Source organism: Corythoichthys intestinalis, chromosome 3, assembly GCF_030265065.1.
Source record: "Corythoichthys intestinalis isolate RoL2023-P3 chromosome 3, ASM3026506v1, whole genome shotgun sequence".
Classification (NCBI taxonomy): domain Eukaryota; kingdom Metazoa; phylum Chordata; class Actinopteri; order Syngnathiformes; family Syngnathidae; genus Corythoichthys; species Corythoichthys intestinalis.
The window spans coordinates 52,306,222-52,779,707 of record NC_080397.1 but is presented as its reverse complement, the minus strand read 5'-3'; the positions used below and the strand labels follow the sequence as shown (position 1 = coordinate 52,779,707).

Here is a 473,486-nt window from a genome sequence, read left to right as displayed (position 1 = left end):
TAAATCTGTCTATGCTATCCTCACTCCGAAGCGTCTACTTTTTCCAAAGCTAGACAGCTAGTGAAGGACGCCTTAATAATCAGACTTCTTCCTTTTTCATCTGATTTATTAATAAAATGGCCTCAAACCACTGTCCTCTTTAGACAGTAGTGAAACTACATAAAAAAGTACACAAGCATTGCATTAGCAACAACGTTAGCTTAGCACGCTATACAGGTTCACTAAACATAAACAAAAAGCGTCTCATACAAAAAATATAACATTACGCTTACTAACATAATATGTACATTCTTTACAACAACCATACTTACGGACAAATCTTGTCCAAGGATCATATAAGCACAACATTACAACGTAGGCGTCAGGCCGAGACGTCGTGCAGCCATATTGAACTGGCAAGAAAGCAATAAACCATGTCGGAAAGCGACCACAAGAGTTCGCTGTTAGACAGCACAAAAAAACCTTGCTGTAAAACTTACCAAAAGGCAGAATACTGTCTGAGCGGGACATGTGCGTTAACTGCGTCAAATATTTTAACGTGATTAATTTAAAAAATTAATTACCGCGCGTTAACGCGATAATTTTGACAGCCCTAGTTAAAAGATTACTAAAGCATTTACTCACAATGTTGCTTATTACTTAAGATGTCCGTTACGTAACGGCGTTATTTATAACGACGTTACTCCCAACACTGGCGTTCAGAGATGCTCTTCTGACAACTTTGGTTGTAACGGGTGATTATTTGAGTCACTGTTGCCTTTCTATCAGCTCAAACCAGTCTGGCCATTCACCTCTGACCGCTGGCATCAACAAGGCATGTCCGCCCACAGAACTGCCGCTCACTGGATATTTATTCTTTTTCGGACCATTCTCTGTAAACCCTAGAGATGGTTGTGCGTGAAAATCCCAGTAGATCAGCAGTTTCTGAAATACTCAGACCAGCCCTTCTAGCACCAACAACCATGCCACGTTCAAAGTCACTCAAATCACCTTTCTTCCCCATACTGATGCTCGGTTTGAACTGCAGGAGATTGTCTTAAACCATGTCTACATGCCTAAATGCACTGAGCTGCCGAAGGCAATTATATTTATTATTTGAAATGTCTGTCGTTTTAGCTTAGAATCATTAACTGATGTCTAATATTTTGTTTAAAAAAAAAAAAAGACAAAAAAATTATTTACTCACATACTTTGAACTTTTAAACAAATTACGTCACATACAAAAAAGTGGTGTCTGTAAAAAAGTCACAGATATCTACCTCATAACTATCGCTTAATTTTATTTTTTCTGCTAGTGTTGCATTTTCTCCGATGTTAGATGGCAAATAATGGATACAAAGAAAAATTGGGGGAAAAAAAGAAACGTATAAAAGAGCAAATATATGAAAATCCCAACCACTCCTTGATGTCTGCGATTTCTGCATCGCGACCCTTGTTATATTACCATGTTTCACCCATAAAATCCTCCAAAAATATGACTGTCTTGACACTCGGTGCTACATGCTACATGGAGTTTTTGGATCAAAAAGAGGTAAGTACGCGATAATATCTTGTGAAAATCATGGCGTCTTTAATTATGCTCGCGGTCTATCACCTGTAGTCAGGAGCAACTTATGTGTGAAATTATTAACACATTATTATATCAATTCACATGTTATTTTGGTGTTTTGGAGTGACATTGATGGTTTGGTAAACTTGTTAGCATGCTTTTTATGCTACAGTTATCTGAATAACTCTTAATAGGTAAGTTACATTAACATACCGGCCACGTTCGCATTTTGTTGTTCATGCATCATGTAACATTATCATACTGTTCTATTATTCAGCATGTTGTTCTCGATTTTATTTTTATTTTAAATTGCCTTTCAAGATGACATATCTGCTCTATGTGTTGGATTTTATCAAGTAAATTTCCCCCAAAAATGCGACTTATACTCCAGTGCGACTTACATATGTTTTTTTCCTCTTCGTTGGGCATTTTATGGCTGGTGCGACTTATACTCAGGTGCGACTTATAGTCCGAAAAATACGGTAATCATAGGGAGAAGGATTGTAAGGCTTTAGCCAATTAAATTATGCCTCCACAGGCTGCCAAAATTCACTCTACTCATTTTACGCTGCCTTTTATCTCTCTATATAGGTAAAATGGCGCCATTACAGATTGAGCGCGACAATGTGTGAGTGGGTCGTGCAACGCATGCATTAATTGCGTTAAATATTTTAACGTGATACATTTTTTAAAAAACTTACCACCATTATCAGAATAAATTTGATCACCCTACCTTAGGCCTAAAGACTCTGGATGAGTGTAACATACCATGTCTGTAACGTTAAATACAATTGAAAACGATTTAATTAAAAAATATATATATATTAAAAAAAGGCATGAACGATATTTTTTTGCCGATTCCGATACTTTGAAAATGACGTGATCGGACCCGATCGATCGGCACTATTGCGTACATTCGTACATTTTTCCAACGCAAATCCAATAAACAAACACATTCATACTGAAAACATTTGTAATAGTTGAAAAACTATTTTCTGGAAAAATTCCAGGGTTGCCAATAATTCTGTCCATGACTATTTGTTAGTTTCAGTGCATAAGCTAGCGCAAGTCAATGGTCCCTTCTTACGAAAACATAACTGCACACTTGTGTTGTGTAGTAATTTTAATTTACAGGGCATTGTCAACTTGCATTACATTTAGTGCAAATAATAACACTTCTGATGTACAACTTACACACGTACAAAGTGTGTGGATTAGTGACGGTATCAAAATTAAAAACAACAGCTATATTCATCAGCGGACACGGAGCGTAGATTTGATAAATTAATCCTTCGGAAACTCTGCCGACTGAGGGTGACGACCTCCGCCTCCCCTAAAAAATTCAAATTTGATGACGCCGCTGGCAAATACAAAGCAATCCCAAGTTTATTTGAATGATGAGGTATGATCACGATGTGAAATGCTGAACCTCCCACCCCCGCCCGCCCGCCCACGTAAAAAAGCATTTCCCGCCACTGTCGATAAATGCACATGTGGTGGTTGTATAGTAACAATGACCAGGCTCACGCTGGTGTCTAAGGCATTCCTAGGCGTAGTTTATCATCGTCAGTCATCGTGCACGCGAAATGTAATTGTCGCGCCGGAATGCTAAATTTAGGGTGAAGGTGGGAAACCAAATGCGCACGTAGACAAAAACAATTGAGCGGGGACATTCCGAAGGCTGACTAAAAGTCAGGGGGAAAGCATTGTGAAAATCAAAAAGCCTACTGAACTTTTTAAGCGCCAAAGTCGCAAAATTGCAACAAGAACGTAGCTGATTTTAACAAGTCAGACCTGAAAAAATACTGCCATCTTTTGGTGCAAAGTCGTAATTACACGAGGCATCATATTTGCAGCTCTATATAAAAACTAGCAATGTTCTTAACGCAATTTTGCGCTTAAAGTGTTAACTCTTGATTAACAACGCGCGATTACGTCGCCATGTGCTCGCAGTTAAAATGAGACATTAAGCTTTAAAGTTTCCTTGGCACGTTTGCCGACATCTAATTCAAGCGTTTTAACAGTCCATTCACATTTGTCACTTTGGTAAACTAAAAGTAGTTTTTCTGTACAATACGTCGTTTCCCAACGCTCACTCTCCAGAAAGCCATTAGAAATATAAAGATCTCCGAGAAAATTTTTTTCGCCCTCCATCGGACCGCCAACGCGGTCGTCACGAGAGGGGTGGGATGCGCAAAAGACTCGCACGCTCACTTAGTTTTCTCTCTTTAGCAGCAGCAGCAAACGAGTAGCGTCGATGCTATTGGTTAGCCCCAAAAGACAACAAGTATGCAATCATAAGAAATGTACAAAACAATCTACAAAAAAACAACACAAAAGCGAATAACAATCATTTGAAAACGATTGAAGAGGAAACTTTGTACATAGAAGGACCCGCCAATGTTGCGCTGGAAGAACAAATACTGATGGAATAAAGTCGCGCGACCACGTTTAAGGTGGTCCTCGCTGGTCCTGTTGCACGGTGTCGTCTTTCGGGGATTCAGCCATTGTTTCCTGAAGGAAGATTTACGTTAAAGCGACAAGGAACAAAAGAAAAGTCAACCATAGACTTCATAATGGTATCGACGAGTCAGATCGGTCATGCACTGCGCCTCGCATTCAAGTAGGGGGCCGCCTACATCATGAGGAGCTATTCACAAGCACACGCACATAGCGATCTAACACGGGATTTCTGTTGAAAAAGTATGAAAGCTGTACCGCATACAAACAGGCAGGATTGTCTCAGGAGTGATATGTTCGAGGATTCAAGGTAATTATATTTTTCATACCATGCATGCATTTTGAAACGTGAAAAAAATCAATGGGAGAAATTAGCCGCTACTACATTAGCATCATAGTTCGCAATATTTACCTAAGATAAATGCTAACTGCACGTTTTTTGCTTTTAACCAAGAATCGAAACTGTTTTACGTCCATATCTATAAAGATTTTGGGGATTTATGCATTTATTCACAAGAATTTTCACCGGAAAAGCTCTGTTTACATATGGCGGCCGCCAGCTTAATTCACTAACATACTGGCACTGTACTTCGACATATTAACGTAAAATAAATGCTAACTGCACTTTTTTCCCTGCTTTTAACCAAGAATCAAGACTGTTTTCTGTCATTATCTATCAAGAATTTGGCGATTTAAGCATTTATTCAAAAGAATTTTCACCGGAAAAGCTGTTTCCATAAGGCGGCCGCTAGCTACATTCACTAACAGACTAGCGTTGTACTTCGACATATTTACGTAAAATAAATGCTAACAGCACGTTTTTTTTGTTGTGTTTTTAAACAAAAATCGAGACTGTGTTGCGTCCATATCTATCAAGAATTTGGCGATTTCAGCATTTATTCACAAGATTTTTCACCATAAAAGTTCTGTTCACATATGGCAGCTGCCACATTGACTAACAGGCTAGCATTGTACTCCGACATGTTTACATAAAAAATGCTAACTGCACGTTTTTTTGGTGCTTTTAACCAAAAAAAAACCAAGACTGTTTTACGTCCATATCTATAAAGAATTCGGGGATTTAAGCATTTATTCACAAGAATTTTCACCGGAAAAGCTCTGTTTACATAAGGGTACATAAGGCAGCCGCTAGCTACATTCACTAACAGACTAGCATTGTACTTCGACACATTTATGTAAAATAAATGCTAACTGCACGGGTTTTTTTTTTTTTTTTTGCTTTCAACCAAGAATCGAGACTTTTTTATGTCCATATCTATAAAGAATTCATGGATTTAAGCATTTATTCACAATAATTTTTACCCGAAAAGTAGTTTACATAAGGCGGCCGCTAGCTAAATTTACTGACAGACTAACATTGTACTTCAACATATTTACGTAAAATAAATGCTAATTGCACGTTTTTTTGCTTTTAACCGAGAATCGAGACTGTTTTACGTCCACATCTATAAAGAATTCGGGGATTTAAGCATTTGTCCAAAAGAATTTTCACTGGAAAAGTTTTGTTTACATAAAGGCGGCCGCTAGCTACATTCACTAAAAGACTAGCATTGTACTCTGACATATTTACATAAAATAAATGCTAACCGCACTTTTTTTCTGCTTTTAACCAAGAATCAAGACTGTTTTCCGTCATTATCTATAAAGAATTTGGGGATTTAAGCATTTATTCGCAAGAATTTTCACCGGAAAAGCTCTGTTTACATAAGGCAGCCGCTAGCTACATTCACTAACAGACTAGCATTGTACTTCGACATATTTACGTGAAATAAATGCTAACTGCACATTTTTTTTGTTTTTGCTTTAAACCATGAATCGAGACTGTTTTATGTCCATATCTATAAAAAAATTCAGGGATTTAAGCATTTATTCACAATAATTTTCACCGGAAAAGCTCTGTTTACATAAGGCGGCCGCTAGCTAAATTCACTTACAGACTAGCATTGTCGTTCAACATATTTACGTAAGATAAATGCTAACTGCACGTTTGTTTTTTTTGCTTTTAACCAAGAATTGAGACTGTTTTATGTCCATATATATATAAAGGATTCATGGATTTAAGCATTTATTCACAATAATTTTCACCCGAAAAGTAGTTTACAAAAAGCGGCCGCTAGCTAAATTTACTAACAGACTAACATTATACTTCAACATATTTATGTAAAATAAATGCTAATTGCACGTTTTTTTGTGCTTTTAACCAAGAATCGAGACTGTTTTACATCCATAGCTATAAAGAATTCGGGGATTTAAGCATTTATTCACAAGAATTTTCAACGGAAAAAGCTCTTTGCCTGTGATTCCACTTGGTCAGCTTTGACGGTCTCGCCAACAATACAGGCCCCCTATTTATCGGCCCGCGCCCTGTGTCCCGTCAATACATTATGAAGTCCATGGGCCAACGTATGAGGGAAAACATATTACTGACATATATTGACCTCTCAAAACAGGATGGGCTTCCCCGAAGTCTTGTCCTGGACGTAGGAGGTGAAACGTTTGAGGAACTTGGGGTACTCTCGCTTGGCGACGGCCCGGAGAACCGAGGCCGGAGCCCACCCGCCGGGATTTACTGCCACACAAAGAGTCACGTCAGCAAAGACGATGATGCAGGGTTCAAATTCAGTCTGTTACTTTTTTAAGTTTTCACACATTTTCTTGTACTCAATTCAGGCACAATGAACACAATTCATGCACCATGCCCCTGATTCAGTCCTTCTAAACTATAGATACAATTCTTGCTTTACACTCAAATTGCAGTTCAAACCACCTCCCCCAAAACACACACATTTGGGCCATTTTTTCTGTCGTTGTGTATGGAGTATAGGAGAAATGAGTTTAAAATGTGAATAAATAAATGCAGCTTCACTTGAACTGACCCAAACTATCACATGAATATTTCAACCGTTGTGTCTTCCCCTCGGTTTGGGCCGCATACCAACACAATGTATGTCTAGGTGTTGCATTTACATATGAACGGCTTTTGTCTTTCAGACAACGACTTGCCAATTCAAAACCACTTGGGTCATTTTGGCACCCTTGCTTGGGATTATTAGGAGAACCAGAATTCACTGGGACTTCACATTTTAAGACATTTTTAATACTTTAAAAATATAATTTAGGACCAAAACATGTCGTGACCATTTCAAATTTGTGGTGTGTTGGACAAGGGAGACATGGAAAACAAGCTGGATAGGGGCTCTCCAGGACTAGAGCTGGATACCTCTGTGTCACACGCTGCCGTCATCGGTGTTGATTTATGTTCCTTCCTGCCCTGTTTTATTTTGGTGGGTTCCTGTTACTTTGTCAAATTTGTTTTTCCTCCCCTGATTGCTCACACTTGTTCATCATTAGCCCTACTTCTTATACAGTGAGGAGCAGAAGTATTTGCACCCCTAGTAATTTTGCAAGTTCACCAACTTAGAAAAAAGGTGGAGGTCTGAAATTTCGATCATAGATGCATTTCCACTCACAGAGACATAATCTAAAAAAAAAAAAAAAAAAAAAAAAAAAAAAAAGCTCAATATTGTCACCTGTGCACCTCCCAGTCACTCATAATCCAACTGCTGCCATGGGAAAGACCAGAGAGCTTTCGAAAGACACCAAAAAAAAAAAAAAATTTTTTTTTGAGCTCCACAAAACTGTAAAAGGCTATGGGACAATTGGAGAGGAGCTTGGTGAGAATAAATCAACAGTTGCAGCAATTGTTAGAAAATACAAAACGCTAAACAGGACTAAAAATCTACCTCAGACTGGGGCTCCATATAAAATTGCGCCTTGTGGGGCATCACTCATAATAAGAAAAGTGGGGGCTCAGCCTAGAAATACACAGCATGAGCTGGTCAATGACCTGACGAGAGCTGGTGCAGTTTCAAAGGCTACTGTCAGTAGATGGTTTAAAAGCATGCATTGCTCAGAAGGTTCCCCTGTTGAAGCCAGTGCATGTGAAGGCCTGTATGATGTTTGCGAGGGTCCATCTGAATGATTCAGAAGGGTCACGGGAGAAAGTCCTGTGGTCAGATGAGACCAAAGTAGAACTTTTTGGTGCAACTTTACTCGTCGTGTGTGGAGGAAAAAGATGGATGAGTACAGTCCCAAGAACACCATCCCTACTGTGAAGTAGGGATGGTGCTTTGGGGCTGCTATTCGGGGAAGTGGACAGGACGACTATATTGTATAAAGCAGAGGATGAATGGTGAAATGTATCATCAGATTTTGAGGCACAACCTCCTTCCCTCCGTCAGAGACTTGAAGACGAGTCGTGGTTGGATCTTACAACATGACAATGCTCCGAAGCACACAGCCAAGCTGAACAAAGAGTGGCTGCGGAAACAGCATATCAAGGTTCCTCAGTGGCCTAGCCAATCTCCAGACCTCAATCCATTAGAAAATCTTTGGATGGAGCTGAAACTTCGCGTTGCTCAACAGCAGCTCCTAATCCCGACAGATCTACTGTAGAGAAAATTTGTGTGGAGGATTGGGCCAAATTCCCAATTTCCGTATGTGAAAACGTCGTCAAGAACTACAGAAAGCGTCTGACCTCTGTAATTGCAAAAAAGGCTTCTGCACTAAATAGTAGTACTGTTTTTCTCAGGCGCTTAGCGCTCTTTATTAGCGCTTAGCGCTGTACTGCTTTAAGATGGCGGCTGTTTACAAACGCTGCCCAGACGCGGCCGAGTCTGTCATTTCGCATCTAGTTCAACATACATGTGATCTCTATAAATGCACCAGACGCTACCTGTTACCAATGTAGCATTGTGCGGGCTAGTATTTAGCAACGTCGGCGTCGTTTGTGGCGGCTGTCGGCTGCGGTAAGTTCCCCCCCCCCCCCCCCCCCCTTCTTCCTCTCCGCACGTGACAGCGCGTTGTCCCGCATTAAAAGTAGTCCTAGCAAAACGTGATGCTTAGAGCTGTCAAAATAAACGATTACTCGAGGTGAATAAAATTACTCGGATCAGTTTTTAAACTCGAGTTACTCGAGTTGCTCGAGTACTCGTTTCAGCTCTATTCCAGTTGTTTCAATAATTGCTAGCTATGGTATTTGGTAACTTTTCTTGGATAGTGGTGCCATAATACTGTCATAAGACCGTCATAATTTTTACATGACACTGTCATAAGCATTAATGAATGCTTATAATAGATGTCGGTTAGTGTCATCCAGCAAATTATCTCACTTTTGAATGGACATAAAAGATCTGAGCTGGACATAAATGGATTTAGTGACATAATATGCCACATGACACATATTGACATTTGTTATAAGCATTCAGTAATGCCCATGATAGTGTCATGTCATAATTATGATGTTCTTATGACAGTCTTATGATGCCGCTGTTAAGTTAGTGTTACCTATTAACCCAAATAAATCAACAAATAAGCCACACTGGACTATAAGCCGCAGGATTCGAAATGAGGGAAAAAAGTAGCGTCTTATAGTCCGAAAATTAGGGTACTTCTCTTCCTCAATGTATACCGCTTAAGTTTCTTGAACCTGTGTCAGTGTTTTTCATTTGTTGGACTTCTAGTAGCAAGCTACGACATAGTCTACACGTTACGTTTTTGTTTGATGCCGTCTCTTGCGATTACCAGTTGTTTTGTGAAGAGCTTTGTTTTCACGTTCCTAGCAATAAATCCTACATTGAAACTTGCCATCCACCTTTTCTCATGCACTTGAGTCCAGCAGTGAGTGCACCCATTTTGACAACATTTAAATTCACTGGCACTTTTAGATTCCGAATACTTTGTTTGTCATCATTTTTGTTTTGCCAAGAAATTGTATTCGACATCTGAAAATCTGGTTTGAGTGAAAATAATCGGGATTTTCTTGTTAGCCACAATCGAACACCTAGTCTGTGTACTCACCATTGGCCACATAGGTGATTTTACAAAGGATGTTATCCCTGCTGATCTCTTTATCGCCCTCTGGTGGGCTGACCAGAGTTTGGCAGATCATGGCAACGTTGATTTTGGCTCGCACACACCGATTAGAAGGCTGAAAAGACAAAAAGCGTTGTTAAATGACGCCAGTGGTGGAATGTAACAAAGTACTTTGTTACTGTACTTAAGTGCATTTTTGTGTATCTGTACTTGAGTATAAATATGAAGTGGTACTTTTTACTTTTATTTCACTACATTTTACAGCAGGGGTGGGCATTACGTCGATTGCGATCGACCAGTCGATCGCAACGCTAGTGTGGGTAGCTCGCAGCATCCCAAAAAAAAAAAAAAAAAAAAAAAAAAAAAAAAAAAAAAAAAAAAATTTTTTTTTTTAAATGTACATAGTTAATTTTGTTATGTGAGCAAACATAATTTACCGTCCATTTTTTATTTATATTTTTTTAAATGTACACAGTTATTTGTGTTTTGTGAGCAACATAACCTCATATGTTGCTCACAAAGCATAATTACTGTAACTGTACATTTAAATTGTTTTCTTTTTTTTTAGTTCACCCTCCTCTCTTAAGGTAGATCGCGGGAGGTTGTCTCATTTAAAAGTAGATCTTGGAGCAAAAAACTTTGAGCACCCCTGTTTTACAGCATGTATCTTTCACTACATTTTACAGCATGTATCTGTACTTTTTACTCCATCACTTTTCAAATTGTCGCATGCTTTCGCATTCTTTACAAGTTTCTTTTTTTTCCATTGTGAACGGATACTGTTTTGTTTTCATGCCTCCTGTATGGAAGTAGATTTGTGTCTTTTATTCAATCAAAAAAGTTCAATCAAAATAAATATTTTCAATTGAAGAAAAAGTCACTTCAATTAAAAAAAGGTGTGAGAATGCAAAAATAAATTTGCATTTGAAAACTTCCTTTGAATTTGTTTTTTTGATTGAAGTTGTATATACAGTGGTACCTCTACATACGAATTTAATTCGTTCCAGGACCTTGTTTGTAAGTCGAAATGGTCGTATGTCGAGCAGGATTTTCCCATAGGAATACATTATAATTCCATTAATTCGTTCCAAAGCCTAAAAACATACACTAAATTCTTAATAAATACTGCTGGCACTGTTACAAATGGCAATTAAACATAGAAAAACAAATAAGTTATTAATAAATAATTCAGAATAATATAATAATAAGAAGAATAATTAATAATTATTCCTGTAAATAATGTAACGAATCGGATTCTAATATGGCGGACACTTTTTACTGTCCCTGAACGCACCGCGAAGGTGACGTCTCAGTGAGATAGGTCGGTGCGGTAGAGATAATACAGTGGTACCTCTACATACGATCACTTCGACACACGATCTTTTCGACATCCGACGTAAAATTTGAGCCGCCATTTGTTTCTACATCCGACGAGTTGCTCGAAATACGACGACATGACAGCACTGCAAACGAACGCACGGTGGATTTTCTTGTGTGAGAAATCAACACAGTTTTCAAAAAAAGTTGATACAGTTGGAGAAACAAGGAAAAAAGTGATGCTTACCTTTGAAATGAAGATGCAAGTTATAGAAAAATATGAGCTTGGGGTGCGCGTCCCTGAACTGGCTCAACAATACAGCTCCATGGTCCTCTTCCGACCACCGTTCGCCACTATTTATAAGTTAAGGTGACAATTATTATTGTGGTAACATTGCCAAGGAAATCGCCAGCTTCGTCACGTTTTTATCATTTATTTAAGAACTTATCCAACACAAAACGCCCATTGTCTTAAGCAGTTGACCGCTCTCAAGAAAACGAAAGTATTATCTCTACCGCACCGACCTATCTCACTGAGACGTCACCTTCGCGGTGCGTTCAGGGACAGTAAAAAGTGTCCGCCATATTAGAATCCGATTCGTTACATTATTTACAGGAATAATTATTAATTATTCTTATTATTATTATATTATTCTGAATTATTTATTAATAACTTATTTGTTTTTCTATGTTTAATTGCCATTTGTAACAGTGCCAGCAGTATTTATTAAGAATTCAGTGTATGTTTTTAGGCTTTGGAACGAATTAATGGAATTATAATGTATTCCTATGGGAAAATCCTGCTCGACATACGACCATTTCGACTTACAAACAAGGTCCTGGAACGAATTAAATTCGTATGTAGAGGTACCACTGTACTTTCGTTTTCTTGAGAGCGGTCAACTGCTTAAGACAATGGGCGTTTTGTGTTGGATAAGTTCTTAAATAAATGATAAAAACGTGACGAAGCTGGCGATTTCCTTGGCAATGTTACCACAATAATAATTGTCACCTTAACTTATAAATAGTGGCGAACGGTGGTCGGAAGAGGACCATGGAGCTGTATTGTTGAGCCAGTTCAGGGACGCGCACCCCAAGCTCATATTTTTCTATAACTTGCATCTTCATTTCAAAGGTAAGCATCACTTTTTTCCTTGTTTCTCCAACTGTATCAACTTTTTTTGAAAACTGTGTTGATTTCTCACACAAGAAAATCCACCGTGCGTTCGTTTGCAGTGCTGTCATGTCGTCGTATTTCGAGCAACTCGTCGGATGTAGAAACAAATGGCGGCTCAAATTTTACGTCGGATGTCGAAAAGATCGTGTGTCGAAGTGATCGTATGTAGAGGTACCACTGTACAAACAAGTAATAATATAACAAATAATCATTTATTTTTTTCAATCAATTTATAATTTGTATGATGAAAAACTCTAGCATCCCTTTTTAAAAAAATTATTATTATTATTATTTTTTTTTAAACCTTTACACTCATGTTAAAGTCAACTTACGGCCGCATTTTCATGGTCCACAGAAAAGTTGCACACCAGCCAGGTGTCAGGGTCATTTTCATTGGTTGCCAAGATCTTTCTGATGGCCGACAGGTAGAGGACGTCTCTCTGAGAGGCCGGCCACACCCTCTACGATGCACAAACGCCGGCCATCAACAACATAGCGAGCATTCATCAATAACAACGCCAGGATCAACCCTGCTTACCTTGTGCGTCTGATAAACTATGATGGCGTTGTCCGAGAGTGTTTCCACCACGTTGAAATTTTCGATGGTGGCTAAGGAAGATAGAAAGATGAGAGTTTCACGCACGGAACGACTTCAGCAGCGCTGATGAGAGACTTATAACTTACACTCCCAGTCCATGCGCACGGCCGTGTCCCAGAAGTAATGGCAAAGCTCGTGACCCGTCACCCCTTTGACAGCATGTGTCGCTTTAAGGGGATCCAAAACGATACCATTCTCTTCCACCTCTCTTCTATACACCTGGAAAATATGTAGCAAAATGCATCTACCATCATAAAAAGGTAGGGCCAAGGGATGAAATTTTGTATCGCGTGAATAGGCAGAAATCCATTCTAAATAAAATCCCTTGGTGATGTTCAAAGAACAGACAATAAAAGCCAGCATTTCCAGATAGTGGATTCATGAAATGGGGGCAGATATTTTATCAATGCTGGTACTCTTCTAGCCAATCAAATGAGAGTATCCCAGATTGCTCGTAATGTCAGTATTACCAGCAAATTATCTCACTTTTGAATGGATATAAAAAAATCCGGACTGGAATGTAAGGAGTTAGTGACAAAATTTTCCGGATGACACATAATGACATCTGTCATAAGCATTCTTGTTTTCATTATGACAGTCTTATGACGGTGCTGTCAAATAAAGTGTTACCTATTAACCTTAAAGGCCTGGGATTTTGCACGCCTTTTATGTTGCGTTTATATTTCAAAGAAAAAATTGTTCACAATGGCCTGATTGGGTCCCTTTTTTCAGGACACCATAACCTTTATGTCCAAACTGTTGTTTTCTTCACTAATTTTATTCAACATTTTGGACCCAAAAAGACAAAAAAAAAAACAAAAAAACTTTTTGGTCAAAATTTGTAATTAGGCATGTGCCGATTACCCATTTCAAGGTATATACCATGATATGAAAACGTCAAGGTTTCAAAACTGCAAAAAATTTTTCGTGACACCGTCCCTAAGGTATTAGCTATTTTTTATGTCCCAAAAATCCATGGAGAAATCCTTCGCTTGCAGCTGTAAGGCTCAACCCTCCCCCAACAGTTGTTGCTCAGTGTCAGGGAGTCGGCTGTGTTACGCGATGGCTGGAGGAGGTAAAACTCCTGAACTTTTCCCCCCATCGAAGAAAACGAAATTGCTGGTGTGGGAATACTTCGGCTACAGAAAAGTTCCAGACGGCCGCGGCTTAGAGGAGGAGGGCCAACCGACATGTGAAAAATGTTTGCGGCGGGTGGCTACCGAGGAGGCAATATGCCTAATATGATTTTGCATTTATACAAAATTAAAGGTTAGTAAACACTGTCCTGAACGTTTCCCACCAGCTACGAGAGTTAACTCCAGCATGTTTAATGTGTCTATTGATGGTAAAAAATGTTTTTTTCTCTCTGGCTTTTTTTCTCTCTGGCAACTGGCTGTGTTAAGAAACAGAGTGTGTGTATAATGTAAACATGATAGGTCATACACACGTGCTTTTTATAGAAAATAATTCAATTATTTTTGTTCTGATGGTAATAATGTTGAGCTGTGGCTTTGAGTTTAGCCTCACCTAAAGGACTGCATTTATTTTGATTTAGGATATTTCTTTATTTCTTTATTTATTTTTTAAATTTATCTTAACAACATTTACTTATGTTCCAATTTGCTAATATGTTTTTAAAAAATCCTTATATTTTTGCTTAAGGTTATCATATCGTCAGAATTTCAAAAACCGGCACATGCCTACCAGCTCGTTACATTACTGCGGACTAGTCGATTTAACCGTGAAGGAGTTGGTCAGCAAAAAAACCCCCCCAAAAAAACACACACACAAAACTGCAATCTTACTGCTCTTGCATGTGCGAGGAGATGAAAAAAAAACTGGCTTTAAGTCACAAAATGCCCTTATTTGGGGGCAGTCCGGAGCACTGTGTATCTACATTTAGTAACAACTTACATACATAGTAACACCTAAGTACAAAACACAACCTATTCCAATGTGGTAAATGCATTAACTTTCTAGTTTTGTTTCCTAACCATCTTAACTTTCCTAACTGTCGTTTGGTGACTCTTCCTCATCGTCATGGATGGAAGTCCTCAAATTCCCCTTCATCAGAACTATCACTTTTACAAATTTTGCTCATCTTGTCATCATTAATACACAATCCGAGAGCACCCTCTTGTGGTCCCTTGGCAACATTGTTTGTTGTGAAAGCCAAGATGGCTGCACACGTTTTAAAGTTGCAGTATGGCCGTGATGTTGGTCTATTTCTTCCTTGGGCAAGTTCTGTTCGTAAGTACTGTTTGCCAAAAGTACGGTGCATATTTTTGTAGTTGTACATTGAATTTTTTACATAAGACATTTGTAGATTATTTTGAAAGTAACTCGTCTGTATTGTTAGCATACACAGCTAATTCTAAGTTGTAAACTGTTTCAGTTTTACGCTAATCTAAATTGGGCAATGGTCAGAGTGAGGACAGCATATCAGGGGTACAGGTTGCACCTGTATTTTTGGGTGATAATTTCTGTTAAAAAAAAAAAATTCCGACCTATACGCGAGTATACAGGTAGTCCCCGTGTTACGAACGAATTCCGTTCCTTGGCTGGTGATGTAATCCGAATTTCCACTTAAATTGGAATTAACACTATAAGTACCCCTAAATACAAAATAACTGTCCAAAAACATGTATCATACGTCATATTAATAAGATGACGTAAAATAATAAGATACTCTGTGGTACGTTGTGTTAACTCAATATAAATATTGAATGACTATTCGGGCTTAAAAACTGTTCGGTAGAAGTGTGACAATTAATCTATTAGCAAATTAATCGACAACTAGTTTGATAACCGCTAATTGTTTAGGACCTTCTTCACCCTAAACTTGTCGAAATTTCTGAAATTAGAACATACATATAATTTCTCAGCTGTAAATATCATCAGATGTAGGACATGAACGAAAATATGCTTTTACTTTGGAAAACAACAAATCACATTTTTGCCAATTTTCGGACATCTTACTGTCTCAACTAGCTTCTTAATTTGGCTGCAACAACTAATCGATTAAATCAATTGATAAATTAGTTGCCAACGAATCTGATAATCGATACAGTTGTAGACTTCAGTTAAGTCAGGAAGCTGTAATAAAATATTTTTGAAGGAAATAATAATAATAATAATTATGTCTTCATTGTTACTTACAACATGCCTAAAACAACTTCAAGGTAAATTGTGAAGGTAATTGAAAAAGTAACGCTTATCGGATGCATCGATTAATCGTTTAATTACTCGTCCGATGAAGCGATTATGAAAATAATCGTTAGTTGCAGACCTACTATTTGGGCTTTACTCGCGAGTGAGTCGTAAAGTCAAAATCACATCAGTTGGGTAGGTTGTAACCCAGGGACAACCTGTATACGATAGGTGGATAGGTGTTGTCTGTCACTTTAATACATTGCTCTGTGTTGCTGTGTGTGTGCGCATTTGAAAAGCAGTCGGCTACATGTGAATTCTCAGGTAAATAAACAACAGCGACGCCTCCTACGCAGCTTCTCACCTTCATCTCCCCTTCCTCGATGACCAGCTGCCAGTTGGCATCGCCACCCACATCCTGAAGCGAGTACGTCATATGATTCTGCACCATCTCTTCCACCTACAAGAAAAGAAGTGTCTTAATTCCAAGTCACTGTGGTTCATATTTCTTGTTCGTTGGAAACCTTGTGCAGGACGGAGACTGCGTTTGGGATCATTGGCAATAAAACAATTTACATTTTAATTTAAATTATACAACGTTGCCTTAAACTGCCTTGTTGGTTTGAACTCATTGGACTAATTTACTTTTTAATTTTACATTCATTTTTGTATTGTAACACGTTTAACCCTTTAAAGGGGCACATTTAACTCTTTGGCTGCCTTTGACAGCACGAGACGTCCAATTAATTTGAGCCTTATTGACCAATGTCCCTGAGAGGGTTGAAATGCCAAAAATAGTCAGTTGCCCTAAAAAGGTTTAAAACATTTTTTTGTAATTCAGTGGTACCTCTACTTACTAAATTAATTGTTTCTGGAAATGGTTTCGTAAACTAGGGGCGTTACCGGGGGGGGGGGGGGGGGGGGGGGTAATGCCCACCCACGGACACGCTCTGCCCACCCAAAGAATACTGGATGTAGTACTAACGGCAGTCTGGGCACCATGTATGGTATCCCATTCATATAGTACTGATGTGTTCTAAGTTTTAAACTTTGCGTTGTTACCTCCTCTTTCACCTTAAAAAAAAAAAAAAAAAAAAAGAAATTAAATGTTGGTTTTGTTCCTAGGGGGCGCTACACACATTTACACATATTTTGATTTTTTAGAATTTGTTTTATTCAAAGTTCTCACCACTGTTCACCTGGCTGTTGAGTTTGGTGAGTTTTGAAGCCTTCTGAGGGGGTCAAAGTAGGGCTCAAAGCGTCGGCGGGACTAAGAATGACTGGTAGGGGGCGCTACATAGTGTATTTGGAATTTGTCTTTACACAGTATCAGAGATTGCACCTGTCTTGACCTGCCTGCCGATTTTGGTGCATTTTGAAGCATTCTAAGGGGGTCAAATTGAGCTCAAAGGGGCTGCGGAACAAAGAATAACTATAATAATAATAATAAAACCGAGGAACCACAATAGGTTACCTAAAAAACATTGTCACCTGCATGTCCATTGTGTATAGTTATTGATGTGTTCTAAGTCAAATAAAATCAAATCAACTTTTATTTGTCTAGACCAAATCACAACAACAGTTATCTCAAGGAGAAAACAAAACATGCTTTAAGGTGCAGTAGCCCTACGCTGGATTTCGACCTACTTGAGTATTGTAGCTTTTTTTTTTTTTTTTTTTTTTTTTTTTTTTGCCCCCAGGTAAGACCAATGCCCACCCACATTTGGCATCCTGGTAACACCACTGTCGTAAACTGAAAATTATATAAGTAGAGACGTGTTTTCCATGTAAATGCCCTAATCTGTTCCAAGCTCCCCAAAATTCAGACGTAAATCTTTTACAAAGCATAAAAATGCATTAAAACATTTAAAAAATACATGTTACAATTAGATTATTGAACAATAAACATAAAATTCCGTAAGTAGAGATGCGTTTTTCATGTACTGTAAATTTTGGACTATAAAGGCGCACCTGACTCTAAGCCGCCACCCACCAAATTTGACACGAAAACAACATTTGTTCATTGACAAGCCGCACCGGACTATAAGCAGCAGCAGTCCTCATTGTATTATGGGATATTTACACCAAAAAATATTAACCGGTAACACTTTACTCAACAGTAGCACCATTAGACTGTCATAAGACCAAATGAACCACCATAAAGCTTAGAGCCAAACGGCTGCAAAGCTTCATTGCTTCAACAAGTTTCATTTGGCCATCACTACTCCCTTGAGGGATACAGTCAATCTCTGCTGCCAGCTGCTGTCAACACTGCTGTTGTCAAACATGCATTGCAGCACTACAGATGTAAATCAAAATTCATGTTCTGTGCAAATTATTTCTTCAGTTACTGTTCTAGTTGTTTAATTAATTGCTATGTATGGAATTTGGTAACACTTTATTTGACAGTGGTTCCATAAGACTGTCATAAGACCATCATAATTATGACATGACACTGCCATGAGCATTAATGAATGCTTATGACTGATAAAGATGTCATTTTGTGTTATCTGGCAAATTATCTCCATTTTGAATGGATATAAAAGATCCGTGCCGGACATAAATGGAGTTAGTGACATAATTTTTTCGGATTAATGCCCATGGCTTCATTTGGCCATCACTACTCCCTTGGGGGATACAATCAATCTCTGCTGCCACCTGTTGTCATCCAACATGCCTCCTAGCATGCATTGCAGCGCTACAGATAGAAATAATTCAAATTCAGGTTCTGTGCTAATTATTTCTTCAGTTACTCATCCAGTTGTTTCACAAATCACTAGCTCTGGTATTCTGTAATACTTTATTTGAGAGTGGCACCATAAAACTGTTATAAAACCATCATATTTATGACATGACACTGCTATGAGCATGAATGAATGCTTATGACAGATGTCATTTTGTGTCATCTGGCAAATTATCTCACTTTTTAATTGATGTAAAAGATCCGAGCTGGACATAAATGGAGTTCATGACATAATTTGCCGGATGATACTTAATTACATCGGTCATAAGCATTCATTAATGCCATGATAGTGTAATGTCACAATTATGACGGTCTTATGGCAGTCTTATGATGCCACTGTCAAATAAAGTGTACCTATTCACCCAAATAAATCGACGAATAAGCCGCACTGGACTAGAAGCCGTGAGTTTCAAAATGAGGGGAAAAAGTAGTGGCTTATAGTCTAAAAATTAAGGTCAGTGCCCTAATGAGTTCCAAGCACGCAAAAGTCAGACATAAATGTATAAAGCATAAAAATGCATTAAAACATGTAACAAGTACATGTTACAATTAAATTATTGCACAATAAACATAACAGAGTTGAGCACAATGTAAAAAACAAAGAATATAGATGAGTTGATATACACGCGTAAAGCTGTCGAAACATCATTCATAATCGTATTGACGGGTCACATACGTCAGCCACTACGCAACGCCTTCAAGCAGGGGGCTACAGTCCACTTTAGTTATTCGCAGTCGGTCGCAGTTAGTCAACACATACAGGGATCTAACGCCAAATTTAGGATGAAAAAGTACGAAAGCTGTACCGCATACAAACAAGAAGGATTGTCTCAGGAGTGATTTGTTCGAATATTCAAGGTAGTAATTATATTTTTCTTATCATGCATGTATTTTGAAACGTGAAAAAAATCAATGGGAGAAATTAGCCGCTACAGCATTTGCATTATACTTTGCAATATTTACGTAAATTGAATGCTAAATGCATGTTTTGCTTTTGTGTTTTTTTTTTTTTTTTTTTTTTTTTTTTTGCTTTAACCAAGAATTGAGACTGTTTTACATCCATATCTTGAAAAATTCTGGGCATTAAGCATTATTCACCAGAATTTTTCAACGAAAAAAGCTCTTTGTTTAGACATCGCGGCTGCTAATTTCCTTATAGACTAGCCTCATAGTTTGCAATATTTATGTAAAATCAATGCTACCTGCACGTTTTTTTTTCGCTTTTAACTAAGAATTGAGACTTTATGTCAGTATCTATAAAGAATTTGAGGATTTAAGCATTGTTCACAAGAATTTTCAACGGAAAAAGCTCTTTGTTTACATATGGCGGCCGCTAATTTCCTAACTGACTAGTCATAGTTTGTGATATTTACATAAAATAAATGCTACCTGAACATTTTTTTTTTTGCTTTTAACCAAGAATCGAGACTGTTTTATGTCCATATCTATAAAGAATTCAGGGATTTAAGCATTATTTACAAGAATTTTCAACGGAAAAAGCTCTTTGTGGTTTTTTTACTCGGTCAGCTTTGACGGAGATTGGCTCCCTATGAATCGGCCATGTTCCGTCAATACATTATGAATTCTATGACAAGAGTTAATATTTTCCCGTTGAGGCGCATCGTAACCTGAAAATTTCGTATGTAGAGACGTTCATAAGTAGAGGTACCACTTTACGTGAAATTTTTTAGTTTTGCAGCAGTGTCCAATAAACCGTGTCGCTGGCACCCAGAAGCAGAAAAGTTATTGCAGCAATGTAGGGAATTTGTCGAGCAAACAGTCAGTGGCTACTAATCAAATACACTGATTACACACAACGGGTTATAGAAAAAAATGATTAAACAAGTTGACGGTTCTATGAAGCAAGGCCACAATGAGAGTGTTTGCTAACGCAATCCCACCGAGGTTGGAATGAAGTCACAGATGTATCATTTCTCGGAAAGTCGAAAATGTTTTTTGCTCATGCTAGCTTTGACTGTAAAGTGTGCGTTGCTTGCACATACAAGGGCCCTCCAAATTACCTGAGTGCTGAATCTGTGAACATCATCTGAAGCACTGACTAGCTCGACAGAGGACAGGGAAGAGCAATGACTACGTGCCTGTGCAGCAAAGAGATATTAAAAAGAGAAAGGATTGACAAAGTGGAGAGAGCCAAGCACCAAAAGCAGAAAGCCAAGCTAGAATAGCAACAAGTTTAAGATTATTTTGGTTAATTGGCGCTTGTGTCAAAAGCATGTATGATAATGGACATGAATAGGTGTAGAACCTTGGAAGCGAATCTGTGTGTGCTGATGCTGGAGTAGACGTCACCAGGAGGAACTGGAGTCAGTCGAGGGATCCTGACCTTTTCGGACTGGTCCAGGGGAACATGCGAATGTCATTATGTTCAGTTCAAAATATAAACATTTAATTACAACAAGGGTATAACACACCTGCTCTTCGATTTTGTCTTGTCTGTCCAGTGCAGCTTCTACTGCATCAAAGAACTCGTCCTCATTGATCAAACTGTTGGGCCCCTCCTGAAAATGCAAGGTAATCATCATTAGCCATGCGGGAATTCAAAATAAGACAAATGGTTTATCGATAGAACTGCATCTTGCCTCGTAGTCAGGGCCTCCATAATGTGACTTTTTCTTTAGTTCATGCACAGCAGACTTGTAGGCATCTTCTACCCGCCTTCTCTTTTCCAGCTCCTGAAAATAAAAAAATAAAAGCAGCGTTGTTAATAACGGCGTTAGAGTATAGCAGCGTTTCTAACGGCGTTATTTTTTTCAGGAGTGTGTAATCTAATTAATTACTTTTCCCATCTTTGCAATGCCGTTACTGTTACTGAGGACGGGAAGGGACGAGTTTCTAAAATTTGGTTGAAACGAGTTGTCCGATTTTGACAATTGCCTGGAGTGTTGAGCAGGAGGGGGCAACGGGGTGGTGACACCGTTGCAAACACAATTTTGATGAGGATGATAGTTGGCTCAAAGCGTGAGCATTGCATTAGAGTTCTCGTTAGCATTAGCATTTAGCGTGGCGAGCGTCATGCGAAACTCTCGGGCAACTTTTTATTTATTTTTACTAGGGCTGTCAAAAGATTAAAATTTTTAATCGAGATAATCACAGCTTGAAAATTAATTAATCGTAGTTCATCGCAATTCAAACCATCCCTAAAATATGCCATATTTTTCAGTAAATTATTGTTGTAATGGAAAGATAAGACACAAGATGGATACATACATTCAACATACGGTACATAGGGACTGTATTTGTTTATTATAACAATAAATCAACAAGATGGCATTAACATTATTAACATTCTGTTAAAGCGATCCATGGATAGAAAGACTTGTAGTTCTTAAAAGATAAATGTTAGTACAAGTTATAGAAATTTTATATTAAAACCCCTCTTAATGTTTTCGTTTTAATAAAATTTGTAAAAAATTCAATCAAAAAACAAACTAGTAGCCCTCCATTGTTGATGTCAATAATTACTTACACAATCCTCATGGGTGCTGAAGCCTATAAAATCAGTCACACCCAAGCGCCAGCCGAGGGCGGCAAAACTCGATAAAACACAATTAACATGTGGGCATTTCACTGTACTATCATTTAAATCTGTCTGAGTGGGGCATGTGCGTTAATTGCGTCAAATATTTTAACGTGATTAATTAAAAAAAAAATAATTACCGCCCGTTAACGCGATAATTGTGACAGCCCTAATTTTTACAGTTTGTGGCGTTCAGGTGAGTACAAGAAATTGAGAATAATGGGCTGTTTTCCAGCTGTGTGTGATAGTCACCTTCCCTAAACTTTTGTCGAATGACGTATCCATGAACCTTGTGTGATGTTTTTTTAATCAAAACAACTAGAGCAAAATCAGAACAGGCAGGAGATTCAGAGCCTCACCTGCATATTGAAAAATATATGGCGGAAAAAAAAGACGACTGAAAAAGCAGTTTCTGCTCTTGGACTCCTCTTTAAAATAAACTGCTGTATTTTAAGACAAAAGAATTGTTGTGTTCGATAGAACAATATGTCTATATTCTGCCATAGGAGATTCATGGCCCATTAAGCCCCTGAACTATTTTCAATTTGTCCGTTTTACCCTGGAAACCCCCGTTTACAGACATTGCGCAACCGCTTTTGTTTCAACCCAGCCATAAAACGAAGGTAATTAATTATATTTATTATTCAAAATGTCTGTTATTTTTAGCTTAGAATCATTACTTGATGTCTAATATTTAGTTAAAACAAAAAACACCTTAAAAAATTTTTCAGTCACATATTTTAAACTTTTAAACAAACTATGTCACAATGAAAAAAATGGTGTCTGTAAAAAAGTCACGGATATCTACCTCATAACTATCGCTTAATTGTATTTTTTTTTTGTTACTGTCGCATTTTCTCCGATATGTTAGATGATATTCGATCCAAACAAAGAAAAATTGAAAAAAAAAAAAAAAGTTTAAAAGAGTAAATATATGAAAATGAACATCTTTACCACTCCTTGATGTCTGCGATTTCTGCATCGCAATCCTTGTTATATTACCATGTTTCACCCATAAAATCCACCAAAAATCCAGCTGTGGCCAATCACAGCTGTGTTTTGACACTCGGTGATAAATGGAGTTTTTGGATCGAAAAGATGTAAGTATGCGATAATATCTCGTTAAAATCATGGCATCTGTAATTCTGCTCTCGCGTGCTCTCACCTCCAGATAGGGTTTTGCTGTTTAATTTTTTTTTTTTTTTAAATGCCCTCCTGTTCAAAAATTTTCTTCCCACAGAAAATTGAGATTTTAAGCTTTCCAATGATGTATCACACACGCAAATTTTGAAATTTGGCCAAATTGGGGGTCTCAGAGTGGAACCTCAAGTCACCTGAGTGTTTTCCACCATATCTATATATATTAGGGGTGTGATGATGCACACAAGTTACAGTTCAGTACGGACCTCGGTACGTGGGCGGCAGTTCGTTGTGGGTTCAGTATAGCAGGTAAAACAAAAAGGCCGTTTCTGACAGCACAAAAAAAAAACTGACCAACCTTTTTTTTTTTTTCCTGGAACAAAAAAATCATTTCAGTTCAGTTAATATAAACATCTTTGATGTGAAAGATGTTATAGAATTTATAATTGTTAACGTGTAGAACATGAAAAGTAACGTCAGTTACTTTGCTGAGTAACTAATTACTCTTACAATGAGGTAATTGAGTAACTAAGTAAATTACTTTTTTAAAGTGAAATTAAAAACACTGATTACAAGCATTATTATAAGAAAGTACACAGGTAATGTAATGACAAACAAGGGCTTTTTCTCAACTTGACTACCGTATTTTTCGGACTATATGTCGTACCTGAGTATGGGTCACATTCTTTGGAGGAAATTTATATAATAGAATCCAGCACCAAGAACAGACACGTCATCTTGAAAGGCAATTTAAAATACAATAGAGAACAACAGGCTGAATAGGTGTATGGTATGCTAACATTAAATGACGCTTGATGTTAGATCGGGCCTAAAAAATCCAGCCCGACCGGCCCGCGGGTATTAAAGCCCGATGCAGCCCGAGCCCGATCAATTAAGTTGATTTGCTCGCCCGAGCCCGAAAAAAACTGAAATGTTTTATTTGTAGGCACAAGCCCGAAAAAAAAAAAACGAAACTTTATATTTTATTTGTGAGGAATCAGGAGAAGGAGGAAATGCGGGGATGCCATGCGTGGTTGCGTTTTGTGTGATCATGTTGGTGACAATGCCGGTGCATATATGCATAAGGATAACAAATTAAAGCCTATCTTTTGTAACGAATTCTCCCAGTTAAACAAGACTGTAAGATGGATATTAAATAAACATTTATATCTTTTATATTTGCGTGTCTGGTTCAACAGGGGGATAGTGGATTTGACATTTATTTTAATCTCCTCGAGTTGGCAGAAAAAAAAAGTTTTCTCAATTTTCAAATAGTCTACATATTTTTATGATCATTATAAATGCATTTACACAACGAAATAACGCTAGAAAAGTTTGTTAAATATATTTCTCGTATGAGACCAAAGCACCACATTCGTTTACATTCAGCGAAGCCGACACAGGTTCCCATATCTTCAACAATCAATTTGAATCCTTTCCACATCCCAATCCTACCGCAGTTGTTTGCTTTCAATTCCACTGTCTTTAGTTTGTTTTTCACTCCTATAGCTGCTCCATATCGAAAAGGAAATAACAGAATGATCGCTGAGGAGAAGATTGAAAAGAGAGCGGGGCCACCGTGTTCACGTGCGCAGGCATGCACAGTGCCTTCTCTGTTTTATCCAAATTATTCATTTTATTTAACATCCATACATCATTTTAGTATAAATATATGAATATTTATTTTTTTAAAAATTAGCGAGAGAGAAGTCGGCCCGACCTGACCGTAAATAATCACATAAGTCTCTCCAGAGTATAAGACGCATCCTCTGCCAAACTATGAAAAAAACTGACTTATAGTCCGAAAAATACGGTAAATACATTATGTTCAAAAAACAACTACAGTACATTTGCCAGCAAAAAAAAAAAAAAAATACATTTTAAAAAGTTGAATATTAAAATAATAAAAGTTATACACACAATAAGTGTGTCCAAAATTTATCTAACACGTTCGTCGACTTTCTAACACATTAAAGATGATGTTAAAATTGAATTGAATGGTCTTTATCGTCATCGACAGCAACAAATCAACATTATAAAAAATGAAATTTGACGCGGCACTTCAGTATAAAAATTTTCTTGCCAAATTTCAACCTTTCCCAAGTGTCTTAAAGCAACACTAGGGAACTTTCAGTTTTGGTCAATTTTAGCGGTGTAGGTGCACAAAAGCGGTAGTGTATTGTAGAGGAGTTCCAAAAAAAATCGATTATTACATGCATCGCGATTCGATCACGTGATTATTCGATGACGATTCATAAAGGTTCAAAAACGATGATTTTCCCACATAACTTTACGACAGCCGCTCGTAGCGGAATGAAATTTAAGACACGTACGCAACAGACGCATGCACACACAACGTTTTAATGAATGCTGGCTGTAACTGAGTGAGATTTACTCCTTTTCAAAAGACTGGAAAATAAATTTGTGTATGAGACAGGCAGGTAAAGAAGCGCGACCGCAGTTATTTTTTAGAGCGAGAGGGGAAGAGATAGTTCGTTGCTCATTGCCTTTAGATGTCCAGCTGTAGTTTCAAGTCATGTCAATTGAAAAATATCCTGAGTGTGTAGTGAAGACCCGTGTGCATCTATAAGAGGTGAGTACACGAACCCTCTTGTACTGTATAACCTTGTTATTTTTTTTTAGGTGTTAATAGTTAGCGCCGAGCGCTAGGATAATTAGCTAATTTGCTAATGTGTATTTCATATGCAGAACGTGTAAAACCATGATTAAGTACATCGGTAACTCTACAAACATGGGGAAAAGTACGGAAATCTGTGAAAACAAAGTATATTGGTTAAAAGAAGTCTTACAGTGAGGCAAATAAGTATTTAGTCAACCACCAGTTGTGCAAGTTCTCCTACTTGAAAAGATTAGAGAGGCCTGTAATTGTCAACATGGGTAAACCTCAACCATGAGAGACAGAATGTGGAAAAAAAAACAGAAAATCACATTTACAAATTTGAGTGGAAAATAAGTATTTGGTCACCTACAAACAAGCAAGATTTCTGGCTGTCAAAGAGGTCTAACTTACGAGGCTCCACTCGTTACCTGTATTAATGGCACCTGTTTTAACTCATTATCAGTATAAAAGACACCTGTCCACAATCTCAGTCAGTCACACTCCAAACTCCACTATGGCCAAGACTAAAGAGCTGTCGAAGGACACCAGAAACAAAATTGTAGACCTGCACCAGGCTGGGAAGACTGAATCTGCAATAGGTAAAACGCTTGGTGTAAAGAAATCAACTGTGGGAGCAATTATTAGAAAATGGAAGACATAAAAGACCACTGAGAATCTCCCTCGATCTGGGGCTCCATGCAAGACCTCACCCCGTGGCGTCAAAATGATAACAAGAACGGTGGGCAAAAATCCCAGAACCACACGGTGGACCTAGTGAATGACCTACAGAGAGCTGGGACCACAGTAACAAAGGCTACTATCAGAAACAATATGCGCAGCCAGGGAATCAAATCCTGCACTGCCAGACGTGAGGCGCTGAAGCCAGTACACGTCCAGGCCCGTCTGCAGTTCGCTAGAGAGCATTTGGATGATCCAGAAGAGAACTGGGAGAATGTGTTATGGTCAGATGAAACCAAAATAGAACTTTTTGGTAGAAACACAGGTTCTCGTGTTTGGAGAAGAAAGAGTACTGAATTGCATCTGAAGAACACCATACTCACTGTGAAGCATGGGGGTGGAAACATCATGCCTTGGGGCTGTTTTTCCTGCAAAGGGACCAGGACGACTGATCTGTGTAAAGGAAAGAGTGAATGGGGCCATGTATAGAGAGATTTTGAGTGAAAATCTCCTTCCATCAGCAAGGGCATTAAAGATGAGACGTGGCTGGGTCTTTCAGCATGACAATGATTCCCAACACACAGCCAGGGCAAAAAAGGAGTGGCTTCGTAAGAAGCATTTCAAGGTCCTGGAGTGGCCTAGCCAGTCTCCAGATCTCAACCCCATAGAAAATCTGTGGGGGGAGTTGAAAGTCCGTGTTGCCCAACGACAGCCCCAAAACATCACTGCTCTAGAGGAGATCTGCATGGAGGAATGGGCCAAAATACCAGCAACAGTGTGTGAAAAGCTTGTGAAGAGTTACAGAAAACGTTTGGCCTCCTTTATTGCCAACAAAGGGTACATAACAAAGTATTGAGATAAACTTTTGGTATTGACCAAATACTTATGTTCCAACATGACTTGCAATTGCAAATAAATTCTTCAAAAATCAAACAATGTGATTTTCTGTTTTTTTCCCCACATTGTCTCTCATGGTTGAGGTTTACCCATGTTGACAATTACAGGCCTGTCTAATATTTTCAAGTGGGAGAACTTGCACAATTAGTGGTTGACTAAATACTTATTTGCCCCACTGTATGTCTAAGACACTTTGTTTCCAGAAAATGTGGAATTCATTTCACCTGTGTAAATTCTATTGTATTGTTGAGAGAAATAAGTACTCCCTTTAAAATGGTTAATGTTGTTGCATTATCTTGTAAAAATAAATAAATAAATAAAAAAGCAGCTTAATTAACCCTTTAATGCCAGCAATATGAAGCAATTATCAGAGAATCTCAAAATTTGAAAAATACGGTCCTAATGAAACCTTTTTTTCAAATTTGTGAAAAGTCAAAATGAATATGTGTAATAAGTGCTCAGATATCTATAACCCTTGCTAAATCCTGTTTGTTTTTTTCATGGAACCTGCAGATGCATGTGTTGACTTGCATCCATCATTTTTTTTTTCAAAAAGAAATGTCAAAATTCTGAATTAGTCTTAAAATCATGAAATTTTAGGTGAATCAAATGTGATACGTTTGGCAATACAGGGTTAAGGGCTTTTTGTTGTATGGGCATGTTTCCATCGCTCCTGTTGAATCATTAGGATATTTTAAATAAATAATGGACACATTTTTTTTGGTCTACTTCATTAATTAGTAATGTACGATGCATCGATAATCGTGATGAATTGTGATCATCGTCAATACCATGATCATCGTTCAAGAATCGACTCGCAGCCCCCTGAAATGAATCGAATCGTGGGATGCTTAAGATGGCAGACCGCTAGTGTTTTGCCTTAAGGAAGACTATTTCCGATGACAACCAGAGCAAATTGTTGTAAAATCCTGATCTCCCAGATGCCTGAAATTGGATTGAAGAAGACTGACAGCTACCCGGCTTTGAGCGAGTGGGCGAGAGAGAGAGAAACACATCTGCGAAACTACGTTCATTGTTTATGCTTGTAAAATATCTCCACAGAGGCAACGCCTGTGTGTATCATCTTTTCTATTGTCGTTGTTGTTGTGTGTTTTCCACCCGCAATCGGACACTTAGAGCCAGTTGTGTGGTTTTTTTGAATGATGTGCTAATGCTAGCGAACGCATGCTAACCGTTTGTGTCACCGCTTTAATAGCAGCTAATTATCATGTATTTACGTTGATGCGAACCTGTTTGGTATCGAGAAGGAAATTGATTTGTATTACTTCTATTTTTAGTTTCACTCTTCAAATGATGGCGTCATAATGACAGCAGAAATTAAGTCAGCAAATTATATGGACGTCCAGCATCGTCATTTGGGGGTTTAGCTCGCTGTATAGCCATGACCAAGCCGTAGCGTCCTGGTTAGGACAGTATATTTGCATTTCGTTGTTCCTGCATCATGTAACATTATCATACTGTACACTTATTCGCCATGTTGTTCTCTATTGTATTTTTATATTAAATTGCCTTTTCAAGATGACATATCTGTTCAATGTGTTGGATTTTATCAAGTAAATTTCCCCCAAAAATGCGACTTATACTCCGGTACGACTTATATGTTTTTTTTTTCTTCTTCGTTGGGCATTTTATGGCTGGTGCGACTTATACTCAGGTGCGACTTATATTCCGAAAAATATGGTAGTTGCCAGTCGACATATCACAAATGTGATGAAAACATTTTACAAAGGTTGAAAAGTTCCCTCGTGTTGCTTTAATGACTCATTCGTGTGCTGCTTTGTTAAAACTATGGCAAGGATCCAGAATCGTTTTCACAACCAAATTATACTAGGGAACACAATTTTGGTGGAGTTAGTTCTGACATCCATTTTTAACCAACTACTATCCAAACGAACAAAGCTTCAAAAAGTTGTTTGTGTATATTTATTTAAGTAAACGTTTCCCTACCCTTTCAGAGGCATACAAACAGCCTTTGGACCAATGTGTGATAACAACACTACACCACTCTTGACAATGGCCGGCTAAAGACGTCACAATGCTCTCAGAGTCAGTGCTTTCACACCACAGGAACCTGACAAATCAGTCAAATGATTTTACTCCTCTTATACAGATAACGAAAGCAACTAAAGATGTAGGTTTACTGTAATCTCAGCTGTACGTAAAAAGCAGCTCATAATACTTTACTATACTATTGAAAAACTAACACAAGCGACCATGGCAGCTGTAAGACAACAAAGTATTTGACGTAACGTGTCACCACTCGCCACAAAATAAACAGGACAGTTCTGCCGGCAGCTCTTTGCTTAAAGCATAGGAGACCTACTTTGAAGAAGTGGCTACAGGTCTGTAAAGGTATCCAGTGTTGCGTCTGGTACTTCAGCACCTCTGGCCGCCGCTGTGGTTTCCACAAATTCAACCAAGACGTCCGAGCAGTCATTTTCCAATCCGGTTTTTCCGTACGGCTCGGCTGCTTGCCAAGTACCCTTCCTTATGACACTACTGTAGTTATATCTCACAATTAAAATTACATTTAGTTAAAAATCATTTAGTTTCACTAAAGCGGTCAAAAATGCTTCGATCACTTCCCGGCTTTTGTGTTCTTTAGGGTTGGGCTACAAGCCATTGCTCAGTAACTGGTTTGACAACATGAGCAGGGTCGATCAAGAGCAAAGAGCATTCCTTTACTGACACACAAAAACACACACACGCACACTCACAGGTTTCTAAAGTTCAAGCCGAAACCAATGACTGTATGTCTTATCGGCACACAAGGGCTTGATACTTACTGAGGGCCAGTGTTGTTTTTGTCAAAGATGTCGATAATGAAAATATTTAGGGTTATTTCATGACGATAAAATGGTGTTTCGGGAGACTAAAACATCACAAGCCTCATGCCAGTTTTCGTCTGACGAGACGAAAATGTGTAATGTTTTCTGTCACATGTTCACAATATGTGGCATTTAATGCGTAGTTAGCCCTCATCTTAGCAGTGTCCGCTTGTGTCACTCTTGTGATGTTCTGTGCCCTCCACCCCTACTCACCAGTGAGGTGACCTCCAGTCTCAAGGCTTACACACACACGATAGGATTATTTTTCTTATCTAGCCAGCCACACACTAAATGTAACTCATAGCAAGTGTTGTTAGTCTTACTTTAAAAAAGTAATTAATTACAGTTACAAATTACTTCTCCCAAAAAGTAACTGCGTTAGTAACTCAGTTACCTGGATGTAAGAGTAATTAGTTACTTGGTAAAGTAACTGGTGATAATTTTCATGTTTCATAGGTCACACTATGCAAAGTTTAAAAGGTTTTTGGGACAATTGGCCCAAGCCCAATTCTTCACCCTAATTTACCCTTTACCATGAATCATCCGTTAAAAGTTGTTAAAATTGCTCCCATTATTGCATTAGTTCCCTTCTGTCTACTTTTGACATGTGTAAGTATTAAAACGGTTTCATCATTTAAAGATAGATTCAAGTCAAGATTTTACCGATTTAGGAGTATTTTAGATAAAAAGTTACTTAGGTTCGCTGGGAAGGTTCTCTACAACAGAGCCTTCCTAAGAAATCTACTGCTTTAAGATGGCGGCTGTTTACAAACGCATCTAGCTCCTATACTGTACATGTTGCTAACGCCGCTGTCATTTCGCATCTAGTTCTATATATATGTGATATCTACCATGTCTACCGTATCATGTGGGCGTAGTTTGTAGGCTATCGGCTACGGTCAGGTATTATCGGAGCCACCTAGCATCGCGTTTGCTCGGCGTCACAACTTTTTTGCCTCCTCCCCACTCCTGCTCTGCTCTGTCGTCTCGGTGAGTCCGTCTCCCTCAGACTTTTCTCGCTTCATTCAACCAGTATAGTAATGCATAGTAACGCATGCCTTTCCATCCTCAGTAACGGTAACGGCGTTGCCAAGATGAGAAAAAAAATTAGATTACTCACTACTGAAAAAAAAATAACGCTAGTAACGCCGTTATATTGTAACGCCGTTATTAACAACACTGCTCATAGCGTTAGTATAGCATTTAAGTATACCATGTAATTTTATTTGTTTTGATGGGGAAGTTCAAAACATCTTTCATGTCAATGTGCACTTTGGACTTATTTTTGTTCATTTATGTTAGGCTACTTATATATTTCCTGATAATATAACAGTCATTGAGTATAACAGTCAATGTTTGTGTGATCTTCAAAATATATTCCATTAAATGTGCCTAATGTAAGTCATTTGTATTTATTTTTGTGAATGTTTACTTATATCTATTATTTAAAAAAAAATTTTTTTTAAAATAAGTACATGTTTACATTATTTTCAATTTTAATGTACATTAAGGCTGGGCGATATGGCCTTAAGTACGTATCACGATAAATTGAGCAGATTTACCTCGATAACGATAAATGACGATAAATTCGCCCAAGCGGACTGTTACATAATTTGAAAATTTGAATCAATGCATGGAATACAAATTAACTGTTTCTTGTTAAATTTATTTACCAGCCTTCAATTTAACAATTGCACATGCAGTCTAAACATTAAGTATTAAAAAAAATCTTGTAAACAATAAGAATTCTAGTGTGAACATTTATAACAGCTTGTATGACTTGAAAAATGTACATTATAAAAATCAATATGACGACTGTGCAAACATGTCTTTCTAACACAAATGACTTGCAGCTTTAACAGTACACTTCAGACAACTTATTGGTAATGGCTGCTGTGACATAATTATTCAACACAAGTGTTTACGTCAAGGTTTCAGTTTTTTTTTTTTTTCCCCCGAAACATTTTTAATACATGCACCCCCCACACAGACACAACCAGATTAAAGCTGTATTGCTCTGATGCCAATGAAACATTTAAGGTTTTATGATGGCAGAATAAAGCAAACACATACAGGAAAAATAGCTATGGCCATTAAACTGTCATATTATATATACTGGACTGTCTCAGAAAATTAGAATACACAATATTCTAATTTTCTGAGACAGTCCTGTATATTGTTCTATGTAAAGGACGTCAGCCAAGGTCGGCCCCCCACATTTTTACCACGCCAAATCTGGTCCCCTTTGCAAAAAGTTTGGACACCCCTGCTTTAAATGGTGGATTAATGTACAGGACTGTCTCAGAAAATTAGAATATTGTGTATTCTAATTTTCTGAGACAGTCCAGTAGGCTTCACTGTTGGATTATACTTTATGCTGAGTGCTTTACCATCATGAAAGCTTTCAGAGAAATCACACAGAGATGCCAAATAACGCGACATAATGATTGCTACATGAAGTCCGTGCCCAGTCCACGCATTAATTTCAGCCGTTTCGACAAGGTTAGAGCCGCTATCCTACTCCATCACGTTCATTTGTAGCCGCTGTTAGCCGCTAGCGTTAGCCTGTGGCTAGGCTACCAGAAGAAAGCACTGAAAGCATCCTCTCCTGATATCGTGAGAACCAGGGAGGACAGCGGGTGAAAGCCCGTCTGGAACCCGCCAAGAGTTTACTTAATGTCGGGTGAAAGTTTGGCGAAGCTAACTTAAGCCCGACTCCATCCCGTTTACTTGTTAGCCTACCAGGCTTCTGTTTGTTTGGCTTCCTGAAAACCACGTGACTCCATACGTAAGCAAACTGTCTGCTTTCTTAAAGGGGAATGAACATAGCTAAACAACACAGAAAGATGAAAAGACTATATTTTCTTGTTTTATTAAATTACCGAATTTACCGACATGGTCAAAATTACGTCGGTCATCTTGAAGATTTCTGTAACGGTAAATTTTCGGTTTACTGCCCTGCTCTAATGTACATCCTATGTTCTTGAGTAGTTAAAATTGAGGTTTTGCATTTAGATGTGAGGAAATGAGAGAAAGTAAAAATGAGGAGATGGAGGTGGGGTTACTGCCGTTTTTGTTAACTTATTTTGCAAATCGTTGAAAAATACAATTTTTAATGAAAATCCATTGTCAATCTCATGTTTGCCTTGTGATAGTTTATAACTGTGACAAAAGCCGTTTTCCCTGCATTCCAGTCGTATTAGGCTTTTTTAGGTATTCTTAGCCACATTTTGGCTGAAAATTTTTGACCACTGATTTTCCGGTGCATCACTACTTATAAATAACCATGACACGAAGCATTCATCCCTGTTCACTGCCAGAAGGAGGTGCTGAAAGCTCTGAATCTTACTTTGGCCCATGCGCAGTGGGCTCAGATCCAGTGAATTTTTGCCATTCAAATGCTGTATAATGTTCAAGTTCTGTATAATGTTTGTTTTCAATTCTGGAATTTCTTTGTTCAACAAGTGTAGTTTGACTTTTAATTTAACGTAATAACAACGCACTGCAGGTGAAGGGAGGGCCAAGAAACGACAGAAGTCCTGGCAACTTTTAGGGAAAGTGAAGTCACACAGTTTTGTGCAAGACCATGTTGCAGTATTAATAACTTAAGTGTCATATGATGTAGCCATTCCCAACGTGAGGAAATCCAAAAAATGTGATTGTTGTTGAATTATTAACATTGCCTTGTCAAACACCGCAATCCATTTTCAACACGAGATGCCAAAAATTGTGTGTTTGAGGTGGGTGGGTGACTGTAAATCTCGATACCTTATCCAGTCTCTTCTGCCAACTGTCCTCTCGTTTGACCATCAGCTCTATGCAGTGAGACAAAGTGGACAGAATGCCCGCGGTGGTGGCCTTGAAAGTGATTGCTTCACCTTTGAAGTCTATGCCATTGATGCCTTTGGGACTGGCGGGGGAGAAAACTAGCACAGACAATCAAAAAGAATGAAAGAAATAAAACAATATGACAGCTAGCTGGCAAACTTGATTTGATGATGTTTTACGATTAAAGTCTGCTATACACAGGACACTAACGTTTCTCTTTGCTGCCGTTGTTGTTGTAACAACCATCCCCCTCTGGCCTTGAGGTGGCAGGGAAGTCATCATCTTCATCCTCTTCAACTATTGAGATCAACAATTAGTACAACATAGCGGTATTGATTTGCAAAACATACACAATACCAAGGGCGTAGGTTTGCATAGGGACGGTAGGGACATAACACTATCAACTTCTCAGAATGCTCAAATTGTCCACACCAACGTTTAAGCAACCTTATTTGCATTAAATAATGAGTTCAGCTATATAGGTAATTTAGATTGTCTTCCCATATGTTGTGAGGATAGGACTGACTGTACCATTATTAGGTGAATTATTTTCATTAAGTTCAGACTTATATTTACCCCTTTTCACTTGCCGAATGTGCCGGTCAATTTTTTTCATTTGATTGGCTGTTGACTCCCCCCCCGCACACAGAAATACATGTCAACATGCCGTCTCCTCCGTCTCGTTCGAAGAGGAGGGATATTAGAATTTTTTTTCGGCCAGCAGCAGCCGCCACTGTAAAGTGTATTACAAAAGTGAACACCCCTCGCATTTCTGCAGATATTTAAGTATATATTTTCATGGGACAACACTGACAAAATGACACTTTGACACAATGAAAAGTAGTCTGTGTGCAGCATGTTGAAATTCGCCCCCCTGGCCCAGATGCACCCGAGAACAGCACCAGCCAAAACAATTGCCGCTCGGCTGACGCTGCTCCGCATGCGCCCGCCGGGAAGGCCGAATCTCGCGCGTCCTCTTATTTTAACCCTTTGTACTGACTCCATGTTTCAAAAGCTTGAAGAACACTCACCGAAAACAGGTTGACAATTTATTCGTCGACAATGGTAAAAACAAGGCAAAAACAGACGACGGAGGGACAATTCTGGATCCAAAACAAGGCTATTTGTTTCCGAGCTGAAAAAATCTGTCTTATCTCAGTGTCCAGTCTTTTTAAAGTCTTTGCTGAGGCGGGCCTTATCGAAGGCGTTTCTGGGCGTTGCTTTTGGGCCATCCCCTCTGTGGCCGGTTTTGGGCGGCTTCGGTTCGTGCACGGATTGGGACGCCCGCTATCAACTTTGCTGTCCGGGCTGTTTGTACTTGTTTTAGGACAAAGCGCTTTGTCCTTGGAGTTTGCTGGTAGAGCTGATTACCAGAGTTGGTGCGTCAATCTTGTGATAAGACGGCATTGTGTATCTCTTCTATTTCTTCTCATTAAACCATGGTGTGCTATTTATTTTATATTAGTAGTGTAGTCCTACCGTAAATATGAAAATGATACTATTTCCTGATTAATTATATTACGTGTGTTAGACTAATGCAAACAGTTAGACGGTGCCTATGAAAACCTGTACCATATGTATGTGTTAGACTATATATGTGTTAGACTAATGCAAACAATTATATGGTGTGTGCGATGACGATATCTTTTCTCCTTCATAGAAGAGTTAATTCATTTTTCCCCTCATAATAACTCAAAATATAGCCATTAATATCTAAACCCCAGGCAACAAAAGTGAGTACATCCCTTAGAAACGACATCCCTAAATGTCCAAATTGAGTACTGCTTGTCATTTTCCCTCGAAAATGTCACGTGACTCGTTAGTGTTACTACTAGGTCCAGGTGTGCATAGGGAGCAGGTGTGTTCAAATTTGTAGTGCAGCCCTCACACTCTCTCATACTGGTCACTGAAAGTTCCAACATGGCACCACATGGCATAGAACTCTCCAAGGATCTAAAAGGACGTATTGTTGCGCTACATGAAGTAGACTAAAGTATGAAGTACAGTAAAGGCAGTTCTGGATAACAGTGGTCGCCACACAAAATATTGACAGTTGACGTTGTTGTACATATGTTAATATTGACAACTTTCACTCAGGGGTGTACTCACTTTTGTTGCTAGGGGTTTAGATATTAATGGCTATATTTTGAGGGGAAAATAAATTAACTCTATCGTATAAGCTGCACACAGCCTACTTTTCATTGTGTCAAGGTGTCATTTTGTCAGTGTTGTCCCATGAAAAGATATACTTAAATATCTGCAGAAATGCGAGAGGTGTACTCACTTTTGTGATACACTGTAAGTAATGTAAAAAGACGTCAATGTTGTGGAGGTGGTGAACACGCCACTAATTTTGCTACTGAAAGTCTGACCTCTATCAAAGTTTGCATAACGATAAACTGTGTGAACTTGCTAACCTGCAAAACTCAAGAAGGAAACTGCTTAGAGAGAAGTGTCCTCCTGTATGTGTTTTCTACTGCTAAGGGCTTTTCACACTAGCGTCAGCCCAGTGTGAAGAGCGGTCCACGGCAAGCACAAAACGGGAGGAGCCACGTGTATGTATTCTACATATGTATAGGCTGAGTTTGGCTTTTGTGGCAGGGGGTGCAAAACATGTTGGTGACCCCGAAACGCAGTGTCAGCAATAAAATTAACGTACAAGATAAATGCTCAGTTAGTAGCTTAGCCCATGCTCGTAAATGCATGCATCCCAGCTGTGTGTGTGCGTGCGTGTGTTAGCATGCACGTTTTTCTGTTTTACCTAGGGTGACCAAACGTCCTCTTTTGCCCAGACAAGTCCTACTTTCATGTAGTATCCTCGTGGTCCGGGCGGGTTTTATAAATTCATAAAAATGTCCGGTTTTTATTATTTTTCACGGGACCAATTCGAAGAGAATCCCTCCGGCCGCTGGGTGGCAGCGCCTGCCTGCGATGACATGGCTCCTAGTAGTAGGGAGGGAAGGAGTAGTTCTTCTTGTTTTTGTTGGCAGTTTACCCCTATCATGAGGCATTACCGCCATCTACTGGGTTGAGGATTTGGCCACAACGCCTGAAGTTTTTTACGATAAATACGTCTATAATGGCAACTGTTGACTTCTGTCAGACCTTTGACTGTAAAATCCCGTTTGGTGTCACATCGTTGCGCTGCCGATGATTGTAAACTTTTATAGCAAAGTTTGATTTTTGCCTCAGCTAGCTATCAGTAAGCTAAACCGCGCTAGGCATTATGGGAAACGTAGTTTTGAACTGCTACATTTGGAAACATGCTGGTTGAATAGTTTGTCAGTTTATTTCGGTTTTTGTTTGTGTGCAATCTAGAACATTTAATGAGAATATCAATTGAATGGGAATAACAATTTGTCAAGAACAATTGTCGTGATAGTAATTTATAAAAATGTTTAGTTGGCACATAGCCTACTGTGTGTATGTGTATTGACTGGACTACATTTCTATGGGTCTGCATTATATATATTTTATATATATATATATTTTTTTTTTTTTAAATTCATTATTTATTTATTTTTTTTCAAACTGCATTTTTCCATCCAGAGTGAGGGGGGACACTTTGAATATATTAAAGTGATATAGGCATCTTTGAGTGAACTTTGAGTAAAATTCAAGTATCTTGAGGCCGGGCTGAGTGTCCTCTTTTTTGGAAATCAAAATATGGTCACCCTAGTTTTACCTATTGGAGAAGAAGAATATGGTACACCCGGTGGTGGCTCTGTTGTACAATTAACGTCTTTAAGTGGTGCAAAGTGAAACCCCGCTCACCATTTTGGCGGTGCTCTCAGGCGTTTCATGGTCCACATCTTCAATCTTTGGTTCTTGCTCAATAGTTGTTGTCGCGTTTGAAAGCTTAGGTTTGGAAAAAAATTACGAATCTCCATCTTGCCTCTCCTGTCCTCAGGTGGTTTAGGTTAAGCAAAGCAAATGATCGTCTAAGGCAGGGGTTTTCAACCCAGTCCTCAAGGCACACTGTGGGTCCTGGTTTTTGTTCCAGCCGATCCAGCAGAGACAGTTGAACCAATGAGGCTTCTGCTAAAACAAGCCACACCTGACTGCAATCAACTGATTGCACTTGTAAAACACCAGATTGGGGAAAAAGTGTTGTCATCTTGTTTGGTAAGAATGAAATCCTGCACCCACAGTGTGCCTTAGTGGAATAGGTTGGGAACCCCTGGTCTAAGGTGCTAGCCACATGATCTGTTCGAAAAATAATTTTGACACATTATAAAAATATCTATTTTTTTGTTCACTTCATTTATTTTTATTGTTTGTTTTATTGCTAATGCTTTACAACTTTTATAGACAACATTTTACCGGCAAAGTCTTAATTTTAAATTCATATATCTATCATATATATATAGGAAAGTCAATTACATGCCATGACACTTTTCGGTCACCCTGACCCACGTTCACCTAATCTGTTTGGTATTATTAATGTCCCATCCCCAGCAAAAAGTGTACATGCAAGTTACACTGTTATAGCTATTCTTTAGTTCTATGTACCAATATAATATCGAATCTCAATGTCATTCATGTAAACATAGTAAAGAAGGAAGAATTTCAACAGAAATTATCCCTTCCCTACCTCTGTCCCTGTGAAATTCGTCTTTGGAAACAGCGTCAGCGCAGGAGTCAAAATATTTCTGCAATGTGTCCACTTGTCTGCAAAGAATGTCTCGGAAGGTCTCCATTTCTGCCAATTTCTCGCACAGCCTGTGCCCTTTCTGAACAAAAAGGCGCCATTTATTAGATTCAGAGCACGGGATAGGTTTTTTTAATTGTCCAATGGAGAATGCACCTACCTTGAAAGAGGATGTGGACGTGGCAGACAAGGCGCTAGCTGCTGAAGTGAGAGACAGCATGGAACCATGTCGCCTCAGACTAGATTCGGAACCATACCCTGACTCTGCCTGTTAAATAGAAAAGGCAGAAACAAATTGCAGGTAAGAGAAAGATTACATATAGACAGTAAAGACGAGACTAGTGTTCCCCAGAAGCAGAAAGACCTGACACATTAAGGGATTTGCTTCTAAAGTCTGCAGCTCACACAAAGACGACAGATTGAGGGAAGAACAGTTTTATTCAGCAGTCAGCAACACTGAGCAATGTGGAGCTGGACAAGAGCAGGACCTCCACCTACACAGCCAAACACTAGAGAAACAATAGGAATGGAAAATATGCAGAGACCAAACAGCGCCATTCTTACCATGTAAAAATAAAACATTCTATGTTCATAAAGTAGACATCGCATTAACGATTTATCAAGCCAAAAAGTCTCTCCCTACACTAATCAATCTATCACACGAATTAAAAATGCTTAAGATTCCTCTACCAAGGCAAAAGATACAAATGTGGACTATTTCCTGTTAATTTTTGGGGTGATTTCAACAACTGATTCAGTCTTTGTTTTCTGACAACAGTAGTAGCTCGACATATCAATCGCTTCGACATAAGATCCTTTCGACATACGACGTAAAATTTGACTCGTCACATGACGACATGCTCGAAATATGACAATTTATGGCAGCGTCCCATTTCATTGTTTTCCCGCAAGACAAACGCACGGCGGATTTTCTTGTGAGAGAAATCAACATGGGTCCCAAGAAGGTTAGCGTATGTGGTGAAAAAAGGAAAAAGGTGACGCTTACCATTGAAATTCAGAAGGAAATGATGGAAAAATATGAGCGTGGTGCGCATGTCAGTGAACTGGCTTGACAATCCGGCCGGAATATGTCTTGAGGACGACTCTCATTGTTATTATTATAACAGCTTTGTCAGGTTTTTAATAAGTTATTTCAGAATTTGTGCAACACAGCACGGCTATTGTCCGCCATAGCCGACGCCAACAATAACAGAACATGAGAAAGAGAAAGTAAAAGCTTCCTACTATACCGCACCTCTCTCTCTGTCGTCAGTCAAACGGTGCGTTCAGGAACAGCATGCAAAACAGACCCTCAACATTAGAAACTGATTCATTACATTATTATTATTATTATTATTATTATTATTATTATTATTATTAGAGGTGGGAATCTTAAGGCACCTAATGATTCGATTACGACTGCGTTTCAACAAAACGGCCGGAATATGTCTACAGTATGATTTCGAGGACTACTCTCATTATCATTATTATATCAGCTTCGTCAGGTTTTTAATCATTTTTTTCAGAATTTGTGCAACACAACACGGCTACTGTCCGCTGTAGCCGACGCTAACAACAACAGAACGTGAAAAGAGAAAGTAAAAATTTCCCACTTTAACGCACCTTTCTCTGTCATCAGTCACATGGTGCGTTCAGGAACAGCATACAAAACACAACCGCAACATTAGAACCCGATACTTTCCTCAGGATGCAACAATACTCGGTTTTATATTGAACCGTTCGATACGCCCTCTTCAATTCAATACGCAAAAACATTCCATCCATTGAAAAAGCTCCCAAAATGTATTTTCCGAACTTTTTTTGTGATCTCTCTCGCTATAATGTCTGGTGCACGAGGACCATAGCTCGTGAGTACAGAAGCTTAAGGAGGCGGCTTGTCGGTTTTAACGTCATATAGATCAGGGGTCCCCAACCTATTCCACAAAGGCCCACTGTGGGTGCAGGATTTCATTCCTACCAAACACCATGACAACACTTTTTCCCCAATCTGGTGTTTTACAAGTGCAATCAGTTGATTGCAGTCAGGTGTGGCTTGTTTTAGCAGAAGCCTCATTGGTTCAACTGTCTCTGCTGGATCAGCTGGAACAAAAACCAGGACCCACAGTGGGCCTTGAGGACTGGGTTGGAGACCCCTGATATAGATCCATTGTGTGGCAGCGTTTTGGGTTGGTGATACGCTATCTCCACTCATACATAATTGACAAAGGCCGTCATTACGGATATGTACAACAATGCCCGCCAATATATTGTTGCCGACTTGGCTGCTACGATTAGCTTCGGTTTGACACCAGACAGCTTAAACCCTGGGACACAGAGCACAAACTCACGGTTACATGATGAACAATGAGTGGCAAATTAAGAACGCATTACTTCAAACTCGTCCTGTTTATAAAAGTCGATTGCCAAATGCTGGTGTTGTGCAGTTATGAGCAGACGTGACGTCTGTGGCGTTTATTAACTTTCTTAACGCATCGGCAACATTAGAACCTGATTCCTTACATTATCATTATTAGAAGTGGGAATCTTGTCAAGTTGACAGTTGACAAGTGTCAAGTTAACAGTTCAAAACAGTAAACAAAATTCTGAAGTCCCCATTCTGTATCAGCAGCTTTAAACTACATTCAATTAAGTTTAATTGTGACGAGTTGTGACTCAACCGTTAAAGTTGTTAAAATTGCTCCCATTATTCCATAATTTCCCTTCTACTTTCGACATGTGAAAGTTTTTAAGTTTCATCATTTAAAGATAGATTCAAGTCAAGATTTTGCCGATTTAGGAGTATTTTAGATAAAAAATTAATAAGGTTCGCTCGGAAGGTTCGCTACAACAGCTTTCCAGAGAAGTCTACTGCTTTAAGATGGCGGCCGTTTACTAACGTAGGCGAGTGTCATTTCACATCTAGTTTTCTATACATGTGCCAAGGCCGCAGAGTCTGTCATTTCACATGTAGTTCTATATACAAATGATATCTATTATCTCCTTTAGCATTATGTGGGCGTAGTTAGTAGCGGCTGTTAGCCACAGTCAGGAATTATTGTTTTTTTATCTAATGGCATGAGTTGAGCACCGAGAGTAAACATCTCGCTCCGTTCCTCATTGCGTCCCAAAGACCGCGCTGACTGTGTTTTAGTTCCGCTTTACTTGGCATATTTCAATAATCGGAATTTGGATGTTTGTGAATCGTTCTCGTATCTCCTACTGCCTAATTGCGAATAATCTAAGAATCAGAAATTTCGTACACCTCTAATTGTTATTATTCTGATTTGTATTTGTTTTGTTATGTGCAATTGCTATTTGTAGTTGTACCTGCAGTATTTATTTAGAATTTAGCCTAGGTTTTTAGGGTGTAGAACAAAGATCCCGCTCGACATATGACCATTTTGACTTATACACCAAGTCCTGTACCAAATTAAATTCCTATGTAGCGGTAGCACTGTATTTCTGTAAATGAGTTTGTAAGATAGTTGTTCTTCAGTTTTGGATTTGGATTATTATGTAAATTTGTGCCACTATTACATAATAATCGACCCCACACCAGATTTCTATGCCAATGACATGATAAGCTTGGGTTTGTGAGGTACAAACCATGACCAAACTACATTGTCTCAAATGCAATGCTGGAAGGATTAGCATTAGCTTGTGTTAGCAGCACATATTTGAATTTTACAAAAGCTACATCACAGGGAACTATTTTTATTACATTTTACTGTACCGAATTTCTTAAACTTCTATTTTATGACTGACTGACATAAGGCTGCTGGAAACACTAAATGTTCAACTGAGATAAAGGTGCAGGAAACACTAAATGTTCCCTCTGTGAATGCACAGTAGCTATGAGTATGCATACAAAAAGGTGCAGGAAACACATGTTCCCTCTGTGAATGCACAGTAGCAATGAGTATGCATACAAAAAAAAAAATAATAATAATAATTAAATCACTTGTAATCCCTCGTTGAACCAGGAATAGGAACAAGAACCAGGAAAATAAATTCCAGTGTTACTTGCGGTCAAGTTATGGTAATTCATAGAATCTTCATTTCTGACTCTCGATTTAGAGGAAGTCCAATAATATCATGTTTCTCATTGTTTTGTGGAAGGAAATCCTTGATCAACATCCTGGCTGATGACTGTGTTAGCAAATCCCCTTTCCATCTTGTTTTTTAAATTTTCAGTGCAATTTCTTAGGTTATGAGTTTTCTAACCACTCTTTTTTTATTTCAGTGCACAAAATCACATGTTCACACGAGACGAACTACTATTATTTTGCTTCTAAAGTTTAATGTAAACTGACATCTGAGTGGACAACACAAGTTTAAAAAAAGCTGTAAATAGTGCGTTTAAACATGTTTTAAAACAACACCAGGTAACTTTTCAGTTTTTGACGATGTAAGCAACGCAGGTGGACAAAAAGTTTTGCCTTAAAGATGACCCTTTTTCGTACAGTGTCATAAAATCCTGATCTGCCGGTCGCCTGCAGATGGATTAAATCAGGGGTCCCCATCTGCCGGGCCGCGGACCGGTACCGGTCGTGGCGCATTTGCGACCGGGCCGCAGAGAAAAAATAATTTAATAACGACCGCATTCTGGCCAAATTAACCCTGTGCCCCTGCTTAACACACCAATATCTCTGTCTACTCTAGATATAATACTACGGGATAGATTACAATGTTGTCAAAGAAGTCCATTGATTGGACTGCTAGAAGTACATCTTGTTTGTGTATATAATATATCTATGTGCGCTTGTCCTTGATATTAGCGTATTACTAGGCCGCGGCGCAGCACATTTGTTCTCGGAAATAATTAGCCCCCACACGAGCGAAGCAAACAGGAAAACAGACGTCTTTGGAAATATTTTTACGGCGAAAAGGGCACCTGACGAGCCTACAACCTCGAAGACCCACGAACTGCGAAGGAGTGGATTCATGACCCGTTTGTGAATAAACAGAGAGATCGCAAATGACTGCGACCTTATTAAACGTACATTTGAGACAACAACTCTACCGAGGTTCTGGATTAAAGTCATTCTGGAATATCCTGACATCGCGACAAGAGCGTTGAAAACCTTGCTACAATTTCCAACATCGTATCTTTGTGAAGCGGGCTTCTTAATTAATGTTTAACGACAAGGCGAAGTCGTTAATGGTGAGCGCGGTGTGCAGCTGTTGTGTGAAGCTTACATGGCAGGATGAATCTGAGGAGAACCTTTCTACAACTCCTTCCATGATCAAACGTAAGTTAATATTCCTTTCTTTCAAGAGGGTTTGTAGTGTTTACTTTGGAATCGCTGCATTTGCGCATTTTGCAGCTATGTATAACGTTACGCGCATGCGCAGAACAGCATCGTTGCAATCTTTGATGGGTTGCAAAATTTGTCAGAACACCGGTCCATGAAAAAAAAGACCCAAATAACACCGGTCCGTGGTGCAAAAAAGGTTGGGGACCCCTGGATTAAATGATTTCTGTTTCCAGCAGCTGTGTGAAGGATGAATCGTAATGAGGTAATGAATCCAGTTGTTTAATTTAGTACCGCATTCCCCCACCGGCCCTATGACAAATATTTTATAAAGGTCTAAAAGTTACCTCGTGTTGCTTTAATACATTGGTTTTTGTTTGCATGTTTTATTTATTTTTTTCAACCAACAAATACAACTGGTTACGAGTCACAAATTTAATTGTATTTTACTTCAATTTTGGTCATGTCAATTTAGCAGATTGAAAACTTAAAAAGGCATGAATCTAGAGCTGAAACGAATACTCGAGTAACTCGAGTTAAAAAATTAATCCCCGTAATTTGATTCGCCTCGAGGAATCGTTTAATTTTGCCAACTCTAAGCATTACGTTACGCTCTGACTACTTTTAATGCGGGACAACGCGCTGACGTCCCGTGCGTAGTAGAGGAAGCAATAATATTTTACTGCAGCCAACAGCCGCTGCAAACTATGCCAGCGTTGCTACAAACTACACCCGCAAGATGCTAAGGTGTTAACGTCTGATACGTCTCATAGATATCACATGTATACGGAACTAGATGCAAAATCACAGACTCTGTGGCGTTAGCACACGTACATAGAACTAGATGCGAAATGACAGACTCGCCGGCGTTAGTAAACAGCCGCCATCTTAAACCAGTAGACTTCTCAGCGCTAATAAATAAGATTAACGTTACTGTACCTTGCTAAAGCAACGTTAGCCCTGCGGAGGGCTAGGTTTCTCTTAATTATGACTCCTGTCGATGCATGGCTAACGTGTCTTACATACAGGCTTTATTTAATCTTTAAAAACACAGCGCTGTGCAGTGATGAGGGTGTCAAATGAAAACATAAAGCTAATTGTCAATTTTAGCTCAGTAGTCATTGATGGCTAAAACACTAAGTAGCACTGGTGCCTAATGTGCTCCAATACAGCAGGTAAACATTTACTTTGAACGCTGCAAAAACTCAAAATCCTATCAGGACTTACAATTTAGACTAACTTAAAACTTAACTAAAACTTAAAAATTGCTTGACACAAATGGAAATTCAATTGAAACATGTTGGAAAAACACCTAACTTTTAAGTGAGGTGTGTGGTAGAGTAGTCGTAGATGAATGGCGAGATAGTGTAAAGCGCTTTGAGCACCTTGAAAGGTGGAAAAGCGCTATATAAGTGTAACACCATTTACCATTTATCAAGTAGGCCTGCAGCTGTTAGTTCGAATAATCGAGTAATCGGATAAGGAACATAAAAAATTAAAATACCTAACCTGAGCCACAAACGGTATGAAAAAATAAATTAATGAGGACATATGTACAACAAAAGAACAATTGGCTAACTTACAAAGCAAAAGTCCGCTAGTTTAAATGCTATAAAATGCCAACGTTTTTTTTTTTTTTTTTACAATGCTCAAAATAGTTAAAACACAAATTCCTACAAAAAATGCCTAAATATACCTTTAAATTATGAATGCATTTAAAAAAAAAAAAAAAAACATTAGCTCAAAAAAAAAAACTTTGCTTATGTTGGTCTTAACAGGGAGCAGCTGTATTCAGCCATGTGAAATGGGGCAGACTAGAAGGCAGTGTATCCACCCAAATGAATAAAACTAAAGGCAAACACTTTCAAAACAAACCATTACAATGCAACTTTAATTAAACGAATACTCGAGGCAGGAAAATTTCATTCGAATATTTTTTTTCTAATCGAATACTCGAGTTATTCGATTTATCATTGCAGCACTATTATCAAGCGTAATGACATTTTTAGCTAAGAAATAAGATTTTTTTTTTAAAATAAGATCTAGAAGTTTTTTTGAGTGAAAGCTGTGATTTTTTTTCTAGTTACATCTGAGATTTTTGGCTGTTTTCAGCCATGTACATCGAAAATAAAGACATTGATTGTCTGAAAATGGTTCAAAATAAGGTAAATTGTCTCGTTTTCTAATGTAAACAATTTTTCTTTACATAAAATATATATATATATTATCCAATTATTCGTTTAAAATGATAGAATTTGCAGTCGAATACTCGATTACTAAAATATTCGATGGCTGCAGCCCTACATGAATCCCTTAACTCTTAAATGATTCTCGGTGCTCATTTTATTTTTGATTCAAACCAAATCAAAACCAATAACAGGCATGAAAATGGGTCAGGGGTTAAAAAGGTGAGAAAAGTGTGGAGGAAATATGTTCCGGCGTTCTGCCAAAATGTCCACCGTCGGCAAAACGTCCTACATGTGGCGAATTAGACCATTTTAATTTTTCACATAAGGCTTAATATTCGAGTTAACGGGGGTTTAATTAGTTGAAGGAGTTGATTTCAACCACCATTGACTCGCGCTAGCTTAGCCACTCCGGAGCCCTGAAACTAACAAATAACTGTCAAACTGCACAGAATTTGTTCAAATCATTTCCAACGACTAATTAAACCCCGGCTAACTCAAAGATTAAGCCTAATATAAAAAATTCTGAACTTCCCCTTTAAAATAAAGACCATTGAATATGGCCCTTAAAATGTTGTCTATAAAAGTTTTAGAGCAATAAAACAAACAACACAAATGAATAAAATGAACAGGAATCCTTCAAAGTATTTCATAATGGGTCCAAATTATTTTTCGAACAGATCATGTGACTATAGAACCTTAGAGACAGCCGTTTGCATTGCTTAGCCAAAACTACAGCTGAGGAGGCAAGATGGATATTTAGAATTTCTTTAAACCTAAGCTTTCAAAACCCTCAACAACAACTGAGCTTGAACCGAGGATTGAGCACGAGCAGTATCAAAAAGTCCTGGCTGTCGTGTTACCTGTTGTGCCGTAATTCCAAGTGGTGCTTGAATTGGATGCTTATAGCGGTGGACAGTCTTTTTGAGCCAGCACAAAGTTTGCAGCGCACGGGGATATTTTTGTTATCTTTACTGGACAAAAATGTGAAGTAATGGCTGTGTTTCCAGTGTGCAAATGCAGCCGATTGTAGTATATCTCCTGCCTATTTCATTGCATCCTGGCGAGGTAGCAAGGCTATGTTGTTTTGGCCGCAAACTCCCAGCGCTCACGCATCATGGTAATACACGAGACCCTTTTTGTTCCATCCCCGATTAAAAAATGTGACATGTGATGTCACTCCCATGACTACAGTATTCTTCATTCTACACACATTATGGGGCAATAACAAAATAGTAACGCACAGGCATCAAGGAAAGTAATTTTACTCAGATTACTGATTTAGAAAAATGAACGCGTTAGATTGTTCTTTACTGAAAGAAAGTAATCAGATTAGTTACGCATTACGATACCGCGTTATTGACAACACTGCTTTTATATTACCGTTAAATACACAAGCTTGACGCTACCTTAACGGGAGCTATTTTTTCACCGGACGCTCCGGCAGTGTTCAACGCAAGCTGCAACGAACGGCAGTAACTTTGTCATACCACAAAATATGAAAACGAAAACCATTACTCACTAAATTCAATATGCTGGCAAATGCATTCATCTAAAAACAATTGGGAGTGATACTTTACCTCCTCCAGCGAATGTGAATTTGTGCTTAGTACAAGATCATCTGTCGCAATTAGCGATCTTTGACGCTCTTTTTTTTTTTTTTTTTTTTTTTTCCCTCCCCGCATACAAACTTGTTTCTCTCTCAGCGGCTGTGATTAACCTCAATGAAGTTGCTGTCCTAGCTAAGCCTTGCCTATCATTCGTCTTTGTAAGTTTTTAGTAACTTTGTGTATTGAATTTGAAAGGAAAATGTGTGTTTTGTTTTTGACGAACTTTTTCATGAAGCTAAACTGTTGAAGCTACTCACATGTGGAAAAATACGAGTGTACAACGTTTTAAATGTATTCATTTGGTATATTTCAGTTACCACGATTTGAGAGATCAATAAATTGAAGAATTTACGCCGTGCGTTTGGAGTGCTTGTTTTTGGGTTTGCTGGAATAGCGTCACTGACACACGCAGCATCAAACAGGGGAAGGGGTAAGCGCTGCCGCGCCAAGCTAATTCTGGCTGCATTTTCGACACATGAAAAATAACTAATACGTACTACTGTATGACGGAAAATTTTAGTGGTTTTGTAACCGCGACGTTTTCATAGCATGGTAATCCGTGAAGGTAACTGGCACATGGCTACAAACGACCCCCCCCCCCCCCCCTTAAATTTTGTTCTCCTCGGATCTACACGATTCACGTAGGTCATCCTTTTTGACTTCAAAACGGCGAATTTCGCCGAAAGGTGAGAGATTTTCATGCCTGCAATAAGATATTGAATCTATTTTGCCATAGAAATGGTTTAGGTTTTTTGTTTTGTACTCGTGGGAGAAGTTGCAGGCCATGTGGACTTTGTGTGCGCTCACATGCTCAGTCAGCATGCTGGCAATATTGGCCTCACTGATTATTAGGAAACTAGGGAACCATTTTCAATTAAAAATAAATAAACACAGATTGTCTCCTTTAAATGTGGAACCAGCCAACCCCAGCGGGATGCCAATGAAGCCTCCATCCCACATGTTGCCACTGACTCTATTATGCAGATAGGAACATCGTGACAAAACTTGTATAAGCATGCAATGAGTGAGGAGAAAAGATATCAAGTCGAAAACACACCACATAGTTGCCATAGAGATCCTCTCACTATTTACAAATACTGCAGTTGAGAAAGAAAAATATTAACCCCCCCCCTTTTTTTTTAAATGGTTGTTATTATGTAATCTTGATCAAAAACGCATTTTAGAAACAAACAGCAAAAATACCACAGAAAGATAAACGTTATTATGACTTAAAATAATTTGATATTGAAACCCCTCTTGATGTTTTAGTTTTTATACAGTTTGTATATTTATTATATTTTGTATATACTATGTTTGTGTATATTTCACAAAATGAGCCGCAAAGGCAAAATGAACAGGAAAGACGGGATGAGACGTGACGAGAGTGGCAAAAAAACAAAAAACAAAGCTGTATTCTGCAAAAATGTATTACACCGGCAAGACGTCATACAAGAAGCGAATTTGACACCCAAAGTATTATCGAGCACTTTCAGCTTGTTTTGTTTAGATGCATACAGACAGAACATACTAAAGATGCCTTAAGAAAATACTCAAACGTAGTAATATCAAATGATGGTGGTTTAGATATGCTACGTGACTAATGTGGTCAACAGATCAACGATCTGCTTTAAAGCTACCACAAGAAAACACTATGCTTAAAAGTATGAGAGGGAAACACACGCAAAAAGTATTTTGAGGCAATGAAAAGGTTATACAAGATTCAATAAAAACACAAAACTCACAGCTTTTAACCGATGAGCGCATGTGTTGGACGTCTCACCGTGTAGAACGAGTTGCAGTAACCCGGTAGTATTCGTCGAGTGACAGTAATAATGTACGTCATCAACCCGAGCGTCCGTAGAACAAGGAGCCCTCCGTAGGTCAAAATATGTAGTAAATAATATAGTTTTATAGTTATAGAATCAATGGCAATATTTTATGTGTTTCTAATAACATATTTTAGTAAATAGCTAAAAGAGAACAATTGTGGTTTATTAGAGCCTACAAGTCTAAGTCCGAGGTTCCCTTTCAGGCATCTTTAGTACATTCTGCCTGTATTCATCCAAACAAAACAAGATGAAAGCGCACGGTACCGCTTTGGGTGTCAAATTCACCTCTTGTACAACATTTCGCCATTGTAGCACATTTTGGCAGAACACCGGTTTTGTCCAACTCTTGTCTCATCTCATCCAGTCTGTCCTGTTCATTTTGCTTTTGCTGCTCGTTCTGTGAAATCTCGACAGTGCTGTCATGCTTATTAATGTTCCTCTCGGGTTCAAATTGAAAGGGCTGAACAGATGAGATGTTAGTGTCACTAAGTCATACTCTGGAAGCCCAACACCGGAACCCATTGACGTCACCGGCCTGCGACGTCAACAACAATGGTGACCTACTAGTTAAACAAATTGTATAAAAACGAAAACGTCAAGAGGGTTTTTAATATCAAATTATTTTAACTCCTACTAACATTCATCTTTTAAGAACTACAAGTCTTTCTATCAGTGGTTCACTGGAATATGAAATGACACATCCTGGAATTAAAATCTTTGCCCCTATCACACGCCTCTACCTGGCAGTGACCAAAATATACCCTTAGCTTAAAATACAACTTTAAATGTGCAATAATATATCTAATTTAGAGCTGAAACGAATACTCGAGGAATCGTTTAATTTTGCCAGCTCTAAGCATCACGTTTTGCCCGGACTCCTTTTAATGCGGGACAAAGCGCTGACGTCACATGCGTAGAGGAAGAAGCAATTAAAAAAAAAAAAAAATAAATAAACTTACCGCAGCCGACAGCCGCTACAAACTACGCCGACGTTGCTAAAAACTACGCCCGCATGATGCTAGTTTGGTAGCAGGTAGTGTCCGATGTGTCTCATAGATATCGCATGCATTTAAGACTAGATGCGCAATGACAAACTCGGCCGCGTCTGGGCAGCGTTAGTCAACAGCCGCCATCTTTAAGCAGTAGACTTCTCATCGCTAATAAATATAACGTTACTGTCACCCGCTCACGTAACGTTAGCCCTTTGGAGGGCTAGGTTTCTATTGATCATGACCACTGTCGATGCATGGCTAACGTGTCTTACATACAGACTTTATTTAATCTGTAAAAACACAGCGCTGTAGAGTGATGAGGGTGTAAAATTAAAACATAATAAAGCTAACTGTCAGTTTTAGCTCAGTAGTCATGACTGAATAAATGTACTCCAATACAGCAGGTATCATACATTTATTTTGAACACTGCAAAAACTCAAAATCCTACCAGTACTACAGTTTAGACTAACTTAAAACTTAACTTAAAAATAGCTTGACACAAATGGAAATTATATTGAAACATGTGGGGAAAAACACATAGCTTTCAAGTGATGTGTGTTATCAAGCGTAATTACATTTTTAGGTAAGAAATATGTTTTTTTTTTTTTTTTTTTTTTTTTTTTTTATAAGATCTACAAGTTTTTTGAGTGAAAGCAGTGAAATTTTTTTTCTACTCACATCTTAGATGCAATTGTTCGTTGTTTTCAACAATGTACATCGAAAATAAAGTCATTGCTTGACTGAAAATGGTTCAATATTCGATTAAATGTCCTTTTTTTCTCATGTATATTTATAATTGCTCTTTACCTAAAAAAAAAAAAAAAATGTTTTATCCGATTACTCGATTAATCAACAGAATTTTCAGTTGCTTACTCGATTACTAATATATTCGATAGCTGCAGCCCTAATCTAATTAACAACGAGCTTGGTTATAACGCCAAAGCAACTTTCTCCATGAAACATTCCGACAGCAATGTACATTTAATTCTCTAGACAGTTGTCAATGTATAATGCAAAAGGACATGCAAAACAGCGCACACACATAAATAATTCTGTTAAGGGGCGGCATGCGAGCATGAAATGAGCCCACCATTCGGCCATTCCAGCAGCCAAAGCAGAACAGGACACTGCTGCAGTCCTGGCGGCTTGCTGCCCCCAACATGACCAAGACTCTTCCTCCAGACACAAACCCTAGTTTGTTCTGACACTTCAGATGCTCCGGTCCAGTACTCCAGTTTCCCTGGACACACCTCAAGCGGCACGAGGAAGCGGCGCCGACAAAGCAATAGAATCAGCTGAGCTTGTTAAAGACAGACAGCATGAACACATCAGGGGGAGGGGGAAATTGCTTTTGTGGCATAGATGGAGCTGAAATTAAGAATTCCTCAGGAAAGTGAAGCAGCCCAGCATTTAGTCAATTCGGAGTCAGCTACACACACACGCTGCGTAAATTCATCACGCAAGACCACACACCCTGATATGGGAAACCTTTTCATCCTGCCCAGCTGTATGTGCCGCATCCATTGCTGGCCCCGTGAGCGTGCGAGTGCACGAGCGCGAGCTCGGGAGGAACTCCATTTGAAAGCATGTATGCATTAGAGAGAAAGATGAGAGCCGTCTGGCACTGTTTGGGTAATAAAATGCATCACATGGGTGGGCGATGGATGCAGCCTGAGCTCACCCTAGACAAGCAGAAAAGAGAGGGACAGAAAGGGGGAGGCCAGGAGGAACAACATTTAAGAGCTTTTTTTTTTTTGCTTTACTTGTATCACTCATTTTGTATGTGCTTAATCTTATTAGCTCAAATCCACTTTAGAATGCAACAGTGTAAGCAAGCAGCCTAAAGAAGTGTGACGGGCAACAAAAAGAATAAAGATACAAATTCGCTACTCTTGCACCCCTTGGAGCATGACGAAATGGAACAGTCGAATAGAGAGTTTTATGTGTCCCTCTTGATTTTGGTTGCTGTGAGAACAAGTGCTTCAAAATGTATTATTTATTGAGAGGTGCACTTGAAGTTTGTACAACCCCCATAACGTTTCACACTATCAAGACAAATGCTTGATTGATTTGGACTAGTGAGCTTAAACAACCTTCATAAAACACTTTTAAAAAATCTACCGTATTTTTCGGACTACAAGTCGCACCTGAGTATAAGTCGCACCAGCCATAAAATGCCCAACAAAGAGAAAAAAAACATAAGTCGCACCGGAGTATGAGTCGCATTTTTGGGGGAAATTTACTTGATAAAATCCAACACATGGAACAGATATGTCATGTTGAAAGGCAATTTAATATAAAAATACAATAGAGAACAACATGTTGAATAAATGTACAGTGTACAGTGCATGAACAACGAAATGCGAATATACTGTCCTCACCAGGACGCTACGGCTCGGTCCTGGCTATACAGCGAACTCCCAAATGACGATGCTGGACGTCCGTATGATTTGCTGAATCAATTTGGTCCTCGATACCAAACAGGTTCGCATCAACGTAAATAAATGATAATTAGGTGCTCTTACAGCAATGACATAAACGGTTAGCATGCGTTCGCTAGCATTAGCACATCGTTCAAACAACCACACAACTGGCTTCAGTGTCCGATCGCGGGTGGAAAACACAACAACAACAGAAAAGATGATACACACAGGTGTTGCCTCTGTAGAGATATTTTAAAAGCATAAACAATGAACGTAGGTTCGCAGCCGTGTTTCTCTCTCGCTAACTCGCCCACTCAGAGCTACGTAGCTGTCAGTCTTCTTCTGGCATGTGAGCGCTCTTCTTCACGTAAAGAGATGCGAGTGCGCCCCCAAGTGGGCATGAAAGCGCCACAAACTAAAAGCATACATTTCAATACAAAAAAGTCAATAATACAATTGAACACACATTGCCAAAGACAGAACGCGAACGTGGCCATAGCTATTAGGTTATTCAGATAACTATAGCATAAAGAAACTGCTAACAAGTTGACCAAACCATCAGTGTCACTCCAAAACACCAAAATAACGTGAAATTATATCATAATGTGTTCATAATTTCACACATAAGTCGCTCCTGAGTATAAGTCGCACCCCTAGCCAAAATATGAAGAAAAAAAAAACGTGACTTATAGTCCGAAAAATACGGTAAATTGATTAGATAATGACACCAATATTTGTATTGCTATTGTATTGCTAAGACTGAAGAAAATTACTTGAGACATGTAACTGTAGTACAGAGGTGGGAATCTTTAGGCACCTAACGATTCGATTACAATTACGGTTCAGAGGCTCCGATTCAATTATAAGTCGATTATTAATGTAACCCCCTTAATGTTTTGTACATTAGTCCCCATTCTGTGTCAGCAGCTTTAAAGTACATTCAATTAATTTATTGTTGTGAATAAACCGTTAATGTTGTTAAAATTGCTCCGTTATTCTATAATTTCCCTTCTGTCTACTTTTGACATGTCAAAGTTATAAAACTGTTTCTTCATTTAAAGATAAGATTCAAGTGAAGATTTTCCTGATTTAGGAATATTTTAAATAAAAAGTTAGTTAGGTTCGGTACAACATAGCCTTCTAGAGAAGTCTATTGCTTTAAGATGGCGGCTGTTTAGTAACGCCGGCAAGTCTGTCATTTCGCATCTAGTTGTCTATACATGTTCTAACGCCGCCGTCGTCTGTCATTTCGCATCTAGTTCTACATATACAGTGGGGCAAATAAGTATTTAGTCAACCACTAATTGTGCAAGTTCTCCCACTTGAAAATATTAGAGAGGCCTGTAATTGTCAAACGGAAAGTAGTGAGCAGAAATGCGGAAGCACCTCGGAAACTGCAACCCCTAGCAAAAAGTATGGAATCACCATTCTCGGACAAGTACTCACTCATACATTTTATCATGTAGAACAAACTCAGATAAAAAGCTTGAAAAAAATAATGAATTAGTTCAAAAGTGCAACTCTTTAGCATTCAGAAACACTAAAAGAAATGAATAAAAAACATTGTGGTTGTCAGTAAATGTTACTTTTATAGAGTAAGTGCAGGGAAATACAGTGGGGCAAATAGGTATTTTGTCAACCACTAATTGTGCAAGTTCTCCCACTTGAAAATATTAGAGAGGCCTGTAATTGTCAACATGGGTAAACCTCAACCATGAGAGACAGAATGTGAAAAAAAAAAAAAAAACAGAAAATCACATTGTTTGATTTTTAAAGAATTTATTTGCAAATCATGGTGGAAAATAAGCATTTGGTCAATACCAAAAGTTCATTTCAATACTTTGTTATGTACCTTTTGTTGGCAATAACGGAGGCCAAATGTTCTCTAACTCTTCACAAGCTTTTCACATACTGTTGCTGGTATTTTGGCCCATTCCTCCATGCAGATCTCCTCTAGAGCAGTGATGCTTTGGGGCTGTCGTTGGGCAACACGGACTTTCAACTCCCTCCACAGATTTTCTATGGGGTTGAGATCTGGAGACTGGTTAGGCCACTCCAGGACGTTGAAATGCTTCTTACGAAGCCACTCCTTTGTTGCCCTGGCTGGGATCATTGTCAACCTGGAAGATCATCTTCAATGCCCTTGCTGATGAAAGGAGATTTTCACTCAAAATCTATCGATACATGGCCCCATTCATTCTTTCCTTTACACAGATCAGTCGTCCTGGTCCCTTTGCAGAAAAACTGCCTCAAAGCATGATGTTTCCACACCCATGCTTCAGTGTTCTTCGGATGCAATTCAGTATTCTTTCTCCTCCAAACACAAGAACCTGTGTTTCTACCAAGAAGTTCTATTTTGGTTTCGTCTGACCATAACACATTCTCCCAGTCCTCTTCTGGATCATCCAAATGCTCTCTAGCGAACCGCAGACGGGCCTGGACGTGTACTGGCTTCAGCAGGGCGACACGTCTGGCAGTGCAGGATTTGAGTCCCTTGCGGCGGATTGTGTTACTGATAGTAGTCTTTGTTACTGTGGTCCCAGCTCTCTGTAAGTCATTCACTAGGTCCCCCCGTGTGGTTCTGGGATTTTTGCTCACCGTTCTTGTTATCATTTTGACGCCATGGGGTGAGATCTTGCATGGAGCCCCGGATCGAGTGAGATTATCAGTGGTCTTGTATGTCTTCCATTTTGTAATAATTGCTCCCACAGTTGATTTCTTTACACCAAGCGTTTTACCAATTGCAGATTGTCTTCCCAGCCTGGTGCAGGTCTACAATTTTGTCTCTGGTGTCCTTCGACAGCTCTTTGGTCTTGGCCATAGTAGAGTTTGGAGTGTGACTGACTGAGTTTGTGGACGGGTGTCTTTTATACCGATAATGAGTTAAAACAGGCGCCATTAATACAGGCAACGAGTGGAGCCTCGTTAGACCTCGTTAGAAGAAGTTAGACCTCTTTGACAGCCAGAAATCTTGCTTGTTTGTAGGTGACCAAATACTTATTTTCCACTCTAATTTGGAAATAAATTCTTTAAAAATCAAACAATGTGATTTTCTGTTTTTTTTTTCTCCACATTCTGTCTCTCATGGTTGAGGTTTACCCATGTCGACAATTACAGGCCTCTCTAATCTTTTCAAGTAGGAGAACTTACACAATTGGTGGTTGAATAAATACTTATTTGCTCCACTGTATGCAACTATTTCGATATAAAGGTAGTCAATGGGTTACACACGAGTTCCATTCCAATGGTGGCGACGTAACCCGAATTTTCGCGTAAGTCGTAATTACCCCTTTAAGTCCCCCTACAAAATAACAATCCAAAAAGTCCAAAAGTATTGTTTTTTTGTTTAATGATGGCGGATACACTGCCTTCTGGTGACAATGTTGGGTCTGGCTGGACTGTCGCCTTGTATGACTGAGACGCAGACTCAGACGTTTGACATGGATAAAGGATAGCTGCGCTCTGGTTTGGCCTACATAAGGCTGCAAGTTGTTTCAACTAATATATGTTAGTGTATGCATTTGTAATTAAGTTTACATCAACCGTTTGTGGAGTTACGCGTGAGCGATTTGCTACGAGAATTGTAAATATGTTAGCATTCAGAGCATTTAAGATAGTGGACTTTAGTGGTCAGGCAAATTAGGCTAATTTAATCAACTAAATGTACATATTGATCAAACTGGATAGACGCTTGAACACCAATTGTTTTTGTCAAGTGTTTTCTTGTTAAAATGCGTGTTGTTTGAACTTAAGTGTACATATGTGTGTTACAGCTTTACAAATTGTCAAAAGGGAGGGAAGTAAGAAGCTTCTAACTTCACGTTTAGTGAGGACAGAACAAGTCATATTAATACAGTAAAAAGTAACACACTGTATGGTACAAAAAGGTACTGTTTATATGACTTAAAATTTAAAAAAAAAAAAAAAACACTGGAGGAAAATTAGCAGACGTAAAGTCGAAATCGCATAAGTCGAGTATGTTGTAACCTGGATCGACCTACATTCAATATTTCGTACCTGTCTCTTTTTAGAGTATTAAATGTTGTCACCCCCCCCCCCCCCCCAAAAAAAAAGCCATTTTGTGTCTTGGAATATGGTCCAATTCAGTCACCCAAAACTGCAGCATGACTTCAAGTGTGCTGTCACAGGTGTCGCACACATTGAAAACTTGTGAAATCATTCTGATAATTTACACATCTTTTCCCTTTCAAATTTGAATGCATAGCCAAATGAACCCTGACCCACCTAGGTACCAATGATGAAATCTTTTTTTTTCTTTTTGCCCAACATGGGGCAGTGCAGAGCAGTCAGGCTCACTAACAACCCACAGGTAACAAACAGAGCACTGCGGTTACTGCAGGGCACAGTTCAAACACGACCCTGGAATACTCGCACGCCGCCACTAATGGACCAGAGACCTGCGGTCATTCACACTCAACTGACATTCTAAAAGTCAGCAGCAATGTCAGCCAGACGCACCACTTTTTTTTTTTTTTTTTTAAATAACCCTGAAGCTGACCTGATAAAGCTTCACAAAAGAGTCACTAGTGTATGTGTACTGCCTTTTTTGGCTAAAATAAGTTTCTTTTCGGTGCACACAATAGACAAGCCCACATAAAAACATGTTATTTCATTCATACATATGATTATAATACTAGGGACGTCCCGATCGCATATTTTTGCACCTGAAGCCCAGTAACCTGATTTTGAGAATCTGCGATACGAATCCCGATCCGATACAAAAAAAAAAAAAAAAAAAAAAGGGGGGGGGGTTATTTGAAGTTTCAAACATGTTACAGTACTGTATTTTTTACAGTACAGTGATCCCTCGCTACTTAGCGCTTCGAATTTCGCGGTTTCAGTCTAGCGCAGATTTTTTTTCAGTCAAAACATGCATACATGCATAAAAAATTAGAATAATCGAGAAAATATGGTGTAAAATCTGCCCGTTCCCAACAGAAGGCAAGGAGAGCCCGCCCAACTCATATTCCACCGCTCTGATTCGCTGGCCAGCATCACTCGGGAATATCGCAAGCTGATTGGCCGAGATGTTTAACCTTGCTGCTATCGAAGGAAAATGGCTCCAAAGCGTCCTCCGCCTGCTCAATCCTCTGGCAAACCCAAGAAGAAAAGATAAATGATGACGGTGCACGAGAAAGTTAAATTATTGGACATGCTGAAAGTTGGCCACAGCTATGTGTCGCACGCCATTACAGACCAAACGAATCAACCGTTCGTTTAATAAAAAAAGACGAGGCGAAAATCTGAAAGACCGCCTCAATGTCGTTTTCCAGGGACACTAAGCGAGTCATGACTCCTCGCAACAAGACGATTGTAAAAATGGAAAATGCACTAACAGTGTGGATATCGGACTGTCGGGAAAAGAAGGTGAGTCTCAACACAAACATGATTAGGGCAAAAGCCAAAGCGCTGTATGATAGCCTCATTCCTGAAGGAGAGTTGAATGAAGGTGGTGGTGATGCCGACTACGACGAAGATGAACCACAGCCTAGTACAAGAGAAGAAAACTGGTTTTGTTGCCAGCAAGGGCTGTTTTGAAAATTCATAAAGAGGTTTGGACTTCGCAGCGTTACGTTGCATGGGGAGGCCTCCTCGGTGGACCATGACGCAGCTGTTCGTTACGTTGAGGACAATTTAACAAAATAATTGAAGAGGGTGGCTATCTCCCGGAGCAGGTGTTTTACATGGATGAGACTGGCCTTTTTTGGAAGAGGATGCCATCCAGAAAAAAACGGTCACAACTCCCCATCAAGATGTTCCTTGTGTGCAGGACACCTCCTGCAGAAGCTTCTCAATAAGTCATCTTTATCTTTATTGCCATTGTTCTGGAGTTTTTTCTTCATTTATCAAATTTATCAAGATCATCAGTGTGGTGAGTACATTTTATTCATCTTATGCATGTTATTGTATGTTAATATAGCATTTGCGTTTCAAACTAGTGTACTGTATACACAAAAAATATATAAAGAATTAGGGTTGTTCCGATCATGTGTTTTTGCTCCCGATCCAATCCCGATCGTTTTAGTTTGAGTATCTGCCGATCCCGATATTTCCCGATCCGATTGCTTTTTTTTGCTCCCGATTCAATTCCAATCATTCTCGATAATTTTTCCCGATCATTTACATTTTGGCAATGCATTAAGAAAAAAATGAATAAAACTATACATTCAACATATAGTACATTAGTACTGTATTTGTTTATTATGACAAATCCTCAAGATGGCATTTACATTATTAACATTCTTTCTGTGAGAGGGATCCACTGATAGAAAGACTTGTAATTCTTAAAGGATAAATGTGACTTTGTATATTGTGACTACATATTGCCATCTAGTGTATTTGTTGAGCTTTCAGTAAATGATACTGTAGCCATGGCCAAATGCATGATGGGAAGTGCAACCATGATTGTGCGTAGTGCTACCAATTGATATATCTTCTCTGCGTTGGGAAGTAAAATAAGGTGTTAAGAAAAAGATCAATTGCTACCTTGCTTCCCCACATTGCTTCCCACAATATTTCTAATCATTGGGAGAGGGACTGTAAGGCTTCAGACAATTAAAAAAAGGCTCCAAAGGCTGCCAAAATTCACTCTACTCATTTTACGCTGCCTTTTATCTCTCTATATAGGTAAAACGGCGCCATTACAGATTGAGCGCGACAATGCGTGAGTGGGTCGTGCAGCGCATGCATGAATTGCGTTAAATATTTTAACGTGATACATTTTTTTAAAAATTAATAACCGCCGTTATTGGGATAAATTTGATAACCCTACCTTAAGCCTAAACTAAAGACTCTAGATGAGTGTAACATTATGTTTGTAACGTTAAATACAATTAGAAAACAATTTAATTAAAAAAAAATATATATATATTAAAAAAAAGACATGGCCGAAATTTTTTTGCCGATTCCGATACTTTGAAAATGACGTGATCAGACCCGATCGATCGGCATCGACATCTTTATAAAGAATGTAATATACATAAAATAAAATTCTCCTGTTTCCAAGCTGCTGAACAGGATTGGTTTTAAAAAAAAATAATTTTTTTTTGTTTGTTTTTTTTGGGGGGGGGGATCGCTACTTCGTGGTTTTTCACTTATCGCGGTGGGTTCTGATCCATATTAACCACGAAAAACGAGGGATCACTGTACTTCAAAAAATATGTTTCCCTGAGGTCACATGTGCCACCCCCGGCATGTCGCGCCCCATTATTTGAGAAGTACTGCTTTAGCCTTTGAAGGACTGTGCCGAGTGATCATCACCCACTAAATGTAACTCGTAGCCTAAGTATAGCATTTGCGTCAACATTTGGCTAATGCTAGCGGCGAGCGTCCTCTAAACTCCGACAAATTTTTCGACACAGTTCGTCGCGTCCAGGTGGTTATAATTATTCGAAAATAGTGTACCGTTTTCCTGCTGAGTGTGTCTAATCAAGTTGGCTTTGTCCTTGTAGCAGTCTGTCAATGTTCATTTGAAATACTATGAAACTTCTTATTTATTGAATACATTTTTTTTTTAATTTTTCAGTTGAAAACATTTTTAGTAAATGTCGGCTAAAGCTAGACGAAATTAGTCTTGTTTCCGTCAACGACAAGACAAACACATTTTGAGATGACTAAAATGGGACTAAGACTAATAAGTATTATTGTCCAAAAGACTAAGAAAATTAAAAGGGCTGAAAAAAAAACCCAAAAAACACTGCATCCAACTCTTTCATCAGATAATGTTTGCTGTCACTTCCTCACCAATTCAACTCGCACTCTCATCGCCTGAGTGCTGCTATTACTGAGCTGTCAAACACATCACCCTGTTGCCACGGGTGTTTGAGTTCGCGTGCTAAAGAAAAATGAGTGTCCTGCTTGCGACTTTTTGTTCTGCTGGCGTCAGCTACGGCTATAGATTAGTTGCATTTTCTTGTCAATAAACAGAGTTCACCGACTAGCGTCTCACATGATCCTTGGAAGATGGATTTCTGAAATGCATAATGTAAGCAGAAAAAAGGCATTTAATGTCTAGAAAAATCAACACCAAAATGGATGTAGAAATTCCACTTTTGTCTACATGCCCCATTAGAAAAGAGAAATGCTTATCGTATTGCTTATCTCCCTGGTTGCTCAGCCTATTTAAAAAGAGGCAGTAGCGCAAAGACCAAAGCCCGTTTTAGATTTATGTCCCGCTAAATTTCCCGCTTGACGCAGGATTTACTCGTCTCATGGCTTTCATACATGGGGAAATGTACCCGGAATTACCCGGGTTGAACACTAGACTTATCCCGTATTGGCGACTCGGCGCTCTGTGCGTGGAGGAAAAGGGACAGGAGTTTTGGTCAGCATCGGCAAAAAAATAAACCACACATTTCCAAAGATGAACGATGGGCTGTCTCTTCCTCGCCTCTATGAATCAGTAGCAAATTAATTTAGTTATGTTTCCAGTTTAAATTTGGCATTTTTTTGTGAGTTTGCCATGTTGATAATTGCGATCAGTGGTGTTACCAGGATGCTAGGTATGGATGGGCATTAGTCTTACCTGGGGTGGCAAAAAAAAAAGCTACAATGCTCAAGTAGGTTGAAATCTAGCGTAGGGCTACTGCCACCTTAAAACATGTTTGTTTTCTCCTTGAAATAACTGTTGTTGTGATTTGGTCTAAACAAATAAAAGTTGATTTGATGTTATTTGACTTGGAACACATCACTAACTGAACAGTATGGACATGCAGGAGATAATGTTTTTTTAGGTAACCTATTGTGGTTCCTCGGTTTTATTATTATTATTAGTTATTCTTTGTTCCGCAGCCCCTTTGAGCTCAATTTGACCCCCTTAGAATGTTTCAAAATGCACCAAAATTGGCAGGCAGGTCAAGACAGGTGCAATAAATCCCAACAGCATGCACTCTCGCTCCCAACCGGAGTTCCCAACAGGACTCTCTCGCATCACCAGTTTTGCCCAACTTTCGTCTTATCAGGTATGTGCTGCACGCATTTTCCCCTGAAGCCCGTCTTGTGAACGACCAACAGTGCTGTCCTGCTCTTCACTTTTCCGATCTGGTTCAAATAGGAAGGGTAGAACTGACGACATGTTGGGAAAGCTAACGAGTGACACGCTGGAATTTCGGCAACGGGACCAGTGACGTCACGCACTGCGACGTAACAAAAATGGCGACCTATCGTTTAAAATAATTTTACAAACTTTATTAAAACATTAAGAGGGGTTTTAATATCAAATTATTATAACTCCTACCAACATTTATCTTTTAAGAATTACTTGTCATAAAAATAGAGGATCCCTTTAAGAGGCATGGTCTATTGTTTTTAGTTGTGATTTCTTAAAAAGTATTTTTGAATTTAAGACGAAATATTTATAGCGTTTAAATGGGTGTACTTGATCTATTAATATATACCGTATTCTCACTGTGTTATTGTAACTTGGTTAAAAAAAAATTGGGTGGGGGGCGCAATAATATCGCATATCGCAATAATTTATGAGAATAATTATCGCACACTAAAATTTGTTACCGCGACAGGCCTAGTGTCATGTATGTTTTATCTCATACAGTAAATTAGCTTAATGAATTGATATTTTTTTACATCGCCTTTCAGCAAGGATGTAACTACAGAAGGCAGTTATAGTGTGTGCATTTCCCCTCCATTTTTTGATCGCTTATGAAAAGGCAGGTTTGCTGGAGGTCAAAATATCTTTTAATAGCCAAAATCAAAAACCACTACCGGTAATTGTCGCTATCAACCATCTTTGTTATTTACATTCACTTGGAACGCTTTGAGGTCGCAACTGGGACCGAGTGGGATAAGTCCGACTTCCAACCTTCCTCGAATGCAGCAAAAGTGTTCAGGTTGGTTTATCTATTGTGTCAATAATGGACGATTTATATGAAGAAATTTTTCATTATTTAAAGAGAGGAACGTAATAGGGAAGGAAATAAAACTGTTTTTTTTTTTAAACTAGTGATGATCATGGACAATGACGGGCCCTGATTTTTAATGTACTCTAACATGAGAGAGACAGGTGTGCGCACACGTTTGCTCTTTTTGAACTTTCACATTTAATTGTTAATACTCATCTCTGTGTATGATATCACCCATCGCTTTACATACGAATTTTTAAACTGGCACTTTTAAGCGAACGTATTACTACGGCTCTCAAAAACAACTGTCACACTTTTAAACTGGCATTTTACTGGATAGCACGGCTCTGGCCGTGCATTTCGACTCTTCGGCCAATCATATCGCGAGAATAAGGGAAAGTCACTGTCAAGCGCAGGCCCCCCGAGCACATTGTGCAGCCCGAGCGGATTGTGTACCTACACCGGTGAAGTCCCAGCCATTACACTAGGATGCGACCCAGTTAATTTGCTTGTTTTCTCTGCGACAGTCGACCCGCGAAATTGCTTTCAGACATAAGGGTTACTCATTTAAATCTCAGGACTTAACCGGAGTTCAGCCTGTGTCTAAAAAGGGCTCAAGATGTATGATGCTGCATTTAAACGACTAGAAAAATACGAAACGTGTAGGCGGTTAAACGATTAAACGACTAGTCGTGCACATCCCTAGTCAAAACTGATAGAGAATAAAATATAGATTCATAAATGTGTAGTTTTCTGCATTGATTATGAACAGTGTTGTTAATCTTACTTTAAAAAAGTAATTAATTATAGTTACAAATTACTTCTCCCAAAAAGTAATTGCGTTAGTAACTCATTTACCTGAATGTAAGAGTAATTAGTTACTTGGCAAAGTAACTGGTGATAATTTTCATGTTTAGTTTTTTTGTTTTTCCCTCAAAAAATAAAAACAAAAAACAATTGGCTCTAGCCCAATTCTTTACCCTAATTTACTCTTTACCCTGAATCAACCATTAAAAGTTGTTAAAATTGCTCCCATTTTTTGCCGATTTAGGAGTATTTTCGATAAAAAGTTACTTAGGTTTGCTAGGAAGGTTCTCTACAACAGAGCCTTCCTAATAAGTCTACTGCTTTAAGATGGCGGCTGTTTACTAACGCATCTAGTTCCTATACTGTACATTTTGCTAACGCAGCCATGTCATTTCGCATCCAGTTCTATACATATATTTGATATCTACTAGAGGCGTGCGAAATTTCCGATTCTGAGATTATTCGCGATTCGGCCGTGGAAGATTCGAGAACGATTCACAAAAATTCAAATTCTGATTATTGAATTATACCAGGTAAAGCAGAACTAAAACACAGTCAGCGCGGTCTTCGGGACGCAATGAGGAACAGACCGAGAGTAAATATTATGTTCAACTCATGCCGCTAGATAAAAAAAAAAACAATACCTGACTGCGGCCGACAGCTGCTTCAAACAACATCCAGTTGCTAGTTGCTACAAACATACAGCCACATACGGCTATAGTAGATATCACATATATGTAGAACTAGACGCAAAATGACAAGACGACTGCGCCGGTGGAACATGTAAAAAAGAACTAGATGCAAAATGACAGACTTGCCGTTTAGTAGTTGCCGCGTTGTTAACAGCCGCCATCTTAAAGCAGTAGACTTCTCTAGAAGGCTCTGTTGTAGCGAACCTAATTAACTTTTTATCTAAAATACTCCTAGATCGGCAAAATCTTAACTTGAATCATTCTTTAAATGATGAAACAGTTTTAAAACTTTGACATGTCGAAAGTAGACGGAAGGGAAATTATGGAATAACGGGAGAATTTTAACAACTTTAACGGTTGATTCACATCATTAAACTAATTGAATGTAGTTTAAAGCTGCCGATACAGAATGGGACTTGAGTATTTTACTGTTTTAAACCGTTAACATGATACTGAAATATTAGTTTGGTTTAGACTGAGAGGAATTTTGGACAATTTTGATACAATGTACAAAAAATTAAAAGCGCGGGGGGTGGTAACATCAATAATCGATTTATAATCGAATCGGAGCCTCTGAATCGTAATCGAATCGTTAGGTGCCAAAAGATTCCCACATCTAATATCTACCATATCTACCATATCATGTGGGCGTAGTTTGTAGGCTATCGGCTACAGTCAGGTATTATTGGAGCCACCTATCATCACGTTTGCTCGGCGTCACAACTTTTTTGCCCCCTCCCCACTCCTGCTCTGCTCTGTCGACTTGGCGAGTCCGTCTCCCTCAGACTTTTTTCGCATCATTCAAGTAAGTAACGCATAGTGGCGTACGCCTTTCCATTCTCAGTAACTGTAACGGCGTTGCCAAGATGAGAAACGTAATTAATAAGATTACTCACTACTGAAAAAAATAACGCCGTTATATTCTAACGCCATTATTAACAACACTATGCACATTATGAATGTATTTATCGGTAAACAGTGAAAATTAGAGCAAAACTTTACATGGTGATTTACAGTGTGCGCCCTTGAATCTTCTGCTTGCACCTCTAAAATTTAAAGTTGGGGGCCACTGTGCCCCTAGTAAAAATGTCTGGAGCCCTGATTATACACATTTAGATTCCTCACATTCATCAGGATAAGTGCAGACAGAATGAGGGGACATCAATACGAGCAAGCGTCTGTCCTCGTCCTACCACACCCGTCCCAGCGATTAGCTGGACAGCCAGGAACTAGGCTGCTTATAAATAATGTGACAAATGCATTTGTGAAAGTCAGCATAGGTTCAACACAGTAATTGTGACGCTAATGGACTGCAGGATGATTGAAACGCTGCTGACATATTGTTGAACCAGCCAAAAACAGAAAGCATCTTTAGCAATTAATATAATTAACAGGGTGTAACTATCATGCTGCTTGAAACCCAGTCCTGTCAAAGAGGAAAAAAATATTAAAGGGAACCACGGATAGAAAGACATGTAGTTCTCATAAGATAAATGTTAGTAAGAGTTATAATAATTTGATATTAAAAGACCTCTTAATGTTTTCGTTTTAATGAAATTTGTAAAATTTGAAACCCAAAAAAATCAACTAGTAGCTCGTCATTGTTGTTGACGTCGCAGGGCACGCTGACCGTACTTCCACAGTGTCACTCTTTAGCTATGTAAGGTAGTGGTTTAAATACGCCGCAAGGTGTCAATGGTGAGTTTTAAATTAATTAGGGATCAAGCCAATGTGTGCGTTTTGTTCATTGACTGACGCCGTAGTTTTCTTTTCATTCCTCAGTGCGTGTCCATTGTGCCTTATGTTCAATTGTATGTTGTGACGCTAAGCTACCCGATAATTGCTCTTAGCATCATAGTTTGTATATTGCGACTAAATATTGCGATCCAGTGTATTTCTTGAGCTAAACGAGTTACTAAAATGATTCAATTGAGTTTGACCACAGTCTGAGTAAGTTTTATGTGTGTTTTGCACATCTATTTTGATTGTGAATTTGTGAATGCCAGTTTTCTTTGCATTGTTGTTTAACTGTTTGATAACAGGGCCTCATTAACACAGATTGAAATATTTTTTGTGAACATTTTTTGAGAGATATGTATATTATTTTTGTTGTATTTTTACTACATGATACTTATCTTCAATTGTATGTTGTGAGGGAGGAGTTGCCGAAGCTTATGCCAATCAACAGGGCAAGGTCCGAGCTACGAATCTGAAAGCCTGTGTCCACTTGCTTTTCTCTCTGCCTTAAAGCAGATCACCCTAGATCTCGATGTGCAAAATAACCAATCATAATAATCTGTTGGACAGAAAATGATACGACTAGCCAGCAATCAAACTCTGTGAAATACATTTACGTATTTGTTTTCCATGTCGCTTATTCACCGGGAAGCAAGCTTCGGGAGCAACATCTGATAAGCGACATAAATCTGAGAACAATGGCAGGATGATGATCGATCTGGACAACGCTTTTACGTGACAAAGAAAGGGTAAGACTTCGTTAGACGCCATTAAACGTCTCAGTAGAGGCAAACTGCATCAACGTCTGCAAAAAATAATCAATCACTGTATACCCTAATCATATGTAAAGCACACGATAGCTCTGGGTGCTAACTATCTCCATAATAATATTGGAATAAGTTGGATCACACAATAGTTTACTGTGAAGATCTGTAAACAGGTTTACATCAAACACTCTCCCCCTCTCATCACTAGAGCAGGAGAGTGCGGTCACTAGCGAACTTGACACATGAATGCTACTCATCTCGTCCCGTCTTTCCTGTCCATTTTGTTTTGCTTTTCATTAATGTTTCAGTCGGGTTCCAATTGGAAGGGCAGAACCGCCGAAAAATCTATGTAGTTAAAGAGTGACACTGTGGAAGTTCGGCAGCACACCCAATGTGACGTCATCGCCCTGCGACGTCAACAAAAATAGCGACCTACTTGTTAAAATAATTTTACAAATTTTATTAATACGAAAACATTACGATGGGTTTGCAAGATGTACAGAGAGAGAGAGTACCAGAAAAAGAACAGAAAATAAAACCCTCTGAAGTTAGCTAATTCACTGTTAGCGATGTTCTAAAAGCAGAGCTCGCAGTATTGCCTGCCATTTTAGAGCTTTTTGACCCGTCCTTCAAGACCCACAGAAAATTGTTTTTTGGTGATAAACACATTAATTTCTGACGAAAATGCAGAGTAAACAAGTCATGCAAAACAGTGACTCTGATGCTAACATCTTTGATACTTTTAGCTAATTTAATCATATTTTATTAGTTTTTAGAAAGAATTTAATTCATTCATTCATTCATTCATTTTCTCTGCCGCTTATTTAGTAGTTTTAGTTTTTTGTCTCTTGAAATTATTAGATTTAGTTTTATTAGTGTCACCAACTTCAATATGCTTTTGTGGATTTTGTAAACACAATGCAGTTTCAGTTATCATTTCTTCTTTAAAGTTCGTATTTATTCATTTCTGTTCACTAAAACACTTCAACGTCAGGGCTGCAACTGATTATTTTCATAATCAATCGGACGATTAATTAATCAATTATTCGATTAATCGGATAAATGTCATTTTTGGAGTTTTGTGTAAAATTATAATGATTTAATGTTTTTTTTTCATTATGTTTTGTGTTTTTTCATTGTAAGCAAAACAAATGAAGATATTACTACCAATGCATTTGTAACTATGTGACAAAATTGCACGAGTGTCAATACTTTTGCAGGCATGAAAATGGGTCAGGGGTTAAAGAGGTGAGAACGGTGTAGAGGACATATGTTCCGGCGTTTTGCCAAAAGGTCTACATCGGCGAAGCGTGCTACTGTATATGAGGCAAATTTGACACACAAAGTACTACCGTATGCTCTCAACTTGTTTTGTTTAGATGCATACAGGCAGAACGTACTAAAAAATGCCTTAAGAAAGACTTAAATGTAGTTATATCAAATAAGGATGGTTTAAATATGCTACGTGACTAATGTGGTCAACTGCTTTAAAGCTACCACAAAAAAAACACAATGGTTAAAAACTATGGGAGGGTAATACATGCAAAAAGTATTTTTGAGGGAATGAAAAGGTCATAAAAAACTAAAATAGTGAGTACTCACAGCTTTTAACTGATGTGCACATGCGCGTGAATGTTTGCGCAAGTGCGCTGAGAATTGTGTACAGCGATATTAGAAAGAAGCTTGCGTTTTTTCTTTTATATTACTGTTATATACACAAGCTTAACGCTAACTTAATGGGAGCTATTTTTTCACTGGAGATTTGGCTAGCTCTGGCAGTGTTCGACGCAAGTTGCAACAAACGGCAGTAACTTTTTTATACAGCAAAATATGAAAAGGATTCAAACCGTTACTCACCAAATCCAATATGCTGGCAAATGCATTCATCTGAAAAAAATATTGGGAGTGAGACCTCTCCTCGTCCAGCGAACGTGAATTTGTGCTTAGGGCAAGATCATCTGTCGAAATTAGCGATCTTTGACACTATCCTTTTTTCCACTTCAAGCTTGTTTCTCACTTAGCGGTTGTGAGACTTAAAACCTTAACGAAGTTGCTCTTCCAGCTAAGCCTAGGCTAACATTCGTCTTTGTAAGTTTTTAATTAGTTTGTATTTTGAATTTGAAAGGAAAATGTGTTTTGTTTTTGGCGAACTTTTTCATGGTGCTAATCAGTTGAAGCTACTCTGCATGGAAAAATACTATTGTACAACGTTTTAAATGTATTTTTTTTTGTATATTTCAGTTACCACGATTTGAGAGCTCAATAAATTGAAGAAAAGTACGCCTTGTGTTTTGTTTTGGGGTTCGCGAGAATAGCGTCACTGACACACAAAGCAACAAACAGGGGAAGGGGTGAGCGCTGCCGCGCCACTTTTGGCTGCATTTTTGACACATGAAAAATAATAGCAAATCATGTATTACGGTGTGACAGATAATTTTAGTGGTTTTGAAACCGCGACGTTTTCATACCATGGTAAACCGTGACACCGGAAACCGGCACATGCCTACTCCCGACCCCCCTCCTTAAAAAGTTTCTCCTCGGATCTACACGATTCACGTAGGTCACCCTTTTTTACTTCAAAACGGCGAATTTCGCCGAAAGGTGAGAGATTTTCATGCCTGCTTTTGGCCAGCACTATTCAACATTATACAGTTTATACCTGAATGTGCATGAGTGTGAAGTGCTTAATCTGGACTGACAGCCATTGTGTGTGCATTTTCCTTCGTAATAAACCAGAAAAGAATTATCATTCTAATCTTTACCTTCTACTTGACAAAAATATGAACATTACAAACCTTAGTTGTTTCATTTATTCTACACTGGATTTAGGCTTTTTTACACAAATATTTGCGTGGGTAAATGTCGTTCAGGACAACAAATCTGCATTTTTATTTTTATTTTTTTAAAAGACAAAATGATGAGCAAAGTTTGCCTCTATTTACCCACCTTGTGTACCTCAATGGACTCGATCCACTGGAGCCTGTGCTCTGGGTCTTCAGCTCGGAGGTACCAGACGCTGTCGTTGACACTGATGTCAAAACGGCACTCGTCAAACTCGTGGGGCTGCAGAGGAAGACGCAAAAAAAAGATCAGTAAATGTCAAAAACTCCTTTCTATGGGACTGAATATTTTGGCAGTGCCAAAAAGAATCATTTCAACTTAAGTTTTCAACTGAGTAATCATCACATAAAAAGCCTACTCTGATTTGTCCAGAGTTGTCTGTTATGACAATGGCTGCCTAGCAATGACATGTGGATTCAATTTTTTTTCCACTTTACAACACAATAAACAAGAATGTTAATGAGAACCTGATGCCTTACTTCACTGCACACAACTTTAAATAACAAAACAAAAAAATCTTAGAGCTTGCCTCCGCCTGACCGCAGGGTCATCACAACCTCAACTCCTACATTAGCCCAAATCCTTAACTATTTCACGCTCCCATCCTGCAATGTGCCCCACCCACCTCCAGACACCCAACGCACCCAACCGAACTTGAGAATGGAATTCCCACGTTTCCTCCGAGACTGGAATTTGACAGTGGCACTCAGCAGATGAGCGATGTGCCCTACGAAGTCTCCTACTGTGAAATAAAACGCAGTTGACCGGATTCTCTTCGGCTGACACGGTTGTCAGCTGACACGACCTCACGTTGTCCGCGTTTAACTTGATTTGCTCATACTGCACTCGTGCTTTTTGGCTGGCTGACAAACAGCAACATACAGCTGCGCACGAAACAGAAACCCTGAACCTGAATATATCCTAATCTAATCCTGCTCTGTTCCAGGAACCAATAAATATCCATTAGCTGCAGGCCAAAATATATGACTTGTCTGATAGAAGGGGCAAAGCAGTAACCTCTAGTGTATCGAGCCGTGATGCCATTTCAGATTCTAAGGATCCAACTGAGTTTTATCAGACACAGTCCATAAACCTCTGCTTTTATTGTACACGTTATACCTCTTTTAATCCACCTGAGCATTCTCATTCCCCTTGTGAAAGTCCGACTGAAAAAAAGAGCACCATCAGTATTGTGTGTATACTTGACTGTAGTATCTTAACAGTTAGGCAAGTTGGGCTATTGGTCACACAGGATCAAAATAAGACTAAAATCACGCAAAAAAGTGAAACATTAATATTTTTTCAAATAGATTGCACATCAATCACCTTCAGTGGCATTAAATATGGCAATTCACTGTACCTCAACATAGTACATTGCAATTGGCTGAGTAGCAATTGACTGAGTAGCTTTAGCATAATGCCAATTGATGAAAAACCAACAAAAACCATGACCCTATTTAAGGGAACCACATAGAAAGACTATTAGTTCTTAAAAGATAAACGTTATTATGAATGAAAATTATTTGATGTTGAAACCCCTCTTGATGTTTTTGTTTTTATACAATTTGTATAATTACTTTAACTAGTAGGTCTACACTCACCGGCCACTTTATTAGGTACATCTGTCCAACTGCTCGTTAACACAATTTCTAATCAGCCAATCACATGGCGGCAACTCAGTGCATTTAGGCATGTAGACATGGGTTAAGACAATCTCCTGCAGTTCAAACAGAGCATCAGTATGGGGAAGAAAGGTCATTTGAGTGACTTTGAACGTGGCATGGTTGTTGGTGCCAGAAGGGCTGGTCTGAGTATTTCAGAAACTGCTGATCTACTGGAAGTTTCACGCACAACCATCTCTAGGGTTTACAGAGAATGGTCCGAAAAAGAAAAAATATCCAGTGAGCGGCAGTTCTGTGGGCGGAAATGCCTTGTTATGCCAGATGTCAGAGGAGAATGGCCAGACTGGTTCGAGCTGATAGAAAGGCAACAGTGACTCAAATAACGTTACAACCGAGGTAGGCAGAAGAGCATCTCTGAATGCACAGTACGTCGAACTTACGTCGAAGAACAGGAAACTGAGGCTACAATTTGCACAAGCTCACCGAAATTGGACTATAGAAGATTGGAAAAACGTTGCCTGGTCTGATGAGTCTCGATTTCTGCTGCGATATTCGGATCGTAGGGTCAGAATTTGGCATCAACAACATGAAAGAATGGATCCATCCTGCATTGTTTCAACGGTTCAGGCTGCTGGTGGTGGTGTTATGCTGTGGGGAATATTTTCTTGGCACTCTTTTTTCAGGCCGTTCGCCTTTTGGCTTTGACTTTTAATACAGTGGGAGATGACGAAAGACCACTGTTTACTGTGTCCAAAAATGATTATAGCGGACAGCCGGAAGCCAAATCAAATAAGACGCCATTTAAAGACATTAGACCCCAATCTCATTGATAAGCCGCTTGATTATTTTTCATTGAAAACGTGCCGAATATTGCCAACAATCGTCCCACTTTGTCAGTGTTATATCAGTAAACCTGCACTGCACTGTTAGCATGCGCAGTGCAAAATAACCCCACACCATTGCAAAGGAGGTGATACTGTGAACGGCAAAAATAAAAACTGTCCTTCTGTCCAAAGACACTTTTTTTCGTCTATTCAGTTTTGTTTTTTCGGTCTAATTTTTGGGCATATTGTCCTCATGAGTTAATGTTTCTAATTAAATTGAATTTGTTTTTATTGACTGATTTTAATACATTTTATTTTTCAGTATCAAATTGTCAAAAATATACCTTGAGTGTATTTTTACAGTTTGGATGTGACTTTCTTTTAAATTCAGGCAAATTGTTACGCGTTGTCTTTTCTGTTACAAACAAATAATGTTAATAAAGTTATACTTTATTATAAGTTGATCTGTTACTTTTTTTTCCTTTAATAGGAAAAAAAAGGACACAATGTTAGGCTGAGGCGTACTTATAATTGTAATTTTATAGACAAATGATACTATTTACAGTAGCGGCAGAGAGTTTGGGGGGGCGCGAAACATTTACGTCTTCCTTGGGGGGCGTAACAGAAAATAATTGAGAAGCACTGGCTTAAAGTGTGAAAGGGGAAAACATGCAAAAAGTATTTCGAGGCAATGAAAAGGTAATAAAAGTCTCAATGAAAAGGTAATAAATGACTCCAATGTGTGCATGTGTTAGACGTCTCGCCGCGTAAAAAGCCAGGGCAAGCAACGAAGGGATCGAGAATATAAACTCTCAAATGGCAGCAAGTCAATATCTGGGCAACCTGCCTAGGATCGGTTTAAAGACTCTGCTGATGAGCTGGAATTGGATGCAGGTACGGCGTTGGGAACTCCTCCCACAGCTCTGACAAAACAATCTGACCAGCAGCGGAATGTGACAAAATCATGCCAGTCGTCATACTAGCTTCGCTTGCTAGCTAGCACAGCTATTCTCCTAGCCAAGGCCAACTACATCATCACCCAGAGTGTCCATTGCGTGCATAAAACATGGCGCCCTCCGCAGGTCAAAACGCGTACTAAATATTAAAGATTTTTAAATCAATGTGAATATTTTTGGTTTCTAATAACATATTTTAGTAAAAGAGAACAATTGTGGCTTATTAGAGCCTACAAGTATTTTAAGTCTGAGGTTCCCTTTAAAAGGGTGTGTACATTGCATGGAGGGATGATCAGATGATCCGATCACGTGATCGGATATTGGACCAATTGCGCCATTTTTCAGAGAATCGGAATCGGGTGGAAAGGATCAGGGTTTTTAATTGAAAAAAAAATTATACACGTTTTTCTGCTTCATGCTCGTACAGCGCCTCACTCTCCCTCCTGCTGATTTTCTTGGTCTCTGTATCTCTCTGATCAAAGGCGCAAATGTGTCAATATTTGTTGTCTCGAGTCTGTTCTTGACAGCATGAGCGTCAAAGCTTGAGTAAATTTTAGAGGACTCACTCATATGAATTATTTGAGTGTTATGGAAAGTGATTTTAGAGTATAGCGTTACAGGAGATATAGTGAAAAATGTGGGTGCGCCTATATTTTGTGCTGGTGCAAGTTAGGCGCACCAGTGCAACCAATGCGAAAGGTAAGTGTGGAGCCTTGGCAATATATCTCACAATGTTAATTTTTTCCAATATCATTCAGGTCTAATTTATATATATATATATCATTTACTTATTAAAGCAACACTAGGTAACCTTAAACCTTTATAAAATATTTTCATAAAATTTGAGATATGTCGACTGACAACTATTTGAATGGCACCGCTTTCACCGGCACTAATTAACTTTGAAGAGGGTGGTAAGAACCCTGCCACCAGTGTTGTTCATAACGGCGTTAGAATATAACGGCGTTACTAACGGCGTTATTTTTTTCAGTAATGAGTAATCTAATTAATTTTCTCATCTTGGCAACGCCGTTACCGTTACTGAGGCGGGAAAGGCGTGCGTTACTATTCGTTACTATGTTGGTTGAATAAAAAACGTCAGAGAGAAAGACTCACGGAGACGAGAGAGCAGAGCAGGAGTGGGGAAGACACCGTTGCAAACGCGATGCTAGGTGGCTCCAATAATACCTGACTGTAGCCATAGCCTACAAACTACGCCCACATGATACAGTAGATATCACATATTATCGAACTAGATGCAAATGACAGACACGGCTGCATTGGCAACATGTTTTAAGGACTGCATGCGTTAGTAAACAGCCGCCATCTTAAAGCAGTAGACCTCTCAGGAAGGCTCCTTCCTAGCGAACCTAAGTAACTTTTTTTTTTCCTTAAATGCTCCTAAATCGGCAAAATCTTGTCCTAAATCGGCAAAATCTTGACTTAAATCTATCTTTAAATGATGAAACAGTTTTAAACATGTTGAAAGTAGACAGAAGGTAACTAATGCAATAACTGGAGCAATTTTAACAACTTTAACGGTTGATTCACAACTTTGAATGACTTCCACACAGAGCAAAGGTTACTATCTAGTTATCGCAATACCCTTGTGTCTAGTTAAGTGGAGGGTAAAGAATTGGGCTAGGGACCAATTGTCCCCAAAACCCTTTAAACTTCACATTCTGTGACCTGTTTTTTTTTTTTTTTTTTTTTTTTTGAGAACAAAAAAACATGAAAATTATTACTAGTTACTTTGCCAAGTAACTAATTACTCTTACATTCAGGTAACTGAGTTACTAACGCAATTACTTTTTGGGAGAAGTAATTGGTAACTAATTAATTACTTTTTTAAAGTAAATTTAACAACAATGCCTGCCACACACACAAAAAATACAAATGCGCTGAGTGCTTTAAGGCATGGCACTTCCCCCTTTCGTTATAAAGACAGAAGTCAATGCGAACACTTTCTGTGCGAATTCTGCAAAGATGGCAGAGCAATAAAAGAGACAAAAAGTTTAGTCCGAGGAAACAAAAGAAAAAGGGAGCCGACCAGGATAAAACGACACTCAAGAATAAACATTGGCCCGGCTTTCACTTGCTGGTGTGCCTCGTCCCTCCAACCGAACTCGTCAGCGCTATCAGGTGGCGGGGGCTGGAGCGTAGGGCAGGTGGGGGAATACGGTCCAAACTTTCATCATCGTCATATGATATTGTTTAGCCACAATTGGATTCATTTCCCTCATTGCTATTCATGCTTCACACAGCCGCTGAGGACAGAAATGTCGTATAATCCATCTGCAGGTGAGCGGAAGATGATGTCTTGTCCTCATGGGAAATGCAGTCTTCCTGAATACAAAACACTACCGCGTTTGTCCACTGGCGTCACTAAAATCGACCAAACCTGAAAAGTTACCAAGTGTTGCTTTAAGGGCTAAAAAGTAACAAAATATTGCAGAAATACAATTGCATTGCCAAAAGATTCAAAAATATATGGTGGAAAACACAGACAAGACTGAAAAAGCAGTTTCTGCTCTTTCACCCCTCTTTAAAATAAACTGCTGTATTTTAAGTCAAAAGAACTGTTGTGCTTGATAGAACAATATGTCTATATGCTGCCATAGCAGATTCATGGTGCACTAAGCCTCCGAACTATTTTTAATATGTCCGTTTTACCCTGAAAACCCTCGTTTACAGACGTCACGCAACCGCTTTTGTTTCAACCTAGCCATAAAAAGAAGGTAAGTAATTATATTTATTATTCAAAATGTCTGTCATTTTTAGTTTAGAATCATTAATTGATGTATAAATTTTAGTTTAGAAAAAAAAAACGACTTTAAAAAATTATTCACTTGCATATTTTAAACTTTTAAACGAATTACGTAACGATGAAAAATTTGGCGTCTGTAAAAAAATCATGGATATCTACCTCATAACTATCGCCTAATTGTATTTTTTTTGTTACTGTCACATTTTCCCCCAATGTTAGATGATAAATAATCAATCCAAACAAAAAAAAAATGGAAACATTTCAAAGGGAACTATATGAAAAAGAAAATCTAAACCGCTCCTTGTTGTCTGCGATTTCTGCATCGCGACCCTTGTTATATCACCATGTTTCACCCATAAAATAAAATTTAAAAATCCGGGTGTGGCCATTCACAGCTGTGTCTTGACACTCGGTGATACATGCTACATGGAGTTTTTGGATCGAAACAAGTACGCAATAATATCTCGTTAAAATCGTGGCGTCTTCAATTCTGCTCTCGCGTGTTCTCGACCCCAATTAGGTTTTAGCTGTTTAAAAAAGTTTTTTTTTTTTAAAATGCCTTCCTGTTCAAAATTTTTGCTCCCCCAGAAAATTGAGATTTTAAGCTTTCCAATGATGTATCACACATGCATTTCGGAATTCGGACAATTTTGAAAGTTGGCCAAATTGAGGGTCTCAGAGCGGAACTTCAAGTCACCTGAGTGTTTTCCGCCATATACGTTTTACAGTCCACAACACTCCTGAAAAAAGCAGGAGAGGAAGTACTTTAAAAAGTACAGTACTGTAACATGTTTGGAACTTTTCAACTATAAAAAAACCCTTTTTTTCCTGGTATTGGATCGGGACTCTGCATCGGCAGACTCTCAAAATGAGGTGACTCTGACTCGGACGCAAAAATACGCGATCGGGAGCAGCGGAGGCTTGAAGCTGCATTGTTGAGGACCCAAGTGACAGTCCCCTTGAAACCAATGTCATTTTTTTATATTTAAAAAAAACTTCTAGTTACTGCGTTGGTGCTGTGTGGGCTTTGGATAATGGCATACTTGGCAATGTGTGTAATTAAAGAACCTAATTACGAAACAGAAAGCAGGTCTACAAAGCAGCATTTCATGCAATAATCCTATTGCAGAAATCACTGTAAAACCAATTGTTTGCTTCTGTGCTTGGTGGTGGTATGTTTAGGAAAAGAACAATACCTATTGAATAGAAATGAAATTGGGTGTGGAATCATAGCTGATCCGGTTAAAAAAATAAATTAAAAAAAAGTGAGGTCTGCATATACGAATAAGCAGTGTCAAGCAGTCGAAGGGATTTTTCAGTGCCGTTGAAGATGATAGACTTCCAATCATGTGGGTCTTTCCATCCTTCTGTTGTGAATTTGTCACTAAGAGGCATCTAATTCATTTGAACTGGGACGTCTGATAGCGATTCGTTTGCTGCCAGCCCTCCCAGTTCAAATGGATTGGATGTCCATCACCCTCAATAGCTGCCAATGAGTAAAAAACAGTCTTTGATTCGTTGGTACTAGACATGTGCCAATTACCGATTTCAAAGTATACAATGGTGTGAAAACGTCACGGTTTCAATACCGCAAAAATTTTCCATCATACCGTCTCTAGGGCATTAGCTATTTTTATGTCCCAAAAATGCAGGGAGAATTCCCTCGCTTACAGCTGCAAGGCTCAACCCTCCCCCACCAGTTGTTTCTCAGTGTCAGTGAGTCAGCTGTGCTACACGATGGCTGGAGGAGGTAAAACTCCTGAACTTTTCCCCCCATCTAGGAAAACAAAATCACTGGTATGGGAATACTTCAGCTACAGAAAAGTGACAGATGGCCGCGGCTTAGAGGAGGAGGGCCACCAACATGTTAAACATGTTTGTGGAGGGTGGCTGCAGAGGAGGCAATAGCTCCAATTACAGTGCCCTCCATAATTATTGGCACCCCTGAAAAAGATTTTTTTTTAGCTTCTAATACTTTTTTTCCATTTAACTAATATGGGACCTTAATGGAAAAAGAGAGAAAAATCCAACCTTCAATACAAGTGCATTCATTCAGTGGGGGAAAAAATCCCACATAAAGAAAAGATTATTTGACATCAAATAATGTGTGTCACAATTATTAGCACCCCTGGTGTTAATACTTTGTACAACCCCCTTTTGCCAACAAAACAAGGTCTGGGGACTGAGATGGCCATGGGAGGAGCTTGATTTTGTGTCTGGTGAACCATTTCTGTGTAGATTTGGCCACATGTTTAGGGTCATTGTCTTGCTGAAAGACCCCTGATATAAAATAAACCAGGACCCTAAACTGGATGAAAAGGAATATCGAACAAGCCTACATGAATTTACTGATTTATTTGATCATATTTGAGTACCACTTTCCATCTAGTTTACTACAAAAACTGTTATTACTACATTTTGATACAATAAGCTATAACAATGGTTTGAATAGCTTCCAAGATATATAAGGTGATGTGCATGATAATTAATGTAGCCTACATATTAAAAAATAGGTAATTATTGCATTTTTAATTTTTATACATTCTTTTTTTTTTTTAATTTACTCAATACTTCCAACAAAAAAAATAATAATCAGGATTTAAACTCAAAAGCTATTAAGTAGCTAATATTTTTTGTTTTATTTTGGTTTAAAGGTGAGGAAGAATGCGACTGACCGAGTGCGACATCACAAATGCTGAAGCAGATTGGGGAAGTGCTCAAACCAATGCTTTTGGCAACAAAGGTCATATACGAAGAAAAGACCCACCAATTTTATCATTGCCCCACTCCAAGCTCAACTGCTGACAGACACCTACAGCTCTGTTAATTATTTTTTTTAAAGATTTAAAACTTTAAAGAAATTAAGGGTGCCATTCATCATGATCTCTCCAAGAGATATCAGTGGTTGTTGTGTGTTTCCCCTATATGTGCAGGTACACAATTTGCAGTAGATGTATATTTTACAGCAATGTTGCACAAAAAGGTGTCACTGTTTAATAAATGACTTAAACAGTATTTTTTTTCTATTCTGAAATATCTTTTTTTTCGTTTCAACAGTTGTATCGTAGAATATCATGTATCAAATTTCTGACCAGTATATCGATAATCCCTGTATCGCGATATCGTGAGAGAATCGTTATCGTGAGCCTTGTATCGCGAATCGTATCGTATCGTAAGGTGCCCTGAGGTTCCCACTCCTATTCAACTGGGACCGTGTGCTTTGGTCAGATGAGACCAAGATTGAGCTTTTTGGCAACAAACACTCTAAGTGGGTCTGGCGTGCCACGAAAGATGTGCATGCTGAAAAGCACCTCATACCCACTGTGAAGTATGGGGGTGGGTCAGTGATGCTGTGGGGCTGTTTCGCTTCCAAAGGCCCTGGGAACCTTGTTAGGGTCCATGGCATCATGAATGCTTTGAAATACCAGGACAGTTTAAATATCAGTTTTAAAATCTGTTGCCCTCTGCCCGAAAGCTGAAGATGGGTCGTCACTGGGTCTTTCAGCAAGACAATGACCCTAAACATATGGCCAAATCTACACAGAAATGGTTCACCAGGCACAAAATCAAGCTCCTCCCATTGCCATCTCAGTCCCCAGATCTTGTTTTGTTGGCAAAAGGGGGTTGTACAAAGTATGAACACCAGGGGTGCTAATAATTGTGACACACATTATTTGATGTCAAATAATTATTTCTTTATGTGGGATTTTTTTCCCCACTGAATAAATGCACTTGTATTGAAGGTTGGATTTTTCTCTTTTTTTCCATTAAGGTCCCATATTATTTGAATAAAAAAAATATATATTAGAAGCTAAAAAAAACACATCTTAACCAGGGGTGCCAATAATTATGGAGGGCACTGTATGGTGGCCGCCACATTGACTAACAGACTTGCATCGTGCTTCGACACATTTAAGTTAAATAAATGCTAACTGCAGTTTTTTTTTTTTTTTGCTTTTAACCAAGAATCGAGACTGTTTTGCATCCTTATCTGAAAAGAATTCACGGATTTAAGCATTTATTCACAATAATTGTCACCGGAAAAGCTGTTTACATATGGCGGCCGCCACATTGACTAACAGACTAGCATCGTACTTCGACATATTTACCTAAAATAAATCCTAACTGCACGTTTTTATTGCTTTTAACCAAGAATAGAGACTGTTTTACGTCCATATCTATAAAGAATTCAGGGATTTAAGCATTTATTCACAAGAGTTTTCACTGGAAATGCTCAGTTCACATATGTCGGCCGCCACACTGACTAATAGACTTGCATCGTGCTTCAACATATTTACCTAAAAATAAATGCTAACTGCACGTTTTCTTGTTTTTTTTTTTTTGTTGCTTTTAACCAAGAATCAAGACTGTTTTGAGTCCATATCTGAAAAGAATTCACGGATTTAAGCATTAATTCACAAGAATTTTCACCGGAAAAGCTCAGTTCACATATGGCCCCCGCCACATTGACTAACAGACTCGCATCGTACTTCGACATATTCACGTAAAATAAATGCTAACTGCACGTTTTTTTGCTTTCAACCAAGAATCGAGACTGTTTTACGTCCATATCTATAAAGAATTCACCGATTTAAGCATTTATTCATAAGAGTTTTCACCGAAAAAGCTCAGTTCACATATGGCGGCCGCCACATTGACTAACAGACTCGCATCCTACTTTGACATATTTACTTAAAATAAATGTAAACTGCACGTTTTTTTGCTTTTAACCAAGAATCGAGACTGTTTTACATCCATATTCATGAAGAATTAAGGGATTTCAGCATTTATTCACAAGAATTTTCACCGGAAAAGCTCAGTTCACATATGGCGGTTCATACTGCAGGTATAAATGCACAAATCCGATTTTTTGTCACATCTGTTTTTGAGGCGTGCCCGTTCAGACTGCCTTTGTCCATTGAGACTGTTCAAGTATGACACATGCGCACTAATTCGTAGTCCGACACGCACTGAGAAAGAAGACCCGCATGCGCAGATGCATCAAAACAAATGACTACACGTGCTGGCTGTCCAATGTCATTCCAGGGCGATCATATTTTCATTTCCAAATCTCTCGCTCTTTGATGACGTAATTGCTGCATGAATTCCGATTTAGGAGACTTGCCAGTTTTAGACCGCCGGGACGTTCTGGAAAAAATGTGGCCTAGATTGGATTGAAACTACATACGAAAGTGACCCAGATCGGATATGAAATGGTCCACTTCTATGCGACTTGTCCCGTTCAGACCGTCAAGTTAATGCCTCACTCGAGTAGGAAAAACACGAAATAATCGGATTCGTGCATTAAGACCTGCAGTATGAACGTAGCCTAACAGACTAGCATCGTACTTCGACATACAGTGAGGCAAATTAGTATTTAGTCAACCACTAATTGTGCAAGTTCTCCCACTTGAAAATATTAGACAGGCCTGTAATTGTCAACATGGGTAAACCTCAACCATGAGACAGAATGTGGAGAAAAAAAAAAACAGAAAATCACATTGTTTGATTTCTAAATAATTTTATTTGCAAATCATGGTGCAAAATAAGTATTTGGTCAATACCAAAAGTTCATCTCAATACTTTGTTATGTACCCTTTGTTGGCAATAACGGAGGCTAAATGTTTGCTGTGTGTTTGTGATCATTGTCATGCTGAAAGAACCAGCCACGTCTCATCTTCAATGCCCTTGCTGATGGAAGGAGCTTTTCACTCAAAATTTCTCGATACATGGCTCCATTCATTCTTTCCTTTACACAGATCAGTCGTCCTGGTCCCTTTGCAGAAAAACAGCACCAAAGCATGATGTTACCACCCTCATGCTTCACAGTAGGTATGGTGTTCTTCGGATGCAATTCAGTATTCTTTCTCATCCAAACACGAGAACCTGCGTTTCTACCAAAAAGTTCTATTTTGGTTTCATCTGACCGTAACACATTCTCCCAGTCCTCTTCTGGATCATCCAAATGCTCTCTAGCAAACCGTAGACGGGCCTGGACGTGTACTGGCTTCAGCAGGGGGAGACGTCTGGCAGTGCAGGATTCGAGTCCCTGGCGGCGCATTGTGTTACTGATAGTAGCCTTTGTTACTGCGGTCCCAGCTCTCTGTAGGTCATACACAAGGTCCCCCTGTGTGGTTCTGGGATTTTTGCTCGCCGTTCTTGTTATCATTTTGACGCCACGGGGTGAGATCTTGCATGGAGCCCCAGATCGAGGGAGATTCTCAGTGGTCTTGTATGTCTTCCATTTTCTAATAATTGCTCCCACAGTTGATTTCTTTACACCAAGCGTTTTACCTATTGCAGATTTAGTCTCAATTTTGTCTCTGGTGTCCTTCGACAGCTCTTTGGTCTTGGCCATACTGGAGTTTGGAATGTGACTGACTGAGGTTAATGCATTAATAGAGGTAACGAGTGAAGCCTCGTTAAACCTCGTTAGAAGAAGTTAGACCTCTATGACAGCCAGAAATCTTGCTTGTTTGTAGGTGACCAAATACTTATTTTCAACCATGATTTGCAAATAAATTCTTTAAAAATCAAACAATGTGATTTTCTGTTTTTTTTTCTCCCAGATTCTGTCTCTCATGGTTGAGGTTTACCCATGTTGACAATTACAGGCCTCTCTAATTTTTTCAAGTAGGCGAACTTGCACAATTGGTGGTTGACTAAATACTTATTTGCCCCACTGTATACACATAAATGCTAACTGCAAGTTTTTTTTTTGCTTTTAACCACGAATCGAGACTGTTTTGCGTCCATATCTGAAAATAATTAATGGATTTAAGCATTTATTCACAAGCGTTTTCACTGGAAAAGCTATGTTCACATATGGTGGTTCCACTCGGTCAGTTTAGACGGCCACGCCAACAATGCAGGCCCCCTATTAATTGGCCACGCGTCCAGTCAATATCATTATGAGGTCTATGGCTCAACTAATAGACTGAATTTATTTTACTTTTATTCAGAATATTTCAGTCATTTTTTGTTTTTTAATACAAATTGCTAATATGTTTTGAAAAATAAAAATCCTTTTCAAAAGTTTTTTTTATTTATTTTTTAAATAACGCAGATTTCTCAAAGTAACACATTTTTCAACTGTAATTGCAATACCGTGAAACTTGGATATTTTGGCTTTTTTGGCATCTTGTCAGAATCTCATACCGGTGTTCTGACAAATTTTCCAACCCATCAAAAATTGCTACCTTGCGGTTTTGCGCATGCGCGTAACGTTAAAAATGGCCGTGAATGCAGCGATTCCAAAGTAAACACTACAAACTTTCTTTAAAGATAGGAATATTTAGTTAAGTTTGATCATGTAAAGAAATGTAAAAAATTCTCAGACACATCCTACTATGTTAGCTGCACACAGCAACTGCACCCCGCGCTCTCACTGTTAACGACTTCGCCGTGTCGTTAAGTATTAATTTACGCCATTTTCGTGTTGCACATGTATGTTTATGATGTGTCTAGTTTAGTTAGCACCTTTGGATAACATTGAGAGTCCAACTGAATGTAAAAGAGGGCATTATCAGCGCCACAAAAGCTTTGGGAGCAACATTTTATAAGGGAGAAATTTTTGACAGAACACCGGCACATTCCTGGTAGGGACCATACTAGGTTGTTATCCTGCCTGTTATCTGAACAAAATCTGAACAGCAAGTTAATATTTACCTCTCTATCTCCAGAAATGGCTTAAGTAATAACTGCATGCAAGTGAGTGAACCAAAACACAGCCTTCACCCAGAGATCTAAAGTACGAAATGTGTTGATGTTTCCTGTCTACAAAATTATGCTTTTGCTTATTCTGCTTTCGACATAGACCACACACTTACCCAAGTTCCTTCTTTCTAATATACTTACTGTGATAACAGCCTTACTGAGACACAAAGAGCCCCTGCAGCCATATTCCCTTTCATCCTCTGATTTGTAGTAGCTCAAAGCGTTGTTCTTCAACACAACCCATCGGTCCTGCCATCCGTGTATGTAATTGGTCCACTAGAAGCAAACAAGCTCAGTTACTGACTTTCGTCTGCGAACATGACAGTAAACTTCAAGAAATGCTCATTACCTTGCTCAACACGCCTCCGAACTCCACAGGTTGTGCGGATTCTGGTTCCACATCTTCGTCTGAACCGGAGGATGAGCTCTTTTCGGACATTTAAATCCAAGATTCAGAAGAACTAAGTGGCTTTTTAATCAGCGGAGCTCACTGGCTCGAGACTGACTTAATAAATGTCCCAAACGCAGCAGAACCAAAACAGATATAGAAATAAATACAAAGTTAGCTTCCCCGTCCGCGGTATTAGTTGGGGGGGAAAAGAGGCAAAAAAAAAAAAGATTGCTTTGGGGAGAAATGGTGACGATCCAACCCCGACAACTCGCTGTTGCTGGATTTGTTTTGAAACTGACGTCGACCAGCACCGAGACAAAGCCAGTTAGCGTAAACTGTTAGCTGTCAAACCAAACCAACAAATGCAACTTGACAGATAACTTGTGAGCTCAAGGACGCGCGCGACCAGTCCACGAAAGAACGGTCGGTAAAGGCCCTGGCGTGACCGCCGGTCTCGACTAGGAAGCTACAAATGACGACGAAAGGGACCGCATTGCTGCTTTATTTCCGCGGTTTTGTTAGCAACAGCCGAGGGCTTCACTAGCTTGTCATTCGGGTCGAGGGGGAGGAGCCGAAGCCACGCTTTACTTGTGTACCTGAAAAAGAGCAGCATCAAGTTGACATAGATCTTTAGCGGAAGTCATATGAGGGTCTTTCAAAACAATTGACTACAATTTTCTTTTAATTAAAAGACACATATCAAAGTGTGTGTGTGTTTTTTTTTAAATTACATTATTGTTATATTCATTAATAGTTACTTTTATATACAAATAAACAATTTAAAATGTATGTAAAATGTAGAGTAATACAAACAGTTAGACGGTGTCTAAGAGAAACGGTACCATTTCCCCATCATGAGCCCCGATAAGGTGATTCACTTTACTGTGTTCAAGGGCTTGGAGTGAAGTCTGCCTACACTATAGTTAAATGCAGGGCCGGCGCTAGCTATTTTGGTGCCCTAGGCATAAATGCTTTGTGGTGCACCCCCCCATCCACCAATACAAGACAAAACATTCAGGGATTATACGGTGAAATATTGTTTTGAACCATGGTACAAACATTTTCTAAATTAATTATAGTATTATGCAGGCCCATATTTAAAACACAGATATATGACAACTTTAATATTATACCTTTATAAACATGGACTAATAGGGCACTATATAAACATTCTGGACATAATGTGGAAACAATGAATATCAAGGGGAAATCTACAAAGCTTTAAGATTGTCTTTTTTTTCCCCATTAGTTTCACTAGTAGATGTCGCTCTTGGCCTCTGAACCTCTCAAAAATGACTACGGCTTCTTACTAATGGAAAAATTTCGGTATCAACATAGTCGTTGCATAAAACCACTACCGGTATGTCTCGTAACATTCCATTTAATTTTCATTGTGCAATGAATTTGCAAGTCACATCATTTCCACCACAGCGTTTTGGAGTGGTTTTTTTGGGTTGTGCACACTAATAAACCGATCATACCCTGATTTCTGGAGTTACCAGATTATTCAAGTGGTCATGTAAAGAGCATGATCCGCTATCCTATATCTGATAAACACAGCTATTTTACATCTCAGAGCATGTGTACAAATGTAAAAACTGATGTCGCTAGAGAGGCCTTAGGGACGCCAAACTGATTCGCTTTCAGCTTATTGGCCTACTCTGCAGTTAGCGAGCTTGTGTAACGCAATCGCCACACTTGCATTTGAAGAGGTTCAGTGGGACAACTTCAAGCAAGCATGGGTTTTTGGTAGACATGGAGGAAGGCCTATGCTGAGACCAAGAGTTTTACGTCATGTACTTGGAAAGAAATCAAACTATTGACTTAACATGTAAACCAGGTTTTTCCTAATGATCACATCACTGAAGTGCACGTAAATGCGTCAAATCTCATTATTGTCATTACCTGGTTATTCCCAGTTATCAGATTATTGTAGTCGTGTAAACGTAGCTGATAACAGATAAACAATTGTTTAAAAAAAAAAAAACAAGAAAAAAAAACATTCTTACCTGCAAGTGATGCGCGGGCATCATCTCGCTGCTTTTTCCTCTTCCTTTTTTCCGCCCCCGACTCTTGTTGTCTTTTCGATTACATTTCCTTTCAAGAATAAACTTCTGCCAAATTTGCGACTGAAGCGTAATGGAGCAAACCACTAGGGAATTGGGGGCGGGGGCACCAAAGGTAGACTGACGAGAGGGCCGCACAGGAGATTCTTTTTTTGTGTAAATAATGAGCCTATGTTACTTATATTTGTATTACTTGCATTTATCAGTTTAAGTTTTATTTTAAATACTATATATTGTTGTTATTATTACAATGACTATTTTTTAGGATTTTTTACAAACTTGATTTTTTTTTTGGTGCCCCTTCAGGCAGAGTTGGTGCCCTACGCGCAGTGCATGTTATGCGTATGCGGAGAGCCGTGTCTGGTTAGATGACTGGGTTAGACTAATGCGGGGGTGTCCAAACTTTTTGCAAAGGGGGCCAGATTTGGTGTGGTAAAAATTTGGGGGGCCGACCTTGGCTGACGTCCTTTACGTAGAATTTAGGCAAATTTTTAGGCAAATTTTAGCAAGCCATTCTGTGTGTCACATTTGCTTCATCACTTTTTTTAATGAACAATTTCAACAGTCTCGCAACTAGCCTTTGTGACGTTCTCTTTCGACTCTCGGGCTCTTGCGAAATACTGCTGCTGTAAAATTAAACTAGCTTCAAGTCGCTTCAATTTCTCGCTGCCTATCTTCCCTCTAGTCTTGTCGTACATGTCAGCGTGTCTTGTTTGGTAATATCGTCTCATATTGAACTCTTTAAAAACAGCGACTGTCTCTTTGCAAATGAGGCAGACACAGTTGTTGCGTATTTTAGTGAAGAAATAGTCCAATTTCCACCTATTCTTGAAACCTCGGCCGTCGCAGTCAACTTTCTTTTTTTTGTTGCTTGTCGCCATTTTAGAAAATTGGAAGTAAAGAGTCACACGGGGTAATGTTGCTTAGAGTGCTGCTGCCTTTTAGTGGGTAAATGAGGAGCAGCATTTAGTGTGTAAGCTACTTCATATGCTGGTAGCATTACTGCTGACCAATTTATTAAGTTTGTGTACAGGCCAGACGTTATTGATTTTATGACAGAGGCTGGAGGCCGGATGAAATTTGACTACGGGCCGCATTTGGCCCCCGGGCCGGACTTTGGACGTGTCTTATGCAAACAATTATATGGTGTGTGCGAGAACGGTACCTATTCCCTTCAACATAAACCCAGGCAAGGACGTAAGTTTGCATAGGACACAACACCACCAAGTTTTCAAGATGCTCAGATTGTCCCCACCAACTTTTAAGCAACTTATTTGCATTATATAATGAATTCCGTAACATAGATAATTTAGATCGTCTTCCCATATGTTGTAAGAATAGAACTGACCCTTCCATTATTACCGTATTGGCCCGAATATAAGACGGCCCTGATTATTAGACGACCCCCTCTTTTTCAAGACTCAAGTTCGAAAAAAGACTTTTTGAACACCAAATTAATTTTTAGACAGAAAATAATTACAGTACACCCGAAACAAATGATTATAACAATATATTTGAGAGAAAAAGCATATTATTTTGCCTCATTCAAATCTTAATATCTGAACATTTAAATATGTAAACTAAAGTGCAATCACATTCGTAAATGAATGGCTTCTGGTTTTTGAAATGTAAATAAACCAATGTATTGTGATAAAACAACAAAATTGCAATAACTGCATTAACCATCAAAATGAAGTCTAACTGTAACTGAAGTCTTGAAACAAATCTGAACATGGAAAAACATTGCAATTAAAAATTGCAAACTGGTTAAACTTGAGAGGAGCTGAGATCTGTCATGACATCCCTTCAATGATATCTGGCGCCATCTAGCGTCGTGAATGGGGAGAGTAGTTGAGATCTGTCATGACAGAACATCGCTTCAATGATATCTGGCGCCAACTAGCGTCGTGAATGGGTACAATGTCTCGACCGCGAATATAAGACGACCCCCTCTTTTTCAGTCTTATTTCAATGCAAAAAACACCGTATTATATTCGGGCCAGTACGATAATTCATTTAGTTCAGACTTTTATTGACCCTTTCACTTGCTGAATGTGCCAGTCCATTTTTTTCCTCCTCAAACACGTTTGATTGGCTGATGACTTGACACCCCCATACACAGACACACACACAATCACATCCCCGACATAAATACAACATGCCGCATCCTCTGCCCCCTTCGAAAACGAGGAATATTAGAGTTTTCTTTTTCCGCCAGCAGCGGCCACTGTAGGTATTGTAAAAAGAAAACAATGTTGTGGAGGTGGGGGACACACCACTAATTTTGCTACTGAAAGTCCGACCGGCATCAGAGTTCGCAGAACATTAATCTGTGTGAATTTCCCAAACTCGAGTAGGAATCTGCTTTGAGAGAAATATCCTCCTCTATGTGTTTTCTACTGTTAACGTTAATAAAACTAAGTAATGTAGTGACCCAAGGTTTACCCCCTTCTCCCGAATTTTCATTATTTTAACACTCAAAACAAGATGGAGAAAATTATTCGACTAGATTTAAGAAAAATGATCAGATTAAAACATAAATTTGCAGTGTGAAAGTTAGTATAAATCAATACAGATTTATTTTGCATTGATAATTTAGCCTATCAATTAATTAGATTCATATTAGTGAGAAATGGAGCCCTGACCCCCATTCACCCAATCTGTTATTGAACGGGGTTCAGGACTACATTTCTCAGAAATATGAACCTATTTAATTGATAGGCCAAAAATTAAGCCTTACAATTAAATCATTTATTTTGCATTGATCAATACAAAATAAATCTGTATTGACTCATACTAACTTTCATGTGTATTGGTTCAGGTGATACAATGTTCGATTCAAACTTTTGTTTGAATCAACAACTACCAACACTGGACACTGGAGCACCTGCTCCTATACTCAAACTAAAGTATTGTAGTATAAAAGTGATTTGGGAAAAAAATTATGAAAAAAAATTTGAGATATCCAAGGGCTGGTCTAAATCTGAGGCATCCTAGACCAGGGCCGTGCAGAGACAGATGGAGGTGCAGATGCTTATATATCAAAAGGGGCACAAGAACAAAAATTTAATACACCTTACAACAACATAATTTCCAGTTTAACCAGCTTTACAGTATAATTGACTGTGACGGACTTTATTGGGAGGGGCGAACAATGGATAGAAATCAAAACTGTCATAAATACTTTCTGGCTGTGAGTCACTCAGTGTTTGCCTCTTTTCTTCCTTCAACCTCTAAATAAAAACTTCCTTACTCAACTTGTTGTACATTTTAGAACAAACCAAATTAGATGATCACTGAGCCCCCATCAACACAGTTTTTTCAAAACTTATTTCATTATTAGAGAAGTTAAAGATGTATACTTTTCTAGATAATGTTGTGAAGAGAACGGACAAATATGGTTGTCTATAGGGAGTAGAGACACACGGGTCGAAATAGCCTTGGTGCGGGAGGTAATTCATTATTAAAGTAGAAAACTATATTAAAGAAAATTACATATTATTCTTTTTTTTTTTTTTGAATCCCCACAATAAACCTGGTGTAAGAATTTTCACTACAGTATTTGCTTGAACACTTTTGAACACGTTTGTTTTCAACCACCAGATGTCCTCAGACTCCTCACCACACACCCAGGTCACAGAGGAACAGCGTGCGGTGATATGCATCAGCTTAGCAGCACACAGACAGCTTTTATTTTTTAAAGGTGTTTTCGGTGTTCAAGTCAAGTACTCAGTGGGTTGCTTGCACAATTGGTCAGCACACACATACGCACCAAAAAAAAAAGTCATTAATGGTACTTTGGGCATTTAGGGGCAAAGGGGCAGGTGCTCAAGAATTCCCCCCGACCCTGCACATGCTTGTCCTAGACTACCCCAAGACTCGAACCAAAGTAGTCCTGGATAGCTCCCCGTTTTTATTTCAATAAAGCGACTTTGGGACTGAAGCCACCGCATACTAGTATAACCAGTGTTGTTAATCTTACTGAAAAAAAGTAATTAATTATAGTTACAAATTACTTCTCCCAAAAAGTAATTGCGTTAGTAACTCAATTACCTGAATGTAAGAGTAATTAGTTACTTGGCAAAGTAATTGATGATAATTACTTTTTTTTTTTCCCTCAAAAAAAAAAAAACAAAAAAAAAAAAACATTGGCCACACACAAGTTTTTTGTGAAGGTTTTTGGTACAATTGGCCCGAGCCCAATTCTTTACCCTAATTTACCCTTTACCCTGAATCAACTGTTAAAAGTTGTTAAAATTGCTCCCATTATTGCATTTGTTCCCTTCTCTCTACTTTCGACATATGAAAGTTTTAAAACTGTTTCATCATTTAAAGATAGATTCAAGTCAAGATTTTGCCGATTTAGAAGTATTTTAGATAAAAAGTTACTTAGGTTCGCTAGGAAGGTTCTCTACAACAGAGCCGTCCTAAAAAGTCTACTGCTTTAAGATGGCGGCTGTCTACTAACGCATTTAGTGCCATGCAGTGTTGTTAAATTTACTTTAAAAAAGTAATTAATTACAGTTACAAATTACTTCTCCCAAAAATTAATTTCGTTAGTAACTCAGTTACCTGAATGTAAGAGTAATTAGTTACTTGGCAAAGTAACTAATGATATATATTTTTTTTTCTCAAAAAAAAAAAAAAAAAAAAACACACAGGTCACACAATGTGAAGCTTAAAGGGTTTGGGGGACAATTGGCCCTAGCCCAATTCTTTACCCTCCACTTAACTAGACACAAGGGTATTGCGATAACTAGCTAGTAACCTTTGCTATGTGTGGAAGTCATTTAAAGTTGTGAATCAATCGTTAAAGTTGTTAAAATTTCTCCCGTTATTGCATTAGTTCCCTTCTGTCTACTTTAAACATGTGTAAGTTTTAAAACTGTTTCATCATTTAAAGATAGATTTAAGTTAAGATTTTGCCGATTTAGGAGCATTTTAGATTAAAAAAAAAAATTACTTAGGTTCGCTAGGAAGGATCTCTACATCAGGGCCTTCCTGAGAGGTCTACTGCTTTAAGATGGCGGCTGTTTACAAACGCATGTAGTCCTTAAAACATGTTGGCAATGCAGCAGTGTCAAGCATTTGCATCTAGTTCTATAATATGATATCTACCGTGTCATGTGGGTGTAGTTTGTCGGCTATGGCTGCAGTCAGGTATTATTGGAGCCACCTAGCATCGCGGTTGCAACGGCGTCTTCCCCACTCCTGCTCTGCTCTCGTCCCCGTGAGTCCGTTTCTCTCAGACTTTTTTTTATTCAAACAACTTAGTAACGCATAGTAACGCACGCCTTTCCCGCCTCAGTAACGGTAACAGCGTTGCCAAGATGAGAAAAGTAATTAATTAGATTACTCATTACTGAAAAAAATAACGCCGTTAGTAACGCCGTTATATTGTAACGCCGTTATTAACAACACTGAGTATAACACCATTTACCATTACCATTGCGTTACCATAATGCACATAATGCAAACAATGATCTAAATGAGGGACGGCTAGCTTGACTTCTTTGTTCTTTGTAGAGGCTAGCCTTACTGCAGTAGGTTACTGCAGGCCAGCAAGTTTAATGCTATGCTAACTCTGATGCAGATCGGACTATCAGCAGCAAAATTAGTGTTTTTTCCCCCACCCCCACAACATTGATGTCTTTTTACATTACTTACAGTGGCTGCTGCTTGAAAAAAAAACTTCTACTATCCTCCTCTTCGAAGTGGGCGGAGGAGGCGGCGGCATATTGTACTCCTGTCAGGCTGTCAGTGGGGCGATGTGAGTGTACGTTTGTGGTCTGTGTGGTGGTGGTGGGGGGTGAAGGAGGGCCGTATGTTGAGGTACCGCTGTAAATTCGCTTCGACACACGATCTTTTTGACATTTGACTCGCCATTTGTTTCAACATACGACCTTAGCCACCTTAGAACCCGATTCGTTACATTATTACAGGAATTATTATTATTATTATTTTACTATTCCGGTTTTTATTAACAATTTATTTGTTTTGCTATGTGTAATTGCCATCTGTAATAGTACCAGCAGTATTTATTAAGGATTTAGTGTAGGTTTTGGGGCTCAGGATTAAATTAATGGAATTATAATGTATTCTTATGGGAAAATCCTGCGCCACATACGACCATTTCGACTTACAAACGCGGTCCTGGAACGAATTGACTTTGTATGTAGAGGTACCACTGTATACATAAAGTTTTTTTCTATTATACTTTGGGGGAAAAAAAGTGAAAAAAAAAACAACTCTTTTATGTATCTATTTCCAATGCTAAATCTGAATAAATACATTGAACACTCTCCCCAAAAATGTGTGTGTGTGTGGGGGGGGTTGTGCTACTTCGCGGTTTTTCGCTTATCACTGCGGGTCCTGGTGCCCATTAACCACGAAGAACGAGGGATCACTGTATTTAACTCGATGCCTGCCACTGACAACGATAATTCATTTAAACTGGGTGGAGTTGTGAAAGGTGATGTTTGAGCGCGGTTAACAGACTATTTAGTCTATTTTGACTTCCTCTCCCGCTCTCAAAAATGATTGGCCGTCTAGCGCCGCTGACGTAGTATCTTCGGCTCGTACCCTCCTGTCTTTTTTTTTCGACCCTCCAGTCTCGGCGTAAAACTACAACGAAATTCACGTCACCTGGATGTGACGTTTAGTGTCAATATTAGACGTGTTTTGTACACCCGTTCAATTGCGTTATTTTCAAACATCATTTGACAAACAATCATCACAACTCAAACGAAACAACTGAGCAAATCTTGTTTTTAAAACTGAAGAAAAAAAACAAAACAAAAAAACAAAAAAAAAAACGTTTTATCTGAGAGGGAGAAAAAAAGAAACTTAAAAATTCAAATTAGAAACACATATTGAAGCAGTCTATCAAATTACGAATCGATATGAACACGTAGGCCACAGTTTTATTTTTCTAAATTTTCACCGGAAGAGAAGTTTTACATTTCCGCCCAAGCATTAATGAACGCGGAAGTGCCGCCGAAGACGAAATTACGCCAATGGGATTTTCAGATGTTGGACGTTTTTGACAGCTTTACTTTCACTCCATATCCTCGTTTTGAGCTTAAAAATGATTTGCGTAAACTCATATACACACAATTTAATATTACATAGATAATGCTGTACATATACACGCCTGACTGTAATACTAAAACGTATTGTTATTGCTGGACAAAACAAAATACTATTTCCACATCACGGAGATCATCAGGATGGAAAATGGCACTTCGGCAACTAAAGGAGAAGAGTTCCTCTCTAGAATGGCTCTCAACGACAACAAAGCTGGTATGGAGGGCCTTGACAGAGATAAAATCAACAAGATCATCATGGAATCATCAAAGGTAGTCATTAAAACAAACTCGATTTATTTTGAAATTTCCGTCCTGCAATATCCAGTCATAACCATAGGCGGAGTTTGACTTTTGGACAGGGGGGACACAACATGTTGATGACCCAAAAAGCGCAGTGTCAGCAATAAAATTAACTTACAAGAATATTTACAATTATAAGTTGACAATGAGCGTTTTTTGTTTCCTATCATTCTTGAAGAGAATTCTAAATCATACTGCTTAGGCAATATTTTTCGCCAAGATCATCATCCATTGAATTTGGTACGCCCGCCGGTGTCTTGCCAATGTAGTTACCCCAGTCAAAAATTGTATCCCCTGGGCGGAGCCATATGGAGGTGGATTGTTGTCTTTATTATTCAATCAAAAAATGTGTTTGAATGCAAAAATAAATTTGAAACTCCAAAAAATGCATATGAAAGCTATTTTTCTTTGATGAATTTTTAATTGAATTGTTTTGACTGAAGCAATTTTTTGATTGAAGTAATATAGTAATGTTGATTTGTGTTTGGGTCACATTTTGGCTAGGAAATGTTTCTCAATTATTCAATCAAAAAATAAGTTGCTTTAAAAAAATATAGATTTTCATAAAGGAAAATCACTCCTATAAAAGAAAAATTTCAGTCATGGAAAAAAGTTTCTGAATGCGAAAAAAATATTTGAGATTGAAAAATTTGTATTTGAACACTTAATTTTTCATTGAAAAAGTTTTTTTTCCCCCCAAAAAAGTTTCTTCAATCAAAAAAAAGTATTTTCAGTCAAAGAAAAAAATCATTTTAGAAAAAAAAAAATCTCTAACATATATAATTTTTTAAAATTATATGCAAATGTGGTGGAAAAGGAAAAAATGCTCACATCTTTTTACTTATGTCATGACTTATGTGACCAATAAACAAAGTTTCCCAAAAAAATTATATGCAAATGACTGTCTAAGGTGCTCGTACAATAGTTTCAACCCATTGTAACAATGTTTTTTGTTCATTTCATTCATATTTGTTGCAGTTTTATTGCTTTACCACTTATATAGATAGTAAAGTCAATACATGCAATGACACTTTTCGGCCACCAGGTGGGCCTTATCCCTGGCCCCCCCCCTTAAAATCCGCTTATGGTCATAACCTCAGTAGAAAAACAATGTATAGTGAAGTGCAAATGTTTTATAACGGTGCAGTACTATATCCTTCTTTGAAATGGGAGTTCTTTTAAAGATGGTGTCCAGCCTTGTGTAAAAATCTCATATCCTCAAAAAGTGATCTACAGCTCTGAAAAAATGTACTATTATAAGTTGTCAATGATAGATGACTCTAATGCTGTCGTTGCCCTTCACTTGAAGGGATCCAAGTTTTATGAGAACGAGTTGAAGAGAGAGCATCAGGTGAACCAGCGCATTGAGAAAATGATGCTGCAAAAAGCACAAATCACACAACAGCAGTTAAATAAAGCCCAAGCTCAGGTAATTGCTTGTAAACATTGTTAACATTTGAATGCATTAAAGTTAGTGTCCATCACTGCTTTCACAATAGGTGGAGAGAATGGCCTCTCAAATGGAGAAGCATCGTGATCTGAGCCGTGTGATTGTTCATGTGGACATGGACGCTTTCTATGCTGCGGTGGAGATGAGAGACTGTCCTGATCTCAAGGACAAACCCATGGCTGTTGGATCAATGAGCATGCTGGTTAGTCAAAAATAATATATGTTCTCATTTTCACTTTCTGGCCACTCAATTTGGTTCTTGTGCACAACAAGATCCAAAACAAAATAGTTGTCTTCAAAGTAGAGGTGACACATTTAATGGATTAATCGACAACTAATCGATTAGCAAATTAATCGACAACGATTTAGATAACCAATTAATCTTATAGGACCTTCTTCTTCAATCACCATAAACCTGTCTAAATTCTTGAAATTTTACCATACATATAACTTCTCAGTTGGAAATAACAGATTTCTTCATTCTTGAACAAAAATGTGATTTTAATTTGGAAAACAACAATTTTTGCCATTTTACTGTCAAAACTAGCTTCTTAATAAGGCAGCAACTACTAATCGATTAAAATCGATTACTAAATTAGTTGCTGACATATTTGCTAACGACACAGTTGTAGACTACAGTTAAGTCAGGAAGCTGCAATAAAATAGTATTTTTGAAGGAAATAGTCATCCATTTTGTCTTCATTGTTACTTACAACATGCATAAAACAACAATTGTGAAGGTGATTGAAAAAAGTGACATTTATCCGATTAATCGTTTAAGGAATCGTCCAATTACTCAATTATGAAAATAATAGTTAGTAGGGCTGTCCCAAACGACTAATTTCCTCCCGATTACCGAAGTCAGCCGACTATTTTTACGATTAGTCGACTAATCTAATAATTTTTTGTTGTTGTTGTTTTTTTAGTTTGTTTACTAATTTAATAATGCGTTTTTTGTTGAAGCTTATTAGTTCACAAAAAACATTTTGGAACACCTAAATTCTTTTATTAACGTATAAATAAATAACATAAATATCAATAATAAATCACAAACAATTAGGTCTAATGCTGCTGGCATTAACTAGTGCAAAAAAAAAATGTAAACGGAAACACTGTGACCTCACCTTTTTAACAGGAGTCAAAACAATTCTTACTCTTTTTGTGGTATGTCTATATATTTCTAAATGTTAAAATGAATTGCAATGTCCCGGACAATCATTTTCAGAATACTTTCAGATGCTCATTCTGGTGCGCATTCCGCATTTTTTGAGGTGGAGGAAAACTGTTCAACTTTTGTTTTAATCTGAACATAGATAAAGCAGAAGGCACACTGAAATATTACCACAATTATTTTGAATGAAAGGCACACATAGTCATAGTAACAAAAAATTAAATATATAGTACTAATTTGATAGTATACTACTATATGTATATTCACAATAATACTTTATAATATAAAGTAACATTAGTGCAGTCATGGATTATATTAAGCAGGCCAGTGCTGTGTCTCTATATACATTTTCATTATAATATGTATATATATATTTTTTCCCCCCAAGTGGGAGCTTCCATGATCCTAATAAATACAATCTGCATGCTGTGCACAGAGATGTCGAGATCTACAGCTTTCAGGAGCAGCAGCAGAGTAGATTAAAAACATGAAGTACGTGTGGAAAAAACAATGATACAGCATAAAGGCAACTTCAATTTTTTAAAAAATCATTAGAAAGTTGTACAGACTTACAGTCCGCTAGTGTTTTTCAAGGACACTTTCGAGTATATCAACACACGACGAGTCTAACCAAATGATGTGCAGTAGACGTGCTGGGGTCCACGTTGTAGCGGACAGCAAGGTCGCTGATAGCTAGAAATCCGAGCAGTTCTTGAACGCGGCACGAGCACTACCTCGCTCATCTGCACACAACCGAGAACATTCTACCTACTCCTTCCTTCCCTCGTACTGCGCCTCCGCCCGATTTCTCGGGGCACACCTGACGATCTCTCATGGCACACTAGTGTTGAAAAACACTGCGCTAGCTTGTTGTTTCTTGTTGTGTTGCAAAATTACACTTGGGTGACGGCGCTTCAAGTGTTCGTTCATAGCCGACGTGCTACGTGCGAGTATGCGAGCTCAGCTTAGCAAGAGTACACACAGTGGCACCCTCCATATTTTCCTTGAAATAATTCCAGGCTCTGGCCATTCTGGTCCGCTTTTTTTTCACCGCTTGCATCTCGAGTGCCCACCATTCTAAACTTTATCCGCAAGTAATTTTTTTTTTAAAGGGTATGACATGCCCTGGGAAAATGTTAATATTCCATCATTTATCCATAAACGCATGCCTTTTGTAATCATATCATGCCACTTCGTGTAATTACACACAAGAAAATGAGAGAAATTTGGCTCGATTGTCAAGCTAAAACGACCGGCGCCCCAGATCTGGCAGATTGTGTGCGTGACGTCACGACAAGTGAAGAGAGTGCCACCGGCCACTAGGGGGGCAGCGCCTGTCTGCATCAATATAATTCCTTCTAGTGAGGGGAGAATTAGGGGTGTTTTGAGCTGTTTATGCTGATGCATTGTGTTCGTCCTGCACATATTTCAGGTTCCCTCATGAAGAAAAACCCCTCGTAGTCAATAAAAGAATTCAGAATTGACAGTGAGGGGTGTTTCTTCAACAAGAAAAAGGCTCAGTGCTTTAATACTGAATGGCGGCGATGATGGCAGACAATTTCGTTTCTAGTTTCAGCGACGAATCCGACGTAGAAGGACGTAATGAATGTTCATCTAATGGTGACGAGGAGAGTTATGAAGCTTTAATCGGTGTTTTAGGTTACCAATTTGAGCCCAAACGAACGCCAATGCAGCGTAATGAAACGGTCATTAAGGGGAGCAATGACACTGATAAAACATCGGCAGCAGATCGTGTGAGAAACACCAATGATTTGTTTTGCATTTCTTTTTGTGAAGCTGATACACCGTGACTGCAAAATAAAGGAATGCATAGAATAATTATCATTTATTGCGCTATCATAGCTTTTCGCTCTGCCAACAGACACAAATATGAATGGGATCAGAGGATTTGTTCTATATATTTTACGAACGATAATTTATACATGTGTCCAGTCCTGTATCCAATGCGTGACATTTTTTAATTATAAAAGAGTACTCACTCTGGCCATTTCTAGCTTGGCTGCTCCCCTCCTTTGCTTAGGCTTAGCCTCTTTAGCCAGTCATCGTCCTCTTTCTTGATATCTCGGGACATTTAGGTGGCTTCGCGTGTATGGTCAGCACCGCATCTCCTTTGAGCAGCAATCTTTTAGCAAAACCCGATTTCACTTGTCCATAGTTCGAGAAGCTTTCAGGTGGAAAATGCGCACCATAGAAAACCATGCCGGAGGCTGTGTCTAGAAAATTAGCCCTCTTTGCACGGACGAACTTTACCCATTGTCTGCGTAGTCCAGCTTTTTTTTTCGTGTTCAGGAACTCATGGATACTATATTCCGATAAATAGCTATTTGTACACCACATAGCACAGCAGTTTTGAACCATTCTAGTGATGTTTTGGTCAAACAAACCCGAACGCTACTCTCTCGTCGATAAAAAACAATGGCACCTGGCTCCCCCTCGACTTTCATTCACTTGTCGTGACGTCCCCGCCCCATTCGGCTGTTTCCGGAACACTTTCGGAAATGTTCGTCATTTTCGATAATTGCTCATTAATGTGATTGATTTTTTTGTTAACTTTATCAATATTTGTTATCTTGGCACATAACGGTTCTATTGATGTCTCACACCCCCTTTGCCGCTACATACCCTTTAACCTGTCATTTCCCGTCGACGGTATGTTTTGCCCATAGACGTATTTACGTCATCGATGTCGACAACGTTGACTAGTCGGGACAGCTCTAATAGTTAGTTGCACCCCGACTCATCCCCAAATCCTCATTTATTAATTTTTTTTATATCGTTTGAGGCTAAGCTCAGGCACGCATCAGACACCAGAAGTTTCGGCTTGCTGAAAATGATAATACAGGATGTAGTTGAGCTTTACGTCAATCTTGGACTCAACTAGCGGTTGAGCTTAGCCTCCAACAATATAAAAAAGATAAATAAATGAGGATTTAAGTTAGGGCTGCAAATTATTAGTTGTCGATTCATCTAGTTAGTTCGAATAATCAAGGAAACGGATTAGGAACAATGCGGAATAAATTTTAGGAGATTTAAAACAACGGCTTGCTAAAATTGCACTTTCAAAAGCACATTAAATGCGAACACAAAATAAGATTTCCAAGTGTTTCTTCAAACTATACAGAATTGCATTCTCATTTAAAAATAAAATACCTTAGCTTAGCCTCACAAGGTATTAAAAATAAATAAATGAGGATTTAAGTATAAAAAAAGAACAATTGGCTAACTTGCATAGCAAAAGTCCGCTAGCTTAAATGCTATACAATGGTAATGTTTACCAGATTGTTTCTGGTGCACACCAGATAGTTTAAATTGATCTTATACGGTTTCTCTTTCTTTTTTTTCATGATTGAGTGATTACAATGTTGTGTTAAATAACTTAACTTCTCACTTTTGCTTTTGTAGTCTACATCAAACTACCATGCCAGGAAATATGGTGTTCGGGCAGCTATGCCAGGATTCATAGCCAAAAAACTTTGCCCCCACTTAATCATTGTTCCATGCAACTTTGATAAATACAAATCAGTGAGCAATGAGGTGAGAGTGACACACCTAGCGTCATAGACACAAGCACACCTAAACTACTTGCTCATGACTTTTCGTGTCTCCTTTTTTAGATCAGGGAAATATTTGCTGACTATGATCCTCAATTCCAGCCAGTGAGTCTGGATGAAGCCTATCTGGACTTTACAGAGCACCTGGAATTAAGGAAGAGCTGGCCAGAAGCTTCGCGAACACATCGCTACCGCTCCAGCAGCAATTATATAGGCATGATTGAATTATTATCATAAGCAGACATACATGAATGAAAAAATGTTATATCTGAACTGTCGATTTTTGTTCTTAGGCAAAGAGCAATCTGAACAACAACAGGAATCCGAGGTGCAAGGCTTCTCCCCTGTGCTGTTTGATGACAGCCCAGGCTCCTCTCAGTCTTTATCAAGTTCTGAAGCTGCTGATCGAACGGGTAAAGCCGCCGAGGTGTTCGGTACGTCTGTTGAGGAGGCTGTGAGAGAAATGCGCTTCCGTATTGAGCAGAAGACGATGTTGACGGCCAGTGCAGGTGAGAAAAAACAAACATAAAATGGTTTCTGTCAAAATTGCTACATAACTCTGAAGTTAGCCGACGAAACGTTAAAGAGGCACTAAAGTCATTTTCCAGTATTTTAAAGTGTTTCATGCGGAGTTGTCGGATAGACTTTTTAACCGATATCCTGATGTTGTCCAACGCCAAAATCCGATACCGATATCAAACCGAAAGCGACACGCATGTATCATGTAAAAGGGGAAGTTCAGAATTTTTTACATTAGGCTTAATCTTCGAGTTAGCGAAGGTTTAATTAGTTGGAGTTGAGTTCAACAAATTCTGTGAATTTAATTAGTTATTCGTTAGTTTCAGGGCTCCAGAGTGGCTAAGCCACAATCTCAAAACAATCTTAGCCAGTGGCGCCACCAGGGGGTGGCCAGGGGTGGCCACGGCCACCCCTATAAATTGGTTGGCCACCCCACTGGCCACCCCGCTTGCCAGGATATCGTTAGATTGTTGTAGCATCAATTATGCATTTCATTCCAAATGAATGCATTTATTTTGTTTTGTTAAATGTAGGGCTGTCAAATTTATCGCGTTAACAGGCGGTAATTAATTTTTTAAAATTAATCACGTGAAAATATTAATCGCTATTAACGCATTCGCAGTACGACTCATTGACGCATTGCAGCAAACAGCCTACAATGGCGCCGTTTTACTTCTATACAGAGATAAGAGGCAGTGTCAAGTAAGTGGAGTAGATAAAAGCATTCATTGGGGCCGTGCTTTCAATTGGCAAAAGCTTTGTCATCTCTCCCACAGCAACTATAAATATTGTGGGAAGTGACGTGGGGAAGCGACAGGAGTTGATCTTTTTCTTAGCACCCTGTAGTTTACCCAACGCAGAGAAGATATAGCATTTGCAGCCACCTCACACAGTCATGGTTGCACCACTTTCCATCAGGCATTTGGGCAGAACAGTTAAGTCGCTACAGTATCATTTACTGAAAGCTCAACAAATACACGAGATGACAATATTTAGTCACAATATACAAACTCACATTTATCCTTTAAGAATTACAAGTCTTTCTATCCGTGGATCCCTTTCGCAGAAAGAATGTTAATAATGTTAATGCCATCTTGTGGATTTATTGTTATAATAAACAAATACAGTACTTATGTACAGTATGTTGAATGTATATATCCATCTTGTCTTATTTTTCCATTACAACAATAATTTACAGAAAAATATGGCATATTTCAGAAATGGTTTGAATTGCGATTAATTACGACTAATTAATTTTTAAGCTATTATTAACTTGATTAAAAATTGTAATCGTTTGACAGCTCTAGTTTGCGCACCTTATGCCTAACGTATACATAACACAATAAAACAGAATTGTTGTGGAACTCAAAATGTTGATTGGACAGTTATGGACTATGCACATTAAATCATTAGTAACATAAAAAATATTACACAATACACCAAAGTATATCAGTAGCCGTGTCCTTAAGTCTTTCTGATAGTTTTCCCCTGACCTTTTTACTGCAATAATATATTGAAAACCTGAAATTATGGCTTTTAGATTCGGCCACCCCAAGATTTTAAGTGGCCCCATCTGGCCACCCCTGTGAAAAATTTCTGGAGGCGCCACTGATCTTAGCATGCCAATAAAAAACAACATTGGCACTAAGCCTGAACGATATATTGTTTAAACATCCAAAGTCTTTTCAAACAGCTATTCAAGTCATCTAGTGAAAATTTCTTTAAAAAAAAAAAATCTATATATATTTTTAATATTGCAATATATCGCAAACCCCCAAACAATCGCAACAATAGTTTCTTCCAATATCGTTCAGGCCTAATAGGCACACATGAAAATCCTTGATGACCCATGCAATCAATAGTGTTGGCTATGTTTTCAGGATAAAGTTACTAAAACTTAACTTTGCATGAATTGAATTGAATTTACAGTGCCCTCCATAATTATTGGCACCCCTGGTTAAGATGTGTTCTTTAGCTTCTAATAATTTTTTAAAATTCAAATAATATGGGACCATAATGGAAAAAAAGAGAAAAATCCAACCTTCAATATAAGTGCATTTATTCAGTGGGGAAAAAATCCCGCATAAAGAAATACTTATTTGACATCAAATAATGTGTGTCACAATTATTAGCACCCCTGGTGTTAATACTTTGAACAACCCCCTTTTGCCAACAAAGCAGCACCTAATCTTCTCCTATAATGTTTCACAAGATGGCAAAAGACAGAAAGAGGGATCTTCAGCCATTCCTCTTCGCAGAATCTCTCTAAATCATCCAGAGACCTGGGTCCTCTCCTCTGTTTCAAAGCATTCATGATGTCATGCACCCGAACAAGGTTCCCAGGGCCTTTGGAAGCGAAACAGCCCCACAGCATCACTGACCCACCCCCATACTTCACAGTGGGTATGAGGTGCTTTTCAGCATGCGCATCTTTCGTGGCACGCCAGACCCACTTAGAGTGTTTGTTGCTAAAAAGCTCAATCTTTTTCTCCCAGGCTCTCCCAGGCTTCAACTGGGACCGTGTGCTTTGGTCAGATATGACCACGAAAGATGGCGCATGCTGAAAAGCACGTGCCACGAAAGATGCGCATGCTGAAAAGCACCTCATACCCACTGTGAAGTATAGGGGTGGGTCAGTGATGCTGTGGGGCTGTTTCGCTTCCAAAGGCCCTGGGAACCTTGTTAGGGTGCATGACATCATGAATTCTTTGAAATACCAGGACATTTTAAATCAAAATCTGTTGCTGGGTGAGCTGAAGAGGAGAGTACAGAGGAGAGGACCCAGGTCTCTGGATGATTTAGAGAGATTCTGCAAAGAGGAATGGCTGAAGATCCCTCTTTCGGTCTTTTCACATCTTGTTAAACATGATAGAAGATTAGGTGCTGTTTTGTTGGCATAAGGGGGTTGTACAAAGTATTAACACCAGGGGTGCAAATAATTGTGACACACATTATTTGATGTCAAATATCTTTATGCGGGATTTTTTCCCCACTGAATAAATGCACTTGTATTGAAGGTTGGATTTTTCTCTTTTTTACACTAAGGTCCCATATTATTTGAATTAAAAAAAAATATATATATTTTTTTGCTAACAGAGTGGTATCGGAATGGTATCGGTATCGGCCGATACTGCACAGCCAGGTATCGGGCCCAAAAAATGGTATCGGTGCAACACTATAAAAAACACATCTTAACCAGGGGTGCCATTAATTATGGAGGGCACTTTATATTGCCATGTTAAGATTATACCATTCACCTGCGCCAGTTTAGCTGCTGACAAGCCGCTAACTCGAAGATTAAGCCTAATGTAAAAAATGCCTGTTTTTGACCCAATGTGTTAAGTCCATGACCATGTAGTCAAGTTAGTGATGTTTTTTTTTTAAGTAGAACTATTAAAGGAATCTCTAAGCATTTTGGAACTGGGAAGTCCTAACGAAATCTTGCCTCCTGAATGAAATACGCCTCTCTGCGTGCAGGAACACACCAAAACCTGCAGAAGCTGGACTGTTAAGTTAGTGAATATTTTATTTTCGTATAATTGTGAAATAGCGACGCTGGGTGTCATTGAAAAACAATTGTAGTCTGAATCTTCTCGATGTGTCAAACAGAGGTTGCGCTAGACTTTTTCGTTGTCTGTCATTTTGACTGACAGTGTCATAAAAATCCGGTCATAATCTATTTTTACCCGTCACTTACATTTTTAAAATGATAATAATGACATATTCAATAGTATTTAGTTTTCATTCATTTTTAATTAATTTTCTGTCCGAACAAGCTTAACAAGAGGCAAACAAGACAGCGGAGTGCACCAATCAGCGACGGGCAGACGTGCCGTTAGCAAAGCGCCGAGGGTAGGACGAGGGACTTGCGCGCGGAAGTAAACATACGAGGAGAACGGAGTTTATTCAACATGGCTAGCGCGAGACAGACTGTTGTCAATGTCTCGTGTCGATGTGTTTTAGCTCATTTAAAACTGAATTTACCGTGGATTGGAACATTTTCTCGGCTCTCCCGCCGTCCGTGTTGTTGTAGAGACGACTTTCGGCGCGCAAGAGTGACGTTGCTCGTGAAGAACACGTCACGCAAATAAACAAATCTGATTTGTTGATTGATTTTGTAGCTACTCGAGAGGCTGTGTCCCAGACTTTTCTCTCAGTGTTTGAAAAATACAGGGAGAACAGTCTGGCTGTGCCAGGCAAACACTCAGTTGCCTTGACATTTTTCCGAGTAAGGCCAACGACGTCACGCATCAAGAGAGACAATAGCTAATTAAACAACTTTAGTGCCACTTTGAATGAAACTAAAACAATTGATTCTTAAAAATATTCACTCTTGTTGACTATTTTCTCACATTTGAATTATTTTTAGTTGTTGTTTTTTTGTTTTTTTTTAAATAGTCTTCTCATCTGATATTGATGTGTGTCCTCTGCTTGTCCAGGAATTGCTCCAAACATGATGCTGGCCAAGGTGTGCAGTGACAAGAACAAACCTAACGGACAATACAGACTGGCATCCACCAGGGAGGCCGTCATGGAATTCATCCAGAACCTTCCAGTTCGCAAAGTGCACTACATTTCCTAGTCCTTGTGTAGTGTTGTCAGTGTAACTGATGGAATAATGTTTAATTCACTTGTGTGCACAGGTGTCCGGCATAGGGAAGGTGAGCGAAAAGATGCTGAATGCTCTGGACATCAGTAGCTGTGCTCATCTCGGCCAGCAGATGGCAATGTTGTCATTGTTGTTCTCTGAGACCTCCTGGCATCACTTCATGCAGGTTTCCCTTGGCTTGGGCTCCACATACATTGTGAGGTAAGTCATCGACACCTTAAAATAAGCGACCTGGCGAGAATTTAACCTGCTTCGTTTTCATGCAGGAACGATGAAAGAAAAAGTATGAGCACGGAGAGGTATAATTTTCAACATGAATGAGTAATTTTGGCACTTGACTACCTTATGTCACGGTCTCCATCCTCTATTACAATGAACAGAACGTTTAAAGAACTGAATAAGCCTGAAGAGCAGCTGTCTTTATGCAGAGAACTTTGTGAAGACTTGGCACAAGACTTGAAGAGAGAAGATCTCAAGGTACTGCATGTCTGAGGAGCACATTAAGCTGCAATAGCTGCACATGGGTTTGAATCTTGAATTTGGAGAACATTGTAGCAGCAACATTATTATAAGTAAGAAATAGGACATAAAAGATAAACATGTCACCAGTGTTGTTTTTGGCAGCCCTTTTCATTTTCGTCTATCTGAAACAAATGATCATAACAATATATTTGAGAGAAAAAAAGCATGTTATTTTGCCTCATTCAAATCTTAATATCTGAACATTTACATACGTAAACTAAAGTGCAATCACATTCGCAATTAAATGGCTTCTGGTTTTTGAAATGTAAATAAACCAATCTATTGTGATAAAACAACAAAATTGCAATAACTGTATTAACCATCAAAGTGAAGTTTAACTGTAACTGTAGTCTTGAAACAAATCTGACTAATGAAAAACATTGCAATAAAATAATGCAAACTGGTTAAACTTGAGAGTAGCTGAGATCTGTCATGACAGAACATCGCTTCAATGTTATCTGTCGCCATCTAGCGTCGTGAATGGGCATAACGTCTAGACCGCGAATATAAGACAACCCCCACTTTTTCAGTCTTATTTCAATGCAAAAAACACTGTCTTATATTCGGGCCAATACGGTATATTAGATAACAAATCTTACCGTGTGCGCAAGCTGGAGTGACGACACTGATGAGTTGGAGGGGCAGCACGTCACGAATGACACAACCAGACTGCTACAATGCAGCCTAACTTCACATAAAATGTCACACATTGTGAACATGTGACGGGAACTATTGTGCATTTTCGTCTTGTTCTCGTCTCGTCAGACAAAAACTGGTATTTGTAAAGTTATCTTTTAGTCTCCTAAAATATGTGTTTAGCTCGTTATAGTCTCGCAATTGTCATGAAAAAAGTGTTCGTAGACGAAATATTTTAGTTATCGCCGTCATTGACGAAAACAACTCTGCATGTCGCACACATTTTATTTTACTTTTATTAGAGAATCCAACACATTATTGATATTAGGTAGGGTTTTTCCGATCATGTTTTTTTGCTCCCGATCCGATCCCGATCGTTTTAGTTTGAGTATCTGCCGATCCCGATATTTCCCGATCCGATTGCTTTTTTTTTTTTCCCAATCATTCCCGATAATTTTTCCCGATCATATACATTTTGGCAATGCATTAAGAAAAAAATGAATAAAACTATATACATTCAACATACAGTACATAAGTACTGTATTTGTTTTCAAGATGGCATTTACATTATTAACATTCTTTCTGTGAGAGGGACCCACGGATAGAAAGACTTGTAATTCTTAAAGGATAAATGTGACTTTGTATATTGTGACTAAATATTGCCATCTAGTGGATTTTTATGAGCTTTCAGTAAATGATACTGCAGCCATTTAACTTCTGCCCAAATGCATGATGGGAAGTGCAACCATGACGTAATGGTACCAATTGGTATATCTTCTCAGCGTTAGGAAATAAAATGGGGTGTTAAGAAAAAGATCAACTACTACCTTTCTTCCCCACGATATTTCTAATCCTTGAGAGAGGAATTGTAAGGCTTTAGCCAATTAAAAAAAGCCTTCAAAGGCTGACAAAATTCTCTCTACTCATTTTACGTTGCCTTTTACCTCTACGTATACGTAATACGGTGCCATTATAGATTGAACGCAACAATGCGTGTGTGGGTAGTGCAGCGCATGCGTTAATTGCGTTAAATATTTTAATGTTATTACCGCCGTTTACGCGATAAATTTGACAGGCCTACTTTAAGCCAAAACTAAAGAGTCTGGATGAGTGTAAGACATTTTGTCTCTAACGTTAAATACAATTAGAAAACGATTTAATAAAGAAAAAAAAATATATATATATATATATATTAGAGCTGTCCCCACTAGTCGACATAGTCGACGTCATCGATGACGTAAATCCGTCGACGAGCACAACATCCCGTCGACGGTTAATGAAGGGTTAAAAAAAAATATGCGCGGAAAGTTCAGAATGTCGGATGCTCTGTATGCAAGCGGGGAAAGCGGCACAAAGCCAAAAAAGCGCACCAGAGTGTCCAAAACATTGACTTATTTCAAAGAAATAAAGGAGGGTACACTCTTGTGTCCTGTCTCTTCACTGCCAAGCTTGGCTGCACGTCGGCCGTGAATAAACACCTCAAGCGCCGTCACCGTTTGTAAAAAAAATTTTCTTTCATTTTTTGTACACCAGAGGGTGCTGTCGCTTTACTAAATAATAATGTTTCATTGACAATGGGCCTATAAGTGCTATTAGTATTGCCAACTGAAAGGTTTATTTCATGTTATGGTTTATTTTATGGTACAGAAAATTATATAACGTTAAAAGGTCATAAATATATACAGTATGTACAGTGATTGCACTCAAGGAAGAGATTGTCAATGATAAGGTAATAAATCAAGGTAAAGGAAATTCATATAGGCAATTCATTGATATATAAATAAGGTTTAAAACGAAAAAGGTGAAAAGTTTTCGTTAATTTCTAATTGTGTTGTTTTATTTGTGTGCACCGTAGCTCTTACAGTGTGATTACATCAAGGATGGAATAAAAGTTGTAAACCATCAGTTTAAGAGACCATCTTTTCAATCGGGATGCTACACTAGTTAATTCTATCAGCATTTGAAGTCATTTTTTATTTATGATTTATTATTGTTATTTACGTGTTTATTTGTACTTTAGTAAATAATTTAAGTGTTCCAATATGTTTTTTGTGAATTGATAAGCGTCAACAAAAATTTCATTGCTAAATTAGTAAACAAAAACAAAAAATATTTTTTTTAATTATTAGATTAGTCGACTAATCGTAAAAATAGTCGGCTGACTAATCGGGAGAAATTTAGTCGTTTGGGACAGCCCTAATATATATATATATATATATATATTAAAAAATGCATGTCCGACATTTTTTTGCCGATTCCGATACTTTGAAAATGACGTGATCGCCCGATCGATCGGGACATCTTTAATATTAAGTTTTCTTTATTTTACCGATATAGAATATTAGGAAGAATTGGATGTTCGGTCGGTCATCACACCCCGCTTGGCTCCTGATTTGGTGTTGCTACCCATAGGAAATGAATGGCCATTGAAGAGACAGCAGGGGTCACTCTCAATGCTTAAAAATGTCTCCCAGGGAGCATTTCATTGCCGTGAAAGTGTGTAAATGCTCGTCTGTCATTTGTGTTCGCTTAACTCTCCCAAAGGGTAAAACCATCACGCTGAAGTTGAAGAATGTGAACTTTGAGGTGAAAACCAGGGCAATGACGCTCCCCTGTGCTGTCGCCACTGCGGACGAGATCTTCGCTGTGGCCAAAGACCTTCTTAAGACTGAAACGGAGAATGAAAATCCACAGCCACTTAGACTGAGGCTCATGGGTAATTACACATTGCAATACAAAAGACCTCTGACAGTGAAAAACCTGTGCCACGGTTTAAAATATGTCAGTTATATGCTGTATTTCTTTAAAACTTGGCACTCAGTTTTTTTTAATATAATCAGCAAATAAACATGTAAATGGAATTTGTGAATTCAATTTGATTGAAAATGTGCACATTTTGTTCAATTCTGTAGGATTATTTTAGGGGGATTTATCTTACACACACGGCCACATTTGAAATCTTGATCACGTCTGGTTTGACAAGTCAATTGTCTTAATATTTTAAAGCAATACTAGGTAACTTTTCAGTTTTGATCGATTTTAGCGACCCAGGTGGACAAAAGCGACAGTGTTTTGCTTTAGGGAAGACTGCGCACAGTGTCATAAAAATCAGATCTACCGGTCGCCTGCAGAAGAATTAAATGACATTTCTATTTCCTGCGGCTGTGTGAAGGATGAATAGTAATGAGGTAATGAATCCAGTTGTGGCTAAACAATAAGCATATCACGATGTTGAAAATAGGAATGTTTGATTTTGTTTTTAAGTGTAATTGCACATCGACTCAGTGGGTGGCAGTGGCGCTCTCATTTTCAGAGTGTGTGCAGTATTTTTTAACCAAACAATAGCACACAGCAAAGAGCCCTGGAGGTAAGAAGAGTTAAGACAAGGAAATATGGGAGGCGTATGTAGCGTTCGACTTGAATACAGTGCGAGACAAAGAAAGAGCAGTCTGTTTACTGTATCTAGAAATGTTTTCAGTGGACAGTAGGAAGCCCCATCAATTAAGACGTCACTTAAAGATATTAGACCCAAGTCGCATTGATAAACTGCTTGATTTTTGTCCCAGCGAAAACATGCCGGGTAATGCCAACAATTGTACCGCTTTGTCAGCGTTAGGTCAGTAAACCAGCGAGCACTGTTAGCATCACTGCTCTAGTAAAACATGATGAATTTGATACATGATTACATGGCATATTATTATACGCTGGGTCGTTCCTGACCAATTTGGTACCCTAGGCAACATGTTTTCTGGTACCCCTCCAAATTTTAGTCCCCCATACACTTTGTCCAACGTTCTTTAAAATGGGAGAGGGAGTAAATTTGACTGACACGAATCCACAGCTGACTGAATACTGAAAATATTTCTAAAACAGGCCTGGCTAATGATACAGTATAATTCAGCTTTAGCAGTATGTCATCCAAACTATAACCGCTAGCTTGCAATTGCGCTAAGTATACGTGTTTATGCAGTTAAAAAAATGTTTTTTAATCACAACAAACCTTTGCCTTCTTCACTTTTATGCTCCTCTTCTTTCTAAAATGCTACCCGGAGGGCTTTTGTCTTTTCATGACGTCGTCACCGTAACGTCGCTCAATTGCGGAGGCTAAAAATTACACCTTCAGGTAGCTCGCTGGTCTGCTGGGGAGGAGTGAGATTAGAGACTGTGGTGAAATTACCGCATCACAGGAAAGAGTTAAACAGGCAGAAGGCCCACTAGAAAAATTATTTCGTTATTATTTAAAGACTTATTACTCTATGTATTGTTGTTCTTTTGTTTTATTGTCCTTGTATAATTTTTTGAATATTGCTATCATGAAATATAATTTGAACATTTTTCTTGACACCCTTTTGGATGCTGCGACGCCCCTAGCATTTGCCTAGCTCACTTTATGGACTGCACGGGTCTGATTATATGTAATACAGAAAACAATCAATTAGAACTGTGTGTGCTACCTCAGAGTAATAATACATTGTTATTCACACTGATAACTTCTTGTTTAGGTGTTCGGATCTCTGCCTTTGTCAGTCCGGATGATAAAAAGCCTCTGCAGAAGAGTATCGTTGGTTTCCTCCAATCAGGCAAGGCGGACGCTCGAGGCTCCACCCAGGAACGACATCAACAATTTGAAGAGGATCGGCTCTCTTCTTGTCCTGCCACAGCACAGACATGTCAGACGAAAGAAGAGTCTTCCTGGCAGATGAAGAAAAAGGGCTTACTGGAAGACATGCCTGCTGACCGATCACAGCTATCTTTTTTTCAAAGAGCCCATGCTAAAAGACTGCAGCTTCAAGTTGAGGAGACCGTATCTGTGGTTACAGTTAGAGGTGATGACGCACATAGAGTTGAGTCACCCAAAAAGGGTGTGAGTCGAGAGAGTGCTGCCTCACACCTTTCAGAAATTGGTGACGTTTACTCCTCTGAGGTTCAAGCATCGACGTCAAGCTCTGCATCGAACTGCCTCATCTGCCCTGTGTGTTTTAGAAAGGTTAACACAGATGATTTGAATGTCTTCAACAGCCATATCGACAAATGTCTCAGTGAAGGAGAGAGCCATATATCGGACAGGAAGTCAGATTTATTCAAAGACCTTAAAGAAAGTGAGGTGCCTGGTTCTGATGCAGATGAGGACCAAAAAAATAGGCAGGACCAACACAACCTGACAAATGATTACGTTCACAAGGTTACGTTGATCAAGTGTGATGGAGAAACAGTGCCCTCACATCAACCTCGGTTGTGTCACAATAAAGATCTTGACCTCATCTGCCCGGTGTGTCAGCTGACCCAGGACACAAATGACCTCAATATCTTTAATTGCCACGTTGACCTCTGCCTGAACCAGGAAGTGCTGCAAGAGATGGGGACATCACAGTCAGTTGAAGTTGCTAAGGCCATGGTAATAGGTGAGTTCCTGTTCATTAGGTCCAAAGTTAGGTGACCACTGTATTCATTTACAGGGTAACCGCGGGTTATTAAAAGTATTAATAAAGCATTGAATTTAGTTTTCCATTATTAAAGGTATTAAAAGTATTAAATTAGCTGTTATAAGTCTGGAATTTTTTCACTGTGGTCTTAATTTTCAAGAACATCTCAGTGCAACCTAAATTATATCCGTGACGAAGTTTTTTTGTTTATTTTTTAAAAAATCCATAACGAAGATGACGCAAAGAATTTTTACGATGCAATGCACTACAAATCGAAATGCAACTCGTGCGTGCCAAACCACCACAGCCGGCATCGGGAATGCGTCCGTTTGTCGGTGGAACGAAAACCCTGCAGGCAGAAGTATCGTGGATTCTGAACACCAAAACAGACCACCATTCATATACTTCAAATGAGTCCATTGGTGATCTGTTTCGGATATTACGTCATTTTTGGTCGGCATCGGCTGTCTTAATGTTGGTCATATTGCGTTTTGTTCCAGAGGGAGTGTTCCCGATGTCTTAACTGTCTTTTGTAATGAATTTTCAGTTGGCAGAAAAAAACCCACACATTTTCTTAATGTTTAAATAGTCTACATATTTTTATGACCATTATAAATGCATTTACACAATGAAATAACGCCGGAAAAGTTTGTTAAACATAATGTTGCTCAAATCGTGTTTTTTTTCTGGAGGGAGCATTCCCGACTTCGTAACTGCAGCCAATTTAGGCTCATCAAGACTTTAAGATAGAGGTAAAATTGGGCCTAAAAAGTCCCGAACTGGTCCGCGGGTATTAAAGCCCGACCCGCGTTTTGTGCGATAACATTTGTGATGATGTCTGCATAAAAGCCTGTGTTTTATAAAGAATTCTCTTTTGGCAGAAAAAAACGCACATTTTCTTAATGTTTAAATAGACTACATATTTTTATGATCATTATAAATTTATTTACACAATGAAATAACGCTGGAAAAGTTTGTTAAATAAAAATAAACAAATGCGGTTTTGTGGACTCGCAGAGGGGAAGATTAAAAAGGGCGTATAGGCACGCTCTGGCTCTGCAATGACCATACAGTGCCTTCTTTTTTTATCCAAATTATTTATTTTATAACAAGTATTCCTTAGTTTATCATTCATACATCGTTAATATATAGTTATTTCAAAAAGTTAGCGAGAAAGAACCCTGGCCCGGCCCGACGTAATAATTGACATTTTAATTTGGTCATGTTTTTAGTTTAATTTAGCTGTTTCCAGCTTGCTATGTTTATAATTGCGATGTTTGTTTACCGCTTTTCCTCTTACTGCGAAGAGGGAGGAAGTTACATCGGCCGCCGCTATGATATTTAAGTCATCAGCCATCTGCTGTGACCCGGGAATTTAACGCCTGCTTTCACGCACACTGCTTCCCATGTCAGTCGACACGGGAAATTGTTTTCACACACAACTGCTGCACGGTTAAGTCCCGCGATATTCCCGTTGTTTTGGAGTATGAGATAGGGGCTCAGGTTACATCCAGATACTTTAAGTTGCAGTTTATGGGTCACGCGAAGGCAGTGGACCTGCTAAAACATTTCGGTTTGCCCTTCGAATGAATGTGAATTTCGCCGTTTTAACTCGAGTTAGCCATGTTCACTGGGGTCTTGGCAGGTGCACTAGCGGCGAGCATGTTACAGAAGATGGCGGGTCTGAGTCCTGTCCTCCTCTTTTTTTCCATAATTATTGTGTGCGTGTGTGTGTTTAAAAAAATTCTGACAGACTTTATAATGTTACTTTAAATGTGTTTTAATTGTATCTTCAATATATGTGCATTCTTTTGTCAAACACACTTTGTAATTGAGGTTAAATGTGATGTTCAGTGCTTTATTTATTTAATATGATTCAATATGATCCAAATAATGGGTGCGAGAGAAGTATTAATTTTCAGTTGAAATGGCATTAAAAAAGGTCATAAAAGTCTTGAATTTAGATTTATCAATCCTGGGGGGGACCCTGATTTAAATGTGTTGTAATTCCTGAAGTTTTTTACTAGGAGCACAGTGGCCCCTAATTTTAAATTTAGGGCCGCAAGCAGAAGATTCAGGGCACACACTGTAAATCGACATGCAAAGTTTTCCTTTAATTTTCACTGTTTAACGATTAATACTTGAATAATAAATGAATAAAACTACAAACTTATAAATCTATATTTTCTATCAGTTTTGACCTCAACCAGTATACTGTTTAAAAATTAGGTTAACATGGGAATTATTTTTAGGGAGACACAGCTGTAACATAGATGCGGAGTGTCCCATTCATGACAAAAAAAAAAAATACTAGTATACAGTGGGGCAAATAAGTATTTAGTCAACCACTGATTGTGCAAGTTCTCCCACTTGAAAATATTAGCGAGGCCTTTAATTGTCAAATTTAAACTGTGTGAACTTGCTAACCTGCAAAACTACGGTGGTCTGGCCAGTCTCCGCAAGGAACAATGAAGTCAAGCTAGCCGCCACACAAATTGGACTCTTTATGTTTCGAACAGTGTGTAGAGAAAGTGTTGGGAATTTGTAGTGGTTGTTGTGTTTTTTTTAAAGCATTTTTTCTGTTCACAGACAAAAGCATCCCTCCTCTGAAGCAAGCAGGCAGAGGTAAAAGCAAAAGGTAAGACATGTTGTTGTTATGTAAAATGTTTTCATTCAGGATTTTATTTATATTTCTTAAGTTATTCCTTTGTTGTGACAATGCTTCTTGGCAGTGTAGCTTGGAATTATGTGTGATGGTTATTTTTTTAATCAAATGCATTTACAATTCTTTTTTGGTTTGATTGTTATAATCATTTATTTTCTTACAGACGAGACACGTCGTCATACCTACCCTGTAAAAAGGCCAAAGGTCTGAGCCCTCACAACACCATTGACAAGTTCTTCAGGTGACAATGGATGCACAAAGATTATTTTGAATTCTAAAGTTGGAAATGCTGGAAAGCAAAATTGCACTCAAATCCAGATTGAGATGAAAATCTTGATGGTAAAAACTAATCTTTTGTCTTGAAGTTATTTATTTTACTAATTTGTTGCTATGAACAACAGACGTCTTATCCATTTTATTGTCGGCAATGGCAGTGAATAAGGTAAATACTGGGAAGACTTCATAAACATGTGTACATTCTTCATAACCGAGTTTCTGTAAATCTCTACCAAAGTATTTTAAATTGTTTGTTAATCATAATGCTATTTATGACATGTTTGTTTTTGGTGTATTTTCCGCGACCCTCGTGAGGAATAAGCGGCATGGAAAATGAATGAATGAATGAACATTAAATGATGATGCAAGGTTTTTCTTGTATAATTATGTACAATAAAGCACACTTCATTTTATGATAGTGTCTATGATGATTAAAATTTTATTTGCACGCTTTCAATCCCAGTCTTTTTAACTAAAGACGACAATGATACTGTCTATGATGATTAAAATTAGGGCTGTCAAACGATTAAAATCTGTAATCGAGTTAATTACAGCTTAAAAATTAATTAATCCTAATTAATTGCAATTCAAACCATCCATAAAATATGCCATATTTTTCTGTAAATTATTGTTAGAATGGAAAGATATGACACAGACGGATATATACATTCAACATACGGTACATAAGTACTGTATTTGTTTATTATAACAATAAATCAACAAGATGGCATTAACATTATTAACATTCTCTTAAAGCGATCCATGGATAGAAAGACTTGTAGTTCTTAAAAGATAAATGTTAGTGCAAGTTATAGAAATTTTATATTGAAACCCGTCTTAATGTTTTCGTTTGATTAAAATTTGTAAAATTTTCAATCAAAAAATACACTAGTAGCTCGCCATTGTTAATGTCAATAATTACACCAACCTCACTCATGGTACTAACCCATAAAAGGGCGCCAAACACCAAAAAACAAGTAACAAGCGGACAATTACACTGTACTGTCATTTTAGTCTGTTTGAGCGGGGCATGTGCGTTAATTGCGTCAAATGTTTTAACGTAATTTTAAAAATTAATTACCGCCCATTAACGCGATAATTTTGACAGCCTTAATTAAAATTTTATGTGAACGCTTTCAATCCCAGTCATTTTAACTTAAGACAACAACCAGAAAAGCTCTACATATTATATATTGCTAATCTTTTACAAATAATGTTTGTTTGAATAGACAAGCGTTGCAATGATTATTCGATTAACTCGAGTAATTCGATTGGAAAAAAACTTCGAATCAAATTTTGCTGCTTTGAGTATTCGTTTATTTAGAGTGGCGTTATAATGGTTTGTTTCGAAAGTGTTTGCATTTAGTTTTATTGATTTGGGTGGATACCCTGCCCTCTATTGGCAACAGTGAATATGACATAACTCATTTAACATGGCTGACTCCAGCTGCTCCCTGTTAAGACTAAACTGATGTTTTTTTTTTTAATGCATTTGTAATTTAGTTTATTGGTATATTTAGATGTTTTTTTTTTTGTGGGAACATGTTTTTGAATGATTTGTAGCATTGCAGCAGCAGCAAATTTATAGCATTTAAGCTCGCAGGCTTTTGCTATGCAAGTTAGCCAATTGTTCTTTTGTTATACTTAGAAACTTAGAAAAATGGCCTTTTATAGCATTTAAGCTAGCAGACTTTTGCTATTAAAGTTAGCCAATTGTTCTTTTGTTATACTTAGATCTTCAATTATTTGATTTTTAATACCGTTTGAGGCTAAGCTCAGGTATTTTTCAATGAAAGTTGAAGGAAAACGAAGTTGTTTTTTTCTTTTTGCAGGTTATTTTCTTCTCTTAACATACAGGAGATGATGACACACAATTATGGAACAAAAAGAAAGCATTAATCGCCTAAGATATATACTAGTACATTTATGAAGGAAAAATAACAAAAATGCTGGCTAGCCAGGACATTCTGCCAAGACGCCTCGAGCAGAAGTGCCTCGACTTTGGAAATCATGCCATTTATATATTTGAATGAATGAATGAATTAAATTTTATTATCATCATCATCGGTATCATTGACAATCATTGACAATTACAAAATGTGATATGATTTGCCCGAAGGAACCGAAGAAGAAGACAAAAGGCGGACGGGAGAAGCATATGCTTATCAGTTTCCCGTCCCCAATACAACTGAAGACGCACATTCAGACATGGTACATACATCAGATGGCCACAAAACTGTACAATAACACAATCAACAATCTGGGTTTAGTACCTCAGCGTCCAGTCAAGCAGCTCGATTAATTTCAGGGCGTACAAGGTTATGGCTTTGTCATGTCCCTGACATTTTTAAACATGCTTATTATTCGTTTTATACAGTATCTTTTCCATATACTCTGTAAACTAGATTTTTTTAAAATCAGGAGCTCGGTAGACACAGCAGATAATTATGTTTTTACAATTGGGGATGAGGAGCTCAATTGTAATACAATCCAGGAGATTTGGTGTAACAAACAGTGGAAAAACCCAGGTGCCAACCTAGTGCCTGCCCATACAGCTAGACAAAACAATGGAAGCAGAAATTCTTGTACCCATGCAGTACTGTTGATAAGTACGTACACAGTTATGAGAACAGAGAATGATTATGTGCAACGATGTGAAATGAACAGATATGTTCAAGTGAATAAATGGAAATATATACAGTGGGGCAAATAAGTATTTAGTCAACCACTAATTGTGCAAGTTCTCCCACTTGAAACTATTAGAGAGGCCTGTAATTGTCAACATGGTTAAACCTCAACCATGAGAGACAGAATGTGGGGAAAAAAAGAAAAAGAAAATCACATTGTTTGATTTTTAAATAATTTATTTGCAAATCATGGTGGAAAATAAGTATTTGGTCAATACCAAAAGTTCATCTCAATACTTTGTTATGTACCCTTTGTTGGCAATAACGGAGGCCAAACGTTTTCTGTAACTCTTCACAAGCTTTTCACAAACTGTTGCAGGTATTTTGACCCATTCCTCCATGCAGATCTCCTCTAGAGCAGTGATGTTTTGGGGCTGTCATTGGGCAATACGGACTTTCAACTCCCTCCGCTGATTTTCTATGGGGTTGAGACCTGGAGACTGGCTAGGCCACTCCAGGACCTTGAAGTGCTTCTTACGAAGCCACTCCTTTGTTGCCCTGGCTGTGTGTTTGGCATCATTGTCATGCTGAAAGACCCACACCAGCCACGTCTCATCTTCAATGCCCTTGCTGATTAAAAGCAGATTTTCACTCAAAATTTCTCGATACATGGCCCCATTCATGCTTTCCTTTACACAGATCAGTCGTCCTGGTCACTTTGCAGAAAAACAGCCCCAAAGCATGATGTTTCCACCCCCATGGTTCACAGTGGGTATGGTGCAATTCAGTATTCTTTTTCCTCCAAACAAGAGAACCTGTGTTTCTACCAAAAAGTTCTATTTTGGTTTCATCTGACCATAACACATTCTCCCAGTCCTCTTCTGGATCATCCAAATGCTCTCTAGCGAACCGCAGACGGGCCTGCACGTGTACTTTCTTCAGCAGGGGGACACGTCTGGCAGTGCAGGATTTGAGTCCCTGGCGGCGCATTGTGTTACTGATAGTAGCCTTTGTTACTGTGGTCCCAGCTCTCTGTAGGTCATTCACGATGTCCCCCCTTGTGGTTCTGGGATTTTTGCTCACCGTTCTTGTTATCATTTTGACGCCACGGGGTGAGGAGGGAGTTGAAAGTCCGTGTTGCCCAACGACAGCCCCAAAACATCACTGCTCTAGAGGAGATCTGCATGGAAGAATGGGCCAAAATACCAGCAACAGTGTGTGAAAAGCTTGAGAAAACGTTTGGCCTCCGTTATTGCCAACAAAGGGTACATAACAAAGTATTGAGATGAACTTTCACTGTAGACCAAATACTTATTTTCCACCATGATCTGCAAATAAATTCTTTAAAAATCAAACAATGTGATTTTCAGTTTTTTTTTTCCACATTCAGTCTCTCATGGTTGAGGTTTACCAATGTTGACAATTACAGGCCTCTCTAATATTTTCAAGTGGGGAAACTTGCACAATTTGTGGTTGACTAAATACTAATTTGCCCCACCTTAGCTACAAATTGCAATTCTGCATAGTTTGAAGAGAAACACTCTGAAATTTTGTGTTCGCATTTAAAGCTCCTTTGAAAGTGCAATCTTAGCAAGCCATTGTATTACATCTCATTAAATGTTCCTCATCTGATTATTCAAACGAACGACAGTAGTTGATGGATTAATCGCCGACTAAAATAATCAATAGCTAAAGCCATAGAATATACCATAAACATGCACATTAGGAAAAAGCTGAAATGTCCACGCAATACATATTTACAGCTTGCAAGTTAGAGGTCTGCATCGGCACTGCCCTCACGATTCGATTCGATTCGGAGGGCCACGATTCCATTCGATTCAGAGGGTCACGATTCGATTCAGTTCGATTCGGCAATGCATCGCGAAGCATTAAAGCCTGCGATGCATTAAAATTCTAAAGCAAAGCATATTTTTCGTGAATCATGAGGCAACACAAGCGGTCAGACAGTAAACAACTTTTTACTGGCTTTTGGGTCACTCCTGGTTGAAGTCAAATGAAAATACTTTCAGATATATACCATAATAAAAAAAAACAGATCACAGCATTTAATTAGTGGTTTGAATGAGACCAGGGCTTTCTCTTTTTTTTACACACAGTAGCAGCCTTTCACACAGTGCAACATCTGAACTCCTGTGCAAAATCAGTAATAACAGTCACTGTATTTTAGTCACAATGACGCATCAATAAAAATATTCAAGTAAATCTTAAAAAAAACGACAAAGAAAATATTGTATTGCAGCAGCATCTTTATCGCAATATCAATCCAGGGATCAGTTCAGTGGCAAACAAAACATCAACTAAATCGCAATGTAGAACAAAAGTAAAATGTAGGCCTAGCCCACTATATATGTGCAATAGAGGTTAGATCGGGCCTAAAAAAATCCAGCCCGAACCGACACGGCCCACTGGAATTGAAGCCCAACCCTGCCCGATCAATTAACTAGATTTGCACGCCCAGCCCGAAAAACCCGATTTTGTTGTTGTTGTTGAAGTGACGCGAAAAAAAAAAAAAACGCAGCAGCAGCAGCAATTTATTTTCATTTCTTCGAGTTGGCAGAAAAAACGCAAGTTTTCTTAATGTTTAAATAGTATACATATTTTTATGATCATTATAAAAGCATTTACACAACGAAATAACGCTGGGAAAGTTTAATATGAAAAAAAAAAAAAACCCTTGGGTTTTGCAGACACACAGAGGAGAAGATTCAAAAGGATCACATTTCTGTTGCCTTTGTGTGCATAAATAAAAGTGTCGTTTGTAATGAATTCTCAGTTGGCAGAAAAAAAAAAACAACGCAGGTTTTCTTAATGTTTAAATAGTCAACATATTTTTAGGATCATTATAAAAGCATTTACACAATGAAATAACGCTGGGAAAGTTTAATTAAAAAAAAAAAAAAAAAACATGCTGGCCACGGCGTTCATGTGCGTGCACAAGCAAATGCACAATATAGAGAGCCTGCTGTTTTATCCCTTTTTTTTTTTTTTTTTTTAATTAATTTATTAGTCCGGCGTGGCGGCCCAACCCGAACGTGAATGCTTAACATTTTGGGCCCGACCCGACAAGACCCGAACATTCGGGTCGGGTCGGGCCCAAAATGTTAATCGGGTTCGGGCACAAGATCTAACCTTTAAGAGATAGGACATAACATAACAATAGCTGAAGCAGAGAAAGAGGGAGCGAGAAAGATTATTGATGCACCTAAGACATTGAAAGCAGACATCTGGAGACATTTTGGCTTCTACGAGGTTGGTGGGAAACTTGACCAGAGTTATGCGGTGTGTAAAAAATGAAACATGAGAATAATAATACAAATGGGGAAACCAAATCCGTTGCATCACCGGAATTGCGCAGAGAAGATTTTTGAACGTACTTATATATTTTAAAATGCGCTGAATCGATTCGGCTTGTTGCCCGCATCGAATCGAATCGTCCATGCCCTGCATAAGGATGCATCGCCGCATCGATTATTGTTGACACCACTATTGCAAGTTGTGCACTTCAGATGAAATAGGACGTTACACAAACAGTACAGTAGTTGATTTCTAAAGGGTGTGAGCTTGCTAAGCAAACACAAATTAGCCCTCCAGTATTAAAACAACTAGTCTCAGGTTGATCTTCATATCACGTGACCCTGTTCTTCAGCTATTTGGTTTGCTTGCTAATGCCTAAAAGTACAATTCATCACTGTTGCTGCAACTTATGAACAACAATGGAGAAAGTTTTGGCTTTAAAGGAAATGATGAAGAAACACGCTCCCAAGAGGGAGAATCTGGACCCTCGGAACTGGATGAAAAACGAACAAGTGAAGAAAGTTTATGATTTAATTTTTAACAAAGAGCCAGAAGAGGACACGGACAACAGTTTCGACCACAAAGAAATGTGTGAGTACACCGCAAATGTTAACAGGGTAAAACCAACAGGGACTAAATGTTTGGGGAAAATGTCTCGTGTACGAAGTCATTATCTTCCTTTTTACCAGCATGAAAATGTCAAGGACAGAAGGGAGTATAGCAGAGGGTATTCACTTCAAAATCTCATTTAATCTGTTTTGTTTTTAACATTTGAATGTATGTATTGCAGTACTGCAAACAGAGAAGCTGTTTATTGAAGCAGCTAAGAGCAATGATATAGCGGCAATGAAGATTCTTGGAAGGGGTTTAAATGCCAATGCAAAGAATGCGGTGAGTCCATGTTATTAAACTTCAGTACAGACAGAGGTAGTAAAGTAGCCCAAAATTTTACTCTAGTAAGAGTAGCGGTAATTTAAAATAATATTACAAAAGTAAAAGTAGTCATCCATAAAACGTACTCAAGTACAAGTAAAAAAAAAGTATTTGGTGAAAAAAGAATTCTTAGTAATATGTAACGTGAGTGACTGCTTAAGATGTTTTTTTTTTTCCTCAGCACAAAGTTATCATTTGAACCGCTATTGTTATACTGTACTATAACATATTACATAATCACATTAAGCCAAGAAATAAATTTTAAAAAAAAAAATGGAATTCCGGCGAGAGAAAAAAATTTACAGAAATTACGCATCATTTGTCCAAAGAGTATGAGTGCCCTCTAGTGGAGAAAACATATTTCCTACTATAAAACTAAACGGATCGTATCTCCGGTTTTCCTTGGTCAGTCGGTGCCAAATAAAAACTGAGGGAGAGAAATTAAAATCCACGCTTTCGAGTCACGTTGACGGCGGCGCTCTGTGTCAAATACGTCAATTTTTATGGTGCTTTAAAGATGCCACGTGATTGAGCAGGCTGGCGTGATCATAGAACGGCAAGCTTAAGTCTGGTATAATGGAGTTTCCTGAGCGAAACATGGGCGCACCCTCTTTGATAATTTCTGCCCCGAACTTCCGGTTTAGACAGAACAACATGAAGTGCGATTTAAGTTAGCAGTGCGTTGACAAAGTTCAAACTGCAAAATCAAACCAGAAGAACCCACAAAAATGGATTCAGCACGTCCTTGAAGCGCCTATGTAAAGTATATGGTTGGAAGCGGAATGTTGTGATCAGCTATGAGCTACAACACGCCAGGGTCTAACTACCTAAGTTAAGGATGTGCTTTAAACCGAAGGATCTATTATGTTTGTTCTTATCACTTTGTTGATTATTTGTTCACAAAATTATCACAGCCTGTGTTGACATGAGGTGTAAATTGATACGTCGGCCACTTGAGTGACCAAAATGAGGTGAAATTACAAATAATATTAATATAAAATGTAACAACTAGTGTAGCCAAAAGTAGCGGAGTAAGAGTAGCGTTTCTTTTTCACAAATCTACTCGAGTAAAAGTAAAAACTATGGCTTCGTAAAACTACTCTTACAGTACATTTTTCTCAAGAAGTTACTCGAGTAAATGTAACAGAGTAAATAATGAGTTACTACCCACCTCTGAGTACAGATGGCATAGTGTCACATGGACTTCCCAATTGTATTGTTTGCCACGCAGCATAATAGGACTGCCCTTCACTATGCAGTCGCCGGCAAAAACAAGGAAGCGGTTGAGCTGCTTCTACGGCGCAGGGTTCAAGTGGATCAGAGAGACAAGGTGGGCAGAAGCTGTGAAATGAGATAAAAAAATTAAAAAAAAAAAAAAAAACACTCAGGCCTCAAATGCAATTATCTGACTTAATTCCAATGTTTGTGTATGGCAGTTTGGTGTGGCACCCATTCATTTAGCTGCCTGGTTTGGCAGCTTGGAGATCCTGAAATTATTAGTGCGGGCTGGAGCGGAGCAGAAGGTTGAGAATGAGGTGATTAGAAGAAGTACTGTAAAAGAGCAGACTCACACCCCTGTCCGGTGTTTGCAAATACATCCTTGCGCTCTTATCTATTTAAGCTCATTCACTGCCAACCATGTCAGTTAAAACACAATTTGGGCATCTTTAGCTGTCGAGTGACAGTGAATGAGTTGATATTGTTATGGCCTTTTCATTACAAGAATCAAATTTTGTATTCCTCAATCCAGGAAGGACTAAACATCTTGCACTGCGCTGCCATCAACAATCACACTGAAATAGTGGATTATATTGTCAATGACCTACAAATGAAGGAACTGGATAAAGATGATGAGGTATTCCATGTGAATAGTAATAACCTTTGTAAGTCTAATTGATTCAACCATTTGGTGCATAATGGTCACTACAGTGGACAGCTACTGAAACGTACCTTTCTCTTTAATGCATTGGTTTCATAATAATAACAATAATACATTTTATTTGTAACGCACTTTACATTTGAAAAACAAATTTCAAAGTGCACATTGCCCATTGCCCTAAAAAAAAAAAAAAAAAAAAAAAAAATATATATATATATATATATATATACATATATATATATTAGGGCTGTCAAAATTATCTCGTTAACGGGCGTTAATTAATTTTTTAAAATTAATTACATTAAAATATTTGATGCAATTAACGCAGATTCCCCGCTCAGACAGATTTAAATGACAGTACATTGAAACGCTCACTTGTTGTGTTTTATGGAGTTTTGCCGCCCTCTGCTGGCGCTTGGGTGCGACTGATTTGATAGGTTTCAGCACCCATGAGCATTGTGTAAGTAATTATTGACATCAACAATGGCGGGCTACTAGTTTATTTTTTGATAGAAAATGTTACAAATTTTATTAAAACGAAAACATTAAGAGGGGTTTTAATATAAAATTTCTATTACTTGTACTAACATTTTTCTTTTAAGAACTACAAGTCCCTCTATCCATGGATCGCTTTAAGAGAATGTTAATAATGTTAATGCCATCTTGTTGATTTATTGTTATAATAAACAAATACAGTCCTTATGTACCGTATGTTGAATGCAGAGGTTGCGCGAGACTTTTTCGTTGTCTGTCATTTTGACTGACTGGGTCATAAAAATCCGGTCATAATCTATTTTTACCCGTCACTTAAATTTTTAAAATTATAATAATGACATATTCAATAGCAGTGTTGGTCAAAAGCGGTGCGTTACTTACTCAACTCTGAATAAATTGAAGAAACTACCAGCCATGTTGTGTCTACTCTCTGCTCTGTTGATTTGTCATCCAAGACTCGGGGTGCGTTCAGGTTTGAGAATAGCGCACGTACTTCTGACTCCAAGCTGTTTGTCCCTGCTCATTAGGCTACGTTCATACTACAGGTCTTAATGCACAAATCCGATTTTTTTGTCATATCCGTTTTTTTGGCGTGCCCGTTCAGACAGCTTTTGTCCATTGAGTCCATTCAAGTATTACGCATGCGCTCTAATTCGCACTCCGACACGCGCCGGTGCGCAGAAGCATCAAAACAAATGACAAGTCATCCGTCATTCCAGGGATATCATATTTTGCTTTTCAAAAGGAGGAGACAAATAACAGACATAAATAATCCCCGTTTAGGCTTATATTCACAGTTTATATGGATCGATAGCATGGACGCACTGTCCGTGCATGTAACACACACACATACGGGCAGTTTGCCCCGTCTCTCCAAGACGCTGCAGCCAGACCCCTCTCCCGACTCTCGGCCGTGTAGGAAATGTTGAAATATAGCTCACATAAAGCAGAGAGAAAATCGATCATTCTCATGCTTATCCTCAACCCATTTTAATTTTTTTTATGACTTGTCAAGCCCGGCCCTTCCCCAAAAGCCGTGTTCACTGCAAGCTAGGCGCTAATAACGCACAGCTGAAATCGGATTTGGGACACGGGACGGTACAGACCGCCGCGACAGTCTGGAAAAATGTGGCCCAGATCGGATTTGAACCACATACAAAAATGACCCAGATTGGATTTGAAATGGTCCACTTCTATGCAACTTGTCCCGTTCAGACCGTCAAGTCTGACTCGAGTCGGAAAAACACGAAAAAATTGGATTCGTGCATTAAGACCTGTAGAATGAACGTAGCCTGAGACAATGCTCTCCAAAGCTTCCTAATGTTTCCGTGTTTGCTACACCTGAATGCTAGTTCGGACATTTTTCCGAGTAAGGCCAACGACGTCATGCATCAAGAGAGACAATAGCTAATTAATATGCTCACTCGCCATCCTGTGGTCTGGTGTGAATTGCAACCTGTCAAAATGACGGATGGACTTCAGTTTTTTCCGTCACCGTTTTAGAAAACCGGTCACGACGGAAAATATTCGGTTAACGCGACCCCTGGTTGAATGTATATATCCGTCTTGTGTCTTATCGTTCCATTCCAACAATAATTTACAGAAAAATATGGCAAATTTTATAGATGGTTTGAATTGCGATTAATTGCGATTAATTATTTTTTAAGCTGTAATTAACTCGATTAAAAAATCGTTTGACAGCCCTAATATATATAAATAATAATAACAATAATACAAAGACGAAGAATAGAAGAGTAAAAGCAAAACAAACAGAATCACAGATAAAATCAGATACCAATCAGATAAAAATAAGACAGTCAAATAAAATTAGCCAGAATAAGCTTTTTTAAAAAGGTGAGTTTTTAGTCCTTTTTTAAATGCATCCACTGTCTGTGGGGCTCTGAGGTGGTCTGGGAGGGTGTTCCACAGACAGGGAGCAGCAGCTGCAAAGGCCCTGCCGCCCACAGTCTTGAGCCGAGTCCTGGGCGGGAGTAGACGGTGCTGTTGGCCTGACCGGGTTCTGGCTAAAGTATGTGATGTGAGGAGTTCGTTGAGGTAGGTGGGAGCTACACCGTGTAGACAGTGATGGGTGTGAAGGAGGATTTTGAATTCAATACGGAGGTGAACAGGGAGCCAGTGTAGTGTGTGAAGGATGGGGGTGATGTGCTCGTGTTTACGCACCCTCATCAAGACCCTGGCAGCGCTGTTTTGGACATACTGAAGCCTTTGTAGGCTCTTGCCAGGGATCCCGATGAGGAGTGCGTTACAATAGTCCAACCTGGAGGAGATAAAGGCATGGACGAGTCTCTCTGCAGCAGGACAGGAGAGAGATGGCCGGAGTTTGGCAATATTGCGGAGGTTAAAGAAGGACGTTTTGCAAATATAATTGATGTGATTGTTAAAGCTAAGATGGGGGTCAAACCTGACTCCCAAATTAGTCACAGAAGGGGAGAGGGAAAATTTGTGGCCAAAAAAGGAGACTGAGGAAATGGGGGCGGAACGGAGCTGGTGAGGAGTGCCTATGTGAATAGCTTCTGTTTTGGAGCTGTTCAGCTGCAAGAACTTATCACTCATCCAGGCCTTTATCTCCTCCAGGCAGGAGTCAAGGTGAGAAACATAGGAGGAGGGTGAGGAGGACGGAGTGACCTTGAAATATAGTTGTGTGTCGTCAGCATAACAATGGAATTGTATTCCATACCTGCTGATGGTTTCAATGGTTTAATTGCATAGCAAGGGCGTAGGTTTGCATAGGGACGATTGCTACATAACACTACCAACTTTTCAGGATGCACAAATTGTCCCCACCAACCTTTAACACTGGAACTACCAAGGGTGGATCAGTCGATACAAATCACTTTTGTTACCAGAGAAGGGTCATCTGACTCTAATCAGCATATCTTTTGTGAGCATTGAGATCCTCATTAGTCATTTCCATTCACACTTGCAAAACGCAGGGTTGGATTGCTCCAATTAGCGTGTTGAGTGCATGGCAGGGCTGCCTTGGCTTTGTCGGACAGTGGACCGCTCAGGCAGGCAATCAGGTGGACAACCTTTTTTTACAGTATGAACTGTATACTGAGGCTTGTGTTTGCTGTAAGAAAACAGCTGTTTGAGCTGCTGTGGAAAGTTCTTTGGTCATTGTGTGCTTCAACATGATAAACTGTGAACCTTGAATGAATGTTGGACTTGTCAAGTCAAAATAAAGGTGCTTGATGGGATTTGTCCCAGATGTGTTTAACAGTCAATCTCCTAAAATGTAGACGGTCTGGTTTAGTTACAGTTCTGGATGCTCGTCTTAGTTTCATGCCACATGGCCCTTTCATCATTTTTACGCTAACCCATGAGTTAACAAGTTTGGATCTGCAATTATTCAAGATGCTAATTGCAGCTATCCAGAGTAATACCCACTCCCAACCCCATTCACACCTAGGCTGCTCGATTGCTTGTTTTAGCGGTCTATTGTTTGACAAAGCAGTCAGTTTGGTATCGGGGTTATTTGACGCGGGACTTCCAGTGTTAAGCAACCTTATATGCATTATAAAACGAGTTCAGTTATACAGGTAGTTTTAGATTGTCTTCCCATATGTTGTAAGCATTGATGTTACCCTACCAGTATTAAGGTAATTATTTTCATTATGTTCAAACTTACATTTATCCCTTTTTTCACTTGCTGAACATGCTGGTCCACCCCGCCCTCAAATGCACGTTTGATTGGCTGATGACTTGACCCACCCCAGACACACACGCACACACGCTCACTCCCACAGCCCCAACAGAAATACATGTCGACAACACTCCGCCCCCTTCGAAGAGGAGTGATATTAAAAGTTTTTTTGGGTACAGCAGCAGCCACTGTAAATAATTTACAGTGTTTTTTCATTGCAAGCAAAATAAATAGTTATTACAACCAAAGCATTTGTAATTGCAATCATTTTCTTGGAGAAATTGAGCATCATCTGACAGAATTGCAGGGGTGCCAATACGTTTGGCCAGCACTGTATACAAGAAGCAGCTCACAAACTTTTACAACCTTTTTGTGGCATGAACCCTTATGGGAAAATGCACATTCCAACATAGGATTAATAAATGTTGAATATAAAATAAAGTGCATTCCACTAATTGTTTCTTTTGTAGTCAGGCCATTGCGCATTTGCTATGGCAGCAGAGCATGGCTGCGTGCAAATGCTAGAAATGCTGATGGAGCCGTGTTACAACATGGACACCATGAAGCCCAACAAGGTTTGTGGTGTGTCATTGAAAGCACAGTATTTTTAAAAAATGGTTTACATGTCTGCGTACGTCATTGCTGTATCAATGCTCAAAGTCATAGTGACTTTAGTGCAATCCGCTCTCCTCCCTCTTTTCTGCCAGAAAGGAGACACGCCCCTGCATTTAGCTGCCAAGAACGGCCACTTGGACACAGTCCAACTGCTGCTGCAATGCTTTGATATCCGGGATGAAGTTAATACGGTACCCAATCATATGAACAAACCTTCTCTAGCCTCATGTGGTTTGTAGCAGTGTGGGTTCAGTGGATAATCCTTTGAAGGTGGGTGGACGAATTAAGAAAAATCCAGAGAATAATTCATCTGTGCTGTCTGAATTTGAAGTGAACAACCTCATGATTTGGTGTTCTGACCAAACATGCATTTACATTGTCATGACATAGATGGATCCTTTTCAGTTCTCAAGGGCCTTCTACTGATTTAACTACAATAATATGTACACATTTAAGACAATTAGTTACATTTCTCCTATCGCAATAAAAAATACAAAGCAATTTTTGGAAATTTTGTTGCTGAAACATTTGAGATAATTTAAAAGTTCTTAACAAAACCGCATATATAAAAGATGAGATAGTGCTCGATGTTTGCCTTTTGATCGATTTCTATCCGAATGTGCTTTGAAAATCAATATAGCAATCCATATTGTGATGTTATTAAGAGTATCTACTTGTATATTAGGAATAGGAGTTAAGTTTCTGGTAAAATATATTTCATTACACAGGGACGGAACTTAATTCCGCCATTAAGCTACGTTTTGGAGTTTTTGTGCTTGTAAAACTTCAGTTTACAGTGCAGTCAATTTTATTGCTTGTTCCTTTCCATTCTGCAGTTTTATATAAAACTGAGCAGTTAATTTTCTGCTTCTTTCTTTGAATACTGACTCAGATCTGTGTCTGTACTGTTTATTTATATACAGTAGGAGTGTTTGTGTGCGTGTGTGTATGGCGGAAAACACTCAGGTGACTTGAAGTTCCGCTCTGAGACCCCCAATTTGGCCAAATTTCAAAATTGTCCGATGTGCATGTGTGATACATCATTGGAAAGCTTAAAATCTCAATTCTCTGGGGGAAGAAAAATTTTGAACAGGAGGGCATTTAAAAATTTTTTTTTTTTTTTAAACAGCAAAACCCTAACTGGAGGTGAGAGCATGAAAGAGCACAACTAAAGACACCACGATTTTAACGAGATATTGTTGCGTATTTACCTTGTTTCAATCCAAAAACTCGTATCGCCGAGTGTCAAGACACAGCTGTGAATGGCCGCAGCTGAATGTTTTGGGGGATTTTAAGGGTGAAACATGGTAATATAACAAGGATAGCAAAAATCATAGACATCAAGGAGTGGTCGAGATTTTCTTTTTCATATATTTACCCTTTTAAACTCCCCCCCCCCAATTTTTCTTTGTTTGGATTGATTATTTATCATCTAACATATCGGGGAAAATGCGACAGTAACAAAAAAAAAAAATACAATTAAGCGATAATTATAAGGTAGATATCCATGACTTATTTACAGACACCATTTTTTTCATTGTGATGTAATTTGTTTAAAATACGTGTAAAGTTGTTTTTTTAACAATATATTAGACATTGATTAATAATTCTAAGCTAAAAATGACATTTTGAATAATAAATATAATTACCTTGTTTTTATGGCTGGGTTGAAACAAAAGCGGTTGCGCGACGTCTGTAAATGGGGGTTTCCAGGGTAAAACGAACAAATTAAAAATAGTTCGGAGCCATGAATGCGCCATGAATCTGCTATGGCAGCATATAGACATATTGTTCTTTCAAACACAACCGTTCTTTTAGCTTAAAATAAAAGAAGAACGGTGCAAGGGCAGAAACTGCTTTTTCAGTCTTGTCTGTGTCAGACAAGACTGAAAAAGCAGTTTCTTCTTTTGCAACCCTCATTAAAATAAACTGCTGTATTTTAAGCCAAAAGAACTGTTGTGCTTGATAGAATAACATGTCTATATGCTGCCATAGCAGAATCATGCTGCATTAAGCCCCCGAACAATTTTTTATTTGTCAGTTTTACCCCTAAAACCCCCGTTTACAGACGACGCGCAACCGCTTTTGTTTCAACCCAGCCATAAAACTCATTCGCTGCTAGGCCTTCACCGCGTACAGACACACTCTGAGCTCCTGAAGCACTCTCTTATTTTAACCGATAAGCGCTCAGGGCCAGCAAGCTCGACTCCCAGTATGGCTCCAAAGAATTTGAAACCTGGTGACTTGGATGAAATAAAATCCTCCATACAGAAGTTGGAGGTCTCCTTGACTGGCTTGATTCAAAACCAGAATCAAGAAATCGTCAGAGAGCTCCAGTTAATTCGTGCTGACAACGAGAAACTCAAGCAGGCGGTCGAGGAGAGAGATGTTCGCATCAAGAGGCTGGAAATTTTGGCTGACGATCTCGACCAGTGCCGACGCGCAAATGAGCTCATCATTTCTGGATTACAACTGACGCCTAGCCCAGGGGACACAGTGGTGCAACTGGCAATTGCTATGCTGAAAGAGTATGGAATAAACACGGAACCGCTGGACATCCGTCGCTGCCTTCTGCTCCCATCTGGGGGGAGAGGACCGGCGACGGTGCTCATGAAGCTGGCAGACCACAAGACCAAGACTGCCCTGCTTAACCAACGCCGCCACCTGAAAGGATCGAAGATTTCTTTGAAGGACAACTTGACTCGCCGAAATGCCGAAATTGCAAGAAAATCACGTCAACTCAAGAAAGCTGGGAAAATAGCTAACACCTGGGTCTCGGATTGCAGGATCCTTGTCAAGACTCAAGATATGAAGATAAAAGCTATCACGAGTCTTGACCAGCTAACTATAATAGCTGGATAACTATAAATACTACACAGTGGACCAGTATAACAACTCGTGGATGTGGACGGTAAGATGAAACTTATCAACGGCAGGAGTCTCTACAAGAATCTCGAACACACTAAGGATTAGGATTATCTACTAAAGATAACAAAGGCTCTGACTTTAATTTGTACGGACATAACATGACACGAATGAGTCGGGCATCTAAGGGGGGAGGGGGTGTTGCAATTATGATTGACAATCTCCTGGAATGTATTACAATTGAGCTCCTAATCCCCAATTGTAAAAACATAATTATCTACAGTGTCTACCGAGCTCCTGATTCAAATGTCTAGTATATGGAAAAGATACTGTATAAAACGAATAATAAGCATGTTTTCGTTGTGGAGACATTAATCTTGGGATAAAATATGTATAGCATGTTGTTTGATTTTATACATTCATGTCTCATGAAACTGTTACAGTGACCTTTGTGTGCGCCAATTGTTGCCGCTACTCACACCAGCTGTGATAACACAAAATCACTTTTGCCACACACATAGCCACAACAAAATGTTCCACAGCAAACAGATGCAAAAATGTCAGGGACATGACTAAGCCATACCCTTTTACGCCCTGAAATTAATTAATTGAGCTGCTTGACTGGACGCTAAGTTACTAAACTCAGATTGTTGATTGTGTTATTGTACAGTTTTGATGTATGTTCCATTCCATTCGGTTCCTTCGGGCAAATCATATCACATTTTGTCACTGTCAATGTTTGTCAATGATACTGATGATGATGACGACAATAAAATTCCATTCCATTCCAAAACAAAGGTAATCATATATTATTTAAAATTTCAGTCATTTTTAGCTTAGAATAATTAATTTATGTCTAATATTTCGTTTAAAAAAAAACGACTTTTAAAAAAATTATTCACTCGCATATTTTAAACTTTTAAACAAATGACGTCACAATAAAAAAAAGGCGTCTGTAAAAAAGTCACGGATCTCTACCTCATAACTATCGCTTAATTGTATTTTTTTGTTACTGTCGCATATTCTCCGACGTTAGATGATAAATAATCGATCCAAACAAAGAAAAATTGAAAAATAAATAAATAACGTTTAAAGGGGTAAACATATGAAAAAGAAAATCTCAACCACTCCTTAATGTCTGCATTTTCTGCATCGCGACCCTTGTTATATGACCATGTTTCACCCATAAAATCCCCCCAAAATCCAGCTCTGGCCATTCACAGCTGTGTTTTGACACTCAGTGATACATGCTACATGGAGTTGTTGGATCGAAACAAGGTAAGTACGCGATAATATCTCGTTAAAGTCGTGGCGTCTGTAATTCTGCTCTTGCGTGCTTTCACCTCCAGATAGGGTTTTGCTGTTTAGAAAAAAATATTTTTTTTTGAAAATGCCCTTCTGTTTAAAAATTTTCTTCGCCCAGAAAATTGAAATTTTAAGCTTTCCGATTACGTATCACAAATGCATATCCGACAATTTTGAAAGTTGGCTACATTAGGGATCTCAGAGCGGAACTTCAAGTCACCTGAGTGTTTTCCGCCATATACATACATATATATATATATATTTAGATATAGATATATACAGCATATAACATTTTTGCATCGGGAGAAAATACTGTTACGTTTTACTTGTAGACATACATTAAAGCAAGTACTTTTGTACCTTCACTTGAGTATTTTTTTCTTAGCTACTTGTTAGTAAAAAAAGTAAAAAAAAAAAAAAAAAAGTGATTACTTCATCCACCACTGCTAAAGTTCCATCAAGCCTCTAACGATAAATATTAGCTGTACCTCATCCAAAACCAACTGGGATAGGATATAAAGTAAACAACACTAATAAGAACATGTGGTACAAGAAATAAACTGCAGCACATTAAAAGACATCAGTCGGGAGAACTTTATATATGCTTTCCAAAGTATTACTACAACAGTGGGGACAGTCATCAACAACAACAACAAAATAAGGCAAAGTGACATTGCCAAGAACTGGATGTCCTTTCAAAATGGATGAAAAAAAAAAAAGGGGGGGGGGGGGGTACCATGAGTGGAGTGGCTGTCAAGGCCCCTCCAGGAATATTAACAGTGCAATAGGTATGACTAACGTGTTCTCATGGGTGATGGTTTGATGTTGCCGAGAGAGAAAACATATTGTAAAACAGTATAATGAATAATATAATTTAATGTGACTAAGCCCGTAAAACAGTTATGATAGCTCATTCTCAAAAATAACCTGAGTCAAAAATTTGCAATAGCAAATCAGTTTTTATGACTCCAATATAATTTGGCAGCATTTTAAGTAGGCCTAATGATAATATATTACCCCTCCACCTAAATGTTGTTTTACTTTATAGATACCAGTCATTTACAAACAAGAATTACACAATTCTGACTCCATCTACAGTGCCCTCCATAATTATTGGCACCCCTGGTTAAGATGTGTTTTTTAGCTTCTAATAATTTTTTTTTAATTCAAATAATATGGGACCTTAATGGAAAAAAAAAAAGAAAAATCCAACCTTCAATACAAGTGCATTTATTAAGTGGGGAAAAAAATCCCACATAAAGAAATAATTATTTGACATCAAATAATGTGTGTCACAATTATTAGCACCCCTGGTGTCAATACTTTGTACAACCCCCTTTTGCCAACAAAACAAGGTCTGGGGACTGAGATGGCCATGGGAGGAGCTTGATTTTGTGTCTGGTGAACAATTTCTGTGTAGATTTGGCCATATGTTTAGTGTCAATGTCTTGCTGAAAGACCCAGTGAGTGACGACCCATCTTCAGCTTTCGGGCAGAGGGCAACAGATTTTGATTTAAAATATCCTGGTATTTCAAAGCATTCATGATGCCATGCACCCTAACAAGGTTCCCAGGGCCTTTGGAAGCGAAACAGCCCCACAGCATCACTGACCCACCCCCATACTTCACAGTGGGTATGAGGTGCTTTTCAGCATGCGCATCTTTTGTGGCACGCCAGACCCACTTAGAGTGTTTGTTGCCAACAAGCTCAATCTTGGTCTCATCTGACCAAAGCACACGGTCCCAGTTGCTTTGGTCAGATGAGAGGTCAGACCTTGTTTTGTTGCCAAAAGGGGGTTGTACAAAGGCACCATTAATTAGTGTTAACAACAGCTTTAAAAAATTGAATTTGGTTCTTACTTATCATATTAATTTAAGTTGTACATTCGCATTTCCAGTGTAGGTCTTCTTGATATTCATCTTGTCATGGTTTAAGAGAGCTCCTCCATTTGATTGCTGATGAGTTCTTTGTGACAGGAAGGTGAGACTGCTCTGTACCAGGCTGCTGAGAACGCTCAGGAACACTGCGTCCTAGCTTTGTTGAAAGATGACTGTGACCCCAACATCCAAACAACAGTATGAGCACACACTCCCAATTGAAATCACTGCCCTAGTGGTACGTTTTTCATGGCACCGTAAAGCATCGGGTTGCAGCTATCGATCAGTTAGTTCGAATAATCGAGTAATCGGATTACGAACATTTAATGCGTTGCAGAATACATTTTGGGATAAGAAAAAAAAAGTGTTTATGCTTGCAATAATATTATGGCTTGCTAAGATTACACATTTTTAAAAGTGCATTAAATGTGAATAAAAAATAAAATTGCTGAGCGTTTCTTCAAACGATGCAGAATTGTGCTTTCATTTCACAAGAGCTTTAACTCATTTAACCCTTGTGGTAACATATAAAAACTAACCCGTAACGTACATATTTTACCAAAATGATAAATGTGTTAGAAGTGCAAAATCTAAGTAATTTCTGAATATTTTTTTAACTTTCAATCAATCAAAATGTTCCCTGGAGTCAGAGCTATCCATACACATATTTTTATTTTTTTAAATTTTATTATTTGCCCTCTATGGACAATAAAAGCAGTATTGTGCTATGACCAAAACCAATTATGGTGGATATATATAGATATATTATATATATTATATATATATTATATTATATATATATATAAAACAAATTTGAATTGGAAATTTTCATTTGGCATAATTAGAGCCTTGAATAAGTCAAAAAGTCATAACAACATTTTTTTCTGCATTCCCATTTTTTGACAGTAGCAGTTTTTGGGGCAAATACCCTGAAACGTACATATTTTACCAAAATGGTAGATGTTTTACAGGTGTGATAACCAAGTCATTTCTGAATATTTTTTTTTTTACTTTCAACTACTCAAAATACTCACTGGAGTCAGAGCTATCCATACACATATTGTTTTTATTTATTTTTTATTTCATTTTTTGCCCTCTATGGACAATAAACGTAGTACTGTGCTATGACCAAAACCAACTATGCTAGATATATATAAATAAACAAAATTTAATTGGAAAATTTCATATGGCAGAATTAGAGCCTTGAATAAGTCAAAAAGTCATAGCAACATCATTTTTGGGGGTGGGGAGAACTTGCCAGCAAGACCCACAAATACACACATGCCTCTACTCACAATACTGATCATATTCCCTGCCGAAAGGAAAGTCTGGTTGCAGGCCTGTGCAACGAAGTGCGATCATGAGTGTAGAGGTGTAAATAACTCTCAAGCCACATTTTTGCCATGCACACGTCATTTGAGACGCAACTGAAGCAATTGATGTGGTAATCGTGGGAAATGCATTTTTACACATCAGGTTTACAATAGATCAAATAATATGAATTATAATGGAAGTCTATGCTACCATTTTGGTAAATTTTGTACGTTACATAATACATTTTTCAAACTCCCAGCTGCAATGGTTTAGAAACGTAAGCATGGTGCCATTTGGGACTTCAGCACATATTACACACTCCCTGGAAATTTTAGCCCCCTAGTGTTTTTTTACGTTGTGTTTAGGCTTTTGCATTGATTTAAACATAAAATTCCCCAAATTTACCAAAATGTTAGATGATGGCGCATAAGGGTTAAAAATAAACTACCTGGGCTTAGAAATAAATGGAAACAATAAATAAATGAGGATCTAGGCACAGTCCAACAGAAGAACAATTGGCTAACTTGCATAGCAAAATTCCGCTAGCTTAAATGCTAACAAAAAACATTTTTTTTTTTTTACAATGCTCTCAATAAATCATTTATTCATATATCCCCACCAAAAACCTGCTAAATATACTTCTACCCTGCCCCAACAAGGCTAAATATACTTCTAAGCTAAATAACGCATGCATAAACAAACATTAGTTCAAACAAAAACCTACCTTATGTTGGGAGCTGCTGGATTCAGCCATGTTAGACGACTATTCACTGTTGCCACAAGAGGGCAGTCTATTCACCCAAATCAATTAAACTAAATGCAACACTTTCAAAACAAACCATTCACAAGAGCTTTAATGCATTTAAAAATGAAATACGTGAGCTTGGAAATAAATGGAAAAAAATAAATAAATGAGGATCTAAGACGAAGTACAGTACAACAAAAGAACAGTTGGCTAACTTAAATGCTATAAAATGTATAAAATGCAAACTTTTTTTTTTTTTTTAACAAAGCTCTCAGCAAATCATTCATACACATATCCCCACCACAAAACTGCTAAATATACTTCTACCCCACCAAAAACCTGCTAAGTATACAGTACCTCTAAGCTAAATAACGAATGCATAAACAAACATTAGCTCAAACAAAAACATACCTTACGTTGGGAGCAGCTGGATTCAACCATGACGAGTAATGGCATATTCACTGTTGCCACTAGAGGGCAGTGTATCCACCCAAATCAATCAAGTTAAATGCAACACTTTCAAAACTAACCATTACAATGTCACTCTAATAGCGTACCGCACGTAACACGTCACCTTTGCTCATTAATATTCATGACGTTAGCAACTGTTGCTCGGGGTGTCAAACTTGCATTTGTCCCTCACGTCAGATGCAAGTAAATAGTGGCTAGGTGGGTCAAACTTGTGTTTGTCCCTCATGTTAGATGCATGTAAATAGTGTACGAACGGGATGTTTACTGAGCTAAACCTAGCAATTCTGTCCAAAATGATGTCCCTGGTGCCAAATTCACTGGTAAAGATGTGGAAGAACATTCAAATGTTCAGTTAAAGAGATGGCTTGAGTGTCGAGGGCTGAAAAAGCCGACCTGATCCAGAGGTGGCTATTTTATCGACCTTTTTCTTGTGTGCATTGCTTTCCGCCACTGACATTCTATTTTAACAAGCTATCCTTTACCACCATATGCCCAGTCTTTCTTATATATCATATACTCTGGTTATCTTACATCTCTGACCGTTGTTGGGGTTAATTTATATTGCTATTTTTGTGTAGTATTTTGTGCTACTCAGTGACAGCCAATTAACACTTATTTTTTCATTAATAACAAATCTTAATGCTATTAATTTATTTACACTTCTCCCTTTCTAAAGTCGTTTCTTTACAACATTCGTTTCTTTTCAGGTCATTCATTGTCAGACAAGCAACATGGAAAAACGCCACGTTAAAAAATAAGTAAAAATATTAGGGCTGTCAAAATTATCGTATTAACGGGCGGTAATTCATTTAATTAATCGCGTTAAAATATTTGACGCAATTAACACACATGCCCCGCTCAAAGAGATTAAAATGACAGCACAGTGCAATCTCCACTTGTTACTTGTTTTTTTTGGAGTTTTGTCGCCCTCTGCTGGCGCTTGGGTACGACTGATTTTATGGGCTTAACCATGAGCATTGTGTAATTATTGACATCAACAATGGCGGGCTACTAGTTTATTTTTTTAATGAAAATTTTACAAATTTTATTAAAACGAAAACATTAAGAGGGGTTTTAATATAAAATTTCTATAACTTGTACTAACATTTATCTTTTAAGAACTACAAGTCGTACCATAAGTTGAATGTATATATCCATCTTGTGTCTTAATCTTTCCATTCCAACAATAATTTACAGAAAAATATGGCATATTTTATAGATGGTTTGAATTCGATTAATTAATTTTTAAGCTGTTATTAACTCGATTAAAAATTTTAATCGTTTGACAGCCCTACAAAATATCAAATGGCTTACCTCTTCGAGGCAGGCTGTGGCAGGCAACAGATCAGCATTGTCATCTGTAGCACCATGGCCCCCAACAAAAGGTTTACTGCATATAAAGGTGAATGGCTTCACCTTGCTAGCGTTAAACTGGTCTTTTGGACGTCCTCACAAGTTGCTCCATTGTTCACAGCTTCGGGAAACGTATGAAAACATCCTTCATATGTCGTAATGACTAAAGTCGTTTCTACAAGTTCCATAGCAGCAGTGTTTACTCGGCATGTTCTTTTTTGAAAGATTACCGGAAGAAAACAAGCAGTACTCGCATGGGTTGTATGCGAGCGGGCTTCTATGTTGACCCCCTTCTGGTTTACGATGGTGACGTCATGCAGCCTTGCGGTCTAAAAGTAGCATTCGTGCGGTACGCTATTAAAAGAATCCTCGAAGCAGCAAAATTTCATTCAAAGCTTTTTTTTCCCTAATCGAATTACCCGAGTTAATAGATTGTTGCAGCACAATAAATTATAGAGATTAACTCTTTGAGATACATGTTTTATGAAGAACAAAAAAATCTAAAGCTATGGGGGGGTGCTTTATTGCAGACAAAATACTGTGCCCTTCACCCAGCTTCAGAGAGAGGAGATGCATCTCTTGTCCGACTCCTCTTAGAATATAACGCCAACACAGACTTTCAGAATGAGGTAAGTAAACAGACAACGCCCACTCACTTCGTGCGAACTAATGGTTTCAACACGCTCATAAAGGACCTAGAGACTCCTCTTCACTTGGCTGTGAAGAATAGCCACCTCCCTATCATTCGTTTTCTATTGGAAGCAGGATGTGACTTTCAAATCACCAACAAGGTAAAATCAATCCCATGAATGACAAATTTGTTCAAAGCAACCGCATAAGAACATGCTTTTTGCTATGCATGTTAGAGATCTCAGACAGTCATCCATCTCGCTGCTGAGCTGGCAAAAATAGATGTGGTTGAAATGCTACTGAAAACTGAAATTGATCTTACAGTGGTGGACTGGGTAAGTATTGCCACTTCAATGTTGTAACTGCGTTACTATTGAAAAATTGAAGAGCATCACATACAGTGTATCACAAAAGTGAGTACACCCCTCGCATTTCTACAGATATTTAAGTATATCTTTTCATGGGACAACCCTGACAAAATGACACTTTGACACAATGAAAAGTTGTTTGTGTGCAGCTTATATAAATAGAGTTAATTTATTTTCCCCTCAGAATAACTCAAAATATAGCCATTAATATCTAAAACCCTGGCAACAAAAGTGAGTACACCCCTTAGAAACTACATCCCTAAAGGTCCAAATTGAGTACTGCTTGTCAGTTTCCCTCCAAAATGTCATGTGACTCATTAGTGTTACTAGGTCCAGGTGTGCATAGGGAGCAGGTGTGTTCAAATTTGTAGTGCAGCTCTCACACACTCTCATACTGGTCAATGAACGTTCCACCATGGCACCACATGGCATAGAACTCTCCGAGGATCTTAAAAGACGTATTGTTGCGCTACATGAAGTAGAGTAGAGTAAGTTTGAAGTAGAGTAAAGGCAGTTCTGGATAATAGTGGTAGCCACGCAAAATATTGACAGTTGACATGTTGTACGTACGTTAATATTGACAACATTCACAAAGTGTTGTACTCACTTTTGTTGCCAGGGGTTTAGATATTAATGGCTATATTTTGAGTTATATATAGGGGAAAATAAATGAACTCTATTATATACAGTGGGGAGAACAAGTATTTGATACACTGCCCATTTTGCTGGTTTTCCCACTTGCAAGCCATGTAGAGGTCTGTAATTTGTATCATAAGTTCTCTTCAACTGTGAGGGACGGAATCTAATACAAAAATCCAGAAAATAACATTGTATAATTTTTAAATAATAAATTTGTATTTAACTGCATGAAATAAGTATTTGATACATTACAAACTAGTAAATATTTCGGCTCTTAGTTTTTTTAAGAACCCCTCCTGTTCTCTACTCATTACCGGAAGTAACGGCACCTGTTTGAACTTGTTACCTGTATAAAAGACACCTGTTCACATGCTCAAACAAACAAACTCCAACCTCTCCACAATGGCCAAGACCAAAGAGCTGTGTAAGGACATCAGGGATAAAATAATAGACCTGCACAAGGCCGGGATGGGCTACAGGAAAATAAGCAAGTAGCTTGGTGAGAAGGTAACAACTGTTGGAGCGATTATTAGAAAATGGAAGAAGTTCAAGCTGACGGTCAATCTGCCTCGTTCTGGGGCTCCATCACCTCGTGGGGCATCACTGATCATGAGGAAGGTGAGGGATCAGACCAGAACTACACGGCAGGACCTGGTCAATGACCTGAAGAGAGCTGGAACCACAGTCTCGAAGAAAACCATCGGAAACACATTACGACGTCATGGATTAAAATCCTACAGTGCACGCAAGGTCCCGCTGCTGAAGCCAGTGCATGTCCAGACACGTCTGAAGTTTGCCACTGACCATCTGGATGATCCAAAGGAGCAATGGGAGAAGGTCATGTGGTCGGATGAGACCAAAATTGAACTTTTTGGTCTAAACTCGGCTCGTCGTATTTGGAGGAAAAAGAAGGATAAGTACAACCCCAAGAACACCATCCCAACCTTGAAACATGGAGGAGGAAACATCATTTTTTTGGGCTGCTTCTCTGCCAAGGGTACAGGATGACTGCACCGTATTGAGGGGAGGATTTATGGGGCTATGTATCGCCAGATCTTGGCTGACAACCTCCTTCCTTCAGTGAGAGCCCTGAAGATGGGTCTTGGCTGGGTCTTCCAGCATGACAACGACCTAAAGCACACAGCCAAGGCAACTAAAGAGTGGCTCCGTAAGAAGCATCTTAAGGTCCTGGAGTGGCCTAGCCAGTCACCAGATCTGAACCCGATAGAAAATCTATGGAGGGAGCTGAAAGTCTGTGTTGCCCGGCAGCAGCCCCGAAACCTGAAGGCTCTGGAGAAGATCTGCATGGAGAAGTGGGCCAAAATCCCTGCTGCAGTGTGTGCAAACCTTGTCAAGGACTACAGGAAACGTTTGGCATCTGTAATAGCAAACAAAGGTTTCTGTACCAAATATTAAGTTCGATTTTTGTGATGTATCAAATACTTATTTCATGCAATTAAATGCAAATTTATTATTTAAATCACACGTGATTTCCTGTTTTTTTGTATTAGATTCCGTCCCTCACAGTTGAAGAGAACTTATGATTCAAATTACAGACCTCTACATGCTTTGCAAGTGGGAAAACCAGCAAAATCGGCAGTGTATCAAATACTTGTTCTCCCCACTGGAAGCTGCACACAATTAACTTTTCATTGTGTCAAAGTGTCATTTTGTCAGTGTTGTCCATTGAGAAGATATACAGTACTTAAATATCTGTAGAAATGCGAGGGGTGTACTCACTTTTGTGATACACTAATATGTGAAAGTGTTTTACGGAAAATCCTCTTTACTCCAGTTCTGACCTGTCCAATTAATATATTTTGCTGCACGTTTTGGACTAGCAAGGAAAGACTGTGCTCGGTGTGGCGGCCAGAGCAGATGAAGTGATCATTGTGGATATGATAATCAAGGCAGAACGATACAGGGCATGGAAAACGGTGAGACATTTTCCCATTTCTGTGCAATTTTGACTCGAGCTCATGTTTGATCATGAAATTGTAGGTGAATGGCACTACCAAACGACAATTTATATTTCATTTAATGGAGATTTCCACATTGATTTTCATTATGCTCAAATAATGACATTCCTATTGCAAATGCCCACATCTTGCAAAGCTGGCATTTATCAACCCACTGACAGGATTTAATAACTTCTCCAGGCCCACCCAGATTGGAATGAGAGTATTCACAGCGAGAACCCGCTAACATTCAAACTGGACCACCGAAATGAGACCAAGCATATTCGCTCCATTATCTGGCGCTTAGCCTATGAGCTCCTGAAGCCAAGAGACTGGAAGCGTCTGGCTGAACACTTGGGATTCACGCTGGAGCAAGTGTCAGCTATCGAGACACAGTGGACAGGTATACACGATTTAATTCCAATTTAATTCAGCAATGAAATAGGGGAACCACGAATATCAAACACACAAAACCAAAGCCGCGACATTCAAAAATTTAAAGTTGCTGCCGAATAAAATTTCGATTATTTTTTATTCAAGTATAACCACAAAAAAAAAATGGCTATAAATTCTCAAATTTTACGCTAGATGCACAAAAATCACCATATGCAGAGATAATCACCCATATTTTCAGGATCAATAGCAATATTTAACATTAGAAATGTCCCGATCACGTCATTTTCAAAGTATCGGAATCGGCAAAAAAAATATCGGCCATGCCTTTTTTTATATATATATATATATATATCTATATTTTAATTAAGTCGCTTTCTAATTGTAATTAATGTTACAGACATAATATGTTACACTCATCCAAAGTCTTTAGTTTAGGCCTAAGGTAGGGTTATCAAAAATATCCCGATAACGGCGGCAATTAATTTATTTAAAAATGTGTCACGTTAAAATAATTAATGCAATTAACGTATGCGCTGCACGACCCTCTCACTCATTGTCGCGCTTAATCTGTAATGACGCCGTTTTACCTATATAGAGAGATAAAAGGCAGCGCTAAATGAGGAGAAAGAATTTTGGCAGCCTTTAGAGCCTTTCTTTAATTTGCTAAAGCCTTGCAATCCCTCTCTCTATGGTTAGAAATATCATGGGAAGCAATGTGGGGAAACAAGATGGCAATTGATCTTTGTCTTTACACCATCTTTACACAAGTTATTTCCCAAAGCAGAGAAGATATATCCATTGGTAGAACGACGCACAGTCATGGTTCCACTTCCCATCATGCATTGGAGCATGGCTGCAGTATCATTTACTGAAAGCTCAACAAATACACTAGATGACAATATTTAGTCACAATATACAAAGTCACAAGTCTTTCTATCCGTGGATCCCTCTCACAGAAAGAATGTTAATAATGTAAATGTACTTATGTACTGTATGTTGAATGTATATATTCGTCCGAGTTTTATTCGTTTTTTTCTTAATGCATTGCCAAAATGTATATGATCGGGAAAAATTATCGGGAATGATTGGAATTGAATTGGGAGCAAAAAACAGCAATCGGATCGGGAAATATCGTGATCGGCATATACTCAAACTAAAACGATCGGGACTGGGAGCAAAAAAACATGATTGGAACAACCCCATTTAACATATCATAGAAGTCCTAAAATAACTTAATAACTAAAAATAACTTTTTTTTTTTTTTTAAATTCAGTGCAAGTTTTCAACAGCTAATAAATCAGTTTTCACATCAGAAACTTAACACTTGAGGAAAGCATGCAGAATCATCTTAAATTTACTCAATAAAAGCAAAATTTGAATTTTTCTATATACAATCAAAACTTATTTGGGTTGAATTCCGATGTTACTATTGCCTCAGCATGGAGGCACGTCTTGCTGGCTATCTGGCCCTCGTTGTTTTTACATAAAACTAGGGCTGTCAAAATTATCGCGTTAACGGGCGGTAATTAATTTTCAAAATTAATCACGTTAAAATATTTGACGTAATTAACGCACATGCCCCGCTCAAACAGATTAAAATGACAGCAGTGTAATGTCTGCTTGTTACTTGTTTTTTGTTGTTTGGCGCCCTCTGCTGGCGCTTGGGCCCAAATGATTTTATGGGTTTGGGGAGTGAGCATGGTGTAATTATTGACATCAACAATGGCGGGCGAGCTAGTTAATTTTTTGATTGAAAATTTTACAAAACGAAAACATTAAGAGGTGTTTTAATATAAAATTTGTATAACTTACATTTATCTTTTAAGAACTACAAGTTTTTCTATCCATGGATCGCTTTAAGAGAATGTTAATAATGTTAATGCCATCTTGTTGATTTATTGTTATAATAAACAAATACAGTACTTATGCACCATATGTTGAATGTATATATCCGTCTTGTGTCTCATCTTTTCATTCCAACAATAATTTACAGAAAAATATGGCATATTTTATAGATGGTTTGAATTGCGATTAATTACAATTTTTAAGCTGTAATTAGCTCGATTAAAAATTTTAATCATTTGACAGCCCTACATAAAACAAGTAAAAAGCATTTTTTTTTGTATGGACGCAGAAATGTCTAAATTCCTATATTTTTCCCAAAAATATGGGCAGTTGGCTGAAAATTACCTGATCATTTGAATGTAAAGTTATGCTACTGTGTTTGGATACAACATGGCAGCCGTCACAAAACAAAGAGCTTGTTAAGTTAAAAAATCTTGTAAATAAATGCGTACATCCTGGAATTTCTATAGATGTGAACATAGAAAAGTCTAGAGTCTTGGTTAAAAGCAAAAAAACGGGCAGTTATCATTCATTTTACGTAAATATTTCGAGCTAAAATTACGCTATTGTGAAATCCAATGTGGTGGCCAGCACAAAACAAAGAGCTTTTTAAGATGAAAATTCTTGCAAATACATGCGTACATCCCGGAATTTCTATAGATATGAACATTGAACAATCTAGATCAGACCTGTCCAAAGTCCGGCCCGGGGGCCAAATGCGGCCCGTGGTCAAATTTCATCCGGCCCCCAGCCTCTGTCATAAATTCAATAACGTCTGGCCCGCACACAGACTTAATAAATTGGTCAGCAGTACTGCTGCCTGCATATGAAGTAGCTTACACACTAAACGCTGCTCCTCATTTACCCACTAAAAGGCAGCAGCACTCTAAGCAACATTATCCCGCGTTACCCTTTATTCCACATTTCTAAAATGGCAACAATCAACAAAAAAAAGAAAGTTGACTGTGACGGCTGACGCTTCAAGGATAGGTGGAAATTGGACTACTGTATTTCTTCTCTAAAATATGCAACAACTGTGTCTGCGTCATTTGCAAAGAGACAGTCGTTTTTAAAGAGTTCAATGTGAGGCGATATTAACAAACAAGACACGCTGACATGTACGACAAGATTACAGGGAAGATATGTAGCGAGAAATTGAAGCAACTTGAAGCTAGTTTAATTTTACAGCAGCAGCATTTCGCAAGAGCCCGAGAGTCGAAAGAGAACGCCACAAAGACTAGTTGCGAGATTGTTGAAATAATTAATTTAGGGCTGTCAAACGATTAAAAATTTTAATCAAGTTAATCACAGCTTAAAAATTAATTAATCGCAATTCAAACCATCTATAAAATATGCCATATTTTTCTGTAAATTATTGTTGGAATGGAAAGATAAGATACAAGACGGATAAATACATTCAACATACTGTACATAAGTACTGTATTTGTTTATTATAACAATAAATCAACAAGATGGCATTAACATTAAAATTCTGTTAAAGTGATCCATGGATAGAAAGACTTGTAGTTCTTAAAAGACAAATGTTAGTAGAAGTTATAGAAATTTGATATTAAAACCCCTCTTAATGTTTTCGTTTTAATGAAATTTGTAAAATTTTCGATCAAAAAATAAACTAGTAGTTCGCCATTGTTGATGTCAAAACACCAAAAAACACAAGTAACAAGTGGACATGACACTGTGCTGTCATTTTAATCTGTTTGAGCGGGGCATGTGTGTTAATTGCCTCAAATATTTTAACGTGATTAATTTAAAAAATTAATTACCACCCGTTAACGCGATAATTTTGACAGCCCTAAATTAATTTAAAAAATAATAATAAAGCAAATGTGACACATAGAATGGCTTGCTAAAATTTGCTTAAATATATTGTCATATGTAAAGGCCAAGATCGGCCCTCCACATTTTTACCACACCAAATCTGGCCCCTTTTGCAAAAAGTTTGGACACCTCTGATCTAGATTCTTGAGTAAAAGCAAAAAAAAAAAAAAAACAGCCAGTTATCATTCATTTTATGGAAATATTTCGAGCTAAAGTTGGGCTTATTTTTCCATGCGTTTTTCCACAACATTTCAAAGTACATGCATGGGCTATTTTATATAATAATTACCTTGAATCCTCGACCAAATCACTCGTGACAATCCTGCCTGCTTGTTTGCAGTAAAACTTTCGTCCTTTTTCCACCTAAATCCGGCATTCGAACGCAGTGTAAGAGTTTAACACAGTGAAAGCCAAACACTCTGCCTGGGTCGGCCCCCAACGGGAAGGTGTGGTGCAATGTTTGTGGGAGCCGTCTTGTCAACTGATAGTGAAATCTATGACTAGGTTTTGGACTAGTTTGCCCCCAATTTACAAGGTTTATTCCACTCTTTCAACTGCTAGCCCTCTTATCTAATTGGAGAAGAAACTGGTTTGCTTAGTGGAAGGTTGACTCGCACTTAGTATGAGGAAGTATAATAGAGCTACAGATAGCATAGACGGCGCAGATAATACAAAAACATTTTCCTCATTAAATGCCATGAAAATACAGGTAGTGAGGGTTACGACGTACCCGACCTACGTGATTTCGACTTTACGACGCCGGAGTCTCGTACATATTTGCGTACACGAAGCTACGAAGAAGTCGCACAGCCCGGGTGAGAGAGAGGGTATTACAGATTATAGATGCAAGCCTCGCGCGCACATTTGTTGCTTGTGAAGTGCTTGTGAAGTTTCCACAAAGACAACACCTTCTGTACTGTTTATTTTGAGTTTCAATTGTGGTCGAAAACTTGGCGCGAGTTTAATGTGATTGTTTTTGATGATGTGCGGACGCTAACTGATATATGCTAACCGTTTGTGTGGATTGTTATTGCTGTATCAGCAGCTAGTGATAAACGCACATTTGAATTGCTGTTATTGAAGATGACGCCGACTGAATTTTTATTTTAGTTTCATTTTGCAATTGTTGATGTGCAAACCACGTCTGACATTGTCCTTCCCGAGCTTAGATCGCTGTCTAGCTAGGACTTAGCTCAAAACATCTTTGCGAGGAGAGTACAATGACGTATAATACATGTTTTTGGATAGTTATTTTGAGATTTGAGAGGTATTTACTTCGGGGTACATAAAGAGTTCATTCTGACTTACGCAGAAATTTGGGTGACGTTGCCAGCGTGGGAACTGAACTCATTCGTAACCCGGGTACTACCTTTAGTATGTGATGCAAGGATGCGACAATAAAATGAGAATGTAGACATGAAAACAACAAAAGGAACAGTGTGAAATCAAGTTTTTTTTTTTGTGTGTGTGTTTTTTTTTATCATTTACCAACATGAAAATCACCAGCAAAAGGAAAAATTATTTGTAGCCAATTTTAAATTTGAACGGGATTTCACTTAGATATTAGCTCGCTAGCTTACCTGTATCACTTTTGAATTACTCCCTATGCACACCTGTACCTAGTAACATTAATGAGTCACATGACATTTTGGAGGGAAAATGACAAGCAGTACTCAATTTGGAAATTTAGAGATGTAGTTTCTAAGGGGTGAACTCACTTTTTTTGCCAGGGGTTTAGATATTAATGGCTATATTTTAAGTTATTTTGAGGGGAAAATAAATTAACTATTATATAAGCTGCACACAGACTACTTTTCATTGTGTCAAAGTATCATTTTGTCAGTGTTGTCCCATGAAATATACTTAAATATCTACAGAAATGCGAGGGGTGTTATATTTTCTATGAATACCCTTATATTTGTTTTTCTCTTCACAGGTCAGCACAGCTACAGAGAACATGGCAACAGGATGCTGCTGATCTGGTTCCATGGAGCGGAATTTGCCGTGGAAAGTCCTATGATAGAACTTTATAAAGCCCTTTTCCACACAGGATATGGCACAGTTGCAGGTATTTTATCGGATATATTTTTAATGGGCTTATAAAGGAATGTAAAAACAAGCATGGACCAGTTTGAATCTTATGTTTTCCCTCCCCTCTTGTCTTACAGATAAGATTAGGATGGGCTCAGACAATTTCAGCAGTAGGAGCTGCAGCGTCTCATGATTGTGACATGCGAGATCAAGATTGCTTTTGTGTTAATATTACTTTCAAGACACAACTCTAAAATAATTTAATTTGTAAACAGAAAGCACCAGATCATGTACAAACTTTGGTTTGCTGCTCAATGACACATTCAAAATATGCAATGCACGTTTTTCATTATATCAAATTCATCATAAATTAAGAAACAAATCTCATTAGATAAGTTAAAAGTTTTACATGTGTGGATCGCACCACAAATATCAATTAAGTTCCCAAGAATAATTGCTTGATTTCTCTTGCTCCATTCCTCTAACAAAAAGGAAAACTCACCTTTCACCAGCTGAGTTACATCTGTAGTAGTATTGTTGCATAGTAAGTAAAATCCTTCATTTTAGACTAAGCTAGTTTGTCTGATGTGTGTATATGCTTATATTATTAATCTACTACTTTGATGGAAGTGTTGGCGTTTGTTTTGGCGGAGGTCTTTACAACAGTGGGCGTGCGTGGAGCCTGTTGGGAGGGGCGAGGACCTTTGGCTGTAGAAACCTGACCAATAGTGTGCTTGGAAAAAAGACAGAGGGAAAAAAGCAACATAAAGATGCTGACACACAGAGAAACATTTCATATCATTAACATTCCATACCTCTGTAATAGGTTGATGGCGTTGTATGACAATGGTGGTCATAGGTGCGGCCGCACCCATACTTTGGTTGTTGCGTATACTCTTACCAATAAATGGTTGTGCTGTGATGCGAGCCTTGACAGTTTTCTCCGCTTTCTGTTGGCCAGCTGTAACTACGCGCCCAGAGGTCTATGGAGGCGATTTGCATTTAGCATGGATATTACTATGGCAGTGGAAACATCAATACTGAGTACTTAAACAGTTTTTACCCAATAATATGTAGTAATTTACCACATGTTATCTTTTGGAGTGAAATATTCAAACTATGGTGGTTGACAAAAAAAAAAGCTAAAAAAATCCTTCAAGCCATCCTGTTTACCCAGTTCTTGTCATGGAATGGGTTGGTTACTAATAAACTCAGGTCTTCGGTCTCCTTCAGGTAAGTGTGACAGTGTTGTCACTAACGCATTACAAAGTGACAAATTGTAATCTGATTAAGCTCTTTCAGTAACGAGCAATCTAATGCGTTCATTTTTCTAAACCAATAATCTGATTAAAGTCAGTTTCCTTAGTGTCTGTGCGTTACTATTTTGTTATTGCCTCATAATGTACGGTAATTTTCTATAAGGTGCACCTGACTATAAGCGGCCACCCACCAAATTTGACATGAAAACGACATTTGTTCATAGATAGCTACACTGGACTATAAGCCGCAGCTGTCCTGACTGTATTGTGGGATATTAACACCAAAAGATATTACTGGTAACCAGTGTTGGGCACGTTACTTTAAAAAGTAATTATAGTTACTCACTACTTCTTCCAAAAAGTAACTGAGTTAGTAACTGAATTACTCGATAGTAAAAGTAACTAGTTCCCAGGGAAAGTAACTATTTCCGTTACTTTAAAAAGAAGTTGTTTGTCAACGAATTTGAAATTTTCTGAGTAGTATTAAAGTCAGTTGAATAAAGAAGAACAGACAGGTAGTTGTGTTAATGAACCTTGTCATATTTATTGCACCTCACCAGCAACAGATTTATCCTACACTTGAAGTGCAACAAAAATAAACAGATTTGAATTGCTTACCACAGATGTCGACAAAAGCTTTGAATGAATGAGCAGGGACAAACAGCCTGGAGTCATAAGAAGTATGTACGCTAGGCCTGAACGATATTGGAAAAAACTATTGTTGCGATTTTTGGGGGGGGTTTGCTATATATTGATGTAAAAAAAAAAAAATACAGTATTTTTTTTTTTTTTAAAGAAATTTTCACTAGATGACTTGAAAAGCTGTTTGGAAAGACTTTTGATGACTCACCATCACCACAGTGTACAGTGATCCCTCATTTTTCACAGTTAATGGGGACCAGAACCAGAAGTGAAAAACCGTGAGTAGCGCACCCCCCCAATTTCAGATTTAGCATTGGAAAGAGATACATATAAGACTATAATATAAGATTCAATTGTGGTTGAAATCAACTCTATTGACTAATTAAACCCCTGCTAACTTGAAGATTAATGTGAAAAATTCTGATCTTCACATTAAAATTCAATTATCCGAAAATGCGATGACATTTTTCTGTTGTCATTCTTATATTGAGGCAGCAAAGGGAGAAAAAAAAAATGGTAAAAAGTAACCATTACTTTTAAAGTAACGGAGTTACTTTGATAATCAGTAAGGTTATCAGTAAAGTAGCTAGATTACTTTTTTGAGGAGCAACCGGTAATCAGTAATTAAATTACTTTTTCAAGTAATCTGTGACAACACTGGTGTGACTTCATGGTCGTACGGGGAAAAATGGGGGTTTAGCTCACCTGTTTGTGGAAACTAGAGCTTCCCCCCTGTGGGAATGCACTGTGACCAGCGGAGGTGGAAGGGAAGACTTCACTCGTGTACCACACGCCCAGCTGTGGAAAAGAAATGCAATTTCCATGAATGGTGATGTCGTGAGATTCCTGAAGCGATTCAACCATTTCACATGTTCACCATACCCTACTCTCCTCATGGTGGGTACAAGACTGTGGGTGGTCAAAGCCTGGGCTACCAACAGGGTGTTGCTCAAATGTTGAAATGCGAGGCTCATCCCAAGCCTGTGAGGGGTCTGTCAAGAGAGAAATAGTCACTAAATTAACAACTGAATGGTCGGGGAAAAAATCCATACAGGGGTCGGCAATCCAAAATGTTGAAAGAGCCATATTGGACCAAAAAACATATGTCTGGAGCCGCAAAAAAATAAAAGCCTTAAATAAGCCTAATAATGAAGGAAACACATTCTGTATGTATCTGTATTTGCTATATTAACCTACTATCAAAATGACTAAGTCGGCTAAAAATACAGAATCATCTTTCATGATTTAATGTTTATTTTCCCTGCGTTGCATCCAATGCACCACATGACTACTATGTTGTATGATGCCACCTCAAGTTTAACTTCATTACAATTAGGCATGTGCCGGTTACCGGTTTCACGGTTTACCGTGGTGTGAAAACGTTGCGATTTCAAAACCACTAAAATTTTCTGTCAGACCGTAGTATGGTATTCGCCATTTTTCATGTGTCAAAAATGCAGCCAGAAGTGGCGTGGCGCGGCAGCGCTCACCCCCTCCCGTTTGTTTCTGTGTGTGAAAGTGACGCTATCGGCTAGACAGCAAGCAAACCCAAAAACAAATATTCCAAACATAAGTCGTTCTTTTCTTCAATTTATTGAGCTCTCAAATCGTGGTAAGTGTAATATACAAAATAAATACATTTAAAACATTGTACAATTGTATTTTTCCATGTGTGAGACGTGAGTAGCTTCAACAGATTAGCACCATGGAAAAGTTCGCTAAAAACAAACCACACATTTTCCTTTCAAATTCGATATACGCACTAACTAAAAGCTTACAAAGATTAATGTTAGCCTAGGCTTAGCTGGAAGAGCAACTTCGCCGAGTATTACAGCCGCAGAGTGAGAAAACAAGCTTGATTTGCTTGAATGAAGGGGGGGGATTAACGAAAGATGATCTTGCCCTAAGCACAAATCCACGTTTGTTAGCTCAAGAAGAGGTCTCACTCCCAATGTTTTTTTTTTTTTTTTTTTTTTTTTTTAGATGAAACCTTTCCACAACAATATTTACATTTTAACTAACTTTTACATTTTTAACTAACTTATACTAACTTGTACATTTTTAACTAACTTATTAACTTATGAATTATTTATGTTCTTTTTAACACAAAGGCATGACCAGATTTGACACAGTGGCTGAAAATAGCAAAACTTCACTTGAGCTTTTCCACCCTAAAAAAAAAATAATAATAAAAAAGTCATGCAGTATACATTTTTAAAAATTTTTATTCAGAAGTGTTTTACTTTTTTACATAAATTATTTTGTTCTTGCTCTAATCTTAAGCAACTTGAGCTGTGGCTGTGGGTATAGTCCATTAGTTATATTTTAATTTTATTTAAAATGTTTTTTTTATTTATTGATAATGTATTTATTTTAACAATATATTCATGTTCCAATTTGCAACTATGTTCTGAAAAACAAAACAAAAAATCCTGTTCAATGGAAAAAAGTTTTTTTTTTTTTTAACCCACACATCTCAAAATAACACATTTTGTAGCTATAATTGCAATACCGTGATACCGTGAAACCGCGGTATTTTTGCTCACGGTTATCGTACCGTCAAAATCTCATACCGGCACATGCCTGATTACAATATTAATGACTTGTTCTGATATGTTGATGAATGTCTCCTTCATGTACTCACCATCGGTGAACGGTTTTCTACGCTTTATTATCTCCCGGTGTAGGTACACTATCTACTCGCCCTCACCACCCCTCGGTGGGCCTGTGCTTGACAGTGACGTTTCATTATTCTCGCTATATGATTGGCCAAAGAGTCAAAATGCTCTCCAATAAAATGCCTGTTTAAAAATGTCCCGGTTGTTCATGAATGCGTTCGCTTAAAAATGCCTATTTAAAAATGCGTATGGCGGAAAACACTCAGGTGCCTCCGGTTCCGGTCAGACACCCTCAATTTGGCCAAATTTCAAAATTGTCTTTTATGCATGTGTGATACATCATTGGAAAGCTTAAAATCTCAATTTTAAGGGAAGAAAATTTTTGAACAGGAGGGCATTTAAAAAATATATATATATAAATAAACAGCAAAACCCTAACTGGAGGCGAGGGCACGCGAGAGCAGAATTAAAGACGCCACGATTTTAACGATATATTATCGCGTACTTACCTTGTTTTGCTCCCATAACTCCATGTAGCATGTATCACTGAGTATCAAGAGACAGCTGTGAATGGCCACAGGCGGATTTTATGGGTGAAACATGGGGATATAACAAGGGTCGAGATCCAGAAATCGCAGACAACAAGGAGTGGTCGATTTTTTTTTTCATATTTTTATCCTTTTAAACGCTATTTTTCAATTTTTCTTCGTTTGGATCGATTATTTATCATCGAACATATTGGGGAAAATGCGACAGTAACAAAAAAATAAAAAACAATTAAGCGATAGTTATTAGATAGATATCCGTGACTTTTTTACGGATGCCAAATTTTTCATTGTAATGTAATTTGTTTAAAAGTTTAAAATATGCGAGTGAATAATTTTTTCAACTAAATATTACACATCATATAATGATTTTAAGCTAAAAAGGACATTTTGAATTATAAATATACTAGGGCTGTCAAAATTATCGCGTTAACGGGCAGTAATTAATTTTTTAAATTAATCATTGGAAAATGTTAAGAATGCCTGTGGCATTTTTGTCCTCCTACAGAAACCATTTCAAAACAAAAATTTCCCTTTATTTTTTCTATTTTCAAACATTTTTGAAAATGCTCCTGGAAGCCATTAGGGCAAGCGCTAAAGAGCCACATGCGACTCTCAAAACATGGGTTGCCGACCCCAGACTTAGACAAATACAATTTAAATCCCAAAATTGTATATTGAGAAGATAGGTGGCTCATCTCAGATGCCTCCTTTTCAATTAATGATTTTATTTTTTGACATTCTCCTATAAGATCCTATTCTAACATTAATGCAAAATAAAATTATGATCCTCTGAAAAATGGCGCCATCAGCCCGATTTCCAATCACGTGATCGGGACATCCCTAATCATTACATTGCATCATATGAGAGGGCTTTGCTTTCAGTACCATTAATAAACTTGTTTTTTTGGTCTTCAACTTTAATGTTGTCTTGTTTGGGAAATATTATTTTTAATAGCGTGTACATTACATGTGCTGGGGTGCATTCTGGATGGAGCCCAGCCTCCAGTAGTGTGAGGAGCCTGTTGGGAGGACTGGAGAAATTTGGAGGCGGTAGCCTGACCATGAGTTTGCTTGGAGGGTAAAAACAAACAAAAAAAACATTATTTGACAACGAGTCCATGAAAACTACAAATAATCAATTTAAAACAAATTTTGGTCGTAGCAGCTTTTTTTTGGTACCAACAACTTGCAGCACAAAAAAAGAACTACTCAACTTCACACTCTAAACTTTCCTTACCTGTGGCACAGCATGATGGAACTCTAAACTGGTGGAAGTCATAGGTGGTGTCACACTACTCTTGGCAACATGTTTTGTTTTTTGTTGGATGGCAATCACCCCAAAGCCCTGTTAAAATTATTTAATATTGAGATGGAGTATTAATGCAGGAAGCAATTCTTTAAAGGGAACCTCGGACTTAAAAGACTTGTAGGCTCAAACAAGCCACAAGTAAAAGAGAACAATCTTTTACTCAAATGTGTTATTAGAAACACATACAATATTGCAGTTTACTTATAAATCTATAATATTAAGTACATGTTTTGACCTATGGAGGGCGCCATGTTTTATGCGCGTAATGGACGCTTGGGGTGACGCCATAGATTGGGCTAGACAAGGAAAATAGCTGTGCTAGGTAGCAAGTGAAGCTAGTACGACAACTGCCATGATTTTTTCATTCTGCTGCTTGTCAGGTTGTTTTGTTACAGAAATGTGGGATGAGTTGCTAAGAAACGGGCAGGCAGGTGGTGTGTGGACCCAAATGCAGGGGAAGGAGGCGAGGCATAATGACGGCGCACAAATGATTTAATTACGGCAAGCAAAAAACAAAGTACCAACAAATAATGATGAGATCCCAAAAAACACAGCAGCAAACAAAACTCAGGTTACTAATAAAAGGCTGGGTATCAAAACTTACTGAGGGGAACACGACGGCTTGGAGAAAACTGGCGAGAACAGGTTCGGACGTGTACATGGACATTGACATAGACAATAACGCAACAAGGAGTGAAAAGAAAATGGGTGCTTATATACACACACGCAGACAAGGGGTAACATGAGGATGCAGATTGGAGGATACCCTAGGAGCAGGCACAACAGGTGAAATCAATGGGCAATCACAGGGACAAGTCAGACTAGGAGAAAACCAACAAAGAACCTAACATGAGTTCGCAACGTCATACCGTAATTTGATTCCAGCTAATCAGCAGTGTCTTTAAACCAATCCTAGGCAGGTTGCCGAGATACTGACTTGCTGCTATTTGACAGTTTGTATATCCCTTTGTTGCTACTTGCATCATTGCCTTGTTTTTTTTTTTGTTTGTCTACCTCTCACTGCGGTTTTCGCTCGTTTTTGTATTTTCTTTCTTTCTTTTTTATCTTAATCGATCACGACCAACCGTCACGGACCCTTATTTTTGGTCTCCCTTTTCGCTATCGCGTTTTTTTTGTGTGTCCAATAAATCCCTCTATCCCTCCGTTATTGTTGTGTGCAATTTGGGGTCCTACCTTGCTTTGCGGCGCTTAACAGATTTGTTGGTTTTCATCTGAGGACTTGAGTTACTGATTGCAGCTAATAGCTCGATAAGCAATACACATACTATTGATGTAGAAAAAAAAATAACATGGTCCTTGTGGTGCTACTTAATGTTACAAACAGTGTGCTCTTGAACACTTTTAATTTTTTTTTTTGTTTTTCACCTGCATCTAGCTACAGTGTGGAGTCCGCACCTGTCACTGTCACTAGACGAACACTACCGGTGTTCTGCAATTCCTTCATAAGCGGCGAGACGTCCAACACATGCGCACAACGATTAAAAGCGCTAATTACTTACTATATGTGTTTTTTTTTTAGTCTTTAATGAACTTTTCATTGCTTCAAAATACTTTTTGCATGTGTTTCCCTCTCATACTTTCAGACATTGTGTTTATTTGCGGTAGCTTTACAGCAGATTGTTGATCTGTTGATCATCTTAGTCACATAGAGTATTTAAACCACCCTTATTTGATCTGGGTTTAAGTTATTTTCTTAAGGCATCTTTCATATGTTCTGCTTGCATGCATCTAAACAAAACAAGCTTAAAGTGCACGATAGTACTTTGTGTGTCAAATACGCCTCTTGTAGATGTTTCGCCGGTGTAGCACATTTTGGTAGGATACCGGTTTTGTCCTACTCTCGTCTCGTCTCATCCCGTCTTTCCTGTTCATTTTTCTTTTGCTGCTTGTTTTGTGAAATATCGACAGTATTGTCATGCTCATTAATGTTCCTCTCAGGTTCAAATTGAAAGGGCTGAACATGTGACACGTTTATGTCGCTAGAGTCATACTCTGGAAGCTCTGCAGCGTAGCCCTGTGACGTCACCATTCCGCGACGTCAACAACAATGGCGACTGACTAGTTAAAACTCATTTTCTAAATCGTATAAAAACGAAAACAAAGAGGGGTTTTAATATAAATTTATTTTAACTCATACTAACGTTTATCATTTAAGAACTACAAGTCTTTCTATTCGTGGTTCCCTGTAAGAACACTGTACTTGTTGAAAGAGTTAAATCCTTTTGTTCTGAAATTGATGTGAAAAAAGTGACTTGGAAACTGTTGCCTTTCAGTTGCTTACTTGTTTTTGGAAGGATGTCTCTGACCCATGTTGGAATGAACTGTGTGTAGCTGCACTCTGCCCAGCTCCATGGTACCCGGGTCCAGGGTGCTTGGCCACAGGGTGGCCAGCTCCACCACGCCCACCCCCGGAATGCCCGGTTCTGTGGTGCCCACCCATCTGAAGAAAAGGAATGCAAATAGCATAAAGCAAGGGTGGAATTTTGTAGTGTCAATGATTGGTGAACATACCTTTGTACATAGTACAAAGCAGGAGACAGATGTTTGGCAATGAGTGTAGAAAAGTGTCCGTTTTGAACCCTTCTAGGGACAGTGGTCCCTACAGTGGACCGTTACGTTAACATTTCTGATCGTGCTGTCAGAGTTTTAAAAATATTTGAGAAAAGAATCCTGACCCTGTCATAATTTTTGCATGAAAGGGTTAAAATGTTAACCTGTTTTCTCAATTATTTGACCTTCAAAGACGACAATACAAATTGTTTTAAGAACCAGATTTCCTAAGTAAGTAAACTTTATACAAGTAGTCACCGTTTTACGAACCGGTTCCCATCCTATGCTGGCGACGTAACCAGACTTTTCGCGCGAGTCGGAATGAATCCTTTAGGTACCCTCAATCTCAAAATAACTATCCCAAAACATGTATTATACGTCATATTAATAAAATAAAGTAAAAAAAATAGATACACTATTTCTTTTCTCCTTTAACATCGATCACACCATAGTTCAACTGACATTTTTCACGGTCAAACTATGAACACACATTTAGAAAACACAACCATGATGGCCCATACAATAATGCTATACAGTAAATCAATAGACATATTTGCTTGCAAAAACATACCTCAATGGCTGCACAATAATACCATGTAGGTCCAAATAAGGTCCAAATCTTGGGCAATTCAACAAGGAAAAGGGCAGCTATTAGTGGCAACGGTGTTCTGTCAAATTTTGCACCCTTATAATATTTTGCACCCGAAGCTTTTGTGGCAGTGAATAAGCACTCTTTTACATTCAGCTTGACTCTCAATGTTATCCAAAGGTGCTAAATAAACAAGTTACATCATAAACATACATGTACAACTAGACGTGTCGATTACAGGTTTCAAAGTGTACCGTGGTATGAAAATGTCATGGTTTCAAAACTGCAAAAAATTTCCGTCATACCGTCCCTAAGGTATTTGCTACTTTTTATTTCCCTAATAAATACATGGAGGCTAAATCCTCCCCCACCTGTTGTTGCTCAGAGTCAGAGTCAGCTGTCCTACATGATGGCTGGAGGAGTTGAAACTCTTAACCCCCCCCATAAAAAAACCCCCCGAAATCGCTGGTATGGGAATACTTCAGCGATAGAAAAGTTAGAAACGGTCGCAGCTTAGAGGAGGGCCAACAGACATGTAAAAACATGTTTGCGGAAGGTGGCTGCCGAGGAGGCAATACCTCCAAAATGATTTGGCGTTTATACAAAATTAAAAGTTAGTAAACGCTGTCACGAATGTTCCCCACCAGCTACGAGAGTTAACTCCAGCGTGTTTAGTGTGTCTAGCGGTGGTAAAACATGCGGTGTTTTTCTCTCTCTGGCAACTGTGTGTTGAGAAAGTGTGTGTATAATGTAAACATGATACAAGTCATACACGCGTGCTTTTTATGGAAAATAATTCAATCATTTTTGTTCTGATGGTAATAATGTTGAGCTGTGGCTGTGGGTGTAGGCTCACCTAAACGACTGCATTTATTTTAATTTTATTTCAAATATTTTGTTATTTTAAAATTTACTTTAGGTTAACATTATACTTCTGTTCCAATTTGGTAATATGTTTTGAAAAATAAAAATCCTGTTCAATTGAAAAAACGTTTTTTTTTTCAACCCAGATCTCTCAAAGTAACACATTTTAGAGCTGTAATTGCAACACTGTAAAATTTTGGCCTGAGGTTATCATACTGTTAGAATATATACCAGCACTTGCTGAATATGGGGTGAATAAATAGTTCGTGAGAGAGGGGAGTGCAGTTGAAATGTGTGCAGCCACTTGGCAGGATATGTCTGAGAACCATGAGGGGAAACCATAGACGGAGTTTGACTTTTAAGGCAGGGGGGGCATGTTGATGACCCCAAAACGCAGTGTCAGCAATAAAATTACCTTACAAGAATATTTAAAATAATAAGTTGACAATGAGCGTTTTTTGTTTCCCATCATTCTTGAGGGGAATTCTAAATCAGGCTGCTTAGGCAATACTTTTCTTCAAGATCGTCATCCATTGAATTTGGAAAATTGTATCCCCTGGGCAGAGCCATATGGAGGTAGATTTGTGTCTTTATAATTCAATCAAAAAAAAGTTGCTTCAATTAAAATATATATTTTCAACCAAAAAAGTCGCTTCAATAAAAAAAACTGTATTTGAATACAAAAATAAATTTGAAACACAAAAAAACAAAAAAACAAAAATGCATGTGAAAGCTATTTTTTATTATTATTTTATTAATTTTTTTATTGAGGCTATTTTTGATTCAGGTAATGTCGGTTTGTGTTTGGGCCTCATTTTGGCTGGGACAATTTTCTCTTGATCATTCAATCTAAAAAAAGTTGCTTCAAAAAAATATAGATTTTCAAAAAGAAAAATCACTTCAATCAAAAAAAGAAAAATTTCAATCATAGAAAAAAAATTTTGAATGCGAAAAAATATTTGAGATTGAAAAATTTGCATATGAACACTTAATTTTTCATTGAAAAAGTTTTCTTTGATTGAAGCAATCCTTTTTGTGTTTGGGCCATACTATGATTAGGACATTTGTATCTAAATCATTCAATTTCCAAGAAAGCTGCTTCAATCAAAAAAAAAAAAAAAAAAAAAAAAAAAAAAAACATTCAAAGAAAAAAAATCGTTTTTAAAAATATTTTTTCTCTATTATATATATATTTTAAAATTATATGCAAAGCAAATGACTGTCTAAAGTGCTTGAAAAATAATTTCAACCCATTATAAAAATGTTTTTTTTTAAATTCTTTTTTTTTTTTTTTTTTTTTGCAGTTTTATTGCTTTACAACTTATACATATATATATATACATAGGAAAGTCAATTACATGCAATGACACTTTTCGGCCACCAAGAGGGGCCTCCCCCCCCCCTTAAAATCCGCTTATGGAAACGTCATACACAGTGTGTACGCTTGCACAAGCATATGTCCACATCGGTTAAAAGCGGCGAGTATTCACTATTTTGTTTTTATTGAGAATTATATGACATTTTCGTTGCCTTAAAAATACTTTTCGCATGTATTTATTTCTCAAACTTTTAACCATTGGGTTTTGTGCGGCAGTTTTAAAGCATTTAAGGCATTCTTAGTACGTTCTGGCTGTATTAATCCAAACAAAACTAGTTGAGCACGCACGGTAGTACTTTGGGTGTCAAATTCGCATTTTGGCAGAACACCGCTGCATTCGCGGCCATTTTCCGCAAAATTTGCAATTGTGATGGGGTGTAAAATGTGACAGAACACCTGTTCAGCGGTGAAAATGAACGCTGTCAGTAAGCTAGCGGGCTAATAGCCAGCTAACGGGGGGCATCGCCGAGTCTGCGACGTTTACCCTTTCTTTGCCTTCTTTTAATGTTAACTGGCTTACACCGCCGCTTCCCAACGTGAAAGCAACGCTCAAAACCACATAGAGTAGCGCTAGCGTGACGTCAAACAAGTCCGAGTACAAAGTGGACCACACATACAGTAAGATAAAATACCAGCAGTGCTTTGCAATTAAAGATCAACCATTTAGATTTAATAAATAACACAATTAAATGACAAATAATATACTGTACTTACCATGGTGGCGGGCAAGACACTGTTACGCGACTTAAAAAAATTAAAAACTGCGGACGGGACTCCGGCGTCATAAAGTCGTAATCACGCAGACGAGTCACAAAGCGCTTCACACAACGAAATGCAAAATCAAAGTGAAAAATAAAACAAAGAAAAAAAAAACTTATTTAAAAATGAAAACACTAACACAAAGCTTTAAATACCTGTTTGTAAAGAGTCTACAGAGTCTAGGGAACACAGGCACAGATTGGGCTCATTTCATTTAAAATCAAAATGAATATGTGTAATAAGCGCTCTAATTTCCCTTGATAAATCCTGATTTTTTTTCTCTCCTGGAACCAGCAGGTGCATGTGTCTACTTGCATCCATCATTTTTTTGGGAGAAAAAAAATGTCAAAATTCTGAATTAGTCCCAAAATCATGAAATTCTAAGTGTGGCTAAAAGCATAAGTGGATTTTCAGGGGAGGCCAGGAGCAGGCCCCCATGGTGGCCGAAAATTGTCATTGCATGTAGCTGACTTACATCCTATACAATATATGTTTTTAAAATTTAGAATTTTCCGGAAAAATACTGTCTATAAAAGTTGTAAAGCAATAAAACAAAAAAATGAATGAAATGAACAAAAAGATATATTTTTATAATGGGTCAAAATGATTTTTCGAACAGACTATGTGACTAGCACCTTAGACAGTCATTTGTATGCTTAGCCAAAACCACCCGAGGACCGAAAAGGCAAGATGTATAGGCTATACGTTTTTTTTTTTTAAACGTAGCTTTCAAAAGTGACAACAACTACTGAGCAAGAACCAAGGATTGAAAATGTGGACCATGAAACGCTAGAGACCACCGTCAAAATGTTGAGCAGAGTTGCAATTTGCCCCACTAAAGACGCTAATTGTAAAACAGAGCCACCACCGGTGTCTTGCCAATGTAGTTACCCCCGTCAAAAATTGTGTCCCATGGCCGTGGAAGCGCGCACACACTCCTTGGGTGTGAGGGTTGTCGACTTAAATAATTAATTGAAGCCAGAAAAGAAGCACAGTTATATGTTTTGGACATCGACGTTTACTAAACTGGAAAAACTTCATACAGGACTTGAATTACAATAAGAACAGTTGTAGGTCATCCTACGAGTAAAACAGTGAAACATTGCCTTTTTACCGTTCAGTACTTATGTTACGGTATACGACAGAAAAAAAAGTTGTTCTTTTTGATGGATGTGCCATGTTTTAAAACCTCGTAGATAACTACATCACCAAAACATGGAAATCAAGCAAATAAGTGCAGTGCAGTGGCTCCACCCAGACTAGGGTAACTACACTGACACGTCATCCACTGATCTTGGCGAAAAGTATAGCCTAAGCAGCCTGATTTTAGAAGTCTTCTCAAGAATGATGGGAAACAAAAAATACTCATTTTCAACTTATTATAATAAACATTCTTGTAAGTTAATTTTTTTGCCCACACTGTGTTTTGGGGTCATCAACATATTGTGCCCTCCCCACCCCAAAAGTCTAACTCCGCCTATGCATTGCAGCCATCAAGCTGTCGCCACACACTTTCAGCAGGGCAGTTTCAGCAGAGCGGTATTTCCGAAAACCCTGACTGAAATCTCTCATAAATGCTATGCATTTCAAGTTGTCAGTTGTTTAGCAAGAACATTTTCTAACATTTTTTTTTTTTTTAAAATAAAAATGAGGTTGGATATTGGCTGAAAGTTCCTGAGTTCTATTGTATCCAGGCTGGGCTTTTCGAGCCATTGTTTTTTAAAAGAGCTGGGAAACACAATCAGACGTAAGGATTATCTTGAACAATTTGACCCATGGTTCGACTTGTCAATTTAGTTTTTATTTTCTTCTTTATTGCTCATTCAGCGACTGGTTTGCATTTTAATTTCAATCTACGGGTACTTGTTACAATGACAAAAACAGTCTATTCTATTCCATTATTATTCTAACACTATTATTCTAAGGCACTTTGAGAAGAGAACAAACATCAGAGCCATTTTAGAAGCTAACACTGCCATGTCATCAATTAATGTTCCTGACCTTATAAATGAAGAAAAACATAGTCCTTGCTATCTATTTCAGAGTCTGCAGGAGGAGGTGGGTAGAGTAGCCAAAAAATTTACTCAAGAGTAGTGTTACTTCAAAATATTATTAGTCAAGTAAAAGTGGTGATCCAAAAACTGTACAAGTATAAAAGTATTTGGTGAAAAGAACGAATACTCAAATACTGAGTGACATTGTAACTGATTAAGATGTTAGATTTTTTTTTAAACAATGGTATTTAAAAAAATCTATATGCAATGTTGTTATTATATCATAGATTTCATAATATATTGACGGGACACGGGGCGCGGGGCCAATTAATAGGGGACCTATCTCCGCCAAAGCTGACCGAGTGGAAACACAGACGAAGTGCTTTTTACGTTGAAAATTCTTGTGAATAAATGCTTAAAAACCTGAATTCTTTATAGATATGGATGTAAACCAGTCTCGATTCTTGGTTGAAAAACGGGCAGTTCGCATTTCTTTTGCGTAAATATGTCGAATGTGCTGCTAGTCTTTAAGCCACTGGGGCGCCACCTTCTCACCACAAAGAGCTTTTTACGTTGAAACTTCTTGTAAATAAATGCCTGAATCCCTGATTTCTTTATAAATATGAACGTAAAATAGTCTCGAGTCTTGGTTAAAAGCAAAAGAACCGGTAGTTAGCATTTCTTTTACGTAAATATTGAGAATTATGATGCCATTGCCGTAGCGGTTAATTTCTCCCATTGATTTTTTTCACAACGTTTCAAAATGCATGCATGGTATGAAAAATATAATAATTACCTTGGATCCTCGAAAAAATCACTCCTGAGACAATTCTTTCTGTTTGTATGCGGTACAGCTTTCGTACTTTTTCAACCTAAATCTGGCATTGGGTCGCTGCATATGGTTGAGAATAACTGCGACCGTCTTCGGCCAACTGAAGCGGAGTGTTGGACTTCCCCTACCAGAAGGCGTGGCGCAGTGTCTGGGGGGCATAGTGTCCCGTTGATATCATTATGAAGTCTATGATTTTACCGTACTATAACATATTACCGTAATTTTAATACCGAAAATTATTGTACCCGTTTATAACGCGCACCCTAATTTTAGCATCAATAAATAGAAGAATACAAGAAAACAGAGCTCCTGTACAGATACAGAAATGTCATTTTACTGACTGGTGAAACACAGCACAAACATAGCATATTGGTAGTTCAAAACATTACCATAAACTGACAATATTTACGGTAATAATATGATTTGACGACTTCTCCAACTTACCAGAATCTAGGAGAAAACAAAACAGATGTGACTTTTCTTTTAAAGGCTGCTGTATAACTTGCTCGTTTCATCATGATGAATAAATGTTTCTTCCATGGATTGATACGGTAAAATGAAAATGAGAACGTCAGTCAGAAATCCGAGAGAGCTCATCGCTGTCGACACGACAGTATCAATAAGAACTATTTTTATTTGGGTTTGAGTTTCCCGAGGGACAGATATAATTGACGGACACACACAGGAAGTCTGTGTTGTTACGTTTGTTATGGTCCGAGTTGCGGAGCTGCAATAAACGTTGACTCAAATGATTTCAAGAAACTAAATTCTGTGCTTTATGAAGAGTGAAAAAAGCAGACTTTAACACAGACGAAATCATTCGGCCGATCAGAGTGAAGCATTTCCGAAACAAAATGGTGACGTCACGTACCGTAATGGTCGGCAACGGATCGCCGCATACCTTTCTTCAACACAACGTGGCCGTGTTAATAATAAAAAAAAAAAATCGGTTTATATATACGTATATATATATAGACCCTACCCACCGACGTCACAGAATCACGTGCTCGCTGTATGGTTCCGCCCCCTTGTCCGTCATTTTGTGTCTGTATTATCAATGGTCTCAGTTGATCGAGCAATTTATAATGCATTTCATGGAAGACCCGGTGCTTTCGGATGCCGTAAACTCACTTGATGCGTTGCATAAAAGGCGTTATGTGGAAAAGCTTCAGTTCATCCATTCGCCAGATCCATATTTGATGCCTAAATCGATGTTTTTCGACCCGCTGTCTCCGCCGTATTTGCCTGACATCTGCTAGCTACCCTGATATCTGCTAGCTACCCTGATATCTGCTAGCTACCCTGATATGTACAACTATCTTGTCCACACAAAATCAGCCTATTCTCACGAAAGTTTGAAAAACTTTAAGAGCTTGGAGGCTTGTAAATACTTCGTTGCTGGTTGGGTGAAACAGGTCCTCGTCCACGAAAATTTGGCAGGAATCTATCTTGTGCTTGGAAAGGTGAGTTACGAAATTTTCAATTCAAAATCTTTTGTTATTGCTAACATCCACTGTCAAGTCTAATGTATTTCATGTCGTTTGTCAATGGAGTTAGGGCTTTTAATGTTTATATGGTTTAGCAATAGCACTCTCACTACATACATACGTGTATGTTGTCGGCGATTAGCCTAGCAATGATCTTAATTGTGGTTGTCAGCCCAAAACCCTCTAAATATATATTAAATGCATCTTACCAGATATAAAATGACTACTACATAATCTGTGGTAATCGTTTGGAGCCCAGTTTTCTTGTCGAATTGCAGCAGCCCATCTCGCTCTCTTCTCTCCGGGTCTCTCGGAATCCAGTAGAACTTCAAGTCTCTCCGTCTTCTCCGTCTATCTTCTCTGTTATTGCAACCGACCGCCACACACGCCTTCACCATTTTGATTATTAATGTTAACGAGCAGAAAAACACATCGTAAATAGGAGGAATGTACCGTAACAGGTAAACATGATGTGTTGACGGACAATTGGGCGGCACCAGTCAGGAGGAAGGAGTTGTGACGTCACGTGGGTAGGGTCTATATATATATGTATGTATATATATTTATATATATATATTTATATGTATATATATATATATATATTTATTTATATATTTATATATATATATATTAGGGCTGTCAAATGATTGACATTTTTAATCGAGTTAATTACAGCTTAAAAATTAATTAATCGTAATTAATCGTGATTCAAACCATCTATAAAATATGCCATATTTTTCTGTAAATTATTGTTGGAATCAGGGGCCGCATTAACCGAACATTTTCCGTCGTTGACCGGTTTTTTAAAACAGTGCCGGAAAAAACTGAAGTCCATCTGTCATTTTGACAGGTTGCAATTCACACCCCAGACCACAGGGTGGCGAGTGAGCATATTGAGTTTGAACATGAATTTATTTCTTCAGTTTAGTGATTTAGGAAAGAGATTAGATCTTTTGATTTGAAATCATTTCACTCATTAGCTGCTATTGACGACAGTATATGTTCAATCCATTTTAACTGGGAGCCAGTGGGAGGGCTGGCAGTGAATAAACAAATGTTGGTCTGGTGACAAACTACTGTAATTTAAATTCACAGCAGAAGGATGAAAAGAGCCATATGACTAGACATCTATCATTGTCAATAGCAATGAAAGTCATTGAACCTAAAAGGCAAAAATGTTGTTTAATTTACAAATAGTTAGCTATATTTTGAGACAAATGTATGACTTCCTAAAAAACATCTGTTGCCTTACCCTGTCACCATTTTCATGGTGTGAAGCAGAGCCTGGTCCATCAAACGGAGGTGGACGTGGCTGGGTTGAAGCCAACGCAGCAGCATCGGGATCATCATCAGGCGATGAGTTGTTTTCTGTCAAAGCAGATATTGGACTTACAATATTGCAATGCAGGAATTAAACGGAAATACGTTTTATCAATGTGCATTCAGCAGCTGCGGACAACACTGCCACAGCATACAAATGTCAACCAATGCTTAATTGGAAGTTACATTTTACTTTTTTTTTTCATGAGGGAAATGAAAAAAAGTTCATATTTAATGTTACTGTACTTATTCAATGCACAATTCAACATGATGCTTTCAATATTTTGGATTTTAACAGAGGCACAACATTACCGCTACGTATTTGTACGACTTTTCCTGTAGTAACAAATTTGTCTTTTTTCTCGTAGTAACAGTTCATATTTTTTCTTTAAGCTAATGTATCTGAATAAACTGCAACTTACTTTACGTAGCGCTTTGCCTCTGGAAATCCTTCATATTTTGGCTCATCTACATCAAGTCATTATCAATAGAATGATTTATAAGCTACCAACACCTAGTTATAGCTCCCAACTACATAGTAGCTTTACGACGTAAGTGACGTAATAGCGAATTGGAATAATATTGTGGGTTTAGGGTTAGGGCCCCCCCCTAAACTCCGGTTATGTGTAAAATGACATCATATGCCTAAAAAATAGGTGAGACCTCCGTTTAAGTAGATACACATTTTTAAATGACAGTTATGTAATTACATTGCTAGCACTGATCTAACCTGCGCCATGTGTGGAAAAAGTTGAAGCGTATACAGTAAGAATGTGACAATATCTCGATACAGCAATATATCGCGATATTTTGCAACCCGATTGGTTATCGATATGCTCCCGCCAAGTATCGATACTTTTATTTGACATATTGGCCATACAATGGAGTATGAAAGTTGTGAACTGCTCTATGTTTATTGAGCAATTCCTTGGCGGCCCACTCGGGGCGCTCATGAGTGGCGGTGAAGGTAAAGTGCACATAAGTCGTCTAGAGAAGAAGAGACGAAGGTCCAAGTGGGTTGAAAAAAAATTAAAAAGCTCCGTGAGAACGGTGGAGGAAAAAGTGAGAAAATATTGCTACAAATCACACATGTGGACACACTTTAGATTTTACACCAACAAGAAAGTTCTTTGCTGCTTCGCTTTCATCACTTGAGGTAAGAAAGTTTTGCAATGTAATTGACTTTTTAATTTACACGTATTATTTTGATGACATTTGGTGTTGAATGATATAAAATAAACCAGGACCCTAAATTCGATGAAAAGGAATATCGAACAAGCCTCCATGAATTTGTTGATTTATTTGCGTACCACTTTCCATCTAGTTTACTACACAAACTGTTATCACTACTATTTTGATACAATAAGCTATAAAAATGGTTTGAATAGCTTCCAAGATATATAAGGGGATGTGCATGATAATTAATGTAGCCTACGTATTAAAAATAGGTAATTATTGCATTTTTAATTTCTATACATTTAATTCATATTTTTTTAATCTACTCAATACTTCCAACACAAACACACAAAAAATCAGGATTTAAACTCAAAAGCTATTAAGTAGCTAATATTTTTTGTTTTATTTTGTTGTTTTTAAGGTGAGGAAGAATGCGACTGACCGATTGCGACATCTCAAATGGTGAAGCAGATTGGGGAAGTGCTCAAACCAATGCTTTTGGCAACAAAGGTCATATATGAAGAAAAGACCTACCAATTTTATCATTGCCCTACTCCAAGCTCAACTGCTGACAGACACCTAAAGCTCTGTTAATTATTTTTTTTTAAAAGATTTAAAACTTTAAAGAAATTAAGGGTGCCATTCATCATGATCTCTCCAAGAGATATCAGTGGTTGTGGTGTGTTTCCCCTATATGTGCAGGTACACAATTTGCAGTAGATGTATATTTTACAGCAATGTTGCACAAACAAGGCGTCACTGTTTAATAAATAACTTAAACAGTATTTTTTTTCGATTTTGAAATATCTTTTTTTTTTTTTTTCCGTTTCAACAGTTGTATCGTAGAATATCATGTATCAAATTTCTGACCAGTACATCGATAATCGCTGTATCGTGATATAATTGTTATCGTGAGACTTGTATCGCGAATTGTATCGTATCGTGAGGTTCCCTGAGGTTCCCACTCCTAGTATACTGCGCAAAATCTTTCTTCAGTCTTCGAGTTACCTTGTTTTACCCCTTGGCCATGTTTTCAATTTTATTTAGGTTAATTTATTTTACTTTAAAAGTGCCTGAGCAGCAATTGAATGCTTTAAGATTCACTAGGATTTAAGTTTATTGAAAACAATTTACTGTATATTATTTGAATTGTATTTTTGTTTGTTTGTTAAAATTGTATTAACATTTTTTTGTATTAATTGTCAATCCCCAAAACATGTTGGTCCGCCTGTGGGCTTCTTTACCACCAGGCTTTGCAAGTTTTCTGGGGGAAAACCCTTTTGAGTATTATGTTACAGTGGTCTATGTACAGTGGTACAATGGTCAATACATACCATGGCCATCAGAGTCTTGGGGTTCTCCATCTGGGGTATTGAACAAGTGGAGAGTTTCCATGTTGAGAGCGCACACACCCCTCATCAAGGCTTTTCTCATACACACTTCTCGACGGTCTCGTTCAAGCTGCAGTCTCTTGACCTCTGCTTGCGCAGTCTCAAGAGATTCACTGTACTCTGCAGCCACCTAACATAAAACAAGAATGGACAGTCACAGCTTTATGAAGATGACACACTAGGTTAGCTAGATATACACTCTTTGGCCACTTTAACAGCACACCTGTCCAATAGCTTGTTAACTAGAGGTGCAACAATTCGTCCATTAATCGACGACTAATCGATTAGCAAATTAATCGACAACTATTTTGATATCCAATTAATCGTTTAGGACGGGGGTCGGCAACCCATGTTGTGAGGGACGCATGCGGCTTTTTAGCGCTGCCCTAGCGGCTCCCTGGAGCATTTTCATAAATGGTTGAAAATGGAAAAAATGGTTGAGGGAAATATATTTTTTGCTTTGATATGGTTTCTGCAGGAGAACAAAAATGATACAAACATTCTTAGGCGGAAAACACAGACAAGACTGAAAAAGCAGTTTATGCTCTTGCACTCCTCTTTAAAAGAAACTGCTGTATTTTAAGCCAAAAAGAACTGCTGTGTTTGATAGAACATTATGTCTATATGCTGCCATAGCAGATTCATGCCGCTTTAAGCCCCCCAAAATATTTTTAATTTGTCCGTTTTACCCTGGAACCCCCCGTTTACAGACGTCGCGCAACCGCTATTGTTTCAACCCAGCCATAAAACGAAAGTAATTATATTTCTTATTCAAAATGTCTCATTTTTAGCTTAGAGTCATTAATTGATGTGTAATATTTTCTTTAAAAAAAAAAAAAAAAACGACTTAAAAAAATTATTCACTCGCATATTTTAAACTTTTAAACAAATGACGTCACAATCAAAAAAATGGTGTCTGTAAAAAAGTCACGGATATCTACCTCATAACTATCGCTTAATTGTATTTTTTTTGTTACTGTCGCATTTTCTCTGATATGTTAGATGATAAATAATCGGTCCAAACAAAGAAAAATTGAAAAAAGAAAATGTTTAAAAGGTTAAATATATGAAAAAGAAAATCTCGACTACTCCTTGATGTCTGCGATTTCTGCATCGTGATCCTTGTTATATTACCGTGTTTTACCCATAAAATCTCAAATAAATCCAGCTGTGGCCATTCACAGCTGTGTCTTGACACTCAGTTATACATGCTACATGGAGTTTTTGGATCGAAACGAGGTAAGTATTAGAGGTGGGAATCTTTCGGCACCTAACGATTCGATTACGATTACGATTCAGAGACTCCGATTCGATTATAAATCGATTATTAATGCCCCCCTAACCCCTTTTTTATTTTTTTAAAATTTTTTTTATGTTTTGTATATTTGTTCCAAAATTGTTCAAAAATCATCTCAGGCTTAATAAACCAAACTACTATTTTAGTATCAAGTTACCGGTTAAAAACGGTAAATAAAATACTCAAGTCCCCATTCTGTATCAGTAGCTTTAAACTACATTCAATTCATTTAATGTTGTGAATCAACCGTTACAGTTGTTAAAATTGCGCCCGTTGTTCCATAATTTCCCTCATGTCTACTTTCGACATGTGAAAGTTTTAAAACTGTTTCATCATGTAAAGATGGATTCAAGTCAAGATTTTGCCGATTTAGGGGTATTTTAGATAAAAAGTAATTAGGTTCTCTACGACAGAGCCTTCTAGAGAAGTCTACTGCTTTAAGATGGCGCCTGTTTACTAGCGCGGGAAAGTCTGTCATTCACATCTAGTCTAGATATATGTGATATCTACGATAGCCGTATGTTTGTAGCAACTAGCAACTGGACGCTGTTTGTAGCAGCTGACGGCTGCAGTCAGGTATTATTGTTTTTTTTTTTTTTTTACCTAGCGGCATTAGCTGCACATGATATTTACTCTCGGTCCATCCTCACTGCGCCCCGAAGACCGCGCTGACTGCGTTTTATTTCCGCTTTACCTGGTATAATTCAATAATCGGAATTTGGATGTTTGTGAATCGTTCTCGAATCTTCCACGGCCGAATCGCGAATAATCTAAGAATCGGAAATTTTGCACGCGTTAAAGTCATGGCGTCTGTAATTCTGCTCTCGCGTGCTCTCACCTCCAGGTAGGGTTTTGCTGTTTAAAAAAAAACCAACAATTTTTTAAATGCCCTCTTGTTCAAAAATTTTCTTCCCCCAGAAAATTGAGATTTTAAGTTTTCCAATGAGTTATCACACATGCATATCAGACAATTTTGAAATTTGGCCAAATTGGGGGTCTCAGAGCGGAACTTCAAGTTACCTGAGTGTTTTCCGCCATATGTTTTTTTCGTCTTCGTTGGGCATTTTATGGCTGGTGCGACTTATACTCAGGTGCCACTTATAGTCCGAAAAATACGGTACATCACGGATGTGACTGATAAAGTGGCTGGTGAGTGTAAGACTGTAACAATAATTCAATGATATCATTCTGATCATAATGTGAACTGTAAATAGCAGTATAACAAAAATAATTTTTGTTAGTACTGTGATCCCTCGTTTTTCGCGTTTAACTCCCAAGAACTTTTTAAAAAAAAAAAAAAAAAAAGGTATGCTTGGTGCATAGTAATTCTCTTGAGTAATATACCAACCGCCTTTATCTGCGTCTCATAATTTTCTGAAAGGTGGGTGCACACTTCCTCAGCTCTTTTACGGCATGCCTCTTCCATCCTGTCCTTCCACTCTTTCTTAATGAGGTGGTACCATGCTAACCACACCTTCTTCTTCAAACGCAAATTGAAGTGCTGCTGTGCTACCCGGCAAGATTGGGCCTGAAAAAGAAATCACAATACAGTACCGCAAACAAACATGACCACAATTTATTCCGGCTGACATCTTAAATTTTCCTCTAACAACCATAGTCTGGCCTAATTTGGAGCATAGACTTCACTATCAGTTGATGGGAAACGGGTCGCGGGGCCTATTTTCAAAAACTTAAACTTCCTTGGTTTTCATAATGCTCTCTGCACTTTAAACAGAAACCTGAGACTATCACAGAGCAGGTGCATTTATACGGAGACTTGATTACACACATTTGGATTCTATTTATCATCATCGGTCATTTAGGACAACATTGGATCATTCAGAGATCCTCACTGAACTTCCGGAGTAAGTTTGCTGCACTGAAAGTAAAGGGGCCGAATAATATTGCACGCCCCACTTTTCAGTTTTTTATTTGTTAAAAAAGTTTAAATTATCCAACAAATGTTGTTCCACTTCACGATTGTGTCCCACTTGTTGTTGATTCTTGACAAAAAAATTAAATTTCATATGTTTATGTTTGAAGCCTGAAATGTGGCAAAAGGTTGCAAGATTCAAGGGGGCCGAATACTTTTGCAAGGCACTGTAAATGCGTAAATCCCAGAATTTCTATAGATATGAACGTAAAACAGTCTAGATTCAGCAAAAGCAAAGCAAAAAAACGGGCAATTATCATTCATTTTGCATAAATATTTCAAGTTAAAGGTACGCAATTTTTCCCCATTCATTTCATTTTTTTCACAACATTTCAAAGTGCATGCATGGTGCTATTTTGGACAATAATTACTTTGAATCCTTGACCAAATCACTCTTGGGACACTCCTGCCTGCTTGCATGCACTAAAACATTCATCCTGTTTCTAACTGAAACCGCAAACGCAGCGTGTTTGAGTTTATCGCAGTGAAAGCTGGCACGACACTCTGCCTGGCCCAGCCCCCTTAGGGAAGCCATGGCACAATGTCTGTAGGAGCCGACTCATGAACTGATGGTGAAGTCTATGTTTGGAGATATATTTAAATTGCAAAACAAAGAAAATGGTGAATAATAATTCTAATTACTACTTTTTGGCAATAGTTTTGTCAGTTTCATGTGTCATTTCCACATAGAAGACACACATTAAGTCAGATTGCGCTGGACAGGGCTGTAATTGTCTTTCATTAAGAAGCTATTAGCTTCAACTCAACAAAAGGGCGTGAATATGAATGGTTCTAAAGAGAAGAAAGCAGTTTCAATCGCTGGCAATATTAACATTTTCAAATAAATGTTATTTGTACACGAAAAAATATGTGGTCCGGTGGGTGTTGTGTTGTGCACAAACAAATCACTTGGCAATATAAAATAAGGCATTTACGTCTTCTTTAGCCTCAATGTATTGAATTCTCCAGTGCGTGAAGGTCCTCATCTTGTCAATTTTTTGTCTTTGTCTGTCCATCACCGCAGATAGATTACTAATCATCTGAAAGAGGGGACATGACAAATAATCAGCCCAGATATGCGTTGTTCATCCTTTTCGTATAATAACTAAACAAACACAAGCTTTGAAGAAAATAGTACACAATGGTGACGCTTATAAACAAAGTTCAGTTTGGTCACCTCATCCTTTTTCCTGTTAGAATTCTCAGAGGCTTTCAGCAGGTCCTTCAGGTTGTCGATCTTCGACTTAAAGGCCTCAGTCTGGGATATAAAAAACTCTCTTTCCTTCTGCAACTCTCGCCTGTGTTGCTCTATAAAGGCCACCCTCCACTTCCTCAACTCTCTCAGAATATTGGTCTGATTGACAGAGAAGGTGAGATAAGTATTATCATCGGTACCAATGATGTAAACCAGGGATCTTCAATCATTGGGCCGGGGACCGGTCCCGGTCCCTGGCGCATTTGCTAGTGGGCCGCAGAGACATAATAAAGAATTTGTTAACGACTGCAATCTGGCCTGTGCCGCTTGACACATCAAAATGCCTGTCTACTCTAGTAACTAAACCAAGTAAAGATTTGTGTACATCGCCCTCTAGTGGTTGGCCGCCATTACTGGGGTGTTTGCCCACCTATAGCAGCCCAGCGTTAGTCAGTGTAAACAGTAACATTAGCTGCTGTTGGCTGTGTGCGTCACACCTCAGCAACGGTGGACATGGTACTTCCGGTCGTTTTGCTCGGATTAGCTATCTATGTGCGCTTATCATTCATTCACTTTGAAGGCAACATTCATATTGGCTCAAAACCCATGTCAATATTACCGGCTAACTGATTTATATCAGACAACTCTATGTAAAAAAAAAAAAAAGTTTATTTTACCAACCATTTTACATTTTGTTTAAGGGCTTTTAAGGCCTGAATTTGGACAAAATCCATTGAAAGCAACACTTGGTATCTTTGCAGTTTTGGTAGATTTTAGCGGCGCCGGTGGGCAAAAGTGATCGTGTTTTGCCTTAAGGAAGACTGTTTCCCATGAGGACCAGCGCTGCGTTTCCCTTGAGGACCAGCGCACACCTGCATAGTCTCGTATTATCATGATGGTCGCCTGAAGATGGATTAGACAACATTTCTGTTTCCAGTGGCTGTGTGAAGGATGAAAAGTAATAAATCCATTTGTGGCTAAACAATAGTATATGACGGTTAGCAACCGTGTTAAGCTTCTGCAGCAGACCTGCACCGTCAAGGCAGACCCGATTTACGACCCTCAGCTGTCGTGCACGTCAAGAAAATCTTGACTTGTGCAGCGTCAGCGCATGGTGACGTGGCGCAAATGGACTGTGATTGGTCCGCTCAGACTGTTTTCAAACATTGTTTCGCTAACTGCACGCAAAAATGGACCAAGCAGACCGAAGTATCATAGAAGAGCAAGTCTCGTCAAGACATTATAAAGATTGCCAAATGGCAAGGTCTGCTATTGCATAAAAAAAATGAAAGAACCACTGAGACAAGTATGTGTGTGTTGGGAATCGAGTGGCCTCACGAAGCGGTGACCCAGTCGGCCAAAAACTGCCAGCTTTTTATCACTTTATGTCATATTTTTGGTTGGTGCACTTCCTCATTGAGTGTGTGCATATGTTTGCTGTGAGTCTGACTTATTTACATGTCACACTTCAAGTATATGAAGAATAAAGCACAGGATTGGTGTCAAAACAGTTGTTTTGATGTTTAATTTTCAACAAGAGACAGTTTACACACTTGATACATCATCACTGATTGAGAATGCCACGGTGCTTTTATAATAACGTGTTTACCATTGAGGCTTCCAACGCAGTTTAGGAATTTCCATAGCCTCTAGAAATCTGCTATGGCTGGTTGTAGCACAGAGCAAAAAAATTGGGCTAGAAGGCCGTTCAAAATTCTTTGCAGACGTCGGACGAAACGCTGGACACAGTGCTCGACGCCAGTTTGAAGCTAGCCGCCACAGCTTTCTGGCTTCCACCCGAGGCTAGAAGTTTCTCCGTTGGCACTGTGTAACCAGAAGAAAACTAGAGGAAGTCGACAACAGTCCCCCAAAACCCTACAAACACAACGCCACACCCCTCTAGTTGCTTGGCGGTGAATTACAGAAGAACGCGTTCCCTTGCCGCAGAACTATCGAATGCTCATTGACGCCATAGTCGCTTCGCAGTCACCGCAACGTAGAAGCGTAAAGCCTGAGTTATGCTCCCGCGTTGCGGTGACCGCGCAGCGACTACGGCGTCATTCGACGGTTCTCCGGCCAGGTGACGCGTTGATCTGTATTTCACCGCCAAGCCACTAGAGGGGTGTGGCGTTATGTTTGTACTAGGGCTGTCAAACGATTAAAATTTTTAATCGAGTTAATTACAGCTTAAAAATTAATTAATCGTAATTAATCGCAATTCAAACCATGTATAAATTATGCCATATTTTTCTGTAAATTATTGTTGGAATGGAAAGACGGATATATACATTCAATATACAGTATATAAGTACTGTATTTGTTTATTATAACAATAAATCAACAAGATGGCATTAACATTATTGACATTCTCCTAAAGTGATCCATGGAAAGAAAGACCTGTCGTTCTTAAAAGATAAATGTTAGTACAAGCTATAGAAATTTAATATTAAAACCCCTCTTAATGTTTTCATTTTATTAAAATTTGTAAAATTTTCAATCAAAAAATAAACTAGTAGCTCGCCATTGTTGATGTCAATAATTACACCATGCTCACTCATGGTACTAACCCATAAAATCAGTTGGACCCAAGTGCCAGCAGAGGACGCCAAACACCAAAAAACAAGTAACAAGCGGGCATTACACTGTACTGTCATTTTAATCTGTTTGAGCGGGGCATGTGCGTTAATTGCGTCAAATATTTTAACGAGATTAATTTTAAAAATTAATTACCGCCCGTTAACGCGATAATTTTGACAGCCCTAGTTTGTACGGTTTTGGGGCATGCTTGTTGACTTCCTCTTGTCTAGTTTAATGGAGAAAAAACAAACAATGCAGGATGGAACGCTTGAATGTGGATCTTCAGCTCATCAACATTGAATAAATGTTGATCATACAAATGTTGAAAAGCAGGCGACACAGAACACAGTTTCGAGCCGGTCTGTCCAACTTTTGATGCCGCATACCAGCTAGCTGTGGTGGCTAGCTTCAAACTGGCGTCGAGCACTGCGTCAAGCGTTTTGACCGAGGTCTGCAAAGCCCTCCAGCCCGATTTGTTTGCAGTGTCCTACAACCAGCCAGTGGGAAGCTATAGCAGATTTTTGGTGTCTATGGAAATTCCCAAACTGCGTTGGAAGCCTTGATGTTAACGTTATCATAAAAGCACCGAGGCACTCTCAATCAGTCATGATGTATCGTGTGTGAACTGTCTGTTGTTGAAAATTAAAACATCAAAACAACTCTTTTGACACCAAACCTGTGCTTTATTCTTCATATACTTGACTTGTGACATGTAAATAAGTCACAGACTCACAGCAAACATATGTACACAATAAATGATGAAGTGCACCAACAAAAAAATACGACAAAGTGATAAAAAGCTGGCAGTTTTTGGCCGACTGGGTCACCGCTTTGTGAGGCCACTCGATTCTGAACACACACATACTTGTCTCGTGGTTCTTCCATTTTTTATTCAATCGCTGGCTGACCTCCAGCCCCGTATTTTTAGCAATCTCCTCCCACGAATTGCTTGCCATTTGGCAATCTTCATAATGTCTTGACGAGACATTGTAGAAGTTGTCGTACTTGCTCCTCGTTGATACTCTCGTCGGCTTGGTCCATTTTTGCGTGTAGAAAAAATCATGTTTGTCAATGCCGGTGATTTCACGCTGAACCGGAAACAACAGTCTGAGCTGACCAATCACAGTCCATTTCCACCACGTCACACACGTTGACGCGAAGTCAGAAAAAAAGGAAGGAGCCAGGGAGGCTACGGCGTAGGGTCGTAAATCGGGTCTTCCTTGACGGCGCAGGTCTAATGCGGAAGCATAACTCGGCCTTAACTCAGGCTTTAGTGTGGCTTAACCGCCCCACCCCACCCAAACTCGTTAGCGCTGGTTTTGTGTGTGTGTGTGAGTGGGGGCGGGGGGCTCAAGTAAATTAGTGCCTGTGAAAGCGATAGACCTCTCAAGACATAAAAGAGGTGTCATTCAACTAGTTGTCAGTCGACATAACACAAATGTTATGAAAATATTTTTTTAAGGTTGAAAAGTTACCTAGTGTTGCTTTAATGACTTTTAATACTTTTTAATGACCCGCATAAACCATGAAATAAATCAATCCACAATATGACTTAGACATTTGTTATTTATACGGGGCACACCACAAGAGGGTTCACAGGCCAAACCCCAAATATAAAGTATAGCTCCAAAGTGGTATAGTTGTACACATAGGCGGATCTACTATTCAGGTGAAGTAGGCGATCGCCTTAGGCCCCCAACCAGTAGGGGGCCCCCAAACAGCTGGCCTTGCTCCAACGAGCAAGGGCTTGGGCCACCGGAGCCAGCAGCACCCCCAACTATTCGTCGTGTATAATCATGTCAGTATACCAAACAAACAAATAACAAAACAAACAAAAAAAGCCATTTGAATGCTGCATTTATATTATCCCCCCCCCCCCCCACACACGCACTACAATGGACTGTTCCACGACGACGGACTGAGTACCAGTCGCTTAGCTTCATTTACCGCCGCTTAGCTCCGTTTAGCTCCGCTTAGCTGTTCGTTAGCTTCACATAGCTCTCCTGCGTTTTTCATGCCACTAAGCTCGCTATTTTTACAGCTCACTTGCTACTATGCACGTCGGCTATCGTTTATTTCGAAAACATGAGCGAAAGTGCTCTCAATGAGAACCAAAGTGCAGTGAGGGAGAAGTTAAGAACAGGCCGCTAATGCCTCTTTCAACTTTCTTCTTCTTCACACTGAACATAAAATACATGACTGCACACCCTGTGGCGAAACAATGCAGTACAGTTCCAATCAGTCATACAATAACACCCAACAGCTTGTTAACAGCATTTGCTAACGAATTTTCCCCAAAAAATCTATTAGTGACACCACAAGCAATGATGAAGAATGATTTTTTTATGGAGTGTAAAGCTTTCAGTTAGCGGTTTAGCGAACGTACCTCCGGTGAACATTTCAAAATAAAAGCACGTCATGTTCGTCATTTAAATAACGATTTCTGGAGTTAATCCCACATACTTCAAAATTAATATTATAATATGTAGAGGAAATACGACAGAATACAGATTGTACACTAAGAATAGCTTTCAAATGACGCTCTTTATGACAAATATGATTGGCAATGAATAATTATAATTATTATACTACTATTATATATAGTAGTATACTATAATAATAATGCTAGAATTTAAGAATTGTTTTGAATAATGTTGAAAAGGCAAAGTCAGTGTTCTGAATCTGTTTACTTTCCATTCTTTTGCACTAGTAAATGCTATCAACATTCAACCTCATTGTTTATTTGTGATTAATTATTGTTATTTACATGATTATTTGTATTTTAATAAAGAATTTAAGTGTTCCAAAATGGTTTTGTGAATTAATAAGCGTCAACAAAAATTTAATTGCTAAATTGGTAAAAAAAAAGAAAATTATTAGATTAGTCGACTAATCATAAAAGTAGTCGGCTGACTAATCAGGAGAAAATTTGTCGTTTAGGACAGCCCTAGTGTACCGGAACGTATTTCCACCACACCCTTCTCACCTTTTTAACCCCTGACCCATGAAGAGGGCCCCTGAATATGTTCGCCTTAGGCCCCAAAATTGCCAAGTCTGCCACTGGTTGTACAATTTAGAATTTGAAATTAACTTGGTTCAGTGTGGAGTTTGCATGTTCTGTCAGTGCCTATCTAACACAATACAGTACATACAGTGCCTTGCAAAAGTATTCGGCCCCCTTGAATCTTGCAACCTTTCGCCACATTTCAGGCTTCAAACATAAAGATATGGAATTTAATTTTTTTGTCAAGAATCAACAAGAAGTGGGACACAATCGTGAAGTGGAACAACATTTATTGGATAATTTAAACTTTTTTAACAAATAAAAAACTGAAAAGTGGGGCGTGCAATATTATTCGGCCCCTTTACTTTCAGTGCAGCAAACTCACTCCAGAAGTTCAGTGAGGATCTCTGAATGATCCAATGTTGTCCTAAATGACCGATGATGATAAATAGAATCCAACTGTGTGTAATCAAGTCTCCGTATAAATGCACCTGCTCTGTGATAGTCTCAGGGTTCTGTTTAAAGTGCAGAGAGCATTATGAAAACCAAGGAACACACCAGGCAGGTCCGAGATACTGTTGTGGAGAAGTTTAAAGCCGGATTGGGATACAAAAAGATTTCCCAAGCTTTAAACATCTCAAGGAGCACTGTGCAAGCCATCATATTGAAATGGAAGGAGCATCAGACCACTGCAAATCTACCAAGACCCGGCCGTCCTTCCAAACTTTCTTCTCAAACAAGGAGAAAACTGATCAGAGATGCAGCCAAGAGGCCCATGATCTCTCTGGATGAACTGCAGAGATCTACAGCTGAGGTGGGAGAGTCTGTCCATAGGACAACAATCAGTCGTACACTGCACAAATCCATAAAAAGTCTCGTTTAAAGTTTGCCACAAGCCACCTGGGAGACACACCAAACATGTGGAAGAAGGTGCTCTGGTCAGATGAAACCAAAATTGAACTTTTTGGCCACAATGCAAAACGATATGTTTGGCGTAAAAGCAACACAGCTCATCACCCTGAACACACCATCCCCACTGTCAAACATGGTGGTGGCAGCATCATGGTTTGGGCCTGCTTTTCTTCAGCAGGGACAGGGAAGATGGTCAAAATTGACGGGAAGATGGATGCAGCCAAATACAGGAACATTCTGGAAGAAAACCTGTTGGTATCTGCACAAGACCTGAGACTGGGACGGAGATTTATCTTCCAACAGGACAATGATCCAAAACATAAAGCCAAATCTACAATGGAATGTTTCAAAAATAAACGTATCCAGGTGTTAGAATGGCCAAGTCAAAGTCCAGACCTGAATCCAATCGAGAATCTGTGGAAAGAGCTGAAGACAGCTGTTCACAAACACTCTCCATCCAACCTCACTGAGCTCGAGTTGTTTTGCAAGGAAGAATGGGCAAGAATGTCAGTCTCCTGATGTGCAAAACTGATAGAAACACACCCCAAGCGACTTGCAGCTGTAATTGGAGCAAAAGGTGGCGCTACAAAGTATTAACGCAAGGGGGCCGAATAATATTGCACGCCCCACTTTTCAGTTTTTTATTTGTTAAAAAAGTTTAAATTATCCAATAAATTTTGTTCCACTTCACGATTGTGTCCCACTTGTTGTTGATTCTTGACAAAAAATTAAAATTTTATATCTTTATGTTTGAAGCCTGAAATGTGGCGAAAGGTTGCAAAGTTCAAGTGGGCCGAATACTTTTGCAAGGCACTGTATGTCTCTCTAATAAGAATTTATTTATTTTTTTATTTATTTACTTTATCAAATAAATGTTAATCTAAATAACCCGTACATTCCTGTTCCACCTTCATAATGGCATGTATCTTTAAGTGGGAGTAGGTCTACTTTGTTATCTACTCTTCCCGTTATTAAATGTTGTAAACACTGCCTGTACAGTTATCAAAGGCTTTATGAAGGCAAACATTTAAAGTTCAAATTCAATTAACAAAATTGATTTGGGGGAAAATATCTTTGAAGAAAAACAGACTATTTGACTATGAAGACTCCAGTAAAAAGTGCTGAACATTGTACTCCACACGACCAATAGCAATGTCAGGAACAAATATGGGAAGAAATGAATAAACCACATCCCAAAACTGACCTTCAATTTTTGATTCCATGTGTCCAGAATGTTCTCAATCTTGCCAATATGATCCTCCGAGATGAAAAGCTCCGTTTCAGTGACAACTTGTTTGCTTTGCTGCCCCCTCTCAGATGCATCCTGCAACCTGTCTGTGCTTCCCAAACCTCTACTAGTCGAATGTCTGGCCTTCTCTGACAGTCCCCCAGCCACCAAAACAAAACAAAAAAGTCAATCAGAGAAACTTTTCAAAATAGGTAAAAGTACCGTGCTATTTCTTGAAGTTCCAGACATAACAGTGTTGGACTTTAGACTAAATTACCATGATGGGTTCTTAAATATGAAGAGCCTTCAACATCAGGGTCTGTTAAAAGTATAGAGATGCATCAGGTGAAAACAGATAAATAAAATGAGTATGTTTGGTGAAACTAAGCCTGACATACCTGCTATTTGTGAATCTCTACGGGAACTCTGTTCATCAGAAGATGCGCCGATCCCCCTGAGGCGAGCAGCAGAGGCAGCATCAAATCTTGGAGAAGCCACAGCACTTTGGAGGAGGTCCTCATACTCATCCTTTTCAACCGCAGAACAGAGGACAGCAGTTTAATTTTACATACTGAATATGCAAGGTCGCCTGTCCTGAAACACCTTGTAACTAAGTGCAGTTTATTCACCTGAAGCTCAGTGGAAGGAGAGTTGCTGCGATATGTTGAGTCTGGAGGCAACACTGGGACACTGGCCTCTTCATCTGAAGACATCTAAACAGGAATATAGCTGCTGGAAGAAGATGGCTACATCAGCAATACAGGTGAGTCAATATCAAAAATAAAACTTCACTTTTATACAGATTAAAGAAAAAAGTTCAAAGTCTCCAATACCTCTTTTTTAAACTACATACAATACTGCAAATCACAGTGTCTATGTCAATCAAGGGCATAAGTTTGCATAGGGACGGTAGGGACATAACACTACCAACTTTTCAGGATGGTCAAATTGTCCACATCAACTTTTAAGCAACCTTATTTGCATTTTTACTTCAGTTATGTAAGTAATTTAGATTGTCTACCCATGTGTTGTAAGGATAGAGTTCACCTTATAATTACCAAGTGATTTATTTTCATTATGTTCAGACTTAAATTTACCCCTTTTCACTTAATGAATGTGCCCGTCCACTTTTTTACCCCTCAGATACACGTTTGATTAGCTGATGACTTGAGCCCCCCCCCCCACACACACACACATCCACTCATAGCCCTGAAATACAACATGCCGACAACATGTCACCTGCTCTGCCACCTTCGAAGAGGGATCTAAGAAGTTTTTTTCGGCCAGCAGCAGCCACTGTAAGTAATGTAAAAATCAATCAATCAAATTTTTTTTAAATAGCCCTTTACAAAACCCGAAAGGCCCTCAAAGGGCTTTACAACAAAAACATTGCTCAAGATAAATAAAAGGCAGGAAAATATTATACGATGACGTTAAGAAAAAATGAAACAAAAACAGCGCATTGTGATCAAAGTCAGACAGCAAATAAAACAATAAAACAGTTAAAATCGGAAAACATTAAAAACCCTTAAGCAATATAACCAGGCTACCTTAATCTGGGGAAAAGGCGGGTCTAAAAAGGTGTGTTTTTAACGAAGACTTAAAAAGACCTAGATTGGTTTGGTGCGGATTTCAGGGGGCAGGCTATTCCACAACCTGGGGGCAGCAACTGCAAAAGATCGGTCACCCACTGTTTAAGTTTTGACCTCAGAACATGTAAAAGAAGCTGGCCGGTAGAACGAACAGTCCTGCCAGAGTTACGGAAGGTTAAAATTTCTGATAAATGAGAAGGAGCCTGGCCGTTAATAGAATTAAAAACAAACAGTAAAAGTTTGAAATCGATTCTAAAATGGACTGGAAGCCAGTGGAGTGATGATAGCACGGGGGTAATATGCTCACGTCTAGGTGTACCTGTTAAAAATCGAGCAGCAGCATTTTGAACAAGTTGCATACGAGAAATTGAGGACTTGGGGAGACCAACATAAAGTGCATTGCAGTAGTCCAGTCTTGAGCTTATAAAACTGTGAAGTGCTTTTTCATGGTCGTGGCGACTAGGAAAAGGCTTCACTTTGGCCAAGAGACAGAGCTGGAAAAAATTTGCTCTTACAACAGAACTAATCTGTTTGACGTCAATGTTGAGGAGGTGGGGAACACACCACTAATTTTGCTACTGCAAGTCCAACCTGCATCAGAGTTAGCATCACATTAAACTGTGTGACTTTGCTAATCTTGAGTAGCAAAACTTGAGTAGGAAGCTGCTTTGAGAGAAGTGTCCTCCTGTATGTGTTTTCTACTGCTAACGTAAATTAAACTGTGAGAAATGTAGTGAACCGAGGTTTACCCCCTATTCCCCCAATTTTCAATTTGATTTCACTTATGTGGTCTTAAAGCAACCCAAAGAAGCTTTCTTTTTTGTTGAGTTTGGCTGTGCTTGTGATAAAAAAAACAAAAAACAAAAAACAGTTGTGTTATACCTGAAGGCTCCACTTTGATTTCTTTTTGTTATCCCCTGACAAAGAAGTTTTTTCAGTCATATTTAATTTCTTTATTTAGACACAATGTTATGTGGCCTTGAGGCAAATGTTTATTTTTTGCATTCCTGGATAGTTAAGAGATGATTAGCACATTTGTATTTATTGTGTATGTTCATATAATTTCATTTATGTTCAAATATTGCAATTTAAATTTGCAAATAAAATCCAGACATTTATTCTGGAAGTTTTCAAAAATGTTTCGTTTGTAAGCTTTGAAAACAAAGGTTTGAATCGAACACTGTATCACCTTATACTAACTTTCATATGTATTGGTTAAGTTTAGGGATGCACGATATCCATTTTTTGAAACCGATATCAATAACTTCCTGCTCTTCAAGGCCGATGCCGACACGATAACCGATAATATATATATAATTTTTCAATGTATATTAACCTTAGTTTTTGAACACCTGTAAGTCAAAAATACTAGTGGTTGATTCCGCATAGATTTGCCTTTGACAGAACCAGAATTTTCATGATGACATAAACATTATTATAATAAAGGTAACAAAGACAAGAACAGTTTTGACTTAAAGCATTTTTTTTTTTTTCAAATAAATATAATTTGAGTCAATCACATTCAATCAATCAATGTCATTGATGATGTGTTCCCCTGAACTGATCTAAAACAAACATAAACCCAACAGGTATTGTGCTTTGTCAGCAGATAAAACATTTGGTACAACAGGAGAGGAGACTTTTGTGGTCTTGGTCCATCAAACAACTTTCTGAACCTGGCAATTATAGGACAGCAAGCCTATCAATAACCAAAAGGTCTCTCAAGAACTTGTGAACATAACCCTGTAAAATGCAAACATTTGCTAACTGCCAGAGTAAAATTTATGACTCAGTGAAGGAAAAATACGGCCTCTAGAACAGTAACAAACCTTTCTTTACTGGCAAAACAGGAGTGGAAACAAACGCACACGTCCCAATCCAACACCGTGCCAAAAATATTATTGATTGGCCCGATAATATATAATGTTATCGGATTATTGGGTTGACGTCATAACTCGTATCATCGGATCGATAATTATCACACCGATAATTATCGTGCATCTCTAGTTAAGTTAGCATAATTTATTTGGTATTGATCATTTGGCCCATCAATTAATTAAATTCATAATCGTGAGAAATGTAGCCAGCAAAAAGTGTACAGGGATTATGTAGATTATGCTGTTATATCGTCCCTACCAATGTAGAGACCAAAGCTACGCCCTTGATGTCAATTATTTAACTTTTTTTTTTTTTTAAACATACGGAACTGTAAATCACGGTGTCCATGTACATTTTTAACATACATAACACACAACGACTCAAAGAGTTACGGTCAGAATGGCTATGATGTCCCAATCTAATGGGGGAAAAAACTACACACTTTAAATAGGATTCTGACGGCAGTCAAATTTAACACTTATTGTAAGTAACCCGCAAAATATTACATACCTGCGATGTTCCTTGGTGTTTATCAGACTCGTTGTTCCGTTTCGAAAACACAATTTAACCGAGCGAGCAAAATGAAAACTAACTAGGATTTTTAAATGCGTTGAATTAATTACTTTAAAACAAACGCTTTTCTTAGCGCCGGCTGACTGTCGCTTGGCAAAAGCTTCCTAAATCGTTTGAAATCGCGAGACCAGTCAACAACCGAGTATGTGATTGGATCTTCTTCAACCAAAGCTAAATACTCACGACTCTGATTGGCTGTACTGTTCCCTGGTAACGATAAACGGAACAAAGCTGAAGGAGCACAAATCTGAAACCACACATGACAGTGTTACTGGCTAGGCGCCTACTTGATACACGAAACAGCAGTAGTTCTTTAGCAGAATGAGTTGTATTTGTGTCCGGAAAGGGATTGCGACGTGCACCCAAAGCACTGTGGGCAGAAAAAAAATTAGGAAAGAAACTAAAGACAAGCAAATTAACTGGAATTGGATAAAGCACAAAGGTATTTTGTCAATCAACGTGATTTATTCTGTTCTTACCTTTTTCTGTTGCCACTCTTATTTCCTTGCCATATATCCAAATATTATGTTTATTTGCCTTCATCAATAGTGACTCTAAGTTGAAAAAAACTAAACTAAATAAAAAACAAAAGCCTGTTTTAGCAAGATGAATGCTTAGCATAATGTAAAATACTTTGGATATGGGTTAGTCCTCATAATGTTTAAATGGCACCCTATCTCACCATAACAAATGTTCAGATTCATTCATTCATTCATTCATTCATTCATTCATCTGTTCCAGGACAATAATCACTGTTCCATTTGGCTTCCCCCTGTTACTTTATCCCTTGTGTATTTAGAATATTTACATTTCAGAAACTGTAATTGCTCATCTGTATTTATCCAAACACTTTTTCTTTCAAGTAAATGATTTATAACACAATGGATTGAACCTCACAAACACTGCATTACATAAAGTTTCCTGTTTAAAGGGGGAGTGATTCAAATCAGCTGGAAGTACAATGCAGTACAGTATTATATAAAAAGAACGATAAATATGCATATCATTGATGTAATATCTCTGAGACGGAGAGTCAAATTACAGTAAAGCATATTTTCGGACAAAGCTCTTGAGTTGAAGCACTTTATATATTGTTCAGGTCAAGGGCATACGTTTGCATAGGGATGGTAGGGACATAACACTACCAACTTTTCAGGATGCTCAAATTGTCCCCACAAACTTTGAAGCAATGTTATTTGCAATTTATAACGAGTTCAGTTATGTAGGTAATTTAGATTGTCTTCCCATATGTTCTAAGAATAGAATATACCCTAGAATAATTAAGTGAATTACAGTATTTTAATTACATTCTGACTCAGACACTCGAAGGCAAAGGACGCATTCAGAGGGGATGGTTATTATAGAAAAAAAAAACCCAACAACTTATAATCATTACGAAATCTGAATGTCAAAAATTGATATTCGATATTTTCTGCGTCCTATATAGGTATACTGGGGACGGGTTTCAATTAGGCATGTGCCGGTATGAGATTTTGACGGTATGATAACCGTGGGCAAAAATACCACGGTTTCACGGTATCACGGTATTGCAATCATAGCTCCAAAATGTGTTATTCTGAGATGTATGGGTTAATTTTTTTTTTTCCCCATTGAACAGGATTTTTTCCCCCCAGAACATTGTTGCATATTGGAACATGAATATATTGTTAAAAATAAATTATCCAAAAAAGAAAAAAAAAAAGTTTTTTAAATAAAATTAAAATAAATATAACTTGTAGACTATACCCACAGCCACAGCTCAAGTTGCTTAAGATTAGAGCAAGAACAAAATAATTTATATAAAAAAGTAAAAACACTTCTGAATAATTTTTTTAAAATTCTACTGCATGACTTTTTTTGAGGGTGGAAAAGCTCAAGTGAAGTTTCACCATTTTCAGCCACTGTGTCAGCTCTAGTCTACATGATGTCATGCCTATGTGTTAAAAAGCAAATAATTCATAAGTTAATAAGTTAGGTAAAAATCTATAAGTTACTTTAAAGTGTAAATATTGTTGTGGAAAGGTTTCATCAAAAAAAAAAAAAAAAAAAAAAAAAAAAAAAAAACTGGGAGTGAGACCTCTTCTTCATCCAGCGAACCTGGATTTGTGTTTAGGGCAAGAGCATCTTTCGCAATTAGCGATCTTTGATGCTATCCCCTTTTCTCCTTCATCAAGCGAATCAAGCTTGTTTTCTCACTCTGCGGCTGTAACACTCGACGAAGTTGCTCTCCCAGCTAAACCTAGGCTAACATTCGTCTTTGTAAGCTTGTAGTTAGTTTGTATATTGAATTTGAAAGGAAAATGTGTGTTTTGTTTTTGGCGAACTTTTTAATGAAGCTAATCTGTTGATGCTACTCACACATGGAAAAATACAATTGTACAACGTTTTAAATGTATTCATTTTGTATATTCCACTTACCACGATTTGAGAGCTCAATAAATTGAAGAAAACTTATGTTTGTACTTGTGTTTGAAGTATTTGTTTTTGGGTTCACTGGCTGTCTAGCTGATAGCGTCACTTTCACACACAGCAACAAACGGGAGGGGGTGAGCGCTGCCACGCCAAGCCACTTCTGGCTGCATTTTTGACACATGAAAAACAGCGAATACCGTACTACGGTCTGACGGAAAATTTTAGTGGTTTTGAAACCGCGACGTTATCACACCACGGTAAACCGTGAAACCGGTAACCGGCACATGGCTAGTTTCAATAAGCTTCGGCTTCTCCCGTCAGCCCTTTTCGGGTTGAATTAATTGTAAACACATGTAAATGCTGTATGTTTGTTTGGATTTGTCATGCCTGAAGGGAAAATAAATAAAAAAATAAATATATTCAGACATATGTTCACTTGCTGAATGTGCCAGTCCATTTTTCCCCCTCAAACACACGTTTGATTGGCCGATGATTTGACTCCCATCACCCCCTCCTGCCACAGAGACACACACGCACATAGCCCCGACAGATTCATGTCAACAACATGCTGATACATATTTTTTGCAGCCAGCAGCAGCCACTACAAGTAAAATAAAAAGAAACACCATTAATTTTGCTACTGAATGTCCGACCTGCATCCGAGTTAGCATCACATCAAACTATGTGAAGTTGCTAACCTTAAAAACTGCTGCAGTCAGGCCAGGAAGAACAAAGTCAAGCTAGCTGTCCCTCGGATGGATCATTGTTTGCATTAGGTGTATTACGGTAATGCAACACGGTGGCTTCAGAGTGCAAGTCCCTTTATTAAAAACAAACGGGGAGCTATCCAAAAATGAGTTCACTTCAGGGGGACACTGACATGACCATGAACTGACATGGAAAACAAATCTGTGGAATGAAATCACACAGCAGAATTTCATGAGAGTACTTTGGTTCAAGTCTTGGAGTAGTCCAGTATGCCTCAGATGTAGATCGGTCCTTGGATATCTCAGATTTTTTTTCATTAATTTCTTTCCCAAATTAATTTTACATTGCAATACTTTTGTTTGAGTCTAGGGGTGCTCCAATATCCACCAGAAGTGGACCAATTCTTGCATAGCTCCTTGTTTTTTTTAATAAAGAGACTTGCACTTCAAAATGTTTTTTAGTAGTTTTGGAAAACAAATGTTTGAATCGAACGTTGTATCCCCTGAACCAATACACATGAAAGTTAGTATAAGTCAATACAGATTTATTTTGCATTGATTATTTAGCCTATCAATTAATTAGGTTCATATTTGTGAGTAATGTAGGCCTGGCCCCTTTTCAATAATCTGTTTGGTCTTATTAATGTCCTGTCTCCAGCAAAACGTGTACATGCTGGTTATGCTGTTATATCGTCCCTATCAATGTTGAGACCAAACCTACACTCTTGGTTCAGGTACACCTAATATGTCCTGTTTTTGTATATCGAGCAGCCCACTTTTGAAGGCAAAATTGCAAACTTGCTATGAGACTGATCTTCCCTTTTCTCTCTTCTTTCCATGTCAGACACATTCAAACTCTTGTGAATGTCTTTTGTCATATTTTCATCATTCACAATGACCAATATATTTTTTGTCATACAGACTATAATGACCCCATTTGAAATAATGTCGCAATTAATCTTCTCATGGCGTCTCACTGTTTTACAGATTGTATTTCATTACATTTTGATGGCATTCTCCCTTGGGTTTCCTGTAATCCATCACATCTCTCGCTTGTGTCATTGTGTGTTGCTCCCAGCTACTTCTGGATTATTGTGTATCCCTACAGGAAAACATGGATGAATTGGGAGTTGAAATATACTGCAAACACTTCTGTCAGTTATTCTGCGATAGATGCTAGTAAAATTCAGTTCAGTTTAAATCATGATAATACACATTGTGCAGTGCGTCATTGTCATAAATTAATTTATATAACCAAACGTTCTTTGATGTCCATCTCATCTGTTGAGTCCCATCAGAGAATAGAAATTGTGCTACAATTTAGAGCCGGGTGGTACACGGAAAATTTACCGTTACCGAAATTCTTCACGATGACCAACGTAAAATGGACCATTAAATTTGGTAATTTAATAAAGCAACAAAATATAGTCTTTCCATCCCGCTTTGACTCTGTGTTGTTCGGGTATGTTCATTCCGCTTTAACTCATTCACTCTCAGCCATTTTCACCAGAGCAAGGCCCTTCGCTCCCGGCCGTTTTTCTGGATTTTGACTGATTTTGCAAGGCCCACAGAAAATTCTGTTCTATTGCTATATAAACATGAAACCCACCAAAAGAAAGGTTAGACTCTCTTCTTTCAGCAGAAAAAAAGAAAGTTCATATCTTTTTCCATTCTTTAGAAATCAGCATGAGAAAATAGCTTAGTTTGAGCAATTTTCCAATTTCTGATGAAAAAAACGGAGAAAATGAGCTTTTTGTAAACACATACATTTCAAACATAACTTTGACTTTAACAAAGCTATTTTTTGCATTAGTTACATCCCAAACATCTGAATAATGTTTTCCTTTTACATAATACCATGAACAACCAGACAAATAGAGCTTTTGATCGCAAAGTAACAATTTATTCACACATGACGACTGAGAGATGACGGTTTGTCGCCGAGATGACGCCGTTGTCGCCATGTCAGCCGTGTAAACTTTTCCCTCATCGTTGTCCGTCTCACAAAGATGGATTATTTTTGCGTTTCTGCGGGGTTTGCTCGGCTAGCCGCTGGACTGGGGGTCCCACTCGTTTTGCTTGGTCGTCCAGCGCCTGGCCTCCCAGGCGTCCTCTCGGTTGTTTTGTTCGGTTGGAGCGCCGCCTGGCATCATGCCGCCAGCGCTCCGACCATGCTGCCCCGCCGTTCATTGCTGTTGAATCGGGTTGCCTGGTCTTAAAAATGCGCTACTGCCCTCCAGTGGCCAGTTTTATTGCTTTAAAATGGGTTTGGAGCTTTTTTCTTAATTTCTCAGATAGAACGGAAGCTATAAATGCTTCTTATAAAAAAAAACAAAAAAAAAAAACGCAGAAGACGTATAAATAGGTTTTGGGACAATGAAGCATTTAAAAATAAAACATATTTATACGTTTCCGGGAGCAAATGAGTTAAGAAAGCAGTCAGTGTGCTTACGTATGAAGTCACGTAGTTATCAGGAAGTCAAACAAACAGAAGCCCGTTAGGCTAACGCTGACGCTACAAGCAAACGTGATGGAGTGTGGCTTAAGGGAGCTTCGACAACTTTCACCCAACATTAAGTAGACTCTTGGCAACATTCAGACGGGCTTTCACCAGCTGTCCTCCCTGGTTCTCACTATTCTACTGGTAGCCAGGCCACAGGCTAACGCTAGCGGCTTGCGCTACAAATGAATGTGATGGAGTCAGATAGCGGCTCTAACCTTTTCGAAACGGCTAAATTTAATGAGTGGATTGGGCACGAACTGCATCTAGCAATTAGTATGTTGCGTTATTTTGTATCTCTGTGTGTGTGGGATTTCCCTGATAGCTTTTATGAAGGTAAAGCGATCAGCATAAAGTACAATCCAACAGTGAAACTTATAATATGACCGTTTAATGGCCACAGCTATTTTTCCTGTAGGTGCTTGCTTCATTCTCTGTCATTACTGCCATCGTAAAATCTTAAATGTTTCATTGGCATAAGAGTCGTATAGCTTTAATGTGTGTGTGTCCGTGTGTGTGTGTGTGGGGGGGGGTGCATATGTGCTTGCATGTATTATAAAATGCTCAGGGAAATAAAAACCTGAAACCTTGAAGTGAACACTTGTGTTGAGTAATTATGTCACAGCAGCCATTAACAATAAATTTTCTGTTTGAAGTGTACTGGTCAAGCTGTCAGTAATTTATTTTACAATATGTTTGCACAGTCGTTGTATTGATTTTTATAATGCTGTACATAGTTCAAGTCATACAAACAGTTATAAATGTTCATACATGAGTTCTTATTGTTCACAATATTTTTTATATACATAATGTTTAGACTGCATGTACAATTGTTAAATATGTTCAATTGAAAGCTGGTAAATAAATCAACGAGAAACGGTTAATTTGTATTTCATGCATTGATTGATTTTTAAATTATATACCGTATTTTTCAGACTATAAGTTGCAGTTTTTTTCATAGTTTGGCTGGGGGTGCGACTTATACTCTGAAACGACTTGTGTGAAAATTATTAAGACATTATTATATCATTTCACATGTTATTTTGGTGTTTTGTAGTGACACTGATGGTTTGATGGACTTGTTATTATGTTCTTTATGCTATAGTTATCTGAATAACTCTTAATAGCCATGTTACGTTAACATACCGGCTACGTTTGCATTTCGTTGTTCATGCATCATGTAACATTATCATACTGTATACTTATTCAGCATGTTGTTCTCTATTGTATTTTTATTTTAAATTGCCTTTCAAGATGACATATCTGTTCTATCTGTTGGATTTTATCAAGTAAATTTCCCCCCAAAATGCGACTTATACTCCGGTGCGACTTCTGTTTTTTTTTTTCCTCTTCATCGCGCATTTTTGGGCTGGTGCGACTTATACTCAGATGTGACTTATAGTCCGAAAAATACGGTAACAGTCCGCTTGGCCGAATTTATCATCATTTATCGTTATCGTGGTAAATCTGCCTATTTTACCGTGATAAGCACTTAAGGCCATATCGTCCAGCCCTACTACAACTTCATATTGATTTACCAGTGTTTTTACATGTCTCCACTGTAAAGCAGAATAATGTTACAAACCCATCTGTTGGAGTGGACAATTTACTGTGTGTCTGGCCTTTTCTAGTAAGAAGAGCAAAGAAACTACAGAAAATATGGAAACTGGGATGTAATTTCTGCTATAATGTTTTATATTTGTTCAAGAACAAAACAAGATGTACACAAGATGGTCAGAATGCTGAATAAGATAACTGCGGTTCTTCATCCGAGAATACATTTTTGTCAATATCTTAATTAAATCCTGCGGGGGCAGGCATTGAGAGAAAGGCTGTACTCTAAAAAGCAATACGGGAAACGAGCCAGGAAGATCATTACCAATCAGCCCACGTGGTTTTTGCATCCCTGTGCACTGCTCCATGACAGTTAAAGCACCAAAGCTGCAATGAGAACTGCAGATGGAGCCGGGCCTTGGGGGGGTTCTGGTTTACCACACGGGTACCAAGGGAGAAACAGTAGGGGGTACAAACTGACGTAAGGATGTCATATGCATTAGAATCAGACTGGCTTGCACTTATTTTTCGTCTTCTAAAGCTAAATCTCTTTTGACAGGGGATCCAGTGATATGGTCAGTGCTAGGAAGGGCACATGTCATGATGATGTGTCTGACAGAAAAGCTTATTGAAATGGGCAGAATTTTAGAGAAACCATATGGTACCTGCTGGCTGCTCTAAATTTGCTTAATCATCTCTGTGAGTTGTGAACTGCAGAAAGAGATGGAAGATGCTGAGCCTCGAAGAAAAAAATACTTGTCTCACACAGCAATATATACAGGGTCTCACAAAAGGGAGTGCAAAAGAGTGTAAAATTAGTGCCATATCAAAATTACCTGTTTCGTCGATGAGCAATTTTTCCATGAGGATGACGAGACGATAAGGAGCTAAAAACGTGTGTTATCACGTGATAGATTTGTATACCGTAATTTTCAGACTATAAACCGCTACTTTTTCCCTTCATTTTCAATCCTACGGCTTATAGTCCAGTGTGACTTATTTGTTGATTTATTTGGGTTAATAGGTAACACTTTATTTGACAGTGGCGTCATAAGACTGTCATAAGACCGTCATAATTATGACATGATAGTATCATTGGCTTTACTGATTGCTTATGAGAAATGTCATTATTATTCATCTGGCAAATTATGTCACTTAACTCCATTTTTGTCCAGCTTGGATCTTTTACATCCATTCAAAGAAGAGATAATTTGCCAGATAATACTAAATGACATCTGTTATAAGCATTCATTAATGCTCATAACAGTGTCATGTCATAATTATGACAGTCTAATGGCGCCACTGTCATATAAAGTGTTATAAAATACCATAACTAGCAATTAATGAAACAACTGGAACAGTAACTGAAGAGATAATTAGCACAAATCATGAATTTTGATATTTATTTAGATCTGTAGGGCTGTAATGAATGCTAGGAGGCATGTTGGACAACAACAGTGTTGACAGCAGGTAGTAGCAGAGGTGATGGCCAAATGAAGCTTCTTGAAGCAATGAAGTTTTGCAGCCAATTGGTTCATGGTGGTTCATTTGGTCTTATGAGTCATATGATGCCGCCGTCAAATAAAGTGTTACCGGTTAATATCTTTTGGTGTAAATATCCAATAATACAGTGTGGACAGCTGCAGTTTATAGTCCAGTGCAGCTTATCTATGAACAAATGCCATTTTCGTGCCAAATTTGGTGGCTGGCGGCTTATAGTCAGGTGCGCTTTATCTGCGAAAATTATGGTATACTACAATGTGTGCTCGTCTGTCAATGTTCATTCGAAATAGTTGGAAACCTTTTTTTATTTGTTTGTTTTTGGAGTGAATTTTTAGAATTTTATGGACGAAAATATTGAGTAATTATCGACTGAAACTAGACGCCTCAAGTTTAACTTCATGACAATATTAATGAATTAGAAGAATGTTTGTGTCATGTTTTTCCTCCTACAGAAACCATATTAAAACAAAACCTATCCTGTAGTTCCCTCCCCCATCTTTTTCCATTTTCAAACATTTTTGAAAAACACCAGGGAGCCACTAGGGCAGCGCTAAAGAGCTGCATGCGCGCTTGTGAAATAATTTTGCTCAATTTTAAATTTTTCATTCATTTATCTAATCTGAATCCGAATCAAGTCATACCTGTTTTCAGTTTTGAGATTATATGCCACCTCTACTTTTAAGTGACAGCACAAGAAAGCTACAATATCAGCTTGTTTTTGACAAATTTTAGAGCTGGTGGGTTCAATTGTTTATTCTGAATTTCCTCTATTTCAGTAATCTTACGATGGCTTTTTTGGTTGATTATGTTCCCCAACCCAGGCTCTTGATGTTGAAATTAGACATTTTTTCTCCTTATGCTCTCTGGGGGTGTCAAACATGTAAACATGTTAAACACATTCACGCTGGTCTTTGTTAAAAGATATGCAAAGAAGAAACGAGAGGAAAGGCTACTCTGCTGAGTAAATGAAAAATATCTTTGAAAATTGAGTTTTAGATACAGTCGGCTACTGTATATGGTTCTGCTTTGGATCTATAAAATGTTCTGTTGATGCGTTGCTGTCTCCTTTGTTCCTATAGAGCCCTTTAAAAGCCTTTCATCCATTTCTCGGGGAAAAAAATCCACCAAGGCTTGTCTGTTTGAATGCGATTCAGTTCACATTCTTCTCTTTTAGCCTTTTCAATCTGTTCCGGAACAATAATCACAGCCCATTTCGCTTTCTCCCCCCCGGTATGTTATCTCAGGTACATTAGAGTATTCACAATCATGTATTGGTAGACAGAACAGGTTCTTGGATAAAGAAAATTAGCCATACTTGTAAATTTTGGAAATGATAATTGATGCAGTACATTTTTATTATGTCACTTTTAAGTACACAGTGAAATTAAATAAATTAAGCTATTTCAATTTGAACAGATCTTGTATTCTTCTTGTATTGATCAGCTATTATCATCTTTGTTACTACAGAATATCTTATTCCATAAAAGATGGAAAGAGGAAGAAGAAAAAAAGACTAACGCAGTGAGTCCCAGCTTTTCCCATGAGATGAAATCAATTTGCGTCAATGTCCACATCCATTTGTTGTAATGTAGATGAAGATAAGCAGTCGACAGATTTTCCTAGTCAACCTCATTTGTTTCTTTAAAGGTGGCACGACAGGATAAAAAAAAAGTCTTAAATAGCATTATTATGTGAATTAGAATCATATTTTGAGACAATTCGACTATTTACAATAGGGTTGTTCCGATCATGTTTTTTTGCTCCCGATCCGATCGTTTTAGTTTGAGTATCTGCCGATTCCGATATTTCCCGATCCGATTGCTTTTTTTTGCTCCCGATTCAATTCCAATCATTCCCGATAATTTTTCCTGATCATATACATTTTGGCAATGCATTAAGAAAAAAATGAATAAAACTCGGACGAATATATACATTCAACATACAGTACTTAAGTACTGTATTTGTTTATTATGACAATAAATCCTCAAGATGGCATTTACATTATTAACATTCTTTCTGTGAGAGGGATCGACGGATAGAAAGACTTGTAATTCTTAAAGGATAAATGTGACTTTGTATATTGTGACTAAATATTGCCATCTAGTGTATTTGTTGAGCTTTCAGTAAATGATACTGTAGCCATTTAACTTCTGCCCAAATGCATGATGGGAAGTGCAACCATGACTGTGCGTCGTGGTATCTTCTCTGCGTTGAGAAATAACATAGGGTGTTAAGAAAAAGATCAACTACTACCTTTCTTCCCCACATTGCTTACCACGATTATTCTAATCGTTGGGAAAGGGATTGTAAGGCTTTAGTCATTTAAAAAAAAGGCTCCAAAGGCTGCCAAAATTCTCTTCACTCATTTTACACTGCCTTTTAAATCTACTACTGTATGGGTAAAATGGCGCCATTATAGATTGAGCGCGATAATGCGTGAGAGGGTCGTGCAGCGCATGCGTTAATTGCGTTAAATATTGTAACGTAATAAATGTAATAATTATTAATTCTCGCCATTAACGCGATAAATTTGATAACCCTACTTTAAGCTTAAACTAAAGACTCTGGAAGAGTGTAACACATTATGTCTGTAACGTTAAATACAATTAGAAAACGATTTAATTAAAAAATATATATATATTAAAAAAAGGCATGTCCGATATTTTTTTGCCGATTCCAATACTTTGAAAATGACGTGATCGGACCCGATCGATCATCTCTAATTTACAACAATTTGGCAGAGCGTAGATGACAAGAAATTAGTGTTTTAATCTTGCGTCTAGCCACGCCTACCATTATAGGGCTCTAGCGTCCCCAACAGGTGGATGACCTCAGCTGGAGAATGGTTTCATCTGATTTAGTATGCAGCCCATTGAGGGGGAATTATTCATAACGAGGAAAATGCGACGAAGAGAGCCGCAAAATGTCATTGTTTCAGTCTCGCTACTCCAATATTTATAAAGGATATTCTTTTTATCGAAATATTTTTCCCAATTGCTAAATAAATGATATGGACATGACAAATAACAATCTTGTGCTAAATGGAATATGAAATAATAAAATAGTGTTTATTCAGTGCGACATGGCAAAATTACTCCCTCGTAGTCAAAACTGTCGACTTCACCTTTACACTTGCTCCAGCCTTCACCGTGTACAGACGCACTCTATGAGCTCCTGAAGCTCTTATCTTAACCGATAAGCGCTCAGGGCCAGCAAGCTCGACTCCCAGTATGGCTCCAAAGAATTTGAAACCTGCAGACTTGGATAAAATAGAATCCACCATACACACCAGCTGTGATAACACATAATCACTTTTGCCACACACATAGCCATAACAAAATGTTCCCGCAGCAAACAAATGCAAAAATGTCAGGGACATGACAAAGCCATAACCTTGTACGCCCTGAAATTAATTGAGCTGCTTGACTGGGCGCTGAGATACTAAACCCAGATTGTTGATTGTGTTATTGTACAGTTTTGTGGCCATCTGATGTATGTACCATGTCTGAATGTGCGTCTTTAGTTGTATGGGGGACGGGAAACTGATATGCATATGCTTCCTCCCGTCCGCCTTTGTCTTCTTCTTCGGTTCCTTCGGGCAAATCACACCACACTTTGTAATTGTCAATGATTGTCAATGATGCCGATGATGAGGACAATAAAATTTCATTCATTCACTGTCGCACCTCCCGCATGCTATATTATGCCGCCATAGTTACTCAAGCTTTTGACATTTCCCTGCCCCCGGCTTCGAGAATGTAAACAAACTAATAGGCGTGACAGCTAGCCGACAAGCTAACCCGAACCGTCTGACGTCTCAAAGTCTTATTTTCGCTTTTCGAAGCGAAAAGTCACACAAAACTAGCCCGGATTATGTCACACTGCCGCAGGGTTGTCGAATGGCTTCGCCGATCGGCAACCTGCTTGGCGGAGAGCAAGTTACAGCTCGTTCCCCTACTACCACGGACAGGAGAGCTCACCGCGGAAGCAGCTGGACAATGACCGCCGAACAAACCGGTCGACATCGGAGGAGCGTGTAGCTGCCAAATGGTCAACACGAATATGGCAAAATAATGCTTTACGGCAAAGACATAAACAACGAGAGTCATGTGAGAGCTGCTGCAGTTGTTGTGCAGCTAACATGACAATGTTACACACGCTCACACGCTTCTCCCTGGTGCAGAATTTTTTTTCCTGCAGCCGTTTGGCTGGTGTGATTCGAAAAATAAATGAATTAATCCGCAAAATCAGCTGAATCCTTAGTCCTTCTCATACAACAGTACGGCTGGACAGTGAAGAGGACTCCTTCTACCGTACACGTCACAGCGCCCTCTTTTTCAATTCGAGACTGTAGCCGGGAGTCACTCATTTTCATGGCGCGGGATTCAAAAAACAAAGTAAATATAGCGATCGCTTCCACACACATCCAAGCGGTCCATTTCATTCACGAGCAAAAATACTGCAGAAAATATGAAAAAAAACATGCTTTTTGCTGTCATAGGCACTTTAAAGAAATAGCCAAGCAGGTGCCAAGCACCCACACCACCATTTGAGAAACAGTCCCGTCCAAAAGCATTGGATTTTGCGGTTGTCCACAACTGTTGCTGTTTATTCCAACCTTTTTATTTATTTATTTAATATAATTGATTTTCGTTGTTGTTTTTGTGATCCAAAGCTTGAACTTGATCTTCAGATATGCTGTGGTTGTAGAGAAATCACATCCTGTTAACTCACACTCACAGAGGATAACTGGCCATGATCATGAGGTCACTCACTAAGCCCTGCCTCTTAAAAGGACACACACTTTTATCATGTATATTCCAGTAGAGGCGGCACGGTGGCTTAGTGGTTAGCACATCTGCCTCACAGTTCTGAGATCAAGGGTTCAATCCCGGGCTTCGGCCTTCCTGTGTGGAGTTTGCATGTTCTCCCTGTGCCTGCGTGGGTTTCCTCCCACATCCCAAAAACATGCATGGTAGGCTGATTGAACACTCTAAATTGTCCGTAGGTATGAGTGTGTGCGTGAATGGTTGTATGTCTCCTCGTGCCCTGCGATTGGCTGGCAACCAGTTCAGGGTGTCCCCTGCCTACTGCCCGTAGTTGGCTGGGATAGGCTCCAGCACCTCCGCGACCCTCGTGAGGAAAAGCGGCATGGAAAATGAATGAATGAATGAATATTCCAGTGGAAAGAATCTTGTTTAATAGATTGAAAGAAATGCAGAGTTAAATTTTTCCTCATATGTAATATTGAAGAAAAACTTTGATAAATGCAGCACTTCCAGGAATGGCAGCGCTTTGTACAGACAGGTATTAAGGCATGAAAATCTCTCACCTTTCGGCGAAATTCGTTGTTTTGAAGTCAAAAAGGGTGACCTACGTGAATTGTGTAGATCCGAGAAGAAAATTTTAAGGGGGTTGGGGGGGTCGGGTGATTTGAGACAAAGCCAAAACAACGGTTCAATGAGTAAAACAATGTTAACTTTTGTTATGGACCTGCAATGGCGTACCGCAGGTAACACGTCACTTCCGCTCATTAATATTCATGACATTAGCTCCTGTTGCTAAGTAGGGACAAGTCACCGTTTGTCCCTAATAGGAAATGAATGGAAATCGTGTATGAAGGAGATGTTTACAGAGCTAAACCTACCAATTCTCTCCGAAAATGATGTGCCTGATGCCAAATTCACTGGCAAAGATGTGGAAGAACATAAAAATGTTCAGTTAAAGAGATGGCTTTAGTGTCGAAGGCTGAAAAAGACGAAAAAAACTAGACGACCTAAGCATAGCTTTAGCTTTTTTTATCGACGCGACCGACAATGACATTTTCCTGTTTCAACAAGCTATCCTTTACCATCAGCTCTGTCTTTCTTATATATCCTCTGGTTGTCCTACATCTCTTACCGTTCTTGGGGGTAATTTAGTTAGCTTTGTGTAGGGATCGCAAATGCTACTCAGTGACAGCCAACGAACACTGTTAATTTTTTCATTGATAACACTATAATTTATTTACACTTCCCCCTTACTAACGTTTTTTTTAAATATATTTATAACAGAAACGGTAACAGTGGCAGTCAGATACCATTGTAATTCTTTTCAGGTCATTCATTGTCAGACAGAAGCAGTACAGCACAACGTTACGCTAAAAGAATAAGTTAAAAATATAAAAATGGCTTAACTCTTTGTCCTCTGAAAGACCATGCCAACCCAACGTAATGTTTACTGCATATGAAATGTGAATGGATTCACCGAGCTGGTGTTAAAGTCCGCGCAAGTTGATTCGGTCTTCACATTTTTTCCTCCCGAGTTTTTGGTTTCCGGAAACGTAAGAAGAAAACATCCTTCATGTGTCGTAATGTCTAGAGTCGTTTCTACAAGTTCCAAAAAAGCAATGCGTGATCGGCATGTTCGTTTTTGAAAGATTACCGGCGAAAAGTAGCACAAATTACGTTAAGTCTATGCGAGGGCGGGTCTATAATGTCCCACTTCGGCTTTACTTCCGCTTTACGATGCGACGTCACGGTCTAAAAATAGCCTGCGTGCGGTACGCCATTAAATCTCTTTCTTTTCCAGTGATAAGGAAAAACAAGATCAGACATTGATATATGAACATTTCTTAATAAAGAACTGAATATTTATTTGGGTTTTCCAACTTTTTCACATGACTGTATTTGCTGGACCTTTTAGTTTTCAAATGTGTTTGTGTATCATTGCGCTGCCTAGCAGCGGGGATTCGGAATTTAATACATGGGTGCTTTTATCTCTAAGACAAAAACTCCGAACACACCCAGTGAAATACTACGCTGTCTTTGTAGTAGCCTAGTAGGAGAACGTAAACTATTCAGCATGCGTGTATACTGCCATTTTGCATGCATTGTACAGAGAAAAAATACGAGCATGACAAAATTGGACGGAAACAGCTATTTTTAGATGAGAAAAACAAAATAAGATCTTCAGCACCCCCTGCTGTGAAAAAAAGGAGTGTATTTACACAAAAAAATACACTTATTCATCTTTTTTATGTAGTATGTATGCTTATTTGGCAAAAGATAGAGGACTCAAATTTTTTGCAAGCGAATTAGATTGTGAAGCGTGTGTGCATGTGAGCATGTATGTGCGTGAGGGTCATTGTACTGTCCTGTACATTAAGCTAAGTGCTCCTCCGCTCTTCAGCAGTACTAAATGGAGTCTTATGGCTTAAGGCCGTGGGGGAGTGGGGTGTCCCGATCACGGGTCACTGCATCTGTGACTCATCGTATTCAGAGGAAAAAAGATATTTTTTGTGTGTGTTTTTATACTATCGTGCTGGAAAACCCTCCAATATGGCTGAGTTGAAACAATACTGCAAAGAAGAGTGGTCCAAAATCCCCCCCACCCTAGTGTAAAATATTTATCACCAATAGTTGTAAAACGTTTGATTTTAATTATTGCTGCCAAAGGTGGCACAACTCCTTAATTAGGTTTAGGGAGTAATTGCCTTTTCATAAAGTTGTCAGATAGATTTATATTTTGCTAAAAAAATTAGAAAATCATAATTTTAAGACAACATTTCATACTACCTTTGGTTGTCTCAGTGTGATATAGGGCTGGGCAATATGACCTGAAGTACGTATCACGGTAAATTGAGCAGATTTACCTCAATAACGATAAATGACGATAAATTCGCCCAAGTGGACTGTTATATCATTTGAAAATCTGAATCAATGCGTGAAATACTGTTTCTTGTTGATTTATTTACCAGATTGTAATTTAACATATATAAACAATTGTACATGCAGTTTAAACATTTAGTATATAAAAAAAATCTTGCAAACCATAAGAATTCAAGTATGAACATTTATAACAGCTTGTATGACTTGAACAATGTACAACATTATAAAAATCAATACGACGACTGTGCAAACATGTCGTTGTAACACAAATGACTTACGGTTTGAAAAAAAATATGGAGGTAGATTTGTGTTTTTATTAATCAATCAAAAAAAAGTTGCTTCAATCAAATATTAAGTTGCTTTAATCAAAATATATATTTTAAATCGAAGAAAAAGTCACTTCAATCAAAAAAATGTGTTTATGCAAAAATAAATTTGAAACTCAAAAAAATATATATTTGAAAACAATTTTTTTGGATTGAAATTTTTTTTTATTATATAATTTTTTTTTTGCAGATGATTTTTTTCTTTGATTAAAAATAGTTTTTTGATTAAAGAAACTTTTATTGCGATTGAATGATTTAGACACAAATGTCCTACTCATAATATGGCTCAAACACAAAAAAGGATTGCTTCAATCAAAGAAAACAGTGTGAATGAAAAATAGAGTGTTCAAATGCGAATTTCTGAAACCTTTTTTTCTACGATTGAATTTTTTAAATTTTTGATTGAAGTGATTTTTCTTTTGAATATATATATATTTTTTTTGTTTGAAGCAACTTATTTTTTGATTGAATAATAGACACAAATGTCCTAGCCAAAATGTGGTCCAAACGCAAAATTACATGACTCAAAAATGTTGTTTCAATAAAAAAAAAAACTTGACTTAAATTAAAAAAAAAAATTCAAAGAAAAATTGTTTTCAAATATATTTTTTTGAGTTTCAAATTTATTTTTGCATTCAAACACATTTTTTTTTTTTTTTTATTGAAGTGACTTTTTCTTTGATTAAAAATACATATTTTGATTGAAGCAACTTTTTATTTGATTGAAGCAACTTTTTTTGGATTGAATAATAAAGACACAAATCTACCTCCATACAAAACACTTTTCAACAGACAACTTATTGTTAATGGCTGATGTGACATAATTACACAAGAGCTTACATCAAGGTTTCAGGTTTTTTTCCCCAGAGCCGTTTTTTTTTAAATACATTCACGCAGAGATGCTTCCCCCACACAGACACACACACACCTCCACACATTAAAGCAATATTGCTGTTTTACCAATGAAACATTTAAGATTTTATCATGGCAGTAATGACACAGAATGAAGCATGCACATACAGAAAAATAGCTGTGGCCATTAAACAGTCATATGATAGGCTTCACTGTTGCATTACAATTTATACTGAATGCTTTACCCTCATAAAACATATCAAGGAAATAACACACACAGATACAAAATAACGCGACATACTAATTGCTAGATGCAGTCCGTGCCCAATCCACTCATTATGTTCAGCCGTTTTGACAAGATTAAAGCCGCTATCCGACTCCATCACGTTCATTTTATAGCGTTAGCTGCTAGCGTCAGCCTGTGGCCTGGCTACCAGTAGAAAGCACCCTCTCCTGAAATCGTGAGAACCAGGGGCGAAAGCTGCCAAGAATCTACTTAATGTCGGGTGAAAGTTTGGCGAGGCTCCCTTAAGCCTGACTCCATCACGTTCGCTTGTAGCGATAGCCGCTAGCGTTAACCGCTACCGGGCTTCTGTTTGTTGAGTTCCTGATAACCACGTGACCTAATACTGGGGAATGAACATAGCCGAACAACATAGAGTCAAAGCAGGATGAAAAGACTATATTTTCTTGTTTTATTAAAGTGCATGTGACACGAAAAAGCATGTTTATTTCATAATACACGCGGTATTTTATGCTCCTGAATGATATGGACTGCTTGGATGTGTGTGGAAGCGATCGCTATATTTATTTAGTTTTTTGAATCCCGCGCCATGAAAATGGGGTTTTTCCGGCTTCGGCCTTGCATTGAGGAGGAGGGCGCTGTGACGTGTACGTACGGCTGAAGGCATCCTCTTCACTAAAAAGGGTACTGTTGTGTATGAGGACTAAGGATTTAGCTGATTTTGCGGATTAATACGTTTATTTTTCGCATCACGCCAGCCAAACGGCTGCAGAAAAATCTTGCTTTATGAGGGAGAGGCGTGTGCGCCTTTTTGGAGTTTCAAAAGGTTCCCATTCACCGTGGATATTGGCCAAAACAAGCCCTACTACTGTGGGACCATTGGACTTACGAGGAAGTGAATAAACATCTTGTTTTGTATTATGTCAAATACGAATACAGCGATTACAAAGTAAACAAAGGACTACTTACATTTGATCATTGATAGGCATATAAAAAGCTCTCCTCGTGCAAATTAGCTGCACGTTAGCTGCACAACAACTGCAGCCGCCCTCCTCCGGGGAACGAACTGTAAATTGCTCTCTGCCGGGTGGTTTGCCGATCCGCGAAGACAATCGACAACCCAGTCGTCATGTCAAATAATCCGGGCTAGTTATGTTTGATTTTCCACTTCGAAGACTTTGAAACATCACTCAGTTCGGGTTAGCACGTCGGCTAGCTGTCACGTCTCTTGGTTTGTTTACATTCTCCCAAGCCGGGGAAGGGAAATGACATATGTCCGATATAGGTGTCATAAAATATCGTTCGGGAGGTGCGACAGTAAAGGTGAAGTTGACAGTTTTGACCATTATGGAGTAATTTTGCCATGTCGTTCTGAATAAGTGCATTTTTATTATTTCATATTCCATTTAGCACAAGACTGTTATTTGTTATGACCATGCCATTTATTTAGCAATTGGGGAAAATACTTGGATGAAAAGAATATCCTGTAAAAATATTGAAGTAAAGAGACAGAAACAATGACATTTTGCAGCTCTCTTCGTCGCGTTTTCCTCGTTGTGAATAGTTCCCCCTCGACGGGCTGACTGGTCCTTCTCAAGCCATTTATTTAGCTATTGGGGAAAAATACTTGGATAAAAAGAATATCCTGTAAAATTATTGGAGTAGAGAGACTGAAACAATGACATTTTGCCGCTCTCTTCGTCGCGTTTTCCTCGTTCTGAATAATTCCCCCTCAATGGGCTGAATAGTAAAACTGATGAGCCTAGTCACCCGCTGACGTCATTCACCTGTTGGGGACGCTAGAGCCCTATAATGGTAGGCGTGGCTAACCGGCAGATTAAAAGACTAATGGCGTACCGCAAGCAACACGTCACTTCCGCTCATTAATATTCATGACATTAGCTACCGTTGCTAACCGAGGACAAGCCATCGTTTGTCCCTAATAGGAAATGAATGGAACTCGTGTACGAAGGAGACGTTTACAGCGCTAAACCTACCAATTCTCTCCGAAAATGATGTGCCTGGTGCCAAATTGACTGGCATAGATGTGGAAGAACATTAAAATATTCAGTTAAAGAGATGGCTTTAGTGTCGAAGGCTGAAAAAGACGAAAAAAAACGAGCCGACCTAAGCATAGCTTTAGCTTTTTTATCGACGCGACTGACAATGACATTCTCCCGTTTCAACAAGCTATCCTTTACCATCAGCCCTGTCTTTCTTACATATCCTCTGGTTGTCCTACGTCTCTTACCGTTCTTGGGGGTAATTTAGTTAGCTTTGTGTAGCGATCGCAAATGCTACTCAGTGACAGCCAATGAACACTTTTATTTTTTCATTGATAACACATCTTAATCCTATAATTTATTTACACTCCCCCCTTACTAAAGTTGTTTTTTTATATATATATAACAGAAACGGTAACAGTGGCAGTCAGATACCATTATAATTCTTTTCAGGTCATTCATTGTCAGACAGAAGCAGTACGGCACAACGTTACGCTAAAAAAATAAGTTAAAAATATAAAAATGGCTTACCTCATTATCCTCTGAAAGACCATGCCAACCCAACATAATGTTTACTGCATATGAAACGTGAATGGATTCGCCGAGCTGGTGTTAAAGTCCGCGCAAGTTGATTCGGTCTTCACATTTTTTCCTCCCGAGTTTTTGGTTTCCGGGAACGTATGAAGAAAACATCCTTCATGGTCGTAATGTCTAGAGTCGTTTCTACAAGTTCCAAAAAAGCAATGCGTGATCGGCATGTTGGTTTCTGAAAGATTACCGGCGAAAAGTAGCACTTTTTACGTTGGGTCTATGCGAGGGCGGGTCTATAATGTCCCACTTCGGCTTTACTTCCGCTTTACGATGCGACGTCACGGTCTAAAAATAGCCTGCGTGCGGTACGCCATTTCTCGTCATCTGCGCTTTGCTAAATTGTTGTATATAGTCGAATCGTCTCAAAATATGATTCTAATTCACATAATAATGCTATTTAAGACTTTTTTTCTCCTGTCGTATGCTCTTGAAATTACCGAATTTACCGACATGGTCAAAATTACGTAGGTCGTCGTGAAGAATTTCAGTAACGGTAAATTTTCGGTATACCGCCCGGCTCTAGTGTGATATTAAGATTGGTTTGATGAAATGAAACGTTTGCGAGTGATAAAATTGCACAAAACACAGAAATCAGGAAGGGGGAAAATATTTTTTCAAGGCAATGTATTTCACAGGCTTGTGTGAGTATGCTGTACTTTGACTTTATTATTTGTGGAAGCGACATAAACCATATAAATGAGCTAAAGTAATTGAAATAGACAGAAGACAAGAACAGGACCATGTGCAATCAGGCATATGGGGTTTGAGGATAGCGAGGAGGTGCTGGCGATAGTGCAGAAGATTTATGTTATGAGGGACGTTGCCTCCACACTCAATATTAGAGCAAGCTATATAGTGGTAGGCTACTAATGATAACATGTATAGAAATGTGAGTCCTCAGAAATCCCAACAGGAAGTGATTAATTATTTTTTATCTCACGTCTGTGCTGTCACAAAGGGCTGTTCAGTGGGCTTTAGAGCCCCAAAGTGCTTGCTTAATTGTTTGAAATTTTTCCCTTGAGTGTGAGGGTTCTTGGATCCGATAACTGTGTGTTGATAAGATTTACAGTAGTTGTTTAGTATTACACATTACGGATGTTTGGAAATATGAGCAATAGGAGCCCTTTTGCTCCTGCTGATTGATATGCTATTTTCCCCAGGTTGCAGTTTTATTTTGATGGCACAGTTACAGAATGAGGGAACCTATTTGTCCGGCCAATACTGTGCATTTGGAGGCAATTCCAGGTCCATTTGTTGTAAGGCAGCAACAACTAATTGATTGATAAATTTAGTTGCGAACGAATTTCCTAAACAATTTTTGCCGGTAGCTATGAGCAGTCCCGTTTGGGTCTTTGTTTGTGTGTAATGTGAGGCTGCGGGTGCACCAGTGATTAGAGCATGAGAGGGAGAGTTCACTGTAGTCTGCTACACTCAGGTTGGGTCGCTGAATAACTTTAAAAAGTGTCGAGAGTTAGGTTGTCTTTTGTGTTTTTAGACCATTTGTGCCTCCGTCAGAGATGAGTAAATGAAGCTAATTGTAGTATTTATATTCTTTGTTAGTAAAACGTTACTACTTAGCACAGAGCGCTAAGCTACAGTAGCTAGCGATTATGCTAATCGGTGAAACTTGATAATATTTATTCAACTTGTTAGGATAAACATTCAACAGAAAATCCCTTTTTGTGTGATATGATATACACTCACCGGGAACTTTATTAGGTGCACCTGTCCAACTGCTCGTTAAGACTTAATTTCTAATCAGCCTTACAATGCCGCTGTTAAATAAAGTGTTACTTATTCATATCTTTTGGCGTAAATATCTCATAATACAGTTAGGACAGCGACGGTTTATAGTACAGTGCGGCTTATCTGTGAACAAATGTCGTTTTTGTGTCAAATTTGGTGGGTGCGGCTTATTGTCAAGTGTGTCTTATAGTCCAAAAATTACAGCATATATTTTTTTCACTGTTTTGAACTGTTGGTCTACTGTATATAACACGTTTTGACAGTGGGGCAAATAAGTATTTAGTCAACCACTAATTGTGCAAGTTCTCCCACTTGAAAATATTAGAGAAGGCTGTAATTGTCAACATGTGTAAACCTCAACCATGAGCGACAGAATGTGGAAAAAAACCCCAGAAAATCACATTGTTTGATTTTTAAAGAATGTATTTGCAAAACATGGTGGAAAATAAATATTTGGTCTATACTAAAACTTCATCTCACTACTTTGTTATGTACCCTTTGTTGGCAATAACGGAGGCCCAACATTTTCTGTAAGTGTTCACAAGCTTTTCACACACTGTTGCAGGTATTTTGGCCCATTCCTCCATGCAGATCTCCTCTAGAGCAGTGATGTTTTGGGGCTGTCGTTGGGCAACACAGACTTTCAACTCCCTCCTCACCCGTGGCGTCAAAATGATAACAAGAACGGGGAGCAAAAATCCCAGAACCACACGGGGGGGACCTAGTGAATGACCTACAGAGAGTTGGGACCACAGTAACAAAGGCTGTAACACAATGCGCCGCCAGAGACTCAAATCCTGCACTGCCAGACGTGTCCCCCTGCTGTAGCCAGTACACGTCCAGGCCCGTCTGCGGTTCGCTAGAGAGCATTTGGATGATCCAGAAGAGGACTGGGAGAATGTGTTATGGTCAGATGAAACCAAAATAGAAATTTTTGGTAGAAACACAGGTTCTCGTGTTTGGAGGAAAAAGAATACTGAATTGTACCATACCCACTGTGAAGCATGGGGGTGGAAACATCATGCTTTGGGGCTGTTTTTCTGCAAAGGGACCAGGACGACTGATCTGTGTAAAGGAAAGAATGAATGGGGCCATGTATCGAGAGATTTTGAGTGAAAATCTCCTTCCATCAGCAAGGGCATTAAAGATGAGACGTGGCTGGGTCTTTCAGCATGACAATGATCCCAAACACACAGCCAGGGCAACAAAGGAGTGGCTTTGTAAGAAGCATTTCAAGGTCCTGGAGTGGCCTAGCCAGTCTCCAGGTCTCAACCCTATGGAATATCTACGGAGGGAGTTGAAAGTCAGTGTTGCCCAATGACAGCCCCAAAACATCACTGCTCTAGAGGAGATCTGCATGGAGGAATGGGCCAAAATACCTGCAACAGTGTGTGAAAAGCTTGTGAAGAGTTACAGAAAACGTTTGGCCTCCGTTATTGCCAACAAAGGGTACATAACAAAGTATTGAGATGAACTTTTGGCATTGACCAAATACTTATTCCCCACCATGATTTGCAAATAAATTCTTTAAAAATCAAACGATGTGATTTTCTGTTTTTTTTTTTTTTTCCACATTCTGTCTCTCATGGTTGAGGTTTACCCATGTTGACAATTACAGGCCTCTCTAATATTTTCAAGTGGGAGAACTTGCACAATTAGTGTTTGACTAAATACTTATTTGCCCCACTGTATGTGTAAAGGCCAAAAACGCCTATGAACATACTTGCTGTTTGTGTTGAATTGTCAAATATAAAACTATTCAGTCTTATTTTTGTCTGTTGAATGTTTATCCTAACAAGTTGAATAAATATTATCAAGCTTCAAAGCGGTTCATCGAGCATGTTTGGTTGTCAATGATAGGTCAATATTACAAATTGACCTGTTACGAATTGACAAAAAAAACCTTTTTTTTTTGGTCTTTTTGGGACCAAAACGTTGATGATTATTGGTCAGTGAAGAAAACAACAATTTGGACATGAAGATTATGGTGTCCTGAAAAAAGGGACCCGACATTGTGAACAAATTTTTCTTTGAAATATAAAGGCAACATCAAAGGCATGCAAATTCGGACAAAATAGGCCCAGGTTTAAAAGGGTTAAAACCCCGGTAACTCGAAGATTAAGCCTAATGTAAAAAAGTTTACATCTATAATGAACCACTTAGTAGAAATCACTGTTGTAAGTGGCATAAACTTCTGAAAACAGATTTCCTACTCTCTTGAATTTTTACACAGTAGATATTATTTGGAGCGCTCTGCTTTAATTTTGAACTTACAGTATTAGTTAATTAGCCTTGAAATACATTAATGACATGTAGAATATTAATTATATGTAGACAAAAGATAAATACATTTTTCACACGCTTAAAATATTCTAACATACAGTGCCCTCCATAATTATTGGCACCCCTGGTTAAGATGTGTTTTTTTAGTGTCTAATAATTTTTTAAAAATTCAAATAATATGGGACCTTAATGGAAAAAAAGAGAAAAATCCAACCTTCAATACAAGTGCATTTATTCAGTGGGGAAAAAATCCCACATAAAGAAATATTTATTTGACATCAAAGGAAAAAGTGGCATGGAAAATGAATGAATGAATAATGTGTGTCACCATTATTAGCACCCCTGGTGTTAATACTTTGTACAACCCCCTTTTGCCAACAAAACAAGCTCTGGGGACTGAGATAGCCATGGGAGGAGCTTGATTTTGTGTCTGGTGAACTATTTCTGTGTAGATTTGGTCATATGTTTCGGGGTCACTGACTTGCTGAAAGACCCAGTGACGACCCATCTTCAGCTTTCGGGCAGAGGGCAACAGATTATGATTTAAAATGTCCTGGTATTTCAAAGCATTCATGATGCCACGCACCCTAACAAGGTTCCTAGGTCTTTTGGAAGCGAAACAGCCCCACAGCATCACTGACCCTCCCCCATACTTCACAGTGGGTATGAGGTGCTTTTCAGCATGCACATCTTTCGTGGCACGCCAGACCCACTTAGAGTGTTTGTTGCCAAAAACCTCAATCTTGGTTTCCTCTGACCAAAGCACACGGTCCCAGTCGAAGCCCCAATACCGCTTGGCGAACTCCAGACGTTTGTGTTTATGATTGTGAGTGAGGAAAGGTTTTCTCCGTGCATGCCTCTCAAACAGCTTGTTGGCGTGGAGATAGCACCTCATATCCACTGTGAAGTATGGGGGTGGGTCAGTGATGCTGTGGGGCTGTTTCGCTTCCAAAAGCCCTGGTAACCTTGCTAGGGTGCATGGCATCATGAATGCTTTGAAATAACAGGACATTTTAAATCAAAATCTGTTGCCCTCTGCCCAAAAGCTGAAGATGGGTCGTCACTGGGTCTTTAAGCAAGACAATGACCCTAAACATATGGCCAAATCTACACAGAAATGGTTCACCAGACACCAAATCAAGCTCCTCCCATGGCCATCTCAGTCCCCAGACCTTGTTTTGTTGGCAAAAGGGGGGTTGTACAAAGTATTAACACCAATGGTGCTAATGATTGTGACACACATTATTTGATGTCAAATAATTATTTCTTTATGTGGGATTTTTTCCCCACTGAATAAATGCACTAGTATTGAAGGTTGGATTTTTCTCTTTTTTTCCCCCAGTAAGGTCCTATATTATTTTAATTAAAAAAAAAAATTAGAAGCTAAATAAACGCATCTTAACCGGGGTGCCAATAATTATGGAGGGCACTGTATACTCACTGACGCAACTATAACCTTCAGCAACTGAAAATAATGAGAAATAACAGACAAATCAGTGTCCAGCAACTTTTTACTCCTAAATGAATTGGCTATTAAAAACTATTCTTGGATGTTTTACATCCAAAATGTAGGCTTGACTCGAACGCAACGTTTTGCCAGTTCCAACCAGTTTAAATTAGACCTATTTTTGTGTTCCACGCTTCTCCACGTCATCCAGCCACCTAACGAGATTGTTCCATCAGACGGAATTACCAGCATCACTCAATGAAATGCAATTATTGATTACGCTGCTCCCCTCCCTGAATCCATCCCTGCGTCCCTCCCTCTCTCCCACCATCCTCCATCCCTCTGCCTCTGTCTCCTCTTCTGAAGTACTGCAGCGAGAGAGCACCGCATCGGGGAGGGGGGGAAAAAAATCACGTTGTGCACTTCATTTACATTGCATCCACTTCTTTGTTAAAGAAATGCCCACGAGATTTATTCAACATACAACGAACAATGGCTTTTAAGAAGCTCCATCTACTTTTGTTGCCATAAAATCAAGGTAAGACATTTTTTTTTTGTAAGTTTTGGTAAAGCATTTAATAAGTCATTGGTGAGGATGTTATATTTTTTGGGTGAAAAAAAAATGTTCTGCACCTATATGTGTTAATGCTTTGCTTTAGATGAATAGACAAATTGTATTATTAATATTTCCACTGATCATTCCTTAAAAGTCCTGTTTAGGTGGCTATTTGCGATGCAGCTGGCATCATTTGTTTAAGTGGCCGACTTTGTGAACTCATTTAATTTGAGTATTGAGAATTTTAATTTGTTTGCAGTTTTGTTACAAAAAAAAAAAAAATCACAACCACTGTAAATTGGAGTTTCTAAATTGCTTGTCAGCACTAAGGCGTAAAGTTTTTAAGACTGAGCGTTTCTGAAAACATTCACATTGAGTTTTTCCATTTTATCTTTTTATTTACTAGTTTTAGTGGCATTTCCATACTTGTTCTCCATAGCAGTAGAGTTTGACGTTTTGTCGGCTGTGGACTAAGAGGCTGTAGAGCAATGCAGCCGCTTGCCCTGGGGCAGTGGAAGCACTCTGCCAAAAAGCGGAAAGGATGTGAGAGAAGGCAACTGACTCACCCGTGAATTGCACCTCGAGAGGCAATAAACGATTGACAGGCTCGCAACCGCTGAACTGGAAACCTGTGGAAAACCGCTTTGTGAGAAATACGAAAACTATGATATGAAGTACATTTTCATCCTGTTGATTTTACAGTTAAATGTACTACATCATGGCAAGAAATGTTGTTTTGTTGTTGTTAGCTACCAAAGTCACATAAAACCTACCTACAGTGCCCTCCATAATTATTGGCACCCTTGGTTAAGATGTGTTTTTTAGCTTCTAATATTTTTATTTTCAAATAATATGGGACCTTAATGGTAAAAAAAGAAAAATCCAACCTTCAATACAAGTGCATTTATTCAGTGGGGAAAAAAATCCCGCATAAAGAAATAATTATTTGACATCAAATGATGTGTGTCAAAATTATTAGCACCACTGGTGTTAATACTTTGTACGACCCCCTTTTGCCAACAAAACAGCACCCAATCCTCTCCTATAATGTTTCACAAGCTTGATTTCGTGTCAGGTGAACCATTTCTGTGTAGATTTGGCCATAAGTTTAGGGTCATTGTCTTGCTGAAAGACCCAGTGACGACCCATCTTCAGCTTTCGGGCAGAGGGCAGCAGATTTTGCTTTAAAATGTCCTGGTATTTCAAAGCATTCATGATGCCATGCACCCTAACAAGGTTCTCAGGGTCATTGGAAGCGAAACAGCTGCACAGCATCACTAACCCACTCCTATACTTCACAGTGGGTATGAGGTGCTTTTCAGCATGCGCGTCTTTCGTGGCACGCCAGACCCACTTAGAGTGTTTGTTGACAAAAAGCTCAATCTTGGTCTCATCTGACCAAAGCACACGGTCCCAGTTGAAGCCCCAATACCGCTTGGCGAACTCCAGACGTTTGCGTTTATGATTGTGAGTGAGGAAAGGTTTTCTCCGTGCATGCCTCCCAAACAGCTTGTTGGCGTATAGACAGCACCTCATACCCACTGTGAAGTATGGGGGTGGGTGAGTGATGCTGTGGGGCTTTTTCGCTTTCAAAGGCCCTGGGAACCCCAAAGGCCCTGGGAACCTTGTTAGGGTGCATGGCATCATGAATGCTTTGAAATACCCGGACATTTTAAATCAAGATCTGTTGCCCTCTGCCCGAAAGCTGAAGATGGGTCGTCACTGGGTCTTTCAGCAAGACAATGACCCTAAACCATCAAGCTCCTCCCATGGCCATCTCAGTCCCCAGACCTTGTTTTGTTGGCAAAAGTGGGTTGTACAAAGTATTAACACCAGGGGTGCTAATAATTGTGACACACATTATTTGATGTCAAATATTTTTTTCTTTAGTGGGATTTTTTCCTCACTGAATGAATGCACTTGTATTGAAGGTTGGATTTTTCTCTTTTTTTCCAATAAGGTCCCATATTATTTGAATCAAAACAAATTATTAGAAGCTAAAAAACACATCTTTTTCAGGGGTGCCAATAATTATGGAGGGCACTGTAATAGTAATATATATATTAATATATAACAGTGAGCATGATTTCTGTGCTTACTTAAGGGATGCAAAGTCCCTCTGTTACCTCTTGCGAGCTCAATAGTAGGCTACAATAGCTGTTTAGGCCCGTGTTCTGCACTAGGGTCCCCCACTCATCCACAATATTAACAACATCACAATTAATATTTTAAATTAACACTCCTATTGTAAAAAAACAAAAGGCGGTTACACATTCTGCATGTAAAAGGTTCAAATAGCTTATCTTGTTCGAGTAGTTTATTAGGTCTAAAATCATTTAGTCATTTTTCATTTAACTACATACATTACTGAAAGCAGTTGTGTGTAACCACTTGAAATAAGGTTCTTGCATAAATACTATGTTCATTTTTTTTGAGTGTAAAAAAACAATGTACACCCAAACATAAATTTGATGCTCTGCAAGTTAAAAATTTTTATAGTAATTATTTTTCTGTATTTACAGTCATGTTACCCTTTGTTGTTGTTCCACTCTTGTTGGAGGTCCACACTCTGCTGACCACTTTTGTAATTTGAAAAGTGTTCGTTTGTAAGAATTAGTGCATAAGGGAAATCTTTTCTTACTCCTGCAATAGAATATTTTTAACCAATATTATGAAGTTGGTTTGTATAAGCTGCAATTTAGTCAGACACTCATGCCCATGTTTGCTTACTGGTACTCTGGTTTGTACTATCTTTATTCCTTTGAACTTCAAACACATTAAAAAGCACAGAGAGACTCCTCTTTGGACTTCACTTATGGTAATACAGTAGTAAGCTAACTGTCGTGCCTTGAGCAGTGAAGCAAAAACAAAAGCACCAGAAAAAGATAGCTTCTTTCCATTATCTTGACAAACAATCAAGAGATTGAGCAGATGTTTCATTATTTTGTTTAGATCATGGTTAATGACCCCCGTAGCTAAATGGCCTGAAGTATTCTTGCATTTATAAGACAAAGTTAATCTCGCTATGTAAATTTAAATGGATACACAAGGTGCAGCCTACACTCTGCCTATAAGTGTTGGTATACAGTGAGGAAAATAAGTATTTGAACACCCTGCGATTTTGTAAATTCTTCCCATTTAGAGATGATCGGCAGGTTTTAAATTTTCATGGTAGATGCTTGTCCACTGTGGGAGACAATCTAAAAAAAATCCAGAAATCACAATTTATTTCCATTAAACTGCTGCAAATAAGTATTTGAACTAGAGATCGATCGGGTCCGATCACGTCATTTTCAAAGTATCGGAATCGGCAAAAAAATATCGGACATGCCTTTTTTTAAATATATTTTTTAATTAAATCGTTTTCTAATTTTATTTCACGTTACAGACATAATGTGTTACACTCATCCAGAGTCTTTAGTTTAGGCTTAAGGTAGGGTTATCAAATTTATCACGTTAACGGCGAGAATTAATATTTTTTACATTTATCACGTTACAATATTTAACGCAATTAACGCATGCGCTGCACGACCCACTCACACATTGTTGCATTCAATCTATAATGGCGCCGTTTTACCCATACAGTATATAGAGCTAAATGGCAGCGTAAAATGAGTAGAATGAATTTTGGCAGCCTTTAGAGCCTTCTTTTAATTGGCTAAAGCCTTACAATCCCTCTCCCAACGATTAGAAATCTCGTGGGAAGCAATGTGGGGAAGAAAGGTAGTAATTGATCTTTTTCTTAACACCCTATGTTATTTCCCAACGCAGAGAAGATATATCAATTGGTACCACTACGCACAGTCATGGTTGCACTTCCCATCATGCATTTGGGCAGAACCGTTAAATGGCTACAGTATAATTTACTGAAAGCTCAACAAATACACTAGATGGCAAAATTTAGTCACAATATACAAAGTCACATTTATCCTTTAAGAATTACAAGTCTTTCTATCCGTGGATCCCTCTCACAGAAAGAATGTTAATAATGTAAATGCCATCTTGAGGATTTATTGTCATAATAAACAAATACAGTACTTATGTACTGTATGTTGAATGTATATATTCGCCCGAGTTTTATTCATTTTTTTCTTAATGCATTGCCAAAATGTATATGATCAGGAAAAATTATCGGGAATGATTGGAATTGAATCGGGAGCAAAAAAAAAGCAATCGGATCGGGAAATATCGGAATCGGCAGATACTCAAACTAAAACGATCGGATCGGGAGCAAAAAAACATGATCGGAACAACCCTAATTTGAACACCTGAGAAAATCAATATCAACATTTGGTACAGTAGCCTTTGTTTACAATTACAGAGGTCAAACGTGTCCTTTAACTTTTCACCGGATTTGCACACACTGCAGCAGGGATTTTGCACAACTGCTCCACACAGATCTTCCCTAGATCAATCAGGTTTCTGGACTGTCACTGAGAAACACGGAGTTTGAGCTTCCTCCAAAGATTTTCTATTGGGTTTGGGTCTGGAGATTGGCTATGGCCCTCCAGAACCTTGATATGCTTTTTACGAAGCCACCCCTTGGTTATTCTGGTTTTCTGCTTGGGGCCATTGTCATTTTAGAGGACCCAGTCTCAATGGAGTGAATGAGATTATTTCGCAAAATCTCACAATACATGACCCTGCTCATCCTCTCCTTGATACATTGCAGTCATCCACCCCCAAAGCATGATGCTACCACCCCATGCTTCACAGTAGGGATGGTGTTCTTTGGATGTACTCCTCATTCTTCTACCACCAAACACTATGAGTGGATTAAAAAAGTTCCATTTTGATCTCATATAACGACATGACTTTCTCCCATGACTCCTCTGGATCATTCAAATGGTCATTGGCAAACTTAAAAAAAGGCCTGGACATGTGCTGGTTTAAGTAGTAGAACCTTCCGTGCCATGTATGATTTTGAACCATGACCTCTTAGTATATTACCAACAGTAACCTTGGAAATGGTGGTCCCAGCTACTTTTCAGTCATTGACAAGATCCTCCTGTGTATTTCTTGGCTGATTCCTCACCATTCTAAGGATCATTGAGACCCTACGAGGTAGATCTTGCATGGAGCCTCAGTCCGAGGAAAATTGACAGTCATGTTTAGCGTCTTCCATTTTTTAATAATTGTTCTAACTGGATTTTGTATCACCAAGCTGCTTGGCAATTAACTCTTTTCAGCCTTGTAGACATCTACAATTCTGTCTCTGGTGACTTTGGACAGCTCTTTGGAGTGTATGGTGTGGACAGGTGTTTTTATGCAGCTAACCACCTCAAACAAGTCAAAGAGCTGGACTCAAAAAGTCCACCACTACTCCAATGATTTTGGAGAATAAGTGGAGTGGAGGTGGACTTTTTAAAGGCAGCTAAAGGTCTTTGAGTCTCACAATTCCAGCTAATACACAGGTGTTCAAATACTTATTTGCTGCAGTATAATACAAAATAAATTGTTTAAAAAAAACATACACTCTGATTGTGTGTGTTTGGCCACTGCATCGTAATTTCATTTTGATGCAAATTTGAAAGACAAATGAAATTTGTTTAAGCCTAAAGTCTAAGATTTGGAAAGGAACATTAACTACCAGTCATTTTTCACAAGACATATTCTAGTAATGGCCATTTACAATGTTTTGGCTGATCTTTCAAGTACCACAGAATATTATGCTTTGCTGCTACATGAATACATAATTCCGAAAAAATAAGATTTTTGTGGAAAGACAAAATTTAAGCATATCTTTGACTTTGGCACAAATAAAACCTTGCTTTTTTGACAGCGCAAATATCTAAACTCTGCTTTCCTACTATACCACAACATAAACAACGCGAAAAAAGATGGAGCACAAATAGCACAATGTAACAGCATACACGTCTCACAACTACTAATTCTCCCACTAGTAGAAGGAATAACATTAGTATGGAACGGCGCTGTCCCCAAGCGGCCGGTGGCATTCTCTTCACTCTTAATGTCCATAAACGGCGTCATTGTAATCTGTTTGAGGCAATGCGTGAGCGGATCATTCAGTGCATGCATTAATTGCGTCAAATATTTAACGTGATTAATTAGAAAAAATTTAAACGCCCGTTAACGCGATAATTTTGACAGCCCTAATACATTTCTATGCATTTTAGGAGTTTTGGGGATGTCCCTTTTTTTATTTTTCGCCCGTATGGCTTTAAGGGCGAGGGGGGCGTCCCTTATTTCTATTTTTGAAAGGTGGCAACCCTAGTGTGTGACCTCGCATGAGCATACATGACCAAAATTGAAAAATTTCCTTATCACATGTAGTTTTAGGCCATTTTAACTTGGTGTACCTTTCAAGTATATCAATGATTTGTTTCTCAAGCACTCCTTACGTCATCTATTTTGGCTGCGTCTCTCTTTTTTTTGTTGTTACCTTACTGACATTTGCTGAACACGTCTAATGTGCTTCTGCTAACTTCTGGCAATTTGGGCGGGATTAAGATTGCTCTCCAGAGTAAGCATTTAAATACGAGTTGTGTCAAACCCTTACGTAGCCTTCCCAACAAAACAACAACAAACAAACAAACAAACAAACAAAAACGTCAAGGGCGTATTTATACTTCTTTGGTAGTGAACATAAATGCTCACGTAAATGCTGTCTTACGTAATGAATACGTTTTAATTGTAATTTTCAATTCATTGAATTGAAAAATATGGAGAAAAATTTTTTTTTTTTTTTTTCATGGGCCCTGCCCGCCCCTTCTTTCGGGTCTGGGTAGTTAGTTACACCCCTCCCCCACTAGCATGCCCATGAGTACAGTAAGAATATTGTCATCAAAGGTGTCTGCGGTCATCCTTTCTCCTATGTTGTTTATTACAATCAAGAACAACATTTCTGACTCCTAATTTAATTCAATGACTCTCTTTCTAACTTTTCTTTTGAATCCTCATGATAAATCTGCATGCTTCCACATTCTCAAATAGAAAATACACCAATGATCTTTAAACATACAGTGTTCTGCCGCTCTAAGGCTAATGTGTTTCTCTTTTGTTTGCTTGTTGTCTACCCTTCCTTCCCCAATTCAATACACAAACACATGCACCAGCACAGTAACTAATGCCATCACCGTTTGATGAAATCTCCTAATGGAAGTCGTCCCATTCTGGTAGCGCTTCCTCCAGATGAGGCCACGACTTCTCCGTTTTGATGGGATTACTTGCAGCGCTGCCCACTTAGAGATTGGACCTGCTATAGCTGATACTAATAAAGCAAACCAGCTGTCAGGTGCATACGCTGGTGAATGTCTTTCAAAGGGCAAAAGCTGAATGGAAAACAAAAAAGAAGCATACGACAATTTTGTAGCATTGGTAATATTGATCTGACTGTATGTGTTTGATGTTATATATAACAACAACAAAAACAACAACAATAATTATAATAATATAATTATTAGGGTTGTTCCGATCATGTTTTTTTGCTCCCGATCCAATCCCGATCGTTTTAGTATGAGTATCTGCCGATCCTGATATTTCCCGATCCGATTGCTTTTTTTTGCTCCCGATTCAATTCCAATCAATCCCGATAATTTTTCCCTATCATATACATTTTGGCAATGCATTAAGAAAAAAATGAATAAAACTCGGACGAATATATACATTCAACATACAGTACATAAGTACTGTATTTGTTTATTATGACAATAAATCCTCAAGATGGCATTTACATGATTAACATTCTTTCTGTGAGAGGGATCCACGGATAGAAAGACTTGTGACTTTGTACATTGTGACTAAATATTGCCATCTACTGTATTTGTTGAGCTTTCAGTAAATGATACTGTAGCCATGCCCAAATGCATGATGGGAAGTGGAACCATGACTGTGCGTAGTGCTACCAATTGATATATCTTCTCTGCGTTGGGAAATAACATACGGTGTTAAGAAAAAGATCAATTGCAACCTTGCTTCCCCACATTGCTTCCCATGATATTTCTAATCATAGGGAGAAGGATTGTAAGGCTTTAGCCAATTAAAAAAAGGCTGCCAAAATTCACTGTACTTGTTATACGCCGCCTTTTATCCCTCTATATAGGTAAAACGGCGCCATTACAGATTGAGCGCGACAATGCGTGAGTGGATCATGCAGCGCATGCATTAATTGCGTTAAATATTTTAACGTGATACATTTTTTAAAAAATTAATTACCGCCGTTATCGGGATAAGTTTGATAACCCTACCTTAAGCCTAAACTAAAGACTCTGGATGAGTGTAACATATTATGTCTGTAACGTTAAATACAATTAGAAAACGATTTAATTAAAATAAAAAAATATATATATATACATATATATATATACGTATATATTAAAAAAAGACATGGCTGATATTTTTTTGCCGATTCCGATACTTTGAAAATGACATAATCGGACATCTCTAATAATTATAGTACATTTCAAACTTGATGCTCACATATGCAGAGGCGTAATATGAAATACACTGCGTTAAAATGTTTTAGTTGCATAGTGGCCAACATCTAATCTTTCCAACTGCGCTTCCAAAAAATGTACAAGTAGTCCCTGGGTTGTGACGGACCCAACTTACACGATTTCGTTTTTTGTTCCTTAATAATGACTTTTGTTTTGTGATGCATGCTTTTACCATATTGGCTCGAATATAAGATGGCCCTGATTATAAGACGACCCCCTCTTTTTCAAGACTCAAGTTTGAAAAAAAGACTTTTTGAAAACCAAATTAATTTTTATACAGAAAATAATTACAGTACATCTGAAACAAATGATTATAACAATATATTTGAGAGAAAAAGCATGTTATTTTGCCTCATTCAAATATTAATATCTGAACATTTAGAAATGTAAACTAAAGTGCAATCACATTCGTAAATGAATGGCTTCTGGTTTTTGAAATGTAAATAAGCCAATCTTTAGTGATAAAACAACACAATTGCAATAACTGCATTAACCATCAAAGTGAAATCTAACTAACTGTAGTCTTTAAACAAATCTGAATAAGGAGAAACATTGCAATAAAATAATGCAAACTGGTTAAACTTGAGAGGAGCTAAGATCTGTCATGACAGAACATCACTTCAATGATATCTGGCGCCATCTGGCGTCGTGAATGATTTTAACGTCTAGACCGCGAATATAAGACGACCCCCACTTTCTCAATGCAAAAAACACTGTCTTATATTCGGGCCAGTACGGTATTTTGGCGCTGGAAGCGTAGAACAGGAAGCGCGCGCATGTACAGACGTGCCCACCCCACACCCGCACACACAAAGCAGCCGCGTGACAGAGGTGACAGCCTGCACGCGGATTTGTTGCTTGCGAACAGTGTTGTTTTCGTCAATAATGACGATAACGAAAATATTTCGTCGACAAACAATTTTTTTTCATGAAGATGACGTCGCGATGACGTGCTGAAAACGTGTCTTGGGAGACTAAAACATAACGAGATGGATGGCAATTGTCGTCTGACGACACGAGAACAAGATGAAAATTCGCCATAGTTTCTGTCATAAATTCACACTGTGTAATATTTTCTTATTGTATATGTAGTTAGCACGCATTTAGCAGTGTTTGGCCGTGTCACTCATGTGACGTGCTGCGCCATCCCCCTCGCCCCACACACATGCTTACTTACCGGCCTGTGAGTAAGCAAGTTTTGCTTTCTTGGCTAGATATGCCATGTTGCTTTAGCTTTTAAAGGTCTGTGCTGAGTGATCATCACACACTAAACCAGGGGTGGGCAAACCGGTCTTTGAGGGCCGCAGTGGGTCCTGGTCTTTGTTTCAACTGATTTAGCACAGACAATTTAACCAATGAGGTTTCAGTGGAAACAAGAAGCACCTGACTGCAATCAACTGATTGGATTTGTTAGAAACCAGATTGGTGAAAAGCTATCCTCATGATGGGTATGAACAAAAACCCGTACCCACTGCGGCCCTTTGTGGAATAGTTTGCCCACCCCTGCTGACTAAACCATGTGTGTCCAAACCTGTCCTTAAGGGCCGCTGTGGGTCCTGGTTTTTGCTCCTCCCAATCGAGCACAGACAGTTTAACCAATGAAGTTTGTGCTAAAACAAGCAGCGCCTGACTGCAATCAACTGATTACACTTGTGAGATACCAGATTGGTGAAAGGTTGTCCTCATGATAGGTTTGAACAAAAACCCGCACCCACTGCAGCCCTATATGGAATAGTTTGGACACCTAACTTGTAGTGCACAGGTGTCAAACCGATTCCAGAAAGGGCCAAGTGGGTGCTGGATTTTGTTCCAACCGATACCGTGCAGAGAGTTTAACCAATGAACTTCCTTCTGAAACAAGCAGCACCTAACAAAGTTTAACTCCTTACACATGTAAAAGATCTGATTGGTGAAAAGGTGTCCTCTTCATTGGTTGGAAAGCAAACCTGCACCCACTTGGCCCTTTCTGGAATCGGTTTGACACCTGTGTTGTAGTGTTAGCATAGTGTTTGCGTTAGCATTAGCATTTAGCGAGGTGACTCGATTTCTTCTTAAACTCTTGGAAAACATTTTGCATATAGTTTGTGGCGTCCAGGTGAGTTTAATTAATTGCAAATAATGCGCTGCAGAGTGTGTATTATCATAATGAAAATGGTGATGCATGAATGGTGGTTTGATATGATAGCTCGCCTCTCAGACAGAGAGGCGCGCTGAACCTCCCACCTCAATTGCCTCATTAACCATGACCCAGCAACGGTGACACATGAACTTGACCGCCCAAATCTGCAATAGAAGAAGGCCCAAACACACCCTTCTTCCTACTCACAGCCCACCCCGCGAGAGCCTTCAAAAAGACAATGTTTAACTAATCGTTGTCATTTTTTCTCTGGAATCTTTTGTTGACTTGTGATATGGTGACCCTGTAACCAGTCTGCCTCCTCGCCTGGGTCTGTTGCTGTTTTGCCTTGCCGTTTGACCGCTGTCGACCTGAATAAATTGTCAACCTGTGTTTTGAAGCCTTTTTCCGGCTTTTAAAATGGAGTGAGTACAAGGGGTTAAGACTAAGGTGAATGCGTGAGGTTTGGCATTTTGGCCGAGTTGTCGGGATTTCGCCGGCCCAGGTTGTTGGAGCTGCGCCAGCGCAGGTCCGGCGGTTTGGCTGGCTTGATTCTGGCTAAAATGTCAGATTCATATAGTCTATAAGACATCACCCTTTTCATGATAATACACACTCAGCAGGAAAACAGCACATTATTTGCAATTAATTAAACTCACCTAGACACCACGAACTGTATGTAAAATGTTTTCCAAGAGTTTTAAGAACACACCGAGTCACCACGCTAAATGCAAATCCTAACACGAACGCTATGCTAATACTACCAAGCAGCACCTGACACCAATGTTTCACAAAAAGAGTCTGGAATGGGCACAGTCGCGGCCGGATGAGAAAGCATGTGTGGTGTGAGGGGGTTTGGGGGGAAGTGCAGCACATCACATGAGTGACATGACCAAACACTGCTAAATGTGTGGTAACTACACATACAATAAGAAAATATCACCCATTGTGAATTTGTGGCGGAAACTATGGCGAATTTTCATCTCGCTCTCGTGTCGTCAGACGACCACTGGCATTCATCTCGTTGGTTTTAGTCTCCCAAGTCACACTTTCAGTGTGTCATCGTGACATCGTCGTCATGAAAAAATTAGGGCTGTCAAAATTATCGCGTTAACGGGCGTTAATTAATTTTTTAAATTAATCACGTTAAAATATTTGACGCAATTAACGCATCCGCTGGCATATTGCCTCAAACATTACAATGAGGCCGTTTATGGACATTAAGAGTGAAGAGAATGCCACCGGCCGCATGGGGGCAGCGCCGTTCCATACTCATGTTATGTCTTCTAAACGTGGGAGAATTAGTAGTTGTGAGACGTTTATGCTGTATTCACAATGCAATGCAAATTGCTATTTGTGCTCCACACATATTTCGGTAAGTTTTCTTTCTTTTAGTGGCAATTATGTGTCTCTTGTTTTATTTTGGGTAAGATATGTACAGATACAGTGGGGAGAACAAGTATTTGATACACTGCCAATGGGTTTTGGCAGTGTATCAAATACTTGTTCTCCCCACTGTATATGTTATACAGTAAAGGGAGTGGACACAGGCGTGCCGTTTATTGGCATAAGCTTCTCCTTCACAACAAACATAAGTATCTTTTAGTGAAAGCACAACAAAAATAATACTCCTATCTCTCAAAAAGAAAAGCACTTAAGTCTATAGTAATGAGGCCCTATTCTGACACACAGTTAAACAACAATGCTAAATAAACTGGCATTCCATATCAATTTAGCTATGCAAAATACACGTGAAACTTTTCACTGTACAGTATTTTTATTATTGTTATTTTTATTCTTCTTATTATTATATTAACTCTACTTTTGATTGAAAATTTTACAAATTTTATTAAAACGAAAACATGAAGATGGGTTTTAATATAAAATTACTATAACTTGTAACTATAACATTTATCGTTTAAGAACTACAAGTCTTTCCATCCGTGGATCACTTTAACAGAAAGAATGTTAATAATGCCATTTGTGGATTTATTGTTACAATAAACAAATACAGTACTGATGTACAGTATGTTGTATGTATATATCCGTCGTTTGTCTTATCCATTCCATTCCAACAATAATTTACATAAAAATATGGCATATTTTAGAGATGGTTTGAATTGCGATTAATTGCGATTAATTACGATTAATTAATTTTTAAGCTGTAATTAACTCGATTAAAAATGAAACGAAATGAATGAACGAAAACAAAACTGCGTACATTACATGTACCGTGGATGAAATATCGGTCCTCAGACCAAGACCAAATTGCTTAACATAGATTTATATAAATAATCAAAACTCCCAGTCATGCACCTCCAGATCGTACTGTTATTGCCCACGTTAGTAATGAAGTCATCCAGCAGAATGAAGAAGTCCCCAAGAAAAGGGTGGCGAGCCCATTTGTAGTGGAACCCATGCTGCCTTTTTGGCTTTACCTGGCAGGACCCCATGGGAAAAAAAACTAGTGTTTCACAAATCTGTCTGTGTAATACACCTAATGGTTAAACATCTGGCACCATGAGCATGTAATAGTGAAATATCTAAGTAGGTCACAATTAATTACTTAAACAGGATTCAGCAAAGTGAAGACCTCACGATAAGGACATGTACAGTAACCTGTATTCCTATTAGGACTAAATTCTACACTTTCATAGATACATATTTACAGTGAATGCCTGAATTTAATCACTAATATTTATATACAATGCACTAAGAAATATAGAACAATTTTTAACAATCATTGTCATTTTTACACTTTTGGCTGGCAACCATTGACACTCTCGAACCCACCTATTCTATAAGCATTTTTTTTTTAATTACACAGTATATATTTTTTAATTAACTGCAAAACAGTTGCGTGACAAAAAGAGGAAACAGCAACAATAACGTAGAGAGCATATGTCTCAGAGGCTATTGACAATGATTGATAGCCTCATTCACTGAGTGCAACAGTGCATTTTAGCCAAAGACTTGCCACACTTTGCCTTTGTAGCAACGGTGTACATATGAACTTTGAAACAATATCTTATGTTTTTTAAAGAATATATGCATATATTAGATATTGACTATATTTGCTAAATCTAACAAAACCTCAGTGGTACCTCTACGTACTTAATTAACTGGTACTGGAAGTAGTTTCGTAACTTGAAATTTCTGGAAGTAGAGATGTGTTTTCCATGTACAGTGGGGCAAATAAGTATTTAGTCAACCATCAATTGTGCAAGTTCTCCTACTTGAAAAGATTAGAGAGGCCTGTAATTGTCAACATGGGTAAACCTCAACCATGAGAGACAGAATGTGAAAAAAAAAAACAGAAAATTACATTTTTTGATTTTTAAAGAATCTATTTGCAAATCATGGTGGAAAACAAGTATTTGGCCAATACCAAAAGTTAATCTCAATATGTTATGTACCCTTTGTTGGCAGTAATGGAGGCCAAATGTTTTCTGTAACTCTTCACTCTTCGCTTGGTGTAAAGAAAACAACTGTGTGAGCAATTATTAGAAAATGGAAGACATACAAGACCACTCATAATCTCCCTCGATCTGGGGCTCCATGCAAGATCTCACCCCATGGCGTCAAAATGATAACAAGAATGGTGGGAAAAAATCCCAGAACCACACAGGGGGACCTTGTGAATGACCTTCAGAGAGCTGGGAGCACAGTAACAAAAGCTACTATCAGTAACACAATGCGCCGCCAGGGACTCAAATCCTGCACTGTCAGACGTGTCCCCCTGCTGAAGCTAGTACACGTCCAGGCCCGTCTGCGGTTCGCTAGAGAGCATTTGGATGATCCAGAAGAGGACTGGGAGAGTGTGTTATTGTCAGATGAAACCAAAATAGACATTTTTGGTAGAAACACAGGTTCTTTTGTTTGGAGGAGAAAGAATACTGAATTGCATCCGAAGAACAGCATACACACTGTGAAGCATGGGGGTGGAAACATCATGCTTTAGGGCTGTTTTTCTGCAAAGGGACCAGGACGACTGATCTGTCTAAAGGAAAGAATGAATGGGGCCATGTATCGAGAGATTTTGAGTAAAAAAAATCTCCTTTTATCAGCAAGGGCATTGAAGATGAGACATGGCTGGGTCTTTCAGCATGACAATGATCCCAAACACACAGCCAGGGCAACAAAGGAGTGGCTTCGTTAGATGCATTTCAAGGTCCTGGCCTAGCCAGTCTCCAGAGACCTCAACCCCATACAAAATCTGTGGAGGGAGTTGAAAGTCCGTGTTGCCCAACGACAGCCCCAAAACATCACTGCTCTAGAGGAGATCTGCATGGAGGAATGAGACAAAATACCAGCAACAGTGTGTGAAAAGCTTGTGAAGAGTTACACGTTAGAGTAGAGTAGTTACACGTAGAGTTAAACGTTTGGCCTTCGTTATTGCCAACAAAGGGTACATAACAAAGTATTGAGATGAACTTTTGGTATTGACCAAATACTTATTTTCCACCATGATTTGCAAATAAATTCTTTAAAAATCAATGTGATTTTCTGTTTTTTTTTCTCCACATTCTGTCTCTCATGGTTGAGGTTTACCCATGTTGACAATTACAGGCCTCTCTAATATTTTCAAGTGGGAGAAGTTGCACAATTAGTGGTTGACTAAATACTTGTTTGCCCAACTGTACATGACATGACATGACATGACATGACATGACATGACATGACATGACATGACATGACAATGTGACAATACGGTATAGCTACAAAAATATAAAGCCTTTGTTGGTGGTACCAATTGGTGAAAACATGGAAGATGACAAGCCTCTATTGCTGTCTTGTTTGCAAGTGTGAGTTTGATTGTGATTACTCCTGTGTATGTGCGCACAGTCAGGGGCCTCTTCTGTGGCAGTCAGGTGGTCTTCTTTGAGCTCTGGTGTCTTCTGAGCTTCATCAGGCTTGACAGCACACCTCACCATACACTCCATTGATTTTCTGACAGGCAGACACCACCAGGAGCTGTGTGAGCATGCTTGTCAATGTGCATGGAATAAAGGAGGAAAAAGAACAGTTTGTTTAAGCAACATGGCCTAATCCTACAGCTACGTATGCAGGGTGGCATTAACTTTGAGATATGTAGCCTTGGCTGTTAATTTAACAAAAAAATGTCTGTCTGTAAACATTTCATTTTGTATTTAACAGTATACAGGTAGTCCCTGGGTTACGAACGAGTTCCGTTCCTACGCTGGCGACTTAACCTGAATTTCCGAATGAATCGGAATTAACTCTTTAATTACCCCAAAATAACTATCCAAAAAGTCCCAAAAGATTGTATTTTGTTTAGGGCTGTCAAAATGAATGCGTTAACAGGCGGTAATGAATTTTTTAAATTAATCACGTTAAAATTAGGGCTGTCAAAATTATCGCGTTAACGGGCGTTAATTAATTTTTAAAATTAATCACGTTAAAATATTTGACGCAATTATCGCACCCGCTGGCATATTGCCTCAAACATTACAATGAGGCCGTTTATGGACATTAAGAGTGAAGAGAATGCCACCGGCCGCTTGGGGGCAGCGCCGTTCCATACTCATGTTATGTCTTCTAAACGTGGGAGAATTAGTAGTTGTGAGACGTTTATGCTGTATTTACTATGCAATGCAAATTGCTATTTGTGCTCCACACATATTTCGGTAAGTTTTCTTTCTTTTAGTGGCAATTATGTGTCTCTTGTTTTATTTTGGGTAAGATATTTACAGATACAGTGGGGAGAACAAGTATTTGATACACTGCCAATGGGTTTTGGCAGTGTATCAAATACTTGTTCTCCCCACTGTATATGTTATACAGTAAAGGGAGTGGACACAGGCGCGCCGTTTATTGGCATAAGCTTCTCCTTCACAACAAACATAAGTATCTTTTAGTGAAAGCACAACAAAAATAATACTCCTATCTCTCCAAAAAAAAAAAAAAAAAGTTCTCAAAAAGAAAAGCACTTCAGTCTATAGTAATGAGGCCCTATTCTGACACACAGTTAAACAACAATGCTAAATAAAATGGCATTCCATATCAATTTAGCTATGCAAAATACACGTAAAACTTTTCACTGTATTTTTATTATTGTTATTTTTATTCTTCTTCTTATTATATTAACTCTACTTTTGATTGAACATTTTACAAATTTTATTAAAACGAAAACATGAAGATGGGTTTTAATATAAAATTACTATAACTTGTAACTATAACATTTATCGTTTAAGAACTACAAGTCTTTCTATCCGTGGATCACTTTAACAGAAAGAATGTTAATAATGCCATTTGTGGATTTATTGTTACAATAAACAAATACAGTACTGATGTACAGTATGTTGTATGTATATATCCGTCGTTTGTCTTATCCATTCCATTCCAACAATAATTTACATAAAAATATGGCATATTTTAGAGATGGTTTGAATTGCGATTAATTACGATTAATTAATTTTTAAGCTGTAATTAACTCGATTAAAAATTTTAATCGTTTGACAGCCCTAGTTAAAATATTTAACGCATTTAACGCATGCGCGGAACGACCCACTCACGCATTGCCGAGAACAGACTACAGTGTTGCCGTTTTAAGTATATTGAGAGCTAAGAGGAGAGACAAGCGAGTGGAGTGGACACAGTCATTGTTTTGGAACCGCGCTTTGGCATCTCTTACATCTCTTACAACAATTATAATTATTGTGACGAGCGACGTGGGGGAGAATGACAGGAGATGATCTTTTTCTTAACACCCTGTATTGTACACAACGCAGAGATGATATATCATTTACAGCCACCACTGTCAGTCATGGTTGCCCTACTTGCCAACAATTAAACCTACTGTGGCGAGCGATGTGAGGAAGAATGACAGGAGATGGTCTTTTTCTTAACACCCTGTATTGTACACAACGCAGAGAAGATATACCATTTGCAGCCACCACTGATAGTCATGGTTCCCCAACTTCCCATCACGCTTTTGGGCAGTTAAGTTAAGAACAGTTAAGTCGCTTCAGTATCATTTAGTGAAAGCACAACAAAAATACTATTCCTATCTCTTAAAAAAGTAATGTTCACAAAAAGAAAAGCACTCAATGGAAAGAGAACTGGCAATGCAAATAAGGTTGCTTAAAAGTCGATGTGGACAATTTGAGCATCCTGAAAAGTTGGTTGTGTTATGTCCCTACCGTCTCTATGCAAAGCTACTCCCTAGAGCACATAGTTCTTTGCTCAATTAAGGACTACACACACCAGTTGCCAAAAATCGCCTATCATTTGATTAATTATTATGACAATCTTAGACATCGCTAATGCAGGCATTAAAAATATATTGGTCCTTGCTCGTAACCACAGCAGTCATCCAATGAGCCTAAGAGATTACAGGAGTCACCTTGAATCAGCAATGTCATTTTGTCCAGTAAAATTGCATTATGGGAGCTGGAGCTGGCCCTTTGATTTGTGCTCTCCTGACAAGGCTTCAGTGTTCATTAGAGGCTTTAGTGAACAGCTCTGAGACGCATGTGGAGGGTGCACTCTGGACAGTTCTGATCTCTCTGGCCTATACTCTTAAGTCAGTCAAGAGATGATGTAGTCAATTCAAAGTAAACATGTGAAGAGCTCTTTCCTTAAACGCTATTAATCCATTTAATTAATGCTGAGAACAATGACATTTAATTCATTAAGAACTGAACGATTTGCAATCATTAACTTTGATCATTTTTGGGCCAAAAAAGGAAAGGTCAAAGATAAGCAGGCAACTTAGCACAATGTCACTTACAGCTGCAAATCAAGTGAGAAACCTTGGCGTAATTATTGATTCAGACCTAAAATTTGATAGCCATCTAAAGTCCGTCACTAAATCCGCTTATTACCACCTAAAAAATATAACCAGAATTAAGGGGCTTCTGACTCAACAAGACATGGAAAAACTTATGCATGCATTCATTTTCAGCAGATTGGACTATTGCAACGGTATATTTACGGGTTTCGATAAAAAATCAGTCAGGAAGCTGCAGCTAGTACAGAATGCTGCAGCCAGAGTCCTCACAAATACAAGGAAGCTGGACCACGTTACACCGGTTTTGAAATCGCTACACTGGCTTCCAGTGAGTCAAAGGATAGACTATGAAATACTACTGCTCGTCTACAAAACACTTCATGGCCTTGGACCAAAATACATGCTTGACTTGTTAGATTCCTATGAGACATCTAGACCCCTAAGGTCGTCTGGAACGGGTCTTCTGCATATTCCAAGAACAAGAACCAAGCAGGGTGAGGCAGCATTTAGTTATTATGCTCCTCACCTCTGGAACAAGTTACCTGAACGTCTGAAGTATGCTCAAACTGTTAGCTTTTTTAAATCAGGGCTAAAAACGCTTTTGTTTAGCACTGCATATCCATAACTGGCTATATATTTCAATCTACCTGCTTTCTATTCCTCTTGTGCTTATCTCCATTGCTGATTTCAATTATTATTATTAGTAGTAGTTTTTGTTATATTTTTGTTTTATTTTTATTTATTTATTTTTATTCTATTTGTGATTAAATGCGATCTTTTGTCTTGGTTTTTACGTTGTATTGATTTAAATGTGATTTTTATGATCTTCATGTGATGTAAAGCACTTTCAATTGCCTTGTGTTGAATTGTGCTATATAAATAAATTTGCCTTGCCTTGCCTTGTACTGTTAGAGCAAATGTGTTGTCTTAGTCTACACACTTTCAACAATAGTTAATAGAGTGACTCTATTAAAGCCTTTTATTAAATCCTAACCCTGACTCTGTTAGAGTCAGTACACTATCACAAAGGATTGCCAAGATTATTATGTTTTCTTTGTTTAAAAAAAAAAAAAAAATCATATTTGGAGATAAAAAAACGTGTTTCCTGAAAACAAATGGCCATGTGGCGCAGGTGGTTGAGTGGTTGGTTTATTGATTGAGTGATCAGGGGTTCAATTCTTGCACCCATTGTCGTTGTATGCTTGGAGAAGACACTCACCTTTGTGAGAAGAAGAGTTGATGGTGGTAGGAAGGACCCTAGAGCAGCTGTGGCTACAATAGTGGCTTACCACCATCGAGTGGAAAATTTATGCAATGTGAAGGGTCTTTGACTGCCCCACAAAAGCGCTATATAAACCCAATGCGTTATTATTCATTATGTTCTATATAAACTTCAGCGGAATCATACCTCTCCGCTTTAAACTATTCTCTGTCAGAAATATTCAGACAATCTTACCAAATGTTTGGCAAAATTACTGCACAATCCTTAATTGTTTTTTGTCATAATGCTATGCTGAACACATTGTCATTCTACTTATTTAAATACTAGTATATTCTTGAGCACGAAAAAAGTGATGTGATCTCTCGTTTTTTTGCAGTTAATGAACCCCCCCCCCCCCCCCCCCCCTTGGCCCGCAAAAATAAAAAACCCACAAATTAGAGATGGAGCTTATTTACATAATATATACTGTATATACTGTATGGCAGAAAACACTCAGATGACTTGAAGTTCCGTTCTGACATAGAAGTATAACACCACCACCACCATTTTAGCCAAATTTCAAAATTGTCCAATATGCATGTGTGATACATTATTGGAAAGCTTAAAATCAGGGGTGAAAGTGGGCCAGAACGCAGTTCCGGTATAAGATTCAGGGCTGAAATGCTGTTCCGGTACACGGTTCTTTGATTCCGAAAATATCACCTCAACTGTCAAAATGCTTTGTTAAAAAAAAATGTTAAGCTGCCACACATGCATTTCAGCTCCAAGAAGAAAACAATCTACCAACATCAGACTTACATACACAAGTGTTAACAGCAAGCATAATAAAGTGCTTGTGTAGCATAATCCGTTTCCACCGATATTTATTATTGATTTTATTCCACAGACGGCATGGAGGTTTCCCCCAGCTGCTGCAGTTATTGTTAAAAAAAATGTTTAAAAAAACATTGTTGTTGATGTTGAAATGTTGAATTGATGCGACAAAAAAAAGGGCAATGCAACATAAAATGGATCAAATCTTTAAGAGCAACAAAAGGGTTGAGGAGGCTTATTTATCATATTTAGTTTTATTTGCTCTGATGGGAAGGTTCAGAACATCTTAGCTGTCACTGTGCACTTTGGACTTTGTTTTTTTAATATTTGTTTAATATGGCGACACTTTGTTGTGGCTGGTGACGTCATTAATGCCTGGATGTCCGACTGCGAGAATGTGGAGGAGAGAGAGGAAGCGCGCGAATAACAAACAAGGTTGGAAAAACAGCTTGTTTTGGTGATTGCTTGTTCGGCGTGGTTGCGGCCAACAGTAACCGTCAATCCTGCAATAAAAAAGTAGGTGAGATCAACTCTCCGTGCATTCTTTATATCCAGTGCGACGCTACAATAGATATTCCCGACATTTTGATTGGGTGGGCCGTGCCCACCCTGGCCCCCCCATACATCCGGTCCCGATACAACATAGACAACAATTATCTCTAGATGATTTAAGGCAGAGGTCCCCAAACTACGGCCCGCGGGCCATAACCACATTTGACCCGGCCCCCTGAACAAAAAAAAAAAAAAAAAAAAAATGTTCCCAATAGTGTTATTTATTTCCTGGCTTTTTTCTGTGAAGAACCTAGAGAGGGTTATTTGGTTATTATCTATTTAATTAATAGTGTTATTATTATATTATACAATTTTATAATATATTGTATTATATTATTATTTTCATTTTATTTACTTTTGTTCTGTGAAGAATTCAGAAAGGGTTGTTTGATTGTGGCTTTCTGAAAAACAATACATTTCTACTAGGGCTGTCAAAATTATCGCGTTAACGGCCGGTAATTAATTTTTTAAAATTAATCACGATAAAATATTTGACGCAATTAACGCACATGCCCGGCTCAAACAGATTAAAATGACAGCACATTGCAATTTCAACTTGTTACTTTTGTTTTTTGGAGTTTTGTCGCCCTCTGCTGGTGCTACTAATTTTATGGGCTTAAGCACCCATGAGCATTGTGTAATTATTGACATCAACAATGGCGGGCTACTAGTTTATTTTTTGATTGAAAATTTTACAAAGTTTATTAAAACAAAAACATTAAGGGGGTTTTAATATAAAATTTCTATAACTTGTACGAACATTTATCCTTTAAGAACTACAAGTCTTTCTATCCATGGATTGCTTTAACAGAATGTTAATAATGTTAATGCCATCTTGTTGATTTATTGTTGTAATAAACAAATACAGTACTCATGTACAGTGTTGTTAATAACGGCGTTACAATATAACGGCGTTACTAACTGCGTTATTTTTTTTCAGTAGTGAGTAATCTAAATAATTACTTTTCTCATCTTGGCAACGCCATTACCGTTACTGAGGCGGGAAAGGCGTGCGTTACTATGCGTTACTATGTTGGTTGGATAAAAAAAGTCAGAAAGACGGACTCACGGACACGAGAGAGCAGAGCAGGAGTGGGGAAGACGCCGTTGCAAACGTGATGCTAGGTGGCTCCAATAATACCTGACTGTAGCCTACAAACTACGCCCACATGATATGGTAGATATCACATATTATAGAACTAGATGCAAATGTTAGACACGGCTGCATTGGCAACATGTTTAAGGACTACATGCGTTAGTAAAGAGCCGCCATCTTAAAGCAGTAGACCTCTCAGGAAGGCTCTGTTGTAGAGATCCTTCATAGCGAACTTACCTTTTTTTTTTAATCTAAAAGTGTCCTAAATCGGCAAAATCTTGACTTAAATCTATCTTTAAATGATGAAACAGTTTTAAAACTTACACATGTTGAAAGTAGACAGAAGGGAACTAATGCAATAGCGGGAGCAATTTTAACAACTTTAACGGTTGATTCACAACTTTAAATGACTTCCACACATAGAAAGGTTACTAGTTATCTAGTTATCGCAATACCCTTGTGTCTAGTTAAGTGGAGGGTAAAGAATTGGGCTAGGGCCAATTGTCCCAAAAACCCTTTAAACTTCACATTGTGTGACATTTTATTTTTGTTTGTTTTTTGAGAAAAAACAAAACAAAACATGAATATTATCACTAGTTACTTTGCCAAGTAACTAATTACTCTTAAATTCAGGTAACTAACGCAATTACTTTTTGGGAGAAGTAATTTGTAACTGTAATTAATTACTTTTTTAAATTAAAATTAACAATACTGCTTATGTACCATATGTTGAATGTATATATCCATCTTGTGTTTTATCTTTCCATTCCAACAATAATTTACAGAAAAATATGGCATATTTTAGAGATGGTTTGAATTGCGGTTAATTACAATTAATTAATTTTTAAGCTGTAATTAACTCGATTAAAAATTTTAATCGTTTGACAGCCCTAATTTTTACATTTCGGCACTCCTGCAATCGTCACACCTTTTCTGTTACAAACTGACCCCGGCCCCTCATTAGAGAAGGGAAAAGTTATGTGGCCCTCACAGGAAAACGTTTGGGGACACCTGATTTAAGGGATCGTAACAACTTTAGGAAACATTATGAAATCACAAATTCATGGCTTTGCCAAACTCACCAACTCCTCTTTTATTTTAACGATCTGTTTCTTATCGAGTGTTTGCCCACCTTTCTGACCCTGCTTTATGATTACAACTCACATGGAATGTTTTCTCCTGTGGTGATGTCTTGTGTGTCTTGCTGCTCTTACAGACTCGCTGATCTGACCCAGTGTAAACCAGCTCTTCTTGCTTGTCTTCCCCTTTACCCACTGGTTTAGCCAGAATGGAGGACACTTACAATAACAGGACTTCCTTAGTTAAAGGGGCCAAGGATATGGTGAAAGAAGCAAAGCGGCAGGCGACGAAGAAGGTCAACAAAGTAGTTGACCGCGCTTCCGATGAGTATTCATCCCACCACAACTATTCACGATTCGAGGACGATGCGGACGATGAGGATTTCTACAGGAATCCTCCAAGGCAAGACGGAGAGGGTTACCATGACAACGATGAGGGCTCCAGTGACGCCACCGAAGGCCACGATGATGAAGACGAGATCTATGAGGGAGAGTACCAGGGGGTGCCTTCCCAAGGTGACAGGAAGCATAAAGAGGGCCAAGTAGCTCTTGGGCAGCCAATATCGGATGCCACGAGGGACAGAAAGGAGCTTGAGCAGGAGCGACAGGCGGATGAGGAGGAGCTGGCACAGCAGTACGAGCTCATCATCCAAGAGTGTGGCCATGGGAGGTTCCAGTGGCAGCTGTTCTTGGTACTCGGACTGGCCCTCATGTCAGACGGCGTTGAAGTGTTCGTGGTGGGCTTCGTGCTTCCTAGTGCTGAAACGGACATGTGTGCACCGAACTCCTCTTCGGGATGGCTAGGTGAGTAGTTCTGTGTCTGGGTGTGTGTTTGCAAGCCATATGGCTTGCCATTAAACACTCCAAAATTATCCACAAAACTAACTGGCTTTCAATATTACTAGAAAACTTTGACTCTTTATTTGAGGTTAGGTGTAACAAAAGCCACATTCATTTGGCAGTACAGTTGTTTATATTGTCTAGCCCAGGGGTGTCCAAACTTTTTGCAAAGGGGGCCAGATTTGGTGTGGTAAAAATGTGGAGGGCCGACCTTGGCTGATCTCCTTTACATAGAACAATATATTTAAGCAAATTTTAGCAAGCCATTCTGTGTGTCACATTCGCTTTGTTATTATTTTTTAATTACCGTAATTTTCGGACTATACGCCGCTACTTTTTTCCCTCATTTTGAATCCTGCAGCATAGGCCAGTGCGGCTTATTTGTTGATTTATTTGGGTTAATAGGTAAAGATTTATTTGACAGTAGCGTCATAAAAGTGTCATAAGACCGTCATATTATGACATCACGCTATCATGGGCATTATTGAATGCTTATGACAGATGACACTAAATTGCATCTGTTATAAGCAATTATTATGCTCATGATAGTGTCATGTCATAATTATGATTGTCTTATGACAGTCACATGGTGCCACTGTCAAATAAATTGTTACCAAATACCAGAACTAGCAATTAAGGAAACCACTGGAGCAGGAACTGAAGAAATAATTAGGACAGAACATGAATTCTGATTATAATTTACATCTGTAGCGCTGCAATGCATTTTAGGAGGCACGTTGGCCGACAACAGTGTTGACAGCCGGTGGCAGCAGAGGTTGACTGTCTCCCCCAAGGGAGCAGTGATGGCCAAATGAAGCTTCTTGAAGCAATAAAAGTGGGGCTGTCAAACGATTAAAATTTTTAATCGAGTTAATTACAGCTTAAAAATTAATTAATCATAATTAATCGCAATTAATCGCAATTCAAACCATCTATAAAATATGCCATATTTTTCTGTAAATTATATGTATATATATATATATATATATATATATATTCTGTAAAATAAATTGTTGGAATGGAAAGATAAGACACAAGATGGATATATACAGTGGGGAGAACAAGTATTTGTGTATCAAATTTTTGTGTACTTGTTCCCCCTGTACATTCAACATACGGTACATAAGGACTGTAGTGGGCATTTCACTCTACTGTCATTTAAATCTGTCTATGCTGTCCTCACTCCGAAGCGTCTACTTTTTCCAAAGTTAGACAGCAAGTGAACGACGCCTTAATAATCAGACTTCTTCCTTTTTCATCTGATTTATTAATAAAATAGCCTCAAACCATTGTCCTCTTTAGACCGTCGTAAAACTACAAAAAAAAAAGTACACAAGCATTGCATTAGCAACAACGTTAGCTTAGCACGCTATACAGGTTCACTAAACATAAACAAAAAGCGTCTCATACAAAAAATATAACATTTCGCTTACTAACATAATATGTACATTCTTTACAACAACCATACTTACAGAAAAATCTTGTCCAAGGATCATATAAGCACAACATTACAATGTAGGCGTCGGCCCGAGACGTCATGCAGCCATATTGAACTGGCAAGAAAAAAATAAACCATGTCGCAAAGTGACCACAAGAGTTCGCTGTTAGACAGCACAAAAGGCCTTGCTGTAAAACTTACCAAAAGGCAGAATACTGTCTGAGCGGGACATGTGCATTAATTGCGTCAAATATTTTAACGTGATTAATTTAAAAAATTAATTACTGCGCGTTAACGCGATAATTTTGACAGCCCTAAATAAAAGCTTTGTAGCCAATTGGTTCAAAGCTACATGGTGGTTCATTTGGTCTCATGATGCCACTGTCAAATAAAGTGTTACTGGTTCATATCTTTTGGTGTAAATATCCCATAACACAGTCAGGATAGCTGCGGCTTATAGTCCAGTGCGGCATATCCATGAAGAAATGTCGTTTACATGTCAAATTTGGAAGGTGGCGGCTTATAGTCAGGTGCGCCTTATAGTCCGAAAATTACGGTTAATAATTTCAACAATCTTGCAACTAGCCTTTGTGGCGTTCTCTTTGGACTCTCGGGCTCATGCGAAATACTGCTGCTGCGAATTTAAACTAGCTTCAAGTTGTCAACATGTAGGCGTGTCTTGTTTGGTAATATCACCTCACATTGAACTCAACAGTGACTGTCTTTGCAAATGAGGTAGACACAGTTGTTGCGTATTTTAGTGAAGAAATAGTCCAATTTTGAAGCGTCGGCCTTCACAGTCAACTTTTTTTTTTTTTTTTAATAATATTGTCGCCCTTTTAGAAAATTGGAAGTCAAGGGTCACACAGGGTAATGTTGCTTAGAGTGCTGATGCCTTTTAGTGGGTAAAAGAAGAGCAGCATTTAGTGTGCAGGCTACTTCACATACTGGTAGAAGTACTTCTGACCAATTTATTAAGTCTGTGTGCGGGCCAGACGTTATTGATTTTATGACAGAAGCTGGGGGCCGGAAGAAATTTGACCATGGGCCGCATTTGGCCCCCGGGCCGGACTTTGGACATGTCTGGTCTAACCTTTCACCACCGGTTGTGGTTAAACCACATCATTTTTAAATTTTGTTTCTTTTGTAGAATTCAGTTTTGTCTGCTGTGCAGTGGATGAATAGTTAGCATGTCCGCGTGCTGGTGTGTGGGTTTTCTTCTGGACTCTGGCCAAATTAACAACAAATTACTGTAAGAACTAAAAGTAGCCACCGGGTTAAGAACGAGTTCTGTTCCTACGCTGGCGACGTAACCTGATTTTCCACATAAATCAGAATTAAACATTTAATTTTTTGAAAAATGATGGACGATACACTGCCCTCTGGTGGCAGCGTTGGTTCTGGCTGGACTGTCATCTTGGATGACTCAGGAGCAGACTCAGATGTCTGACATGGATAAAGGACAGCTGCGATCTGGTTTGGCCCACGTAAGGCTGTAAGTTGTTTCAGCTAACATACAGTGTATCACAAAAGTGAGTACACCCCTCGCATTTCTGCAGATATTTAAGTATATCTTTTCATGGGACAACACTGACAAAATGACACTTTGACATAATGAAAAGTAGTCTGTGTGCAACTTACAGTGCCCTTCCTAATTATTGGATTTATAATAATTATGTGTTATTTAGCTTCTAACAATTTTTTTCCCCTAAATAATATTTAATTTATTTCAATTATATTTCAGCATGCGCATCTTTCGTGGCACGCCAAACCCACTTAGAGTGTTTGTTGCCAAAAAGCTCAATCTTGGTCTTATCTGACCAAAGCACACGGTCCCAGTTGAAGCCCCAATACCTCTTGGCAAACTCCAGACGTTTGCGTATATGATTGTGAGTGAGGAAAGGTTTTCTCCGTGCATGCCTCCCAAACAGCTTGTTGGCGTGTAGACAGCACCTCATACCCACTGTGAAGTATGGGGGTGGGTCAGTGATGCTGTGGTGCTGCTTCGCTTCCAAAGGCCCTGGGAACCTTGTTAGGGTGCATGGCATCATGAATGCTTTGAAATACCAGGACATTTTAAATCAAAATCTGTTGCCCTCTGCCCGAAAGCTGAAGATGGGTCGTCACTGCGTCTTTCAGCAAGACAATGACCCTAAACATATGGCCAAATCTACACAGAAATGGTTCACCAGACACAAAATCAAGCTCCTCCCATGGCCATCTCAGTCCCCAGAACTCAACCCCATTGAAAACCTGTGGGGTGAGCTGAAGAGGAGAGTACAGAGGAGAGGACCCAGGTCTCTGGATGATTTAGAGAGATTCTGCAAAGAGGAATGGCTTAAGATCCCTCTTTCTGTCTTTTCCCATCTTGTGAAACATTATAGGAGAAGATTAGGTGCTTTTTTGTTGGCAAAAGGGGGTTGTACAAAGTATTCATACCAGGGGTGCTAATAATTTTGACACACATTATTTGATGTCAAATAATTATTTCTTTATGTAGGATTTTCCCCCCACTGAATAAATGCATTTGTATTGAAGGTTGGATTTTTCTCTTTTTTTCCATTAAGGTCCCATATTATTTAGAAAAAAAAAATATTAGAAGCTAAAAAACACATAATTATTACAAATCCAATAATTATGGAGGGCACTGTATATAATAGAGTTAATTTATTTTCCCCTCAAAATAACTGAAAATATAGCCATTAATATCTAAACCCCTGGCAATAAAAGTGAGTACACCCCTTTGAAAAAACGTACATCCCTAAATGTCCAAATTGAGTACTGCTTTTCATTTTCCCTCCAAAATGTCATGTGACTCGTTACAGGAGTGCTGTCAGCATCCTCTGAAGACGGTACACAAGAAAGCCCGCCCGTCTCATCAGACCATAGGACATGGTTCCAGTTATCCATGTGCTTTGTTGACATGTCTTCAGCAAACTGTTTTCGGACTTTCTTGTGTACCGTCTTCAGAAGAGACTTCCTCCTGGGGTGACAGCCATGCACACCAATTTGATGTAGAGTGCGACGTATGGTCACACGATGGCTCCATTGCTGGGCTGCGGGAGGAGGGATGGGCTGCGCTGAAACCAAACGCCCGCCCCGCCCGACCTCCCTCCCCAGGCTGGCTGGGTGGGGGCCGTGGTCCTGGGTTGGCGCCCGCGTGGCGTTTCTGCTCGTCTGCGTTGCTGCCGCGTGCTTGGTGGGGCTCGCGTATGGCTGGATGTGATAGGGCGCGCTCGGGTGGGGGGTCCCGGTGCCGGGATTGGCGATGGGGCGGCGTAGGGTCGGTAGCCAACGGGCTTACATTCACAAGGTGATTACTGGGTTCTAGATCGCAGAGCTGATTTGTGTACACTCTACCCCTTTCAATCACTTAGCTTAAAGACTCCCCCACCCCCATCCCCCTCTTTCCCTGGTCAACAGGCCCCCCACATGGTATCAACCGGAAATACATCTAGCTGATGATAGCGCCAACATATTAGTAGTTAGTTTAGGCCACAGGTGTCAAACTGATTCCAGAAAGGGCCTAGTGGGTGCTGGATTTTGTTCCAACCGATAACGCGCAGAGAGTTTAACCAATGAACTTCCTGCTGAAACAAGCAGCACCTGACAAAGTTTAACTGATTACACATGTAAAAGATCTAATTGGTGAAAAGGTGTCCTCTTCATTGGTTGGAAAGCAAACCTGCACCCACTAGGCCCTTTCTGGAATCGGTTTGACACCTGTGGTGTAGGTGTGCAGTGTATTTCTTGTTTCTTGTTGTTGTTTGTGTTTCTTTTCTTTCTACTCTTGTGTTTCTTTTCATCTGTCCCCCCATAACCCCTTCCTGTTCGCTGCTTTGTCATCATAAACGAGGTATGTTGAATGATCACAACGGGAGTATGTCAAACGCTCCAACCGGGCACTTAGAATTTCATTCTCCGTGTCAAACAGATGGACAGGACAGGTTAAAAAAAAAAAAAAAAACATTAAATACATAAATTAGAGATCTTAGATTTTTGGGGGGATTAGTTTGCTATTATATGTCTGTGCGGCTGTGATTCTATGCACATGGTTGAGATTTTCTATCTTTCATTTTTTTCCTCTTTCATTATATCCTTGCATATCCTTTTCTCCCTCTCTAGTCAAGTGAAGACTCGTATGCATTCACGCTCGATACGTTAGGCTCGTTCTTGTTCGTGACTGCATCCCTCACCCTCTGACCCTCCCTCATGCCCTCCTTTCTTAATGCTTCGCTTTTGCTTATTGGTCCTCCCCCATTACCCTCCTTTTTTCCCCCCGTACTGATTACCCTGAGGCTCCCCCTGATGAGGTGAGCATGAATGGTGTACTGTATGTCTGGGAGTACAGTATGTCACTCTTAGCATCAGTGGCATGACTTGGGATCCATTATGAGTTTTCACACTTACAGTGGAGCAAATAAGTATTTAGTCAACCACTAATTGTGCAAGTTCTCCCACTTGAAAATATTAGAGAGGCCTGTAATTGTCAACATGGGTAAACCTCAACCAAGAGAGACAGAATGTGGAAAAAAAACAGAAAATCACATTGTTTGATTTTTAAAGAATTTATTTGCAATTCATGGAGGAAAATAAGTATTTGGTCTATACCAAAAGTTCATCTCAATACTTGTTATGTACCCTTTGTTGGCAATAACAGAGGCCAAACGTTTTCTGTAACTCTTCACAAGCTTTTCACACATTGTTGCTGGTATTTTGGCCCATTCCTCCATGCAGATCTCCTCTAGAGCACTGATGTTTTGGGGCCGTCGTTTGGCAACACGGACTTTCAACTCCCTCCTTACCCCGTGGCGTCAAAATGATAACAAGAACGGTGAGCAAAAATCCCAGAACCATACGGGGGGACCTAGTGAATTACCTAGAGAGCTGGGACCACAGTAGCAAAGGCTACTATCAGTAGCATAATGCGCCGGCAGGGACTCAAATCTGGCACTGCCAGACGTGTCCCCCCGCTGAAGAAACTACACGTCCAGCCCCGTCTGCGGTTCGCTAGAGAGCATTTGGAAGTTCCAGAAGAGGACTGGGAGAATGTGTTATGGTCAGATGAAACCAAAATAGAATTTTTTGGTAGAAACACAGGCTCTCTTGTTTGGAGGAAAAATAATACTGAATTGCATCCGAAGAACACCATGCCCACTGTGAAGCATGGGGGTGGAAACATCGTGCTTTGGGGCTGTTTATCTGCAAAAGGACCAGGACGACTGATCTGTGTAAAGGAAAGAATGAATGGGGCCATGTATCGAGAGATTTTGAGTGAAAATCTCCTTCCATCAGCAAGGGCATTGAAGATGAGACGTGGCTGGGTCTTTCATCATGACAATGATCCCAAACACACAGCCAGGGCAACAAGGGAGTGGCTTCGTAAGAAGCATTTCAAGGTCCTGGAGTGGCCTAGCCAGTCTCCAGATCTCAACCACATAGAAAATTTGTGGAGGGAGTTGAAAGTCTGTGTTGCCCAACGACAGCCCCAAAACATCACTGCTTTAGAGGAGATCTGCAAGGAAGAATGGGCCAAAATACCAGCAACAGTGTGTGAAAAGCTTGTGAAGAGTTACAGAAAACGTTTGGCCTCCGTTATTGCCAACAAAGGGTACAGAACAAAGTATTGGGATTAACTTTTGCTATTGACCAAATACTTATATTTCACCATGATTTGCAAATAAATTATTTAAAAATCAAACAATGTAATTTTCTGTTTTTTTCCCCCCACATTCTGTCTCTCATGGTTGAGGTTTACCCATGTTGACAATTACAGGCCTCGCTAATATTTTCAAGTGGGAGAACTTGCACAATTAGTGGTTGACTAAATACTTATTTGTCCCACTGTATTGATAACATTTAAATACAGGTAACAAAAGTGTTTTCATAGGTACTATTGTAAAAGTAATATTTAGGTCTAGATGGGCAGGAAAAAAGCCAAATGTTTTTTGTTTTAGTTTTCATTTGTGTAGAACTAAAAAAACGTCTTGTTACTCTTGATGTAAGATACTTTAGTTACATAAAGTAACATCAAACACATAGCTCTCAGGGGACTATGCAGTTCAATACGATTACAACCTGCAATCTAAAAAATAAAAATATTGGCTCTATTTTCGCAAGCAGTGCAGATCAGCTGGGCGTAAAATGTCGCTTAACTGCATTTTTATGCCAGAGCAAAGCTTGCCAAGTGTTTTTGAATTTGGCAGACTGCTCTGCGCCAAGTGTACCCAGTGATGCATTCTATTATTTGTATACCTGATAGTATATAAATAAATGAGATTAGCATTTCTCTTTTTTCATATGATGTTCAAGGACATCTTTAATAGCACGCATAGTGCTAGTGACACATTTATCTATTCATGAAATCTTAAGCAATATTGCAAGTGCTCTCAAATAACGCGTCTGGTAAATGCAATATATCTTTCAAATGTGTTGCAGCGCAATTGAAAATAATGTTTAATAAAACTACCCAGTTTGCTCCTCAAACATGTCATTATCCCAGAGACATGAAAAGTACAACCGAATAGTGCACATGCCCGCTATTTGCTAACTTGGAACTTAGAGGCAACAATAAGTCCACAATTTATTTTTGTAATAATCAGCTCAGAGAAGAGAAATAGAACTCTGAGGATTGATATAAAGTCGGGGTGTAACGGTACACAAAAATCTCGGTTCGGTACGTACCTCGGTTTTGAGGTCACGGTTCGGTTCATTTTCGGTACAGTAGGAAAACAAAATGCAAAATATAAATGTGCTAGTTGTTTATTACACACTTTTGTGCTTTCAACAATAGGAACAGTAGCCTATACAAAGCTAGAATTCTGCTCAAAAAGTAGCGGGTATTTAAAGATAATAATCCAACAACAATTTGCCTTTCAGACTCCACGTATTGGTCAGCTTTGAAGAAAAAAGAAGTCCTGTGCTAAAGAGAAAAGCAATCCCAATGACAAAGATTTTATCATGTATTTTACAAATGAAATGCCTCAATTTTTTTTTTTTTTATGAACGGTTTTCAAAAGCTTTATTGGTGGATTTTCTTAAGTTAAAGCGCCACACAGAAATAGCTTTAATTGTGTAATCAGGATCTGTATGTTATTCTTATTATTTAAATACAGGTGGTTTAGCACATTTCAATTTATTTTATTTAAATGGGCTATTATTTATTTTACTGTGTGTTTGTATTTTACAAATGTGATGTAGTATTCATTTATATTGTATATTTCATGTTGTATAACTTTGGTTCCTATGTGAATATTAGTTCCTACTTGTTTTGTTGTGGTAGGAGGGTTTTGTATTGAATATGGGGCCGTGTTGGTTATTATTATAGCAGAGAAGACAACTGTAAATCAACAAAGACAAGTCAACTGTGCCGCGATCTACCACTCAAGAGATCTGATGGACTCAAAAAGTGGGTTACGATTGCATATTAGTTTGAAAATCGACCGGATCCACCGTATTTTTACACGAGTGACTTCCGGTCTGCCCGGTCTGCTAGCTAGTAGTATTGATGCAGGAGGGCCGTGTCTCGCGTCAAATAATAAACTCTGCCGTTGTTTTCGCGTACATCGCGTTTAGCCACTTCTGGGACGCAACACGCACTGCGACTGGTGTGCATTCGCTGATTAACTTTAACGACTGCGTTTCACTGTGTTCTCGCGGCGGCCATGTTGTTGCGCCGTTGACGTTTCTTACTGTCCTACTGTGTTGGTCCTTATTATAGTAGGGAAGACGGAGTAAATATAATCTACACAAAGAAACTGTAACCCGATCGACTCACAGCCTCGAAAAGTAAGGGTTACAGTCAGAAACTCGTTCGGTACGCCCCCGTTCCGAACCGAACGCCAAATACCGAAACGGTTCAATACGAATACATGTACCGTTACACCCTTAATATAAAGTGATCCCTCATTTTTTGTGGTTAATACCCCCCCGCGATAATCGAAAATCTGCAATGTAGAGGCGGAGCATATTTACATACTTTTTTGTGTGTGTGTTCAATGTATTTATTCAGATTTAGCATTGGGAAGATATAAAAGACGTTTTTCTCTTTTTTTCCCCCAAAGTATAATTTAAAAAAAAACAAAACTTCAATTTAAATATATATTTTAATAAATGGTTTTTAAGCACTTCAAATGTAATAATTATAATAAATTTTAAACATGTTACTGTCCCACTGAATTATTTTTAAACAAGAATAACGTAGAAAAATGCTGGTCTTTATTGAATGGTTCATTGAGTGAGTCCACTCAAATCCGCTCACGCTGCTCACTTACACACACACAATGAGTTTCCACAGCACACTACCGCTAGTGTTTAACGAGCCAAACGATGATTGACACATTCGGCCCCTTTGAAGGTAGCGCTCCCAAGCTTCTCTGGCAAGCTCAAAGCCTCAATGCCTGTCAATCATCGTTAACTTTAACAAGCAAACTCCAGCTGCCTGCTGAGCAAGAAAAGCAGCAGGGTGGTGAATGAGAGGCTGTAGATGTTCAGATTGGGACATCTCTATAAAAACTACATTTATTTAAAGTGCGTACGACACGAGAAAAAAAAGTCTCAAATATGATTATTATGTGAATTAGAATCATATTTTGAGACGATTCGACTAGATACAACAATTTAGCAAAGCACAGATGACGAGAAATTAGTCTTTTAATCTGCCGGTTAGCCACGCCTACCATAATAGGGCTCTAGCGTCCCCAACAGGTGGATGACGTCAGCGGAATCATAATTTCATCTGATTTAGTATGCAGCCCATTGAGGGGGAATTATTCACAATGAGGAAAACACGACCAAGAGAGCTGCAAAATGTCATTGTTTCAGTCTCTCTACTCCAATATTTTTACAGGATATTCTTTTTGTCCAAGTATTTTCTCCAATAGCTAAATGGCTTGAGAAGGACCAGTCAGCCCGTTGAGGGGGAATTATTCAGAACGAGGAAAACGTGACGAAATGAGCCGCAAAATGTCATTGTTTCAGTCTCTCTACTCCAATATTTTTACAGGATATTATTTTTTTATCCAAGTATTTTTCCCCAATAGCTAAATAAATGGCATGGTCATGACAAATAACAGTCTTGTGCTAAATGGAATATGAAATAATAAAAATGCATTTATTCAAGATGACATGGCAAAATTACTCCATAATGGTCAAAACTGTCGACTTCACCTTTACTGTCGCACCTCCCGAATGATATTTTATGCCACCTAAATCGGGCTTATGTCATTTCCCTTCCCCGGCTTCGGAGAATGTTAACAAACCAAGAGGCATGAGAGCTAGCCGACATGCTAACCCGAACAGAGTGATGTTTCAAAGTCTTCGAAGCGGAAAATCACACATAACTAGCCCGGTACATTTCACATGACGACTGGGATGTCGATCTTCGTCGCCGATCGGCAAACCACCCGGCGGAGAGCAATTTACAGCTCGTTCTCCTGCTACGATGCAGAGGAGAGCTCGCCGGGAAGCAGCTGGACAATGACCGCTGAACATTTACATGCCAATCCATGATCAAACTCAAGTAGTCCTTTATTTAAAGAAAGTTTGTAGTGTTTACTTTGTAATCGCTGTATTCGCGGCTGTTTTTAACTCAAAGCTGCAATTCCTGATCGGTCGGAAAATTTGACAGAACACTGGGCACTTGAAGAGGGGAATAAGCTGAGTATACTAGTAGTGCTCTCCCGGCGGGGGGATGTGCGACAAGCCGCCGGTCGTCGGCCGAGGGGACAAGGAGCATGACACAAAACGCAAGCCACCTACATATTAAAATGATCCCAGTATTTGACATAATAGAAAACACGATGTTTACTCACTTCCTCGTAAGTCCCATGGTCCCGCAGTAGTAGGGCTTGTTTTGGCCAATATCCACCGGTGAATGGGAACCTTTTGAAACCCCAAAAAGGCGCACATGCCTCTCCCTCGTACAGCAAGATTTTTCTGCAGCCATTTGAATGGCGTGATGCGAAAAATAAACGTATTAATCCCCAAAATCAGCTGAATCCTTAGTCCTTCTCATACAACAGTACAACTGTATAGTGAAGAGGACTCCTTCCTTCCATCCAAGCGGTCCATTTCATTCAGGAGCATAAAATACCGCGTGTATTATGAAATAAACATGCTTTTTCGTGTCACAGGCACTTTAAAGCAATTTTAGGTCTGAATTATTTTGATAAATCATCCCTGAGGCAAAAACTTGAGACCTCCACCCGGGGAGTCTAATTAGTGTTCTCTCCAAAAAGAAGAATGAGAACGAAGTAAGCGATACCTTGGGACCTCCCTCAAGAAACTGTGGATATTAAGTGTATCATAATAAGGAAAGCTAAAGATTTGTGTTACATGTGTGTGGTTGTGTGCTCGTGATCAGGGCATAAAAGTAAGAACAGAGAATTAAAGCTCCACCATGAACTACTGTATATGAACAGTGGACTGGCAAGAAGCAGGGACAGTTCTGAAGTAGAGAGATTACCAAGTTAAGAGGAGTAATGGGGAGGGAGGAGTGGGAGGATCAGAGCAGGATGCTGGCACACTGCTGATTTTCAGCACGCCAACATTGCAAGCGAGAGGCTCTGCCATCATCTCACACACAAAAGACAATAGGAATGCACCGCCCTATCATTACTTATTTGTTCTCATGGGCTTTATTTTTTCTTTTATCATGAAACACCCCCTCACTTCTCCCTCCTCTTCACTGTCACTGAGGAGCCGCCTCTCCCTCCTCATTTTCAGGATAACTTATCTTCATCCTCATCTTATTATCAGTTGTAGCTCTTTACTCAGTTCTTTATTGTATGACGAACCTCCATCTTCATCTGCATCCCACCTCTCTTCTTTATCCCTGTTACCAGCCCCTCTGTGTGGGACTCTGGGGTCCAAGAGCAGCTGTGCATAACTAAACTGCGGTAAAATGACAGCATCACTGCAGAGATTACCAGCACTTGTGCAGTGCAGGTCTACCAATGGAATGGAACATGTGCAGGAGAGGAAGGCGTCAAAGTTGGGGACCAGAGGGCTTTGGCCAGCAATGTCAGTTGGTCATAAACCATATCTAACGACTCTCTCCCATTAGGGCATAGGCGGAGTTTGACTTTTGGGGCAGGGGGGCACAACATGTTGATGACCCCGAAACGCAGTGTCAGCAATAATATTAAACTTTATATACTTTATTATTTGGTTGTGTAAATGCTTTTATAATGATCATAAAAATATGTAGACTATTTAAACATTGAGAAAACTTGCATTTTTTTTTTTTCTGCCAACTGAGAATTCGTTACGAAGGACACTTTTATTTATGCACACAAAGGCAACAGAAATGTGATCCTTTTGAATCTTCTCCTCTGTGTGTCTGCAAAACCGCGTTTTTTTTTTTTTTTTTAATATTAAACTTTCCCGGCGTTATTTGGTTGTGTAAATGCTTTTATAATGATCATAAAAATATGTAGACTATTTAAACATTGAGAAAACTTGCGTTTTTTTTTTCTGCCAACTGAGAATTCGTTATGAAGGACACTTTTATTTATGCACACAAAGGCAACAGAAATGTGATCCTTTTGAATCTTCTCCTTTGTGTGTCTGCAAAACCCAAGGTTTTTTTTTTTATATTAAACTTTCCCGGCGTTATTTGGTTGTGTAAATGCTTTTATAATGATCATAAAAATATGTAGACTATTTAAACATTAAGAAAACTTGCGTTTTTTTTTCTGCCAACTCGAAGAAATTAAAATAAATTGCTGCTGCTGTGTTTAAAAAAATTTTAAAAAGCGGGCCGTGTCTGGTCGGGCCGGATTTTTTAGGCCCGATCTAACCTGTATTGCACATATATAGTAGGCTAGGCCTACATTTTACTTTTGTTCTACTTTGCAATTTAGTTGATGTTTTGTTTGCATCTGAACTGATCCCTGGATTGATATTGCGATAAAGATGTTGCTGCACTACAATATTTTCTTTGTCATTTTCTTTAATATTTACTTGAATATTTTTATTGACGGGTCGTTGTGACTAAAATACAGTGACTGTTGTTACTGATTTTGCACAGGAGTTCAGATGTTGCACTGTGTGGAAAAAACAGAGAAAGCCCTGGTCTCATTCAAAGCACTAATTAAATGCTGTGATCTGTTTTTTTTCTTAATATATATATATCTGAAAGCATTTTCATTTGACTTCAACCAGGAGTGACACAAGAGCCAATAAAAAGTTGTTTAATGTCTGACCGCTTGTGTTGCCTCATGATTCACGAAAAATATGCTTTGCTTTAGAATTTTAATGCATCCTAGGCTTTAATGCATCGCGATGCATTGCCGAATCGAACCGAATCAAATCATGACCCTCTGAATCGAATCGAATTGTGGCCCTCCGAATCGTAATCGAATCGAATCGTGAGGGCAGTGCCGATGAACACCTCTAGTAGTTAGCCTGAATGAGTGGGCATAAACATGAAAAGTAGGGACAAAACCTGAGAGAAGCAATTAAGCATGTGGAAGGCACAGGTGCGGATTGAAAAGAATGGAGAAGTACCAGTGCATTGTATTAAAATGGTTTGAAGACGCAAGTAGGCTGATTTGAATGGTGTTGAAGCAGATCTTGAGACTGAGAGCAATGAGCATCAAAGCATGACATTAGAGAAGGGGTCTTGAATGCAGCTTAGCTTTCCCAACACTCTCCTGATGCTTGAAGGGTTTTCCACAAGGTCTATGAATGGAAATGGAAAATATACATTAAAAATACTCACAGGCATATCTGCTCTATCCTTTGTCAATACTAACTAATATTGCTGCTGAGTGCAATGTCCATTGAACTGAAGCAAAAACTGTTTTCTTATCGTTATTATTTTTAGTACCGTAAAGTGTTAATGACTTTGCAAAGTATTTTTTTTATTTGTTTTGATTCAGTTGTTTTGCTTGGCAGGCTGTGACAGATGAGTGGCATTTTTTAAATCAACTTAATAGGGAAAAATAATTTTGAGTTTTGCAGAGGTGGGTAGAGTAGCCAAAAATTTTACCAAAAAGTAACGTTACTTCTAAGTAATATTACTCAAGTAAAAGTAGTCATCCAAATTTTTTTTCAAGTACAAGTAAAAGAAGTATTCGTTGAAAAGATTACTCAGGTAATGGGTAACATTGTGAGTAACTGCTTACTTTTTATTTAATAATGGTATATTTTTTTCTCAGAACGACTTCATCTACAGTGGGGCAAATAAGTATTTAGTCAACCACTAATTGTGCAAGTTCTCCCACTTGAAAATATTTGAGAGGCCTGTAATTGTCAACATGGGTAAACCTCAACCATGAGAGACAAATTGTGTAAGAAAAAAAAAACAAAAAATCACATTGTTTGATTTTTAAAGAATTTATTCACGAATCATGGTGGAAAATAAGTATTTGGTCAATACCAATAGTTCATCTCAATACTTTGTTATGTTCCCTTTGTTGGCAAAAACGGAGGCCAAACGTTTTCTTTAACTCTTCACAAGGTTTTCACACACTGTTGCTGGTATTTTGGCCCATTCCTCCATGCAGATCTCCTCTAGAGCAATCATGTTTTGGGGCTGTCGTTGGGAAACACGGACTTTCAAGTCCCTCCTCACCCCGTGGCATCAAAATGATAACAAGAACGGTGAGCAAAAATCCCAGAACCACACGGGGAATGACCTACAGAGAGCTGGGACCTCAGTAACAAAGGCTACTATCAGTAACACAATGCGCCGCCAGGGACTCAAATCCTCAACTGCCAGACGTGTCCCCCTGCTGAAGAAAGTACACGTCCTGGCTCGTCTGCGGTTCGCTAGAGAGCATTTGGATGATCCAGAAGAGGACTGGGAGAATGTGTTACGGTCAGATGAAACCAAAATAGAACTTTTTGGTAGAAACACAGGTTCTCGCGTTTGGAGGAAAAAGAATACTGAATTGCACCATACCCACTGTGAAGCATGGGGGTGGAAACATCATGCTTTGGGGCTGTTTTTCTGCAAATGGACCAGGACGACTGATCTGTGTAAAGGAAAGAATGAATGGGGCCATGTATCGAGAGATTCTGAGTGAAAATCTCCTTCCATCAGCAAGGGGCATTGAAGATGAGACGTGGCTGGGTCTTTCAGCATGACAATGATCCCAAACACACAGCCAGGGCAACAAAGGAGTGGCTTCGTAAGAAGCATTTGAAGGTCCTGGAGTGGCCTAGCCAGTCTCCAGATCTCAACCCCATAGAAAATCTTTGGAGGTAGTTGAAAGTCCGTGTTGCCCAACGACAGCTCCAAAACATCATTGCTCTAGAGGAGATCTACATGGAGGAATGGGCCAAAATACCAGCAACAGCGTGTGAAAAGTTAGTAAAGAGTTACAGAAAACGTTTGGCCTCCGTTATTGCCAACAAAGGGTACATAACAAAGTATTGAGATGAACTTTTGGTATAGACCAAATACTTATTTCCCACCATGATTTGCAAATAAATTCTTTAAAAATCAAACAGTGTGATTTTCTGTTTTTTTTTCTTACACAATTTGTCTCTCATGGTTGTGGTTTACCCATGTTGACAATTACAGGCCTCTAATATTTTCAAGTGGGAGAACTTGCACAATTAGTGGTTGACTAAATACTTATTTGCCCCACTGTACATGCTTTATCCTTTGTGAATACTATCTAAAGTTACTGTGTCGTGTGATGTTCATTGAATTGAACCGAAGCAAAAACTGTTTTCTTACCCATATTATTTTCGGTACCGTACTTTATTTGTTTAGATTATGTTGTTTTGCTTGGCAGGCTGTAACAGATTAATGGTATTTTTTATTCAACTTAATTTGTTGCAGAGGTGGGTAGTGTAGCCCAAAATGTTACTAAACTAAGAGTAACGTTACTTCTAAATAATATTACTCAAGCAAAAGTAAAAGTAGTCATCCAAAAATATATTCAAGTACAAGTAAAAAACGTAGTCGTTGATAAGAATGCTCACGTAATAAGTAACACTGTGAGTAACTGCTTACAACGTCTGATTTTTTAAAATTTATTTATTTTGATTAAAAATTGTATATTTTTTCTTCTCAGCACAACTTCATCTGTATGAACTGTGATTATTATAATGTCCTATAGCCCAGTGGTGCCCAACCTTTTTGGCAACACCGACCGGGAATGTGTGGCAGAAAATTACAGTAAATATAACATTTCACAACAGGGCCCGCAAAGCCCGCAAACAGTTTGCTGAAGACATGTCAACAAAGCACATGGATTACTGGAACCATGTCCTATGGTCTGATGAGACGGGCGGGCTTTCTTGTGTACCGTCTTCAGAAGAGGCTTTCTCCTGGGGTGACAGCCATGCACACCAATTTGATGTAGAGTGCGGCGTATTGTCTGAGCACTAACAGGCTGACCCCCCCACCTCTTCAATCTCTGCAGCAATGCTGACAGCACTCCTGTAACGGGTCACATGACATTTTGGAGGGAAAATGACAAGCAGTACTCAATTTGGATATTTAGGGATGTACGTCGTTTCTAAAGGGTGTACTTACTTTTGTTGCCAGGGGGTTAGATATTAATGGTTATATTTTGAGTTATTTTGAGGGGAAAATAAATGAACTATTATAGAAGCTGCACACAGACTACTTTTCATTGTGTCAAAGTGTCATTTTGTCAGTGTTGTCCCATGAAAAGATATACTTAAATATCTGCAGAAATGCGAGGGGTGTACTCACTTTTGTGATACACTGTATATCCATCAACGTACAGTAAGTGTTGTTTTGAGGCACATCAACTTGTCTTCCCTTGCCTAACAGCGTTTCCAGTGATTGCAAATATGATTGGCAATGAATAATTATTATAATTATTATACTACTATTATATATAGTAGTATACAATAATAATATTGCTAGAATTTTTTTTAAAGAATTGTTTTTGTCATGAAGTGCGGGGCCGGCAGGTGGTGTGTGGGCCCAACTGCAGGGAAAGGGAGGCGAGGCAGGTAGACGGTCCAAAAATTATTTAATTAAGGCCAGCAAAAACAAAGTATCAACAAATAATGTGGAGCTCCCATAAAATGCAGCAAACAAAACTCAGGTCACTAACAAAGGCTAGGTATCAAAAACTTACTGAGGCGAGCACGAGGGCTTGGACAGGACTTGAAAGTGATGTTGACATAGACATTGACGGAGACTCTGACATTGACAATGACGCAACAAGGAGTGAAAAGAAACTGGGTGCTTATATACACACATGCAGACAAGGGGACAGCTGGGCAATAGACCCTACCCACATGACGTCACAACCACGCCCCCGCGCCATATTGTCCGTCAACTCGTCGTGTTGATGCATTACCGCTACGTAAATTCCTCCTATTATGGCGTGTTTTTCCTCTCGTTAACATTAATAATCAAAATGGTGAAGGCGTGTGTGGCGGTCGGTTGCAATAACAGAGAAGATAGACGGAGAGACTTGAAGTTCTACCGTATTCCAAGAGACCCGGAGAGGAGAGCGAGATGGACTGCTGCAATTCGACGAGAAAACTGGGCTCCAAACGATTACCACAGATTATGTAGTAGTCATTTTATATCTGGTAAGATGCATTTAATATATATTTAGAGGGTTTTGAGCTGACAACCACAATTAACATCATTGCTAGGCTAATCGCCGACAACATACCGTTTCAAATTCAAGATGCTTATTTCTTCCACCATCTTTATTTTTTGAATAATATTTAGCTGGTAACAAGTGAAAGAAGCTGGCCTCGTCTATAGATCATCGGTTAAACAGGGGTGTCCAACTGTTTTGCAAAGGGGGCCAGATTTGGTGTGGTAAAAATGTGGGGGGCTACCTGGACTGATTTACGTAGAACAATACATTTTAAGAAATTTTAGCAAGCCCTTCTGTGTGTCACATTTGCTTTATTATTATTATTTTTAATTCATAATTTCAACAATCTCGCCTTTGTGGCGTTCTCTTTCGACCCTCGGGTTCTTGCGAAATACTGCTGCTGTGAAATTAAATTAGCTTCAAGTTGCTTTAATTTCTCGTTGCGTATCTTCCGCGACTGTCTCTTTGCAAATGAGGCAGACACAGTTGTGTATTTTATTGAAGAAATAGTCCAATATGCACCTATCCTTGACGCGTCGCACTCAACTTTTTTTTTTGATTGTCGCCATTTTAGACAATTGGAAGTAAAGGGTCACATGGGGTAATGTTGCTTAGAGTGCTGCTCTTAAAGTTTTTCAAAGTTTCTTGAGAATAGGCTGAGTTTCTGTGGACCAGATAGTTGTAGATATCAGGGTAGCATATGTCAGGCAGACGGCGAAGACAGCGGGTCGAAAAACATCGATTTAGGCGTCAAATATGGATCTGGCGAATGGATAAACTGAAGCTTTTCCACATAACGCCTTTTATGCAACGCATCCAATGAGTTTACAGCGTCAGATAACACCGGGGGCTTCCATGAATTGCTCTATTAATTGCATGACTAATTGAAACCATTGAGAATAGGGCTAAACAATGACGGACAATATGGCGGCTGGATACAGCGACACGTCATTTTGTGACATTGGTGAGTAGGGTCTATACAGGAGGACTCACTAGGAGCAGGTACAACAGGTGAAATCAATGGGTAATCACAGGGACAAGTAACACTAGGAAAAAACCAACACAAAACCTAACAGTTTTGAATAATGTTGGAAAGGCAAAGTCAGTAGCCACGTTTACATGCTGACTTTTATTCATACCGATTCAAATCATTCCGAATGGAAATTTCACATCAGCTGTTTACATGTCACTTCATCTATTCCGATCCAGCGTTTACATGTGACTGCCTTTATTCCGAAAGGACGTTTGACATCTGCTGTCTGACATGCACAGATTAATCAAAACAAAGCATCACGTTGCAAAACATGGAGCTCGATCGTCAGATCAGCTGCTGTTTTAACTTTTCGAGTGGAAACAAAACTTCAGAATGATACGCCGTTCATTTAAAAAGTTCAATTCAATTCAATTCAATTCAATTTTATTTGTATAGCCCACAATCACAACAGAGGTCTCAAAGGGCTTTACAGAGGCAATATGATACACAATTAGAAATGAAGCAACAAAGATGAATAGATACAGTTCAAGTCCTGGGTATCCCCTATCCAAAGACCCTCCATGCCGGCAAGGAAAAACTCCAAAAACTCCAGAGTCAATTGGGAGAAAAATGAGAAACCTTGGGGAGTACCACAGTCAGGAGAGATCCACTCCCAGGACGGATAGACAGGAACCCGAGAACGGCTAATGGGAATTAGCAAGCGAAATTGTAGTCCGTAAAAATACAGTGGAGTAAAGGAGCAAGAAGAGGTCCCTCTGGTCAGATGAGACGGGGGTAGCAGCGAGGACGTCAATCCAGCCAGGGGTCCGGACAGTCAGGAGGCTGCAGCTGAAAAATAGCCCCTCCCCGGAGGGGAGGGGAGAAAGGGGACACCGGGTGACAAGTGATGAAGAGACTAGACAACTAGATATTAACATTGGAAAATAGAAATAAAGTAAGACAAGTGGTAGGTAGAGTAAGAAAAGGAGATAGAACTCAGCGGCAGTACTGCCCCCAGCATTATAGCTTCTAGTGCAGCTTAAACTAAACTGTGAGTCTACTCCGACTTCAACTAGCCTAACCATAAGCTTTGTCGAATAGGAACGTTTTTAATCTAATCTTAAATGTGCAGACTGTCTCGGCTTCTTTAATACTAGCTGGAAGCTGATTCCATAAAACGGGCTTGGTGGCAAAAGGCTCTAGCTCCGACAGTACTTTTATAAACCGTGGGAACTACCAGTAGACCTGCATTCTGAGATCGGAGTGTTCTGTTGGGGCGGTATGGAACGAGAGCATCGGTGAGATAAGATGGCCCCAACCCATTAATGGTCTTAAATGTAAGAAGGAGTATTTTAAATTTAATTCTAAACTCGACTGGAAGCCAGTGAAGTGCCTGGAGCACAGGGGTGATGTGCTCTCTTCTATTGGTTCCTGTTAAAAGTCTTGCTGCTGCGTTTTGGACTAGCTGAAGACCTTTTAGAGAGTTTTTAGGACAAGCTGCAAGTAGGGAGTTACAGTAATCCAATCTCGATGTAACGAACGCGTGAATTAATTTTTCTGCATCACTTTTAGATAAAATGTTTCTAATTTTGGCAATGTTGCGCAGGTGAAAGAAAGCCGTTCTACAGGTTTGTTTAATGTGTGCTTTAAACGATAAGTCAGGGTCAAATAAAACTCCTAGGTTTTTAACTGTGGCGCTGGAGGCTACACTTACATTGTCCAGAGTGACTATCTGGGCAGATAAAGAGTCTCTAACACTTTTCGGGCCTATTATAAGGACTTCTGTCTTTTCAGGGTTAAGTAGAAGATAGTTAGTGCTCATCCAGGTATTTATATCTCGGACGCAGGCGCTTAGTTTTTCTACTTGCCTGACCTGCTCAGGTTTAATTGATAAATACAGTTGTGTGTCGTCAGCGTAACAGTGAAAGTTAATGCTATGTTTTCTGATGATATTACCTAGAGGAAGCATATACAGCGTAAACAAGATGGGCCCGAGGACAGATCCTTGCGGCACACCATAACTAACTCTAGAGTACGATGATGATTGCTGGTTTACATTGACGAAGTTGTGTGGGTGCGCTGTGCGTGTGCTTGAAAGCCATGTTGCAAGTGACGTTACTTACGTCACAAAGTCACGTCACCACGTCAGTACGGAGCATGCGCAGAAAGAACGCAACCAGACACCATTCCGCTTCCCTGTTTACATGATATACTGTAATTTTACTTCTAATCGGTTTAGTTTTTGTTATTTACATGATTATTTGTACTTTAATAAAGAATTTAAGTGTTCCAACATAGTTTTGTGAATTAATAAGCGTCAACAAAAATTTCATTGCGAAATTAGTAAAAAAAAAAAAAAAAAAAAAAAAAAAAGAAAATTATTAGATCAATCGATTAATCGTGAAACTAGTTGGCTGACTAATCAGGAGAAAATTTGTCGTTTAGGACAGCCCCAGTGTACCGGAACATATTTCCTCCACACCCTTCTCACCTTTTATACCCCTGACCCATGAAGAGGGCCCCTGGACATGTTCGCCTTAGGCCCCAAAATTGCCAAGTCCGCCACTGGTGGTGGAATGAGCTTGGTTGCACATCTGCCTTCATGAACATGTTGTCTTCCGCTGTCGTGATGATTGCAGATAGATGCAGTATTTCCAAATAATCTTTTTTAAGGGATTTTGATGAGTTATGTTACCCTAGCTCCACTGTTGTTTTGGATGGAAAAATTGTTTGCGGGAAGAAATGCAGAAGTAAAGCAGAAGTACCACGGAAACTTGTCTATACAAGCATGAAATTTCCCTGACCCCCAAAAAATAACTTTTTCTGTTGTTTGAGTAAAGTAAAAATCAGCGCAGATTATTGTTTTTTTGCCCAGCAGAAAAAAATGCGAGTCCGAAGGGGTTCATTTGGTCTTATATCGTGAGTGATGTGTTTTGACATGCCAGCGCGGTATCACGGGCCAAAAACGTTTACCTCCGTCTGACAAGTCTCCTGACACACTGTCATTTTCTGACGTTGCACCAAGTCCATGTGGGTCACATCAAAAATTCAACTGTATTTTACACACATCAATGATGCTTGTGTGTGAGTGGGCTTTCATTCACATTTTTCTGTGTAATGTGTCAGAAAGAATACTTATCTTCTCTCAGTGGTTTCACAGTCAGCCGCAGTTTGTCTTTAGACTACGCTCAACTGAGCTGACGTGTATCGATTTTGTTCCTCTTCTTTGTCTGCTGACACATAAGAGGTCTCGGATTTTTTTCTCTTCTAAATCGATGGCGGAGCAGTGGTGTGTAACCATGCAAAGTGTGGAAGTTTCATTAATTAAAATGCCTGGCTGTCCAGCTTTATCATTTCAAATATGTTCTCTATTGATTAGCTGACTATGGACTGAATGTCAGTGTGATTCAATGCTACATTATCTCATGCTCCATCATGTGCACCATGGGAGATGTAAGATCTGAACCATTAGAATGCAACAGGATTAAAAAGTAAAGCTACATGATCCAGAGTGAATGTCGTGAGCTCACGAAATCACAAAACTCTTTGTATTGATAATGCTTTTACTGTGTTAAAACCAAGTACATCTTGACAAGATCCACATCGATCCTCTTTGCAACGTTAGATAAAAAAATTAAAATATTTCTATGGCTGTTTTAATTGCAATGTTACGTTTGTATGCTTGTAACTAGGGCTGTCCCACACAATTATTTTTCTCCTGATTAGTCTGCAGACTTTTTTAACGATTGATCGACTAGTCTAATAATATATATATATATATATATATATATATATATATATATATATATATATATATATATATATATATATATATATATATATATATATTTTAGTTGCTAATCTTGCAATTAATTTTTTTTTTTGGTCATTATTAATTCAAAATAAGGATTTGGAACACTTAAATTATTTAGGAAAGTATAAATAAACACATAAATAAGATATACACAATAAACACAATATTACACAATAAACAATAAAATCAAATGCTGATGGCATTACTAGTGCAAAAAAATGGAATGTAAAAAGTAGGGCTGTCAAAATTATCGCGTTAACGGGCGGTAATTGATTTTTTAAATTAATCACGTTAAAATATTTGACGCAATTAACTCACATGCCCCGCTCAAACATTAAAATGACAGCACAGTGAAATGTGTACTTGTTGTGTTTTTCTGATTTTTGTCGCCCTCTGCTGGCGCTTGGGTGCGACTGATTTTATAGGCTTCAGCACCCATGAGCATTGTGTAAGTAATTATTGGCATCAACAATGGCGGGCTACTAGTTTATTTTTTGATTGAAAATTTTAGTACTACAAGTCTTTCTATCCATGGACCGCATTAACAGAATGTTAATAATGGTAATGCCATCTTGTTGATTTAATGTTATAATAAACAAATACAGTACTTATGTACCGTATGTTGAATGTATATATCCATCTTGTTTCTCATCTTTCCATTCCAACAATAATTTACAGAAAAATATGGCATATTTTATAGATGGTTTGAATTGTGATTAATTGCGATTAATTACGATTAATTAATTTTTAAGCTGTAATTAACTCGATTAAAAATTTTAATCGTTTGACACCCCTAGTAAAAAGATTCAGAACATTTTGACTTCACTTTTCCAACAGGATTGGAGTGAGCAACAGCAGAGTAGATAAATGAATGTCACGAATCACTTGAATGAAGTACATGAAAAAACTTAACGCATTCACTCCCAGCCATTTTCACCGGTGCAACCCCCTTCGCTCCCGGCCGTTTTACTGGATTTTGACTGATTTTGCAAGGCTCAAGGGTACAGGACGACTGCACCGTATTGAGGGGAGGATGGATGGGGCTATGTATCGCCAGATCTTGGCTGACAACCTCCTTCCTTCAGTGAGAGCCCTGAAGATGGGTCGTGGCTGGGTCTTCCAGCATGACAACGACCCAAAGCACACAGCCAAGGCAACTAAAGAGTGGCTCCGTAAGAAGCATCTTAAGATCCTGGAGTGGCCTAGCCAGTCACCAGATCTCAACCCCATAGAAAATCTATGGAGGGAGCTGAAAGTCCGTGTTGCCCGGCAGCAGCCCCGAAACCTGAAGGCTCTGGAGAAGATCTGCATGGAGGAGTGGGCCAAAATCCCTGCTGCAGTGTGTGCAAACCTTGTCAAGGACTACAGGAAACGTATGGTATCTGTAATAGCAAACAAAGGTTTCTGTACCAAATATTAAGTTCGATTTTTGTGATGTATCAAATACTTATTTCATGCAATTAAATGCAAATTTATTATTTAAAAATCATACACCGTGATTTTCTGTTTTTTTGTATTAGATTCCGTCCCTCACAGTTGAAGAGAGCTTATGATACAAATTACAGACCTCTACATGCTTTGCAAGTGGGACAACCAGCAAAATCGGCAGTGTATCAAATACTTGTTCTCCCCACTGTATGCAAGCTTGGCACACAACAGTGTACCCTCCTTTGTTTCGTTGAAATAAGTCCATGCTTTGGTCACTCTGTGCGCTTTTTTGGCTTTGTGCCGCTTTCCCCGCTTGAATCCCGAGCGTCTGCCTGCACTACATTCAAAATACAGTTGTTAGTACTTCCATTTTCGTGTTGTTACAATTGTGACCACTACAGTATATTTCTTCACATATAGTCTACCTACATACAAGCATTGCCAGCGAAAAGTTAGAGTGCTCAAAAGCCATTGCTTGTGGCCATAGAAAACAATATTATCTTACCCTAAGATGACTCCCAACCTTTCTTTTGGCCGTTTAGCATTTAGCGACAGACCTCTCTTTGTTCCATGAGGTTATTTTTGAGTTACAGTATATGTGACACTACAGTGTACTGCCCTGCTCTTTATTGGGGCCAGCACTGCTGACATCATACGCCGAGATGGCGTGCAGTAAGCTGGACAGAACATCGATAAATTCATTGCGTAATTGACTGTCCTGTGTAGGGTATATTCATTTGTCAACTGCGTTTAATGCACTGCACGTAGGAGGGAATGCAGGTGATTTCTCGTTCTATTTGGTGCCTGTCTGTCTAAACCAATAAACTCTACGTGAAGTTTAAAAGATGCATGCTTATAAAATGTGCATATTCCCTGCAATATTTCACGGAATTTCAGCATTGTTCCTTTCCTGCACCTGAATTGTACATCATAAAGACTGAAATAAAAGGCTGCTGCAGTGAAATACGTAGTGTGCTGCAAAATGTGAACACTAGCTGAGCTTTGAGACCTAATGCAAGAGAATCCAATTGATGTTGCTTAAGACCCAAGGAGAAGATCAATGGAGACATTGACTTCAAGACCTCCCAGTGAAAACGTATTGGATGTCGTGTTAATGAATTAAGCCCTGATGTTTGCTACCTAAAGTGTATCACAAAAGTGAGTACACCCCTCGCATTTCTGCAGATATTTAGGTAGATAATTTCATGGGACAACACTGACAAAATGACACTTTGACACAATGAAAAGTAGTCTGTGTGCAGCTTATTAATAGAGTTAATTATTTTTCCCCTCAAAATAACTCAAAATTTAGCCATTAATATCTAAATCCCTGGCAACAAAAGTGAGTCCACCCCTTAGAAACTACATACATCCCTAAATCTCCAAATTGAGTACTGCTTGTCATTTTCCCTCCAAAATGTCATGTGACTCGTTAGTGTTAATAGGTCCAGGTGTGCATTGGGAGCATAGGGAGTAATTAAAAACTTATATAGGTAAGCTAGCGAGCTAATATCTAAGAGGAACCCCGTTCAAATTTAAAATTAAACCCCTGGCAACAAAAGTGAGTCCACCCCTTAGAAACTATGTACATCCCAAAATGTCCAAATTGAGTACTGCTTGTCATTTTCCCTCCAAAACGTCATGTGACTCATTACAGGAGTGCTGTCAGCATTTCTGCAGAGATTGAAGGGGGGGGGGGGGGGGTCAGCCTATTAGTGCTCAGACCATACGCCACACTCTACAAATTGGTGTGCATGGCTGTCACCCCAGGAGGAAGCTTTGACGGTCTTATGGCAGGCATATGACGTAGCTGTCAAATAAAGTGTTATCTATTAACCCAATAAATCAACGATTAAGCACACTGGACTATAAGCTGCAGCTGTCCTCACTGTGTGATGGGATATTTACATCAAAAGATAACCGGTAACACTTTATTTTACAGTGGTATTATAAGACCATATCAACCACCAAGAAGCTTTGAACCAATTGGCTTCAAAGCCTGTTTGCTTCAAGAAGCTTCATTTGGCAATCACTGCTGCCAAGGAGGAGACAGTCAACCTCTGATGCCCTGCTGCAAACACTGTTGTCATCCAACATGCCTCCAAGCATGCATTGCAGCGATACAGCTGTAAATAAAATGGTATTTGGTAACACTTTATTTGACAGTGGCGCCATCAGACTGTCTTAAGACCATCATAATTATGACATGACACTGCCATGAGTATTAACGAATGCTTATGGCAGATGTCATTTTGTGTCATCGGGCAAATCACTTTAGAACGGATGTAAAAGATCTGAGCTGAACATAAATGGAGTTAGTGGCATAATTTGCCGGATGACTGATGGGGGAAAATATTATATGATGCCTTAACATTAGCACATTATGCCTTTGTGATGTACGATTGCTTCTGTGACCTAGATTGTAACAACTTCTGTTGTTTTTCACCTTGGGTCCCATAGATAGGAGGGAATCTCACGAGATAATTTGTTTTGCACCATAGTACGCGCTTCAGTCCCATAGTCAGGAGGCAATCTCACGAGATAACTTGTTTTGCACCATAGTACGCGCTTGAGTCCCATAGTTAGGAGGGAATCTCACAAGATAACTTAAATAAACATTCTACTTTAACCGCTGGGAGCCTCAACTGGGGGGGAATCTCATACCCTTGCGGGGGGTGGGGGGGTCTAACGAGTTCGGGTGGTGCGTTTTCGTGGGGACAGGGAGTGGCCACCCTTGTCCCCGCATCAGACGTGCCTATAAGAGTCGGGAGATTCCCCCAACTCCCCGGAAGTCTGCCAGACGATTATGTACGGGTCGCTTGGCTTTGTTCCTTCGCCGCTTTGCCGGAGCGTTTGGCTCCCCGCTCATTTGTCAACGGTAAGCGATTTTCATTGTTAAGGAACAGTTTGTTGTGCTGTAACAGTAAGGCAGGGATTCTGGGATTGACAAACTAGATCTAACGTCATCGTTACCACTTGTTCTTGTTTTGATACTTGTTGCTTGCTCTTGTGGGATTGTAATCAATAAATCTCATTTATTCTGCATTTTCTAATCAATAAACATCGTCTATTGAGCAAAAGTGTGCTGGTTGCTGACTCAACGCGAACCTGGAAATTTCGGAAAACAATGACACTTAATGAAATCGGTCATAAGCATTCATTAATGCCCATGATAGTGTTATGTCATAATTATGACGGTCTTGTGGCAGGTTTATGACACCACTGTCAAATAAAGTGTTACCTATTAACCCAAATACATAAACAAAGAAGCCACACTCCACTATAAGCTACAGGATTCAAAATGAGGGAAAAAGTAGCGGCTTATGGTCCAAAAATTACGGTACACCATTATAAAACAAGAAAAAAAAATCTTTTGACGCATTATGATGGCCACGTATACACGCAAAAAGTCATGTGTCTGTCCTCTCTTATTTGCAGGAAGCATTGTTTACCTGGGGATGATGCTGGGAGCATTCTTTTGGGGAGGCATGTCCGACAAAGTGGGCCGGAGACAGTGCCTCCTCATTTGCATGTCCACGAATGGCTTCTTCGCTTTCTTGTCTTCATTTGTCCAAGGATACGGCGTCTTCCTTGTTTGCCGGATCGCTGCAGGGTTTGGGTAAGACCGCTGAGACTGGAGGTCACACAAGGGCCAATTTGTTTGCCATAGTCATTTGTAAAGGTCGAGCCAAAGATGTGTCCATCTTGGGTTTCCTTGGCATTCCTTTATATCGAGTATATCTGTCTTCTTGCTCATTATTACTCCCTTTGCTGACAAAGAGCTGGTATCCATTTGATTTAATGATCGCTTAAAGCCTAATTCATGCTGCCTCCACTGCACATTGACAGTTTGAAAACACTTTGAATATACTACATCCACTGGCGTGCACACATAGATGCCAGGTGGTGCTCAAGCACTGGCCCTTGCCCTCTTAACTGAGCAAGTGCCCTTATAAAGGTTATTAAGTCATGATCCCGATTATGTTAGCAATGCAGCAGCCATAATCGCGTGACAGCGCCCTCTATCCTCCAAATGTAGAAACACGCCGCAACTTTCCATGCATATATTGTTTTTAACCCTTCATTAACCGTCGACGTGATGGTGTGCTCGTCGATGCATTTACGTCATCGATTATGTCAAGGGCGTAGGTTTGGTCTTAATATTGGTAGGGACGATACAACAGCATAACCTGCATGTACAATTTTTGCTGGGGACGGGACATTAATAAGACCAACATATTTGGTAAATGGGGGTCAGGGCTACATTTCTCACCAATATGAACCTAATTAATTGATAGGCTAAATGATTCATGCAAAATAAATCTGCAATAAAGGCATTCTATTCTATTGACCTATACTAACTTTCACACTGAAAATGTATAATGTCTTAATCTGATCATTTTTGTTAAATCTAGTCAAATAATTTTCTCCATCTTTTTTTGAGTGTTAAAGGCTAGCTAACAGATTAATGCGTAAGATTCTTCCACTTACTTTTAAGTAAATATTACTATTTGTTCGTATTGAGCTCATACATCTAAAAATTGGTTATGTTTCACCTAAATCAAGAAAAATATTCTTTCAAATAATGTTTTGAACAATGTTCTTGAATTAAGAACATTTCTGACAAACAAGTTTTTCTTTTAAGATTAAATATACAAACTTTTTCCTTAAAATAAGTCTGTTAAGCTTATTTTCCGCTAGCTGTTTTTCTTATTTCAAGACATCTCAGTGAGTAAAATCGATTTGAAGCACTGTAGCGGTAGCAAAATTAGTGGAGGGTTCCCCACCTCCACAACATCGAAGTCTCTTTGCATTACTTACAGTGGCTGCTGGCGGCGGAAAAAAACTTTTAATATCCCTCATCTATGAAGGGGCGGTATGTTGTATTTCTGTCAGGCTGTGAATGGGTGTGTGTGTGGGGAGGGGTGGGGGGTGAAGTCATCAGCCAATCAAATGTGCGTTTTAGGGGGGGGAAATGGCACATTCAGTGAGTGAAAAGGGGTCAGTGTAAGTCTGAACAAAATGAAAGTATTGTAATTAACTTAATAATGGTAGGATAAATTAGTACATATAGGAAGACAATCTAAATGACCTATATAACTGAAGTCATTATATAATGCAAATAAGGTTGCTTAAAAGTCAGTGGGGATAATTTGAGCATCCTTAAAAGTTGGTAGCGTTATGTCCCTATGCAAACCTACGCCCTTGGATTATGTCCACTAGTTGGGACAGCTCTACATTAATGCACTTTGTCCACTTCCAAAACACTAGTACAGTGGGGAAAATAAGTATTTAGTCAACCAGTAATTGTGCAAGTTCTCCCACTTGAAAATATTAGAGAGGCCTGCAATTGTCAACATGGGTAAACCTCAACCATGAAAGACAGAATGTGGAGGAAAAAAAACAGAAAATCACATTGTTTGATTTTTAAAGAATTTATTTACAAATCATGGTGGGAAAAAAAGTATTTGGTCAATTCCAAAAGTTCATCTCAATACTTTGTTATGTACTCTTTGTTGGCAATAACGGAGGCCAAACGTTTTCTGTAACTCTTCACAAGCTTGTTACACACTGTTGCTGGTATTTTGGCCCATTCCTCCATGCAGATCTCCTCTAGAGCAGTGATGTTTTGGGGCTGTCGTTGGGCAACACGGACTTTCAACTCCCGCCACAGATTTTCTATGGGGTTGAGATCTGGAGACTGGCTAGGCCACTCCAGGACCTAGAAATGTTTATTACGAAGCCACTCCTTTGTTGCCCTGCTGTTTGTTTGGGATCATTGTCATGCTGAAAGACCCAGCCACGTGTCATCTTCAATACCCTCGCTGATGAAAGGCGATTTTCACTCAAAATGACTCGATACATGGCCCCATTCATTCTTTCCTTTACACAGATCAGTTGTCCAGGTCCCTTTGCAGAAAAACAGCCCTAAAGCATGATGTTTCCACCCCATTGCTTCACAGTTGTTATGGTGTTCTTCGGATGCAATTCAGTATTCTTTCTGCTTCAGACACGAGAACCTGTGTTTCTACCGAAAAGTTGTATTTTGGTTTCATCTGACCATAACACATTCTCCCAGTCCTCTTCTGGATCACCCAAATGCTCTCTCGCGAACCGCAGACGGGCCTGAACGTGTACTTTCTTCAGCAGGGGGACACGTCTGGCAGTGCAGGATTTGAGTCCCTGGCGGCGCATTGTGTTACTGATAGTAGCCTTTTTTACTTTGGTCCCAGCTCTCTGTAGGTCATTCACTAGGCCCCCCAGTGTGGTTGTGGGATTTTTTGACGCCACGGGGTGAGATCTTGCATGGAGCCCCAGATTATAGATTATAGTTATAGTTGATTTCTTAAGTGTTTTACCTATTGCAGAGTCAGTCTTCCCAGCCTGGTGCAGGTCTACAATTTTGTCTCTGGTGTCCTTCGACAGCTCTTTGGTCTTGGCCATAGTGGAGTTTGGAGTGTGACTGACTGAGGTTGTGGACAGGTGTCTTTTATACCGATAATGAGTTAAAACATGTGCCATTAATACAGGTAACTCGTTAGACCTCGTTATAAGAAGTTAGACCTCTTTCACAGCCAGAAATCTTGCTTGTTTGTAGGTGACCAAATACTTATTTTCCACCATGACTTGCAAATAAATTCTTTAAAAATCAAACAATGTGATTTTCTGGTTTTTTTCCCCCCACATTCTGTCTCTCATGGCTGAGGTTTACTCATGTTGACAATTACAGTACAGGCCTGTAATATTTTCAATTGGGAGAACTTGCGCAATTAGTGGTTGACTAAATAATTATTTGCCCCACTGTATTTGTGCAATACATTTCGCCTAAATTGCTTAGTTTTTACCTTTTCGGCCAGATACTGTATCTTAAAAACTAAAGGCAATTGACACTTTTGACCTAATTTTTCTTTTTTAGTGACTCAAATTTAGTTAAGTCCCACATATTTTATCCAGGAAACGTTTTGCTTTTTAGACCAGTGCTATGTATTCTACATGTACACATAATGTGATTTTATATCTGATCTTTAGGGAGGTACAGCAGTAATTGCATCTGTGGCCTCGGGTAATTAAAAACTGTCATCGCAACCTTTAAATGAAATTAGGTTGTATGCTTTGTGTCATGTTTTGCTGTAGTCCAAGGAATTTAATTGAAAAGCCTAATTGAATTAGAAAATTTAAGTAAAAAAAAAGCATGTACAGTAACTGCTGCCATATATACTTGTTGGAAATCTCTAATTTCTATTTTCTGTGCTTCTTGCAGGATAGGAGGTGCAGTCCCCATTGTTTTCTCTTTCTTTGCAGAAGTTTTATCAAGGGAGAAGAGAGGAGAACACTTGAGCTGGCTGTGTATGTTTTGGATGATTGGCGAGATCTACGCATCTGCAATGGCCTGGGCTATTATACCGCATTATGGTGAGTTTAGCAACTGTATCACACTTGCTTGGACAAGTTAGATTCATCAGCTTTACGCAGTAGGCATGTGGATGCACCCACTTCAGGATAATTCTGCATACAGCGTAACCTTGTGATATGAGGGACTGGTCTCATGATTTTGCTGATTTTTTTCCCCCTTTGAATCTTAAGATATGAGCACTTTATAGTGGCAGTAAATTCAACTCACCTCACAAAAAACTGCTTTTTTGGCACAAATTGAACAATTCTTCAAAAAAGAGGCTTTAATTTGTTTATAGTTGTTGAAATTTCCTCTCAAACTAGAGTGATATGTTTTGTATTAAAAATAACCACATAACTTTACCTTTAAGTCCACTATCTTAAAGTGCCTGTGACAAGATTTAAAAAAAAAAAAAATCTAAAATAGCATTATTATGTGAATTAAAATCATATTTTGAGATGATTCGACTATATACAACAAATTGGCAAAGTGCTGATGATGAGAAATGAGTCTTTTAATCTGCCGTTTCGCCCCGCCTGTCAGTGTAGCACTCTAGCGCCTCCAGCTGGTGATGCTGTTGGCAGAGTAATGATTTCAGCTGGTTTAGAATTCAGCCCATTGAGGGGGAAGATTCAGAATGTGGAAAATGCGACAGCAAAATGTCATCATTGTTTTAATCTCTCTACACCAAATTTTTTTTTTTACAGGACATTATTTTTATCTAAGTATTTTTCCCAAATTGCTAAATAAATGGTATGGTCATGACAACACATGACCATTAGCATTCTGTGTTCCATTTAGCACATGTCTTGAGCTAAATGGAATATGAAATATTAAAAATGCATTTACTCAGTACGACAGGGCTAAATGACTGCATAATGGTCAAAACTACGGTTGTTCCGATCATGTTTTTTTGCTCCCGATCCGATCCCGATCGTTTTAGTTTGAGTATTTGCCGATCTCGTTATTTCCCGATCCGATTGCTTTTTTTTTGCTCCCGATTCAATTCCAATCATTCCCGATAATTTTTCCCGATCATATACATTTTGGCAAAGCATTAAGAAAAAAATGAATAAAACTCGGACGAATATATACTGTACATTCAACATACATGACATAAGTACTGTATTTGTTTATTATGACAATAAATCCTCAAGATGGCATCTAGTTTATTAACATTCTTTCTGTGAGAGGGATCCACGGATAGAAAGACTTGTAATTCTCAAAGGACAAATGTGACTTTGTATATTGTGACTAAATATTGCCATCTAGTGGATTTTTATGAGCTTTCAGTAAATGATAATTCAGCCATTTAACTTCTGCCCAAATGCATGATGGGAAATGCAACCATGACTGTGCGTAATGGTACCAATTGATATATCTTCTCAGTGTTGGGAAGTAAAATAGGGTGTTAAGAAAAAGATCAACTACTACCTTCCTTCCCCACTTTGCTTCCCGCGATATTTCTGATTGTTGAGAGAGGGATTGTAAGGCTTTAGCCAATTGAAAAAAAAGGCTTCAAAGCCTGCCAAAATTCTCTCTTCTCATTTTACGTTGCCTTTTAGTTCTATGTATACATAGTACTTTGCTATTATAAATTGAACGCGACGATGCGTGAGTGGGTAGTGCAGCGCATGTGTTAATTGCGTTAAATATGTTAATGCTATTACCGCCGTTGACGCAATAAATTTGACAGCCCCACTTTAACCCAAAATTAAACACTCTGGATGAGTGTAAGATATTTTGTCTGTAACGTTAAATACAATTAGAAAACTATTTAAATTAAAAAATATATATATATATACAGTAGGAGTGTGAATCTCTTGTTACCTCACGATACGATACGATTTGCGATACTAAACTCACGATAACGATAATCTGATGATATGGCGATACGCTTTTTGATAAGTTGGTCAGGAAATCATTCTAGGATATTCTACAAACTAACAAACAGGCAGCCTTAGAGTTACCTGAGACTCTTATTATGGTGGAAGATTTTGGTAGCAACTTGTTGGTCCCTTTTTTTTAAAATTAAAAAAAATTTTTTTTTAAACATTGCCACCTTTTTAAAACGATATCTCGATTCTTGGCAGGAGCATATTGATAACCTTTTGGGATACAAAGTATCACGATATATCACCATTTCGATATATTGTCACACCCCTAATATACAGTATATATATATTAAAAAAGGCATGTCCGATATTTTTTTTGCCGATTCCGATACTTTGAAAATGACGTGATCAGACCCGATCGATCGGCATCGATCGGGACATCTTTAGTCAAAACTAATAATAATAATAATACATTTTATTTCAAGGTGCCTTTCTGGCACTCCAGGTCTTTTAGAACTATTAGACAGATTAAAGACTAAAAGATAGATGAAGATAATTAGCTGGACAGTAAGACATAAGAAATCAGGGGTTATCATGGGTATGCGAGTCTGAACAGGTGAGTTTTTGAGTTTGGATTGAAAAGCAGGGAGTGAGTCGGTGTTCCTGAGATCGGTTGGCAGGGAATTCCAAAGCCGGGAAGCAGAGCGGCTGAATGCTCTACTGCCCATGGTACTGAGGCGAGCGGGGGGCACAGACAGGTGTATGGAGTTTGAGGACCTAAGGGCACGGGAGGGAGTTGTAGTATGGAGGAAGTCAGACAGGTACGGAGGGGCAAGGTTGTGGATGGCCTTGAAAGTGAGGAGGAGAACTTTGTACTGGATGCGAAAGTGGACCGGGAGCCAATGAAGCTGGCAGAGAACTGGAGTGATGTGGTGGACGAATGTGGTACGTGTTATAATGCGAGCGGCTGAGTTCTGGACCTGCTGCAGTTTATGGAGGGTCTTTTGAGGGAGGCCAAAGTGGAGGGAGTTGCAGTAATCAGGGTGGGAGGTGACAAGGCTATGAACCAGGATGGCATCAGAGCAGGGTGTGAGGGAAACTGCCGATTTCTTGCATCTCCCGACCGGTATTTTATGCCACCGCAGTTAGTCCGACTTTTGTCATTTGCCTGCCCTGGCTTCGGAGATGGAGGAAAGAACGTAAAAAAAACAGGAGACGTTCCATGCTAACCCGAACCGAGCGGCTCTGCCAAGTATCTGTCTCGCCTTTCGAAAACGAAAAATCACACAAAACTACCAGTCTTCACCGATCGGCCAGCCCTCGGCGGCGAGCAAGTTTTGACTCGTCGTTCTGCTGCGGCCCCGGCAGCCAGGCAGTGCTCGTCGCCGAGGACGCAGAGGGGAATGAATGCTGAAAATAGCACATTCCCGGTGGACAAACTAGCCGATGTTGGAGCGTGTGGCTACCCGAGCCCAAGCCGAGGATAGTGTTCTCTCGGTGGGCACACGAAGAGGGTAGAGAAGGGTGGAAGTCTCTACACAATAGAGAACCGCAGATGAGAGTGCGTGGCTGCCCGAGCACGGACGCTCATCGGCCGACGACCATGGTGTGCGACAAGCCGCCTGTCGTCGGCCGAGTGGCCTTCTCAGTGGACAGGGAGCATTGTCACCCACAAAATGCAAGTCACATCCTTTTTTTATACATTTGCAATGATCCCAGTATTTAACATAACATAAAACACGTACTCACTGAGTCATCCATCCAATGGTCTCTTGATTGTCAGGCTTGTTTTGCCCATTCTTCAGGATCTTTTGGAAATCCAAAAAGCCTCAAACCACTCTCCCTGGTGTAGCAACAAAAGCCTGCAGCATATTGGGCTGGCGTAACGCAAAAAAATAAACGAATTAACCCACAGTCCTTCTGCATACCATAGTAATGGCTGTATTATGAGATGGTTAGTCGGCTGAAGTCACATTCACCTTCTTCCTCAATCCGAGACCGTGGCCGGAAGTCCCTCATTTTCGTAGAACGGGATTCAAAAACTGAATAAATATACCCACCCATATCCAGGAGCATAAAATTCCACGTATAATATGAAATAAACATGCTTTTTTTCTGTCACAGGCAGTTTAATGTTAATGGCTAATGGCATCAGCATTATTTGTTCAAGTATACGTTCTTTGCTTAGATACACCTATGGTCATAGGTTTTGAGACTTTTCACTATTCAACTGAATGGTACCAGGCTTTCTCCAGGCAAGCAGGCAGGCAGCTGATGTGTGACAAAAATCAGACAGCTCGTGCTTCATTCAACCAAACTGTAGTAGCGCTCCCCTTCACATCCTCAGTAACGGTAACGGCGTTGCAAAGATGGGAAAAGTAATTGATTATATTACTCACTACTCAAAAAAATAATGCCGTTAGAAAAACCGTTATACTCTAATACCATTATTACCAACAGTGGCTAATAGTGTTGATTTTCTCCCAGGACCAAGTTTAGAAAGCTCAACATTATGAATGAATTACTTCAATTTCGTTCAATCTTTAATACATGAAATAAGCGGAAGAGCTTACTAATTGCATTTTGTCCATCTTCCAACATGCCCATCCTTTAGTTGTTTTGTTGGCTCTAACGCTGTCCTTTCTTTTATTACCTCACCCTTCTCTCTTTTCTCTCTCTATCTGTCTCTCTCCATTCCCCATCTTGACAAAGTGTTCTTCTTGATCAAGCATAATTAGGTTTTTCTCCTTGCTTGACCAGGACAAAGCTTGTGCTCGAGGTGATTTATGGCCAGCCCGGTCGCTGGCCAACTTGTGACGTCAGTGAATGTGATAGGACTTATGTGTGAGTGAATGTGTGTGTCAGTGCCGAGCTTTGCATTTGATACAAGGTTCTTCAGCGGTAACGTAACACTGTTTGATGTAAGCTTTTTCTACAGACTAGCATGAAAACAAACATTTCAGTAAGTGCATAAAAAATATAATTCACTGAATGCTGAACATATTATTCAAGTTACATCAACCATTACTACAGATTTTTGATTGATTGTTAGTTTGACATGACAGCACATATGCAAGAATCTGGTTGACCAAAATAACAGTACAGGTAGTCTCCGGGTTACGAACAAGTTCCATTCCTACACTGGCGATGTAACCCGAATCTGAAATGTCCAAAAATATTGTTTTTTGTTTTTAGCTCTGGTGGCAGCGTTAGGTCTGGCTGGACTGTTGCCTTACTGTATATGACTGAGAAGCAGACTCAGACGTTTGACTGGATGGTGTGGTGTTATACTTATGTAGGACAAAAGATAGCTGAGGTTTGGCCCTCATAAGGCTGTAAGTTGTTTCAGCTTATATATATATTTTTTATGCATTTGTAATTACAGCAACACTTGGTAGGTTTCAGTTTTGGTCGATTTTAGCGATGCCGGTGGACAAAAGCTTTTTGTCTTAAGGAAGACTGTGTTTCCCATGAGGACCAGCCCTGCGTTTCCCTCAAATGTAAAGTGCGTTATAAATAAAAATTATTATTATTATTATTATTTAGGGATGTCAAAATTATCACGTTAGCGGGCGGTAATTAATTTTTTAAATTAATCGCATTAAAATATTTGACGCAATTAACGCAGATGCCCCGCTCAAACAGATTAAAATGACAGCACAGGGTCATGAGCACTTGTTACTTGTGTTTTTTGGAGTTATGTCGCCCTCTGCTGGCGCTTGGGTGCGACTGATTTGAGCTGAGAATTGTGTAATTATTGACATCAACAATGGCGACCTACTAGTTTTTTGATTGAAAATTTTACAAATTTTATTAAAACGAAACATTGAGAGGGATTTTAATATAAAATTTCTATAACTTGTACTAACATTTAGCTTTTAAGAACTACAAGTCTTTCTATCCATAAATCTCTTTAACAGAATGTTAATGTAATGCCATCTTGTTGATTTATTGTTATAATAAGCAAATACAGTACTTATGTACAGTATGTTTAATGTATATATCCGTCTTGTGTCTTATCTTTCCATTCCAACAATAATTTACAGAAAAATATGGCATATTTTTTGGATGGTTTGAATTGCGATTAATTAGGATTAATTAATTTTTAAGCTGTGATTAACTCGATTAAAAATTTTAATCGTTTGACAGCCCTATTATTATTATGAGGTCCAACACACACCGTCCAATGCAGTGTTGTAAAATAATCAATCAATCAATCAATCAATCAATCAATCAATCAATCAATCAATCAATCAATCAATCAATCAATCAGTCAATCAGTCAATCAATCAATCAATCAATCAATCAATCAATCAATCAATCAATCAATCAATCAATCAATCTTCCCATAGCTTGTAGATGGATTAAACAACATTTTTGTTTCCAGCAGCTGTGTGTTGGATGAAAAGTAATAAGGTAATGAATCCAGTTGTGGCTTAACAATAGCATATGACGGTTAGCAACTGTGTGGCTTAATGTGGCTTAATGTGGCTAACCACCCCACCCCACCCGAACTTGTCAGCGCAAACGAGTTTAGTTGGGGGGAGGGTTCATGCCAGCGAGGGAAAGCCGGGCAGATGTTTATTCTATATATAATGGTAGCCTTACTTTTTTTTCTTCCGCAGACAAAACTTTTTGTCTCTTTTGTTGCTCTGCCATCTGTACAGAATTCGTGCAAAAATGTTCGCATTGACTTCCGTCTTTATAATTAATGGGGAAAGGCGGAAGTAACGTATGCCAGTCAGCACATTTGTAGTTTTTTTTGTTGTTCCTGCCACCCACCTCAAAGTTGGTGTCGGTGAAAGCGATTCAGACCCCCTCAAGATATATAAGAGGTGTCATCCAACTAGTTGTCAGTCGATATATTATTACAAATGTTATGAAAATATTTTATAAAGGTTGAAAAGTTACCTATTGTTGCTTTAAGTTTGTGGAGTTATGTGTGAGCGACTTGCTATGAGAATTGTAAATACATTAGCATTCGTAGCATTTAAGCTAGCGGACTTTTGTTAAGCAAATTAGGCTAATTTAACCTACTAAATTTACATTGATCAGACTAGATAGACGTTTGAACACCAATTGTTTTGTGTCAAGTGTTTTATTGTTAAAATGCCTGTTGTTTTGTACGTAAGTGCACATATGTGTGTTACAGCTTTACAAATTGTCAAAAGTGAAGGAAGTTAAAAGCTTCAAAAACCAGAATTGCCTTGTTTGCTGTCTGTAAAGATGAACAACTTCAACATTTACTAAGGACTGAAAAAATAAGATACTTTGAGGTACATTAACTCATTCACTCCCAGCCATTTTCACCGGAGCAAGGCCCTTCGCTCCTGGCCGTTTTACTGGATTTTGTCTGATTTTGCAAGGCCCACAGAAAATTCGGTTCTATTGCTATATAAACATCGAACCCACCAAAAGAAAGATTAGACTCTCTTCTTTCAGCAGAAAAGAAAGTTAGTTCATATCTTTCCCATTCTTTAGAAATCAGCATTAGAAAATTTAGTTTGAGCAATTTTCCAATTTCTGATGAAAAAACAGAGAAATTGAGCTTTTTGTCAAAGCATACATTTCAAACATAACTTTGACTTTAACACAGCTATTTTTGCTTTAGTTACATCCCAAACATCTGAATAATGTTTTCCTTTTACAAAATAACAAACAACAAGACAAATAGAGCTTTTGATCGCAAAGTAACAATTTATTTACACATAACTAAACTATTGAACTGTTGAACTATTTGCGCACATAACAACGGGGAAGGCTCCCGGCTGCTCCCGGTTGAATGAGGTGGCTCACAGTAATCTGATGAGTCCGGATCAAGATCGGTCTCACTTTTTTTATCATCTTCATCGTTGGTTTCAAGCACGGGCTCAGGAGTAACGCAACGTGAGCTCCGCAGAACGCGTGTGGAACCTGACGCTGTTGGGCCATAACCGTCTGTCTCATCTTTTCAAAACACTCCTCCAGTGTCGTTTGCATTTTTTCCCCGATCGTTCTGCACATTTTTCTCGCGTCTTCACAAGATCTCTCCAACTTCCGCTTCCTGACTATTTGTCTTCACTTACAAAATGGGCTACTGCCCTGCAGTGGCCAGTTTTATTGCTTTAAAATAGGTTTTGAGTAGAGATGTCCCGATCGAGCTGCTGATCGATCAGGTCCGATCACGACATTTTCAAAGTATCGGAATCGGCAAAAAAATATCGGGCATGCCTTTTTTTTTTTTTAATTAAATTATTTTCCAATTGTATTTAACGTTACAGACATAATATGTTACACTCATCCAGTCTTTAATTTAGGCTTAAGGTAGGGTTATCAAATTTATCCCCATAACGGCGGTAATTAATTTTTAAAAAAATGTATGACGTTAAAATATTTAACACAATTAATGCATGCGTTGCACGACCAACTCACGCATTGTCGCGCTCAATCTGTAATGGCGCCGTTTTACCTATATAGTGAGATAAAAGGCAGCGTAAAATGAGTAGAGTGAATTTTGGCAGCCTTTGGAGCCTTTTTTTAATTGGCTAAAGCCTTACAATCCCTCTCCCTACGATTAGAAATATCATGGGAAGCAAGGTAGCAATTGATCTTTTTCTTAACACCTTATGTTGTTTCTCAACGCAGAGAAGATATATCAATTGGTAGCACTACGCACAGTCATGGCTCCACTTCTCATCATACATTTGGGCATGGCTACAGTATCATTTACTGAAAGCTCAACAACTACACTAGATGGCAATATTTAGTCACAATATACAAAGTCACTAGTCTTTGTATTCGTGGATCCCTCCCACAGAAAGAATGTTAATAATGTAAATGCCATCTTGAGGATTTATTGTCATAATAAACAAATGCAGTACTTATGTACTGTATGTTGAATGTATTTATTCGTCCGAGTTTTATTCATTTTTTTTCTTAATGTATTGCCAAAATGTATATGATCGGGAAAAATTATCGGGAATGATTGGAATTGAATCGGGAGCAAAAAAAAAAAAGCAATCGGATCGGGAAATATCGGGATCGGCAGATACTCAGACTAAAACGATCGGGATCGGATCGGGAGCAAAAAAACATGATCGGAACAACCCTAATAGTAACGCACGCCTTTTCATCCTCAGTAACGGTAACTTGCAGAGATGAGAAAAGTAATTAATTAGATTACTCACTACTGAAAAAAATAACGCCGTTAGTAACGCTGTTATATTCTAACGCCGTTATTAACAACACTGCCGGTTAATATCTTGGTGTAAATATCCCATAATGCAGTGAGGACAGCTGTGGCATATAGTCCAGTGCGGCTTTTCTATGAACAAATGCCGTTTCACATTTGGTGGGTGGCGGCTTATAGTCAGGTACTCCTTATAGACCCTACTCACCTACGTCACAAAATGACGTGTCGCTGTATCCGGCCGCCATATTGTACCTATTTTTTAGACCTATTCTCATTGTTTTCAATTAGTCGTGCAAGTTATAGAGCAATTCATGGAAGCCCTGGTGTTATCTGACGCTGTAAACCCATTGGATGCGTTGCATAAAAGGCGTTACGTGGAAAAGCTTCAGTTTATCCATTCGCCAGATCCGTATTTGATGCCTAAATCTATGTTTTTCGACCCGCTGTCTTCGCCATCTTTGCCTGACCCTGATATTTACAACTATCTTGTCCACACAAAATCAGCCTATTCTCACGAAAGTTTGAAAAACTTTAAGAGCTTGGAGGCTTATAAATGCTACGTTGCTGGTTGGGTGAAACAGGTCCTCGTACACGAAAATTCGGCAGGAATCTTGTGCTCGGAAGGTGAGTTACGAAATTTTCAATTCAAAATCTTTTGTTCTTGCTAACATCCACTGTCAAGTCTAATGTATTTCATGTCATTTGTCAATGGAGCTAGGGCTTTTAATGTTTATATGGTTTAGCGATAGCACTCTCACTACATACATATATAATATGTAATAAATATGAAGTGCGATACCACTACTCCAGATTGTCCCTAGTTGAATTTATTTTTTGGCTTTTGACCTCAATAGTGAAATTGTAAATTAATTGTATGACAACTGTCTGATTATCCCCTTATAATTATATATTTTCAGGTAGTTCATTCACAACGTCTGAGTGTATGTTGTCGGCGATTAGCCTAGCAATGATCTTAATTGTGGTTGTTAGCCCAAAACCCTCTAAATATATATTAAATGCATCTTACCAGATATAAAATGAACACTACATAATCTGTGGTAGTCGTTTGGAGCCCAGTTTTCTCGTCGAATTGCAGCAGTCAATCTCAGTCTCCTCTCCGGGTCTCTCGGAATACGGTAAAACTTCAAGTCTCTCCGTCTATCTTCTCTGTTTTTGCGACCGACCGCCACACACGACTTCACCATTTTGATTATTAATGTTAACGAGCAGAAAAACACGCCATAATAGGAGGAATTTACAAAGCGCTAATGCATTAACATGACGAGTATATGGACAACATGGCGCGGGGGCGTGGCTGTGACGTCACGTGAGTAGGGTCTATAGTGCGAACATTACGGTAAATTGTACTGTTGTACTGTGCTTATATTTATATGTAAGCTGATGAAGCTATCTACTGTATCTTTAAACATGGGATTGTAGTAGGAGTAGTAGTTGTGAGGGAGTGCTGAGCTGGTCCACCAGCTGTAGTCAATTATGTACATAATCCTTGTAATGAGATTTCCAATGGGGTGAGTAAAACACAAACCCCGAGGGGAAAGAAGCTAAGCTCCATTTCTGTACAAAAGGCAATCAGTGCTGAACAACTCCATCCTTTCTCGATTTCCCCCTATCACTCACTCTGTGCACACTGAAAAAAGACAAGTAACAAACGCAGTCTGACCAAGAGCCAATTTATTCTGTTGAGTAGTAAAACCTTGAGTGACATTTATTGTTTTAAGACTAACAGTACTATATAAATATTAATTCGACAATTATTGGGCCGCATTTCAAATGAAAGTGAGACGGGGTAAATCGTATTACCTGGATGTAACTATACATCTTTTTTTGTTCTTTCTCTCCAATGACGATCCACTTCCTTGTTTGGAAACTAGCAGTAAGTATGTTGCTATTAAAGAAGATTATATTTTGAGATTAATCCTGAGAAGACATTTTCTGGCATAAACAAAAACGTTAACCCCCTTACGCTTACTGACTACCGCCTACGCCCGGTAATGGATAATGGCAGTGCTCCCTGTTGAGAAGCATCTCTATGAGGCACGATCTGCCGAGAGACGTGGGAGGTCACGACTGGCACTGCAGCAATTTTTTTAGGGGGTTGGGGGCTTCCTCACAAACCCTGAATCAGTGACAGTACATTTAACTTAATATTCATGCTGTTTTCATTTCCCCCCAAGACAATTTAGATACAGCACACAATAAATTTCAATCACTGCACCAGATTTTTTTTTTTTTTTTTTTTTTTACGGGCCCAAAATACAGTATTGTTTAATTTGTTTTTTTAGTTTAATTTGATGTTTGGAGTAAACTGTCATTTGCAAAATCATTTGTGCCTATAGAAAATAAATTATTTCACTTCATTGCTTCCGCTACTTTTGGGCACTCACACCTCAAAATTAGGCCATGTCTATCTGTGGTGACGCTCCAATGGTGTTTTCCGAAATTTCCAGGTTCGCGGTGAATCAGTAACAGGCACACTTTTGCTCAATAGACAATGTTTAATGATTAGAAAATGCAGAATAAATGAGATTTATTGATTACAATCCCACAAGAGCAAGCAAACAGATATCAAAAACAAGCAAACAAATGGTAACGTGATGCTAGATTTGAGTTTGTCAACCCCAGAATCCCCGCGCTACGTTACAGCACAACCAAGTGTCCCCTAGCAATGAAAATCGCTTACCGTGACAAACGAGTGGGAAGCCAGCAACACTCCAGTAAAGCGGCAAAGGGGCAAAGCCAGGCGATCCGTACGTGACCCCTGGCGGACTTCACGGGTCGCCCGGAAGTGTCCGGTTTTGTAAGGACGCACCCCTCGGAGACGGAGAGGTCAACTTCCGCCCCCGAGCGGCGCGGCCCCGTCCAATCACAAACATTTAAGCTACTTTTGGTTCAGCCCCCTTGAAAAAGGGCTTTTCACATGGGGCAAGTGAGCTGTGCTGCAACAGATGCCAACAAATGGTCAATATTATGGGTGCAAAACAAGTTATCTCTATGGGACCCAGGCGTGTAGTAAAACAATACTATGGTGCAAAACAAGTTATCTCATGAGATTCTCCAGCGCGTCTCCTAACTATGGGAACAAGGTGAAGCAATTATACATCACAAAAGCATAATTTAATATTTTCCCCCATCAAATAGTTCAAATCGTACCTGCAACATAGGACCTTCTAATTGGGGAATTTTCCTCCTCACAAACTTCTCTATCTTGCGGGGTGCCACAAGGCTCTATTTTAGGGCCTGTTCTTTTTGCACTTTATCTCCTACCTAAGGGATCAATTACAAAAAGACATAATATCTCTTGACCTGCAGCTTTATCTGTCCTTGTGACCCAACAAACAAACTGCTCTCGCTAAATTGATGGAGAGCATATCCGATGTGAAGCAGTGGCTTGCACAAAACTTCTTACATCTCAAAGAGAGCAAAACTGAATTGATTTCTTTTGGCACACCTTCTATGATGAATGCCCTTGAGCTCAACTCTGGCGCTCTGGCTAGCATGCCAATGCCTTTGAGCAATTTGAGCATATTTCATTGTCAACTCTCACCGAAATAGTTAGTGGCATGAAACCCACTAACTGTCCATTAGACGTAATACCAGCTAGCCTTCTAAAGGAAGTCTTTAGTTGCCTTGGATCAAGTCTGCTGTCCCTCATAAACACCTCTCTCAGTTCCGGTTCTGTCCCAGCTGCCTTCAAACAGGCTGTAGTCAGACCCCTTCTTAAAAAAACCCATCTCGACTCCTCTGTGCTGTCCAATTTTAGACCTGTCTCCCACTTGTCTTTCCTTTCCAAAGTTTTAGAAAAAGTTGTTTTTATTCAATTGCAAACCTTCTTAGAGACGAATTCCACCCTTGACAAGTTCCAATCAGGTTTTAGGTCCAGACACAGCACTGAGTCAGCATTGTTAAAAGTTCATAACGACATTGCTCTTTCTGTGGATAATGGAAACCCGGCTATCCTTGTTTTACTGGACCTCACAGCAGCATTCGATACAGTTGACCATTCAGTCCTTGTATCTCGTTTAGAACATTTCATAGGTATCCGTGGTAACGCTTTAAAATGGTTTAAATCGTATTTACAACATAGAACATTCTCGGTAATGATTGGGGAATTTTCCTCCTCACAATCTTCTCTGTCTTGCGGGGTACCGCAAGGCTCTATTTTAGGGCCTGTTCTTTTTGCGCTTTATCTCCTACCTTTAGGATCAATTATAAAAAAACATAATATCACTTTTCATTTTTATGCTGATGACCTGCAGCTTTATCTGCCCCTGAGACCTAACAAAAAAACTGCTCTTGCTAAATTGATGGAGTGCATCTCTGATGTGAAGCAGTGGCTTGCACAAAACTTTTTACACCTTAACGAGAGCAAAACTGAATTTATTACTTTTGGCACACCTTCCATGATGAAAGCCCTTGAGCCCAACTCTGGTGCTCCGGCTGACATTTTTAAGACGCACGTTAAAAATCTCGGAGTGATATTCGATAGCAGGCTTAACTTTGAAAAGCAGATTAGTTCTGTTGTAAGAGCAAGTTTTTTCCAGCTCCGTCTCTTAGCCAAAGTGAAGCCTTTTCTTAGTCGCCACGACCTTGAAAAAGCAATTCACGCTTTTATAAGTTCAAGGCTGGACTACTGCAATGCACTTTATGTTGGCCTACCCAAGTCCTCGATTTCTCGGCTGCAACTTGTTCAAAATGCTGCTGCTCGATTTTTAACAGGTACACCTAGACGTGAGCATATTACCCCCGTGCTATCATCACTCCACTGGCTTCCAGTCCATTTTAGAATTGATTTCAAACTTTTACTGTTTGTTTTTAATTCTATTTATGGCCAGGCTCCATCATATCTATCGGAAATTTTAACTTTTCGTAACTCTGGCAGAACTCTTCGCTCGACCGGCCAGCTTTTTTTAGATGTTCCGAGGTCAAAACTTAAACAGTGGGGAGACCGATCCTTTGCGGTTGCTGCCCCCAGGCTGTGGAACAGCCTTCCCTCCGAAATCCGCACCACCACGGATGTAGGTCTTTTTAAGTCTCGGCTAAAAACGCACCTTTTTAGACTCGCCTTTTACAAAGATTAGGATAGCCTGGTTTTATTAGCTTAAGGACTTTTTTTTAATGTTTTTCGATTTTATCGGTTTTATTGTTTTACTTGCTGGACTTTTATTGTGATGCGCTCTTTGTTTTACTTTATTTTTTAAATGTCATTGTATAATATTTTCCTGCCTTTTATTTATCTTGAGCCATGTTTTGTTGTAAAGCACTTTGAGGGCCTTTCGGGTTTTTGTAAAGGGCTATATAAATAAATTTGATTGATTGATTGATTGATCATCTTTAAGACACACGTTAAAAATCTGGGAGTGATATTCGATAGCAGGCTGAACTTTGAAAAACAGATTAGTTCTGTTGTAAGAGCAAGTTTTCCCCAGCTCCTTCTATTGGCCAAAGTGAAGTCCCTTCTTAGTCGCCACGACCTTGACAAAGCAATTCACGTTTTTATAAGCTCAAGGCTATTGCAATGCACTTAATGTTGGTCTCCCCAAGTCCTCAATTGCTCATCTGCAACTTGTTCAAAATGTTGCTGCTCAATTTTTAACAAGTACACCTAGACGTGAGAATATTACCCCCGTGTTATCATGACTCCACTGGCTTCCAGTCCATTTTAGAATTGATTTCAAACATTTACTCTTTGTTTTTAATTCTATTAATGGCCAGGCTCCTTCTTATTTATCGGAAATTTCAACCTTCCGTAACTCTGACAGGACTCTTCGTTCTACGTGCCAGCTTCTTTTACTGTACATGTTCCGAGGTCGAAACTTAAAACAGTGGGAAGACCGATCTTTTGCGGTCCGCACTACTACGAATCTAGGTCTTTTTAAGTCTCGGTTAAAAACACACCTTTTTAGACTCGCCTTTTCCCCAGATTAGGGCCTGGTTTTATTGCTTAAGGGTTTTTAATGTTTTCGGATTTTATCGATTTTATTGTTTTATTTGCTGTCTGACTTTTATTGCGAGCGCTGTTTTTGTTTCATTTCTTTCTTTTTTTTTTTAATGTAATTTTATAATACTTTCCTACCTTTTATTTATTTATCTTGAGCCATGTTTTTGTTATAACGCACTTTGAGGGCCTTTCGGGTTTTGTATAAGGCTATATAAATAAATTTGATTGATTGATTGATCGATGTCTACACCTAGCATTTGTAGTGAGTTGTAAATAAACGGAAACAAAAAAGGACCTATCTAATTTACTCCGTATGTAAACATTGGTCTAATGTGTAGAGTAGGAACAAGGGTTGTCGCAGGCAGTGACGTTTCCACAGTGAAATCTTTGGTTATCAGTGTCCACCTGATGGCAACACAAACGGAGAATTCGCACATCTTCACTTTGAGCGCAGTTTTTGAGAACCCTCGTTTAAATGTGCGCGTGCGTGTGGATGATTGGCCAAACCGTAGAAAAAGTTCTTCTTTTTGCCAAATACCCTGCTACGTGTAGACATGGCCTAGGTTGCACCACCCAAATTTCAAAATATTTATGAAAAAATATACATTTAAGCCACAGTTATTCATGTTTTGATTTAGTTTTAATTTGGGATATTTACTAGGGCTGTCAAACGATTAAAAATTTTGCGCTCCGTCGCGGGTCGCTGGCTGGGCGCCGGTGTATCAGCGGGGTGTCGCCTGCACCGGCGGGGGACCCTGCCTTGCCTGGGGCTTGGTGGGCCGCTGGGGGTCCCGTGGCGTGCCATGCCGGTTGGGGGGCTGTGGCTGTGGCTCGTGGCCCGGGTGGGCGGGCGGGGGTGGGTGTAGGCGTGGGGTTGGTGATGCGTCCCCTCCTGCCATCCCTGAAGGCCGGTTGATGGGCACGCGGGTGGCCCGGGGGACCACCCTGGGTCCCGGGGGGGGGACGGTGGCTCCTTTGCTGGGCGGCGGGAGGAGGGATGGGCTGCGCATGGACCCAACCACCCCCCCGCCCGCCCTCCCTCCCTGGGCTGGCTGGGTGGGGGCCGTGGCCCTGGGTTGGCGCCCGCGCGGTTTCTCCGCCCGGCTGTCGCGCGCCCGGTGGGGCTTGCGTGCTGCTGGATGTGGTAGGGCATGCTCGGGTTGGGGGTTCCGGTGCCGGGATTGGCGATGCGGCGGCGTAGGGTTGGTCGCCAACGGGCTTACACTCATAAGAGATTCACACGATTATTGGGTTCTAGATCACAAAACTGATTTGTGTACACTCTACCCCTTTCAGTCACTTAGCTTATAGTCTTATAGACACCCCCACCCCCATTCTCCTCTTTCACTGGCCAATTGGCCCCCACATGGTGTAAACCGGAAATACATCTCGCTGACGATAGCACCAGCATATTAGTAACTAGTTTAGATGTTCAATGTATTTCTTGTTGTTGTTTGTGTATGTGTTTCTTTTCTTTCTTCTCTTGTATTTCTTTTCTTCTGTCCCCCCATAATCCTTTCCTGTTCGCTGCTTTGTCATAATAAAAAGGTATTTTGAATGATCACAATGGGAGTATGTCAGACTCTCCATGTGAAACATTAAAACTGTTCAGAATCCGGGCACTTAGACTTCCATTCTCTGTGTCAAACAGCTGAACAGGACAGGTTTAAAAAAAAAAAAAAAAAAAAAAAAAAAAAAAAAAAAAAAGATAAAAAATATATTTAATCGAGTTAATCACAGCTTAAAAATGAATTAATCGTAATTCAAACCATCTCTAAAATATGCCGTATTTTTCTGTAAATTATTGTTGGAATGGAAAGATAAGACACAAGACGGATATATACATACAACATACTGAATATAAGTACTGTATTTGTTTATTATAACAATAAATCCACAAATGGCATTATTAACATTCTTTCTGTTAAGGTGATAAACGGATAGAAAGACTTGTAGTTCTTAAAAGATAAATATTATAGTTACAAGTTATAGTAACTTTATATCAAAACCCCTCTTCATGTTTTTGTTTTAATAAAATTTGTAAAGTTTTCAATCAAAAGTAGAGTTAATATAATAATAATAAGAATAAAAATAACAATAATGACTAGAGATGTCCCGATCGATCGGCATCCTGATCGATCGGGTCCGATCACGTCATTTTCAAAGTATCGAAACGGCAAAAAAATATCGGAGATGCCTTTTTTTAATATAAATATATTTTTTAATTAAATCGTTTTCTAATTGTATTTAACGTTACAGACATAATGTGTTACACTCTTCCAGAGTCTTTAGTTTAAGCTTAAGGTAGGGTTATCAAATTTATCGCATTAACAGCGAGAATTAATATTTTTTACATTTATCACGCTACAATATTTAATGCAATTAACGCATGCGCTGCACGACCCACTCACGTATTGTCGCGTTCAATCTATAATAGCGACGTTATACCCATGCAGTATATAGAGCTAAAAGGCAGCGTAATATGAGTAGAGTGAATTTTGGCAGCCTTTGGAGCCTTTTTTTTAAATGGCTAAAGCCTTTTAATCCCTCTCCCAACGATTAGAATAATCGTGGGAAGCAATGTGGGGAAGAAAAGTAGTAATTGATCTTTTTCTTAACACAATATGTTATTTCCCAACGCAGAGGAGATATATCAATTGGTACCACGACGCACAGTCATGGTTGCACTTCCCATCATGCATTTGGGCAGAAGTTAAATGGCTACAGTATCATTTACTGAAAGCTCAACAAATACACTAGATGGCAATATTTAGTCAAAATATACAGTTACATTTATCCTTTAAGAATTACAAGTCTTTCTATCCGTGGATCCTTTCACCTTATAAACACCTTATAAACAAATACAGTACTTATGTACTGTATGCTGAATGTATATATTCGTCCGAGTTTTATTCTTTTTTTTTTTTTTAATGCATTGCCAAAATGTATATGATCAGGAAAAATTATCGGGAATGATTGGAATTGAATCGGGAGCAAAAAAAAAAAAAAAAAAGCAATCGGATCGGGAAATATCGGGATCGGCAGATACTCAAACTAAAACGATCGGGATCGGATCGGGAGCAAAAAAAACATGATCGGAGCAACCCTAATAATAACAATAGAGTGACCGAAGTCTAAGTAAGTTTTATGTGTATTTTGCATAGCTATTTTGATTTGGAATGTCAGTTCACTTTGCATTGTTGTTTAACTGTGTGAGAATAGGGCCTCATTACTACATACTGAAGTGCTTTTCTTTTTGTGAACATTATTTTTTTGGGAGAGATAGGAATATTATTTTTGTTGTGCTTTCACTAAATGATACTTATGTTTGTTGTGAAGGAGTTGCCGAAGCTTATGCCAATAAATGGCGCGGTCCAGAGAACGCCTATGTCCACTCGCCTTTATAACATATATATCTCTGTACAGATCTTACCCAAAATACAACAAGAGACACATAACTGCCACTAAAAGAAAGAATACTTACAGAAATATGTGTGAAACACAAATAGCACAATGCAACAGCATAAACGTCTCACAACTACTAATTCTCCCACTAATAGAAGGAATAACATTAGTATTGAACGGCGCTGCCCCCAAGCGGCCGGTGACATTTTCTTCACTCTTAGTGTCCATTAACGGCGTCATTGTAATCTGTTTGAGGCAATGCGTGAGTGGGTCATTCAGTGCATGCGCGTTAACGCGATTATTTTGACAGCCCTAATATTTACACATAAACATATTACCCAGAAAGACTGTATTTGATTTATCAAACATGTCTTTAACCAATTTAAAATCAGCAATTTACAGAGTTCCATCACTGTCATCCATAAGAAGACAAACTTTGTAAGAGTGTCATAGTCCCGCTGGTGTGTTCATAGCCAGTCGGAACCCACAAAAGAACTGGATCCAGCCTTCCTTTTCATCTGGGTCTATTTGCTGTTTTTGCCTTGATTGTTGATCTGTTGACCACATGGGTCACATAGCGTATTTAAACCACCCTTATATGATATTACTACGTTTATGTATTGTCTTAAGCCATCTTTAGTTTGTTCTGCCTGTATGCATCTAAACAAAACAAGCTAAAAGTGAACGGTAGTACTTTGGGTGTCAAATTCGCCTCTTGAGGCAAGTTTCGCCGGTATAGCACATTTTGGCAGAACAACGTTTTTGTCCTACTCTCGTCTCATCTCATACCGTCTTTCCTGTTAATTTTGCTTTTGCTGCTTGTTTTGTGAAATATCGACAGTGCTGACAGTGCTCATTAATGTTCCTCTCGGGTATAAATTAAAAAGGCTGAACAGATGACAAGTTTATGTCGGTAGAGTTACCGAGTCATAGTATGGAAGCCAGGCAGCATAGCCAAGTGACATCACCGCCGTGCGATATCAACAACAATGGTGACGTACTAGTAAAACTAATTTTAAAAATTGTATAAAAATGAAAACATCAAGAGGGGTTTTAATATCGAATTATTTTAACTCATATTAAGTTTATCTTTAAGAACTACATGTCTTTATATCTGTGGTTCGCTTTAAAATGGAGGGGCTGTTTACATGGTGACTCTCCGAGAATACGAAAAATTTCAAATTTGCATTTATAAGGTTCCGCCTACATTCGTACAATGTCACAGTTCCGCATGAAAGCGATGTAGTATTCATGCCAGGCCCTAAGGGGCAGTGCAGATTTACAAGGCGACAACGAATGATGCACTTTGACCCCACCAAGTTCCTCAGCCCGGAAAAGAAATGCCCGCCCATTTTTCTTTTGCTCCAAAAGGCACAAAAAATGGAAGCATTCAACATATTTACATTTAAAAATATTATTAAAACAGTAAATTAAAGCGGACGTTCCGCCATTTGCTCTTTTTAATGTTTAATACACCACTGCGCATGCCCATGTGACATATGCGAGTGCTTACGTCATCGAAGTGAAGGCGGTTTCCATTCATTTGAATGCGCTGCGACCCCCGTAATCGAATTCTTCCACTTTGGAGGCAGGATTCAGAATTTTTCGTCTTCGCCGACACCATATGCGCGCGAGGCCATTCCGCTACTCAGTCATTGCATGTTCTCGCAGAGTCATCATGTAAACTGCCCCGGAGTCAGTACAGAGGGGTTAAAACAAAGGTGCACGCACGAAGTTTGGCCTTTTGGCCGAGTTGTTGAATTGCACTGCCTGGGTCATTGGAATGAACCCTTTAACACCTAAGACTATTTTGGCCGAATTTGCATGCTTTTGATGTTGCCTTTATATTTCAAAGAAAAAACTGTTCACAATGGCCAAGTTGGGTCCCTTTTTTCAGGACACCTTGAACTTCATGTCCAAACTGTAGTTTTCTTCACTGACCAATTTTAATCCACATTTTGGACCCAAAAAGACAAAAAAATCCCAAAATCTTTTCTCAAAATTTGTAATGTTGATGTCCTACTGACAACCAAACATGCTCGACCAACCGTTTTGAAGCATGATAATATTTATTTAACTTGTTAGGATAAACATTTAATAGAAAAAATAAGATTGAATAATTTTATGTTTGACAATTCAACACAAACAGCAGGTATGGTCATAGGCGTTTTTGGCCTTTACACATACTATGGTCAAAACAGGTTATATACAGTGCAAAATAGTGAGAAAAAAAAAAAAAATATATATATCATCCAACACAAAAAGGGTTTGGAGGATATCTCTTTGTGAAGTTAGGTATTGTACCCATCACCTTATCAAAGGTACATATGTACATGCAATTAAGCTTCTCGAACACACATCTATATAAAAATTGAAAAGATTCATAGTGAAGAAAAAAATATATATAACATTGAAAAAAAGTATTTTCAAAAATATTGACAAGTAGTTCAGTTCAATTCATTTTTTTCAGGCATGCGACCCAATAAAGTTTTTTTTTGCGCACTCAATAAAGTTTGTTTTTTTAACAGGTCACTGAGCTGCGTCACATACAACGTCACATGGCCTACTCTTCTCCGGTTTGCGCGCTACTGTCACTTCTACTCGTTGAGACGCCAACTAATCTGAGGAAAACAATGACAAATACAGCTCATCCTATTCCTTGAGTTAATGAAATAATGCATTAGCTTGCGCTAAAGTTAGTTTTCGATTCATTCTGCACGTTTCAAGGTCGCTCGCTCAATCCAACCGGCCGTTGCTTGCTTTGCGTGTCTCCTTTTCCTTAGTTGGCGCCTTGCTCGTCAATTTATTAAAAATGCTCACATTAGGTTCGTCCTTCTTGACATCACAACGGCTCTTGGGATATATAGTCTTTTGATCTGCTTTCGGTTTTGAAAAAAGGACAAGAAATGATGGAAATATAGAGATAGACACATGGTCCATGCAGCGTTTTAAAGCATATTTATGAGTGCAATAAAACTATAAAACTCAAATGACATTATCTCCCGTTTTACTTGGTCGATTGACTTCAAATAAAAACTGGTGTGGACATCAACTTCCGTACTTTCAAATGAGAGCAACCAGGGACACGTGGGTGACGTAATTACAGCGCTACGAGGCTTCAAAGATGATAAGCGTAAACGTGTCGTATCCGACACGTTCGTTGTTAATGTGTTAAGCTAGTGTGGTTCCGGCAGTTTGGCTGGGGTGATTCCGGCGATTTGGCTAAAAGGTCAAATTCCAACAGCATATTCTCAGGCAAATATTCTAAAACAAAATAGACAACAACAACGAAAGTGTCTGAGTCTTTATTTGGACTCTTATGAAAAATTCCACATTATAGGAACGATGAATGCAGAAAAAGCAGGAACTACTGCATTTTTTTCCATTCATGCCTCATATTGTTGTTGTCCACTGATGTTGTGCACTGTGTTTGCAGGATGGAGTTTCAGCATGGGTTCAGCATACCAGTTTCATAGTTGGAGAGTGTTTGTGGTCGTTTGTGCCCTGCCTTGTGTGTGTGCTGTGGTTGCACTTACCTTCATGCCTGAAAGCCCCAGATTTTACCTTGAGGTACAAAAAGCTTTTTCCCTTCCAAATTGGGTACAAAAGTTCAACCTTGAAATTAGTTGCAGCAAATCTATGCCTGGTCTGCATTAAGATGTATATTTCAAAATATGGATTCAATGCAATGTTTTTATTACTGCAAACTGTTGCTTAGTAAGCTTTTGCTGATGCCACAAATGTTTTTTTTCTGTGACACTCCTTCTGCTGACAGGTAGGGAAGCACGACGAAGCCTGGATGATCCTCAAACAAATCCACGACACCAACATGAGAGCGCGTGGGCAGCCAGAAAAAGTCTTCAGCGTGAGTTATATTTCTCCCTGGTTTGGTTTCATGATGTTGAAAGGAAGAAAAGAGGCTTATTTTCTGCCACAGCTGGGACAGGTTTTTAACATACTCTTGCTCTCTTCGAGGGCTCACATCTTCGTGATGACATTTCTCAAAGCTCTTCTGTGTCATTCAGGCTTATTTGGAACCTGAACTGCATGTTAAGTAGTCAATGCATTGATACTATCAGCCTCTGTGGTGTCAGTTTCATGTTACACAGGAAAAAAATTGAATCACTCAAGGTTTAATATTTGTCACCAATAACATAACAGTGAACAGAGGCAGTATAATTTAATAAAAAGGAAAATAGTTTCCGAATTGAATGTAGAGTAATTACATATACACAAAGATGCCACTGACATCAATAGACATCCATTATATTTAAGTTCTGGAAGTGAAATTTTATACTTAAATTTGGCCATTTAAAGCAATACTTGGTAACTTTTCAACCTTTATATGTTGACTGAAAACTAGTTGAATGACACCTCTTTTATATCTTTAAGGGTTCTGGATCGCTTTCACTGGCACTAATTAACTTTGGAGGGTGGCAGGAACCCTGCCACACAAAAAAACTACAAATGTGCTGACTGCTTTACGGCACTTCTCCCTTACCCCATAACCTTTTAGCCAGATTGCCGGTATAACGCCAGACGAACCGCCGGAACCACGCTCGCACAATTCAACAACCTGGGCTGGCGGAAAATCAGACAACCCGGCCAAAAGGCCAAACTCCACACGTTCACCTTAGTCTTATCCCCTTGTACTGACTCTATTTTAAAAACTGGAAAAAGGCTTCGAAACACAAGTATACAATTTATTCAGGTCGACAGCGATCAAATGGCAAGGCAAAATAGCCAAGAGACCCAGGCGAGGAGGCAAACTGGATCCAGGGTCACCATATCACAAGTCAACAAAATTTTTCCGAGACAAATGACAACGATAAGTTCAACATTCAGTTTTTTAAAGCCACTGGTGAGGCGGGCTGTGGTCTGGAAGAAGGGTGTGTCTGGGCATTGTTTAGGATTATTCTCTGTGTGGATTGGGCAGGAGAGTTTTGGGTGTTACTGTTGTCAGGGTAACGAGAGTTGAGTATTTTGCCACTTCAGTGCCACGTGAGTGCTGAGTGCAGTCGGCCGTGTGGACAAGGAGCATTTCAGCCACAAAATGCAAGCCACCTCCGAATTAAAATGATCCCAGTATTTGACATAATACAAAAAAAAATAGGGCTGTCAAATGATTATAATTTTTAATCGAGTTAATTACAGCTTAAAAATTAATTAATCGTAATCAATCGCAATTCAAACCATCTATAAAATATGCCATATTTTTCTGTAAATTATTGTTGGAATGGAAAGCTAAGACACAAGACGGATATATACATTCAACATACAGTACATAAGTACTGTATTTGTTTATTATAACAATAAATCAACAAGATGGCATTAACATTATTAACATTCTCTAAAAGCGATCCGTTGTTAGAAAGACTTGTTGTTCTTAAAAGATAAATGTTAGTACAAGTTATAGAAATTTTATATCAAAACCCCTCTTAATGTTTTCGTTTTATTAAAATTTGTAAAATTTTCAATCAAAAAATAAACTATAGTAGCTCGCCATTGTTGATGTCAATAATTACACCATGCTCAGTCATGGTAGTAACCCATAAAATCAGTTGGACCCAAACGCCAGCAGAGGGCGCCAAACACCAAGTAACAAGCGGACATTACACTGTACTGTCATTTTAGTCTGTTTGAGCGGGGCATGTGCGTTAATTGCGTCAAATATTTTAACGTGATTAATTTAAAAAATTAATTACCGCCCATTAACGTGATAATTTGGCAGCCCTAGAAAAAAAAAAAAAAAACGATGTTTACTCACTTCCTCGTAAGTCCAATGGTCCCACAGTAGTAGGGCTTGTTTTGGCCAATATTGCCGGTGAATGGGAAACTTTTGAAACCCCAAAAAGGCTCACAAGCCTCTCCCTGGTGCAGCAACATTTTTCTGCAGCCGTTTGGCTGGCATGATGCGAAAAATAAACGAATTAATCCGCAAAATCAGCTGAACCCGCAGTCCATCTGCATGCTATAAAGTCAGAAACTGGAGCCGGAAGTAACTCATTTTCATGGCGCGGGATTCAAAAATTGAATGTATAAAACGATCGCTTCCACACACATTCAAGCGGTCCATTTCATTCATGAGCATAAAACATAGCGTGAAATATGAAACAAACATGCTTTTGCTGTCATACGCACTTTCAGGCAAAACACTACTGCTTTTCTCCATCGGCGTCGCTAAAACTGACCAAAACTGAAAAGCTACCAAGTGTTTCTCTAAGTCATCTTTAGTCATGTTATCCTCACACAATAATAACTCCAACTCACAGGTTAACAGAATAAAGATTCCAAAGCAGCTGGATGAATTTGTGGAATTGGAGTCCGAATCCGGAAATCCAGTTTCCAAGGCTATTTTCCGGATGAAGGCTGAAGTCCATGGGGTATGTTCTCTCAGCAGTTTAGTTTTTATAATTTGTCCTGCACCGGAATTGTTTTTAGACTCATTACACAATTCTGACAATGTATTGTCTTTCTTCAGATCTATCAGAATCTCATGAAGTGTTTCAACTACCCGATGAGAGAAAATATGATGCGACTAGCCATAGTGTGGCTCACTCTGTCTTTTGGGTGAGTGTTCTAATGGAAGAGTCAACGGAGGTTTCCTCAGTCAGATAACACAAATTGCATTTCTGTCAACTTGAGCTCTCTACGCTCTGAAAAGGTGCGGCATGTTAGTCAAATCAATCACAGTCTTAGGATCAGCACCCCTCAGTGGGAGCTGAGACAGATAGTGGTTGCAGCTTATGCGGGGTTTGAGAAGGGGAAAAAAAACAACAACGAAAAATTGGCTTCTTTAGACTCAAAACGTTTTTGTGATTGCAGGTATTACGGTCTGTCTGTCTGGTTCCCTGATGTCATCAAACACCTGCAGGCGGACGAATATGCCTCCAAAGTGCAAATTCACAACAACGAGCGCACTGAAAACTTTACCTTCAACTTTACCCTGGAGAATCAGATACACAAAAATGGACTTTTCATCAGGGATCGGTATGCTATTGAGATCAGTGGGTATTGTTATCATAGGCGGAGATTGAGGGGCCAAAAAATGCCATTGCATGTAATTGCCTGCCTTATAAATGAATTTAACGGGGAAGCTCAGAATTTTTGACATAAGCCTTAATCCTAGAGTTGGAGGGGGTTTAATTAGTCAGTGGAGTTGATTTCAACAAATTCTGTGCAGTTGGTTAGTTATTTGTTGGTTTAAGGGCTCCAGAGTGGCTAAGCTAGCGCGAGTCAATGGTGCCTGCTGAGCATATGAATAAAGAACAATATTTGCACGCATGAGAACCACCAATGACCTATGCAATCAATAGTGTTGGCTATGTTTTCAGGATAATGTAAAATGTAGGTAATGTAAAAATTAGCGTTGCGTGTCAATAATTGTCGTATGAACAGCAACATTTGTAATCCAGCAGCTCTGCAGGAAACAGGCTGTCTAGGCAAACCGGGTGGAGTGATATCACATTGTATTTTTTTCACAGATTTTTTTTTTTTGTTGGAACAAAAGACTTCCCAGCAGACTGAGCACAAGTGGCTGAAGCACTGTTCTCTATTGTGGTCGCGTTACCAATCTAAAAATAATAGTCCCGCAGAATTAAATTAGTTACAGCAATTTGGTGTGACATTATTTTGGCCGCACAGGTATTTCGAACAATGATCTGTATTTTGAATTTATTTGACTGTGATAGATCTGTTAATATCATTTTTTTTTTATTGGCATGCTAAGCAGGCACCATTGTCTCACGCTACTCTTAGTCAGTCCGGAGCCCTGAAACTAACAAATGTTGTCTATAAAAGATGTAAAGCAATAAAACAAACAACAAAAATGAATTAAATGAACAAGAATCCTACATAGTATTCCATAATGGTTCAAAATTATTTTTTGAACAAATCATGTGACTAGCACCATAGAGACGGTCCTTTGCTTTGCCAAAACTACACCTGAGGAAGCAAGATGGACATTTAGAATTTCTTTAATTCAGGGGTGTCCCAACAGGTACTCAAGGGCCCGCTGTGGGTCTTGGTTTTTTTTCCTACCAATTGAGCACAGACAGTTTAACCAATGAAGTTAAACTGCTGCTAAAACAAGCAGCATCTGACTGCAAGCAACTGATTACACTATTAAAACCTCAGATTGGTGAACGAGTGTTGTCTTATTTTGTTGGAATGAAATCCAGCACCCACTGCAGCCCTATGTGGAATAGTTTGGACACCCGTTTTAAACCTAAGCTTTCAAAAGCTTCAACAACTTAGCTTGGACCGAGGATTGAACGCGAACAGTGTCAAGATGTATAGACCCTACTCACCTACGTCACAAAATGACGTGTCGCTGTATCCGGCCGCCATATTGTCTGTATTTTTTAGATCTATTCTCATTGTTTTCAATTAGTCGTGCAAGTTATAGAGCAATTCATGGAAGCCCCGGTGTTATCTGACGCCGTAAACTCATTGGATGCGTTGCATAAAAGGCGTTATGTGGAAAAGCTTCAGTTTATCCATTCGCCAGATCCATATTTGATGCCTAAATCGATGTTTTTCGACCCGCTGTCTTCGCCGTCTTTGCCTGACCCTGATATTTACAACTATCTTATCCACACAAAATCAGCCTATTCTCACGAAAGTTTGAAAAACTTTAAGAGCTTGGAGGCTTATAAATGCTACGTTGCTGGTTGGGTGAAACAGGTCCTCGTACACGAAAATTCGGCAGGAATCTTGTGCTCGGAAGGTGAGTTACGAAATTTTCAATTCAAAATCTTTTGTTCTTGCTAACATCCACTGTCAAGTCTAATGTATTTCATGTCATTTGTCAATGGAGCTAGGGCTTTTAATGTTTATATGGTTTAGCGATAGCACTCTCACTACATACAGTGCTGCTCGAAAGTTTGTGAACCCCACAGCGATGGTCAGATTTTTTGTAAAAAAAACTAAAATAACCTTATTAAATGTTAAGTTATACCCAAATCCACAATACTGACATTCCAAATAATGGACTGAAACAAAAGAAATAGTTATATTGTCATTCTTTATTTAACAAAAGTGGTTGATTTAAGAAAAACTCAGATATCATGTGTGCAAAAGTATGTGAACCCCTTCAGTTAATAGGATATTGCGCCTCCTTTTGCAGAGATTACCTCAACCAAACGGTTTCTGTAGTGACTAGTCAGCCTCTCACATCTACTTTGGGGGATTTTTGCCCATTCTTCCTTGCAGAACGCAGTCAGTTGAGAGAGGTTTGATGGGCGTCTGGCATGAACTGCTCGCTTCAGGTCCCGCCACAGCATTTCAATGGGATTTAGGTCAGGACTTTGACTGGGCCAGTCCAGAACACGAATCTTCTTCTTTTTCAGCCATTCCTTGGTTGTATTGCTGGAATGCTTTGGATCATTATCATGTTGCATGATCCACCTTCTGCCAAGCTTTAACTTCAAAACAGATGGCGTCAGGTTATGTTCTAGGATTTGACAATATTCCTCAGAATTCATGATTCCCTGGACTATGTGGAGTTGTCCAGGTCCTGAGGATGAAAAGCAAGCCCATATCTTGACATTCCCACCTACATGCTTCATTGTTGGGAGAAGGTTCTTTTGGTGGTATGCAGTGTTGACTTTTCGCCAGACATGGCGGTTTTGGTTGTGACCAAACAGTTCAATTTTGCACCTACATCAGTTGATGAAAACTCTTTTTAATTTAGTCTCGACAACACAACTGTTAAAAAAACAAAAAAAAACTACTGAATTGATTGATTAGGAAATCAGTTTGAAATAATAGAAAATTCCAAAATGTTGAGGGGGTTCACAAACTTTTGAGCAGCACTGTACATATATAATATGTAATAAATATGAAGTGCGATAGCACTACTCCAGATTGTCCCTAGTTGAATTTATTTTTTGGCTTTTGACCTCAATAGTGAAATTGTAAATTAATTGTATGACAACTGTCTTATTATCCCCTTATAATTATATATTTTCAGGTAGTTCATTCACAACGTCTGAGTGTATGTTGTCGGCGATTAGCCTCGCAATGATCTTAATTGGGGTTGTCAGCCCAAAACCCTCTAAATATATATTAAATGCATCTTACCAGATATAAAATGACTACTACATAATCTGTGGTAGTCGTTTGGAGCCCAGTTTTCTCGTCGAATTGCAGCAGTCAATCTCGCTCTCCTCTCCGGGTCTCTCGGAATACGGTAAAACTTCAAGTCTCTCCGTCTATCTTCTCTGTTTTTGCAACCGACCGCCACACACGCCTTCACCATTTTGATTATTAATGTTAACGAGCAGAAAAACACGCCATAATAGGAGGAATTTACGAAGCGCTAATGCATTAACATGACGAGTATACGGACAACATGGCGCGGGGGCGTGGCTGTGACGTCACGTGAGTAGGGTCTGTATGGCGGAAAACACTAGGGTGACTTGAAGTTCCACTCTGAAACCCCCAATTTGCATGCACATGCATATCGGACAATTTTCAAAGTTGGCCAAATTGGGGGTCTTAGAGTGTAACTTCAAGTCACCTGAGTGTTTTCCGCCATATATATGTATATAATGTAGATATTTTGTAAGTTAATTTTATTGCTGACACTGCGTTTCTGGGTCAGCAACATGTTTGGTCCTCTCTCCAACAAAAGTCAAACTCCGCCTATGAATGTTATGTACAATATCTACAGCAGCGTTTGGCCCCTAGATTTCTTTTATGTCTTGTCTCGTCAAATAAAAACATTGAGAAATAATCTTATACAAGCACTTTACTATAGAAAAGAAGTGTAAGGTTGCACACACTGAAGTACAATATTACTATGCCCACTCAGATTCATCAACATGAAACTCAAATCCGTCACCTTCGTTGACTCAACCTTTCGTAACTGCTACTTTGATGACGTGACGTCGGTGGGATCCTATTTCCATAACTGTACTTTTGTTGACGCATTCTTCTTCAATACAGGTGAGATGCCATTATCAATTATGAGTGTGTCACTTTTAAATTACATTATGAGACTAACTGTGACGTGTTTTGTTCACGCAGACATTGATGACTCTAAGCTAATAGATGGCACTGAGGTGATCAATAGCACGTTCACCCACAACAAGACAGGATGCCAGATGACGTTTGATGATGATTACAGTGCCTACTGGGTTTACTTCATCAACTTCTTGGGAACCTTGGCCGTTCTACCCGGGAACATCGTGTCTGCTCTTCTAATGGATAAAACAGGCCGTTTGTCCATGTTAGGTAAGACAGCTTGTTGGGAAGGGTTCATTCTTCTACTACAGACATCCATCATGCAGAGTGTGGAATAGTGTTGATGGCAAGCCAGAATTGCGACATCTACAGTTGTGGTCAAAAGTTTACATACACTTGTGAAGAACATAATGTCATGGCTCTCTTGAGTTTCCAGTTATTTCTACAACTCTGATTTTTCTCCGATAGAGTGATTGGAACAGATACTTCTTTGTCACAAAAAACATTCATGAAGTTTGGTTCTTTTATGACTTTATTATGGGTTAACAGAAAAAGTGATCAAATCTGCTGGGTCAAAAATATACATACATGGATCTGAAAAAGCGAATCATTGACTTGAACAAGTCAGGAAGTCACTTGGAGCCATTTCAAAACAGCTGCAGGTCCCAAGAGCAACAGTGCAAACAATTGTTTGTAAGTATAAAGTGCATGGCACTGTTTTGTCACTGCCACGATCAGGAAGAAAACGCAAGCTATCACCTGCTGCTGAGAGAAAATTGGTCAGGAGGGTGAAGATTCAACCGAGAATCACCAAAAAAGCAGATCTGCCAAGAATTAGAAGCAGCTGGAACACAGGTGTCAGTGTCCACAGCAGGGGTCGCGTTAACCGGATATTTTCCGTCGTTGACCGGTTTTTTAAAACGGTGACGGAAAAAACTGAAGTCCGTCCGTCATTTTGACAGGTTGCAATTCACACCCCAGACCACAGGGTGGCGAGTTAGCATATTAATTAGCTATTGTCTCTCTTAATGCATGACGTCGTTGACTCTTCTGTCAGAATATTGGAGAGGAGTCTGGCTGCAGCCCGCCTCTCTCAGTACCCTGCGCCGCTCTTCTCGGAGAGGGATATTGTAGCGTCACCGGGGTCTGGCGGCGGCACTGTGATTGACACATCAACGCGAGGTTCTTATTGGTGCACCCGGTGTGCCAGCGCGTCATCCAATTGGTGGACAAGATTGCCGCCTGTGTATAGACCCCAATCACATGACGTCACAACTCCGCCCCCCTGACTGGAGCCGCCATATTGTGTGTCAGCTCGTCATGTTTTCACATAACCGCTACGTACATGCCTCCTATTACGGCGTGTTTTTCTGCTCGTTAATATTAATAATCAAAATGGTGAAGGCATGTGTGGCGGTTGGTTGCTGTAACAGAGAAGATAGACTGAGAGACTTGAAGTTCTACCGTATTCTGAGAGACCCGAAGATGAGAGCGAGATGGACTGCTGTAATTCGACAAGAAATCTGGGCACCAAACGATCACCACAGACTATGTAGTAGTCATTTTATATCTGGTAAGATGCATTTAATATATATTTAGAAGATTTTGGGCTGACAACCACAATTAAGATCATTGTGTGACGTTGGTGATTGGGGTCTATATAGTTGCCTCTTTTTCTTTGGGAGTGGAGTTGTTTTGTTGGTGTTGTTGGCGGTAAGCAGAGTAAAAAGAGGGAGAAAAATACAACTTCCGTGTCTAATTTTTCGCCGCCAAGCAAGCGTTACAATATTAATTAAAAATGAATGAAAACTAAATACTATTGAATATGTCATCATTATCATTTAAAAAGTTTAAGTGATGGGTAAAAATAGACTATGACCGGATTTTTATGACCCTGTCAGTCAAAATGACAGACAACGAAAATGTCTAGCGCAACCTCTGGTCCACAGTCAAGCGTGTTTTGCATCTCCATGGACTGAGAGGCTGCCGTGCAAGAAGGAAGCCCTTGCTCCAAAAGCGACACCTTAAGGCTCGACTGAAGTTTGCTGCTGATCACATGGACAAAGATAAGACCTTCTGGAGGAAAGTTCTGTGGTCAGACGAAACAAAAATCGAGCTGTTTGGCCACAATGCCCAGCAATATGTTTGGAGGAGAAAAGGTGAGGCCTTCAACCCAAAGTACACCATGCCTACCGTCAAGCACGGTGGTGGTAGTATTATGCTGTGGGGCTGTTTTGCTACTAATGGAACTGGTGCTTTACAGAGAGTGAATGGGATAATTAAGAAGGAGGATTACCTTCAAATTCTTCAAGATAACCTAACGTCATCAGCCCGAAGATTGGTTCTTTGGTGCAGTTAGGTGTTGTAACAGGACATTGACCCCAAACACATATCAAAAGTGGTAATGGAATGGCCTTCCTAAAACCCCATTGAGAACTTGTGGACAATGCTGAAGAAACAAGTCAATGTCAGAAAGCCATCAAATTTAACTGAACTGCACCAATTCTGTCAAGAGGAGTGGTCAAAGATTCAACCAGAAGCTTGCCAGAAGCTTGTGGATGGCTACCAAAAGCGCCTAATTGAAGTGAAAATGGCCAATGGACATGTTACCAAATATTAGCACTGCTGTATGTATATTTTTGACCCAGCAGATTTGATCACTTTTTTCTGTTCACCCATAATAAAGTCATAAAAGAACCAAACTTCATGAATGTTTTTGTGACAAAGAAGTATCTGTTCCAATCACTCTATCAGAGAAAAATCAGAGTTGTAGAAATAATTGGAAACTCAAGAGAGCCATGACGTTATGTTCTTCACACAAGTGTATGTAAACTTTTGACCACAACTGTATCTCCTCAATCAACTTAACTCACAGTTCTTTTTATTTGGGCTTTGTTCGCTTTATGCACCAGGTGGCTCCATGGTGTTGTCAGGCATCAGCTGCTTCTTCTTGTGGTTTGGCACCAGTGAGTCCATGATGATTTTCATGCTGTGCCTTTACAATGGCCTAAGTATCTCTGCCTGGAACTCTCTGGACGTGGTGACAACTGAATCTTTCCCAACTGCCAGGAGGTAAGGTTATATTTAGTAATACTAATTGTACAAAGGTTTGACAAAATAATGGAAACACCGAACATTTTGGCATCATAATCATTGAAGATATTTGTTCAAGAATTGCATGAGGAACATTCTGAAAAAGTCGAGCATGTCGTATGGCCGGCACAATCCCCAGACCTCATCATTATTGAGCATTTATGGTCAGTTTTAGAGATTTAATTAAGAAGTCGATTTAGAGCAGTGGTTCTTAACTTGGGTTCGATTGGACTTCAGGGGTTCAGTGAGTAAGCCTAAGGGGTTCGGCAAAGGACCCGCCTATTGTCGTACGCTGACTAAATCTAACCAAAGTGGCGTGTTAGATTAGGTTTTTGAATAGACACCACCATCAGTTGACAAGACATTTCCCACAGGCATTGCGCCATGCCTTCCCGTAGGGGGCCTGTGTTCTACCCCAGGCAGAAGTTGAGTTGGCGTTCACTGTGACAAACTCAAAGGGCTGCGTTCTAACGCCAGATTTAAGTGGAAATAGGACGAATGTTTTACTGCATACAAGAAGGCAGGAGTGTCTCAAGAGTGATTTGGTAGAGGATTCAAGGTAATTTTTATATTTTTCTCACCGTGCATGCACTTTCAAACATTGTGAATACAATTAAATGAATGGAAAAATTAGCCTACTTTAGCTTGAGATATATTTACGTAAAATGAATCATATCTGCCCGTTTTTTTGCTTATAACCAAGAGTCTAGAGTGTTTTACGTTCATATCCATAGAAATTCCACTATTTAGGCATTTATTTACAAGAATTTTCAGCTTAAAAAGCTATTTGTTTCTTGACGGCCGCCACTTTGGATTACACAATACCGTAACTTTTGCTTGAAATATTTACGTAAAATGAATGGCAACCGCCCGTTTTTTTGTTTTTGTTTTTAACCAAGAGTCTAGAGTGTTTTCTGTCCATATCTGTAGAAATTCCGCAATTTAACATTTATTTAAAAGAATTTTCAACCTAAAAAGCTCTTTGTTTTGTGAAGGCAGCCACATTGGATTACACAATACCGTAACTTTTGCTTGAAATACTTACGTATAATGAACGATAACTGCCCATTTTTTTGCTTATAACCAAGAATCCGCTGTTTTACGTTCATATCTACAGAAATTTCGCGATTTAAGCATTTATCTATAATAATTTTCAACTTAAAAAGCTCTTTGTTTTGTGACCGCCGCCATGTTGGATTTTGTATCTCTATACAAGAGCGGAATTCAACCTAAATAAATTGTGATTATATATAGAAAAATGCAAAAAAAAAATTGTGGAGTAAAATTAAGATGATTCTGCATGCTTTCCTCAAGTATTAAGTTTCTGATGTGAAAATTGAGTGATTTATTAGCTGTTGAAAATTTCCACTAAATTAAAAAAAAAAAAAAATTAAGTTGCCATTTTGGGCAAAAACGTATGATGTGTGAAATATTGCTACTGATCTTGAAAATATAGGTGAATATCTCTGCATTTGTTGATTTGTGTGCATCTAGCGTAGAATATGAGAATTTTATAGCCATTTTAAGTTTTGTTGTACTTGTATAGAAAAATAATTCATCTGGATTTTATTAGGGAACGACTTTGAATTTTTTGATGTCGCTATAGACCCTACTCACCTACGTCACAAAATGACGTGTCGCTGTATCCGGCCGCCATATTGTCCGTCATTTTTTAGCCCTATTCTCAATGGTTTCAATTAGTCATGCAATTTATAGAGCAATTCATGGAAGCCCCGGTGTTATCTGACGCTGTAAACTCATTGGATGCGTTGCATAAAAGGCGTTATGTGGAAAAGCTTCAGTTTATCCATTCGCCACATCCGTATTTGATGCCTAAATCGATTTTTTTCGACCCGCTGTATTCGCCGTCTCTGGCTGACATCTGCTTCCCTTATATTTACAACTATCTTGTCCACACAAAATCAGCCTATTCTCATGAACGTTTGAAAAACTTTAAGAGCTTGGAGGCTTATAAATACTTCGTTGCTGGTTGGGTGAAACGGATCCTCGTCCACGAAAATTCGGCAGGAATCTATCTTGTGCTCGGGAAGGTGAGTTACGAAATTTTCAATTCAAAATCTTTTGTTCTTGCTAACATCCACTGTCAAGTCTAATGTATTTAATGTCATTTGTCAATGGGCTTTTAATGTTTATATGGTTTAGCGATAGCACTCTCACTACATACATATATAATATGTAATAAATATGAAGTGCGATAGCACTACTCCAGATTGCCCCTAGTTGAATTTCTTTTTTGGCTTTTGACCTCAATAGTGAAATTGTAAATTAATTGTATGACAACTGTCTTATTATCCCCTTATAATTATATATTTTCAGGTAGTTCATTCACAACGTCTGAGTGTATGTTGTTGGCGATTAGCCTAGCAATGATCTTAATTGTGGTTGTCAGCCCAAAACCCTCTAAATATATATTAAATGCATCTTACCAGATATAAAATGACTACTACATAATCTGTGGTAATCGTTTGGAGCCCAGTTTTCTCGTCGAATTGCAGCAGCCCATCTCGCTCTCCTCTCCGGGTCTCTCGGAATCCGGTAGAACTTCAAGTCTCTCCGTCTATCTTCTCTGTTATTGCAACCGACCGCCACACACGCCTTCACCATTTTGATTATTAATGTTAACGAGCAGAAAAACACGCCATAATAGGAGGAATTTACGTAGCGGTAATGCATCAACAGTGACGAGTTGACGGACAATATGGCGTGGGGGCGTGGTTGTGACGTCATGTGAGTAGGGTATATATGCCTAAGGGAGGTACCTGATATGGTTTTAGGTCGCTAGCAGTTTTGGTTTTGAAAATATTTGAATTTTAAGTTTTTGAAAATTGGCCCTCTACAGATTGGCCCCGAGACCCGTCAACTGATAGTAAAGTCTATGTTTTTTGACTGGCTTGCCCCCAATTTACAGGCTTTATTCCATTTGTTTCAACTGCTTCTCCTCTACCTGATGGGAGGAGAAACTGTTTTCCCCAATGGAAGGTTGACACGCACTTGGTATGAAGAAGTCTGACAAACGGATGGGTAGCATCTACTCAAATTCTACCTGTTTAAAAACATGCTGTCAAAATGAGAAGAAAGTTGAACGGGATCCGCTTAGATATTATGTGAGATGTTTGAATTTTTGTTTTTTTAAATTATCTAATTCCAAAGAGTTCCGTGAATGCATATGTAAAACTCGTGGGGTTTGGTACCTTTAGCAAGGTTAAGAACCACGGAGTTAGAGGGTATTCTAACTGAAAAATGGCTTTGGAAACAATTCACAAGTTGTATGAATTAATACCTCGGAGAATTGAGGCTGTAATTGCCGCAAAAGGCGGACATACACCATAATAAATTAAGTTTTTGTTGATTTTTCTTCAGGTGTTTTCATTATTTTGTCCAACCCCTGCATGTGGGAGAGGCTACCTGGTTTGTAGTCCTTAACCTAAGATAGTGACATGAAAATATTACTTCCATCAATTTTGAATTGTATAGTCAGTGAAAAATATTAAATGTTATTTACATTAGTACTTAAAAAAAAAACAACAACAACAAAAAAAAACATGCTAATTCTTTCGCTCTCTTTTTTTTATACTTCTCTTCTCCAACAACCTTTCTACAGAGGAACAGGCTTTGGATTCTGTAACGCCCTATGTAAGATGGCTGCAGTCTTGGGGAACCTAATTTTTGGTTCTCTGGTCGGAATCACAAAGGCCATCCCCATCCTGATGGCATCATCAGTCCTAGTGGGGGGAGGTCTGGTCGGCCTCCGTTTGCCTGATACAAGAGCAAATGTCCTCATGTAACACCAGCTTCACCGCAGTACAACCTAGATAAAACACTGAGCTTGAGGGGACTAAAAGATCAATAAGAGAGGAATGTTAGTGGCTTGGATCATACATGCAGTGGATGTTAGTGGCTTGGATCATACATGCAGTGGATATAAAAAACTTGGACATCCCAGTTTAAATGCTAGATTTTTGCGATTTAAAAAATAGGAAACCAAGATAAATCATCAGAGACGTTTGTCTCCCATTATTTATCATATACCCGTACAAATCAGTGGGAAAAAAGGTATTTTTAAGTGAATGGAAGAAAAAAATTAATAATTGAGACATTTTTGCACCCTAGCACCACTTAAAGTTTCACCCCAAATATTTTGTTGTTGTTTTTGTAGGCATTTTCTGACATTTTTATCACCTGAACACAGAGGTGCTGGAAGTCAGTAGCCACGTTTACATGCTGACTTTTATTCATACCGATTCAAATAATTCCGAATGGAAATTTCAGATCAGCTGTTTACATGTCACTTCATCTATTCCGATCCAGCGTTTACATGTGTCTGCCTTTATTCCGAAAGGACGTTTGACAACTGCCGTCTGACATGCGCAGATTAATCAAAACAAAGCGTCACGTTGCAAAACATGGAGCTCGATCGTCAGATCAGCTGCTGTTTTAACTTTTCGAGTGGAAACAAAACTTCAGCATGACACGCCGTTCATTTAAAAAGTTGTGTGGGTGCGCTGTGCGTGTGCTTGGAAGCCATGTTGCAAGTGACGTCACCACGTCAGTACGGAGCATGTGCAGAAAGAACGCAACCAGACACCATTCCGCTTCCCTGTTTACATGATATAATTTTACTTCTAATCGGTTTGGTAAAAGGAATATTCCACCCATGTGAAACGGAATGAAATTCCATTCAGTTTGGGCCTGTTCATTCCGAATGAGGTGTTTATATGGAACACATTTATTCGGTTTGAACAAATATTCCGATTGTAATTGGAATATTTGGCTCCATGTAAACGTGGCAACTGACAGCAGGTGTTACTGAGGATCTTATTTTGTTTTACCCATCCAAAAACTGCCCTTTCGGTCCAAATTTGTCATGCTTGCGCTTTTTCTCCATACAAGGCACGCACAATAGCAGTACACACACATGCTGGATAGTTTACGTACTACTACCGTATTGGCCCGAATATAAGATGGCCCTGATTATAAGACAACCCCTCTTTTTCAAGACTCAAGTTTGAAAAAAGACTTTTTGAACACCAAATTAATATTTATACAGAAAGTAATTACAGTACATCTAAAACAAATGAGTATAACAATATATTTGAGAGAAAAAGCATGTTGTTTTGCCTCATTCAAATCTTAACATCTGAACATTTAAATATGGAAACTAAAGTGCACTCACATTCGTAAATGAATGGCTTCTGGTTTTTGAAATGTAAATAAACCAATCAATCTATTGTGATAAAACAACAAAATTGCAATAAGTGCATTAACCATCAACGTGAAGTCTAACTGTAACTATAGTCTTGAAACAAATCTGAATAAGGTAAAAACATTGCAATAAAATAATGCAAACTGGTTAAACTTGAGAGTAGCTGAGATCTGTCATGACAGAACATCGCTTCAATGATATCTTGCGCTATCTAGCGTCGTGAATGGGTTAGACCCCCTCTTTTCCAGTCTTATTTCAATGCAAAAAACACCACCTTATATTCGGCCCAATACGGTACTAGGCTACTACAAAGACAGCGTTCTATTTCACCTACAGTGTGTGTTGGAGTTTTTGTACTGGAAATAAAAGCGCCTGTGTATTATAATGCAAATAAATGAGGATGGAAGTACAAAAAATAACCTACATAGCAAATGTCCAATAACTTAAATGCAATAAAATGCTAACATTTTTTTTTACAGTGCTCTTAACAATTGGTTCAAACACACATTCCCACAAAAATAAAAAGGTTAAATATTAGGGGTGTCAAACGATTAAAATTTTTAATCGAGTTAATTACAGCTTAAAAATTAATTAATCGCAATTCAAACCATCTATAAAATATGCCATATTTTCCTGTAAATTAATGTTGGAATGGAAAGATAAGACACAAGATGGATATATACATTCAACATATGGTACATACAGTGGGGAGAACAAGTTTTTGATACACTGCCAATGGGTTTTCCCATTGACAGTGTATCAAATACTTGTTCTCCCCACTGTAAGTACTGTATTTGTTTATTATAACAATAAATCAACAAGATGGCATTACCATTATTAACATTCTGTTAAAGCGATCCATGGATAGAAAGACTTGTAGTTCTTAAAAGGTAAATGCTAGTACAAGTTATAGAAATTTTATATTAAAACCCCTCTTAGTGTTTTCGTTTTAATAAAATTTGTAAAATTTTCAATCAAAAAATAAACTAGTAGCCCGCCATAGTTGATGTCAATAATTACTTACACAATGCTCATGGGTGCTGAAGCCTATAAAATCAGTCACACCCAAGTGCCAGCAGAGGGCAACAAAACTCCTTAAAACACAACAAGTACACATTTCACTGTCCTGTCATTTTAATCTGTTTGAGAGGGGCATTTGTGCGTTAATTGCGTCAAATATTTTAACATGATTAATTTAAAAAAATTAATTACCGCCCGTTAACGTGATAATTTTGACAGCCCTATTTAATACACATATGAACTAAATTACGAATGCATTAAAAAACATTAGCTCAAACAAAAAGCTGAGCTTATGTTGGTCTTTACAGAGAGCAGCTGGGTTCAGCCATGTGAAATGAGTTATGTCATATTCACTGTTGCCACTAGAGGGCAGTGTATCCACCCAAATCAATAAAACTGAATGCAAACACTTTCAAAACAAATCATTATAACGCCACTTTAATTAAACGAACACTCAAAGCAGAAAAATTTAATTTGAGCGTTCAAGCAGAAAAAACCTAATAGAACATATAAACTTTAATCAGAGGCACTTTTTTGTGGCATTTGTGTAACAAATTCCATTGAACCTGAGTTTGAATGTCATTTGTTAATTCTTAACACAGCCACATCCCCACGAGTAAGTACACTTCTGCAACTGCTATTTAAATCTCAATTGAGTTGTGTAGGTTATATGCAAGGTCACTTTAATGGGGTGAAATTTTGAAAATGTTGACGTTGTTGTCATTTTTTATACAGTATCACAGAAACTTGGTATTTTAAAAGGGCTGCTGAGTTTTTTATATCCACTCTATCCTAACTGTATTAATGGCATCTAGCTTATAAGTAAAACCATGCAGCAATTTAAGCTTACAAATCGGCAGTAAAACACATTGCAAGTTAAATTTGTCATTTTATGCATGTTCTATGTGGACATTTGCAAAACAAGGTAGATTGCTGCACATTTCCTGCGAAAACGTTGTTTTAATTTTGTTCAAGGAGGGATCCCAGTTACAGCCAGATTCTTCCACAGTGTTATCGCATCATTTAAACTCAAGGCTTTTAATATTGATAGTCTTATTAAGAGGAGCCAGATGGGGAGAATAGTGCAAAACAAGCTGTAATGAGCTCAGTCAACCTGCTGTGTGATAACGTAGGGAATAGATGATCAGACAGAACGGACACACCACACAGATGCACGACAGCTGGGTTTCCTGCAAACACACAACATGTTGCAGGTGGTCAGGCAGAGTGCAGACAGGTGCAATGTAAAAATACATGAAAGCTCACACATTGGCACTTTCAGCTTGGACTGTACCCAACATTTGCTTACTATGATATCTGAAACTTCTCTCGTAGATGTAGGATATGCCAAGCTTTTTGTATTAACTTCTAATACAGAATTAAAAAAAAAAACATAAGTTGTAAAATTACTCTTGCCATTTTGAACTGACAATTTTCCATCTTAGTTTTTGGAATGATCGAACCACACATTGAAATCAGGCCTTTTCCCCTTAAATAATTACTTTAAATAAATTTTTTAAATAATCAAATAACTTTAGTGTTCCTCTGATTTTGCTGTATGTAGCACGCTCCTGGCAGTAACCTAAAAAAATACTGAATGCCTTTTAAAATGTGCCTCTCCTGAGCTAGAGCAGTCTACTCATAGTCATGTAGTATCCTGAGGTTGTAGGACAGAACTGTTAAAAAAAAACAAACAAACAAAAAAAAGAAAATCATTATCATATTTCTGTGAATATGTGTTAGTCTGTTTCAATACAGTTTACGCTTACCATTATCTATAGATATTATCACATAGTTTTTTACACATTTTATTTTATTGAAAAAAATATTTTACAAAGGTTTAAATAAATATGATATCTTTATGTGATATATGAATATGAACTACCAGACAAACACAGTAAAATAAATATACATTTAATTAATTACGTTTTATAATGTATATGGCGGAAAACACTCAGGTGACTTGAAGTTCCGCTCTGAGACCCCCAATTTGGCCAAATTTCAAAATTGTCCGATATGCATGTGTGATACATCATTGTAAAGCTTAAAATATCAATTTTCTGGGGGAAGAAAAATTTTGAACAGGGGGGCATTTTAAAAAGAAAACTTTTTTTTTTAAACAGCAAAACCCTATCTCGAGGTGAGAGCACGCGAGAGCAGAATTACAGACGCCATGACTTTAACAAGATATTATCGCATACTTACCTAGTTTCGGTCCAAAGCTGTGAGAGCACAGCTGTGAATGGCCACAGCTGGATTTTTGGGGGATTTTATGGGTGAAACATGGTAATATAACAAGGATCGCGATGCAGAAATCGCAGACATCAAGGAGTGGTCGAGATTTTCTTTTTCATATATTTACCCTTTGAAACGTTTTTTGTTGTTGGTTTTTTTCCAGTTTTTCTTTGTTTGGATCGATTATTTATCATCTAACATGTCGGAGAAAATACGACATTAACAAGAAAAAATAACAATTAAGCGATAGTTATGATGTAGATATCCGTGACTTTTTTACAGACACCATTTTTTTCATTATGACATCATTTGTTTAAAGGTTTAACCCTTAAAGACCTGCAACATGAAGCAATTATCAGTGAAACCTTTTTTTCAAATTATTTTAAATTTGAAAAATAAGGTCCTAATGAGACCTTTTTTTCAAATTTGTAAAAAGAAATGTCAAAATGAATATGTGTAATAAGCGCTCCAATATCTATAACCCTAGCTAAATCCTGTTTTTTTTTTCTCATGGAACCTGCAAATGCATGTGTTGACTTGCATCCATCATTTTTTCTTTCCAAAAAGAAATGTCAAAATTCTGAATTACTCTAAAAATCATTCAATTTTAGGTGTATCAAATGTGATACATTTGGCAATAAACGGTTAAAATATGCAAGTGAATAATTTTTTAAAGTTTTTTTTAAAAAATGAAATATTAGACATCAATTAATGATTCTAAGCTAAAAATGACAGACATTTTGAATAATAAATATTTAATTAATTACCTTCGTTTTATGGCTGGGTTGAAACAAAAGCGGTTGCGCGACGTCTGTAAAAGGGGGTTTCCGGGGTAAAACAGACAAATTAAAAATAGTTCGGGGGCTTAATGCGCCATCAATCTGCTCTGGCAGCATATAGACATATTGTTCTATCAAACACAACAGTTGTTTTGGCTTAAAATACAGTTGTTTATGTTAAAGAGGAGTGCAAGAGCAGAAACTGCTTTTTCAGTCTTGTCTGTGTTTTCTGCCATATATATTTGCTTCTATCACAGGTAGTCCCCAGGTTACGACGTACTTGCCTTACGCGATTTCGGCTTTACGATGCCTGAGTCTCGTCCGCCATTTTGTCTAGTCATTTTTTTCTCTCACATAAACAGTACCTTATTATACCTCACAGTATCTTTTTATTTTATTTTTTTTACTTTACTTTATAAATATGACTTTGACTTGTTCTGTCCTCACTAAACTTTGAAAGTTGTTCAGCTTTACAGACATCAAACAATTGTACTTTTTGAAGCTTTTTACTTCCTTCACTTTTGACAATTTGTACAGCTGTAACACACTTACGTTCAAAACGATACGCATTTTAACAATAAAACACTTGACACAAAACAATTGGTGTTCAAACGTCTATTCTGATCAATATGTAAATTTGGTAGAATAAATTAGCTTAATTTGCCTAACAAAAGTCTGCTATCTTAAATGCTATGAATGCTAATGTATTTAGACTTCTCGTAGCAAATTGCTCCCACGTAACTCCACAAACTGTTCCTGTAAACTTAATTACAAATGCACACACACATGTATATTAGCTGAAACGACTTACAGCCTTCTGTGGGCCAAACCAGAGCACAGCTATCCTTTATCCAGTCAGATGTCTGAGGGTTAATTCCAATTTGTGCAGAAATTCGGATTAAGCCGCCAGCGTAGGACTAAAACTCGTTCGTAACCCGGGGACATCAGGTATAATCGATAATAAAATGTATTCATTGACATACTGTAATTTTATCTTGTACCCCAACATGGAGCCAGCTATTAGCTATTGATAATAGGCAAAATAAATTTCATCAGCAAGATGTACACCTAACTTTTTTTTAAAATACATTAAAAAAAAAAAAAAAGATCTAGCATTATAGTTTAAGAATTCTCACAGTGTAGCTGGAACATTTTTAGTTAAGAAGAGCAGCAATGTTAATAAATGACATGTTAAAAAGCAGGGCTCAGGAACCTTTTTGGCAGAAAGAGCCATAAACAATACATATTTTGAAATGTAATTCTTTGAGAGCCATACTCGGAATTTAGAAGTAAAAATACCTTTGCCTTTCATAGGCAAAATAGCAACCCTTTCCTCGTGTATTGTGTCGCCAACAACAGACCTTGCAATCATGCTGAACTGGGATAGATTGCTTCCATTCGTTGACCCATCCAAAGCGAGAGGGAAAAAAACGGTGCCATATTTATGTCCCTCACTTGCGTTGCCTCAGTGTGATTTGACATGATGATCTGATCGTGAGGAGCATGTCTTTTATCCGTTTTATTGTTTTGTCTTTATCCGAAAAGATAAAAAAAATCATAGGCAACATCCAACATAAATGTTTTGGGATACTCCCCATCTGTGAATGGCTTTCCGTGTCTAAAAATTGCTAAAGTGCCAGCAAAGCTAGCCAAAGTCCAATCACATTGTTGGGTCCAAACACGGGAGTAGCTGCATACTGGCTTGCACTCTTGACAGTAGTTCTCGACATGCTTTCTTCCTCCTACTGTCCATAATCCTTGTCTTTTTCCTTTTAACCATCTTTTCAAAAGGGTTTCCAAAATTCACTGATAACGTGGGTTGTTTATTTACAAATCGCACGGCAAACCATTGGGCGGTTGATTTTCACACGCCACATCCGTCGCTATTTGGGACAGCAAAATATGGCAACCCTTCTTGAAGAGTGTCTGCCTCACCTGTGCTGCCTATTTGATTGATAGTTACAGGAAGTCCCCGGGTTACGACGTACCCGACTTGCGTGATTTCGACTTTACAACCCGTGTCTCGTCCGCTGTTTTTTTTTTTTTTTTAAGTCGCGTAGTAGTGTATCGCCCGCTACCACTCAGCATTGATGGTAAGTACAGTATATTATTGGTCATTTAATTTTGTTATTTATTAGGTCTAATTAATGTAAATAGTTTATCTCTACAGTAATTGCTATGCAAATCTAGTATTTCATTATTCTACAGTATATGCGCTTTCCTTTGTTGCACTCGGACTTGTTTGACATCACGCCAGCGCTATTTTCTGTTAGTTTCGAGCGTTGCTTTCACGTAGGGAAGCGGGGGTGAACGCCAGTTAACCCTTTAATGTCAGCAATATGAAGCAAATATCAGAGAATCCCAAAATGAAACCTTTTTTTCAAATTTGTAAAAAGAAAAGTCAAAATGAATATGTGTAATAAGACCTCAGATATCGATAACCCTGGCTAAATCCTGTTTATTTTTTTCATGGAACCTGCTGATGCATGTGTTGACTTTCATCCATCTTTTTTTTTTTTTCAAAAAGAAATGTCAAAATTCTGAATTAGTCTCAAAATCATGACATTTTAGGTGTATCAAATGTGATACATTTGGCAATATAGGGTTAAATTTCAAGAAGGCAGAGCCACAGTTACAGTGGGGCAAATAAGTATTTAGTTAACCACTAATTGTGCAAGTTCTCCCACTTGAAAATATTCGAGAGGCCTGTAATTGTCAACATGGGTAAACCTCAACCATGAGAGACAGAATGTGGGAGAAAAAAAGAAAATCACGTTGTTTGATTTTTAAAGAATTTATTTGCAAATCATGGTGGAAAAGAAGTATTTGGTCAATACCAAAAGTTCATCTCAATACTTTGTTATGTACCCTTTGTTGGCAATAACGGAGGCCAATCTTTTTCTGTAACTCTTCACAAGCTTTCCACACACTGTTGCTGGTATTTTGGCCCATTATTCCATGCAGATCTCCTCTAGAGCAGTGATGTTTTGGAGCTGTCGTTGGGCAACACGGACTTTCAACTCCCTCCACAGATTTTCTATGGGGTTGAGATCTGGAGACTGGCTAGGCCACTCCAGGACCTTGAAATGCTTCTTACGAAGCCACTCCTTTGTTGCCCTGGCTGTGTGTTTGGGATCATTGTCATGCTGAAAGACCCAGCCACGTCTCATCTTCAATGCCCTTGCTGATGGAAGGAGATTTTCACTCAAAATCTCTCGATACATGGCCCCATTCATTCTTTCCTTTACACAGATTAGTCGTCCTGGTCCCTTTGCAGAAAGACAGCCCCAAAGCATGATGTTTCCACCCCCATGCTTCACAGTGGGTATGGTGTTCTTCGACTGCAATTCAGTATTCTTTCCCCTCCGAACACGAGAACCTGCGTTTCTACCAAAAAGTTCTATTTTGGTTTCATCTGACCATAACACATTCTCCCAGTCCTCTTCTGGATCATCCAAATGCTCTCTAGCGAACCGCAGACGGGCCTGGACGTGTACGTTCTTCAGCAGGGGGACATGTCTGGCAGTGCAGGATTTGAGTCCCTGGCGGCACATTGTGTTACTGATAGTAGCGTTTGTTACTGTGGTCCCAGCTCTCTGTCGGTCATTCACTAGGATCCCCCGTGTGGTTCTGGGATTTTTGCTCACCGTTCTTGTTATCATTTTGACACCACCGGGTGAGATCTTGCATGGAGCCCCAGATCAAGGGAGATTATCAGTGGTCTTGTATGTCTTCCATTTTCTAATAATTGCTCCCACAGTTGATTTCTTTACACCAAGCGTTTTACCTATTGCAGATTCAGTCTTCGCAGCCTGGTGCAGGTCTACAATTTTGTCTCTGGTGTCCTTCGACAGCTCTTTGGTCTTGGCCATAGTGGAGTTTGGAGTGTGACTGACCGAGATTGTGGACAGGTGTCTTTTATACCGATAATGAGTTAAAACAGGTGCCATTAATACAGGTAACGAGTGGAGCCTCGATAGACCTCTTTAGAAGAAGTTAGACTTCTTTGACAGCCAGAAATCTTGCTTGTTTGTAGGTGACCAAATACTTATTTTCCACTCTAATTTGGAAATAAATTCTTCAAAACTCAAACAATGTGATTGTGTTTTTTTCCACATTCTGTCTCTCATGGTTGAAGTTTACCCATGTTAACAACGACAGGCACCTCCAAACTTTTCAAGTAGGAGAACTTGCACAATTGGTGGTTGATGAAATACTTATTTGCCCCACTGTAACTGCACGTGGTCGGCGATGCCCTCTCCTGTTAGCTCGATATTAGCCTGCTAGCTTATTGAGCAGTGTTCCTTTTCACCGCTGAACCGGTGCCACTAATAGCTGCTGTTTTCCTTGTTGAATTGCCCAAGATTTGGACCTTTTTTCCCCCGGTATTATTGTGCAGCCATTGAGGTATGTTATTGTCAGCAAATATGTCTCTATTGATTTACTTTATAGCATAATTGTACGCTCTTTGTCATTCTTGTATTTTATTTTCTAATAGTGTGTTCAAAGGTTGACGGTGACAAATTAATGAATGTCAGTTGTAAGAAAAATTATGGTGTGATCGGTGTTACCAGAGGGAAGTAATATCCATCTATATATCTTATTTTGTAATTCATTTTATTATTATGACGTATCATGTTTTTTGATAGCTGGGTATTTAGGGGTACTTAAAGGGTTAATTCCACCTTATGCAGAAATTCGAGTTACGTCGCCAGCGTAGGAACGGAACTCGTTTGTAACCCGGGGACTACCTGCACATAAATAAACAGACACAAGGACATGTATGCTTGCCACTTTCCTATTAAATTACTACAAACCGGCTTTCTAGTCTCTGATGACAGTCACCAGTTCGTGCATACACAGAGGAGTCTAACGAAACTTCAAAATCAAAAGAGCCATATCTGGCTTGCGAGCCATAGGTTCCTGACCCCTGCGTTAAAGCAATGATTAGTTGCTGATCAGCCTGTTGATGAGAAGTATATTTTGATTGCGCTGTCAGAGTATTTAATGTACTGTATCTGTGTGTGAGTGTCAAAGCATGCATGTGTGTGCATTTCAGATTGTAAATATGTACATATTGAAATCTGATATTAGTGGAGGTGTGGGAGTAATGTGTACAAGTAACTTGGATTGCATTGTGTGCCCGCTGCGCTGTCCAAGATTTGCATCACTGTGAGTCCTCTGTTCCAATTCCCCTTTACAACTGCCATTCTAATTTCCTTCTCTGTATGTATGTGTGCGTACGTTTACTTGCATGTTGAAAATCTATTATGTGCTATTTTTGCTTTTGTTTCAACTCTTTTAACAGAAACTATGGCAATATTCAGATGTTTGTCGAAGAAAAATGTGAATGTATCACTCTTGTATGTTCTGTACATCCATTTCACAGAGGTAATCAAATCTATGTGGACAATAATTGTGTGTATCATTGTGACCATTAGGCCTGTCAGTCATTGCTGCAAGTGCTGAGGTCCATAGGTGTGAAAATGTTAAGAAGTGAAAAGGTGTTAATTGCAGTCTTTCTTGCTTTTGAAAATATATACATTACAATAAAAACTATGTTTTCTTGCAAATTGTTTTTTTCTTCTTCTAAGAATTGGAAGTTACTTTCCAAATGTACTGTACATTAAATTGAAGTTTAGCTGAATGATCCACTATCAAATATACTATGAATGTGTTTCGTATACAGTAAAAGTATTTTAACCCCAATCCTAAAGAAGCTGGGATGTTGTGTTAAACATGAACAGAAACAATGATTCGCACATCATGTTAAACCTACACAGTGGGGCAAATAAGTATTTAGTCAACACTAATTGTGCAAGTTCTCCCACTTGAAAATATTAGAGGCCTGTAATTGTCAACATGGGTAAACCTCAACCATGAGAGGTAGAATGTGGAAAAAAAAACCAACAGAAAATCACATTGTTTGATTTTTAAATAATTTATTGGCAAATCATGGTGGAAAATAAGTATTTGGTCTATACCAACAGTTCAACTCAATACTTTGTTATGTACCCTTTGTTGGCAATAACGAAGGCCAATTGTTTTCTGTAACTCTTCACAAGCTTTTCACACACTGTTGCTGGAATTTTGGCCCATTCCTCCATGCAGATCTCCTCTTAAGCAGTGATGTTTTGGGGCTGTCGTTGGGCAACACGGACTTTCAACTCCCTCCTCACCCCGTGGCGTCAAAATGATAACAAAAACGGGGAGCAAAAATCCCAGAACCACACGGAGGGACCGAGTGAATGACCTACAAAGAGCTAGGACCACAGTAACAAAGGCTACTATCAGTAACACAATGCGCCGCCTGGGACTCAAATCCTGCACTGCCAGACGTGTCCCCCTGCTGAATAAATTACACGTCCAGGCCCGTCTGCGGTTCGCTAGAGAGCATTTGGATGATGCAGAAGAGGACTGGGAGAATGTGTTATGGTCAGATGAAACCAAAATAGAACTTTTTGGTAGAAACACAGGTTCTCTTGTTTGGAGGAAAAAGAATACTGAATTGCACCAGACCCACTGTGAAGCATTGGGGTGGAATCATCATGCTTTGGGGCTGTTTTTCTGTAAAGGGACCAGGATGACTGATCTGTGTAAAGGAAAGAATGAATGGGGCCATGTATCGAGAGATTTTGAGTGAAAATCTCCTTCCATCAGCAAGGGCATTGAAGATGAGACGTGGCTGGGTCTTTCAGCATGACAATGATCCCAAACACACAGCCAGGGAAACAAAGGAGTGGCTTCGTAAGAAGCATTTCAAGGTCCTGGAGTGGCCTAGCCAGAGTCCAGGTCTCAACCCCATAGAAAATCTGCGGAGGGAGTTGAAAGTCCATGTTGCCCAACGACAGCCCCAAAACATCACTGCTCTAGAGGAGATCTGCATGGAGGAATGGGCCAAATACCAGCAACACTGTGAAAGGCTTGTGAAGAGTTCCAGAAAACGTTTGGCCTCCGTTATTGCCAACAAAGGGTACATAACAAAGTATTGAGATGAACTTTTGGTATTGACCAAATACTTATTTTCCACCATGATTTGCAAATACATTCTTTAAAAATCAAACAATGTGATTTTCTGTTTTTTTTTCCACATTCTGTCTCTCATGGTTGAGATTTAACCATGTTGACAATTACAGGCCTCTCTAATATTTTCAAGTGGGAGAACTTGCACAATCAGTGGTTGACTAAATACTTATTTGCCCCACTGTATTCAATTTAATATACTACAAAGACAATATATTACATTGGTTGAGGTGTTTTATGTCCGCCTCACAGCTCTGAGATAAAGGGTTCAATCGTGGGCTCCAGCCATCCTGTGTGGAGTTTGCATGTTTCTTCCATGCCTGAGTGGGCTTTTGCCCACATTAAAAAAAAATTGAACGGTGAGCTGATAGAACACTCCAAGTTGTCCATAAGTATTAGTGTGTGCGTGAATAGTTGTTTGTCTCCTTGAGCCCCATGATTGGCTGGCAACCGATTTCGGGTGTACGTACGTACCCCGCCTACTGGCCATAGTTAGCCAGTAGGCTAACTGTAGTTAAGCTCCAGGACACCCGCTTGTGAGGATAAGCGGATAGGCATAGGTAGATGACTGACTGACAAACAAGCTATTTAATGTTCAAACTGATAAACTGTATTGTTTTTAGAAAAATAATCATTAACCTAGGACTTTATGGCTTTTACACTGGGACAGCTGGGGCAGACCATTGTTTTACATCACCTTTTCATTTAACAACATTCAATTAACATTTAGGAAATGAGGACACTAATTTTTTAAGCTTTATAGGTGGAGTTGTTTGCCATACTTGCTCAATATGAGGCTATAGCTAGATCAACAGTCCAGGTTCTCTGTTATCATATTTTACGAGGGATGTGAATGGAAATCGGGCAGATCACGCCATTTCTCAGAGGATCGGAATCGAGTGAAGAGGATCGGGTTTTTAATTAAAAAAAATATATTAATGTTTTTCTGCATCCTTCTCGTACAACCTCTTACTCTCTTTCCTGCTGCTTTTCTTGGTCAGCAGTGCACTGGAGGTTGCTTGTTAAAGTTAACCATGATTGACAGGCATTGAAGCCTTGATTGTTCTTGCCAGAGAAGCTTGGGAGCACTACCTTTCAAAGGCGCTTAATGTGTCAATCATCGTTTAGCTTGTGAAACACTAACGGTAGTGTAATGTGACAACTTATTGTGTGTAAGTGAGCAGCTTGAGCGGGTTTGAGTGGACCCACTCAATGAAGCCTTTAATAACGACAAGCATTTTTCTACTTTATTCTTGTTTAAAAATAATTCAGTGGGACAGTAACATGTTTAAAACTTAATTATTACATTTGAAGTGCTTAAAAAACATTTACCGGTATTAATATACAGTGGGGAGAACAAGTATTTGATACACTGCCTATGGGAAAACCCATTGGCAGTGTATCAAATACTTGTTCTCCCACTGTATATACCATATTGGCCCGATATAAGACGGTGTTTTTTGTAGAGGTGGGAATCTTTGGGTACCTAACGATTCCATTACGATTACGATTCAGAGGCTCCGATTCGATTATAAATTGATTATTGATGTCACCCAACCCCCCCCCCCCCCCCCCCCTTTAATGTTTTGTACATTAGTTCTAAAATAGTTTAAAAATCCTTTTAGGCTAAACCAAATTAATATTTAAGTATCAAGTTAACACTTAAAAACATTAAATAAAATACTCAAGTCCCCATTCTGTATCAGCAGCTTTAAACTGCATTCAATTAATTTAATAATGCGAATCAACCGTTATAGTTGATAAAATTGTTCCAGTTATTCCATAATTTCCCTTCTGTCTACTTACAACATGTCAAAGTTTTAAAACTGTTTCATTATTTAAAGATAGATTCAAGTCAAGATTTTGCTGATTTAGGAGTATTTGAGATAAAAAGTTAATTAGGTTCGCCACAACTGAGTGTTCTAGAGAAGTCTACTGCTTTAAGATGGCGGCTGTTTACAACGCGGCAACTCATAAATGGCAAGCCTGTCGTTTCGCATCTAGTTCTTTTTATATGTTCTAACACCGCCGTTGTCTGTCATTTAGCATCTAGTTCTGCAAATATGTGACATCTACTATAGTCGTATGTGGCCGTATGTCTGTGAATCGTTCTTGAATTTTCCACGGCCGAATCGCAAATAATCTAAGAATCGGAAATTTCGCACGCCTCTAGTTTTTTGCATTGAAATAACACTGAAAAAGGGGGGGGGGGTCGTCTTATAGTCGCAGTCTAGACATTATACCCATTCACAATGCTAGATGGCGCCAATATCATTGAAGTGATGTTCTGTCATGACAGATCTCAGCTACTCTTTTTAGTTTAACCAGTTTGCATTATTTTATTGCAATGATTTCCCTTATTCAGATTTGTTTCAAGACTGCAGTTACAGTTAGACTTCACTTTGATGGTTAATGCAGTTACTGGAATTTTGTTGTTCTATCACAATAGATAGGTTTATTTAAATTTCAAAAACCATAAGCCATTCATTTACGAATGTGATTGCACTTTAGTTTACATATTTAAATGTTCAGATTTGAATGAGGCAAAATAACATGCTTTTTCTCTCAAATACATTGTTATAATCATTTGTTTCGGATGTACTGTAATTATTTTCTGTATAAAAATTAATTTGTTTTTCAAAAAGTCTTATTTCAAACTTGAGTATTGAAAAAGAGGGTGTTGTCTTACAATCAGGGCCGTATTCGGGCCAATACGGTATATGTATATATATATGTTTTTTTTAATTATACTTTGGGAAAAAACGTCTTATATGTATATCTTTCAAATGCTAAATCTGATATAGATCTGCTATTTTGCGGATTTGCACCTATCGCGGCAAGTTCTGGTCCCCATTAATCGCGAAAAACGACAAATCACTGTATATGCGAACATTTTGGTTATGAAGCTTGGCTTCTGTGCCATCTATTGACTCACAGATCCACTGACACATGTACTAAAATGTTCATGGTAGGTCCTAAAGCTCATCCAGTGGCCCACTTCAGTTGCTTGATTACCACGCTAAGAACTCCACACATGCACGCACACGCATACACATGCAGACACTCTCTGGCTTCTTTCAGCCAACATTCAAGCTTAAAAGTCCCTATGGCCTTTCATCTGAAATGTACCTTTGTTCTTTGCTCTTTCATCTACAATTGCAAAGCCCGCCTTTAATGGCCCACACTCGGAGCCAGAGATATTACAGTATGTTACAACTAACCCAGATTATGGGGTCAATTGTAACATTTCACTGGTCTATTTGAAATGAAGCCATTAATTTTGTGTAGCTGTTGCTAGCTGCTTGCGTGCTAGCTGACATTTGAAATATGTAAAATTGTTCGGAAAGAAAATTGATGACAATCAGTGAGAGAGAAAAAAAAAACTAATTACAGAGTTTATTTTTTACATGATAACGAAAATGATATTTAAATGATTCTACTTAAGATTTTTATTTCACTAAGTACATTTTGCTAATAACAGGGGAGACATAGGGTAATGTGAGACACCCTTTGTATATACAGCGATCCTTGTTTTTCAGAGGGCAACAGATTTTGATTTAAAATGTCCTGGTATTTCAAAGCATTCATGATGCTATGCACCCTAACAAGGTTCCCAGGGCCTTTGGAAGCGAAACAGCCCCACAGCATCACTGACCCACCCCCAAACTTCACAGTGGGTATGAGGTGCTTTTCAGCATGCGCATCTTTCGTGGCACGCCAGACCCACTTAGAGTGTTTGTTGTCAAAAAGCTCAATCTTGGTCTCATCTGACCAAAGCACACGGCCCCAGTTGAAGCCTGGGACCGTGTGTATTTTTGTGCGATGTCTCATTTTAAATCAAAATCTGTTGCCCTTTGCCCGAAAGCTGAAGATGGGTCGTCACTGGGTCTTTCAGCAAGACAATGACCCTAAACATATGGCCAAATCTACACAGAAATGGTTCACCAGACACAAAATCAAGCTCCTCCCATGGCCATCTCAGTCCCCAGACCTTGTTTTGTTGGCAAAAGGGGGTTGTACAAAGTATTAACACCAGGGGTGCTAATAATTGTGACACACATTATTTGATGTCAAATATTTTTTTCTTTATTTGGGATTTTTGCCCCACTGAATGAATGCACTTGTATTGAAGGTTGGATTTTTCTCTTTTTTTCCATTAAGGTCCCATATTATTTGAATTAAAAATATATATATATTAGAAGCTAAAAAACACATCTTTTTCAGGGTTGCCAATAATTATGGCGGGCACTGTAGTTCGCAGTACTTACGGAAAATAAATGCTAACTGCACAGTTTTTTAAAAAAAATGTATTTTTTTTTTTTTTTTTTTACTTTTAACCAAGAATCAAGACTGTTCTATGTCCATATCTGTAAAGAAATCAGGGATTTAAGCATTTCTTCACTAGAATTTTCAACGGAAAAAGCTCTTTGTTTTCATAAGGTGGCCGCAACATTTGGAAATATGTAAACATTATTATTATTATTATTATTTTTGTATTAAAAAATGTCTGACATTGCCCCAGTGTCCCGTACGATCTTTTGTTTTATAATTTACAGAGAGCAGCGTCACGCTGCAGCGGGGCAACATTTCTGTGAGGAATCATCAAATTTATTTGGCTTCTGATTAGCAAAGGCTGCCATCTAGAGGCTACATTAAAAAGTCAGGAGAAGTTTCAGTTATTAATCTAAACAGCAAAACAAAACAAATGTTACTGGTCTCAGTTGCCTTCAAATGCTTCATAAGTTATACAAAGATTCCTAATTTTAGCAGCCTTTTTATTAAAATCCTGTACAGAATAATCTTTTCTTTCTTTCTTTCTTTCTTTCTTTCTTTCTTTCTTTCTTTCTTTCTTTCTTTCTTTCTTTCTTTCTTTCTTTCTTTCTTTCTTTCTTTCTTTCTTTCTGTCTGTCTGTCTGTCTGTCTTTCTTTTTTTCTTTCTTTCTTTCTTTCTTTCTTTCTTTCTTTCTTTCTTTCTTTCTTTCTTTCTTTCTTTCGATTGTGTTGGTTGTCATCCGCAGAAGTTGCAAAATGCAGCAAGTCTATTTTTTTTTTTTTTTTTTTTTTTTTTTTAAACCTGTCCTGTTCAGCTGTTTGACACAGAGAATGGAAGTCTAAGTGCCCAGATTCTGAACAGTTTTAATGTTTCACATTGAGAGTCTGACATACTCCCATTGTGATCATTCAAAATACCTTTTTATTATGACAAAGCAGCGAACAGGAAGGGATTATGGGGGGACAGAAGAAAAGAAATACAAGAGAAGAAGGAAAAGAAACACATACACAAACAACAACTAGAAATACATTGAACATCTAAACTAGTTACTAATATGCTGGTGCTATCGTCAGCGAGATGTATTTCCGGTTTACACCATGTGGGGGCCTATTGGTCAGTGAAAGAGGAGAATGGGGGTGGGGGTGTCTATAAGCCTATAAGCTAAGTGATTGAAAGGGGTAGAGTGTACACAAATCAGTTCTGTGATCTAGAACCCAGTAATCGTGTGAATCTCTTATGAGTAAGCCTGTTGGCGACCAACCCTACGCCGCCGCATCGCCAATCCCGGCACCGGGACCCCCGACCCGAGAATGCCCTACCACATCCAGCAGCACGCAGGCCCCACCGGGCGCGCGACAGCCACGCAGACGGGCGGAGAAGCCGCGCGGGCGCCAACCCAGGGCCACGCCCCCCACCCAGCCAGCCCGGGGAGGGAGGGCGGGCGTGGGGGCGGGGGGCCATGCGCAGCCCATCCCTCCTCCCGCAGCCCAGCAAAGGAGCCATCGTCCCCCCCCCCCCCCGGGACCCAGGGTGGTCCCCCGGGCCACCCGCGCACCCATCAACCGGCCCTCAGGGATGGCAGGAGGGGACGCATCACCAACCCCACGCCTACACCCACCCCCGCCCGCCCACCCGGGCCACGAGCCACAGCCGCAGCCCCCCAACCGGCACGGCACGCCACGGGACCCCCAGCGGCCCACCAAGCCCTAGGCAAGGCAGGGTCCCCCGCCGGTGCAGGCGACACCCCGCTGATACACCGGCGCCCAGCCAGCGACCCGCGACGGAGCGCAGGGCGGATGCCCAGCCAGAGAAGAGAGGGGAAGGCGGAGGCAGGAGAACGCCCAGGAACTGCCACGGGGCGATGCAAGATCGGAGACCCGACCCCCCAACCTACTCCCGCGGCCGGCAGCCGAGGCAGAGGGGAGGCCACACCCCAGGAGCCACGCCATATAAAAAAGTGTGGGACCCACCTACCACCCTATTACTGTGGCTGCCAGGTTCCCGACTGGCAGCCATCACCCAGCACCGTGATGGGGGTGTGAGGGGAGGGTAGTGCAATGTATGCATTAAAATAGGAGAGCTTGGCTTGGGGCAGTGGGACCGCAGCATGGAGCTTCTGCCCAGCCGCCCGTCCCACCGCCCTTTGCCAGAGCTCTCCTGTGGAGTATGATGTGTGGTGCATTTAAAAAAGGTGCAGAGATGGCTATTTTTTTTAAGTGTGCAAAGTTCGGATACTATCTCTGTCTATAAGTAGGGAGTAAAAGTAAAAGGTCATCTGAAAAATAAACACTCAATTCGGCCAAATAATCCATGAAAAATCGACTTAGTGTTCACAGGGTAGAGTTTGGGATAAGCAAAGAGGACAAAAGGTTAACCCTTCATAGAGCACTCATTTAACTCATTGGCTGCCATTAACGGCGCTAAATGCCCGATCTGTTTGGACTGGCAATGATCATTCGTTGCCAACCCTCCCAGGTAAAATGGAGCAGATTTCTAACGCAGGGCCGTGCAGAGACCAATGGAGGGGCAGGTGCTGATAGATCAAAAGGGGCGCATGAACAAGAATTTAACACACCTTGCAACAACATAACTTACAGTTTAACCAGCTTTCCAGTATAATTTGCTGTGACTGTGACAGACTTTAATTGGGAGGAGGGAATAGTGAATAGAAATCTGTCATGAACACTTTCTGGCTGTGATGATGATGAAACTTTTTTATTTCGAGCATGCACACACAAAAGAAACAAAAAACATACAATATAATTCAACAAAAATAATTGCACTCGAAAGGGAGTGGGAAGAAGAAAAAACTTATTTTGTCCCACCCCTGATCTTTGTCCAGCATCCTTACTCGTGGGATACTCCTGTCCACACAATGAAACAGAAGAAAAAAGGAAAAACAGACAAAAACAACTGAACCAACAGACAACCAACTAATGTTGGCTCATTCACAATAATTTCAATATTTACACCAATTGACAAAAACAGCAACACACATTGTCAGCAAATGTCATTATATTGTGACCAGACCATATTTTTATACAACGATTTAAATTTTTTGATATTCTGACACTGCTTGAAATGATTGTCTAAATTGTTCCAGAGTTTCACTCCACATACAGACACACGAAAACGTTTGCAAGTAGTTCGAAATCTTGGCAACATAAAATCTCCAGAGCCTCGCAGACTATGGATATTCTCACGAACCTTAAATAGGTTTTGTAAATTATGGGGCAGTAATTCATTTTTTGCTTTAAATAGCATTATAGCTGTATGATAGTTTACAAGATCTTTGATTTTTAATAGTTTTGAGTGAGCAAATAAACGGTGGGTGTGATCGAGAAATCCAACCTTATGTATGATTCGTACCGCACGTTTCTGCAATGTGACTCAGTCTTTGAGTTTTTCTTCCTTCAATCTCTACAGTGCTAGCCAAAAGTATTGGCATCCCTGCAGTTCTGTCAGATAATTCTTAATTTCTCCCAGAAAATGATTGCGATTACAAATGCTATGGTAGTATTATGTTCATTTATTATGTTTGCAATGAAAAAACACAAAAGAGTATGAAAAAAAAAATGCAATCATTATCATTTTACACAAAACTCCAAAAATGGGCCGGACAAAAGTATTGGCACCCTCAGCCTAATACTTGGTAGCACAACCTTTAGACAAAATAACTGCAAACAACCGCTTCTGGTATCCATCAATGAGATTCTTACAGTGCTCTGCTGGAATTTTAGACCATTCTTCTTTGGACAACTGCTACATGTCTCTGAGATTTGAAGGGTGCCTTCTCCAAACTGCAATATTCAGATCTCTCCACTGGTGTTCTATGGAATTCAGGTCTGGACTCATTGCTGGCCACTTTAGAAGTCTCCAGTGCTTGTTCTCAAACCATTTTCCAGTGCTTTTTGAAGTGAATTTTGGGTCATTTTCCTGCTGGAAGACCCATGACCTCTGAGGGAGACCCAGCTTTCTCAAACTGGGCCCTACGTTATGCTGCAAAATTTTTTGGTAGTCTTCAGACTTCATAATGCCATGCTCACGGTCAAGCAGTCAAGTGTCAGAGGCAGCAAAGCACCCCCAAAACATCAGGGAACCTCCGCCATGTTTGACTGTGGGGACCGTGTTCTTTTCTTTGAAGGCCTCGTTTTTTTTTGTCCCGTAAACTCTATGTTGATGCCTTTTCCCAAAAATCTCCACTTTATTCTCATCTGACCAGAGAGCATTTTTCCAAAACGTTTTGGCTTTCTCAGGTAAGTTTTGGCAAACAGCCTGGCTTTTTTATGTCTCTGGGTCAGAAGTGGGGTCTTCCTAGATATCCTACCATAAAGTCCCTTTTCATTCAGACGCCGACGGATAGTCCGGGTTGACACTGTTGTACCCTCGGAATACAGGACAGCCTGAACTTGTTTGGATATTAGTCGAGGTTCTTTATCCACAATCTTTGGTTGAAATCTCTCGTCAATTTTTCTTTTCCGTCCACATCTAGGGAGGTTAGCCACAGTACCATGGGCTTTACACTTATTGATGACACTCCACACAGTAGACACAGGAATACTCAGGTCTTTGGAGATGGACTTTTAGCCTTGAGATTGCCCATGCTTCCTCAAAATTAGGCTTCTCAAGTCCTCAGACAGTTCTTTGGTCTTATTTCTTTTCTCCAAGCTCAATGTGGTACACACAAGGACAGAAGACAGAGTTTGAGTCAACTTTAATCCATTTTAATTGGCTGCAAGTGTGATTTAGTTATTGCTACCACCTGTTATGTACCACAGGTAAGTAACAGGTGCTGTTGATTACACAAATTAGAGAAGCATCACATGATTTTTCAAAGGGTGCCAATACGTTTGTCCGGTCCATTTTTGGAGTTTTGTGTAAAATGATAATGATTTAAAAAAATTGTCCCCATTCTCTTTTGTGTTTTTTCATTGCAAGCAATAAATGAAGATATTACTACCAAGCATTTGTAATTGCAATCATTTTCTGGGAGAAATTAAACATTACCTGACATAATTGCAGGGGTGCCAATGGGTGCCATGTGGCAAAATTTTTTTGCCTATGTTTTTGCCATGTGGCATTTTTTTTGCCATGCGGCAAAAATGATTTGCCATGTGGCATTTTTTTTTGCCATGTGGCAATTTTTTTTTGCCATATAGCATTTTTTTTTGCCATGTGGCAATTTATATTTTGCCATGCCATATTTTTTTGCCACATGGCAAATACCACTTTTGGTTCTCGCTGTCTCTCGTGGTACACACAAGGACAGAGGTTGAGTCAACTTTAATCCATTTTAACTGGCCGCACGTGTTATTAGTTATTGATACCACCTGTTAAGTGCCACAGGTAAGTAACAGGTGCTGTTGATTACATAAATTAGAGAAGGATCACATGATTTTTCAAAGGGTGCCAATACTTTTTGTCTGGTCCATTTTTGGAATTTTGTGTAAAATGATAATGATTTTTAAAAAATCCCCATTCTCTTTTGTGTTTTTTCATTGCAAGCAATAAAGGAAGATATCACTACCAAGCATTTGTAATTGCAATCGTTTTCTGGGAGAAATTAAGCATTATCTGACATAATTGCAGGGGTGCCAATACTTTTGGCCAGTACTGTATACTGTACTGTACATAATGTGTTGTTTTTCTTTTGTTTTCTTTAATTTTCTTTTACTTTCTATTTTTTTCAAAGACACGGGGTTTTTAGGTGTTGAATGGAGAACGTTGTACCGAGCCTATGGATGAAATGTTAGAACAGTAGAAGGCGCCAATGCGCCATTAATGGAGCTGCCATGGAGAGAAGGATCGAGTTACGGTTTTTCCGATTTTATGCCCAAAGCCTTGAACGCAACACATTGACACTTTTTGGCCGGCAGATGACGCAAAGGAGTTACTCCCTTGCCTTTCGTGTCCATATAAATATGAACCTATTAAGTCACTTCCTACGTCATAGTCAGTTTGTTGAGGAGTCACATCAAAGAGGAGCACGCCATGTGCACTGGTGCTCACAAGGGGGAGTTCTGAAGATTTGTGCCTCTTCTTAGTTTTTTTTTTCTCTTTTTTTTTCTTTTTAAATAAATACCTCGGTTAGCTGGACTGAATTTATTAACAACTCGACACACCTTATTGTACGTTTAACATTGAAAAGTTGCAGGCGGTTGGGACGCGTGGACTACCGCTTGAGGAAACGAGGCAGGATGTATCATGAAGAAACGGCTACTCTACATAAACCACGTTATGGAAGTAAGTAGTGCTTTTTAAATTTTGTGTATTTTATTTATGTATTCAAATCTTATTTAAAAACTTCGGTAAAGAAACTGTGTCAGCTGGTTTGATGAGCAGCAGGTGGTTGAGCAGCGTTTTCCTCCTCCTGCACTAGTAGGTGTGTCTGCTCCATAAAAATATACTCAATAGTAACAACATATGGGACGTTTATTTAAAAAAAAAAAAAAAAAAAAAGGACGACAGATGAGTTACTGTTGCTCCTTAATACACGTTGTGTAATTTTTGGACTAGATTTTGAGTTCCCTTTGATTCTCCCTTATTTATTCAGCAATCAGCATATCAGTTATTCCCACACATAAGGTCTTTTCTCATAGTTTAAATATCATACTAACTGCCCCACTGGAGTATAGTGATAGTCTCATATGGTCCAATAAAATCATCAGATCACAAGGCTTCGTTGTCTAGTCAGCTCTTGAGGTAGATCTCTTGTCAGGGTAAACATGAGGGCAAAGTGTAACTTGAAAGATAAGGCCAATCAATTGTGTCATCAGCACTGTGCTGGTTTGCATACACGTATGATGGGGAGTTGTGTCTGCAGGGAAACGGCACAAATGTTAGTTTTACACAAACGCTATCCAAATATTAACTTGGAGTGTTTTAATTTGCATATAGGCTTCGCAGCGTAATGCAAACTGAAAAATTAACTAAATGAAATCAAGTTATCCTGGGTCTTGCATTCAGTTCAACAAGCTGTATGTAGTAGGTTTGTTTTCCTCAATTCTCCTTGCACTGTTGGAGAGAAGGACACTGCAGCTGGGAAAAAAAACATGAGTCAACACCAAAGAGCCAATAACCAAAGTCCCATGATGATGTGCACACAAAGGCTGCAAACCTCATCCTGTGGGTTAAATATAACTGTACAAAAGTGCAGGAAGTCTTCATATTAGTCACCATGTCTTGTGTGTGGTAGCTTCACTTAGATATTCGGACCATGTGCAGTAGAGCTGTTCGATTTTGACTAACAAGAAAATCCCGATTATTTTCTCTCAAGCACGATTTTCCAATATCGTTTACGATACATGCATTGCCAACTACTGGACAGGAGTAAAAGAGCAGCCACTAAGTTGTTTATTTCCACCAAAAACACACGTGTAACGACCGATACATACAGATTTTGAATCGATACGATATGGCGATATCTCTCAGAATTCCCCCCCCCCCCTTTTTTTAATAAAAAAATAAAAACACCCCTAAGTGCAATATACATTTGCATTTGTCAATAAACCACAATTGTAAAAATACCACAACATCATACAATTTGATGGTGAAACTAGGGGTCTGACAAAATATGGAAATGGTGATATATCGTGATACTTTGTATCCCAAAAGGTTATCGATATGCTCCTGCCAAGAATCGCTATATCGTTTTAAAAAGGTGTCAATGTCTGAAAAAATAATTAACCAACAAGTTGCTACCAAAATCTTCCACCATAATAGTGTCTCAGTTAACTCTAAGGCTGCATTGACAGTGCTCGACGCCTAATCCGTTTAGACTGGGAACGTCTGATTTTAAGGGCATTTACAAGTTCCTGTTCTGTAACTCAAAATAAACAGGAAGTGACCCATTAAACTACCCAAAATCAACAGGAAGTAACTGAAAATCAACAGGTAAATGACCTTAAATGGCCCAAAATTACCTCATTGCCTGGCATTGGCTGCCATTAACGGCCATAGACGTTCAATTTGTTTATTCGCTGCCACCCTCCCTGTTGAAATGAATTGGACGTCTACTAGTGATAAACACATTCAAATTTACAGCAGAAGCTTATTTTTTCTGTTTATTAGTTGTTTGTAGAATATTCTAGAATTATTTTCCCACCAATGTATCGATAATCATTGTATCACCATATCGTCAGATCATCGTTATCGTTAGCTTTGTATCACATATCGTATCGTGAGGTACCAAGAGGTTCCCAATCCTTTCCGTTCTTTTCACACACGTATTTTTGTCGTGGTGAAATACCACCATTATAAAAATGGCCATCAAGATTTATTTATTTATCTATTTTTTTTAAATGATCAAGTATTTTGGGGTCAAATTAAAACGTTTTTATTGACAACAGCTTTGCAGCATGACAGCTGTAATGTATTTTCAATGAATCATGATATTTCTTTGGGAGTTTGTTGACCATCACTTGGACCGATTGTGGATATTAATTGAATGAGAATATCAGTGTGTTCCTTTTGGCACATATACATACACCTAGGCAGGTGCCAGTATAAGGCATGTGCCGATTACTGGTTTCAAGGTATACTGTGGTAAGAAAACGTCAAGGTTTCAAAATCGCAAAAATTTTCCATCATACTGTCCCTAAGGTATTAGCTATTTTTTATGTCCCAAAAATGCATGGAGAAATCCCTTGCTCAACCCTCATCCACCTGTTGTCGCCCAGTGAGTCAGCTGTGCTACACGATGGCTGGAGGAGGTGAAACTCTTGAACTTTTCCCCCCCCATCGAAGAAAACAAAATCGCTGGTATGGGAATACTTCGCCTGCATAAATTACAGATGGCCGCGGCTTTGAGGAGGAGGGCCAACCAACGTGTAAATCCTGTTTGCGAAGGGTGGCTGCATACCTCCAATATGATTTCGCATTTATAAAAAATTAAAGGTTAGTAAACACTGACATTAACGTTTCCCACCAGCTACGAGAGTTAAACTCCAATGTGTTTAGTATGTCTAGCGGTGGTAAAACATGGTGTTTATTTTCTAAGAACTGTCTGTGTTGAGAAAGAGTGTCTATAATGTTAACATGATACGAGTCATACACATGTGCTTTATATGGAAAATAATTCAATTATTTTTGTTCTGATGGTGGTAATGTTGAGCTGTGACTGTGGGTTTAGGCTCACTCTCAAGGACTGCATTTATTCTAATTAAGAATATTTTTGGTATTTTTCTATATTTAATTTATTTAACCATGATATTTTGGCTTAAGGTTATCATACCGTCAGAATATCATACCGGCACATGCCAGTATGATATTCTGACGGTATGGTAACCTTAAGCCAAAATATCACGGTTTCACTGTATTGCAACTGCAGCTCTGAAATGTGTTACTTTGAGATATCTGGTTTAAAGAAAAATATTCCATTGACCAGGATTTTCATTTTTCAAAACATCTTAGCAAATTGGAACATAAGTATAATGTTAAGTAAAAAAAAAAATCTAAATAAAATTAAAATAAATGCAGTCCTTTATGTGAGCCTAAACCTATAGCCACAGCTCAACATTACCATGTCAGAAAAAAAATAATTGAATTATTTTCCGTAAAAAGAATGTGTGTACAACTCGTATCATGTTTACATTATACACACACTCTTTCTCAACTCATTTGCCACACCATGTTTTACCACCGCTAGACACACTAAACACGCTGGAGTTAACTCTCGTAGCTGGTGGGAAACATTTATGACAGTGTTTACTAACCTTTCGTTTAATATAAATGCGAAATCATATATATATATGAGTTATTGCCTCCTCGGCAGCCACCGTCCCCAAACATGTTTTACATGTTGATTGGCCCTCCTCCTCTAAGCCGCGGCCGTCTGTAACTTTTCTGTAGCCGAAGTAGTCCCGAACCAGCGATTTGTTTTTCTTTGATGGAGTTTCACCTCCTCCAGCCATCGTGTAGCACAACTGACTTTTTGACACTGAGCAACAACAGGTGGGGGAGGGTTGAGCCTTGCAGCTGCGGTTTTGAAACTTTGAGGTTTTCATACCACCGTATACATTTAAACCGTAATCGGCGCATGTCTCCATACAGCAGCACCTTTCTAGAGAGTGCCACTTAATCCCTTATGTTTGATTGGTCATGTCTTTAGTTTTGCTGTCTGCCATGGACAGCTGGATGAATGGCCAGAGGGTCAGGAGCATTATCAACATGGAGCATGGAAGAGATGTGTATAGGAAAGAGAGTCAGTGTCTGAAAAATAAAATGAAGAGAATGCAAACTGGCATATAATATAGCATTGAAGTTGCATAGGGTTGCTCATTTTCTCTCAAACTTAGTTGGTTAGCACAAGTGGATAATGGACTGCACCTCTGAACCACTGGCCAAAGCAGGCTTCAAATCTTTTCTTATTTCCTGATAACCTCTTTATACGTTAGCTTGCATAATAATATTGTGATTAGATGCCATGCACACAACGTAAGGGTGTAACCGTACATGTATTTGTATTGAACCATTTCAGTACGTGGTGCTCTGTTCGGAACGGAGGCATACCGAACGAGTTTCTGACGTAATGTAACCCTTACTTTTCGAGGCTGTGAGTCGATCGGGTTACAGTTTCTTTGTGTAGATTATATTAACTCCGTCTTCTCTACTATAATGAGGACCGACACGGTAGGATAGTATAACCCAGAAACGTCAACGGCGCGACAACGTAGCCGCAGCAAGAAAGCAGTGAAACGCAGGCGTTAAAGTCAATCAGCCAATGCACACCAGTCGCAGTGCGGCCGCGTGTTAGACGCGTCCCAGAAGCGGCTCAACACGACGCACGCGAAAAGAACGGCAGAGTTTATTATTTGACGCGAGACGCGACCCTCCTGCGTCACTCCTACTACCGGTAGCTAGGATCGGGCAGACCGGAAGTCACTCGTGTAAAAATACGGTGGATCCGGTTGATTTTCAAACTAATATGCAATCGTAACCCCTTTTTTTGAGTCCATCAGATCTCTTGAGTGGTAGATCGGGGCACAGTTGACTTGTCTTTGTTGATTTACTGCTGTCTTCTCTGCTATAATAATAACCAACACGGCCCCGTGTTCAATACAAAACCCTCCTACCACAACAAAACAAGTAGGAACTAATATTCACATAGGAACTAAAGTTATACAACATAAAATATACAATATAAATGAATACTACATCACATTTGTAAAATATAAACACATTGGGATTACATTGTTTAACTTAAGACTAAGCTGTCAACTGGTTGAACCACTTTGTCTTGCAGAAGTGAGCACAGTGTCGGTGCATGACTATACATTGCTTGTGAAAATTTGGTGTCCTTTGCATTAGTCTCGTTCCTATACTAAGATTTTCAACTTAATATCGATACTCAAAAAATACGCGACACCTTTTTTGATACTACATAAATAAAAATGCCAAATTTAAGTTTTTTTTTTTTTTTTAAATGAACTATTTGTGCCATTGACAATGAAGAACGTCCAATCGTCTAGCATCCTATCATCCCTAAGCTGTGGACTGAAATGAGTTTGGTTCAAGTAGACAATAGAAACTGAATTTAAATATCCTGCAGGGTCACTTTCTTTTGATTTTGGGGCATTCCTAGGTCACTTCCTGTTGATTTTGGGTCACAAATCTGGCTGTGAGTGCTCAACTGTCAGTGAGTTAACAAGGAAAATGCGAAAATATCCTCTATTACTATCAAGAGTAGTACAAAATTCAAATTTCTCCCAGGACAACAAATTGCTGGTGGTCTGCGCTGCCGCAAAAACAAATAAATGAGTATCTATCCTTTTGTAATCAAAAATCATATCCAGATACAACTTTTCACTATCGATACTTTGATACTTTTTGATACCTTTGACAACCTTACTTTGCACTGACCTGTGAAAATTTGGTACAGCTGCACAATCTACTATTGAAATCCAATAACACATTCTGTCAATGGCGCGGGAAGTAGGGTGCTGAGGGTGCTGCAGCACACCCTGGTGTTGGGTGAAAAAATAGCTTTTGTGCATTCCTGTTTTAGTGTGTATGTGTTAAAAATAAATAAAACATTTAAACTAAAGTGTATTGAACATTTGGGATTAAACATTTGTTGTTGATAATAACACCACCTGACACCTTGCTTGTTACTGGGTCACGTTGAATAAGGCGCTATTGTAACAGAAAAGTAAACTGTTGACGGAGGAGGCGTTAACATTGCATAAAAATGAATTAGCAATTTTTTTCTTGACAAAAACAGTGAAATGTTCTAAAATTCAATGTGAGTTAAAAAATGAAGATGATTGTCCTTCGATGTCTTCAAATAGCTAAGACATTCTTGCATTATAGCCATATTATTGTTTCTGTTGAACTGCCACCGTGCAGAGCGCTGTTGGATATTCGTGTGCATTTTGTTTTTGTGTTGTGAAAAGCGGGAGTTAAATCGAGGCTTATTGGCCCTTTTAGTTTTCAAATGTGTTCTTGTATCATTGCGCAGTCTGGCTGTGGGGATTTGCATTATAATACATGGGAGCTTTTATTTCCAATACAAAAACTCCAACACACACTGTAGCTGAAATAGATCGCTGTCTTTGTAGCAGCCTAGTAGTAATAGTACGTAAACTAACTAGCATGCGTGTGTACTGCCATTGTGCATGCCTTCTATGGAGAACCCGCACGAACATAAAAAAATTGGACCGAAACAGCTGTTTTTTGATAGGAAAAACTAAAAAAGATCTCCAGCACCCCTTGCTGTGAGTGACTTCCAGAACCCCTGCATTTTGTGATCAATGTCAAAATGTTGCTTCACTATTCAAAAATTGGCTGCCATTGATGGCAATAAGACAGATTTTATTTGAACATTTATTCATTTGCTACCAAGCCCTCCCAGATCAAATCCATTGGACATCCAGGGATGCATCTGGGCCGCGCCCTTGCGCCATTTACGCATTTTGACAGCCACTGGCGCAACTTTGTAACTCCACTGCGCCAGCACCGGCGCAAGTCTATTACGATTGGCGCATATTGCTACATGATCTCCGCCACATATGACATACTTCTGTGAAAATAGCTAAAGAAATTAATTTAGTTAAACAGCAATTGAAAACTGTTCGTTTTCCTTCAGAGGTTTTAACTTTAGTCGTCTGCCATCTTGCCTTACCGATATCTAGCCTAGAGGTTAGATTGGGCTTAAAAAAAATCCAGCCCGACCCAACACGGCCCACTGGTATTGAAGCCCGACCCGGCCCGAGCCCGATCAATTAACTAGATTTGCAGGCCCTACCTAGCCCGAAAAACCCGATTTTTATTTTTTATTTGTTGGAGTGACGCAAAAAAAAAACGCAGCAGCAGCAATTTATTTTCATTTCTTCGAGTTGGCAGAAAACCGCAAATTTTCTTAATGTTTAAATAGTCTACATATTTTTATGATCATTATAAAAGCATTTACACAACAAAATAACGCCGGGAAAGTTTAATATTAAAAAAAAAAAGACATGCGGTTTTGCAGACACACAGAGGAGAAGATTCAAAAGAATCACATTTGTGTTGCCTTTGTGTGCATAAATAAAAGCGTCTTTCGTAACGAATTCTCAGTTGGCAGAAAAAAAATGCAAGTTTTCTCAATGTTTAAATAGTGTACATATTTTTATGATCATTATAAAAGCACTTACACAACGAAATAACGCTGGGAAAGTTTAATATATATATAAAAAAAAAAAACATGCAGTTTTGCAGACACACAGTGGAGAAGATTCAAAAGGATCACATTTCTGTTGCCTTTGTGTGCATAAATAAAAGTGTCTTTCGTAACGAATCGTAAGTGCCACAGGGGGAGGAGATGAAGAAAAAGCGGGCGGCGCTTCTGGATGCACAAGCAAATGCACTATACAGAGTGCCTGCTCTCGGTTTTATCCCATTTTTAAAAAATACAATTTATTAATTTATTAGTCCGGCGCGGCGGCCCGACCCAACCCGAACGTGAATTCGGGTCGGGTTCAGGCAAAAGATCTAACCTCTAATCTAGCCATAATCACCTTGCATTTGTTTCGGTGCGTTCCAATTAAATTAAAATTGAATTAAAATTGTTCGTTGATATATTAGAAAAATAGATTTTACTCAAATAATGGTTTTTCATTTGCAATTTAGAAATATCATGCTCGAATGAATGTATTTTGGTTTATTTCAATCAGTTTTGTATACTTCGGCAATGTAGTTAAATCGGGCCCCATCAATTTTAGAATTTGGCCCCCTTTTCAGACACAGGGGGGGCCAACTGGTCCCTTTTTTTAATTTCCCAGATGCATACCTGGACGTCTACGTGTGACAAACTAATGTGAATTCTCCGGGCAGCAGGATGAAAAGAGCCACATGACTGGACGTCTATGATCGTCAGTGGCACTGAAAGAAAGCCCCAACAATTTGGGGGAGATTGCTCAGCCCATATAAATAGGCTTTCACTCATTCAGAAATAAGAAGTGATTGGATTAGGCCGCTGCAAGATAAATTGTAAGGGAGGAGTCCTTGAACTGCAGGTAAAGTTCAAATCCCAGCAGAAGCCACTTGCCTCTCTGAGCCTCTGAGGCCACTGCGTGTGCCCAGTTTAAATCTCATGCACAGCCGTTCATTAGCTCATTGTAGGAAAATGATTCTCCAGGAGGTTCTAGAGTCTGTCTTCATCAGTCCGTGTGTGATTGTTCATATAAATTATTTTACCGGCGCATTCTCTTCATTAATTAATCAACCACTTCTGTTGATGTAAAACGTTTCTTGAAATTTATCACAGAAAATATTAGACTTGTCCAGATTACATATTTTTGCACCCGAGTCCCTTGATTTTGAGGATGCCGATACCAAGTACTGAAGGGAAGAGAAAAGTATCCTTTCCCATATTTTCAGTTTGACTGTTTGTATTACTCTAAAACACCCAATATAAAATAGATAGCATTTATATCATAGTTTAAGAAAAACAAGCAGAATATATTTGATATTATGAACTTGGAATGATTGGAAATTGCAGTGCCAAGACAATGGGCAGATAAGGGCATAACAGATACAGAATCCCAACGGGCGCGTTATGCAGCTGACGGAGCGAGATTGACGCTGACAAGCAGTTGATTGGCAAGACATCTACAAGTCCACGTCTGCACCACCAAATCCCGCAATCAGCTCTTCTGGACAGCCCCAAACAAATGGCGGGACATCCTGTTTTGCCACAATGAACGCCAGATGACAAGAAGGCTCCACGGCTGAGAATTTGAGCACTCTGCGCTGAGGCTGACAAAATCTCCAACTCTGATTGCCTTGGCAACAGTGACGCATGGACTCATCGGCCCAACCTGCAACGGAAAATTACCCTAAACAACATCAAACAAACCCTTCTCCCGGACCATAATCCGCCTCACCAAAGCCTTCAAAAGACTGAATTCTAGCGCGGCTTTTCTCGGGAATCTTTTGTGATATAGTGACTCTGGATCCAGTCATCCTCGCTTGGGTATCTTTGCTGCTTTGCCTTGCTGTATGATTGCTGTCGACTTTGTATAAACTGTCAACTTGTGTTGCTGGGCCTTTTTCCAGCTGTTAAAATTGAGTGGGTACAAGACTCAGTACAAGGTTAAAACTAAGATGATCGCATAGTTTGGCCTTTTGGCCGGGTTGTCGGGGTTCCGTCGCCCGGGTCATTGGAATTGCGCTAGCTTGGTTCCGGCAATCTGGCTGAAAGATAAGATTTCTTCAGTCCCTGCTGTCTTCCCACCTCCCCTATCTTCCCACGACAGCTAGCATAGCGTTTTCCTACCAGCAGTGTTTACTTCCTCTTCAGCTATTTCTAGATGTGTTTCGATGTTGCATATTACAAAACCTGTTTTTCGGTTTCTTTTGACAATATCATTGTACGAGTTCCAAACACTGGATTGAATTGGGGACATCCCTAAAAAATGTATGTGGTGGGTAGAGCTGGCAATCTTTGGGCACCAAACGATTCGATTACGATTACGATTCAGAGGCTCCGATTCGATTATAAAACGATTATTGATGCACCCCCCCTCCTTGTTTTTTTTTTTTTTATTTTTTTTTTTAATGTTTTGTACATTAGTTCCAAAATTGTTCAAAAATACTCTCAGGTAAACCAAACTACAATTTCAGTATCAAGTTAACATATAACAGTAAACAAATATACAAAAATAACAGTAAATAAAAAACTCCAGTCCCCATTCTGTATCAGCAGCTTTAAACTACATTCAATTAATTTAATGTTGTGAATCAAATTCAAATCAATTAAAGTTGTTAAAATTGCTCCCGTTATTCCATAATTTCCCTTTTGTCTACTTTCGACATGTAAAAGTTTTAAAACTATTTTAAAGATAGATTCAAGTCAATATTTTACCGATTTAGGAGTATTTTAGATAAAAAGTTAATTAGGTTTGCTTGGAAGGTTCGCTACAACAGCCTTGCAGGGAAGTGTACTGCTTTAAGATGGCGGCCGTTTACTAACGACCATATCTAGCTTTCTGTTGATGTGCTGCTAACGCTACAGAATCTATATTGCATCTAGTCCTATATAAAAAATATCTACTGTAACATTATGTGGATGTACTTTGTAGCAGCTTTTCGGCAGCAGTCAGGTATGTTGTTGTTTGTTATCTCGTGGCATGAGTTGAGCTAGAGCCGTGAGTTGAGCATTGGCATTACCCGAGGGGCCGGGTAATGAGAAGCATGATGTTTAGCTACGGTCGCTCCGTTCGTCATTGCGTCCTGAAGACCGCGCGGCGCGCTGAGTGTGTTGTACTTCCGCTTTACTTGGCATATTTCAATAATCGGAATTTGGATGTTTGTGAATCGTTCTCGAATCTTCCACGGCCGAATCGCGAATAATCTGAAGAATCGGAAATTTTGAACACCTCTAGTGGTGGGTACATTTTCTTACATGTTCGAATGTAAATCTTTAGTTAAGTGACATTCAGTTTTCCCTGTGCTTTTATTTACTGAAAAAGCACACAGGACTGGGCTGATGGCCAAAACAATGGCGCTGGTAGACACCCAAACATTTTAAATTGTCACTGGGGCATAGCCTAAGATTGTCAATTTGATCAAAAACTACAAATTACTTTAACGATTTTTTACAAGTTATATTTAATGTCCTTTATTTGCGTGTCATTATATGTTCAGTCAGTTGTGCTGTTTTTTAAGATAATAGGCAGTAACAGTACTGTAATTCATTTTTCAGCCATTCAGGATGATGAAAGACGGTCAGCGGAGGAGATGGATGAGAGGCGGCGGCAGAACATTGCCTATGAGTACCTGTGTCACCTAGAAGAGGCCAAACGGTAAGATGAAAACGGGTGCTGCAAGGTATTTTTTAAAGCCATCGGGTGTTAAGTATTCAGTGTTGGTTCTGACGCCTCACTGTAATGTTAGTTTTTCCAGTAATTAGTAGTATAAAGCATTTCTCATCAGAAAAAAAGTAATAATGTTGCGTTACATTGCCAATACAGGGCTTAAGGACCCTTGTTAAAATATTTTTGCAATTTTATGTATTTATTTTTTTGTCGTTCATTTTCGTTAAATATCATAAACATTCCAAAACAACATTGATGCAAGCCGGTTAAATACTAGACAAGCAAAGCTACAGGTATTTAAATGACGAAAGCTTGAATGAAGCTGCTTGGCCAGGTGAAGACTGAATTAGCATGCGAGACGATTATACGCTACTGCAGACACTCCTAATTGGAGTTGTGCTGACTTTGCAGAAAGGACTTCTCGTTTTACTTAAGATGTAATTTCTCAACTATCCCTGAGAGATTCAAAACAAATATTTTAAGTATAACAGAACATCACATTACATTATGAAGTAGGCCTAACAAATACATTTGTGCATAGGGCAGGTTTATTGGTAATTGGTGACCAGAAATCATTACCGTAATTTCCCGAATATAGTGCACTTTTTCCCCCCCAAAATCAACTTGTAAAACCGTGGTGCGCATTATAAACGGGTACATGGATGGAGACAGGAATATATATGTATTACATGTATATATAAACAGTTTTTTTTTTTTTTTATTGACACGGCCACGTTGTGTTGAAGAAATGTATGCGGCGACCCGTTGCCGACCATTACGGTATGTGACGTCACCATTTTGTTTCAGTAATACTTCACTCTAATCGGCTGAATGATTTCGTCTGTGTGAAATTCCGCTTTTTTCACTCTTCATAAAGGACAGAATTTAGTTTATTGAACTCATTTGAGTCAACGTTTATTGCAGCACCGCAACTCGGACCATAACAAACGTAAGCACACACTTCCTGTGTCCGTCAACTACATCTGTCCCTCAGGAAACTCAAACCCAAATAACAATAGTTCCTATTGTTACTGTCGTTTTGACAGCGATGAGCTCTCACAGATTTCCGACTTACGTTCTCACTTTCATTTTACCGTATCAATCCATGGAAGAAACATTTATTCATCATGATGAAACAAGCAAGTTATACAGCAGCCTTTAAAAGAAAAGTCACATCTGTTTTGTTTTCTCCTAGATTCTGGTAAATTGGAAAAGTTGTCAGATCATATTATTACCGTAAATATTGCCAGTTTATGGTAGGCCTGAACGATAATGGAAAAAACTATTGCTGCGATTTTTTGGGGGTTTGCGATATATTGCGATATCATATTGCGATATTAAAAAAAATTTAAAAAAATTTTTTTTAAAGAAGTTTTTACTAGATGACTTGAATTCTTTGGAAAGACTGGATGACTCATCATGACCACAGTGTACAGTATTCCATCGTTTTTCGCGGTTAATAGGGACCAGAATCCGCCGCGATAAGTGAAAAACCGCGAAGTAGCGCATACTCCGTCCATTTTTGTGGGTTAGGGTTAGCACTTAGCATCTAGCGCTGGAAAGAGATACATGTAAGACATGTTTTTTCTCACTTTTTTCCCCCAAAGTATGATTTAAAAAATATATATACAGTGGGGAGAATAAGTATTTGGTACACTGCCAATTGGTTTTCCCATTGGCAGTGTATCAAATACTTGTTCTCCCCACTGCGTATACATATACACAGTATATATATATATACAGTGGTACCTCTACATACGAATTTAATTCGTTCCAGGACCTTGTTTGTAAGTCGAAATGATCGTATGTCGAGCAGGATTTTCCCATAGGAATACATTATAATTCCATTAATTCGTTCCAAAGCCTAAAAACATACACTAAATTCTTAATAAATACTGCTGGCACTGTTACAAATGGCAATTAAACATAGAAAAACAAATAAGTTATAAATAAATAATTCAGAATAATATAATAATAAGAAGAATAATTAATAATTATTCCTGTAAATAATGTAACGAATCGGATTCTAATATGGCGGACACTTTTTACTGTCCCTGAACGCACCGCGAAGGTGACGTCTCAGTGAGATAGGTCGGTGCGGTAGAGATAATACTTTCGTTTTCTTGAGAGCGGTCAACTGCTTAAGACAATGGGCGTTTTGTGTTGGATAAGTTCTTAAATAAATGATAAAAACGTGACGAAGCTGGCGATTTCCTTGGCAATGTTACCACAATAATAATTGTCACCTTAACTTAGAAATAGTGGCGAACGGTGGTCGGAAGAGGACCATGGAGCTGTATTGTTGAGCCAGTTCAGGGACGCGCACCCCAAGCTCATATTTTTCTATAACTTGCATCTTCATTTCAAAGGTAAGCATCACTTTTTTCCTTGTTTCTCCAACTGTATCAACTTTTTTTGAAAACTGTGTTGATTTCTCACACAAGAAAATCCACCGTGCGTTCGTTTGCAGTGCTGTCATGTCGTCGTATTTCGAGCAACTCGTCGGATGTAGAAACAAATGGCGGCTCAAATTTTACGTCGGATGTCGAAAAGATCGTGTGTCGAAGTGATCGTATGTAGAGGTACCACTGTATATATATATATATAATACAGTGTGGAGAACAAGTATTTGATACACAGTCAATGGGAAAACCCATTGGCAGTGTATCAAATACTTGTTCTCCCATACAGTGGGGAGAACAAGTATTTGATACACTGCCCATGGCACTGCCCATGGGATGGGTTTTCCCATGGGCAGTGTATCAACTACTTGTTCTCCCCACTGTACATGTTAATAAATGCTTTATAAATACTTCAAATGTAATAATTATGATCAGTTTTAAACATAACTGTCCCACTGAATCATTTTTAAACAAGAATAAAGTACTGTAGTAGAAAATGCTTGGCTTTATTAAATGCTTTTGTTTCCCTAACATGGCTGTAACTCTTGGAGTGACATGTAGAAATTACAAACTCCTCATAATCACTTCTGGCGTTTATTTTATGTCTCGAACGTCTCCACATTCTTCCCCCACAGACACACACATTCATTCCAGCCCGCGCTTCTTTGCAGAAACTGTTTAACAAGTTAAACGACGATTGACAGATTGCTGCCCGGCTTCTTTGACCAGATCAAAGCCATCGTTAACTTTAATAAGCAAGTGCCGCAGTGACAGAGCTGGGAAAGGGGGTGAGAGAGGCTGTGCGAGCGAATGAAGCAGATCAGAGGTTTGTGGATTGGAAAAGAAAAAAAAAACAATCGCACGTCCTTGCAATGGGACTATCGCGCATGCGCACAACGCGACGGCGATGTTTAAACGATATATCGTTCAGGCTTAGTTTATGGTAATGTTTTGAACTACCAATGTGCTATGCTTGTGCTGTGTTTCGCCAGTCAGTAAAATGACATTTCTGTATCTCTACACGAGCTCTGTTTGCTAAAATTAGGGTGCGCGTTATAAATGGGTAATGGTAAATGGTGTTATACTTATATATCGCTTTTCACAATAATTTTCCCTAGATTTTGCAAGTAAATTTGGGGTGCGCATTATACACGGGTGCGCCTTATATTCGGGAAATTACGGTACACAAATAAGCAATAAATGCATGCAGAAAAAAAAAGTTTCTAGCTTTTCCAATGTGATGATTAATACTTATTTGGTGTCATGGAACACTAAAGATATCCAGCCCACGAGGACTTATAAGACACAAAATATAATAGTTTAAAATGTATTCACCTATTTTGTGTCATGCATCGAGGTGCCCAGCCCCCTTGAGTATATACAATTTATAAACAAACAACTGGCAGACGTTAATGTCCAAACAGAGCGTGCTCTTGCATTGCAGCCAAGCACTCAAAAAATAAATAAAAAAATAAAATTGAGCAAAACAAAATAGCCAATGTATGAACCGATACTGGAGCCGTTCTTCATCTGACATGGCATGCAAAATTCAGTTACCTTAGATTGGGCACACACACACTGGTCAGGGTCAGTGTCACGGCTCAGGAACAAAATTGTCTCTTATCAAAATATAATTTGTTCGCGTGTGTCTATACATGCAATATACAGTATATGCTTTCAGTTACTTATTCTAACAACACGACAAGGAAAAGGTTTGTCTTTGTCGTGACACGTGCCTGAAGACAAACCACTTCCGCTCAAGTCTTTACCTGCCCAAAAGTTTCGATTCTTGACATTTATCATAGTACAGTGTACACTGCAGACATCCATTTTTCATCTGCCAGTCTTACAGTTTAACTTGCACTTGAATTTAGCCGCTATTATTTGCAATGTCATAAAATATTCTGGTTTGACCAAGCGGAAAAACCCTGATTACTTATATTATGAAGGCATCAATTTTGTTATTAGTGTTGTTGATAAATTTTGTGGAAGTCTTGCTTTGCTGTCCCGAGGGCCCCCCGACACAAACAGCTGCTTCCTTCAAGCTCAACAGTTTCATTCTAACTTCCTGTGCTACTCCCCTAACTAGTCTTGTTATTTGTGAAAATAAAGCATTGTTTCTCTACTCAGGAAACGGCGTCAAATTGGATTAGGATTAGGATTTCTAATGAAGCCGCAAGAGCAAGGGATTAGGTTTTATGCTTTGGGGTCAGCAGTCGGTGTTCTTTGAACAAGGATTGAATCCACTCATGTCCAATTCTGTGTCTATTTCCTATGAAAAGAGCATTGCAAAAAACAGAACGTGTGCCATTCGTTTTCTATTTATTCTATTTATTTCTATTTATAGAAATCCACACCCTTATTGCACGGTTAAAATATAAAATGTTCATACAGGATTTGTGCAGGTCATTAAGAAGCATTAAAATTCATTAAATGGATTTTGTCAAAATTCACCTTTTTTTACATATTGTCGTGATAAGAAAACGTACGATCATCACAGGATATGAGAGCCAATCAGTTACCCGATAATATTGGCCAATAAACGCATTTAAAAATTTTATCGGATAATATCCACATTAATTTTTCATTTTTGGTTTGGAGCGAATATGCATATTGCCTTCAAAGTGAATGTAGAAGCCTTCTGCTTTTGTACAAGGGCTGGTCACAGTTTAGCACAGCAGTTATGCTTATTGACCATTAGATGGCTCCAGAGACTGAGGCTTGGAATTTATTATGTGAGAAGACCATTTGAATTCATGGTGCAAAAATTAAATGACGAATAAATGACAGATAAAAAATGAATTTTAAGCTCATTACATACCTCATTCACTGTACTATAGCTCAGTGTGCCTTTGTTATTTGGAGCCAGAAGCAATGTGTGAACCATATGTGATATGGCAGTGCCTTATTGGCACTTGATCCAAAAAAACTGATGTTTGCACTTTAGTGATTTCAACAACAAATATGGTGGTGCAGTATTGGCACTTTTTCCCCATAACTTCAGTTGAAGTTGTTCTTATTTTTCAAAGAATGCCCTTTGGAAAACCTTGAAGTTGTTATATTTACCATTATTAAAGTATTCAGTGGGGCACCACAATAAAATTATCCATAATATGTTAAGTCCACGGCTGCATATATCTGTATCTGCTTGATATCGGTATTGGATTTTTGGAGGACGATATAAGTCATTCACTCACAATTTGTGTGTGTGAAACTATCAGCAGTCGGGCATGGGCATTAAATTAGTTCAATGTAGCATTAAAAGCATTAAATGATATTTGCTGATACTTGTGTAAACCCAGTCATTTGTCAGAAAATGGGCTGTATATCCACCAAACAGTCCAACAAAAATAGGGATTTGTGTAGGGCTGCAGCCATCGATTAATTAGTTAGTTTGAATAATTGAGTAATCGGATAAGGAATTGGAAAAATTAAAATACCTGAGCTCAGCCTCAAACAGTATAAAAAAGTAAATAAATGAGGATCTGTGTTCAACAAAAGAACAATTGGATAACTTGCATAGCAAACGTCCGCTAGCTTAAATGCTATAAAATGGTTCAGACACATATTCCCACAAAAAACAGCTAAATATACCTATAAACTAAAATACGAATGCATTAAAAAAAACATTAGCTCAAACAAAAGCTAATGTTGGTCTTAACACGGAGCAGCTGGATTCACCCATGTAAAATGAGGCAGACAAGAAGGCAGTGTATCCACCTAAATCAATAAAACTAAATGCAAACACTTTCAAAATAAACCATTACAACGCCACTTTAATTAAACGAATACTCGAAGCAGCAAAATTTAATTCAAATCTTTTTTTCTAATCGATTACCCGAGTTTATTGATTGATCGTTGCAGCACTAGATGTGTTTGTTTTTTAATTCCATCTGCTAAAGAAAGGTAAGAAAATAATTTGTCCTTTCTTCCCTTTGCCAGTTCCATGAATTCTACCTTTTCAATGGAACCGTTGCACGACTGTGCTACAGTATATTCTTACTTGAGATGTTATTATCCTGTATCCTATTTTGTCATTTAGTATTTAGTTTATCTCTTTGCCAGCGATGTAAAACGATTAAATTTTCTTCTTCGAGATGACTGTACAATTCGCCCGTGTATCCACTTGTTACCAATAGCGTACCAGACATAACATGTCACGTTTGCTCATTAATATTCATGACGTCAACAACTGTTGCTAGAGGGGTCAAACTCGCGTTTTTCCCTTATGCTACATGCATGTAAATAGCAGACGAATGAGATGTTTACTGAGATAAACCCCGCCCAATTCTGTCCGAAAATCATGTTGCTGGTGCCAAATTCACTGGTAGAGATGAGGAAGAACATACAAATGTTCAGTTAAAAGATGGCTTGAGTGTCGAGGGCTGAAAAAGACTCGGAAAAAGAGACGACCAGAACCAGAGGTATTTTTTGTTATCGACATCTTTTTCTTGTGTGCATTGCCTTGGGCCACTTACGATGACATTCTCCTGTTTCAACAAGCTATCCTTTACCAGTATATCCCCTGTCTTTCCTATATATTATATCCTATGCTTATATATTATATCTTCTGGTCGTCTTACGTCTCTGACTGTTCTTTGGGGTAATTTATATTGCTATTTTTGTGTAGCGATCACAAATGCTACTCAGTGACAGCCAACGCAATTTTTTTATTAATAGCAGATCTTAATTATTTTAATTTATTTAATCTTTCCCCTCACTAAGGTTGTTTCTTTACAACAGAAAAGGTAAAGTTGTTAAATCTAGAGGCTACCTGTAGGCATGAACGGGCTTACTACAAAAAGACCAAGGGCAAACATGGCTAATTTATGTAAACATCCAACAGAAGCATCACGGCAAAACGCCACGCTAAAAAATAAATAAAAATATCAAAATGGCTTACCTTTTTGGGCAAGCAATGTGTCGGGATTGTCGATCTGTTGGACCATGGCCCCCAACAAAATGTTTACTGCATATGAAGGTCAATGGCTTCACCTTGCTGCCGTTAAACTGGTATTTTGGACGTCCTGACAAGTTGATCCATTGTTCACATTATTTCCTTCTGAGTTTTTGGCTTTGGAAAACATCCTTCATCTGTGGACGATCATAATGTCTAGAGTCGTTTCTACAAGTTCCTTAGCAGCATTGTTTACGCCGCAGGTTCTTTTTGAAAGATTACCAGCAGAAAACAAGTAGTACTAGCATTGGTTATATGCGAGCGCGCTTCAATGTTGACCCCCTTCCGGTTTACGATGGTGACGTCACGCAGCCTTATGGTCTAAAAATAGCATTCGTGCGGTACGCTATTAAAGAGGCTCAAATTTTATACAAATGTAAACGTGTTAAAACAAAACAAAAATAACTAGCCCTGCGAGCAGGACTCAACGGGCCCTCGGGGAACGTATCGATTTATCCAATTTCTTTTCGGTGATTTTTTTTGGGGTGCTAAATATATTTGGCTTACTCTTCGATGTAATGTCAAAAAAGCAAGAAAATAATACATTATATATGTATGCAAAATGTCTGTTAAATATGTTTATTATGCTTTTCAAATATTTCCGGTGTATTTCCTGTTACCACGCGTAAACATATCTATTTGGATTTAAGTTTTTGGAATCCAATTGGATCATTCAATGCTTCGTTACCGATTCCTCCAATTTCTTTTCAGTGTTTTTTTTTAATATGGTAAGACCTTCAAATTGGCCATTTCATTTGCCATGAAAAAATAATGACAACCACCTAATAATAATAATAATAACTAAATTGGCCATTTTCATTTGCTATGAAGAAGCCCTAACCCTAAACCCTAACCCTGAACACCAAAAAGCGGCCAACTTTAGTACCCTGCACAGGTCAGGCCCATGAATGAAAACTCACCATTTTGATATGTACAAATTTTGTTGAGTTTTTTTAAGCGTGTTCAGAACATCAAATTGGCCATTTTCATTTGCCCTGAAGAAACCCTAACCCCCAAATAAGCCCGACTTTGGTACTCCGCCCAGGTCAGGCCCGTGAAAGAAAACTCACCATTTTGATAACTTAACATCTCGTATGTCTCATGAAGAGTCTCAAACTAACTGCCTTGGCGCAATGGTCTCAAACGTGCACCCTGGTTTTCGACAAAAATGGCTTGTTTTTCAACATTCAATCCAAAATACCCGATTTCCTGTTGGGTTTGTAATATGGGTGCAAGAGACTTTTTGAAGCATTTTTGCACAAGGTATCATCTCCGCAAATTTCATCGCTCTACGTTTGAAAAACCTAAATGAAGAGGCCTTTTTTTTAAATTTCCAGGGGGCGCCACTGAGGCATTCTTTGACATTTTTTCACAATTTTGCCAAATTATCGAAATTTTCGCGAAGCCGCATGTTTGTGCAAATTTTGGTGAGTTTTTGAGCATGTTAAGACCTCCGAATTGGCCATTTTCATTTGCCATGAAAAAAGAATAATCATAATCCTTTGCAGAACAATAGGGCCTTCGCACCAGTTGGTGCTCGGGCCCTAATAATAAAGACAAGCTTACAAGACAAGCATATTGTATTTTACTATGTCTAGTACAGTAACTTGTGTGATATTTTTGTTTTGTGTCCTGTAAGTTTTTTTTTTTCTCCTAAATGTAATATATGTGCATTTTTCACTACACTGCATTAGAGTACTAAGTAACAAATGGGTTTTTCCCTAAAGAGCAAAACGATTGTTTATAGCATGTTTTCCTTTGAAACAGAACCTCTTTTGGACAGTCTCTTAGTCTCCAACCACCAGTCTTCAGCCACAAACGTGTCAAATTTCATTCATAAATACTAAACTAACTCATGACAAAAAATGCAGTATAATCAAGTATGGTTGTGCGGATGACGGTATAAGGTTTGTGGCACAATGTTGCTTGGTTCCCCCTGGTTGGACAGTGACAATGACAGGAAGGTCTGCTCCGATAGCTCAGATAACTATAAACATGAAACTAGTCTGTCCTCCTCCAACATTGTTCTAAATACAGGAAATGAAGTTTCACAAGCAGGATGTCCCTTTTTGAGTGTGTTCCCGCCAAATGCTTTCCCTCCAGAAATTTCGGTATGTGCAAGAGATGCTGTGATGCCTTTCTGAAAAGAGATCAAATGGAACTGTGCCATAAAACTGTGAAAGGCGGCTGATTGAAACATTCAAAATCAATATTTATAGGTGAGATTCTCTTGCATGCAGCAGTCATCTCAATCAGGCTATATGACTGGTGTCCACCCTTTGGTTATAAAGCATGCAATGATGTTGACAAAATACAGTGTTGTAAAAAAAAAAAAAAAATTAGGACGCCCTATGGAACATAATTCATATGGACATTTGATATCAATTTTTACAATCTTGAGAGATTCAAGTAATAGAACTAAACAATTAAAACTGAAGAAAAGATACTTTATAACTTTCTGTAAAATGTAATTTTGATTAAATGCAATTTCTGTTGAGGAATAAATTAAGCCCCCCCCCCCCCCCCCCCAACATTCAATCCCACTTAAAATGGCTAAAATCACACACAAGTGTATCACATAAGGTGCACATGATTAGAGCATCATTACCCAGTGTTTTGAAGGAGGCTTGCCTAATTTAAACCTCACATTTAGTTTGGTGTGCCCCTGACTGTTGAAGTGAGAGAGAACACCAAGGAGCTGTCTGAGGCCTTCAGAAAGATTGTAGACGTTTGAGCCTGGTAAGGGATTTTAAAAGATCTCAAAACAATATAAAGTCAGCCATTCCACTGTCCTGTTAATAGTCTACAAGTGAAGGACATTCAAAACAACTTGCAACATGCCCAGTTCTGTCTGTCCAAGCAAGTTCACCCGAGAGCAGACAGCAAGATGCTTAAAGAAGTCTCCAAAAACCCTAAACTGTCATCATGGGACCTACAACAGTCGCTTGCTACTGTTGATGTGAAAGTGCATGCTTCTACAATCAGAAAGAGACTTCACAAGGTTAACCTTCAGGGGAGGTGTGCAAGGAGGGAAAACTTTGCTCTCCAAGAAGAACACGAAGGCCAGACTGAAGTTTGCCAGAGTGAATGTAGACGAAGACCAGGACTTCTGGAATAATATTCTTTGGACCGATGAATCTAAAATCTAATTATTTGGACACCAGAACAAAGGGCATGTTTGGTGTAAACCAATAGCATTACAGGAAAAGAACCTCATACCAACTGGTGGAAGTGTCATGCTTTGGGGATGCTTTGCTACAGCCAGGACCTGGCCAGCTCACCATCATAGAATCCACCATGAATTCTATCGTGTATCGGAGTGTGCTTGAGGAACATGTGAGATCATCTGTGAAAAAATTCAAGCTGAAGCGAAACTGGACCCTGCAACATGACAATGACCCAAAACATACCAGTAAATCCACCAAGGACTGACTGAAAAGGAAGAAATTTAAAAGTCCTGGAATGGCAGAGTCAAAGCCTAGATCTTGATCCAATTGAGATGCTGTGGGGTGACTTGAAACGGGCTGTACATGCAAGAAACCCCTCAAACATCTCACAGCAGAAGTATTCTGCGTTGAGGAGTGAGGCAAACTTTCTTCAGACCGATGTCAAAGAGTGGTAGATGGCTACAAAAAGCGTCTTACTGAAGTTACAGTGCCTTGCAAAAGTATTCGGCCTCCTTGAATCTTGCAACCTTTCGCCACATTTTAGGCTTCAAACATAAAGATATGAAATTTAATTTTTTTTGTCAAGAATCAACAACAAGTGGGACACAATCGTGAAGTGGAACAACATTTATTGGATAATTCAAACTTTTTTAACAAATAAAAAACTCAAAAGTGGGGCGTGCAATATTATTTGGCCCCTTTGCTTTCAGTGCAGCAAACTCACTCCAGAAGTTCAGTGAGGATCTCTGAATGATCCAATGTTGTCCTAAATGACCGATGATGATAAATAGAATCCAAATGTGTGTAATCAAGTCTCCGTATAAATGCACCTGCTCTGTGATAGTCTCAGGGTTCTGTTTAAAGTGCAGAGAGCATTATGAAAACCAAGGAACACACCAGGCAGGTCCGAGATACTGTTGTGGAGAAGTTTAAAGCCGGATTTGGATACAAAAAGATTTCCCAAGCTTTAAACATCTCAAGGAGCACTGTGCAAGCCATCATATTGAAATGGAAGGAGCATCAGACCACTGCAAATCTACCAAGACCCGGCCGTCCTTCCAAACTTTCTTCTCAAACAAGGAGAAAACTGATCATAGATGCAGCCAAGAGGCCCATGATCACTCTGGATGAACTGCAGAGATCTACAGCTGAGGCGGGAGAGTCTGTCCATAGGACAACAATCAGTCGAACACTGCACAAATCTGGCCTTTATGGAAGAGTGGCAAGAAGAAAGCCATTTCTCAAAGATATCCATAAAAAGTCTCGTTTAAAGTTTGCCACAAGCCACCTGGGAGACACACCAAACATGTGGAAGAAGGTGCTCTGGTCAGATGAAACCAAAACTGAACTTTTTGGCCACAATGCAAAACGATATGTTTGGCGTAAAAGCAACACAGCTCATCACCCTGAACACACCATCCCCACTGTCAAACATGGTGGTGGCAGCATCATGGTTTGGGCCTGCTTTTCTTCAGCAGGGACAGGGAAGATGGTTAAAATTGACGGGAAGATGGATGCAGCCAAATACAGGAACATTCTGGAAGAAAACCTGTTGGTATCTGCACAAGACCTGAGACTGGGACGGAGATTTATCTTCCAACAGGACAATGATCCAAAACATAAAGCCAAATCTACAATGGAATGGTTAAAAAATAAACGTATCCAGGTGTTAGGATGGCCAAGTCAAAGTCCAGACCTGAATCCAATCGAGAATCTGTGGAAAGAGCTGAAGACTGCTGTTCACAAACACTCTCCATCCAACCTCACTGAGCTCGAGCTGTTTTGCAAGGAAGAGTGGGCAAGAATGTCAGTCTCTCGATGTGCAAAATTGATAGAAACATACCCCAAGCAACTTGCAGCTGTAATTGGAGCAAAAGGTGGCGCTACAAAGTATTAACGCAAGGGGGCCGAATAATATTGCACGCCCCACTTTTCAGTTTTTTATTTGTTAAAAAAGTTTAAATTATCCAATAAATTTTGTTCCACTTCACGATTGTGTCCCACTTGTTGTTGATTCTTGACAAAAAATTTAAATTTTATATCTTTGTTTTGAAGCCTGAAATGTGGCGAAAGGTTGCAAGGTTCAAGGGGGCCAAATACTTTTGCAAAGCACTGTATTTCGGCCAAAGGAGGTAACACTAGCTATTAGGTGGTAGGATGTCCTAACTTTTTCCTCAGTTAGAATATGCATTTTTGTTGCTATATCTGCTTTAATGAGTAAAACAATATTGATTTTTGTTGTTTACCTGCAATTGAATCACTCTTTTCCAGATATAAGAAAAACAAGATCAGACATTGATATGTGAACATTTCTTAATATATAAATGAATATTTCTTGGGGTGTCCTAAATTTTTCACATGACTAGGTGCTGAGTTGGACACATTTTTAGTGTAGGCTGTTTGAGTACCTTAATAAATAAGCAACATGTGCTCGTGTGTTAGATTGTTGGTTGTTGACAAATATGGAATGGTTGTAAAGTGGCCGATAACTGCACATTTTTTTTTGGTAAATCATTTATTCTGTTGTTTTTAGAAGGTCAGAAAATGCACACAAATAATTTCCAGCAGGAGACAGACATTGGGAGAGAGGTGGAGCTCAATCTTTAAATGTGGCCTCTCTCCAAGCCAACCTGATAATGTGTAACAGATTCTCAAACCAACATAATTCACAACTTAACTAATCATTTACAAGAAATACTCCTTGCTGCCAAGGAATAACTGCTGTTTACATCCCAGGTTAAACACAGTTCAAAAATATTGTACTTCAGTATTTCTCCTTGCAGTCACCGCAGTTGGAAATAGGATATTCAGTCCAAGAGATGACTTTTTTCCCTTGTCTTTATGCCTTATTCCTCAAGGGGTTGCCACGGCACCTCATTATTAGATCGGCCGGAGGGAGATATCAAGTACTCTATTACTTTGTTGTTGTTCTTCTTGGGGAACACGCTAAAATTACGACTCTTCCTTTATCCGTGGACAGATCAGAATGAAATTTCATAGGTACAGTGAGGAGCAGAAGTATTTGCACCCCTTGTGGTTTTGCAGGTTCCCCCACTTAGAAAATAAGTAGAGGTCTGAATTTTCAATCATAAATGCATTTCCATTTATAGAGACATAATCTTAGAAAAAATCTGGAACTACATTGTATGATTTTTCAATAATTTACTGGGGTTCATAAGTATTTTTACCCCTGAGAAAGTGCTAATATTTAGTGCAGAAGGCTTTGTTTACAATTACAGAGGTCAAACGATTTCTGTAGTTCTTCACCAGCTTTTCACCAATAGAAACAGGCATTTTGGCACATTGCTCCACACAAATCTTCTCTAGATGTGTTAGGTTTAGGGGATGTCGTTGAGAAACACGAAGTTTCAGCTCCATCCAAAAATTTTCTATTGGCTTGAGGCCTGCAGTCAGGCTAGGCCACTCCAGAACCTTGATATGCTTTTTAGGCAGCCACTCCACGGTCAGCTTGATTGTGTGCTTCGGATCATTGTCATGTTGGAAGACCCATCCATGACTCATCTTAAAGTCTCTGACTGAGAGAAGGAGGTTATGGCTCAAAAAATTTATTTAATTTAATTTTTTTTTTTTGTCTTGGTGGATTTGGAATTAAATTGCTTTATCGCCGTTATTTGGGGACTGATCACAATGACATTTGGTAGCTATATTCTATTCTGTTCTATTTCTAATTTTTGTCTCAGGGCTGACAAATTCCATTAATTAATAGCAGACTTGCTTGTTGGTTCCGAAGAAGCCAGTCGAGGGATCCAGGTGGTCGTTGTTCATTTTGAACTTTTCACCTAAGACCATCATCTGAATTTCTTGGGTTTCTTCTAGTCCCCAAAACGTCTATGTAATGTTGGCTGTCCCACAGATGAGCTCACTCCTAATCATTTACAAGCAGATCACATGATTCTAACCTTTCACTTAAGAAACTAAGTAGCTCTTGCCTACATAATGGTTAAATGACCGCAGAACGGGAAATTTTGTCATTTTGATGATAAACGTTTTTGTAGAAATTATGAAACTGGAAATAAAATCACTACAGTATACCAACAATCTTAGTTAGCTTATGAAAATAAATTGGACTCGGCCATAGCAAAATAACTTTATGGTCAAAACGTTCTTTAAAGCTTTGTTCCCCTTGAATGTGACAGTTTAGTGAAATTATTATGAACTCAAACAACTGCTTCGAGCTCAGTTTGAATATTTTGTCAGGTGGATGGAGGCCTGCCTGGAAGAAGAACTGCCCACTACTACAGAACTGGAGGAGGGACTGAGGAATGGTGTCTATCTTGGCAAACTTGCCAACTTCTTTGCACCCACAATGGTTTCATTAAAAAGGATCTATGACAGAGATCAAGCTCGGTACAAAGTAAGTTTATTGATACACTTGCGAATACAATTTCATTACACTGGTAAGATTGCCTTCCAAAGGATAAGTTGGACCTCCCGCAATATTTTTCCCCCCCATTCAGGCGAACGGACTGCACTTTAGGCACACTGACAACACAGTTCAGTGGCTCAGGGCCATGGGGTCAGTGGGTCTCCCAAAGGTAAGGGATTTGCGCAGTCAAACAGTTGCTTTCTTGTCTTAGAAACACACATTCATACTGTGTACAGGTAGTCCCCGGGTTACAACGTACTCGATTTACACAATTTTGCCTTTACGGCGCTGGAGTCTCGTCTTTCATTTTGTCTCAAGTTTATTGTACCTCACAGTATCTAATTTTTTACTTTATGTTATTAATATCACATGTTGTGTCCTCACTAAACGTGAAGTTGTTAAGCTTTACAGACAGCAAAGAGGGCAATTGTGCTTTTTACTAGGGCTGTCAAACAACTAAAAGTTTTAATCGAATTAATCACAGCTTAAAAATTAATTAATCGTAATTAATCGCAATTCAAACCATCTATAAAATATGCCATATTTTTCTGTAAATTATTGTTGGAATGGAAAGATAAGACACAAGACTGATATGAACATTCAACATACTTAAGTACTGTATTTGTTTAATATAACAATAAATCAAGAAGATGGCATTACCATTAACATTCTGTTAAAGCGATCCATGATTAGAAAGACTTGTAGTTCTTAAAAGATAAAGGTTAGTACAAGTTATAGAAATGTTATATTATGTTAATGTTTTCGTTTTAATAAAATTTATAAAATTTTCAATCAAAAAATAAACTAGTAGCTCGCCATTGTTGATGTCAATAATTACACAATTCTCATGGTGCTGAACCCATAAAATCAGTCGCACCCAAGCGCCAGCAGAGGGTGACAAAACTCCAAAAAACACAAGTAACTAGTGCACATGAGACTGAGCTGTCATTTAAATCTGTTTGAGCGGGGCATGTGCGTCGATTGCGTCAAATATTTTAACGTGATTAATTTAAAAAATTAATTACCGCCAGTTAATGCGATAATTTTGACAGCTCTACTTTTTACATTTGACACTTTGTAAAGCTGTAACACATATGTACACTTATGTTCAAAACGACACACATTTTAACAGTAACATACTTAAAAAAAAAAAAAAAAACGATTGGTGTTTAAATGTCCATCTAGTCTGATTAATATGTACATTTAGTTGATTAAATTAGCCTAATTTGCTTAGCAAAAGTCTGCTAGCTTAAATGCTATTAAGGCTAACGTATCGCTCACACGTATCTCCACAAACTGTAGCTGTAAACTTATTTTCAAATGCACACACAAAAATATATTGGCTGAAACAACTTAAAATGATTGGTGTTCAAATGTCCATCTAGTCTGAACAATATGTAAATTTAGTGGATTAAATTAGCCTAATTTGCCTAGCAAATGTCCGCTAGCTTAAATGCTACGAAGGCTAACGTATTTACAGTTCTCATAGCAAATCGCTCACACGTATCCCCACAAACTGTAGCTGTAAACTTAATTACAAATGCATACGCAAACATATATTAGCTGAAACAATTTACAGCCCTATGTGGGCCAATCCTGATCGCAGCTATCATTTATCTATGTCAAGACATTTGAGTCTGCTTCTCAGTCATACAAGGCGACAGTCCAGCCAGACCAAACGCTGCCACCAAAGGGCAGTGTATCTCTCCATCAATAAACAAAATACAATACTTTTGGACTTTTTGGATAGTTATTTTGCAGGATTTAAAGGGTTAATTGCACCTTAGGCAGAAATTCAGGTTACGTCGCCAGCGTAGGAACGGAACTCGACCGTAATCCGGGGACTACCTTTATTCAGAATAGACTGGTGCAACCATTTGCGTGATTAAAGTGATTGATTCAACACCTATTCAACCAATGTAAAAGTGGTGTTCTCAAGATTAAATTATATTACAATTCTGGGTACTGTTTCAATTTACATTGGAATGAAATTGGCTTTCATCCTTAATAGTATCAATCAATTATTTATTAGGCTATAAATACCTAATTGTCCCTATATCACTTTTCATCACCAAAGCTGAGACGCCCAAAATTGAAATGATAGATTTTGAAGAAAATGGAACTAGGCATGTCCCAGTCACATATTTTGCATCCAAGTCACCAAAATTTCAGGATCTGATATCAATTTTGGGTAGGTTTTTTTTTCTTTTCTGCAGACATAACTATAAGTGCCAATGTTTTGACTACAACAAACAATAAATCAATGTTTTGTCTAAATGTTTGGCTTTCTGATTGGTTGCAGTGGAATAGTTGAACATTTTAAAATTGTTTTTCTTTCAGATATTTTACCCAGAAACAACAGATGTGTATGATCGTAAAAATATGCCCAAAGTAGTATACTGCATACATGCACTCAGGTAAGAATTCCTTGGGTATAGTAGATATTAACTACATTATTGTTTTGTAATTTCTATATCTAGACTTCTACATTAATCACATTAAACTATTAGTCTTTGTATATGGACAAGATATGCGATTGTCAAACCTCCACCCTCTTTCTTTAAGTGCATTTTACTCTATGTATGGTCTGTGGACGTTCTGGTTTCAGTAATTGTTCCATTTAGTACAGAGGTGTCCAAACCTTTTGCAAAGGGGGCCAGATTTGGTGTGGTAAAAATGTGGGTGGCCGACCTTGGCTGACGTCCTTTACGTTGAACAATATATTTCAGCAAGTTTTAGCAGCCCATTTTGTGTCACATTTGCTTTATTTATTTATATTTTTTTAATTCATAATTTCAACAATCTCGCAACTAGCCTTTGTGGGGTTCTCTTTCGACTCTCGGGCTCTTGCAAAATACTACTGCTGTGAAATTGAACTAGCTTCAAGTTGCTTCAATTTTTTGCTGCGTATTTTCCCTGTAATCTGGTCGTACATGTCAGCGTGTCTCGTTTGGTAATATCGCCTCACATTTTGAACTCTTTAAAAACAGCGACTGTCTCTTTGCAAATGAGGCAGACAGAGTTGTTGTGTATTTTAATGAAGAAATAGTCCAATTTCCACCAATCCTTGAAGCGTCGGCCGTCGCAGTCAACTTTTTTTGTTGATTGTCGCTATTTTAAAAAATTGGAGGTAAAGGATCACACAGGGTAATGTTGCTTAGAGTGCTGCTGCCTTTTAGTGGGTCAATGAGGAGCAGCATTTAGTGTGTAAGCTACCTCATACGCTGGTAGCTGTACTGCTGATCAATTTATTAAGTGTGTGCGGGCCAGACGTTATTGATTTTATGAAAGAGGCAGTGGGCCGGATGAAATTTGACCATGGGCCGCATTTGGCTCCCGGGCCGGACTTTGGACATGTCTGATTTAGTACGTGTGAAAATGAAGAAAACAAAGTCCATATTTTGTGTTTTTAAAACATTTTTTATCGACAATTAGGTTTCCAAAAAAGGGACGCTATGCTAAATGTGAATAAAAACACAATCAGTAATTAAGCAATGTGCTTGATTTTTATTAGCTGGTTATGACACTTTCAAAAAATGTAAAAATTTGAGAAAAAAGTTTACGACATACCGTAATCCTTTTTTGTTTTAGTTTATAAGTACTCATAGAAAACCCAAACCTAATTTCACAAAAAATGCTCAGAGTGTATATGGTGAAAACCAACATCCTCCTGAAAATGATACATTTTCCCAGTTTAAACTTTTGACCTGCCATCTAAATAAAATATTAAAATTTGGCACTTCCACACCATTGCATTCAGGCTTTTTTCACAATTTGTATCGTGTCCGGTTTGTACAACACAGTATTTATAAGAATGAGAGCATCAACAAACACTACATATGTCTTCATAAGAAACAAATGTGGAGTGACATTGTTTTATATGATAAACTAAAAAAAAAAAAAAAAAAATATCGGAAAAATCTAGATAGGCGAATAAGTTTCTGTTCCCTATAATTTTGTTCATACAAATAAAATATAAAATCCCGATTATTATTTATATAACAAAACTTAAAATGGCTATAAAATTCTCAGATTTTATGCTGGATGCACAAAAAAACACCTCAGAGATAATCACCTATATTTTCAGCATCAATAGCAATATTTAACATATAGGTTTTTGCCCTCTCTTTTGTTTTTTTTTTTTCATTGCAAGCAAAATAAATGAAGTTATTACTACCAAAGCATCTGTAATAGCAATCATTTTCTGCGAGAAATTGAGCATTATGTGACAGAATTGCAGGGGTGCCAATACTTTTGGCCATCACTGTATGACTGCCAGAGCGTTATATCATTCGAAATCCTCGTGCTTATGCAAGAAGGTTGTGTAGGGACCAGACCTGTGATGACACTGGAAATTATACCTGTTCCAGGGACCATACGGGGTCACAGCAGACTTTTTTTTTTTTTTGGTATGCACACTCTGACTGCGCATGCGCGAATAGATCATTCGGTGCTTTCAGCACAACCCTCTGGCGGTCAGCAAGAATGAAATACAACTATACTGTAGATGGAGAATTTGACAGCAGGGCCGAAAACCAAAAGTGGTTTTTGCCACGTGGCATTTTTTTGCCATGTGGCAAAAAAATTTGCCACATGGCAAATACCACTTTTGGTTCTCGCTGTCTCTCGAATTTGATCAGTCTGACATGCTGGAGGTTGAGATTGGGAAAATTTGTATTCATTCAATACATAGTAAACAATGTTTGGTTTTTGAACAAAGATCTGCATGTTGTCACAGCAAAACTATCCATTACGTAACGGAAGAAGAAATTAAGAACACTATGCTCGCAAACGTTTTCAAAAATAAACAGACAACAAAAGATTTTGTTCATTTAATTTCACACTTGTTGAGTGGGAAAGCACCAACAACCATTTTTGTTCAAGAACTTAAACCAATTTCCCATTTATCTTTATTAGGATTAAGTGTGGTAACATGTTGTTCACAATGGAAGATGTCTGCAGGGGTGTTATGGTGTTGTTTAGTTAAAGTGCCTGTGACACGAAAAAGCATGTTTATTTCATAATACACGCGGTATTTTATGCTCCTGAATGAAATGGACCGCTTGGATGTGTGTGGAAGCCATCGCTATATATAGTATATTTAGTTTTTACACAGCGATTACAAAGTAAACATTACAAACCTTCTTTAAATAAAGGACTACATACGTTTGATCATGGATTGGCATGTTATTGTCATTGATTGGCAGCGGTCATTGTCCAGCTGCTAGGAACTAGCTGTAAATTGCTCTCCGCCCGGCGAAGATAATCGACAACCCAGTCGTTATGTGAAATTATCCGGGCTGGTTATGTGTGATTTTCCGCTTCAAAGACTTTGAAACATCACTCTGTTCGGGTCAACATGTCGGCTAGCTGTCATGCCTCTTGGTTTGTTTACATTCTCCAAAGCCGGGGAAGGGAAATGACATAAGCCCGATTTAGGTGGCATAAAATCGTTCGGGAGATGCGACAGTAAAGGTGAAGTCGACAGTTTTGACCATTATGGAGTAATTTTGTCATGTCGTCTTGAATAAATGGATTTTTATTTTTTCATATTCCATTTAGCACAAGACTTATTTGTCATGACCATGCCATTTATTTAGCTATTGGGGAAAAATACTTGGATAAAAAATGATATTCTGTAAAATATTGGAGTAGAGAGAACAATGACATTTTGCGGCTCTCTTCATCACGTTTTCCTCGTTCTGAATAATTCCCCCTCAACGGGCTGCCTGGTCCTTCTCAAGCCATTTATTTGGATAAAAAGAATATCCTGTAAAAATATTGGAGTAGGGAGACTGAAACAATGACATTTTGCGGCTCTCTTCGTCGTGTTTTTCTCGTTGAGAATAATTCCATCTCAATGGGCTGCATACTAAATCAGATGGAATCGTGACTCCGCTGACGTCATCCACCTGTTGGGGACGCTAGAGTCCTATAATGGTAGGCGTGGCTAACCGGCAGATAAGACTAATTTGTCGTCATCTGCGCTTTGCTAAATTGTTGTATATAGTCGAATCGTCTCAAAATGATTCCAATTCACATAATAATCCTTTTTGAGACTTTTCTCGTGTCGTACGCACTTTAAGAGTAATACTTGGCTAAAAATTATTTTCGAATGAAGTTTGAAATCTTTTTTGGTTTAATAGGGATAATTATACTATACATCACTATATACAGTTGTGGTCAAAAGTTTACATACACTTGTGAAGAACATAATTTCATGGCTCTCTTGAGTTTCCAGTTATTTCTACAACTCTGATTTTTCTCCGATAGTGATTGGAACAGATACTTCTTTGTCACAAAAAACATTCATGAAGTTTGGTTCTTTTATGACTTTATTATGGGTTAACAGAAAAAGTGATCAAATCTGCTGGGTCAAAAATATACATACAGCAACACGAATTAGCAATTTCTTGTGAGTGATTATTGACTTGAACAAGTCAGGAAAGTCACTTAGGCTACGTTCATACTACAGGTCTTAATGCACGAATACGATTTTTTGTCATATCTGTTTTTTTGGCGTGCCCGTTCAGACTGCCTTTATCCATTGAGACCGTTCAAGTATTACGCATGCGCACTAATTCGCAGTCCGACACGCGCTAAGCAAGAAGACCCGCATGCGCAGAAGCTTTAAAACAAATGACAGACGTCATCCGTCATTCCAGGGATATCATATTTTGCTTTTCAAAAGGTGGACACAAATAACAGACATAAATAATCCCCGTTTAGGCTTATATTCAAAGTTTATATGGATCGATAGCATGCACGCACTGTCCGTGCACGTCACACACACATACGGGCAGTTTGTCCCGACTCTCGGCCGTGTAAGCAATGTTGAAATATTGCTCACTTGTAACAAAGAAAACTGAGCATTCTCAGGCTTATCCTCAACCCATTTTTATTTTTTATGACTGTTGTGAAGCCCAGCCCTTCCCCGAAAGCTGTGTTCACTGCAAGCTAGGCGCTAATAACGCACAGGTGCATCGCTACGGTAACGACTCTCTCGCTATTTGATGACGTAATTGCTGCATGAAATCCGATTTGCGGGACTGGACAGTACAGACCGCCGCGACAGTCTGGAAAAATGTGGCCCAGATCGGATTTAGACCACATACGAAAGTGACCCAGATCGGATTTGAAATGGTCCCGTTCTATGCGACTTGTCACGTTCAGACCGTCAAGTTAATGCCTCACTCGAGTCGGAAAAACACAAAAAAATCGGATTCGTGCATTAAGACCTGTAGTATGAACGTAGCCATAGAGCCATTTCAAAGCAGCTGCAGGTCCTAAGAGCAACAGTGCAAACAATTGTTTGTAAGTTTAAAGTGCATGGCACTGTTTTGTCACTGCCACGATCAGGAAGAAAACGCAAGCTATCACCTGCTGCTGAGAGAAAATTGGTCAGGAGGGTGAAGATTCAACCGAGAATGACCAAAAAGCAGATCTGCCAAGAATTAGAAGCTGCTGGAACACAGGTGTCAGTGTCCACAGTCAAGCGTGTTTTGCATCTCCATGGACTGAGAGGCTGCCGTGCAAGAAGGAAGCCCTTGCTCCAAAAGCGGCACCTTAAGGCTCGACTGAAGTTTGCTGCTGATCCCATGAACAAAGATAAGACCTTCTGGAGGAAAGTTCTGTGGTCAGACGAAACAAAAATCGAGCTGTATGGCCACAATGCCCAGCAATATGTTTGGAGGAGAAAAGGTGAGGCCTTTAACCCAAAGTACACCATGCCTACTGTCAAGCACGGTGGTGGTAGTATGATGCTGTGGGGCTGTTTGCTGCCAATGGAACTGGTGCTTTACAGAGAGTAAATGGGATAACGAAGAAGGAGGATTACCTTCAAATTCTTCAAGATAACCTAACGTCATCAGCCCGAAGATTGGGTCGCAGTTGGGTGTTCCAACAGGACAATGGCCCCAAACACACATCAAAAGTGGTAATGGAATGGCTAAATCAGGCTAGAATTAAGGTTTTCTAAACCCCATTCAGAACTTGTGGACAATGCTGAAGAAACAAGTCCATGTCAGAAAGCCATCAAATTTAACTGAACTGCACCAATTCTGTCAAGAGGAGTGGTCAAAGATTCAACCAGAAGCTTGTGGCTGGCTACCAAAAGCGCCTAATTGAAGTGAAAATGGCCAAGGGACATGTTACCAAATATTAGCGCTGCTGTATGTATATTTTTGACCCAGCAGATTTGATCACTTTTTTACTCTTCACCCATAATAAAGTCATAAAAAAAAAACTTCATGAATGTTTTTTGTGACAAAGAAGTATCTGTTCCAATCACTCTATCAGAGAAAAATCAGAGTTGTAGAAATAACTTGAAACTCGAGAGCCATGACATTATGTTCTTCACAAGTGTATGTAAACTTTTGACCACAACTGTAGTTTTCGGGTTTATGATTTGTTTGCGAGAACTGTCAATTTTATCTGCCTGACCAGCTAATCTGCAGGACAGATTTCAGGAGAGAATACATAAATTGCTTGGATTATTTGCCTGTTGTAGTTTTTCTGTCAGGCCATTTGAGAATTGGTTTCCTTCCCAATTTACGCACACACAACTTCTTCCTTCCTCTGACTCCGGCAGCAGTCCCACAAAGCTGCCCTGCTATTCTGTGCACAAACGTGCACTCACTCATGGAGTCAAAGCAGCACATGTTCTGTAGACAATACGTGTGGCAGGAAGATGTCATCCTACAACAAAGTAAAGTATAAGACAGAAGTTACTTAGAATTGAAGTTGCTCGTATAAGATCAATGGTTCAATGTGAAAGTTTGATCTTTTGAGACTTGTTGCTCCAAGCCATTGATCGATCAGCTGATTGTGTCAAAACCTCCCCACTTTTTAATGTTGTTCAGCTGTTTGTCTTTGTCTCATAGAATTAATGAAACGGTGTGCATGTGGTAAGGACAGAGGCCATTTCATGTTTGCACACACTGTGACCAAAGTACAGAAAACCAGCATGTGCTGCCATTGTTCAGTTTCTCTGATGTTAGACCAACCTAAGTATCTATAATTCATTAATACGTATCTGGTAACGACAGGACGATTAAAGTTTGATGAAATTTCCACTCGCCTACCCGTGGCATTAATTGACCAGTGGACGAGAGAACAAGCTTAGTGGACGTCTGGTAGCATTTGTTGAATCTAAATCAACACTACCTCCCTGTGGTGTTTGAACGTAATTGATGGGAATTAAAAAAAGCCAAAAATAATCTCTTTTAAGAAGGAAAAACATACAAATCTTTCAGTTAATTGTTGCTGCTTGTAGCTGAAGATTGTCATAAGCTTTTGGTGCTTGCTAAAGTTTTAATGCTAATCTTGCGCACCCTGTTGTTTGTTTCAGCTTGTACTTGTACAAACTCGGCATTGCACCACAAATCCAAGATCTATTGGGGAAGGTGGCTTTTACAGGTACAAATTTACAACAATTACCGTATTTTTCGGACTATATGTCAGTTTTTTTCCCCATAGTTTAGTAGAAGGTGCGTCTTATACTCTGGAGCGACTTATGTGTGAAATTATTAACACATTATTATATCATTGTTGCTTGTTAGCATATATATAGTTGAATATATATATATATAGTCTGAATAACTCTTAATAGCTATGTTACATTAACATACCAGGCACGTTCTCAGTTTGTTGTTTATGAGTCATGTAATGTTAGCCTGTTGTTCTCTTTTGTATTTTTATTTTAAATTGCCTTTCAAGATGACATGTCTGTTCTTGGTGCTGGATTCTATCAAATAAATCTCCCCCCAAAATGCGACTTATACACCGATGCGACTTATATATGTTTTTTCCTTTTCATTGTGCATTTTTTGGCTGGTGCGACTTATACTCAGGTGCGACTTACAGTCTAAAACATACAGTGCCCTCCATAATTATTGGCACCCCTGGTTAAGATGTGCTTTTTTAGCTTCTAATAATTTTTTAAATTCAAATAATATGGGACCTTAATGGAAAAAAAGAGAAAAATCCAACCTTCAATACAAGTGCATTTATTCAGTGGGGAAAAAAATCCCACATAAAGAAATAATTATTTGACATCAAATAATGTGTGTCACAATTATTAGCGCCCCTGGTGTTAATACTTTGTACAACCCCTTTTTGCCAACAAAACAAGGTCTGGGGACTGAGATGGCCGTGGGAGGAGCTTGATTTTGTGTCTGGTGAACAATTTCTGTGTAGATTTGGCCATATGTTTAGGGTCATTGTCTTGCTGAAAGACCCAGGGACGACCCATCTTCAGCTTTCGGGCTGAGGGCAACAGATTTTGATTTAAAATGTCCTGGTATTTCAAAGCATTCATGATGCCATGCACCCTAACAAGGTTCTCAGGGCCTTTGGAAGCGAAACACCCCCACAGCATCACTGACCCACCCCCATACGTCACAGTGGGTATGAGGTGCTTTTCAGCACGCACATCTTTCGTGGCACGCCAGTCCCACTTAGAGTGTTTATTGCCAAAAAGCTCAATCTTGGTCTCATCTGACTAGTGCTGCAACGATTAATCGATTAACTCGAGTATTCGATGAGAAAAAAAGATTCAAATTAAATTTTGCTGATTCGAGTATTCGTTTAATTAAAGTGGCGTTGTAAAGGTTTATTTTGAAAGTGTTTGCATTTAGTTTTATTGATTTATGTGGATACACTGCCCTCTAGTCTGCCTCATTTCACATAGCTTTCTCCAGCTGCTCCATGTTAAGACCAACATAAGCCAAGTTTTTGTTTGAGCTAATGTTTTTTTTCAATGCATTCGTAATTTAATTTATAGGTTTATTTAGCAGTTTTTTTGTTGGAATATGCGTCTGAACTATTGTTAAGAGCATTGTTAAAAAACAAAAACAAAAAAAATTTTGTTTTTAGAATTTAAGCTAGTGGACTTTTGCTATGCAAGTTAGCCATTGTTCTTTTGTTGTACATAGATCCTTATTATTCTTTTTATTTTTATTTATTTATTTATTTTATTTTTATACCATTCGAGGCTCAGCTCAGGTATTTGAAATTTTTCGTGTTCCCTATCTGATTACTCAATTATTCGAACTAACTAGATAATCGATTAATTGACTACTAAAATAATCGATAGTTGCAGCCCTACTTACAATTTAGACTAACATAAAACTTGATTAACTACAACTTAAAAATAGCTTGACACAAATGGAAATTCGGTTGACACACATGGGAAAAACACCTAACTTTTAAGTGATGTGTGTTATCAGGCATAATAACATTTTTTGGTAGGAAAGACCCACTTAGAGTATCAGGCTTCAACTGGGACCTTGTGCTTTGGTCAGATGAGAACAAGATTGAGCTTTTTGGCAACAAACACTCTAAGTGGGTCTGGCGTGCCACGAAAGATGCGCATGCTGAAAAGCACCTCATACCCACTGTGAAGTATGCGGGTGGGTCAGTGATGCTGTGGGGCTTTTTCGCTTCCAAAGGCCCTGGGAACCTTGTTAGGGTGCATGGCATCATGAATGCTTTGAAATACCAGGACATTTTAAATCAAAATCTGTTGCCCTCTGCCCGAAAGCTGAAGATGGGTCGTCACTGGGTCTTTCAGCAAGACAATGACCCTAAACATGTGGCCAAATCTACACAGAAATGGTTCACCAGACACAAAATCAAGCTCCTCCCATGGCCATCTCACTCCCCAGACCTTATTTTGTTGGCAAAAGGGCTTGTACAAAGTATTAACACCAGGGGTGCTAATAATTGTGACACACATTATTTGATGTCAAATAATTATTTCTTTATGTGGGATTCTCTCCCCACTGCATAAATGCACTTGTATTGAAGGTTGGATTTTTCTCTTTTTTTCCATTAAGGTCCCATATTATTTGAATCAAAAAATATATATTAGAAGCTAAAAAACACATCATAACCAGGGGTGCCAATAATTATGGAGGGCACTGTACGATATGTCAAATGTCTGTTTTAATGTCATTATACTTTTTTACTGTCGTTATTAATTTTGCATCGATCTCTCTAATTTTCCTAGACGAAGAGATAAGTAACATGAGGAGTGAGCTGGACAAATATGGTATTCAAATGCCAGCTTTCAGTAAGATTGGAGGAATCCTGGCCAATGAGCTATCAGTGGATGAAGCATCATGTAAGGCCTACTTAGGTTGATAATTTTATTAATGTTCCAGTAGTACAATCTTTTATTCAAACACTGAAAATGGTTGCTGCTCTTGCCCTCAGTACACGCTGCTGTTTTTGCCATCAATGAGGCAGTTGACAGGGGTCAGGAATCTGTAACGATGGCAGCCCTCAGGAATCCAAACGCGATGCTGAGAAACACCCAAGAAGCTTTGGCGCAAGACTATCAGGACATGTTGACCCAGGCCAAGACCCGAAAACAAGCTCAGTCCTCAAGCAGTGTAAGAATGATACATAGTCCAATTCTATTATTGACTGAAAATCTTTTCACATTTATCTACTTAATCATACTATGCAAAATTAACAGCATTCTGCTTGTATCTGTCTGCCAAAATGGAACAACCCTTTTTTTCGACCACTACTAAACTTTACGGAAAGTCATGAATACCAAATGTAACTTTGTCATTTGACATAATGCAGTATTTACTGCGAAGTAATATAATGCTGAAGAATACACAGTAGTGCATATTCAAGTACAACGATGCAAATGATAAAGTGGATTAGTGCTGCAACGATTAATCAATTAACTCAAGTATTCGATTAGAAAAAATAAGAATTTAATTTTTCTGCTTCGAGTATTTTAATTAAAGTGGCGTTGAAATGGTTTATTTTGAAAGTGTTTGCATTTAGTTTTATTGATTCGGGTGGATACACTGCCCTCTAGTCTGCCTCATTTCACATTGCTGAATCCAGCTGCCCCATGTTGAGACCAACATAAGCCAAGTTTTTGTTTGAGCTAATGTTTTTTTAATGCATTCGTAATTTAGTTTTTAGGTATATTTTGCCATTTTTGGGGGGAATATGTGTCTGAACCATTTGTTAAGAGCATTGTAAAAAAAAAAAAAAAATGTTATCGTTTTATAGCATTTAAGCAAGCTTTTGCTATGTAAGTTAGCCAATTGTTCTTTTGTTGTACATAGATCCTTATTTATTGTTTTTATACCGTTTGAGGCTCAGCTCAGGTATTTTAATTTTTAATGTTCCTTATCCGATTAGTTGAACTAACTAGTTCATCGATTAATCGACTATTAAAATATTCGATAGCTGCAGCCCTAAAGTGGATACACACATTGCTGCTGCACTTTTATTTATTGCAACTATAACAGATGGTGCCAACTTTTTAAATTTTGACTTCTTTTAATCGCAAAATCGTTTCGTATGTCTTCACTGGCCCAAGTTGACAAAGGTTGATAACATACCCTGATGTAAACCTTCTGTGCCTTTTAGTTGTGGTTTCTCTTTTTTAAAGGGGAAGTTCAGAATTTTTGACATAAGGCTTAATCTTCGAGTTAGCGGGGGTTTAATTAGTCGGTGGAGTTGATTTCAACAAATTCCTGCAGTTTGTTATTTGTTAGTTTCAGGGCTCTGGAGTGGCTAAGCTAAGGCGAGTCAATGGTGCCTGGTTAGTATACTGATGAAAAACAACGTGCATGCATTAGAATCACCGATGAACCATGCAATCAATAGTGTGGGCTATGTTTTCAGGATAAAGTTATTCAAATTTATCAGTGCATAACAATAATTGTGGTATGAACAGCAACATTTGTAATCCAGCAGTTCTGCAGGGAACGGGCTGTCTAGTCAAGCAGGGCGTTTTTTCCACTGCTGATTTTTTTTTTTTTTTTATGGAACCGAAAGGGACTCCCCAACAGACTGCACGAATGGCCGAAGCACTCCTCACTGTTGTGGTCGCATTATGCATCTAAAAAACTAGTCCCGCAGAATGAAATGAATTACGGCAGTTTGGTCTGACATTGTTTTGACTGCAAGGGTATTTCAAACAGTGAACTGCATTTTGATTTTTTTTTTTTTTTTTTTACTATGTTAGATCTGTTAAATATCGTTATTTTTATTGGCTTGCGAAGCAGGCTCCATTGACTCGCGCTAGCTTAACCACTCCGGAGCCCTGAAACTAACAAATAACTGACAAACCGGACGGAATTTGTTGAAATCAACTCCACCGACTAATTAAAGTCCAGCTAACTCGAAGCGTAATGTCAAAAATTCTGAAATTCCCCTTTAATATCCAAATATCACCAGTGTTGTTAATCTTACTTTAAAAAAGTAATTAATTACAGTTACAAATTACTTCTCCCCAAAAGTAATTGCGTTAGTAACTCATTTACCTGAATGTAAGAGTAATTAGTTACTTGGCAAAGTAACTGGTGATAATTTTCATGTTTTTTTTTTTTTCTAAAATAAATAAACTAAGTAAATAAAAATTAAAAAAACAGGTCACACAATGTGAAGTTTAAAGGGTTTTTGGGACAATTGGTTCTAGCCGAATTCTTTACCCTAAACTTAACTAGACACACGGGTATTGCGGATATTGCGATAACTAGATAGTAACCTTTGCTATGTGTGGAAGTCATTAAATGTTGTGAAGCAACCATCAAAGTTGTTAAAATTGCTCCTGTGATTGCATTATTTCCCTTCTGTCTATTTTCGACATGTGTAAGTTTTAAAACTGTTTCATCATTTAAATATAGATTTAAGTTAAGTTTTGCCGGTTTAGGAGCATTTTAGATAAAAAGTTACTTAGGTTCGCTAGGAAGGTTCTCTACAACAGAGCCTTCCTGAGAAGTCTACTGCTTTAAAATGGCAGCTGTTCACTAACGCATCTAGTTCTTTATTATACATGTTGCTAATGCCGCCGTGTCTGTCATTTGCACCTAGTTCTGTATATATGTGATATCTACCGAGGTATCATGTGGGCGTAGTTTGTAGGCTATCGGCTACAGTCAGGTATTATTGGAGTCACCTAGCATAGTAGCATCCCATTTGCAACGGCGTCACACTCCCTTGCCTTCTCCCCACTCCTGCTCTGCTCTCTCGTCTCCGTGAGTCTGTCTTTTTCAGACTTTTCTCACGTCAGTCAACCAACATCGTAACGCATAGTAAAGCACGCCTTTCCCGTAACGGTAGCCGCATTGCCAAGATGAGAAAAGTAATTACCGTATTTTTCGGACTATAAGTCGCAATTTTTTTCATCGTTTGTCAGGGGGTGTGACTTATACTCAGGAGCGACTTATGTGTGAAATTATTAACACAATATGATATAATTTCACATGTTATTTTGGTGTTTTGAAGTGACACTGATGGTTTGGTAAACTTGTTAGCATGTTCTTTATGCTATAGTTATCTGAATAACTTTTAATATCTATGGCCACGTTCGCGTTCTGCCTTTGGCTACGTGTGTTCAATGGCGTACCGCATGCATGCTATTTTTAGACCGTGACGTCGCATCGTAAAGCAGAAGTAGAGTAGAAGCGGGACATTATAAACCCGCCCTCGCATAGAAGCTATGGAAAATGTGCTACTTTTCTCCGGTAATCTTTCAAAAATGAGCATGCTGATCAGGCATTGCTTTTTTGGAGCTTGTAGAAACGACTCTAGACATTACGAAATATGAAGGATGTTTTCTTCATACGTTTCCGGAAACTAAAAATTCGGAGGAGAAAATGTGAAGACTGAATCAACTTGCGTAGACTTTTAACGTCAGCTCGGCAGTAAACATTTATGAGGTACACATTTCGTTGGGTTGGCATTGTCTTTCAGAGGGCAAATAGGTAAGCCATTTTGATATTTTTAACTTATTTTTTTGGCGTGACGTGCCGGGTGCTGCTTCTGTCTGACAATGAATGACCTGAAAAGAATTAAAATGGTATCTGACTGCCACTGTTACATTTTCTGTTGTAAAAAAACAACTTTAGTAAGGAGGAAGTGTAAATAAGTTATAGAATTAAGATTTGCTAACAAAGGAAAAAATTTAAAGTGTTTGTTGGCTGTCACTGAGTAGCATTTGCGATCGCTACATAAAACTAACGAAATTACCTCCAAGAACGGTCAGAGACGTAGGACAACCAGGGGTTATAATATGTAAGAAAGACAGGGCTTATGGTAAAGGATAGCTTGTTGACACAGGAGAATGTCATTGTCAGTCGCTTCGATAAAAAAAAGCTAAGGCTTTTCTTAGGTCGGCTCGTTTTTTTCGTCTTTTTCAGCCTTCGACACTCAAGCCATCTCTTTAATTGAACATTTTTATGTTCTTGGACATCTTTGCCAGTGAATTTGGCACCAGGGACATAATTTTCGGAGAGAATTGGCAGGTTTAGCTCTGTAAACATCTCCTTCGTACACGATTTCCATTCATTTCCTATTAGGGACAAGCGGTGGCTTGTCCCTACTTAGCAACAGTAGCTAATGTCATGAATATTAATAAACGGGATGTGTTGCTTGCGGTACGCCATTGTATTATTGACTTTTTTTTATATTGAAATGCATGCTTTTAGTTTGTGGCGCTTTCACGCCCAAGTCTGGACGCACTCGCACTTGTTTACGCGAAGAAGAGCACTCACACGCCAGAAGAAGACAGATAGCTACGCAGCGTCTGGGCGAGTGGGCGAAAGAGAGAAACACGGCTGCGAGCCTGCGTTTATTGTTCATGCTTGTAAAATATCTCTACACAGGCAACGCCTGTGTGTATCATCTTTTCTGTTGTTGTTGTTGTGTGTTTTCCACCCGTGATCGGACACTTAGAGCCAGTTGTGTGGTTGTTTGAACGATGTGCTAATGCTAGCGAACGCATGCTAACTGTTTGTGGCATTGCTGTAATAGCAGCTAATCATCATTTATTTACGTTACGTTGTATTATTTCTACTTTTGGTTTCACTCTTCAAATGATGGTGTCATAACGACGGCCAAAATAAAGTCAGCAAATTATACAGACGTCCAGCATCGTCATTTGGGAGTTTAGCTCGCTGTATAGCCAGGACCAAGCCGTAGCATCCTGGTGAGGACAGTATATTCGCATTTCGTTGTTCATGCATCATGTAACATTATCATACTGTACACTTATTCAACATGTTGTTCCCCATTGTATTTTTATATTAAATTGCCTTTCAAGATGACATATCTGTTCTATGTGTTGGATTTTATCAAGTAAATTTCCCTCCAAAATGCGACTTATACTCCAGTGTGATTTATATGTTTTTTTCCTCTTTGTTGGGCATTTTATGGCTGGTACGACTTATACTCAAGTGCGACTTATAGTCCGAAAAATACGGTAATTAGATTACTTACTACTGAAGAAAATAATTACATTCTATTCTTATATTCTAACGCCGTTATTAACAACACTGAATATCACTCCCTTTCTTTGGGTAGTATGTTAAAGTAAGTCGTCACTACTTTCAAGTTTTTGTCTAAGCAGATGGTTCCAATTGTCGTGTCTAATACAATCAACTGTAGTGGCCCAGAAAATGGTTGCCTGCACTGACTCACTCCATAAGCCTTGCCAGCACATTCCAGCTGCTGCAGTGTCAGCTGTACTTCACCAAACATTAACACTTGCACTGCAAGGCAACTTGTCACCCATTTGCTTTCATTGATCAAGTCAACACAATCATAAGGGAATTTGCTTGAAATTTTAATGCCAAGCTAATCTGTATGAAAAAAAAATGTCTTTTTCCTAGTTTTCCTCCATGTGTACTGAGGAAAGAGATGTTTATGAGGAGCTGTTGACACAGCAGGAGATCCAGAGTTGCATAGACTTTGCAAACAGTAAGGACACAAACCTTTTGGGTCTTAAACCTATTTAACATTCAGTGTTTTTTACAACTCTCTGTCAGTTAACATAGGCATGTTACAATAACCTGTGTCTGTTTTTCTGTCTCAGTCCAAGAAGCAGTAAAGCAGGTAAATCATGCAGTCTGTGCTCAGGATACAGCATCTCTTATGGATGCACTAAGGCTTCCAGTGCTGGCGTTGCATGGAGTGCAGAATGTAAACCATGACTGCTACCTGGAACACTTTACCACATATTGTCAGCACAAATCCAAGGTACCCTGATTTTGAGTCTGCATTTGCTATCCAGTGAGTGACCTGTTATAGTGATGCTAGTTCACGCTCACTGATGTGCAATGTTGTTGTTGGTTTCATTGTCTTAACAAATGGTATGAGCTTCCACGTTTAAGTTGATGAAACTAAAACTATTTTGAACAGAAATATGGACCTGCCTCTGTAATTTCAGTTCAAACAAAAGGTCCACTCACGTTGTGTTCATTTGACATATATAGTGGTATGAAAAAGTATCTGAACCTTTTGGAATTTCTCACATTTCTGCATAAAATCACCATCAAATTTGATCTGATCTTTGTCAAAATCACACAGATGAAAAAACAGTGTCTGCTTTCACTAAAACCGCGCAAACATATATGTTTTCATATTTTAATGAGGATAGCATGCAAACAATAACAGAAAGGTGGGGGAAATAAGTGAACCCTCTGCCTAAGGAGACTTATACAGCAATTGAAACCAATTTTTACCAAACATTTTAAGTCAGGTGTGTGCCCAATCACTGATGAGTGGTTTAAAGCTGCCCTGCCCACTATAAAACACACACCTGGTAAGAAATGTCTTGATGAGAAGCATTTTCTGATGTACATCATGGCTCGGTCAAACGAGCTGACTGAAGACCTGCGATCAAAGATTATTGATTTGTATATAGCCGGGAAGGATACAAAACAATCTCTAAAAGTCTGGATGTTGATCTATCGATAGTTAGAGCAGTGTTTTTCAATCCGTGTGCCGCGAGAAATTATCTAATGTCGCATTCATATATATATATATATATATATATATATATATATATATATATATATTGTAATGTCCGTAACTGTGTGCGGGCCCTTGAAGGGGCCATCGGACTGCAGAGTGGTGACGTAGCGGGAAGCAAGCAAAGGGAGGGAGAAAGGCGTGTGAGCTAAGTTAGCGGTCGCATGTTGCTGATGCCGCTGTTATGTTGTTTATTGTTTTCCATTGTTGCCGCAATAAAGTGGGAAATTCATCACCGACTACTCTCCTTTCTATTTCCCCATTCGGGGCTATTACAATATTTTTACTTTTTTTACTTTTATTTATACCTCACGGGGCTAGGGCAATATTTTATTTGTCCTTTTTTGATAAAAACTACGAAGGTAAATGAGAAAGCCCTCAAAGCCTTGTTGCTAAATCCAAAAAGTCCCACACCGTGACAGACATTAATTAATACTACCTGCAAAGCCATTGTCTGCGAGATGCTCTGCCTCATGTGGTTAAAGACATTACTCAAGTCCCCCTGTCTGATAATTCTGAGCTTTTTCAAGCCTAACTGCTATAAAAAAATAAAATAAAAATGCATAATAAAAACAGGAAGACAGAGAGCTGTTGAAGAATAAGGATATCGACTTTGTGTTCATCTAAACAGGCTCAAGTTTCACACTGAGTAAGTATACATACTGAGAAATTAACACAAAATATTAAATGTAATGGTTCACATTTTTCCCCCCTTCTGTCATTGTTTGCATACTATCCTCATTAAAATATTAGAACCTATAGATTTTTGGGTGGTTTTAGTTAAAGCACTGTATTTTCATCTGTGTGATTTTTTTTTTTTTTACAAAGGTCAGATCACATTAGATGGTGATTTTATGCAGAAATGTGAGAAATTCCAGGTTCAGATAATTTTTCATACCACTGTAGGTATGGGCATATGGGTAACAATTCACCTATTCCACCCTTACTATTGATACTGCAGAATGAAGACAGGGCAGTTCTGGTGGATAAGGAAGAGATTCAGAGAGTTCTTAGCTCTTGTAATGATTTTGCAGAGGCTGAAAGAAGAAGTAAGCACCAACAGACAGCTTATCTTTTTTTAAGTTGGTCACCTCACATGCTGATTTTGATTGTTTTTCTGCTCAGAACTTGAGGCAATTTCAGCAATCAACACGGCTATTCGTCTCGGTGACGCAGTGGTGACCTTGGATGAGCTCAGTGACCCCGAAGCTCAACTGCCAATTGTTTACCCAACAGCTGCCAATCTGTATCAGAATGAGCTCTTTAGTTTGCAACTACAAGGAGGGAGGGTACGACATGGCTTCAACATTGTTGGTCATATGTACGAGGGGTATTCAGAAAGTAATGCACACAGCTTTATTATGTACAAACAAATTATAATGTTAACATGTACGTATAATACATCAAAACAAAGTTACAAGTGTGAGGATTACATTTTTACTTCCCCCACATACTCTCCACCTCTCTCAAGAGCTACAGTCCACCTATGAACGAGGGCATGTTTACCAGTGTTGTAGAACTCAGCCGGTTGATCTCCAAGCCAATTCTTGACAGCAGTCTTCACTTCATCGTCATTGCCATATCAGTTGCCCCAGAGTCCTTCTTTCATTGGACCAAAGAGGAGGTAGTCTGACAGTGCCAAATCAGGAGAATATGGCGGATGTGGTATCACAGTCCATCCAAATGAAGTGATGACCTCCATGGTCCTGATGCTTGTCATGCCGGAGGAGCACATGTTGGGCCGAACACGTCGAATTCTTGCTTTGAGCTTCCTAAGAGTCTCATTGTATACCTCAGAGTTAATGGTTTCCCCCTTCGGCAAAAAATCCACAAGGATTACACCTTGAGAATCCCAAAAAACGGTGGCCATAATTTTGCCAACTGACATTTGGGCCTTGAACTTTTTGGTCCTTGGTGAATTTGGGTGACGCCATTCCACTGATCTCCTTTTAGATTCAGGTTCAAAATGGTATGTTTCATCTCCAGTAATGAGGGATCAGTGCTCAGAGGGGTTTCTCTCTCTGCAACAAGGACTTCGATTACAGCTCTTTGTTTCTGACGAGCCTCAAGAGGGGCAGCCATTTTGGAAGCTAGTTTAAGCTTTAAAAATCTGAAAATAAGAAAAAAACATAAAAATCGCAAAAAGGTGTCCTATCATGTTTGTGCCAAATATAAACAAGATTGGTAAAATCCTGTACGAGCAATGCACTTGAGTGCATTACTTTTTGAATGCTCCTCGTATATTCACTGATGCAATATCCCTCCCCTATGGTTTAATGGAGTACAATGTCAAGACATGCATTTCATTGCAACGTCTATTTGCATTTAGTCTGGCCTGAACCACGAGGACTTGTGTGTGGCTGTAGAAATGCTGTCAGCAGTAGCTGTCCTCAACGAGGTTCTGGACACCAAGGATCCACAGGCTGTGATCGAGCAACTAACCGATTCACTTCTTGGTTTTACAAATATGGACCAAGATAACCTTAACAGGTATGTTAACTGTTGGACTGTCGGCAGTTACAAAAAAGGTAATAAAGACTAAAACTGACAGCCATTTTACAATCTCAATCGCAGCGTAGCAGTTCATATTAAGTTTAAAGTCCTCTAATAGCAATGGGCACTTTCATTAGGTATACAGAAGCCCTAATCCAAGAACGGGAGGAGTCTCTTGCAAAAGGCCAAGAATTTCTCACTTGGAATGATGTTCAAAAGTGCATTGATGTCATCAACATTCAGGTCCTTGAAGAGCATGAACGTAAGAACGTCAGACAAGTTTCTGATTGTTGAACTAAGTAGTACATTGCAGGTTGTTGCATCTTCAGATTATCTACATTTAATATTCTCATGTTTTCCACATTTTCATCCTTATTCCAGGAATCATAGCAATAGCTGAGATTAACGAGGCATTGAACTCTGGTGAACATCAGCAGACACTTGCAGCCCTGCTCCTCCCCACTGCCAAGTTGACAGGGGTGAACCCAGTCACATCCAAACACTACCATGAGGTCTTACAATATACTAAACAACTACTCTGCCAGGTACTATGATTTGCATTAATATATACCTATGCTGGTATTACTGGATGCATACTTTAGCTGTTTTTTTCCACCTCGGATATTTTAAATGCATAATTTCCATGGCTTAATTTGAAACTAGTTGTATTTGACAGCAGTACTTCAAATCGCAACTTGGCATGTGTTGGTATGAGATTCCGACGGTATGATAACCTTAAGCCAAAATATCACGGTCTCACAGTATTGCAATTATAGCTCTAAAATGTGTTACTTTGAGATCAGGGTTAAAAAAAAAATTTTTTTTTTTTTCCCATTGAACAAGATTTTTATTTTTCTAAGCATATTAGCAAATTGGAACATAAGTATAATGTTAAGTTAAAATGAATACATAAAATTCACAAAAATATCTGAAATATTCTAAATAAACTTAAAATAAATTCAGTCCTTTAGGTGAGACTAAACCCACAGCTCAACATTATTACAATCAGAACAGTAGTACAGTGGTACCTCTACATACGGACTTAATTCCTTCCAGTACCTTGTTTGTAAGTCGAAATGGTCGTATGTCGAGCAGGATTTTCCCATAGGAATACATTATAATTCCATTAATTGATTCCACAGCCCAAAAACCTACACTAAATCCTTAATAAATACTGCTGGTACTATTACAAATGGCAATTAAACAGAGCAAAACAAATAAGTTATAAATAAAAATCAGAATAGTATAATAATAACATTAGCAATAATTATTCCTGTAAATAATACAACGAATCGGATTCTAATGTGACGGACACTTTTTCCTGTACCTGAACACAGCACAGCGGGGCTGACGTCACAGTGAGATAGGTTGGTGCGGTAGAGATAATACTTTCGTTTTCTTGAGAGCACAATCAACTGCGGTGGACAATGGGGTTTTGTGTTGGATAAGTTGTTAAATAAATGATAAAAACGTGATGAAGCTGGCGATTCCTTGGCGATAGAGTTGTTCCGATCATGTTTTTTTGCTCCCGATCAGATCCCGATCGTTTTAGTTTGAGTATCTGCCGATCCCGATATTTCCCGATCCGATTGCTTTTTTTTTCTTCTCCCGATTCAATTCCAACCATTCCCGATAATTTTTCCCGATCATATACATTTTGGCAATGCATTAAGAAAAAAATGAATAAAACTCGGACGAATATATACATTCAACATACAGTACATAAGTACTGTATTTTTTTATTATGACAATAAATCCTCAAGATGGCATTTACATTAACATTTTTTGTGAGAGGGATCCACGGATAGAAAGACTTGTAATTCTTAAAGGATAAATGTGACTTTGTGTATTGTGACTAAATATTGCCATCTAGTGTATTTGTTGAGCTTTCAGTAAATGATACTGTAGCCATTTAACTGTTCTGCCCAAATGCATGATGGGAAGTGCAACCATGACTGTGCGTAGTGGCACCAATTGATATATCTTCTCTGCGTTGGGAAGTAACATAGGGTGTTAAGGAAAAGATCAACCACTGTCGTTCTTCCCCACATTGCTCCCCACGATATTTTCAATTGTTGAGAGAGGGATTTTCAGGCTTTACCCAATTAAAAAGAGGTTCCTAAGACTGCCAAAATTCTCTATTCATTATACGCTGCCTGTTAGCTCTGTATATAGGTAAAACGGCGCCATTATAGATTAAACGCGACAATGCGTGAGTGGGTCGTGCAGCCCATGCGTTAATTGCATTAAATATTTTAATGTGATTAATTAAAAAAAAATTAATTACCGCCGTTTACGCGATAAATTTGATAGCCCTACTTTAAGCCAAAACTAAAGACTCTGGATGAATGTAAGACATTTTGTCTGTAACGTTAAATACAAAAAAAAATTTTTTTTTTTTAAATTATATATATATATATATATATATATATATATATATATATATATATATATATATGTATTAGGGCTGTCAAAATTATCACGTTAACGGGCGTTAATCAATTTTTTAAATTAATCACGTTAAAATATTTGACGCAATTAACGCAGATGACCCGCTCAGACAGATTTAAATGACAGTTTAGTGAAACGCTCACTTGTTGTGTTCTATGGAGTTATGCCGCCCTCTGCTGGCGCTTGGGTGCGACGGATTTTATAGGTTTCAGCGCCCATGAGCATTGTGTAAGTAATTATTGACATCAACAATGGCGGGCTACTAGTTTATTTTTTTATTGAAAATTTTACAAATTTTATTAAAACGAAAACATTAAGAGGGGTTTTAATATAAAATTTCTATAACTTGTACTAACATTTTTCTTTTGAGAGCTACAAGTCTTTCTATCCATCGATCGCTTTAACAGAATGTTAATAATGTTAATGCCATCTTGTTGATTTATTGTTATAATAAACAAATACAGTCCTTATGTACCGTATGTTGAATGTATATATCCATCTTGTGTCTTATCTTTCCATTCCAACAATAATTTACAGAAAAATATGGCATATTTTATAGATGGTTTGAATTGCGATTAATTAATTTTTAAGCTGTAATTAACTCGATTAAAATTTTTTATCGTTTGACAGCCCTAATATATATATATACAGTGCCTTGCAAAAGTATTCGGCCCCCTTGCAATCTTGCAACCTTTCGCCACATTTCAGGCTTCAAACATAAAGATATGAAATTTAATTTTTTTGTCAAGAATCAACAACAAGTGGGACACAATCGTGAAGTGGAACAACATTTATAGGATAATTTAAACTTTTTTAACAAATAAAAAACTGAAAAGTGGGGCGTGCAATATTCTCTCCAGAAGTTCAGTGAGGATCTCTGAATGATCCAATGTTGTCCTAAATGACCGATGATGATAAATAGAATCCACCTGTGTGTAATCAAGTCTCCGTATAAATGCACCTGCTCTGTGATAGTCTCAGGGTTCTGTTTAAAGTGCAGAGAGCATTATGAAAACCAAGGAACACACCAGGCAGGTCCGAGATACTGTTGTGGAGAAGTTTAAAGCCGGATTTGGATACAAAAAGATTTCCCCAAGCTTTAAACATCTCAAGGAGCACTGTGCAAGCCATCATATTGAAATGGAAGGAGCATCAGACCACTGCAAATCTACCAAGACCCGGCCGTCCTTCCAAACTTTCTTCTCAAACAAGGAGAAAACTGATCAGAGATGCAGCCAAGAGGCCCATGATCACTCTGGATGAACTGCAGAGATCTACAGCTGAGGTGGGAGAGTCTGTCCATAGGACAACAATCAGTCGTACACTGCACAAATCTGGCCTTTATGGAAGAGTGGCAAGAAGAAAGCCATTTCTCAAAGATATCCATAAAAAGTCTCGTTTAAAGTTTGCCACAAGACACCTGGGAGACACACCAAACACGTGGAAGAAGGTGCTCTGGTCAGATGAAACCAAAATTGAACTTTTTGGCCACAATGCAAAACGATATGTTTGGCGTAAAAGCAACACAGCTCATCACCCTGAACACAACATCCCCACTGTCAAACATGGTGGTGGGAGCATCATGGTTTGGGCCTGCTTTTCTTCAGCATGGACAGGGAAGATGGTTAAAATTGACGGGAAGATGGATGCAGCCAAATACAGGAACATTCTGGAAGAAAACCTGTTGGTATCTGCACAAGACCTGAGACTTGGACGGAGATTTATCTTCCAACAGGACAATGATCCAAAACATAAAGCCAAATCTACAATGGAATGGTTCAAAAATAAACGTATCCAGGTGTTAGAATGGCCAAGTCAAAGTCCAGACCTGAATCCAATCGAGAATCTGTGGAAAGAGCTGAAGACTGCTGTTCACAAACACTCTCCATCCAACCTCACTGAGCTCGAGCTGTTTTGCAAGGAAGAATGGGCAAGAATGTCAGTCTCTCGATGTGCAAAACTGATAGAAACATACCCCAAGCGACTTGCAGCTGTAATTGGAGCAAAAGGTGGCGCAACAAAGTTTAACGCAAGGGGGCTGAATAATATTGCACGCCCCACTTTTCAGTTTTTTATTTGTTAAAAAAAGTTTAAATTATCCAATAAATTTTGTTCCACCTCACGATTGTGTCCCACTTGTTGTTGATTCTTGACAAAAAATTAAAATTTTATATCTTTATGTTTGAAGCCTGAAATGTGGCGAAAGGTTGCAAGGTTCAAGGGGGCCGAATACTTTTGCAAGGCACTGTATATTAAAAAAAGGCATGTCCGATATTTTTTTGCCGATTCCGATACTTTGAAAATGACGTGATCGGACCCGATTGATCAGGATGCCGATCGATCGGGACATCTTTACTTGGCGACGTTACCACAATAATAATTGTCACCTTAACTTATAAAGACTGGCAAACTGTGGTCGGAAGAGGATTGTGGAGCTTTATTGTTGAGCCAGTTCACGGATGCGCGCCCCCCTCATATTTTTCTATAATTTGCATCTTCATTTCAAAGGTAAGGTAAGGTAATCACTTTTTTCCTTGTTTCACCAACTGGACCCACTTTTTTGAAACCTGTGTTGATTTCTCACACAAGAAAATCCGCCGTGCGTTCGTTTGCGGTGCTGTCATGTCGTCGTATTTCGAACATGTCGTCAGATGTAGAAACAAATGGCGAGTCAAATTTTACGTCGGATGTCGAAAAGATCATGTGTCGAAGCGATCGTATGTTGAGGTATCACTGTAATTGAATTATTTTCCATAAAAAGCACATGTGTATGACTCATATCATGTTTACATTATACACTCGCACGCTTTCTCAACACAGACAGTCGCCAGAGAGAAATGAAACACGTTTTTCCACCGCTAGACACACTAAACACGCTGGAGGAAACTCTCCTAGCTGGCGATAAATGTTCACGACAGTGTTTACTAAGGTTTTCATTTTGGTATAAATGCAAAATCATATTGGAGGTATTGCCTCTTCGGCAGCCAACCTCCGCACACGTTTTACATGTCGGTAGGCCCTCCTCCTCTGTCCTTCTGTAACTTTTCTGCAGCCGAAGTATTCCCATACAGCGATTTTGTTTTCTTCGGGAAAAAAGATCAGGAATTCCACCTCGTCCAGCCATCGTGTAGCACAGCTGACTCACTGACACTGAGCGACAACCGGTGGGGGAGGGTTGAACCTTGAGCTGCAAGCAAGGGATTTATCCCTGCATTTTTGGGACATAAAAAATAGATAATACCGTATGGACGGTATGACGCAAAATTTTTGCAGTTTTGAAACAGTGACCTTTTCATACCACGGTATACCTTGAAACCGTTAAGCGGCACATGTATAATTTCAACATGGCAAAATACAATCTCATCCCTCAATTTTGACATTTATTTGTTGTATAGGTTTTGTGTTCTGTGTATTCCATTTACACATTTATATTATACATTGTGCTTTGTGTTAACACTCATTAGAATATCCATGCTCGTTGTTTTCGTCATAACAGTTGTCATCTGAAAATTTGGTTTTGTTCATAACTATAAATTAACTCAAACCAGTTAGTTTTGATGCTGCGGCACAAAATTTCCCATCATTGAGTTTACCCATTTGAAATCGTTCAAACTGTGAAGCAGTCTTTTGGTATGTTTTTAAAATTTAATTTAATGGAATTCTATTGTCGTCATCATCATCGGTATCATTGACAATTACAAAATGTGATATTATTTGCCCGAAGGAACCGAAGAATAAGACAAAGGCGGACGGGATGAATCATATGCTTATCAGTTTCCCGTCCCCCATACAACTAAAGACGCACATTCAGGCATGGAACATACATCAAAACTGTACAATAACGCAATCAACGCTTCTGTGCGTCTGTACGCGGTGACGGCTGAGCAGTGAATTTGAAGAAGTTAAGATTATTTTATATTTCTGCCATTTAAGTAGACATAATTGATTTTCAAATTGTCAACAGCATTGCAGAAAAAAACATTGTCCCAGTTTTTCCTGAATATACTGTAGCCTACAATGTTTATTTCCCAATGTCAGGTGTTTCCGAGATTACGCTTCCATGCTGTGCCCCAACAATGGTCCTGTAAGGCAATGTCTTTTCTATGTACACTTTCATTCGCATATCTTAACAGCCAGCCTCTATGGGATTCTGCGGACGGAGATGAATTGTATCTCTGATGCAGCCGATTTGGAAATAAGCAAACACAGGAAAGGATCCAAACAACTGTGGAAGCAGCAAAGACACACAGCAAATCTGTAGTATCCGTACAGTTTGTCATCCCCATTGGAAACGAGGCGGGCGTAGTGTGCAAGATGCAGGATCCCGCTAGGCAAAAAACACACCACAAAGATGACGAAAACCAAAGTACTGATCTTTATAAAAGGTTTCCAGTTACATCCTGATTGTCCAAGATGGTGCACCACTGACACATGTGCATAGATGGAAATCATAAATGGCACTACGAAGCCCAGACAAACCAGCATTAATCTGTATGGCACCAACAGTGAATGGGATTTCTCTTCAAGGGGTAGCACATCATGACAAGTGGTGACCCCCAGCTGAGCAAGCCAATAGCTTTGCCTGACTAGCAGCTCTGGTACAATAGCCGCCCCAAATAAGAACCAAACAGTGAAGCATGCCCATAACACTACTGTCGTCTTGGCCAGCCTTCTATATAAGAAAGGCTTAACCACTGCCAGGTAGCGCTTCAGGCTAATACATGCTATAGTCTGTGCTGAGCAATAGACGTTGCCGTAAAACAAGGCGGTCATCAGCCGGCAGGAGAGTTCCCCAAACACCCAGTTGTTTCCACTGAAATGGTAGTGAACACGCAATGCCAGGGAAAGCAGGAGCAGCAGGTCCGACAAGGCCAGGTTTAAATAAAGCACAACTGTGGACAAGGACTTTTCTCGGAGTCTCAATCTGAGGAAGGCCAGAATATAGGCATTAGTGGGGATACCAACAATCATGGCCAAGATGTAGGATAAAGGAAGGATCCAGGTGCTTAAAACCCCTGTGGTGTAGGCTGTGGCAGCATCGTCCAGGTCCAAGTCCAGCCACGGATCTCCACTAGGATGGATAAAGGCTGACCGCTGCTTTGTAAGATTGTGTTGATAAGGCTTGCCCTTGAAAGATTTTGGAAAGACTTCAGATTGTGTATTGTTTGTGGTTAGGTTTCCATTCCCTATATTGGGGGGAAACAAGACAGAGTTAACGAAGAGATCAAGAAAAACTTCCCAGTCAATAAAAACAAAGATTCAACAAAAGTTCTAGTGAAATTAGACCTTGTCTGCACTTAGCAGGGTATTCTGCAAAAAGAAAAGCTTTTTCTGCGATTCGGCCTATCATCCACACGCACGGGGGGATGTTGATGACCCCGAAACGCAGTGTCAGCATTAAAATTAACTTACAAGATACCGTATTGGCCCGAATATAAGACTGCCCTGATTATTAGACGACCCCCTCTTTTTCAAGACTCAAGTTTGAAAAAAAGACTTTTTGCACACCAAGTTAATTTTTATACAGAAAAAAATTACAGTACATCTGAAACAAATGATTATAACTATATAGTTGACAGAAAAAGCATGTTATTTTGCCTCATTCAAATCTTAATATCTGAACATTTAAATATGTAAACTATAGTGCAATCACATTCGTAAATGAATGGCTTCTGGTTTTTGAAATGTAAATAAACCAATCTATTGTCATAAAACAACAAAATTGCAATAACTGCATTGAACATCAAAGTGAAGTCTAACTGTAACTTTAGTCTTGAAACGAATCTGAATAAGGAAAAACATTGCAATAAAATAATGCAAACTGGTTAAACTGGAGAGTAGCTGAGATCTGTCATGACAGAATATCGCTTCAATGATGCCTGGCGCCATCTAGTGTCGTGAATGTGTATAATGTCTAAACCGCGAATATAAGACGACTCCCACTTTTTCAGTCTTATTTCAATGCAAAAAACACTGTCTTATATCCGGGCCAATACGGTATATTCCCAGATAGTAGCTTGGCCCATGCTTGTGCATACAGGCATCCCAGCTGTGTGTGTGTACATGCGTGTTTGAGTGCACGAGTTTTTTCTGTCTTACCCAGTGAAGTAGACGCCGCATCAGTTTTGACTGAATATTCCAGCCAAGAACGTTTATAATAATACGTTGAATTTTTTTTTTTTTTTAATTTCCCATCTTTTTTAGGGTTAATGTCTTTAGTGGAGCAAACTGAAACTCTGCTCACCATTTGGCGATGCTCTCGGCAGTTTATGGTCCACATCTTCAATCCTTGGTTCTCGCTCAGTAGTTGTTGTTACTTTTGAAAGCTTAGGTTGGAAAAAATTTACGTCTATCCATCTTGCATCTTCTGTACTCAGGTGTTTTTTGGGCTAAGAAAAGCAAATGACTGTCTCAAAGGTGCTAGTCATGTGATCTGTTTGAAAAATAATTTTGACTCATTATGAAAATACCTTTCTTGTTCATTTCATTCATTTTTGTTGTTTGTTTTATTGCTTTGCAACTTTTATAGACAACATTTTACCGGCAAAGTCTTGATTTTAAATTTGTATATTGGATAGTCAATTATATGCACTGACATTGTATGCCCCCTTAATCTACGCATATGGTCACACGTAGGCATGTGCCGGTTACCGGTTTCATGGTTTACCGTGGTGTGAAAACGTCGCGGTTTCAAAACCATTAAAATTTTCCGTCTTACCGTAGTACGGTATTCGCTGTTTTTCATGTGTCAAAAATGCAGCCAGAAGTGGCTTGGCGCGGCAGCGCTCACCCCCCTCCCGTTGCTTTGTGTGAAAGTGACGCTATCGGCTAAACAGCCAGTGAACCCAAAATAATACTCCAAACATAAGGCGTACTTTTCTTCAATTTATTGAGCTCTCAAATCGTGGTAAGGGGAATATACAAAATGAATACATTTGAAACTTGGTACAATTATATTTTTCCATATGTGAGTAGCTTCAATAGATTAGATTCATGAAAAAGTTCGCCAAAAACAAAACGCACATTTTCCTTTCAAATTCAATATACAAACTCACTAAAAGCTTACAAAGACGAATGTTAGCCAAGGTTTAGCTGGGAGAGCAACTTCGTCGAGTGTTACAGCCGCAGAGTGAGAAAACAAGCTTGATTCGCTTGAATGAAGGGGAAAAGGGGATAGCATCAAAGATCGCTAATTGCGAACGATGCTCTTGCCCTAAGCACAAATCCACGTTCGCTGGATCAAGGAGAGTTCTCACTCCCAGTTTTTTGTTTGTTTTGTTTTTCTTTTTGATGAAACCTTTCCACAACAATATTTACACTTTAAACTAACTTATGGATTTTTAACTAACTTATTAACTTATGAATTCTTTGTTTTTTAACACATAGGCATGACATCATGTAGACTAGAGCTGACACAGTGGCTGAAAATGGCGAAACTTCACTTGAGCTTTTCCATCCTCAAAAAAAGTCATGCAGTAGAATTTAAAAAAAAAAAAAAAATTCAGAAGTGTTTTTAATTTTTTATAGAAATTATTTTGTTCTTGCTCTAATCTTGAGCAACTTGAGCTGTGGCTGTGGGTATAGTCTATAAGTTATATTTATTTTAATTTTATTAAAAAAAAAAAAATTATTGATAATTTATTTTAACAATATATTCATGTTCCAATTTGCAACTATGTTCTGGAAAAAAAAAAAAATCCTGTTCAATGGAAAAACAATATTTTTTTTTAACCCATACATCTCAACATAACACATTTTGGAGCTATAATTGCAATACCGTGCTTTTTGCTTCCATTTATTTACAAACTCTTGTAGTGCTTCATATTGAAGAACGCATGCGAAGGATGGGTGTATTGTGGACAATTATTTTTTGTGCATTGTCATGAATGTACTTAAAAAGAATGAATGCGGTTGGCTGTGTAAGCTTTTTTTTTTTTTTCTACAAAAGTGCTGGTGTAGACGTAATTATTTTTTCCGGACGTATTAGTGCAGGATCCTCAGTTTGAAAAAACAAACAAAAAAAAACCCTGCTAGGTGTAGACATGGCATAAGTTCATACAATTGCAGTACATCGTTTATCATACACAAATGAAATGTACATTTTCCATAAATAACTTTAAAATGCAAACAAAGTTGGATTTTTACAATTGCCCCTCATCATTGATGTAGACTAAATGGTCCCAACTCGCGTGGGTAAATTGTTTCTAATTAAAGCGGAAGATCGATCAAGTTAAATTACCTACCATCAATTTGGATAGCCTGCACTGCTATGAGACAAATGATAATTCCAGTTACAATGTCTGCCATGGTTACCGGATACAGGAAAAAAAAAAATCACAATTAAAAAAAAAAAAAATTGAAAAATTGAAAAATGTATAACTACTTTCAACCAATAAACTCGAGTTATGGTCATCGCCGCAGTCCTATGACTGACAGCGATGTGTCCTTAAGTCTGGCTACCTCATGGCATACAAGGAAAGCTTGCCTGTTTTTTCGGTCCTGCATGCACGTTTCCTGTCCAGCCTTGAAAACAAAATTCCCAGCTGACTGCGTCAGTAATTTCCCCCTGACTCACTGGAGTGGGAGGATACAAGTTCATGGTTATGGTTCATGGCATATGCCATGATATTCAAATAATGTCATTAAATTCTCAGTACTGTTTTTTTTTTTCGGTAAAAGCCTCATTAAGCAATATAATGTTAGTCCTGAATATTGTTTCAAGAAATGGGTCATCTCATTTTATCGTGCATACTGGGACTATTTCTTGTTTTTCGGGTTCCAATATGAACATTGGAACATATTAGGATTTTTGGATTTTTTCATGTTCTGTTGACAGTCTAATAAACTGTCCTATAACCAATTTTACTAAAAGAATTGGGTGGGAATTTTAAGAGACCTGATTAAATCACTACTTCCTTCCTGTAAGTCTTGTGGTCAGGGATTGCCTTAACCCTCTCCAGAGTTGGCTAAAATTAGCCTTAAAACTTGGGCTGAATAAACATTCTTCCTGTTTTTCTGGGGTTTTCATACAGTGGTCAAGTCTGACAGATGTAAAAATTTAGTCCCTTTATCACATAATGGCGAAGTTTGTGCTAACTAATCCTAAATTTAGCTTTATTATTCAATTTGGACGTCTGTCACCAACAGTGGCAGCCAAAGACTTAATTTATTAAAAAAAACTTCAAAGCAGTGACAACAGCAGGAGAGTTGTTGATCTGTTTCCTTACTTTCAAGCGTTATAAGGTAATATATAGTAATATGCCAAAGTTGGTGTCTGTTCAATGTAAAAACGGTTAATTTTTAAAGCAGATCTGCATACTCAATCACAGTTAATGGCAACAACAATACTACTTGATTTTACCTTGACTGTACATGGCTTAAAATATGGCAAACTAATTTGTCTGAATACAGACCTCTGGAGACGAGTCTGCTTTACTGTGGCTGGACCAAATTCAAGACGCTATACATGCAGCCAACCAAAATGCAGAAGATGCTATCACAAGTGAGTCCTTACAATTCATAAAAAAATGCAGAGCAAATTTTCGCTTCTCTATGTTTGCCAAGTAAAGTTTTCTTTTTTTGGTCTGAAATGCATTGTGAGGAAATTGTAAATGTATTAACTGTGAGTTAACACTCTTTATTTGATATATTGGTGCCCAAATAATTGTTAAATTCAGTCAAGAATTTGCCGTTTAATGTATATTTTTACGGAGCCCCTAAAGGAACCTCGACAGAAATAAGATAAATTTAAGCACCAAAAACTTATCTGGTAAACATTAGCATTATATAGCATTTGGGCTAGCGGAATTTTGCTATGCAAATTAGCCAATTGTTGTAAACATTAGCATTATATAGCATTTAGGCTAGCGGAATTTTGCTATGCAACTTAAAATCCCACTAGCTTCAATGCTATATAATGCTAATGTTTACCAGATAGTTTCAGGTGCAAACTAGAAACAATCTGGGGTGTACCAGATTAAGTTTAGATTAAGAGATTAAGTGGTAGAAATAATCGATGGGTGGAACTTTCCACTTCTTTATTCACAGTGTCACTTAATTGTTGTCATAGTCAACATGAAACCTTCTTCTTTGGCCTATTTATCCTCTATTTTGACAGTGGCAGAAGCTGTAGCTGACATAAACGATTTGGTAGTACAGGGTGACTCCAAGAATACTTTGCAGGCTCTGCAATTACCAAATGCAGGTCTGAAACTTGTACTTGCTGAATGTGCTGACATGTACCAGGCTGAACTTGCAGAAGCACAAAGACAGATGGCACCTCAAGGTAGCTGAACTCTTAAATCTCTTAACGAAATCTGCATTTCAGAGAAACCATAGACTTCATTATCAGTTGATGGGAAATGGGCTGCGGGGCTGCTCCATGGGGCCTATTTTAAAAACCAAAGCAGCTAGCGACCAAAAAACAAAACAGGCACCACCCTAAGGCATATATGAGTCTCCAAGAGCAGTGGAATCAAAAAATTCAAAGTAACTAATAAAATTTTGATTAATGATTTTTTTTTTTAATACAAGTTTAACAAAACTCCACCTAAAGCATAGATTATCACCTAAATTTTTAGGATCAATAGCAGTATGTAATGTATCACATAGATTTTTGCCCTAAATAGCGATGTAATTTTTTATTTAGTGCAATTTTGACAAGTTTTCAACAGCTAATAAATCACTCAATTTTAACATCAGAAACCTAATAAAACCATGCAGAATTTTTCTAAAGAAAACCACAATTTATTTAGGTTGAATTCTGATGTTATTATTGCCGCAGCACATCTTGCTGGCTATTTGACCCTCGTCGTTTTTAGATTGAAATGTTACATAAAATAAAACACGCAAAAGACGATTTTTTTTTTTTTTTGTATGGACCCAGAAATGTCTAAATTGCTAGTTTTTTGCCCCCAGAAAAACGGGCAGTTGGCCGAAAATTACTTGATTATTTGAATGTAAAGTTACGCTATTTTGTATAGATACAAAATCCAACATGGCGGCCAACACAAAACAAAGAGCTTTTTAAGTTGAAAATTCTTGTAAATATATGCGCAAAACCTGGAATTTCAATAGATATGAACGTAAAACAGTCTAGATTCTTGGTTAAAAGCAAAGAAAAACAAAAAAAACGGGCGGTTATCGATATGTCAAGCGAAAGTTACGCTAATTTTTCCCATTCGTTTAATTTTTTTCATGTTTCAAAGTGCAAGCATGGTGCTGTTTTATATAACAATCCTCGACCAAATCACTCTTGAGACACTTCTGCCTGCTTGTATGCACTAAAACTTAGAGTTTCCACCTAAATCCGGCGTTAGAACGTAGCGTGTTTGAGTTTATCACAGTGAAAGCTGCCATGACACTCTGCCTGGCCCGGCCCCCTATGCGCAGCACTGGCGCAATGTCTGTACAAGCTGTCTCGTCAACTGATAGTGTGGTCTATGGAGAATAGGTACATTTTGCTAAATGTATACGCTTTCTCTTTGGAGGCCCTGAGAGTGTGTGGGTGAAACACTGCATAAAGGAAAGATATGACTACTACTATAATCTGGACACAGGAGACGGTATCTGGGAGGAGCCTGAAAGCTTTAGAAACAATAGTCGGCATCTCAATAAAGAGGAAATTCAGGTACCCGCTCCAGTACATAATCCACTATGCACATGTGTTTAGCTGATATTATTGATTTCAGGATAGGGTTTTTTTTTTTTTTTTTTTTTAATTATTATTTTTTTCTATCCCATTTAGAATGCAATCAGTTGTGTGACTGCACAATATAATCGGGAACAGTTGTGGTTGGCCAATGAGTTCTTGGTGACATTGCTGCAGGCGAGGATCCGAGGTTTTCTGGTGAGGCAAAGGCACACTCAGAGAATGGAGTACCTGCGTCAGCAAGAACCCCATGTCATCAGGCTGCAGGTTGTACCAGTGGACATTGCTGTTTTTTTTTTTTTTTTGCATTTCACATTTAGATATACTTTGATCCCTCGTTTTTTTGCGGTTAATGGGGACCAGAACCCCCCGCGACGTAGGATTTGGTTGGTTGATCATAATGGGCGAGGCTGTGATGGCGCGTATTGGTGCTTTCATGTGTCAATCTCACGCCAGGAACCAATCACGCACCTTGTACGAGTGCCCGTGGGTATGTACAATGCCCCTGTATCTTGTTTTGCTTGCTGCCAAACATTTTCGCGCGTGTCAAAATGAAAACGCATGTATTTTTTTTCATTTTTATTTTTGATAATTAGCTTATAGAAAACCCGATGCACTAAATGTGTGAAACGTGAACTGCAAATTAGCGAGGGATCACTGTACAGGTAGTCCCCAGGTTACGACGTACCTGACTTACGTGATTTCGACTTTTTACTTATTTATTTTTTCAAACCTGTTCAGCTGTTTGACACGGAGAATGGAAGTGTCCGGTTGGTCTGAACAGTTTTAATGTTTCACATTGAGAGTATGACATACTCCAATTGTGATCATTCAACATACCTTGTTTATTATGACAAAGCAGCGAACAGGAAGGGGATATGGGGGAACAGAAGAAAAGAAAGTAAACACAAGAAAAGAAAAAAAACACAAAAAACAACAAGAAATACATCGAACGCCTACACTAACTATGAATATGTTGGTGCTATCGTCAGCTAGATGTATTTCCGGGTGACACCATGTGGAGGGCCTGTTGACCAGAGAAAGAAGGGGAGGAGTGTGGGAGTCTATAAGATAAGTGATATAGAAACTAGTAATCGTGTGAATCCTTGGTGAGTGTAAGCCCGTTGGCAACCGACCCTACGCCGCCCCATCGCCAATCACGGCACCGGGGTCCCCCACCCGAGCGCGCCCAATCACATCCAGCCTTATGCGAGCCCCACCAAACACGCGACAGCCATGCAGACGAGTGGAGACGCCACGCGGGCGCCACCCCAGGGCCACGGCTCCCACCCAGCCAGCCAGGGAGGGAGCGCAGCCCAACCCTCCTCCCGCATCCCAGCAAAGGGGCCATCGTCATGTCCCCCGGGATCCAGGGTAGTCCCCTGGGCCACACGCGCCCCCATCAACCGGCCTTCAGGGATGGGAAGCAGGGACGCACCACCGGGCCCACGAGCCACAGCTGCAGCCCCCCAACTGGCACGGCACGCTGTGGGACCCCTAATGGCCCACCTAGCCTAGCCCAGGGCAGGGGAGGGTCCCCCGCCTGAACAGGTGACACACCGGCGTCCAGCCTGCAACGGAGCGCAGGGCGGATACCCAGGCAGAGAAGAGAGGGGTGGGCGGAAGCAGGAGAACACCGAGGAGCCGCCACGGGGCAACGCGAGATCTGAGCCCCGACAGTGATTTCGACTTTATGACGCCGGAGTCTCGTCCACCATCTTGTCTTCAGTTTTTTTTTTTTTTTAGTCTCCTAAACAGTACTTTATTGTACGTCACAGCATCTTACTTTTTACTTTTATTAATAGGATTGTTCTGCCCTTTGGTGAAATGTGTATTTGATTATAATGTTGACTTTTGTTTTGTGATGCATGCTATTATTTTGGCAAAGGAAGTGTAGAATAGGTAGTACTTCTGCACGCGAGTAAGGGCGCGTGTACACACAAAGAACGTATTTGCGCACACGAGGAAGAATGCATTTGCACCCACGTAGAAGTCGCACAGCTGAGAGAGCGAGAGAGGAGAAAGATTACAGTTTAGCTCACTGTCTAGCTAGGACTTAGCGCCATAGTCTTGGTAAGGATGGTACAATGATGTATAATGTTTTTTGGTAGTTATTTTGAGATTTAGGGTGCATTTAGGTGTACTTAAAGGGTTAATTCCAATTTACGTGGAAATTGGGTTTACGCCGATAGTGTAGAAATGGAACTCATTCGTAATCCTGGGACTACTTGTGTATATATATATCTTGCAAAAGTTATGAATGTAAGTAAAGTTACACATGTCACTTCAGTTCTATTTCCAAATGACTGTTAGAGCACTCACTGCTTTCAGCACCACCTTGTGGCAGTCAGAAGGGACTAAATAAAACTTTTTTTTTTTTTTTTTTTTTTAATCTACAGGCCTTTTGGAAGGGTTACAAGCAAAGAAAAATATACAACGACAGGATAAAAGTGCTTCATGAAAACGTTAGCTCAGTTGTCAAGGTAATTGGCATTATGTATTTTCATTTTTGAATTTTTTTTTTTTTTAAATATTGATTGACAGGGATTGATTTTCATTACTTTCAGATTCAGTCTTTTGTTAGAATGTGGAGGGCCAGACGTAATTACAAAGAACGTTTGAAATACTTCAAAGATCATGTGAGTAACGCTTTACTCAATTAGTTCAATCCTACGATAAGCACGGTTTGTTGTGGTATGCTGAACATGTCATACTGATATTCTTTCTCATAGGAGAAGGACATTGTGACGATCCAGGCTTTTGTGAAGGGCCATAAAGCAAGAAAAAATTATAGAACTCTAAGTAAGTCATCAGTGTACAACTATGTAATGGATGTTTGGCTTCACTGCAAAAAAATGAGGCAAAATATTTGACCACTTGTCTGCTCATTTACTTTGAAATTTGTATTCCATGTATTAGATTATATATATATTTGATTAGTTTCTCTTTGAACCCTGATGTGCAATAACGCAGCTGGCGCCAAGGATCCTCCCCTATCAGTAGTGCGCAAGTTTGTCCACTTGCTAGAACAGAGCGCTTTGGATCTGCAGGAAGAGCAGGAAGTGACGCGGCTCAAGGAAGAAGTCGTCACGAAAATACGCTCAAATCAGCAGATGGAGCAAGATTTGAATGTGATGGATATCAAGATTGGGTTGCTGGTCAAGAACAGGATAACACTGCAGGTGGACAAATTTTTCTTCTGTATTACTTCCTCAGTTTAGGCAATCTGCATGTAATGAGAGCCAAAACCTTCTTAAAAGCTAACCAGAACACTCAATTGATAATCCTGAAAAATTTATGGCATTTAATGCATATTTAACAAGTCTTTTTTTTTTCTTCCTGAAAGGATGTTGTCTCCCATAATAGGACAATGAAGAACATGAAAAATGAATCGAATAACGATGACCTGGCCAATGTTGACAAATTAGGAATAAAGGGATTAAATAAAGGAAAACGGAAAAAACTGGAAGCCTACCAACATCTTTTTTATCTACTGCAGGTACAACAATTGTGTGTAGTCCTTTTTAATACCGATCATCGTTTGAACGCACCAGACAAATGACCCCAACGCGCTTTTCTGTTTACAGACTAACCCAACCTACTTGGCCAAGCTCATCTTCCAAATGCCCCAAAACAAGTCTACAAAGTTTATGGACACTGTGATCTTCACTTTGTACAACTATGCCTCCAACCAGCGAGAGGAATATCAATTGCTCAAACTGTTCAAAACAGCTTTAGATGAAGAAATCAGGTAACACCTTTAAAATTCCGGTTGATTAAAGAGATTTTTCTGATCTTCTGAAAACACTTATTTGCTGTGATTCAGGTCTAAGGTTGACCAAATTCAAGATATAGTGACAGGCAATCCCACAGTCATCAAGATGGTGGTGAGCTTCAACCGAGGAGCGCGAGGCCACAATACTTTACGACAATTGCTGTCTCCGGTCGTCAAAGACATCATTGAGGACAAAAATCTTGGTATCAACACCAACCCTGTCGATGTTTACAAAGCCTGGGTCAACCAGCTAGAGACGGCCACTGGAGAAGTTAGGTGGGAAAGAACTTTTGTCACGAAAATGTCATCTTTCCATTGAAAGAAAGATAGTTTTACTAGCCAGATGTCAGTGAACACACCAGATGGACATTCAGAACATTGTAAACATAATTGTAATTATTGTAATAAAAGTATTGGCATATTTTTCAAACTTTAAGACCCTTAAAATCCTTATTTCCCCCCCAAACTGACAGTGTGATTTATAGTCCAGTGTAGGGCTGCAGCTATCGCATATTTTAGTAATCGAGTAATCGGATAAAACAAATATATTTTTAGGTGAAGAGCAATTATAAATATACACGAGAAAACAAGACATTTCATCTAATCTTGAACCATTTTCAGTCAATCAATGTCTTTATTTTCGATGTATATTGTTGAAAACAGCCAACAATTGCATCTCAGATGTAACTAGAATAAAAAAAAGACTAATTCACTGCTTTCACTCAAAAGACCTTTAGATCTTATTAAAAAAAAAATATATATATACAGTATATACCTACAAATGCCGTTACGCTTGATGACACACATCACTTAAAAGTTAGGATTTTTTCCCACGTGTTTCAATTGAATTTCTATTTGTGTCAAACCATTTTTAAGTTCTAGTTAAGTTTTAAGTTAGTCTAAACTGTAAGTCCTGATAGGATGACTACTGAGCTAAAATTGATAGTTAGCATTATTGAGTTTTTATTTTACACACTCATCACTCCACAACACTATGTTATGTTAAAGCCTGTATGTAAGACATGTTAGCCACGCATCGACAGTGGTCATAATTAATAGAAACCTAGCCCTCCGCAGGGCTAACGTTACGTGAGCGAGTGACAGTAACGTTAATCTTATATATTAGCACTTAGCGCTCTTTATTGGTGTTTAGCGTTCTACTGCTTCAAGATGGCGGCTGTTTACTAAGGCTGTCCAAATGCGGCCGACTCATCAGACGCTACCAATGTAGCATCGTGCGGGCTAGTATTTAGCAACGTCGGCGTCGTTTGTAGCGCCGGTCGGCTGCAGTAAGTTTTTTTTTTTTTTTTTTTTTGCTTCTTCGTCTACGCACGTGACATCAGCGCGTTGTCCCGCATTAATAGTAGTCCGAGCAAAACGTGATGCTTAGAGCTGTCAAAATAAACGATTACTCAAGGTGAATAAAATTACTCGGACCAGTTTTTAAACTGGAGTTACTCAAGTTGCTTGAGTATTCGTTTCAGCTCTAGTCCAGTGGTTTCTTTTGAATTCTGGTGACGCTTAATGATCTCAAACCTATTTTGTTGGCTTGTACTGCTCAAGTAATGTACCGTATTGACGCGAATATAAGACGGCCCTAATTATAAGATGGCCCCAACTTTTTCAAGATTCATGTTTGAAAAAACTTTTTATAAAAACAAAAAAACAAATTTTTATACAGAAAATAATTACAGTACATCCGAAACAAATGATTATAACAATATATTTGAGAGAAAAAGCATGTTATTTTGCCTCATTCAAATCTTAATATCTGAACATTTAAATATGTAAACTAAAGTGCAATCACATTTGTAAATGAATGGCTTCTGGTTTTTGAAATGTAAATAAACCAATCTATTGTGATAAAACAACAAAATTGCAATAACTGCATTAACCATCAAAGTGAAGTCTAACTGTAACTGTAGTCTTGAAACAAATCTGAATAAGGAAAAACATTACAATAAAGTAATGCAAACTGGTTAAACTTGAGAGTAGCTGAGATCTGTCATGACAGAACATCGCTTCAATGATATCTGGCGCTATCTAGCGTCGTGAATGGGGAGAGTAGCTGAGATCTATCATGACAGAACATCGCTTCAATGATATCTGGCGCCATCTGGCGTCGTGAATGGGTATAATGTCTAGGCCGCGAATATAAGACGACCCCCTCTTTTTCAGTCTTATTTCAATGCAAAAAAACAGTCTTATATTCGGGCCAATACGGTACTAAAGATACTTATTCTTTATTTATCATGCAAACAGTGTTGTTTTTGGCAGCCATTTTAATTTTCGTCTTAGTCTTTTGACGAAAATCCTTATTAGTCTTAGTTATATTTTAGTCATTTCAAAATTTTTTCGTGTTCGTCTAGTTTTAGTCAACGAAAACTCAGATTTCGTGTAGTTTTAGTCGACAATTCTCAAAATGTTTTCGTCTATAAACTTCAAAAGTTTTAGTCCATGAATAAATAACTAAATAAAAGGTTTCCAATAACTTTAAATGAACATGACAGACTAACACATACGTAACTGTAGAGTCTACAAGAACGTCACCGTTTTAATGATGATAATACACACTCAGCAGGAAAACAGCGCAGTATATGCAATGAATTTAACTCACCTGGATGCCATGAACTGTATGTAAAATGTTTTCCAAAAGTTAAAGAAGACACAGTCACCAGGCTAATGCTAACGTGAGCACAAAGCTAACGCTCAAAGTTAGTTTAGTGTGTGATGATCACTCAGCACAGACCTTTAAAGGCTAAAGTCACATGGCAGATCTAGCCAAGATAAACAAAATTTACCAAGCAGCACCTGACACATGTTTCACAAAAAGAGCCTGGAATGGGCACAGGCTTACTCACAGGCCGGTGAGTAAGCATGTGTGTGGGGCGGGGGGAAGGCGCAGCACGTCACATGAGAGTCACGGCCAAACACTGCTAAATGCATGCTAACCACACATAAAATAAGAAAATATCACACATTTTGAATTTATGACAAAAACTATGGAGAATTTTCATCCTGTTCTCGTGTCGTCAGGCGACAACTAGCACCATATCGTAATGTTTGTCTCCCAAGACACCTTTTCAGCGCGTCATCATCATGAAAAAAATTGTTCGTGGACTAAATATTTTTGTTATCGTCATCGTTGACGAAAATGACACTGCATGCCAATTAAAAAAAAAAATATATATATATAATAAATAATAAATAAATTAGTAACACAATTATTACAATGTTAAAAGATAAATAACAAAGCAGTGTTATTTTTGGCAGCCTTTTTAATTTTCGTCTTTGTCTTTTGTTCGATAATACGTTTTAGTCGTCATATTCTAGTCATCTCAAAATTTGTTTGGCTTTGTCTAGTTTTTTGTTGACGAAAACTCAAGACTAATTTCGTCTAGTTTTAGTCGACGTTTACAACAATTGTATTCGTCTGTAAAATAAAAAAAAAAATGATTTAAAAAAATAAATGAATAAATGAAGGTTTCAAACGACTTCGAATGAGACGAGCACATATTGTAGTGTCTACATGGACAATGCCAACTTGGTGATATACACACACACTCAGCAGGAAAACAGTACATTATTTTGAATTAATAATACCCACCTGGACGCCACGAATTGTATGTAAAAAAAGTTGTCCGGGAGTTTGAGGATGCTTGATGTTAGCATTAGCATAAGGCGAACGCGAATGCTATGCTAATACAATGAGTTACATTTAGTCTGTGATATTCACTCAGCACAGACCTTTAAAGGCTCAAGCAACATTGCATATTCTCGCCAAGATAAGAAAACAAATCTTACCAAGTTTGGAGACTGGAGAGGACACACTGGTGAGTCGAGGTGGGGGGTGCAGCACATCACATGAGTGACACAAGCAGGCACTGCAGGCTAACTACACATAAAATGTCACACATTGTGAACATGTGATGGAAACTATTGCGCATCTTTGTCACGTTGTCGTCAGATGAAAACTGGCATTAGTCTTGTTATGGTTTAGTCTGCCAAAACACGATTTTAGCTCGTTATTGTGTCGTCGTCGTCATGGACAAAACAGTTCGTTGACGAAATATTTTCGCTAGCCATCGTTGATGAAAACACTGGAAAAAGGCAGTACATGCACTAATGCGCCTTATAATCGGGTGCACATTGTATGGGAAAGTAAACTCATTGACGTTGCGTTTTACAATCTGATCTGAAAATTCTGTAACAGTTGTCTTTCTATTTGTAATATTGTTTCTCAGCAATTTGCCCTACGAAGTGACTCCAGAGCAGGCCATGTCACATGAAGAAGTACGCAACAGGCTGGAAGCATCCAGTATTGCGCTTCGCTCTGCAACAGATAAAGTCCTTAACTCCATTGTGTCCTCCCTGGATGATATTCCGTAAGTTTTGGCACTTAGTGATAATGTCTCCTATTTTTTACTCTAACCAATTTTTACACTCATTGAAGGAATAGTTAAGTTTTAGTTTTAATTAGCTTCATGTGAATGATGGTTGCTAAAATAATCTAAAGATGCAATTTACACATTTCTTTGAACTAAGACAATGGAGAAAATGTTTCAGGTGGAAAACACAGACAAGACTGAAAAAGCAGTTTCTGCTCTTGCAACCCTCTATAAATTAAACTGTTGTATTTTAAGCCAAAAGAACTGTTGTGTTTGATAGAACAATATGTCTATATGCTGCTTTAGCAGATTCATGGCGCCTTAAGCCCCCGAACTATTTTCAATTTGTCCCTTATACCCTGGAAACCGTCGCGCAACTGCTTTTGTTTCAACCTAGCCATAAAAAGAAGGTAAGTAATGATACTTATTATTCGAAATGTCTGTCATTTTTAGCTTAGAATCATTAATCGATGTCTAATATTTAGTTTAAAAAAACGACTTTAAAAAATTATTCACTCGCATATTTTAAACTTTTAAACAAATTATGTCACAATGAAAAAATTGCCGTCTGTAAAAAAGTCAGATATCTACCTCATAACTATTGCTTAATTGTATTTTTTTTGTTACCTTCGCATTTCCCCGATATGTCAGATGATAAATAATCGATCCAAACAAAGAAAAATTGGAAAAATAAAACATTTATAAGGGTAAATATTAGAGGTGTGCAAAATTTCCGATTCTTAGATTATTCGCGATTCGGCCGTGGAAGATTCGAGAACGATTCACAATCATCCAAATTCCGATTATTGAAATATGCCAAATAAAGCGGAAGTACAACACAATGAGCAACGGAGCGAGAGTAGCTAAACATCATGCTTCTCATTACCCGGCCCCTCGGGTAATGCCAATGCTCAACTCACGGCTCTAGCTCAACTCATGCCACGAGATAAAAAAACACAACAACATACCTGAAGCTGCTACAAAAGTACGTCATCCACATAATGTTACGGTAGATATCATTTATATAAGACTAGATGCACTACGGTAGCAGTAGCGTTTGCAGCACATCTACAAAAAGCTAGATGCAGACGTAGTAAACGGCCGCCATCTTAAAGCAGTACACTTCTCTGCAAGGCTGTTGTAGCGAACCTTCCAAGCAAACCTAATTAACTTTTTGTCTAAAATACTCCTAAATCGGTAAAATATTGACTTGAATCTATCTTTAAAATAGTTTTAAAACTTTCACATGTCGAAAGTTGACAAAAGGGAAATTATGGATTAACGGGAGCAATTTTAACAACTTTAACGGTTGATTCACAACATTAAATTAATTGAATGTAGTTTAAAGCTGCTGATACAGAATGGGGACTTGAGTTTTTTATTTACTGTTAATTTTGTATATTTGTTTACTGCTATAAGTTAACTTGATACTGAAATAGTAGTTTGGTTTAGCCTGAGAGTATTTTTGAACAATTTTGGAACAAATGTACAAAATATTTAAAAAAAAAAAAAAAAAAAAAAAAAAGGGGGGGGGGGGGGTGCATCAATAATCGTTTTAGAATCGAATCGGACCATCTGAATCGTAATCGTAATCGAATCGTTAGGTGCCCAAAGATTCCCAGCTCTAGTAAATATATGAAAAAGAAAATCTCAACCACTGCTTGATGTCTGCGATTTCTGCATCACCACATTATATTACCATGTTTCACCCATAAAATCCCCCCCCAAAATCCAGCTGTGGCCATTCACAACTGTGTCTTGACACTCGGTGACACATGCTTCATGGAGTTTTATAATCGAAACAAGTTAAGTACGCAATAATATCTCATTAAAGTCATGGCGTCTGTAATTCTGCACTCATGTGCTCTCACCTCCAGATATGGTTTTGCAGTTTAATATATATGGCGGAAAACACAGCAAGACTGAAAAAGCAGTTTCTGCTCTTGCACTCCTCTTTAATAGAAATTGTGGTATTTTAAGCCAAAACAACTGTTATGTTTGATAGAACAATATGTCTATATGCTGCCATCGCAGAATCATGGCGCATTAAGCCCCGAACTATTTTTAATTTGTCCGTTTTACCCTGAAAACCCCCGTTTACAGACGTCACACAACCGCTTTTGTTTCAAACCAGCCATAAAACAAAGGTAATTAATTATACAGGGTGACCCAAAAAAACGTTTACACTCAGTTGACTGCTTGTTTAAAAGCCATTGAAACATATCTAAATAGGTTGTCATGCTTAAGTGATTCATTAAGGTCACTCAATGCAGCTGGTAATCTCTCGTCTCTACAATTCCTGTGCTTCTGCTGAAAATGAAGAAAACTTTAGCTGTACCTGAATTGCTGCGTGCCGGTCTGACACCTACTGAGATTGCAGCAAATCAGAGAATATCCAGATGTGCAGTCTACAAAGTTAAAAAGAAGCTGAAAGATACTGGAACAGCCTCACAAAAACCTGGGTCTGGAAGTGCCCGATCTGTGGGGACCAAAAAGTTGATTGACAAGGTGATATGTGGCCACCCAGAGTCCAGATCTCAATCCCCTGGATTATAGCATATGGGCAACTGTGGAGGACAGTGCCAGTAAGAAGCCACAAACTTCTGTGGCAGCCTTAGAGAGGTCCATTGTTAGATCTTGGGAAAAGATGACAGCATCCTACATAAAGAAGACCTGTCAAGCGTTCCGCAGGCACCTGGAGGCTGTTGTGACACTTAAGGGAGGACACATTGAAAAATAGAGTGAACTGTACATGTTCTTTACAATAATGTATAATTTGTGATTCAATTCTAATTCTAAACTGAATAAACATGGCATTTAAGTTGTATTATGGCAGTGTAAACTTTTTTTTTGGGTCAACCTGTATTTATTATTCAAAATGTCTGTCGTTTAGCTTAGAATCATTATTTGATGTCTCATATTTCGTTTAGAAAAAAAAAAAGACTTTAGAAAATTATTCACTCACATATTTTAAACTTTTAAACAAATTATGTCAAAATGAAAAAAATGGCGTCTGTAAAAAAGTTATGTATATCTACCTCATTAAAATCGCTTAGTTGCATTTTTTTTTTTGTTACTGTCGGATTTTCTCCGATCTTTTAGATGATAAATAATCGATCCAAACAAAGAAACATTAAAAATAAACGTTTAAAAGGGTAAATATATGAAAAAGAAAATCTGGACCATTCCTTGATGTCTGCGATTTCTGCATCGCGACCCTTGTTATATTACCATGTTTCACCCATAAAATCCCCCCAAAAATCCAGCTGTTGCCATTCACTGCTGTGTCTTGACACTCAGTGATACATGCTTCATGGAGTTTTTGGATTCAAACAAGGTAAGTACGCGATAATATCTCGTAAAAGTCATGGCGTCTGTAATTCTGCTCTCGAGTGCTCTCACCTCCAGATAGGGTTTTGCTGTTAAAAAAACATTTTTTTTAAATGCCCTCCTGTTGAAAAAATTTCTTCCCCCAGAAAATTGAGATTTTAAGCTTTCCATTGATGTATCACATATGCATATCGGACAATTTTGAAAGTTGGCCAAATTGGGGGCCTCAGAGCGGAACTTGAAGTCACCTGAGTGTTTTCCGCCATATGTATTTTTTTTTTTAAATCCCCTCCTATTCAAAAAATTTCTTCCCCCAGAAAATTGAGATTTTAAGCTTTCCAATGATGTATCACACATGCATATCGGTCAATTTTAAAATTTGGCCAAATGGGGGATCTCAGAGCGGAACTTCAAGTCACCTGAGTGTTTTCCGCTTTAAACAGAAATGAAACCCATAGGAAATCATAGGTGCTGCCATTCTGTGATAAATGTGATGCCATTTATATCCCACACCCTTTTGCTGGAGCTAACTGCCAGCCAGGAAGTGTCAGAATGCCAGAGAAGAGCTTATCAGTTTTGGGCTTCAAGGCAAAACAACATGGAGGGTGAAGTTCCTAACTTGGATAGTTCGAGTGTTGGGTCTTTCTCAAATTATTAAAAAGTTACCTATTGTTGCTTTAAAAAATCTAACAAGTTTTGCTTGCTTTCTGCAAATACTGGCTGGATGTTTGTCTCTAATGTTACACATCATTAAAATGTGTTTTCTAAATTGCGACAAAAGATTATTTTTGCTTGCTTTGCACTTTAAGGAAGTGCATGAAATTTTCCTTTCACTTATTGTTGCCTAGTTGACTTTTCTTGCAAAATAGATAGCCAAAAAGAATATGTACAAATGACATTGTTCAACTCGGCTAATCTTTGTTTGCTTTCAGTCGTGTTTCCCTCAGGGGTTTTCTGTATGTCTTGGATCAGGGGTCCCCAAACTTTTTCCTGTGAGGGCCACATAACTTTTCCCTTCTCTGATGAGGGGCCGGGGTCAGTTTGTGACAGAAAAGGTGTGATGATTGCAGGAGTGCCTAAATGTAAAAATTTAGGGTTTTTCAGAAAACCACAATCAAATAAGCCTTTCTGGATTCTTCACGGAACAAAAGTAAATGAAATAAAAATAATCATAATATAGTATAATATAATTAGGGCTGTCTAAATTATCGCGTTAACGCGCGTTTTTTTTTAAAAATAATTAATCACGTTAAAATATTTGACGCATTTAACGCACATGCCCCGCTCAAACAGATTAAAATGACAGCACAGTGTCATGTCCATTTGTTACTTGATTTTTGGTGTTTTTTCGCCCTCTGCTGGTGCATGGGTGCGACTGATTTTATGGGTTTCAGCACCTTGAGCATTGTGTAATTATTGACATCAACAATGGCGAGCTACTAGTTTATTTCTTGTTTGAAAATTTAACAAATTTTATTAAAACGAAAACATTAAGAGGGGTTTTAATATAAAATTTCTATAACTTGTACTAACGTTTATCTTTTAAGAACTACAAGTCTTTCTATCCATGGATTGCTTTAACAGAATGTTAATAATGTTAATTCCATCTTGTTGATTTATTGTTATAATAAACAAATGCTACTTATGTATAGTATGTTGAGTGTATATATCAGTCTTGTCTTGTCTTTCCATTCCAACAATAGTTTACAGAAAAATATGGCATATTTTGTAGATGGTTTGAATTGCAATTAATTACGATTAATTTTTAAGCTGTGATTAACTCGATTAAAAATTTTAATCGTTTGACAGCCCTAAATAATATAATGTAATATATGATATAATAATAAATAATAATAACACTATTAATTAAATAGATAATAACCAAATAATGCTCTCTGGGTTCTTCATAGAAAAAAGCCAGGAAATAAATAACACTATTGGGGGGAGAAAAAAAAATGTTCAGGGGGCCGGACCAAATGTTCAGGGGGCTGGATGGCCCGCGGGCCCAAGTTTTGGGACCCCTGTCTTCGATGTAACACATAGTGATAGCTATTGAAAAAGTGACTGTTGGGTCTATTTGAGAATAATTTTTCGTTGTTTAGAGTTATGGCCAGCTGTTTACAATCTTCCTAATAAGAATACCTTACTGCATGAAGACTTATAGTTTTGCAGATGTCTAAGTGTGCCACCAGATGGTGCTGATGATTAATAGGGACTGGCAGAAGTTCATAGCGCTTTTAGACTGTGGAAAGATTGAGCTGTCACGGTTTTCTCCAAAATTACAAGATTGATGGTTGTCCTTTGTCATCATTTTCTGTACATGAATGCATGTCAACAATTATGAGGGCTTATCATTTCCTTTTGTTTTGCATACAGTTATGGCATGAGATACGTAGCGAAGGCTCTGAAAAACTGCCTCCATGAAAAGTTTCCAGATGCATCAGAAGATGAACTATTTAAGGTAGAAATCTTTAGTTGCGAGACTTAATATTCGTAAGAAACAGTTATGTTCTCACAGTCATATCAAGATGACTTCTGTGCTCAGCCCTTTAGGGATATGCGTTATTTAACAAAATCTTTTTATTGAAGGTTGTAGGAAACTTGCTGTACTACCGCTACATGAATCCTGCCATTGTAGCGCCTGATGGATTTGACATTATTGATCTATCAGCTGGAGGGCAACTCCACGTGGATCAGCGTCGCAACCTGGGATCTGTAGCAAAGATGCTACAGCACGCTGCTGCTAACAAGTTGTTTGAGGGCGAGAACGCACACATGACGCCGTTGAACGACTTCATATCCCAGACATATGAAAAGTTTCGGTGAGAATGCACAATTGATGATAAAGGACTGATTCTGTTCTATATATTCTGTGATTTTTTTTTTTTTTATGGGTGATCAAGGGGAGCATAAACCATTACCTGCTCCCATGGCTGTCAACAGACTTGCAGGTGCCCGGGGACAAGAGACCATTAAAAGCCCCCCCCCGCCACTGGCTTGTCACAACATACGCAGTACTTTTAACGCTTTGCAAGCAATGACAGTGTAAATTTTCCAATTATTTGATTTGAGGTAGACAGTTAAATTTAACAGACCGTAATGTGATGTGACACAATACAAAGAAACAATTTCCATCTATTATCCCATATAGGATACAATACAATACAACTGAGAGTGCTATGCCTTTCTGCTAAGCAACAAAACAATATAATTAAACATCCTCTGTCTGCCCCCTTTTCATCCCTGGGGTTATCAAGCCCTCAAACAGTGATGCGCCGAGATTTTTTGACAGCAAAGTCATTTATAACATCAGTGAAATCCAGTTTTTAAGCAAGCTCAAGCTCAATGGAAAGCATGGCTAGGTTGTTAACAGGTTCATTTGTGCTGTTTCGGTGATGGATTCATATTAGCGTTTGCTATAATATACAGTGGGTTGTAAACCCAAGATAAATCCAGCTGCCGGACCAGAATCTGTTCAGCCTCGCACACCTGCTCCCCACAGACTAACGTATATCCCTGCTCTCCCATCACCTTCTTTGTCCTCGACTAAACGCGAGCAGCATGTCTTGTCATTAGGGGTGTGACAAAATATCGAAATGGTGATATATCGTAATACTTTGTATCCCAAAAGGTTATCGATATGCTCCTGACAAGAATCAAGATATCGTTTTAAAAAGGTGTCTGTCGAAAAAATTAAATAAAAAGGAACCAAAAATAGCAAAATCTTCCACCATAATAGTGTCTCAGTTAACTCTAGGGGTGCATTGACGGTGCATGACGCCCAATCCATTTAGACAGGGAACGTTTGTTCATTCAAAACCAGAACATTCAGTCATTCTGTCCGATTTTCAGGGCATTTACAGGTCACTTGCGGTTCATTTTAGGGCATTTACAGGTCATTTCCTATTGAGTTTGAGTCACTGCCTATTCATTTGGGTGATTCCTATGTCACGTCCTGTTCTGTAACTCAAAATCAACAGAAAGTGACCCATAAAATACCCCCAAATCAACAGAAAGTAACTGAACATCAACAGGTAAATGACCTTAAAGGGATCCTCTATTTTTAAGACAAGTAATACTTAAAAGATAAATGTTAGTATGAGTTATAATAATTTGATACTAAAACCCCTCTTAATGTTTTTGTTTTAATAAAGTTTGTAAAATTATTTTAAGTGATAGGTCGCCATTCTTGTTACGTCGCAGTGTGTGATGTCACCGGTCCCGTTGCCGAAATTCCAGCGTGTCACTCGTTAGCTTTCCCAACATGTCGTCAGTTCTACCCTTCCTATTTGAACCAGATCTGAAAAGTGAAGAGCAGGACAGCACTGTCGGTCGTTCACAAGACGAGCTTCAGGGAAAAATGCGTGCAGCAAATACCTGATAAGACAAAAGTTGGGCAAAACTGGTGATGCGAGAGAGTGCTTTTGGGAACTCCGGTTGGGAGCGAGAGTGTATGTTGTTGAGAACTCCGGTTTTATTAGCAGATATTCAAGGTAAGCATATTGCGTTTTCAAACTTATCCCAATATAATTATGTAGATTGTTGGCATCCAGAGCTGTCGTGTGCTTTACATACAGTACAGGCCAAAGAGCAAACCTTGTGTAATCCGTACATTGTAACGCGTGGTAGCTAGGATACGTGTATAAAAGTACCAAAAAGGGGAGAAGCTTCCACTTATTCACATTTATTCACAAAAAATAATATTTCCACCTTGACCACTCTTCACTTGGGAGCTCAGCAGTACGCAAACACGCAGGGACCGAAAAGGGGAAGAAGCTTCCACTTATGCACATTTATTCACTAAAAATAATAATTCCACCTTGACCACTCACTTCACTCCCCTTGTTTCCATTTGACTGGAAATTAAATCCAAAAGCAGCACATCGTAGCATTTTACTTTGCGAGTTTAGGCAGCAATAAGCAATTGTTGAACACGCTACACATTTGGAAAGATCCCAATTACGTCATCACTGCGAGCCCACACACCATGGTGCCAACTAACGGTCAAAATATGGACTAAATATTAGAAAATATCGCCATTGATTTAACATTTTATGTGTTTCTAACAACATATTTTAATACAAGAGAACAATTGTGGTTTATTAGAGCTTACATGTATTTAAGTTAGAGGATCACTTTAAATAGCCCAAAATTACCTCATTGCCTGGCATTGGCTGCCACTGACGGCCATAGACGTTCAATCCGTTTGAAGTGGGAGGGATGGCGGCAAATGAACGAATGTTTGTCCGCTGCCACCCTCCTACTTCAAATTGATTGGACGTCTGCTAGTGATAAACTCAAATTCATAGCAGAAGCTTGTTTTTCTGTTTATTAGTTGTTTTTAGAATATCCTAGAATTTTTCCTGACCAATAATCGTTGGATCGAGATGTCGTCAGATCATCGTTATCGTGAGCTTTGTATCGCAAATCGTATCGTATCGTGAGGTACCAAGAGGTTCCCACTCCTACTTGTCATACAGCAGCTCAATAGGCTACAAGCGGCGGGTGACACTCGAATCGGGCTTTGGTCACGGTGATCGGGAATGTAAACCGTTCAGTGTTAGCGACTGTTGTTCACTTACCGACATCACCGTCCACAGCCAACTCTAGCCCTAATTCTCTGGCTTCTTGTCCCCCTTTTAAAAACTTCATCATTTTTTCTCGTTCACCTCTATGATCTTCAGCTCTTTTTTTCTTTTCTGCGCACCCGATTTATGACGACTCGCCATGTTTAGAGTTTATAACAATGAGAGATTTTAATTTCCTGCTTCAGGGCACGTACGTAGTGTAGCCTTGAGTGCGCCAGAGTGGGGTCATACCATTCTCTGCTAAGACAGAGGGGGGGCATTGTGCAAAAATAAGGAGAAAAAAAAAATATTTGAAATATTTAATATATTAGTTTTTAAGTACATATCAAGTAGAAAATAATATTTAATCCGACAATGATTTGAATAAAAAAGAAATATGTGAATGTAAAGTAAAATAAATTAAGGGTCATTCACGAGCCCCTATGGTCCTGAGGCCCTGGGACAACATACCCGGTTGCACCCCCCCGCGTCGACGGGCTTGCCCTCTCCATTGAAATTGACACTTTAAGTGCCATTGATGATGATAGATGATCAATCATGTTGCTCTTTTCACCCTTCTGGTGTAGATTTAAATTAGTTTTATCCAGTGGACGTCCAATCCATTTTAACATTCGTTGATTCGCTGCCAGCCCTCCCACTTCAATGATGGGCATTGAGTTGAAACATACAGTAAAACTTTTCAATAATAAAACCAAAATAATTGTGAGGAATAGTCCTGTTAAATCAAATGTTCCTCTGGTAAGGCCTGGAAAATTTGTAGCTGCAGTTGGCAGAGAAGAAAGGCAATACGTAATTGTTGAGTCAGCGTTTATATTTATACTCACAAAAATCTGCTTGGAACAACATTGATGGGACACATATAAAGACTGCCAAGAATGATTGGAACAAAATTTTACACCCTTAAGATCTCCTACAGCCCGGAGGTTGGTCTCAAGTTTTGGCTTTATTTTTGTTCTTGTTCTTTGGGGGACACTAACTGAAATTGCTACTCCTGCATTCGAGGGTGGATTGGAATGAAATTTGTTGATTTTATTGCTATATTCTAGGAAATTTATACGCATCGATCTTTAGAGCCGTAGTTTTGATTTTTAATGTTTTTTTTTTTTTTTTTTTGTCTCAGAGCAGAATAATTAATAACGCTACCATTACTTGAAGTCTCAGAATTTAATTTTTTAGGGATATTCTATGCAGTGTTGTTTATCTTACTTTCAAAAAGTAATTACAGTTACAAATTATTTCCCCCAAACAGCAATTGTGTTAGTAACTGTTACCCCATTGTAAGAGTAATTAGTTACTCAGCAAAGAAAATGAAAATACTATTTCTAACTTCTACACGTTATTACATAATACGTTTTATTACATTTTTCACATAAAAGATTAACTGGTAGAATTTTAAAATGTCACCTATATAATTGTAACTGTATACAAGCTTTAACCCTCAAATGCTGTGAGAGGAAAAAAGCCTTTTTGTTTTTCCTGTTATGCTGAACCTGCATCGAGTTGGACCCCCGTACTTCGGTTCGTACTGAACCGTGACTTGTGTGTATCGTCAAACCCCTAATATTAATTATAGATGTATTTTTCAATATGCAGGTGAGGCTCTGAATCTCCTACCTCTCCTGTCTTTGCTCTAGTTGTTTTGATCAAAGGTTCATGGATATGCCATTCAAGAAAAGTTTAGGGCAAGTGACTATTTTTGGTAATAATACAAAAAATATTATTGTAGCATCTACAAGGAAAGCGCCAACTTGGTGATGATAATGCACACTCAGCAGGAAAACAGTACAATGTTTTCAATTAATTGTCCTCACCTGGACGCCACAAACTATGTTTAAAAAAAAAAAAAAAAAAAAAAAGTAGTTGCCCGAAAGTTTAAGATGACGCTCGCCACGTTAAATGCAAATGCTAATAACGCGAAACTATGCTAACGCTCCGACCCTCCTAGCCAATCATCATCGCGTTTGCAATGGCGTCACCCCCTTCCTTCCTCCCCCCCTCCTGCTATATCTCCCAGGGAACTGTGATAAAATCTGACAACTTGCGCCTCATTCAACAAAATTGGAGGAAGGCGCCCCTTCACATCCTCAGTAATTGCAAAGATGGGAAAAGTACTGGCGTACCACAAGCAGCACATCACTTTTGTTCATTAATATTCATGACATTAGCAATTGCTGCTAGAAGGGTAGACCTCCAGTTTGTCCCTAATAGTAAATGCGTGGAAATAGTGTACGAACGACATGTTTACTGAGCTAAACCTACCAATTCTGTCCAAAAATGATGTCTCTGGTGCCAAATTCACTGGTAAAGATGTGGAAGAACATACAAATATTTCGTTAAATAGATGGCTTGAGTGTCAAGAGCTGAAAAAGGCGAGAAAAAGAGCTGACCTGATCCAGAGGTAGCTTTTTTTATCCACACCTTTTTCTTGTGTGCATTACCTTACCACCATATGCCCTTTCTTTCTTATATATTATATCCTCTGGTTGTCTTACGTCTCTGACCGTTCTTGGGGGTAATTTACATTGCTATTTTTTGTAGCGATCGCAAATGCTACTCAGTGACAGCCAACGAACACTTATTTTTTCATTAATAACAAATCTTAATTCTATAATTTATTTACACTTCCCCCTTACTAAAGTTGTTTTTTTTTTACCAGAGAAAAGAACAACAGTGGCAGTCAGATACCATTATAATTTTTTTCAGGCCATTCACTGTCAGACAGAAGCAGCACGGCAAAACGCCACACTAAAAAATAAGTCAAAATATCAAAATGGCTTACCTCTTTGTCCTCTTTAGGACCATGGCCCGCAACAAAATGTTTACTGCATATGAAATGTGAATGGCTTCACCTCGCTGGCGTTAAACTAGTCTTTTGGAAGTTGGCGCAAATTGATCCATTCTTTTTACATTTTGTCCTTCGAGTTTTTGGTTTCGGGAAACGTATGAAGAAAACATCCTTCATATGTCGTTTCTACAAGTTCCTTAGCAGCAGTGTTTACTCGGCATGTTCTTTTTTGAAAGATTACCAGAGAAAACGAGTAGAAATAACATGGATTGTATGCAGGGCGTATCTGTTGTGCAGGGCGTATCTGTTGACCCACTTCCGCGTTACGATGGTGACGGCACGGTTTGAAAATAGCATTCGTGCGGTACGCAATTAATTAGATTACTCCCTACTGAAAAATATAACGCCGTTAGAAACACTGTTATACTCTAACACCGTTATTAACAACACTGATTCTATGAATGTATAATGATCATTCTTCACAGCCTGAATATGTAATTTTTTTTCTTGGGCAGATTAAGTCATGTCAGACTTATTATTGCCTCTAGGTTCAGAGTTTTCCAGCAGATGTCATGCACAATCTTCATGTATGCCTGTCATGTCTCTGGGCTGATGATATATTTTGTAGCCAGGCAGTCGTTTTTGTTTTGTTTTGTTTTGTTGAGTGGAATCACAATTCCCACAGATATTCTAGAAAAAAATAGAACATAATCTTAGTGTTAACAGAAGTGGAACACAAGTTTTGCATCCAAAACATTCATCGTCAACTGCACCAAAAGTTTAACCCGTTACTGAACTCTGTTCAGGGTGTTTTTCCAGTCTGCCTGTGACGTCCCTGAACCCGAGGAGAAATTTAATATTGATGAATACTCAGATCTGGTAACACTGAGCAAGCCCATCATCTACATTTCTATTGAAGAGATAATCAATACGCACTCGGTGAGTATACCGCATTAAGGTCATGCCATTAAAAAAAGTGTTTAATATCTGAAAGACGCTTGCAGAAACTTTGTTAGGTGTCATTACGCTAGCCTTTAACCACAGCTGTATCAATCCAGCTGCTTTTGGAACATCTGGACGCCATCTCGCCAGACCCGAACGACCTGTTGCACGAGCTCCTGCAGGACCTGGGAGATGTCCCTGATGTTGAGACGCTACTTGGTACATCACGTTAATACTTGGATGCTCAATATCACTTCAAAAAGACAATGACCAATACTTGCCATGTTCTTGTCCAAATAAGGTGAAGGGGTCGTTCATAGCAGTGATACAAACAAGGAACTAGTTCTCAATCAGCAGGCCAAGACTGAGATCTCCCTCATCCTCACTAGCAAGTTTGAGCTGCTCGAGGGGGATGACAAAAACTTGAAGACTCTCACGACCAAGTGAGTTGAGCTTTTTCGAAATTTTCATGTCACACACCTTACAACACCGTGGTCTGCAGAATTTTTGTAGCATCTGAAGGAAGTCCTTGTTCAAAGTTATTAGTCAGAAAGGTAAGACTATTCTAAAACATCAAATGTGAATACGGTCATCAGAGAAGATTCCTTTATCTTGTTAAAGAAAGGCTACACAATTTTTGCTCAAACATTTTTCCCCAACAGCTAAATAAATGGCTTGAGAAGGACCAGTCAGTCCGTCGAGGGGAACTATTCACAACGAGTAGAACGCGACGAAGAGAGCCGCAAAATGTCACGGTTTCTGTCGCTTTACTTCAATATTTTTACAGGATATTCTTTTTATCCAAGTATTTTCCCCAATTGCTAAATAAATGGCATGGTCATGACAAATGACAGTCTTGTGCTAAATGGAATATGAAATAATAAAAATGCACTTATTCAAGATGACATGGCAAAATTACTCCATAATGGTCAAAACTGTCGACTTCACCTTTACACCTCCCGAATGATATTTTATGACACTTAAATCGGACATTTGTCATTTCCCTTCCCCGGCTTCTGAGAATGTAAACAAACCAAGAGGCGTGACAGCTAGCCAACATGCTAACCCGAACCGAGTGATGTTTCAAAGTCTTAGAAGTGGAAAATCACACATAACTAGTCCGGATTATTTGACATGACAACTGGGTTGTCGATTGTCTTTGCGGATCGCCAACCCGCCCGGCGGAGAGCAATTTACAGTTCGTTCCCCGGAGGAGGGCGGCTGCAGTTGTTGTGCAGCTAACGTGCAGCTAATGTGCTTGAGGAGAGCTTTTTATATGCCTATCAATGATCAAACGTAAGTAGTCCTTTATTTAAAGAAAGCTTGTCGTGTTTACTTTGTAATCGCTGTATTAATATTTGACATAATACAAAACAAGATGTTTACTCACTTCCTCGTAAGTCCAATGGTTCCACAGTAGTAGGGCTTGTTTTGGCCAATATCCACGGTCTATGGGAACCTTTTGAAACTCCAAAAAGGCGCACACGCCTCTCCCTCATAAAGCAAGATTTTTCTGCAACCGTTTGGCTGGCGTGATGCGAAAAATAAACGTATTAATCCGCAAAATCAGCTGAATCCTTAGTCCTCATACACAACAGTACGGCTGTTTAGTGAAGCGGACGCCTTCACCTGTACACGTCACAGCGCCCTCCTCCTCAATGCAAGACCGAAGCTGGAAGTCACTCATTTTCATGGTGCGGGATTCAAAAAAACTAAATAACTATAGCGACCGCTTCCACACACATCCAAGCGGTTCATATCATTCAAGAGCATAAAATACAGCGTGTATTATGAAATAAACATGGTTTTTCATGTCACATGCACTTTAACCATTGGTCTCATGTGTGACGTAGGGACAAGTTTGTCACAGTCAGTAACGCTTCCACAGTAAAATCTTTGGTTATCAGTGTCCACATGATGGCGCCACAAATGCATAATTTGCACATCTTCACTTTGGGCAGAGTTTTTAAGTACCTTTGTTTAAATGTGCGTGTGGATGATAGGCCAAACTGTAGGAAAAGTTGTTTCTGCCAAACACCCTGCTACGTGTAGACATGGCTGTTGCGACAGAATGTGTTTTTAAGAATTGATTATTCCATTGAGTCATCAGCTGAATGCTGCGGCAACTCCGAAAAGGGAATACACTGCCTGGCTGCAGGAAAAGTTGTAAAAACTGAAAGAAGGGAAAGACCTTTCTGCGAAATACTTATGAGCTAAAATACATAGGGTTGTTTTTTTGTACCATTTACTCCCCTCTATCACTTGGTGACTCAACTTTTGCCTTTCCTGGAGTTGAATCATTTCCTATCCAAACAGGAAGAAGCTTGCCAGCTGCAACTATCTTCCCTATAAACATGTATCCTTCCGTTTCTTGTAACAAGCTAAAATAGAAAAAATGATTACATCCTACCTAACCTTTTATACTTATGATCTAATACTCTTTGACATCCATATGTAGTTGCTGAGCCCAATTTCCCAAGACTCTTGTATTAACTTTTTTATTTTTTTGAGGGGATCCGCTGGAATTATATCGCCTTTCAACGGACCAAAGGCTGTTGCATTGTGTTTGCAAACAAAGAAGGAACATTTTGTTCATCATCATTATAGATTCAGTATTCCATCATGCTAAGAACCTTGCAAAAGTGTGTGTGTGTGTGGGGGGGGGGGGGAGACAAATGACTAGTTTATAAGATGTAGCCAAATACATTGTGAGGAATAATTACAAGTCCTTCTGAAGAAAAAAAAACTAGCATATTGTGATAAAGTTCCTTATTTTAATATTGTAATGATAAAAATTACATTACTATAAACACAAGCAAACGATTCCGAGGCTTTTAAAAACTCCCAGCCTGGTTCATTACTCAAAACCGCAATCATGAGTTAGACTGCCGACCTGACTGTTGTCCTGAAGGTCATCATTGACGCCCTCAAGCTACAGGGTTAGACACAAAAAGACATTTTCCGAACGAATAGAATAGAACAATAAAAGGCTTGAACTACTTCAGTTGTGTGGAATGAATCTAAAATATATGAAAGTCAGTTTATCAGGAAATTACAGAAAATGATAAACTATCACAATTTGCTATTTTTTAAGATGAACTAGTATTTCTTTGTCTGCTCCTTTTAGTGAATATCAGAATTTGATGTCTTTTCAAGGGTATACAGTAGAGGTGTGCAAAATTTCCGATTCTTAGATTATTCGCGATTCGGCCGTGGAAGATTCGAGAACGATTCACAAACATCCAAATTCCGATTATTGAAATATGCCAAGTAAAGCAGAAGTACGACACGCGCTGCGCGTTCTTCGGTACGCAATTAGGGACGGAGCGAGAGTAGCTAAACATCATGCTTCTCATTACCCGGCCCCTCGGGTAACGCCAATGCTCAACTCACGGCTCTAGCTCAAATCATGCCACGAGATAAAAAAAAAAACAACATACCTGACTGCTGCCGAAAAGCTGCTACAAGCCACATTATGTTACGGTAGATATCATTTATATAGGACTAGATGCATTATAGCTTCGGTATCGTTGCCAGCACATCTACAAAAAACTAGATGCGGGCGTTAGTAACGGCCGCCATCTTAAAGCAGTACACTTCCCTACAAGGCTGTTGTTGCGAACCTTCCAAGCGAACCTAATTAACTATTTTTCTAAAATACTCCTAAATCGGTAAAATATTGACTTGAATCTATCTTTAAAATAGTTTTAAAACTTTCACATGTTGAAAGTAGACAAAAGAGAAATTATGGAATAACAGGAGCAATTTTAACAACTTTAACGGTTGATTCACAACATTAAATTAATTGAAAGTAGTTTAAAGCTGCTGATATAGAATGGGGACTGGAGTTTTTTATTTACTGTTATTTTTGTCTATTTGTTTACCGCTATATGTTAACTTGATACTGAAATAGTAGTTTGGTTTAGCCTGAGAGGATTTTTGAACAATTTTGGAACTAATATACAAAACAAATTTAAAAAAAAAAAAAAGGAGTGGGGTGCATCAATAATCGTTTTATAATCGAATCGGAGCCTCTGAATCGTAATCGTAATCGAATCGTTAGGTGCCCAAAGATTCCCAGCTCTAGTATACAGTGCCCTCCATAATTATTGGATTTATAATAATTATGCGTTTCTTAGCTTCTAATATTTTTTTTTCTTCTAAATAATATGGGACCTTAATGGGAAAAAAAAAAAAGAAAAATCCAACCTTCAATACAAGTGCATTTATTCAGTGGGGAAAAATCCCACATAAAGAAATAATTATTTGACATCAAATAATGTGTGTCACAATTATTAGCACCCCTGGTGTTAATACTTTGTACAACCCCCTTTTGCCAACAAAACAGCACCTAATCTTCTCCTATAATGTTTCACAAGATGGGAAAAGACAGAAAGAGGGATCTTCAGCCATTCCTCTTTGCAGAATCTCTCTAAATCATCCAGAGACCTGGGTCCTCTCCTCTGTACTCTCCTCTTCAGCTCACCCCACAGGTTTTCAATGGGGTTGAGGTCTGGGGACTGAGATGGCCATGGTAGGAGCTTGATTTTGTGTCTGGTGAACCATTTCTGTGTAGATTTGGCCATATGTTTATGGTCATTGTCTTGCTGAAAGACACAGTGACTCACTCTTCAGCTTTCGGGCAGAGGGCAACAGATTTTGATTTAAAATGTCCTGGTATTTCAAAGCATTCATGATGCCATCCACCCTAACAAGGTTCCCAGGGCCTTTGGAAGCGAAACAGCCCCACAGGATCACTGACCCACCCCCATACTTAAATTTTTCACAGTTTAATTAACATTTACAGTCGAAAAACATACAGAAGGACACTTCTGTCTAAGCAGCTTCATACTCGAGTTATGCTAACTCTGATGCAGGTCGACTTACAGTAGCAAAATTAGTGGTGTGTTCCCCACCTCTACAACACTGATGTCTTTTTACATGACTTACAATGGCTGCTGCTTATTAATATTACGCCTATCTGTCTTTTTAGGACAAAGAAACTTGTTGTAGATGTGATTCGAATTCAACCTGGAGAAACGTTGCTTGAAATTTTAGACACCCCAGCCACAGAGCCTCAGGTAAGACTTTTTGCTTTTGTGGCTTTGTATTGGCTGATTGTATTTTTTTTGTTTTTTAATCATACTATTATTGTTTTAACCTGGCTCAATAGGAGACGGAACATGCCAAGATAGCAATGCGACGGGCAGTGCAGGATGCTCAGACCCCAGATGATCTAAAAAGCAGCCCTGCCATACTGGAGGACAGTCAGCTCCCTCTGGAGCAGAAGAAGAGGAAGATCCTGAGGAATCTTCGGAACTTGGAGCAGGCTAATCTTGTATCTCCCACAAACAAATACCAGGATATCATCACTGACATTGCTAAGGTGCTTAAGCAGCCCTCCCTGATGTACGGGAGTCATTCAAGTGTATTCAACTTACCCACCTCATTCTGATTGCTAGGATATTCGCTACCAAAGACGCTACAGACAAATGAGGAAAGCCGAGCTGGTGAAACTCCAGCACACGCTTTCGGCACTCAATTCGAAAACAGCCTTCTACAGGGAACAAATGGACTATTACGACACTTACATAAAGACATGCCTAGACAACCTCAATCGCAAGTGAGCATGCTGCCTTGCAAGATGAATGTATGGCTTGGTTGTTGTTTCACTTGTCACGCTTCTACTGTGTTGTTTGTTGCTAGGAATTCACGCAGGTCAATCAAAATGGAAAACAAAGGAGACTTGAAGGGCAGCAAAAAGTCAAAATCTTTGAAGTACACCGGAGCGAGGTTACACGAGAAAGGAGTCATTCTGGAGATTGAAGGACTTCAGACAAATCAGTAAGTCAAGCTGCGTAATGATTCACGATAAGTGTGCCTTGGTCAAACAATTGATTCGAAAAGTCATTAATTACAAATGCCTTCAACGTCAAATTCTCTCTCTAATAAATAGCAAAAGATATACATACATACACCAATACAAATAAATAGAGATGTCCCGATCGATCGGGTCTGATCACGTCATTTTCAAAGTATCGGAATCGGCAAAAAAATTTCGGCCATGCCTTTTTTTTATATATATATATATATATATATATTGTTTTTAATTAAATCGTTTTCTTAAAGTATTTAACGATACAGACATGTTACACTCATCCAGAGTCTTTACTTTAGGCTTAAGGTACTGATAACAGCAGTAATTAATTTTTTAAAAATGTATCACGTTAAATATTTAATGTAATAAATGCGTGCGTTGCACGACCCACTCACGCATTGTTGCGCTCAGTCTGTAATGGCGCCGTTCTACCCATTTAGAGAGATAAAAGGCAGCGTAAAATGAGTAGAGTGAATTTTGGCAGACTTTGGAGCCTTTTTTTTAGTAGGCTAAAGCCTTACAATCCCTCTCCCTACGATTAAAAATATTATGGGAAGCAAGGTAGCAATTGATCTTTTTCTTAAACTCTTATGTTATTTCCCAACGCAGAGAAGATATATCAATTGGTAGCACTACGCACAGTCATAGGTCCACTTCCCATCATGCATTTGGGTTGAATGGCTGCAGTATCATTTACTGAAAGCTCAACAAATACACTAGATGGCAATATTTAGTCACAATATACAAAGTCACAAGTCTTTCTATCCGTGGATCCCTCTCACAGAAAGATTGTTAATAATGTAAATGCCATCTTGAGCATTTATTGTCATAATAAACAAATACAGTACTTATGTACTGTATATTGAATGTATATATTCGTCCGAGTTTTATTCATTTTTTTCTTAATGCATTGCCAGAATGTATATGATCGGGAAAATTATCGGGAATGATTGGAATTGAATCGGGAGCAAAAAAAAAAAGCAATCGGATCGGGAAATATCGGGATAGGCAGATACTCAAACTAAAACGATCGGGATCGGATCGGGAGCCAAAAAACATGATCGGAACAACCCTACAAATAAATATACAGTGATACATCGACATATGATCACATCGACATATAATCCTTTCGACTTCTGACGTAAAATTTGACTCGTCATTTGTCCCGACATGACTACATGCTCAAAATACGAAGATTTATGATAGTCGCAAGTTCAGTGTTTCGCCGCAAGATGGACACAAAGAGATTTTCTTGTGAGAGGAATCAACATGGGTCCCAAGAAGGTTATTGCAGGTCGTGAAAAAAGGAAAAAGGTGATGCTTACCATTGAAATTAAGAAGAAAATGATAGAAAATTATGAGCATGGTATGCGTGTGAGTGCACTTTTGAAATTTCACCCTTTCAATTTAACTTGTAAACAAATTATTATTAACAATAGTCCCGCGAATTGTACAATGACAACAGGAAAACAAAAACATTACAAGAAAAAAAAAAAGGTTCTTTTTGTGAATAAATGTGTAAATCCCTGAATTCTTTATAGATATGGACGTAAAACAGTCTGGATTCTTGGTTAAAAGCAAAAAAACTGCGCAATTAGCATTTATTTGACGTAAATATGTCGAATGTGCTGCTAGTCTTTAAGCCATTGTGGCGCCGCCTTATCACCACAAAGAGCTTTTTACGTTGAAAATTCTTGTGAATAAATGCGTAAATGCCTAAATTCTTTATAGATATGGACTTAAAACAGTTGGGATTCTCGGTTTAAGGCAAAAAAACTGACCGTTAGCATTTATTTTACGTAAATATTGCGAATTATAATGCCAATGCTGTAGCGTCTAATTTCTACCATTGATTTTTTTTATGGAAAAAAAAAACAACTCCCACTGGCTCTAATTTTAGTTGCAAAATGCGACCATTTGGCCACAGTCAGGAGGACAATTTTACTGGAAATGTTTTTTTCTTTCTTAGCGTCATCTTGTGTTAACACGTTCTCTTGTTTTTTTTTTCAGATTCAAAAATGTCATGTTTGAAATTTCACCATCTGAGGAAGTAGGGGATTTCGAGGTAAAAGCTAAGTTTATGGGGGTCGAGATGGAAAAAGTTCAGCTTCATTTCCAGGTAAAAAAAAAAAATGTCACCAATTTGTCACATTTTCACCAGACACAATTTGCACAAAATTTACCCCATGTGTTATTATTTTATCAGTGCCATCTTTTTGCAGTTGCATTCATTTTTGTCCGATTTTCGTGTCCAGGATCTTTTGCAGCTCCAATATGACGGCGTGGCTGTCATGAAGATGTTCGACAAAGCTAAAGTGAATGTGAACTTGCTCATCTTCTTCCTAAATAAAAAATTCTATGGAAAATGAGGAAAAAAAGAAATTATGGAAGCTGGAAATGGTTTGTGCCTTTGGACGGCACTGTTTGTTAAAATCAAAGACGTCCGAAAATATTCGTCATGAAACTATTCTTTCTCTGAATAATTTAATAAATTAAGATATTTTTGCTTTCTTTGGAAGAAAAACACTATTATTTTGGTCACCGAATTATCAAGCAGTTACATCAGAAGGCCGCATCCCACGTGGCTAGTTCAAATGCTGTAGTTCACTGGTGCCTTTTAATCAAAAGTGTCAAAATCATATTTTAATGAAATAAAACTTTTAAAAGTTGCAATGAATGTATTTTTAATATATATATATATATATATTGTTGGTGTAAAGTGATTTTGACAATGTCATAAATAAAAATGTATTTCAAATCTACATTTTTTTGTTTTAATGAACACAATTCAAGAATTAAAATACATTTTGAAAAGTTTTATATGAAACGTCATGCAAAAATATAGTTAGAACTGCCATGCTCTGTTGGAATCATGACTTTTAATATAAGAATACATGTCAATACCAATATACAGTGGCGCAAATAAGTATTTAGTCAACCACCAATTGTGCAAGTTCTCCTACTTGAAAAGATTAGAGAGGCCTGTAACTGTCAACATGGGTAAACCTCAACCATGAGAAACAGAATGTGGAAAAAAAACAGAAAATAACACTGATTGATTTTTAAAGAATTTATGTCCAAATTAGAATGGAAAATAATTTGGTCGCCTACAAAAAAGCAAGATTTCTGGCTGTCAAAGAGGTCTAACTTCTTCTAATGAGGTCTAACTCCACTCGTTACCTGTATTAATGGCACCTGTTTTAATTCATTATCGGTATAAAAGACACCTGTCCACAATCTCAGTCAGTCACACTCCAAATCCCACTATGACCAAGACCAAATAGCTGTCGAAGGACACCAGAGACAAAATTGTAGACCTGCACTAGGCTGGGAAGACTGAATCTGCAATAGGTAAAACGCTTGGTGTAAAGCATTGGTGTCCAAACCTGTACTCAAGGGCCACTGTGGGTCCTGGTTTTTGTTCCTACCAATCGAGCACAGACAGTTTAACCAATGAAGTTTGTGCTGAAACAAGCAGCACCTGACTGCAGTCAACTGATTACTTCTTGTTTAGGAGGAATGAAATCCAGCACCCACTGCGGCCCCATGTGGAATAGTTTGGACACCACTGGTGTAATGAAATCAACTGTGGGAACAATTATTAGAAAATGGAAGACATAAAAGACCACTGATAATCTCCCTCTATCTGGCGCTCCATGCAAGATCTCACCCTGTGGCATCAAAATAACAAGAACGGTGAGCAAAAATCCCAGTACCACACGGGGGGGGCCTAGTGAATGACCTACAGAGAGCTGGGACCACAGTAACAAAGGCTACTACCAGTACCACAATGCGCCGCCAGGGACTCAAATCCTGCACTGCCAGACGTGTCCCCATGCTGAAGAAAGTACTCGACCAGGCCCGTCTGCGGTTTGCTAGAGAGCATTTGGATGATCCAGAAGAGGACTGGGAGACAGTGTTATGATCAGATGAAACCAAAACAGAACTTTTTGGTAGAAATACAGGTTCTTGTGTTCCGGGAAGAAAGAATACTGAATTGCATCCGAAGAACACCACACCCACTGTGAAGCATGGGGGTGGAAACATCCTGCTTTGTGGCTGTTTTTCTGCAAAGGGACCAGGAGGACTGATCTGCGTAAAGGTAAGAATGAATGGGGCCATGCCTCGAGAGATTTTGAGTGAAAATCTCCTTCCATCAGAAAGGTCATTGAAGATGAGACGTGGCTGGGTCTTTCAGCATGACAATGATCCCAAACACACAGCCAGGGCAACAAAGGAGTGGCTTCGTAAGAAGCATTTCAAGGTCTTGGAGTGGCTTAGCCAGTCTCCAGATCTCAACCCCATAGAAAATCTGTGGAGGGAGTTGAAAGTCTGTGTTGCCCAACGACAGCCCCAAAATATCACTGCTCTAGAGGAGATCTGCATGGAGGAATGGGCCAAAATACCAGCAACAGTGTGTGAAAAGCTTGTGAAGAGGTACAGAAAACGTATGGTCTCCGTTATTAACAACAAAGGGTACATAACAAAGTTTTGAGATGAACTTTGGTATTGACTAAATACTAATTTTCCACCATGATTTAAAATAAGTTCTTTAAAAATCAAACAATGTGATTTTCTGTTGTTGTTGTTTTTTTCCCCACATTGTCTCTCATGGTTGAGGTTTACCCATGTTCACAATTACAGGCTTCTCTAATATTTTCAAGTGGGAGAACTTGCACAATTAGTGGTTGACTAAATACCTATTTACCCCACTGTAAGTGTTGAACTTGTTTGTGTAGGGAGGAGCTGAAGGGGGTGGTACAGCACACTAACTGGACTTTATCATCACCCTCTTGTCATACTGACGATGCTCTTTAACTGCAACAATAACTTCAAAATGCTTCAGGGCAATACAGCTGCAGGGCAAGCGTCATTTTGGCTATTGGTTGTATTTTCACTTCACAGCTTGGCACTCTGCAGCCGCAATGGTAAGTTTTCTAATATGATGATTAGAAATTCAGACCCCAAATATTATGCAGAACTAGTGGTCGCTGGGAGACTTGATATACATTATGGAATTGAATTGTGTGGGCCCGGTGTCTTAAGATCAATCGTAGAGCTGCAACGATTAATTCATTAGCTCGAGTATTCGACTAGAAAAAAGATTTAAAATTTTTTGCTTCGAGTATTCGTTTAAAGTGGCGTTGTGATGGTTTATTCTGATAGTGTTTGCATTTAGTTTTATTGATTTGGGTGGATACGCTGTCCCCCCCAGTCTGCCTCATTTCACATTGCTGAAGCCAGCTGCTCCATGTTAAGACCAACATATGCCAAGTTTTTGTTTAAGCTAATGTTTTTTTTTTTTTTTTTTTTTAAATGCATTCATAATTTAGTTTATAGGTATATTTAGCTGTTTTTTGGTGAATATGTGTCAGCCATTTGTTAAGAGCATTGTTAAAAAAAGAAAGAAAAAAATTAACATTTTATAGCATTTAAGCTAGCGGACTTTTGCTATGTAAGTTAACCAATTGTTCTATTGTTGTACATAGATCTTTTTTTTTTTTTTTTTTTTTTTTAATACTATTTGAGGCTCAGCTCAGGTATTTTAATTTTTCATGTTCCTTATCCCATTAGTCGAACAAACTAGTTCATCAATTAATCAACCACTAAAATAATCGATACCTGCAGCCCTAATCAATAGCCACTATAATGCGACTGTATACATAGTACTATACAGACCGTACATCAAATTAACCCTTAAATACCTGCAACATGAAGCAATTATCAGAGAATCCCAAAATTCGAAAAGTTTTCCAAATTTGTAAAGAGAAAAGTCGAAATGAATATGTGTAATAATACGGGCTTTAATATCTAAAAACCTTGCTAAAACCTGTTTTTTTTCTCATGGAACTTGCATATGCATGTGTTGACTTGCATCCATCATTTTTTTTTTTTTTTCAAAAAGAAATGTCAAAATTCTGAATTAGTATCAAAATCATGACATTTTAGGTGTATCAAATGTGATACATTTGGCAACAAAGGGTTAAACTATCAACAATAATAGCCAACAAAAAATAATGCTGCATATTCAACAATGTGTCATTGTAGTAATAAATGTTAAACTGTATAAAGCACAGGGGTTATTTTTTTGTACTGTGATAAGGCAGAAAACTACTTCAATGAAAACATTCTGTTCAGGCAGAACTACAGTGGTATGAAAAAGTATCTGAACCTTTTGGAATTTCTCACATTTCTGCATGAAATCACCATCAAATGGGATCTTTGTCAAAATCACACAGATGGAAAAAAAAAACCTAACTAAAACCACCCAAACATTTATAGGTTTTCATATTTTAATGAGGATCGCATGCAAACAATGACATAATGGGAAAAATAAGTGAACCCTCTGCCTTAGGAGACTTGAAGAGCAATTGAAACCCAATTTTTACCAAACAATTTAAATCAGGTTTTTGCCCAATAACTGATGTTTGGTTGAAAGCTCCCCTGCCCACTATAAAACGCACACCTAGTAAGAATTGTCTTAATGAGAAGCATTGTCTGATCTGCTTCATGGCTCAGTCAAAAGAGCGGTCTGAAGACCTGAGATCAAGGATTGTTGATTTATATAAAACTGGGAAAGGATACAATATTTTTCCCTCTTCTGTCATTGTTTGCATACTGTCCGCATTAAACTATGAAAACCTAAACCTTTAGTAAAACCAGACTGTTTTTTCATCTGTGTGATTTTGACAAAGATCAGATTACATTTGATGGTGATTTTATGCAGAAATGTGAGAAATTCCAAAAGGTTCAGATACTTTTTTATCCCACTGTATAGTAGAAACCTGCATCTTCATTGCAGTTTTGATTGTAATTAATTGTTATGAATGAAATTTACTTAAAAATATTCACACACACATTCATATTTACAAAGTGTACATCATATCATTGAGTTGAAATTCTTGATCTGTCATTTATAGTGATTGAGCCATGAGGGAGTGCAATACTTGGCTGCTGTTAATGTTGGCCACTGTTGATTCAACTGGTTATATTACACAAGATTACCTAAAAAACAACAACAAACAAACAAACAAACAAAAAAATATATAATTTTTTTATTTCAAGCGATTATAATGAGATACAACAACAAGAGTGGAGGGGGGAAAACAAGTTATGATCATTACAACAAAATAATAACAAATACACACGTATATAGCTCGAAAACGAGTGGGAAGAAGCCGAGCTTTTACATTTTGGTAAACGTATGGTGTATCCACAGCGTGACAGCACAGACCATTGTTATGGCTCCTCAAGGTAGAAATATTCTGTTTTAATACAACATTACCATCATAACATGAATTCAGATCATACATACATGTCTTTGACTGATTGGCAAATGACGTCTGTTTTCCCCGTGCCTCTCTGGGGTTTTCTCAAAGGCGGAGATTGAGCCGGGTGGGGGGCAGCGTCCCCTAGTGGCCGAATGTCATTTCATGTAATTGACTTTCCGATTACTGTATTTAAAGAGAAGTTCAGAATTTCTGAAAAATGGCTTAATCTTCGAGTTTGAAGGGGTTTAATTAGTCGGTGGAGTTGATTTCAACAAATTCTGTGCAGTTTATTATTTGTTTCAGGGGTCTGGAGTGGCTAAACTAGCGCGAGGCAATGGTGCCTGCTTGGCATCCCAATAAATAACAAATGTATGCATGAGAATCACATTATGTTGGCTATGTTTTCAGGATAAAGTTATCATAACTTACCTTAGCTACTACTACTAAACACGAGTTGCCAAAGCACTCCTCTCTATTGTGGCATCATTTCAAACAATGATCTACGTTTTGACTATTTCACTGTTAGATCTGTTAATATGGTTTTCTTATTGGCATGCTAAGCAGGCACCGTTGATTTGCACTAGCTTAGCCACTCCGGAGCCCTGGAAACTAACAAATAACTGACTGCACGGAATTTGATGAAATCACCTCCACTGACTAATTAAACCCTCACTAAGGTCAAAATTCTGAACCTCCCCTTTAAAATACAGACATAGCAGTTAAAATGTAGTTTATAAAAGTTGTAAAGCAATAAAAGAAAAAAGAATGAAATTCTACAAAGTATTTCGTAATAGGTGAAAATTATTTTTCGAATGGATCATGTGACTAGCACCTTTAAGACTGTCTTTTTTTTGCTTAGCCAAAACTACCCTGAGGAGGCTAGATGGATATTTAGAATTTCTTTAAACCTAAGCTTCCAAAAGAACAACTGAACTTGAACCCAGGATTGAAAATGAATTCTGACAAGCAGGGGTGCTCCGATCCCATATGACACCCTGGTGAGTGTACTCTTCAGTTTGACTATGATGAGTAGTAATGGGAGCATCGTCTTCTTTTAGACCTGCACAAAAACGACACCAGGATTGTCAAATTAACCCAAAATATTTATTTTTCACATCTCCTTAAAGCCTCCAGGTTTTCTCCGCGGACCTTTTCTGGCCATTCCGAGGACCGCATGGACCCATCAATATTCGATGGCTCCGGCTCCGGGTTCCAGCCTGAACCGGTGAGGAGACAACGCGGATCACACAGACATCCTCTCAGGCACTACTTTATCTCAGAAGAGGCCAATCGCTCCCTGCGTAGTTTCCTGACCACTGTCTTTGTCCCCACTGTCTACACTCTGGTCTTTATCATCGGTGTACCCCTCAACTTTGTTGCTGCGGTAATGTTTGTGTACCCCATCCGTCCGAGAAAGCCCGCTGTCATCTACATGTTGAACCTGGCATGTGCTGACCTGCTCTTCGGCCTGCTGCTTCCCTTCAAGATAGCCTACCATTACCACGGCAACAACTGGACCTACGGCCCGGTCATGTGCAGGGTTGTGACCGCATCCTTCTACAGCAATATGTACTGCTCGGTCCTACTCATGGCGTGTATCGCTACCGACCGCCTCCTGGCCGTGGTCTACCCTATGAACTCGCTGACGTGGCGCAGTCGTCGTATGGCGTGGGCCGCATGCGCTTCCATGTGGTTGCTGGCTGTCGCTGGAGTGGCTCCTCTCTTGGCCTCGGATCAGACCGCCTACTTGCCTCGCCTGGATATCACAACCTGCCACGATGTGCAAGATTTCAAAGAACTGAAATCCTTTTATCATTACTTCTTCCTTATCTACTGCTCAGTCTTCTTCTTCATCCCTCTTGTGGTCACGGTGGTAAGCTATGCGCGTATCATCCGGGCCTTGGCGGCTTCCAACGTGGAGAACCGTTCCAAAAAGACACGGGCAATGGTGATGACTGCGGTCATGCTGGTCATGTTTGTGGTGTGCTTCACCCCCGCTAACATCATTCTAATGGTCCACTACGTTGCGGTCATTCACAAATCTGGCGACTCCTCCTACCGGGCCTACCTGCTAGCTATGTGCGCAGGGAGCCTCAGCTGCTGCCTGGACCCACTCCTCTACTACTTCGGCTCGTCCCAGTGCAGGAAACGGGTGTTAGCTCTGTTCGGATGCCGGCGCCTGTATCAGATGGCGAGTGGCTCACGCACGCAGAGCACCAGAACCAGTGTGTGGAGCGACGACAGTAAGTCGTGCAAATTGGAGGTGGTTCAAAATGCAGCAGCAGGGCCATACTGTAAGTTGCATACTTAGTGAATAACAATGTCCCTGTCAATGGTGGGTTTTGCACTTTGTATTGGGCCAGAGACAATGGGGCGGGAAGTGGGGTACTAAGGGTGCTTTAGCACCCCCTGGTGTTGGGGAGAAGAAAAAAAATGTTGGTTTTGGGGGGGGTTATAAATAAATAAAACATTTAAACAATAGCGTATGTAACCTTTGGGTTTAAATGTTTTTTTTTTTTTTTTTAGATAATATAGTGACCACTTGTCACCTTGCTTGCTACCAGGTCAAGTTAAAATAGGGTATATAAAATACCAGGTGCTATTTGTGAAAAGGGGTCATTAAATCAAGGCTTATTGGACATCCTAGTTTTCAAATGTCTGTGTGTCATTGCGCCGTCTAGCTGCGGGGAATTGCATTATAATCAGTGTTGGGCACGTTACTTAAAAAAAGTAATTAGTTATAGTTACTACTACTTTCAAAAAGTGAGTAACAGGGGTCACGTTAACCGAATATTTTCCGTCGTTGACCGATTTTCAAAACGGTGACGGAAAAAACTGAAGTCCATCTGTCATTTTGACAGGTTGCAATTCACACCCCAGACCACAGGGTAGCGAGTGAGCATATTAATTAGCTCTTGTCTCTCTTGATGCATGACGTCGTTGGCCTTACTCTGAAAAATGTCAAGGCAACTGAGTGTCCGAAGTTTCTTCAAAAAGCCCCCAAACGACGATGGTGTTGATAAAAGAGGTGAAAAAAGAGGGACTGCACAAGCGGGCACGCAATTCAAGTCCATGCGCACCAGGAGGAAAGTGTGAGACTGCGTTCAGGCCACAGCAGGTGAACTGTTAATTTCATTGTTCCATATGTAGCCTACCTACTGGGGCCACAGTCAGTTGTTGCTGTCACTGCGGAGAAAAAGTTACATATTCATCTGCTTGATGTGTGATGGCACGGTGTGGATTCTCTGTTAAGCTTGTTCGGACAGAATATTAATTTAAAATGAATGAAAACTAAATACTATTGAATATGTTGAAGCGGTATGCAATGTTAAGAGTCTTGTTAGCTCGAATTGCTGTGTCCAGCCGCTGTAGCTCTGCTGCTCTCTGTGAACTCTCTATTCAAGCCGGAACGCGCGCGACTCTTAAGTCTCTGTCACGTGACTGTGTCGTAGCCGGTAACGCGCTCGGCCAAATGGACACACAAGTACGGAAGGTGAATTATGCCAGACAAAGGGTCACCACAATGTCATTATCATCATTTTAAAAATTTAAGTGACGGGTAAAAATAGATTGCCTGGCTCTGCCAGACTATTCTCCCTGTATTTTTCAAACACTGAGAGAAATAGTCTGGGAACCATCCCATTAACGGCCTCTCGAGCAGGTACAAAATCAATCGACAAATCAGATTCGTTTATTTGCATGACGTGCTCTTAACGAGCAACGTCACTCTTGCGCGTCGAAAGTCGTCTCCACAACACAGATGGTCAACGGGAGAGCCGAGAATATGTTCCAATCCACGGTAAAATCAGTTTTAAATTACCAAAAACACATCGACACGAGTCATTGACAACAGTCTGTCTCGCGCTAGCCATGTTGAATAAACTCCGCTCTCTTCGTATGTTTACTTTCGCGCACACGTCCCTCGTCCTTCCCTTGTCAGTTTACTAACGTCACGTCTGCCCGTCGCTGATTGGTCCACTCCGCTGTCTGTTTGCTGTGGCTTGCTCCGCCCTGGAAATTGTATCCGCTTGAATGGTGGCCAGACTCAATAGCTGGAACAGCGGTGAGTCTGGTGTACCAGGCAAAAAAATAGATTATGACCGGATTTTTATGACCCTGTCAGTCAAAATGACAGACAACGAAAAAGTCTAGCGCAGCCTCTGGTTAGTAACTAAAGATGTCGGGTCCGATCAGGTCATTTTCAAAGTATCGGAATCGGCAAAAAAATATCGGACATGCCTTTTAAAAAAAAAAAAATATATATATATTTTAATTAAATTGTTTTCTAATTGTATTTAACGTTACAGACAAAATGTCTTACACTCATCCAGAGTCTTAAGTTTTGGCTTAAAGTAGGGCTATCAAATTTATCGCGTTAATGGCGGTAATTAATTTTTAAAAAATGAATCACGTTAAAATATTTAACGCGATTAACGCATGCGCTGCACGACCCAATCACGCATTGTCGCAGTCAATCTATATTGGCGCCATTTTACCTATATGTAGAGCTAAAAGGCAGCGTAAAAAGAGTAGAGTGAATTTTGGCAGTCTTTGGAGCCTTTCTTTAGATGGCTAAAGTCTTAAAATCCCTCTCTCAACAGTTAGAAATATCGTGGGAAGCAATGTGGGGAAGAAAGGTAGTAGTTGATCTTTTTCGTAACACCCTATGTTATTTCCCAACGCAGAGAAGATATATCAATTGGTGCCACTACGCACAGTCATGGTTGCACTTCCCATCATGCATTTGGGCAGAACAGTTAAATGGCTACTTTACTGAAAGCTCAACAAATACACTAGATGGTAATATTTAGTCACAATATGCAAAGTCACATTTATCCTTTAAGAATTACAAGTCTTTCTTTCCGTGGATCCCTCTCACAGAAAGAATGTTAATAATGTAAATGCCATTTTGGGGATTTATTGTCATAATAAACAAATACAGTACTTATGCACTGTATGTTGAATGTATATATTTGTCCGAGTTTTATTCATTTTTTTCCTAATGCATTGCCAAAATGTATATGATCAGGAAAAATTATCGGGAATGATTGGAATTGAATCGGGAGCAAAAAAAAGCAATTGGATCGGGAAATATCAGGATCGGCAGATACTCAAACTAAAACGATCGGGATCGGATCGGGAGCAAAAAAACATGATCGGAACAACCCTATTAGTAACTGAATAACTCTATAGTAAAATTAACTAGTTACCAGGGAAAGTAAATATTTCCGTTACTTTAAAAAGTTGTTTTATGTCAAAGAATTTGAAATTTTCTGAGCAGTATTCGAGTCAGTTTAATAGAGAAGAACAGACAGGTAGTTGTGTTATAGAACCTTGTAATATTTATTGCACCTCACCAGCAACAGATTTATCCTACACTTGAAGTGCAACATAAATAAACAGATTTGAATTGCTTACCACAGATGTCGACAAAAGCTTTGCCCCGGGACATAAATTACACTTTACACGCACGTTCTTTCCTTTAATTTTGACCAACTTGAAATAGTGTTTATAGCTCAACCTCGTAAAGGACAAATTTTCCTCTGAATGCTCCGCCATCATATCCCTCTTCATCTGTTTTGCGTGTGTGTGTTTGCCGCACGCGCTGTTCCGGTTCATGTGTGAAAACACCGGCTCTGAAGTTTGTTTGAAAAAAATAAAAAATAATACAAAAATTAATAAAAAAATAAAACTTTATTAACTCATTCACTCCCAGCCATTTTCACCAGAGCAAGGCCCTTCGTTCCCGGCCGTTTTTCTGGATTTTGACTGGTTTTGCAAGGCCCACAGAAGATTCTGTTCTATTGCTATATAAACATGGAACCCACCAAAAGAAAGCTTAGACTCTCTTCTTTCAGCAGAAAAAAAGTAAGTTCATATTTTTTTCAATTCTTTAGAAATCAGCATTAGAAAATAGCTTAGTTTGAGCAATTTTCCAATTTCTGATGAAAAAATGGAGAAAATTAGCTTTTTGTAAACGCATACATTACAAACATAACTTTGACTTTAACAAAGCTATTTTTTGCTTTAGTAAATTCCAACCATCTGAATAATGTTTTCCTTTTAAAAAATACCATAAACAACCAGACAAATTGAGCTTTTGATAGCAAAGTAACAATTTCTTCACACCTGACTACTGAGAGATGACTATTTGTCGCCGAGATGACCCCGTTGTCGCCACGTCAGCCGTGTAAACTTTTCCCTCATCGTTGTCTGTCTCACAAAGCTGGATTAATTTTTGCGAGGTCTGCTTTGCGAGCCGCTGCACTGGGGGTCTCACTTGTTTTGCTCAGTCGTCCAGCGCCTGTCGTCTCAGGTGTCCTCTTGGTTGTTTTGTTTGGTCGGAGCGCCACCTGGCATCATGCCGCAAGCGCTCCGACCATGCTGCCCGGCCGTTCACTGCTGTTGAATCGGGTTGCCTGGTCTTACAAAATGCGCTACTGTCTTCCTCCAGTGGCCAGTTTTATTGCTTTAAAATGGGTTTAGAGCGGCGTTCTTTGTTTCTTAGATACATAGACATATAAATACATTTTTGGGACAGTGAAGCATTTAAAACTAGAACGTATATATATGTTTCTGGGAGCAAATGAGTTAACAACTTATACACATATACAAACAGGGCTAGAAAATTCACATATAAACAACCGGCAGAACATCGGCTCTGAAGTACGTGCGCTATTAGGCCCGAGCGTTTACGTCACAGAATGGGGGATCACGTGAGATTTGACAACAACGCAGCCATATTGGAAGCAGTTCTGGCTCGCGGGACATTAAACTTTAACTTGCCAGTTCGATAAAGAGACAAACTCGTTACTAAGGCGAAGAACAGATATGTGATCAAACCTAAGGATGTGAACAATGTTGATACTTACGAGGAAGCCGAAGACAAATGGAGTAAAGATGTCGACCATGCTTCCACAATTACGCGAAATGGACATTCTGCTGTATTTATTGTTTGGTGTATGTTTCTAAACTCATCAGCGATTCCGAAATCACAAATCGCTACAAAGCTACGAACAGTTTTGCTGCAGATGGGTGCAGGAACTGCACATTATGACCGTATCTAACGGCAACTCCATCATTCTTGCAAAGGTAGGCTATGTGTGTTTACTATTTTCATTGCCATGAACCTGAACTCACCCCAAGTCTTGGATGACAAATAAACAGAGCAGAGTAGACTCGCTACGGCTGGTAGTTTCTTCAATTTATTCAAAGTAAGTAACGTACCGCTTTTGACAGTCAGTAACGGTAACAGCGTTGTAACGGCAGAAAAAATAATGAGATTAGCCCGTTACTGAAAAAATAACGCCGTTATGTAACGGCGTTATTTATACGGCGTTCTTCCCAACACTGATTATAGTACACGGGACGGGCGTTTTAATTTCCAATACAAAAACTCCAACACACACTGAAGGAGAAATGGAACACTCTCTTTGTAGTAGCCTAGTAGTAGTACGTAAACTATCCAGCATGCGTGTGTACTGCCACTGTGGACGTCTTGTATGGAGAACACGTGAGCACATGACAAATTTGGACCGAAACTGCTGTTTTTGGATGGGAAGAACTAAAAAAAAGATCTTCAGCACCCCCTGCTGTGAGTGACTACCAGCGCCCATTCAGATATGACGTAACCTGCCTCTAACTTGACTCAATTACTTCCATTGACAAAAGATTACTTCCAGTTAAAATGGATTGGACGTCTATCACCATCATTTGCAATGAAGCATGGCCTTTTACTGCAAGACCTCCCAGTTGAATGGATTGGGCATCTGTACTGTCAATGGCAATAAATGTATTAATACCTCCACAATTAGTTAGCACTTTTGGTAAACAATTATGCAAAAACGCAATTTAGCAGCATCTTTGCCATGTACAGCTTAATTTATTTGTCTAATAACACAACCTAGCTACACAAGGTAATACAGTGGGGAGAACAAGTATTTGATAGACTGCTGATTTTGCTGGTTTTCCCACTTGCAAGCCATGTAGAGGTCTGTAATTTGATCTCTTCAACTGTGAGGGACAGAATCTAATACAAAAATCCAGAAAATCACATTGTATAATTTTTAAATAATAAATTTGTATTTAACTGCATGAAATAAGTATTTGATACATTACCAACTAGTAAATATTTCGGCTCTCAGTTCTTTTTTAAGAACCCCTCCTGTTCTCCTCATTACCGGAAGTAACTGCACCTGTTTGAACTTGTTACCTGTATAAAAGACACCTGTTCACATGCTCAAACAAACAAACTCCAACCTCTCCACAATGGCCAAGACCAAAGAGCTGTGTAAGGACATCAGGGATAAAATAATAGACCTGCACAAGGCTGGGATGGGCTACAGGAAAATAAGCAAGCAGCTTGGTGAGAAGGTAACAACTGTTGGAGCGATTATTAGAAAATGGAAGAAGTTCAAGTTGACGGTCAATCTGCCTCGTTCTGGGGCTCCATGCAAGATCCCACCTCGTGGGGCATCACTGATCATGAGGAAGGTGAGGGATCAGCCCAGAACTACACGGCAGGACCTAGTCAATGACCTGAAGAGAGCTGGAACCACAGTGTCGAAGAAAACCATCGGAAACACATTACGCCGTCATGGATTAAAATCCTACAGCACACGCAAGATCCCGCTGCTGAAGCCAGTACATGTCCAGACACGTCTGAAGTTTGCCACTGACCATCTGGATGATCCAGAGGAGCAATGGGAGGAAATCATGTGGTTGGATGAGACCAAAATTGAACTTTTTGGTCTAAACTCGGCTCGTCGTGTTTGGAGGAAAAAGAAGGATGAGTACAACCCCAAGAACACCATCCCAACCGTGAAACATGGAGGAGGAAACATCATTTTTTGGGGCTGCTTCTCTGCCAAGGGTACAGGACGACTGCACCGTATTGAGGGGAGGATGGAGGGGGCTATGTATCGCCAGATCTTGGCTGACAACCTCCTTCCTTCAGTGAGAGCCCTGAAGATGGGTCGTGGTTGGGTCTTCCAGCATGACAACAACCCAAAGCAAACAGCCAAGGCAACTAAAGAGTGGCTCCATAAGAAGCATCTTAAGGTCCTGGAGTGGTCTAGTCAGTCACCAGATCTGAACCCAATAGAAAATCTATGGAGGGAGCTGAAAGTCCGTGTTGCCCGGCAGCAGCCCCGAAACCTGAAGGCTCTGGAGAAGATCTACATGGAGGAGTGGGCCAAAATCCCTGCTGCAGTGTGTGCAAACCTTGTCAAGGACTACAGGAAACATTTGGTATCTGCAATAGCAAACAAAGGTTTCTGTACCAAATATTAAGTTCGATTTTTGTGATTTATCAAATATTTATTTCATGCAAATTTATTATTTAAAAGTCATACAACGTGATTTTCTGTTTTTTTGTATTAGATTCCGTCCCTCACAGTTGAAGAGAACTTATGATACAAATTACAGACCTCTACATGCCTTGCAAGTGGGAAAACCAGCAAAATCGGCAGTGTATCAAATACTTGTTCTCCCCACTGTAGAATTCACTTTGATGGTCAATGCAGTTATTGCAATTTTGTTGTTTTATCACAATAGATTGGTTTATTTACATTTCAAAAACCAGAAGCCATTCATTTACGAATGTGGTTGCACTTTAGTTTACTTATTTAAATGTTCAGATATTAAGATTTGAATGAGGCAAAATAACATGCTTTTTCTCTGAAATATATTGTTATAATCATTTTTTTCAGATGTAATTATTTTCTGTATAAAAATTAATTTGGTGTTCAAAAAGTCTTTTTTTCAAACTTGAGTCTTGAAAAAGAGGGGGTCGTCTTATAATCAGGGCCGTCTTATATTCGGGCCAATACGGTAAAAAAGGTGTGATTCAAAACGTCAGTCGACATGTTAGCACAAATGGTTTTAAAATATTTTATTAAGGTTAAAAAGTTACCTACTATACAGTAGTTACTTGTTACGTCGGTTTTATTATAAGGAAAGATGCCTATAGCTACCAAGAGCATACATTCTGTCGAAGCAACTAATGTGTTTTCTTTTCTTCTTAAAGTGTCTTACTCTGTGCTCTGCTTGTCATCAGGACACAGCTCTGAAACAGGAAGACAGATAAAGACAAAATGAGAGCGGGGAAGAGAAAATAAGAAAATATGAAAGCTACAACACTCGAGCAACATTACCATCTTGTGGCAGCTTTAAAAAATGTCACTAAACGGCCTAATCATCTTCATCATTACAGGTAATTCCCGGGTTACGAACGAGTTCCATTCCTACGCTGGCGAAGTAACACAAATTCGGAAGTCGGAATTAACCCTTTAAAAAAATCGTAAATACCCGTCCAAAAAGTCCAAAAGTATTGTATTTTGTTTAATGATGGAGGATACACAGCCTTCTGGTGGCAGCCTTGGGTCCGGCTGGACTGTCATTCAACAATGCTTCTATACAGGAGCACTCAGACATTTCACATGGAGAAAGTATAGCTGCGCTCTGGTTTGGCCCACATAAGGCTGTAATTTGCTTCAGCTAATATTAGAGATGTCCCGATCACATCATATTCAAAGTATCGGAACCGCAAAAAAATATGGGACATGCCTTTTTTTTAATATAAAGTATATATATATCTTTTAAATAAATCGTTTTCTAATTGTATTTAACGTTAGACATAATATGTTACACTCATCCAGAGTCTTTAGTTTAAGCTTAAGGTAGGGTTATCAAATTCATCCCGATAACGGCGGTACTTAATTTTAAAAAAATGTATCACGTTAATATATTTAACGCAATTAATGCACGCGCTGCACGACCCACTCGCGCATTGTCGCGTTCAATCTGAAATGGCGCCGTTTTACCTATATAGAGAGCTAAAATGCAGGGTTACATGAGTACAGTGTATAGTGAATTTTGGCAGCCTTTGGAGCCTTTTTTTAATTGGCTAAAGCCTTACAATCCCTCTCCCTACAATTAGAAATATCGTGGAAAGCAATGTGGGGAAGGAAGGTAGTAATGGATCTTTTTCTTAACACCCTATGTTATTTCCCAACTCAGAGAAGATATATCAATTGGTAGCACTACGCACAGTCATGGTTTCACTTCCCATCATGCATTTGGGCATGGCTACAGTATCATTTACTGAAAGCTCAACAAATACACTAGATGGCAATATTTAGTCACAATATACAAAGTCACATTTGTCCTTTAAGAATTACAAGTCTTTCTATCCGTGGATCCCTCTCACAGAAAGAATGTTAATAATGTAAATGCCATCTTGAGGATTTATTGTCATAATAAACAAATACAGTACTTATGTACTGTATATTGAATGTATATATTCGTCCGAGTTTCATTCATTTTTTTTCTTAATGCATTGCCAAAATGTATATGATCGGGAAAAATTATCGGGAATGATTGGAATTTAATCGGGAGCAAAAAAAGCACTCGGATCGGGAAATATCAGGATCGGCAGATACTCAAACTAAAACGATCGGGAGCAAAAAAATATGATCGGAACAACCCTAGCTAATATATCTTTGTGTATGCATTTGTAATTAAGTTCAGAGCTACAGTTTGTGGAGTTACGTGTGAGCGATTTGCTATGAGAATTGTAAATACAGAATGTTAGCATTTGTAGCATTTAAGCTAGCGGACTTTTGTTAGGCTAATTTAATCTACTAAATTTACATATTAATCAAACTAGATGGATGTTTGAACACCAATCATTTTGTGTCCAACGTTTTGCTGTTAAAATGTGAGTAGTTTGTGACATGTGTACATATGTGTGTTACAGCTTTATAAATAAAGCTTTAAAAAGCACATTCGCTTTGTTTGCTGTCTGTCAAGATGAACAATTTCACGTTTAGTGAGGATGGAACAAGTCATGTTAATAAAGTAAATTAAAAAAAAAAAAAAAAAAAAAAACGAAAAAGATACTGTGAGGTACATTTGGGTACTGTTTATTTGACATAAAAAGAAAAAAAAAAAAAAAAACTCGAAATCACGTAAGTCGAGTATGTCGTAACTCGGGGACTACATGCATTATTTAAAAAAAACAAAAAAACAAAAGAACCCCACTGACCTGTTATTCCGTCATACTTATGGAAGTTCTCCGGAAAGTTCAGGCAGCCCATTTGCTTTTTAAACATTTCAACATCGTTGGGATCAATTGTTCCACTCCGCGCTGGGAGAGGCAAAGAAAATAATATTTTCAAACACTGACTTGCTATTTGTGGCAGAAAACGTGAGACCTGGGTGCTTACTGAACTGCAGGATGAATCTACCGTGGACATCAAGGTTTTGGAAGGTGCCCGTCCACAGAAGGCAGTCAGGGCATGTCCTCAGTATGTGGCCGTTGTGGATCGATAGGTTTTCTTTAGAAAACATGAGCACGCTATTTATTGAGCAGCACCATTTGAGGCGTTATTTAAAACGTGCCATTTTGCCTCCAGATAATCTGATTAAGTTCAGTTTTTGTTCTGTTTAACTCATCAGCTGCCTTTGACGGCGATAGACGTCCAATTGATTTTGAGCTGAGGAGGCTGGCAGCGAATGAATGAATGTCAGCCTTCCCAGTTCAAACAGATTGGATGTTTAGTGACCAACTCATTTAAATTCACAGCAGACTGATGAAAAGAGCCACAATGTTGGACGTCTATCATCGTCAATGACACTGCAGAGATTGGTTAAAGCACACCCTAAAATGTCAGAAAAGTACACTTTGCCATCCTTTTTTTTTCATGTATTAATTTTCCTCAAATAACCAACATGTACATGTGTGTTTTGCCATTAGTCCTCGCTGAAGATTTCAGGGCAAATCAAAGGCCATTTCTCAATATTCAAGAGCACGAGTATAAGAAACCCCAAAAGGGTATCAACAAATTGTGTATATTTTTCATAATGTCTTTTTCCTCAATGGCCTTTTTATTACATAATGTCGTTTTCCAGCACAATGAAGTGTGTGCTGTCAATCAAATACATAAGGCAGGGTCAGTTAAGTGATTGGTTTGGATTGTGGAGTCTGACATAAGCGGATTTTAAGGGCCGAAAAGTGTTATTGCATGAAATTGACTTTCCTATATATATGTATATATATATATATATATATATATATATGTAATTTGTAAAGCAATAAAACTGCAACAAAAATGAATGAAATGAACAAAAACGTGGTATTGGGTTTACGCCAAACATCTCTGTTCTGGTGTCCACATAATTCAATTTTAGATTAATCTGTCCAAAGAACATTATTCCAGAAGTCCTGGTCTTTGTCTACATTCACTCTGGCAAACTTCAGTCTGGCCTTCATGTTCTTCTTGGAGAGCAACGGTTTCCTCCTTGTACACCATCAACAGTAGCAAGAGCCTCCTGTACAGTGTATCACAAAAGTGAGTACACCCCTTGCATTTCTGCAGATATTTAAGTACCATATTTTTCGGACTATAAGTCGCAATTTTTTTCATAGTTTGGCTGGGGGTGCGACTTATACTCATGAGCTACTTATTTGTGAAAATTTTAACTCATTATTACCGTATTGGCCCAAATATACGGCGGTGTTTTTTGCATTGAAAATAGGCTTAAAAAGTGGGGGTCGTCTTATATTTGCGGTCTCGACGTTATACCCATTCACGACGCTAGATGGCGCCAGATATCATTGAAGCGATGTTCTGTCATGACAGACTTAGCTACTCTCAAGTTTAACCAGTTTGCATTATTTTATTGCTGCGTTTTTCCTTATTCAGATTTGTTTCAAGACTACAGTTACAGTTAGACTTCACTTTGATGGTTAATGCAGTTCAATTTTCTTGTTTTATCACAATAGATTGGTTTATTTACATTTCAAAAACCAGAAGCCATTCATTTACGAATGTGATTGCACTTTAGTTTACATATTTAAATGTTCAGATATTAAGATTTGAATGAGGCAAAATAACATGCTTTTTCTCTCAAAAATTATTGTTATAATCCTTTGTTTCAGATGTACTGTAATTATTTTCTGTATAAAAATGAATTTGGTGTTCAAAAAGTCTTTTTTCAAACTTGAGTCTTGAAAAAGAGGGGGTTGTCTTATAATCAGGGCCGTCTTATGTTCGGGCCAATACGGTATATCATTTCACATATTATTTTGGTGTTTTGGAGTGACACTGAAGGTTTGGTAAACTTGTTAGCATGTTCTTTATGCTATAGTTATCTGAATAACTCTTAATAGCTATGTCACGTTAACATACCGGCCACGTTCACATTTCGTTGTTCATGCATCATGTAACATTATTATTAGGGCTGTCAAACGATTAAAATTTTTAATCGAGTTAATTACAGCTTAAAAATTAATTAATCGCAATTAATCGCAATTCAAACCATCTCTTAAATATGCCATATTTTTCTGTAAATTATTGTTGGAATGGAAAGATAAGACACAAGATGGATATATACATTCAACATACGTTACATAAGGACTGTATTTGTTTATTATGACAATAAATCAACAAGATGGCATTAACATTATTAACATTCTGTTAAAGCGATCCATGGATAGAAAGACTGGTAGTTCATAAAAGAAAAATGTTAGTACAAGTTATAGAAATTTTTATATTAAAACCCCTCTTAATGCTTTCGTTTTAATAAAATTTGTAAAATTTTCAATCAAAAAATAAACTAATAGCCCGCCATTGTTGATGTCAATAATTACTTACACAATCCTCATAGCTGCTGAAGCCTATAAAATCAGTCGCACCCAAGCGCCAGCAGAGGGCGGCAAAACTCCACAAAACACAATTGACCGTTTCACTGTACGTACTGTCATTTAAATCTGTCTGAGCGGGTCAACTGCGTTAATTGCGTCAAATATTTTAACGTGATTAATTAAAAAAATTAATTAACGCCCGTTAACGCGATAATTTTGACAGCCCTAATTATTATACTTTACACTTCATTCAGCATGTTGTTTTCTATTGTATTTTTATTTTAAATTGCCTTTCAAGGTGAGATATCTTTTCAATGTGTTGGATTTTATCAAGTAAGTTTCCTCCAAAAATGCGACTTATACTCCGGTGCGACTTATATGGTTTTTTTCCTCTTCGTTGGGCATTTTATGGCTGGTGCGACTTATACTCAGGTGCGCCTTATAGTCCGAAAAATACGGTACATATTTTCATGGGACAACACTGACAAAATGACACAATGAAAAGTAGTCTGTGTGCAGCTTATATAATAGTTAATTTATTTTCCCTTAAAGATAACTCAAAATATGGCCATTAATATCTAAACCCCTGGCAACAAAAGTGAGTACACCCCTTTGAAAAAACATACATCCCTAAATGTCCAAATTGAGTACTGCTTGTCATTTTCCCTCCAAGATGTCATGTGACTCATTACAGGAGTGCTGTCAGCATTGCTGCAGAGATTGAAGAGGTGGGGGAGGGGGGGTCAGCCTGTTAGTGCTAGACCATACGCCGCACTCTACATCAAATTGGTGTGCATGGCTGTTGCCCCAAGAGGAAGCCGCTTCTGAAGACTGTACACAAGAAAGCCCGCCCGTCTCATCAGCCCATAGGACATGGTTCCAGTAATCCATGTGCTTTGTTGACATGTCTTCAGCAAACTGTTTGGGGGCTTTGTGTACCGTCTTCAGAAGATGCTTCCTCTTGGGGCTTCCATAGGGTGTCCTAATTTTTTTCACATGACAGTACTTGATTGACAGAAGACAATTCATTGTGCTGAAAAACAGCATTATGAAATAAAAAGGCCATTGTGGAAAAAGACATTATGAGAAAAATGACTTTGTGAAAAAAGCTTTTTATGTTGTAAAATATCATACTACTACTCGATACTAAGTAATAAAAATACTACTGCTACCATTTAGGTGGCATTAAAAGCCCCAATTTATTGTAATCTTACCTCATTTTACAAGACGAGCAAAATAAATATAAATGAAGTTTTCCCTGAAACTAAAACAAAATTTCTCTAAAAGACGCAATCAAAATGGTGAATTCTTATTCTTTGTCAAAATATTTGAAAGTGCTGTCATGTTGATTCACCTTATATTGGAGTTTTTGGGGCAGAAAGTGGTTCATAGTGCCTAAAATTTAGCTGTTTTTTTTTTAAACTTGTTCTCACTTGTATCCGATTTATCCACTTCTTTACCGATCTTCAATCACTTACTGCGAAATGTGATGGCTAAATCAGCAACTGTTGCGTTGTCCTCCCCCAAAGCGCAACGATTGCTGTGGGAAAAGAACATCTTTCAAGTTTGCTGGTTGTCTGACAAATTTCTGCAACGGTTTCAAGCGACTTACAAGTAGCGATCGCCCCATCGTAATGTCACAGAGTGATTGTTCGATGTCGGGGACACGTCTAACCAGGAGCTTTTAGTCGAGGCCATTGCCTGATGGTAAGGCAGGGGGTCACCAGCTCCCATTACATACACCCATTTACCAAACACCTGCAGTGAAAGATATTTGGCGTTCAGTTGATTCACTTCAAGAGCTTAAAAAAGACCTGCTTACCATTGGCGGAGTTTGACTTTTGGGGCAGAGGGGCCACAACATGTTGATGACCCCGAAACGTAATGTCAGCAATAAAATCAACTTACAAGAATATTTATAGTATTAAGTTGACAATGAGGGGAATTCTAAATCCCCCCCAGTCAAAAATTGTATCCCCTGGGCGGAGCCATATGGAGGTAGGTTTGTGTCTTTATTATTCAACCCAAAAAATGTCGCTTCAAAAAAAAAAAAAAAAAAAAAAATTTTACATTTTTACAACAAAATTTTGATGTTTTTTTTTTTTTTGACTGAAGCAACTTTTTTGATTGAAGTAATGTTGATTTATTTTTGTCCACATTTTGGCTAAGACATTTTTGTTTTTATTATTCAGTCAAAAAATAAGTTGCTATGAAAAAATATAGATTTTTAAAAAGAAAATCACTTAAAAAAAAAAAAAAAAAGAATTTTCAATCACAGAAAAAGTTTTTGAATGCGAAAAAATATTTGAGATTGAAAAATTTGCATTTGAACACTTAATTTTTCATTGAAAAATTTTTCTTTGATTGAAGAAATCCTTTTGTGTTTGGGCCCTATTATGACTAGGACATTTCAATAAAAATATTTTCGGTCAAAGAAAAAAAATCATTTTCTAAAATATTTTTTTTCAACTTTTTTAATTATATGCAAAGCAAATGACCGTCTAAGGTGCTCGAAAAATAATTTTGACCCATTATTAAAATATATATTTTTGTCCAATTCATTCATTTTTGTTGCAGTTTTTTTGCTTTTCAACTTATATACAGTATTGTCACGGATTACTTAAAAAAGTAATTTAATTACTGATTACTGATTACACCTCAAAAAAGTAATCTAGTTACTTTACTGATTACTTTATTATCAAAGTAACTAAGTTAATTTAAAAGTAACTTATCAGTTACTTTTTGCCGATTTTTCTCCTTTTACTGCCTCAACATAAAAATAACAGAAAAATTTCATCACGTGTAACTGAGTTTTTCACATAAGGCTTAATCTCTGAGTTAGCGGGGGTTTAATTAGTCGATGGAGTTGATTTCAACCACCATTGACTCGCCCTAGCTCAGCCATCCCGGAGCCTTAAAACTAACAAATAACTGACAAACTGCACGAAATTTGTTTAAATAAAGTCCAACGACTAATTAAATCCCCGCAAACTCCAAGATGAAGCCCAATGTAAAAAATTCTGAACTTCCCCTTTGAAATAAAGACCTTGCCATTAAAATGTTGTCTATAAAAGTTGTAAAGCAATAAAACAACAAAAAATTATGAAATTAACAAAAATCCTACAACGTACAGTTTTCATAATGGGTCAAAATCATTTTTCGAACAGATCTTCTGACTGGCACTTTGAGACGATCCTTTGCTTTGCTTAGCCAAAACTACACCAGAGGAGGCAAGATGGATATTTAGAATTTCTTTAAACCTAAGCTTTCAAACGCTACCAACAACAACTTCAACAGCTGATTGAACTCAAACAGTATCAAGATGTGTGTGTGTATATATATATATATATATATACCGTACAGTATTGGCCAAAAGTTTGGAGACACCTCAAAGGTGGATACTTTGAAGAATGTAGAATACAAAACCTGTTTTCAGTTATTTCACTTTTTTTGCCATTCCACATTTTCGTTCATAGTTTTGATGTCTTCAGTGAGAATTTACAATAGCAGTGAAAATATATAAAACGCAAAAATTATGAAGTGTGTCCAAACTTTTGACTTTCGTTTCAGTCTTCAACATGCTTCTCCCCCCAGTCCCACAAATATAAAACTCCGCCTACGATTACAAACTCTAACTATAAAATGTACATAATTACACATATTACAAAGGCTAGTTGCTGGCTGTCTCGTTACCTGTTGTCGTGTTTTGAGTTTTTTTCGCAACGCGTTGTGCTGTAATTCCAAGTGCTTCCTTGTTGAATTGGATGTCGAGTATAGACCCTACCCACCGACGTCACAAAATCACGTGCTCGCTGTATGGTTCCGCCCACTTGTCCGTCATTTTGTGTCTGTATTATCAATGGTCTCAATTAATCGAGCAATTTATAATGCATTTCATGGAAGACCCGGTGCTTTCGGATGCCGTAAACTCACTTGATGCGTTGCATAAAAGGCGTTATGTGGAAAAGCTTCAGTTTATCCATTCGCCAGATCCATATTTGATGCCTAAATCGATGTTTTTCGACCCGCTGTCTCCGCCGTATTTGCCTGACATCTGCTAGCTACCCTGAACTGTACAACTATCTTGTCCACACAAAATCAGCCTATTCTCACGAAAGTTTGAAAAACTTTAAGAGCTTGGAGGCTTATAAATACTTCGTTGCTGGTTGGGTGAAACAGGTCCTCGTCCACGAAAATTCGGCAGGAATCTATCTTGTGCTTGGAAAGGTGAGTTACGAAATTTTCAATTCAAAATCTTTTGTTCTTGCTAACATCCACTGTCAAGTCTAATGTATTTCATGTCATTTGTCAATGGAGTTAGGGCTTTTAATGTTTATATGGTTTAGCGATAGCACTCTCACTACATACATACGCGTATGTTGTCGGCGTTTAGCCTAGCAATGATCTTAATTGTGGTTGTCAGCCCAAAACCCTCTAAATATATATTAAATGCATCTTACCAGATATAAAATGACTACTACATAATCTGTGGTAATCGTTTGGAGCCCAGTTTTCTCGTCGAGTTGCAGCAGCCATCTCGCTCTCTTCTCTCCGGGTCTCTCGGAATCCGGTAGAACTTCAAGTCTCTCCATCTTCTCCGTCTATCTTCTCTGTTATTGCAACCGACCGCCACACACGCCTTCACCATTTTGATTATTAATGTTAACGAGCAGAAAAACACGTCGTAAATAGGAAGAATGTACGTAGCCGTAACAGGGAAACATGATGTGTTGACGGACAATTGGGTGGCACCAGTCAGGAGGAAGGAGTTGTGACGTCACGTGGGTAGGGTCTATATAGCGGTTGACAGTCCATCTGAGCCAGCGCAGAGTTTGCAACGCACGGAGATATTTTTGTCATCTTTACTGGACGGATATGTGAAGTAATGGCTGTATCTCCAGTGAGCAAATGCAGGCGTTTGTTGGATCTTTACTGTTAGCATCCTGATAGCCAGGCTATGTGGCAGTCGGCATGCATACAGCATGGTACTGCACGTGACCCGTTTTTTTCCGATGAGAAAACGTGAGATGAGATGTCACTCCAAAACTCAAATGCGGTATTTTCTATTCAAATGCTCTTCGGACATGACTACAGTATTCTTCATTCTACATACAGTATGAGGCAAAAACAAAATAGTAACGCACAGTTACTGAGGAAACTAACTTTAATCAGATTACTGGCTTGGAAAAACTAACGCGTTAGATTGCTCGTTACTGAAAGAAAGTAATCAGATTACACTGTAATCTTACACTGTTACTTAGTCACGCGTTACTGACAACACTGCTTATACAGTGCCTTGCAAAAGTATTCGGCCCCCTTGAACCTTGCAACCTTTCGCCACATTTCAGGCTTTAAACATAAAGATATAAAATTTTAATTTTTTGTCAAGAATCAACAACAAGTGGGACACAATCGTGAAGTGGAACAAAATTTATTGGATAATTTAAACTTTTTTAACAAATAAAAAACTGAAAAGAGGGGCGTGCAATATTATTCGGCCCCCTTGCGTTAATACTTTGTAGCGCCACCTTTTGCTCCAATTACAGCTGCAAGTCGCTTGGGGTATGTTTCTATCAGTTTTGCACATCGAGAGACTGACATTCTTGCCCATTCTTCCTTGCAAAACAGCTCGAGCTCAGTTAGGTTGGATGGAGAGTGTTTGTGAACAGAAGTCTTCAGCTCTTTCCACAGATTCTCGATTGGATTCAGTTCTGGACTTTGACTTGGCCATTCTAACACCTGGATACGTTTATTTTTGAACCATTCCATTGTAGATTTGGCTTTATGTTTTGGATCATTGTCCTGTTGGAAGATAAATCTCCGTCCCAGTCTCAGGTCTTGTGCAGATACCAACAGGTTTTCTTCCAGATTGTTCCTGTATTTGGCTGCATCCATCTTCCCGTCAATTTTAACCATCTTCCCTGTCCCTGCTGAAGAAAAGCAGGCCCAAACCATGATGCTGCCACCACCATGTTTGACAGTGGGGATGGTGTGTTCAGGGTGATGAGCTGTGTTGCTTTTACACCAAACATATCGTTTTGCATTGTGGCCAAAAAGTTCAATTTTGGTTTCATCTGACCAGAGCATCTTCTTCCACAGGTTTGGTGTGTCTCCCAGGTGGCTTGTGGCAAACTTTAAACGAGACTTTTTATGGATATCTTTGAAAAATGGCTTTCTTCTTGCCACTCTTCCATAAAGGCCAGATTTGTGCAGTGTACGACTGATTGTTGTCCTATGGACAGACTCTCCCACCTCAGCTGTAGATCTCTGCAGTTCATCCAGAGTGATCATGGGCCTCTTGGCTGCATCTCTGATCAGTTTTCTCCTTGTTTGAGAAGAAAGTTTGGAAGGACGGCCGGGTCTTGGTAGATTTGCAGTGCTCTGATGCTCCTTCCATTTCAATATGATGGCTTGCACAGTGCTCCTTGAGATGTTTAAAGCTTGGGAAATCTTTTTGTATCCAAATCCGGCTTTAAACTTCTCCACAACAGTATCTCGGACCTGCCTGGTGTGTTCCTTGGTTTTCATAATGCTCTCTGCACTTTAAACAGAACCCTGAGACTATCACAGAGCAGGTGCATTTATACGGAGACTTGATTACACACAGGTGGATTCTATTTATCATCATCGGTCATTTAGGACAACATTGGATCATTCAGAGATCCTCACTGAACTTCTGGAGTGAGTTTGCTGCACTGAAAGTAAAGGGGCCGAATAATATTGCACGCCCCACTTTTCAGTTTTTTATTTGTTAAAAAAAGTTTAAATTATCCAATAAATGTTGTTCCACTTCACGATTGTGTCCCACTTGTTGCTGATTCTTGACAAAAAATTAAATTTCTTATCTTTATGTTTGAAGCCTGAAATGTGGCGATAGGTTGCAAGATTGCAAGGGGGCCGAATACTTTTGCAAGGCACTGTATATATATATAGGAAAGTCAGTTACACGCAATGGCACTTTTCGGACACCAGTGGGGCCTGGCCCTCCCATAAAATCCACTTATGTTGTTTACCAATTATTTGAAAGAGAAATTGGAGCTCTCAATTTAAACCAAAAACATTAATTCACACCAAAACGAATAAAACAGTTTGTCTTACCAGTCGTGGGTCCTCCGGTATGAAGGGTTGAATCAGATCCTTGCAGTCCGGTGCAGAAGCCCCACAAAGTGCAGCAAGAGCCAACAAAAAAGCTACAACAAGCCCAGTCATGGTTGCGCTGTGTAATAACGTGCTACTGTCCAACACTTATTCTCAGAGACTGAAGAATTGGTGTGAAAACGTCTAATGTAATGTAATGTGAAAAAAAAAAAAAAAAAGTGCGCCTAGGAGCGCTGTGAATAATCGTGCTGAGCTGCTTTAAATGAGCGCTTGAATGATTCAGTCCTCTGTCAACCTTGAATTGGACTCTGGGCGAACTGCCATGACTCCTCTTTGGATTAGATGCAAAAAGTGTTTCTCTTGTGTAATTAAAGGTTGATTTCCCGCAAAAGAATATTTTTTTGGTGACAAAGTGTCCTTGACAGTACAATGCTACCAAGCAACGGTTTTGTAGAAGTTTCCCGGAAAGAATGCCAGGATTTCTATGCGAAAGGTTAGTAAACAAAGACCTGACCAGGAGAGAGTTGCATCATTTTATTCAACTACAACTAACCAGTGTTTTCTACCCAAAGGAGCATTTAGAATTTCGTTTATTAACCACTCAAAATTGCAGATGAAATTATCATGTTTTACATGTCTAAAAGGTTATTGCATTGCACAAGGTTGATTGTGAACATTTAGTTGGTTTAGTATGACATATTTGTCAAGCCTTCTACAAGTTGGTGCAACATTTTACTTCGTTGAAACACTGGGCTCTCCCCCTTCAGCCTTTCTTTCATCTGGACATAGATCTGGGGAAAAAAACACCAAGCATTGATGCATGAGGGCTCTGATTGCAAGATGAATGATACAAAAGGTAAAATGACAAACACACCAGTGTTCATAAAGTAGAACTCCTCGGGGAAATTAAGACACGAAGCTTGTTTCTTGTAGGTCTCCAATTCAGATGGCTCCAGTTTGCCAGTTCGGGCTTTGATAGGGAAGAACAAAAATAAAGCTTTAGTGAAAAGGACATGGATGGAAGCAATTAAACAATGTGCCTCTCATACTGTTTAAAGTGATCCTCTAACTTAAATGCATGTAGGCTCTAATAAACCACAATTGTTCTCTTGTACTAAAATATGTTGTTAGAAACTACAGAGCCCCTAAGGTGACATGGAAGAAGAAGAAAAAAAAACAGAGGAAAAAAAAAAAGTTGACGTTAAAAAAAAAAAAATAGTGCCCCTAAAGGGACACAAAAGTTTTTTTTCTGTCAAAGCAAAAAAAACAAAAACACGAAAGTAAAAAAAAAAAAAAAAAAAAAAAATGCCCCGGAAAAAAAAAAGACCCGGAAGTAAAAAAGAAAAGTTGAGGTTGAAGCAAAAAAAAAAAAAAAGAAATGCCCGGGAAAAAAAAACACGAAAGTAAAAAAAAATAAAATAATAATTTCCCCGAAAAAAAAAAAAAGACCCGGAAATTAAAAAAAAAAAAAAGAAAAGAAAAGAAAAGAAAAAAACACATAATTCCACTTTTTTTATACGTGCGTTTTGCAGGTAAACAATGGCAACAATGGGGCATGATCACCCGTGGAGCAGGTTAATTGAGTTTTGGTTTGAAATAGGCCTAAAATATGATGACATAAGATCAATTCTTGATATCAAGCACAGTTTCCAAATAAGCAGAAGACATTTGAAGCGAGTTTTAAACTTAACCGGACATTTTCGTCGGAAAACGTTCTGTGATTTGGCGGTCCTTGTTGACTTCATTCGCAACCAATTGCAAAGACAAAAATCCGTCCTTCGACTTCCACAACTCAAACTGACCTGGAGGCACAACTATCTTCCAACATTTTTTTTTTTTTTGCTTCGATGTCAACTTTTTTTTTCCGAAGTTGTGTTGTTGTTTTTTTGTTTTTTGTTTTTTTTTTTGCTTCGACGTAAAAAATGTTTGTTTTTTTTGCTTCAACCTCAATTTTTTTTTTTCTGCTTCGACGTAAAAAAAAAAAAAAAAAAAAAAATTTTTTTTTTTTTGCTTCAACCTCAACTTTTCTTTTTTACTTCCGGGTCTTTTTTTTTTTCCGGGGCATTTTTTTTTTTTTTTTTTAGTGATGACAGAAAAAAATCTTTCGCGTCCATTTAGGGGCACAATTTTTTTTTTTTTTTTTTTAACATCAACCTTTTTTTTTCTCTCTGTTTTTTTTTTCTTCTTCCATGGTTCCATTTTTTCTTAGGGGCTCCGTAAGAAACACATAAAATGTTAAATCAATGGCAATATTTTATAATATTTAGTCCATATTTTGACCGTTAGTTGGCGCCATGGTTTGCGGGCTCGCAGTGATGACGTCATTGGTATCTTGCGTGTTCAACAATTGCTTATTGCTACCTAAACTCACGAAGTAAAATGCCACAATGTGCTGCTTTTGGATGCAATTTCCAGTCAAATGGAAACAAGGGGAGTGAAGTGAGTGGTCATGGTGGAATTATTATTTTTACTGAATAAATGTGCACAAGTGGAAGCTTCTCCCCCTTTTTGGTCCCTGTATGCACGCATCCTACCCACCACACGTTACAACTAGCGCCCGAAAAATTTTCCTGGATCCTCAGTCAAGTAAGGGATCCGTCTATTTTCTGGATCCGACGGTCCCACCGCGTCTGCAATATTGGTTTCGGATCTGCCCATTTTTTTGATTCATCGGTCCCACAGCGGCTTTTCGGATCAGTCTATTTTGTGGAATCGACGGCCTAATCGCGGCTGCGACATTGCCATGGTATCGGTCTAATTCCTGGATCTTCAAGTGAGTAAACGCAGATTATTATATATAACTATTGCTTATCTTTTTTTGCTATCTTTTTTGTTGACTATTCTTCGTGGGAGTTTTCCCAAAATCATACTAAATAATTAAAGCACTATGGCACGCTACAGTGACCAGTGTTGTTAATAACGGCGTTACAATATAACGGCGTTATTTTTTTCAGTAGTGGGTAATCTAATTAATTACTTTTCTCATCTTGGCAACGCCGTTACCGTTACTGAGGACGGAAAGGCATGCGTTACTATGCGTTACTATATTGGTCGAAAAGTCTGAGGGAGACGGACTCACCGAGATGACAGAGCAGAGCAGAAGTAGGGAGGAGGCAAGAAAGTTGTGACGCTGACCAAACGCGATGCTAGGTAGCTCCAATAATACATGTTGTAGCCGATAGCCTACAAACTACGCCCGCATGTTATGGTAGATATGGTAGACATGGTAGATATCACATGTACTGTACATAGATATAACTAGATGCAAAATGACAGACATGGCACTAAATGAATTAGTAGACAGCCGCCATCTTAAAGCAGTAGACTTTTTAGGACGGCTCTGTTGTAGAGAACCTTCCTAGCGAACCTAAGTAACTTTTTGTATAAAATACTTCTAAATCGGCAAAATCTTGACTTGAATCTATCTTTAAATGATGAAACAGTTTTAAAATTTTCATATGTCGAAAGTAGAGAGAAGGGAACTAATGCAATAATGGGAGCAATTTTAACAACTTTTAACAGTTGATTCAAGGTAAAGGGTAAATTAGGGTAAAGAATTGGGCTCGGGCCAATTGTACCAAAAACCTTCACAAAAAACTTCACATAGTGTGGCCAATGTTTTTTTTTGTTTTTTTGAGGGAAAAAAAAAAAAAAAAGTAATTATCACCAATCACTTTGCCAAGTAACTAATTACTCTTACATTTAGGTAATTGAGTTACTAACACAATTACTTTTTGGGAGAAGTAATTTGTAACTATAATTAATTACTTTTTTTCAGTAAGATTAACAACACTGACAGTGACGACAGTGACTCTGACATGGACCTTACAACAATGTTGGGAGTTCGTCAGGGAACACGTGTTTGCGTACTGCTGAGCTCCCGAGTGAAAAGTGGTCAAGGAGGAAATATTATTTTTTGTGAATAAATGTGCATATGTGGAAGCTTCTCCCCTTTTTGGTACTTTTATACACGTATTCTAGCTACCACGCGTTACAATGTACAAGACATGGATTACACAAGGTGTGCTCTTTGTCCTGAACTGTAAGAACACGACAGCTCTAGATGCTAACAATCTACATAATTATATTGGGATAAGTTTGAAAACGCAATATGCTTACCTTGAATATCTGCTAATAAAACCGGACAGCATACACTCTCACTCCCAACCGGACTTCCTAACAGGACTCTCTCGCATCACCAGTTTTGCCCAACTTTTGTCTTATCAGGTATTTGCTGCACGCATTTTTCCCTGAAGCTTGTCTTGTGACCGAAACGATCGACAGTGCTGTCCTGCTCTTCACTTTTCAGATCTGGTTCAAATAGGAAGGGTAGAACTGACGATATGTTGGGAAAGCTAACGAGTGACGCGCTGGGATTTCCGCAACGGGACCAGTGACGTCCCGCACTGCGACGTAACAAGAATGGTGACCTATCACTTAAAATAATTTTACAAACTTTATTAAAACAAAAAGAGGGGTTTTAATATCAAATTATTATAACTCATACTAACATGTATCTTTTAAGAATTACTTTTCTTAAAAACAGAGTATCCCTTTAAATTAGTATTTATTAATTAATAAAAAAACAGACGAAGTAACACTCCCCCCTCCCAAAAAAGGGCTGGCCTACACTCCACTTAACACCACACACTGACAAAAAGTACAGTACCAAAAATGGTGTTAACAAGAAATGAAGATGTTTTACTCTTTCAAGCTATTGTATATCTGCAGTTATATTTGTAAGCTACAGAGGTGGGTAGAGTAGCCAAAACTTTTGCTCAAGTAAGAGTAGCGTTACTTCAAAATCATATTATTCAAGTAAGAGTAAGTCATCCAAAAATGTACTCAAGTAAAAAATTATATCCAGTGAACAAAATACTCCCAACATTTGAGTAACTGCTTATTTTTTTTTCTTTTTTTTACACAATGGTATTTTTTTCTATAAGCGCAAACTTCTCTATGTGAACTGTTGTTATAATGATACTGTACAATAACATTACACCATAGTAAGCCAAAGAAATAACATATAAAAAAAATCATTGAATTAAAAAGAGAGAAAAAAAAAAAACAGTATTGAAGCATTATTCATCTAAAGAGCATGAGAACTCCACCGCAGCCTTAAAAAACACTGGACACTGATATAACAAACAGATTCGCTGCTCGGAAACTTTTCTATGTACCCTTGTTTTGGATCAAGCAGTGTTCCTCCGTCGTCTGTTTTTGCCTTGTTTTTTGACCATTGTCGACGAATAAATTGTCAACCTGTTTTCGGTGAGCCTTCTTCAAACTTTTGGAACATGGAGTCAGTACAAAGGGTTAACAAAGGGAGAGAACGCGCGGAATATCCGCCCCCGGCCAAGCCGCACGGAAACGGCGAAAATCAAACGGAAATAGTGCTCCGCTGCTTACCGTTTCCGTGCGTCAACGAGGAGGGCGGCTATTCCGCGCGTTCACTCCCTGTGTTAACCCTTTGTACTGACTCCATGTTCCAAAAGTTTGAAGAAGGCTCACCGAAAACAGGTTGACAATTTATTCATCGACAATGGTTAAAAAAACAAGGCAAAAACAGACGACGGAGGAACAATGCTTGATCCAAAACAAGGCTACATAGAAAAGTTTCCGAGCAGCGAATCTGTTTGTTATATCAGTGTCCAGTGTTTTTTAAGGCTGCAGTGGAGTGGGCATGGCCGAAGGGTGTTGTTTCGGGATCATCCCTCTGTGGCCGGTTTTGGGTGGTTAGGTTCGTGCGTGGGTGGGGCGTGGTTGCCACAGTGACCGACGGAGGTCTTGACATCCCAAGCGCCCACTATCAACTTTGTTATCCTGGCTGGGCGAGACGCTACTTGTTTTAGGATAGAGCGCCCTGCTCTTTGTCCTTGGAGTGGCCAGGAGAACTGATTGCGATAGTTGGTGCGTCAATCTTGCTCGTGATGCACACGTTGGACTTTTGTGATAAGATGGCGTTGCGTATCTATTCTGCTTCTTTTCATTAAACTATGGTGTGCTTTGTATTTAGGTGTTTTAGAGTAGTACAAACAATCCTACAGTACGTATGAGAAATGATTGATTGTATTACGTATGTTAAAGCAATGCAAACAGTTAGACAGTGCCTATGAGAAACGGTATCATTTTTCCAATTCCCCCTCATGAGCCCTGATATGGTGATTCACTTTATTGTGTCCAAAGGCATGGAGTGAAGTCTGCCTAAACTATAGTTAGATGAATGTGTTAGACTAATGCAAACAATTATATGGTGTGTGCGGGAACGGTACCTAGGAAAAAAACGGCACTCATTTAACTTGCGCAAGACGTCCAATCCATTCTGACTTGAATGAACGTTCATTCGCCTCAACCATTGTAAATGGATTGGACATCTTGCGCCTTCAATGGCACTGAAAGATGAGCATTCGTATTCAGTCTTCCTAGTTAGAATTAATAGGAAAATCTATTCTATATATACAAATAATAGTTTGTAATATATATATATATTTACCAAAAACACTCACCCTATAAAGAGTTTAAAGGGCGAAGTTCTGAATTTTTGACATTAGGCTTAATCTTCGAGTTAGCGGGCGTTTAGTCGGTGGAGTTGATTTGAAAAAATCCTGTGTTAGTTATTTGTTAGTTTCAGGTGTCCAAAGTGGCTAAGCTAGCGCGAGTAAATGGTGCCTGCTTAGCATACTAATGAAAAACAACATATGCACGCATGAGAATCACCGATGAACCATGCAATCAATAGTCTTGCCTATGTTTTCAGGATAAAGTTATTCAAACTTACCATTTCAATGTCAATAATTATAGTATGAACAGCAACATTTGTAATCCAGCAGCTCTGCAGGGAACGGGCTGTCTAGGCAAGCAGGCCAGGGTGATATCACATTGTTTTTTTTCACGGCAGATTTTTTTTTGGGGGGGTGAAAGGGACTCCCCAGCAGACTGAGCACGAGTGGCTGAAGCACTCCTCTCTATTGGGATTGCATTACGTGTCTAAAAAAAAATAGTCCTGCAGAATGAAATTAATTGCGGCAGTTTTACTATTTCGAATAATGATCTGCAATTTGAATTTATTTGACTATGTTAGATCTGTTAATAACATATTTTTATTGGCATGCTAAGCAGACACCACTGACTCGAACTAGCTTAGCCACTCCGGAGCCCGGAACTAACAAATAACTGAAACACTTCACGGAATTTTTTTAAAATGAACTCCAGCGACTAATTAAAACACCGCTAACACCAAGATTAAGCCTAATGTCAAAAATTCTGAACTTCCCCTTTAAAGTCTTATGTGTCAATTTTTTAATAGCTGACCACTGCGCCTGAAAGGGTTAAAATAGTTCTCGTATATCAAAAGCAAGTGTATCATAGTAAAGTTAAATCCAACTGAACGGTATTTTAAAAATGTACTATTCTGAATGTGTATTTAGATCTACTGTATAGAATGTTTTTTTCCCCTTCATTAATAAGCATTCAAGAATCACATACTGAAGAGGAAAAGGTATCGGCCCATAGATTTGCCATCCGGAAGGAGGGTGGTGTCTTCAGACAGGAGGCAGTCGGCACAGGTTGCATAGTATTTGCCCTCATGATAGGAAGTGTGGTTGTTGATGTTGACTGCATAGACATGGGGAAAAAAATTATATAAACAACATTCCACTTCAGCTCAAATGACATAACGTGAGAGCTAAAAGTGTTTGGACAATGGTCGCGTTTGCTTTCTTACATTGTCACATGGAAAAATGTTTACCATTAAAAATTGTGTGTAATGTCTGCATGTGTTTGGGCAGACTAGTATAATAGTATAAAGGGGGATATAAAAAGTCTACACATCCTCCTTCAATTTACATGTTACAGATACCGATTACAAAAACCTGGCATTTGAACATAGGAATGTAGACTTTAATTAATACCCAATCTATGTGATTATGGAACACCAAAAGGGTCGAAGTTAAATAAGATTTTTTAAAATAAACACCCTTTGATAATTAACAAATTGTGTAATATGGTTCTTAAATTGTAAAATAAGGTGATAGAGTAATCCCTCGCTACTTCGCGTTTCAAACTTCGCGCCCTCAGTCCATCGCAGGTTTTTTTTTTTCTTTTTTTCAATTAAAAAAAATACAGATGAGCTGTAATAGCATAATCTCACTCAAGGCCCCCCGCTCTCAGTCAGTGCACTGGAGTTGGTTATTAAATTTAACAATGATTGACATACATCTAATGATTGAACTTGCCAGAGAGATGAACTTCAAAGCGCCTCATGCGTCAATCATCATTTAACTTGTTAAACAGTTGCTGTGGCAACTCATTGTGTGTAATTGACCAGCTTGAGTGGATTTAAGTCGACTCACTCAATGAAGGATTTAATTAAGCCAAGCGATTTTCTGCTTTATTGTATTCTTGTTTTAAAACAATTTGGTGGGATAGAAACATGTTTAAAACTTATCATAATTATGACATTTGAAGTGCTTAAAACCATTCATTAATATATATACATATATGTATATATACATATACTGGACTGTCTCAGGAAATTAGAATACACAATATTCTAATTTTTTGAGACAGTCCTGTGTATATATACAGGACTGTCTCAGGAAATTAGAATACACAATATTCTAATTTCCTGACTGTCTCAGGAAATTAGAATATTGTGTATTCTAATTTCCTGAGACAGTCCAGTATATATACACAGGACTGTCTCAAAAAATTAGAATATTGTGTATTCTAATTTTCTGAGACAGTCCAGTATATATATATATTTTTTAATTACAATTTTGGGGGGGAAAAAATGAAAAAACATGTCATATATCTCTCTCTCTCTCTCCAATGCTAAATCTGAATGAACACATACATTGAACACATATGCAAAAAAAAAAAAAAAAAAATCAGGGAAGGGGAGGGGGCGATACTTCAGTTTTTCACTTATCGCGGTGGGTTCTGGTCCCCAATAACCATGAAAAACGAGGGATCTCTGTAAAAAGCGTATTTCACAAAGTATTTCTTTTTATTTCGTAATCCCTTTTTCCACAAAAGCCTTTTTATTTCATAATGTCATTTTTTAGCACAAGATTTTACAAAATAAAAAGCGTTTCCTCACAAAGCCATTTTTTTTCATAATTTATTTTACCACAATGGCCTTTTTATTGGATAATGTTTTTTTCAGCACAATTAAGCTATTAATCAAATGCATAAGGCGGAGTCATTCAAGTAATTGGTTGGATGAGTCTTGGAGTCTGGCTAGCTGCGCTAGCATTTGGTAGCGTCACTTTCAGAGTTACTCAGAGAAGTTGCGAACCAGTTGGATAGTAATGAAAGGCTTTTGGGGCAGCGTAGGGTCGGTCGCCAACGGGCTTACACTCACAAGGGATTCACACGATTACAGCGTTCTAGATCACAGAGATGATTTGTTTACACTCTACCCCTTTCTAGCACTTAGCTTATAGACTCCCCCACCTTCTTCCCCCTCTTTCCCTGGTCAACAGGCCCCGGAAATACATTTAGCTGACGATATCACAAACATATTAGTAGTTAGTGTAGTTAGTTGTTCAATGTATTTCTTGTTGTTGTTTGTGTTTCTTCTCTTTCTTCTCTTGTGTTTCTTTTCTTCTGTTCCCCCATAACCCCTTCCTGTTCGCTGTTTTGTCATCAAATGAGGTATGTTGAATGATCACAAAGGGAGTATGTCAGACTCTCAATGTGAAACATTAAAACTGTTCAGAGAACTTCAGACTATCCGGGCACTTAGACTTCCATTCTCCGTGTCAAACAGCTGAACAGGACAGGTTGGAAAAAAAAAAAAAAAAAAAAAAGGATTTCAGCAGCAGCGTGTTTTTGATTAGATGCTTTCTGGAAGTTTACCTAACAGTTCATCGACACTACCAAATGCTAGCGCAGCTAGCCAGACTACACAATCCATCCAGCCAATCACTTAACTGACTCTACCTTATGTATTTGATTGACAGCACACACTTCAATCTGCCGGAAAACAACATAATCTAATAAAAAGGCCATTGTGGAAAAAGACATTATGGAAAAAAATGACGTTGAAAAACACTTATCTTGTAAAACCTCATTGTGCTGAAAAACGACATTATGAAATAAAAGGAGTTTTTCTCCATTTTTTTTTTTTTTAATTTATCGTGTAAAATGTTTTTCATAAAATTACCTTAATTTACAATTTAAGGGCCATATTACTCAATTTGTAGGTTATTTATTTCAAAATGTAGTTAATTAATTTAATTTTGACCCTATTGGGGTTCCATATTTCTCAACCTAGTAGTACGCACCCCTGACTTATTAGGGCCCGAGCACTAAGCGTGTGAAGGCCCTATTGGAATGCAAATGTTAATTTTTTTTTCTGGTGAATGAAAATGGCCAATTTGAAGGTCTGAACATGCTCGAAAACTCACCAAAATTTGCACACACATGCGGCTTCGCGTAAATTTAGATAATTTAGCAATGTTGCGAAAGTATGTAATAAAATGGCTCAGTGGCGCCCCCTTGAATGTTTAAAAAAGGCCTCTTCTTTGATGTTTTTTCAACGTAGCGCGAAGAAATTTGCGGAGTCGATACGTTGTGCAAAACTGCTTCAAAAAGTCTCATGCACCCATATTCCAAACCCAACAGGAAATCGGGTATTTTGGATTGAATGTTGAAAAACATGCCATTTTAGTCGAAAACCAGTGTGTGCGTATGAGACCCTTGTGCCGAGGCAGTAAGTTGGATCCTCCTTAAAATTGGTGAGATTGTTCATGCGACATATGAGATGTTAGGTTATAAAAATTGACCCTGGGCATTTTGTCTCAAAATAGCCAATTTGAAGGCCTGAACATGCTCGAAAACTCACCAAATTTTCCACATACTGTACATTCGGCTTTTTGTAAATATCGATAATTTTGCTACGTTGCGAAAAAATTAGGGCTGTCAAACGATTAAAATTTTTAATCGAGTTAATTACAGCTTAAAAATTAATTAATCGTAATTAATCGCAATTCAAACCATCTCTGAAATATGCCATATTTTTATGTAAATCATTGTTGGAATGGAAAGATAAGACACACGACGGATATACTGGACTGTCTCAGGAAATTAGAATACACAATATTCTAATTTTTTGAGACAGTCCTGTGTATATACAGTATACAGGACTGTCTCAGGAAATTAGAATACACAATATTCTAATTTCCTGACTGTCTCAAAAAATTAGAATATTGTGTATTCTAATTTTCTGAGACAGTCCAGTATACATACATACAACATACTGTACATCAGTACTGTATTTGTTTATTGTAACAATAAATCCACAAATGGCATTATTAACATTCTTTCTGTTAAAGTGATCCACTGATAGAAAGACTTGTAGTTCTTAAACGATAAATGTTATAGTTACAAGTTATAGTAATTTTATATTAAAACCCCTCTTCATGTTTTCGTTTTTATAAAATTTGTAAAATTTTCAATCAAAAGTAGAGTTAATATAATAATAAGAATAAAAATAACAATAATAAAAATAGAGTGAAAAGTTTTACGTGTATTTTGCATAGCTATATTGATATGGAATGCCAGTTCATTTTGCATTGTTGTTTAACTGTGTGTCAGAATAGGGCCTCATTACTATAGACTGAAGTGCTTTTCTTTTTGTGAATTTTTTTTTTTTTGAGAGAGATAGGAATATTATTTTTGTTGTGCTTTCACTAAACGATACTTATGTTTGCTGTGAAGGAGTTGCCGAAGCTTATGCCAATAAATGGCGCGGTCCAAAGAAGGCCTGTGTCCACTCGCCTTTACTGTATAACATATACGTATCTGTACATATCTTACCCAAAATACAAGAGACACATAATTGCCTCAAAAAGAAAGAAAACTTACCGAAATATGTGTGGAGCACAAATAGCAATTTGCATTGCATTGTGAATACAGCATAAATGTCTCACAACTACTAATTCTCCCACGTTTAGAAGAAATAACATGAGTATGGAACGGCACTGCACTCAAGCGGCCGGTGGCAATCTCTTCACTCAATGTCCATAAACGGCCTCATTGTAATCTGTTTGAGGCAATATGTGAGCGGGTCATTCATTACATGCGTTAATTGCGTCAAATATTTTAACGTGATTAATTTAAAAAAATAATTAACGCAGGTTAACGCGATAATTTTGACAGCCCTAGAAAAAAATTTAACAAAATGGCTCAGTGGCGCCCCCTTGAAATTTTCAAAAAGGTCTCTCCATTTAGGTTTTTCCAAAGTAGAGCTATGAAATTTTGGGAGTAGATACGTTGTGCAAAATTGCTCCAAAAAGTTTCTTGTTGTATTAGCTGTTTATATACTAACGCAATATAAGCATTGCTTTGCCGTGATCCTGTGGCACACAGGCAATCCTTTTTTTTTAGGTTATGTACGTCTATCACCTGGATATACCGCAAAGGCAAACATCTTAAAAGCAACACTCATCAAAAATATTCCAGGCACTATTGGTTGTAAGAAATGTTGCAGTGAAGTACATATAAGAGGAGATGCATACAGGTGGCGTGACTGGTCATTCCGGAGACAGTGACATCAGCTGACCCCTGCAGACACTTGCCGTCGTTCCTGTGGGGAAGCAGGAATTATAGCTTTTGTCTAACTGATCACTTTGTAAGCAAAGCTTCAAGGAGAAGTACTATCCTTACAGATGATCGGCCCAGTAGAGGGAGATGACCCCATTTTGTGCAGATGGTGACAATTCAATCCACGAGCTGTTCACTGCCACGAGGTCGCTCTTCAGGCCCGGCTCGTCCCATGAGCTCACATGGAGAACCCATTTCCCAAAGACCTGAGGCACAACGGCAAGACCATGTATTGAGTCAAGTGGTTTAAAAAAAATTTTTCTTGCATATTTGCATATGGCGAAAATGGTTTGTGAACATACGGAGAGGCAAATAAGTATTTAGTCAACCACTAATTGTGCAAGTTCTCCCACTTGAAAATATCAGAGAGGCCTGTAATTGTCAACATGGGTAAACCTCAACCATGAGAGACAGAATGTGGAAAAAAAAAACAGAAAATCCTATTGTTTGATTTTTAAAGAATTTATTTGAAAATCATGGAGGAAAATAAATATTTGGTCAATACCAAAAGTTCATCTCAATACTTTGTTATGTACCCTTTGTTGGCAACAACGGAGGCCAAAAGTTTTCTGTAACTCTTCACACACTGTTGATGGTATTTTGGCCCATTCCTCCATGCAGATCTTCTCTAGAGCAGTGATGTTTTGGGGCTGTCGCAGATTTTCTATAGGGTTGAGATCTGGAGACTGGCTAGGCCACTCCAGGACCTTGAAATGCTTCTTGTGAAGCCACTCCTTTGTTGCCCTGGCTGTGTGTTTGGGATCATTGTCATTCTGAAAGACCCAGCCACGTCTCATCTTCAATGCCCTTGCTGATGGAAGGAGATTTTCACTCAAAATCTCTCGATACATGGCCACATTCATTCTTTCCTTTACACAGATCAGTCGTCCAGGTCCCTTTGCAGAAAACAGCCCCAAAGCATGATGTTTCCACCCCCATGCTTCACAGTGGGTATGGTGTTCTTCGGATGCAATTCAGTATTCTTTGTCCTCCACACACGAGAACTTGTGTTTCTACCAAAAAGTCCTATTTTGGTTTCATCTGACCATAACACATTCTCCCAGTAATCTTCTGTATCATCCAAATGCTCTCTAGCGAACCGCAGACGGGCCTGGACGTGTACTGGCTTCAGCAGGGGGACACGTCTGACAGTGCACGATTTGAATCCCTGGCGGCGCATTGTGTTACTGAAAGTAGTCTTTGTTACTGTGGTCCCAGCTCTCTCTAGGTCATTCACTAGGTCCCCCTGTGTGGTTCTGGGATTTTTACTCACCGTTCTTGTCATCTTGCATGAAGCCCCAGATGGAGGGAGATTATCAGTGGTTTTGTATGTCTTCCATTTTCTAATAATTGCTCTCACAGTTGATTTCTTTACACCAGGCAATTTACCTATTGCAGACTCAGTCTTCCCAACCTGGTGCAGGTCTACAATTTTGTCTCTGGTGTCCTTCGACAGCTCTTTGGTCTTGGCCATAGTGGAGTTTGGAGTGTGACTGACAGAGGTTCTGGACTAGTGTCTTTTATACCGATAATGAGTTAAAACAGGTGCCATTAATACAGGTAACGAGTGGAGCCACGTTAGACCTCATTAGAAGAAGTTAGACCTCTTTCACAGCCAGAAATCTTGCTTGTTTGTATGTGACCAAATACTTATTTTCCACTCTAATTTGGAAATAAATTCTTTAAAAATCAAACAATGTGATTTTCAGTTTTTTTCCCCCACGTTCTGTCTCTCATGGTTGAGGTTTACCCATGTTGACAATTACAGGCCTCTCCAATCTTTTCAAGTAGGAGAACTTGCACAATTGGTGGTTGACTAAATACTTATTTACCCCACTTTACATACTATACTGGACTGTCTCAGGAAATTAGAATACACAATATTCTAATTTCCTGAGACAGTCAGGAAATTAGAATATTGTGTATTCTAATTTCCTGAGACAGTCCTGTATATATACACAGGACTGTCTCAAAAAATTAGAATATTGTGTATTCTAATTTTCTGAGACAGTCCAGTATTCTTTACTGGGATGAACGAGTGATGCAGAAAATATCAGTGGCAGCCAATGAGTGCCTTTTAAAACAAGATGCTCAATCATGCATGCATGCATGACATCACTCAAGATGCCAACACCTTAATGCTTAAAGTGGAAAAACTTGACAATGACAAACACAAATGCAGTGAAAGACCACATTGTTCAGCTTTTGAACACAGTCAAATACTCACAGGGCTGTGGTTGTCCAGCTGCAAAGGTTTAATAAGTTCCTTGCAGTCGGGCTCAGATGCGGAACACAGCGAGGTGAAGACGAGCAAAACGACCAGCAGCTGCGCAGACATGCTGAAGATGGAAGACCACCACAGAGTGCAATGATGTGAAGGGAGGCTGCCTTCAAGTTCCCTCTCAGTGGTGTGTTGTATAACAGTGGGCTACAACACACACCCCTACACGCACGCACACACACACTGATGCAAAACCACACAACATGATCTCCATTCTCCCGAGTTGTTTGTGTCCTATTTATCCTGTTATATAACAGCCATCTGACAGAGTCTGAATAGGGAGGCTGCCTGCAAGGAGCACCCTTAGAGATGTGTTGTGAAACAGCAACAATTAGTAAGGGGCCCTATACACCCTTACAAAACAAAAATATATGCAGTACATACCAAAGTTAGATATTTTGTAGGATTTATAATGTCCAATACATTGCAAAAAAAAGCATAGACCATATATTGAAAAATTAATTAAATATATATACATATATGGCGGAAAACACAGACAAGACTGAAAAAACAGTTTCTGCTCTTGCACTCTTCTTTAAAAGAAACTGCTGTATTTTAAGCCAAAACAACTGTTGTGTTTGATAGAACAATATGTCTATATGCTGCTATAGCAGATTCATGGCGCATGAAGCCCCCAAACTATTTTTAATGTGTCCATTTTACCCTGAAAATCTCCGTTTACAGACGTCGCGCAACCGCTTTTGTTTCAACCCAGCCATAAAACGATGGTAATTAATTATGTTTATTATTCAAAATGTCTGTCGTTTTAAGCTCAGAATCATTCATTGAGGTCTCATATTTTGTTTAAAAAAAAAAAAAAAAAAAATATATATATATATATTCACTCACATATTTTGAACTTTTAAACAAATTATGTCAGAATGAAAAAAATGGCGTCTGTAAAAAAGTCACGGATATCTACCTCATAACCATCGCTTAATTGTATTTTTTTGTTACTGTGGCATTTTCTCCATTATGTTAGATAAATAATTGATCCAAACAAAAAAAAGTTGAAAAAAAAAAAACGTTTCACAGGGTAAATATATGAAAAAGAAAATCTCGACCACTCCTTGATGTCTGCGATTTCTGCATCGTGACCCTCGTTATATTACCATGTTTCACCCATAAAAGCCCCAAAAAAATCCAGCTGTGGCCATTCACACTCAGTGATACATCCTAAATGGAGTTTTTGGATCGAAACAAAGTAAGTACGCGATAATATCTCGTTAAAGTAATGGCGTCTGTAATTCTGTTCTCGCGTGGTCTCACCTCCAGATAGGGTTTTCCTGTTTAAAAAAATAATATTTTTTTTAAAAATACCCTCCTGCTCAAAATTTTTCGTCCCCTAGAAAATTGAGATTTTAAGCTTTCCAATGATATATCACGTCACGCAACCGCTTTTGTTCTAACCCAGCAATAAAACGAAGGTAATTCATTTATATTTATCATTCAAAATGTCATTTTTAGCTTAGAATCATTCATTGATGTCTAATATTTTGTTTAAAAAAAAACAAAAATACTGAGAAAAATATTCACTCGCATATTTTAAACCAGTGTTTTTCAACCGGTGTGTGCCGGGAGAGATCAGGTGCGCCTCGAGAAATTATCTAATGTCGCATTCAGATATATATATATATATATATATATATATATATATATATATATATATATATATATATATATATATATATATATAATATACGTATATTTGTAATGTCCGTAACTGTGTGCGGGTCCTTGATCGCTCCATCAGACTGCAGAGTAGTGATGTAGCGGGAAGCAAGCAAAGAGGGAGGGAGAACGACGTGTGAGCGAAGTTAGCGGTCCCATGTTGCTGATTCTGCTATTATTTTGTTTATTATTTTCCATTATTGCCACAATAAAGTGGGAAATTCATCACCGACTCCTCTCCCTTCTATTTCCCAATTCGGGGCTATTACAATATTTTTTTTACGTCGTCGGGCGGAGTTGCAGTAAGACGGAAGGAAGGAGTAGGTAGAAAGTTCTCGGTGGTGTGCAGATGAGCCAAACATTGCATGTGTCGCGTTCAAAATCTGCTTGGATTTCTAGCCATTAACGACCTTGCTGTCCGCGACAATGTGGACCCCAGCACATCTACTGCACATCATTTGGTTGGACTCGTCATGTGTCGATTTACACGAAAGTGTCCTTTCTATTATATCCAAATGTGACGACCGTCAATCCTCCCCGTTTTATTCCAACACATTGTTGAGAACAGCAAGGGGGCTAATGGCTAAAAATCCGAGCAATTCTTGAACGCGACACAAGCAGCTCTCCATTCCAACAGCGCCATGGTACCAAGCAAGCTTAAACGTCATCTCCAAACGAAACACCCGTCGCTTCAAAACAAGTCGATGGACTATTTTGTTCGCCTTCGTGAAAACACAGAGAAACAGGCAACTTTTTTGATAAAAACTACGAAGGAAAATGAGAAAGCCCTCAAAGCCAGTTACCTTGTTGTCAAATCCAAAAAGTCCCCAGACCGTGACAGAATAATTAATACTACCTGCCTGCAAAGCAATTGTCTGAGAGATGCTCCGCCTGATGTGGTGATGGGAGAAAATATTATGTCATGCCTTAACATTAGCACATTATGCCTTTGTGATGTATGATTGCCTCTGTGACCTAACCTTGTAACAACTTCTCTTTGTTTACTCCGCCACTTCGACGATTGTTTTTCACCTTGGGTTCCAAAGTTAGGAGGGAATCTCACGAGATAACTTGTTTTGCACCATAGTACGCGCTTGGGTTCCATAGTTAGGAGGGAATCTCAGGAGATAACTTAAATAAACATTCGACTTTAACCGCTGGGAGAATCAACTAGGGGGAAATCTCATACCCTCGCGGTGGGGGGGGGAGTCTCACTAGTTCGGGTGGTGCGTTTTCGTGGGGGCAGGGAGTGGCCACCCATGAGTCGGGAGATTCCCCCAACTCCCCGGAAGTCTGCCAGAGGATTAACGTACGGGTCGCTTGGCTTTGTTCCTTTGCCGCTTTGCCGGAGCGTTTGGCTCCCGCTCATTTGTCAACGGTAAGCGATTTTCATTGTTAAGGAACATTTTGTTGTGCTGTAAAGGTAACGCGGGGATTCTGGGATTGACAAACTAGATCTAACGTCATCGTTACCACTTGTTATGCTTGTTTTTGATATTTGTTGCTTGCTCTTGTGGGATTGTAATCAATAAATCTCATTTATTCTGCATTTTCTAATCAATGAACGTCGTCTATTGAGCAAAAGTGTGCTGGTTGCTGACTCACCTCGAACCCGGAAATTTCGGAAAACGTGGTTTAAGACATTGGTCAAGTCCCCCTGTCTGATAATCCAGAGCTTTTTCAAACCTAACTGCTATAAAATAAATAAATAAATAAATAAATAAATAAATAAATAAAAACAGAGGAAGACTGAGAGCTCTCGAAGAATAAGAATATAAACTTTGTGTTCATCTAAACAGGCTCAAGTTTCACACTGAGTAAGTATTCAGTCTGAGAAATTATTTTATAATTAAATATACTGTACAGGAAATAATTTTGGAACATTTTTTGTTTGTGGTGTGCCGCGAGATTTTTTCCAAAGTAAAAACATGCCGTGAGTCAAAAAAGGTTGAAAAACACTGTTTTAAACTTTTAAACAAATGAAGTCACAATGAAAAAAAATGGTGTCCGTAAAAAAGTCACGGATATCTACCTCATAACTATCGCTTAATTGTATTTTTTTTTTTTTGTTACTGTCGCATTTTCCCCAATATTTTAGATGATAAATAATTCAATTCAATTCAATTCAATTTTATTTGTATAGCCCACAATCACAACAGAGGTCTCAAAGGGCTTTACAGAGGCAATATGATACACAATTAGAAATGAAGCAACAAAGATGATCCAAACAAAGAAAATTAAAAAAATAACGTTTAAAACGGTAAGTATATGGGAAAGAAAATCTCTACCACTCCTTTATGTCTGCGATTTCTGCATCACGACCCTTGTTATATAACCAGGGGTGCACATAAGTGGTCCGCATGCTCGCATGCGTACTGGACGTAGAGAAACGCGCTGGCCCTCAACGGCTTCCATACGCTTTTGCATACCGATGGCTGACCAGTGTATTCGCGGCAGACACGACAAAATAACTTCTCAAAATGTCGAAGAGGCAGGCCACACTGAGTAATTACTTCCGTGTTCCCCCACCCCCGTAAAAAGCCAGACAGACGACAGAGACGTCACCGGAGCTACCGAAAAAAAAGGACTTTTGCTGAAAAGTGGCTTCAGCAAATGGCTAGAAGCAAATGATGCTCGCACGGAAATGCGGTACAAAATGTGCCGTGAGAATCCCAATGTCGCCGATAAGAGCAGCGCATTTTATGTAGGGTCAAAGAATTTCAGCCATCCAAATTTTGAAAAGCACGAAAAAAACAGAGAGCATGTGGCCATTAAGCAAACTATCGATGTCAAACAGGACCCCACTCGCCCTATTGACAAGTGGCGGAATAAAGGTAATGAACAGCGACATGCACTGACAAACGTGTTTTTGCTCGCATTTTACAAAGCTAAACATGCACGTTCAATGAGGTCTTATGAGGAGGACATCCCACTTTTAAAAAGGCTTGGAGTTAATGTGGGAGTCGCATAGTGCCCTTTATTTTGAATTGGTGCTTTTTATTTCTTTACATTTCACTTCAAAGTAATGGCAATTTTGTTGTGCCAGTTGATGTTAATCAAGCATTAATTGTTAATATAATTAATTAAAGTTAATTGGCTCTAAGTAAAGCTAGTCATAAATTTATCGCATCAGGCGGGTCGGCTCTAAAGCTCAATGAGGACCAAGTCACATCTCCGGTTCCTCCTCTGAGAACCTGGGCAAAAAAATTTATGTGCACCCCTGTATATAACCATGTTTCACCCATAAAATCCCTCAAAAATCCAGCTGTGTCTTGACACTTTAGTGATACATGCCACATGGAGTTTTTGGATCGAAACAAGGTAAGTACGCCATAATTTCTCGTTAAAGTCATGGCGTCTGTAATTCTGCTCTCGCATGCTCTCACCTCCAGATGGGGTTTTGCTGTTTATAAAATTTAGTTTTTTTAAAATGCCCTACTATTCAAAATTTTTCTTCCCCCAGAAAATTGAGAATTTAAGCTTTCCAATGATGTATCACACATGCATATCGGACAATTTTGAAATTTGGCCAAATTGGGGATCTCAAAGCGGAACTTCAAGTCACCTGAGTGTTTTCCGCCATACGTATATTGTATTTCAATCAAGACCAAAAATAGACACACACACACAGTCTCACTCGAAACACTTTTCCTAAATTGAGAACCCTAACCCAAAATCTTTCAATTCCAACCCAGTACATCACCATTTTTGTGACACATCTTCAACCCTTTCAAGTACAGTAGTCACTACAGTGGACAGCTACTGTACTCAAAAGTTGACACAAAGTGCCTACAACAGGAGAAAAACAGTCTTAAACAGCATTATTATATGAATTAGAATCATATTTTGAGACGATTCGACTATATACAACAATTTGGCAAAACACAGATGATGAGAAATAATAGTCTGTTAATCTACCGTTTAGCCACGCCTACCATTATAAGGCTCTAGCGTCCCCAGCAGGAGGATGACGTCGGCAGGGTCATGGTTTCATCTGATTTAGATTTCAGCCCATTGAGGGGGAATTATTCAGAATGAGGAAAATGCGACGAAGAGAGCCGCAAAATGTCATTGTTTCAGTCTCTCCACTCCAATATTTTTACAAAATATTCTTTTTATCCAAGTATTTTTCCCCAATTGCTAAATAAATGGTATGGTCATGACAAATAACAGTCTTGTGCCAAATGCAATATGAAATATTGAAAATGCATTTATTCAGTACGACATGGCAAAATTACTCCATAATAGTCAAAACTGTCGACTTCACCTTTACTGTCGCACCTCCCGAATAATATTTTATGCCACCGGAATAAGTCCGGCTTTTGTCATTTCCCTGCCCTGGCTTCGGAGAGCGTAAAAAAACCAGGAGGCGTGACAGCTAGCTGACATGCTAACCAGAACCGAGTGATGTTTTAAAGTCTATTCTCGGCTTTCGAAGCGAAAAGCCACTCAAAACTACCCGGAATCATGTCACACGCATCGCGACCCTTGTTATATTACCATGTTTCAACCATAAAATCCCCCCAAAATCCGGCTGTGGTCATTCACATCTGTGTCTTGATACTCGGTGTTACATGCTACATGGAGTTTTTGGATCGAAACAAGGTAAGTACACGATAATATCTTGATAAAATCATGGCATCTTTAATTCTGCTCTCGCGTGCTCTTGCCTCCAGTTAGGGTTTTGCTGTTTAAATTTTTTTCCTTTTTTTTTTTAAACTGCCCTCCTGTTCAAAAAAATTTTCCCCAGAAAATTGAGATTTTAAGCTTTCCAATGATGTATCACACGTGCATATCCAACAATTTAGAAATTTGGACAGATTGGGGGTCTCAGCGGAACTTCAAGTCACCTGAGTGTTTTCCACCATATATATACGTATACTACAGTTGTGGTCAAAGTTTACATACACTTGTGAAGAACATAATGTCATGGCTCTCTTGAGTTTCCAGTTAATTCTACAACTCTGATTTTTCTCTGATAGAGTGATTGGAACAGATACTTCTTTGTCACAAAAAACATTCATGAAGTTTGGTTCTTTTAGGACTTTATTATGGGTGAACAGAAAGAAGTGATCAAATCTGCTGGGTCAAAAATATACATACAGCAGCGCTAATATTTGGTAACATGTCCCTTGGCATTTTCACTTCAATTGGGCGCTTTTGGTAGCCATCCACAAGCTTCTGGCAAGCTTCTGGTTGAATCTTTGACCACTCCTCTTGACAGAATTGGTGCAGTTCAGTTAAATTTGATGGCTTTCTGACATGGACTTGTTTCTTCAGCATTGTCCACAAGTACTCAATGGGGTTTAAGTCAGGACTTTGGGAAGGCCATTCGAAAACCTTAAATCTAGCCTGATTTAGCCATTCCATTACCACTTTTGATGTGTGTTTTGGGTCATTGTCCTGTTGGAACACCCAACTGCGCCCAAGACCCAATCTTCGGGCTGTTGACTTTAGGTTATCTTGAAGAATTTGAAGGTAATCCTCCTTCTTCATTATCCCATTTACTCTCTGTAAAGCACCTGTTCCATTGGCAGCAAAACAGCCCCACAGCATAATACTACCACCACCGTGCTTGTCGGTAGGCATGGTGTACTTGGGGTTAAAGGCCTCACCTTTTCTCCTCCAAACATATTGCTGGGCATTGTGGCCAAACAGCTCAATTTTTGTTTCGTCTGACCACAGAACTTTTCTCCAGAAGGTCTTGTCTTTGTTCATGTGATCAGCAGCAAACTTCAGTCGAGCCTTAAGGTGCCGCTTTTGGAGCAAGGGCTTCCTTCTTGCACGGCAGCCTTTCAGTCCATGGAGATGCAAAACACGCTTGACTGTGGACACTGACACATGTGTTCCAGCAGCTTCTAATTCTTGGCAAATCTGCTTTTTGGTGATTCTCGGTTGAATCTTCACCCTCCTGACCAATTTTCTCTCAGCAGCAGGTGATAGCTTGCGTTTTCTTCCTGAGCGTGGCAGTGACAAAACAGTGCCATGCACTTTATACTTACAAACAATTGTTTGCACTTTTGCTCTTGGGACCTGCAGCTGCTTTGAAATGGCTCCAAGTGACTTTCCTGACTTGTTCAAGTCAATGATTCGCCAAAATTGCTAATTTGTGTTGCTGTATGTATATTTTGACCCAGCAGATTTGATCACTTTTTCTGTTAACCCATAATAAAGTCATAAAAGAACCAAACTTCATGAATGTTTTTTGTGACAAAGAAGTATCTGTTTCAATCACTCTATTGGAGAAAAATCAGAGTTGTAGAAATAACTGGAAACTCAAGAGAGCCATGACATTATGTTCTTCACAAGTGTATGTAAACTTTTGACCACAACTGTATATAGGGCGCACCTAAAAGCCTTTAATTTTATCAAAAGCTGACAGTGTGCCTTATAATCCGGTACGGCTTATATATGAATTGCAACAGGTCTCCCAGGAACTCGGAGCACAGCTCCATCTAACGGATGCATAACGTAACCCTAGCCTCTACTGTAGCGTCTATTCTAATACAATGTTGATAAAAGCTAAATTTGTGCAATTTAAATGAATAAAAACATTAGGACACTTTGGTTTCGGCCCCGACTAACACCGAAGTATATATTTTTAAAGTGATCCTCTGATTTGAATACATGTAGGCTCTAATAAACCACAATTGTTCTCTTGTACGAAAATATGTTGTTAGAAACACATAAAATGTTAAATCAATGGCAATATTTTATAATATTTAGTCCATATTTTGACCGTTAGTTGGCGCCATGGTTTGCGGGCTCGCAGTGATGACGTAATTGGTATCTTTCCAAATGTGTAGCGTGTTCAACAATTGCTTATTGCTGCCTAAACTCGCGAAGTAAAATGCCACGATGTGCTGCTTTTGGATGCAATTTCCAGTCAAATGGAAAAAAGGGGAGTGAAGTGAGTGGTCATGGTGGAATTATTATTTTTAGTGAATAAATGTGCATAAGTGGAAGCTTCTTCCCCTTTTTGGTCCCTGTATGCATGTATCCTACCCACCACGCGTTACAACTGGCGCCCGAACATTTTTCCTGGATCCTCAGTCAAGTAAGGGTCCCATCGCGTCTGCAATAATGGTTTTGGATCTGTCCATTTATTTTTATTCGTCGGTCCCACAGCGGCTTTTTGGATTAGTCTATTTTGTGGAATCGACAGCCTAATCGCGGCTGCGATATTGCCATGGGATCGGTCTAATTCCTGGATGTTCGAGTGAGTAAAAAACGCGGATTCAGATTAGTATTGCTATCTTTTTTTGTTGACTATTCTTCGTGGGAGTTTTCCCCAAATCATACTAAATAATTAAAGCACTATGGCACGCTACAGTGACGACAGTGACTCTGACGTGAACCTTACAACAATGTTGGAGTTCGTCAGGGAATGCGTGTTTGCGTACTGCTGAGCTCCCGAGTGAAGAGTGGTCAAGGTGGAAATATTATTTTTTGTGAATAAATGTGCATAAGTGGAAGCTTCTCCCCTTTCTGGTACTTTTATACACGTATCCTAGCTACCACGCGTTACAATGTACAAGACCTGGATTACACAAGGTGTGCTCTTTGGCCTGTACTGTATGTAAAGCACACGACAGCTCTGGATGCTAACAATCTACATAATTATATTGGGAAAACGTTTGAAAACGCAATATGCTTACCTTGAATATCTGCTAATAAAACCGGAGTTCCCGAATCCCAACAGCATGCACTCTCGCTCCCAACCGAAGTTCCTAACAGCACTCTCTCGCATCACCAGTTTTGCCCAACTTTTGTCTTATCAGAAATTTGCTGCACACATTTTTCCCTGAAGCTCGTCTTGTGAACGGCCGACAGTGCTGTCCTGCTCTTCACTTTTCAGATCTGGTTCAAATAGGAAGGGTAGAACTGACGACATGTTGGGAAAGCTAACGAGTGACAAGCTGGAATTTCGGCATTCGGGGCCAGCCAGTGACGTCACGCACTGCGACGTAACAAGAATGGCGACCTATCACTTAAAATAATTTTACAAACTTTATTAAAACAAAAACATTAAGAGGGGTTTTAATATCAAATTATTATAACTCATACTAACATTTACGGTATGTTTTAAGAATTACTTGTCTTAAAAATAGAGGATCCCTTTAAAGTCTTATTTAACTCTTTGCATTCCATTGCCGTCCAATTCATTTAAGATGGGTGGAATGGCCTTGAATGCTCATCTTGCACTGACGGCGCAAGATGTCCAATCCATTGTGACTGGAACGTTTGTTCGTAAACCCCTCCCAGTCAAAATGGTTTGTACATCTCGTGTTGTCAATGACAGCCAGTGAGTTATATGAGTGCCCAGTATGAGTAAAAAAAAAAAAAAGAAGTCATAAATCTTTCATTAATAGGTAAAATTGTCACAACAAACAAAAGACAAGAGTCGATCACTTCAGGATTATCTGCTCAAGAATGCTGGTTTATTTTTAGCTTCGTTGAGTGACTGTCACTTTGGGACACGTAGAACAATAAGTGTTGAATTATGTAGTTATTTATGTGACACATGATACATACTGTATACATGTTTAAAGTGTAGAGAAAAAAACAGACAACCAATGACTGTTAGCCTTCTTGAGGGGCCGACTCTTCTGGACACACATCTAAGAGAGGGAGAAGACAAGTTACAGGTGATTGCGACAAAGAGTGACCGAATTAAAACGCGTCTTACCTGTGATGCTTCCACGGTGCAAATATTGTGTAACGTCGAAATTCAAGCAAGTGGCCTGTTTCTTAAAAGTCTCCATTTGAGCGTCATCTACTGTTCCAGTCTTTGCTGTAAAAGTTTATGATTTTCTCAATGAACATGTAAAAGTCTTAGCTAAACACAGTGCAGAATTATAGAAGATGATGTTATTGAGTGCAAAGGAAACCGTAAGAGATAATTTTAGACTTACTCAACAGGGTTAAAATTCTGCCTTTAAGGTATTTCCTATTAGGAAGCTTCCATGTCATCTTGTCCAACACGAGAATGCAGTCTGGACACGTCTTCAGGTATTGCTCGTGATGTGTTTCATTTTCCGTCTTGTAGTGGACTATATGGACATAAAATAAAATTTGTTCCAATTATTACTCAACAATAATTCAAGGTTCATCTTCATTCATCTACAAAATAGTTATTTATATCGTGTATCCTTTTTTGACAACACTGAATCAGTCAATCAATCTACCCATCTAGTCTAGCCCATGGACAAGAGTAATGTGACCTAGAAACTGCAATTTCTGGAGAAATTACTTCTGATCTTTGCCGTGTGCAGATACAGATCTTACCCCCGCCCTGGGCTATCAATAGAATGGACAAACATGCCCGTCAATGGCATTAAACAAAGTAAATGCCATTAGAAATGAATGGGAAATTTGGACGTCTATGGCCTTCAATGGCAGCACCCTTCAAAAGCGTCACTGGAATCGGGGAAGTTTGGGGGACACGCTCTATTGATATCTGGTCATTTCCTGTTGATTTGGGGAATTGTTTGTTTTTCCCATTGAAAATGAATGCGAAAAATTTTGGACGTCCATGGCCGTCAATGGCATTGCTACATAGGCGTTGATAGAATTCAAGTCCATTAGCATCAATAGATTTGACATACATGGCCGTCAATGGCAACAATTCAATGTAGATTCTATTGGAAATCCCAATGAAAGTGAATGGGACATTTCCCATTAAAAGTGAATGGGAAAGTTTTTGGCAAATTCCCGAAGATTTTTTTCCAAATTCTGTATACAATCTTTATGCCCCTCACCGTCCCGGCATTTTTGATGTCCAAATTATGTGATTTGGTCAAAAATTGTAGGACAAGTAGCGTTTTGAAAAATTTTTTAAAAATCGGAAAATCAGCGTTTACGTGAAAACGGAAAACTTTTCGGGGCCGTTTGACAAAAAGCCACTGTCACACGAAAATTCCGGGCGTTTCGATACCTGAACGGTGCTGATCGGTGCAGCGGTACGGGCTGTGCGGCGCGCCGAAAAAACGCGGAGAATAAGTTGATTAATAAATAATAATAAAGTCGCAGAATAACATTATCTGGCTTTGCCAAAAAGGCAAAGACCAGATAATTAATAAAACATTAAATGTGCTTACCATCCATTGTTGCAGTTACATTTGAGTAAGAAGCAGTAAGGTGTTCATAATGGCACTGCCCATATCTATAAAGGAGAAAATTAAATCACAATAAAAATAAAGCCTGTGTAATTCTCATTCATTTTAATTCATAAATATTGAATCGAGGCAAATACTTAGTACAGTAGTTGGAGATGTTTCAACTTTAAGATAAAAAATTTACATTTGGTTGTTTGTCATTACTTTCAACCATTTTGTAACATTGCAGCAGCAACAACAATCCCAGAAAATTGGCTACTTGTCTCAATTCAACCTTAGCGTAAAATGACATTTATTGCTATAAAGTTGCCTGGGCAATAATATGTAAATGAGAAAATAATTTACGTCTTGTCTCCTGTGACCATTGTGAAGTTTTCAGTGTTGGGGATAGCCGTAAGTTTTATCCAAAAACTGGTAGTTTGTTGAAGTTCATGGAAGTAATCGCCATTGTCTGTTGTTCCCACAACATAAAAGAATTTTCCAGTATTCTGTGGAAACAGACAGATAGAGCCAAACGCAATTTATAAGTGGATTTAAAAAACAAAAATTAAAAAAAAATTGCTAAATAGACACATTTTACCATGTCTACGTCTTCTAGATGTCCAACAATTTCTTTACATTCTGGATCAGATGCAGCAGTCATAGTGGAGAGAGCCAGCAGACCTAAACAAAAATGAAGAAACATGATGAACTTTTTGATGGCAACTGAGTACAATGCGGATATCTGGCTAACAGTCTGTGAATGTCAGGAAGAGGCCCTATTATGTGGCCCTATATGCAATTATTGTGTAAATAAGGACTTAGGACTAGAACATGATCAAACAAACTCTTATCAACGACTTCATAGCGATATTGACAGGACACGGCCCAGAGCAAAAATTTGCTACTCATCTGTTGCTTAATCTTGTCTCGTGAGACAAATTTGATTGTCTCAAATTTATCTCATTCTCTGCTTATTTGTTGCTGAGTTTGTGCTCCTAAGGGTACGGTTAGGAGCAAGCGATGAGTCAAAATGAGCAAAGACATCATTTAGACAAAGGAGATTGATTTGAGAAAACCAGATTTGAGCAATATTTGAGGAGAGAAATTGTCTTGATTAAAAATGGAGTTGTACAGCACCTTTCAGGCACTCAAAGCACTTTGACGCTATATCCTCATCCGCCTGCTGGTGACGCAACAACGTGGGGTTCAGTAATTGCTCAAGAATACTTATATGAATTCTCTGAGTTGGGGAACGACTTCTCTACCACTGAGCCACGCACGGGCTCAGATGCACTGTGCTCGATGTGACGCGGCACATCAACTTTAATCAAATCGAATCTTTTGGTTCATTTAATAATTTATATATTTCTTTGATATTTCAAAAAAAAAAAAAAAACAACTTCCAAATCGCAGACATGTTGCCTGTGAGCATAGGCGGATCTACTATTCAGGCGAAGTAGGCGATCGCCTTAGGCCCCCAACCAGTAGAGGGCCCCCAACCAGCTGCACTTGCCTCAACGAGCAAGGGTTTGGGCCACCGGAGCCAGCAGAACCCCCAACTATTCGTCATGTATTATATTTATGTATTTATGTATTATAATTATGTCAGCATACCAAACAAACAAATAACAAAACAAAAAAGAAAGCCATTTGAATGCTGCATTTATATTACCCCCCCCCCCCCCCACACACACACACGCACTACAATGGACTGTTCCACAACGACGGACTAAGTATCAGTCGCTTAGCTTCATTTAGCACCGTTTAGCTTAGCTTAGCTCCATTTAGCATCGCTTAGCTCCGCTTAGCTGTTCGTTAGCTTCACTTAGCTCTCCCGCGTTTTTCACGCAACTAAGCTCGCTATTTTTACAGCTAGAGAGCTACTTTGTATGTCGGCTATCGTTTATTTCAAACACATGAGCAAACGTGCTCTCCATGAGAGCCACAGTGCAGTGAGGAGAAGTTGAGAACAGGCCGCTAATGCTTCTTTCAACTTTCTTCTTCTTCTTCACAACGAATACAAAATACACGACAGCACACCCTGTGGCGAAACAATGCAGTACAGTTCCAATCAGTCATACAATAACACTCAACAGCTGGTTAACAGCATTTGCTAACGAAATTTTATAAAAATCTATTAGTGAAACCACAAGCAATGACGAAGAACGTTTTTTTACGGAGTGTAGAGCTTTTGGTTAGCAGTTTAGCGAACGTACCTCCGGTGAACATTTCAAAATAGAAGCATGTCATGTTTGTCATATAAATAACAATTTCTGGAGTTAATCCCACATACTTCAGAATTAATATGTTGAGTAAATACTACAGAATACAGATTCTACACTAAGAATAGCTTTCAAATGACACTCTTTATGACAAATATGATTGGCAATGAATAATTATTATAATAATTATTAGGGTTGTTCCGATCATGTTTTTTTGCTCCCGATCCGATCCCGATCGTTTTAGTTTGAGTATCTACCGATCCCGATATTTCCCGATCCGATTGCTTTTTTTTTGCTCCCAATTCAATTCCAATCATTCCTGATAATTTTTCCCGATCATATACATTTTGGCAATGCATTAAGAAAAAAATGAATAAAACTCAGACGAATATATACATTCAACATATAGTACATAAGTACTGTATTTGTTTATTATGACAATAAATCCTCAAGATGGCATTTACATTATTAACATTCTTTCTGTGAGAGGGATCCACGGATAGAAAGACTTGTGACTTTGTATATTGTGACTAAATATTGCCATTTAGTGTATTTGTTGAGCTTTCAGTAAATGATACTGTAGCCATGCCCCAATGCATGATGGGAAGTGGAACCATGACTGTGCGTAGTGCTACCAATTGATATAGCTTCTCTGTGTTGGGAAATAAAATAAGGTGTTAAGAAAGAGATCAATTGGTACCTTGCTTCCCCACATTGCTTCCCATGATATTACTAAACGTAGGGAGAGGGATTGTAAGGCTTTATCCAATTATAAAAAGACTCCAAAGGCTGTCAAAGTTCACTCTACTCATTTTACGCTGCCTTTTATCTCTCTATGTAGGTAAAATGGCGCCATTACTGATTGAGCGCGACAATGCGTGACTGGGTCGTGCAACGCATGCATTAATTGCGTCAAATATTTTAACGTGATACATTAAAAAAAAAAAAAAATTATTACCGCCGTTATCGTGATAAATTTGATAACCCTACCTTAAGCCTAAACTAAAGACTCTGGATGAGTGTAACATATTATGTCTTTAACATTAAATACATTATTATTAGAGCTGAAACGAATACTCGAGCAACTCGAGTAACTCGAGTTTAAAAACTGATCCGAGTAATTTTATTCACCTCGAGTAATCGTTTATTTTGACGGCTCTAAGCATCACGTTTTGCTCGGACTACTTTTAATGCGGGACAACGCGCTGATGTCACGTGCGTAGAGGAAGAAGCAAAAAAAAAAAAAACTTACCCCAGCCGACAGCCGCTACAAACAACGCCGACGTTGCTAAATACTAGCCCGCATGATGCCAGTTGATAGCAGGTAGCGTCTGATGCGTCTCATAGAGATCACATGTATGTCGAACTAGATGCAAAATGACAGACTCGGCCGCGTCTGGGCAGCGTTTGTAAACAGGCGCCATCTTAAAGCAGTAGAGCTCTAAGCGCTAATAAAGAGCGCTAAGCGCTAATAAATAAGATTAACGTTACTGTCGCTACTAGCTCACGTAACGTTAGCCCTGTGGAGGGCTAGGTTTCTATTAATTATGATCAGTGTCGATGTGTGGCTAACGTGTCTTACATAGAGGCTTTAACATAACATAACGTTTTGGAGTGATGAGGGTGTAAAATAAAAACTCAATAATGCTAACTAT

The 473,486-nt window shown here is 38.7% G+C and overlaps 9 protein-coding genes across 19 annotated transcripts; 5 read left to right on the top strand and 4 right to left on the bottom strand.

Annotated features, from left to right (window-relative positions):
• Positions 1–713: 713 nt before the first annotated feature.
• On the bottom strand, positions 714–84,965 carry LOC130913057 (ceramide transfer protein-like). Of its 5 annotated transcripts, XM_057831334.1 has the most exons (18): positions 84,343–84,963; positions 84,135–84,269; positions 70,214–70,330; positions 39,251–39,358; positions 39,034–39,172; positions 34,650–34,736; positions 34,380–34,537; positions 21,490–21,582; positions 21,322–21,408; positions 21,156–21,242; positions 20,911–20,988; positions 16,511–16,606; positions 13,083–13,215; positions 12,937–13,007; positions 12,731–12,859; positions 9,890–10,019; positions 6,469–6,599; positions 720–4,063 (listed from the first exon to the last, which is right to left on the bottom strand). In XM_057831334.1, exons 1-17 carry the CDS (start codon positions 84,430–84,432, stop codon positions 6,472–6,474), a joined length of 1,866 nt encoding a protein of 621 aa, XP_057687317.1. In that variant the 5' UTR covers positions 84,433–84,963; the 3' UTR covers positions 720–4,063; positions 6,469–6,471. The 5 variants fall into 5 exon arrangements, with proteins under 5 accessions (XP_057687321.1, XP_057687322.1, XP_057687317.1 ...); XM_057831336.1 differs by lacking the exon at positions 20,911–20,988 and having other exon boundaries at positions 723–4,063; positions 84,343–84,961; XM_057831335.1 differs by lacking the exon at positions 720–4,063 and having other exon boundaries at positions 6,468–6,599; positions 84,343–84,965.
• Positions 84,966–93,276: 8,311 nt separating this feature from the next.
• polk (polymerase (DNA directed) kappa) lies at positions 93,277–115,212 on the top strand. 2 transcript variants are annotated; one of them, XM_057832783.1, is made up of 14 exons: positions 93,277–93,808; positions 95,148–95,267; positions 95,338–95,490; positions 99,883–100,014; positions 100,134–100,245; positions 100,325–100,540; positions 104,990–105,114; positions 105,194–105,360; positions 105,426–105,458; positions 105,540–105,636; positions 108,862–109,033; positions 110,820–111,719; positions 114,330–114,378; positions 114,569–115,212. In XM_057832783.1, exons 1-14 carry the CDS (start codon positions 93,680–93,682, stop codon positions 114,648–114,650), a joined length of 2,487 nt encoding a protein of 828 aa, XP_057688766.1. In that variant the 5' UTR covers positions 93,277–93,679; the 3' UTR covers positions 114,651–115,212. The 2 variants fall into 2 exon arrangements, with proteins under 2 accessions (XP_057688766.1, XP_057688765.1); XM_057832782.1 differs by having other exon boundaries at positions 93,281–93,808; positions 100,095–100,245; positions 114,569–115,210.
• A 5,806-nt stretch (positions 115,213–121,018) lies between these two features.
• Positions 121,019–148,834, top strand: ankdd1b (ankyrin repeat and death domain containing 1B). Its single transcript, XM_057831268.1, has 15 exons — positions 121,019–121,214; positions 121,414–121,514; positions 122,788–122,886; positions 122,993–123,091; positions 123,307–123,411; positions 128,065–128,169; positions 128,302–128,400; positions 134,357–134,455; positions 138,671–138,769; positions 138,833–138,931; positions 139,007–139,105; positions 141,619–141,714; positions 141,937–142,138; positions 147,752–147,883; positions 147,984–148,834. The coding sequence occupies exons 1-15, from the start codon at positions 121,043–121,045 to the stop codon at positions 148,037–148,039; spliced, it is 1,662 nt and encodes a 553-aa protein (XP_057687251.1). The 5' UTR covers positions 121,019–121,042; the 3' UTR covers positions 148,040–148,834.
• Positions 141,516–184,893, bottom strand: poc5 (POC5 centriolar protein homolog (Chlamydomonas)). 5 transcript variants are annotated; one of them, XM_057831264.1, is made up of 18 exons: positions 184,710–184,893; positions 181,969–182,025; positions 181,359–181,461; positions 181,128–181,257; positions 181,007–181,048; positions 180,706–180,878; positions 172,991–173,167; positions 172,749–172,853; positions 171,229–171,408; positions 168,527–168,713; positions 165,949–166,064; positions 156,525–156,683; positions 154,151–154,258; positions 153,881–153,983; positions 150,630–150,739; positions 150,453–150,545; positions 148,662–148,829; positions 141,516–148,579 (listed from the first exon to the last, which is right to left on the bottom strand). In XM_057831264.1, exons 3-18 carry the CDS (start codon positions 181,440–181,442, stop codon positions 148,454–148,456), a joined length of 2,061 nt encoding a protein of 686 aa, XP_057687247.1. In that variant the 5' UTR covers positions 181,443–181,461; positions 181,969–182,025; positions 184,710–184,893; the 3' UTR covers positions 141,516–148,453. The 5 variants fall into 5 exon arrangements, with proteins under 5 accessions (XP_057687247.1, XP_057687250.1, XP_057687249.1 ...); XM_057831267.1 differs by having other exon boundaries at positions 181,359–181,458; XM_057831266.1 differs by lacking the exon at positions 181,969–182,025 and having other exon boundaries at positions 181,359–181,475.
• A 137-nt stretch (positions 184,894–185,030) lies between these two features.
• Positions 185,031–311,063, top strand: sv2ca (synaptic vesicle glycoprotein 2Ca). 2 transcript variants are annotated; one of them, XM_057831262.1, is made up of 13 exons: positions 185,031–185,214; positions 234,370–235,036; positions 262,717–262,897; positions 266,540–266,691; positions 288,478–288,611; positions 288,817–288,906; positions 291,314–291,424; positions 291,523–291,611; positions 291,867–292,031; positions 295,858–295,991; positions 296,073–296,279; positions 298,922–299,081; positions 302,725–311,063. In XM_057831262.1, the coding sequence occupies exons 2-13, from the start codon at positions 234,442–234,444 to the stop codon at positions 302,906–302,908; spliced, it is 2,202 nt and encodes a 733-aa protein (XP_057687245.1). In that variant the 5' UTR covers positions 185,031–185,214; positions 234,370–234,441; the 3' UTR covers positions 302,909–311,063. The 2 variants fall into 2 exon arrangements, with proteins under 2 accessions (XP_057687245.1, XP_057687244.1); XM_057831261.1 differs by lacking the exon at positions 185,031–185,214 and adding an exon at positions 210,971–211,127.
• A 14,536-nt stretch (positions 311,064–325,599) lies between these two features.
• On the top strand, positions 325,600–416,694 carry iqgap2 (IQ motif containing GTPase activating protein 2). The gene is made up of 38 exons (XM_057832482.1): positions 325,600–325,899; positions 336,839–336,938; positions 351,695–351,851; positions 351,955–352,032; positions 354,204–354,280; positions 361,213–361,280; positions 363,874–363,987; positions 364,080–364,258; positions 369,512–369,599; positions 369,715–369,878; positions 371,614–371,701; positions 371,778–371,941; positions 372,982–373,142; positions 373,283–373,407; positions 373,527–373,690; positions 385,008–385,098; positions 385,714–385,881; positions 387,086–387,225; positions 387,343–387,513; positions 389,646–389,729; positions 389,814–389,885; positions 389,979–390,048; positions 390,220–390,428; positions 390,593–390,745; positions 390,834–390,997; positions 391,073–391,297; positions 395,266–395,406; positions 401,116–401,200; positions 401,329–401,561; positions 407,919–408,051; positions 408,171–408,273; positions 408,356–408,497; positions 413,048–413,135; positions 413,228–413,440; positions 413,517–413,677; positions 413,761–413,898; positions 415,943–416,051; positions 416,188–416,694. The coding sequence occupies exons 1-38, from the start codon at positions 325,854–325,856 to the stop codon at positions 416,299–416,301; spliced, it is 4,980 nt and encodes a 1,659-aa protein (XP_057688465.1). The 5' UTR covers positions 325,600–325,853; the 3' UTR covers positions 416,302–416,694.
• Positions 377,720–393,848, bottom strand: f2rl2 (coagulation factor II (thrombin) receptor-like 2). The gene is made up of 2 exons (XM_057832484.1): positions 383,840–393,848; positions 377,720–380,782 (listed from the first exon to the last, which is right to left on the bottom strand). Exons 1-2 carry the CDS (start codon positions 383,901–383,903, stop codon positions 379,737–379,739), a joined length of 1,110 nt encoding a protein of 369 aa, XP_057688467.1. The 5' UTR covers positions 383,904–393,848; the 3' UTR covers positions 377,720–379,736.
• Positions 416,695–418,603: 1,909 nt separating the features above from the next.
• f2r (coagulation factor II (thrombin) receptor) lies at positions 418,604–423,648 on the top strand. The gene is made up of 2 exons (XM_057832483.1): positions 418,604–418,860; positions 422,331–423,648. Exons 1-2 carry the CDS (start codon positions 418,740–418,742, stop codon positions 423,512–423,514), a joined length of 1,305 nt encoding a protein of 434 aa, XP_057688466.1. The 5' UTR covers positions 418,604–418,739; the 3' UTR covers positions 423,515–423,648.
• A 19,819-nt stretch (positions 423,649–443,467) lies between these two features.
• LOC130913691 (uncharacterized) lies at positions 443,468–467,326 on the bottom strand. The gene is made up of 7 exons (XM_057832485.1): positions 467,168–467,326; positions 457,785–457,896; positions 455,621–455,763; positions 455,473–455,540; positions 450,434–450,562; positions 443,823–443,918; positions 443,468–443,739 (listed from the first exon to the last, which is right to left on the bottom strand). The coding sequence occupies exons 1-7, from the start codon at positions 467,257–467,259 to the stop codon at positions 443,681–443,683; spliced, it is 699 nt and encodes a 232-aa protein (XP_057688468.1). The 5' UTR covers positions 467,260–467,326; the 3' UTR covers positions 443,468–443,680.
• Between the last annotated feature and the right edge of the window lie 6,160 nt (positions 467,327–473,486).

What these genes read in the sequence shown, in the direction of transcription:
- LOC130913057 (XM_057831335.1), bottom strand. Translation starts at nt 84,432, where the DNA reads ATGTCCGAAAAGAGCTCATCCTCCGGTTCAGACGAAGATGTGGAACCA. An exon ending in CGTCCACATCCTCTTTCAAG is followed by an intron (nt 39,173 to 39,250) that starts GTAGGTGCATTC and finishes CTTTTTGTTCAG; the next exon opens with AAAGGGCACAGGCTGTGCGA. An exon ending in CGAATTTCACAGGGACAGAG is followed by an intron (nt 34,737 to 39,033) that starts GTAGGGAAGGGA and finishes TGATCTCAATAG; the next exon opens with TTGAAGAGGATGAAGATGAT.
- polk (XM_057832782.1), top strand. Translation starts at nt 93,680, where the DNA reads ATGGAAAATGGCACTTCGGCAACTAAAGGAGAAGAGTTCCTCTCTAGA. An exon ending in CTCCAGCAGCAATTATATAG is followed by an intron (nt 100,246 to 100,324) that starts GCATGATTGAAT and finishes TTTTGTTCTTAG; the next exon opens with GCAAAGAGCAATCTGAACAA. An exon ending in AGAACCTTCCAGTTCGCAAA is followed by an intron (nt 105,115 to 105,193) that starts GTGCACTACATT and finishes TTGTGTGCACAG; the next exon opens with GTGTCCGGCATAGGGAAGGT.
- ankdd1b (XM_057831268.1), top strand. Translation starts at nt 121,043, where the DNA reads ATGGAGAAAGTTTTGGCTTTAAAGGAAATGATGAAGAAACACGCTCCC. An exon ending in AGCAGAAGGTTGAGAATGAG is followed by an intron (nt 123,092 to 123,306) that starts GTGATTAGAAGA and finishes TCCTCAATCCAG; the next exon opens with GAAGGACTAAACATCTTGCA. An exon ending in ACACCATGAAGCCCAACAAG is followed by an intron (nt 128,170 to 128,301) that starts GTTTGTGGTGTG and finishes CTTTTCTGCCAG; the next exon opens with AAAGGAGACACGCCCCTGCA.
- poc5 (XM_057831264.1), bottom strand. Translation starts at nt 181,442, where the DNA reads ATGTCTTCAGATGAAGAGGCCAGTGTCCCAGTGTTGCCTCCAGACTCA. An exon ending in ACCATGAAAATGGTGACAGG is followed by an intron (nt 156,684 to 165,948) that starts GTAAGGCAACAG and finishes CCTTTTCTTCAG; the next exon opens with ATGGGTGGGCACCACAGAAC. An exon ending in CAGAATGCACCCCAGCACAT is followed by an intron (nt 150,740 to 153,880) that starts GTAATGTACACG and finishes CTCTCTTGACAG; the next exon opens with ACCCCTCACAGGCTTGGGAT.
- sv2ca (XM_057831262.1), top strand. Translation starts at nt 234,442, where the DNA reads ATGGAGGACACTTACAATAACAGGACTTCCTTAGTTAAAGGGGCCAAG. An exon ending in AGCCAGAAAAAGTCTTCAGC is followed by an intron (nt 288,907 to 291,313) that starts GTGAGTTATATT and finishes TCCAACTCACAG; the next exon opens with GTTAACAGAATAAAGATTCC. An exon ending in TGAAGGCTGAAGTCCATGGG is followed by an intron (nt 291,425 to 291,522) that starts GTATGTTCTCTC and finishes GTCTTTCTTCAG; the next exon opens with ATCTATCAGAATCTCATGAA.
- iqgap2 (XM_057832482.1), top strand. Translation starts at nt 325,854, where the DNA reads ATGTATCATGAAGAAACGGCTACTCTACATAAACCACGTTATGGAA. An exon ending in CTAAACAACTACTCTGCCAG is followed by an intron (nt 373,691 to 385,007) that starts GTACTATGATTT and finishes GTCTGAATACAG; the next exon opens with ACCTCTGGAGACGAGTCTGC. An exon ending in TCCTCCCTGGATGATATTCC is followed by an intron (nt 395,407 to 401,115) that starts GTAAGTTTTGGC and finishes TTTTGCATACAG; the next exon opens with TTATGGCATGAGATACGTAG.
- f2rl2 (XM_057832484.1), bottom strand. Translation starts at nt 383,903, where the DNA reads ATGGCAGACATTGTAACTGGAATTATCATTTGTCTCATAGCAGTGCAG. An exon ending in GCAGGCTATCCAAATTGATG is followed by an intron (nt 380,783 to 383,839) that starts GTAGGTAATTTA and finishes CCCCCAATATAG; the next exon opens with GGAATGGAAACCTAACCACA.
- f2r (XM_057832483.1), top strand. Translation starts at nt 418,740, where the DNA reads ATGCTCTTTAACTGCAACAATAACTTCAAAATGCTTCAGGGCAATACA. An exon ending in GGCACTCTGCAGCCGCAATG is followed by an intron (nt 418,861 to 422,330) that starts GTAAGTTTTCTA and finishes ATCTCCTTAAAG; the next exon opens with CCTCCAGGTTTTCTCCGCGG.
- LOC130913691 (XM_057832485.1), bottom strand. Translation starts at nt 467,259, where the DNA reads ATGCGAGAGAGTGCTGTTAGGAACTTCGGTTGGGAGCGAGAGTGCATG. An exon ending in TTTATTAGCAGATATTCAAG is followed by an intron (nt 457,897 to 467,167) that starts GTAAGCATATTG and finishes TTCCATCTTCAG; the next exon opens with CATGTCTGCGCAGCTGCTGG. An exon ending in AGCTGGACAACCACAGCCCT is followed by an intron (nt 455,764 to 457,784) that starts GTGAGTATTTGA and finishes GTTGTGCCTCAG; the next exon opens with GTCTTTGGGAAATGGGTTCT.